We start from the raw sequence: 576716 nt of genomic DNA, 5'->3' as shown, positions 1-576716 counted from the left end.
CCCAGATGCAGACACAGGAGGCAGATGGTTTGAGTCCAAGATGTTTATTAACAATCCAAAAGGGGTAGGCAAGAGAATGGTCGTGGACAGGCAAAAGGTCAAAACCAGTTCAGAGGTACAGAATGGCAGGCTGGCTCGAGGTCAGGGCAGGCAGAATGGTCAGGCAGGTGGGAATGGAGTCCCGAAAAACAGGCAAAGGTCAAAACCGGGAGGACTAGTAAAAGAGAATAGAAAAGGAGCACGGGAAAACACGCTGGTTGACTTGAACATACAAGACGAACTGGCACAGAGAGACAGGAAACACAGGGATAAATACACCAGGGAAACTATGCGACACCTGGAGGGTATGGAGACAATCACAAGGGCAGGTGAAACAGATCAGGGCGTGACATAGTCAAGTATTTTGCTCTGCTACCAAGAATAAGAACTGCAATCGTTCGTGGACACGAGCTAAGCTTTCTTTTTCGCCTACAGGGACAAAAACATAAATCTCGAGTTAGATTGCCATTTGAAGTCATTGCCCCCCCTGCTCCCTGCTCCCTAACTCACTGCAGCGACTTCAAAACGTTATCAGCAATCGCAGCCGAGTGTGTCTTCGCACGGTTCCAACGGGAGTTTTAATCAGTGCAAGATAAAAGGGGAAACGCTTGACAAAGTAACAGGCTCTTATAATTTGATTTGTTTGCTCTGGAGATGAGCGGGAACACTTTGTCTCTTTCTGCTCATAAATGAGAGAGCTTTTATCTCCCCGCCAGAGATGGGGACAGAAAACAGCACAAAGTAACAAAATAACAATCGGACCACTCAGTGTATTAGTGATAGCAGTGGCGGCTGCCCAAACATGTTAGGGACTTGTGTTTTTGCCACACAACACAGCAAGCCGATTAGCTGTAGTCTCTCCAGATTAGTTTAGTGTGTTTCATATCTCTAATGTTCAGGCTAATCACTTGAATGACCAAAATGTTTTATTTTGTTTACAGCAAAGAGAGGGCATTTTCAGTTTACAATAGAATGACAAACCAACAAATGGGGCTCATCCCACGATGATACTGTATGAAGTAACTATAGGCCAATAGCTACATAAGCTGTTTGAGCTATGCTGTGATTTAAGGAATTACAGCATTTTGCAATAGAAAACAAACAGAAAACAATCATCCCACATGATCATATGAAGCAGCTAGAAGCCTACATATTGTCTTTAATGTTGTTGTCCCCTCCAATGTTCAAGTGAAACCTCCATTTATATCTCTCAGATCAAGCTTCTCTTTGGCACGGTGATCAAACGTACTGCAAATTGAGAAATCGTGTGACTAAAACTTAATAAAAATAACAAACTATAATATGAAACAAAGATAAATTATATAGATAATGGTAGTAAAAAGCTTTGGAGCACCTTAAATGAAATTGCCAACTACTTTAATGATTTTTTTATTGCTAATATTAGCAAACTTAGGCATGACATGCCAGCAACAAACGCCGATCCTACACATCCAAGAATAACTGACCAAATTATGAAAGACAAGCATTGTAATTTTGAATTACGTAAAGTGAGTGTGGAAGAGGTGAAAAAATGATTGTTGTTGAGAAACAATGATAAGCACTTCCCTGTGGCTCAGTTGGTAGAGCATGGTGGTTGCAATGCCAGCATGGTGTTTGCAACGCCAGGGTTGTGGGTTCGATTCCCACGGGGGGCCAGTACAAAGAAAAAATAAATGTATGAAATGTATGCATTCACTACTGTAAGTCGCTCTGGATAAGAGCGTCTGCTAAATGACTAAAATGTACATGTAATAAGCCAACTGGTTCTGACAACTTGGATGGAAAATTACTGAGGATAATAGTGGACAATATTGCCACTTCTGTTTGCTATATCTTCAATCTAAGCATACAAGAAAGTGTGTGGCCTGGAGGGAAGCAAAAGCCATTCCGCTACCCAAGAATAGTAAAGTCCCCTTTACTGACTCAAGTAGCCAACCAATTAGGCTGCAACCCTTAATAAACATTTGGGGAAAAAAGTGTTTGACCAGATACAATGCTATTTTACAGTAAACAAATTCACAACAGTCTTTCAGCACGGTTATAGGGAAGGGCATTCAACATGCACAGCACTTAAACTTTTGACTGATGATTGGCTGAGAGAAATTCATGATAAAAAGATTGTGGGGCCTGTTTTGTTAGACTTCAGTGTGGCTTTTGACATTATCCATCATAGTCTGCTGCTGGAAAAACGTATGTGTTATGGCTTTACACCCCCTGCTATATTGTGGATAAAGAGTTACCTGTCTAACAGCACACAGAGGTAGAATCAAGCAGAGGTAGAATACAGGTAGAATCAGGCATTCCCCAGGGCAGCTGTCTAGACCCCTGTAGGGGCTTTGGTAGTCGCGTTGCAGGAATGAGGCGCAGGAAGCAACGAACACAGGGAGTGGTGTTTTTAATAACACAGACGCAAAAACAAAGTTCCCAAGCACAGGGGAATAAACACAATGAGCGACAATGCAAAGCCGACACAAACAAGAAGTCGACATACAATAATCAATCCCGCACAACAAGGAGCGGGCCAGCTAAACTAAATAGCCCCTCTAATGGCTAATTGACCACAGGTGTCCAAAACCAAAAAAAGGGAAAAGCAAAAGGGAATCGGTGGCAGCTAATAGGCCGGTGACGACGACCGCCGAGCGCCATCCAAGCAGGAGGGGGCGCCACCGTCGGTGGGAATCGTGACAACCCCTTACCTTTTAAAATATTTACTAATGACATGCCACTGGCTTTGAGTGAAGCCAGTGTGTCTATGTATGCAGATGACTCAACACTATACAAGTCAGCTACTACAGAAAGTTAAATCACTGCAACACTTAACAAAGAGCTGCAGTCAGTTTCAGAATGGATGGCAAGAAATAAGTTAGTCCTAAATATTTAAACAAAAAGCTTTGAATTCGGGACAAATCATTCACTAAACGCTAAATCTCATCTAAATCTTGTAATGAATAATGTGGAAATTGAGCAAGTTGAGGTGACTGCTTGGAGTAACCCTGGATTGTAAACTATCATGGTCAAAACATGTTTGTTTAAATATATATATATATTTCACCTTTATTTAATCAGCTAGGCCAGTTGAGAACAAGTTCTCATTTACAACTGCGACCTGGCCAAGATAAAGCAAAGCAGTGCGACAAAAACAACACAGAGTTACACATAAACAAACGTACAGTCAATAACACAAAAGAAAATAAAAATATATGTACACTGTGTGCAAATGTAGAAGAGTAGGGAGGTAGGCAATAAATTGGCCCTAGCGGCAAAAACATGTTAATGCAACAGTAGCTAAAATGAGAAGTCTGTCCATAATAAAGAACTGCTCTGCCTTCTTAACAACACTGGACTACTGTCCAGTCGTGTGGTCAGGTGCCACAAGAGGGACATAGAAACGTTTCAATTTCATATTTCTTTACCCAACTTTTATCCTAAATCCAAACTAAATGTTGAAATGATGTCTGTGCCCAGTGGGGAGAGACTGCAGTGACTAAAGACTCTATCCCACAAAAAAGCATGTTTGGGGATGGGCAATATTGGATTAAAAAGTTAATCAAACCTAGTCCCTACAACAACAACATCTGTTCCCAACTCTCCTAATCATTCATTCTGATTTTTCAATACCGAATAGATTAATAGTTGTTTTGTTCTCTTATTTAAGTAATAACTATGAAGTTCAAATATTAGAGAACAAACTTTGTCCCGTTTGTTGTTATCTGATCCCAGATCAGTTGTTCCTGTCCATCAGAGCAGCTTAAAACTGCTCCTGAAGTACTCTGTCTGAATCCCAATTGACACACTATTCCCAATATACTTTGAAGAGAGCCCATACTATATAGGGAATAGGGTGCAATTTGGCACACAATTGGCACACACATTAGGGCTCAGAGTAGCCCTCATTGATGCAAGAAATAGGAATGGCCAATGGCTGTTTTTAAGTATTTGCTTCTGTTGTCTGCTACGTTCTCGACCTCTTATACCTCAAGGCATGGAAGGAAAATAGCAGGATCTTTAATGGAATTTGTGAAACCATAAATAGCACAGGGGCGGCTGTAACTCTTGCTTTCTTTCTTTCTTTCTGGACATACTTTGTCTTTCGCTTCCACTTAAGTAGTCCAAAATAGCTCAGTTAAAGCCCATCAAAGACGAGTCTGGGATTTGCCAGGGTATAGTTCTTAAGAGGGGCCATGAGCAATCATTCCCATTCTTAAAGCAGCATTTTCTCCTCGTAATGTGTTTCCTAAGGACAAATCCAGCTGAGCAATTGATTCCCCACCATGAGTAGGGTTATGGGTTTGTACTGTAGCTGGCTATACCCACCTTGGTGACTGCTCTGCTGGTTATGTAAGCAGCTCCCTCTCTATTGATCCAAGTTCTCGCCCTCGAGGTCAGTCCCACAGAACATACCACTCTTTAAAACCTCACTCACTCTATCTTTCTCTCCTTTTCATCAGGCTGTGTGGGTTGTGTTGATGTGCCATTGAAGGGCCCAGTCTAGAGGTCATAGGCACCAGAAGAGAATTTCTCTCTCCAATGAAATGGCCTCTTATGAAACAGTTTTCCGCTAATGACAATATACACAGAGATCAGGCTAGTTCCACCAGGTTAACATACTGTACATTTGCGTCACAGGACCAGGTTAATAATTACTTATGTAACTAGATTGCTCTCATAAGGGGCATGAATGTTGAGTGCTTTGTATATAATTTTCTACCTACATGAAGGAAGTAGTGCTGTGGGAATGTAACTGTAGAAGTAGTCTCGTCCACCAGCTGGCCTACTTTTAATGCACGCAGCAATTAGGATGAGGTTACTATACAAGTACTGTATTTCAGTTCTGTACTCAGGTACTCAATTAAAATGAGAAAAACACAACATTACCAGCTGGAGTGCTGGCGTCCATCTCGATATTGCAGGTTATATTTTATCCTCAATTGTACAGTCTCTGTCATACTCTGAACATCTGCAGTTTCCAGTCAATAGTTTGGACACCTACTCATTCAAGGGTTTTTATTTATTTTTTACTATTTTCTACATTGTAGAATTGTGAAGACATCAAAACTATGAAAGTGTGTTAAACAAATCAAAATATATTTAATATTTTTGATTCTTCAAAGTAGCCACCGTTTGCCCTGATGACAGCTTTGCACACTCTTGGCATTCTCTCCACCAGCTTCATGAGGAATGCTTTTCCAACAGTCTTGAAGGAGTTCCACATATGCTGAGCACTTGTTGGTTGCTTTTCCTTCACGCTGCTTTTCCTTCACTCTCTCACATAACAGTACCGTCTACGCATAAACACAGGAACAATACTGACTGAGGAAAGAACCAGGGAGTGACAGATATAGGGGAGGTAATCAGGAAGGTGATGGAGTCCAGGTGAGTATCATGATAACGTGCAGGTGTGCGTAACGATTGATGCCAGGTGTGCGTAATGATGAATCCCAGGACCGGTGGTTAATTTGTGTTGCTCGTGTTTCTTGGCCCAAGCAAGTCTCTTGTTCTTATTGGTGTCCTTTAGTAGTGGTTTCTTTGTAGCAATTCGACCATGAAGGCCTGGTTCACGCAGTCTCCTCTGAACAGTTGATGTTGAGATGTGTCTGTTACTTGTACTCTGTGAAGCATTTATTTGGCCTGCAATCTGAGATGCAGTTAACTTTAATGAACTTATCCTCTGCAGCAGAGGTAACTCTGGGTCTTCCGTTCCTGTGGTGGTCTTCAAATTAACTTTTAAGAGGGCACACCTGTTAATTGAAATGCATTCCAGGTGACTACCTCATGAGGCTGGTTAAGATAATGTGCAAACCTGTCATCAAGGCAAAGGGTAGCTACTTTGAAGAATCTCGAACATATTTTGATTTGTTTAACACTTTTTTTGGTTACTACATGACTCCATATGTGTTATTTCATAGTTTTGATGTCTTCACTGTAATTTTAGAATGTAGAAAATAGTCAAAATAAATAAAAACCCTGGAATGAGTAGATGTGTCCAAACTTTTGACTGGTACTGTATTTCTGTTTGTTAAAGCCAAGTAGCTCCCATATAACTCAACTTTTAATTTCAGAGGCATATGAGAGGAGGCTCAATGTCGATACCGGGTGAATTGTAGTCATAACTAGCTGGGTGAGGCGGAGGGAGAGAAGAGGGGCAGGGAGGGAGGAGGGAAGGGGCACAATCCATGTTCTCTTCTGAGTGAAGGAATCGAGGGGGAAAGAACAGAATCTTACCGTCACGGCATGAAATTCTAATGAGAGAACAAGTGAAGAGAGACGATGGTTGAGGATGTGCACGGCATGCCATCAGGCTGCATTATGCTTTTGAGCTATTTCAATTCTATAAAGTCATGGTAGGGAATGGGTTCGACAACCCAATCAAATTACCTTTAATAAGAATTTGACAAAGCAGTATGTTGAGAAATTGAAAGGGATGAGTTATATCCTGCTGGTTTACAAGGAACAAAGAACAGAGGGGGGATTTCGTGTTTTTATTTCAATTTATCTGTAACACTTTTGATTGTGGGATGTATTGGTGGTTTTGCCGCAGTGTGTGAGAGTGAGTGAGTGAGTGAGTGAGTGAGAGAGAGAGAGAGAATTAGATTGAGCCAATAGAGAACACTTAGAAACATTGATGGGAACTCAACCAAATGCACCCTCCTCCATCACTTACAGCATAGATTGATAATTTCTTCACAATATCCTAAAACACAATTACTAACATTCAAGCATTCCATTTCAGACAGAAGGGTGGCCTTTAACATATTCAGATTGACAACTGTAAACGGCATCTTTAAGGTGCAGTGAGAGCGAGTGAGAGAAAAAGAGAGACTGAATTCTGTAATGTAGTACTCCAACAAACGCCTCAAAGATTCGTCCTTGGGCGGCAGCTTTCCAGCGTTCCTCTACCTATCAGGTATGAATCGTGTGAGGATGAGAGAGCAACAGGCACAGTTGTGGTTCTGGGAGACAGGAAGCTACACAAAATTCCTTGAGAAAAGCAGTTTACAAAAAGCCCTAGAATATAATGGAAGGAAATTATGGTAGTTGAGGAAAATGCTTGAGAAAAGCAGTTTTGTTGAATATTACATGTTAGAGTCCCACTATCAACCAACCAACAAACATTGTAGAGTAACGGAATGCACATGTATTCTTAACAATAGCAATATATTAAAACATGAGGATGATGGTATTCTCAAGTAGTACTGAAGTATTTCTCAAGTAGTACATACATGGTTCCTGGTACTTGATTCTTTTTCACAGTGGTCATTCGATTTTCCCTTCCATCTGGAGAATAGTTGAATGGTAACGTAGGAAAATGCCTGAGAAATTCTGCTCGTTTTTATATTTTGTCAAGAATTTCCATGTTACCTGAATGTTGGATGTTCCTTTTCCTGTACTTGATTTAGCAAGCAGAGAAAGCCATGAACGCCTTGTCCTTGACCTCTGTGTGATTTCTATGATTGACAGGTTTCCCCCTCACACTAAATTACTGTATTTCCCCTCTGGGAAGGATTAGAGAGGACGACTTAAGCTCGAGGTATAAGCTTGCTCTGTCATTCTGTACCTGAGAGGGACAGACACATTCACACACGTGCATGCACATACACACACGCATACGCGCACACACATACACACACAAGTGTACACACACACACCTTTTACTTGACAGCACGTGTCCAACTCTGCCAATCAAGGTGTCCCAATTTGGCAGTTCTGGAAAGCACATTTTCTGAAAGTGTCCCACTTTACCAATACTCACCTTACACACAAGCAGTCACACACACACACACACACACACACACACACACACACACACACACACACACACACACACACACACACACACACACACACACACACACACACACACACACACACACACACACACACACACACACACACACACCTTTTACTTGACAGCATGAACACTGTATAATTTATTGCCAGGCATTGTGTAATTACTTACTTAACCTTTGCTTAAGCCAAAAGCAAGCAGGTGTACATGTGTTGCCTGTTGTGGTTAAATAATATACAGGAGTGAATAAAACCACTTTCTTACTATTAGTTCCTGTTATATCACAACTCAAACATGTCAGTCCTCTTCCATTCCACTTGACAGGTAAATATACTCATAACCCGAAATCTACATCAATATTTATAGTACAATTATTACAGTCGTTGGTATATAAGGCTGCTTATGGCTCTAGAGGATGTAAATTATTCATTATTTTAGCCCTACATTTTGGTGTCCAATTGCCCTGGTTGGCACATAAAGACTATCCTAAATGGCACCCTATTCATTACACAGTGCACTGGACAAAATGAGTGCACTATATAGGGCATAGGGTGCCATTTGGGATGTAACCAAAGATACATTTTATTATGAACTAGCTTTTACATCTCCTGTGCAGCAAAGAAGCAGGGCGATCAGAGATGCTTCATGTCGACTATCATTGGAGATGAGTGCTTTCTCCATTGTTCTGAACTGGCTTTTTGGAACGCATGTAGGCAATGGCATTCACCTTTTGTATTTATTACATCTAAATCCCTATCCTTCCTGGAGAGAGAGATAGACAGAGAGAAAGCAAGAAAGTGAGAAAGAGAGAGAGAGAAAGAGAGTGAAAGAGAAAGAGAGAGAGTCAGAGATTGTCTGGTGGAACATACTGACTGAGGTAGAGGTGGCTGACCTGAGATAGGTCCGCTGGTGAGGTATACTTTTGGCTCCTGCTGATGTACTTTATTTACTTCATCTGAAGTTCATGTCTCTTAGAAAGGACTATTCTACTGAAGTAAATAACAGAATCTAACAGGGCTGTTACGCTCGTTGTTGGAAAGATTGGACCAAGGTGCAGCGTGGTAGGCGTACATCTTTGTTTATTAAATGAACACCAAAAAAAAAACTACAGAATACAAACGAAACGTAAAGTTCTGGGCTGCTCACAGGCAGCTAACCAAAAACAAGATCCCACAAACAACAGGTGGGAAAAGGCTGCCTAAATATGATCCCCAATCAGAGACAACGATAGACAGCTGCCTCTGATTGGGAACCATATCAGGCCAACCTAGAAATAAAGAAACTAGAATGCCCACCCTAGTCACACCTCGACCTAACCAAAATAGAGAATAAAGGATCTCCAAGGTCAGGGCATGACAGTGCCCCCCCCAAAGGTGCAGACTCCGGCCTCAAAACCTGACTCTATAAGGGAGGGTCCGGGTGGGCATCTAGCCTCGGTGGTGGCTCCGGTTTGGGACGTAGACCCCACTCCGCTTGTGGATCCCTCCGCTTCCATGGAACCGGACTGTGGATCGTCGCTGGAGGCTCCGGACCGTGGACCGTCGCAGGAGGCTCCGGACCGTGGACCGTCGCCGGAGGCTCCGGACCGTGGACCGTCGCAGGAGGCTCCGGACCGTGGACCGTCGCCGGAGGCTCCGGACCGTGGACCGTAGCTGGAGGTTCCGGACCGTCTCTGGAGGTTCCGGACCGTGGACCGTCTCTGGAGTTTCCGGACCGTGGACCGTTGTTGGAGGTTCCGGACCTTGAAACGTCGCCGGAAGCCCTGGACCGTGAAACGTCGCCGGAAGCCCTGGACCGTGAAACGTCGCCGGAAGCCCTGGACTGAGAACCGTCGCCGGAAGCTCTGGACTGGGAACCGTCGCTGGAAGCTCTGGACTGGGAACTGTCGCCGGTGGACAGGGAACCGTCGCCGGAAGCTCTGGACTGGGAACCATGGCCAGAAGCTCTGGACTGGGAACTGTCGCTGGAAGCTCTGGACTGGGAACCATCACTGGAGGCCTGGTGCGTGGAGCTGGCACATGGCGTACCGGGCTGTGGAGGCGCACTGGAGGTCTGGAGTGTAGAGCTGGCACAATGTGTCCTGGACAGATAACAACCTTCGCACGGCAAGTGCGGGGGGCTGGCACAGGACACACTGGACAGAGGAGGCGCACTGGAGACCAGGCGCGCTGAGCCGGCACCACCCGTCCTGGACAGATGCCCACTTTTGCACGGCAAGTGCGGGGAGCTGGCACAGAACGCACCGGGCTGTGGATGTGCACTGGAGACACCATGCGTATCATCGCAAAACATGGTGTCTGACCGGTCACACGCTCCCCACGGTGAGTACAGGGAGTTGGCTCTGGTTCAAACCCTGGCTCCGCCAACCACCCTGTGTGCCCCCCCCAACAAAAAAAAAACATTTTGGGGCTGCCTCTCGGGCTTCCCTCGTGGTCACGAACCCCGATGTCATCGTTGTTCCTCCCTCGCTGCCTCCGTCTGCTCCCATGGAAGGCGATCCATTCCTCCCCGGATCTCTTCCCACGTCCAGGATCCATTACCGTCCAAGATATCCTTCCATGTCCAGGATGTCTGCTCCTCCTGGCCACGCTGCTTGGTCCGTTTGTGGTGGGATCTTCTGACATGCGTTTTTCTGGATTTTTTTGTTGTTATTCTGTCTCTCACTGTTCAAATAAACCTACTATTAAAATTATAGACTGATCATTTCTTTGTAAGCAAACGTACAAAATCAGCAGGGGATCAAATACTTTTTTCCCCCACTGTACCCACACAGTTTTGAATAGGGCAAGACAGCGCCTCTTGTCTCTCAGGAGGCTGAAAATATTTGGCATGGGCCCTCAAATCCTCAAAAAGTTCTACAGCTGCACCATTGAGAATATCTTAACCGGCTACATCACTGCTTTGTACGGCAACTGGATGGCAACTGCAAGGCACATGACTGCAGGGCGCTACAGAGGGTGGTGAGTATGGCTCAGAACGTCACTGTGGCCGAGCTACCTGCCACCCAGAATCTCTATGCCAGGCGCTGTCAGAGGAAGGCACAAAAAATTGTCAAGACTCCAGCCACCCAGGCCATAGAATGTTCTCTCTGCTACCGCATAGCAAGCGGTACCAGTGCACCAAGTCTGGAACTAACAGCACCCTGAACAGCTTTTTCCACGAAGCTATAAGACTTTAAAACAAGACTGCTAAATAGCTAACCCGGACCAACAGCATTTACCCTTTTTTTCCACAAACTCTCTTGCACTGACTCTATGCAAACACACTGGACTCTACCCACACACTCATAGGGTACATACTTACACTCACACCCCAACACACACATACACACACTTCATACGCCCACACACAAATAACTGGCACACACACACACACCCGTGCCCGCCCACACACACTTTCATACTCTGCTGCTACTGTCTATTATCTGTCATTTTGCCTAGTCACTTTACCCCTACTACACAGTGTATTCTTAAAGTATTCAGACCCCTTGACTTTTTCCACATTTTGTTACGTTACAGCCTTATTCTAAAATGGATTACATAATTTTTTTCCCTCATCAATCTACACACAATACCCCACAATGACAAAGCAAAAACAGGTTGTTAGAAATGTTTGCACATTTATTAAACTAGAAACAGACCCTTTGCTATGAGACTCGAAATTGAGCTCAGGTGCATCCTGTTTCCATTGATCATCATTGAGATGTTTCTACAACTTGATTGGAGTCCACCTGTGGTAAATTCATTTGATTGGACATGATTTGGAAAGGCACACACCTGTCTATATGAGGTCCCACAGTTGACAGTGCATATCAGAGCAAACACCAAGCCATGAGGTTGAAGGAATTGTCTGTAGAGCTCTGAGACAGATTTGTGTTGAGGCACAGATCTGGGGAAGGGAACCAAAACATTTCTGCAGTGTTGAAGGTCCCTAAGAACACAGTGGCCTCCATCATTCTTAAGTGGAAGAAGTTTGGAAACACCAAGACTTCCTAGAGCTGGCTTCCCGGCCAAACTGAGCAATCGGGAGAGAAGGGCCTTGGTCAGGGAGGTGACCAAGAACACGATGGTCACTCTGACAGAGCTCGAGTTCCTCTGTGGAGCACTCCACCAATCAGGCCTTTATGGTAGAGTGGCCAGATGGAAACCACTCCTCAATAAAAGGCACATGACAGCCCGCTTAAAGGACTCTCACACCATGATAAACAAGATTCTCTGGTCTGATGAAACCAAGATTGAACTCTTTGGCCTGAATGCCAAGCGCCACATCTGGAGGAAACCCCAGCACCATCCCTACGGTGAAGCATGGTGGTGGCAGCATCATGCTGTGGGGATTTCAGCGGCAGGGACTGGGAGACTAGTCAGGATCGAGGGAAAGATGAATGGAGCAAAGTACAGAGAGATCCTTGGTGAAAACCTGCTCCAGAGTGGTCAGGATCTTAGACAGGGGCGAAGGTTTACCTTCCAAAAGGACAATGACCCTAAGCACACAGCCAAGACTACGCAGGAGTGGCTTGAGTGGCCTAGCCAGAGCCCAGACTTGAAACCGGTCAAACATCACTGGAGAGAACTGAAAATAGCTGTGCAGCAATAAACCCCATCCAACCTGACAGAGCTTGAGAGGATCTGCAGAGAAGAATGGAAACAACTCCCCAAATACAGGTGTGCCAAGCTTGTAGTGTCATACCCAAGGAGACTTGAGGCTGTAATCACTGCCAAAGGTTTTTCAACAAAGTACTGACTACATAATAATGGCGCCGGAGGGGATGGCTGCCGTTTAATAGGCTCCTAACCACCTGGGCTATTTTGTTTGTTTTTTCGCAACTTATTTTGTACATAAAGTTGCTGCTACCGTCTCTTAGGACCGAAAACAGCTTCTGGACATCTGAACACCTATTACTTACCTCAAACTGGGCAAAGATTTTTTTTCCCCCTCGGGAGACTGAAAAGATTTGGCATGGGTCCCCAGATCCTCAAAATGTTATACAGCTGCACCATCGAGATCATTCTGACCAGTTGCATCACCGCCTGGCATTGCAACTGCTCGACATCCGACCATAAGGTGCTACAGAGGGTAGTGCGTACGGCCCAATACATCACTGCGGCCAATCGTTCTGCCATCCAGAACCTATATACTAGGCAGTGTCAGAGGAAGGCCTAAAACATTTTCAAAGACTCCAGTCACCCAAGTCATAGACTGTTCTCTCTGCTACCGCACGGCAAGCGGTAACGGAGTGCCATGTCTATGTCCAAAAGGCTCCTTAACAGTTTCTACCCCCAAACTATACGACTGCTGAACAATTAATCAAATGGCCACCCGGACTATTTACATTGACCCTCCCCCTTTGTTTTTGAACTGCTGCTACTCGCTGTTTATTATCTTTGCATATTCACTTTACCCCCTACCTACATGTACATATGACCTTGACTAACCTGTACCCCCACCCATTGACTCGGTACCTGTACCCCCTGTATATAGCCTCGTTATTCTTATGTAATTTTATTGTTTTACTTTTTATTACATTTTTTACATTAGTTTATTTTGTAAATATTTTCTTAACTCTATTTATTTAACTGCATTGTTGGTTAAGGGCTTGTAAAGTAAGCATTTCATATTTCCCAGCATGCTCTATTGCAGGTTGATTTTCAAAATTGTTTGTTTCAGTATCTGTGTTTTTCCCTGTACATTGATTGGTTGATTTTATGTTATGTTACACAAAGATAAATAACATCAATTTCTCTAAACTAATCCAATCTGTTACTAGTTGGACTTATTTTTTAAAACCTTTATTTAACTAGGCAAGCCAGTTAGTGGGTTAATTGCCTTGTTCAGGGGCAGAACAACAGATGTTTTATACTTTGTCATGTTGGGGATTCGATCAAGGAACCTTTCAGTTACTGGCCCAATACTCTAACCACTAGGCTGCCTGCCATTACTTCTTTGCACCCATTACTGAAATGGTTGTTCCAGTTTAGATTATTTCACCTATAAATCCACCGTACTCTGGCTGTCATTGAAAGTGACGAGAGTGTAGAGGGAACCGGTGTGGTGGGGAAGGTTGGCGTCAATTGCAAAAAGAGGGATACGTGCTCCACTAGCTCAGAGATGGAACCTGACGAGAGTGAAGATGAAGTACCTCTAGTGAGGACTGCCGAGTTTGGACATGATAAAGAAGAACATGGCCCAGTAGGATTGACATTATTGGAGAAAGTGGACCCTTGCCTTTTGGCAGATCCATTTGTGGTTTCAGGGTGGGTGAGAAAGGAGTTGGGTGCAGTTGAGTCAGTGAAGGTTACCTGTAGTGGACTTGTGATATTTGTTTGTGTCTCCTCTGATCAGAGGGAGCAGGTGCTTCATGTCACGCAACTTGGGTCAAGATCTGTTTCTTGCTTTGCTCTTAGGAACAAGGCACCATTGAAAGGAGTGATTTCTGGAGTAGCGTTGTGTGGAGATGGAGAAATTGAAGTTGAAGATTCCTGGTGTTTGTGACGCCCGCCGTTTGGTGCGTTGCAGACCCGGTGGAGAGTTTGGTGAAACAGAGGAGTCACTGTCAGTCCTTTTGAGTTTTCAGTCAGAATCTCTACCCGACAAAGTCATGTTAGGATATATCAGTTATCCTGTTAGAGCTTTTGTGCAGAATCCACTGCGCTGTTTCAGGTGCAATGTTTATGGTCATGTCGCAGCAGTGTGTAGGAAGGAGAATCCAAGATGTGGGAAGTGTGCAGGAGGGCATGGGACAGAGGAATGTGTAGTTTTGGTGGATAAAGTTGTGTGTTAACTGTACGGATGCCCATGTTGCTGGGGGTCGGAAGTGTTCGGTGCGAGAGAGGCAGGTTGAAGTGGCAAGAGTCAGAGTATTGCAGACAGTGTCGTATGCTGAGGCAGCGAAGAGAGTAGAGGAGGATGGGCCAAGGGTGAGGGATCCTGAGAGGATTCCAGTGTGTAGTATATTTGTGCCAGCACAGAGGGATGGGCCAACAACTGATTTATGCTTCAGTAAGGTTGGCTTATTAGCGTTCATTGCAATGGTTATCAATTGTACCGCAGAAATTAAACGTAAATCACAGAAAATAGGTGTTGTGGTAGCAGCTACAGAGATGTATTTGGGTATACGAGATTTGACTTGTGGTGAGGGGGGGGGGGGTGTCCTGTCCTCCCAGGCCGTTGGCATGGTGCAGGAGCAGATAGGGTCAAAGTAGTGGAATCGGGTAGTGTAGGTGGTGGTGTCTAGGTCTATATTTCACTTTCTTTGGTAGGTCATGGCTGGCCTGTGGCTCAGTTGGTAGAGCATGGTGTTTGCAACGCCAGCATGGTGTGTGCATTCACTACTGTAAGTCGCTCTGGATAAGAGCATCTGCTAAATGACTAAAATGTAATGTAAATGCCTCACTCCAGTGCAGTAGGTGGTGGTGTATACACCTAAAAGTTGGATGTGATCTGCCAGGCAAATCCCGAAGAAGTAATACTGAATGCAGGTTGCTGGTGATTAAAAGTTCCAGTTGTTGGATATCCTCACTCTGTCTGGATTCCAATAGGAATTACATATCACTTTGAAAGCCGGCATAATGTGACTTGCAGGTCTGATATGGCCTGTAAACCAGAGATGCGTTCAACAAGGAAAATAGTTTGTGAACGTTAGCTAACACTAGCTAACATATTCCATTTGACTTGTGTTAGCCGCAACAGTTAAGTAAAAAAAAAAAAAACATTTCATGAAGAACAATGTCATGACGTTGGCCTGTGGGTAAGGTTTATGACCCCCCCCCCATAAATACCTTTCTCCCTTCCCCTCTCTGACCCTACTGAAGGACTTGAATAGCCAAGTGTAAATCAATGGTGTAAAATTCTTAAAATAATTTTCCAAAAATTTTCGTGCATGTGTGCTTTTGTGATTGTGTATGTGTGCATGTGTTTGTGATTGTGTGCATTGCATCCGCATGTGGGTCTGTGCACGCAACTGATGTGGGTGGCTTCACAAGAACTTTGAGATTATGGTTCAATAAAACCGGGGCTTGCTACTCCATGTTGCAGGGCTTGCTACGCCATGTTGCTCCCATCCAAAATAGATGGTGACGGAGGAGTTAAGTTTATAGTGTGACAGTTGGTTTTGTTTACCTGTTTAGCTGCGTCCCAAATGGCACCCTATTTCCTTATAGTGCACTACTTTTGACCAGGGCACACAGGACTCTGGTCAAAAGTAGTGCACTATATAGGGAATAGGGTGCCATTTGGGACGCAAACCACACTGGAATGACCTCAAACCATTTGTATGGTTTGTATGTTTGTATGTCTCTTTGTGTGCCATCCACTCAGTGTAAAGTATCTTTGCTAGCAGCTCTACAATATACAATGCCGCCATCCAATACACAAACCATGGCCTTAACAGACTAGAGATCATTATTAAACGTGAATGGAGAGACACAATGCATGGAGGTTGAGCAGGTTCTTTTCAGTGTAATGAGGTTGTTTATGTACAAAGTCTAAGAGGATCCCTCCATATGTACAGAAACAATGTACCAGAAACAATCTCAAGGTCTCTGTACTGTGAAAAGAGCTTGGAGCATCTGTAAAAGCACTATATAAATAAGATGTGTTATTATAATATACAGGGGAATCCCTCTGGCATAGATTTGTTATTATAATATAACGGTTTAGCCCTATGACATAGATTTGTTATTACATTATGAAGGGTTTAGCCCTATGACATAGATTTGTTATTACATTATGAAGGGTTTAGCCCTATGACATAGATTTGTTATTACATTATGAAGGGTTTAGCCCTATGACATAGATTTGTTATTACAATATGAAGGGTTTAGCCCTCTGACATAGATTTGTTATTATAATATGACGGTTTAGCCCTATGACATAGATTTGTTATTACAATATGAAGGGTTTAGCCCTCTGACATAGATTTGTTATTATAATATAACGGTTTAGCCCTATGACATAGATTTGTTATTACATTATGAAGGGTTTAGCCCTATGACATAGATTTGTTATTACATTATGAAGGGTTTAGCCCTATGACATAGATTTGTTATTACATTATGAAGGGTTTAGCCCTCTGACATAGATTTGTTATTATAATATGACGGTTTAGCCCTATGACATAGATTTGTTATTACATTATGAAGGGTTTAGCCCTATGACATAGATTTGTTATTACATTATGAAGGGTTTAGCCCTATGACATAGATTTGTTATTACATTATGAAGGGTTTAGCCCTATGACATAGATTTGTTATTACAATATGAAGGGTTTAGCCCTATGACATAGATTTGTTATTACAATATGAAGGGTTTAGCCCTCTGACATAGATTTGTTATTATAATATGACGGTTTAGCCCTATGACATAGATTTGTTATTACATTATGAAGGGTTTAGCCCTATGACATAGATTTGTTATTACATTATGAAGGGTTTAGCCCTATGACATAGATTTGTTATTACAATATGAAGGGTTTAGCCCTATGACATAGATTTGTTATTACAATATGAAGGGTTTAGCCCTCTGACATAGATTTGTTATTATAATATGACGGTTTAGCCCTATGACATAGATTTGTTATTACAATATGAAGGGTTTAGCCCTCTGACATAGATTTGTTATTATAATATACAGGTTTAGCCCTCTGACATAGATTTGTTTTTATAATATACAGGTTTAGTCCTCTGACATAGATGTGTTTTTATAATATACAGGTTTAGCCCTGTGACATAGCATACTACAGAATGACAACCTTGTTCTGGATATTTTCCAAACCTGTTTTTATAGCGCTACAACCAATGTCATCACAAATAAAAGTCACATTGTACATTTCTAGTGAGTCAGTGGAGATTCACTCTGATTTGAACCTTTCACTCGTATGTTTACAGACTGTATTTCACTGTATTTTACTCACTATTTCAGATCTGGGGTACTGATAGAAGATACGTTTTCCCTTTTAGATCATATATAAGATTGGATAGGGGACCTTGATCCTAGATAAGCACTCCTACTCTAAGATGCTTTTTCAATACGGGCCCTGAGACACATTTGACAACTTCTGGCTTTATTTGACTTTCACACTGTTGACAGTTAGTTTGCATCGGTGACAATCACAGTGTTTAATTAAAAAGTTCCACAGGTATCTATAGCAATAGCGTCATGCAATTAGACATGGAAGAATGAATTGTTCTGGTAAGTGGTAACCATATGCTTGTCCTCATTTACAGTTTCTATGTATGTCTGCTGCCGTGCTGGATGGGATGTGGTGCTAAAATGTAGCTTACACTTCCCGCTCTTAGATGTTTGTGAAGGCAAAGAGGAAGCTAGGGTGTCTTAAACACATTTATGCTAAATAAGGATGTGCAATTTACCCACCAGTTTGAAAAGAAACTGTAGATACAGTGGGGGGGAAAAGTATTTGATCCCCTGCTGATTTTGTACGTTTGCCCACCTACAAAGAAATGATCAGTCTATAATTGTAATAGTAGGTTTATTTGAACAGTGAGAGACAGAATAACAACAACAAAAATCCAGAAAAACATGTCAAAAATGTTATAAAATGATTTGCATTTTAATGAGGGAAATAAGTATTTGACCCCTCTGTAAAACATGACTTAGTACTTGGTGGCAAAACCCTTGTTGGCAATCACAGAGGTCAGACGTTTCTTGTAGTTGGCCACCAGGTTTGCACACATCTCCGGAGAGATTTTGTCCCACTCCTCTTTGCAGAATATTCTCCAAGTCATTAAGGTTTTGAGGCTGACGTTTGGCAACTCGAACCTTCAGCTCCCTCCACAGATTTTCTATGGGATTAAGGTCTGGAGACTGGCTAGGCCACTCTAGGACCTTAATGTGCTTCTTCTTGAGCCACTCCTTTGTTGCCTTGGCCGTGTGTTTTGGGTCATTGTCATGCTGGAATAACCATCAACGACCCATTTTCAATGCCCTGGCTGAGGGAAGGAGGTTTTCACCCAAGATTTGACGGTACATGGCCCCGTCCATCGTCCCTTTGATGCGGTGGAGTTGTCCTGTCCCCTTAGCAGAAAAACACCCTCAAAGCATAATGTTTCCACCTCCATGTTTGACGGTGGAGATGGTGTTCTTGGGGTCATAGGCAGCATTCCTCCTCCTCCAAACACGGCGAGTTGAGTTGATGTCAAAGAGCTCCATTTTGGTCTCATCTGACCACAACACTTTCATCAGTTGTCCTCTGAGTCATTCAGATGTTCAGTGGCAGACTTCAGACGGGCATGTATATGTATTCTTGAGCAGGGGGACCTTGCGGGAGCTGCATGATTTCAGTCCTTCACGGCGTAGTGTGTTACCAGTTGTTTTCTTGGTGACTATGGTCCCAGCTGCTTTGAGGTCATTGACAAGATCCTCCCGTGTAGTTCTGGGCTGATTCCTCACCGTTCTCATGATCATTGCAACTCCACGAGGTGAGATCTTGCATGGAGCCCCAGGTCGAGGGATATTGACAGTTCTATTGTATTTCTTCCATTTGTGAAAAATCGCATCAAACGTTGTCACCTTCTCACCATGCTGCTTGGCGATGGTCTTGTAGCCCATTCCAGCCTTGTGTAGGTCTACAATCTTGTCCCTGACATCCTTGGAGAGGTCTTTGGTCTTGGCCATGGTGGAGAGTTTGGAATCTGATTGATTGATTGCTTCTGTGGGCAGGTGTCTTTTTTACAGGTAACAAGCTGCGGTTAGGAGCACTCCCTTCACGAGTGTGCTCCTAATCTCAGCTCGTTACCTGTATAAAAGACACCTGGGAGCCAGAAATCTTTCTGATTGAGAGGGGGTCAAATACTTATTTCCCTCATTAAAATGCAAATCAATTTATAACATTTTTGACATGCGTTTTCTAGATATTGTTGTTGTTATTCTGTCTCTCACGGTTCAAATAAACCTACCATTAAAATTATAGACTGATCCTTTCTTTGTCAGTGGGCAAACGTACAAAATCAGCAGGGGATCAAATACTTTTTTCCCCCACTGTAACAACTTATCAAGTGTCTCACAAAATCCATGTCAACAACATCTCCATGGGTGGCAAAAAAAACAACAACCGAAATCTCCCTTTCTTTCTTTGAAGGTCAATTGCAACTGTCTGAAATCCTAACATGCTGACCACACCGCTCGAGTCGCAAAATCGCTAAAATAGAAATTCTATTTGTGACGCTCAACAAGTACGGCCTCTCCCATCTCATCTTTGGTTTTTAGGAGCATATACCCACGTAGGTGATTGATGAACTTAGGTCCACTCTCCGGTTGGTTGTAATAATGCTGTAAAGTTGGTTGCCAACCGCCATATAAAGTCCAAAGAAGAAAAAGAAGGCTGACGGAAGGAGAGATGATGAGAAACAAATTCGGTTCATCGTTTTATCTGTGGATTATTTGTCGGAGTAGAGGACCTTGTGCATTTCAGATAAAATAACAACCCGATATTTATATATCGTAATTTCCGGACTATTAAGCTCACCTGAATATAAGCCGCACCCACTGAATTTAATTAAAAAAAAAAATTTGAACATAAATAAGCCGCACATGTCTATAAGCCGCAGGTGCCTACCGGTACATTGAAACAAATGAACGTTACACAGGCTTTAACGAAACACGGCTTGTAACAAAAATAAATAGGCTTTAACGAAACACGGCATGTAGGTAGGATTTAACAAAACACGGCTTGTAACAAAACACGGCTTGTAACAAAAAAAAAAAAAATTGCAGTAAGCTTTAGTTGTCTTTTTGCACTGAGTCAATTCCTCACGCTGCTGTTTCCAACGTCTTATCATCGACTCATTAAGACCAAGCTCCCGTGCAGCAGCTCTATTTCCTTTTCCAACAGCCAGATCAATCGCCTTCAACTTGAAAGCTGCATCATATGCATTTCTCCGTGTCTTTGCCATGATGAGGGTGACAAAATGACTACCGTAATCAGAATAATGGGAAGTTTGAGAGCGCTCGATTTAATCTAAACAGTAAACAAAAAAGTTGTTTGACCTTAACCCGTTCGGCAATTTCATTGGTCTAATGAAAGCTTCATGCCGCCAAAACACTGAGCACGTCACAGAATGTGTTTTTTTTTATAAAAAAAAATTTAAAGCGGGAAAAATCCATATATTAGCCGCGTCATTGTTTAAGCCGCGTGGTTCAAAGCGTGGGAAAAAAGTTGCGGCTTATAGTCCGGAATTTACGGTACCAGAAAAATTTGCTAGCAACAGCAAGCTATCAAGCTAAATTGCCATCAATGTTTAATGTTTTTTGACCTGTCCCCAAATTAATATAATTGGTTCAGAGTTTGTTTTGATATTTCAACCTGTGTGTCCTGATTGTTTCTGGTGTGGGTGAACAAAATCACACACGCGCTCGTGTGGTCTGGTCAGCATGTAACCAGCATGTAGGTAGTTTAAAACCATACACTCGCTGGATAAGTCCTCTGAATCTCTGTGCTCTCTAGCTGTGCCCAGGGATAGTGCTGGGGATTTTGAAGGAAGGGTGTTTGGGGGGGGGTATAACACAATGCATTCTGGGATTGGTCATGATGAGTCATGGCTGACTGGATGTGGCGAAAGAGGATAAATACGCTGAACAGCTTTCTTAGGCTGCATTTAAATTGGCAACCTATTCCCTAAATGGGCTCTGGTCAAAAGTAGTGCACTATATAGAGAATAGGGTGCCATTTGGGACGCAACCAGAGACTCTTAATGTCAGACGTAATACCCCAGCAGACACGCAGGACATAATCAAGATTGGCACTTTACACAACACCAGTTTATTTAAAATGCAAACAAAGGGCTACAGAACCAATTAATAAATTCATCATTTGTTTATTTACACATATTTACTCAGGGACTTGGCAAGAAAATTGACCTCTGACATCATAACTTGACAACATGGCTGCCCTCAAATGAAACTGCTTTTGTTCCAAACTCTGAGAGACATCTTTGTCCTTTTTGCAAAGATCTTTGGTAACATGTAATGAAGATTTACTAGTTCAGAGAGAAGATGACATGTTATCTTTAGCAAGACTCAGACAGTTTTTACCCCCAAGCCATAAGACTCCTGAACAGGTAACCAAATGGTTACCCGGACTATTTGCATTGTGTGCCCCCCCAACCCCTATTTTATGCTGCTGCCACTCTCTCTTTATCTTATATGCACAGTCACTTTAACTATACATTCATGTACATACTACCTCAATTGGCCCGACCAACCAGTGCTCCCGCACATTGGCTAACCGGGCTATCTGCATTGTGTCCCACCACCCACCAACCCCTTTTTTTACGCTACTGCTACTCTCTGTTCATCATATATGCATAGTTACTTTAACTTGTTATGGATAGGGGGCAGTATTTTCACGGCCAGATAAAAAACGTACCCGATTTAATCTGATTATTACTCCTGCCAGAAACTAGAATATGCATATAATTATTATCTTTGGATAGAAAACACTCCAAAGTTTCTAAAACTGTTTGAATGGTGTCTGTGAGTATAACAGAACTCATTTGGCAGGCCAAAACCTGAGAAGATTCCAAACAGGAAGTGCCCTCTCTGACTATTTCTTGGCCTTCTTGATCATCTCTATCCAAAACAGGGGATCTCTGCTGTAACGTGACATTTTCTAACGCTCCCATAGGCTCTCAGAAGGCGCCAGAACGTTGAATGATGACTTTGCAGGCCATGGCTGAAAAACAGTAGCGCATTTGGTAAGTGGTCAATCTGAGAACAATGAGACTGGTGCGCGCGTGCACGAGACGACTCCATGTTTTTATTTTCAGTCTTTGAACAAAAACAGGGTTTCCCGGTCGGAATATTATCGCTTTTTTACGAGAAAAATTGCATAAAAATTGATTTTAAACAGCGTTTGACATGCTTCGAAGTACGGTAATGGAATATTTTGTAATTTTTTGTCACGAAACGCGCCGGGCGCGTCACCCTTCTTTACCCTTCGGATAGTGTCTTGAACGCACAACAAAACGCCGCTATTTGGATATAACTATGGATTATTTGGAACCAAACCAACATTTGTTATTGAAGTAGAAGTCCTGGGAGTGCATTCTGACAAAGAACAGCAAAGGTAATCCAATTTTTCTTATAGTAAATCTGAGTTTGGTGAGTACCAAACTTGGTGGGTGTCAAAATAGCTAGCCATGATGGCCGGGCTATCTACTCAGAATATTGCAAAATGTGCTTTCACCGAAAAGCTATTTTAAAATCGGACACCGCGATTGCATAAAGGAGTTCTGTATCTATAATTCTTAAATTAATTGTTATGTTTTCTGTGAACGTTTATCGTGAGTAATTTAGTAAATTCACCGGAAGTGTTCGGTGGGAATGCTAGTTCTGAACGTCACATGCTAATGTAAAAAGCTGGTTTTTGATATAAATATGAACTTGATTGAACAAAACATGCATGTATTGTATAACATAATGTCCTAGGAGTGTCATCTGATGAAGATCATCAAAGGTTAGTGCTGCATTTAGCTGTGGTTTTGTTTTTTGTGACATTATATGCTACCTTGAAAAATGGGTGTCTGATTATTTCTGGCTGGGTACTCTGCTGACATAATCTAATGTTTTGCTTTCGCTGTAAAGCCTTTTTGAAATCGGACAGTGTGGTTAGATAAAGGAGAGTCTTGTCTTTAAAATGGTGTAAAATAGTCATATGTTTGAAAAATTGACGTTTTCGGATTTTTGAGGAATTTGTATTTCGCGCGACGCCCATCATTGGATATTGGAGCAGGTGTTCCGCTAGCGGAACGTCTAGATTTAAGCATACCCACATGTACATACTACCTGACTGTATATAGCCTTGCTACTCTTATTTTCAAATTTCTTTTTACTGTTGTTTTATTTCTTCATTTACCTGCACACACGCACACACACACACACACACACACACACACACACATACCTTTTTTTCCGCACTATTGGTTAGAGCCTGTAAGTAAGCATTTCACTGTAAGGTCTACACCTGTTGTATTCGGCGCACGTGACAAATAAACTTTGATTTGATTTGACTTCCCACTTCAATGTGATTCACAGCCTATGGCCATAACCTATATTTCTCCATCACTATGTGAGAGTAAAAACCCAGCCAGGCATGAGGAGGGCCGTCGTCTTTTTATCAAGTCCAGTGACATCATGCTGATTCATAGCCCTCCATATTTTCTCTGAGTTTTCTATTAGCCTGCCAGACATGGGTTCAAATACTATTTGAAATCATTTCAAATACTGTGCTAGATTAAGCTTGCCTGTTGCAATGGAACTAATAGAAAAGTCGCAAAGTGCAGTACACCTGGCACTTCAGGCAGGCTAAAGCAAAAGCTCTAAGTATTTTAAAGATTTAAAATGGTATTTGAACCCAGTTCTGGACCCTGCTCCAACATGCCATGAGAGTGCAGTGAAAACAGAAAATGCAGCAACTCCAGGGCAAGAAGAATAGAGAGGAACAGAAAGCAGAAAGCGTGAAAAGTATGTTTTGTTCAAACCAGGTCATGCGATGGCGATGCTAGTCAGATATACAGTGGGAGGAGAGGCAGGTTTTATCTTTCACCACTGCTTACAGTACCTTTCATGCATTCTTTGGATTCACTGAGCATGTAGTGAGGACTACAGGTTGTTTAAATAGGGAAGGCAAAAGGCAGTTTGGAGGTGTGAGATTACAGTTACAGATGTCAATATATATATATTTTACTATTATAAGCAGAATGCATGTTTTATTAATTAATATCTTATAATATAACATGTTTAAAAAAAATTTGCCTTAAGCACTAAGTTGATGTCTCTGAAATGACTCATCGGGTCGGTGTATAGCTGTAACTAGATGCAGTGTCATTGAGAAGGACACCACAGAAGATAAAAATGGATTGACTGATGGTTTCTACCATGGATTAAGTTGAATGACTTTTACTCCTCTCTCTCTCTCTCTCTCTCTCTCTCTCTCTCTCTCTCTCTCTCTCTCTCTCTCTCTCTCTCTCTCTCTCTCTCTCTCTCTCTCTCTCTCTCTCTCTCTCTCTCTCTCTCTCTCTCTCTCTCTCTCTCTCTCTCTCTCTCTCTCTCTCTCTCTCTCTCTCTCTCTCTCTCTCTCTCTCTCTCTCTCTCTCTCTCTCTCTCTCTCTCTCTCTCTCTCTTAAAAATCAATGGAGTGATTTTCTCTCTTGGCTTTATAATTTTGCCAATGCATATACTTACTGTGACATTCCATCACCCTCTCAGAGAGAAAAACTTTTAAGAACGTAATTATTGGCATCTGAGAAAATGGTGGCAGCAGAAGAAGAATCTGTGCAGTAATCAGTTTTAAACGTATTTCCTAATCCTCTCCCAGTCAGTTCCAGCTTTTAAATGTGTTTGAAGTGAAACATCATAAAACCACCATTCATCTACTGTAGCTTCTATTGCTCAAGTCTCCTTCTTTTCATTGTGAAAAATGGGAAAACTTCAGGGGTAGTTAAAAAAAACAGAAACCTCCCAGAAACTTGGACTCAAAAGTATAACTCAAAGTCAAAAATATTCGAACCATTTATAAACTTCGCTCTACATCGACAATACTTCTGAACTCCAAACAAACATAGTACACAACCATAATCACATAGATATGATCTGTGATTTGGAGTTATGTTTCATCTTGCTGATTCTAATTGCTTTAGTTGTTTGACTTTAATGGTTTGACACGCACGGTAATATGTACCATTACTGTAAACAACGCCAACCCCTCTTTTCAACCTACCTTTACTTTTTCTCTCTCTCTCTCTCTTTACATCACATTCTCCTAAGGGTGGAAGTGAACATATGCAATTACATGTACATTTAGAGTGTGAAGACATCTCTGCAGTGAAATATATAGATGGTCAGGATTTACAGAAATTCACAGGTAAATTACCCTGTCTGAATCCTTGTATCTAATCAACACAAAAGCACTGGGCTCCATTATCAATGTTGTGTATTTTCAAATGTTATACAGGAACGCTTTTGTTTTAGCCCCACTCTTAGAACTTTAAGAAAATCCATTCCAAAAATAAATATGGGCTGCAGTAAATAGATAGCAAATGTATTTTTAAGGAGAAAAACAAGCACCAGAAATGCGATGTTATGAGGCAAAAGTATGGTCATTTTAATCTATATTCAAATTGTTTTCCCTCCGCAAAACACTATTTGAGAATCCAGTAGCCTTCATTATCAGCATGGACCTAAATCATACCAGAAACATTTCTTAGGTTTAGATAAGGCCAGGAGGGTAAATACAACGTTCATACTCTTTCCACCACCACTTCCCCCTCTCTGTGACCTCTTATTGTTGCCTTCAATCTCAGTGGAAATGATTTTTTTCTATTCTTCACCTGCCCCTGGGCCTTGTTCGTGCTCCTGCTGTTTTTAAACTAAAGCAGTATTGAAGATTGTATTTTGTTCAATGTCCCTTCTCGTATTCGAGAGGCGTAGAACATTTTAATCAGCTGCTCTTCTCATCACAGTTTTTTGTTGCTAATTAAATTCCCCCTGACTACTAAAGGAGGTGACCCTGTTTTATCAGCTAACCTGAATATTGTCAATCATCCAAAAGCCTTCTTACCCAAGGGCTGCTGGATGGAGCATATTACTTGAACAAAGAGAAAGTGAGATGCAATATTTTATTTATCTATTTATCAAGGTATTTTCCTTTGGAAAAAGCAGGCTAAGAGAAAGAAGCATAAATATGTAAAGGCACGGTAACACCACTATGGAACACTAATAGGCAATGGGAAAGAAAAACAGAAAGGCAGTCCGATATAATCATCATCACTCTTGTAAGCATACATTGGTACTCTATAGGTGTGTGCCACTTCTCAGCAACTTGAACATACACTCTTGGGAAAAAAGATGCTATCTAGATCCTAAAACAGTTTGTTGGCTGTCCCCAAAGGAGAACCCTTTGAATAACCCTTTTTGGTTCCAGGTAGAACCCTTTTGGTTCCAGGTAGAACCCTTTTGGTTCCAGGTAGAGCACTTTTGGGTTCAATGTAAAACCCTTTTCTACATTGAACCCAACATATTTTTTTACATTTACATTTTAGTCATTGAGCAGACGCTCTTATCCAGAGCGACTTACAGTAGTGAATGCATACATTTCATACATTTTTTTTCCCCGTACTGGTCCCCCGTGGGAATAGTTTTACCTGGAACCAAAAAGGGTTCTACCTGGAACCAAAAAGGGTTTTCCTATAGAGACAGCACAAGAACCCTTTTGGAAACCTTTTTTCTAAGAGTGTACAGTATGAGACAGGTAAACGAGAGACAGCTTCTCTGATAGAGACAGTACATGAAATTCCCATAGTTCTATCTTATTATTGGATGAAATGTAATAAATAGAAAACAACATTGTAGTGGTTGTTGACAGTCACCAGTAAATGTAGGATTATGGGTAGTCTCCATATAACAGAGGGCATCCATACAATGGTAAGCAGGTCCCTGTGTCTGTAGGACTTACCCAAGGTGCCTGCCTCCCTCTCCCAAGGTGCAGTGACTTTGTTCAAAACTGTGCGAGCTGGAAAACTGAATACATAGACGAATGTCTGAAATCTAGCAATAGCTCACTTCTAAGAAATGGGGCTACACATTCAGTGCTAAGTGTTCAAAATGTACTTTTGGGTGTCAGGGAAAATGTATGGAGTAAAAAGTACATTATTTTCTTTAGGAATATAGTGAAGTAAAAGTAAAAGTTGTCAAATATATAAATAGTAAGGTAAAGTATAGATACAGAAAAAAACGCATAAGTAGTACTTTAAAGTGTTTTTACTTAAGTACTTTACACCACTGGTACTATTTACAAAATATTATTCTCATAACCATGAAATGTTTGGTCAAACATCCATCTTTTTTATGCTATGCAGAAATAGGGGTTAGGGTTTTGATGGAATACTGTCTGTCTGTCTGTCTGTCTGTCTGTCTGTCTGTCTGTCTGTCTGTCTGTCTGTCTGTCTGTCTGTCTGTCTGTCTGTCTGTCTGTCTGTCTGTCTGTCTGTCTGTCTGTCTGTCTGTCTGTCTGTCTGTCTGTCTGTCTGTGTGTGTGTGTGTGTGTGCAAACGAGAGAGATGAAAGTCTAGCCCGATTTCAAGGTAGACTGCCCCTGATAAATTTAGGAGCTGTAATTCATTCATCACCCAGTTAGTGAATGCATCAGAGATGCCCATTCTTCTTCCCAGGTGATGGATCTGTCCTTCAGGGTCTTTGGCCATGACTTTGAAACAAGTCTGCTGAACATGATTTCCTCAACAAATCTACAGGCTGGCAGACATCTTGTGATCTTCTTGAGTGTATCCCAAATGGCCGCCTATTACCTATATAGTACACTACTTTTGACCAAAGCCCTATCAAAAGTAGTTCACTATATAGGGGATAGGGGGCCATTTTGGATGCAGACAGGGTAATTACAAGTTTGCTGTGTTAGTTGTTCACATGAATCATAATCAAATGAAGGAAACGATGGTCTTGAAAAAAAGATACTGCCACTCTTTCTACTAAAGAGAGTGGGTTCTTATATACCTATTTCCTTTCTGAAAGGAGACTATAATAAAAATGTATAAAAACCAAATGATGCATTCATGCTCAATGCTAAGTATTGATCCTGGACTTTTGTGGAAGAAATCTTATTGACGCTTGTAAATCTAGCATGGATGCGTACGTGACCACAGGCTCTCAAGTTCACATCAATGACCCCTCCACTAGCTAAGTACATCACTGTCATGGGACCAAAACAATCTAAGAAAATTGATATTTAATTACGAAGGAAAAACTAGACTGAAATTGCATTGGTTGAAGCAATGAAACACCAGTGTTTGTCCCAAATGGCACCCTAGTCCCTATATAGTGCACTACTTTTGACCAGCGCCATATGGGCCCTGGGAAAAAATAGTGTACTAAATAGGTAGCAGGGTACTATTTGGGAACCACCTCAGGTAAAGGAATGTAACATGTTGCCTTGAAGGGTGAGTGAGTGAGTGGGTGTCGGTCGGAATTGAAGGCAGGTGCCGCGGACCAACCAACCAAGTATCATTAAGAGTAGAACCATCTGCCATAAATTCAATTTCTCCAACCTTCGATCTGTCCTTCCCTCCATCCATCAAGGAGTGGGAAGGAGAAGGAGTGAGGGATGAGAAGGAGTGTGGGAAGAAGGGAAGGGTGAGTGGTATGCCCTTCAAGCAAAAGGCATGACACGTTGTTTTAGCTCTACACATGCATGTCACCTCTGGAATAGAAAGATAGACAGCTGAGAATTCTATATATTGTTCTGATAGCAACACATAACTAACCAACAACATTCAACAGCAACAGGCTGTCTGTGACAGATAAATAACCCAATGTTTTAGGCCAATTGGAGACAATATTATTTTGACAGAAGACAGATAAAGAGGGCCATTTGTGTAGACATAAAGGCTGCACTCCAAATGACACCCTATTCCCTACATAGTCCACTATATTTGACCAAAGCCCTATGGGCCCTGGTTAAAAGTACTGCACTTTATAGGGAATAGGGTGCAGTTTGGGACGGAGACATAGTCTGCTATTGATTGGAATACCACTTGTAAATAGCTTAGAAAATACAGCAATACCAGCCAAGCCACTAACTGCCAGTGAGTGCAGAATGTGCATACAGGATGATTGGTTCAGGAATTAAAGTGGTTGTTAGTTACAATTACCCTGAAATCCAAACTGGTATACTCCCTTTCACAATTGTTAACAGAGTAAATGGATCCCAAGCTTAGTTACAATGGCACTGTGACCTGGTTCAACAACTTTCCTCTGCATTTCATCCAGCAGGTTTAATATGCTTACACAATGCAGTAGCCAAACGCGTTAGCTAATAGATGCACTAGCTAATGCTTAATTTATGTTAACTAATGCATTGATTAATGTTTATTAATGTACCCATATTTAAAAGTTTTACCTTGATCAGTGTCTCTTCTAATACACGTGTGGTTCCTGGATCTAGATTTATATGCATATATCCAATTATAAATTATAATCCCCTAATGGTCATGGAATGAAAGCAATATGGTCTGCTGTGTTTGCATAACACTAAATAAATTATCCGAGTTCCCCCTCAATGGTATTAATTGATGTGAAATTAGCGTCCACGCCTCTCGCTCTGAGCCTATCATTATCAGACGATTACATTCCAGAAAAAAAATGAGACTCCGTTTATTTGAGCGATTTCACACCCCAGAAAGCACAGAACACATATTTGGTGAAAAATGACTAAGCATGGAGCTACTGAGTGATGATAATAAGCTCCTTATTCCATGTCTCATTGGCATCCTGCAGGATTGTATGGAAAGCCGTAAGTTACCTACTCGAAGTCTAACGTCCAAAGTTTGTTGATTTGCAACTGCTGCGTTTTATCATTAAGTAGTTTAATACATTTTATAATGCTTAACACAATCTGACTTTGAAGAACATTTCACGGTCCCCACACCCTCGTCAAACTATTACACCTCATTATGATCAATCTAATCCAAACATGACTAAGATTTCACTCTTTCATCAAGTCGAACAGGCTCAACACACTGAACAAGGCTGTAAATGACAGAGAAGAGACGCCATCACATCAGCCGTTTAATAATGTGCTCATATCAACTGTGATTGTTTTTCCCTGAGGGAAGGGCAGTAGCCTCATCACACTCCCCAGCAGCGTATCCCATATCCGTCCCCTTACCCCATCCACTCCTGTCCAGTGGACATGATGTTGCTAATGAGAGGTCAGCTGCGGTGGTGTAATAATGGACGGGCGGGCAGTACACGTTCAGTACCCCTGGAGGATATATTACTCACAGCTTTAATCATCAAAGCGATAATCATCTGTGGCAGAAACTGCAGGGAGGCAGTTAGCAGTTACAGCCTATTTTCAAGTCAGATCACGCTCTCTCTCTCTCGCTCTGATTAATGATCTTTGTCGGTATCTAAAGAGGAAGTTGATGGGGGGAGGAGAAAGGATCAAGGGAGGATATAAAATGGAGGGAGGAGGGGGATTGACAGTCTCAAGATCTGTCTGGGAGTTCCTATATTTTCTCACTGGTCCCTCGTGGGAATCGAACCCACCATGCTCGACCAACTGAGCCACGTAGTTCAGTATGAGAGACATTTGTATGTTGCCTTTGCGATGTACTTTGTATGATTATGTTGTCTTACTTTTTTAATAAGGTGCACAGATGCCAAGTGAATTTCCCCGTGAGGGATAGTAATGTTGTACTGAATTGATTGAATTGAGTTCACATGCTGGTTTGCCTTCGAATTCAACTCATTCCACCTCATTATCATGAAGATCTCACCCCAATGTCTAATTTGAATGTAGATCTATAAGAATCTGTTTCACACCTGGAAAACTTGATAGATGACTTCCTTCCATTCAATATTAATATCTTGGTATTGGTATTTTTTGGTATTTTATTAGAATCCTGATTTGCTGTTGCGAAAGCAGCAGCTACTCTTCCTGGCGTCCACACAAAATATGAAACATGACATATTACAGAACATTAATAGACAAGAACAGCTCAAGAACAGAACTACATAAATGTAAAAACGGCACACATAGCCAACATATCAATACACACTAAATATTTAGGTCAAATAGGGGAGAGGGGTTGTGACGTGAGGTGTTGCTTTATCTGTTTTTTTAAACCAGGTTTGCTGTTCACTTGCGCTATATGATTTGGGAGTTCCATGCAATACTGTACACTTTCTTGAATTCTTTCTGGATTGTTGGACTGTGAAAATACCCCTGGTGGCATGTCTGGTGGGGTAAGAGTGTGTGCCAGAGCTGTGTGTAAGTTGACTATGTAAACAATTAGGAATTTTCAAAACAATGTTTCTTAGAAAAAGAAGAAGTGATGCAGTCAGTCTCTCCTCAACTGTTAGCCAAGAGAGACTGGCATGCATAGTATTTATATTATCCCTCTGATTACAAGGAAGAGCAAGATGTACCACTCTGTTCTGGGCCAGCTGCAGCTTAACTAGGTCTTTCTTTGTGCACTTGACCATATGACAGGACAATAATCAAGATAAGACTAAACTAGAGCCTGCAGGACTTGCTTTTTTGAGTGGGGTGTCAAAAAAGCAGAGCATCTCTGTATTATGAACAGACATCTCCGCTTCTTTACAACCATTTAATCTATAGGTTTTGACCATGACAGTTTACAATCTAAGGTATCACTAAGTAATTTAGTCTCCTCAACAGCCACACCATTTATTATCAGATTCAGAGGCCTATATCTTCATTAACCAAATGTAGAGCTATGATTAAAACCAGGAGCTTTAGTTGCCACTCCAGATAAATAGATTCTCAGAACAACAACACTCTGTCTTCTACATTCTTTAGAACACATGCATACATTCTTTACCAGAGTAATTCCAAACTGATCCATTATCCTCATACAAATTTCTGATTTATTTCAACATGTGTGTTGTATCTCAGATGGGATCTCAGATGGAGCATTGAATCAATAACTGTCATTCTCTGGCAGGAAATTAATTGTGGTGTCAGAGATTTTCTAAATTAATTTATATCACAGGGGAGATGGATGGAGATTATGCTTAATTATGGAAAAACTGTAATAAAATGAAAATAGAATGAGAATAGAATAGAGTAATATAGAAGGGTCGGAGCTCATCAGCGGAACTTAGAGAACTGTAGAATCTATGATGAGTTCTAACATCTAATCAGACAAAGCCATGAGTCATCATTCCTTATTTTATTCCTCTTCCTCAGCGCTTTACCAGTAGTAAACACAAATTCACTCCTCCTTAATAAACAGTCTGCATCGGACCCCGAAGCTAATCATTCTCAATTTGTCCCATGAACTTCCGACAAGTTAAAAAGAGCTGAGAGCTAGATGCAGGGGTATGCGTCCCAAATGGCACCGTATTATCTATGTAGTGCACTATTTTGACCAGCGTTCTATGAGCCCTAGTCAAAAATAGTGCACTACATAGGGAATATGGTGCCGTTTGGGATGCAGACAGGGGCTTCCTTCATGATATCAAGATTAATGTTTGATGGTTTACAGTCAACACTGCAATTAGCGTACGGGTTCTTTAGGTCTCTAACATATGTCCTCCTCTCCCCACCGGCTTTTGTTTTAGTGTTGCAGGTATTTGAGGTGGTAAAAGTAGACTACAGTATAGGGTCTTGGAGGTTTTCATATGGTATCCCACATTACATTTTCAACACGGCCTTACGGAAATGAGCAATAAATATTATTTCCGGTAAACTTCATTACATTACCTATATCCGTATAAAAAATTCAAAACAACAGAGATGCAGAAGAAAACTATGAGTTTACAACAAGATTGTTCTTCTAGGCACTGAATAGGTACAGTATAATTGAAGGTTACCAAGAGTGCTATAAGTGCACTAATAGATCTGATGTAATGGTGGTGAGGCAATCAAGTAAATATATAATACCTTATTATATAACTTCTTACATCATTTTATAATAGGCTTCAAATTATAATTCACATTTGACCTGTTCCTGAGGTGGTGTCAAATGATTCAATAAATCAACATCTAATTTAGAGCAGAGTTCTGTTCTGTACTTTACTGTACTGTACTGTATTGTAATGTACTATACTGTACTGTATGTTGATGTGCTGTGCTATACTGTACTGTGCGATACTGTACTGTGCTAGACTGTACTGTGCTATGCTGTACTGTACTGTGCTATGCTGTACTCTACTGTACTGTGCTATACTGTACTCTACTGTACATTACTGTACTGTGCTATGCTATGCTATGCTGTACTCTACTGTAATGTGCTGTACTGTACTGTGCTATACTGTACTACATGCTCAGTAAAATAGTACACATGCTACTGCACCTGTGCTGGTATCATATAATAATGGTTCTAAGCAGAAACAGACTGTCCATTTACACGTTTTTGACTGTGAGGTGTTGAGGGTGTAGGCTATGCTAGACTGTGCATGGATCTGTGTACGTGCATGTGTGCATGTACACACACACACACACACACACACACACACACACACACACACACACACACACACACACACACACACACACACACAAAATACGTAAACATTTTAGTCCATTACGCATTTTTTCTATATCCCTTTCCTCTAGTTGTTAGGAAGAATGTAAGCCAACCATGAAGGCTTTGAAGATGCCATATTGCAAAATGAATCTCTTTCAACTAGAGGTCGACCGATTATGATTTTTCAACGCCGGTACCGATACCGATTATTGGAGGACCCAAAAAACCGCCGATGCCGATTAATCGGGCAATTTATTTTCTTTATTTGTAATTATGACAATTACAACAATACTGAATGAACACTTATTTTAACTTAATATAATACATCAATAAAATCAATTTAGCCTCAAATAAATCATGAAACATGTTCAATTTGGTTTAAATAATGCAAAAACAAAGTGTTGGAGAAGAAAGTAGAAGTGCAATATGTGCCATGTAAGAAAGCTAAAGTTTAAGTTCCTTGCTCAGAACATGAGAACATATGAAAGCTGGTGGTTCCTTTTAACATGAGTCTTCAATATTCCTAGGTAAGAAGTTTTAGGTTGTAGTTATTATAGGAATTATAGGACTATTTCTCTCTATACAATTTGTATTTCATATACTTTTGACTATTGGATGTTCTTATAGGCACTTTAGTATTGCCAGTGTAACAGTATAGCTTCCGTCCCTCTCCTCGCCCCTACCCGATCCCGAACCAGGAACACATCGACAACAGCCACCCTCGAAGCAGTGTTACCCATGCAGAGCAAGGGGAACAACTACTCCAAGTCTCAGAGCGAGTGACGTTTGAAACGCTATTAGTGCGCACCCAACTAACTAGCTAGCCATTTCACATTGGTTACACCAGCCTAATCTTGGGAGTTGATAGGCTTAAAGTCATAAACAGCGCAATGCTTCAAGCATTGCGAAGAGCTGCTGGCAAAATGCACGAAAGTGCTGTTTGAATGAATGCTTACGAGCCTGCTGGTGCCTACCACCGCTCAGTCAGACTGCTCTATCAAATCATAGACTTAATTATGATATAATAAACACACAGAAATACGAGCCTTAGGTCATTAATATGGTCAAATCCAGAAACTATCACGTTTATTCTTTCAGTGAAATACGGAACCGTTACGTATTTTATCTAACGGGTGGCATCCCTAAGTCTAAATATTCCTGTTACATTGCACAACCTTCAATGTTATGTCATAATTACATAAAATTCTGGCAAATTAGTTCGCAACGAGCCAGGCGGTCCAAACTGTTGCATATACCCTGACTCTGCGTGCAATGAACGCAAGAGAAATGACACAATTTCACCTGGTTAATATTGCCTGCTAACCTGGATTTCTTTTAGCTAAATATGCAGGTTTAAAAATATATACTTCTGTGTATTGATTTTAAGAAAGGCATTGATGTTTATGGTTAGGTACAGTCGTGCAACGACTGTGCTTTTTTCGCAAATGCGCTTTTGTTAAATCATCCCCCGTTTGGCGAAGTTGGCTGTCTTTGTTAGGAAGAAATAGTCTTCACACAGTTTGCAACGAGCCAGGCGGCCCAAACTGCTGCATATACCCTGACTCTGTTGCAAGAGGTGACACATTTTCCCTAGTTAAAAGAAATTCATGTTAGCAGGCAATATTAACTAAATATGCAGGTTTAAAAATATATACTTGTGTATTGATTTTATGAAAGACATTAATGTTTATGGTTAGGTACACGTTGGAGCAATGACAGTCCTTTTTCGCAAATGCGCAACGCATCGATTATATGCAATGCAGGACAGGCTAGATAAACTAGTCATATCATCAACCATGTGTAGTTAACTAGTGATTATGATTGATTGATTGATTGTTTTTTATAAGATAAGTTTAATGCTAGCTAGCAACTTACCTTGGCTTCTTACTGCATTCGGGTAACAGGCAGGCTCCTCGTGGAGTGCAATGTAAAGCAGGTGGTTAGAGCATTGGACTAGTTAACCGTAAGGTTGCAAGATTGAATCCCTGAGCTGACAAGGTAAAAATCTGTCGTTCTGCCCCTGAACAAGGTAGTTAACCACCGTTCCTAGGCCGTCATTGAAAATAAGAATGTGTTCTTAACTGACTTGCCTAGTTAAATAAAGGTGTAAAAATAAATAAATAAATAAAATCGGCAAATCGGTGTCCAAAAATACCGATTACCGATTGTTATGAAAACTTGAAATCGGCCCTAATTAATCGGCCATTCCGATTAATCGGTTGACCTCTACTTTCAACGGTGTGAAAAGTGTGCCTGTACTTTACTCTGCATAGTTTTTGAACTCCATAAATGTTTAATTTCAGAGTTTTTAAGCAAGTTAGAATAGAAAGTAATAAAACAATGGCATTTACCTTTTTATTCCACTGTAGATCAAAGGAACATTATGTAATTAATAATTAAAACAGGTTGACATCGTCTTTCTATCAGTGGAATATACACTACCCAGTGCTGCTAGATTACAAAATTCATTCAAACTTTTACCACCTTAGATGATTTGTTCCTGCTCTCTGTACCGTCATAATATTGTTCTACTGTGCAGGGAAAATTGCACCAGGAGTGTCAAACTGCACCAGGAGCATCTAAATTATGACTCGACTCAATATCTTAATACAAAATATGTCAGGCTAATTGGTCTCCCAGTGGATTAAAACATAAAACCGCAGGGAGGACGCTGTTTCCAGTCTGTCTCCAACTGTGCTCTCTAACGCGACGCTGCTACACCACTTCATGACTTATTAGGTCATTAAGATGATAATATACAGGATACAGACTATACCCTCAATACACAAACCTGTGCTCAACTCCCCTCTAAAGAAATGCATGCACAAGCAAGCAAGCAAGCAAGCAGGCAAGCAGGCAAGCAGGCAGCCACGCACGCATGCACACACACACACACACAAACCCTAACCTTAACCCAAAACCAAACCCTAACTCTAACCTTAACCTTAAACCAAATGTTCTCCCACCCTCTCCAGACCGGTAGGATGCACAATATAGAAACAGGGAAGAAAGTTGCAATAGGCTCGTGCAACCCAAGGTTTGATACCAGCAGAAACAGAAACCTCTTAAGGATCGGATCCTTTATTTACATTTTCGCCTAAAATAACATATCCAAATCTAACTGCCTGTAGCTCAGGACCTGAAGCAAGGATACGCATATTCTTGATACCATTTGAAAGGAAACAGTTTGAAGTTTGTGGAAATGTGAAATTTATGTAGGAGAATATAACACATTAGATCTGGTAAAAGAGAATATATATCTTTTTTTAAATAATCATCATCTTTGAAATACAAGAGAAAGGCCACACTGTATTATTCCAGCCTAGGCACAATTTACATTTTGGCTAGATGGCAGCAGTGTATGCGCAACGTTTTAGACTGATCCAATAAACCATTACATTTCTGTTCAAAATGTTGTATCAAGACTGCCCAAATTTGCCTAATTGGTTTATTAATATATTTTCAAGTTCATAACTGTGCATTCTCCTCAAACAATACCATGGTATTCTTTCACTGTATTAGCTACTTTAAATTGGAGAGTGCAGTTAGATTAACAAGAATGTAAGCTTTCTGCCCATATCAGATATGTCTATGTCCTGGGAAATTTTCTTGTTACTTAAAACATCATGCTAATCACATTAGCGCACGTTAGCTCAACCAACATCGATCTTAAAACAAACCAAACCATACCCAGTGGATAGCAAAACTTAAGACCTTGGCTCCACTCGGTTTGAGTGGTAAAGAGTAGGATAAAGCATGGACTGTGGGAGTTAGTGAGGGCTTAATTAAGAGAACTGAAGTGGCCACTGACACGAGGAGGAAGTTCAATATAAAATAATGCATTTATTTGCTCAGTCTGGTTTTGTCTTTTTTATATTTTATATAGAATTTTATTATGTCAAGCACTTTAACATAGCACTTATCTTTGTAGCACTTAATCCCTTCATCCCTTGGTGGGATTTCCAATTATGTAACTAATTATTTATCTATTTATTTAATTGATCTAGTTTGCATGTTTTATTATGATTTTATTATATAAAATTTGTTTTAAAATTAAACTTTTTTACCCTCAGCACTTTATCAATAATTGTCTTCCTCTTGTTGTTGTACTGTTATGGGTGACCCCTCGGAGCTCTTGGCCTTTCATGTTCTCTCACCCTTACACATCACACACATACACATCATCTTTCTTATTACCTGTGCCACCATTATGGCACGCAGCCTGTGGCTGCCCTACCCTTCCAGGTTACAGAAACAAATGCCCCAGGCAGGGTGTTTGTTTGTGTGAAACTATAAGCCGCAGGACAGATGTGCTCCCCATCGTCACCCCTGGCATCGGCCACACAGCCCAGCAAATCAAATCAAATCAAATGTATTTATATAGCCCTTCTTACATCAGCTGATATCTCAAAGTGCTGTACAGAAACCCAGCCTAAAACCCCAAACAGCAAGCAATGCAGGTGTAGAAGCACGGTGGCTAGGAAAAACTCCCTAGAAAGGCCACTTGTAAGCACTGTCCGCGTGTGTGTGTCTGACCGCCACCCTCCTTATGGAGCTGAGTGCAGCAGGAAGCTCTTTGCTGTTCTGTTCTAATCTGCATATTTGCTCTGGAGCAGGCATGCATGCACATACTTACGCACACGCACACGCACACACAAACAAACAATTATGAAGCCCTTTGAAAGGCTGGTCATGACACACATCAACACCATCACCCTGGACCCACTCCAATTCGGATATTGCCCCAACAGATCCACAGATGACGCAATCTTAATTGCACTTCACACCGCCCTCTCCCACCTGGACAAGAGGGGAATGAACTATGTGAGGATGCTGTTCATAGACTACAGCTCAGCGTTCAACACCATAGTCCCCTCCAAGCTCATCACCAAGCTGGGGACCCTGGTACTGAATACCTCCCTCTGCAACTGAATCCTGGACTTCCTGACGGGCCAGTCCCAGGTGATGAGGGTAGGCAACAACACCTCCACCACGCTTTCCGTATGCACTGTATACACACTATATACACGCTCACTCACGCACACTACACTGTCACACAAAACCCACACGCATACTGACACAACATTTACACACATACACATACGTGCACATACAGACACACACATACACACACACTTTTACACTCATCATATGCTGCTGCTAATCTGTTCTTTATTTTAATCGTATTATTATCTATCCTGATGCCTATTCACTTTACCTTGCCTTCATGTACATACAATGCCTTCAGAAAGTATAACAAACATGTATTTAACAAGTCACATAATAAGTTGCATGAACTCACTCTGTGTGCATTAATAGTGTTTAACATGATTTTTGAAAGACTACGTCATCTCTGTTCCCCACACATACAATTATCTGTAAGGACCCTCAGTCGAGCAGTGAATTTCAAACACAGATTCAATCACAAAAAGCAGGGAGATTTTCCAATGCCGCGCAAAAAAATGCATACATTGAATGTATATTTGGTTATTACTTACACTTTGGATGGTGTATCAATGCATCCAGTCACTACAAAGATACAGGCGTCCTTCCTAACTCAGTTGCGGGAAAGGAAGGAAACCACTTTCCACCATGAGGCAAAACTAATCGCTGGTGAATAGCATGTTAAGTTCAAGGTCAGAATACCTACAGAATTAACCATTTCTTTCAGTAAAATTATACACCAAATGTACATTTTGACTCGGGAACCGGAGTGTAGAAGTATAATTTATTATTTTAGCATCTTGAGAGAATGAATGCGTGGTTAGGGACTGTCTGTAAAGATGCCACCTGTACTGACCTCGCCTTCTGGATGGTAGTGGGGTGAACAGGCTGTGGCTCGGGTGGTTGATGTCCTTGATGATCTTTTTGGCCTTCCTGTGATATCGGGTACTGTAGGTGTCCTGGAGGGCAGGCAGTGTACCCCCAGTGATGCGTTGGCCCTGAGGTTGCGGGCGGTGCAGTTGCCATACCAGACGGTGATTCAGCCCGAAAGAATGCTCTCAATTGTACATCTGTAAAAGTTTGTGAGGGTCTTAGGGACCAAGACACATTTCTTCAGCCTCCTGAGGTTGAAGAGACATCCTTTCGGGCTGGTCGCTGTTGCACCTTCTTCACCATCCTCTGTGTGGGTGGACCATTTCAGATTGTCAGTGATGTGTACACTGAGGAACTTGAAGCTTTTCACCTTCTCCACTGTGTTCCCCTCGATGCGGATAGAGCCGTGCTCCTTCTGCTGTTTCCTGAAGTCCACGATCAGCTCCTTTGTTTTGTTGATGTTGAGGGAGAGATTATTTTCCTGGCACCACTCCGCTAGGGCCCTCACCTCCTCCTTGTAGGCTGTCTCGTCATTGTTGGTAATCAGGCCTACTACTGTTGTGTCATCTGCAAACTTGATGATTGAGTTGGAGGCATGCGTGGCCACGCAATCATGAGTAAACAGAGAGTACAGGAGGGGACTGAGCATGCACCTTTGTGGGGCCCCTGTGTTGAGGATCAGCGAAGTGGAGGTGTTGTTTCCTACCTTCACCACCTGGGGGCGGCCCATCAGGAAGTCCAGGACCGAGTTGCACAGGACGGGGTTCAGAGCTAGGGTCCCGAGCTTAATAATGATCTTGGAGGGTACTATGGTGTTGAAGGGTGAGCTATAGTCAATGAACAGCATTCTTACATAGGTATTCCTCTTCTCCAAATGGGATAGGGTAGTGTGCAGTGTTATGGCAAATTGCATCGTCTGTGGACCTATTGGGGAGGTAAGCAAATTGATGTGGGTCTAGGGTGACAGGTAAGGTAGAAGTGATATGATCCTTGACTAGTCTCTCAAAGCACTTCATGATGACAGAAGTGAGTGCTATGGGGCGATAGTCATTTAGTTCAGTTACCTTTGCCTTCTTGGGTACAGGAACAATGGTGGCCATCTTGAAACATGTGGGGACAATAGACTGGGATAGGGAGAGATTGAATATGTCCGAAAAACACTCCAGCCAACTGGTCTGCGCATTCTCTGAGGATACGGCTAGGGCAGCCTTGCAAGGTATAAAATGCTTATATGTCTTACTTACATCGGCCACGGAGAACGAGAGCCCACGGTCCTTGGGAGCAGGCCGCTTTGGTGGCACCGTGTTATCTCAAAAGCGGGCGAAGAAGGTGTTTAGCTTGTCTGGGAGCAAGATGTCGTTGTCCGCGACGTGGCTGGTTTTCCCTTTGTAATCCATGATTGTCTGTAGACCCTGCCACATACGTCTTGTGTCTGTGCCGTTGAATTGCAACTCCACATTGTCTCTGTACTGCCGTTTTGCCTGTTTGATTGTATTACAGAAGGAATAACTGCACTGTTTGTATTCAACCATATTCCCAGTCATCTTGCCCTGGTTAACTGCGGTGGTTCGCTCTTTCAGTTTTGCACGAATGCTGCCATCTGTCCATGGTTTCTGGTTTGGGTAGGTTTTAATAGTCACATTGGGAACAACACCCCCTATACACTTACTGATGAACTCAGTCACCTTGTCCATTTACACGGCAATGGTATTCACAGAGTCACCCGAAAAATATCCCAGTCCGCGTGATGAAACAATCTTGAAACATGGATTCTGATTGGTCAGACCAGCATTGAATAGACCTTAGCACGGATATTCTTGTTTGATTTTCTGCCTATAGGAAGGGAGGAGCAAAATGCAGTCGTGATCTGATTTGCCAAAGGGAGGGCGGGGGAGGGCCTTGTAGGCATCCTGGAAGGGGGAGTAGCAGTGGTCGAGCATTTTACCAGCGAGTACTACAGTCAATGTGTTCATAGAACTTTGGTAGAGTTCTCCTCAAATTTGCTTTGTTAAAATACCCAGCTAGAATAAATGCGGCCTCAGGATAAGTGGTTTCTAGTTTGCACAAAGTCCAGTGTAGTTCCCTGAGGGCAGTTGTGGTATTGGCTTGAGGGGGAATATACACGGCTGTGACTATAAACGAAAATAATTATCTTGGGAGGTAATATGGTCTGCATTTGATTTTGAAGTATTCTAGGTCGGGTGAATAAAAGGACTTGAGTTTCTGTACATTATCACAATCACACCATGAGTAGTTAATCATTAAACATACACCTCCACCTTTCTTCTTCTTGGAGAGTTCTTTATTCCTGTGTTTGATGCCGTTCCATTTATTCCATTCCAGATATTACAATGAGCTCATCCTCGTATAGCTCCTCCCAACCAGCCTCCTCTGGTGTCAGCGTATATTGAAACCTCCAAAACACGGTAAACAACATGAGAGAAAATTCATCTCTTAGGGTGTATTAAAGTCAAATGTAATTTTGCCTAGATTTCCCCCTGGCTTTCTCCTGCCCTGTTCGTCTGTGTTTCTGTGCAACTTTCATTATTGTTTGCTCATATCCTTCCTCCACGGTGAATATGCATTTGACATTTTGTATCTAAAGGTCTTGATGACAAATTAATACTTGAACAAGTCCCTTGGTCTCTTTTCTTTCTTTCACCTCGCTGTCTCAGCTCAACCCAGATCACAAAAACCCATATCCACTTGGTAGCAAGGAACCGCACCTCTATTGAAAGGTGGCTTCGTTCCATAAACTGATCAATGCATGTTCTACTTGACATGCAGTCGAAAACACGTCCAACCGATGTTGTGAAATTAGTCTTTTCATTGCATTCGTCTTTGAAGTTTTATGGAAAGAAAGAGAGCGCGACGATTCAACAGGCTATGAATCATAAAGATTCTGAATAGGACACTCACTTTCTTTGTGCAGCAATGCATTTCCATATGTCTCCTATCAATATCTATGTTATGATTGGCAGCCAACTTAGAAAAACATTTGAGAGAGAGAGAGAGAGAGAGAGAGAGAGAGAGAGAGAGAGAGAGGGACCAACGCAGGCTGTCCCGTGAGAGACAACAGACACAGGCAGGACGATGGGCTGGCTCCTAACCACTAGAGCAAGCAGATGGAAACCTTGCAAGACATCCCAGAAGATTAGAGAGGGACAGCTGCACCGCTTTTGATGCAGTCCCTGGTTGCATACCAAATGGCATATTATTCCCTATATGAGTGATTCTACAAAAGGGGGTATAAATTGCTGTCCCTCCCCCCAAAAAACAGTTAAGTCTCCAAACTTAGAACATGCATTTACATCATGATATCTTTTAAGTCTATCTAAGGCAATAACAAACATATTGTTAAATGTATATAGTACAATATTTAGACACCTATTTCTATTGAGGTGGCTGTCCAAAACGCTTTAACACTTATTTCAATAGAATATCTTGAGTTGTTCTATTATTACATTGAAAGATGCTGATCTAATCATTCATTGTTTATTTTTAAACATTTTTCAGAAAAATGCTGTACCCACTTTTGTTGTCACTACCAAAACACACACTTTAAAAGACTGTAGAATGGAGACATTTTTGAAAATGAGTGAACAAGTTGGTAAATCTTCATGTATTTTTAAGAGGTATCACTACCGATCTCTAATATATCAAGTACTAAAATACAGTATATGATTGCTGGGATGTATATCTGTCCAAATGAAAGACAGCTAGCCATATTGTTAGCTATGGGAATTCATTAAGTCTAAAATAAGTCAAAATGGTCCAAACCGAAACGGTCACAACCAAAACAATTGACACCATAGAGATACAGAGGTCTCATCTTTGTATCTGTGCCATTATGGTGTCTGTGACAGCAAGGGCAGAGCCAGTGAGGCCATCTCCAATTGAAGGTTACATGCATCATGCTTTACCAACAGAGCTACAGAGGACCACCATGTTGGGTAGTGGACAAGTGCACACTTCAGGAAAAGTGTTTAGATGCATAGCCAGCAGAGGGCTCCAAACCTTCAAAAGCCCAAACATTGATATCTATTTAGCCAAAACATAGATGTCTACAGTATAATGAGCTATATTGTACTGTACTCAAGTTTACTCTACTTGAGTTTCTTACAATTAAAGGACCAATAGAATCTTGATCTAGTGGTCTTGGTATTGAGACCACTCGAGACCATATAAATGATGTCTTTAAATTGTCATGGTCTCAGCTCACTGGGTCTGGATCTTGTGACCAATGTCCTGGTATAAATCTTTGTCTTGGCTCCTGGATACTGGATTACCTTAGTATTTCGTTTACATACCATAGTCAAACCAATCTGAAGAAGTCAATGCTCTCGGATCATTGGCTGAACACTCCCAACCCATAGGAATCACCACCCAGTTGACTACTTTTAAATGGTGGAAGCCCTCAACGGCAATGCCTACACCAAAACGAGTTATTTGCAACTAAAGTCCTCTATCTCTATGATTGACACCAAAGTGCCTATTATTTTGCCAAAATAAAGATAGGTGTTTAAATGATCAATTAAATGATCATCTAATAATTATCATTATTAGATGCATAAGTAATTAAAATCAACAAGTTTCAGATTCATACAATCAACATTGAACATTTTACAGAGAATAGAGATGATATTATCTAAATAAACTGTCACAAACTGGCTCTTAGATGGTGACAAACAAGGGAGTCCACATGTTGGCAGTTAAGGAGCAACAAAATAATTGATTAAATAACTAAAAGTATGCAACTACAAAGGAAAACTAACCTGTGAAGTGTGAAAGTAGGCCTGTAATGGAGATGCATGGATGAAGGTAAAATATGTGTTAGTGTTGAAGGGTACACCTAATCCAAAAAACATAATCAACCAGATCACAAAACAAAATGGTGCTTGTGGAAAGATAGAGGCAGGACTGGGCACCAGGAACTTTTATATCTTAGTTGATCCCAAACCCAGGTGCAACTTGTCACCTTAACGACCCAATCAGCTCCACCTGTCCCCAATCTGCAAATAAAAGCATGAACACGGAGAAAGCGGCAGGAAGAGTGTAACAAAATTCAATTGAAAGGTTTTGAATATCAGGTTAAAAATCATGTTTTTACAATTTTGTTAATTTACTATGCAAATACAATTTCTAAAATGTATCTGTAATAGAAAGTTAATCAAAATGATCATTGCTGTGCATGGTTCTCGCTTTATTGCTACTTCTTCCAACATGTTTCAGTAGTGACACATTTTGTGAGGTGGTAAGGAATTTAGGTAAACATTTCAAATATGCAATAAACAAAGTGTGTGAAGTACACTGAACAAAAATATAAACGCAACATGTAAAGTGTTGGTCCCATGGTTCATGAGTTGAAATAAAAGATCCCACAAATTTGTTTATATCCCTGTTAGTGAGCATTCCTCCTTTGCCAAGATAATCCATCCACCTGACAGGTGTGGCATATCAAGAAGCTGATTAAACAGCATGATCATTACACAGGTGCACCTTTTGCTGGGGACAATGAAAGGTCACTCTAAAATGTGCAGTTTTGTCACACAACACAATGCCACAGATCTCTCACGTTTCGAGGAGGGTGCAATTGGCATGCTGACTGCAGGAATGTCCACCAGAGCTGTTGCCAGATAATTACATTTTCATTTTTCGATGTTGTTTCAGGAAATGTAGCAGTATGGCCAACCGGCTTCACAACCTCAGACCATGTGTATGGCGTCGTGTGGGTGAGGTTTTCTGATGTCAATGTTTTGAACAGAGTGCCCCTTGGTGGCGGTGGGGTTATGGTATGGGCAGGCATAAGCTATGGACAACAAACACAATTGCATTTTAGCAATTTGCAATTTGAATGCACAGAGATCCCATGACGAGATCCAGATGATTGTTGTGCCAATCATCCGCCACCATCACCTCATGTTTCAGCATTGTAACACACAGCCCTATGTCGCACGAATCTGTACACAATACCTGGAAGCTGAAAATGTCCTAGTTCTTCCATGGCCTGTATACTCACCAGACATGTCACCCTTTCAGCATGTTTGGGATGCTCTGGATCGACGTGTACGACAGCATGTTCCAGTTCCCGTGAATATCCAGCAACTTCGCACAGCAATTGAATAGGAGTGGGACAACATTCAACAGGCCACAATCAACAGCCTGATCAACTCTATGCGAAGGAGATGTGTCGCACTGCATGAGGCAGATAGATGGTGGTCACACAAGATACTGACTGGTTTTCTGACCTATGCCCCTACCTTTTTTTAAAGGTATCTGTGACCAACAGATGTGTATCTGTATTCCCAGTCATTTGAAATCCATAGATTAGGGTCTAATTAATTTATTTCAATTGACTGATTTCCTTATATGAACTGTAAATCTTTGAAATTGTTGCATGTTGCTTGCATATATATATATATGTGATGCAGCCTGGAATTGAACCAGGTACTGCAGTGACACCACTTGCACTGAGATGCAGTGTCTTAGACCACAGAGCCACTTGAGAGCCCAGTATATAGTGGCTCTGTGGTCTAAGACACTGCATCTCAGTGCAAGTGGTGTCACTGCAGTACCTGGTTCAAGTCTAGGCTGCATCACATCCAGCCGTGATTGGGTGTGCCATAGGATGGTGCACAATTGGCCCAGTGTTGTCTGGGGTAATCCGTCATTGTAAATAACAATTTGTTCTTACCTGACTTGCCTAGTTAAATAATAATAAATGTGTCTACCTGACATATGTTTGAAGATGTGTGCTATAGAATGACCCATATAGTGCACTACTTTTGACCAGATCAATATGGGCCCTGATCAAAAGTAGTGCACTGTATATGGAACAGGGTACCATTTGGGATGCACACCCTTTCTGGCTCTGCTCTCTGGTCACTGGAGCAGGGGTCCAGGGAGGGAGCAGGGCCTGCATAGCTGCCCAGTGTGTGTGCCTCTCTCTCTGACTACACACCACACCATGATTCAACCATCCTTATCCTCTCACAGAGGGAGATACTGGCAGCAGAGACAAGCTTTTCTGATTCCGCATCCTCACGCATCTCGAGCCAGAGGGACACAAATCAACACTATACATATGGCGTATTGTCTTACCGCACAACATCCTGGCATGAGCATCTTAAGCTGTCAGAATCCCAGATCCTTTCTTGAGTCGTGACACAAATGGGGATTTTCTCTCTGTTGCCTCCGCAAAGTAGTTGGTTGAATGTCTGTCAGTGTCAGAGATGTACATGTTTAGATGAGGTGGAATTCAGTGAATATTTTATAGTCACCATTTTGTTATTTGTGTTTTCCATTTCCTTGTTGCTGGCTGATGATTATGGGGTGTTTGAATCTTGTCTCTAAATGAGGGCTATCCAGGAGCTTGTCATGCAGAGAGAGTAATTGCTAAATTCTTTACATCAGGGGGTAATGACCATTATCGTTTGTCATCCACAGATATGTGCAGCGGAGACAGAGAGAGTGAAAGAGGGGAGAGAGAGGGATAGCACAAGCACAGTGGATAAATAAGTAAAGGGAAAAGAGATATACAAAGAGAGGAGAAACGAGCCAAGAGGAGAGAGATACAGAGAAAGAACGCAAGGAGACAAAGAATAGAAAAAATAAAGAGAGAGAAAAAAGAAGGGTGAGGAGGTGGTGAGAGAATGAGAAGGAGCGCTATCGATCTTCCTCTCTGTTATCTGTCATACTAAAAGCAGCAGCCAAAATCAAATGTCATCATTTGGAAAGAAGAAAATCAGAGCTCTCTCTTTCTGTCTGTCTCTCTGTCTGTCTGTCTCTCGTCTGTCTGTCTCTTTCCCTCTCTATTCCCTCTCCCTCCCTCCCTCCCTCCCTCTCATCTCTCTCTCTTGTCTCTCTCTTTCTGTCTCTCTGTCTGTCCGCCCCCCAACCCCCCCCCTCTCTGGCTGTTTTTTCTGAAGGACCTTTTCACCTGTCATCCGTTATTCCCTCCTACATTTATCAAAGCTCCTCTGAGTGACTTTCATTTTCAGCAAACAGATGTAGGAGAATCAATACAGTGGTCGAGTCCCAAATGGCACCCTATTCCCTATATGGTGCACTACTTTTGACCAGGGCCCATAGGGTATGTAAGGAATAGGGTGCCATTCGGGACGCAACCTCTGACTTACATGCTCTGGCATAAATCAACCATTCCATGTACGCAGCAGAAAACACTGCCTAATACATTTTCAAAGCGCAGTTAGTAAGAAAATGGCTTTTGATGTCTGTAAGTGAGTGAGTGTTGTGGTACTGGCACTACAGTACTATGAACAGACTGAGATAGCAGTGTGTTAGAGAGAGAGAGGGAGAGAGAGAGAGAGAGAGAAAGAAAGAATGCTCTGCCTTTCAAATGTCTCTATTCTCTATTTCGCCCAGTGCTGCAGTGTTAAATGGACCAAAACATGACATAGACTCATACCTCACGTACAGTACATAGAGCACTAAATCCTTGTACATTAAGCCGAAGTGCGAGGTTCTCACATGCCTGGTGTGATTAATATTTTTATCTAGTCTCTGACTCTCACCACTCTGTCTTGTATGGCAACTGAGCTTTTTGTTTTTGTCTGAATGGCCAGTCTGAAGGGCAGTGTGCTGGGGTTGGCAGATAAGCAGCGTTGAAAATAGGGAGAGTGAACACAGGTTACGTCCCAAATGGCACTCTATTTCCTATTTATTGCACTACTTTTGACCAGAGCCATACACAGTAGGGTGCTATTTCGGCAGCAGCTACTATACACTGAGTGTACAAAACATTAGGAACACCTGCTCTTCCACAACATAGACTGAACAGGTGACTCCAGGTGAAAGCTATGATCCTTTATTGATTTCACTTGTTAAATCCGTTGGAGTCTGAGTCAACATGGGCCAGCATCCCTGTGGAACGGGGGGGGCTTGATTGTGTTTTGTCACCAAACCAAGTCCTAGACTGTTGAATGGTGAGCATGCTTTTGTTCTAGCACTTCAGCTTAATTTAAACCTACTGCTTCCATGCCGTCCGCTCAAACGAATGTCATAATAGAATAGAAAATAAATGACGTGTCAATTTAATAGAACGTTTGTAAGGGCAGGTTGGATAATTTAGCATTATAATGAGGCAGGGTTTTTTTCAGTGTAAAAGAGGTGAAATGTTCTAATAATCCACGAGCACCATCTTTTCTGAGGACTCACATTCTATTTCAAGGATATGTCAGGACACTGTGGTGTCTTTTCAGTAACTGAAAACATAATTTTTATTGTGCTTGTGTGTAGACCTACTTCTCTAAATCAAACATGCTTTCTCTACTCATTCCAGGAACCTGATTACTGTTTTTTGATTGAGTTTGTCTCTGAGTTGTGGTTGTCCTTGTGGATGTTGTTGTTATTGTGGGTTCTACTGTGACTGTAGTGCTGGTTATTTACATGGACTTGAGGTTGTTTCAGAGGACAAGGAGGTATGTGACTATTCAGGCCACCTTGACACCAGGTCAAGCTGTATCGCATGAGTAGCAACCAAGATTGTTCTCAGGGCAGGTCTGCCTGTTTTGACTAGCAGAAGTGACTTTTCGCAGCAGGTTGGAGAACTTACGCAGCAGGTTAGGAGAATTAACGTGGCAGGTTAGGAGAGTTAGGCTAAGGTTAGGAAAAGGGTTAGGGTTAGCCAACATGCAAAAATCTGCCCTGATGTGACTCGAACACATCTAGATACAACCAGGCCTGCCCTGAGAACAGTCTTGGTTTCCACTAATGCAATGCTGCCCAGGCCAATATACAGCAGTAGTGAATACTGGCAAGCTGCTGTTGGTCCATTTCCAGCTGACCCTACATGACCTGTGACATGTGACCTCTGACCTGTGATGCTAATCTACCAAGCATCTGACCTGGGCCTTGGGAGAAACACACACACCTTGGGAGGGTCAGGGACAGTGCTGGGACATTACCCTCAGGTCACCATTCTCTATGTAATATTCATTAGGATGCAATGCATCCCATAGCAATAGAACTACTAGACCCTCAGCCCAAGGCAATTTGAATGGGAACGGCCGTTCTAGTAATTCAAATTCTATGCTGCACCCATAGAGAGGCCTTGATTAAAAACACACTGTAGCTGACATGTTCATCTCTCAAGGGTTAATGAAGGGTTAATGACTCTGCATACAGAACATCACAAAACATGTGATCTTAAGATGGATCCCAAGTGGCACCATATTCCCAATATTGTGCACTACATTTGACCAGAGCTCTATGGGCCCTGGTCAACAGTAGTGCACTTTAAAGGCCCCACTAGGCACCAGTTGTACACCATTAGGGACACTTCCCTATTCTCCCTCAACTCTTCCTGTCACAGATTTGGTCTGTCAGTCGGTGGCCTGCATTGTGAAAGAGACCGAGAAGAGAGCATCAGTTATGACGGCTTTGATTGACACATGTCATGCCTCCTGTCGGCATGGCGATGTAATGGCCATCACTGATGCGTCAAACCACAAACGCACACAGGCCCGCGAAGAGTCACACACACGCAGAGATTCATACACATACACACAGGCATGCACGCTTACAAGCACACGTTCACATGCATGCACGCACACACACTCCCCTTACACACGCTATTGTACCCGAGTCACCCGAGGTAACAGCAGAGAGTCGCCTGCCCGCCTGCGTGAATCCGCTCTAGGCCTGAGAGTGGAATCAGAGTGATTTAGTGAAAGATCCTTCACTCCCTTGGGGGCCAGGGATTGATAAGAATGTCCACTGACGAATATAAAAAAAACAATATTCCTCTTCTGCACTTTGAGGCAAAATCATCAATGATGTAATCATAGGACATGTGTTTCCCCACATCATGATTTATGCTCATGGCCAGACCACTCAAACGTTCCTGTGACATGGAAGACCTCAGATAGCTTCCGATGAGCTTTAATTTTGAAAAGCTCCTCTTTGCCGATGCTACTGTTACTGGTAGGGTGACTGCAATTCTTAGTGCTATCCAAAGGTTAGGATAGAGTTCCTCCAGGTTTTTCTCCCAGAGAAAGGAAAGCAGCTCAAAGGCAGTCATCTTATCTGATGGCAGATCAGCTCAATTCTGAATCTCGTGTGCCAGATCCATTCCACTGATGTCACAGTCATCTCTGAAAGTTAGTGTTTTCAACTTCCATGCAGTGAGCCTTTAAAGATTCAGTGGACATCTGAGAGGCAGTGCTGAAGTTCAGCAGCACTCCATATTTGGTTTTCACCTGGTTGAGTGTTTCAAATCTCTCATCCATGGATGTCACAGCAGAGTCAACCACAATGTTGAAGTAATTGACTTCAAGTTTTTTCAGTGCATCAGTCACTGGTTCATCAAGAGCCTCATAGGTGAAATGCCTCTTGCTGTTTCTAAGTCTCTTCTCTTCCAGAACAGCCTCCACATTAATTTCTTCACAAATGCTTTTGGCTGTTGTCTGGGCCTCAGAGAATCCAGTTTCCCGGTATGTAGTGAGGGAGGCCTTTTCATTTGAGATTAAATTCACTGTGATATCCAACTGCATTGAGGCGGATTGGAAGAGCTTGTTCACCTTGTTTGTCATTGTCAGTATCTCACACCATACGACACAGAAAATCAAGAAGCAGTAGGACTCAACTTCCTCTGCAAGTGCTTGTGCCTCCACTTTGGCCACAGGATCGTTGATTGTCTGTCTGGCTTCCAGTAACGCCTCTCGAACACCAGAAGTCTGATACCTGATTGCATGAACTCTTTGGAGCCTACTCTCCCATCTTGTCACTCCATGACTTCACGGTTATGTTCACTCGTGAAGAGAAGGTGAAGAGCTTTTGCACATGCCCAAAAAACCCAACTGCATCTTTTGAAGATTTGGCAGCATCTGCAATGACACGGTTTAGAGTGTGTGCTCCACATGGGACGAACACGGCTCTGGGATTTTTTTTTTAGCAGTTTGGCTTGTACTCCTTGGTGCTTGCCCTTCATGTTGGCCCCATTCGTGTTGCCCTCCATTCGTTTTGCCCTCCATTCATGTTGCCCTCTGCAATCTTCAAATGGAATCTTAAGCTCATTCAGCTTATCTAAGATGACAGTGGACAGATTCAACCATGTTGTAACCTCAACATTCACAAAGCCGAGGAAGTGCTCATTGATCTCTGGCTTTCCCTTTAAAGCCCTGCTTCTCAGAATAATGGACATTTGCTCCTGGTGACTAATGTCAGGTGTACATTCCAAGATAATGGAGAAGTACTTTGAGTCTCTTTCTTGAGTCACTATTTCTTCCAGAATCGTGTCACTCACAATCTGTATCAGCTCATTCTGTGTGCGCTTCCCAAGGTAATGAGCATGTATCTCTCCATCTTTCATTTTGCTGAGATGATTTTCCATAACGGGGTCAAATTTTGCCAGTAATTAAACCTCTTTTAGGAAGTTTCCATTATCTGGTTGGAAGAGTTTGTCTGATGAAGCCCTGAATGCAAGGTTTCTTTCAGCCAGAGACTGGGTGATACTTATTAAACGTGTAAGGACATCCCGCCATCTCTTTCTTACTGTCACACGAAGTGGAACAGGTGGACTCAAGAACAGACTCAGACGAGGAGACTAGGCTGAGGTAACCAAGGTATTTATTGAAACACAGGGGGAAGATGGGGTGCAGGCCAGGGGAAGCTCAGGTGGAATGCAGGAAGCCAGGTGTGAAGGCTGAGGCTGGAGCGAGGGGAGTTGGGACTGGGTAAGCAGGTCCGGAGAGGATTCCAAGGACGCAGTGGAGTTGGGGGTCCAGTATACAGTAGCAGGACTGACGAGATGTGGGACTGGAGACAGGGGCCAAAGTCAGAGCGGGCAGTAGCGGAGAGGAGAACAGCGTCAGGCAAGGGAAAATGTATTTACTGTACATACACAGAGTGTACAAAACATTACAAAACAGCTCTTTCCATGACATAGACTGACCAGGTGAATCCAGGTGAAAGCTATGATCCTTTATTGATGTCAGTTGTTAAATCCACTTCAATCAGTATAGATGAATGGGAGGAGGCAGGTTAAAGAAGGATTTTTAAACCTAGAGACAATTGAGACATGGATTGTGTATGTGTGCCATTCAAAATATTTAATTGCCTTTGAACGGGATATGGTAGTAGGTGCCAAGCACACTGGTTTGTGTCAAGAACTGCAACGCTGCTGGGTTTTTCACGCTCAACAGTTTCTCATGTGTATCAAGAATGGTCCACTACCTAAAGTACATCCAGCCAATTTGACACAACTGTGGGTAACATTGAAGTCAACATTGGCCGGCATCCCTGTGGAACGCTTTCAATACCTTGTAGAGTCCATGACCCGACAAATTGAGGCTGTTCTAAGGGCAAAAGGGGGAGGGGGGGGGTTGTGTATGTGCTGAATGAGGTTCGACTCCAACGGTAGACAGAGCAGACACGGTCTTCGCCCCCCAGGGGATGGGGAAGGTGTCCGGAAGGCCTTTCCATGTTTTGCTCATCTTGTGGGACCTCAACTTTAAGAGCCTCATGAAGATATTGCTTACTTACTCTCTAAATCACACAGCCCACACACACACACACACACACACACACACACACACACACACACACACACACACACACACACACACACACACACACACACACACACACACACACACACACACACACATTGAGGCTGTTCTGAGGGCAAAAGAGGGGAGGGGGTGTATGTGCGTGTCTGTGTGGCTACCTGGTTCTAAGCCATCTCTTTACCTTTACACGTCACAAAGCGTGAGAACATTTTCGAATTTAGGTAGAAAGTCTGTGAACCCTCTGATTGGCTGGGTTTTGTTGCATCGTCTCCCTGCATCACTACACTGAGTTTTCATCCCAAATGGCACCCTAATCCCCATATACTGCACTACTTTTGACTAGGGCCCACAGGGCCCACCCTGTGATGTTGATGTTGATGTTGATGTTGATGAAACGGCTAAGGACCATGACCATCCGGTGGCACCGTCATGCCTGGCTTCAGCTGCTGTTGTGTTCACTGGAACGATGACAGCAGTTTGAATCATGGCTCAGGAATGGAATGCAATTCAGGTTTTTATTGCTTTTAACACCCAGAGATAAAAACAAGAACAGGGAATTCTGGGAGATGGAACAGTGGTTTCCAACAGCTGTGGCCAAAATGGAACAGGAACCCGAGAGAGAGACAAACTCTTTCAGTGGATTATGACCTTGCTTAGAACACTGATGATGCCCTAGCAGTAGAAACCTTTGTTTTTGCTCTTGTTGCCTCTCAATTAATAAAAAAGTAAAAAATGTGGCCACGGCACTCCCTTATAAAATGTATATGATAGTATTTTCTTCATACCGTACTGTAGTTATACAGGTACATCTATGGGAAGACACATCTTAAAGACACCAGGCATAACACTACTCAAATATATACAGTATCTCTCTGAAATGTATTTGTGTCTATTATGACATGATAGAGATCAAATGAAAAACCCAGAAAATGTCAGTCAGAAGAAACCTATTGTGGGTTGTCTTTTTTTTCTTCCCTGAAATTTCCCAAAAGGCTTTTGGCTGAATGAGATTCGACTCCAGCAGTAGACAGAGCAGATACGGTCTTCGCCCCCCAGGGGATGGGGAAGGTGTCCGGAAGACGAGGGGGGAGGAGGAGAGGAGGGGAGGAGGGTTAAGGAAGGCCTTTCCGTGTTTTGCTCATCTTGTGGGACCTTATCTCAGCTTTAAGAGCCTCATGAAGATATTGCTTACTTATTCTCTAAATCACACACACACACACACACACACACACACACACACACACACACACACACACACACACACACACACACACACACACACACACACACACACACAAACACATACACACACACAGGGCACTGAGTCACACACACGCACACATGCACACACACGGGCACACACACACACACACAAGGCCACACACACACACACACACAAGGCCACACACACACACCCAAGGGCACTGTCGCATAACCACCACAGCATTTTCAGTTTCACTCCACTAACTCCCTTCCCCCGCTGCATGCGCCATATTGAATTGTCTGTAGTGGGTACACACTGTGTAATGTAGTAGCAGACTGAATACAAGTACTGTCAGAGAGCGAGCGAGGAAATCAAGGAGAGTTTGTTGTGTGCCAAGAGGTTTGTCAATCTAGCACATCGTCTCTCACTCTTCTTAGGCAAAGGCAGTCCTGAGACCTGGTGTGAGATACACTGTATATGGTCAACTTTATAATGTCCAGCTAATCATTTATACTGAACAAAAATATGAATGCAAAATGCTACGATTTCAGTTACAGTTCATATAAGGAAATCAATCAATTTAAATAAATTCATTAGGCCCTAATTTATGGATTTCACATGACTGGGTAGGGGTGCAGCTTGGCCAATTGGGCAGCCAGGCCCAGGCAATCAGAATGAGATTTTACCCACAACAGGGCTTTATTACAGACAGAAATACTCCTCAGTACTCTCTCCCCCCTCTAACGATCCTGCAGGTCAAGAAGCTGGTTGTGGAGGTCCTGGGCTGGCATGGTTACACGTGGTCTGCGGTTGTGAGGCAGGTTGAACGTACTGCCAAATTCTCTAAAATGACGATGCTTATGGCGGCTTATGGTAGAGAAATGAACATTAAATATGGATTATCTTGACAAAGGATAAAATGCTCACCAACAGGGATGTAAACACATTTCTCCACAACATTTAAGATAAATAATAGTTTTGTGCATATGGAACATTTCTGGGACCAGCAGTTTACATGAAGTATATATATATTTTTTCAGTTTATTGATAGTTTGTTTATAGAAGTGTTGTGCTGGTTTCGGCCAACAGAGGGGACCGCTCGCTCTAGTGGTTACTTCACAAGCTCTCACTGCTGTAGTTCTCGCGCTAAGAAGAGCAACCATATATAAAGTCATTGTTTTAAACATGATTTTCAAGGTGAGTGACTTGTAAAGCACATCATTCTGAAACACTAAGAGGTGCGTAGTTATGTTATTGTTGTATTGTTTTCATTGTTAAATTAGTTTGTTAGATGTCCGCTAGCATTGAAGCTAACAATAGCTAACGGCAGCTCCAGTGGTAGCGCCATCGTCATCAAGGGGCCAGGGCTCCGGTCTGGAAGCACAGTTTCGATTGCTCCTACAGTTTTGCTCCAGTACTGCAGTTTAGCTGACACCTGGCCCAGAAAGCCAATTTTCATAGATGGCCACATAGAAAAGTCAGATTTGTAAATTCCTAATAAGACATCACCTTTGTGCACAAAACATCCTTTGAATTATTAAAATAATTGTCACTGAGGCAATTTTTTACCATCACTCAAAGCCGAAGATATTAACATTTTATATTCATCCAATGTCTGCCATGTTTTTGGTTAGTGATGATGTCGTCGTTGCTTGCTCTGCTCCCTGTGCGCACTGAGTGCTAGTGCACATGTGATGTTGGTCTGTATAACCCGGATGCAACTTGGATATAGAAGGTCCATGAATCGGGGGAGATTACCTTGAAAACAATGGTCATACATCTTGGACGCAGTATCCAGTTCTTATTATACCTCAGTGGTTGTAATGGTAATGGAGGCTCAGTCCGAGTTGGGCAGAGGATATAAACAAAAGGGGAAACATTGTTTCTTGCTGTGTATTGAGCCCTAGCTGAAGAATGAAATTATGAAATGTATTTGTGAGATGATTAAATGTATTTATGAAACTAGATAATTGTATTAGTTGTTTATTCATTTTTTAATATGTGGGCTGGTTATTTAGTAATTCTATAAGAATAGAGAAGTCAGTTGAATGAGTGATAAGCCAACAATAGCTGTACTACTGACAGAGCAACTAGATATAAACTCATTGTTTTAAACTTGATTTCCAAGGTGTCAGGCTCAATCATTCTACTCACCACACCCGATTACAAAAGGGCAACATTGGGATGCAGCCAAAATGTCTCCTGATCCACAGAGCTCTAATCAATCAATCAATGCTTCCACACATTATAGCCTACCACACACCCACAAATCCTTGTCCTGGCAGTTTATCTACACTCACAGGCCAGTTCATTAGGTACATCCATCTAGTATCGAGTCAGACCCCCCTTTGCCTCCATAACAGCCTGAATTCTCGTGGAAATGGATTCTACAAGTTGGAAATGTTCCACAGGGATGTTGGTCCATGCTGACGCGATGGCATCACACAGTTGCTGCAGATTGGACCAGCCTGTCCCATTGCCACCTGGCAGGATGAACTCCATCTGCTAACTCCAAATCCTGACTCTGCCATCAGCATGAAGGGACAGGAACTGGGACTCTTCAGACTGTGCAATATTTTTCCACTCCTCACTTGTACAGTGTTGGTGATCGCATGCCTACTGAGGCTGCTTTCTCTTGTTTTTAGCAGATAGAAGTGAAACCTGGTGTGGTTGTCTGCTGCAGTAGCCCATCCGTGACAAGGATCGATGAATTGTGCATTCTGAGATGCTGTTCTGCACACCACTGTTGTACTGCACCATTATTGGTCTGTTTGTGCCCCGCCTGTTAGCTTGCACGATTCTTGGCATTCTCCTTCGACCTCTCTCATCAACGAACTGTTTTCGCCCACAGGACTGCCGCTGAATAGATGTTTTTTGTTTGTTGCACAATTCTCTATAAACCCTAGACACTGGTGTGCATGAAAAGCCCAGGACGGTGGCCATCCTGAGATACTGGATCGGGTGTACTTGGCACCGATGATCATGCCACACTCAAAGTCGCTTAGGTCACTCATTTTGCCCCTTCTAACGTTCAATCGAACAGTAACTGAATGCCTCGATGCCTGTCTGCCTGCTTTATATAGCAAGCCTCGGCCACTTGACTCACTGTCTGTAGGAGCGATCCATTTTCATGAATGGAGTAGTGTACCTAATAAACTGTCCATTGAGTGTATAACCGTATATAAGTTATTTTGTCTCTTGTGATGGAGAGATATGTCAATTTATATTCTGTGATTGATTTTTTAAATTGACCCCATCAACTCTGCCCTTCACTGAGGCTGCTCTGGTGTGAAGGGTAAAACTCATTGTTTGCACTTCCTGGTGCTTATGAATGATTTAGGATCAGTTTTATATATAAATTATATTACATGGACAGGGAGGACCTGATCCTAGACCAGCACTCCTACTCTGAGACCATACAGCTCCTGAACAGACTGTATTATACATCGTTACAAAGCCTCTGTGGCCATTTGTTTACATACTTACTGAGTACATAGAGTACCACAGTATGAGTCATAATACCCATAAAACCTAGCAGTCAAACAGGGAAATGTTTCCAATTGTTTTTCTACCATTCCTTTTTCCCATAGGGGATTTTAGAAACACTTAATATAATGGCTGTGTTTTGTGTAGGCTTACCCTGACGTGATGTTTTAATAACCGTGTAAATCTCTCAAGGACAAGGTGGGTTTTATCAATATATTTGCCTGTATTTACCCCCCCCCCCCCAAAAAAAAAAAAAAAATCTATTCTAATTAGCTACAAATGCCATGATGATCTGGATGAGACTGTGAATCAAGGCAAAGCTAAAAATCTCTGTATGAACTATCTAACCTTAGCTAAATGTAGTAATGAATAAATTGGCAATATTTCTTTAAATGGACAATTTTGTGTCGTGCAACTTTTAAATTGAAACAATACATGTTAGCAAAGGTGTCAGCTAGAGATGATGTGCAGGAGCTTGCAGGGATTTGTAGTTTTGCATGATGTCTACTTTGAGGCTAATGATCATTTTTGAATCTGAGAGTAAATAGAGACGAATATATCGATAAAAGTCCCCTTGTTCGAGAGAGATTTACATGGTTATGAAAACATCACGCCAAGGTAAGCCTACACAAAACACAGCCATTATTTGAAGTTTTTCTAAAATCCTCTATGTGAAAAATTTATGGCGGAAAAACGATTGGAACCATTTCCCTGCTTGACCGCTAGGTTTTATGGGTATTGTGACACCTCCTCTGTGGGGCTCTATACTGAGCAGCCGGCAAATTGGACTCACCATGAGTTTGGACGAGAGAGAGAGAGAGAGAGAGAGAGAGAGAGAGAGAGAGAGAGAGAGAGAGAGAGAGAGAGAGAGAGAGAGAGAGAGAGAGAGAGAGAGAGAGAGAGAGAGAGAGAGAGAGAGAGAGAGAGAGAGAGAGAGAGACTGCACTGGCAGAGTGTGTGAAAGAAAGAAAAGTGGGAGGGAGGGAAAAAAAAGAGAGCAAGTATCCCAGGGTGAGGAGCATCATTAGATCCTCTTCTTATTCCAATCCCTGTGTGTCTGTACACTACACCACAAAGAGATTGAAATGTGACTCAAGCCAGGCCTGAGCACCACTGAAAGCCCATCCCCACACAGTGATAAAGACAATTACTTATTGGTGTTAACTTTATCCCCTCCCACAGGCTCAAATATGGTTGTGAAACAAAAAAAAGCTCTCTCTTACATTCCCAAGTGTGTCCGCTCTCACTATCTGCTCTCGCTACGAACACTGTTGAGTGCTGTCCATAATTTTTATATATATTTTTTATTTCACCTTTATTTAACGAGGTAGGCAAGTTGAGAACAAGTTCTCATTTACAATTGCGACCTGGCCAAGATAAAGCAAAGCAGTTCGACACATACAACAACACAGAGTTACACATGGAGTAAAACAAACATACAGTCAATAATACAGTAGAAAAATAAGTCTATATACAATGTGAGCAAATGATGTGAGATAAGGAAGGTAAAGGCAAAAAAGGCCATGATGGCAAAGTAAATACAATATAGCAAGTAAAACACTGGAATGGTAGATTTCTAGTGGAAGAAAGTGCAAAGTAGAAATAGAAATAATGGGGTGCAAAGGAGCAAAATAAATAAATAAATACAGTAGGGGAAGAGGTAGTTGTATGGGCTAAATTATAGATGGGCTATGTACAGGTGCAGTGATCTGTGAGCTGCTCTGACAGATGGTGCTTAAAGCTAGTGAGGGAGATAAGTGTTTCCAGTTTCAGAGATTTTTGTAGTTCGTTCCAGTCATTGGCAGCAGAGAACTGGAAGGAGAGACGGCCAAAGGAGCAATTGGCTTTGGGGGTGACCAGAGAGATATACCTGCTGGAGTGCGTGCTACAGGTGTGTGCTGCTACGGTGATCAGTGAGCGGAGATAAGGGGGGACTTTACCTAGCAGGGTCTTGTAGATGACCTGGAGCCAGTGGGTTTGGCGACGAGTATGAAGTGAGGGCCAGCCAACGAAAGCGTACAGGTCGCAGTGGTGGGTAGTATATGGGGCTTTGGTGACAAAACGGATGGCACTGTGATAGACTGCATCCAGTTTATTGAGTAGGGTATTGGAGGCTATTTTGTAAATGACATCGCCGAAGTCGAGGATCGGTAGGATGGTCAGTTTTACGAGGGTATGTTTGGCAGCATGAGTGAAGGATGCTTTGTTGTGAAATAGGAAGCCAATTCTAGATTTAACTTTGGATTGGAGATGTTTGATGTGAGTCTGGAAGGAGAGCTTACAGTCTAACCAGACATCTAGGTATTTGTAGTTGTCCACATATTCTAAGTCAGAGCCATCCAGAGTAGTGATCATGAGAACATCTCATATTCAGATCACAGTAGAGCAACAGGACAGAGCTAATGTTTTGCGCATATAATACAAAATACAATATGAGATTATTTTTGTCCCCACATTGTTTTGAAGTGGTGTTAAAACCACACACAACTCAGATATGAACATGTTATATTTGATTATGATTCATGCCTACACTATGTACAATTTAGAGTCCGCCACAACCTTGTGTTTTGGTATGATAGAATAAAGAGCTAGCACTGTCCCTTCATGACTCACACAAGTCCCCTTTGGCAAGATGGAAGCATTATGCTGTCAGACGTGCACACGTCATCTCTCAGTGTGTGCGTGTGTGTGTGTGAGATAATAGACATTCTTCAAGCATGAAGGAGATGGCTTATTCTCTTTAATAACTCTACCTGTCATATGAACGGTGATGGTAAATAAGACGAGAGTGACTACTCAATACCTATCAAATGAAATGAAATGTTATTGGTCGAATACACATATTTAGCAGATGTTATTGTGGGTGTAGCGAAATTCTTTCCTCTCCTACCATTAGTCACTCAGTCCTTTGTCTCGTATCATCCAATCTAATCATCTGGGTGAAAAAACATTTGTGACTGCCAAGGAATAATTTGACTGCACCCCATCTTAATTTCATTTTTTGGATACTGGATTCTAATTTTGTCAGGAGTTTTGCCAGGAGTTTAAGTCTGTTCAAAAATTCCAACCGGGCCCTCTGTGGAAATGGAAAAGTACTCTCTGCATGTTGTGGTGGGATAGTCCAGCTTGATGAGCATGTGACTAGGGCTTATAGGCTATAAGATATTTATGGTAAGAAAGTTAATTTAAGTTCATGATTTACGACATTAGTGAACTGTGTAGATCTGTCTGTGTGTGTGTGTGTGTGTGTGTGTGTGTGTGTGTGTGTGTGTGTGTGTGTGTGTGTGTGTGTGTGTGTGTGTGTGTGTGTGTGTGTGTGTGTGTGTGTGTGTGTGTGTGTGCGTGTGCGTGCGTGTATGTGTGCAATATACTGTGAATTAATCCAGCTCTAAAATAAACGTTTTCCTGAAAACTCGTTAGATATGTCCAAATGGCATGCTATTACCTTTATGGTGCACTACATATAATGCCCAATAATGTTTGTACCATGTTTTTGTGCTGCTACCATGTTGTGTTGCTACCATGCTGTATTGTCATGGGTTGCTGCCTTTTTATGTTGTTGTCTTAGGTCTCTCTTTATGTAGTGTTGTGTCTCTCTTGTTGTGATGTGTGTTTTGTCCTATATTTATATTGTATTCATTTTTTTATTTTTTAAATCCCCGCAGGAGGCCTTTTGCCTTTTGGTATTCCGTCATCGTCATCTAATTTCAGAACCTTGTGGTCATTTTTCAAAACTCTAGACACAAAACTCAAAATGGTCATCACTTGTAACACAGGCTGTCCAATGTTCAAAACATTGCATTGTGCATTCATATCTTTAAGGAAACCTTGCACTTGCAGAATCATTGGTTCAAATAACTAATTTATCATGGAGTACCATAGGAACATTCATTTAGATCACCCACACACAAGATACCGATAGTTTCATTGTGTAGTTGTTCGTACAATCATTAAATATTGTAGTACAAAATATGTGATAAATGTTTCATTATGCTACTACACGTAAATACATCACTGTAAAAGGACTAGTAGAGAGAATACTACAGACACAGTGGAATCATTGAACAAAATATGAAATTTATTGATGAAATACAATAAAATCACTCATAGGTTTCTTTGAAGCAAAGCAAAAATAATTAGCTACAAAAAAAGAAATAAACTACAGTAAAAGGTCAACTGCAGTGTTCCTCACCTGGCTTACTGTAAAAAGCAAAACAAAGGATTGATTACTGTACTTCTATATTTCCCTCAACCCTGTCTTGTGGATTTGGCCAGGTTCTCACCCACATCACAATGGATGTTTTCATTAGCCAAACATATTGGGAAGAATCTTTGGGCATGGCGAATCCAGGCCTGACACTGGTCTGCCGTGATATCATTGCATGCGTCATCCATGGCCTGGAGAAGGGTGGCTTGTTTGTGAGGGCGCCTATCATATACCTTCCACCTCCATGTGGAGAAAAATTCCTCAATCGGGTTTTAAGAAAGGAGAGTACAAGGGTAGGTACAGGGTGGTAAATTGTGGATGGGCCTGAAACCATGCTTGCACCATTTGAGCATGGTGGAACCCAGGGGCGAAAATCTGATATCAACTTTGGAGGGGACAATTACATTACATTTTCTCAAGAGCAATTCCTGAGGGGGACACCAAAAGTAGTGCTGTAACACAGCCTACGTTTTAATATGGTAAATGTATATTGAGGAACCAAAGAAATAAGGTGTTTGCCGTACTCCTAACTACCGGTACCCAAAACTACACAACTAATCACAACAGCAATACCATTGCCTTTAACAAATCTTAGTTCAGTCACCAGTTTAAGTTGAGAGTGGGGGTATCCATGGCATTTTCCAATTATGTTCCTATTTTACAAGTAAAACAAATTGAGAACCTTTCATAATGTTGCCAAACAAAGACTCAACAAACTTACCTGAGACTACCTGTCTCTGCCAGTCTGTCCCTGCATATCTGTCCCCAACTCTGCTGTCTGTGTGCCATCTGTTGCCTGCTCTGCCTAATGACATCATTGTGAAACATTCCATTAGCATTTCACTTCTTTCTTATGAACATTTTATCAACTAGTCTGAGATATTAGGCTACTAGGGTTCTTACTTTGCGTTTTGGTGTACTGAAAAATACTCTGATGTCCGTCTTTTTTCTGCCATTTTTCTGCCATTTTTCTACCTGGTTGGCTACACACACACAGTATGTAGGTTATTTACAGTAGGAGATGGGCTTCTATCATCTTATCTTCTATCATTCTATATGGGCTTCGATCTAAAAGGTAGCTAGCAAATGTGAAACGGATTGCAGTGACAAGAGTTGACAGCTGTATGAGTTCACCATTTACACAACATATGCTGCAACCTTTTGTAATTTTTATCGTTTGTTTCATATTGGCTGGCTTCCAACAATAGCTGAATTTGCAAAGCTAGCGAGCACCAATTCAGTGGTGTTTGCTATAATCTTTGCTACCCGGGTTAAATAAAGGTGAAATAAAATAAATAAATAAAAGTTCCCTTGCGACAATTTAGCTTTTGCAACGAGACCATTAAATATATTTAAAACAATGGTAGAAGAGAGTGTAGTTCTGTTCAGTTTATCACTAACCTTATCACAGGGACTTTGAAGCACTAACTTACATGCATGCTGATCTTGGTATACATTGACGATAGCAAAGATTCCATCTTTGACGAGGCCACATAAATGGAATAGGTACTAGCTAGCTTAATAGTTAATATTTGCGCGCTAGCTCTGCATATTCAGCTAGTGTGTGTGTGCGCGATTGACTGGATGAACCTCACGGCAGTTACGTGCAAACTAAGGAACTGGCAGTGGATCAAACCATTGTGAGGCAAAGGGCGGGGGGGTCGCAATCTTTTGAAACTTAAAAACGCGCTATTAAGTGTCTATAATCAGCACAATTGCTTTCATTGCGTATTATTAATATTATTTAAATTACATAGTTATGTTTCAGTGATATATTGGGGGGGACAAATCATATTTTTCCCAGGATGGGGGGGTCGTGTCCCCCCCGGGATTTCCGCCCCTGGTGGAACCTGACATTATCCCACACAATGACATAGGTCATGCCATCAGCTCTACAAACCTGATTTAACCCATCAAGGAAGGTTACATTCGAACAGCGAATCATGTGGCTGCCTGCAACTCAATATATAGAGTGGCTTCCAGTTGAAGCTCGCATCTGCTACAAGACCATGGTGCTTGCCTACGGAGCTGTGAGGGGAACGGCACCTCCGTACCTTCAGGCTCTGATCAGTCCCTAAACCCAAAAAAGGGCACTGCGTTCGTCCACCTCTGGCCTGCTGGCCCCCCTACCTCTGCGGAAGCACAGTTCCCGCTCAGCCCAGTCAAAACTGTTCGCTGCTCTGGCACCCCAATGGTGGAACAAGGTCCCTCACGACGCCAGGACAGCGGAGTCAATCACCACTTTCCGGAGACACCTGAAACCCCACCTCTTTAAGGAATACCTGGGATAGGATAAGTAATCCTTCTAACCCCCCCCACCCCCCCCCCCAAAAAAAGATATAGATGTACTATTGTAAAGTGGTTGTTCCACTGGATATCATAAGGTGAATGCACCAATTTGTAAGTCGCTCTGGATAAGAGCGTCTGCTAAATGACGTAAATGTAATGTAAATGTAAATATAGAGTAGAGAGCTTTAGTTGTTGTTCGACCTAACATTAGAAACGGCAAGATACGTAATCTAAGCAACTTTGACCGTGGTATGATTGTTGATGCCACACACGGGGAAACAGCTGCCTTCCTGGGATTTTTATGCACTACAGTCTCTAGAGTTTACAGAGAATGGTACGGTAAACAAAACACATTCAGTGAGCGGCAGTTCTGTGGGCGAAAACACCTTGTTAATGAGAGAGGTCAGAGGAGAATATCCAGACTTATTCAAGCTAACAGAAAGGCCACAAATGCTCAAATAACAGCTGTTTAAAACAGTGGTGTGCAGAAGGGCATCTCTTCACATACAACACCGTGAATAATTCAGGCTGTTGTGGAGGCAAAAGGTGGTCCTACCCAGTACTAGATAGCTGAACCTAATAAAGAGGCCAGTGAGTGTACAGTAATGTCGAATCTGAAAACATGGTCTGGGAAAGTGGTACATGGGACCATAGAAACAGTGTCTGATAAAAAATTATGATGAAATATTACATCCATAGATAATGTAGTCCAATTGGTTCATGTTCCACGGTAATTGGTGTCAATGGATCTCGTTATCCTGAAACTTACAAGATCTTAACATGGAATATTGTTTGTCAGTTTCCATAAAACTATGCATTAAGAGTAATGCAACAGTTACTTATCATTTTGAGCAGTTGTATCAATTGATAGTTAGATCATTGTAATGAAATGAATAGACAGTCATCTCAGATGTAGTGTGTGAATTTCATTTTGAAATGGTAATACTTTGATGTTAAGTTGTGTCATTTTGAAAAGGTGATTTTAGTTCAGTGAACAAATTATCTTAGCTTTATGTGTATTGTATCCAAGCAATTGGAAAAAGTGTTAGCGTTTTGAAAAATTTGCATTTTGATCATTGGTTGTGAGTTTTGTGTCTAGAGTTTTGAAAAATAACATCAAGGTTCTGAAATTAGTGCCAAAGTGATTGTAAAAAACTGTAACAATTTGTTCTTAACTGACTTGCCTAGTTGAATAAAGGTTAAATTAAAAAAAATTAAAAATAAACATATGGAATAGGGTGCCAACTAGAGCACTACATATGGAATAGGGTGCCAACTAGAGCACTACATATGGAATAGGGTGCCAACTAGAGCACTACATATGGAATAGAGTGCCAAATAGAGCACTACATATGGAATAGAGTACCAAATAGAGCACTACATATGGAATAGAGTGCCAAATAGAGCACTACATATGGAAAATGTGTAGATCTGTGTGTGTGTGTGTGTGTGTGTGTGTGTGTGTGTGTGTGTGTGTGTGTGTGTGTGTGTGTGTGTGTGTGTGTGTGTGTGTGTGTGTGTGTGTGTGTGTGTGTGTGTGTGTGTGTGCAATATACTGTGAATTAGTCCAGCTCTAAAATAAAAGTTTTCCTGAAAACTCATTAGATATGTTCCAAATGGTATGCTATTACCTTTATGGTGCACTACATTCTTCAAAACTAGAGTACAACATATGGAATAGAGTACCAACTTGAGCACTACATATGGAATAGGGTGCCAACTAGAGCACTACATACGGAATAGGGTGCCAACTAGACACCTACATAAGGAGTAGGGTGCCAACTAGAGCACTACATATGGAACAGGGTGCCATTTGGGACACATACTAATTCTTTACAAAGTCACAAATCCCACAGCTGACATTGCAGCTATTATTTGTTCATTTGTTTCATTCAAGTTAATTTGAATAAATATGGAATTGGATCCAATGTTTGGCACATTTTGACTTGAGTCCATCTCGCAATATTAATGCTCATCAGACCAGAGAAAATCCCTTAGTCAAACCTGACAAGAATATTACTGTGAATGCATAAACACTAACACAATACTTTTCATAAAAATGTAATTGTATTATAGACATGGTTTAGAAAAATCTCAAATTTGGACACATCAGACCAAAGGACAGATTTCCACCGATGTAATGTCCATTGCTTGTGTTTCTTGGGCTAAGCAAGTCTCTTCTTATTATTGGTGTCCTTTAGTAGTGGTTTCTTTGCAGCAATACGACCATGAAGGCCTGATTCATGCAGTCTCCTTAGTACAGTTCAAATCAAATGTTATTTGTCACATACGCCGAATACAACAGGTGTTTCACCTTACAGTGAAATGCTTACTTACAAGCCCTTGACTAACCGGTGCCCCCGCACATTGACTCTGTACCAGTACCCCCTGTATATAGCCTTGCTATTGTTATTTTACTGCTGCTCTTTCATTATTTGTTACTTTTCTTTTTTTATTGATCTATTTTTTACTGAACACTTATTTTTATTAAAACTGCGTTGTTGTTGAGGTAATTGAGGTAATATGTACATGTAGGTAGAGTTAAGAGACTATGCATAGATAATAAACAGAGAGTAGCAGCAGTGTAAAGGGGGGGGGGGCAAAAAAATTGTCTGGGTAGCCATTTGGGGGTAGAAGCTGTTAAGAAGTCTTTTGGACAAAGACTTGGCGCTCTGGTACCACTTGCCGTGTGGTAGCAGAGAGAACAGTCTATGACTAGGATCATATTTTTTAGGGCCTTCCTAAAAAAAGACACCGCCTGTTATAGAGGTCCTGGATGGCAAGAAGCTTGGCCCCAGTGATGTACTGGGCCGTACGCACTACCCACTGTTGTGCTTTGCGGTTGGAGGCTGAGCAGTTGCCATACCAGGCAGTGAATCAACCAGTCAGGATGCTCTCGATGGTGCAGCTGGAGAGCTTTTTGAGGATCTGGGGGCCCATGCCAAATCTTTTCAGTCTCCTGAGGGGGAATAGGCTTTGTTGTGCCCTCTTCACGACTGTCTTGGTGTGTTTGGACCATGATAGTTTGTTGGTGATGTGGACACCAAGGAGCTTGAAGCTCTCAACCTGCTCCACTACAGTCCCATCGATGAGAATGGGGCGTCTCGTCCTCCTTTTCCTGTAGTCCACAATCATCTCCTTTGTCTTGATCACGTTTAGGGAGAAGTTGTTGTCCTGGCACCACATGGCTAGGTCTCTGACCCCCTCCCTATAGGCTGTCTCATCGTTGTCGGTGATCAGGCCTACCACTTGTCGTGTCTTTGGCTATGCCGGATTAAGTGATATGACATGCTAACTTATAAAATGATTTCTCTGTAATTAATATTACCTGATTAAGCTAATCATGTAAATGTAATTAACTAGAAAGTCGGGGCACCACGGAAGAACGTTTATAGAGCTGTTATCTTCCGAATAAACTCTTAAAATACTTAGTAATATTTTACCTCGATAGCAGTCAATATTAACCTTTGTCTTATTTTCAGTCTCATAATGAAAGTTGTAAATTCTTGGCTATCTTCATGAACCCTGGCTAACAAGTTGAATCAGCAATACAAAATTGGGTTTAATTATTTATTTACTAAATACCTAACTAATCACACAGAATTACAAATACACAGAATACAATGATGTCATACAGAAAACGTCCTGGTGAACGGAACCTGTATGAAAGCTAGTTACACAAAGGAAAGGGGGTTGGGCTTGAATGAAAGAGCGGGAAGATTTAGGAACACAGAAACAGCAGCTATGCTATCGTAAATACATTATCTTATGCATTCTAAATTACCGCCCATTTGGAAAAGGAAAATGCAATAAATATTTACTCTGAGCTGCGCTTCGGTAGATTGGTCGTAGATGCTGGCCGGGTTGGCCAACAGATCTCCCTGTTTTCGGAAGAATGTCAATGGTGGTCCATTGGATACGTGGTGGTATCTTCGTCTGGTTGTTAGACTGGATCCGTCGTCCGTCCTTTCCTAACCCACGTTAGCAGCGGCTAACTCAACGGCTAGGAAGTATCACTTCTGTAGTGAATAAGCTCAAAGTTCATACCAGTTCATACCATAGCTCACGCCGAGGTTGGCTTAGTTGACATGTGTGTCCTTCTAACGTAGAGGCTGCAGACCTCCCGTACTGGAACAACGTGGTTATCTTTTCGTCAAAGGATTATATAGTGGAGAGGGGGAGGGAGGTGTTTCATCGTTTATAACCGCTGTCTCTTCACAGGGTTGGGCCACTGATCGAGCAGGGCACTTTCCTTATGAAAACCCAATTCTCTCGTTTGGAAGCTAAAATTACATTTCATCTCCTAACAAACATTTTCAATATCAAACATTTCAATTGCATAACAATTCCATGTGACTCTGATAACTAGAGGGTGGATACTTTCCCAGGTACAGTTTATGTCGTCCTGTCATCAATCATAATGTCTCAGATGACAACTGAAATGAAATCCATACTCATTACGTTATCAAGCATATTTCCAACTGGTTTTATTAACAAAATATGGTTCCTTTTCCCCATTTGTTTGATGTTCCCAGACTCTCTATATTTAACACAGGCTATTCACGTCCTTCAGTAGATTCAGAGAGCGGAAGAGAGAAAGGTATTTATGGGGGGGGGGTCATAAACTTACCCACAGGCCAACGTCATGACACACTGTTGTGTCATGTTAATGATGGTGTTGGAGTCATGCCTGGCCCTGCAGTCATGAGAGAACAGGGAGTACAGGAGGGGACTGAGCATGCACCCCTGAGGGGCCCTTGTGTTGAGGATCAGCATGAAGGATGTGTTGTTACCTACCCTTACCACCTGGGGGCGGCCCGTCAGGAAGTCCAGGATCCAGTTGCAGATGGAGGTGTTTAGTCCCAGGGTCCTTAGCTTATTGATGAGCTTTGAGGGCACTATGGTGTTAAACGCTGAGCTGTGGCGGTCCTGATGAGAGCCAGTTTCATCATAGTGCTTGATGGTTTTTGCGGCTGCACTCAAAGCAACTTTCAAAGTTCTTGAAATTGACCTTCTTGTCTTAAAGTGATGGTGAACTGTCATTTCCCCTTGCTTATTTGAGCTCTTCTTGCCATAATATGGACTTGGTCTTTTACCAAATAGGGCTATCTTCTGTATACAACCCCTACCTTGTCACAACACAACTAATTGGCTCAAACGCAATAAGAAGGAAAGAAATTCCACAAATGAACCTTTAAGAAGGCACACCTGTTAATTGAAATGTATTCCAGGTGACTACCTCATGACACTGGTTGAGAGAATGCCAAGAGTGTGCAAAGCTGTCATCAAGGCAAAGGGTGGCTACTCTGAAGAATCTCATATCTAAAATATATTTTGATTTGTTGAACACTTTTTTGGTTACTACATGATTCCATATGTGTTATTTCATAGTTTTGATGTCTTCACCATTATTATACCATGTAGAAAAGAGTAAAAATAAAGAACAACCCTTGAATGAGTAGGTGTGTATAAACAAATATATAATAATAATACAATGGAATAGGGTGCTGTTTGGGAACCAACCAAGAGCACAAAGACCTGAGTGATACTGTGTGAAGAAGCAATGAGAGCAAGATGGAGCACTTTCTAACTGTCCTGCTACTCACTGCAGCGACCCTGATCATTAACACAGCAAGACAACACCAGTACAGAACACTGAGCCATGAGAATACTGTAAATTGACATGGCTATCATACATGCCAATGATCAATAAAAGATGAGGGGAGAACACATTAATTACATAACAAAGCTTGGTGACCCGGTAGCAAGGGATCCTGTTTTGCTTTGAGAAGCTGTTCAATGGTAATTTGAGAGGGGTTGAATTTGCATACCCCCTATCCCTAGGCTATGTACCAAAATGTGTCAGGAACCCTGTTTAGATCTTTTTGTTTTTTTTATGTGCATATATTGTACTTTATTGGGGATAGAGACAGTGATAGGAAGATGGGAGAGAAGTTCCTGCCAGAAGGGCGTGGGTCAGAATCAAACCCCCACCGACACGGTATACGTGTGCGTCGAAGGCAGCGGCCCTAACCGCTAGACCACAATTACGTGCTACCTGTCCCAGACCTGCTCTTTTCAACTCTCTAGAGACAGCAGGAGCGGTAGAGATACTCTCAATGATCGGCTATGAAAAGACAACTGACATTTACTCTTGAGGTGCTGACTTGTTGCACCCTCGACAACTACTGTGATTATTATTATTTGACAATGCTGGTCATTTATGAACATTTGAACATCTTGGCCATGTTCTGTTATAATCTCCACCCGGCAAAGACAGAAAAGGACTGGCCACCCCTCATAGCCTGGTTCCTCTCTAGGTTTCTTCCTAGGTTTTGGCCTTTCTAGGGAGTTTTTCCTAGCCACCGTGCTTCTACACCTGCATTGCTTGCTGTTTGGGGTTTTAGGCTGGGTTTCTGTACAGCACTTTGAGATATCAGCTGATGTAAGAAGGGCTATATAAATACATTTGATTTGAAATTTGATTTGAATTAGATATTTTTCAAATCCCCGATTGTAGCTTTTCAGAATAGTTTTACTGTATTGTCCCCCTTCAGATGATAACTTATAAATAATTTATGTGGAAGAACATTTTATATAAAAAAAACATGTATTTATAGTTTTTAGTTTACATGTAACACAAGTTTAACAAAAGAGATGTTATCTTTTCCCTCTGTATCGCATACTGTGTTTCAAAATGTCCTCTTTTCTTTCTGTTCAAACCAGTTTTTGAAGGTGTAGGGGTTCAAACCAGGTTTGAACCCCTCTACTCCTTCTTCAACATGCTCCTGAAGTCAACAACTTGTACCTTGGCCAAGTGAACAAAATCATTGTCCTGAATGCAGGTTTATTATAGAAGGGTGATTAACAAAAACAGATTCTTAATTTAATCCCTGTATACACTGGAGTCTCTCTGCACATTTGCACAGTTGTACATGTTGAAAGTCTATGGTGAGGTTTTGATGTCTGAAGAATTGTAGGTTTTAGATACATTTTCTTCTGTCCTGCAGCCCTTCATCAATTGTGTTGTTTGCAATAATCTTGGTTCACACATCTTCATTGACTATATAAGAAACAGCAATATATGTGTCTAAGGAATGAGCGTCACTATCTATGCTCTTTCACTAAGAGATAAGTACTTACAATCACATCATTAACACCATGAAGCATTTCTGTTATATATCCTTTGTAAACGGTTTAGGGCAGGTGTGTCAAACACATTCCATGGAGGGCCTAGTGTCCGCGGGTTTTTGGTTTTTCATTTCAGTTAAGAGCTAGATAACCAGGTGAGGGAGTTATTTACTAATTAGTGACCTTAATTCATTAATCAAGTACAAGGGAGGAGCAAAAACCCGCAGACACTCGACCGTGGAATGAGTTTGACACATGTGGTTTAGAGGATGTAAAGAATTTCTCCCTGGGGTTGTCCATCTCAGCGGCACACATGGCTCCTGAAAGTGAAAAGCAGAAGAGAACTTCACTGGATGAAATTATATTAATTAATGATTATTGGTTTTAGTTTCACAACGCTATTGTAGAACTGGATTGTTTTTACAATATCATCTTTATTATTAACAGTAAATAGAGTAATATATACTGTTAAACTGTAAACAGATTTCACAGTATGTACAGTAGCCTACTGTGTAGAAATGTACCAGAGTATCTTGAGAGAAAAGCTGAAGCGTGGAGAAGCTATAGTGATAAAGACGGTTGATGATTTACAAGCAAATCTATTAATTTCAATAACTACTGCAATTGTACATAATTTATGTTTCCATATTAGCTTGCTTTGACAGTATGACTAACGTAGATATCTTCTTTAAGGCAGCGTCTCCCTGTCCATCAGAATTCATGACCACGGGGTAGATTAGATCAACTGAGAACTGACAGTACAGAATGAGGCCCTCAATAAAAAAAGCCTGTATAAATTCTCTAATACCTTTCTGGAGACGAAATTGGGAGATAACCTACCCATCTGGATGATTCTGCAGAAGTCCCAGAGAGAGGGCATGGGATACTCTGGAAGTCAAACTACAATATAAAGCAAATAAACTTTCTTGGGTAGCTAGCTCAGTTTGAAGCATGATAATACACTACACTACTATTCTTTTGATCACTGTGAAAAGATAATCAAGATTTTTCAATAAAGACAAAATATTTGAACTCAATTGATGTAGTCTTTCTGCTTGAATTTTTTTTTCTCTATCTCCCTTTCTATTTACTGTAGAGACACAGACAAAAATACACTTGGGCCGAGTTGCCTTGTCATGTTGCCCACATTCTACCAGAGAGAAAATGAGTGCAATAAAGAAAATAAATGGACTCATTAATTTCATGTCTTGCTGTGCGAAGACTCTGTGCGAGGTAGGCTAACAGCAATATCGGGACTTTGTATCACAAACAAGGTAGTTAAGAAGACACACCACCCAGTAAGCTTTAACCCACCAAGCTGAACAATTTGAGGGGTTCCCTGGGGTACCCTTGGCTTCACTTTGAATTGAAACTGCGGGAATCCAAGATCAAGATCCATTTTCATACTTATGATGCCTACGGGCAAACAAAAGAAGAGAAGAGAGAGGAAAAGGTAAAGATAGATAGAGACATCTTAACTTTGTCTCACAAAAGCTTGTTTTGTTCTGTGTAAAAGGAGGAACAATTACCATGAGTTCTTCAAAGCCATTGTGTACAGCAGTCAGGGCTTTTTGCTCCGAGGGGACCTTCACTCCAAATTGCAGTCATGCAATACTAGAAGAGTATGCAGTAGACATCTTAGTTTAGATAAAACAGTGCAGTGTAGAAGCATCCATAGAGCTTTGAACATGAAAGCGTTTGACATTGATTCACATATGGAATTACAGCATCTTTGATACACAGGATCTCTACTAATAATTTTAAATCATCATGCAATAATTATTACAGCATAATAATCACGTGTCAAGTGATTGTACTACAGTGATGCACTGTACTTTGGCATTGTAAAGGTCTGCCACATCTCAACTGAGTCATTGGATTATGATATACTTTTAAATAATCATTTCAACACCAAACCCCATCGTCTTGTGCTCTGAGTCTGACAACAATTGTAACCATGTTATTATTTTATTTTACTGAAATGTACAGTATATATGTGTGAGTGTGAGTGTGTGAGAGAGTAAGAGTGTGAGGGTGCTTGGGTAACTGTGGGATTCTTTAAGAAGTTTGGCTCATTGGATAGGTCAGAGTATATTTGAAGTTTTTAAGTGGTATGGAGGTTTTTGGCAATACACTGTAGAGGTATGTGTTCTAAAGTAGAGAAACCCACAGTAGGTACTGTAATTTAAAACTGTCAGTGTCTGCTGTGGCAGGTGGGAAGGTGCAAGTTACCTGAATGTCTTGCATTGTATTTATATTGTATTGGCTTTTGAATATAATTGAGTGGATTCTTCTTGTATTCATTTTTTTTTACAGCATTCTTAGTAGATTTTATCTCTCAATGTCAATCTCAAAGTGCACCAGATTGATGCATTTCATTCTTTTTTTCCCTTCTTTTTTGGGGGGGGGTGGGGGTAAAAAGTACCCAATTGTCATACTTGAGTAAAAGTGAAGATACTTTAATACAAAATGACTCAAGTAAAAGTGCTACAAGTCCTTTTCGCATGCTTCCACATGGAATTATTACACTGTCCTTACCTGTATATCTTGTACCTAGACCAGCAGTAGACCAGCAGTAGCTAGTCATTAGACAACAGTAGATCCAGAATGAGCCTGACAGGTGGCAGGTAGTTTCTGTGCGTCTTACAACCCCACTGGGAGATCCCTGGATGAGGGGATGTTCTTTCTGCATGCAGGGGTGACAGGAGAGGAGAGGTGTGAGATGACATATCCCTACACTGTTCTCAGGGACATTTCAAATTAGACCAGGGAGAATCTCCCCACTGACAGAGACTGTGACAGTGGATATGTCCCAAATGGTACCCTATTCCTTTTAACCTGGGCCCAAAGGGCTCTGGTCAAAAGTGGTGGACTTTATAGGGAATAGGATGGGATGCCATTTGAGACGCAACCAGCAACAGTTCCGCCCCATTGTTGGGGCTGTGGGATTCAGTATGTGGATGTGTGGGTGGAGAATGTCATGTGCCCTGCCTTGACTGACGTTGTTTTAGCAAGCGAAGGCCTTTCTTGTTTTTTAGACCAGGGAATAGTGCTTATCACAAGCTCTGTAATCCAATATCATCACAGTTATCGTACTAGATACAGACATTTACAACATTTATTTTAATATTGTTGCGTGATTGGGTACGTTCATGGGAGCCCTTCTCGCTAAAAGCCAATAAAGCCAGAAGGTAAAAGTACGAAGAAACCTTCAAATAGCTCAAAACCTTTCGTCTGCGTACTTACCCTATAGAGGGAACAATGGGAATCGAGAGGCAATTATGGTGAACAGCATGTAACAATGATTAATTATGTCTAGATATTGCAAGATAAAGTAGCTGATATATAATTAATCGCTAAGCAACCAGTGCAATTGCAGTAGGACACTGATCCAGCAGCCTTCCACCTACACATCGGGCTCAAAGCTAGACACCACAATGGTTATTTGATTGAACTATATACATTTTTCCTCTCACTTTTTACATTGATATATGAGACTGTGGGCTCTATTTTCAGCTGGCGTTAACGCAGAGCTAGTGTCAAACGCACACTTGTTGGCAATTTTGACTTATTAAAGCTGATGCTCTGCTATTTTCCAACACTTGCACCAAGGTTGGTAATTTACCTGTCTAACATCAGTTCACTTGTGCCGATGTAGGTGGGGTGGAAATATTTGATGTGTTTCCTTAAAAACATGCACCAATGTGCTAAATTTGATCAGCGCAACTAGGAATATTTAAAGACATGCTACAGCGTTTAAAAAAACGTTTACTGTTGAAAAGCGATATCCCATATATAAATACAGCAAAGTACACACACTAAAGAGTAAAAATGTTTTGAGCAAAATAGTGTTTTTAAACACAACTACAAACTTCAAGGAGTAGGGCATTCAAGGAGTTGGTCTGATGGGAATCCATGATGTCCTAGGCCTCCCCCTTGCTTGAGGAACAATAGAGAAGCAATAGAGAACAAAAGAGGAAAGGCAGGAATTTGATTAAAACCCTCCATCAAGGTTAAGCAGCTTCACCTAGGTGCGTATTTCTATCCTAACCAATGCATAAGCCAAGTTGCCTATCGATAAACGGGTTTTAAATGGTCTACTGAGAGTGGCTTAAAATAGACTACTTTTTTGTTTTTTCCTTTTCGCAATTCACATACCTGCATACTTAATTTTGCTTGTTCAAACTTGAATAAGCTTTAATATTATATGCCCACAGGGAGCAAATGTTTGGCATGCCCATAGCTCAGACATAATGCAATTTACAGTAGGCCTAATGCCCTGATATCAGTGTGAATGCTATATATTTCTATATTACTGAACAATGTGGACTGCAAACATGTTCAACATATTTAGCAAAGATGGGATAGGCCTACATTTTGTTATTTTGTTTCTGTAGGCTATTTTACAAACTAGGCTTTAATGGACTAACAATGGAATTGGAGTTGATGACAAGGAAATACATAAAAGACCGTAAATACACAACTTGAAGCAACCACATATTTAGCCATGGAGTACGTTCTGAGGGGTGAAGCCTCGACACACGTACAACTTATTTATTCATCAAAAGCCAGCCCTTGCACGCCACCGCCAGCTCTTGCGCTCATAATTCCTGCTGTGAAAAAAGCACACATATTTATGACACACCCCTGGACCTATAGTGCCACTGCCAGCGCTAAGATTTACCATTGCTTTAGGTTTGTTGAAATAGAGCACTTTATAGCCCCCAACCAGGACAGCCAGTTGCACCATGCCCAAACCAACATGACATTCACTGAGTGTACAAAACATTAGGAACACCTTCCTAATATTGACTTGCACCCCCTTTCGCCCTCAGAACAGCCTCAATTCATCGGGGCATGGACACTTGTGTCAAAAGCATTCCACATTTTTATTTATATTATTGGCCCATCCACCCCACCTTTTCCGAGGACAAAATTAAACTTTGTTTTTACAGCTTTTTATTTTGTTGTTACATGTACATTCTATACACATTTTACATACATGCCACCTTTTTTTCTCCACAGTAATTACATAGCAAGAATATAGTTATTTGATATACATTACATCTGGATAGATAGTACTTAAACATGTGGTATAGAATTTACATTGTGTACATTATATATTGTGTTTTCAGTCATAACTATTATAGAACATGAGCTTTTAAACCCACCCCTTAGCTACTCTCAGCTCATCCCACCTATCTCTGTAAACCGCCCTATTATGATTTCCATGTACCATATACTGTGCTGTGATATTTCACATGAATTCTGAACCTTTCTAATTGCATACAGATTGTAAATTAAAGATGAATCATTTTACTAAAAGTATTATTGTATTGTTGATTGTTTGACTATGACTTTCCAAATCTCCCAACAGAGCTATTTGTAGGGTTCATTTGAGGTAAATGTGATTTTTCAACCATTCCTGAACCTGTGACCAGAAACAAGCTACATAGGGGCCCGTGTTGACTCCAATGCTTCCCACAGTTGTGTCAAGTTGGCTTGATGTCGTTTGGGTGGTGGACCATTCTTGATACACATGGAAAACTGTGAAAAACCCAGCAGCGTTGCAGTTCTTGACACACTCAAACCGGTGAGCCTGGCACCTACTACCATACCCATTCAAAGGCACTTAAATATTTTGTCTTGCCCATTCACCCTCTGAATAGCACACATACAAAATCCATGTCTCAAATGTCAAAAGTCTTAAAAATGATTCTTTAACCTTTCTACTCCCCTTCATCTACACTGATTGAAGTGGATTTAACAAGTGAAATCAATAAGGGATCACAGCTTTTAGCTGGATTCACCTGGTCAGTCTATATCATTGAAAGAGCAGAGAGTAAGAGAGAGAGGGTGCTTGGGTAACTGTGGTATTCTTTAAAAAAGAACTCACCATTTTGTGAGGAAAACTCGTTCTGATAGGCTGGGCCAGACTCCCCAGTGGGTGGTCCTGGCTGCCAAGGGGGTGGGCCTATGCCCTCCAAGGCCCACCCATGGCTGCAACCCTGCCCAGTCATGTGAAATCCTTAGATTAGAGTCTTATGAATTTATTTAAATTAACTGTTTCCTTATATGAACTCTAACTCAGTAAAATATTTGAAATTGTTGCATGTTGCATTGATATTTTTGTTCAGTATATATTTCATGATGGCAAATTGCCTGGGTTATCAAATTCTCAAGTGCTGTCAGAATAGATTCATGCATATAGCCTATAGCCCTTGAAAGCGACTCCAGGATATTTTTGTAGAATTGAGAAGATGCATAAAATTCTTATTTCAGTTGTGAAATATTGTATGACTATGACGACAAAATAGATGCGCTCCATTCAAACAGGCTGACTATTTGTCATGTCCAGCGGCCAAGAAAGAGAGAGGAGAAGGGAAACCTGCACTATTATTCCTGATGCATTTGAGTGAAAAGCCCTAGTGATCAGATAAAAGCAATTTGCTCTCTGCTGATATTTGTAAAGGGCTGTCCTCTGTGAGTATAATTCACTTCCAGCAATCATCTCTGTCTCCCCCCTCCTATCTCTCTATCTATAACAATGAGCCACGGCACACACAAGCCCCAGGCCTAGGGACTCATCAATTAGAGCTGAGGCAGAGTCAAGTCATCCTCCTCAATCTCCCCTCTCAGTTCCTTCTCTGCACATAATATAACACAGGAAACTGACACACTGTGCCCTCATAGCCTCACAGGCAAAACTGGAGCACTTGTGTAAGAGTCTATTTGGTACAGCCAGATAAGCATGAATAATATAATTCTAATATTACATAATTATTTGAGAATTTTCTATAGTTATTTAGCAAATTTTTGCTATTTTTGAAATTGTTGCTATCTGTGTTTGTTCAGTTATGAGTTGATGCCAAGGTAAACCTGCTGACATTTCAGCAACCAAACACTTAATTTTCCAACTCAGGGGGTCATTGGAGTGGTCTTGTCTTGATGTGACTTTAAGGTGTGAAAGTCGAAGGGTATTTTAGGGAGTGCCAGTGAACAGACATAGTAGTATATTTGTTATAGTACTTCAGGGAGACACATTTTATGTGCTGTCAGATTTCATCATCACATTGTAACCCACAAGGTTCCATGGTTCATTATGTGGCAGGTAGCCTAGTGGTTAGAGCATTGGGCCAGTAACTGAAAGGTTGTTAGATCGAATCCCCAAGCTGACAAGGTAATAAGCTGTTGTTCTGCCCCTGAACAAGGCAGGTAACCCACTGTTCCTAGGCTGTCATTGTAAATAAGAAGTTGTTCTTAACTGACTTGCCTAGTTAAGTATAAAATAAATGTGTACGCTGCAAACAAAAATGTGGATAGGACATCCACTGATTGACATAGTCTAATTTATCTTATAAAGAAAGTGATATTCAGTGATGACTCAACTCGCAAATACAAATGCATTCTCAAACAGTTACGTGAATTGTTCAAACTTCAAAGTACTGTCGTGTCTTTGGCTATGCCGGATTAAGTGATATGACATGCTATTCTATAAAATCCTTTCTCTGTAATTAATATTACCTGATTAAGCTAATCGTGTAAATGTAATTAACTAGAAAGTCGGGGCACCACGAAAGAGTGTTTATAGAGCTTTTATCTTCCGAATAAACTCTTAAAGACCTAGTAATATTTTCCATCAATAGCAGTCAATATTAATCGTCACCTTATTTCAGTCTCATCTGAAAGTTGTAAATTCTTGGTTATCTTCACAAACCCTGGCTGACAAGTTGAATCAGCAATACAAAATTGGGTTGAATTATTTATTTACTAAATACCTAACTAATCACACAGAATTACATATACACAGAATGGATCATACAGTGATTACTAATTATGTCCTACAAGAAAATGTCCCTGGGGGACGGAACCAGTATGACGGCTGGTTACACAAAGAGAGGGGGTTGGGCTTGAATGAAAGCGTGGGAGGACTGAAGAACAAAGGGAGAAGCTATGCTATCGTAAATACAGAATCTTATGCATCCTAGGGGACCGGAGGGCGGGTTGCCTTCTGAGAATTCGTAGGCGATCGAATAAACCCCCACTTCTTTCCATTCTGCTAGCAAACGTGCAATCTATGGACAATAAAATAGATGACCTACGAGGAAGATTAAATTACCAACGGGACATTCAAAACGAATATATTATGCTTCATGGAGACGTGGCTGAACGACGACACCATCGACATACAGCTGGCTGGTTATACGCTGCACCGGCAGGATAGAACAGCTGTGTCTGGTAAAACAAGGGGCGGCAGACTATGTATTTTTGTAAATAACAGCTGAGGTAGAGTATCTCATGATAAACTGTATACCACACTACCTACCTAGAGAGTTTTCATCTGTATTTTTCGTAGCTGTTTTACATACCACCACAGTCAAAAGCTGGCACTAAGACAGCATTGAAGGAGCTATAAGCAAACAAGAAAACGCTCACAGTGACCGTACGTACTGTACATACCCCAACCAGAAGCCATGGATTACAGGCAACATCACTGAGCTAAAGGCTTGAGCTGCCGCTTTCAAGAAGTGGGACTCTAACCCGGAAGACTATAAGAAATCCCGCTATGCCCTCTGACGAACCATCAAACAGGCAAAGCATCAATACAGGACTAAGATCAAATCGTACTACACCGGCTCTGATGCTCCTCGGATGTGGCAGGGCTTGCAAACCATTACAGACTACAAAGGGAAGCACAGCCGAGAGCTGCCCAGTGGCACAAGCCTACCAGACGAGCTAAATTACTTCTATGCTCACATCCAGGCAAATAACACTGAAACATGGATGAGAGCACCAGCTGTTCTGGAAGACTGTGTGATCACGCTCTCCGCAGCCGATGTGAATAAGACCTTTAAACAGGTCAACATTCAGAAGGCCGCAGGGCCAGAAGGATTACCAGGACGTGTACTGCGAGCATACGCTGACCAACTGGCAAGTGTCTTCACTGACATTTTCAACCTCTCCCTGTCTGAGTCTGAAATACCAACATGTTTTAAGCAGACTACCATAGTGCCTGTGCCCAAGAACACTAAGGTAACCTGCCTAAACGCCTACCGACCCGTAGCACTCACGTCTGTTGCCATGAAGTGCTTAGAAAGGCTGATCATGGCTCACATCAACACCATTATCCCTGAAACCCTAGACCAACTCCAATTTGCATACCGCCCCAACAGATCCACCGATGATGCAATCTCTATTGCACTCCACACAGCCCTTTCCCACCTGGACAAAAGGTACACCTATGTGAGAAAGATATTCATTGACTACAGCTCAGCGTTCAACACCATAGTGCCCTCAAAGCTCATCAATAAGCTAAGGACCCTGGGACTAAACACCTCCCTCTGCAACTGGATCCTGGACTTCCTGATGGGCCGCCCCCAAGTGTTAAGGGTAGGTAACAACACATCTGCCACGCTGATCCTCAACACAGGGGCCCCTCAGGGGTGCGTGCTCAGTCCCTTCCTGTACTCCCAGTTCACTCATGACTGCAGGGAGGTCAGACACCTGGCCGTGTGGTGCCAGAAGAACAACCTCTCCCTCAACGTGATCAAGACAAAGGAGATGATTGTGGACTACAGGAAAAAGAGGACCGAGAACACGCCCATTCTCATCGATGGGGCTGCAGTGGAGCAGGTTGAGAGCTTCAAATTCCATGGTGTCCACATCACCAACAAACTAACATGGTCCAAGCACACCAAGACAGTCGTGAAGAGGACACGACAAAACCTATTCACCCTCAGGAGACTGAAAATATTCTACAGCTGCACCATCGAGAGCATCCTGACTGGTTGCGTCACTGCCCGGTATGGCAACTGCTCAGCCTCCAACAGCAAGGCACTACAGAGGGTAGTGCGAACTGCCCAGTACATCACTGGGGCTAAGCTTCCTGCCATCCAGGACCTCAATACCAGGCGGTGTCAGAGGAAGGCCCTAAAAATTGTCAGACTCCAACCACCCTAGTCATAGACTGTTCTCTCTGCTACCGCACAGCAAGCGGTACCAGAGTGCCAAGTCTAGGGCCAAGAGTCTTCAAAAATAGCTTCCATCCCCAAGGCATAAGACTCCTTTACACCTAATCAAATGGCTAACCAGACTGTTTGCATTGCCGCCACCCCCCCCCCCCTTACACCGCTGCTACTCTCTGCTATTATCATCTATGCATAGTCACTTTAATAACTCTACCTACATGTACATATTACCTCAACTAACCGGTGCCCCCGCACATTGACTCTGTACCGGTACCCCCCTGTATATTGTCTCACTATTGTTATTTTACTGCCGCTCTTTAATTACTTGTTACTTTTATTTCTTATTCTGATCCATATTTGTTTTTAAACCTCACTGTTGGTTATGGACTCGTAAGTAAGCATTTCACTGTAAGGTCTACCTGTTGTATTCAGCACATGTGACTAATACAATTTTATTTGATAGTGATCATGATAAATTATAATGATGTCTTAGAAGTTTGCCCTACAAGATAATAAGCCCACCATCTATGTCTCTGTACGTATTGGCTAATATTTAGAACATTGAGATGGCCACCTCCGCTGTAAAGTGTCCTAGCTATAGTTCAAGGGTGAGTTTAATTTGAAGGGCCAAGCTAATTATTATACTTTGTAAAGAGAGCGAGAGGTGGTGATATTTTAACTTCTGTCATCATGAAGTGCTTTAAGAGACTAGTCAACGATCATATCACTTCTACCTCACCTGTCACCCTAGACCCACTTGAATTTGCTTACCGCCCCAATAGATCCACAGACGATGCAATCGCCATCACACTGCACACTGCCCTATCCCATCTAGTCAAGAGGAATACCCATGTAAGAATGCTGTTCATTGACTATAGCTTAGCTTTCAACACCATAGTACCCTCCAAGCTCATCATTAAGCTCGTGGCCCTGTGTCTGGACCCCACCCTGTGCAACTGGGTCCTGGAGGTCCTGACATGCCGCCCGCAGATGGTGAAGGTAGGAAACAACACCTCCACTTCTCTGATCCGCAACACTAGGAGGGTGGTGCCAGGAAAAGAACCTCTCGCCCAACATCAACAAAACAAAGGAGATGATTGTGGACTTCAGGAAACAGCAGAGGGAGCAACCCCTATCCACATCGATGGGACAGCAGTGGAGAAGGTGGAAAGTACAGGTGCATCAAAGTTGGGATCGAGAGACTGAAAAACAGCTCCTATCTTAAGGCCTGCTATCATCCAGAAGGCGAGGTCAGTACAGGTGCATCAAAGCTGAGACTGAGAGACTGAAAAACAGCTTCTATCTCAAGGCCATCAGACTGTTAAATAGCTATCCCTAGCACATAGAGGCTGCTGCCTATATACATTGACTTGACATCACTAGCCACTTTAATAAATGGAACGCTATCTTGCATTACCTATCTCATATGTGTATACTATATCCTATACTATCCTACAGTATCTTATTCTATGCCGCTCTGACATTGCTTGTCCATATATTTATATACTCTTAATTCCATTCCTTAACTTAGATTTGTTATATTATTATAGATATTATATATTATTATAGATATTATTGCACTGTCGGAGCTAGAAGCACAAGCATTTCGCTACACATGCAATAACATCTGCTAAACATGTATGTGACCAATAAAATTTGATTTGAAAATCAGAATCTCGGAATGTACAGTAAATAGTGCCATTGTTCCAGACAAAGGATGGCTGTAGTCTGCCATTGTTCCAGACAAAGGATGGTTGTAGTCTGCCATTGTTCCAGACAAATGATGGCTGTAGTCTGCCATTCTCCCAGACAAAGGATGGCTGTAGTCTGCCATTGTTCCAGACAAAGGATGGCTGTAGTGTGCCATTGTTCCAGACAAAGGATGGTTGTAGTCTGCCATTGTTCCAGACAAAGGATGGTTGCAGTCTGCCATTGTTGCTCAGACAATCCACTAGCTGTCCATGAAGTAGGCAGACACAACCTCTCAGAGGAGAGGAACTGACAGAGAGGGAGCACTGACGGGCAGAATCAATTTGGCCACACACACACACACACACACACACGCACGAACACACACCACCTGCAAATACTGTATGCTTACACACACACACACACACACACACACACACACACACACACACACACACACACACACACACACACACACACACACACACACACACACACACACACACACACACACACACACACACACACACACACACACACACTGTCCTGCCTGAGAGAGAGAGAGAGAGAGAGAGAGAGAGACAGAGGGAGATAATGAGAGAGAGAGACAGAGCGAGTATGTGTGTGAGAGAGTGAGAAAGAGAGAGAGAGAGCGAGGGGTTGTGTCTGACTACCCATACTTGCTCCCTAAATAGTGGGCTGTTTGAGTATGCGAAGAAATTAAGTTTATTAGTACGCGACATTTTGAAAATCAAGTATACTGTGCCAGGATGTTATACTCATTTCGATTTTGACAAAAGCTGATAAATTAGATATGGGGATGCAGTACTGAAATCAACAAATAGCTGAAAACTACGCAATCACACATGATGCATTCTAATAGAATTCAAGGCACACTTTTCCCAAATTCATTGGAAGAGATGTGCTGCGAGTGGTAGGCCCTAGATCTGTTCCAGTAGCAAACCAAAAAACTAGACTACTTAATTGGGAAGATGCCGTTTCTTGTTCTCTTGGCCTTCGAATTGGAAATGTGCTGTTATCAGGCTGGTTAATGCGATGCATTTCTGTTGAAATGGGAAAAGTCCACCCGCACTCGGCCTCGCCCCACCTACTTAGCCAGTCAGGAGCCACTACTGCGTTGCGGAAGTGGCATACTACATACTACGTGCATCGATATGTGCTAAATAGTATGCGACGATGAGTACATTGTATGCCATTTAAGTATGTAGTATGCTAGTATGGGTATTCGGACATGGCCAGGGTCTCTGTCTCCACTACTCAATGAAGATCAGGTTGTGCAGACTGAGGCAGTCAGTCTATAAATGAAATATCATGCAGGTGCCTCATCTCCAACCTTCTCTTAATTGCCATCAGTATTTATAGATAAGGGCCACCATCCTAAGGTGCTGTAGGTGATGCTACAACTGTACCATGTGAAACTGTGCCATCTGTCAGTTATAATACAGGCATTTAACTACGATTTCAGAAAGGTTTTATACTTACAACCTTTTACATCCTGTTTTTGTCCCCAGAAACACCCATATTGAATAGTATTTTGTTTTCCTACCTCACATACAGTACAGTAGCTACATCCCTCTTGCTAAAACCTGTTCAACTCCAGACGATGAGCCATAGCCTGAATGAGAACGCTATCCTTTCTGATGACAATGTTTGGAGGGACCATCAGTGTATCTTTAGGGGCGCTGGCTGGCTGCATGGCGTGGTGATCACTATAGATGACCATTATGTTATTTATATGCACTCTCTCTGTCTTTCACTCTCTACTCTCTCTCTCTCCTGCACTCTCGCTCTCTCTTTCTCCCTCTATCACCATAAATGAGCATTATATTATTATCTCTCTCTCTCTCTCTCTCTCTCTCTCTCTCTCTCTCTCTCTCACCCTCCATCAATACAGTTCAACAATATTTTCTATCATGGGACCTCTTCTCAGCAGATCTCCTCCTCCTCGGAGTTGTCATCCCCTTGTCTCCTCCACCCTAGAGTGAGTTTATTTTCCAAGACGGACAGTCACTAATTCTGATTTCATTTGGGGAGAAGGGAGGAAAGGGAATGCATTCTCACACCCTTGTCCTGGTCTGTGCAAGCCGCCACTGCTCCTCAGCTGGACATGCCTGCCTGCCAACTTACCAGACCTGGGTTCAAGTACGATGTAAAAAAAGGGAACTGACACTCACCCTTTTCTTTTTCTTACTAGCACTGACTTTGATGATAACTACTTTATTGAGGAAAACATTTACTAACTATGATTGTGATATGCGGTCGTCTTACCTAGCTAACTGTAAGTCACTGTGGATAAGAGTGTCTGCTAAATGAATAAATGTGTAAAATGTTAATTATTTTTTGCAAATTTTACAGTCGGTCTGGAGTGCCAGAGGGGTGGGGTTTGCCTTTTCAATCTATTCTATTAGTTTCATTTTGAAAGGCCAGCTCAAGCCCAGCTAAACTATTTGAAATGATTTTGAATAGAATGTGAATCCATATCTGTTGCTGAGTCACATAACCTCCTGTTTCCCTGGTGATTACACCTCTGCCTGTCTGTCTGTCATGTAAAGAGATCCAGAGACTGTCTCTTAGGTTTGGACTGTCTTCACATGAACGCAGTTCAGCCTGTTAAGATTGGTAGTAGTTGTGCCAGGGCTGTATTTGAGTTCCATACTGAGCATAAATTTGATCATCCTTCTAAGAAAATGGCACAAAATACACTAAATTACATTTTATAGACCCCTGATTTAGCCACAATGGTATCTGATCTGAAGTTCAACCCAAAGTCAACCTACAGTAGAGCCAACTGTCAATGTCATGGGTTGTGAAATGTAATTTTATTGAATACATTTTTTTTGGGGGGGGTGCTTAATGGGGGCTGAACTTCCTGATTTGGCCTCGTTTTTCGGCTTGGCCATAATAAAATGCAGCGGTCGTGACTTAAGCCATACAAGAGTTGTGTTAGGGGGGGTTTAATGTGGGTGTCTCGTGTGTGTGTGTGTGTGTGTGTGTGTGTGTGTGTGTGTGTGTGTGTGTGTGTGTGTGTGTGTGTGTGTGTGTGTGTGTGTGTGTGTGTGTGTGTGTGTGTGTGTGTGTGTTCGCACGTGGCAAGCGTTTGCACATTCATTCTACCAAAACAGTACACAGTTACAGTCACTCACCTTTCTAGACAACTTGAAACAATATTTTCATGTTGCACATGTTTCAGTTGTCTCATTAAATGATTTCAATATTTGTATATGAATTTCTAAAATGTATAGTTGGTTTGCGGTTTTAAAGTAATTGAAAATTGGAGCTATTGACATTTAAAAATATCCCATGTACATTGTGTCATTTACTGATGGTCCCTAATTAGCCCCATAGGTCGAACCAAATTGACCATGGGCATTACAATCCAGTCACACGCAGCTGCGCTCCGAATTGATGATTACAACTGTTGTGGTACCCTTCATTCCGTGATGTACAATTTTTTTCTTATCATCTCGCCTATTTCAGTTTTGGACGAGACTGATTTTATGACCAAAATGATCCTATTTACACTTTGTGGTCAATTTAAATATTTCTGACTCATATTGATGCCACATAGGCCATTATCAAAACAAGAAGTTGCTTTTTAGGGGCAGTCGCTCTTCAAATGAATCTGCACTGCATTAAGCGAAATCTAAGCAAGAATAAATATCTTAAATTCACTGATAATTCACTTAAGTGTTTTGTTTTTTTCTTGTTTTTCTTACCAAGCTAAATTATCTAACGTCATTGACAGATGTTCTGAACTTTAGCACTGTACGCGACAAGTTGGTAATAGAAGAAGCTTTCAAATGATGCCCAGCTGACCCAAATAGAGATTTATAATGGTCAGTTTTTCGGATTGCGTGAACAGCAACAGTAATTGTGTGATGGCAAGATGCAGCGTTGGGTTCCAAACAAAACAACTACAAGTGTGCTCTTGTCCCTCAATGGCACAGCTAGGAAAGTGAAAAAACGAACCTTATTGTTGCAGTCTTATAGTTGAAGACTTATTTGTATCATACAACTGCAATGAAATGAATTAGGAACTGTGCACACTTTGGAGAGGTGTGGCCACTTACAGACACCAGTTAGTCCTCTTACTCAAACCCTTGTCATTTCTTTGTCTACCCCACATTTTCCATTAATGTTCTTATCATGTTATAATGTATTTAGTTTTTTTGTGTGTTATTTCTTACGTTATTAGCCCATAATTTTGCTTCAAATCAAATCAAATTTTATTGGTCACATACACATGGTTAGCAGATGTTAATGTGAGCGTAGCGAAATGCTTGTGCTTCTAGTTCCGACCGTGCAGTAATATCTAACAAGTAACCTAACAATTTCACAACAACTACCTTATACACACACAAGTGTAAAGGAATGATTAAGAATATGTACATATAAATATATGGATGAGCGATGGCCGAACAGCATAGGCAAGATGCAGTAGATGGTATAGAGTACAGTATATACATATGAGATGAGTAATGTAGGGTATGTAAGCATTATATAAAGTGGCATTGTTTAAGTGACTAGTGATACATTTATTACATCCAATTGTTAATTATTAAAGTGGCTAGAGATTGAGTCAGTATGTTGGCAGCAGCCACTCAATGTTAGTGATGGCTGTTTAAACAGTCTGATGGCCTTGAGATAGAAGCTGTTTTTCAGTCTCTCGGTCCCAGCTTTGATGCACCTGTACTGACCTCACCTTCTGGATGATAGCGGGGTGAACAGGCAGTGGCTCAGATGGTTGTTGTCCTTGATGATCTTTTTGGCCTTCCTGTGACATTGGGTGGTGTAAGTGTCCTGGAGGGCAGGTAGTTTGCCCCCGGTGATGCGTTGTGCAGACCTCACTACCCTCTGGAGAGCCTTTCGGTTGTGGGCGGACAAGATGCTCTCGATTGTGCATTTGTAAAAGTTTGTGAGTGTTTTTGGTGACAAGCCAAATTTCTTCAGCCTCCTGAAGTTGAAGAGGCGCTGTTGAGCATTTTTCATCACGCTGTCTGTGTGGGTGGACCATTTCAGTTTGTCCGTGATGTGTACGCCGAGGAACTTAAAACTTTCCACCAACAGCACCTAAATACATTCTATTACAGCAGTTCAGCACATTAAATTAAGCTATTCTCATTCCCTTGGCCTCAAACTTGTGTCCACTTACACAACAATGCTACCCTTGATGTCTTAGTTCAGTTGATGAAGATTTAAATTGAGCAATCTTTGACTAAATAGGACAAGTCCTACTTATTTGTTTCATCTCTTGACATTCGTAACCGCTGAATTGTTTCTATGGCGATGACTGCGAAAATGTAGTCAGGTTGTCTTGTGAGGAAGGGATCATGTTTTTTTGTATCTCTCTACAATAGCTTGAGCGAGGAGAGGATAGATGAGAGGGAGAAGAGATGTATAAGCTACAGGGTAATTACATTGAGAGATTGACCGCTTGGCTGGTTTTACACAATCATTACACAAGAGGAAAGATACTCCTCTTTCCTCTGTCTCTGTCCCTCTCTGCTTCAGTCCATCTCTCCTCTCCCCATCTCTGTGAAGGGTGGATACTGTAGGAATGGAGAATGTAGAGGAGAGTATTTCATAATTCATATGATTACCATATCTTTGTGAAAATTGAATTATAGACATCTCTAGTCTAATCTTGTAAATATTCCAACTCTACAGTGCACAACTCTACTCTACTTTACTCAACTACAGTGCATTCTGGACCTTTTCCACATTTTGTTACGTTACAGCCTTATTCTAAAATGGATTTAATAGTTTTTTCCCCCTAATCAATCTACACTCAATACCCCATAATGACAAAGCAAAAACAGGTTTCTAGAAATATTACATTTACATAAGTATTCAGATCCTTTACTCAGTACTTTGTTGAAGCATCTTTGGCAGTGACTACAGCTGCAACTGTTCTTGGGTATGACACAAGCTTGGCACACCTCTATATGGGGAGTTTCTCCGATTCTTCTCTGCAGATCCTCTCAAGCTCTGTCAGGTTGGATGGGGAGCGTCGCTGCACAGCTATTTTCAGGTCTCTCCAGAGATGTTCGATCGGTTTCAAGTCCGGGCTCTGGCTGGGCCACTCAAGGACATTCAGAGACTTGTCCCAAAGCCACTCCTGCGTTGTGTTGGCTGTGTGCTTAGGGTCGTTGTCTTGTTGGAAGGTGAACCTTCACCCCAGTCTGAAGACCTGAGCGCTTTGGAGCAGGTTTTCATCAAGAATCTCTCTGTACTTTGTTCTGTTCATCTTTCCCTCAATCCTGAGTAGTCTACCAGTCCCTGCCGCTGAAAAACATCCCCACAGCATGATGCTGCCAGCACCATGCTTCACCGTAGGGCTGGTGCTAGGTTTCCTCCAGACGTGACGCTTGGCACTCAGGCCAAGAAGTTCAATCTTGGTTTCATCAGACCAGAGAATATTTTTTCTTATGGTCTGAGAGTCTTTAGGTGCATTCTGGCAAACTCCAAGCGGGATGTCATGTACCTTTTACTGAGGAGTGGCTTCCATCTAGCAACTCAACCATAAAGGCCAGATTGGTGGAGTGATGCAGAGATGGTTGTCCTTCTGTAAGGTTCTCCCATCCCCACAGAGGAACTCTGGAGCTCTCTCAGAGTAACCATCATGTTCTTGGTCACCCCCCTGACCAAGGCCCTTTTCCCTCAATTACTCAGTTTGGCCAGTCGGCCAGCTCTTGGAAGAGTCTTGGTGGTTCCAAACTTTTTCCATTTAAGAATGATGGAGGCCACTGTGTTCTTTGGGGCCTTCAATGCTGCACAACATTTTCAGTATCCTTCCCCGGATCTGTGCCTCGACACAATCCTGTCTTGGAGCTCTACGGACAATTCCTTCGACCTCATGGCTTGGTTTTTGCTCTGACATGCACTGTCAACTGTGGGACAGTATATAGAGGTGTGTGCCTTTCCAAATCATGTCCAATCAATTGAATTCATGGCAGGGGGATTCCAATCAAGTTTTAGAAACATTAAGGATGGTCAATGAAAACAAGATGCACCTGAGCTCAATTTCGAGTCTCATGGCAAAAGGTCTGAATACTTATGTAAATAAGGTATCTGTTTTTTGCAAAAATTTAGAAACCTGTTTTTGCTTTGGCATTATGGGGTATTGTTTGTAGATTGATGAGTAAAAAAAAATATTTAATCAATATTAGAATAAGGCTGGGGTCTGAATACATTCGGAATGCACTGTATCTACTACTACTCCACTACACACTACTATACTCTACTTTATACACTACTCTACTTGGTATAAGTCTATAGTGAATCCCATTCCCAAATCTTCAAAAAAATGACCCAAGAGTGCCACTGAACTATAGAGGCATAAGTTTATGAAATACGGTTTATAAATTATATTCATCCACCCTCAACAATAGCCTAGTTACATTTTTGGAGGATCAAAACATTCTGATGGAAAAACAAAATGTTTTTCGTAAATCCAGAGCCTGTATAGATCATATATTTTCGCAGTCTGTACAATAATCAGAAATAGAATACATGAAGAGAAGCCTAATTTTGCATTTTTCATTGATTTCCAGAAAGTTTTCGATTTTGTAAATAAGGATGTTTTGGCCTTTAGTTTGTTAAAGACAGGGGTTGATGGAAAATGTTAGCACGCAATCCAGTCTCTTTACAAAGCTTATGCTTATGTGCGTGTTAATGAATATCGTACAGATTGGTTTCCCACACACTCGGGTGTAAAACAAGGAGATGCCTTATCCCCGACTTTGTTTGCTTTGTAAATAAATGATTATGCAAAAGAAATTAAACAGTTAAATATTGGAGTAAGATATGATGATGAAATGCTAAGTATCCTTTTATATGCTGATGATATTATTTTGATGGCAGAAACTGAACAAGACCTGCAGAACATGTTATTATGTGCAGTCAATTTGTGTAAAAGATGGAGACTCATGGTCAAACAGACAAAAAACACAGATAATGCATTTTAGAAGACCAGGTACTAAGGGAAGTGTTTTTCAGTTTTGTTTTGGTGAAGACATTCTTGAGTTTACTAGCAATTATAAATATTTGGGTATTTTTATTGATGAACATTTTACCTTTCTATACGGAACATCTGCCCTGGCCGACTCAGCAAGTAGAGCTCTTGGAGGAGTTATAGGAAAAACAAAAACACTCAAAGATATTGGGTTTTGCTACATATTTCAAACGGTATCAGACATGCGTGTGTCCTGTTCTGGACTATTCAGCAGGAGTGTGGGGTGCTAAGAGGTATTTTAACCTGTTGGGTCTAGGGGGCAGCATTTGCACGTCTGGATAAAAAAAATGTACCCGATTTAATCTGGTTACTAATCCTACCCAGTAACTAGAATATGCATATACTTATTATATATGGATAGAAAACACTCTAAAGTTTCCAAAACTGTTTGAATGGTGTCTGTGAGTATAACAGAACTCATTTGGCAGGCAAAACCCTGAGACATTTTCTGACAGGAAGTGGATACCTGATGTGTTGTATTGACTTTAAACCTATCCCATTGAAAAACACAGGGGTTTAGGAATATTTTGGCACTTCCTATTGCTTCCACTAGATGTCACCAGCCTTTACAAAGTGTTTTGAGTCTTCTGGAGGGAGATCTGACCGAACAAGAGCCATGGAACGGTGATGTCCCATTAGACACCTGGCGCTACTTCATGTTGGGTACCCTCGTTCCAATACGTTATAAAAGGCTATGCATTCGTCCACCTTGAATATTATTCATGTTCTGGTTAAAAAGGCCCTAATGATTTATGCTATACAACGTTTGACATGTTTGAACGAACGGAAATATATTTTTTCCCCTCGTTCATGACGAGAAGTCCGGCTGGCTTACATCATGTGCTAACGAGACGGAGATTTTTGGACATAAATGATGAGCTTTTTTGAACAAAACTACATTCGTTATGGACCTGTGATACCTGGAAGTGACATCTGATGAAGAGAATCAAAGGTAATGGATTATTTACATAGTATTTTCGATTTTAGATCTCCCCAACATGACGTCTAGTCTGTATCGCGAACGCGTATTTTCTGGGCACAGTGCTCAGATTATTGCAAAGTGTGATTTCCCAGTAAGGTTATTTTTAAATCTGGCAAGTTGATTGCGTTCAAAAGATGTAAATCTATAATTCTTTAAATGACAATATAATATTTTACCAATGTTTTCTAATTTTAATTATTTAATTTGTGACGCTGACTTGACTGCCGGTTATTGGAGGGAAACGATTTCCTCAACATCAATGCCATAGTAAAACGCTGTTTTTGGATATAAATATCAACTTGATAGAACTAAAAATGCATGCATTGTCTAACATAATGTCCTAGGAGTGTCATCTGATGGAGATTGTAAAAGGTTAGTGTATCATTTTAGCTGGTTTTATGGTTTTGGTGACCCTGTCTTTGACTTGACAAAACATTACACACAACTCTTGTAAATGTACTGTCCTAACATACTCTAAATTTATGCTTTCGCCGTAAAACCTTTTTGAAATCGTAAAACGTGGTTAGATTAAGGAGATGTTTATCTTTCAAATGGTGTAACATAGTTGTATTTTTGAAAAATTTGAATTTTGACATTTATTTGGATTCAAATTTGCCGCTCTTGAAATGCACCTGCTGTTGATGGAGTGCACCACAGGTGGCACGCTAGCGTCCCACCTAGCCCCAAGAGGTTAAAAATGAACATGTCCATAACAGAGCAGTACGTTACTTTTTAGGTGTCCACAAGTTTGCACCTACACTTGCAATACCTGGGGATATGGGCTGGAAACCCTGTGAGGTGAGATGGAAGGCGTGTATGGTGAGACTTTGGAATAGACTGTTGGATATGCCAACTGCCATAATAGCAAGTACAGTTTTTCAATGGGATCTATCCACAGGCGGAGCCAGGGCAACTGAAATGTCCAACCTTTTTCAACAGTCTGACTCTTTTTCAACATCTGTACGAAAACCAAATTAAGGGAGACATAGATATGATTAAAAAACAGCTGTTGATGCAATATGAAAGAAATAGGTGGAGGAGATTAATCATAAACCCACATTGAGAACCTTTTGTTTGATTAAGGGTGAATTTGTGTGTGAGAGATATATTATGTATAACCTACCTAAAAGCAAGAGATCTCTATGTAAGGTCATGGATATTGCCTCTGCGTATTGAAACAAGTCGGTATTGCGGTGAAATGGAAGAGGAAATACTATGTAACTATTGTGACCTCGAAGAAATAGAGAATGTAACTCATTTTATCCTCCATTGCCCCTTCTACCACGATATACGCTTGCTCTTATTCCAGAAAGCCCATCCTGGCATTATGTGGCTGAGTGATGAGGAGAAATTGAAATGTTTTTTTTTGTCCATTGTGTATTTCCGTTTGCGGAATATTTAAATAAAGCCTGGAATAAAAGAAAAAGGCTACCTATAATTAAATTGTAAAAATAAATATTTTGCTTCTATGTGGTTAATGGCATGTGTATATAGATTGTTTATAGGTTTGTCTCCCATATGAATCTCCTCTTTGTGCCAGCCTGTTTTTTTTTGTAAAAAAATAAACAATGTATTTAATTTAACCTTTATATAACTAGGCAAATCAGTTAAGAACAAATTCTTATTTACAATGACGGCCTACACCGGCCAAACCCGGACAACGCTGGGCCAATTTTGCGACACCCTATGGGACTCCCAATCACGGCCAGTTGTGATACAGCCTGAATGTCACGATTCCCACCGACGGTGGCGCCCCCTCCTGCTCGGGTGGCGCTCGGCGGTCGTCGTCACCGGCCTATTAGCTGCCACCGATTCCCTTTTGCTTTTCCCTTTTTTTTTATTTTAGACACCTGTGGTCAATTAGCCATTAGAGGGGCTATTTAGTTTAGCTGGCCCGCTCCTTGTCGTGCGGGATTAATTGTTGTATTCGACTGTCTAGTTCGTGTCGGCTTGGCATTGTCGTACCTTATATTTATTCCCCTGTGTTTGGGAACTTTGTTTTTTTCTCTCAAAGTGTTATTAAAAAACAACACTCCCTGTGCACGTTGCTTCCTGCGCCTCATTCCTAACACCACGACTACCAACGCCGTTACAGAATCCCGCACCACAATAAAGGCATGGAATCAGCGGGCACTCCTCTGCCCTCGATGGAGGAACGAATGCTACACCACACGACAGTCCTACATCGCATCGGATCGGCAATGGACCAGATGATGGAGAGGATGGACCGATGGGAGAGAAGTGGTATCCTCTCTCCACCTCCACCTCCCCCGATACAGCCATCTTCGCCTCCCATGACGTCTGGCTCTGGCGCGCTTCGTTTGGCGCTCCCGAGGGAGTAAGATGGTGCGGCGGCTGGGTGCCAGGGGTTTTTGCTCCAGCTTGAGCTGTACCTGGCCACCGTCAGACCTGCTCCCACGGGGGAGGAGAGCGTGAGTGCCCTCGTTTCCTGCCTGACGGGCCGAGCTCTGGAGTGGGCTAATGCGGTCTGGAACGGTCCAGACTCGGCGAGGGACCACTACCCAGAGTTCACCCGCCGCTTTCGGGCCGTGTTCGATCACCCTCCGGAAGGTGAACGGCGGGTGAACGGCTGTTCCACCTCAGGCAGGAGACGAGGAGTGCTCAGGACTTCGCGCTGGAGTTCAGGACCTTGGCTGCTGGGGCGGGGTGGAACGACAGGGCCCTCATAGACCACTACCGCTGCAGTCTCCGGGCGGACGTCCGCAGGGAGCTGGCCTGTCGGAACACAGCTCTGTCCCTGGACGAGCTGATAGATATGTCCATACGTCTGGACAATTTGCTGGCTGCCCGCGGGCGTTCGGAGAGGGTCCTGCCCGTTCCACCCCCGTGCACCCCCGCCCCTACCCCTATGGAGGTGGGGGGGGGCCGTGCCAAGTGGCACCGGAGGAGGTGGCTCCTCCTGCACCAGCTGTGGTCGGAGAGGACACACGGCCGACCGATGCTGGAGGAGCCAGTCTGGGAGTCGAGATGGCAGGCAGAACACTTCTCGGTCACCTCAGGTGAGTCAGCACCAGATTCACCCAGAACCCCCTGTTGGTCACGTGTTTTTACCTGTTTTGTTTACACATTTTTTTCCCTCTTCCCAGCATAGGGCGCTAGTCGATTCAGGCGCAGCTGGGAATTTTATGGACCGTGGACTTGCCATTAAGCTGGGCATTCCGTGGGTGCCGATAGATTCCCCTTTCCTCGTGCACTCCCTAGATAGCCGACCATTAGGGTCAGGGCTGGTCAGGGAGTCTACGGTGCCACTGGACATGGTAACGCAGGGGAATCATATGGAACGCATTAGTTTTTTCCTTATTGATTCGCCTGCGTTTCCGGTGGTGCTGGGGGTCCCCTGGCTACCTGGTCACAATCCCCGTATTTCGTGGAAACAGGGGGTTCTCCAGGGGTGGTCAGAGGAGTGTTCAGGGAGGTGTCTAGGAGTTTCCATAGGTGCCACGTCGGTGGAAAGTCCAGACCAGGTGTCCACCGTGCGCATTCCCCCCGAATACGCCGATTTGGCGATCGCTTTTTGTAAAAAGAGGGCGACTAAATTACCACCCCATCGACAGGGGGATTGTGCGATAGAGCTCCAGGTTAACGCTGCGCTTCCCAGGAGTCACGTGTACCCCTTGTCACAGGAGGAGACGGCAGCTATGGAGACATATGTTACGGAATCTCTGGGACAGGGGTACATTCGGCCCTCCATCTCACCCGCTTCCTCGAGTTTATTTTTTGTAAAGAAAAAGGAGGGAGGTCTGCGTCCGTGCATTGATTACCGAGGTCTAAACGCTATCACGGTGGGGTTTAGTTACCCACTACCTCTCATCGCTACGGCGGTGGAATCATTTCACGGAGCACAGTTCTTCACAAAACTGGATCTCAGGAGCGCGTATAATCTGGTGCGTATCAAGAAGGGAGACGAGTGGAAAACCGCCTTTAGTACCACATCAGGCCATTATGAGTACCTCGTCATGCCGTATGGGTTGAAAAATGCTCCAGCTGTCTTTCAATCCTTTGTTGACTAAATTCTCAGGGACCTGCATGGGCAGGGCGTGATTGTCTATATCGATGACATTCTGATATATTCCGCCACCCGCTCCGCGCATGTGTCCCTGGTGCGCAAGGTGCTTGGTAGACTGCTGGAGCATGACCTATACGTTAAGGCTGAGAAGTGTGAGTTTTCCAAACGAGCCGTCTCCTTTCTGGGTTATCGCATTTCCACCACGGGGGTGGTGATGGAGTGTGACCGCGTTAAGGCCCTGCGTAATTGGCCGACTCCAACCACGGTGAAGGAGGTGCAGCGGTTCTTAGGCTTTGCCAATTACTACCGGAGGTTTATCCGGGGTTTTGGCCAGGTAGCGGCTCCCATTACCTCACTGCTGAAGGGGGGGCCGGTGCGTTTGCGATGGTCGACGGAGGCGGACGGAGCCTTCAAGAAGTTGAAGATGCTGTTCACCGACGCACCCGTGTTGGCGCACCCGGACCCGTCTTTAGCGTTTGTAGTGGAGGTGGACGCATCCGAGACTGGGGTGGGTGCCGTGCTATCACAGCGCTCGGGTACGCCAACGAAACTCCGCCCCTGCGCTTTCTTTTCGAAGAAGCTCAGTTCGGCGGAGCGTAACTACAATGTGGGGGACATGGAGTTGCTAGCGGTGGTCAAAGCTCTGAGGGTGTGGCGGCACTGGCTTGAGGGGGCTAAACACCCCTTTCTCATCTGGACCGACCACCGAAACCTGGAGTACATCCGGGCAGCGAGGAGACTGAATCCATGTCAGGCGAGGTGGGCCATGTTCTTCGCCCGGTTTAGGTTTACCATCTCCTATAGACCGGGTTCCCTTAATACTAAGGCCGACGCGCTGTCCCGTCTCTATGACATGGAGGACCGGCCCATCGATCCAACTCCCATCATTCCAGCGTCTAGGCTGGTGGCACCAGTGGTATGGGAGGTGGGCATTGGTGTTGGAACCTGCGCCTGCGCAGGTGCCCGTGGGGCGCATGTATGTGCCGCTCGGTGTTCGTGATCGTTTGATTCGGTGGGCGCACACGCTACCTACTGCGGGTCATCCTGGTGAGGCGAGGACAGTGCGGAGTCTAAGGGGGAAGTATTGGTGGCCCACCTTGGCTAAGGACGTGAGGTCCTATGTCTCTTCCTATTCGGTGTGTGCCCAGAGTAAGGCTCCTAGGCATCTACCGAGAGGGAAGTTACAGCCCCTCCCCGTTCCACAACGACCATGGTCGCACCTGTCCATCGACTTCTTGACAGATCTTCCCCCCTCTCAGGGGAACACGGCGATTCTGGTGGTTGTGGATCGGTTCTCTAAGTCTTACCGTCTCCTCCCATTGCCCGGTCTCCCTATGGCCCTGCAGACTTTGGAGGCCCTATTTACCCACGTCTTCCGGCACTACGGGGTGCCGGAGGACATTGTCTCTGATCGAGGTTCCCAGTTCACATCCAGGGTCTGGAGAGTGTTTATGGAGCGGCTGGGGGTCTCGGTCAGTTTGACCTCCGGTTATCACCCCGAGAGCAATGGGCAGGCGGAGAGGGTGAACCAAGAGGTGGGCAGGTTCCTGAGGTCGTATTGCCAGGACTGGCCAGGGGAGTGGGCGAGGTATATTCCCTGGGCTGAATTAGCCCAGAACTCACTTCGCCACTCCTCTACTAACATATCACCCTTTCAGTGTGTGTTAGGTTACCAGCCGGTCCTGGCACCATGGCACCGGAGCCAGACCGAGGCTCCTGCGGTGGAGGACTGGGTCCAGCACTCCAAGGAGACCTGGAGAGCCGTCCAGGACTCACTAAAGGAGGCCAGTGCGCGGCAGAAGAGGAGTGCTGATCGCCACCGCAGTGAGGCGCCCGTGTTCGCACCGGGAGACAGGGTCTGGCTCTCGACCCGGAACCTGCCCCTCCGCGTGCCCTGCCGGAAGCTGGGGCCGCAGTGTGTGGGGCCCTTCAAAGTCCTGAGGAGGATAAACGAGGTGTGTTATCGGTTGCAACTCCCTTCCTATTACCGTATTAACCCCTCGTTTCATGTGTCTCTCCTCAGGCCGGTGGTAGCTGGTCCCCTTCACGAAGATGAGGTGCCGGAGGTCCCTCCGCCCCCTCTGGACATCGGGGGGTCCCCGGCGTACAGCATACGGGCCATTCTGGACTTGAGACGCCGGGCGAGGGGCCTGCAGTACCTCGTGGACTGGGAGGGGTACGGCCCGGAGGAGAGGTGCTGGGTGCCGGCGAAGGACGTCCTGGACCCATCCATGTTGAGGGATTTCCACCACCTCTGTCCGGATCGCCCTGCGCCTCGCCCTCCGGGTCGACCTCGAGGCCGCTGTCGGCGCGCTGCGGGAGCCGCGCGTCTGGAGGGGTACTGTCACGATTCCCACCGACGGTGGCGCCCCCTCCTGCTCGGGTGGCACTCGGCGGTCGTCGTCACCGGCCTATTAGCTGCCACCGATTCCCTTTTGCTTTTCCCTTTTTTTTTATTTTAGACACCTGTGGTCAATTAGCCATTAGAGGGGCTATTTAGTTTAGCTGGCCCGCTCCTTGTCGTGCGGGATTAATTGTTGTATTCGACTGTCTAGTTCGTGTCGGCTTGGCATTGTCGTACCTTATATTTATTCCCCTGTGTTTGGGAACTTTGTTTTTTCTCTCAAAGTGTTATTAAAAAACAACACTCCCTGTGCTCGTTGCTTCCTGCGCCTCATTCCTAACACCACGACTACCAACGCCGTTACACTGAATTCGAACCAGGGTGTCTGTAGTGACGCCTCAAGCACTGAGATGCAGTGCCTTAGACCACTGCGCCCAAGTGACTTCTGTTTCTTTTTTTCTCTGTATATGTTAGTTATGTATGTATGATGTATGTATGTATTGTGACGGCCCTGAATGTTTCTGAACCGTCTCAGTGCTTCTCCTTCCAATAGGGCGCTTTCCTTTTAATTCTCAATTAAATAGTGCTTCTCCTTCCAATAGGGTGATTTCCCTTTAATTCCCCATTAAATAGCCAGCATCAGCTGCGCAAAAGAATACAGTTGTTTTGTAAGTTCTTTCCAATGTTTTAAGGGTTTATGAAAAGTGAATTTCCATCCTGACTTTTACATGAGTCCTTTGTATTGGTGTAGACTTGACGGACCAGATGGGACTCATTCCCTCCCAAACCAAAAGGAGAAACCAATATTTTCTCTGGTAGGCACAACCTACCTGGCACCCCTATAAATGATAACCTCAAGTCAAAACCGTTACAGTATGTATGTATGTATGTATGTATGTATGTATGTATGTATGTATGTATGTATGTATGTATGTATGTATGTATGTATGTATGTATGTATGTATGTATGTATTTACTATTATTTATTGATTTGTACTTTTTTTAAATTCACTCTTTATGCGATGTGCAATGCAGAGAACACCAGAAGAATAATAATTATTTAATTCCCATAGTGAACTGTTGTAATGTTTGTTTCAATTCATCCCTTAAGTGATGTGTTGCCAATTGGAGATTTGACATGAAAATAACGTTTCATTCATTCATATACTCAACCCTACTCTAGTCCTACTCTACTCTATACACTACTCTACTCCTACTCCTACAAAATACACCACTCTACTCCTGCTCTACTCTGCTGTACGCTACTCTACTGTACTCCTACCATAATCTATTCTACTCTATACTCTACTTCACTCTACTCTTCTCCTACTCTACTCCTACTATATTGAACTCCTACTCTACTCTATACTCTAGAATAATCTACACAATACTATACCCTTCTCCTAGTCTACTCTACTCCTACTCTACTCTACTTTATTCCTACTCTACTCAATACACTACTCTGCTCTATTCTACACACTACCAGACTTTACTGCTACTCTACTCTATACACTCAAATACACCACACTACTCCTACTCTACCCTACACACTACTCCTACTCTATACACTACATTATTCTACTACTACTCTACTACTACTTGAATCTATTCATACTCTACACCTACTACAACTCTATACACAACTCTACTATACACACAACACTACTCTACTCTGTACAGTACTATACACCTACTCTACTCTAATCTATACACTACTATTTTCTATACACTCCTCTTATCCAGCCCTACTCTACACTACTCAACTCTACACACTACTCCTACTTTACTCTATTCTACACACTAATCGACTCTACACACTACACTACTCTACCCTACTGTCACTCAAACTGCTCTATACACTACTCCACACCCGGTCTACTCTACTCCTACTCGACCCAATACACTAATCTATACACTACTCCACTCCTACTGTATACACTACTCTACTCTAAACACTACACTTCTCTGCTCTATTCCTACTCTATACGCTAAACTACTCCTACTCTACTGTACAGTACTCTACTCTACCCTACTCTTCTCCTACTCCTACTGTACTCTAACCTACTCTACACCTACTACAACTCTACCCTGCTCTATGCACAACTCTACTCGACTATATACACAACACTACAGTACTCTGCTCTGTATACTACACCTACTCTAATCCTGCTCTACTCTATACAGTACTCTACTCTATACACTACTCTACTCTATACACTACTCTACTCTATACACTACACTAATCTACTCTATACACTACTCTACCCTACTCAAACTATAGTATACTCCTACTCTACTCTATACACTCCTCTACTCCTACTCTATACACTACTCCACTCTATACACTTATCTACTCTACACTTAGTCTACTCTACTCCTACTCGACTCTATACTACTCTTTCTCAACTCCTACTGTATACTCTACTCTATACACTAATCTACTCTACACACGAAACTACTTCTACTCTACTCTACCCTAATCTTGTCCTACTGTACTCTTATTCTACACCTACTGCTACTCTACACCTACTCTATACAGTACTCTATACACTTATATGCTCCACACCTACTCTGCTCCACTCCTACTCTATACATTTCACTACTCTACTCCAGTTCTACTCTACTCTATACACTACTCTACTCCACTCCTACTCTACTCCACGATTCACTACTTTACTCAACTCCTACTCTATCTACTCGTACTCACCTCTATTCTACTCTGTACACAACACTACTTTACTCCTACGCTACTCTACTCTTTACACTATTGTACTCTAGTCCCATTCTACTTTATACACTACTCTACTCTACTCCTACTCTACTCTACCATGTACACTACTCTACTCATACTCTACACCTACTACAACTCCACCCTACTCTATTCACAACTATTCTCTATTCGACTATGTACACAACACTACTCTACCCTGTACAGTACTCTACTTCTACTCTATGCACTATTCTATTCTACTCTACACACGAATTTAATCTGCACTACTCTATTCTACTCTATACACTACACTCCTCTACCCTACTCTACTCTTACTCCAACTCTATTCTACTCTACACATGTATTTTCTCTAAACACTACTCTACTCCACTCCTACTGTATACACTACTCTATACACTACACTACTCTACTCCTACTCTACTCTACACGCTAAACTACTCCTACTCTACTGTAAGGTACTCTATCCTACTCTTCTCCTACTGTACTCTAACCTACTCTACATACTACTCTAACCATATTCTACTCTTACTCTACTCTATACATGACGCTACACTACTCCTGCTCTATACACTACTCTACTCTATAAACTTCACTACTCTAATCCTGTCCTACTCTAATTTATACACTACTCTACTTGACCCTACTCCATTTTATTCACAACTCTAGTCTTACACTACTCTACTCTATACACTATTCTACCCCTACTCTTTACACTATTGTACTCTAATCCTACTCTACTCCTACTCTACCATGTACACTTCTCTACATCTACTACAACTCTACCCTATTCTAATCATAACTTTACTCGACTATATACACAACACGACTCTACTCTGTACACTACTCTACTCCTACTCTACTCTATACACCACTCGACTCTATACACTACTGTACTCTACTCAACACTACTCTACATTCTACACTACTCTATACACTACTCACCTCTATATACTACACTACTTCTACTCTACTGATACTCTACTCTATACACCACACTACTCAACTGTACCCTACAACTCTACCCTGAGTGCGTAGAACGCCTTCCAGAACCGGGACGAGAACTGAGACCATGTCCATGGGCAGTTCATGGATCCGGAAGATGTGCTGCACCATGAGCTGGGCCATCTCTTTGGCAAAGGGAAAGGAAGGAAGTGGGTGGCTTTGGAAAACTGATCCACTACGGTCAGGATGGCGGAGTTGCCCTCAGACTGGGGGAGACCCGTGACAAAGTCCAGGGATATGTGAGACCAGGGACGGTGAGGAACAGGCAGAGGTTGAAGGAGACTAGCCGGAGTTTGCCGAGGAGTCTTGTTCTGTGCACAGGTCGTGCATGCGGAGACGAACCGCGGAGAGCATGGTTTGCCACCAAAAGCATTGTCGTACAAAGGTCAGGGTCCGCCGGGAGCCCGGGTGGCAGGCAAGCCTAGGGGCTTGGAGCAGGAGCAGACTGCGTCAGGAACGAACATCCGGTTATCTAGCCCCCCCCCCCCTCTGGGGTTGAAGCTGTGGGGCTATAGAGGCGTGACAGCGCAATCAGCTTGATATTCTTGGATCCCGGATGGTATGAGAGGGAGAAGTTGAACCAGGTGAACAGCAGGACCTACCTAGCTTGCCTGAATTGAGGTGCTTGGCGGTCCGGAGATATTCCAGGTTCTTGTGGTTGGTCCACACAATGAACGGATGTTCCGCCCCCTCCAGTCAGTGCCTCCACTCCTCCAACGCCATTTTCACCGCAAGAAGCTCACGATTCCCTACATCGTACTTCCTCTCTGTGGTGTTGAGGCGGTGGGAGGAGGCGCAGGGATGTAACTTGAGGTCCAGGGCAGAACGCTGGGACAGGACAGCCCTCACTCCAACATCTGAAGCATCGGCCTCTACCACGAACTGGCGGGACGGATCAGGATGAACCAAGATGGGAGCTGTGGTGATGCGGTGTTTGAGATCCCGGAACGCCCGGTCAGCAGCCGGGGACCACGTGAATAGAACTTTAGGAGAGGGGAGTGCAGGGAGGAAGCCAGGTTGCTGTAACTCTGGATAAAGTGGCGATAAAAGTTGGCGAATCCCAGGAAACGTTGCAGCTGCACCCTGGAAGTAGGCTGGGGCCAATCCATCACCACTCTCACCTTTCCGGGATTCATCTGTACACTCCCTGCAGCGATGATGTAACCCAGAAAGGGGATGGTGGAGTGATGGAATTCGCATTTCTCTGCCTTTACAAAAAGCTGGTTCTCCAGGAGGCGTTGGAGAACCTGTCGGAAGTTGAGCACGTGTTCTTGGGCGGAGCGGGAGAAGACAAGGATGTCATTGAGGTAGACGAAGACGAACCGGTTCAACGTGTCGCAGAGAACATCATTATCCAGAGCCTGGAACACAGCAATGGTGTTGGTAAGGCCAAATGGCATGACCAGATACTCATAGTGATCGCTGGCCATGTTGAAGACAGTCTTCCACTTGTCCCCTTCCCGTATCTGCACCAGGTGGTAGGCGTTCCATAGGTCCAGCTTGGAGAACACGGTGGCCCCCTGGAGAGGCTCGAAGGCAGAGGAGATGAGGTGTAGCGGGTAACGGTTCTTCACCGTGACTTCGTTGAGAGCCCGGTCGATGCAGGGGTAGAGTACAGTAGAGTACGGTAGAGTCGGTAGAGTACGGTAGAGTATAGAGTAGAATAGAGTAGTGTTTAGAGTAGAATATAGTATGGTAGACTAGAGTAGTGAAGTCTATGAACTCTATTTACCACCCTACTCTACTGTACCCTAATATACTCTACTCTATACACTACACTATACTACTCTACTCTGTACACTACTCTAGTCTACCCTACTGTACCCTAATCTACTCTACTCTATACACTACTGTACTATACACTACTATATTCTATACACTACTCTACTATGCTCTATACACAACTCCACTCTACCCTACTCACATTCCTATTCCTACTCTAATTCACTCTATTCCTTTGCTACTCTATACACAAATCTACTCTATACTATTCTACCCTACTCCTACTCTACTTTACTCTGCTCCTACTCTATACACCACTCTACTCTATACACTACACTCCTATACTCTACTCTGTACTCTACTCTACTCTATACACTACACTACACTACTCTACTCTACCCTAATCTACTCTATACACTACTCCACCCTACTCCTAATCCTACTTTACTCTACTTCTTTGCTATTCTATAAACTAGTTATACTCTATACCACTCTACTTTACTTTTACTGCTACTGTACTTCTAACATACATCTACTCCTACACTACTCTACATTACTCCACCCTATTCTACTCTACGCATTACACTACTTCACCCTACTCTTCTCACACCCTACTCTACTTCTACTCTACTGTACTCTGTACAATACACCAATCTAATCTAGTCTACTCTTTTCTTCTCTTATCAAGTGATCTCTACACCGTACACAACTCTTCTCTACTCAACTCTACTCCTATTCCTAATACACTCTACTTAACACCACTCTACTCTTCTCTATCCTTCTACTCTATACACTACTCTGCTTTACACACTACTCTAAACTACTCTATACAATACTCTACTCTGCTCTATTCTACTCCTACTCTCCTCCACTCTTACTCTCCTCACTCTTACCCTACTCTACTCCTACTCCACACTACTCCACTCTACACTGCTCTTCACTTCTCTATACATTATACTGCTCTACCCTACTCTTCTCACGCCCTACTCTACTCTTACTCTACACAATACACCACTCAACTCTACTCACTCAATACTTTACTCTACTCAATACACTACTCTACTCTTTTCACTACTCTACTCTTCTCTATTATATACTACAATACATCTACTCCTACACTACTGTAAACTAATTTATACACTACCTAACTCTACAGTACTTTACTCTACAAACTACTCTACACACTACTCTACTATATACACTGCTCTACTCCTACTCTACTATATAAACACACAACTCTACTATAACCACAATATACTCTACTCCTACTCTAAGCACTACTCTACTCCTACTCTCCTCCATTCCTACTCTACTCACTCTTACCTTACTCAAATGCTACTCAACTCCACAACATTACTCTACTCTACACACTACTTGTACCATAATCGATACCCTACTATACTCGTCCACCACTCTACTTTAAACAATACTCTACTCTTTACACTACTCTACCCTACTTTACCATACATTTACTCCAACACTACTCTACTTTGTACACTACTCTATACACTACTCCATGCTATTCTTCTCTACCCTACTCCTTTCCTACTCTACCCCTACTACAACTCCACACACTACTCTGCACCTACTCACTCTTACCCTACTCTAATCCTGCTATACACCTACTCTACACTACTCCACCATTTTCTACTCTATGCATTACACTACTTTACCCTACTCTACTCACTACTTTACTCTATACAATACACTATTTTATACACTACTCTACATCTACTCTTACACTACTGTACTCTAATTTATACACTACTCTATTCCTACTCTACCATACTCCTACTCTGCACACTACTTTACTCTACTCTACCTTACTCTACTATATTCCTACTCTACTCCTACTCTACCATATACACTACTCTACTCTAACCCCACTCTACTCTACTCCTACACTACTCTACTCTATACACTACTCAACCATACTCTTCTCTACCCTACTCCTTTCCTAGTCTACTCTAATCCTACTCTACTCACTCCTACTCTACATTACACTACTCAACCCTACTCTACACCATTCTACTGTACCCTACCCTACTGCTATTCTACTCACTACTTTACCCTACACGCTACTCGTACACTACTCTATACACTACTCTACTCTAATCTGCTCTACTCTTTACACTACTCTAATCTACTATATTGTACCCTAATCTACCATATGTTTACTCCTACACTACTCTAATTGGAGTTTTCTATTTTGTTGCATTACAACCTGTAATTTAAATGGATTTTTATTTGGATTTCATGTAATGGACATACACAAAATAGTTGAAATTGGTGAAGTGAAATGAAAAAGAAAGTGTCACATGATCTGTCACATGATCTCAGTATATATATATATACCTGTCTGAAAGGCCCCAGAGTCTGCAACACAACTTAGCAAGGGGCACCACCAAGCAAGCGGCACTATGAAGACCAAGGAGCTCTCCAAACAGGTCAGGGACAAAGTTGTGGGGGAAGTACAGATCAGGGTTGGGTTATAAAAAAATATCCGAAAATTTGAACATCCCACGGAGCACTATTAAACCCATTATTAAAAAAATGGAAAGAATATGGCACCACAACAAACCTGCCAAGAGAGGGCCGCCCACCAAAACCAACGGACCAGGCAAAGAGGGCATTAATCAGAGGCAACAAAGAGACCAAAGATAACCCTGAAGGAGCTGCAAAGCTCCACAGCGGAGAGTGGAGTATCTGTCCATAGGACCACTTTAAGACGTACACTCCACAGAGCTGAGCTTTACGGAAGAGTGGCCAGAAAAAAATAAGCAAACGTGTTTGGTGTTCGCCAAAAGGCATGTGGGAGACTCCCCAAACATATGTAAGAAGGTACTCTGGTCAGATAAGACTAAAATTGAGCTTTTTGTACATCAAGGAAAATGTCTGGCGCAAACTCAACACCTCTCATCACCCCGAGAACACCATCCCCACAGTGAAGCATGGTGGTGGCATCATCATGCTGTGGGGATGTTATTCATCGGCAGGGACTGGGAAACTGGTCAGAATTGAAGGAATGATGGATGGTGCTAAATACAGGGAAATTCTTTCAGTCTTCCAGAGATTTGAGACTGGAACGGAGGTTCACCTTCCATCAGGACAATGACCCTAAGCATACCGCTAAAGGAACACTCGAGTGGTTTAAGGGGAAACATTTAAATGTCTTGGAATGGCCTAGTTAACCTCTTGGGGCTAGGTGGGACGCTAGCGTGCCACCCGTGGTGCACTCCATCAACAGCAGGTGCATTTCAAGAGCGGCAAATTTGAATCCAAATAAATGTCAAAATTCAAATTTTTCAAAAATACAACTATGTTACACCATTTGAAAGATAAACATCTCCTTAATCTAACCACGTTTTACGATTTCAAAAAAGGTTTTACGGCGAAAGCATAAATTTAGAGTATGTTAGGACAGTACATTTACAAGAGTTGTGTGTAATGTTTTGTCAAGTCAAAGACAGGGTCACCAAAACCATAAAACCAGCTAAAATGATACACTAACCTTTTACAATCTCCATCAGATGACACTCCTAGGACATTATGTTAGACAATGCATGCATTTTTAGTTCTATCAAGTTGATATTTATATCCAAAAACAGCGTTTTACTATGGCATTGATGTTGAGGAAATCGTTTCCCTCCAATAACCGGCAGTCAAGTCAGCGTCACAAATTAAATAATTAAAATTAGAAAACATTGGTAAAATATTATATTGTCATTTAAAGAATTATAGATTTACATCTTTTGAACGCAATCAACTTGCCAGATTTAAAAATAACCTTACTGGGAAATCACACTTTGCAATAATCTGAGCACTGTGCCCAGAAAAATACGCGTTGCGATACAGACTAGACGTCATGTTGGGGAGATCTAAAATCGAAAATACTATGTAAATAATCCATTACCTTTGATTCTCTTCATCAGATGTCACTTCCAGGTATCACAGGTCCATAACGAATGTAGTTTTGTTCAAAAAAGCTCATCATTTATGTCCAAAATCTCCGTCTCGTTAGCACATGATGTAAGCCAGCCGGACTTCTCGTCATGAACGAGGGGAAAAAATATATTTCCGTTCGTTCAAACATGTCAAACGTTGTATAGCATAAATCATTAGGGCCTTTTTTAACCAGAACATGAATAATATTCAAGGTGGACGAATGCATACTCTTTTATAACCTATTGGAACGAGGGTACCCAACATGAAGTAGCGCGCCAGGTGTCTAATGGGACATCACCGTTCCATGGCTCTTGTTCGGTCAGATCTCCCTCCAGAAGACTCAAAACACTTTGTAAAGGCTGGTGACATCTAGTGGAAGCAATAGGAAGTGCCAAAATATTCCTAAACCCCTGTGTTTTTCAATGGCATAGGTTTAAAGTCAATACAACACATCAGGTATCCACTTCCTGTCAGAAAATGTCTCAGGGTTTTGCCTGCCAAATGAGTTCTGTTATACTCACAGACACCATTCAAACAGTTTTGGAAACTTTAGAGTGTTTTCTATCCATATATAATAAGTATATGCATATTCTAGTTACTGGGTAGGATTAGTAACCAGATTAAATCGGGTACATTTTTTTTTATCCAGACGTGCAAATGCTGCCCCCTAGACCCAACAGGTTAAAGCCCAGACCTCAATCCAATTGAGAATCTGTGGTATGACTTAAAGATTGCTGTACACAGCGGTCCAACTTGAAGAAGCTGGAGCAGTTTTGCCTTGAAGAATGGGCAAAAATCCCAGTGGCTAGATGTGCCAAGCTTATAGAGACTTACCCCAAGAGACTTGCTGTTATAATTTCTGCAAAAGTTAGCTCTACAAAGTATTGACTTTGGGGGGGGGTAAATAGTTATGCACGCTCAAGTTCTGTGTTTTTGTCTTAATTCTCGTTTGTTTCACAAGAAAAATTATTTTATATCTTCATAGTGGTAGGCATGTTGTGTAAATCAAATGACACAAACCCCCCCAAAATCTATTTTAATTTCAGGTTGTAAGGCAACAAAATAGGAAAAATGCCAAGGGGGGTGAATACTTTCGCAAGCAACTGTATACTCTATACACTAATCTACTCTGGCACCACTCTACACCATACAATACTCTACACACTACTCTACCCTAATCCTTTCCTACTCTACTCGACTCTACTCCTACTGCTACACTAAACACTACTGTAATCTACTCCTACTCACTCCTAACCTACTCTGCTCTACACTTCTCAATACATTACACTACTCCTCTCGCACCCTACTCTTCTCCTACACAATACACCATTCTACTCACAACACTACATTACTCTATACAATATGCTACTCGTACACTACTATACTACTACTCTAATCTACTCTATTCTACTCTACCCTACCATACGTCTACTCCTACACTACTCAATTGTAATTTATACACTACACCACTCTACCATTCTCCTACTGCTACTCTACACACTACTTCAACTCTATTCTACTGTGTACACTACTCCACTCTACTCCTACTGTAAAATATTCTGTACAATACTCTACTCTTTACACTACTCTACTACAGTTGAAGTCAGAAGTTTACATACACTTAGATTCGAGTCATTAAAACTCGTTTTTCAACCACTCCACAAATTTCTTGTTAACAAACTATAGTTTTGGCAAGTCCGTTAGGACATCTACTTTGTGCATGACAAGTCATTTTTTCAACAATTGTTTACAGACAGATTATTTCACTTATAATTCACTGTATCACAATTGCAGTTGGTCAGAAGTTTACATATGCTAAGTTGACTATGCCTTTAAACAGCTTGGAAAATTCCAGAAAATTATGTCATGGCTTTAGAAGCTTCTGATAGGCTAATTGACATCATTTGAGTCAATTGGAGGTGTACCTGTGGGTGTATTTCAAGGCCTACCTTCAAACTCAGTGCCTCTTTGCTTGACATCATGGGGAAATCAAAATAAATGAGCCAAGACCTCAGAAAAACAAATGTAGACCTCCACAAGTCTGGTTCACGCCTGAAGGTACCACGTTCACCAGTACAAACAATAGTACGCAAGTATAAACACCATGGGACCACGCGGCCGTCAGACCGCTCAGGAAGGAGAAGCGTTCTGTCTCCTAGAGATGAACGTACTTTGGTGTGGAAAGTGCAAATCAATCCCAGAACAACAGCAAAGGACTGTGTGAAGATGCTGGAGGAAACAGGTACAAAAGTATCTATATCCACAGTAAAACGAGTCCTATATCAACATAACCTGAAAGGCCGCTCAGCAAGGAAGAAGCCACTGCTCCAAAACCGCCATAAAAAAGCCAGACTACGGTTTGCAACTGCACATGGGGACAAAGATCGGACTTTTTGGAGAAATGTCCTCTGGTCTGATGAAACAAATATATAACTGTTTGGCCATAATGGCCATTGTTATGTTTGGAGGAAAAAGGGGGAGGCTTGCAAGCCGAAGAACACCATCCCAACCGTGAAGCACGGGGGTGGCAGCATCAAACATGGGGGTGCTTTGCTGCAGAAGGGACTGGTGCACTTCACAAAATAGATGGCATCATGAGGAAGCAAAATGATGTGGATATATTGAAGCAACATCTCAAGACATCAGTCAGGAAGTTAAAGCTTGATCGCAAATGGGTCTTCCAAATGAACAATGACCCCAAGCATACTTCCAAAGTTGTGGCAAAATGGCTTAAGGACAACAAAGTCAAGGTATTGGAGTGGCCATCACAAAGCCCTGACCTCAATCCTATTGAACATTTGTGGGCAGAACTGAAAAAGCTTGTGCGAGCAAGGAGGCCTACAAACCTGACTCAGTTACACCAGCTCTGTCATGAATGAATGGGCCAAAATTCATGCTTGTGGAAGGCTACCTGAAACGCTTGACCCAAGTTAAACAATTTAAAGGCAATGCTACCAAATACTAATTGAGTGTATGTAAACTTCTGACCCACTAGGAATGTGATGAAATTATTATTCTGACATTTCACATTCTTAAAATAAAGTGGTGATCCTAACTGACCTAAGACAGGCAATCTTTACTAGGATTAAATGTCAGGAATTGTGAAAAACTGAGTTTAAATGTACTTGGCTAAGGTATATGTAAACTTCCGACTTCAACTGTATAGACACACACTACTCTACTCCTACTCTAATTCTACACTACAGACTACTCTACTCCTACAATACTCTATACACTACTCTACTACTACTCTACTACACCACTCTACTCTTGCACCACTCTACGTTACTCTACTCTATACACTCCTCTAATCTACCATACTCCTAATCTACTCTACTATCCACACTACTCTACCCTACTTCTTCTCCTACTCTACTCTAACCCCACTCTACTCCTACTCCACACAGTACTCTATTCCTACTCTCCTTGATACATTATTATACTCCTACTCTACTCTACACTTTACACTACTCTACACACTACTGTTCTCTACCATACTCTACCCTTCTCTACCCTACTCCTACTCTAATTCTACCATACCCTACTCCTATTCTACCTACTCTATACAATACACTACTTTACCCTAATCTACTCACACCCTACTCTATACCCAAGTCTTATGGGCCCTGGTTAAAAGTAAGCTAAAAGTGCCATTTCGGACGCAGCCAATATGCGTCTCTGCTGCGGATCATTTATGCATCATAGATTAGAGCTGTATTCTGGTGGTGCTTTCTTTAAAACATATTTTTTTACTCTAAACAATACACTACTCCTACACTACTCTACTCCTACTCTACTCTACGCAGCCAATATGAGACTCAGGCTACTGACTCTGGTGTGTCTCTGCTGCAGGTCATTTATGCATCGTGGATTGGAGCTGTATTCTGGTGGTGCTACTTTAAATGTCATTTTTAACTCACAATTATTCCAGGAGCTGTCACAAATGTCAAATTTGTCAGGTGAACCGGCCCAATAATGAAGTGCATAAGCAATAGGTGAGGAAGGAAATAATGTAAAAAAAATAATACAGATTCTTCATTACTCACTGTCTGGATCTATTTCATATGTTTTGATATGGGTATTAAGTTGTACTTTAATATTTAATATTTTTTGTATTCAAAATGAATACAAGATTTACAAAGGTATTACAACCTTAGGAATAGCTGACTATCTAAAAATGCTCCAATTATACATAAAATAAATATTGTTTATTCAGTGTAAAACTTTATGACAGGCATCGTGATTGAACGAGCTGAGCCGTGTAAAAACTATTGACCAATGCATACAGGTACAGTAGCAACATCATTGTCCTAAAAAAATGTGTAATCAATACCAAATAGGCCTGATACAAACAGGAACAAACAAATCAATTATTTTGAGCTAGATATTTCATTTTGTGTAATAACTGCAATTATGGACATGTTTGTCCGTTCTGGTGTTCCGGAGTGAGAAGCAATCTTGCTTTACAATTATATTCTAATATTTTACCAACTGTTTTCAGTTTATATTGTTATTTTCTTTGGATGAATGTAAAGAGAGTATCAGCATGCATTCATGAAAGTTGTCTTCCCAGAAAATACATTGCCAAGGTAACAAACCCATTTCAAATAATATTGAGATTCAATCCATGATGTAAAACTGGATTTGAAACACTACCATCAGGGGCAGTTAGATAGGCTGTCACGCTCTGACCTAGAGAGATGGTTTTTTTATGTCTAGTTAGGTCCGGGTGTGATAGAGGGTGGGCTTGCTTTGAGCACTCGGTCCTCAGTGCGTCTCCCCAGTCCGGTGAGACCTGTTCCAGCTCCACGAAGAAAGCCTCCAGTGATAATCGATGGTCCGAAGCCTGTAGAGATGATCCAGGGCACGAAGCCTCTAGTGATGTTCCATGGCACGAAGCCTCCAGAGGTAATCCATGGCCCGGAGCCTGTAGAGATAATCCATGGCAAAAAGCCTGTAGGGATTATCCATGGTCCGGAGCCTGTAGGGATAATCCATGGCCCGGCACCTGTAGAGATGATCCATGGCACGAAGCCTCCAGTGATGATCCATGGCGTGGAACCTGTAGAGATGATCCATGGCAAGGAGCCTGCAGAAACGGTCCCTAGTCCGGAATTTACAACGACGCTCTCCAGTCCGGAGCCTCCGGCGACGCTCCTCAGTCCGGAGCCTCCGGCGACGCTCCTCAGTCCGGAGCCTCCGGCGACGCTCCTCAGTCCGGAGCCTCCGGCGACGCTCCCCAGTCCGGAGCCTCCAGCGATGGTCCCCAACGACGGTCTGCAGCCCAGAGTTTTAAGCGGCGGTCTGCAGCCCAGAGTCTTCAGTGGCGGTCTGCAGCCCAGAGTCTTCAGCGGCGGTCTGCAGCCCAGAGTGTTCCTCCGGACACACAGAAGCGGGGGGATCAGTGGGAGGTGGGAGTGCTATGCCCTGAACCAGAGCCGCCGCCAATTATAGATGCCCACCTGGACCCTCCCCTATAGGTTCAGGTTTGCGGCCGGGAGTCCGCACCTTTGGGGGGGGGGGGGGGGGATACTGTCACGCTCTGACCTAGAGAGCTGTTTTTTCTCTGTCTAGTTAGGTCAGGGTGTGATAGAGGGTGGGCATTCTATGTTTGTATTTCTATGTTTTGGCCGGGTATGGTGGTTTCCAATCAGAGGCAGCTGTCTATCGTTGTCTCTGATTGGAAGCCATACTTAGGCAGCCTTTTTTCCTTTAGTTTTCGTGGGTAGTTGCTTTCTGTTTAGTTTGTAAACCTGACGGAACTGTTGGCTGTCATTTTGTTATTTTGTCTAGTGTTCGTTTCCATTAAAGTATATAACGATGAGCACTCTACACGCTGCGTCTTGGTCTCCTCTATACGACGGCTGTGACATAGGCTTAGTCCCAGATTTTTTTTTTACATGCTGCACATCTGACCCTTCAGAAAGACTTGATGATTTCATGATATATTCTAGTTCATAATCAAAACATATTCAGCAGTCATTAAGCTGGCTATGTCTCTGTCTTTGACCTGGGTTCATATACTATTCAAAATCATGTCAAATACACTACATGACCAAAGGTATGTGGACACCTGCTCGCCGAATATCTCATACCAAAATCATGGGCATTCATATGGAGTTGGTTCCCCCCTTTGCTTCTATAAAAGCCTCCACTCTTCTGGGAAGGCTTTCCACTAGATGCTGGAACATTGCTACAGGACTTGCTTCCATTCAGCCACAAGAGCATTAGTAAGGTCGGGCACTGATGTTGGGTAATTAGGCCTGGCTCGCAGTTGGCTTTCCAATTCATCCCAAAGGTGTTCGATGTGGTTGATGTCAGGGCTATGTGCAGGCCAGTCAATTTCTTCCACACTGATCTTGACAAACCATTTATGTATGGACCTCATCTTGTGCAGGTGGGCATTGTCATGCTGAAACAGGAAAGGGCCTTCCCCAAACTGTTGCTAAAAAGTTTGAAGCACAGAATCGTCTAGAATCACCATTGTATGGTGTAGCGTTAAGATTTCCCCTTCATTGGAACTAAGGGGCCTAGCCTAGCCCAAACCATGAAAAACAGCCACAGACCATTATTCCTCCTCTACCAAACTTTACAGCTGGCACTATGCATTCGGGCAAGTAGCGTTCTCCTGGCAAACCTAGATTAGTCAGTCAGACTACCAGATGGTGAATCGCGATTCATCACTGCAGAGAACACGTTTCCACTGCGCCAGAGTCCAATGTCGGCGCTTGGCATTGCACATGGTGATCTTAGGCTTGTGTGTGGCTGCTCGGCCATGGAAACCCATTTCATAAAGCTCCCGACGAACTCTTCTTGTGCTGACTTCCACAGGCAATTTGGAAGTCAGTAGTGAGTGTTGCAACCGAGGACAGACGATATTTACACACTACGCACTTCAGTGGTCCCGTTCTGTGAGCTTATCTGGCCTGCCACTTTGTCGCTGAGCCGGTGTTGCTCCTAGACTTTTCCACTTCACAAATACAGCACTTACAGTTGACAGAGGCAGCTCTAGCAGGGCAGAGATTTGGCTTGCTGTAAAGGTGGCATCCTATGATGGTGCCAGGTTGAAAGTCACTGAGCTCTTCTGTAAGGCCTTTCTACTGCCAATGTTTGTCTATGGAGATTGCAAAGCTGTTTGCTCGATTTTATACACTTGTCAGCAACAGGTGTGGCTGAAATAGCTGAATCCACTAATTTGAAGGGCTGTCCACATACTTTTGTATATATGGTGTACTTTAGCTGAGCTTGTTTGAGCTTGCCTGGCGCAATGGAACCCAATCAATAGTCACACAAATGCAAATGTGAATACCATTTGAACCCAGGTCTGTTCTGTGTTGGCCTATGGTTTCTTTAGTGAGTGCTTCAGAGCTTGTGTCCCAAATTGCCGTTATGCCCTATATAGTGCACTACTTTTGACCACAGCCCAATATATGCCCTGGTCAGTAGTAAAGCAGTGCACTTTATAGGGAATAGGGTGCCATTTGGGACACATCCTGATTTTATCTTTATTCAAAGCACAGTAATGATGAGTCAGGCCAGGCTGCCCACATCATTAAGTGTCTGGTGTTGTTGAACATCAACTTTCATGTTATCAGATAATTTATGCATTATTAATCTAACTGAGCTTGGCTTTAGTGTAGAGACCTCCATGCCCAACTATTAGACTAGGCGGGGGTCTAAAGTGCGACCAATTTGGTCGCATATGGGACAAATTATTTTGCTATGCGACCTGGAGTTTTATTTTGGGAGCATCAGTGTGACAGTATTTCACAGCAACACTCTTCTCTATACTGCTCAAACAAGACAGGCTGAACAAAACACCCAGATAATAATTATTGTAACAATTAGGCTTTGCTTTACCTCAGCCGTCGAGTGCCATAGAGTCCTCTCTCTCCCTCTAGTGGCTGCTTGCACAGACCAAGCCCTTCCCCCTGTCACTCAAGCAGGCAGCACACAGTTCCTCCATGCCACGTGTCAAGCTCATTCCATGGAGGGCCAAGTGTCTGCGAGTTTTCAATCCACACTTGTACTTGATTGATGAATTAAGTTATCTAATTAGTAAGGAACTCCCCTCACCAGGTCTTAATTGAAAGTAATACACTAAAACCTCCATGGAATGAGTTTGACACCCCTGCTCCACGTTGTTTATTCTCTCACCGTGCTCTCAATTCATGCACTCAACAGATTCTTCCAAAACAAAAACAATGGTGCTTTCCACACGACTTCTAAATATGAATCCACATGTTTTCTCTATTATACTATTAGTTTGTGTATCTTGTTCTCTGCACAATGCAAATTAGTTAGTCTAAGGAAGCTGGCATTTACCTAAAATAAGCCAATCGCTAATGCTAATCTCTAACTAGTTAGCTAATTGCACTATTTAGGGCAAAGCAAATGTTAGCTCTAATATAGGTTACTACAAGTGGTGGTGTACTGTATATAAGCATGTTTTTTAAATTCTGAATCAGAGCCTATTCTAAAATTGTTGTCTTCTAAATGTAACATTTATTCAAACTTGATTAGGGTCTCCTGGGAAACACTGACCAACACTTTGGTTCCTACCCTGTCATAAATCATACCTGGCTTTTTCATTGGTTGACATGCCAAAAAGAATCAACCGTAGAATTAGAATAATCATTAGATTTCTATGATTGCAACAGTTCACCCAAGTGTATTAATTTAGATGACTGCCAAAATAAAGAAAACACTTGAGTAAATGAGGCATACTGTCATGCTGGCATGAAGGATCGGGAGACAGGCGCAGAAATGCGTAATATTTTTTTTTATTAAGCCCAAATTACGGCGTGCCGTGTAAAGGCACGGGGATGAAGACCAAACAAACACGTAACAAAACACAGGGTAGAAACCAAAAACAAAAAAGCAAGGAGTACCTCGAATAAATAACACACGCGCACAATGATTAACACACGGGATGAGACCCGTAATCATCTGCGCAATCCACAAGGGCACGAAAGCCCAAAACACAGGTACTCACACGCACCAACGGACAAAGTAACAATAATCGACAGGACAATGGTAAACCAAGGACACACTTATACAATTACTAATCACTGGGAATTGGGGCCAGGTGTGCGTAATGAAAGTTCCGGAGGGATCTGTGACATGTACAAAGTGTATTGAAAGCAGGTGCTCCCACACAGGTGCGGTTCCTGATTTAATTAAGCAATGAATATCCCATCGTGCTTAGGGTCACTTATAAAAATGCCCAGTTGGCCATAGTTTTGGCTACACTCTTAGAGTAAAGGTACTTTCTAGAACCTAAAAGGGTTCTTTGGCTGTCCACATAGGACCACCCTTTGAAGAACCCTTTTTGGTTGCAGGTAGAGCCCTTTTGGGCTTCATGTGGAACCCCTTCCACAGAGGGTTCTGCATGTAACCTGAAAGGGTTCTTCCACCTGGAACCAAAAATGGTTTTCCTATGGGGAAATTCAAACAACCCTTTTGAAACCCTTTTTTCTAAGAGTGTAGCATGGCTAGAATAAGAGATCTCAGTGACTTTGAAAGAGGGGTCTCAAAGGAGCATAGGGGGTTTAAAGGCTGTGTGTGTCTCAGTCACCAGATCTCAACCCAATTGAACACTTATGGGAGATTCTGGAGCAGCACCTGGGACATCTTTTTCCATCACTTTCAACAAAACACCAAATTATGGAATTTCTTGGAAGTTCAGAGTTCAAGACACTTGTAGAATCTATGCCAGGGATACTCAACTAGATTCAGCAGCGGGACGATTTATTTTGTTGAGCGGATGTTCGGGGGGCCGGAACATAATTACAAATAATTTGTGATTCAAAAGTAAGTAGGTTTCATAAAGGCTCAATCAATTTAAAAAATGTATGTGGTGTTCTTAACTTTTTTAATTTTAGAGCACCAGTGCTACCAATTACATTTTTTTTATTAGAGCCCTGCAACCAGGCCAGGGCAAGAGATTGTCATCCCCATTTTTAACTGAGCTAAAGTCTATAGAGCAAAAGGGGGTCTAGAAAGTGAATACTTGGGTAAAGTCATAGTTAACATCTACCTGTTCTAAACAGTTATATGAACACAATGGAAGGACACTTTTTTGTGTTTTGTTTCTATCTATGTATCTAATATATCTCTGACACTATAATGGCACCGGAAGAGATGGCTGCCGTTTTACAGCCTCTTAACCAATTGAGCTATTTTTTTCGCGTTGTTTGTAATTAATTTTGTACATAATGTTTCTTCCACCATCTCTTATGACCAAAAATAGCTTCTGGATATCAGAACAGAGATTACTCACCTTGAACTGGACAAATATTTTTTCTTTAACGAGTCGGATGCGAAGGATTTACTGCAGATACCGGACCAGGCCCAAATCCCCATCATTCACATGAAGAAAAGATGCAGATACAGGGGACGCAGGTCCGGGTGCCTTATGAGAATTAGTTGGCGAGTGGGTAACCCCCCTCCACCATCCGTCCTATTGGCCAACGTACAATCATAGCTCTGTTCAAGACTATCCTACCAACGGGACATTAAAAACTGTAATATCTTGCTTTACCTAGTCGTAGCTGAACGTCGACATGGATAATATACAGTTGGCTGGGTTTTCCATGCATCGGCAAGAGAGAACAGCTACCTTTGGTAAGACAAGGGATAACGGTCTGTGTCTATTTGTCAATAACAGCTGGTGCGCAAAATCTAATATTAAGGAAGTCTCAAGGTTTTGCTCGCCTGAGGTTGATTATCTCATGATAAGCTGTAGACCACACTATTTACCAAGGGAGTATTCATCTATATTTTTTGTAGCTGTCTATTTACCACCACAAACCGATGCTGGCACTAAGACCGCACTCAACGAGCTGTATAAGGTCTTAAGCTAATAAGAAAATGCTCATCCAGAGGCGATGCTCCTAGTGGCTGGTGACTTTAATGCAGGGAAACTTAAATCCATATGACCTAATATTTACCAGCATGTTACAATGTGCAACCAAAGTAAAAAAAATTCTACACCACCTTTACTCCACACACAGAGGCAAGCTCTCCCTTGCTCTCCATTTGGCAAATCTGACCATAATTCTATCCACCTGATTCCTGCTTACAAGCAAAAACTAAAGCAGGAAGTACCAGTGACTCGGTCAATAAAGAAGTGGTCAGATAATGCAGATGCTAAGCTACAGGACTGTTTTGCTAGCACAGACTGAAATATGTTCTGGGATTCATCCGATGGCATTGAGGAGTATACCACATCAGTCACCGGCTTCATGAATAAATGCATCGATGATGTCGTCCCCACAGTGACCGTACGTACATACCCCAACCAGAAGCCATGGATTACCGGCAACATCCGCACTGAGCTGAACGGTAGACCTGCCGCTTTCACGGAGCGGAACCTGGACGCCTATAAGTAATCCCGCTATGCCCTCCGATGAACCATCAAACAGGCAAAGTGTCAATACAGGACTAAGATTGAATCCTACTACACCGGCTCCGACGCTCGTCGGATGTGGCAGAGAGTGTTAACTATTACGGGCTACAAAGGGAAACCCAGCCAAGAGCTGCCCAGTGACACAAGTCTACCAGACGAGCTAAATTACTTTTATGCGTGCTTCGAGGCAAGCAACACTGAAGCATGCATGAGAGCGCCAGCTGTACCTGACAACTGTGTGATCACACTCGCTGTAGTCAATGTGAGTAAGACCTTTATTAAACAGGTCAACATTCACAAGGCCGCAGGGCCAGATGGATTACCAGGACGTGTACTCCGAGTATGCGCTGACCAACTGCCAACATTTTCAACCTGTCCCTGGCCAAGTCTGTAATACCAACAGGTTTCAAGCAGACCACCATATTCCCTGTGCCCAAGAACACCAAGGTACACAGATGGCACAATCTCAATTGCACTCCACATTGCCCTTTCCCACCTGGACAAGAGGAACACCTATGTGAGAATGCTGTTCATTGACTACAGCTCAGCGTTCAACGCCATAGTCCCCTCGAAGCTCATCACTAAGCTAAGGACCCTGGAACTAAACAACTCCCTCTGCAACTGGATCCGGGCCTTTCTGACAGGCCGCCCCTAGGTGGTAAGGGTAGGCAACAACACATATGCCACGCTGATCCTCAACACGGGGACTCCTCAGGGATGCGTGCTTAGTCCCCTCCTGTACTCCCTGTTCACCCATGACTGCCTGGCCAAGCACAACTCCAACACCATCATTAAGTTTGCCGACGACACAACAGTGGTAGACCTGATCACCAATAACGATTAAACAGCCTATTGGGAGGTGGTCAGATACAGTACCTAGCTGCCAGGACAACCACTTCTCCCTCAAAGTGATAAAGACAAAGGAAATGATCGTGGACTACAGGAAATGGAGGGCCCCCATTCTCATCGATGTGGCTGTAGTGGAGCAGGTTGAGAGCTTCAAGTTCCTTGGTGTTCACATTGCCAACAAACTATCATGGTCCAAACACACCAATAGAGTTGTGAAGAGGGCACGACAATGCATATTCCCCTCAGCAGACAAAAAAGATTTGGCATGGGTCCTCAGCTCCTTAAAATGTTCTAAAACTGCACCATCGAGAGCATCCTGACTGGTTGCATCACCGCCTGGTATGGCAACCGCAAGACGCTACAGAGGGTAGTGCGTACGGCCCAGTACATCACTGGGGCCAAGCGTCCTGCCATCCAGGACCTCTACACCAGGAGCTGTCAGAGGAAGGCCCTAAAAATTGCCAAAGAACCCTAGTCATAGACTGTTCTCTCTGCTACTGCACGGCAAGCGCTACTGGAGTGCCAAGTCTAGGTCCAAAAGGCTTCTTTACAGCTTCTACCCCCAAGCCATAAGACTGCTAAACAGCTAATCAAATGGCAACTGGGACTATTTGCAATGACTCCCCCCTTTTTTACACTGCTGCTGCTCGCTGTTTATTGTCTGTGCATAGTCACTTTACCTCTACCTAAATGTACATATTATCTCAATGACCTCGACTAACCTGTACCCCACGCACATTGACTCGGTTCCGATACCTCCTGTATATAGCCTCGTTATTCTTTTATTTTATTGTTGCTCTTTTGTTTTTATTTTTGACTTTAGTTTATTTAGTAAATATTTTCTTAACCCTTATTTTTCTTAAAACGGCATTGTTGTTTAAGGGCTTGTAAGTAAGCATTTGTGGTGTATTGCGTTGTGTAGCTGGAAGAGTTGGGCTGTCTAGGATAGCTGGGGAAACTGTTATTCTGTTATTCTGTAATGTGTTGTGTAGGGTTATGTTATGTATGGCCGTGTAGGCTTGCTGGGGAAAACTCTGGTCCCTGGGGGCATTGCGTCAGGCACATGCACCGGCTGCCCCCCGCAGACCAGCCTTTTGTTATGTTGATGGCGGGAACCAGCTTGGCCTTTTGTCAAGACACAGAGGGAGATGGAGGGAGGGAGGGAGGGAGGGAGAGAGGCAGGGAGAGACTGAAAGAGAGACACTGAGTAAGAGAATTTAAGAAAGGGGACGGAACAACGAGGCAAAGAAGAATTGGTAAGAGAGAGAGAGAGAGAGAGAGAGACAGACAGACAGACAGACAGACAGACAGACAGACAGACAGACAGACAGACAGACAGACAGACAGACAGACAGACAGACAGACAGACAGACAGACAGACAGACAGACAGACAGACAGACAGACAGACAGACAGACAGACAGACAGACAGACAGACAGACAGACAGACAGAGAAGAGGATACACAAGGTGTCCTACTCTCCTTGACCTATCCCAGCCTCCCAACACAGCGTCACAGTCTGAGAGACAAAACAAGCAGCCGTTAGCTAGGCTCCTCAGTATCTTTTAAGACATACCGCTCGTACAGAACACACGCATACATGCATACTCACACTCACTCATGACTCTGCACGCCCACAAACTCAGACATACACAGTCAGCGAAACACTCGCCTCAGCTCTCAGAACTCATCCACGTGCTGGTGTGTTGAGAAACACTCTGTCACACACTCCGTCCGTCACTGGCTCCTTGGCTCTGACCGGAGGGAATGCTTCTGCTGTATCGCATATGACTCCATGCCTGCTCTTACTGAAGACTGCTACAGAACACAGAGCAGAGCGGAAGCAGCAAGCAGCAGCTGTGACTGAGGAACAGAGGAGGAGAAACGCTAACCCCCCTCTGAGAGAACAAAAAGCAGCCTGACGTTGTGGCAGCAGCAGAAACAGCCTTTGTCTTGTCCTGCTTGGTTCACATGCTCCCCCCGTAGAAGAAATCAGAAGAGAGGAGACCAGAGGAGAGGAGCCGAACTGAGCACTGACACACTGGCCTACTCTACCAGTGAGAGAAAGGTTTTGCTGTTTGATGTGTGTTATCCTGTTGCTCTTCCCTGTGTGGATTCAGTACTTGGACAGCTCCAGAGCACTAGGTCCGCTCAGCAACACAGTGTGTATTTTTGCTGGTCGTGTGTTACAGTCTATGTGAAGTCTCACTCGTCGAGACACCATCTCCAGGGAAGCCCTGGACCCCCATCCCCAGCTCTCCATGGCTCTCTCCCTGGCTCCCTGCAGCCCTCTCTCCCTGGGGACAGCAGACAGCATGGGCAGCCTGGAGCACATGGGGGAGAAGCAGCTCTTTGAGAAGTTCTGGAAGGGGACGTTTAAAGCTGTGGCCACACCGAGACCAGAGAGTATCATCGTGGCCAGCATCACCGCCAGTAGGAAGGTTATCAGGTCAGTTACTGTATCTCACTATCTCTCCTACTGTAACTAGTTATTTTACCCTTTGTTTTGTATTGAACACATCTATAGCTCTCTGAATTCAAGTTATATTTGTGCCTTGGCTTATCTTAGAATAGTGCATATAAATGATGATAGCTAGCAAGCAGGTGATTCGATTTTGAATGAAGCAGGTGGTTGGATTTCTTGTAGCTATGTGCACACAGCACTGTCCAACATCAAGAAACGCATGAATAATAATCTAACTGTTTTGGGGGATTTCAAGGGCATTTTAATTTCATGCATTTAACATATCATATGTAAATAAAGGATTCTATCACATAAAGGGAATCCCTCACAGCAGACATGCCATGTAAACATGACAGAGGCTTCAGTATAATTGTCCCAGGCAGGCTTTTAAAGGTTACGTGCATCTCTTCTCTTCTCTCTCCGAGTCTCTAATGTCAGCCACGTCCCCTCCAGTGGCATGGTGGCCGTATGTTGCTGCCTCTCTGTGAAGTGCCACCGCCGTGTGTTATGTATTCATGCCCCTTGTCAGTGTGTGTGTGTTATCTATTCATGCCCATTTCCATCATTGCAAAGGTTATCCTCTACGATCAGCACTCAGAGCAGACAGGCAGGCAGGAGAGAAACAGACAGGGAGAGATATGTGACATCAGTGTATCACTTTTTATCTATTGTCTCTCTCTCCTCCTCTTGTCCCGCTCTTCCTGTTCTCCCTGCTCCCGTCCTCACAATCATACACGATCCCCCAGCGCTAACAACTTTATCCCTCACCCTACCACCCCACCCCGACGAAAGGGTTTGTCAAACACTAAGGGCTTTTCACACTACTGAGCCGAACCGAGTCCAGCCAAACCAAGCTGTATTGAGCTGGCCTGGTTATGCATACAGTAGGTTGCTGGAACCATGCAGAAAGGGCAAAATAGTGAGAAATGGGTATAAATATCTGTAGCAGTGGCTTTTTGGATATGGCCCTAACACACGAGAGAACAATCACTGTCACAATCAACAGTTCTGAAGTCCCAATCACATAAGACAACAATTTTCTCTGATAACCTTTGTGGATCTTCGAGTGTGGCTCAGTTGGTTGAGCATAGCGCTTGAAATGTCAGGATTGTGGATTCAAATCCTGCTGGAAAATACATGCTGTATGAAAATCACATAAAATACACCTGTATGAAAATACATGCTTGCACCTCTGTAAATCGCTTTGGATAAAAGTGTCTGCTAAATGGCATATATTACGATAATTATTGTATTGTTTTGACACCCACCATCATCGCAAGAATCTTATTTCACACTGTGTGCTCCTATTAGAATTATAGTTATTTTAATGGGGATTATGATGGTTCATTTCACCTCATATGCAACATACGTGGGGAACAGGCACATTGAACCATGAAATAGGTCATTCATGGATTTAACTTATCCCTTTAATAGACTATTCCTCATTCACAAAATGAGTGATACTGTATTTCTCTGAATATTTGGTTTGTCATCCAACCTGTGGCTCGATTAAGGGTTATTTTGTGTGTTGAATGTGAAACAGACAATGCAACTGACAATGTAACGTCATCATAGCCAGCCAATTCACTGTCTGTCCCAATCAAAATGAGGAAGACCGTTCTTTCACTATTTCTGGATATATATATATATATATATATATATATATATATATATATTTAAATCCCGCAAATATACCATCACTCATCCAACATGGGCTTATAAGACACAATATATTCAGAAAGGACGCAATTCTCTGATTTGAACTGAGCAGTGTCATTATAATGCCCAGCATTAGAGGAGACTAAAGAGGCTATCTCTTCTGTTTGAGCCCTTCCACAAAGCACGTCCTCCAGCAGCGTCTCTGCCTCTCCTCTTCCCTCATCTCCTCTGGAGGGGCTGGCTCTGAATGACATTGACATTGACGCAAGCATCGCGGGGAGAGGTGAGATGACAGACAGATTTACAACTAGCTAACTAATGTTGTTAATTCAGCTCCAACCAGCCAGCCAGCTAGAGCCTAGGCTGACACTTAATTGTTTTCTCTCTCTTTCTCTCTCTCTCCCTCTCCCCCTCTCGCTCTCCCTCTCCATCTTCCTCCCTATTTTTCCTTACTAGTTTCTCCCCAGGTCTATAACACAGGCAGAGCAGAGTGAAATGGTCTAATGTGCTCTGGCAGAATGTGTAGTGTAATGTAATGAGATAGAACAATGCACAAAGACAACACAAGGAGATTGTAGATGGGTGGAGAAGCATCCTACCTGTGTGCTGTATGTATGCTGATGATGTTCTGTCGCGTTCTGACGGTAACTGGGGAATGCTTAACCCGACAGAACACATAGCCCCGGGCCTAGTTCCTCTCTTCTAATTGTGAGCTTTCTCTCTCTGTTTATCCCTCTCTCTCATTCTTTCTCTCTTTCTATGCACTGTAAAACAAATATACTTAATTCAACTAATTATTATTTAGTATCTGGTTCCACAGCCTTTTTAGTTTATTCAACTTTTCGTTATAGTGTTAACTGAACTTAAAATATTTAGTTTGCCCAAACTTAGGTTAGGGACACCCAGACATCGTGCCTTTAACACACAATGTTTACAACGTACCTATTTGTCACAAATTATTACACTGTACATATTTATTTATTTATTTATTTTACCTTTATTTAACTAGGCAAGTCAGTTAAGAACAAATTCTTATTTTCAATGATGGCCTAGGAACAGTGGGTTAACTGCCTTGTTCAGGGGCAGAACGACAGATTTTTACCTTGTCAGCTCGGGGATTCGATCTTGCAACCATTTGCAACACTGTGCATATGCATTTATACACAAATTATTATTCAACATGTCCTCCCCTGGGATTTGAACTCACAAGATGGCGTAGCAGGAAGATAGGAATGCTTTGAATCAAGAGGATGTGAGTTCAAATCCCAGGTGTTGAATAGTAATTAGTCTATACATGAACATGCACAATGTCATCCTATATGTCAGTGTGTGTCAAATATGTAAAAAAATAAAATAAAAATAACTTTGGCTGTCCCTAACCTAAGTTTTCTCAAGTTGCAGCCAACTAAAAAATTTTAAGTTCAGGTAATACATTGACTGAACAGTTTAGTAAACTAGAAAAGGCTGTGTAACCAGTTACTGAATCATTATAAGTTGAATCATTAATCTCGCTCTATACTGCCCTCTCCCCCTTCCTCTCTCTCCCTGTCCCTCGCAGAGAAACATCATTATTCACTGTGTATAACCGAGGGGTGATGAACAATCCTAGTCAACTCCAGGGCAGTGACAGTCAGTGTAGAACAGATGGAGAGAGGGAAGAAGGGGGGAGAGCGGGAAGAGGGGAGGCAGATAGAGAGAGATGTTTAAGTTTAATCAGCGTCTTCCCTTCTTCCTCCTTCCCCCCTTTTATTTTCCTTTTATTTTTCATTCTTCTCACTGTCTTCTCATTCTTCCAGCATTACTGGAGCTTGAGAGTCACAGAGCAGTAATTAGAGCTGGTCATTCCATCTCTTCTTCCCCTCTCTTCTTTCCTCTCTCCTCTCTCTTTTCACCTCTTCCATTGTCTCCCCTCGCACCTCCCGGTCTTCCCCTCTTTTTCACACGGGTTGGCAGAGGGAGAGACAAGGTTACTAGCTCTGCAGCTGGAGGGTCACGCCCTTAGCTATTATAGCCCTGCAAGCTGTTTTGTTCAGGAGCTCTCTTCATAAAAAATGCAGGCTGCTGTGGTTTAGAGTTGGGGGTTGTGGTGGTTTGTGTGTCTGACCTGCATGCCTGTGTGGGCTTGTTTGTGTGTGTTTGCAGGGGTTAACGGATACTTGTCCAGCACTGAGGCAGATGGCAAGCTAGGGGAGCTGTGGGAAGAGTAGCAGGGGGCAAGACTCTTACCTCAGCCCTCAGCAGATGCTGCCCTAATGAGCAAAGGAAATGAGAGCTAAGGGATTGGGAGCGGTTGCATCCAAAGGCATTGGGGATACACTTGCTAACACAAATAGAAACAGCTACAGCGTAGCCTGTACTGTAAATTAACTAGGAATGAACTGCTGTTGAATCCGAAGGCATAGGGGAAACACTTTGACACAGAGGCATATACATGTGGATGGACATTGATATAGAGGCGTGATATGAACATTTCTCTGAGCTCTAGACCAGTGGAACTACTCCCTCTTGCATCGAAAAGCATAGAGAGGGGATACACTTTCTAACACGCATGGATACAGACTCAGTGTAGCTGTAAATGAACAGGGAATACGCCTTGTCTCAGATGTAGCTAGACCAGAGGCAGTAGTACTTTCTGGGGAAAAGCTGCTCTAGTTTGAACAACATGACAAAGATGATTCAATGATGTATGAGGTGGTGCTGCCGGAGTCCTGGCTCTGTATATGCGTCCCAAATGACACCCATATGGGCCTTGGTCGAAAGTAGTGCACGATGTAGTGAATAGGGTGTCATTTGGGACAAAGTCTGTATCATGTACAGTCCTTTTAACAGACTGGATTCGATTCCATTATTGATTTTTACATGGCCTTTAACATTGAATCAAATCAAGCTGGGGTCTCTTCCCTGACACGTTATTTAACATGGCTGTGTATTTGGAGGTTGTTCAGATTATCATTGAATATCATGCCACATTGAAGCATTTAATGGTAACTGTGGAACGTCTTATGTACTACAGCTTGCTAGTGTCTGTATGCATAGATGCTGCTGAATCTGTACCTGTACATACATTGACTCGTTGACATTTTCTTTATGTTATGACTCTGAGGCCACTGTGGTGCTTAAGCCCCTCTGTGCAGTATTGCTGGGACGGGTTGGATTTCCATGGTGTTGGGCTGGAATGCTCCTGGCTGTGCTGCTATGGTACAGTACAGAGCTGTAGAGTGGCTGATACCCAGGCCCTGTATTTTCTCCTCCAAACCTAGCTGGGGTTCTGTGGACTCTCTCAAAGTACAGAAATGCTCAGGGTTGAGCTGCTACGCTACAGAGCTGTAGAGCAGCTGATACGCTAGTCCCCAGAGGGTTCTCCGCAGTAATTCCTCCATAATCTAACAGCAGCATTTCAGCAGTATGTCACAGGATGAGAGGAGAGGAGAGAGACACATTTAACCCTTTCAGTAGGCAACAATGTCGCAACGTTTTTAGACTATTTTCAATAAATGTATATTATGGAGTTGTCTCTTGAGTCTATGAATGGTTTTGTTTGAGTATATTTATTCTTTTTTAGATATATTATGGTTCCACTTAGCTACTGTAGTTCACCCACTTTTTAACCATTGTCTAACTTGGCCTTGATTTCCCAATATATTTTTCTGCTTCAAGTGCAGCTGTGGGCTCTTGAGTGAAATGTTTCGTTCATACATACCAAGCTCCTTGTGAACGGAAAACATGAGGGAAACCGCGTGTGAAGTCTTTGTGAAGTGTGACTGACTGACGTAGCCGATGGGGCTGAAGTGTTTTAAATGGGCCCTCTGCAATAATTCTGACAAGGCCCTGACAACTATATTTAACTTGGAGGTATGTAAAAAATAATTATGGGCTGGTGAAGTCGCCATTTGTCAGCTCACAGTGCACTTTTGTGTAAAAATCAAACATTGATATTTAAAGAGTCTCGTGGCATTTAAAGGCTGTGCTCTACTAGCATAGGTACCATGAAAGATTTGTTCCAGTCTGTCAGTATACCAACTTCTATATCAACTGAGTTTATAGAAACTGAAGCGTATAAACCCTTATTTTACCAGGTAAGTTGATTGAGAACACATTCTCATTTACAGCAACAACCTGGGGAATAGTTACAGGGGAGAGGAAGGGGATGAATGAGCCAACTGAAAGCTGGGGATGATTAGGTTGCCATGATGGTATGAGGACCAGATTGGAAACTAGCCAGGACACTGGGGGTTAACACCCCTACTCTTACAATAAGTGCCATCTTTAGTGACCACAGAGAGTCAGGACACCTGTTTAATGTCCCATCTGAAAGACAGCACCATACACAGGGCAAGGTCCCCAATCATTGCCCTGGGGAATTGGGATATTTAGACCAGAGGAAAGGGTGCCTACTACTGGCCCTCCAACACTCCAGCAGCATCTGGTCTCCCATCCAGGGTTAACCCTGCTTAGCTTCAAAAGCAAGCCAGCAGTGGGTATGCTGCTAGTGCAAAATAAGGGAAAGGAAGACATACCGTATGTCCTTAACTGACACGTTGATATAGACTACAGTCTCTAACCCGCTGAGAAATTCTCTAGCCTTCTCAGAACCATATGTTCTCGTTGGGGTTGGAAATTTATAAAACTCGGACTATTTTTGTTTGACATTGAACCACCTACGTATTAATCCTCTATGACAAAGTGAAGAAGTTTGATGCTGCTTACTCAAAGGTGATTGTGTACCCAAGGACTCGACCAATTTCCTTCTCCAGAGAGAGAGAAAGTGAATGAGTGAGGCACTTTGTATATAAAAGAGAGTGATCAACTGTGGGTCATTGTGCTTGCTTGAACAAAGACATTCACAGACAGAGAGGGAGGGAATAATGTGACTAAAAAGCCATATCAGTATAGGCAGAAAGGGAAAGAGAGAAAAAATAGAAATAAAGAGAGATACATAGAGAGACAGAAAGAGAGGGAGTAAGACAGACCAAAAGAGAAGTGAAGAGAGAAAAGGGAGAAAGAAAGTAAGAGAGGGAGGGAGGGGCAAATCAAGCTGGACTTTTAATAAAGTGGCATTGGCGCTCAATACTTTATGTAGTGGAGTAGGCCGCAGGGAGAAGTATAATGAGTGTCAGAGAGAGAGAGGCAGGGAGGGATGAGGGAGGGAGGTAGGGGAGGGAGGGAGAGAGAGAGACGTGGACAGAGAGGGAGACAAGAGCGAGAGCGAGAGAGAAATAGAGGACAAGAGAGAGAGACAGAGACGGAGTGAAGAGTCAGACCTTACAGTCAGAAATGTGAGTGAAAGCATTATAGTGTTATCGTGAGTTAAACCTATTTTGAGTCTGGCAATTTGCGGAAATGGCAACTCCACACAAAGTCATTATACTGTATCATGTATAAATAAATGTTCCAGTTTCCGATGTGCACATCAATTCATTTTTCTCAGCTGGATGACTTAAAAAAGGTTATGATCACACAGTAAAATGTGTATAGAGGAATAAATGTAATAAGAAATGAAGAGGGTAAGAGAAGGGATGAATCTCCTTTGTCCTTTACTGATATTGCATTAAATTGAAGGTATGACTTCTTCCTTTGAGCTATTCATTATGACTAATCTTGCCGTGGTTTAGGGGGAGAGGGAAATCTGGTCATTGTTTCCTATAAGATATTCATATTCCAAAGAAGCCTAGGTCTCTGCACTCTTATCTGCCGCAGAACATACAACCAGCGGCCAATTGCTCTGCTATATACCAAAGACAATTTGCCAAGATGATTTGGTCAAGATGATATTAAGCGTTAAAGACAATATTTGAAATCTTGGTTAGAGCTCTAGCACAGCACAATTATGATATAAAGAGAGTAAATAGCCCACATTTGGTTTCACAAAGCGCCCTAACCAAGGAAAGCTTACATTCACACCTCAATTTGATATGACATATTGCAAAGGGCTCAACTTGAGTATAGCAAAAAGATGTGACATTCCTGAAGATCTAAGGGTCTGTCACGGTTGTCGTCGGTGAAGGAGGACCAATACGCAGCAGGTACGTGTATGCTCATCTTGAGAATTTATTAACTTCAAAAAATGAACGTACAAAATCACAAAACAAAAAGAACGAACGAACAACTACAAACAGTCTGGCTAGCACAGGCTCAACACAATTCCCCACCAATCACAAACACACCCTAATATATGGGACTCTCAATCAAAGGCAGATAGACAACACCTGCCTTCAACTGAGAGTCCCAACCCCAATTAACCAAACATAGACATACACTCACTAGACTCCACATAGAACTACCTAGACATAAACCAAAACCCGGAAATACTAAACCAAACACCCTTTTAACAAACACACCACCCCGAACCACATAAAACAAATACCCTCTGCCACGCCCTGACCAAACTACAAAACAATTAACTTTATATACTGGCCAGGACGTGACAGGGTCAAAACGTTTCTTCTTTTACATTTCCTTGATGTACTTAAATTGATCATGATCGGAGCATTTTATGGTCTGTTTTATTGTGGTCAGAAGACTCAGTGGGTGTCACTAAAGGTCACTTGCATGGTGTGACCAATGATGTATATACGTAAACCTTGGTATTCATCTGGGATTTATCCGATAGCTCTGATGCTCGTCGGATGTGGCAGGGCTTGCAAACTATAACAGATTACAAAGGGAAACCCAGCCGCGAGCTGCTCAGTGATGCGAACCTACCAGACGAGCTAAATGCCTTCTATGCTCACTTCGAGGCAAGCATCACTGAACCATGCATGAGAGCACCAGCTGTTCCGGACGACTGTGTGATCACGCTCTCCGTAGCCAATGTGAGTAAGACCTTTAAACAGGCAAGCTGGCAAGTCTCTTCACTGACATTGTCAACCTCTTCCAGATCCAGTCTGTAATACCTACATGTTTCAAGCAGACCAAAATAGTCCCTGTGCCCAAGTACGCCAAGGTAACCTGTTTAAATGTCTACACCCCGTAGCACTCACATCTGCAGCCATGGAATGCTTTAAAAGGCTGGTCATGGACCCACTCCCTGGACCAACTCCAATCCACAGTTGATGCAATCTCTATTGCACTCCACACTGCCCTTTCCCACCTGGACAAAAGGAACACATACATGAGAATGCTGTTCATTGACTACAGTTCAGCGTTCAACGCCATGTTGCCCTCCAAGCACATCATTAACCTAAGGTTAAGATTAATTACCTCCCTCTGCAACTGGATCCCCCAGGTGATGAGGGTGGGCAACAACACATCTGCAACGTTAACCCTCAACACAGGGGTCTCTCATGGGTGCGTGCTTACCCACGACTGCGTGGCCATGCATGTCTCCAACACCATCATTAAGTTTGCTGACAACAAAACGGTGGTAGAACTGATCACTGACACCAATGAGAGCCTACAAGGAGGAGGTCAGAGACCTGGCAATGTCGTGCCAGTACAACAACCTCTCCCTCAATGTCAGCAAGACAAAGGAGCTGATCGTGGACTACAGGAAATGGAGGGCCGAACACACCTCCATTCACATCGACGGGGCTGTAGTGGAGTGGGTCGAGAGCATCAAGTTCCTCGGTTTCCACATCACTAAGGACCTATCATGGTCCAAACACACCAACACAATCGTGAAGAGGGCACAACAACGCCTCTTCCCCCTCAGAAGGCTGAAAATATTTGGCATTGGCCCTCAGATCCTCAAAAAGTTCTACAACTTGAGAGTATCTTGACTGGCTAGATCACCGCTTGGTATGGCAACTGCTTGGGTAGTGCGTACTGCCCAGTACATCCCTGGGGCCAAACTCCCTGCCATCCAGGACATCTATACCAGGCTTGAAATCTGGGCCGGTCATGGACGTTGATGTTTCACAAGTTTGGACAGCACAGAACAGTGCGGTACATTACAGTGCAGTTGGGCACAGTGGAGTGTGATAGAGAGGAAGCCCCAACAAAAAGACTCCAGACAACCAATTCATAGACTGTTCTCTCTGCTACCGCGCAACAAGTGGTACCGGAGCACCAAGTCTGGGACCAAAAATCTCCTGAACAGCTTCGAACCCCAAGCCATAAGACTGCTGAACAGTTAGTCAAATGGCTACCCAAATTATTTGTATTCATCCCCTTTCTTTTGCAATGACTCTGTTGCACTGGCTCTATGCACACTCACTGGATTCTACCCACACACTAATGCTTGGCACTCCAACACACAAATACATAACCACACACAAACACACTACAAACGCTCACACGCGCACACACACAAAACACACCCACACACACATGCATATTGACACCATTATCAATCCTGATTGCTTAGTCACTTTTACCCCTGCCTACATGTACATATTACCTCAATCACCTCAACTACCTCATACCCCACAGCATATTGACTTTGTACCGGTACTGGTGCACCTTGTGTATAGCCTACGTAATCGTTATTTTATTGTGTTACTATAAAAAAAAAATTGTGCTAATTTTCGTACTTTTTAACTCTGCATTGTTAGGAAAGAGCTCGTAAGTAAGCGTTTTACCGTAAAGTCTACACTTGTTGTATTCGGCGCATGTGACAAATACAATTTAATTTAATTTGAATGCTGATGGTATGTATTGGCCAATGATAGGCTTTAAAACCACCGGTTGGCCACATTGGCACACCTCACAAGAAGCAGTCCTCCATAGGAATGAATGGAATTCTACAGTATTGAAATTAAATGTTTCAAGGACAAAATGGCATGTATTTAAGTATATTGTTGTCTAGTGGGGACAGTAACAGTATAACAAAAAATTATACTTTAAGGAAAATGTTTTTAGATATTTTTTGATTTGTAATTTTATATTTAGCTAACGTAATATAATGTAAAATTATGCATTAAGGTGTCTGTAATAGAATACAGGTGGCAAAAACAAATGTAGACATTAATAAAGGCATTTCCATAGCTTCCAAAATGTTTTTTACAATAGTGGGGGAGCGCTAAGATGGAGGCCTGGTGGCTTCAAAACAGCGCTCCCTGTCAGTCATGTAGTGTATATAAATCATTGGGTGTGACCAATGGGAGAGTCACACCCAATGATTTATATATATATACACTCACCAATGGGGGAGTTAACGAGAGGGAGAGAGAGAGGGAGAGAGAGAACGAGAGAGAGAGCGAGAGAGAGAGAGAGTGTGAGAGAGAGCGAGAGAGCGAGAGAGAGTGTGAGAGCAAGAGAGGGAGAGAGAGAGAGAGAGAGAGAGAGAGAGAGAGAGAGAGAGAGAGAGAGAGAGAGCAGCACTGCATTGGGAGAAAGCACAATACTCACTATCCTCTGATAAACCATTCCATTGAAACACTGCACAGGGCCCTTACACACATCACTTCCTCCCGAGCACTGCTCCCACGGTAACAGCATGGTAACTAATGTAAAGTCGAAGGGGATTGGCGATCTCTCTGCATGCTATGGAATGCTTGAGATAATGAGCAGCATTACTTCCTAGTCTTGGGTTTTTGTCACTGGTTATTTAGACATATCAGGATCAGGCGAAGGCGGTGCTAAAACATCGCTTCGACGGATGAGAAACACAGTTGAAAATATGCTTTGGCTGAGAGTCTTCAACTCTCAGCTAATCTCAATTTCTAATATGCTCCCCACCACAACCCAATCGAGCATCTGACCAAATTACACAAGATTTTAGTTCCAGGTTAACTGAGATTTGGTGGGATTAGGGAAACTTCTTGAACCGCAACAGATGAAACGTGTCAATAAACCAACCCACTTTCCACCGCTTGTCATAATTAAGATCTGGGGATGTTTTTTAATGGCTGTCAACTCATCGTTAAGAAACACATTTGCATCAGTCTCCCATTTGTAATGCAATGAAACTGTCGTGTTGGACAGATCTCCAGTAAACGTGATGCTGAGAAAGTATTAATTGTAATAAGATCAGCAGTGCTTTGAGGAAAGACAAATGATGAGAGATGATGGTTTGTGTCCCAAATGTCACCTATTTCCCTTTATAGTGCACTACTTTTGACCAGGGCGCATTATTACCATTAAGACTACCATTCACCCATGGGGCCCCGGACAAAAGTAGTGCACTATAAAGGGAATAGGGTGCCATTTGGGATGCAGACATGGTTATTGCCAGTTCCAACTGGAACATTCCACAAGGTACAGCAGCACCATCACTCATAATGACTGTGCAGTGGAATGACTCCTAGCCAAATAGATTGCACAGAGACCCAAGACTCATTAAAAATACATACACTCTGAGTCGACATATTGGAAAATCCAGAAAAATCTTGCATAATAACTTGACACCGCATCTCCCCAGTGGCAAATTCAGGTCTGAAGGACGAGGAGGGTAGAAAAAAATATATCCGTCCCAAATGGAACTGTATTCCCTGTCCCGTGTGGCTCAGTTGGTAGAGCATGGTGTTTGCAACGCCAGGGTTGTGGGTTCGCATTCCCACGGGGGACCAGTACGGAAGAAAAAATGTATGAAATGTATGCATTCACTACTGTAAGTCGCTCTGGATAAGAGCGTCTGCTAAATGACGTAAATGTGTTTTTTAAATTCAGAACCTAAAGGCTTCTTCGATTGTCCCCATATGAGGAACCCTTTGATGATGCCTTGCTGATCCAGGTAGAATCCTTTTGGTTCCAAGTAGAACCTTTTCCACAGAGGGTTCTACATGGAATCCAAATGGTTATACCTGGAACCAAGAAGGGTTTTTACCTGGAACCAAAAAGGGTTATCCTATGGGATGAGCTGGAGAACCATTTTGGAACCCTTTTTTCTAAGAGTGTAGTGCACCACTATTGACCAGGGCACTATGTATGGAATAGGGTGCCATTTAAGACACACACAGTATTTACAACAGGTTTAAACACTGGAGACAGACAACCAGACAACCAAACACGCTGTGGTCTTTCAATAAAACAGATTCAATAAAACAGATCAAAGTTTTGTCCGAGGTCATTGTCTCTGTCAGCTTGCGAACTAAAGCCAGTCCCTCCTTGTAACGGCTGTCGTAATGAGGGGACCAAGATGCAGCGTGGCACGTGTTCATGATCTTTTATTTGAATCAAACACTCGAACAAAAATAACAAAGGGAGAACGAAAGTGCACAGTTCTGTCAGGTACAGAAAACTAAACAGAAAACAACTACCCACAAAACACAGGTGGGAAAAGGTTCCCTAAGTATGGTTCCCAATCAGAGACAACGATAGACAGCTGCCTCTGATTGGAAACCATACCTGGCCAAAACATAGAAATATAAATACATAGAATGCCCACCACATATCACACCCCGACCTAACTAAACAGAGAAAAACGGCTCTCTCAGGTCAGGGTGTGACAGTACCCCCCACCCCAAAGGTGCAGACTCCCGGCCGCAAACATGAACCTATCGGGGAGGGTCCGGGTGGGCATCTATACTTGGCGACGGCTCTGGTTTGGGGCGTAGGCCCCACTCCGCCCGCTGATCCCCCCGCTTCTGTGTCACCGGAGGAACCAGACCGTGGATCATCGCCAGAGGCTCCGAACTTCCGACTGCCGTTGAAGACTCCAGGACGGCAGGCCGCCGCTGAAGACTCCGGGCTGCGGACCGCCGCTGGAGGCGCCGGACTGGGGAGCATCGCTGGAGGCGCCGGACTGGGGAGCGTCGCTGGAGGCGCCGGACTGGGGATCGTCGCTGGAGGCGCCGGACTGGGGAGCGTCGCTGGAGGCGCCGGACTCGGGAGCGTCGCTGGAAGCGCCGGACTGGGGAGCATCGCTGGAGGCTCCGGACTGGAGAGCGTCGCTGAAGGCTCCGGACTGGGGACCATCGCTGAAGGCTCCGGACCGGGGACCGTCGCTGCAGGCTCCGCGCCATGGATCATCACTGGAGGCTTCGTGCCATGGATTATCACTGGAGGTTTCGGACCATAGATCATCACTGGAGGCTTCCTACGTGGAGCTGGAACCGGTGTCACTGGACTGGGGAGACGCACAGGAGACTGGGTGCGTAGAGCAGGCACAGGGTAAACTGGGCCGTGGAGGCGCACTGGAGGTCTGGAGCTTAGGGATGGCACACCCCGTCCTGGCTGGATGTTTACTTTAGCCCAGCACAAACCAGGACGAACTGGTTTGTGCTGGTGAATGGGGGGTACCGTGCGTAGAGCTGGCGCAGGATAACCTGGGCCGAAGAGACGCACTGGAGACCAGGAATGCTGAGCTGGCACACTTCTTCCTGGCTGACTGTCAACTCTAGCGCAAGCTGCAACTGTGGGAAGCTTGCACCGAGCACACCGGGCTGTAGCTGCGCACTGATGACACAGTGCGCATCCCCGCATAACATGGTGCTTGCTCAGACACTCGCTCCCCACGGTAAGCACGGGGAGTTGGCTCAGGTCTCAACCCCGACTTCGCCAATCTCCCTGTGTGCCCCCCCCAAAACATTTTTTTGGGGGGAGCAGCCTCTCGGGCTTCCGTTGTTGGGCTAGCTCCTCGTAATGTCGTCATTCCGCTTTCGCTGTCTCTATTTCCTCCTTCGGACGGCGATACTCCCTGTCCTGCCTCCAGGGTCCCTTCCCGTCTAGGATTTCCTCCCAGGTCCATTCATCCTGACCATGCTGCTTGGTCCTTTGGTGGTGGGTAGTACTGTAACGGCTGTCATTAGAGGAAGGGGACCAAAGCGCTGCGTGGTAAGTGTTCATAATTATTTAATGCTGAGAACACTAGAACAAAGCAACAAAACGAAAGCCAACAGTTCTGTCAGGTCACATGTAACAAAACAGAAAACAACTACACACCAAAACACAGGTGGGAAAAGGCTGCCTAAGTATGGCTCCCAATCAGAGACAACGACGTTGATTGGAAACCATACCTGGCGAAAACATAGAAATATAAATACATAGAATGCCCACCCCATATCACACCTCGACCTAACTAAACAGAAAAAAATGGCTCTCTCAGGTCAGGGCGTGACACTCCTTGCAGAATTCTAGCTTGGTCCGCACAATATTATCTTTGTGGCTGCTGAACGGACCCCCGAAGCGATCGGAGAGCCATTTTAACAATGCAAACTTATCAAAGTCAAACCCTCATCACTAACATTAAATCATTTCACTTTATCCTGGTGCTGGGTCTGCCCCACACATTTCCATGTCCATTGTTCTGGTCAAGTTCCATTGACCACTTCATCACATCTATCTGATTGCATTGTGTTTTTCCGTAACCAAACATTCTAAATTAATGGGGGAATAGGTTGGAATTAACAATAACTTTACAAATGAATATACATTTCACAGGGCATTGATAAACATTGACAAATAATTAACACAATGAAACAAGTAGTGCACACGAATTGGCGGGAGTCTGTGCGCAATAGTGGAGAGTGATGGTGCCTTTTAGCCTTTCTTCGCCACACACCCATCCCCTTATTCTGGTGCTCGAGACATGTTCCTCACACATATGCAGCAACATCATTAACATTGTCAGGACGTAGCAGTGGTCATTTTCCCTTCAACTGAAATCATTACTGTTCAGTATTCCTAACCACCCCCCTTAAACACACACACTACCCAAACTAATGGACATGTGACAGCAAGGCAGAATGGCACATTCCAAACAAGTATGTATGGTTCATTGAAAAAAAGCTTAGCTAATATGCTTAATAAGGTAGTGTGTGGAATAGAATAATTATGTAACTGCTATGGGCTAGGACTGCTTTCTTTCTTTTTATTTTCTTCAACAGGGGAATGTTATTTTCCTCCCCGTGCCCTAGAGAAATCAATGAGAGAGGGCAACGGGAGTTCACATTACACACAACATATGACTGCATAGTTTGTTTACATAATTATTTTGTACAATTATTAGAATAACCAGACCCTATCTCAGCCTCTGGGAACATAGTTTTCTTTGTTGGGTTTAATGGCTTAACATACACTACATGAACAAAAGTATATGGACACCTGCTCATCTAACATCTCATTCCAAAATCATGGGCATTAATATGGAGTTGGTACCCCATTTGCTGCTATAACAACCTCTTCTGGGAAGGCTTTCCACTTGATGTTGGAACATTGCTGCGGGAACTTGCTTCCATTCAGCCACAAATGAGTGAGGTCAGCACTGATGTTGGGCGATTAGGCCAGGCTCGCAGTCGGCGTTCCAATTCATCCCAAAGGTGTTCGATGTGGTTGAGGTCAGTTAAGTTCTTTCACACCGATCTCAACAACCCATTTCTGTACGGACCCCGCTTTGTTTTAAAAAGAAATGTTTATTTCACCTTTATTTAACCAGGTAGGCCAGTTGAGAACAAGTTCTCATTTACAACTGCGACCTGGCCAAGATAAAGCAAAGCTGTGCGACAAAAAACAACAACACAGAGTTACACATGGGATGAACAAAAGTACAGTCAATAACACAATAGAAAAATCTATATAGAGTGTGTAAAAATGGAGTAAGGAGGTAAGGCAATAAATAGGCCAATAGTAGCGAAGTAATTACAATTTAGCAAATTAACACTGGAGTGATAGATGTGCTGATGATGATGTGCAAGTAGAAATACTGGTGAGTAAAAGAGCAAAAAAAAGTAAATAAAATCAATATGGGGATGATGTAGGTAGTTGGATGGGCAATTTACAGATGGGCTGTGTACAGCTGCAACGATCGGTAAACTGCTCAGATAGCTGATGCTTAAAGTTAGTGAGGGAGATATAAGTCTCCAACTACAGCGATTTTTGAAATTCATTCCAGTCATTGGCAGCAGAGAACTGGAAGGAAAGGCGGCCAAAGTAGGTGTTGGCTTTGGGGATGACCAATGAGATATACCTGCTCTAGCACGTGCTATGGGTGGGTGTTGTTATGGTGACCAGTGAGCTGAGATAAGGCGGAGCTTTACCTAGCAAAGACTTATAGATGACCTGCAGCCAGTGAATCTGGCGACAAATACGTAGCGAGGGTCAGCTGACGAGAGCATACAGGTCGAAGTGGTGGGTGGTATGTGGGGCTTTGGTGACAAAACGGATGGCACTGTGAGAGACCGCATCCAGTTTGCTGAGTAGAGTGTTGGAGGCTGTTTTGTAAATGGCATTGCCAAAGTCAAGAATCGGTAGGATAGTCAGTTTAACAAGGGTATGTTTGGCAGCGTGAGTGAAGGAGGCTTTGTTGCGAAATAGGAAGCCGATTCTAGATTTATTTTTGGATTGGAGATAATTAATATGAGTCTGGAAGGAGAGTTCACAGTCTAGCCAGACACCTAGGTATTTGTAGTTGTCCACATATTCTAAGTCAGAACCGTCCAGAGTAGTGATGCTGGATGGGCGGGCGGGTGCGGGCAGCGATCGATTGAAGAGCATGCATTTAGTTTTACTAGCGTTTAAGAGGAGTTGGAGGCCATGGAAGGAGTGTTGTATGGCATTGAAGCTTGTTTGGAGGTTTGTTAACACAGTGTCCAAAGAAGGGCCAGATGTATACAGAATGGTGGCATCTGCGTAGAGGTGGATTAAGGAATCACCAGCAGCAAGAGCGACATCATTGATATATACAGAGAAAAGATTTGGCCTGAGAATTGAACTCTGTGGTACCCCATAGAGACTGCCAGAGGTCCGGACAACAGGCCCTCCGATTTGACACACTGAACTCTGTCTGAGAAGTAGTTGGTGAACCAGGCGAGGCAGTCATTTGAGAAACCAAGGCTGTTGAGTCTGCCAATAAGAATACGGTGATTGACAGAGTCGAAAGCCTTGGCCAGGTCGATGAAGATGGCTAGACAGTACTGTCTTTTATCGATGGTGGTTATGATATTGTTTAGTACCTTGAGCGTGGCTGAGGTGCACCTGTGACCAGCTCAGAAACCGGATTGCACAGCGGAGAAGGTATGGTGGGATTCAAAATGGTCAATGATCTGTTTGTTAACTTGGCTTTCAAAGACTTTAGAAAGGCAGGGCAGGATGGATTTAGGTCTGTAGCAGTTTGGGTCTAGAGTGTCACCCCCTTTGAAGAGGGGGATGACCAATCAGCTTTCCAATCTTTAGGAATCTTGGACGATACGAAAGAGAGGTTGAACAGACTATTAATAGGGGTTGCAACAATGGCGGTGGATAATTTTAGAAAGAGAGGGTCCAGATTGTCTAGCCCAGCTGATTTCGATGGGTCCAGGTTTTGCAGCTCTTTCAGAACATCTGCTATCTGGATTTGGGTGAAGGAGAAGCTGGGGAGGCTTGGGCAAGTAGCTGCGGGGGTTGCGGAGCTGTTGGCCGGGGTTGGGGTAGCCAGGAGGAAAGCATGGCCAGCCGTAGAGAAATGCTTCTGTAAATTCTCGATTATCGTGGATTTATCGGTGGTGACAGTGTTTCCTAGCATCAGTGCAGTGGGCAGCTGGGAGGAGGTGCTCTTATTCTCCATGGACTTTACAGTGTCCCAGAGCTTTTTGGAGTTAGAGCTACAGGATGCACATTTCTCTTTGTAAAAGCTAGCCTTTGCTTTCCTAACTGAATGTTTGTATTGGTTCCTGACTTCCCTGAAAAGTTGCATATCTTGGGGACTATTCGATGCTAGTGCAGTACGCCACAGGATGTTTTTGTGCTGGTTGAGGACAGTCAGGTCTGGAGTGAACCAAGGGCTATATCTGTTCTTAGTTCTACATTTTTTGAAAGGGGCATGCTTATTTAAGATGGTGAGGAAATTACTTTTAATGAACAACCAGGCATCCTCTACTGACGGGATGAGGTCAATATCTTTCCATAATACCCGGGCCAGGTCGATTAGAAAGGCCTGCTCGCAGAAGTGTTTTAGAGAGCGTTTGACAGTGATGCTGGGTGGTCGTTTGACCGCAGATCCATAATGGATGCAGGCAATGAGGCAGTGATCGCTGAGATCCTGATTGAAAACAGCGGAGGTGTATTTGAAGGGCAAGTTGGTCAGGATAATATCTATGAGGGTGCCCATGTTTACAGATTTATGGTTGTACCTGGTGGGTTCCTTGATAATTTGTGTGAGATTGAGGGCATCTAGCTTAGATTGTAGTACGGCCAGGCTGTTAAGCATATCCCAGTTTAGGTCACCTAACAGAACGAACTCTGAAGATAGATGGGTGGCAATCAATTCACATATGTTGTCTAGGGCACAGCTGGGAGCTGACGGGGTCTATAACAGGTGGCAACGGTGAAAACTTATTTCTTGAGAGATTCATTTTTTTAATTAGAAGCTCGAACTGTATGGGCATAGACCTGGAAAGTATGACAGAACTTTGCAGGCTAACTCTGCAGTAGATTGCAACTCCTCCCCCTTTGGCAGTTCTATCTTAATGGAAAATGTTGTAGTTGGGGATGGAAATCTCAGAATATTTGGTGGCCTTCCTAAACCAGGATTCAGACACGGCAAGGACATCAGTGTGCTAAAGCAGTGAGTAAAACAAACTTAGGGAGGAGGCTTCTGATGTTAACATGCATGAAACCAAGGCTTTTACGATTACAGAAGTCAACGAATGAGAGCGTCTGGGGACACACAGGGCCTGGGTTAACCTCTACATCACCCGAGGAACAGAGGAGGAGTAGGATGAGGGTACGGCTAAAGGCTATCAAAGCTGGTCGTCTAGTGCATTTTGGGCAGAGAATAAAAGGAGCAGATTTCTGGACGTGGTAGAATAGATTCAGGGCATAATGTACAGACAGGGGTATGGTAGGGTGCAGTGGAGGTAAACCTAGGCATTGAGTGACGATAAGAAAGGTTGCATCTCTGGAGGTACTAGTTATGCTAGGTGAGGTCACCGCATGTGTGGGAGGTGGGACAAAAGAGGTGTCTGAGGCATGTTGAGTGGGGCTAGGGACTCCGCAGTAAAATAAAACAATGATAACTACCCTTAACAACAGTATACAAGGCATATTAACATTAGAGAGAGACATAAAGTGAGGCATAAAGCAATCACAGGTGTTGATTGGGAGAGCTAGCTAAGACAACAATGGGTAAAACAACAACAGCTAATCAGCTAAGACAACAACAACAGGTAAAATGGCGATGAATGGGAAGAGAGGGTCGGTTAACTACACACAGGGCCTGAGTCTGAGGCTGGGGCCGACAAATAAACAAAATATACAAAAATGGAGTACCATGATTAATGAACAGCCCAGCAGGCATCAGCTGTGTAGCCAGGTGATCATAGGGTCCAGTTAACAGCAATAGATGAAACAGGGAAGCCGTTAGGGAGTAGTTACTACGCTAGCAAGCGGGAGACACGGCGTTCATAAAGTTAGCTGGCCGGGGCTAGCAGAAGCGTCTTCACCGACGTCCGACAACGGCCGGTTGAGGGCACATCGGATGGAGTTATGTTGGCAGACCAGTCGTGATGGATCGGTGGGGCTCCGTGTCGACAAAGGGTCCAGGCCAATTGGCAAAAGAGGTATTGTAGCTGGAGTAATTTCGTTTGCTAGCCAGGAGATGCACCTGGCTCGAGGATAACTGGTGCTAGCTTCAGGACAAGGGAGTTAGCCACTATAGCCACATGGTAGCAGCTAGCTAGCTGCGATGATCCGATGCAAAGGTCCAGAGCTTACGGCAGGAATCCGGTGATGTAGTGGCTTCTAGTCGTGTTAGTGAAGAGTCCGGGAGGCATCAGCTGTGTAGCCGAGTGATCATAGGGTCCACTAAGCAGGCCGGGCGATGGGCCTGGCTCAAGGCTAGCTTCAGGGCTGGGCCACTCGGTAGCAGCTAGCTAGCTGCAATGATCTAGAGTAATGGTCCAGAACTTACGGCAGGAATCTGGTGATGTAGTGTAGAAAAGCAGGCCGATATGCTCAGGGTTGATATCGCGCTGTGCAGACTGGCGAGTATTATCCAGGCTAAAAGCGGCTGGTGTCTGAGCTAAAGGTAAAGGCCGCTAGCAGTGGCTAACAATGACTAAATAGCTAGTAGCTAATTAGCTGGTTAGCATCTGATGACTAGCTCTGATGGAGGTTCTAGCTCTAAGGTCTAAAAATAGCATATCTGTATCACTTTGGGTGAGGCGGGTTGCCGGAAGGTATATTTAATTTTAAAATGGAAAAAGAGATTGAAAAACATTGAAATATATACAAAAAAAGACTGGGGCACTGGGGCAGTGTAATGCTGAAACGGGAAAGGGCCTTCCCCAAACTGTTTCCACAAAGTTGGAAGCACAGAATTGTCTAGAATGTCATTGTATGCTGTAGCATTAAGATTTCCCTTTACTGGAATTAAGGGGCCTTGCCCGAACCATGAAAAACAGCCCCATACCGTTATTCTTCCTCCACCAAACTTTACAGTTGGCACTATGCATTAGGGCAGGTAATGTTCTCCTGGCGTCCTCCGAACCCAGATTCGTCTGTCGGACTACCAGATGGTGAAGCGTGATTCATCACTCTAGAGAATGCGATTATACCACTCCATCTGACGCTTGGCATAGCACATGGTGATCTTAGGCTTGTGTGTGCCTGCTCAGCCATGGATACCCAATTCATGAATCTCCCGACTAACAGTTATTGTGCTGACATTGCTTCCAGAGGCAGTTTGGAACCGAGGAGAGAGAAAAAAACTGCACTTGGCGGCCCAGTTCTGTGAGCTTGTGTAAGCTACCACTTTGCGGCTGAGCCGTTGTTGCTTCTAGACATTTCCACTTCACAATAACAGCACTTACAGTTGACAGGGGCAGCTCTAGCAGGGCATACATTTTACAAACTGACTTGTTGGGAAGGTGGCAGGCCTCCTATGACGGTACCACATTGAAAGTCACTGAGCTCTTCAGCAAGGCCATTCTACTGCCAATGTTTGTCTATGGAGATTGCATGGCTGTGTGCTCGATTTTGTACACCTGTCAGCAACAGGTGTGGCTGAAATAGCATAATCCACAAATTTGAAGGGATGGCCGCGTACTTTTGTATATATAGTGTATGTAGTTCATATATATGCATGACAGACTGAAAAAATATATAATTTCAGCAAAGTAATGTTCGATCAGAAGTAAAAGAAATGGGAACACAAAAATAAGTAACTAGTGTAAGCCTTTGAGAATGTTGTCAAACAGAAACGAAAAAAGGGACACTGCTGAGGGTGTATGTAAAAGGCATGTGTTCTCCAAAGCTGCATGTTACATACAGTAGTGATGGGCCTAGCTGAGGATCTACAGGCGCAGTGTGACTGTTATTCTCAGTGACGTTCCAGTAGCTGACAGATCGTGCTGAGGATGATTAGGAAGAATGAAGCTGACAGGTTAGCTATCTTCCAGGGCCTGCCTGGATACGTTGGGATACTCTAGGAAGAGCAGTAGTGAGTGGAGGTATAATCTGTTCTTATTGTGTCTGGCCAAATCACATTTAGGCTGGTTTATTAACCACCTATGACACTCAAAAAATGTTTGGATTGGATTTATAAGAGCATGGATCCTCTGTAATTGGTTGACCTCCTATTAAATGTATCTATATGGATCTGATGGTGATTTGGGGATAGTTTGTCAATTATAGAAAAAAGTTTAATTAATGTATCTTATATAATTTCCATGGCTTAATCATAATCACAACTGAGTTAGAATGGGACGAGGGATGGACTCAATTTCCAAACGTCTTAATAGCCTATCTATTTCATTTTGTGTCAATAGGAAAAAATCGGTTATCACACTTTTCTCTCAGTTCATTTGGAAAACATGAAAGCCTTTGCAGATAATCCCGTAATTAAACAGTTATTTTAGGGGTTTCAATTAAAATGTTGAGCTCTGCAGTGTCCTTGTGGTGAAAGAGATGGAATTGCTTTGTCTCAGCAACTCTCTTTGACTCTGAACTGAAGACAGTGGCATGCATCACAAATGACACCATATTCCCTTTATAGTGCACTCCTTTTACCAGAGCCCTATAAAAGTATTGCACTATAAAGGGAAAAGGCAGCCATTTGGGATGCAAACAGTTTAAGGACATCAAATTGCGGTAAAACCCCTAGATCTGCCTAAGAGGATAGGCTCAGAATGAATGGTGTGGCTTTGATCAGAAGGCAGTAATTTCTGGTGTCCCATCTAAATGAGTTTCAAATTCTTCTCTCTGGATTTCTCTCGCTCTTTCTCTCTCTCACGCTCTCTCTCTCTCTCTTTCTCACTCCCTCTCTCTCTCGGTAGATGTTGAATTATTTAAGCTGAGTTTGAGATTGGAGTTTTTTTATTTTCCGCCTTTCTCTGTTGTTCTTTTCTGAGTAAACCTCTAAGAAATGATACACAACAAAACTAGAATAACGTGAAATATATATAAGGTATGGTATGTGCTTCAGCCGTACATATGAACTGGGTTTTCAATGCACTCATGAATACATTGATCAGTCACAGTAGTGAGCACCCATTCTTGCTTTTGTCAATACTTATTTCAAGAATTTATAAGATATATTTTGTTAACTGTCAAGTAAAAAGTAAGCAGTATAAAAACTTTAGCTGTGGACTCTGAATTATATGCAGTCGAGTGTGATCCTGATCCCATCTCATTGAATTTAAAATATTCAGTTAGAGTTAGAGGGACGATGGCCTTTAAAGTGATGATGCAGCTAAACTAATGGATCTTGACTGGTGGCATAATTCCACTCATGATGGCTAAAGGGTATCTATAATAGACTTAGATATCAAAGTCAAGAATGCAGGGAGCACACACATATTCTTGTGTATAATGCAATAATCGAACCCTCTGACTTTTCATATTTGCAAGCTTCTAAATTGCTTTCAACACCTAATGCTCATACAGTGGGTGCAATGTAGCCTATCAGAAGAGTCGGACGTGTTGCCTATTGGGGGCGTGACTTTCAGTTTGTACCAGCAATACATTTTAAATGATACCTGCGTAAGTACTTTGATACTAAAGAGCCTGGAAAAGTTCCCATTGATGAGATGGTCACCATTTAGTTACAATATTTTAACCAGTTAATGTGAAAGTCTTATGTAAGAAAATAGTTTCTGAAGTCATTATTTCATGTTATGGAACAAACGGAATATCTTGATAAACAGGAAGTTGATTTAATTGCTTGTAACCCCTGTGAGTAAGAAAAATTATGTTGCAATTACGTGTCAAATACGCATTTCCAGACGTTGAAGTTAGGTTCAATTTTGGTTCTGAATGAAAGATGAAAATACATATTTTCCATACCTTTAAAATACATATTTTCCAGGATGTTGAAAAGGCATCTTTTCCGGACATTGAAATCAGGTTCATTTTCGTTTCTGAATGAAAGTTGAAAATATGTATTTTCCCAATGTTGAAATCAGGCAGATTTTTGGTTCTGAATGAAAGTTAAAAAGACATCCTTTATAGACGTCAATGTTTAGGCCAAATCAAGGCTGGTCCAGACCGGACAACATCTGAAACAAACATAGACAAGATTTTGTCCAGATCAACAAAAAACCAATGTCCGTGTATGTGGAAGATGTCCAAAAGACGGCTCGTGCTTGCTGGGGTGTAGCCTACCATGTCGGCCACAATGGAATTCTTTTTTACAAATGGTGGTAGGCCCATGGGTCTCCCGGTCGAGGCCGGCTGCGACAGAGCCTAGACTCAAACCATGATCTCTAGTGGCACAGCTAGCACTGCGATGCAGTGCCTTAGACCACTGCACCACTCTGGAGGTCCGACCTGTCCTGTTTTTATTTTTATTTTTTATTAACTTGACAGTGCAGTTTTTATTTGATTGGGCGCCATTTAGGTTAGAGAAACCTTGCATGATGTAAAAAGTGTCCATCTCATTACATTGTCATACATTTTATCTCCAGCCTGTAGGCTACAGAAAAGGCCACATACTCTTTCTTCTCTCCAACATCACCCTGGAGAGGCACCCTAGAGAGGCGTGCTGGGAATGGACAAGCAAAATATTTTGCGCCCCTACCTTTGACAAAGTGGCCACTGTTTATCACAGGCCAGCATTAGCGCTCATCTAAAAAGCCCATATGCCACTGGTTGAGAGAAATGTACATTGTTTTGGGGCATAATTATGTGAGGTTGTATGTGTTGTTGTTGGAATTGTGTCTTGGTCAGTTTAGCTCACAAAATCCCGCACTTGTTAATGTTCCACCATAGTCGGCCGACTAATCCTGCCTATTGAGCGGGCCAGCCGTGTTTGTTAATAATCAAATATAACAGTTGGTATTGAATCATGTATTTGGTTTCAACAAATATATATTTTCTGTACAAATTAAGTTTGGACCAAGAACATGGGGTATAGATCTGTAATAGTAAGACTATAATGTGTACATCTGATCCTGTTTAATAAGTTCCCACAGGACTTGGAGATATTGACTTCCCACTGGGCACAGATGTCAATTCAACATATCTTCCACCACGTTGGTTCAACCTAATTTCATTGAAATGACGTGGAAACAATGTTGATTCAACCAGTGTTTGCCCAGTGCTCTTCATCCCTCAAGTACTTCACTGTGCCTCTCTCCTCCCATCACTGCCTCAGCAGCACCCCATCCTGTTGAGAATATAGCTTGGGAAGATTGAGAGAAGGGAAGATTAGGGGTGATACCGGAGAGAGGGAGAGGAGGAGAGGAGGTCTAATCTCAGAGTAGCACTATCTAGTGTGCAGCGTTCCTCCAGCTCCCTCCCTGCACAAACTGACAGACACTTCAGAGCCATTGAACTGTGTGCACGCGTACATGCATGCCCGTGTAAGTGTTGAGCCCAATGTTAGGCTCTCTACATCAGCTTGAAAGACATCTCTGGCTCTGCTCAGCTCAGTGTCTGAGGCTAGGTAGAGAGGCTACGTCGACACTCCTCCTTCCTCCGACCGACACGCTGCCGTCTCGCCTATTACTACTCATTGAGCCCACATTGTCGCTTTGTCACGCCCCCCCCCTCCCCACCGCACACACACACAGTCCTGCCCTCTTAAACTCTCCTTTTTTCATCTGCAAAACCCATGCTGGGTAACACTTTATTTTAAGGATCTGTAATAAACCATTTATAAGGCATTTATACATTGGGTGTTCACCATTTATTAATCCAAAGTTCCACATTAATGAACAATTTACTGATCATTAGTAGTCTGAGCTGATCATTAGTAGTAGACCCTAATCTAAAGTGAGCGCTATTTATACTTTATAACTACTTTATAAATGTTTGGAGTGAGCAGTGTAATTTCTCACAAAAAGATGGGCATGCCATTGGTAGACATTTCTGCAGAACCTGGTAAAAGAATAAGCACACAACACAGGATTTTCTAAAGATGAAATATGTCACTTTTTGGGTGATGCGAACAAATTCATATACAAATGTTAGTTATAGATCTGTCATTCTCATTGAAAGCAAGTCTAAGAATCTGTAGATCTCTTCTATGTGCACTATATCTATGCCTCCCATTCTTTATTATTATTTTTCTTTGTCTTTTACTTTTAGTTTTGTACACCAGCTTCAAACAGCTGAAAATACAATATTTGTGGTTATTCAAAAGTTGTTTCACAGCAGTTTAGATGGTACAATGATTCTCTAAATTCTTTAAACTTGTTTTATCACAAACTAAAATTAGGCTATTATAATTTTAGCAACCAGGAAATGGCGGAGCAATTTCTGCATAGTGCACTTTTAAGGAAGTATATACAGTATACATACGTGAATAACTAGCTTACTAACATTTAGAAATGTAGTAGTAAATATTAATAAATAGTGAGCAAACGGTTTGTTAATGCCTTATAAATGCCTTATAAATGGTTTATTATGGACTCTTAAAATAAAGTGTTACCCCACTCTGTAACCCGCGTGAAACAGAGTGCATCATAGGATATCTCCGGCTGCGAGAGCTCTGCGAGCCTAGCACTCTTTGCCTTTTCTTTAGGGCTTTAATACCCTGTCCTAGAGACAAGCTGAGGGGATCTCTTTACAAAAGCAGAGATTAGGTGTACATCCAGATACAGCATAGAGAGAAAGCTGTCTTACGATCTCGTGGTTGTCTGTCGATTTTACTGTGAGACGATTTCAATGAACCCGTTAGGTAGGGAGATGGTGAGGAAAAAGTCCTGTCAGTTTTGACACCGGGTGTAAGGAGGCTGGGAGGATTTCTGCTCATCTGTTCTGTTTTCCCCACTTCTCTCTCTCTTGCTGTCTCTTCGTCTCTCGCCTTGAGGATTATTTTTGGATAATATCGCTCCTTCTATACATTCATCTGTCTGTGGGAAGAGCCAGCGGAGAAAAGGAAATTAAATATGTTATTCATGTCATTGTGCCTCACACTCAGACGCTCACATACGAGGTTGTGTCACTGTTCAAAGTGCACTCAGCCTGCATGCAGAATTCAAATAGAGTGTCAGGGTTATATGCTTCTTCTTATTGAACTGATAGCACAGAACACATGGTGCACTTTCTGCCTTGAATTGACATTAGCCTGGACATGTTTGATGGCTGGCCAGTTGACCTCACAGTCATAACATGCAAAAATCTAATGAATAACTTTCATACTGATATACTATTTTGTAAAAAGGCAATGTTCCTACTGCTCTTAACACAAGTATCATGGTGCAGGAGAAGATGACTGACGTTTTACGTGCTCCTAACCATCTGTGTTTTATTTTTTTTATTTTTTTTGCGTTGTTTGTAACTTATTTTTTTACTTATTTTTTACTTATTTTGTACATAATGTTGCTGCTACCGTCTCTTAATACCGAAAATAACTTCTAGAAATCAGAACAGCGATTACTCACCATGAACTAGCTTTAACGAGTCTGATGAACCCGACGTGAACGACATACTGCTTTCTCGGGAACAGGCCCAAATCCCCGTCATTTGCGTGAAGAGAAGACGGAGAAAGAGGGCAGACGTCGAGCTGCCTTCTGAGAATTCGTAGGCGATTGAATAAACCCCAATTGCCTTCCGTTCTACTAGCTAATGAGCAATCATTGCAAAATAAAATCGACAACCTACGAGGAAGATTAAACTACCAAAGGGCCATTAAACTGTAATATCTTATGCTTCACGGAGTCGTGGCTGAACGACGACATTATCAACATACAGCTGGCTGGTTATACACTGTATCAGCAGGATAGAACAGCAGCATCTGGTAAGACAAGGGGTGGCGGACTATGTATATTTGTAAACAACAACTGGTGCACGATATCTAAGGAAGTCTCAAGGTTTTTTTGCCTGAGGTAGAGTATCTCATGATAAGCTGTAGACCACACTATCTACCTAGAGAGTTGTCATCTGTATTTTTCATAGCTGTCCACATACCACCACAGATCGATGCTGGCACTAAGACCGCACTCAATGAGCTGTATTCCGCCATAAGCAAACAGGAAAACGCTCATCCAGAGGCGGCATCCTAGTGGCCGGGGAGTTTATGTAGTCTGTATGTAGCCTCGCTACTTTTATAGCCTCGCTACTGTATATAGCCTGTCTTTTTACTGTTGTTTTATTTCTTTACTTACCTATTGTTCACCTAATACCTTTTTTGCACTATTGGTTAGAGCCTGTAAGTAAGCATTTCACTCTAAGGTCTAAACCTGTTGTATTCGGCACACGTGACAAATAAACTTTGATTTGATTTAATGCAGGGAAACTTAAATCTGTTTTACCAAATTTCTATCAGCATGTTAAATGTGCAACCAGAGGGAAAAAAACTCTGGAGCACCTTTACTCCACATAGAAAGACGTGTACAAAGCTCTCCCTCGCCCTCCATTTGGCAAATCTGACCATAATTCTACATCAAAAATTAAAGCAGGAAGCACCAGTGAAACAGTCAGATGAAGCAGATGCTAAGCTACAGGACTGTTTTGCTAGCACAGACTGTCACGCCCTGACCTTGGAGATCCTTTATTCTCTATTTTGGTTAGGTCGGGGTGTGACTAGGGTGGGCATTCTAGTTTATTTATCTCTATGTTGGCCTGGTATGGTTCCCAATCAGAGGCAGCTGTTTATCGTTGTCTCTGATTGGGGATCATATTTAGGCAGCCATTTCCCCACTGTGTTTTGTGGGATCTTGTTTGTGTATTGTTGCCTTGAGCACTGCAGAGCTTCACGTTCGTTTTTGTTCTTTATTGTTTTTTGCCGGTTCACGTAATAAAGATGATGAACCCAAACCACACTGCATTTTGGTCCAATTCTTACAACAACGATCGTGACACAGACTGGAATATGTTCCGGGATTCTTCCGATGGTATTGATGAGTACACCACATCAGTCATTGGCTTCCTTAATAGGTGCATCGATGACGTCGTCCCCACAGTGAACATACGTACATACCCCAACCAGAAGCCATGGATTACAGGCAACATCCATACTGAGCTAAAGGCTAGAGCTGCCGCTTTCAAGGAGCGGGACTCTAACCCGGAAGACTATAAGAAATCCCGCTATGCGAACCATCAAACAGGCAAAGCATCAATACAGGACTAAGATCAAATCGTACTACACCAGCTCCGATGCTCGTCGGATGTGGCAGGGCTTGCAAACCATTACAGACTACAATGGGAAGCACAGCTGAGAGCTGCCCAGTGACACAAGCCTACCAGACGAGCTAAACTACTTCTATGCTCGCATGGAGGCAAATAACACTGAAATATGCATGAGAGCACCAGCTGTTCTGGACGACCCTGTGATCATGCTCTCCGCAGCCGATATGAGTAAGACCTTCAAAACAGGTCAACATTCACAAGGCCGCAGGGCCAGAGGGATTACCAGGACGTGTACTGCGAGGATGCGCTGACCAACTGGCAAGTGTCTTCACTGACATTTTCAACTTCTACCTGTCAGAGTCTGTAATACCAAGAGCACTAAGGTAACCTGCTTAAATGACTACCGACTTGTAGCACTCACATCTGTAGACATGAAGTGCTTTGAAAGGTTGGTCATGGCTCACATAAACACCCTTATCCCAGAAACCCTAGACCCACTACAATTTGCATACCGCCCTAACAGATCCACAGATGATGCAATCTCTATTGCACTCACCACTACCCTTTCCCACCTGAACAAAAGGAACAGAATGCGAGAATGTGAGAATGTGAGAATGCTATTCATTGACGACAGCTCAGCGTCCAACACCATAGTGCCCTCAAAGCTCATCAATAAGCTAATGACCCTGGGACTAAACACTCCCTCTGCAACTGGATCCTGGACTTCCTGACGGACCGCCCCCAGGTGTTAAGGGTAGGTAACAACACCACGCTGATCTTCAACACAGGGGCCCCTCTGGGGTGCGTGCTCAGTCCCCTATTGTACTCCCCGTTCACTCGTGACTGCACGGCCATTCACGACTCCAACACCATCATTAAGTTTACCGATGACACAACAGTGGTAGGCCTGATCAACGACAACGACGAGACAGCCTATAGAGGAGGTCAGAGACCTGGCCGTGTGGTGCCAGGACAACAACCTCTCCCTCAACGTGATCAAAACAAAGGAGATGATTGTGGACTACAGGAATAGGAGGACCAAGCACACCCCCATTCTCATCAACAGGGCTGTAGTTGAGCAGGTTGAGAGCTTCAAGTTCCTTGGTGTCCACATTGCCATCAAACTAACATGGTCCAAGCACACCAAGGCAGTCATGAAGAGGGCACGACAAAACCTATTCCCCCTCAGGAGACTGAAAAGATTTGGTATGGGTCCTCAGATCGTCAAAAGGTTCTACAGCTGCACCATCGAGAGCATCCTGACTGGTTGCATCACCGTCTGGTATGGCAACTGCTCGGCCTCCGGCTGCAAGGCACTACAGAGGGTAGTGCGGATGGCCCGGTACATCACTGGGGACAAGCTTCCTGCCATCCAGGACCTCTATACCAGGTGGTGTCAGAGGAAGGACCTAATAATGGTCAAAGACTCCAGCCACCCTAGTCATAGACTGTTCTCTCTGCACGGCAAGCAGTACCGGAGCGCCAAGTCTAGGCCCAGAAGGCTTCTAAACAGCTTCTACCCCCAAGCCATAAGACTGCTGAACAGCTAATCAAATTGCTACCCAGACTATCTGCATTGCACCCCCCTCTTTTCCGTGGCTGCTACTCTGTTATTATCTATGCATAGTCACTTTAATATCTCCACCTGCATGTACATATTACCTCAATTACCTTGACTAACCCTCGCACATTGACTCTATACCGGTAACCCCTTTATATAGTTTCGCTATTGTTATTTACTGCTGCTCTTTAATTACTTGTTCCTATAATTTTTTATTGTTATTCATATTTTTTAAACTGCACTGTTGGTTAGGGGCTTGTAAGTAAGCATTTCACTGTAAGGTATACAGCTGTTGTATCTAAGGAATACCTGGGATAGGATATAGTAATCCTTCTAACCCCCCCCCAACAAAAATATATAGATGTACTATTGTAAAGTGGTTGTTCCACTGGATATCATAAGGTGAATGCACCAATTTGTAAGTCGCTCTGGATAAGAGCGTCTGCTACATGACGTAAATGTAAATGTAAAAAATGTATTCAACGCATGTGACTAATACAATTTGATTTGATCTTCCCTCTTTGCCTTGTGACATTTATTCAAAACCAAGAGCACTGTACTTCACAACCGAAAGTAGACTAGAGGTTTTCTCACACAGCTACATGTTAGCCCTGTTCTCTCGATGAAATTTTGGATTCCACCACAGAATTAGAAGTCATTATAATTCGATGGATTCCACAAACCCTATGAACCCAACTTAAACATATGCCTTCGACAGGTTCCTTCTGTTCCGGATATTCTTCTGCTGAATATGCATGAGTGAATATTACTGTAGCAGTGCATAGTGAATTAATAGTGACTGAATCAGTGCCGATGAAGCCACATTTAACTTCCACAAGGATTATCTCCTAAGGTTTAATCCTCATTGTTTTATAGACGACTATTTAACTCAGCTAATTCAGCCAATCATTTTGAGTCGCATGGCTTTGATTTCTTTTCAATTAGCTTTCATTACCGTTTCATGTCCGCACAGTCTGTTTTTGGGGCATGATCTTAACACAACAGAATGTCAGTAAGGTCGCCGGCCACCTGGTCCAATATGCGGTTGGTTCTAAATTAATCTGTTTCGCTGGATATTATTAGGGATTCACAACAAAGCTGTGAAATCTATTGTTATTTTTAGATTTAAAAAATCCTTGACATGGTCAAATAACTCAAGCAGATATTGGCAATTTTTTTTTCTAATTTGGCAAACTAGAGGCCATGAGTAACTTGATCAAAGATAATGGTACCGATTGGCCTATAGGTGGCGCTGTTACAAGCAGTCTCACTTAAGCCCTCGTATCTGCTGCCCCGTTTGACCTAGAGACTTTAAACTTTGTATGTAGGTGTCTTTCCTCATGCTGAACAAATTTGCCTGAAGGACCCACAATTAACTTTTTTGATATTTCTTAGATTATATATATTTTTCCTTTCTGGAGGCAAAGTCATTCATACCCGTCAGGTGATTGGTTGAGGCTTCTTGTTTGAAAGACATCACTCTGAGCCCTTACCAAAACACCAAACATGGCGTAAAGTTTCTCTCACCATCTGAATCCAGTAGTAACCACCATCAGAATTGTTTTTTTATCAAGGATCTCTGTACTTTGCTCCGTTCATCTTTCTCTCATTCCTGACTAGTCTCCCAGTCCCTGCCGCTGAAAAACATACCCATAGCATGATGCTGCCACCACCATTATTCACTGTACTGATGGTGCCAGGTTTCCTCCAGACGTTGTGCTTGGCATTCAGGCCAAAGTTTTCATCAGACCAGAGAATCTTGTTTCTCATGGTCTGAGAGTCCTTTAGGTGCCTTTTGGCAAACTCCAAGCGGCTATCATGTTACCGTCTGGTAACCCTACCATAAATTGCCTGAATGGTGGAGTGCTGCAGACATGGTTGTCCTTCTGGAATGTTCTCCCATCTCCACAGAGGACCTCTGGGCAGCCATCTCTAGGAAGAGTCTTGCTGTTCCAAACTTCTTCCATTTAAGAATGATGGAGGCCACTGTCTTCTTGGGTACCTTCAATGCTGCAGAAATGTTTTGGTACCCTTCCCCAGATCTGTGCCTCGACACAATCCTGTCTCGAAGCTCTTCAGATAATTCCTTCGACCTCATGGCTTAGTTTTTGCTCTGACATGCACTGTCAACTATGGGACCTTATATAGTCAGGGGTGTGCCTTTCCAAATCATGTCCAATCAATTCAATTTACCACATGTAGACTCCAATCAAGTCTCAGAAATATCTCACGGATGATCAATGGAAACAGGATGCACCTGAGAACTTTTTAAAAAATCCATTTTAGAATAAGGCTCTAATTTAACAAAATGTGGAAAAAGGGAAGAGGTCTGAATACTTTCCGAATGCACTGTATAAAATAAATAATGATAACTAGATAGCCAATTCAAAACATATTGTATAGTCTAGTCTGGCTAGTTATCTCAGTAGTTAACTATTTAGTCATTATCAGCATGTATTATTGTCTTTGTCATGTCCTATGTTCTGTATCTGTCCTGTGACTGTCCCTGTTTTACTGCCCTCTCACTCACACTCCCTCTCCCTACTTCGCGCACGGAGTGAAGTGAGAGATGAATTCTGAAAGCGCAAGCATGTGATGGTTGATCAAGATTTCAAAATGTAATTACAGGTGAAGTATCAGCTTTCTGTGAGTATTAAAATTATTTCTCAACACTAAATATTGACGAAATAGTACCACTTTACAAACTGATAATGTAATTGAGATGATGCTCTGGCAGAACGGAGCGGAGCGCTCCATTTGAAGTGAATACATCAATTAGCCTATATAGGGCTACCAATTTACAGTGTTTGTTGGACATAAATATCATGAATTAGATGGCTATCTAGGAACAATATCATATTTAGGGTTAACTAATGTGTTTTGAGTTCTCACTTCCTCTGGTGAATTATGGAGTATATGCACAAAAAATATGCAGGCAAATGAATCTCTTAACAGCAAAAATGTATCTGATCATTCTGGATCGAATATTGACATGTTGCTCATCAAAATATCCATAATGTATTCCCTGAACATGTTAGATGAAATAGATAACTTCTTTCATGTCTTACTTGGCAGACTAGAAAAGTCAGTCTAGTACCCTAACGGAAAGTAACTGTGCGTAAAACATATAGATTACAGTACCAGTCAAAAGATTGGACACACCTACTCATTCCAGGGTTTTTATTTATTTTCACTATTTTCTACATTGTAAAACAATAAAGAAAGCATCACAACTATCAAATAACACATTTGGAATCATGTATTAACCAAAAATGTCTTAAACAAATCAAAATATATTTTATATTTGAGATTCTTCAAAGTAGCCACCGTTTGCCTTGATGACAGCTTTGCACACTCTTGACATTCTCTCAACCAGCTCAATGAGGTAGTCACCTGGAATGAATTTCAATTAACAGGTGTGCCTTGTTAAAAGTTAATTTGTGGAATTTCTTTCCTTCTTAATGCATTTGAGTCAATCAGTTGTGATGTGACACAGTAGGGGTGATATACAGAGAACCATTTGGTAAAATACCAAGTCCATATTATGGCAAGAACAGCTCAAATAAGTGAAGAGAAATGACAGGCCATCATTACTTTACAACATGAAGGTCAGTCAATGCGAAAAATGTAATGTACTTTGAAAGTTTCTTCAAGTGCAGTCACAAAAACCATCAAGCGCTATGATGAAACTGGCTCTCATGAGGACCGCCACAGGAATGGAAGACCCAGAGTTACCTCTGCTGCAGAGGATAAGTTCATTAGAGTTAATGGCACCTCAGATTGCAGGACAAATAAATGCTTCACAGAGCTCAAGTAACAGACATCTCAACATCAACTGGTCAGAGGAGACTGAGTGAATCAGGCCTTTATGGTCAGATTGCTGCAAAGAAACCACTACTAAAGAACACCAATAAGAAGAAGAGACTTGCTTGGGCCAAGAAACACAAGCAATGGAGATTAGACTGGTGAAAGATGTTATGAAAGAAGTTATCTATTTGGTCTGATGAGTCCAAATTTGAGATTTTTGGTTCCAACCGCCGTGTCTTTGTGAGACGCAGAGTAGGTGAACGGATGATCTCCGCATGTGTGGTTCCCACTGTGAAGCATGGATGAGGAGGTGTGATGGTGTGTGGGTGCTTTGCTGGTGACACTGTCTGTGACTTATCTAGAATTCAAGGAACACTTAACTAGCATGGCTACTACAGCATTCTGCATCGATACACCATCCCATCTGGTTTGCACTTAGTGTGACGATCATTTGTTTTTCAACAGGACAATGACCCAACACACCTCCAGGCAGTGTGAAGGCTATTTGACCAAGAAAGAGAGTGATGGATTGCTGTTTCAGATGGCCTGGCCTCCACAATCCCCCGACCTCAACCCAATTGAGATGGTTTGGGATGAGTTGGACCGCAGAGTGAAGGAAAAGCAGCCAACAAGTGCTCAGCATATGCGACCCGATTCATGAAACTAGGCTTATGTTGCAAGTCAAGACTTCTCAGGAGAGCTGTTTGAACGTAAAAAGTATTTGTTTTAATCAAAATGTGTTTTTTGGCAGAAATCTCTTCTCGAACATGTGAACTTTCATGTGCCTTAATATCAAACTTGTATGCCATCTGTACATTTGAATAAAATTGTTATATTACGAGCCTAGTTGGTTTACCCACAGAAAAGTGAGCAACCTTCCCACTAGCGATGATTGACTGAGATAACGATTGGGCTGAACATGCCTTGAGATGAGTTTGGATTGGTCTAACATATAGCACGCGTCTGTCTATTGGAGCTGGTCAGTATGTTTAGGTAATCGTGTCGAACGCGGCTTTGAAAAAAAAAATGCCTGTAGTAAAACTGCATAAACCTAATGTCAAGTTAAAGTGTACTGTTAGCTAGCTAACGTTATGTGTATGCTCGCCACTTTCTGGAGGACCAAGTTTTGAAATTAGTGGAATTCGAGTATGATAGCTAAAGAGATGGAGAAAACACCAATCTGGATTACATTGTCAAACTAAAGCAACTATGCATTGCATCGGACAGAAGACGTGTCCAACCACGATGTATACTGGTAAGATTTTCAGATATTACACGTTTCTAATTTTGACAGAAAGTGGTTTAATTTCAAGAGCTAACTAACGTTAGCTGGCTGGGTTGCTAGCTAACGTTATGTGTATGATCTTATTCTTTCTATCTCACACATTTGCTTGACTAGTTATAGCCATATAACCTGGTTGGTTAGCTACCTGCAGATTCATGCAGGGTAGTAACGTTGTGAGTTGTGATTATGCTCCATTGTTTAGCTAGCTAGCTACATGTCTTAACAAAAGATTCCACTCTAATTTTGACAACGTATTTTTATTTCAAGTTGAAGTGTACTGTTAGCTAGCTACTTAACGTTAACTGGCTGGCTTGCTAAGTAACGTTACATCATGCGTTGGGATTCAATGTTTACCTAGCTATCTATCTAACTACATTTCTTAACAAAAGACTCTCATCTTAGTGTGCCAGAGCGCAGAATAACTGATGCATTTTTGAAGCTCAACACCTATTGAATATGTCCGGTGTCAGTAAATGTCAGCAACAAAGTGTAATTCAATTGTTGCCAGCACAGCACAGTTACAGTCACCAACACACTGGATAACAGGAAAAAAGCCTAACCAGCTCTGCTAGGGCGAGTAAAATGGTTAGAGTGGGGTGTTCTCTCATTATGTGTCTGGAAGTTGCTAGCCAATGTTAGCCAGTTAGCTTGGCTGCTTGACTGTAGTTGTGAGGTCAGAGCTTTCGAAAACAACCCTACTTATTGGCCAGAGCATCCAGTGTGCGCTCTGAATGTGAAACCACAGATAGAGCGATAGGGCAAGTAATGCTCAGTGAGCTGTTCTCTCTCTCTTAGACGTCTGGAAGTAGCTGGCAAGTTAGTACAGAACAGTTGGATCAGCTCTTAAAGAGAGGGGTGGGGCTAAGGCTTAAGAAGATTGTGAACAATGCTGAGTGGGTGTAGACAAAGAAGGGTTCTCCAATAGTTGTACCAAAACATTGAAAGACGGTTTTCTCAAAATTGAGTTGACAAGTTGATCAACTTTCAAAGCAGAATTACTTTCCCATTGTTTCCTCAAATTCATTGTATGATATACCATTTTGTAGCTCTAAGTCTCTACTTTTATCAAATGTAAAAAACAGAAATTCAAATGTTGCTACATAAGACCAAATCCAGGTGGTGAGTCACATATATGTGAACTCCTTCAAGACTGTTGGAAAAACATTCTAGGTGAAGCTGGTTGAGAGAATGCCAAGAGTGTGCAAAGCTGTCATCAAGGCAAACGGTGGCTACTTTGAAGAATCTCAAATATAAAATATATTTTGATTTGTTTAACACTTTTTTGGTTACTACATGATTCCAAATGTGTTATTTAATTGTTTTGATGTCTTCACTATTATTCTACAATGTAGAAAATAGCAAAAACTAAAGAAAAAACCTTGAATGAGTAGGTGTGTACAAACTTTTGACTGGTACTGTAATGTATATGTTTTACGCACAGTTGTTTTTATTGTGATATGACCTTTGTCCATATCACCCCCAGCTCTAGGCAGAGGGTAGCCTACATTATTGTCTGATTCTCTGCATGGTAATAATAATGAGAATCATGAATTTAACTTTGTAAAGTGGTTTCTTGCATTATACAACACAATTTTCAGACACCTTTTTACAATGACGGCCTACCCCGGCCAAACCTGGACGACGCTGGGCCAATTGTGTGCCGCCCTATGGGACTCTTAATCACGGCCGGATATGATACAGCCCAGAATCGAACCAGGGACTGTAGTGATGCCTCTTGCACTGAGATGCAGTGCCTTAGACCACTGTGCCACTTGAGCGACAAAATCAGAGGGTTTCTCATAAATGTTATTGTCAAGCCCTGTAGATGATTCCACCATGGGCAATAACTGTTTACTAGAACTGAACCGTTGGACATGGGTCAATGACCTTTGGTATGTAAACCTAATATATCTGTCCTTAGAAGCTGTGTGAATATGAAGTCACTGCAACCTTGTCACACCCTGATCTGTTTCACCTGTCTTTGTGCTTGTCTCTACCCCCCTCCAGGTGTCGCCCATCTTCCCCATTATCCCCTTTGTATTTATACCTGTGTTCTCTGTTTGTCTGTTGGCAGTTAGTTTTCTAGTCCTTCCCGGTTTTGACCGGTTTTGACCGCCTTTTTTGTTTTGTGAAACCTACCAGCGCTTGTTCCCCTGCTCCTGTCTGTTCTTGCACCTGTTTTCTAGTCCTTTCCGGTTTTGACCGTTCTGCCTGCCTTGACCCTGAGCCTGCCTGCCGTTCTATACCTTGCCCCACCTCACAGGATTATTGACCCCTGCCTGCCCTGTCCCTGAGACTGCCTGCCGTTCTGGACCTTTTGCACCCTCTCTGGATTATCGACCTCTGCCTGCCTTTGACCTGTCGTTTGCCTGCCCCTGTACTAGAAATAAACTTTTGTTTCTTTGACACTGTCTGCATCTGGGTCATACCTGATATATAAAGAGCATTTGTGACCAACCACCTTGGCTCAGTTTAATGTAGCAAAATTTGAACTTGTGTTTTCTACATTGGAAAAAAACTGAGACACAGAGCTATACCATGGTATAGCATACACTGTATTTGAGGAACAATGGGAAAGTAATTCTTCTTTGAAAGTTGATAAACTTGTAACCTCACTTTTGAGAAAATGGCCATTGAATGTTTTGGTACCAACTGGAGAGCTCTTCTTTGTCTACACCCATTCAGCATTGTTCACACCCTCTTAAGATTTAGCCCGACCCATCTCTTTAAGAGTTGATCCGAATGTTCTGTACTAACAACAGCAGTCAAGTTTCCAAACTAACTTGCTACTTCCAGACACAAAGAACAGCTCACTGAACATTACTCGCCCTAGCAGAGCAGGTTAAGCCGTTTTTATATTATCCAGAGAGCTGGTGACTGTAACTGTGTTGCTGGCAACAATTTAACCTCTATGTGACCGGCGGGACGAATTCGTCCCACCTACGTAACATCCACTGCCAGCCTGTGGCGCGATTTTCAAAATCTTCAAAATCCTATTACTTCAATTTCTCAAACATATGACTATTTTACAGCCATTTAAAGATAAGACTCTCGTTAATCTAACCACACTGTCCGATTTCAAAAAGGCTTTACAACGAAAGCAAAACATTAGATTATGTCAGCAGAGTACCAAGCCAGAAATAATCAGACACCCATTTTTCAAGCCAGCATATAATGTCACCAAAACCCAGAAGACAGCTAAATGCAGCACTCACCTTTGATGATCTTCATCAGATGACAACCCTAGGACATTATGTTATACAATACATGCATGTTTTGTTCAATCAAGTTCATATTTATATCAAAAACCAGCTTTTTACATTAGCATGTGACGTTCAGAACTAGCATACCCCCCGCAAACTTACGGGGAATTCGCTAACATTTTACTAAATTACTCACGATAAACGTTCACAAAAAGCATAACAATTATTTTAAGAATTATAGATACAGACCTCCTCTATGCACTCGATATGTCCGATTTTAAAATAGCTTTTTGGTGAAAGCACATTTTGCAATATTCTAAGTATATAGCCCAGGCATCACGGGCTCGCTATTTAGACACCCGGCAAGTTTAGCACTCACCATAATCATATTTACTATTATAAAAATGTCATTACCTTTTGTTGTCTTCGTCAGAATGCACACCCAGGACGTCTACTTCAATAACAAATGTTGGTTTGGTCCAAAATAATCCATCGTTATATCCGAATAGCGGCGTTTTGTTCGTGCGTTCCAGACACTATCCGAAATAGTAAAGAAGTGTCGCGCGCTTGGCGCAATTCCTGACAATAAAATTCAAAGTATTCAATTGCCGTACGTCGAAGCATGTCAACCGCTGTTTAAAATCAATTTTTACGTCATTTTTCTCGTAGAAAAGCGGTAAAATTCCGACAGGGAATCTCCTTTTTCGGCAAACAGAGGAAAAAATCCCAAAGGCGGGGCGGTCGGGGTCACGCGCATAAGCTAGTGTCTCTTGATGGGCCACTTGAGAAAGGCGATAATGTGTTTCAGCCTGGGGCTGGAATGACGACATTCTCTTTTTTCCCGGGCTCTGAGAGCCTATGGACGACGTGGGAAGTGTCACGTTAGAGCAGAGATCCTTAGTAAATGATAGAGATGGCAAAGAAGTTCCAGAAATGGTCAGACAGGCCACTTCCTGTAAAGGAATCTCTCAGGTTTTGACCTGCCATTTGAGTTCTGTTATACTCACAGACACCATTCAAACAGTTTTAGAAAATTTAGGGTGTTTTCTATCCATATGTAATAAGTATATGCATATTCTAGTTACTGAGTAGGAGTGGTAACCAGATTAAATCGGGTATGTTTTTTATCCAGCCGTGTCAATGCTGCCCCCTAGCCCTAACAGGTTAATTACGCTTTTTTGCCGACATTTACTGACACCAGCCATATTCAACTGGTGTTGGGTGTTCGTAAATTCATCAGTTATTCTGCGCTCTGGCACACAAATCAGAGTAGATGGCCAGACTGAATTTACAAACTCACCCGAAATGTTACTTGCATAGTGGAGTCTTTTGATAAGACATTTAGCCAGCTAGCTAGGTAAACAATGAACCATAATCCCAATTCATGAGGTTACTACCCTGCATGAACCTGAACCTAACAACCATGTTCAATGTTAGCTAGTTAACATTAGGCGAAAACTAGCCAAGCAAATGGCTCTGAGATACGAATATTAAGATCATACACGTAACGTTAGCTAGCAAGCCAGCCAGCTAACATTAGCTAGCTAGCTAACAATACACTTTAACTTGAAATGAAAATGTAATAAAGTTCAGCTTTCCCCAACTTTAGTCCCAATTGATCAGCTCCCTTGCCCATGCTCGCATCGCTCAACGGTTCCCCGCCCACTTTCCTTCCATTGACAGTGAATGGCTTCCAATGCCGCTTCCTGGTGTAAATGTCCTGTTAGATGGCTGCACCAGACCAGTTGGTGGTACTGTAGATGTCATTGGCACCAGTGGCACCATAGGATACTTGAGCAATAACTATTGATAAAGTGGACTTTGTCTCATGCAAAATAAATATCCACATAAAGGAAGATAGTTCCCCCATGATAGAGTGCTTGCTTTATTATCCAACTGATCTTGTGTCCTTTCTGTCATCCTGTGAACCCCATTCATTGCTGCTCGCAGCAATCTTTGGATATGCTTTGCTATGATTGATAAAAATAAAATAACAAATCTATCAACCTCAGATCAACCTCTGCATTATGTTCACTCACTAGTAAATCTATAAATGATAAGATGAATACAGACTCAATCAAAAGTTGCTTAATCAGAGTTGATTCTAATTCTCAAGCAGTTGAACATGAGATCCCCACATTTCTAATAATAGGTTCAGTAAGCATAAACAAACTATCTACCCCTCATCTATTAATCATGTATACTGTATTACTGACCTCACTTATACCCAAAGGACAACAGAGGTCACATGATTAATACAACTGAACCCTCCATGGCCGCCCTGAAGGCCTTGACGTCTTTACCATTAGCACATTAAAGATAATATAATAATAATATAATAACTAACTTATCCTTGAGCTGGCAACCTGGCACACACACACACACACACACTCACACACACACACACACACACACACACACACACACACACACACACACACACACACACACACACACACACACACACACACACACACACACACACACACATATCCATACTGAACTTTGTATTGGGCCTCAAGCAAATTTAATGAACCTCCCTCCCATAAAAACGGTAATAGACTTCCTATGATGGGCTACAAAATAACATGGATGGGAGAGGAGGAGGAGGAGATGAGACAATTTATAAGTCTGCGTCTTCGAGACGAGAGAGACTCCCTCCCTATTTGGCAGGGATGTACCTCACGGAGAAGGTAAATCTCTCGTTGATCAATGGTCCCCATAAGGGAATGACAATTATGTGTACCAACATACAGTAAGAAGGACCTATAGGTCTCCTCTAAGAACAATTCGTATTTACAATGACAGTCTACCCCAGGCAAACCCTGGGCCAATTGGGCACCATCCTATGGGACTCCCAATCATGGCCAGTTGTGATACAGCCTGGAATCAAACCAGGGTCTGTAGTGACGCCTCTAGCACTGAGATGCAGAGCCTTAGACCGCTGTGCCACTCGGGAGCCTGAGTTATTCCACAAATATTGACTTATTCCACAAACCCAATTACTGGTTTTGAATAGGACCCTCTTTGTTATACACATACACTACACCTGGGTCGGGAACAAACACTTTGCCTGTGTATTTTCGAACACATTGTACCTGGTCTCACGCTAGGCTGGCTCAGGAACAGTCTGTCTGAACAGGTGAGCTCTCACCAGGGGTCTCCCCACTTCTCACACAAACTACCCCGAGGGTACCAGGTCTATATCTGTCCCACAGGAAGCTGCCATCTCCTGGCCACCTGTGTAGTGTAACGGGGCAGATTTAATCCCATGTCGACCCTGTGTGCCTGATATTGCCACCATCTTAATGAGAACCACAGGTCTCTCTCTCTCTCTCTCTCTCTCTCTCTCTCTCTCTCTGAGACCTTGGCTAGTTATTTCCATAGAGGAGCAGGCTGATGATGTAATGTAATGAGTGTATGTGTCCACATGACCAGGGGTGAGCATACAGACACCACAGTGTGTTTATGTGTGTGTGTGTTAGACACACCAGCCACAAAGTGCAATCAAGACACTTCTCTTACAATGTCCCTGAGTGGTTTTTCTCTCCTGCACACTATGAGGTTAACTGACTTAGTTAAATAAAACATATTGTGAATGCTCCTTTGGATCCATGCACAGGTGCTCAACAAAATAATGTTTGCAGTGAGTACATAGAAACAATCTACTTTTCTGTCAAAAGGAAGATGGTATGTTTTCACTTTGTGACATACCTTTTCAGGTTTTGGGGGCCCTAAGAATGACTTTGTTGAACCTCTCAGGAAATATAAACCAAGCTGTGTGTTTAGGATGCATGCAGGACTTAATGAATTACCCAGACCACAGTAGTATTACAAAGCCACTCTTAACGCTTTAATGCCATTGTTTATGATCCCAGGAGTGAATACTGATCTATCCTGTCTCCACATGATCCTAATTTACACTTGGACCTTTTATAAGAAACTGACTGACAAAAAAACCACCTCAGCAGTCAACATATCCAGATGTTGCTTGTCACATCATTCATGTCTCTCAACCGCACAGCCAGGTTGATCAGCTCCTATTTAGTCTCTTTTAATATTCCTGATATACTATATATTCATATTCTATTCGCTTTCATTATTTAATGACGGAGGGATCGAGTGAAGTGGCCGTACAGTGGACTTTGTGAATAATTCACTGGGCTGTTTTACATAGCAAAGGCTGTCCGGGCTTAGCGAGGGATGAGAGAAGGGTGTGTGTGTGGGGGGGGGGGTGTAGAGATAGAGGAGGATGAGGAGAGAGTGAGAGAAATTATAGAAGATAGATGGAGAGGGAGAGAGAATGAGGGACAGAGAGAGAGAGAGAGAGAGAGAGAGAGAGTATGTTCAGATTTTTGGAACACACCAATCTCTCCCCTCATCCTCTCCCAACCCACTTTTCTCTCTAAATGAATTTCCTCGGTACATCCAGCTCCTTGCCAGACTTTGTAACTATCTTTCCTACGCACAACAATCTATTGCCCCATTGGGTTACACTCTCCTCTCTCCCTGCCATGCCTCACTGCAAGCCTGATATGTTTACTGACACAAATTAGCCCGCTACCCAAGAACCTCATTACTGCAGAGTTCTGTTGTGTCCAAAGCTGTTTCCCCCACACCATAGTCGGTGTGTCTGGGCAAGCTTTGACAGTGTGGAGACTGTTAGGGTGTGGAGTTACCCAGAGAGTGGATACAAGGAAACGTGATGGGGCATAATTGGGGAAGAATAAAAGAAATAGAAAGATAGAATATAGAAGAAGAAGAAGAAGGTCTCTCTCTCTCTCTTTCTCTCACACACTCCCAATGCGGCGGTTTGCGGTTGATGGTCTGTCAAATCGCATTTTAATTTGGATACTGGATACTGTTTCTTAAGGTATGAAAAACGAATATTTATTTGTCTCTTATACAACTGCTGACAGAATGCTACTTGTCTAATTGAGGGGGGCAGTTTTACCTAGAAGGCAGTTCATAATTATATTATCTTCTCCCTGTCTTCTGAATTTATATGAACAGCCTTTCTGGCAAGAGAAACATTCATTATTTTTTCAACTCTGGAATTAAGTATCCCTGCCCAAAGTTTCCCCAGTTTCCTCCGACTATCACCATCTATCCCCAAAGCATCCAAGTGTAAATGGTGTCCTATTTCAAAAGGAGACAGAAACTTTTCACAAAGAAGCAGCTAACAAGTAGAGCGGTCCATCTCAAGCTCAGCCATCTGCCTGTTGTTAAGTCCTAACTCCCAGCCAGGACCCCTATTGGCTCCCTAGTCCAACTCTCTAGCCACTCCCTTAGCACCTGTTTGGCACTGGCACTGGCTCCTCCTTGACATGCACAAAATCTCGGAACCAACCAACACTGCTTGCTTTGCTGACACTACACCACTGCTTTCTTTTTTCTCCCCATTAACCTCCAATCACACTAAAGGTCCAATCCTCTCCTCTGCCAGACAGCTGGCTCTGGTGTAGTGGCGTTCATCTCTGGTGCCACAGTGTTGTAATTAGAGGCAGGGTAGAGCATGCATCAGTTATTTCTGCTTGCTTCTCCATAGACATTAGCACACACACACACACACACACACACACACACACACACACACACACACACACACACACACACTGATCAAACCGGGCAGGAAGACAGGAAGAGCCACCATCATCACAAGTTGCAAGCCCTACTAATTAGACACTGTTTCCCACTTTCCCTCCTTCCTCTTTCTCCTCCTCTCCTCTTCCTCTTCCTTTCCTTCCTTCCCCTCCTCCCCCTGCCCCTCATCCGCCCTTCTCCTCTCCTCTCTTTCCCTCCGCCTTGGCACAATATAATGCCTAATTACTTATAACTAACTTGATTGGGGGGGACAACTAATTGACACACTGTCGTATAGAGTTTATAACCCGTGAAAGAGCAGAAACACTTTAATTTTCCCTTGTTAACGATCCAAGCAAAAAATACATACAGTGCTCTGGTATTTATAGATGCTGAAAATTAGCATAGTTGATTTTGACCTTGATGGCGGTGCCAATGTCAGAAGGGCGAGGATGTCAGAGGCCCATTATGCCCCGGTAATGGGCCTCTGTTAATCAGAACATTTTCATGGCAGAAAGCGATTAGTCAGGATGCTGATTTGTATCCATTGTTTTTTAGCCAGGAGGAACTGGTTAAAATTCCACGGCAATCAAATCCCTTAGTTCTTCCTGCTTGGAAGTGGAAACAGGAATCTGGAACTGGATCTGTTGGCCCTGTCCTCCTGTTGGAATCATCAACTGTCCCTGCCACTAAATTGGCTTATAAGTCATGGTAGCTTCTTTGTGACGCTAACAGAATGTTAGAAGTCTGAGGCAGCCATTTTGGGGAGTTTAGGGGAGGTGCCGTGTATTGAAGTGTCTAGGGCAAAGAGAGAGGTTGAAGTTCCTTAACACCTAGTTTATCTGACTTAATACAATTATGAGTATTTGGTGAACTTCTACCTTTGCTGACACACAGTGATTTCCAAGTTTATTTGATTTGTGAAAAGGGAAGACTGTCAAGGTCAAATCAGATCAGAAGTGATACGTGTTATACAACGTTTATAACAGCGTTTCTCAAATGTCATTCCTCTCTGAAGCCTCTTCTCTCTTCTGCCTGCTCTCAGGCAGTGGTTGGTTTGTAATAAGAGATATCAGAGAAATAACAGCCCATGTGAATTTAATTTAGGTACCATGGAGAGCCCTCTGAATGCCTCTCAGGGGAATCGACAGAGTTTTGCCGGTGTCTGCTGAAGCCTTTGAACTATGAGTCATATATCTGTGTAAATGCATTTTACCAGGCATAGCAATTCGAGTAGAATAGTCTAATCGTTAGTTGGTTTCACATCTTTTATTTTCACAGCTCTGATGTGTAATAGATCTGTGTCCGTGTTAAGATTATTTTGAAAATTCATTTAGATAACTGTACCGTATGATGAATGACGCTGAATTTCAATGTGTTTTCAGTTGCTAGGCAGAATATGATTACATTATATTTTAGGACCAAATCCAGCATTTTTTAAGTAATTTGAGTCTATTTATTTAGTCCAAACCACCACAAAATGTCCTAAAATAGCTCTATTTAAATGAAACCCGAAAACAACCCGAGATCTAATTAAATTATAATAGGAGTTATAATATTTAATTCTGTGCCTAAAACCCTGTGTGTTTATTAGACTTTGTTGTGCTGTAGTGAGTAGACCTGATGGAGTGAGAGCTGGGATCAGGGTTTGCTGTTCAGCTCTGCTCTACTGCTGTTCTGCTCATGTATCGATCCCATTACTTGTCAGACACGTCAGATCACCCAGAGCCCGGATCAAAAGTAGTGCACTATATAGGTAATAGGATGCCATTTGGGACGCACTGGAGGCTTACATAACATCGTTGGGTCTGTCTGCCAACTCAGCCGCATAAGAGCTAAGCCCGAGCCAATGACGCGTCCTATTCACAGACTGCCCCAACAGCACAGTCAAGTGCTCTTACTTAGTCATCTACCTCATGAGGTTAGAAGTTTAGGATACAGGAGTCTCCTGTACTATGTAGATATTTCATCATATCACGTAATTTTATGTGGCACTATTATGGTTTTAAATGGATATGAGGTCATATTGAGTTGTGCATGCTGTGAGTTAGAATTGTATTGCAATTTCCAAGACTGTGCTGCAGTAGGAAAGAGTTCCTTGAACTGCAGCACGCTACCAAGCCTTCCTTATGGTTAATTAAACACACCATTCTCCATTAAAGTCCCCCCTTCCTCTCCAGTCATGGCAGAATTCCATTTGTCCTTCCTAACTGACCTTTATTTGTCTTGTAGCGAGGAAAGAATACCGTTCTTGAGTAAACAACACTTCCATGGCCAAAGGCCCTGAAGCTAGGCAAGGGTTTGACCTAATTTGTTCTGTTTGGACAGAGGAAGTGATTGCAGGGTGTCTTTCCAAATGGCATCCCATTCCCTATTTAGAGCACTACTTTTGATGAGAGTCCTGTGGGCCATCGTCAACAGTAGTGCACTACAATAAGGTGCCATTTGGGACGGAACACAAGAGATGGAGAGTGGAGGAGACTTGCCTTAATTTGATTGATGTGTGGTTCACAGAGCGGTGTACTTTGTTATAATTACTCTTTGTGCTAGCTGTGATAACGGAAATTAATCAGGCCATTATGTTGCCCCATTTTATCATCAAGCTGCAATAATTGAATAAACCAACCTCAATTGTCTTCAAAGTCACTTCGCGATCTCGCTACATTGCGCTTTACTGGCCATCTCAATTGTTTAAAAGTCTAGAAAGGGCTAGCATTCAATGCGGCTGATAGTACAGGCAGGCGAGAAGGTTGGATTAGTTTTTTCTACCCAATAACTTCTCTGCCTATTTGCCTCTTATTTTGTTTATGTGTTCTACTTTAATTTTACCCCCTTATTCACCATCTGTTTTCCTTGTTCTTTGTGTAAATCTCCAATTATTTGTTTATCTCTTTTAAAATCTGAAATATGTTTTGGTATTTTTTTTTAACTGTTTTGTTTTATAATCATTGACAGGGGGGAGGTGCCTACAAGCCCCTCTAGATTTCTTAACTTTCCTGCACAGGTTATTTTTGTTCATCTTTTAAACCTTCATCATATATATTATTTTTGTTGTGTGCGAAAAATAATAATAAAAAAATAAGACAGAATACTTTGACTGGAGAAGTAAGACAATGAGATGTTTGAAACCAATGTATTTCACAAATCCTCAGAGTTGTCTGTTTATAGTGCATATAAAATAGTTAATATAATATATAGGCATTCCTTCTAGCATAAAAGCAGAGAAAATGTCATCACCCTGTCCCTGTGCGGTGATCACTGAACCTCCTATCAAAAACCCTGTGTAGTTATATCTGAATATCTTGTGAAAATCCTTATAAGTAAAACTGGACACAAGGGTTGGAGAAAACCCTTAGAGACGAATAACCCACGTCTAGCGACCAGCGATACATCCTAATTGTGTCTGAGCGACCATTAAATCCTTGATGTCCACTTCTATCATCCTACCTTCCAATCAGGCAGTGCAGGGGTGCGTCCCAAATGTTACCCCATTCCCTATATAGTGCACAACTTTGGACAAGAGCGCTATAGGTCCTGGTCAAAAGTAGTGCACTATATAGGGAGTAGGTTGCCATTTCAGAAACATCCCAGAAGAAGGCAGTGGCCAATTTGAGCTTGTCTCGACTGCCCAGAAGGATTTGCATCCATCCCTGTGAATAGCAATTAATTCTGGCAGCTAGGAGTGTTACTAAAAATCAATTACCCAACTACGTTCATTTGGGATTTTCTCTGAGAAATTGTCTCTTGCAGGAGAGGGCCAGGGAGTGTGTGATGAGATGTTCTCTCCCTGAGACAATGACAATGAAATAGCACTTTTACTGAAACAGACTGAATGTTCTAGATCAGTGGTTCCCAACTCCGGTCCTTGAGTACCCCCAACATTACACATTTGTATTGTATCCCCAGACAAGCACACCTGATTTAACTTGTCAACTAATCATCAGGCCCTCAATGAGATGAATCCGGTATGTTTGTCCGAGGTGACAACAAAAATGTGTGCTATTGGAGGTACTCGAGGACCGGAGTTGAGAACCACTGTTCTAAATTGCACGCAACTGCATAGCAGTCATGGACTGTTCCAACAAAACAGCAAAGCTGGATTTAAAGCTGGATTTCATTTCTAAATGCCACATTTTCTCATTATGAGACAAAACCAATCATATAGAGGTGTATGGTTCTTATTCTTCACCTTGTTGACGGCGACGGAGACGATGGCTGACGTTTTACGTGCTCACCTGTTTAGGATAGGGGGCAGCATTTTCACAGCCGGATGAAAAAACGTACCCGATTTAAACTGGTTACTACTCTTGCCCAGAAATGGGAATATGCATATTATTAGTAGATTTGGATAGAAAACACCCTGAGGTTTCTAAAACTGTTTGAATGGTGTCTGTGAGTATAACAGAACTCATATGGCAGGCAAAAACCTGAGAAGATTCCAAGCAGGAAGTGGACTGTCTGAGAATTGTAGTTCTTCTTTTGATTCTCTATCGACACTACAGTATCTGTGGGGTTACATTGCACTTTCTAAGGCTTCCATTGGCTGTTTTAAGCCTTCAGAAAGCGGATTGAGCCTTCTCCTGTCTCTGGGCAGAGTATAGTAGCTCAGTTTCTCAGTGGTCTGCCTGGGGACAAAGAGATTGGATATGCGCTTCACGCGAGCATGCTGTTTTTTTTTTCCTCCTTGAATGAATACACTATTGTCCGGTTGGAATATTATCTCTATTTTACGAGAAAAATACCATACAAATTGATTTTAAATAGCGTTTGACATGCTTCTAAGTACGGTAATGGAACATTTAGACTTTTTTTGTCTCGAAATGCGCTCGCGCGTTACCCTTTGGATAGTGACCTGAACGCACGAACAAAACGGAGGTATTTGGACTGGATTATGGATTATTTGGAACAAAAACAACATTTCTTGTGGAAGTAGCAGTCCTGGGAGTGCATTCTGACGTAGATCAGCAAAACTAATACAATATTTCTGATACTAATTCTGAGTTTAGTTTGCCCCGAACTTGGCGGGTGTCAAAATAGCTAGCCGTGATGGCTGAGCTATGTACTCAGAATATTGAAAAATGTGCTTTCCTCGAAAAGCTATTTTAAAATCTGACATAGCGATTGCATAAAGGAGTTCTGTATCTATAATTCTTTAAATAATTGTTATGTATTTTGTCAACGTTTATGATGAGTAATTTTGTAAATTCACCGGAAGTTTTTGGTGGGAATACATGTTCTGAACATCACACGCCAATGTAAAAACCTATTTTTGGATATAAATATGAACTTGATTGAACAAAACATACATGTATTGTATAACATAATGTCCTAGGAGTGTCATCTGATGAAGATCATCAAAGGTTATAGCTTCATTTAGCCGTGTTTTGGGTTTTTGTGACATATATGCTTGCTTGGAAAATGGCTGTGTGATTATTTTGGTCTATGTACTCTCCTAACATAATCTAATGTTTTGCTTTCGCTGTAAAGCCTTTTTGAAATCGGACAATGTGGTTACATCAACGACAAGTGTATCTTTCAAATGGTGTAAAATAGTCGTATGTTTGAGAAATTGAAATTATTGGATTTTTGAGGTTTTTGTATTTCGCGCCACGCTGTTCCATTGGATATTGGCTAGACGTTCCACTAGCGGAATGCCTAGATGCAACAGGTTTTAACCGATAGTGTTTATTTTATTTTTTTTAGCATTTGTAAATGATTTTTTTCTTATTTTGTACATAATGTTGCTGTTACCGTCTCTTATGACCGAAAATAACTTCTGGAAATCAGAACAGCGATTACTCACCACGAACTGGCAGAAGCTTTTTTTTTCTTTAACGAGTCCGACGAAGCCCGACGTGAACGACATACTGCTTTCCTGGGAACAGGCCCAAATCCCCGTCATTTGTATGAAGAGACGACGGAGAAAAAGAGGACGGAGGTCGGGCTGCCTTCTGAAAATTCGTAGACAATCTAATAATCTCCCCTTGCCCTCCGTTCTACTAGCTAACGTGCAATCATTGGAAAATAAAATCGACAACCTACAAGGAAGATTAAACTACCAAAGGGACATTAAAATCTCTAAAGTCTTATGCTTCACGGAGTCGTGGCTGAACGACGGCATTATCAACATTCAGCTGGCTGGTTATACACTGTATCGGCAGGACAGAACAGCAGCGTCTGGTAAGACAAGGGGTGGTGGACAATGCATACATGTAAACAACAGCTGGTGCACGATATCTAAGGAAGTCGCAAGGTTTTTCATCTGAGGTAGAGTATCTCAAGATAAGCTGTAGACAACACTATCTACCTAGACAGGTTTCATCTGTATTTTCGTAGATGTCTACATACCACTAAGACTGTCTACATACCACTAAGATACAATGAGCTGTATTCCACCATAAGCATACAGGAAAACGCTCATCCAGAGGCGGCGCTCCTAGTGCCCGGGGACTTTAATGCAGGGAAACTTAAATCCGTTTTACCAAATTTCTATCAGCATGTTACAATGTGCAACCAGAGGGAAAACAATTCTAGACCACCTTACTCCACACACAGAGATGCATACAAAGCTCTCCCTTGCCCTCCATTTGGCAAATATGACCATAATTCTATCCTCCTGATTCCTGCTTACAAGCAAAAATTAAAGCAGGAAGCACCAGTGACTCAGTCAATAAAAAAATGGTCAGATGAAGCAGATGCTAAGCTACAGGACTTTTTTACTAGCACAGACTGGACTATGTTCCGGGATTCTTCCTATGGCATTGAGGAGTACACCACATCAGTCTTTGGCTTCATCAATAAGTGCATCGATGACGTTGTCCCCACAGTGACCGTATATCCATACCACACCCAGAAGCCACGGATTACAGGCAACATCCACACTGAGCTAAAGGCTAGAGCTGCCACTTTCAAGGAGCGGGTCTCTAACCCGGAAGCTTATAAGAAATCCTGCTATGCCCTCCGACGAACCATCAAACAGGCAAAGTGTCAATACAGGACTAAGATCGAATAGTACTACACCGGCTCCGATGCTCGTCAGATGTGGCAGGGCTTGCAAACCATTACAGACTACAAAGGGAAGCACAGCCGAGAGCTGCCCAGTGACACGAGCCTACCAGACGAGCTAAACTACTTCTATGCTCACTTCGAGGCAAATAACACTGAAACATGCATGAGAGCACCAGCTATTCCGGACAACTGTGTGATCATGCTCTCCGCAGCCAATGTGAGTAAGACCTTTAAACAGGTCAACATTCACAAGGCCAGACAGATTACCAGGACGTGTACTGCGAGCATGCGCTGACCAACTGGCAATTATCTTCATGAGCATTTTCAACCTCTCCCTGTCCGAGTCTGTAATACCAACATGTTTTAAGCAGACCACCATAGTCCCTGTGCCCAAGAACACTAAGGTAACCTGCCTAAATGACTACCGACTCGTAGCACTCATGTCTGTAGCCATGAAGTGCTTTGAAAGGCGGGTCATGGCCAGTGGCGGACTGGCCGTCGGGAGCACTGGGACTTTTCCCGGTGGCCTGAGGGTCGTTTTGGCCTGCCGTGAATAGTCAACTTGACCAGCGATAATATAGCAAGCAGGTATGAGTTGACGGAGTATCCACGCATCAGGTGCGACTCTCACTCTCTCGCTGCAGTGTCCCACTTGAGGGTGCGCGCGTCAAAAATGACATCAGGTCGCTCCGCGACGCACATTGCAACCATCTACCTGCTTCTCTACTGAAAACATTCTAGACAAGTTGCCGGGCGAAATGTACGGTCAGAAAAGGAAAGGTGGAGCAGAGAGTGAGAGAATAAAAAAGAGAAAGGGCCCTTGCCACAGACGCAACTAAATGCCGCAAAAAACACACACACGACACCCAGCTTGGCTAGCTAAATAGCCTAGCTAATAATACTAACACAACGGCCTGTAGGCTAAACAGTTTGCACGTCTTATGTCTTCGTGGAGGAATTATATCATAGCAATGAGTGCAACATAGCGATCATAATATGACATTGAAGGCAATATGTTTCAACTTGTAAATAATTGTAAACCTAGACTATGGACCTGCCAGCATTCGGTCATGACTCTTGCCACATAAGCTAGGGAAAGTGTACATACACTGTACAGCGAAACAGGCTACAGTAACGTAACAATAATACATCTATGAACGTAACACAGTAGCCTGTGTGACACAGCACAGGCAATGACAAAGATCATTAGCGCCATTAGTACCAGGATTACAAGTTACTTCAATAATATACATCTCTGGGAAAAATTAAGAGACCACTCCAAATTAAGAGACCAATCTTGATTTTTTCCAGAGCTGTATTAACGTAGCCTACTGATACACTAATGATAGTGAGTATGATAATGAGATAATGAGGGAGTATGAGTATTTTCTTTGCAAAGGTGGAGAAGGAGGCAGCACTAAAGCTTCAGGTGCTCCTGCAGAGCTGGAGATGGTGGTCAGTTCAGAGTCAGACTCAGAGCAGGAACCTTCAGGTACAACTTAAGAGCACAAACCTAAACATGTAGGCTATGATTTCAGATTAGTATGTGCTTTATTTATGAGATTATCAGTAGGACTGTAATTGGGGGGCATACAATCGATGACTGCACAAGTAATACAAGTTTAAGTTTAGGTTATTTACAATGTTAATCTCAATCTGCAGAGCAACCAGATGTGCAGAGAGAGAGAGAGATACATAGAGCCCAGTATAAGGAAAATAGAAAGGGACAGCGAAAGCAATGAAAATCCATTTGATTATTTTGCCCGTCCTCAGTACATGGATTTTGACTTATTTTTTTCAGTACCACCCAAAACAAACCCTCCAAAGAGTCATTCCCAATGTATTCCACTCCAAAGATGGCACAAACATAAAATGGCTGACATTCGCAAAACCTTCAGCCAGTGATAGTGCATTTGTCAAAGGAGGCATGCAGGCCTGGAAACATGCCCATCAGAGAGTACAGGAACATGAGAGAAGCAAGACCCAAAGTGCAGAAGCCTTTTTCCTCAGAGCCAGCAAAGCAGACATCCGTACCCTTCTGAGTGATAAGCAAGTGTCAGTTCAATGAGACCAGGTCAGAAAGAGGAGGCAGGTCATGGAACGTGTGATTGATGTAGTTAAAGTTATTGGTAAATGTGGGCTTAGCTACAGAGGACACAAACACGAAGCCGCATATAACTTGGAAAACATGTTTCTTAAGCTTATATTGTTGCTAAGCAAATATGATGTCTGCCTACAAGAGCATGTTAGTGATTGCATTGAGAAGAGCAAGAAGCAGATGGGAAGTAAAGGAAGAGGGTCCTTGGTAACTATGATGTCCAAAACAACAGCAAATAAAGTAATTGAAGTCATCAGAATGTGGATTCAGCAGAGAATTGCTGTAGAAGTGAGAAAGGCAGGGATGTTCTCAATTACAAATGGACACAACACAGGATTTAACATCCAAAGACCAGTGTGCAGTAGTTCTGCGATATGTCACTGATGTTGTCCAGTTGTGAGTTGGTGAGCAGAAGTTGTTCCACATGTAAAAACTGCCTGATATGCTGCTATCTTCTCCTGTCTCAGTACAATCCGCTCACGGATGCGTATTACATCATTGGTTTGGGCTACAAGTTCCTCCTCACCCTATCCATCACTCAGGTGACTTGTGAGAGGACCTTCTCCACCCTGAAATTTGTGAAGAACTAAGAACCTCCCTCACTCAAGAGAACCTTGAAGCGTTCCTTTTGATTGCAACAGAGAAGGAGATTCTTATGGGACTTGACAAAGATGGCATCATTGACAAGATGGCATAAAGCAGTGAGTTACTGCGCCGCCTACTGGTTTACTAGTGGTAATTACTTACTGGTTACTCTGAAGAAGCTATGCTACGACTCTTCCTTAACAGGCTGACAAGGGTGAAAGAAAATTTGCTGTGAGTTAAAGCTTTTGTACAGAGGCATGTTTTTTGGACTTTTGTATTATACTTGCAGTTATGTAGCCAATGTTCAATTTTATTGACTCAGCGTATAGATGTGTTTATTTTTGTGTTGTTTGCTTTATGGACACAAGTGAGTGAACATTGTAATCTTCATTTTTTTGTAGAGGAGTGCTTTTTCGACTTTTGTATTATACTTACTCACTCATTGTTGTAGTCTATGTTCAAGTTCAGTGAATGTGTGTGTGTGAAGTTTTATAATACTTTTGATATGCTTGATGCTTGAATTTAAAGATACTAATTTGAACATTTGAGAACTCTGTATATCTCATTCTCTTTTTAAAAAGTGTAGGCTAATTGTTTTGTGTGTCTAGCCTTGTACATTTTTATGTGCTATGATTGGTATATTTCTAGTGAGTTTTTGAGGGTGCACCCATAGCCTAGGCATACCTTAAACTCAGTGTTCAGATAGGCTACTTGTTGGTCAGTCCCAAATGTTTGTATTTTGTAATGTGGATAACTTTCTTCCCAGATGAACATAGTGGCCAAATGTATAACTAGTTTGGTACCCGTTACATCAACAATTGGGGTTAGCCTACAAAACTAGCGGTCTGGTGGTTTGCGTGAACAGGGTGGCCTGGGATGGAGTCAAATTCCCGTCCTGAATTATTGTTTCAGTCCGGCCCTGGTCATGGCTCACATCAACATCATCATCTCAGAAACCCTAGACCCACTACAATTTGCATACCGCCCCAACAGATCCACAGATCTCACCACTGCCCTTTCCCACCTGGACAAAAGGAACACCTATGTGAGAATGCTATTCATTGACTACAGCTCAGCGTTCAACACCATAGTGCCCTAAATGCTCATCAATAAGCTAAGGACCCTGGGACTAAACACCTCCCTCTGCAACTGGATCCTGGACTTCCTGACGGACCGCCCCAAGGTGGTAAGTGTAGGTAACAACACATTCGCCACGCTGATCCTCAACAAAGGGGCCCTCAGGGGTGCTTGCTCAGTCCCCTCCTGTACTCCCTGTTCACTCATGACTGCACGGCCATTCACGGCTCCAACACTATCATTAAGTTTGCCAATGACACAACAGTGAAGGGCCTGATCACCGACAACGACGAGACAGCCTATAGGGAGGAGGTCAGAGAACTGGCCGAGTGGTGCCAGGACAACAACCCCTCCCTCAACGTGATCAAAACAAAGGAGATTGTGGACTACGGGAAAAGGAGGACCGAGCACAGCCCCAGTCTCAACGACAGGGCTGTAGTGGAACAGGGCGAGAGCTTCAAGTTCATTGGTGTCCACATCATCAACAAACTAACATGGTCCAAGCACACCAAGACAGTCGTGAAGAGTGCACGACAAAACCTATTTCCCCTCAGGAGACTGAAAAGATTTGGCATGGGTCCTCAAAACCTCAAAAGGTTCTACAGCTGCACCATTGAGAGCATCCTGACTGGTTCCATCACTGACTGGTATGGCAACTGCTCGGCCTCCGACCGCAAGGCACTACAGAGGGTAGTACGTACGGCCCAATACTAATACAATTTGATTTGATTTGATGTTGCTCTATTTGTGAGTACACTGGCTGAGCTTGGTCTCATCCATATGCAAAATTTAGTACCACCACAGTCCACTTAAATGGCTTGCTTGTTTGCGATGACAAGCAGGTGTATAAGCGTATGTACCTGCATGTTTAATAATTAGTGTGGGTCATGGATAGGTGTGGGTGGGTTTGTGTATTGAGAGGGAGCCACGGTGGAGGCTCCTACTGTTGTGTGTTGACAGCGAGTGGAGTGACCTCTGTAATCATCGTTGCAGCTCTCCTCCTCTGCTTTCATTAGACACTGACCTAATAGCAGCACAGTGGGTACTTACCTCTCTTCACAAATATGAGCCACTGCATGCTGCAAAAAAAGGACAGATATGTGAGGGTTGACACAAAACACATGGAGACACAGTACAGGGTCGGGTTCAATTCCATTTCGATTCCAGTAAATTCAGAAAGTAAACCAAATTCCAATTCCCCAATTCCAAATGTTCCTAATTGCAAAGCATTGAAGAGAATTGGAATCGGAATTTCACTGAATTGACTGGAACTGAAACGGAATTGACCCCAACCCTGATACAGTAGTATTCCACGTAGACCTATTTCCCACTACTGAGCTGAACCTGGGCTTGGTTAGTCTGGTTCTGCATCCACTATAGTTACTGGAAAAATACTGGAAAAGACGTTTCGTAGTGTGACGCATTTCACAGACCAATCCAACTCTACTTGAAAAATGTACATGTTCGTTATTGGAGTAGTGCAGTACCCCTGAGGCAAGTGTATTCACATCATTAATCTAATTGCTATCTAGGAAAGTCTTTGGGTGATAATTAAGTTGTCCCTAGAATATGGAACTTGGACAAACAATAAGCCTTAATTTAAAATAGGGTGTGCTAGTCTATCGGGTGTTTAATAGTGGTGCTAGATCATGTCTCTTCCACTCCTAATTACCATGACTTTCATCGCCTATAATAATGATTATCCATTGTTCCTGCTAGCTTTGACATGGGTAATGAACAGCATATTAGCCTTGCTGAACTTCAGAGGAGTGTCTAGGGACCGAATGAATGCTCAAATCACCCACAGCAACTTGGGAAGGAAGATCCCTAAGACACACTAACACACACATTCCCTTTATTTCGACTCTGTTACCATGTCCATATTAGCATGCCAATTTGAATAAGGCAATGTACTGGGCACACAGTGCCTTCGGAAAGTATTCAGACCCTTGACTTTTTGCAAATGTTGTAACTTTACAGGCTTATTCTAAAATGGATTAAATAAAAAAAAAATGTCCTCAACCCCATAACGACAAAGCGAAAACCATGTTTTTAGACAGTTTTGCACATTTATTAAAAACAGAAACCATATTTACATAAGTATTCAGACCCTTTGCTATGAGACTCAAAATTGAGCTCTGGTGCATCCTGTTTCCATTGGTCATCCTTGAGATGTTTCTACAACTTTTATTGGAGTCCACCTGTGGTAAATTCAATTGATTGGACATGATTTGGAAAGGCACACACCTATGTATATATAAGGTCCCACAGCTGACAGTGCATGTCAGAGCAGAGACCAAGCCATGTGGTCAAATTAAATGTCCGTAGAGCTCCAAGACAGGATTGCGTCGAGGCACAGATCTGGGGAAGGGTACAAAAAATGTCTGCAGCATTGAAGGTCCCCAAGAACACAGTGGCCTCGATCATTCATAAATGGAAGAAGTTTGGAACCACCAAGACTCTTCCTAGAGATGGCCGCCCGGCCAAACTGAGCAATCAGGGGAGAAGGGCCTTGGTCAGGGAGGTGACCAAGAACCCGATGGTCACTCTGACAGAGATCCAGAGTTCCTCTGTGGAGATGGGAGAACCTTCCAGAAGGACAACCATCTCTGCAGCACTCCACCAATCAGGCCTTTATGGTAGAGTGGTCAGACGGAAGCCACATGATAGCCCACTTGGAGTTTGCCAAAAGTCATCTAAAGACTCTGACACCATGAGAAACAAGATTCTCTGGTCTGATGAAACCAAGATTGAACACTTTGGCCTAAATGCCAAGTGTCACGTCTGGAGAAACCTGGCACCATCCCTACGGTAAAGCATGGTGGTGGCAACATGATGCTGTGGGGATGTTTTTCAGCATCAGAGACTGGGAGACTAGTCAGGATCGAGGCAGAGATGAACGGGGCAAAGTACAGAGAGATCCTTGATGAAAACCTGCTCCAGAGCACTCAGGACTTCAGACTGGGGCAAAGGTTCACCTTCCAACAAGACAACGACCTCTTGAAGCGCTCGTCCCGCATGCGGGATCAACATCCAGCGAAAAATCATATCGCCATATTCATAACCGATCCATAGCAAAATGTAATAATTTTTTTTTCTCTCAAATATAGGACTATTTTATATCGTTTTATAGATACACCTCTCCTGAATCGAACCACGTTGTCCAATTTCAAAAAGGCTTTACAGCAAAAGCAAAACATTAGATTATGTTAGAGGAGTATATCGTCAAAGTAGCCACATAGCCATTTCCCGACCAACCACATGCATCACAAATAACCAAAAAGCAGCTAAATGCAGCACTAACCTTTGACAATCATCATCAGATGACACTCCTAGGACATCATGTTACACAATACATGCATTCTTTTGTTCGATAAAGTTCATATTTATATATAAAAACAGCATTTTACATCGGTGCGTGACGTTGAGAAACTATTTTCCCTCAAATGCATCCGGTGAACAGCACTACAATTTACTAAATTACTATTCGAAAACATTTTTAAAATGTAATATTGTCATTCAAAGAATTATAGATTAACATCTTGTGAAAGCACCCGCATTGCCAGATTTAAAAATAACTTTACTGGGAAATCACACTTTGCAATAAAAGGGGATGCTATACTCAGAAAAATAGGCTAGCGATACAGGTCAGCGCCATCTTGGAACAATCGAATATCAAATCTAATCTTGTATACTATTGTAAATATTCCCTTACCTTTGATTATCTTCATCAGAAGGCACTTCCAGGAATCCCAGGTCCACAACAAATGTAGTTTTGTTCGAAAAAGTTAATAATTTATGTCCCAATAGCTTCTTCTTGTTAGCACGTTCCGGAGGCTACTCAAAATGTACCGTAGCGCGCGGGACTTCTCGTCACGAATGTGCAAAAAAAATATATTTAAGTTCGTTCAAACATGTCAAACGTTGTATAACATAAATCTTTAGGGCCTTTTTCAACCAGAGCTTCAATAATATTCAAGGGGGACGGTTGCATTGTCTTTCTAAACGTTTCGAAAGGGGAGGGTAGCCAGGGGCGCCCGCGTCATAATGGTAATGGCCCTCCCCCTATGACCAAGTTCCACAGCCTCTCATTCGGTCAGTTTGTACCGTAGAAGACTCAAACCACTTTGTAAAGACTGGGGACATCTAGTGGAAGCCATAGGAAGCTCAATGAATCCTAACTCACGGTGTGTTTTATAGGCAAAGTGCTGAAGTTGAGTCCGCAAATCAGATTTCCACTTCCTGTTAGGATCTGTCTCGGGGTTTTGACTGCCATATGAGTTCTGTTATACTCACAGACACCATTCAAACAATTTTAGAATCTTTAGGGTGTTTTCTATCCACATCTACTAATTATATGCATATCCTAGCTTTTGAGTTTGAGTAGGAGGCCGTTTAAAATGGGCACGTATTTTTTTCAAAAATCGCTGTAGCGCCCCCTATCCTTGGCGTGCGTCAAGAGGGTTCACCTTCCAACAGGACAACGACCCTAAGCACACAGCCAAGACAATGCAGGAGTGGCTTCGGGACAAGTCTCTGAATGTCCTTGAGTGGCCTAGCCAGAGCCTGGACTTGAACCCAATCGAACATCTCTGAAGAGACCTGAAAATAGCTGTGCAGCAACTCTCCCCATCCAACCTGGCAGAGCTTGAGAGGATCTGCATAGAAGAATGGGAGAAACTCCCCAAATAGAGGTGTGCCAAACTGGTAGTTTGTCGTGGAACTTCAATACTGAGAGAGATTTGGTCATTTCTTCAAACAATCATCTTTATTTAATATATCAATTAATTATTGCAATAATGAGGCTGGTCGACCCCCCACCCCCACCCCCCCACCCTTGAGTGTTGGACCAAGTAACCTAACCTTCACACAAATGCAGAGTACTATATACAGCTGAACTCTAAACTCCTCCTGGTTATCTCTATCTCAGTTACACCCACCACATCTTGTCTATGTAATGCAGTCTTTAACTCGTTTGTCAGCTCAAGCCATTTCTGGTGACCATAAGCCCAGATTAACTGCAGGGAACTAGAGTGGAGACCATAAAAACACAGACACTAACAGGACAGAAATATCCTCCTATTTGTTAAGTATTAATTGCTAACTATTAATATCAAACAAATCAGGTAAATATGCAATTACCTAAAGAGATTTGAGGCTGTAATCGCTGCCAAAGGTGCTTCAACAAAGTACTGAGTAAAGGGTCTCAATACCTATGTAAATGTGATATTTCAGATTTTTTTTTAAATAAATTTGCAAACATTTATAAAAACCTGTTTTTGCTTTGTCAGTATGGGTTATTGTGTGTAGATTGATGAGGGGGGGAAACAATTTAATACATTTTAGAATAAGGCTATAAAGTAACATAATGCGGAAAAAGTCAAAGGGTCTGAATACTTTCCGAAAGCACCATAAGTAATTCTACTGTAAGTGGTATGCTAGGTGGTATGTACTCTATATTTGAACATATCCCTCCAAGTCCCTTTTTCCCCCATCTCCACTGTGGTTTCAAGGTAATAGTACATGAACAGTGGGCTTCTCTATCTGAGTTTCCATTACTGACTCAGACAGAGTGATTTGTTTATGAGACCACTGTACCAAGGCTCCCCCAAAGTCACTGATCATTCACTGATAAAGTGAATGTCACTAATAATTCTCAGACCACCATTTTGTATGCAGGATGGGTTCCTGTCACACCATGTTTGTTTTCTCTGCCTAAATCGACTGTTTAACCTACATGTACTATGTCAATGTCAATGAGGAGGACCATAATCCAAATGTTGACATCTCCTTTGACTTGCCCTCTCCCTGACCGGCTGTGGTCGTGTTGTTTAATTTATTGATCCACCATCTTGTTTTTCCTGTTTTCCCTTCCTGTTTGAGGCTAGATGTATCGATCCTTCCTGGCATCTCCTCTATTAAAGCTCTATTAGACACGCACAGGTCTTCTTGGCAATGGCAGTATGTCTCCTGTAGATGTGCACTGAAACTAAAACTAAAACTTTAATAAACTTTAATTTATATGGTAATTTGGGTATAGTCAACAGTAAAATAATCTGAAACATTTTACTGCAGCATACTGTAAATGATGGTGCCCTGTGGAAAATATTGTGCATGGGGAAAGAATTGCTGTATTTGGAATGGTACTGTAATTCCATCCTGCAGAATACAGTACCATACCGCATCTTTGGTGCACCAAAAACCTTTAGACCACTAGTGGGTGCTTGGTATTTTTGTTTCTGGTGCATCAAAATATTTTGAGGTGTGCTTTGCAATAGGCTATACTTGTTGCACCTGTGAGTAGGAATGCTGTACCAATTTAACTTCTATGTGGTTTTAGTGCCCCATCAATATAAAATGTATGGGGGATAGACTGGAATTGCAGCAAGTCTTAAACCTTGGTTGAGCATTTTGCCATGTCCTTTTGATCTGTTTTGCCCTGTAGAAGCTGCTAGTTTGGAAGCCTTTGTTAAGGCCTCATTAATATGCTGTAATCTGTGAACACTTTACCTGGCAGCCAACCTGCCTGCTTGCGTCAATCCCTTGTAATTACAGTAAAATTTTGCGAAATACAAACCCCTCCCCCTCAATGAATTTAATTTATTAATTAATTCATACCAACTATGGTAGCGTTTACTTTTCTACCGTATAATACAGTACATTTTACGGTATTGTACTGTGTGTCATTACACAGTACTTGCTTTGATTCCGTATTTATATCACTGTACAGTGTACTGAAATATGAAATACAGAATTTTACTTGCCACTCAGCTGCCTGTAGGTTACTGTCAAATTCACAGTAACTCCTTTACAGTGTGTGTGTGTGTGTGCATCCCCGTGTGCACATGGCTTGCATGGCAGCCATAATTACCCACATCTTGCAAAATAGAACGCACATCCCTTCACAGTGACCATGAGAAGTGGATGAGAAGGACTGAATGGAATCTTACATCCACGATTCATCTCGGCACACCATACCGGTTAAGAGTAGGCCTACAAAAGAAACATACACAGTACTCACAAAGCCTGGGGGGCATAAAATGCTGTAAGTCCTACTGTACTTGGAAGACTGTATCCAGTCACAGCAGGGCATCAGTAGTGGAAGGGATGGAAGTTGGAACATAATGCTGGTCTAGAATCAGAATCCCTCTTTGTTACATCCTTGTGGAGGCTCCATTCAAAACTCCGCTCCACGCTGCTCCCATCTACCATCTCGCCCTTTTTTCCTTCACGTTTTGTGTAAACACTCCATTTGGAAGTGTCTGTGCAGAGGGAAGGAAAGAGAGAAATAGACACACACCGATGCAGGAGGCAATTATGTCAGCTTTTCTTGCAGAGTGGCGTACAAATCTGATTTACTATTTCATTATAGAATTTTTTTCACACCGTCATTAGAGATACTGTGTGTGTGTGTGTTTGCGTGCATGCGTGAGTGTGTCTATGCATGCATGCACAAGCCTGGCCTCAGAGCCATACGAAACATAATTTACATATTTCTGAGCAACTCCAAGATGGATGATACGTACTAATGGTCTAGTTACTTTAGACAGAAACGAAAGTAGGGAGGTTGGTCAGGAAGGATGGGTGTGCGTAATCCGCGACCGTCTAGCAAAGGTTGCGTGTTCGAGTCGGGGACATTTTAGCAAACCCTTTCGCTAACCCTTATTCTAAACTTAACCCAGTTCACCTTAAACTGCTACATAAATTCACCTAACCTTTGTCATTTTAGTTCTTCTAAGCTTCAACATAAATTATCCTAACCTTTGTCATTAGTTCTCCTAACCACAGATGTAAATTCTCCCCGTAATTCTCCTTTGATATTATGGCGCAAAAGCAACCTTGTCTCAGAGCAAGACATATACTACTATACATCCCCAGGATGTATGATAAAATACTTCCAATTCGTATTGCACGACCGGGTAAGACGTATGACACTATATGCCCTATAAAGCATATGATATTGCACTACTGCTATTCCATTCATAATGTAACATAACGTAATATATCATACTAAATGGAGTGTCATAGATTTACTTATAGAATAATACACTGTAATATATTGTTAATTTCTGTACACAGACGCAATAATGCATTAACGGGCATGTAAGAATGCATGCACACACCTCATCCCCTGAAGCCTCCCCCTTCATACACACTCTTTTGCTCTCTCTCTCTGTCTCTCTCTCTCTCTCTGACCCTGGGGAGTTTGCTGAGGTGAAAGTAATGCCCCCTTTAAGCTCCTCTCTCCTGTTTGTAATGTAGATTCTGCTCCATCTGTTGTTGCTTTCCCCCTCTTCCACATGATACACCACAATAGCAGCAGTACTACATAACAAAGCAACAGAGCACAGGGGCCTGTGCCACTGTTCCAGGAAGCATGAGTCACTCTGATAAAGACAACAACAAAGCTAAGCCACAGTCAGCCTGGTTATAGTCCTTCTATAAGTGTTCCACAAAAGCAGAGATTGCATATGATTATATAGAATATCATTAGAGTATGTCATTAGTATGATAGGATGACTGTGTTCATCTTTATTTGGGAATGTATATGTAGGATCTTAATTTGATAACATTTTTGTTGCTGAGAATTTTCCAGCACAGCAGTAGTGTATTCAAGGTTTAAATTGGCTTTTAACGTTTGTAATTTCCATTGAAAATGTCAGACTTGATTTTTCCAAACGAAAAAATGGATCAACACCTACAAAAGATGTTCATGAATTATAATCTAGATAATAATTCACATTTTCTGTCACACCCTGATCTATTTCACCTGTCCTTGTGGTTGTTTCCACCCCATTCCAGGTGTCGCCCATCTTCCCCATTATCCCCTGTGTATTTATACCTGTGTTTTCTGTCTGTATGTTGCCAGTTTGTCTTGTTTGTTCAAGCCTACCAGTGTTTTGTCTCAGCTCTTGTTTGTCCCTAGTCTCTCTTTTTCTCATCCTCCTGGTTTTTGACCTTTGCCTGTCCAGACCCTTTACCCGTCCGCCTGACCAATGCCTCTCTCTGACCCTGAGCCTGCCTGACGTCCGGTATCTTTGCTCCACCTCTGGATTACCGACCTCTGCCTGACCTGAGCCTGCCTGTACCTTGGGCTCTGCTCTGGATTATCAACTCCTGCCTGCCTTGACCTGTCGTTTGCCTGCCCCTGTGGTTACAATAAACATTGTTACTTCACACAGTCTGCACTTGAGTCTTACCTTGATTCCTGATATTTCCTTTTGCTGCAGGATTCTTTTCCTGCTGTATCAAACTGGCTCAAATTAAGAATACAGAATATAATTTGAGTATATCATTAGTATGATAGGATGTCAAGCAGAAAAAGATGATTGTGTTCATCTTTATTTGGGAAAACGAATGTCTTGAGGGAATGTATGATCCAAAACTGACATACCTTTGTAATACCATCTCTGTCAGGGTATTCTTTCTAATTATGAGGGTGGGTCATGTTGGATATCTACATTAAAGAAAATATAGCTCTTCATGCATGGCATAAGAACCTTTTTATTGTTCCTTACTTCCCTATTTGATTAACCCCTAAACAGTTTTCACCTTATTACAGGTTTTGACCGACTCCTGTCCAACGTATAACTCCTCTTACAGATATTGGATCTTAATTTGACCAGTTTTGTCGCAGAAGAAAAATAGTCCTGCAGCAGGAGGATTTGATTATATAAAAAAAAAAAAACGGATCATTCCTACTGGAAAAAGTGTTTTGATAGGCTACAGTAAGCTACACTTAATGTACAAAACATTAGGAACACCTTCCTAATATTGAGTTGCACCCCGTTTAACCCTCAGAACAGCCTCAATTCGTCGGGGCATAGACTCTACAAGGTGTCATAAGCGTTCCACAGGGATGCTGGCCCATGTTGACTCCAATGCTTCCCCCAGTTGTGTCAAGTTGTCTGGATGTCCTTTAGGTGATGGCCCATTCTTGATACACACAGGCTTTGCAACAGCGTTGCAGTTCTTGACACACTCAAACCCGTGTGCCTGGCACCTACTACCATACCCTGTTCAAAGGCACTTAAATCTTTTGTTTTGCCCATTCACCCTCTGAATGGCACACATACACAATCCTTGTCTCAATTCTCTCAAAGCTTAAAAATGATTCTTTAACCTGTCTCCATGACATCAATAAGGGATAATAGCTTTCACCTGGATTCACCTGATCAGTCTACAGTATATCATGAACAGAGCAGGTGTTCCTAATGTTTTCTAGACTCTGTTTAGAGCCCGGCCAGCTCTAGGAAGAGTCTTGGTGGTGCCAAACATCTTCCATTTAAGAATGATGGGGGCCACTGTGTTCAATGCTGCATAAATGTTTTGGTACTGTACCCTTCCCCAGATGTGTGCCTCCACACAATCCTATCTTGGAGCTCTACAGACAATTCCTTCAACCTCATGGCTTGGTTTTTGCTCTGACATGCACTGTCAACCTTGGGACCTTATATAGACAGGTGTGTGCCTTTCTAAATCATGTCCAATTAATAGAATTTACCACAGGTGGACTCCAATCAAGTTGTAGAAATATCTCAAGGATGATCAATGGAAACAGGATGCGCCTGAGCTCAATTTCGAGTCTCATAGTAAAGGGTCTGAATACTTATGTAAATAAGGCATTTCTGTTTTTTTTTAACTGTTTTTGCTTTGTCATTATGGGGTATTGTGTGTAAATTGATGATGATTTAAAAGAAAATGTAATCCATTTAAGAATAAGGCTCTAACGTAACAAAATGTGGAAAAAGTCATGGGGTCTGAATAATTTCCGAAGGCACTGTATGTCGTAGTGGAGACCAATATCTATCTTGTGTTAGTAAGCTATATAAAATGACGATTGTTGATGTGTATGGCGACATTTGAGATATTTTTTGGTACATTTGAATGTCGCAGTAGTAGGACGTACAGTAGTAGGACATTTATTCTGTCTGGTTTGAGAGAGCGAGAGAGAAAGAGGAATTTGTGTTTTCAGTGAATTTATGTGAATCAGGAGGCTCATTTAAGATACCACACCAACAAATTAAGATTCCACACCTGTACCCGTCTTCTACCTGCCTCAGAGTAAACAAATTCAGGTTCTGTCAGAATTTCCAAGGATTACAGGCCACATAATTCCTCTTCAAATACAAGACAAATCTGGAAAGATATTCCATCACAGCGCCTTCGGAATAAAAACTGGTCCATGACGTCAATGCCAAAAGCAATCTAGAGAACAGATAGGGTCTACTTTTTCTCCTAACAGAATAAAAAATAAATTAATCATCATCTAGTGCGTATTGAAATATTCATTTCCTCTATCAGCCTCAGTCTCCTTCCCTTGATTCCTTGATCATGTTAATCACCCAACCCAGCAAGCGTTAGCTGTCTTCATTTCACCCATCACCTTTAATGGAGACAGCCTGCACTTTTACATTATTAGTTTGACACTACAGGCCGTACAGACGGTGTGCGTGCCTACATGTGTGTACGTGTACACTCGCTCATGTGTAATTGCTTGTGAGTGTGTGTGTTTCTTTTCTGTGTGTGTGTGGCCCTCAGTCTATAATACCGAGGTGGGAGAGAGAGAGAAAGCAGAAAGCTCTGAGCGGAGGGAGAGGAGGCAATCAAGTCTTAATCTCAGCTCCTGATTATCTTCTCATTACAATCAGACAGAGACGCTCGAAAGGAGGAAGATGTATAATTACGCTTCAATCTCCCATGACTAAAACACAGTATGGTAATAAGGAAAGGGCACAGAGAAGTCTGTGTCTCAAATGTCACCCTATTCCCTATATAGTGTGGTACTTCTGACCAGAGCCCTATGGGAAAGTAGTGTACTATTATCTGGACAGTCATATTACATAGGTTTGATATTGTGATGAAGCCAAGACTGTAGGAGTCAATGCAAAAAAGGCTAAATCATTTTCATATGACTTTAATACAAAATTGCATAGGAAACGGTACAGTAGCTTTGTGTCCAAATCATGATCGTCCATAGTTAAGTGCATTGTTAAATGGAAATGCATGTAGTGGAATGCTGTTATATTCATTCATTACTGGTGTTATTTCCATTACACTGTTTCCATTCTACATGTTGGGAGAATGAAGTGGTAAACCTGTGAGTAATAGAGCATAGTAATATAGCACAGGGATAAAATGTGATTGAATTGTTTTAGCTTTTGGGTCTGATAGTTGCTACTATGCAATGAGTATAAGCGATAGTTTCTTCACCCCTATGGAAGGACAAACTCAAGGAGCTCTGCCTCCCCATTGCTACGCCTGCCAACCTCGAGACCTCGAGATGCAGAAAATAATTTCAGAGGATGTCAGGTCAACTGAAGCATGTAAATAACGGCATTTCAACTGACAGCTCATTTGAATGGAGAATAGCTGGCCTCTAGCTGACCTCCAGGTGCTGTAGAGCCCATGGGGCTCTGGTTCAAAAGTAGTGCACTATATAGGGAATAGGGTGCCATTTAGTACATAGCCAGGGTCTGGGTGGGAAAAATAGAAATAAAAACATCCTGTGGAGTGACTGAAAGGAGGAGAAATAAAATAGGCCCTAGTGATGCATCAATGCATTTCAAACTGTATAATGAAAACAGTTAACAGTTTGTATTCTGAGAATATTTCAAATGGAATGTGTTCCAGAGAGTCACGTGCAGCTGACAACAACACACAGAGAGAGAGAGAGAGAGAGAGAGAGAGAGAGAGAGAGAGAGAGAGAGAGAGAGAGAGAGAGAGAGAGAGAGAGAGAGAGAGAGAGAGAGAGAGAGAGAGAGAGAGAGAGAGAGAGAGAGAGAGAGAGAGAGAGAGAGAGAGAGAGAGAGAGAGAGAGAGAGAGAGAGAGAGAGAGAGAGAGAGAGAGAGAGAGAGAGAGAGAGAGAGAGAACTAAATCCATTCTTCTTTTTTTTCTATCAATCCACAGCACGGAGACAACAACCTGCCAGCCACTCAAAGCCGACGAGAGAAAAGGGGAGGTAGCGGACACCAAGGTGGACACAACCACAGATAGAAATGGATGCATCAGAGACATAGGACGACACAAACATAGCAGCTATCATCGGACGCGGTGGTGAGTGCCTCTCTGTCTTGCAGTCGCAGCTCCACCAAATAAATGACTGGATTGTACAAGCATTGCTTCAGCATAGCTTGTATGGGGGCTCAATTTCAATTTGGGATGGGGGGGGTGAACAATTTCAAGCTCTTGCCACTTCTATTTCAGCATTTCAAATGGTGACGAAGGGAAGTCTTTGAAGGTGAACGGTCTTTGTAGATGATAAGGAGGTTTGAGAATTAAACATTTGCCTTCCACTTTTTACACAATGTTATCCAGCTTTCTTTGGCACAAACGTTTGAACAGCCTTGTTTGTGATCAAGTGTTGCATGGGGGATAAAGCTACGAATATCCAGAATACACCTTGGGGGATTCTCTCCCTGTCTACGTCCCAAAGGGCATGCTGTTCCTTACATTTTGCACTACTTTTGACCAAAAGAAGTGTATTATATAGGGAATAAGGTGGGACGCAGACCCAGTCTCTGTCTGAAGACAGAGGTAATCTCAGCTTCCTGGTGCGTCGTGCTGAGAGGGACGTAAACATTGTTATCAGCACCGGCACAGTGCAAAACACAAAGGTGTTGTGAAATATTTTGAGCCCAGTGACAGTCGGTTCCCCCCTTTCATGGACACCCCCTACACGCCCTACCCTCTCTACCCACCACCATCCAACCCACTAGTTTCCTTTCCTTCACACCTCAAGAATAGTGTGTACCTCCCAAATGGCACCCTATTCCCAATAGTGCCCTACTTTTGACCCAGAGCCCTATGGGCCCTATTCAAAAGTGGTGAACTAAATAGGGCAGGGATCATTAACTAGATACAGCCACGGGACGATTTTTTTATTGTGCGGATGCTCATGGGGCCGGAACATAATAACAAATCATTTGTAGATTGCAAATTGACTGCAAGAAGCCCAAACAGATATAATATTTGACTAAAACATAAGAATTTCAAACCTTGATAACGTTTGTATACGATCATATATTTTTTTTTATTATGTGTTGCTTAAATTTGGCCCGTGGGACGCCAGTTGGAGAAACCTGATATAGGGAATATGGCCCCATTTGGGAAGCATACAGAATCCTTTGCCAAGTCATTTTAAGGTGAGAAAATCAATTTCGTCAGATATTTTACAGCTGGAATAAGTTTTCAGACACCTTCAAAGCTGGCATGGTAATACAGCTGGAGGCGGTAGTCGATATGTAAAACACGGGAGAAGACATCTTAAGTGTTCCCGGGATCATAAGCACTGGAAATCATAGACTGGCTCGTTGAACTTTAAAGAACAGCTGCAGCTGCACTTTGGTTTAAAGCTTAACATAAAGAGAAAAAGGAGTCTCTGATGTGCTTCTGACGATTATGATCACGCCTTTTACACATGAGAAGAGTATGGATAAAAGCACTTTGTAGGGCTGTGGTTAAGAACTTGACTTTAAAAAGAGCAAACTGTGTTTTGCGTAATAACTATGGTCAGGAGTTTGTCCTGGTCAGGAGGAAAAACTCCTGGCCCTAGTAACGGCTAATAAAAAGCCTTGGCCTTAGCTATCCCTGCTTCTGTATTGAGTGTTTTTATTGGGCAACCAGGCAGCTATATCATGCCTGTGCATCAATAGCTGACAGCTAGAAGTAACACACGGGCAGTCCCAATTCACTTCCTACCCCTTCCCCTTCCCTTGGCCCTAACCTTACAATGTTTGCCCATCTGAAGGGTCTGGATAGGTATAAGCAGTGTAGTGATGGTGCTTTCACCATATTGCTTCCACCTTGCATTTAAGGGAAGGGCCAAGGGGAAAGGCTAGGGAGGGAATCTGGACCAGTTGTAAACCGCACCAGTAGTCTGGATAGGTATAAACAGTGTAGTTGTGGACCTCTCACCACATTGCTTCCCGGGAATAGGGAGCGGCTATAAACCTTGCCCTGGCTGTGTGCATCAGTATCTGACAGCTAGAAGTAATGGCCTCCATCAGAGGCCTGTTTATCCCGACTGTGCCCTGAAGGTCAAAGCGCTGAGGAGAGAGGACAGAAGCTAAAACCAAACCTGACACCACAATCATTAGAGTCCCACCCCACCGCACCAGCAAACATCACACAGCGGGGAGCAGGGGTAGCCCGGGAACATGCAGGAAATACACAGAGCTACGACGGCAAAACTGCTGACTGACATCGACCAACTTACCTCCGAAAAATCTGTTGGAACAGTGACAGTCTGTGGAAATGAGCTCTGACTGCTGTTATTTCTGTTGATGGCTAGCTAGCTGCTAATGATATACATATAGCTAGCTACAGTTGAAGTCGGAAGTTTACATACACTTAGGTTGGAGTCATTAAAACTCGTTTTTCAACCAGTCCACAAATTTCTTGTTAACAAACTATAGTTTTGGCAAGTCGGTTAAGACATCTACTTTGTGCATGACACAATACATTTTTCCAACAATTGATTACAGACCTCCACAAGTCTGATTCATCCTTGGGAGCAATTTCCAAATGCCTGAAGGTACCACGTTCATCTGTACAAACAACAGTACGCAAGTATAAACACCATGGGACCACGCAGCCATCATACCGCTCAGGAAGGAGACGTTTTCTGTCTCCTAGAGATGAACGTACTGCGAAAAGTGCAAATAAATCCCAGAACAACAGCAAAGGACCTTGTGAAGATGCTAACCTGAAAGGCCGCTCAGCAAGGAAGAAGCCACTGCTCCAAAACCGCCATAAAAAAGCAAGACTACGGTTTGCAACTGCACATGGGGGACAAAGATCCTACTTTTTGGAGAAATGTCCTCTGGTCTGATGAAACAAAAATAGAGCTCTTTGGCCATAATGACCATTGTTATGTTTGGAGTAAAAAGGGGATAGGCTTGAAAGCCGAAGAAGACCATCCCAACCGTGAAGCATGGGGGTGGCAGCAGCATGTTGTGGGGGTGCTTTGCTGCAGGAGGGACTGGTGCACTTCGCAAAATAGATGGCATCATGAGGAAGCAAAATGATGTAGATATATTGAAGCAACATCTGAAGACATCAGTCAGGAAGTTCAAGCTTGGTCGCAAATGGTTCATCCAAATGGACAATGACCCCAAGTATATTTCCAAAGTTGTGGCGATATGGCTCAAGGACAACAAAGTCAAGGTATTGGAGTGGCCATCACAAAGCCCTGACCTCAATCCTATAGAAAATTTGTGGGCAGAACTGAAAAAGTGTGTGCGAGCAAGGAGGACTACAAACCTGACTCAGTTACACCAGCTCTGTCAGGAGGAATAGGCCAAAATTCACCCAACTTATTACGGGAAGCTTGTGGAAGGCTACCTGAACCGTTTGACCCAAGTTAAACAATTTAAAGACAATGCTTCCAAATACTAATTGAGTGTATGTAAACTTCTGACCCACCAGGAATGTGATGAAAGAAATAAAAGCTGAAATAAATCATTCTCTCTACTATTATTCTGACATTTGCCAGGAATTGTGAAAAACTGAGTTGAAATGTATTTGGCAAAGGTGTATGTAAACTTCCGACTTCAACTGTACATTTTGATTAACTGTTGATCCTCAAGGACGAAGTAACTACAGTTGCTACAGTGGAAGGGAACATGAGTTTTTCATCCATTTTTATTTTATTCAATCACCATATCCTCCCTCAGTGCCAAACCAGAAATTACACTTAACTACAAGTCTAGGATTAGATTATCAGTCCCCAATCCTAACCTTAACCATACGGTGGATGATAATTAATCTTACTGTAGATCAGTGGTTAAGGTTAACTTCCCTCCTAATTTTTACTACTGAGCGAGATGCAAATGATTTCTTTCTTCTGCAGGGATGGAGTTAGTGGGAGAGAAGTGTTAATGAGTAACAAAGCTTTCTCATTACCGAGACAGTACTTGGGTTCCTTCCCTATAATCAGCCCTTAATGTATTTCAGCTGCTACTATTTAATGCTATCCAATGCAGCCTCCAACCGACATCGTTTATTATGGCGAGACAGACGGCCGCGTTCCATCTACTTGGAATGGTGTGTGTGCGTTTGTCCGTGTATGTGTGTGTACGGTTGCACGAGTGTACTAAACGGACAGACACAGCAAGGCTAGGCATTCCCGGAGGGAAGGATGGGGAGATATTGTCTGCCCACATACGTTTTCATCTGAGAGAAGGAACGATATAGACTGCAGTCGGTCACACAAAAACACACACACACACACACACACACACACACACACACACACACACACACACACACACACACACACACACACACACACACACACACACACACACACACACACACACACACACACACACACACACACACACACACACTGTGTTGTCATATGATCTAATGGGTTTTCTGCTGGAGTGGCATTTATGTCTCTATTATATCCCTCAGTTGCTCGCTGAGTGCTCTGTTGCACCGCAGCATGATGTTTGGAGCCACTCAGATGCTGTTAGACTACATGTGTTTACACTATTCAGTAGGTGATGTAAAAGGGAGCTAATTTGTAAATCAACAGTGTTTTGACAAATCTGATCACACACTTGACATATTTCACATCTATACTGAACAAAAATATAAACGCAACATGTAACAATTTCAAAGATGATATACATCTGTTGGTCACAGAAAAGGAAGGGGCGTGGATAAAAAAAAACAGTAAGTATCTGATGTGACCAGCATTTGCCTCATGCAGCACAACACATCTCCTTCACATAGAGTTGATTAGGCTGTTGATTGTGTCCTGTGGAATGTTGTCCCACTCCTCTTCAATGGCTGTGCGAAGTTGCTGGATATTGGCGGGAACTGGCACAGATCCTTGTTGATAGAGCCATGCATTATCATGCTGAAACATGAGGTGATGGTGGGGGATGAATGGCACGACAACGGGCCTTAGGATCTCGTCACGGTATCTCTGTGCATTCAAATTGCCATTGATAAAATGCAATTGTGTTTGTTGTCCGTAGCGTATGCCTGCCCATACCATAACCCCACCCTCCACCATGGGGCACTGTTCACATGGTTGACATCAGTAAACTTCTTGCCCACACAATGCCATACATGTGGTTGTGAGGCTGATTGGACGTACTGACAAATTCCCTAAAATGACATTGGAGGCGCCTTATGGTAGAGAAATTAACATTCAATTATCTGGTTACAGCTCTGGTGGACATTCCTGCCGTCAGCATGCCAAATGCACACTCCCTCAAAACTTGACATCTGTGGTATTGTGTTGTGTGACAAAAATTCAAATTTTAGAGTGGCCTTTTATTGTCCCCAGCACAAGGTGCACCTGTGTAATGATCATGCGGTTTAATCAGCTCCTTGATATGCCACACCTGTCAGGAGGATGGACTATCTTGGAAAAGGAGAAATGCTCACTAACAAGGATGTAAACAAATTTGTGCAAAACATTTTAGAGAAATATATTTTTTGTGCGTATGGAATTGTGTTGGCAAATGGGCATGTATGCGTACGTGCCTGTGTGTGTGTGTGTCCGTGCCTGTGCGTGATTAACAGTGGCTCACCTGTGACTGCAGTCTCTCTCAGCTCCACCTTGTTTGCCAGACATATTTACGACTCAGCGAGTCCTACATAATTTAACCATCTAATTTCATCTCCTCCAGACACCCAGATAATGCTCATTTTCTACCTCATTATTGAAGCCAAGGCAAGGCTGCCCAAATAAATTGCAGTTAACGGCCCTTTCCTAGGCATCTCTCTCTCTCTCACGCTTCTCTCTATCGCTCTCTCACAATTCCTCCCTTCTTTACCGTCTCTCCCTCTCTCTATATTTCTCTCTCACTCCCTCCCTCGCTCTCTGTATCTCTCTCACACTCCCTCCCCCTCTCCCTCCCTTCTACCATCTACCTCTATCTCTACCTGAAAGGCCAATTTAAGGAGTCTGTAGTGCTTAAAAGGGCCTCGTCGCCCTGACGCATTAGCCATTTGCAGAGAGCAAATGAAGTGGACCTTTCAGGAGCATTCATCCTGAGAGGCAGATGGTCTCCGACAACAGTTCCATCTTTATTGACTAATTAAAAGGCTCTGGGTGGAAAGACAATGCCTAGGGGAGAGAGAGAGAGAGAGAGAGAGAGAGAGAGAGAGAGAGAGAGAGAGAGAGAGAGAGAGAGAGAGAGAGAGAGAGAGAGAGAGAGAGAGAGAGAGAGAGAGAGAGAGAGAGAGAGAGAGAGAGAGAGAGAGAGAGAGAGAGAGAGAGAGAGAGAGAGAGAGAGAGAGAGAGAGAGAGAGAGAGAGAGACTACTTGGCTGGAGATAGAGAGTGAGTGAGGGGGAGGGAGGGAGAAAGGGTGGGAGGTGGAGAGAAGGGTGGGTGAGAGGGAGGAAAACAGAGTGAAAAAGCAAGAGAGAGAGAGTGAGCGGGAGAGGGAAAAAGAGGGGATGGAGAGTGAGAAAGGGAGGGAAAGCGAGAAATTTATTTGAGAGAGAGCTAAGTAGAGAGAGCAAGAGGGCCCCTATGCCATGCCTGTAAGGTCTTGGCAGGAATGTAAAGCTCAGAATTCATCAGGGCTAAAAAGGTACTACTCCCTAACTTAATTGATTGCTTTGGGCTCTGGAAGTTGTGAAGTTGTAATACCCCGTTCGGCCACATTTTTTTTTTTATGTGCCACTAGTCTTGACTGCTGAGGAGTGCTGTGGCTATGACTGACATTGGAGGCGCCTTATAAATCACATAATGTGCTACCAAATAAAATATTTTTGACATTCCTGTACATGACCATGAAAATAGTGCATTGGCAATGCTGTCATCACTAAATATTTACTATGTCAACAATCCCTGTCTTCTGTCTCTCTGTCTCCTGTTCCAGTGTGTCATTTGATGACGATCTCTCCCCTTGGCCCCACGCTCCCAAAGGGAAGAAAAAGAAAAGGAAATCGGAGAGAAAGAGGAAGAGGAAAAGGTCCGTACATAAAAGGAACCAGCACTCTGGTGGCCCGGTGGAAGGGTCTATTGTTTGTGCGTGTGTTTGTATGTGTGCGGTCATAACTGTTTATGTGGTTTTTGTCATAGGTCTCCGTCCTACAGCCTGTCACCGGTGAGGAGGAAGAAGAAGAAGAAGAAGAAGAAGAAGAAGAGCGCGAAGAAAAGCAAACGCCACAGGTAGCTACTTTCTATGTAATGTTGTTGTTGATCTGTATTGAAATTGTACCTTTGATCTTTTTCACCAGAAGACAGCATGAGCCTGGCATTACAAGATTACTTTGGCAAACACTATAAAATGTAGAATATGAGATTTGAGTGAAGCAGAAGTTTCAATGGTATGCTGTTCTGTCAAGGAAATAGATGAACACACAACGTTTTGTTTTTGTTTCTCTTTTCCAGGTATACCTCTAAAAAGACAAAGCACAGCTCTTCAAGCTTGAAACATAAGAGGAAGGGTGATCGAAAGCACAAAAAAAGGTTGGTTGATGTAATTTTCCATCAATTCAGAGCTTTAGATTAATGTTGAGAAGCAACTAGTATGGATGAAACTGCACTGATTTTGTGTTCTGAAACTGAAAGCACCATGAAAGCACCCATTCTGAAAGCGAAAAACACGATTGAAAGCAAGAAACACAATGAAAGAGAAAAATTTACCAAAAGAGAGTAAGAGAAACCAATTTCACGCTATGAACCGACAACATTTATAATTCTGCTGCAGTGAGCAAAGCAGAGCCGATCGTCGTTGCTGAACATAGAACGAGGTTCAGACGTTGTGACTGCTTACAGAATGTCAGACCACTGCCTTTAAAAATATATATATATTTATTTATTTATTCTCCTCTCTGCCTTTCCATCTCCTTTTTTATCTTGTGCTCCCTTCTCTTTCTTTTTCTTTTGTCCTTCTTCCACCACAATATTTTGTCTTCTTTATATGAAATGTATTGATTTGGTGGCAGTAATCAGGGAAGCAGAATATGGAGGAGTAAGCAAGTGCAATATCCATCACAGCAACATTTGGCCATTTCTTCCTTACTAAGAAAATACTCATTCCCTGGTCTATCTTCCCTCCTCTCATTTACTCTTCCAGCTCACGGAGTCACACGAAGCGAAGACGACGCTACCAGAGGTCAGAGTCAGAGAGTTCCACCTGGCGCTCCTCCAGCACCGAGAGGAGGTAAGGCCTAGCCTCAACACACACACACTGCGACGGAAGCCGCCATTTATCTTTTCAGCCCCGGGCATCCTGCCTGGTCTGGTCTGGTCATGCCACAGTGATGACTGATGCCAGAGGTGACTGTCTGATCATAGGAATGAGTAACGGGTGTAGCGGTAGCCTCCTTATCACATCTTCACAGGAAACGGCTGGGAAACGGCATCCACAGATCAATGCCCACTCAATTAGAGGCTGAGATCGGGCTGTGTTGCGGTGGCGCTGATAGAGTTTGATGGATTTGGCGGATTAATATTGCAATTGGTGTGGACTAGAGTTACGATTTTGAGGTGATTGGTTAGGTGATAGGATAGGTTCTAAATTATTTGGGCCAGCAGTTTAGTTTTTGCATTTGACTCTTCCATTAGGTTGTAGCCTGCGTTAAGTTTCAATATGACTGTAGTCTGACAATAAATCATTTCATTTTCATCATCTGAATCCTCAGAGACAGACAGAACAATTCTATTAGACCTCCCTTAGTGTCACCACTGCACTACAATAATTAACTCATCATCTGACATAATCCACTCTTTCATACATACACCCCTCATTCATTAATGAATTAATGAATTCATCCATTCATTCTCTCATTCATTCACACTGGTAACATGGGGAGACAGAATTGAGAGCCAAAGGTTTCAAATTGAAATAATCTTAAACCAGAGATGATTGCTTTTAAATCCCTTCTGGATCTCTCCATTATTGGGAGTTTCCCTGGGATATTCAGCAGAGGAAATCATTACTGAAATTGAATAGCGGCAAGCTTTACCCCGACCGACCGTGCTCCACTGAAAGGTACCGAGAGTCTGTTTGCGTCGCAAATGGCACTCTATACCCTTTATAGTGCACACATTTTGACCCCATATAGTGCACTACTATATAGGGAATAGGGTGCCATTTGGGATACATCCTCTGTCGTAGGGGGAGACAAGGGGGGAACAATCAGAATCATTTTCAATACCCAGGGATTCCATACCAACTGTCGCCTGGAAAACAATTATACACCAACTGCATTCCAGAACTGTATAACTATTTTGGAATTGTATAACCGTCAAGTCCACCAATAAAACCCCACTGAGTTCTCCAGGATCGTGTTCACAGCTCTAGCTCTAGCTAGTTTTCAAATGTGAAATGCCATGGTTTGGCAAGGCTGGCTGTGTAAGTTCTCCTTCCCCTTAGCTCGGCTGGTGGCAGTATCTGTGCTAGCAGTGTTTGCCTGTGTCGGAGGGTAAGGCTATATATCAAGCCGGTTTGTCTGAGCTCTGCCAAGCCGACACACACGCACAAGCACACACACACACACACACACACACACACACACACACACACACACACACAAGCTGATGCAGGCATTAGTCTGTAATCAGATAAGGGTTGATCCCTGTTCAGCCTTAGATCACATTCACTATGAGGCTGCTGCCTGGTTCTCCTGTACAGTCTGGGGTATATTCTGAGCTGGCCCTCTGTCCCCCTGTCCCTACACAGTTTTTACAATGGCAAAGTAGGCCATAACCAGTTACAACATCATTTTGGTTGGTTGGTGAAACAACTTTCATCACAAGATGAGGGGAAATCGCATTTGAAGTCAATTTGAATACAGTTGTTCAAACAGTAAACATTGACCTAGTGAATACATGAGGCCAAATGTGTATTCTCAACGCTGCACAATAAGTGCTATTTTGAGTAAACAGTTTTGTCCTAACCTATCCCTAACACACACAGATGGCAATTTTGGCCAGACAATTGTGGCCAGAAAATTCTGTCAGCTGGCAAGCAAGTTTTGCTTGATTTACATTTTAGTCATTTAGCAGACGCTCTTATCCAGAGCAACTTACAGTGAGTGCATACATTATTATTTTATTTTTATTTATTTATTTCGTACTGGTCCCCCGTGGGAATCAAACCCACAACCCTGGCGTTGCAAACACCATGCTCTACCAACTGAGCCACACGGGACTATGATGAAGTAGTGAGGTTTTAACTCCTTAACTCCTTATCTGTGTCCACAGCCATCATCTGCACAAATCAGTGAATCACCCTGTGTTGGGAGGCCTAGCAGCCCAGAGGGAGGACCCTAGTACAGCGCACCTGGACCACAGAGGGTTTGAGTGGGGGTCCGCCGCCAAGTCAGTCTGTAAAACGACTCCAATCTTTCGCTCCGTCCTTTCTACTGGCACTGTAAGTGTTCATCGGGATTCTGAGCCTTAACAAATGTACCAGTGGTGTAGTTTTTATTACTCTATTATAAGGCCATGTAAAACTGCCTCAGTATCTCGAAAACAGTTGAATTTATAACAAATATAAAAATGTATTCAAAGCAAACGGACCGTGTCCTCCCCCAAGATCAAAAATGGCTATCAGAAATACTGTGCTGTATAAAAACACACATATAGCACAGATATTCATTGTATTTTTGGAAGATATGGTCTTTTGAATTCAATTTGGTCCTTTGTGGGTGAATTCCAATCACTTCAGAATCAAATAGATTTTACATGGCCTGTCTGAATCATGTTGTTTCCTTACCTCTTTTCTATGAACGCCACATTTAGCGGTAATGTCATCTGTTCTTGTTTTTCCATTTTATCTAACCAACACCATCAAATAAATACAAACATAGCAGAAACAGCACCCGAGGAACTTGCTGGAGGTAGGCAGATATTGATAATGTGCCGAGGACGCATTCAAGCTGTTTTGTGAAAAGCTAATGGGGCAAGAGTGAGATGAAATGATCAGCACAATGACTGCAGGCAAGATTACAACACATACTGTAGCAGTTCATTGTTTCTTGAATTCAGCTGTTTTTCCTGAGCTCAAGCCCATCACTAATTGTTGTCATCAAAACAATACTCTTATTGACTGTTTATGAATTGCTATTGGCCCTGCACTGTAGCAGTATTAGAAACTATGTCTTGGTTGATAGTAATTGATCAGGTATTTCAGATCCGAAATAGGACGTTGGCAACATCTAACTTTGCCAAGTGCCGTTTCTCTCTTTATTACTTGAAACTGCTTGGATTTGAAACCCAGCTCAGCTCCGTCCGTTGACTCATTGTCTCATGCTTGCTGAGGCATGAAATACATTCCATTTCTCTCCAGTGATCATTAAATTATGCTAATTACACCCCACATTTTTTAAATCGCAAACCACAGGTTTTGTAATTTAAATGTAATAAACTAGGCCTATGTTGACGCATGCTTTGTATTCTAAACTCAAACCTTTTTTCTGAGAGGGGTTTCTACAACTGGTTATCTAATATCATTTTACTATGTTTATCACTTTTTGTATTCATTTTATACAGGATTTAATTGAATTAAAGTAATATTGTTGCAGGAACCTATATAAACTAACTCTTTCATAGAATATATTTTCACAGGTTTTAAGTGAATTAATCATCAGTGAAAGTATAGTCCTTTCTGTAGTTATATAAAAAGGAACAGAAAAACTATTTCATAATTGGTCTTTAGAATTCATTATTTGCTGGGGGCAAACTTAGGAACAATCTTTTGAAAGTTATTAGAGCAATGCATGATGGGCAGTGGTGTTCTACACTGCATTTTTTTGTGTCCCACATTTGTTTATATAAAAAACTAAGCCGTTAACAGCCCAATATTGTTAATCAACCAGGTTGACACTGAAATACTCATAGTATAATAGTAGCCTTACGTTAGAATTTTTTTTTAATTAATGCAAATACTGTTTTATATGCTTGTTTTCGCTTATGTTGAATGATCAAACCACTGCACAGAAGGGCAGAATTTTTTTTTTTTTAATTAAAATGTCCAGGAAAGCATTTTGTCTTCATAACAGATCCTAGTGAAGCTAAACTATGTGGGTATTAGGAAGATTGAGGAACAAGATTGGATAGGTTGAAGCATATTTGTCAGTAGCCTGTGACGGATGGTTTGGTTTTGATGTTTCCCCTGGGGTTTTCAGTTTTAATCTGGTCTGATGTTGCAGACCGGGGACTCGATTATCTGAAAAAGACTTAGGGCAGGCAGAGTTTAAGTAATCTACTACAAATAATTTGCAATTGAAAGGTAAAGAGAGATTATAATCTGTTCGGAGGGAATTTACTTTCGCTAAACATTCAATCATTTAGTATCTTATTTCCCATGAGTTTCATTCCGCAGGAAAACATTTCTAGCATTTCTGTATAGTCCTCATTGACAGCAACCACTCTTGCTATTTTAGAGTAAAACGAACTCACTTACTTTAGTAAAAAAAATGAAAAAGCTACAGTGTAGTTTACAAAGGTGGTTTGAATACCTATTCTAAAGTAGATTTAGTTTGTAATAAAAGGCCTTACAGACATGCGGTGTAACTATTCCAGATTGAGTGCATAATAGAAACTTGTTATGGGCTTCTAGCCCCAAGAAAACGCCTAAACAATCACACTTAGGGGAACAAAAAGAAACATGCCAATAACAGTCTAACTGGCTCTGGGTTTGAAGAGAGGGTTGTTGTCTTTTTCTTGCAATTTTCAACTCTAATGATGCACTTATGTTGCCCGCTCTTCCCTTTTTCTTACACCTTACCTACTTAAGGAGGAAATCTTGATTGGTAAGTCGATGCTATCCGCAGACGTAGGGATTTACTGTACCTAGGGTTCGCTGCAGGGTAATTATTTTCTTCTTGCAGGGAAAAAGCACAATCATCTGTCCTATTCTGAGGGCTTTCTTAGTTAGACTGATGGGATATCTCTTTGTCTGCAATCCTTTTCATTTCTACATAATACCCATTTTGTGATGTTTGTTCAATGTTCTATAAAACAGGCTTTGTAATGGGGCTATTGTTTTTTGTTATTTTCTTCTTCTTTCTTCTATCTTTTTCTCTCAGTCGACTTGGCTAAAGCCGTTGGTAGTTTTATTCACACATTAGTTTCTCTCTTTCTTTTCCGTTCTTTTGTTCTTCCTTTCATATGTTTGTTTTAGTTCCAAATTAATTTACTTTAAACCTTTTTTGTTAATTTATTTCTATTTGGTTCAGTTTTGTTTTTCTTTCTAACTTATTTGCATGCCATAAATTTGCATGACGTCTTTAATCTTTCCAAGTTCTCTGTCCCAAAATAATAATTTATTCTCTGTGTTTTGAAGGGAAATACGTGCCTTTGTAGAGTATCACAGTGCATCGTACAGGTAATTGCTTGAACCTATCCAAAACATCTCTAGAAGTAAAGCAATATCCTCTTTCTGTCTGTTTACAGGTCTTGCAGTCAAAACCTGGCAGTGAGGTTTTAAACACGACAGTGGATCACCATCACACTCTGACCAATCAGAGCAAAGGACCACAGGATTACGATTCCGGGAATGACACGTCTTCACCACCGTCGACCAAAACCAGCATTTCACGGACAAACGTCATCGGTGACAAAAAGGTCTTGTGTCAAGCGCCGGCTTCCCCAGAGAAGCTGAAGTTTACAGATGGCGATAACGCATCCGACTCTGGGAACTCTGTGACCAGCTATGCTTCCCTGTGTAAACCTCTGCATGTGGAAGGTGGTTTGTCTACTCCCATTTTCAATGGGAACGGCAAGAGGTGGGCTTCCTATCTTTGAGGAATATCATACTGTAGATGACGTAAAGTGCTGCTTGAAGTCAAAGATCAGAAATGTTCCTTAATTTAAGCCAGCCATGTACATACTGTAAGGAGGACATCAACATATTTTTACAATTGCAGCAGAAATTGATACATTGGTGTAATTCCACTGTTATTGTTGCAGTGAGCCGATAACAACCTCAGTATGTGGGGCCAAGATGGGGAGACCTCAGAAGACAGTCTCTTCTCTCTCTCCTTTGAGGATGGTGGCCTCTTCACGTAAGCGGACTAGAGCCAACTCGTCGAGCAGCAGAAGTACATCCTCAGGGAGCTCAAGACACTCCGGACGCTACTCTCGAAGCCGATCACTGTCATCTGCCAGGTTGGTTTCATTCAGGTTTTAATGTTCTAATGTACTTCACTGATACCTTAAACAGCCACTTGAAATATGTGGGATTCGCTGAGCACCGTTGAAGTAAATCTGTTCTGCTTGTCTTAAGGTCGTACTCCCGTTCACCAAGCTACTCTGGTTTGAGAAGGAAATGTAGTGAGGGCAGTGGAAGGTCCAGAGGAAGCTACTCCAGATACAGTAAAGAGAGGTAAAACATGTTTCACCTATCTACTTGCTCAACTAACTACTTCTGGCATAATGATAGCAGGATGTGCAAGTGTCGTGGGTTTAAAATGTGTCTGAATTACAGAATTGCTTATGAGTGATGCCTTACTGTACTTCTTTTGCCATCTAACATAGGATTCGAGAGAAGAAGAGGGACCCCAGCTCCTGTGAGAAGGATGTGAAGCACAGCAGTCAGAAGCGAAGCGGGAAGAGGCATAGACGCAGGTCCTACTCTCCAATGAGGAAAAGGAGAAGAGATTCACCCAGTCACCTGGAAGCCAGGAGGATAACTAGGTATCCTTTTCTCTCTCTGTCTGATACACTTTCACATTTCTTACAATACATGCATTCTTTCATTCGTGCACCATAACTCTTTAATTTGACTTTGTATCAACTTATTTACTCAAACCACGGACTCAACAATGGTTTTCCCGCAGCAGAGTCCCTCTTCTTTTAACCTTCGACAATGGCCTCCAGTTTGCCTCTGAGACTTTTGGCGGACTGTGCTGTGAAAAGAAGGCCATTTACCTGATACATGTTCTACTAGTCTAAACAAGCTACAATGGATAAAGCGAGACAGCTAGATGAAACAGTTGTGCTCATGATTATGCATTGAAATGTTGCAGGCATAATGTTGTTTCGAGGTGTGACAGTAATGCTATATCTTAAAGAAGTTTATCCTGACATGAACACGAGCTGAAATACAATTTTGTGAAGAAAGTGTAACATAGCAATCCAGGCATGAATACTTAGGCCCCTTGTACTGCATGTTAACAATAATGTATGGTTTGGCATCAATATCCAATTAAGCATTCTGAATGACACCACAATGTTTTTTTAAAACTTTATCAGCAATTGATTGCTTTGGGACTTAAATTACTTACTCTTGATATATTGATTCACACAATCTCTTTAATGCTAACCATACCTTCCTGATTTCCCATAGTGCCAGGAAGAGACCAATCCCCTACTTCCGGCCCAGTCCTTCATCCAGCAGTCGCTCTACCAGTGTATCCTCTTGGAGCAGCCTCTTCACACGGAGTCGCAGCCCTAGGCCCAGTCCTGGCCTCTGCCTCAGTAGTTCAAGGAGTAGGAGTAGGAGCAGGAGCCGAGGAAGAAGTAGGAGTAGGAGCTACTTCTCCTACCGGAGCTACAGTCGCAGCTCCTCTTGGAACTCCATCTTTGGTCGCCGGAACCGCAGTCAGAGCCGGAGTCGCAGCTATGACTCGTTGGACGGTTACAGCAAGGGCAAGAACCGGCACTGAGTTTTTAACAGACTGAGGAGGTTACAGAGGAGACTGCATTATTTCCCAATCTCCCAGCAGAAGTATGAAGTAATGTTTTCATCTCTTTGCGTATTTTTTGTGTTAGATGCCTGAGCCAGACCCTTCAAGTAAGTGTATTTTTTTTTGTGTCATTATTTGTTCAACGATGTCTTGAATAGAGGCAGTTATCTTGTCCATGATGTATTGAAGACAGAAACCACTGGAAATAGATTGTTTGTTTTCTTTGGTTAGTTTTTTTCAGTCCGCTGTGTCCTCGTCATGCATTAGCATTCAAAATGGCCAGAGACTGTTTTTCCTTGTGACACTCTTCCTCTGACGTCTGTGTCTGAAACGAAGGATGGAGGAGCATTGTTCAATTTAACCCTCTGATAAACTCTTATTTTATAACAACTCTTAAGTTTCCGACCATTTCATTTCAGATCTGGGATGTGCACTACAAAGTTGTTTTGGGGACAGAGGGAGGGTGAGAGGGAGGGTTTTTCAGGAACATAGGAAAAGGTGTATTGCTTCTCTGATCTCAGCTCTTAACAATGTGGAGCAAAAACATGCCTCTGAGAAATGATGAGAAGGTGGAGGAAGAGGAGGAGGGGGAGGAAGTCACGATGCCAAACAAACTGCCTATCAGCTCAGATTTATGTATCCTCTAATCAAGTGGAAAACAATTGAAATGTAATTCCTTATAAGATGATGGTGAATGATCAAACCACTGCACGGAAGGGCTGAAAAAGTGGGTTTTCATAAAAATGTCTGTCTTCATAACAGCTCCTCTAGTGAAGCTAAACTATGTGAGTTTACAAAATCGTTACACTGTTTTAGTAGCTGCTAGGTTGTCATATTTATTTGTCTAGGTAGTTATTTATTAATTAATGCATTTCTTTATTTATTCAAATGATCTGTGTTCTATTTATTTTATTATTTTGAATGAAACTTGAATAAGAGTGCAATGAGAGAGTGTTCAACTGTTTTACTTTTCAGCATATGTTTGACAGAGAGGAGATTCACTATTGGATAAATCAGTTATTTTGTAATTCAGATTTTTTGTGTAACGGTCCCAAATAGCACTGTTCAATCATGTGTTTGGTATTTCAGAAGCATAATCAAACACATACTTCACCTGTCTTGTTTGCATAGTCCGCCCACCAAAGGTCAAGTTTTGAAACACACATTTTTGTGTCATGCATATTTATAACATGTTTACAGTAATATTTATGCTTTTGTGTTGCCTCTCAGCAATGGTCTATGTTTCTATGCAATGCCATTATATTGCTGGGTTTATACAATTATGAGTATGTTGCGATTTAAAAAAAAGTTCCCATTCAAACTATACAATGGACAGTCTGACTCTAGCACATGTGTCTGTTTGTGCTAGCATGCCAACTCATTGTCATCCATTGACAGTAACAAAGTTGACAAGCGAACAAGCAGATCTGGAACAAGGCTAGTCTGACTTTGCACAATAGACAATGTAATAGCATATCAATACAAACAATGTTACTTTACTTCACTCCATCTCAACTATTCATTCCTCTGTTCTCTTTTGGGGAGAATGCTATTTCTTCAGAGGCAATGCTATAAATAGCCACATCAACAGAAAAGCAAATAGGAAAGTACTAAAAGCCTGTGTGGCAGACTTTTAGCCTCAATGGATACTCCCATATACTCTTTCAAGGAGATCTATGTGGGTAGATTAAGCAAAAAAAAATGAAAACATTAGCATTTAGAATAACTGTCTTTGCCCTTATGTTTAATTTCTCCATTAGGTCCAATCTATCACCTTATCTATCTATCTATCTACGTTCAGAATCTGCTCCAGGCATGAGGGTCTGCTCTCTATGCATTGTACATGTAACAGTCTGAAGTTATTTATCTGAATGTTCAGTAACTTATCCAAAGGTTTGAAGAGCTTGGAAGGAAGATGATGACACAAGAGTTTGACAACCCATTTTACATATGATACTGATGACATGCTTTTGCGGTAGTGCTGAGTGATTAACCGAAATGTAGGTTTATTTTCATTTTTTAAATAACTAATTGATCAATGTCAGTTCAATTATTTTAATTCCTTTTATTTACATTTTTTTCTGTGTGCTCAAAGCGCGGTTTGTGCCGTATCTCTAGAGATTTCTCTCTGGGAGATGTTGTCCAATCATAGAGAATGATAGAGGCCTCTAGTGGCCAAAAGGAGTGCCAAAAGGCTGTATTAGCATGGGCAGCACCATTGAAGTCTTCCACCATTTTAATGTAGTCAACTGGGTGGGACTTCCAAATTCATTGGCTGATCCCTCCTGGTGGCCCAGTTGGAGTCATGTCCAACCGAGTCATCAGGAGGGTTCAGCCAATCGTGAATAAGAAAATTTACTACTTCAAAATGGAGGTTGCCTCAATGGCGCTGCCCATGCTGCCACAGAGACTATAATAGCATAGATACAAAGATGAGTCCTCTATCGCAATGTGTCAAACTCATAGTTAAAACCAGAATCCATTGCCCCTACAGCTGCCTGTTATCATTGGTTCTTGCCGGGCAAGACTGAGGGGCCGGCAGACTGACCCAGCGAGAAAGAGCAGAGCGATAGAGAGACAAGAGAGGGAGAGAGAGGTATCTCTACCCAACAAAACATCTAATTGATTGGGGTCACTACCATCATTGGGGTTTTATTAATGATATAATGAAGTCATCATCATACAATCTTAGAAAAAAGGGTTCCAAAAGGGCTGTTTGGTTGTCCCTATACGAGAACCATTTTTGGTTCCAGGTAGAATCCTTTTTGGTTCCAGGTAGAATCCTTTTTGGTTCCAGGCGGAACCCTTTTTGGTTCCAGGTAGAATGCTTTTGGGTTCCAGGTAGAACCGTCTGTGCAAAGGGTTCTACATGGAACCCAAAAGAGTTCTACCTGGAACCAAAAAGGGTTCTTCAAAGGGTTCTCCTATGGGGACAGCCAAAAAACCCTTTAAGGTTCTAGATAGCACCTTTTTTTTCTAAAAGTGTACTAAAAACAAATATGTAATTTATACAAGCAAAATATTTTAGTTAAGTAAAGTAATGTGAATAAATGATGGCTAGAGCCCAATAAAGAATAGTAATGGGCAGTCACTACCATCAATTGTTTTATTCTGTGTTGCAGCATTGAACCCACATAATGCATTTATTGTACAAAAACAAAAACATTATTATTTTTCAAAAACTGAACCGACCTAAAAAAAAAAACGATTTGCTGAGCACTACTTTGAGGTGAACCACTCTCCCTTTTGGCCCTGATATACCATTCCATGGTGTACAGTATGTACACTGTACAAATTAGTATGAATTATTACTGTGGTGTAAATATGCATCTGCACTGTATAGATTCCTTATATGCGGGATGTGGCAAAATTCATTCAGAATTTGTGGAATAGTCAATCAAATGATCAATGCAAAATGATGCACTGTTACGGTATGGTTTCTCTCCTACTGTAAATACTTTGCCTCATTGTTGTCAACTCATCTGTAAGCTCTCTGATTTTAGTGTTAAATAATGTGCATTCATTCTTTAATTTTCCATGTGAAAGAACAATAATGCAAGACTGAGAGCCAGGATGCGTTTTCCCGCTGGTGTCAGTGTGAGCTTCACTTGTTGTAATGTGTCAGCTGAAATTGTATTGTCCTTCCTTTGAATCCTTAAATAAACCCTTATGCCTCCCCTTCCTCTATCTTGTAAGTCTGTAAAATCCATGTAAAATCCTAAATAAAACTGTATTTCAATCATAGCCTACAGGGTTGACTTGCCATCTTATTTGTTTCAATACCTATACAAAAAAAAGCTGAACTATAATGTAGGACGATAGTAGTTGCTTACTGCTACTTTACTGTTGGGCCAGATACAAAGATACCGCAAATACATGTAATTTGCATACTGACGAATTTGACTCATTAGCAATTAGTTTTATCCATATAGTGACATCAGCGTGTTCTCCCCTTGCTCTCCTCCGCGTCTCCCCCTTTCCCTCCCTTCGCCTCTCCCCCTTTCCCTCCCTTCGCCTCTCCCCCTCAGGCACGCTTGTAGCCATGCGTTATTTTCTATTAAAAAGATGAGTCACCGGGGAGCGATCATTTCAACAGACAAGAATCTGTTGGACTAGTAACACACCAGCTAATGGCTAAACTTGGACGGAGAGGGAGGGTCTTCTGTGGTCAACTGTTGCGTCGCGACCGGTTGCGCCCAGCGGCACTACTGTGCACATTCACCGCCAGGGAGAAGGTAGCCATATAAAACGGTTGACCAATCGGTATAATGTCAGTTCAACTCATAGAGGATATTACACTTCTAAGATACTAACTGGAGGGGTAGTTATAAATCAATGTCCTTGGTTTGAAACCGTTATTTTTGGTGATCCAATCCGTAACTGTCATGAGCCCAACACAGGAAATTATCAAATTAAAAACTTTTTCTCTCTTATAGACTACTCAATATTTATAGAATTCGTAGAGGTGTCAGCTTGGGGAGAGTAAACTTGGAAAGGGTAAAAAAAAAATAGTACTTTTCTTCTTCGGGACAACGACCGGTAAACATGGCAGAAGGAGACTTCTACACTCTTGGAAGTAGGCAGAGGGTCCCACGAGATCCGTTCAGAGAGAGTCCGTCTCTCGCCTCCCGATTTATGGACGATGACTTTGGGATGTCCCCTTTCCCCGAAGACTTGTCAATGGACTGGCCCGGCTGGGCTCGGCCTAGCCGGCTCAGCACGCGGCTTTCCGCACCGTTTACTGGCACTCTGCACACTGGGTTTCAGCCAACGCGCGCATCGACTGGGCAGACGCCGGTGTATTGCACGAGATACAGCGAGTCCCCCCGCAGCTCTCCGACCCAGACACCCGGAGAGCCCTGGAAAGTGTGTGTGAACGTCCACAGCTTTAACCCAGAGGAACTTAATGTCAAAACCAAAGATGGGTTTGTAGAAGTGTCAGGTGAGGAAATCTTCGAATCTTAAATAACAAAAGTTACTAATATCGCCTTTATAAATCCAAACTAACCCAACTAATACCACCAGAATTGCTTGGAGGATAAATAAGAAACACTAACAATGTTATTTTCGTTTTAAGTTGTACCCAGCTAGCACATTTAGTTCCTTGGAAATTGTGGAAACGTGTTTTTGGTTTCACATTGGTTGTGGGAAAGAAGCCATACTTCCCTGACCAAGTTAACATTTGTTCTAGGGTTCTGAGGTTCTAGGGTTCTGAGGTTCTGAGAACGTTTTACTCTGGTTCCTTGAAAGTTTTCCTGGGAGGTTTTATTAACGCTCTGAGAACAGAAATTATAGGTTATTTGGAGGTTTTTGAATGACTTTGTAAAAAAATCTACTCAATAACACTGCTAGCTTATTTTGTGTAAACCTTTGTGAACTCCAAGCAGAGATAGGACACATGGAAATTAATGCAAATACATTTCTTTTTTATTGTGACATCAGTACCTATAATCTTCTGTTCTCTATCCTTGGGTTGCCCTTGTTTTTAGTCGGCTTCGCGAGTGTACAAGTATGTTCACTCCGGCCCTGAAACTCCCCATAATTAAATTTGCGACGATTGTACATCCGCTAAGAAAAGTCCGCAAAAAATAAATAAAAAAAATACATAAATGGAGAAGTCAACATACACGTGTAAGTAAAAACTAATGAAAATATTTTAGAAATTGTGCTACTAATGCACAAACACTTCTCACAAAAAGTGAATATGTTTTTCTTTGGTTATCTTTTGGAAATTGTAGAAATAAAACATTTTCCTTCTTCAGAAGTTCCAGCTAGGCAGGCTAACGATAGTTAGCTAATTAATGTGCTAGCTATCATACAGTAGGTGTATATTAATAACTATATATTTAATAAGTAGACATGCACTCATAATTGACTGTAGCGCATATAAAGCACCTATAAGCTACCGGTGGCTGAAAACACAATCATCGCAGGGTGAATGAGTGACGAATTTCCGGCCAAGGGTGGTCAATTTAAAAATCATTCCTTCCTCCCTCGCCCCTTGCCCTGCAAGTGTATACTTGTCAGACGTCATGATACGTCATCTGAAGTGTCCACTTAATTAGTGTGTGTTTTTTAAGTGTTTGGACCGCACAACGGAGTTAGTCCACTGTGCCACCAGGATAGAGCTAGCATGCCATGTTTTTTTATGCATACAAAGCTGTTATTTTTTTGTCTATTCAAACAGACTCCATTTCAAAGAAAACAAGCACTCATTAAGATCAGGTGTGGCTAATTAGTGGGTGCAGCCAACACACCTGAGCACACTTAACAAGATAGAGGAGACAGTTTTGTTGATGAGTTTTGTTGACACTGAACAGAATGTATAGGTTTTTAAATAATATTTTTTAAAACGTTCTCTGAACGCTACCAACATTTTCTTCTGGTTTTGATGGAACATTTTCTTCACATTCTGAGAACTTAATGTATGTTTTTAAATTTCTGAAATTCCCACAGAAGAACATTGTTTCTTAACGTTCTCGGAACAATTTGAGAACATGACTTTAAATGGAACCATGAGGAAACCTGTAGGAAACGTTATGCTTAAGTACTGAAATTCACACAGAAGAATGTTGTTTCATTAACGTTCTCTGAACTATTTGAGAACATTCCCAACGTCAAACCAGTTGGAAAACATTCCGAGAACATTACCCACATGTAAATACAATGTAACCATGTTTGAAGTTTTATGAAACGTTCTGTTAAAGTATTGAAATACAGTACCAAGAAAATATATTTTTTTTGTCAAGTTCCTTAAATGTGCTAAGAATGTTCCAAAGCCAAGCAATTATCCTGCACCATTCCTAGAAAGTTGTGGGAAGGTTGTATGCAAAATTACCATAGGAAAACCACGCTTTCACCAACTGTTATAAACATATGGTTATCAGAATGTTGTGTTCTAGCTGGGTAAAGTACCACAATAGATAAAGTAACACAATAGACATTATTGACAAAATAGTTATATTCATATTTTAAATATTTACATAAATTATTCACATAGCCAGCTCATATCAGCTCATATCAAGGGATGTTATGATATCCTGCCCTACAGTATGGGCAGTAGGACCCATGACTTGCAGATTGCTAGACCAGTTCATCAAGCCTCGGCACCTGTTTAGATTCCTTCAGAATCACTCACCAATACGCCAGATATAGATTTAAGTGAGGAAGGCCCATGACAACAGTATCTGTCCACAAGAAGATAAGCAACACACTACTGTTAGTGTTTAACACTGGAGAGAGAATGTTCTGGAACTATTATTCTGCCTGGTGATAGCTGACTAGACCATTCAGTATTTATTAAATCAATAGCTTGTTGTACTACCATGCCCTGATTCTAGGAACCAAAAACATGAAACAGCTAGGTTCTGGAAGTATTATTCAATTTCTGGCCATTGATGGCTAACTACATCCCTTCTGTATTTAGCCAATTCATATACCAGTAATCTTTGAGTTTGTTGTGTTACCATGCCCTGAACTGATTTACAGAACAGAACTGCTCTGATTGTTGAACCAAATCATTTTAAGGGCTATATTAACCTCCTGTCCAGGGCATCCATATAATCTTTGAGTTTGTTATGTATAACCAGGTCCAGATTGTATAGACAAATAAGCGTAAACAATATTTCAAGCTCTCCATGGCTTCTTTAGAGAGTAGACTAAATATTTAGGGAACAACTGAAGAATGCCAGGGATAACCAGCACCTAGGCAAGGTCTGACGGAAGTATAGGTTAGTGTAGGCTACAGAGAGAAGATACTAGGCCCTATACAAGCTTTATATAAACACGTTGGTATGCCAGTTGGGTCATTTAGTCAGCTAGCTGCCTATCTCCGTGGCTCTGCCTGCCTGCCTCAGTGATCTCGTTCTAAAAGTCTGCCTGTGTGGGGGTGTCACAAGCATGTTCAAGCCGGTGTTGACGTGGCCTCTCCGGGCTTTCTCTCATGTCACAGTTTGTACAAAGCAAAAGTTAACCTAACATTGGCTGAACAGGGTTTTGTCTCATCATAGTCTCTAAGCTATCCAAAGCAGTGTGTCCTTGAGGCTGCATTAAAAACTATGTTTAATTAATGGGTGTAGCCTACTGTATATTTGCAATTAAGGTCTGAGTGTGTTACCAGGGCAGTTTGGAATGTGACATCTGTACCACAAGGGACTGAGGGAGGGTGAGAGGTTCTGGGAGACTGAGAGAAAGCCTGTGGTTGTGTTTTTATTCTCTCCAGACCAGAGCTCACACTGCAGGGGTATAGCGTTGCACATAGCTGGGGGCGGGACCGAGCAGAGGGGCAGAGGGGTGGAGGGCAGCGGCTGCTACACTGACATTTAGCATGTAGAGCAGCTGCACAGACAGAAGTCATAAACAGAACTTTATTAAGATGATGCCTTCATTCTGGGGATTTCCAGATCTCTCTTTATGTCACTCTCTCTGTTTGTCAGGAATATATGTGTTTGGGTTGGTGAGGTCATACTTTGAGAAGAAGCAGGGTTAAGATGGGAGGAGATGGAATGGTGTCTTTCGTCATCATTCCTGTGAATATATGACCCACCCTTACACCAGGGACAAGACTATGTATATACTCTGTGTTTACATCAGTCCACAATCCTGGGAATTAGATAATGACACTGCTATAAATATCTTCAGAAAAATATTTGAGAAATATTTTTGCCAATTATTGCAAGGTTTTGGATTTCAACAACTTCACCCAACTTCAACAAATTCACCCAACTTATTGTGGGAAGCTTGTGGAAGGCTACCCGAAACATGTGACCCAAGTTAAACAATTTAAAGGTAATGCTACCAAATACTAATTGAGTGTATGTGAACTTCTGACACACTGGGAATGTGATGAAATAAATAAAAGCTGAAATAAATAATTCTCTACTATTATTCTGACATTTCACATTCTTAAAATAAAGTGGTGATCCTAACTGACCTAAGCCAGTTAGGATTAAATGTCAGGAATTGTGAAAAACTGATTTTAAATGTATTTGGCTAAGGTGTATGTAAACTTCCGACTTCAGCTGTATATACAGTGCCTTGACTTTTTCCAAATTTTCTTACGTCACAGCCTTATTCTAAAATGTATTTAATAGTTTTTTTCCTAATCAATCTACACACAATACTCCATAATGCCAACGCAAAACAGGTTCAGAAAAATATACAGTTGAAGTCGGAAGTTTACAAGTTTGATGGGTTGCTGCACAGATATTTTCAGGTCTTTCCAGAGATGTTTGATTGGGTTCAACTCTGGGCTCTGGTTGGGCCACTCAAGGACATTCAGAGCCGTGTCCCGAAGCCACTCCTGCATTGTCTCTTGGCTGTGTGCTTACAGGGTCATTGTCCTGTTGGAAGGTGAACCTTCGCCCCAGTCTGAGGTCCTGAGCGCTCTGGAGCAGGTTTTCATTAAGGATCTCTCTGTTCTTTGCTCTGTTCATCTTTACCTCGTTCCTGACTAATCTCTGAGTCCCAGCCACTGAAAAACATCCCCACAGCATGATGCTGCCACCAATATGCTTCGCCGTAGGAATGGTGGTAGGTTTCCTCCAGACTTGAAGCTTGTCAATCTTGGTTTCATCAGACCAGAGAATCTTGTTTTTCACTGTCTGAGAGTCTTTGGGTGACTTTTGGCAAACTCCAAGCGGGTTGGCACGTGCCTTTTACTGAGGAGTGGCTTCCGTCTGGCCACTCTACCATAAAGGCCTGATTGGTGGATTGCTGCAGAGATGGTTGTCCTTCTGGAAGGTTCTTCCATCTCCACAGAGGAACTCTAGTGCTTTGTCAGAGTGACCATTGGGTTTTTGGTCACCTCACAGACCAAGGCCCTTCTCCCCCGATTGCTCAGTTTAGCTGGGCGGCCAGATCTAGGAAGAGTCTTGCTGGTTACAAACTTCTTCCATTTAAGAATGATGGATGCCACCGTGTTTTTTGGGACCTTCAATGCTGCAGAATTTTTTTGTTGTACCGTTCACCAGATCTGTACCTGGACACAATCCTGTCTCGGCACGCTATGGAGAATTACTTCAACCTCATGGCTTGGTTTTTGCTCTAACATGCACTGTCAACTGTGGGACCTTATATAGACAGGTGTGTGCCTATCCAAATCATGTCCAATCAATTAAATTTACCACAGGTGGACTCCAATCAAGTTGTAGAAACATCTCAAGGATGATCAGTGGAAACAGGATGCACCTGAGCTCAATTTCGAGTCTCATAGCAAAGGGTCTGAATACTTATGTAAATAAGGTATTTATGTTACTTTCCAAAGGCACTGTATACACAGTTGAAGTCGGAAGTTTACATACACCTTAGCCAAATAAACTAAGTTTTTCACAATTCCTGACATTTAATCCAAATAAAAAAATCCCTGTCTTAGGTCAGTTAGGATCACCACTTTATTTTAAGAATGTGAAATGTCAGAATAATAGTAGAGAGAATGATTTATTTCAGCTTTTATTTATTTCATCATATTCCCAGTGGGTCAGAAGTTTACATACACTCAATTAGCATTTGGTAGCATTGCCTTTAAATTGTTTCACTTGGGTCAAACATTTCGGGTAGCCTTCCACAAGCTTCCCACAATAAGTTGGGTGAATTTTGTCCCATTCCTCCTGACAGAGCAGGTGTAACTGAATCAGGTTTGTAGGCCTCCTTGCTCGCACAAGCTTTTTCAGTTCTGCCCACAAATCTTTTATAGGATTGAGGTCAGGGCTTTGTGATGGCCACTCCAATACCTTGACTTTGTTGTCCTTGAGCCATTTTGCCACAACTTTGGAAGTATGCGTGGGGTCATTGTTCATTTGGAAGACCCATTTGCGACCAAGCTTTAACCTGTTGGGTCTAGGGGGCAGCATTTGCACGTCTGGATAAAAAAAATGTACCCGATTTAATCTGGTTACTAATCCTACCCAGTAACTAGAATATGCATATACTTATTATATATGGATAGAAAACACTCTAAAGTTTCCAAAACTGTTTGAATGGTGTCTGTGAGTATAACAGAACTCATTTGGCAGGCAAAACCCTGAGACATTTTCTGACAGGAAGTGGATACCTGATGTGTTGTATTGACTTTAAACCTATCCCATTGAAAAACACAGGGGTTTAGGAATATTTTGGCACTTCCTATTGCTTCCACTAGATGTCACCAGCCTTTACAAAGTGTTTTGAGTCTTCTGGAGGGAGATCTGACCGAACAAGAGCCATGGAACGGTGATGTCCCATTAGACACCTGGCGCGCTAGTTCATGTTGGGTACCCTCGTTCCAATACGTTATAAAAGAGTATGCATTCGTCCACCTTGAATATTATTCATGTTCTGGTTAAAAAGGCCCTAATGATTTATGCTATACAACGTTTGACATGTTTGAACGAACGGAAATATATTTTTTCCCCTCGTTCATGACGAGAAGTCCGGCTGGCTTACATCATGTGCTAACGAGACGGAGATTTTTGGACATAAATGATGAGCTTTTTTGAACAAAACTACATTCGTTATGGACCTGTGATACCTGGAAGTGACATCTGATGAAGAGAATCAAAGGTAATGGATTATTTACATAGTATTTTCGATTTTAGATCTCCCCAACATGACGTCTAGTCTGTATCGCAACGCGTATTTTTCTGGGCGCAGTGCTCAGATTATTGCAAAGTGTGATTTCCCAGTAAGGTTATTTTTAAATCTGGCAAGTTGATTGCGTTCAAGAGATGTAAATCTATAATTCTTTAAATGACAATATAATATTTTACCAATGTTTTCTAATTTTAATTATTTAATTTCTGACGCTGACTTGACTGCCGGTTATTGGAGGGAAACGATTTCCTCAACATCAATGCCATAGTAAAACGCTGTTTTTGTATATAAATATGAACTTGATAGAACTAAAAATGCATGCATTGTCTAACATAATGTCCTAGGAGTGTCATCTGATGGAGATTGTAAAAGGTTAGTGCATCATTTTAGCTGGTTTTATGGTTTTGGTGACCCTGTCTTTGACTTGACAAAACATTACACACAACTCTTGTAAATGTACTGTCCTAACATACTCTAAATTTATGCTTTCGCCGTAAAACCTTTTTGAAATCGTAAAACGTGGTTAGATTAAGGAGATGTTTATCTTTCAAATGGTGTAACATAGTTGTATTTTTGAAAAATTTGAATTTTGACATTTATTTGGATTCAAATTTGCCGCTCTTGAAATGCACCTGCTGTTGATGGAGTGCACCACGGGTGGCACGCTAGCGTCCCACCTAGCCCCAAGAGGTTAACTTCCTGACTGATGTCTTGAGATGTTGCTTCAATATATCCACACAATTTTGCTTCCTCATGATGCCATCTATTTTGTGAAGTGCACCAGTCGCTCCTGCAGCAAAGCACCCCCACAACGTGATGCTGCCACCCCCGTGCTTCACGGTTGGGATGGTGTTCTTTGGCTTGCAAGCCTCCCCCTTTTTTCTCCAAACATAACGATGGTCATTATGGCCAAACAGTTCTATTTTTGTTTCATCAGACCAGAGGACATTTCTATCAAAAAGTACGATCTTTGTCCCCCATGTGCAGTTGCAAACCGTAGTCTGGCTTTTTTATGGTGGTTTTGGAGCAGTGGCTTCTAGGAGACAGAACGTGTCTCCTTCCTGAACGGTATGACAGCTGCGTGGTCCCATGGTGTTTAGACCTGCGTACTATTGTTTGTACAGATGAACGTGGTACCTTCAGGTGTTTGGAAATTGCTCCAAAGGATGAACCAGACTTGTGGAGGTCTACAATTTTTCTTGGTCTTGGGTGATATCTTTTGATTTTCCCATGATGTCAAGCAAAGAGGCACTGTGTTTGAAGGTATGCTTTGAAATACATCCACAGGTACACCTCCAATTGACTCAAATGATGTCAATTAGCCTATCAGACGCTTCTAAAGCCATGACATAATTTTCTGGAATTTTCCAAGCTGTTTAAAGGCACAGTCAACATAGTGTATGTAAACTTCTGACCCACTGGAATTGAGATACAGTGAAATAAACTGTCTGTAAACAATTGTTGGAAAAAGACCTGTGTCATGCACAAAGTAGATGTCCTAACCGACTTGCCAAAACTATAGTTTGTTAACATGAAATTTGTGGAGCGGTTGAAAACAAGTTTTCATGACTCCAACCTGAGTGTATGTAAACTTCCGACTTCCACACTATATATATGAAGTAATGTTTAGTGTATTGGTCTGTTTTCTGTGTCTAGTAACAGAGATATGTTCAGGGTCTTATCTTCCTCCTTGACCTGATAATGACCAAGCAACAGAGGTTACACCATTTGACAATGTATTATTGGTTAGGGTTATTGAACTCTGCTCATTGGATTTCATGTTGTTTTTTCCACAGGGAAACATGAAGAGAAGCAAAAGGAAGGAGGTATAGTGACAAAGAATTTCACAAAGAAGATACAGTAAGTATCCATAGCCACATGCAACAATGATAACAACAGCAACAACAGCCAATAAACACATACTCCCTTAGGATTACTTTGCCTAGCGTCCATATCTCACAGGTAATCAAACATTTCAAACACATCATATGATCCCATTTCAAAGTTGTCACTCGTTCCTCGATGAGCAAAACAACAACCTTTAGCCTCCCCACAGGGAATCTATCCGACATTTCAAACATCTATTTTGATACGGTCCAATATAACCAAATAAAAAAAATGGCTAAAGGAACACCTTACTGCACAATTGGGGACTGTGAATAGACACAGCCATTTTATATATCTTGTATGGTAATTTGCACTGTATTATGTATTAGACCTAGATATTGTGTGTATGAACTGAGATGTAGGCTATGTGTGACGTTTTAAATGTATGTAGTTCAGTCCTTGACTAATAATGTTCTGTACTATGTATTATGTCATGTTTCATGTGGATCCCAGGAAGAGTAACTGCTGCTTTTGTAGGGATCCTAATAAATACCAAATACCAATATCAAAAATTATCACCAATTCAGCAACAACTGATAAACAGTTGCTGCCTCAGAATTAGTTACTGTCTCCCCACAGGCAATCCATCAGACATTTCAAACATCTACTGTCAAATGATCTCATATCAAAATGCCAGCTAAGTGGCCCAGTAACCCAAGGCAGCTAGGGCACAGAAGTTTCCATACGGCCATGCCCCTGTTAATTAGGACTATGGAACATCAAACAGTGGTGCTAATCACAAGTATGGGAGCACTGGCTACCTATCAAATGGCACCCTTTCCTTACATACTGCACTACTTTTGACCAGACCCCTATGTGCCCTGGTCAAAAGTAGGGAATATTGTGCCATTTGGGATACAGCACTGTCTTACAGGCACGGTGGAGGTGGCGTCACTTCAATGTTATTAATTTACTCTTGGCTAATTAGTAGGCAGCTAGTCTGCACTGGCACCAGCACTACTCTCTCTCTTCATATCACCAAGTCTTGTAATTGTAATCCCTCAGATCACACAGGCACACACACACACACACACACACACACACACACACACACACACACACACACACACACACACACACACACACACACACACTAAGACACACACACACACAGACACATTCACACACATCGTGCTCCAGCTAAGCGAAACCCAAAGCAAGAGACAGACTGAGAGATAGAATAGTGGGTATATAAATAACTGTCCTCAATACAGAAATCCTCTGGCTGTAGAGTACAGTAGGCTACCCCCAGTGGAGAGAGAGAGGAGACATTCCTGTACTGCCTAACTAATCTAATCTGTTGTTATTAGTGAAAAAGACAAGGGGCTTGAGTCAATCTGTAGCGCTGAAGATCCGCGAATGAAATTCCAAGGTAATTTCCGATTGAGCCGACATATGCAGCATTTACCATGAATGCAATCTTCGCAAACAAGGATAACATTGCCTTTGAATTTATTTTGCGCTATACTGCGGATCTTCAGATCTATGGATTAAATCGAGCCCTAGAGCTTGTTATTCCTTGCAGAATATAAAATTCTGCTGTGCGTCGGAGCACCCCCTCCCACATTCACCGGATAGGCACCAGATAGGTGCAGTGAAATGTGTTGTTTTATAGGATTAAACAATTTTTCACCTAGTCAGCTCAGGTATTCAAACCAGCAACATTTTGGTTTCTGGCCCAACATGTTAACCACTAGGTTACCTGCCACCCTTACAACAATTTTTAGCTGTGACTATGTTCATGATATAACACAGCTTCTTGTGCCTTTATTTCTTAATTAACTTATTGTGGTCTTTCTAGCATAGGATCTTAGAGAGAGGAGTGTGGATAAATTATTAACTATTTGGGATTTTTCTCTGACTCTTCTGTGCATCAACAAGGTTAACTACTTATGTTATTCCAACCTGGGGTAGACGTAACATAGTAAACGAAAATCCGGGATACTTAACCTGTTGGGGCTAGGGGGCAGTATTGAGAATTTTGAAAAAGATATGTGCCCATTTTTAACTGCCACCTACACCAACTCAGAAGCTAGGATATGCATAGTATTACCAGATTTGGATAGAAAACACTCTGAACTTTCTAAAACTGTTTGAATGGTGTCTGTAAGTATAACAAAACTCATATGGCAGGCAAAAACCTGAGAAAACCTGAGAGAAAAAAATAATTTTGTGGCTGTACTATTTTTTTAAATCATTGTTTAATAGATACCACAGTGAGAAAGGATTCATTTCGCAACTCCTACGGCTTCCACTAGATGTCAGCGATCTTTATAAAGTTGTTTGAAGCGTCTATGATCAACAGAGACCGGATGACAAGGAAGGGAAGTTGACCTCCCTGGGATGTCGTCACTTCCATTATTGTCTGCACCTGCTCAATCATGTGATGCGAGACAATTTTCAAAAACGTTTTTCTAGACACAGGAGCGGTCGGGTTGAAACATTACTGATGTTTCACGTTAAAAATGGCTCCAAAGATTGATGCTAAACAACGTTTGACATGTTTGAACGAACGTAAATAGATTATTTTTGTAACTTTTTTTAACTTTTCGCCGTGACTTCCCACCCCCCCCCGCCCGCGCTACTTTTGAGTAGCCACCGAAGCGCTAACAACATGGAACAACTTGGAGTTATTTGGACATCAATTATGAACTTTGTCAAAAGAAACCACATTTGTAGTGGACCTGGGATTCCTGGAAGTGCCAATGGATGAAGATAATCAAAGGTAAGGGATTATTGACGATAGTATTATTGATATTAGATGGTTACAAGATGATGCTAACCTATATAGCCTAGCCTATTGTTCTTAGCACAGCACCCGGTTTATTGCAACTTGTGATTTCCCAGTAAAGTTATTTTGAAATCTGGCAATACAGTAGCATTTACGAAATGTTAAAATATAATTATTTGAATGACAATATTATCATTTACCAATGTTTTCGAATAGTAATTTTGTAAATTGTAACGTTGTTCACCGGAAGCATTTCAGAGAAGAAAAAAATCTGAATTTCACCGCTACTGTAAAATGCTGTTTTTGGATATAAATATGAACTTGATGGAACAAAAAATGCATGTATTGTATAACATAATGTCCTAGGAGTGTCATCTGATGGAGATTGCCAAAGGTTAGTGCATAATTTTAGCTGGTTTCTGCTTTTGGTGACGCCTGACCTTGAATTGAAAATGGATGTTTGTACTTTTGTGGCTATGTCCTAACATAATCTAACTTTATGCTTTTGCCGTAAAGCCTCTTTGAAAATCGAACAATGTGGTTGGAATAAGGAGATGTTTATCTTTTAAATGGTGTAAAATAGTTGATTGTTTGAGAAATTGAAATGATTAGATTTTTGATGTTTTGAATTTCCAGCCTTGTTAGCAATCCCGTCTCGGGGTTCATTGCTAACCTGTAGCCCCAACAGGTTTTAAATGAGTATGATATGTTACGTTTGGAATTGTATCATTCGTTTGTTGGTGTCCATCATTAGTTTCGTATGATATGTTACGAATTATAATTCATAAGATATGTTACGAATTACAATTCGTATGATGTGTTATGAATTGCAACCTATACAATATGTTACAAATTTGCAATATGTATGATATGTTATGAATTCCAATTTGTTGTGCCTAACGTTAGCTGGGTGGCTAAAGTTAACGTTAGCTAGGTGGCTAACAGTAGCTAGGCTAGGCGTTAGGGTTAAGGTTAGGGTTAAGGTTAAGGGCTAGGAGTTAGGTTAAAAGGTTAGGGGAGGATTTTGCTAATATTCTAAGTAGTTGCAAAGTAGCAAATTATCTAAAATGCTAAAGTTGTCCGTGATGAGATTCAAACATGCATTATTTGGGTTTCTAGACATTCGTGTTATACACCTACCCATCCACCCCGCCCAACCACCCTACTTTAGTTGTTGCCTTATTAAGTAACCTTCTGTCTTATTTAACCATACCAAACATAACATATCATACTCATTTGAGTGTCCCAGATTTTTATTTACTATGTTACGTCTAGTCTTTGAGACCAGGATGGCTATTGTCATAACGCTCCTGCGAAGATCTGAAGGATCAAGTTACAGTCGGTCCGCTCTACAGCGCCCTCTCTCTCCCGCAGAGGTGGAGGGGGCCACTTTATGGCGGTCGTAAAATACTCTGCTTCTGGGCTCTGTAGTATCGAGATTGGAATGTGACTGTGGAACACAGACACTTGGACGTCAAAAAGTTGAATAATTGAACAGTATTTCTGTATTCCAAGTAGTTTGGGTGGTCCATGGACACTTAAGGAACAGTCATGTCGAGTTTGTTTCATTTGGTGACCTCATGAAGGACAGGAGACACACAGTACTGCTTCTTTGTTTGTATACACTTCTCAATTATGGGGTTTGCATCTGATGTTGTATAAAATAAATTATTAAGCATAAGGATACTTTTGCTAAAGATAACAATGTGATCTTAGTCTTCTAAATGAGAATTGTTTTTCATAGTAACTTATGATCAGTCAGTGGCCACGCCCCCGTGAGCACAGACATTACACGGCGTCATGGAATGCCCCCTTTTCTACTCCTGTATAAAGCCACCCGTGCCAAAATGTACATTAGACCAAAAAACATGGAAGCTGTCGCCTCATGTTGAAGTGGTTGGCAACTCTACCAAAGGACAAGACCAGAGAACGTGGAGATCATTCCCACGTTGAAATGGCAAAGAAATCTACAAACTAAAGAATAAATATTTAGGCTGCAGCTGTTTAAGTACTTTAGTCTGGTAAACGCAACTGGTCGAACGACCGAATGGTACTCTGACGTATCCATTATAACAAGCTACAACTACGAAAGACTTTGATCTCTGGGGGAATGCAACCAGAGACTCTCTGATGAACTATTATCCAGCAGACGGACCAGCAATCACAGAGAGGGACAACAAAGGCATACACTCATAAATATGTAAATTGCAATTTCTTTTCGAATGAGCGGCTGTTCATGTTCAAAGTATTAGCATTTCCATGAGGGTAGTTATCAACTCTGAATTTCCCGCTCTTGAGCTGTCCCCACCCCTTTCCTTTGTCTACCAAGCTGTCATATCGGTTTTGTCCACTAGGGACTTTTCTTTGTGTCATGTTAGTAACTGACCTACTGTGTGTGTGTTTATGTAATTCTGTGATTGATTAGTTATTTAGTAAATAAATAATTAAGCCAATTTGTATATCACTGATTCATGATTTATGATGCTAGGATTCGTGCAGATATCCCAGGGTTTGCCACATTCAGGAGTGAGACTGATGAGGTAATAATACATTAATAGAAGACTGTAATCGATAAGATAATAAATTATCTGAAGAGTTATATTCGGGAAATTGTAACTCTATAAACAACATTTTCCATAGGTGCCCCGACTTCCTAGTTAATTATCATTCCATGATTCGTTTAATCACAGAATAATTACACAACGAGAATTGATTTGATAATATAACAGTCTACAAATTTAATGACAGCAAATGCTACGACACTATTCTAAAAAACAATACTCAATGCCTCTCTGTGTATCTCTCTCTGGAATATACACTGCTCAAAAAAAGGGAACACTTAAACAACACATCCTAGATCTGAATGAAAGAAATAATCTTATTAACTACTTTTTTCTTTACATAGCTGAATGTGCTGACAACAAAATCACACAAAAATAATCAATGGAAATTCAATTTATCAACCCATGGAGGTCTGGATTTGGAGTCACACTCAAAATTAAAGTGGAAAACCACACTACAGGCTGATCCAACTTTGATGTAATGTCCTTAAAACAAGTCAAAATGAGGCTCAGTAGTGTGTGTGGCCTCCACGTGCCTGTATGACCTCCCTACAACGCCTGGGCATGCTCCTGATGAAGTGGCGGATGGTCTCCTGAGGGATTTCCTCCCAGACCTGGACTAAAGCATCCGCCAACTCCTGGACAGTCTGTGGTGCAACGTGGCATTGGTGGATTGAGCGAGACATGATGTCCCAGATGTGCTCAATTGGATTCAGGTCTGGGGAACGGGCGGGCCAGCCCATAGCATCAATGCCTTCCTCTTGCAGGAACTGCTGACACACTCCAGCCACATGAGGTCTAGCATTGTCTTGCATTAGGAGGAACCCAGGGCCAACCGCACCAGCATATGGTCTCACAAGGGGTCTGAGGATCTCATCTCGGTACCTAATGGCAGTCAGGCTACCTCTGGCGAGCACATGGAGGGCTGTGCGGCCCCCCAAAGAAATGCCACCCCACACCATGACTGACCCACCGCCAAACCGGTCATGCTGGAGGATGTTGCAGGCAGCAGAACGTTCTCCACGGCGTCTCCAGACTCTGTCACGTCTGTCACATGCTCAGTGTGAACCTGCTTTCATCTGTGAAGAGCACAGGGCGCCAGTGGCAAATTTGCCAATCTTGGTGTTCTCTGGCAAATGCCAAACGTCCTGCACGGTGTTTGGCTGTAAGCACAACCCCCACCTGTGGACGTCGGGCCCTCATACCACCCTCATGGAGTCTGTTTCTGACCGTTTGAGCAGACACATGCACATTTGTGGCCTGCTGGAGATCATTTTGCAGGGCTCTGGCAGAGCTCCTCCTGCTCCTCCTTGCACAAAGGCGGAGGTAGCGGTCCTGCTGATGGGTTGTTGCCCTCCTACGGCCTCCTCCACATCTCCTGATGTACTGGCCTGTCTCCTGGTAGCGCCTCCATGCTCTGGACACTACGCTGACAGACACAGCAAACCTTCTTGCCACAGCTCGCATTGATGTGCCATCCGGGATGAGCTGCACTACCTGAGCCACTTGTGTGGGTTGTAGACTCCGTCTCATGCTACCACTAGAGTGAAAGCACCGCCAGCATTCAAAAGTGACCAAAACATCAGCCAGGAAGCATAGGAACTGAGAAGTGGTCTGTGGTCACCACCTGCTGAACCACTCCTTTATTGGGGGTGTCTTGCTTATTGCCTATAATTTCCACCTGTTGTCTATTCCATTTGCACAACAGCATGTGAAATGTATTGTCAATCAGTGTTGCTTCCTAAGTGGACAGTTTGATTTCACAGAAGTGTGATTAACTTGGAGTTACATTGTGTTGTTTAAGTGTTCCCTTTATTTTTTTGAGCAGTGTAATTCCTATGTGTTTTTCTGTGAAGGTCTCTATGCTAGCTATTTGGTTTGTTATTCGGGGCTGTGGGTGGATTGTATGATTCGTCTTTGAGACCAGGCTGGCTATTCAAGAAACAAATACTCAATGTCTCTCTGTGTCTCTCTCTGGAATGTAATTCCTATATGTTTTTCTGTGAAGGTCTCTCTCTGTGCTAGCTATTTGGTTTGTTATTCAGGGCTGTGGGTGGATTGTCATTGTCACTTTACCTCCTGTCTCTCTCTTCCCGCAAGCCCTGTTTCACTGCCTCTCCCCCCAAAAAAGCATATTGGACAGTTTTGGGCAGCCATAAAGAATCAATGGGAGAGATAAAAAGCAATGTAGCCAGAGGTGAATAAAATCCCCAGCCGGACAGATACTATTATGCAGTCGGGTGTGTCACGTAATAAGCCGGGCTGAGTGATTTGACTTTGTCAGAGAGACTTGCTGCATTTGGCTCCCTGAAAACAGGGGACTGTGAATTGGAGCCTTGAAGCCTGGGATGATTTATTATGGGGTCTTCATTCATTTCCAAGTTTCCACACATGAGTATGTCTGTGGTTTCTCTTTACCCTTGATGTGCCAATCTTTACCCTTGCTCTCTGGCTTCCTCAGACTAGGACAGGCAATTGTCAGTTGTGTGTAAAATGGTAGAGAGACTGTAGAGGGGTTATGATAATGAAATGGAGGCTGGACTCTAGGTCTGAGTCTACGAGGCTCTGCCCTTTAAAAAAAACAGTTCCCACATCCAATTTATGTGAAAATCGGGTATGCAGATTCACATGTGGGGTTGAAATCATGTTATTCTCCTCACATGTGAAAAGATGGTGTTAACATGTTGCAGTAGCAATGTTTCCATCTGGGATTTAGGGTGACCACATCTAAAAAGCCCAAATGCGGTACAAAGGATTTAAACGATAACACGATTAAATAAACCCTCTTTCCTGCAATTCTCCCTATCTTTGGTTATGTTACGCTGGCTTTTTTCCAGTTGCAAGTTTTGGCACATTCATTTCAACAACATAGCACCCTGCATCTCACTGCTGTTTTGCCTCTGAAGCTACAGTAAGCAGGGTCAGTCCAGGTCAGTCTCTGAATGGGAGCTGAAGTGGTGAAAAATAAACATATGAAAAAGAATGTCACATGTGGGGAAACATTTTTTTCACAATGGAAAACCGTGAAAAATGTATGTGAAACTTCACACGTGTCCCAAAACCACGTGTCTGACTCGTGAAAATTTTAACAACAACAAATTATTAATTTGTTTCACGTGAATTCGGTCCTATGTAGCAACATTTTAAATTGTGTTTTTTACATTGGATAAAAGTAGAGACTATAGAAAATGGTACATACGCTACAGTTGAGGAACAATGGGAAAGTAATTCTGCTTTGAAAGTTGATAAACTTGTCACCCCACTTTTGAGAAAATGGCCCTTGAAGTATTTTTGGTACACCTACTGGAGCTCTTCTTTGTCTACACCCATTCAGCATCCTTCACACCCTCTTTAGCCTAAGCCCCAACCCATCTCTTTAAAGATTCACATGTAAGGCCATGTGCTCAACAGAGTGAGTAGTGTAGTAAACAACCAAAGTTTTTAAGACAAAAAAATGTAAAAGTAGTAGCCTACAATAAGGAAAGATTCCAGGTAAAAATATATTTTATTGTCCTTGGCCTATATCCTAATCTGACTTTAGTGCAGGTCATGTTGTTCTTCACATTACCGTCTCTGGTAAACACACACTCAAATAAAATAAAATAAAATACAGAATACAGAAGGTGTAAATGGTAGAGTGAAATGATTACTTGCATATTTGCGTAGTAGCGATATCAAAAACAGAAAATGTCCAGATAATTGTTAGATGACGCTTACCCAGACACATTTGTCTAAATTGATGGGTCATGTGAAAGAAATGCTATAACCACCCCCTAGCCACATCTAGCTAAGTGGATGGGTCACTATTGTCTAGACATGTACACATGTTCATGAAATACAATAGATGGCTGTAACCACCCCGACACACCTGGCTGACTTGATGGGTCTTGTTGTTTAGCTAAAGTATTTTTGTTTAGCTAAACAATGAACTGACATAATCTCAACTCATATTAAACTGATTGTCATAGTGGTAGTATACATATACATGTTGCTAAAGCTAACCAACTATGTTCAATGTTAGCTAGCTAGCTAACATTAGGCTATTACAAGCAATGCATATAGTTTTCTGATTCGAATAATATTACTACACAGATCATACACGTAACTTTAACTAGCGAGCCAGCAAGCTATCGTTCACTAGCTAGCGAACAGTACGCTTTAACTTGCAATGAAAATGACTTTCTGACTAAATTAGAAACTTATAATATATGAAAATGTAGCTAGACTCTTACATGGATGAACACTTTATGGCAGACTGGAACCATTTAACTCTGTTTGTAGCTACATCTTGTTTGGCCAGTGTTGTGTCAAGTCACTCCGGTTCACACTGACCGTGGCGTGTGCAGAAAGTAGCCTATCACAACTCTTTCCAACTGATCTGTCGATGCTAAATTCAGGGCATCAATGTTGTTGAGAAAAGTAGCAAAACCTTTGTAATTTTCGATGGCTAATGTTATATCTTTCAAAAAAACCGTGTTTGAAAGGATAATCAACACATACTGAGCAGCTCACGTTATAGACAGAAGCCAGCTACATGGCAGACCAATGCAAACTCATCTCCCGGCCTGTCCAGCCCATCCATTATCTCAGCCAATCATGGCTAGCGGGAAGGTTCCTGACTTTTTCCGTGGCTAAACCAACTAGGCTCATAATGTAACAATTTTATTCGATTTACAGATGGAATCCAAATTTGTTAATAAGGCACATGAAAGTTGACATTTTCCAGTAGGCATTTCTGGCCAAAATATATATTTTTAGATATGTTCAAATGCCTCTCCTCTGAAGTAGTGACGTGCAACATACATACGCCTATCTTCCTTAAAGGGTCACATATGTGTGTTCACACATGTGTCTGAAAACCATGTTTTTTTCTTATGTGATTTTTTTTCATGTGTTTCTTTTGTAAGGATGTTGTTTATTTAAGCATAGGAACACTTGGCAGCTCATATGGAAACTCCAGCGACGGACAGAGGGCTTTATATGGCCAAGCTGCTTGACAAAGACCAGAGACCCGTCTGTCTGGGGTCTCTCTCTCTCTCTCTCTCTCTCTCTCTTTCTCTCTCTTTCTCTCTCTCTTTCTCTCTCTCTCTCTCTCTCTCTCTCTCTCTCTCATATAACTATATTGCAGATCTTAACTCGAACCAGTGTGCCTGGCACCTACTACCGTACTCCATTCAAAGGAACTTAAATTGTTTGTCATGCCCATGGCACACATACACCATATCTCAATTGTCTCAAGGCTTAAAATCCCTCTTTAACCTGTTTCCTCAACATCATCTAAACTGATTGAGGTGGATTTATCAAGTGACATCCAATAAGGGATCATAGCTTTCACCTGGATTCACCTGGTCAGTCTATGTTGTGGAAAGAGCAGGTGTTCTTAAAAAGCTGTAATATGTAACTTTTTGGGCAACCCAATTAAATCATTCTCATTAAAAGCAAGTCTAAGAAGCGGTATATATATGTTCTATGTGACCTATTTCTATGCTTCCCATTCTCAAGTTTTGTTTTGTTTTGTTTTACTTTCAGTTTTGTACACCAGCTTTAAACAGCTAAAATACAATATTTTTGGCTATAGAAAATATATTTCACAGCTATTTAGATGGTACAATGATTCCTACGCTATATTTGCTTGTTTTTTCACGTAAACTGAAATTTGGCGCACTATTAGAATTTTAGCAACCAGGAAATAGCAGAGCGATTTCTGCATACTGCATCTTTACTGTTTCGTACAATCAATGTATTTAAAATAAGGAAGAGAATGTATGTTTAGATCATGCTTATGAAGTATTATATAACATGTGCTACTACAGTGTCATAAACCAGATTAGACCAGATAAAACTCAGCAAAGGTTAATCCCATGCTGACCTTTGATAGGAATTGATAGCAGAGAACACAAGACCTCTAACTTTACCCAGAGCCATATGCTTCTGTCTGGGCTATATACTCCAAGGATATATCCTATCTAGCAACCAAGCTAATCTTTAAATCTCTGTTTGTTTATCTCATATTGGTCCAATCATATTAGTGTTTTGTCCAAAATGGCACCCTATTTTCTACTTCTGACCAGAGCCCTATGGGCCGTGAATAGGGTGCAATTTCAGAAGCAATCTCTGTCTGTTTATCTCATATTGGTCCAATCATACCAGTCCTCCTCTCTCCATCCTTCTCTCTTGGCCCTCTACTATTTTCTATTTTTACCAATGACCTGCCATGGGCATTAAACAAAGCCTGTGTGTCCATGTATGCTGATGATTCAACCCTCTACACGTCAGCAACCACAGCTAGTGAAATCACTCCAACCCTAGAATGGGTAGCCTGTAATAAACTGGTACTGAACATAATTCCCTAAGTTCTAGACCTCAGCTGAATCTGGTAATGAATGGTGTGGCTGTTGAGCAAGTTGAGGAGACTAAATTCCTTGGTTTTACCTTAGATTGTAAACTGTCATTGTCAAAAATATATGGATTCAATGTTTGTAAAGATGGGGAGAGGTCTGTCCATGATAAGAGATGCTCTGCTTTTTTGACACCACACTAAACAAAGCAATTCCTGCAGGCTCTAGTTTGATCTTATCTTGATTATTGTCCAGTCATATGGCCAAGTACTACAAATAACCTAGTTACACTGCAGCTGGCCCAGAACTGAGTGGCACGTTTTGCTCTTCATTGTAATCAGAGGGATAATATCAGTAATATGCATTCCACGCTCTCTTGGCTAAGAGTTGAGGAAAGACTGACTGCATCACTTCTTCTTTTTATACGAAACATTTGTGTTGGAAATTCCAAATTGTTTGCATTGTCATCTTACACACAGCACTGACACACACACATTTACCCCACCAGACATGCCACCAGGGGTCTTTTCACAGTCCCCAGTATTATACAGAGCCATGAGTGCATTGAACTGCCTTCCATCTCATGTGTGTACTGACATGTGTAACTGACAGATGCAAATGCACATGCACACTAGATGTTAATGTTTTTAAATGTATGCACATTTTTAAAGTATTTTGTCTATAATGTATTTTCCATTATGTGTCGGACCCCAATAAGCCTAGCTGTCGCCATTGGCGTCGGCTAATGGGGATCGTAATAAAATAAAATAAAATCCTCCAGAATCCTCATAAACATTTTTGACAGGCGGTAATGATATCTCACTCTCTCTCTAAACAATTTTTCTCTGTCTGTCACTCTGTCCATGTCTCTTTCTCTCTCCCTCTTTCCCTCTCTCTCAAAACGCATTTATGAGGAAGCCATTTATGCTAATTTAGTCATAAACTAGTTCAAAAACCAAGGGGGAAAAGGGAGAGGGAAATTGGCTGTTACCTGTCTGTCTGGCTGTTGAGATGAGCTGATTAGAAAAGTATGCAAATGGGAATTTCAGGTGATAATAGACTTTGCATCAGACAGCCATTTTGAATAATTGGAATCAGCCCTCATTTCTCAATCCTGCACCTGGAGCGAGTATGTCTCTTTTTTCTCCTTCTTCTTTTTTTCTTCCTCACGGCGCTGCGATGGTGACGGCAGCCAGAACATTTTAATGAAAACCTGAAAAATGAGCGTTGGCCAAAGAAAAAAAAAAAAATTGCTTTCAACATTAATTTAATCTGGAGCCAAGGTTTCTACTTACGGATTGTGTTAAATCCTATGTTTATAACTGGAGGCTGTTATAGGTATCGACAAGATGTCAATCAAATCCATTTGTTAGCACCAAACAGTAGTTGCAGTACTGCTGAGGTAATTCAGAAAAGGTTGCAAAGTTTTTAAAACCTCCAAGCACAGTTGCTTACACCATGTTTTTCCTTTCCTTCCACACCTGTTCTCTCCGTCTTTGTAGTTACCAACTTTTTCAAGACCCTCAAGCTTAAAGTTGTATGTACAAGTCTCTCAAATGCTCTTTCTCTCCCTCTTAGGATTCCAACCGACGTGGACCCTCTGAGGGTCTTCGCCTCCTTGTCGCCAGAGGGTGTGTTGATCATCGAGGTACGGCAGAGCCCTCCCTACTACCTCTTCAGTAACGAATGTCCTCAGGGAGAGATGGAAGAGGCCAGCCAGAGCCAGGAGGCCACCATGGTCTAGGATGAAGCCCAGGACCGAGCTCTCTCCCCTGGGGAGACACAGCCTCACCCCGGGCCCCCCTCAGGACATAATAGAGCATCCAGCAGACTAGAGAAAGGGCTAACACAGGTTCAAAGCCATCGAGACCTTCCGCGTTATGTTGTTGGGGTGACTCCGAAATGGCACCCTATTCACTATTAAGTAGTGCACTGAATATGGTCCCAAAGAAGCACTCTGATTTTCTTTTTGAGTGTTAAGTAATCACACAATTACTCCCCTAAAATATATAATAATAACATGGTGTTTGTGTATCTCTTGGCAGCGAAGGCTACTTGGATCTGTCACAGATTTAATTAAAAGTCACAAACTAAATCAATTCTAATGTCTCACAGTAGAGTTGCTATATACAGTATGCATCCAGTCCCAGATGCAATACTGAACTGACTCCAGATCCTAAACTGAGCAGCCTAGAAGCAGGCTGGGGCCCATGCTGTCTGAATCATCCTGAATCATCCTGTGGTTTTCTATCCGTATCCCATTTGTGATGAAAACGTAATTTGACAGAATGCTTCATATACACCATATTATGTTAAATGTGTAATTGAAAGAAGCACATTCAAATGGATAATCAAATAAAGTCATCCCATATGCCTTTATTTCTGAGTGGGAAGACTTAATGAAAGGGATATTCCCATCATTATAGTGTGTAACCTACTGTACGTGTGTGTTGAAACTGTATTCTACCCTAATGTAGGCCTACTGTCTGTAAATACATTGCACTTAACAGTACGTGCCAACCCATAGACACATCTATTTGAGTGCCATGATTACCCTACCTAGAGGTCTTACAAACTGATGTTCGTTGCATTTTTCTATTTGTACATGTAATGATGACGCTGTGTTCGTTCTTGGTGCAAAGGGAATTCATTTTTGCTAGACTTCTCCACTCCCTCCCCCCTCCTTCCTCTGCCGTCCCTCATCTCCTCCATCCCTCTCTCCTCCTTTCCGTCATGTCTTTGTATTTGTTTATGCAATAAAATCTCCCATCAATCCCAGTGTGTGTTCACATCTGTGTGTTTTGTTCTGTCTGCCATGTACAGTAAGGGCCAGAATCCAAGATGTCTGCCCAACAACAGTAATTGGGTAACAGCTTAGTGTAAGTGTGCATCTCAAATGGTACTTTATTCCCTTTTATAGTGCACTACTTATGGTCCATAGGGCTCTGGTAAAAAAATAGTGCACTTTAAAGGAAGTTGGGTGCCATTTGGGATGCAGACAAAGGATTGATTAATACAGGGGAGGTCCTGTGTAAACACAAACTCACTTCCTTGACAACTTCTCCTTCACAACAGCATTCCTTAACAGCTCTGTGCTGGTCCGCAAAGCGCAAGAAGTATGACTGTCCTGACTTCTACAGAGGCCATATCACCGTAAATGCTGCATGGCCAATGCAGACATCGGATTGACCATGCAGTGACTTTAATGCTGCCCGGCTGTACAAACACAGGTTACTGTATGATAATATGTATCATGAAACATGTCTAAACCATGAAACGCCATGATTAAAAATCCATGTTCCTATGTACTCATGGCAGGTAAACAATTACTGTGTCGATGTGATAATCAACCATCTAGAAAAGTTTATTTGGAGGTCAGCGTGTCAATATGATCACAAGGAATACCAAAGCATATGGAATATTGATTTTAAATCGCTCTGGAAAAGATTGTATGCTACATGACTAAAACATAATGTAAATGAATGTGACACTACAATTGGACATAGCTTTTGACTTTTTCTTTTGCCATTGGTTTATTGGAGCGCCAAACATCGCATGGTTACAGTGTGAGTATGTATGTGGGTCTTCACATACATACAGATTCAGGGTATATTTAGTTAGGCAAGCTTTTGCTGCTGGCTGATGATGAAGTAGCCTGGTCCCAGATCTGTTTGTGCTGTCTTGCAAACTCCCTATGGTCATTGTCGGCAGTGGGCAGAACAGCAGATCTGGAACCAGTCTAGTCATGAGGAGGAAGACTGCAGAATGTAGGCGCGATGGGAAGGATGATTTGATTCATAGGGAATCCCTGATGGGATGATGAAATGATGACCATGGCTCTTTTTATTTGGTGTACTCCTGTTGCTCCATATGAGGCTGCTCTTGGGTTTCCAGCTCCTGGGAGTGGTGGGCCACCTCTTCTGGTGGACTCATGCCTGGCGCAGGATCCTCAGGCTGCGGGAGCTCTTCCGCCGTCTCCCCTGTGCCCTCCGGGTGCTGGAGCTCTCCGCCATGGTCATGAGCCTGGTCTGTGTATTCCCCCTGATCAGACGTGACTGTGTCTGGGGTGTCTGGGCTGTCAGGAGTCTTAAGGTGCTCAAAGGGCTCTGTGGAAGTCGGAAGACCTTCCTCTTCTCTAGCTTCATCATCTGCGGACCCAGAGGGATGTCTCGCCATCTCCCCAGCTGGCTCAGTAGGGGCCCTCTCATCTGCATCTCCTCTCACCTCCTCATGCCTCTCGGGTCCTGCCGCGCCGCTGTCTGGTTGAGCCTCTGGGTGAGACTCTTCTCCAGGGACTTCCCGTGCGAACTCATCCCAGCGCTCGATTGCCTCTGTTGGGGGTAGTGTGCCAGGCTCTGTGGGGGTGAAGTCAGCGGCCTCCAGGGACACAGGAGCCACAGCAGGGGCAGATGGAGAAAGCTGGGGGTCCCGGGTCTCTGTGTCTGGCTCGGTAGTCCTCTCTGGCTTGGCATCACCCTTCTCTCCCTCCTCTCTTATGGTCTCCTTCTCCACCTAAATATACATGTAGCAGTAAAGAACATAAAATAAACATACAGGTTATGATTAAGGGTCATGTGTCTATTTGTGTTCTAATGTATGTGACATATAACAATGAAAAGGACATGGACAGACACAGAGATACAGTTTTGTTATTACTCCAAACTAGGATATACCTCCTATGCTTCCAACTTCCTATTCCGTACCGTACTTTATTTTAAGTGTCGAAGACAAGGAATTGTCCAACACAGACAATGAGTACTATATACAGTTGAATTTCATGTTTCGCCTCTAGTTAGTTGTTCACCTGACCTGAATGGGAATGATGACGTCAGCAGGGATGGTGGGATCAGGAAGTGAAGCTTCCACAGACAGGATGCCATCACCAGACAGAGAGGAGCGGATGATCTTAGGATCAATACCTTTTGGGAGCCTGGGACAGCACACAATCATGTTATCATACACATACAATGAATACAATATTCCAATACATAATATTTATAATTCATCATGTTTATAAGTACAGTACTCATAAGATTCATTTATAATGTCATAAACATTAGTATTGCTTTACGTAGGTGTAAACAGTAGTGTCAAATTTGTATTCTAAAAATGATGTGTCTCTTCTTGCTACATTAAAATGTATAATATAAACTGGTGAAGCTTGAATACATTTCTCAAATTATGAATATCAATAAGCTTTCTTGTGGAAACTTACGTGTATCTCCTGGTAAAGCACCTAGCAATAAATCCATGCTTGTCTGGTCTCTCCTCGTGTTTCCCTAAGGAAGAAATATCAATTACATTAGCAATATGAATACCCACAGTGGATCTAGACATCAACACCGAGGATGTGTCCCAAATGACACTCTGTTCCCATTGTATTGCACTACTTTTGACCAAGGCCCATTGGGTAGTGCACTATATAGGGAGTAGGGTGCCATTTTGGAGAAATTGATTGCTGTATGCCACCATAGTCCTACTCTCTTAATTTCCCTGAGCTGTTGTGTTCCACTAACTCACTCAAACTCTGTCCTGTGGGCATCATGTCTAAACACCAGACTGTTTATGGTTTGATTGTATAGAGTGAAGCTTCTCCATACATCTTTAAAACACTGAAGCAAATCACTCTCAGTACACACTATTGCTGTATAACATAACAGCAGCGTTTTGTTCAACACAGCAGCCCTTTACTTTACAATATACTTTATCTGTGCTATAAAATAAGCATATAATGTCAGTTTCATTACACTGTATGCATCTATTCTATAACAAAAGAGTAGCATTTCAGTATACATTTCAATAGCTTCACTACAGGTGTAGGCCTACCTCCGATTTCCAGGAAGCCTTCCCGGGTCCTAAGAGTGATCTCTACAGGGGAGAAGTGACTGACGTCCAGGGTGATCCTCCACTTGTACCCCTCCTCCCGGACCTCTGACAGCCCTTGCAACCCTGCAGACTCTGCCCTGCTCAGCCTGGGGTCTGGCTGGTGCATGGAGGAGGCCGGGACCAGGAAGGAGGGCACCAAGAGGGGGAGAGAGGGCATGTACCCAGGCCAGGAGCTGGCCGCCAGGTGTCTATGGATGTTGTTATCTATCCAGCTAAATTCACGGAGGTCTCCGGCCTCTAGGAACAGTGGCAGGCCAAAGTCCTGGTTGGGGAGGAGGGAACTGGGGCTCGGGGACTGCCACCAGCTCCGGAGGGCAGACCAGAATAAGTCCCGGGAGTAGTGGGGACCTGATGGTGCCGATGGGGCCGCTGTGTACGCTTTGGTCTGCTCGGTCATGATTCAGAAAAATATTAGAGGAGCAAATAAGAAAGGCAGAAGTCGTCTTTAATGAGGAAGAGTCGCAGGAGGATTAATTCTTATAACAAAGGAGAGGAGGGGTTTCAGAAGAGAAGAAGCACTGTGCAGTGAAGACCGAGAAATCTCTGGGGTTCTTTATATACCCTCACTGTCTGTTTTAGCACTTATTAAGCACTAATGGTTATCCTATGAGAGGGGAATGTGAGGGTGAGGTGACGGGTGCGCCTCAGAGACAGAGCTGTTTCTTATGTACACAGGACCAGGGAGAAGGGGTCATACACTCTGGCACCCTATTCCCCTCTCATAGTACACTACTTTAGGGTGCTAGTCTAAAGAGCTCTGGTCAAAAGTAGTGCACTAAAAAGGGAATAGAGTACCATTTGGGATGCAGAGAGAAACAGAACTAATTACATGTATTTATAACTGTGAGGGGGAAATGGCAAATAGCTGCTGGATGACTCCAGACTCCGTACGAGTTGGAGGAGCATAGTCCTGCCCCGGCTGTGAGAGCCCCGGCCCATCATCTCACGTCTCTCTGTGTGTGTGTGTGTGTGTGTGTGTGTGTGTGTGTGTGTGTGTGTGTGTGTGTGAGGTGGAAGAGGTGTTGTCCAGGCCCAGCCCCGACTGTGACAGACCTGGCCAATCTTCTCACGCCTTAGTGATCTTTATTCATTTTATTTATTTATTTTTATTTCACCTTTATTTAACCAGGTAGGCTAGTTGAGAACAAGTTCTCATGTGCAACTGCGACCTGGCCAAGATAAAGCATAGCAATTCGACACATACAACAACACAGAGTTACACATGGAATAAACAAAACATACAGTCAATAATACAGTAGAACAAAAGAAAACAAAAAGTATATGTACAGTGAGTGCAAATGAGGTAAGTTAAGGCAATAAATAGGCCATGGTGGCAAAGTAATTACAATATAGCAATTAAACACTGGAATGGTAGATGTGCAGAAGATGAATGTGCAAGTAGAGATACTGGGGTGCAAAGGAGCAAGATAAATAAATAAATACAGTATGGGGATGAGGTAGGTAGATAGATGGGCTGTTTACAGATGGGCTATGTACAGCTTAAAGCTAGTGAGGGAGATATGAGTCTCCAGCTTCAGAGATTTTTGCAGTTCGTTCCAGTCATTGGCAGCAGAGAACTGGAAGGAAAGACGACCAAAGGAGGAATTGGCTTTGGGGGTGACCAGTGAGATATACCTGCTGGAGCGCGTGCTACGAGTGGGTGCTGCTATGGTGACCAGTGAGCTGAGATAAGGCAGGGCTTTACATAGCAGAGACTTGTAGATAACCTGTAGCCAGTGGGTTTGGCGACAAGTATGAAGCGAGGGCCAACCAACGAGAGTGTACAGGTCGCAATGGTGGGTAGGGTATGGGGCTTTGGTGACAAAACGGATGGCACTGTGATAGACTGCATCCAGTTTGTTGAGTAGAGTGTTGGAGGCTAATTTATAGATGACATCACCAAAGTCGAGGATCGGTAGGATGGTCAGTTTTACGAGGGTATGTTTGGCAGCATGAGTGAAGGATGCTTTGTTGCAATATAGGAAGCCGATTCTAGATTTAATTTTGGATTGGAGATGCTTAATGTGAGTCTGGAAGGAGAGTTACCAGTCTAACCAGACACCCAGGTATTTGTAGTTGTCCACGTATTCTAAGTCAGAGCCGTCCAGAGTAGTGATGCTGGACGGGCGAGCAGGTGCGGGCAGTGATCGATTGAATAGCACGCATTTAGTTTTACTTGCGTTTAAGAGCAGTTGGAGGCCACGGAAGGAGAGTTGTACGGCATTGAAGCTCGTCTGGAGGTTAGTTAACATAGTGTCCAAAGAGGGCCGGAAGTATACAGAATGGTGTCGTCTGCGTAGAGGTGGATCAGAGAATCACCAGCAGCAAGAGTAACATCATTGATGTATACAGAGAAGAGAGTCGGCCCGAGAATTGAACCTTGTGGCACACCCATAGAGACTGCCAGAGGTCCGGACAACAGGCCCTCCGATTTGACACACTGAACTCTATCAGAGAAGTAGTTGGTGAACCAGGCAAGGCAATCATTTGAGAAACCAAGGCTGTCGAGTCCACCAATAATAATGTGGTGATTGACAGAGTCGAAAGCCTTGGCCAGGTCGATGAATACGGCTTCACAGTAATGTCTCTTATCGATGGCGGTTATGATGTCGTTTAGGACCTTGCGCGTGGCTGAGGTGCACCCATGACCTGCTCTGAAGCCGGATTGCATGTGGAGAAGGTACGGTGGGATTCGAAATGGTCGGTAATCTGTTTGTTAACTTGGCTTTCGAAGACCTTAGAAAGACAGGGTAGGATAGATATAGGTCTGTAGCAGTTTGGGTCTAGGGTGTCACCCCCTTTGAAGAGGGGGATGACCGTGGCAGCTTTCCAATCTTTGGGAATCTCAAACGATATGAAGGAGAGGTTGAACAGGCTAGTTAGTAATAAGGGTTTCAACAATTTTGGAAGATAATTTTAGAAAGAGATGGTCCAGATTGTCTAGCCCGGCTGATTTGTATGGGTCCAGATTTTGCAGTTCTTTCAGAACATCAGCTATCTGGATTTGGGTGAAGGAGAAATGGTGGGGGCTTTGGCAGGTTGCTGTGGAGGGTGCCGGGCAGTTGACCGGGGTAGGGATAGCCAGGTGGAAAGCATGGCCAGCCGTAGAGAAATGCTTATTGAAATTCTCAATTATAGTGGATTTATCGGTGGTAACAGTGTTTCCTAGCCTCAGAGCAGTGGGCAGCTGGGAGGAGGTGCTCTTATTCTCCATGGACTTTACAGTGTCCCAGAACTTTTTTGAGTTAGTACTACAGGATGCAAATTTCTGTTTGAAAAAGCTAGCCTTAGCTTTTCTAACTGCCTGTGTATATTTGTTCCTAACTTCCCTGAAAAGTTGCATATCACGGGGGCTATTCGATGCTAATGCAGAATGCCACAGGATGTTTTTGTGCTGGTCAAGGGCAGACAGGTCTGGAGTGAACCTAGTTCAACATTTTTTGAGTGGTGCATGCTTATTTAAGATGGTGAGGAAGGCACTTTTAAAGAATAGCCAGGCATCATCTACTGACGGGATGAGGTCAATGTCATTCCAGGATACCCCGGCCAGGTCGATTAGAAAGGGTCTCAGCTGTATGATGAAAGGTGTGTAAGTCAGGCCCTTTTCAAATACTTCCTTCCTCCCATTCATCCTTCCTTCCTACCTTCCCTGAAGAAATCCCTTATCTGATATGATTGGCTATGTGAACGCAATGTGATAGAATCATTGCTTACACCTATCCATTTGTGTTAGATCAGTGATTACTTCAAGGTAGGGAGGGAGGAAGGAAGGGTGTGTGTTTCCAACAGGACATCAGTGTGCGTCCTCAGAGTTGAGTCACAGCTAATAGAGATGCTGTTTGTTTTGGAGCATGAAATGCCTCCCGTGGTCTTTTGGGATGGAAATGTTCTGTGTCATCAAAAATGTTTTTGTGCGGTGTGTGTGTGTGTGTGCATGTGTGTGTGTGTTTGTGTTGACTTGGTGTGTGTGCAATCTGAAAAGCTTATATTTATTAGTTTTGGCAGTTTCCAGTGGGGTTATTAGCATTCCCATCTTTTATCAGCTATGACAGAGTTGTAATTGTTTCATCTGTGAGACGCCTTGAGATACTGCCACACTGTCCATTGGAGAACAAACCTGATTGAACAGATGTCTCTGTCATTCAGCAAGATGTCCCAGCATCAGTTTCTGCTTCAAGGATCAGGCAAGATGTTGTTAGCAGAGGTTGAATTGGGGTTTTGTGGAAGATTGCTGTTGTTTACAATTCCCCACTGTCTTCTTCTAGACAACTAATATAACCTCTAGAGAAGATAGTGAATGCATGGAGGAAAATATGTATGTCATCAAAAGGATGTTATAGATTTACAGTGGTTAAAGTCCTTCTAGGCATGTGTTATTGTACCAACAGTAACATCCTCAAAAAGTCATTGAATAATAAATAATAAATGTTATTCCCAGGAATCCCATAGGAATCCCATACAAGCATGTGCATTGTTATTGTGTTTTCGAGATAGTTGGGCCTGTCCCGACATATAGACTACCACCTTGCACTTTCTGTGTGGGCTGAGTTTCTCTGTAACCACGGGAGACAGGGTCCTACAACAAAATGCGTGTGGTTCAATGCCAAAGTCTAGCAGGCCATTCTGCGGTTTCTTTTTTTCAAAGATAATCATAGCAACTTCAATTTAAAAAAAAAACATTGAGTGCTACGATATATTTTAAAAACTTGGCTACACAACGTTTTGTCTACAACTTGAAAGCTTTGTCTGGCGTTATTACAATGACGACTCATCGAAATGCAGCATTAGACCCGCGTCACTTCGTAATAATCAAACCGCTTCCGATTCTTAAACCGACGGGAGAAATGCTCCAGGCCCGGAGCAGAACGTTGTGGTCCGCCTGTCAGTCGACCAGGGAACAGGTGTTCTGGGATAACTATCACCGACGACAGTGGCAGCTGAGCCGGCAGGGCTATAGAGCAGCCCCCTGGAGACCCTATGAGGAGGTTGGACAACCGCTCTACCTTGAAACCAAGAGACTCATACTAGAATCACTGGGACAACCTGTGGAAGAGGTGATTGTTTCCCCCTGGCCTTGTATGTATCTGGAGATTGTGTCTAATTGAATAAGAATAATTTAGACTACTGAGTAGACCTAGTTGATTTATGTGACAGTTTATGGTAGGCCAGCCTAAATAGCTCACAAAGTATGCCTAAATATTTATTATCCTTCATAGGCCTTCCATGCAGTGGCGGTTCTAGACCATTTCAAATGGGGGGGCCAAGCTGGGGCCAGTTGTACTGTTAGAGGGGCCAGTTACATTAGACGTTATTGTTGTCATATCGTTTTCTTCACTGCATTGCAGGCATTAGCAGGCAAAAGACCATGTTCATAATCATTCAACAATTTATTTGCATTTCCATTATAATTTTCATTTGCATTACATATTCAGTATCAGGTCATATCAACTGTATTCTCCGGTTTTTGTGTTTTTTTGCAAAAAGATCAGCAAATGAATCTAGACTCAAGGCCTTTGCCCTCCTTGACTCAATACCTAATACACCTAAATTGCTTAATCTGTCATTGTGGACCCGAGATACGTTATTTCATAGTCCACATTTAGAGGGGCCACAAGGGGGTCCAAGATTGTTGTCACAGGGGCACTGCCCCCCCCAGAACCGCTAGTGCTACCGTGTAACCTACTGCCAGTTCCATTACACTAGCCCATGACACTCCACAACATGAATTAGCATTTTTGACACTAAAATGAACACCTATGTTTTTTGCCAGTATATCATAATAATGATGAGTGAAGATGAAAGTTTTAGTTATTGGATAAGTAATGTATTATTATTTCATGTTCCTTACTTCTCTCTCTTGTGTGCACTCTCTCTCTCTGTCTCGCTCTCTCCTTTCATGTACCCTCTTTTCTTCCATTGAACTCGGTTTCTCTGTATGCAAGTAATATTTTCTCTCTGGTGGGCGGTGGTGTGTGTGTGTGTGTGTGTGTGTGTGTGTGTGTGTGATCACTCATTTCATGGCATCCTGTCTATCTCCTCATTTATCAGTCCTGTCCCCTTGGACTGACCGGGCCATTCAGCATCTCACACACACATGTGCGCGTGCACACACACACACACACACACACACACACACACACACACACACACCCTCAGGCCCGACACATAACTCCATTTACTGTTAATGGACAGTGATCCTCTGCGCTAAACAGATCAGTGACACGGAGAGTGTATCTGTCTGTCATCACAAATCAAATACTCCCTCAGCCCCAGCTCTCATGCCTCAAAATTACATAAAAAACCCTTCACAATTCTGTCCCTAGCCTCCCAAAGCAAGAGGGTTCAGCTCAGTGAAAGATGCAGACACACATTGGCCAGTTTACTTTAACCAGCCTCTGTGGGATTCCAGTAGCTATGAGATTTTCCCCTTTAATGTTATCCCATCTAGACCTTTTGTCTATAGAGTGAATATTCCATATCCTGTTTAGATAATGCAGAAGGCATGGAGGCCCATCGTTTGTCTTCCTCTATACACAGCCTCTCTACATAGTCCCTAATAAATGCATCTGAAGTAAGATATTAGAGGGCGGGCACCATTTATAAGGTGATTATACCTGTCCTTTAGGCTAGCAGCAGAGGCCATCACAGCAAATCAGCAGGCTTTAAGTAGCAGCAGCAGATACATGGGGTATTGGCACCTAACACATCATGGGATAATGTGAAATAGGTGGTTTATTCCTGTGAACATTGCATTCATCATAGTTATCGGGGACGCTCAGTTGCTAAGGCAGCTAGGCAGCTTGCCTGGCGAGCAGAGCAGAGGGAGGAGGCAAGAGTCCACATTAAAAGTGACAACATTAAAATGGAGAGGCTTATATTCTTGAATGCTGGAACCTTGGTCTCCCCCCTCTCTCTCTCTCTCTTTCTCGTTCTCTCTGTCTCGGTCTCTTTGGAGTCATCTCATTCAGGTGGTGTCAGAAGCAGTAGGAGACAACGATGATATAACGTTAATCTTACATGAGGGATTGCTATTTGTTCACTGAGTTGCATCCCTTGAATTGTGTTAGTGAAGACTCAGTTGTGTGATCAATTGTTACAAAGGCTGTATTGAGCAGTCGTACTACACCTACCATAAGAGGCTGATGATGGGAGGACTGCTCATAATAATGTCTGGAACGGTGCGAATGGAAACCATGTGTTTGATGTACAGTGTCCTCTTTAATTTGAGGGTATTTTCATCCATATCAGGTGAACTATTTAGAAATTACAGTACTTTTTGTACATAGTCCCCCCATTTTAGGGGACTAAAAGTATTCTAAAACGGTTCACCCGATATGGATGAAAATACACTAAAATTAAAGCTGACAGTCTGCACTTTCACCTCATAGTCATTGTATCATTTCAAATACAACGTGCTGGAGTACAGAGCCAAAACAACAGAAAATGTGTCACCGTCCCAATAATTATGGAAGGCACTGTATTTGATACCATTTCACTCACTCCGCTCTAGCCATCACCACAAGCCGGTCCTCCCCAATTAAGGTTCCACCAACCTCCTGTGTCAACTACTGTGGGTGTCAGAAGTATTCACCACCTTGGATTGTTTTAACATTTTGTTGTGTTACAAAGTGGTATTGAAATGAATTTAGTTGTTTTTGTCATTGATCTATACAAAATACTCTGTAATGTCAAAGTGGGAGAAACATGTATTTATTTATTATTCACCCCCCTGAGTCCATACATATTAGAAACACCTTTTGCAGGGATTATAGCTGTGAGTCTTATTGGGTAAGTGTTTGCACACCTGGATTGTACAATATTTTCCTATTATTCTTTTCAAAATTCTTCAAGCTCTGTCAAAGTTGTGGGGATCATGGCTAGACAGCCATTTTCAAGTCTTGTTATATATTTTCAAGTAGATTTAAGTCAAAGCTGTAACTTGGCCACTCAGGAACATTCACTATTTTCTTGGTAAGCAACTCCAGTGTAGATTTGGCCTTGTGATATAGGTTATTGTCCTGCTGAAAGGTGAATTCCTCTACCCATGTCTGGTGTAAAGCAGACTGAACCAGGTTTTCCTCTAGGATTTTGCCTGTGCTTAGCTCCAGCCCGTTTCTTTTTATCCCGAAAAACTCCCCAGTCTTTGCCGATGTCAAGGATACCCATACCATGATGCAGCCACTACCATGCTTGAAAATAAGGAGGCAGTTACTCAGTGATGTGTTGTATAAATACGTGCAGTATTACTTTAGTGCCTTGTTGCATACAAGATGCAAGTTCGGAATATTTGCATTCTTCTTTTTACTCTGTCATTTAGGTTATTATTGTGGAGTAACTACAATGATGTTGGTCTATACTCAGTTCTCTCTTCACAGCCATTTCATTTTTTTTTTTAAATCACCAATGGCCTCATTGTGACATCCCTGAGGAGTATTCTTTCTGTCCTGCAGCTCAGTTCAGAAGGACGACTGAATATTTGTTGCGTATGGGTGGTTTAATACATCATCCACAGCATAATTATTAACTTGACCATGCTTAAAAGAGATATTCAATGTCTGTTTTGTTATTGTTACCCATCTACCAATCACTGCCCTTCTTTATGATGCTTTTGAAAAGCTCCCTGGTGTTTGTAGTTACATTACATTACATTACATTTAAGTCATTTAGCAGACGCTCTTATCCAGAGCGACTTACAAATTGGTGCATACACCTTATGATATCCAGTGGAACAACCACTTTACAATAGTGCATCTAAATCTTTTAAGGGGGGGGGGGGGTAGAAGGATTACTTTATCCTATCCTAGGTATTCCTTAAAGAGGTGGGGTTTCAGGTGTCTCCGGAAGGTGGTGATTGACTCCGCTGTCCTGGCGTCGTGAGGGAGCTTTGACTGGGCTGAGCGTGAACTGTGCTTCCTCAGAGGTAGGGGGGCCAGCAGGCCAGAGGTGGATGAACGCAGTGCCCTTGTTTGGGTGTAGGGCCTGATCAGAGCCTGAAGGTATGGAGGTGCCGTTCCCTTCACAGCTCCGTAGGCAATCAATAGTTGATTCTGTGCTCATTCAAAAATCATTTCAACACCTATTATTTCACACAAAGTGAGTCCATGTAATTTATTATGTGATTTTTAAAGCAACATTTTACTCCTGAACTAATTTAGGCTTGCCTAAACAAAAGGGGTGAATACTTGTTCAACAACTATATTTGAGTAAAAAAAAAAAAACCAAAAAAAAAAGGTGTTAACATTTGTAGAATTTTTTCACTTTGACATTATGGAGTATTTTATGTAGATCAATGACAAAAAAAATCACAACTAAATCAATTTCAATCCCACTTTATCACACAACAAAAAAGTGAAAAAAAAACAAGGGGGGTGAATACTTATGATACTCACTGTATAATTGTAAGTCATCTCGGGAAAAAAATAAGCAAATACATTTTGCTACAGTTCTCAGTTTTGATATGACAATTTTTTAAATTTAGATTGTGAGTATGCAAAACATTTTTTTATTTAGATTGTGAGTCAGTGTTGTAGTACTCGAGACCAGTCTCGAGTCTGGTATCGAGACCACATATTGAGTGTCTCGGTCTTGTCTCGGTGTTGAGTACATTTGTACTCGGTCTTGACTTGTCTTGGACAGTGAGGACCAGCCGAGACCAGCGAAGTTAAAAACTCATAATTATCAGCTTCCATTCAGTCAATGTATAAAACTGCTTAGCCAGATCAAATATATACACTCCTTTCTTGAAACATTAATGCAGTATCTTAACAGCCTTTATATCTATTTTAGACATGTTTGCGCAGTGCCGAACCTATAGGACTTCAGTGTGTGACATGTTCTTGATTCTGAAGACAGCAACTAATACCAGCACACTCATGTAGGAGTGCACTTTTTGTAAAACACAAAGGGCCAGTGGTGTAGTTGAGGCTATACGCAGGTATAAGCTGTATACCCACTTTATTTTCAGTGGGTATTGTGTATACTCACTTCTTAATCCCAACTGATGCATATCAAATCAAATCAAATAAAAAAAATTATTAGTCACATGCGCCAAATACAACAGGTGTAGACCTTACAGTGAAATGCTTATTTACGAGCCCTTAACCGACAGTGCAGTTTAAAAAAATTGGATAAGAATAAGAGATAAAAGTAACAAGTAATTAAAGAGCAGCTGTAAAAAATGATAATATACCGGTTAGTTGAGGTAGTATGTACATGTAGGTAGAGTTAATTAAAGTGACTATGCATAGATGACAGAGGGCGGCAGTGGTGTGGAGAGGGGAGGGGGGGGGGGGGGGGCAATGTGAATAGTCTGGGTAGCTGTCACGTCCTGACCAGTAAAGAGGTTATTTGTTATTGTAGTTTGGTCAGGACGTGGCAGGGGGTGTTTGTTTAATGTGTTTCGGGGGTTTGTTGGGCAATGTTCTATGTTAGTCTATTTCTATGTCTGTGTCTAGTTTATCTATTTCTATGCTTAGTTTATTGGTTTGACCTTCAATTGGAGGCAGCTGTTTCTCGTTGCCTCTAATTGAAGGTCCTATTTAGTAGGGGTGTTTTTTCATGGGTTTTTGTGGGTAGTTGTTCCGTGTTTAGCGTTTAGCCTGACAGGACTGTCTTCGTCGTCATTGTTTGTTATTTTGTTTTGTGTTCACGTTCCTTCAATAAAAGAAGATGAGTTCACACATTCCCGCTGCGCCTTGGTCCCATCTTTACGACGAGCGTGACAGTAGCCATTTGACTAGATGTTCAGGAGTCTTATGGCTTGGACCTAGACTTGGCACTCCGGTACCGCTTGCCGTGTGGTAGCAGGGAGAACAGTCTATGACTAGGGTGGCTAGAGTCTTTGACCATTTTTAGGGCTTTCCTCTGACACCGCCTGGTATAGAGGTCCTGGATGGCAGGAAGCTTGGCCCCAGTGATGTACTGGGCCGTTCGCACTACCCTTTGCAGTTGCCATTCCAGGCAGTGATATCAAAGTAGTGTAGTGGAGGTATACAATTTATCAATTATGTAGTACAATAGAGAAATCATGCACAAAACAGCCTACACAATCACAAACCATGTGCAATATATTCACACATAGCCTAGTTTCAGTGGAATTGAATCTGCAGGCAGCAAGAGTGTGCAGCTCTCGACTGGTTTTGGCATGGAGCAGCTCACAAAAAAATGACATCGGTAGCTGGTAGGGTAGGAAAGACATTTCAATTTATGATATCTACCAGTAAATGCTAACTAAGGCAATAATGGGTATGCAAACCAGGTATTGAAAAAGTTAAATCCAAACCGTTGGTTAGTAGGCTATTTGTGATGTGGAAGTGTTATCATGCACTATTTGCATCAGGGGCGTAGACATGGATTGGCCTGGGTGGACAGAGGCCCACCCACTGGGGAACCGAGCCCTGACAGCTCCACCCAATCGGATTGATGTGGTTTATGCATTGTTGTGGACTTAGACCATCACATTTTTCAAAATGTTATAATAAAAAAAAAAGATTTTGAGAGTATAAATCTGAAAAAATCTATTCCATACCTTCGCTGTGTGGGCATTTAGGAGCTTTTTGGCTAAATTTGAATATACCCACTTCTCCAGGCACCACTGCATAGAGCCGATGGAAAGACAGCAGTCACAGACAGCATGATGTTAAAGGATAAGCAGTCCATAAACTCAAACATAATAAGCCAGTAGGTCACAAATCATAAGAATCCAAAAACACAACCATTAAGCATTTCCCAATCGAAATGTACAACTATTACTTCCCATTGAAAAAAACATTTCATGTTTAGCACACAAAGTAACCTGTGACCTAAAGTTTAAGTGGAACTGACAGCATTTTAACTACTTTGCAGATATGAAACAAACAGACAATGATAATATCAAAAATATCTAATTCCCAGTTTATGCTACAAAACCAACTTTATAAGAGGTTTTAAAAATAGACTCAATGTTCCATGACTTACACTAAGGCATTGTTGGCAGAATAGATGGATGCAGTTCAATGCATGATTAATATAATTTACCACTACATTTCTTGGTAGTTCAAAACATCTTGCTATCAGGTTGTACATCACAGCTGGCCTGGTACATTGTTTGCTGCCTCCATTCGGGATGTAATGTTTCAGTTTCAATGACTGAATATTTTGGACAAAAACTGACAAATGTAACTAAAGCTGGGAATGTCAATACAATCAAACTAGCAAGGGCAATTATCACAAGTCAGTCATAACGTGGCTAATAGGCTAGCATATCTACCCGCTGAATATGACCGGTGTCAGTTAACATAGACAAAAAAAAAGTAATAGTTAGTCAAGAATGCTCCAGATAACATGCAAACAGCCTAACCAGCTCTGCTACGGTGAGTAAAATTGTCAGAGTGAGGGGTTCTCTCCTTTGTGTCTGGAAGTAGCTAGCTAGCAAGCTAGCCAACTTTAGCCAGTTAGCTTGCGTGCTTGGTTGGGACAAGCATGCATTGGCATGCAAGCTGCAGAAGGCTACAATTCCCCATCATTAATCAGTTGCAATATTGACGGCCAACTAGCTTAAAAAGTTTGAGAGAGTTTATCTAATGTTCCGTCGTTAGATTTTAGCTCATCTTGCTCATCAGATGTTTTTATTCGGTTTAATTTACTGCAATTGTCCAAATGCATGGGCGCTTTCCCACTCTATATTGATATAGAATTTTCACAAATGCCTTAGTATACGTAATTCCCAAATATTCTGAGAATTTATGAAAATTACCATATCTAAGTGGTCGCTTGTCAGAAAATGTTTTTAAAAGTCTCATATTCTTCCTGGGGTTGTATATAAACAGATTTTAATAAGATTTCATGTTGCTAAAATGCTGTCAGTTCCACTTTAAATACAACAATGTTTCACATACATACGTTATTTTCAAAGAGACAACAGCAAGCACACTGCAATAAAAAACACAGTTCTACTCACCAGATGATGATCAATTAAAACTTAACTTCTTATTGAAAGTTATTCTTGAAAAGGGAGAAGCTAACAAATTAGCAACAACATCCTCTGCTGCAACAACTGCAAACTAGCCGACAACAAAAGCTAGCTAGCTAGACCGTGGGAAAACTACTGCTCGCTATTGCGCAGTTGCCTGTTGGCCTTCAAGAAGGAAGAAGTTTCCATTCGTTTTCTAAAAACGGTGCCACTCATTAAGTCAAAATGTGATTGGCTGATTCCACTGTCACTCCAAAATCTTCCCTAATACAGTTAAATGGCAGATGCCTTTATCTAGCTTCCAATGGCTGATTTAGCTAGCTAGATGCATCTCCCCAGAGACCAGCAAAGAACAATCCTGATTGGATATTTTCTTCTGTTCAGTGTTAACCTTTTCCTTTCCCTCCCAAAAAAGAGATTAAATCAGAACATCATTGAAAATAATAATATAATTATATTATTATAATCGTTATTTTATAAATCCTTAGCCCTTCTATGAAGACATAGAAGGCCCATTGTTCCCCACTGTGTTATGGTTAGTAATAATTTGTAGAGTGGCTCTATTTTCCCTCAGCATGCATTTTTTCAATATTTTGAATTTCTTAAAAAATGCATATGTTGTTCTGAAATATGAACACAGAAATGCTGGACATTTTGAAATCGAATTATGGTGGTGATCTGACAAAATTACAATCATGGTCTTGAATTGGACTCGCATTTTTCTGGTTTTGGTCTTGACTCGGTCTCGGACAACTTGTCCCTCTCCCGGTCTCGGCCTTGACTCGGTCTTACCCCCACACCCTCCGGTCTTGGTCTTGACTCAAACTCGATTTGCTCCGGTCTTGGATCGGTCTCGCTTTAGGTGGTCTCGAGCACAATACTGTTGTGAGTATACTAAACATTAAGGACACCTGCTCTTTCATTGACGTAGACTGACCAGGTGAATTCAGGTGAAGCTATCATCCCTTACTGATGTCACTTGTTAAATCAACTTCAATCAGTGTGCGCGTGCGTGTGTGTAAGGGGCAGCACAAGGGCAAGCCAGAGTCAGATCCGGGAGGGAGTGGTCTGCGACATGCCTCACTGTGATGAATGAACGACCTGTCAACTCCCCAGTCTCACACCCTGCCTCTCTACTCTCTCAGAAATGATCAGAAACAGGCTAGAGTTTGAATAGGCCAAAGGGCTTTAGGGTCTATCTTTATCTGTGGAAGTCATGCCTTATGATTTACTGAGAGTTAGGAGTATGATGATTTGAACCATCCTCTGGCACCTTTGGGGCAGTTTAGGAGGCGTCATCGACATTTAGGTATGCTATACATTGTCCTGCTACTGTATGTGAATGTTGTGATTAACAGAACACATCAGCCCATCCCTCTCTTACAGACATTTCCTCTTGTTTATTTTATTACAGGCTTCAAAGGCTGATCCCTTAGCAGAAGAGGATGTGCCTGTTAGCACCACCCCATCAGATTCCCCAGGAGCAAACAAGGTGTGTGTGTGTGTGTGTGCGTGCGTGCATAAAGGAAACAAGGTGGGGCTTTTCTCAGTTTTCTTATACCCTGGTATCTTGTATATACACTTACAGTTGCCTTTACTGCATCATTTGCAATGAATAGGCTATAGAGCCTTTATATGAAATGCTGCTCGATTATGCAGAGGGATTCATTGTGTGATTATCTGTAATTTCTATGAGCGATGTAGCATTAGCACGTTAGCAACACAATATTTTCTCCTGGCCCGCTGCCTGGCTCTTAGCCATCAGAGGTCAGACGAGGACACACACACTAGTCGACTCCGCTGAGGCTTTTTATGCAAAGAAGGGTTGTTCAGAGCTACAGGGTTAAAAACTGTCTGCTTGTCCTTTTGTTTGTTGCTGGATGTTGTTGTTTGTTGTTTTCTAGAGCTTACCATTTCGTTGCCCCCAGGCTGGGAAGAGAGAGGATGCAGTATCTCTTAAGAAGCATCTGGGACATACCAGGTGAGGCTGGTGTGTGTGTGTGTGTGTGTGTGTAATTCTTTTTTATACCAGAGACTATCTATTGACTCTGCCAAATTTAATTTCACATATTGCCATCAGCACATCTCGATACATCACATTTTCTGTAGATAAGCCAGTATATATCACACTTATACAAAAATGTAATCACTCATATTTTAAAGCACCTGAACAGTCGTTCTGAAAAGTACTTTCTCTAATGGCTAACTATCAGGAAGTTTGAAAAGACAGGCTGAGTGGGCGGGTGCTTATATTCATGAGCTCTCCTTGACTGACAGCTCTTTGAAACACCTACTGTATGTCAAGCAACTTGGATGCAGTGAGCAGTGTTGCAGTAAAATCATCTAAAGTAAATTTGGCGATAGCAACTCAAACTCAAAGCAACTCAAACAACATTGAAATTGCATCAATGACCTATTATATATATTTTTTTTTACATACATCTCCCATTTGGCATGTCTCTTGGGAAACGGTTCACAGCAGCACTGACAGATGTGTTGACTTGACAACTGCATCAGAGTTTTGAACGACCCTTCCCCCCATTTTGTTCCATGCTGGCTGAAGACCTAGCTAGCCAGTAACTAGCTAACACCAGATACAGATGAAAGGGGAAACATATAAGTATCTTTGCCATAGATGAAAAGGGTAAACTTTCTATTATATATTTGCTGACACACTAGTCAATTTTTGGCACCAGTAGAGTAGCTATCAAGCTGTATAAACCACGCCCCTCTGCAAACACGCCTTCTTCGATGTTAGTTACAAGGCGGTACTCATCTAAATGATGTAAGATAACATCATGTTACCATTAGTGAATTAAAATGAGAGTTAAGGTGATGTCACCTTTTATCCCTAATAATGAATCCCAAGTGTTTAACATGGGGGAGGGGACCAGTAACTTTATGATTAAACTTTATCAATGTAGAAGCAACAGTCATTTTTCATACTTTGATCTGGTTTCTTTAAAATATCACATTTCATGAAAACTTGATTTTGACTGTTCATTACCTTTAATACACGTCTCTACATTACATAGATAAAATGTCATGGTCAGGATGATAATGCATCCACTTTCTTATATCAACAGCTGTGGCCAATGGGCTGTTTTACAAGACCACTAAAAAACTAATTAAATTATGTTTAATTCATCAAACAAACATGTAGATGTAAATGAGGTTGGATGAAGAAACTGCAAAGGCAATAAAATGCGACCCAAATGGCACCCTATTCGAAAATATAGTGCATAACTTTTGACCAGGGCCCATAGGGGTCTGGTCAAAAGTAGTGCACTATGTAAGGAATAAATAGGCGGGCAATTGGGGCACAGCCATGGTTACTATCAAGTATCATGTGATGTGAAACAGATTTCCCCATTGAAGTGCTGACTGATGTGGCATTTTAGAAACAGGCAGCCCTGTGATGTATAATGTAGATATCTGGAGAGATGCTTGGCGAGCCATGAGAAGTTCTGATTATACATAACAAGGAAACCCAGTAGAGAATACATACCACCAGAGATACTGACGTATTCAGTCATACCAGAGGAATAGAAGCTCTGCATATGACTACCATGATTATTAAAGGGTTGTGTCCCAAAAGGCACCCTTTTCCTTATGTAGTGGATTACTTTTGACCAGGGCCCATAGGGCTCTTGTCAAAAGTAGTGCACTATGTAAAGGGACAGAACCCTTTAATAATCACAGTAGTCATATGCAGAGCTTCTATTCCTCTGGTATGACTGAATACATCAGTATCTCTGGTGAGACGTAATCATGTGTTTTCTGTCAACAAAAAATGGCAACATACTAATAACAAATATTGATGGTGACCATTTTTGTGATATGATAAGAGAATTACCTGGTATCATATTATATTTCATTTTATGGCTTACGAAACTACCTGCGTTATTTCTTCTGTATACAATGTGACAATACAAAAAATAGGGTATGAAGTCTTCCCAAATATAAAAAGACTGTAAAGGGTAGGCTATTGCCACTTAGAAACAAACACTGAAGCCCCTCTATTATTCGCACAGAGGGAAAACAGACACTATTCATTAGGGCTATTTCTCTTTTTCTCTCCCTCTGAAATGGTAACCTTTCCTCTCCTCAAACACCTGTATGAATTATTCAATAATCTGGGTTTTATAAGAAGCTGTCAGAAATGTCAGCCGTTTCAGGGACGCCCTTGGATGTCCTGAGAGGGTGTAGTCTGTCTGCACGCCCTGTGGCGAGGCTGAGAGTTGTTATATACACACACACTCACAGACACACACACCAAATGCCACGTCTGGTCTGTGCCAGGTATCTGCTGCCCGCAGGACACAGGGATGAGAGAATGTGCCAGCCCCACAGCGGACAAACTGACATTCTGTTGAATTTCAACACTACATTGAGAGGATAGAATACTGGGATCAATTCCAATTTCAATTCCTGTCAGCTGAATTGGACATGGAATTTCTCCATAGGACTGCAATTCAATCCCTTAACTACCTGTAATGTAGGTGGAATTTACCCCAACCATTACCATTTAGGACAGACCTTCTTCTGAACAGGTTCTAACTGAAGAAAAAGTGGATCTTTTCCCATTTCTTCCTTTTACATGAAGAGCCATTTCAGATTGGCCTTCTCTCTGTATAGAGACACAAAGCTTCACTGCCAAATCACTGTATCGCTCCTTCGCAACTTGTGAACTACATGCCTTTGGTTGCCTAGCAACAGGCTAACTGCTACCTAATACCTCTTCTGATCTGACCTGTTGAAGAAATCAAACACTTCAATTTCCCCAACAGTCAAGGAAGAGTAACGGGGCTCATTTACCAACCGAACACTGAATTATTTAAACGACTGTAAAGAGTTCATTTCATACTCACATGTTGGCATATCACCTATATTAAACACCTTTTTTTCAGTGTTTCTGTCACCTTTGGCATAGTCTTGCTTGCCAGACTCATAACAAACTTTTGCGCTGTTCTTTATTTTTTTGGGGGGGGGGTTTGCTAATATCAGGTTTCGACCATGTTTTGAGGATAGCAGAATGATATTGATTGGAAGCTCAATGCTTACAGGATGTTAAACGTACATCCAATATTCTAAAACAACAGCAATATAACCTACACACATTATCTGCATCCCAAAAGGCACCCGACTCCCTAGTGCACTACGTTTGATGGGCTCTGGTCAAAAGTAGTGTACTTTTTAGGGAATAGGCTGCCATTTGGGATGAAGACTAATTGATTCCGTGGTGATGCACCACAAGTGACTCTCTGGCTTCAACACCTGAGATTTAAGGGCAATGGTAGACTCAGATACTGCCTCTGTCTAGTCAAGGGCACTTTCATACAGTAACACAAAGACAAATCGAGAGATACTTGCCCACTGTCCATACACACAACACTGGGCTGTTGCTGTCAACAGTATGTGTGGAATACCATATGGCAACTGATCTGACAATGTGTTGCTGCTGTGATGCTATGATTCACTACAGATGCTGATAGATGGATAGAAAGATGCTTTGATAAAGGCATGGCAGCATTCTGGATTAAGACATTGCACATGGGGATTTGATAGGGAGAGTCACTGATCTGGAGTGGGCTGTGGTATCACAAATAGAGCAAGCAGGGGATGCTTCAGATTTAAGCAATGTTCAGCCTGAAACAAAACAGAGCAAATGAACATTCAAGAGTTCAAACACTGATGCCCTCCATGAGTGTCTGTGTGTGCCTGTGGGCGTGCCGTGCGTGCGTGCGTGTGGGCGTGCGTGTGGGCATGCGTGCCAGCGTGTATGAACAGTGATGCCATCCGAATATGCAGCGTTTGTCTGTTTGGCTCCACTCCTGGGGGAAGTATTGCCAGCCAGCTGCTCACTAGATGAGGAATAATGATTCATACAGGAGGGCTCTAACGTTATACAAGGCTCTGTTTTTTTGTTGTTGTCCTGTCTGACTTGAAAAAGACAATTATTCCACAGTGGTGTCTATTTATCTCATCTAGGGTCATATAACAGGCTGTCAATGACACGAGTAAAAGATGTATTGTGTTCAAGATCAGTTAAATCTCCACAAGTACTCATTTTGGAAAATGTGCATTCTATTATAGCTTTAGTTTAGACCAATGCTTGACCAGCACTTACAGTAGGCCTGTACTGTAGCATACAACTGGAGATGTATACTCCATTCTAGCAGACACACTTATGCAGAGCAATAAGGGTTAAGTGCCTTGCTTGAGGACACATCATCTGATTTTTCACTTAGCCTGCATTGGGATTTGAACCAGCGACCTATCAGTCACTGACACAATGCTCTTAACCACTAGGCTACATGCTGCCCTCTGTCTTTAAGAAAGACTAATGCGTGACCAGCAGTAAGCCTGTACTGTAGTATACGATTGAGACCTATACTTCATTCTAGCAGATTATTAGAAGCAATAGAATCATGCTCTTTGCCCAACTACCAAGGCTCCTTACTCATGTGTGATGATTAAGAAACACTGAGGTGTATTACAGTTCGTTCAGCAGCAATGTCAAACCATGGCTATGACACTTGTGTGCCTGTATGTGTGTTCGTGCATCCATGTGTGTGCATGCCTGCGTATCCAAGTGTGTGTGTTTTAAATTCCACCAGTAGCATATTAATGCAAAGTAATGATGCATGCAGCCACCGGTGAAAACCAGCAGACATGGTTTGGAAAGGAAGGGAAAGGTTATGGGCTGGTGCTAAATCACTGTAATGAAACCATTAGTTTGCCCACACGTCACATATTTCTCCCAAAATTCTCTATTTAGGATTATAATTTCAGCCGCTCTGATGATTTAGAGATCTGGTCCACTCTGATTGGTGTGATTTAAAGACCTGGTAACTTCATAAAGTTGTGATCTCTGTTGTCTGCTTAGGAATTACACAGGTGATGTACATCCTCAATTGACTGCTGTATATAGAGTTGGTCCTATTCTATTTTTGGGTTGGGGCTATTTTCGGTCACTGTAGTAGGGGATTTAACATATTTGTGACTCTTTTTGTGTTTGTAACAGAAATAGTTTCTGAGAATCTTGGTGGCATGACTAAATAAAGTAAATATTTTAAGAAAATCTGCCTGAAACCTGAACAATTGTGTTATCTTCCTAAATTATTGCCTAGGCTTCAGGTTTTAACACAATCTTGTGACATGTAGATGACCTACTCTCAAGCCCAGTCACATGCTGTATCGGTATGTACAGTATCCATATACTCATCTCGTGTGTGTGTTATGTCTCTATCCCCCAGCCGCTTGGTGTCCGCGGTCAGACAGGGCCGGGGTTACTTCCACCTCCTCCAGAAGAAGGAGCAGGAACACGAGGAGGCGCAGCAGAGGGAGCAGAAGAGGAGAGAGGAGTGGCAGCGTGTCCAGCCCCGACCTCCCTGCTCGGAGTCTGACTCTGACAGCGACCCAGGGAGGAAGAAGGCCCAGTCAGCTCGACCTTTCACCCCCATCCACCGCTCCCTGACTTCCCCTCAGGCCTCTGAGCCACCACAGTGAGTCCTCACCCTGTACTGTACATCACCTAATACAGTGATACCCTTCTTCACCTTATGTTTAAAGGTGCAATATGCAGAAATTGCTCTGCCATTTCCTGGTTGCTAAAATTAGATATTTTCAATAACCAAAACTATTGGAATTTCAGCTGTTTGAAGCTGGTGTACGAAACCAAATGTAAAAGAGGCAAAAACGAAAATGGAGAATGGAGAATGGGAAAGCATAGAAAATGGAGAATGGGAAGCATAGAAATAGCACACATAGAACAGATTTACCTCTTCTTAGTCTTACGTTCAATGAGAATGACAGATCTATACCTCAAATTTCTATGTGAATTTGGTTGGGTCACCCAAAAAGTTACATATTGCTGCTTTAAATATATTATGATGTATCACTGAGATTCAAAATAGACTTTAGCAAGGTACTATACAGCATCATAATATTCTATAATATATAGTAGGTGAGTAAAAAGTATATAGCAGGTGATTTAATGTTTATATAACTTACAGTGTCTTCAGAAAGTATTCACACCCCTTGACTTTTTCCAGATTTTGGTGTAATACAGCCTGAATTTAAAATTGATTAAATTGAGATATTTTATCACGGGCCTACACACAATACCCCATAATGTCAAAGTGGAACAATGTTTTTCTAAATTAAAATGAATTAAAAATGAAATGCTGAAATGTCTTGATTCAATAAGTATTTAACCCCTTTTTTATTGCTAGCCTAAATAAGTTCAGAAGTAAAAAGTCACATAATAAGTTGCATGGACTCACTCTGTGTGCAATAATAGTGTTTAACCTGATTTTGTAATGACTACCTCATCTCTGGACCCCACACATACAATTATCTGTAAGGTCCCTCAGGCGAGCAGTGAATTTAAAATACAGATTCAACCACAAAAACCAGGAGAGCTTTCTAATGCCTCGCAAAGGGCACCTATTGGTAGATGGTTAAAAATAAAAAAGCTGACATTGAATATCCTTTTGAGCATGGTGAACTTATTAATTACACTTTGGATGGTGTATCAATACACCCAGTCACTACAAAGATACAGGCTCAGGGATTTGGTGACTTTAAACAGTTACAGAGTTTAATGGCTGTGATTGGAGAAAACTTAGGATGGATCAACAACATTGTAGTTACTCCACAATTACTAACCTAAATGACAGAGTGAAAAGAAGGAAGCCTGTATAGAATACAAATATTCTAAAACATGCATCCTGTTTGCAACAAGGCACTAAAGTATTACTGCAAAAAATATGGCAAAGCAATTAACTTTTTGTCCTGAATATAAAGTGTTATGTTTGGGGCAAATCCAATAGAACACATTACTGAGTACCAGTCTCCATATTTTCAAGCATAGTGGTGGCTGCATCATGTTATGGGTTTGCTTTTAATCGTTAAGTACTAAGGAGTTTTTCGGGATACAAAAGAAACGGAAAGGATCTAGGCACAGGCAAAATCTTAGAGGAAAACCAGGTTCAGTCTGCTTTCCACCAGACACAGAATTCAGCTGTCAGCAAGACAATAACCTAAAACACAAGGCCAAATCTACACTGTAGTTGCTTACCAAGAAGACAGTGAATATTCCTAAGTGGCCAAGTTACAGTTTTGACTTAAATCTACTTGAAAATCTATGGCAAGACCTGAAAATTGTTGTCTGGCAATGATCAACAAGGTTGAATAATTTTGAAAAGAATAATGGGAAAATGTTGTGCAATCCAGATGTAGAAAACTCTTAGAGACTTACTGTCACGACTTCTGCCGAAGTCGGCCCCTCTCCTTGTTTCGGGCGGCGTTCGGCGGTCGACGTCACCAGCTTTCTAGTCACCACCGGTCCATGTTTCCCTTTTCGTTTTGTTTTGTCTTGATTACACACACCTGGTTTCAATTCCCTTATTATGTTCCTTATTTAACCCTCTGGCTTACCTTTCTGTTTTGTCCGTGATTGTTCGTTATCAGGGATTGTTGGAGGTGTTCTCCTCACACTGTTGTTTCCTGTTGGATATTTTGCTTGTGTTTATGAGTAAACTAGACTGTTTCACTCAAACCTGTGTCCTGCGCCTGACTCCGCTACGTCTCCAAACCCAGTTCATTACACTTACCAAGAAAGGCTAAAAGCTGTAACTGCTGCCATAGATGGTTCTACAAGGTATTGACTCAGGGTTATGAATACTTATTTAAATGAGATCTTTCTGTATTTCATTTTCAATAAATTTGCAAGAAATACTAAAAACATGTTTTCACTTTGTCATTATGGGGTATTGTGTGTAAATTGTTGAAAAAATATATACTGTAACAAAACAAAATGTGGCATATGTTAATGAGTATAAATACTTTCAGAAGGCACTGCAGAGCTGCTAATTCTCACGCATTGGCCGTGAGACACGCATTTGACCCTCTTCTCATGCCACACCTCTTATATCTCACTCATTAAAAAGTACTGGTTTTAATTTTCTAATTAGCCCATTGTATAGTCAGTGCGTTAACTTTTCAACTGTGCTCCAAATCGTTTTGAAATCGTAACATTCTGCGCCTGCAATTTAACATCATGAGCTGCACCTCCATCATTGTCCTGTCTTGGCCACAACACTGTAAACCACGGCACATTGAAGCATATGATTGGTGTAGTTATATAAGGGATCAAGGGGATTGGATGCATGTTTTAAAGAAACTCCTCTCAAGATTAGAGTGGTGCTGAATGGAGAGAGAGAACGTCCTCTGCAGCGCTGTTTTATGTACAATGTTGTCAACAAAGTTAGGTCCTGTCCCTATTGCAGAATGCAGCCTTTTTGACAGCATGTACTAAACTCGATTTAATCCACACTTGCATTAGTCCCCTCATTTGGTGTTTGGCATTTAGGATGTGACAACAATAGGGCAGCAGACAAACCGACAGTATGTTTTAACAGGGAAGTTTGGTAGGGTGACCTGGTTTGTAACTATGAAAAACATTTTGTCTAATAGATTGTGAACCCAAAAGTGTACATTTGATTCTACAGGGGGGGCAATAAACATTCCAATTATTTGGTTATGGTGTAGGGGTAGATATATGTAATCTTGTGTTAAGGAGATTTTATGATCTATTGACTTTATTTAGTCTGATCAATAGAACAATTCTCATTCTTAACAATGGGCTAAAATATAGGGTAATTAGTGTGCTTGTCAGCAGGAACACTACTGTTATTCCCTACACGTATTTTATTATTCCACTTCTTCCCAATGTTGCCAGTGTAAACACATATTTGAAATCTGATATGCCTACTTGTGTCTTTGGAAATGGATTACAGTTGAAGTCGGAAGTTTACATACACCTTAGCCAAATACATTTCAACTCAGTTTTTCACAATTCCTGACATTTAATCCTAGTAAAAATTCCCTGTCTTAGGTCAGTTAGGATCACCACTTTATTTTAAGAATGTGAAATGTCAGAATAATAGAATAATGATTATAGAATAATGATTTATTTCAGCTTTTATTTCTTTCATCCTATTCCCAGTGGGTCAGAAGTTTACATACACTCAACTAGTATTTGGTAGCATTGCCTTGAAATTGTTTAATATGGGTCAAACATTTCGGGTAGCCTTCCACAAGCTTCCCACAATAAGTTGGGTGAATTTTGGCCCATTCCTCCTGACAGAGCTGGTGTAACTGAGTCAGGTTTGTAGGCCTCCTTGCTCGCACACGCTTTTTCAGTTCTGCCCACAAACGTTCAATAGGATTGAGGTCAGGGTTTTGTGATGGCCACTCCAATACCTTGACTTTGTTGTCCTAAAGCCATTTTGCCACAACTTTGGTAATATGCTTTGGGTCATTATCCATTTGGAAGGCTCATTTGCGACCAAGCTTTAATTTCCTGACTGATGTCTTGAGATGTTGCTTCAATATATCCACATAATTTTGCTTCCTCATGATGCCATCTATTTTGTGAAGTGCACCAGTCCCTCCTGCAGCAAAGCACCCCCACAACATGACGCTGCCACCCCCATGCTTCATGGTTGGGATGGTGTTCTTCGGCTTGCAAGCCTCCCCCTTTTTCCTCCAAACATAACGATGGTCATTACGGCCAAACAGTTATATTTTTGTTTCATCAGACCAGAGGACATTTCTCCAAAAAGTCCGATCTTTGTCCCCATGTGCAATTGCAAACCATAGTCTGGCTTTTTTATGGCGGTTATGGAGCAGTGGCTTCTTCCTTGCTGAGCGGCCTTTCAGGTTATGTCGATATAGGACTCGTTTTACTGTGGATATAGATACTTTTGTACCTGTTTCCTACAGCATCTTCACAAGGTTCTTTGCTGTTCTGGGATTGATTTGCACTTCTCGCACCAAAGTACATTCATCTCTAGGAGACAGAACACGTCTCCTTCCTGAGCGGTATGACGGCTGCATGGTCCCATAATGTTTATACTTGCGTACTATTGTTTGTACAGATGAACATGGTACCTTCAAGCATTTGGAAATTGCTCTCAAGGATGAACCAGACTTGTGGAGGTCTACAATTTTTTTCTGAGGTCCTGGCTGATTTCTTTTGATTTTCCCATGATGTCAAGCTAAGAAGCACTGGTTTTGAAGGTAGGCCTTGAAATACATCCACAGGTACACCTCCAATTGACTCAAAGGATTTCAATTAACCTATCAGAAGCTTCTAAAGCCATGACATCATTTTCTGGAATATTCCAAGCTGTTTAAAGGCACAGTCAACTTAGTTTATGTAACCTTCTGACCCACTGGAATTGTGATACAGTGAAATATAAGTGAAATAATCTGTCTGTAAACATTTGTTGAAAAAATTACTTGTGTCATGCACAAAGTAGATGTCCTAACCGACTTGCCAAAACTATAGTTTGTTAACAAGAAATTTGTGGAGCGGTTGAAAAACAAGTGTTAATGACTCCAACCTAAGCGTATGTAAACTTCCGACTTCAACTATATTTGAGGCTATGTATTTTTGCAGGCTTTCATGGACAGTTTTGAATAAGTCTGACAAATAAGAATTGTATTTTAAAGAGGTAGTTCACCCAAATTACAAAATACTAAATGTTTGTGTCTTTACCTTGAAAGCAGTCTATGGACAAGGAGACTGCAATCTATGATTTGGTTACCCACTGCCATCAACCATTAATATGAATATTTCCTGTGTAAAGCCTTGGTGTAGTGATAACACTCCATGGCATGTGTCGCATACAACCTGAGAGCAGGGATCCATCCCTGTTTCCTACCTTGCATCTGTTTCTCCCATTTGCCTGTTTCCCCATTTCATTTCATTACTGTCTGAGTAGTGTGTCAAACCTGTCTGACGTAAATGTGTCAACCCCCCCCCCCCCCCCCCGCCCAAAACAAATCATACTTTTTATTTAAACTTGATTTAACTCGGAAAGTCAGGTAAGAAGTTAAGAACAAATTCTTATATGTAACAAAGTCAGCGAATTTTGAGTGTACATTTAATGTTAATGTTCAAAGCATCCTAAATACACCTAAATGTTATTTTAAAAGTTAAATCAAGGGTGCAGTCTGTCTGCAGTTTTGATGAGGAAGTTTCAGGTTTGTTCATAAGATCTCAATATCTTTGCGTGGGTGCCATGGCGCTGTAAAGCAGCCTAAACAAAGAGCTCTTTAAATGTACATATTTTAGATTTTTAAGTGTTTTTGTTTGTTTCTTAAATCAGCTATTTTGTTTTTGATAAGTTGTTAAGTTGTTGATTGGATATATCTGGTGGTTGTTACCCACAGAATTGCAGGACTGATGACAGGTTGACTTGTCTGGTTTGGCTAGCTAGCTAGCTAGCTAGTTTGTGTTTAAAAAATGCATCTCAGCATCGGCTTCTTGATCAATGAGACCTGACTACATTATGAAAATGGCAGAGAGCTTGTGGTGAGGATGACTACTGCTCTGGGCTTTTTTGCGCTGTAGCAGCAGCAGAGGCTACACTTTAGTTGTGGAGGAGTATGAAGTCCAGGCTAGAGAGAGACTGAGCTGAGGATAACATCAGAGCCAGCATGCCAACTGCATCACCATGATCTGGCATCCACTGCATCACTGTCATCTGGCATCACCATCATTAAACTCAGTTTAGGAGCCTGAGATCGCTGATCTACTGAGGGAGTCATACTCTATGGCTATGACAATGTCATCCTGTCTTTTGTTTTGTTATGTCTTAAATGTGTTACCCAAGTATGCCTAGTAGGATAGGTTTACTATGCTTATGTTTAAACGTTATATGAGTACCACAGTGGAAATACGTTTTCAAACTTTTTTATGTAATCCTCAATGATTTTAAATCCACATGTGCGGCTGTATTGTGTTTCACATTGTCAAATAAATCGATCTATCTGTAACTGCATTGCCTCGTTTAAAACACATGAGAAAATAATTCAAAAGTTTTGGATATCTAGGAATCTCTACACCTTGAACACCTTCCTCTTGTCTCTGTCTATGTTTATAGATTTGTTCTGTGTCAAACAGATCTATATATGTCTTTCTGTCTTGTCAGTTATCCTTTTATTCCCTCTTTGTTAGTCATTACCACAACAACCCCAGCTTTAACCGAACAAATTGTCAACAGAACGTGATAAATAGTTAATATTTCAGTGTCTAATGATTGTCTGACAACTATTCTTGGTTTTAGTCTTTCGGATTCATATTATCTTTTTAGGATGTCCTTTCATAACAAATTCCTTTGATATGGCAGCTGAATCAGAGTTTGACATTTTGAAAAGGTGTCAGGTTTCTTCTCAGACAATCATTCTGGTTAGATGAGTGGGAATTGATTCATTCACACAAACAACAACTGCACCACAGTCAGACAGAGAGATCCCCATACAATGGCTTATGAGACAACTTTAGCTAGATAAAGCCAGTGCTCCTCTTTTAAACAGAGTAGAATTGATTGTATTGATTTCATGATTTAAAAAGTAATTAGACAAAAGGTGAACAAATTATCAAAAAAGTAGAAAGTGAGCTGTTTACATACTACAGAGAACAGGCAGAGTGCTACTATGAATGAAGCCAACAACAGTAGGAAGAGCCATTGAGGCAGGGAATAAAGTGAAACCGCCTATCCTTTCACTCACTCTCTCTCTCCACCATACTGTCACCTGCAGTCAATCAGTAGTCTGTCACAATAACCAGGTTTCCATCCAACCTTTTATGCGAGTAAAGTACGTCAGATATAAAAAAAAATGTAATGACAGACTTGATGGAAACAGAACATTTTTCGGTAAACTTTCCTAATGTCGACAAAACAAAATAGGCTAGACAAGGTGGGATCTTTTTATTTTAGTAAAATTTATTATATAATAAAAAACACGAGCTGTCACGCACCCAGAAAAGAAGGGACAGTAATGTCGAAACTGTGGTAAATACCCAATAAATTACTGGGAGTTTATATATGGAGTGTGCGACTCTCTTCATTTTGATAGTAAAATGAATTATGCCATATCGGTGGAAACGCTTTTATGTGCAAATATTGATAGACTATAATAACATTAACATGAAATACATTTTGAGTCAGGCGATGACATGTTGTGTGGTCCTCCCACTACGGCTCATCGGGAAAGCATACAGTTTATTAGGTTACAGATTAAATAAATAATGATGAACTTCACAGGGTGGTGAAAGTGCAAGGTGATGAGCTTGATGCTTCTTTCCAATAAATATCGAGGGTCGAATACTGGTGAGATGATAATCAATGCTTGACTGCAGTTTGACAAATAAAAATAATCTAGCTCATTTGTCTATAATAATAATCTCATAATGTAGGCTATATGCGTGATCTAGCCAATCTAACAACGCGCAGACAGCCTGTTGGCTAGAATCGTCAGTAGAGTTGAAAATACGATGGAAAGCCATTCATTTTTTATTCGGTACATGGGAATTAAACAACAAAAGGTATTTTCTGTTCACTATGTCATCACGCAACAAGTCAATTTGATGGAAACACATCTCTAGTGGGAAAATGCGCATATTGTTTTTATGAAGATTTTGGAATATTCGCATAAAAACTCTGTCGCCAATTGGATGGAAAACTAGCTCACGCCTCAAGGCCGTATTACCACATTCGTTACGCTACACCAGGAATGGGCAACTCCAGTCCTCGGCGGCCTGAGTTGCCCATTCCTGCATTACATAGACGTCTCCTCACACGTCAAACACAATATGGCCATCTCTCCCCTCCCCATCTCTCTCTATCTCACTCTCTCACACGTTATTTTTCTATCACCCTCCTCCCCATCTCTCGCTCTGTCTATCTAACGTTATCTCTCTCACTCGCTCTTCTCCCTCTTCGCTCAAATGAGTGGGTGAGGTGGCCTTGATCAGAAAGTGGGGCAATTTTTCATTATCAAGACAGGGATGTGTGTTGGCAGTCCTGGCAGGGAGGGAGAGAAAGAGTGAGAGAGGGAGGGTGGGTGGATGGATGGGAGGCATATACAAATCTCTTAGATTAGGATCCATCAGAACACGGATAACAACCTTTGAAACATTGGTTATTTTCTGGCGGTTTCTCGGCTAACAGCAGGGGTATATTTTCCAGCGACAGTAGGCAGGTTCCATTGACTCAGGTTTATTCTACAATGTCGCAAAAAACACTGTGACTGACATGCGTAAGGGAAACAGCAGCTATAGGACAAATATTCTAAAGACAACATTGTTATCCATTCGGCATAAAATAAATGATTTTAAGGCACGTGACGTCATCACATAACTAGAAAGCTACGCTCCAGATGTAATTCTAAAAGCCTACTGCTTGCTAAATAAATTGTTCAACTATAATAATGTGTCTTTGCAGGACAAGGATTTTCTTGACTTTAAATAATGCATGAATTGCTTCGCCTTGCGTTTCTGTTTGGCTGGATGCAAGTTTTACCATCAAGTTATTTCATATCTAGGCTACCGGAGAGCAAGTTTCACTATGTCACGGACAGTGGCGATGCGTTGGCACATGATAATTATTAGAATATTGCAAATATTAGTAAATCTATCCCTGCTGGCTTTTGCGGACTGACTGAGACATTAAACATATATCCGGTAGCGCACACAGGCTGTCGCCAATTTATTAATGCGCAATTTGACTAAATGGATATTGGAAACACTTCTACAACTTAACATTTATTCGACACTAGGTTTTTGCGAAAACTTTATTTTCAATGTGAGGTAATAATGTCCAGCTGCTTTTATCGACACGACAGTTAAATGGAAAAGCACGGCAGCAGGCAACTGTCGCATTTATATTCTATGCAAACTTTCTAAATGTCGACAAAAAACAACTGGACAAGTGAATAATGGAAACGTAGTTGGTGATGTGAGTGTCTGAGGAAATGAAGTTGTACATTTGGAGTTGGGCTATGGGTGATAGATGACTCATAGCCTAGCTACACCACAGGAGGCTCCTGAGGGAAGAACAGCTCTCAATAATGACTAGAGTGGAGCATATGGAATGGCATGATGTATTTGATACCATTCCACCTATTCTCAGCTATTACCACAAGCCCGTTCTCCAAATGAAGGTGCCACCAACCTCTTATGAGCTACACTCCCAGAAAAAGGGTACAGTTAGGGTACAGTAGTGTTCCCTGTGGCATAGAAAGATCAATATACAAATAATGTACCTTCAGAGGTTCCTTTTTGGTACGTTTTAGGGTACATGTGCGAATAATCTAGTACATTTTTGTACCTAATATTTTTAATATAAAGGTACAATGATTATTTTTGGCCACCCGTGGTTGGAAGTGTTGTAACAGTTTAAGTGGTCTATGGTTATGTTAATTAAAGTTTAATCATGTTCTCTGCCAGTTCTGAAGTTTTTATAAAAGCTTACTTTATTTGACTATTTTCTACATTGTATAATAGTGAAGACATCAAAGCTATGAAATAATGCATATGGAATCATGTAGTAACCAAAAAAGTAATAAACAAATCAAAATATATTTTATATTTCAGATTATTCAAATAGCCACCCTTTGCCTTGATGACAGCTTTGCACACGCTTGGCATTCTCTCAACCAACTTCACCTGGAATGCTTTTCCAACAGTCTTAAAGGAGTTCCCACATATGCTGACCACGTGTTGCCTGCTTTTCCTTCACTCTGCTGTCCGACTCATCCCAAACCATCTCAATTTGGTTGAAGTCGGGGGATTGTGGATGCCAGGTCATCTGATGCAGCACTCCATCACTGTCCTTGGTAAAATAGACCTTACACAGCTTGGAGGTGTGTTGGGTCATTGTCCTGTTGAAAAACAGATGATAGTCCTACAAAGCCCAAAACAGATGGGATGGCGTATCGCTGCAGAATGCTGTGGAATGTGTGCCTTAAATTCTAAATAAATCACAGACAGTGTCACCAGCAAAGCACCCCCACACCATAACAGCTCATCCTCCATGCTTTACGGTGGGAAATACACATGCGGAGATCATCCGTTCACCCACACCACTTCTCACAAAAACACGGAACCAAAAATCTCAAATTTGGACTCATCAGACCAAAGGACAAATTTCCACCGAAGAATGTCCATTGCTCGTGATTCTTGGCCCAAGCAAGTCTCTTCTTTTTATTGGTGTCTTTTAGTAGTGGTTTCTTTGCAGCAATTTGACCATGAAGGCCTGATTCACACAGTCGCCTCTGAACAGTTGATGTTGAGATGTGTCTGTTACTTGAACTCTGTGAAGCATTTATTTGGGCAGCAATTTCTGAGGCTGGTAACTCTAATGAACTTATCCTCTGCAGCAGAGGTAACTCTGGGTCTTCCATTTCTGTGGCGGTCCTCATGAGAGCCAGTTTCATCATAGAGCTTGATGGTTTTTGCGACTGCACTTGAAGAAAATGTTCCTTATTGACTGACCTTCATGTCTTAAAGTAAGATTGGACTGTCGTTTCTCTTTGCTTATTTGAGCTGTTCTTGCCATAATATGGACTTGGTCTTTTACCAAATAGGGCTATCTTCTGTATACCCCACCCTACCTTGTCACAACACAACTGATTGGCTCAAACGCATTAAGAATGAAAGCAATTCCACAAATTAACTAGTTAAGAAGGCCCACCTGTTAACCTGTTAGGGCTAGGGGGCAGTATTGACACGGCCGGATAAAAAACGTACCCGATTTAATCTGGTTACTACTCCTGCCCAGTAACCAGAATATGCTAGAATATAATATAATAGAATATAATTATTGGCTTTGGATATAAAACACCCTAAAGTTTCTAAAACTGTTTGAATGGTGTCTGTGAGTATAACAGAACTCATATGGCAGGCAAAAACCTGAGAGGATTCTATATGGGAAGTGGCCTGTCTGACAAGTTGTTGTTCATCTGGGCTCTTTTTATTGAAGACTGAGGATCTTTGCTCTAACGTGACACTTCCTACGGCTCCCATAGGCTCTCAGAGCCCGGGAAAAAGCTGAACGATATCGAGGCAGCCTCTGGCTGAAACACATTATCGCTTTTGGCAAGTGGCCGATCAGAGTACTATGGGCTTAGGCGCGTGCACGAGTTGACCCCGTGCTTTATTTTCTTTCGTCTGTTTACCTAAATGCAGATTCCCGGTCGGAATATTATCGCTTTTTTATGAGAAAAATGGCATAAAAATGGATTTTAAACAGCGGTTGACATGCTTCGAAGTACTGTAATGGAATATTTAGAATTTTTTTGTCACGAAATGCGCCATGCTCGTAACCCTTATTTACCCTTTCGGATAGTGTCTTGAACGCACGAACAAAACGCCGCTATTTGGATATAACTATGGATTATTTTGAACCAAACCAACATTTGTTATTGAAGTAGAAGTCCTGGGAGTGCATTCTGACGAAGAACAGCAAAGGTAATAACATTTTTCTTATAGTAAATCTGACTTTGGTGAGTGCTAAACTTGCTGGGTGTCTAAATTGCTAGCCCTGTGATGCCGGGCTATCTACTGAGAATATTGCAAAATGTGCTTTCACCGAAAAGCTATTTTAAAATCGGACATATCGAGTGCATAGAGGAGTTCTGTATCTATAATTCTTAAAATAATTGTTATGCTTTTTGTGAACGCTTATCGTGAGTAATTTAGTAAATTCCCCGGAAGTTTGCGGGGGGTATGCTAGTTCTGAACGTCACATGCTAATGTAAAAAGCTGTTTTTTGATATAAATATGAACTTGATTGAACAAAACATGCATGTATTGTATAACATAATGTCCTAGGTGTGTCATCTGATGAAGATCATCAAAGGTTAGTGCTGCATTTAGATGTCTTCTGGGTTTTTGTGACATTATATGCTAGCTTGAAAAATGGGTGTCTGATTATTTCTGGCTGGGTACTCTGCTGACATAATCTAATGTTTTGCTTTCGTTGTAAAGCCTTTTTGAAATCGGACAGTGTGGTTAGATTAACGAGAGTCTTGTCTTTAAAATGGTGTAAAATAGTCATATGTTTGAGAAATTGAAGTAATAGCATTTCTAAGGTATTTGAATATCGCGCCACGGGATTACACTGGCTGTTGCGTAGGTGGGACGATTTCGTCCCACCTAGCCCAGAGAGGTTAATTGAAATGCATTCCAGGTGACTACCTCATGAAGCTGGTTGAGAGAATGCCAAGGGTGTGCAAAGCTGTCATTAAGGCAAAGGGTGGCTATTTGAAGAATCTCAAATCTAAAATATATTTTGATTTATTTAACACTTTTTTGGTTACTACATGATTCCATACATGTTCTTTCATAGTTTTGATGTCTTCACTATTATTCTACAATGTTGAAAATAGTAAAAATAAAGAAAAACCATTGAATGAGTAGGTGTTTCCAAACCTTTGACCGGTAGTGTACATAAGAGCAGGTGACAATAAAGAGCTGTAATTAATATTGTAGTGACCTTAATCTAACAATGAGCATTTCAATTCCAATTAATTCAGAAATTCAACCCAATTCCAATTCCAAATGTATTTAATTGAAAAGCATTGAAGAGAAATGTGTACTTCTTGAATTGAAATGGAATTGACTCCAACTCTGGCTCTGAGCAAGGTTATTATAGTAAATTAAAATGGAAACTAAAATGAAAACTAATCATGAAAAAAGGATTTAGTAAACTGAATTAAAATAAGGAAACTGAATTTGAAAAACGAAAACTATACTGAAAGTTTTATCTTTGACTACAAAACGAATTATAAATAAAAAAAACCATCATGAATTATGTCAATTTGTTTTACAAAATTTTGGGGAAAAATCGGATGGGGTTTTCAAAGGAGTTCTCAAGCTTTTTTAATGGGGGATGCAAGCTTCTGAATCTGGCGGGTAAATGCTTCAAGGAGATGGCTTTGTTTCAAATTGGTCCTAGTTTATGCATCACTATCACCAAGCTAAGGGAACAAATCCACTAGGTTCCTCCTCTAACGTTCACCTAACATTGTTTTAACATTCCCCATTCCCCTAATGTCCCCCCCTAACGTTGTTTTAACATTTCCCATTCCCTTAACACTCCTCCCCTAACGTTCCACCCTTAACGTTCCTTCCCAACATACCCCTCACATTCCTCCCCTAACATTCCTCCCTAACGTTCCCCCCTTCCGTTACCCCTTGTGTTCCCCTAACGTTTCCACCGCTAACGTTCCCCTAACATTCCTCCCATAATGTTCCCCCAACGTTTCTCCCTTAACGTTCTTCCCCTAACATTTCCCAAACAATATTGTCCCCCAACATTTTTGGGCCAAAACTTTAATAGGATTTTATCTGGCAGGTAAAAAGTTGCCAGGGGATGGCTTTGTTTCAAATGGGCCTAGCTTGTGCATCACTATCACTAGCTATCACTAGCTAAGGGACGAAATCCAGTAGGTTGCTAGCCTAACCTAAGGCCACCATACTTTATATCTGTAACACTAAAACTGAAACTAAATACACTACATGTCCAAATGTAACGTTCTTCGTCGTCTGATAATGAGAAATCATTGTCAGAGAAAGTGGACCAATACGCAGCAAATGTATTTGGACACCCCATCACATTAGTGGATTTGGCTATTTCAGCCACACCCGTTGCTACCATGCAATCTTCATAGACAAATATTGGCAGTAGAATGGCCCCTACTGGAGAGCTCAGTAACTTTCAATGTGGCACCATCATAGGATGCCACCATTCCAACAAGTCAGTTCATCAAATTTCTGCCCTGCTAGAGCTTCCCCGGTCAGCTGTAAGTGCTGTTTGTCACGTCCTGAACAGTAATAGGGGTTATTTGTTATTGTAGTTTGGTCAGGACGTGGCAGAGGGTATTTGTTGTATGTGGTTCGGGGTGGTGGTTTGTTTAGTAGGGTATTTGATTTATGTATTCCGGGGTTTTTTGGGCACTGTTCTATGTTAGTGTATTTCTATGTTCTGTCTAGTCTTTTGTATTTCTATGTTTTGTTAATTGGGGTTGGAGGCAGGTGTTTTCTAGTTGTCTCTGATTGAGAGTCCTATATATAGGTATGTGTTTGTTGAGTGCTTTGTGGGAGATTGTTCTGTGTATAGCCTTGTGCCTTACCAGCCTGTGAATAGTCGTTGTGTATGTGTTTATTTTGGTTCTCCTTCTTGTCCCATAATAAAAACAAGATGAGTACACATAACCCTGCTGCGTATTGGTCCACTTTCTCTGACAATGATTTCTCATTATCAGACGACGAAGAACGTTACACTGTTATTGTGCAGTGACAACGTCTAAGCCAACAATGGCTCAGTTGCGAAGTGGTAGGCCACACAAGCTCACAGAATGGGACCGCCGAGTGCTGTAGCGCGTAAAAACCGTCTGTTCTCGGTTGGACACTCGCTACCGAGTTCCAAACTGCCTCTGGAAGCAATGTCAGCACAAGAACTGTTGGCTGGAGCTTCATGAAATGGGTTTTCATGGTCGAGCAGCCTCACCCAGGCCTACGATCACTATGCGCAATGCCAAGCGTCGGCTGGAGTGGCGTAAAGCTCGCCACCACGAATCTGGGTTTGGCGGATGCCAGGGAAAAGCTACCCGCCTGAATGCATAGTGCCAACTGTAAAGTTTGGTGGAGGAGGAATTATGGTCTGGGGCTATTTTTCATGGTTCTGGCTAGGCCCCTTAGTTCCAGTGAAGGAAATCTTGACATTGTAGACAATTCTGTGCTTCCAACTTTGTGGCAACAGTTTTGGGAATGCCCTTTCCTGTTTCAGCATGACAATGCCCCCTTGCACAAAGTGAGGTCAATACAGAAATAGTTTGTTGAGATTGGTGTGGAAGAACTTGACTGCCTTGCACAGAGCCCTGACCTCAACCCCATCTAACACCTTTAGGATGAATTGGAACGCCGACTGTGAGCCAGGCCTAATCACCCAACATCAGCGCCCGACCTCACTAATGCTGTTGTGGCTGAATAGAAGCAAGTCCCCGCAGAAATGTTCCAACATCTAGCGGAAAGCCTTCCCAGAAAAGTGTGGGCTGTTATAGCAGGAAAGGGGGGACCAATACCATATTAATGCCCATGAATTTGGAATGAGAAGTTCGATGAGCAGGTGTCCACATACTTTTGGCCATGTAGTGTAATATAAAAACAAAATGTGAATAGTTTATGAAACTAAAACTCAGTAAAACTATCAGGTCTCAGGTAAGACCCAAGTGCAGACTGTTGAAGTAACATTGTTTATTGTAACAGGGGCAGGCAAACGACAGGTCAAGGCAGGCAGGGGTCGATAATCCAGAATAGTGGGGCCAAGGTACAGGACGGCAGGCAGGCCCATGTCAGTAATCCAGAGTAGGGGCAAAGACACAGGACGGCAGGCAGGCTCAGAGTCAGGACAGGCAAGGGTCAAAACCAGGAGGATGAGGAAAAAGAGATACTGGGGAAAAGCAGGAGCTGAGACAAACCGCTGGTTCACTTGAACAAACAAGATGAACTGGCAACAGACAAACAGAGAACACAGGTATAAATACACAGGGGATAAGTGGTGAAGATGGGCGACACCTGGAGGGGGGTGGAGACAAGCACAAGGACAGGTGAAACAGATCAGGGCGTGACATAAAACTAGCAAATCAGGTCTGAAAACTAACTGAAACTAAACTGAATTTCAAATGACAAATTGAAAAACTAATAGAAATAAAAAAGGAAAATAAAAACGAAAAACTATAATAACCTTCCCTCTCAGGACTTCTGCATGCACTATAAGTATTGTTCTTGTTCTTTTAGAGGGCCCATTTTCCGCCAGCTGTGCTGTCTGAACTGGTTGCTGGAGGCCCTGACTCTGGACAGGACTGGGAGAGCTGGACCAGTCACGTCCTGCTGGGATCTCAAGTAAGTCACTGGTCACAGGTCAGAAGTAATTTTATGGACCCCAGGCAGCTTGGGTTGGGTTAGCTATTGTGTTGTTGCTACATAGTGATTGGGCAGAGGCCAGGACTGAATCACAGTCTTGACCAGGGTTGGGGAGTAACTGATCACATGTAGTCTGATTACCCATAAAACTGTGACTAATCAGTTACGTTTCCAGCAAAAATATTGTAATCAGATTACAGATACTTTTGAAAAACTAGATTGGCTTACTTTTAAATTCAGAAAGGATGTTTGTGAAAAAATACATTATGACACATCTGTTTTCTCAATGGCATTTAATTCAACATGTAAAAAAAGCACAAGTTTAAGTTTGTTCCACCTGAGCGAGTCTGACCAGAAGTTAGAGACCACTATGATGACACACCAAATGCATTTGATGGATACTTTTTGTCTTCTTCAGATGCCCCTGTTGGGGCTAGGGGGCAGTATTTTCAGGGCCGGATAAAAAACGTACCCGATTTAAACTGGTTACTACTCTTGCCCAGAAACGAGAATATGCATATAATTAGTAGATTTGGATAGAAAACACCCTAAAGTTTCTAAAACTGTTTGAATGGTGTCTGTGAGTATAACAGAACTCATATGGCAGGCCAAAACCTGAGAAGATTCCATACAGGAAGTGCCCTGTCTGACAATTTGTTGTCCTTCTGTTGCATCTCTATCGAAAATACAGCATCTGTGCTGTAACGTGACACTTTCTAAGGCTTCCATTGGCTCTCTAAAGCCGCCAGAAAGTGGAATGGGGTGTCTGTCTCTGGGCAAAGTACAGCAGCAGAGTTTAAGTGGTCAGCCTGGGGACAGTGAGATGCGCGTTCACGAGACTTCTCCATTTTTTTTCTTTCAGCCTTTGAATGAATACAACGTTGCCCGGTTGGAATATTATCGCTATTTTACGAGGAAAATAGCATAAAAATGGATTTTAAACAGCGTTTGACATGCTTCTAAGTACAGTAATGGAATATTTTGACATTTTTTGTCACAAAATCGTATAGTGACCTGAACGCACGAACAAAACGGAGGTATTTGGATATAACTATGGATTATTTGGAACCAAAACAACATTTGTTGTTGAAGTAGAAGTCCTGGGAGTGCATTCTGACAAAGAACAGCAAAGGTAATCCAATGTTTCTAATAGTAATTCTGAGTTTAGTGAGCCCCAAACTTGGTGGGTGTCAAATTAGCTAGCCTGTGATGGCCGAGCTATGTACTCAGAATATTGCAAAATGTGCTTTCGGCAAAAAGCTATTTTAAAATTTGACATAGCGTTTGCATAAAGGAGTTCTGTATCTATAATTCTTAAAATAATTTCTGTATTTTGTCAACGTTTATCGTGAGTAATTTAGTAAATTCACCGGAAGTTTTCAGTGGGTATGCTAGTTCTGAACATCACATGCTGTCACGGTTTTCGTCGGTAATGGAGGACCAAAACGCAGCAGGTATGTGTAAGCTCATCTTGACGTTTATTAACTTCCCAAAATGAACACCAAAATAACAAAACAAGTGAATGAACGATATACAGCCAGTCTGGCAAGGCACAAGGCTAAACACAGAACAATCTCCCACAAACACACAGACAAACACACCCAACTAATATAGGACTTCCAATCAAAGGCAACACCACACAGCTGCCTTCAATTGGAAGTCCACCCCAATTAACTCTACATAGAAACACACTTACTAGACTACACATAGAAATACATAAACATAGACCATAAACCAAAAACCCGGAAATACTAAATCAAACATCCTTTTACCAAAACACCACCCCGGACCACATAAAACAAATACCCTCTGCCACGTCCTGACCAAACTACAATAACAATTAACCCTTATACTGGCCAGGACGTGACACATGCTAATGTAAAAAGCTGGTTTTTGATATAAATATGAACTTGATTGAACAAAACATGCATGTATTGTATAACATAATGTCCTAGGAGTGTCATCTGATGAAGATCATCAAAGGTTAGTGCTGCATTTAGCTGTGGTTTTGGTTTTTGTGACATATATGCTTGCTTTGAAAATGGCTGTGTGATTATTTTTGGCAGGGTACTCTCCTGACATAATCTAATGTTTTGCTTTCGCTGTAAAGCCTTTTTGAAATCGGACAATGTGGTTAGATTAACGAGAGTCTTGTCTTTAAAATGGTGTAAAATAGTCATATGTTTGAGAAATTGAAGTTATAGCATCTTTGAGGTATTTGTATTTCGCGCCACGCGATTCCACTGGCTGTTGACTAGGGTGGGACGCAAACGTCCCACCTAGCCCATAGAAGTTAAGGGGAAAGTGATCAAAAAAGTTATCAGATTATGTTACTGAGTTTGGGTAATCCAAAAACTACATTACAGGTTACAATTTTGGACAGGTAACTAGTAACTGTAACAGATTACATTTTGAAAGTAACCTACTCAACCCTGATGATGACTAACATAATCATCAGGGATTGGCTCATCAACACTGTTAACTCTTGACCCCAACCAGAGTAGAGCAGGGCAGTATGCTGTGTTTCAGTTCACCAACACAACACACAGCATCTGTAACATATCCCAATCACTTTGAGTCAGCCACAGAGCCACCGTTCACGTCAGGCTGTAGAGACACAGGCTATGTTACAGTAGCAATGGAAAGAAGGCATACCCAAACGTGCTTCAGCCCAGAACATTGCTTACCCCAGGATACTACAACTGTTGACTATCCAGGACAATAAAGAAAAAGGAGCACTATGTTGCTGCATACATCAGATTTATTGACAGGACAAGAAAACAATCGGCTACGTTTCGGCATGAATCGCCTTCATCAGAGCCTTTTTCCCCAGGATAGTCACCAGTTGAAGTATCCTGGGGTAAGGAATGTTTTTTGGACAGAAGCATGTCACTTAGAATGCCCAATAAATTGTTTAATTCTACAGTAAGCGCTATGCTAGTAAGGATATTGGAACAGAGGCTCAGATATGAGTGTGGTTCATACAGGAAGCCTGGGGCTGAGGCAGACAGACAGTGGTAAATGAACTATAAACCAAACCCTCGGGGGGTAGAGCAGAGAGAAGAGATTGCATTCCTCCATCTCCACGTCCCCTCAGGTTCACTATATACCTCCCCTGATACTGACCCAACACAGGAAGGGAGGAGACAGAGATTGAGTAGAAAACCCACCCTACTCTGCCATGCTGTACAGCACCAAGCTACATAACCATAACTCAAACCCACTGTCATAACCATTTCCATTCCTTTCACTGACAATACTATTATCATGATACACAGAGGATATAGATTTCTTCCTCTCTCTCAATCTTATTTTCTCTCTCTGGCACTTTTTCTTCCTCTCACACTTTTTTTTTCATCATTCACTATCTTGCTCTGACTGCAGCCTTCCCATCTTCTCTCATCTTTTTCTTCTTTTCACATTTTCAATCCCTCTATATTTGTCTCTCTTTCCTAATATAGAGGTGGGAATGAGTACCCTGAAATGCTAATGATTTGAATGCTCTGCTTCTTAAGGTGTCAGACGAGACACTGAGAGGCAGAATGGATGGATTCAGGAAATGTATAAAGCGCTGTCTCTGTGCTCTGCTCTCACAATGGGGCTTGGTAGAATGTATTAGGAAATCATCACCCATCTCACTCTGGAAGTGTTGAATTAGTGATGGGAAAAGAGGAGGGAGCGGAGAGGGATGGAGTGCAAAAAACAGTATGTCACAAAAGCGCTCCTCGGAGTATTGCAAGTAACTGCCTTGAGGCCCTTCCGTCCTCACTGACTCTGCTCTGAATCACATTTCCTATCAGTTTAAGCTTTATGGGAGAAATTATACAGTAGAAGTATTACAGAGAGAGACTGAAATCATATCACAAGGTTATTATAGTACTACAGCGGTTTCCAACAAATCAAATCACATTTTATTGGTCGCATACACGTGATTGGCAGATGTTATTGCGGGTGTAGCGAAATGTTTGTTTCTAGCTCCGACAGTGCAGTAATATTAAACAAATTATAACCAAGAATTTTTTATACTAGGTAAGTGAGTTAAGAACAAATTCGTATTTACTATGACAGCCTACCAGGGAACAGTGGGTTAACTGCCTTGTTCAGGGGCAGAACGACAGATTCTTACCTAGTCAGCTCAGGGATTCGATCCAGCAACCTTTCGATTACAAGCTCGAACCACTAGGCTACCTGCCACTAGGCTACCTGCCGCCCCATACACACAAATGTAAGTAGGAATGAATTAAGACTATATACATATGGACGAGCGATGTCAGAGCGGAACGGACTAAGATACAGTAGAAAAGTATAGAAAACAGTATATGCATATGAGATGAGTAATGCAAGATATGTAAACATTATTAAGTGAATGAGATACCGTAGAGAAAACAGTATATCCACATGAGATGAGCAATGCCAGATATGTAAACAATAAGTGAGATACCGTAGAACAGTATAGAATACAGTATATACATATGAGATGAGTAATGCAAGATATGTAAACATTATTAAGTTACTAAGATACAGTAGAATAGTATAGAATACAGTATAAACAAATGAGATGAGTAATGCCAGATATGTACACTACCTTTCAAAAGTTTGGGGTCACTTTGAAATGTCCTTGTTTTTGAAAGAAAAGCACATTCTCTTTCAAGGGAGTACAGGTGGAGTCTGAGCACACACCCTTGTGGTTAGAGCGTTGGACTAGTAACTAGTAAAGGTTGCAAGATCGAATCCATGAGCTGACAAGGTAAAAAATCTGTTCTACCCATGAACAAGGCAGTTAACCCACTGTTCCTAGGCTGTCATTGAGAGTAAGAATTTGTTCTTAACTGACTTGCCTAGTTAAAAAAAGGATAAGTGGAGGTGATGTTTCCTACCTTCACAACTTGTGTGTGTGTGCAGTGATTAAAAAAAATCAAGCTAGTGAATTTGGATAATGGTCAGGGTCTTGCCATTCCAAGGCTGTGTATGTGTGCATGCCTCTCTTTGTCCCCACTCCAAGGCTGGGTGGTGGAGACAAGGAAGGTCGCAGTGTAATGAATATATCTCAACCCACACACAGAACCCCGCTAAACACTTATTTTCTCCTGTTACCCAGGGACCCTGGCCAAGGAAAAACCACCATAAAGACCCTGAATAAAGAGAGAGCCATTGAGACCAAATGGGACCAGTTTGTGTCTCTGCAAAAGGTTTTTGGGCTTTTCTTTTATCTCTCTATGCCTATCCACCTCTTGAGTTTAATTCTGGGGTTACGTCCTTAAAAGGGTTGTCACTTAGTCATATTACCTGCTTCAGAGGAGGCAGATCAAGCCGTACAACACACACACACAAACACACCCATACATAGACATTGGTCGCACACTCACACACGCACACAGCCAGACACATACACACTCCTTGGGGATGCTTGTCTGTGTGTATCTGTGGCAGTAGAGGACATTAGGAGAGCTAAGCACTGTTGCAGCTGAAGTCTTGTGCTCCTCTCCTCTCCTGCTCTCACACATACACACACACACACACACACACAGAGACACACTGATAGACAGGCTGGAGAGAGGGAAGGGCACAGGGGAGAGAGAAAAAGAGATGGAGAGAGGAAAGGGAGATACGTGACTGTCTCCTCTGCAAATCCTCATACTGTCTGTCCTCCTCAGCCAAGGAGATGTGTTTGTGTGTGTCTGCTTGCCTGCATGCCTGTCTGTCTGTGTATGTACGTGAGTCTCTGTGTGCCTGTGCATATGCAAGGCTCTAGGTGCGCTTTTATGAAAATCTATGCGTGGAAATCCCCTCTGACATCTCCTCCTCACCTCATCCCCCAGCCACGTAGAACAGGCTCCAGGCCCTCCCGCTCCTCCTCTGGTCGTCTGTACCTGTTGAAGGGGTCCTCCCTGAGCGTAGCCTCCTCCTCAGCTCTCACCACCCCTACCCTTCTGGGCAGCCTGTCCTCCCTGGGCCCTGGCATAGAAGACACTGGAGCTACATTAACTGGAGCTATAGTGACTGCCACTGGAACCAGCCAGGATAGTGCGGAGCAACCAGGAGCAGGAGGGGACTCCGAGACAGAGCTGCCCATGTCAGAGTGTAAGTAAATAGAGTCTTGTATGAAATATTCAGAGGGTTCTCTGTGGTAAAAATGGGTGCAATATGGTGAAACCTGAGGGGTAGTGTGTGTGCGCCGGTTGTGTCTGTGTGCAGGGTTCAATGGGGTAGTTTTGTGTAGGAAACACCTCTCTCCTCATCTTTCTCTGTGTGTTATATTCTGGTTCCTCTTTGGAGCTGTGTGTGTGTGTAGAGGAGGTGATGTGTGTGCCGGGACACGCTCATTACTCTATGTCATCTGGTTCTGCGTTTTTGGAGCCAGAATGAGCCCTATCTGTTTCCCATCAGCCCTGTCACTCTGCAGGAACATCTGCGGCGTGCGCACGGAACCCAAAGACCCACACACACACGCATCTACGCACAGAACCCAAACACCCGGATCCCGTTGTCATAGGAACAGCTCTTCCTTCTGATGTGATTGTGATATGACACACACCCTGGGCTCAAAGTGAAATGTTTGTTTTGAAGGGATGTTTTCCTCATACAACACGTCACTTCTGACTCTTACACTGCATCTGATATGGCACCCAAATCCCTCTATTGGGCACATTGGGCTCTTGTTAAATGTAGTGCGCTATGTAGGGAATAGAGCGCCATTTCAGATGCAGTATAGGAGTCAGAAGTGAGAGAGAGAAAGCCTCCAGATTTGTCTGTATTGCGCATGCCAGGGGGGAAAGGCCCACTCGCTCTCTGCGTTGGTTCCTTTGGGTTGATTTCATCCCATGCTGTTCCAGTAATGAAGCCCAACACAACACTGCTGCTTTCTACCCTGGTCACTGTTGTCGGGTCACTAAAGGGCCCGCTAGCTGGACGGCTAGCTAAAGCCTCCCTCACTACTCTCCGGCTCTGGCTTCCCAGAGTGCTTTGCATCAAAGCTGGAGGATAATTAGTCAACTGATCTATCCGAGAGCGATCAGAGCCTTCGTTATGCTATCACATTCTGACGAAAGACTAGTTTTGTTTGCCCGAGTCATCGTCAGTTCGTTGTCATATTCCCCCCCCCCCCATAGGTTGAAGCAATTAACTGCTCTTCTCCATGATCCAGAGTTATGCCTCAAATCCAGAAATTGGGCACCAGAGATATTCAGCTGAGCTCACTCACTCCGCCCGCCCCAAGGCACATTTATGCCTGAAAAATGAAAGAATAAAAGTATGTGTCCTAAATAGCACTCTCTTCCCTATGTAGTGCACTACTTGTAAACAGTGCTCATATGGCTCTGGTCAAAAGTAGTGCACAATATAGGAGATGGGGTGTTATTTGGGATGCAAAAATTAGAGTGAAGGGAGGGACTTTCTTTTCTTTAATTTTAAAAACTCTGATGAAAAAGGAATCAACATTTGGGCACTCATTATTTGAATATTTTCATAAAAGATAAAACATTCATATTATGAGCTAATTATAAAATTATATTAAATCTAAAGCCAGAACAATTGGTTACAATTATTGGCTATAATAATGTTTTATGGTGGGGTTTTCCTATGAGGTATCTAGCACATTAATCACCATGTGATTAATTTTGTCTCACATAATATAAGTTGCATAATTCTTGTTGGTGTATTTTGATTAATGTGCTCCATTCTATTCGAGTGCTTTATGAAGATTTAGTGCAATGTCATTTTATGTGTGTCACTTGTGAGTATTCCACCATAGTGTTTCAAAGAGATCTTGTTCTGTAGCCGACCATCTCTGTTCATCTGAACTGACTTTGAATTCATTACTGTATCTAAACAGCAGAGGGAGCTAGGGGATCATTTTTGTCTCATAAAACTCTACTCTCATTACATTTACATTTTAGTTATTTAGTAGACACTCTTATCCAGAGCGACTTACAGTAGTGAGTGCATACATTTTAATACTGGTCCCCTATGGGAATTGAACCCACAAACTGGCATTGCAAGTGCCATCCTCTACCAAGTCCTTCTGGCAATTACTCTGAGCTGAGGGACACTGTGGATGAAAACTTTTGATTTTCTCATTAAATAGCCTACTATTCTCCTTAATGATTTTGTTTATTTTAAAATAGTGAATCATTTCTTTGTTGAATCGTCTCTAAAAAATTAAGATAACCTTTTAGCAGTGAGACGTGAGTCCTATAGGCTACAGAGAGACCAACAAAAAGTTGTCATTATAAGGTTGTTAATGTTTACTGCCTCTCCGCCCAGACCTTCAGAAGCTGCTGGATGCAGTCCACCAGAGTGTCACCAAAGACTTCAGTGGTCCAGAGCAGATTCATGGCGACGGCACTTTGGCTGTCGGATACCGGTAACATCCCCTAGGCCTGGCCACATTCCACTCCCCTTTCTGGCCACTACTCTTCTACATTTGCTCTTTCCGCTTTCATCTCTTTCCTGCTGCTCTCTTTTCCTTCACTCGGCAATAGATTAAAGGGGTACCAAGACAAGTTATCTCTGGAATTAACAAATTCATAAATGGCTACGTATGTAGAGGCTGTTGGAATTGGATGATTACATAATGTTGACTGAGTAAAGTAAAGGCATTATCATGTCATGCCGACCCAAGGGTGACCAGGTTAGCAATTAAACATTTGCATTTCCACGCAGACTTCAACCCCATGTTAACTCCAGACCCCAGGGTGAGAGGGTGATCTAATATGTAAACGCCCTAACTAACTATACGCCCTAACTAAAAACTAACGGATTTGTTCCCTCACACAACAGGCCACCTACCCAACCCACCCCTCAGAGAGGGGACAACACAACACGCCCCAAGACCAAAGACACACCAAGACCCAAAAGGTTGGCTTGCTACACCTAAACTCAAATTACTACTACTTTTCTACCAGCTGCAGAATAAAAATTAATTCTGCCCTGTCTGTTTTAAATGTTAAGTTTGTTTTGGGAACTTTTCCGTGTTGAAAGTTGAGGCGCTTTGCGCCAGAAGAAGTCAAGTAGGTCAGGTTTGCGAGTAAGAGCTATTTTGCAGACAGAAAATGTTGCCTACACTATTTTACTATACTGCATTACATTGAGTATCATATTGCACTGAGTGTAACTGTGTTGTATTGGGAAAAAAGCCTTGTCTCTGACTCTGTGTGTAGTTGTCCTCCTAAGCCATTGTCTGTCTAGCTCTAGTCACAACTCAATCTATCAATCATGGTATTGTATAAAACAAATACATATAAGTATATAAAGTTGCCCTGCTAAGCGTGCATTGTGTGTAATTTCAGTGCATTCAGAAAGTATTGAGACCCCTTGACTTTTTCTACATTTTGTTACGTTACAGCCTTATTCTAAAAAGGAAGAAATGTATTTTTTTCTCTCTCTCTCTCTCTCTCTCTCTCTCTCTCTCTGTGTATAGTTGTCCTGCCAATCCTCTGTCAGCCACCAGTGAGTTGATCAGCAGTAAGAGGTCCATGCTGTGGGATATGAGGACAGCCTATGAGGAGAGAGCAGAGGAGCTGGCCCAGAGCTTCAGTGACATTCTGGACCACAATGCCAGGTGACTGTCCCCTCTCTGACCATCTAGTTCTGGTCACAACAACTCACCTCCACCAATGTTTTTATTAGTTTAACTAGGAAAGTCAGTTAAGAACAAATTCTTATTTACAATGACGGCCTACTACGGCCAATTGTGCACCGTCCTATGGGACTCCCAATCACAGCCGGATGTGATACAGCCTGGATTCAAACCAGGGACTGTAGTGACACCTCTTGCACTGAGATGCCACACCTTAGACCGCTGCACTACTCGGGAGCCCCAATCGGACTTTTGTCCTTTTTCCTCAGAGAGAGGCCTGCCTGTGTTGTCTTCTAAAGTCATGTTTGTTCAATTACCAATTAATCTCTAGTGCTGGTCAGTTTTTAGTCTCAAAAGCATTGACCACAACATGATTTGAACACGCAACCTTGCGAGCTGGAGTCAGACGCACTACTGTTGCGCCACAAAGTCTGGTGGTGTACCAACTGAGCTATCAGGCCTCTGGAAGTGCTGAACCTCACATGGGGTTCAGTTTCTCATTCCCAGCAGAAATATATCAAACAGTCTCATACTGTCTACTTACTTAGGGCCTTGTGGCGCAACAGTAATGCGTTGGACTCCAGATCAGAAGGTTGCGCATTCAAATGTTTTTAAGCATGAATGAAAACTGGGCCTGCTCTGACCAGCACTGGTCCCATGTGCCTCAGTTGGTAGAGCACGGCACTTGCAATGCCAGGATTGTGGGTTTGATTTCCACGGGGGACCAGTACAAACAAATACTAAAATGTATGTTGTCATCTACTGTAAGTTGCTGTGGATAAGAGCATCTGCTAAGTATGTCAAATGAGGTGGTCTCTGAACAACCACACCACAAGGTCATAGGTAACTAACCAGGCAGTATGAGACTGTTTCATTGAATTTGCACACATCTTTCTCTGGGGAAAGAAGCAGACAACCTAATCATGAGAAGTGTAATATAAATCAAATGTTATGGTCACAGAATCATGGTTAGCCGATGTTATTGCGAGTGTAGTGAAATGCTTGTGCTTCTAGTTCTGACAGTGCAGTAATATTTAACAATTCCACAACAGATACCAAATACACACAAATCTAAGTAAAGGAATAAGAAAATATATGGATGAGCAATGACAGAGTGGCATAGGCTAAGATGCAATAGATATAGAATACAGTATATACATATGATATGTAAACATTATTAAAGTGCAGTCGCAAAAACCATCAATCGCTATGATGAAACTGGCTCTCATGAGGACCGCCACAGGAAGGGAAGACCCAGAGTTACCTCTGCTGCAGAGGATAAGTTCATTTACCAGCCTCAGAAATTGCAGCCCAAATAAATGCTACACAGAGATCAAGTAACAGACACATCTCAACATCAACTGTTCAGAGGCGACTGCGTGAATCAGGCCTTCATGGTCTAATTGCTGCAAAGAAACCACTACTAAAGGACACCAATAATAAGAAGAGACTTGCTTGGGCAAAGAAACAGGAGCAATGGACATTAGACAGGTGAAAATCTGTCCTTTGGTCTGATGAGTCCAAATTTGAGATTTTTGGTTCCAACGCCATGTCTTTGTGAGACGCAGAGTAGGTGAACGGATGATCTCCGTATGTGTGGTTCCCACCGTGAAGCATGGAGGAGGTGTTGTTATGGTGTGGGGTTATTTGACCAAGAAGGAGTGATGGAGTGCTGCATCAGATGACCTGGCCTCCACAATCACCCGACCTCAACCCAATTGAGATTATTTGGGATGAGTTGGTGAAGGAAAATCAGGAAAAAGGAAAATCAGCCAACAAGTGCTCAGCATATGTGGGAACTCCTTCAAGACTGTTGGAAAAGCATTCCAGGTGAAGCTGTTTGAGAGAGTGCCAAGAGTGTGCAAAGCTGTCATCAAGGCAAAGGGTGGCTACTTTGAAGAATCTCAAATCTCAAATATATTTTGATTTGTTTAACACTTTTTTGGTTACTACATGATTCTATATGTGTTATTTCATAGTTTTGATATCTTCACTATTTTACAATGTAGAAAATAGTAAAAAGAAAGAAAAAACAAACTTTTGACTGGTACTGTATATATATTTACCAAAACTATATATGTGGGGATTGGAAGTGATGCAGACAATTGGAAGCTACAATCTATCTGCAATATTAAAGCTGATCTACTCCCTAAAAAAAGCTGACAACATTTCAATGTTAGTTTGTCCCAGGTCAGGACCTTTTACTTGAAGCACTGTGTCACTTTTCTTTGTACCTTAACTCGCAGCTGACTTTTGAGTACTTTATTGCAGTGCTCCTCAATATAGATTTGTTTTCACATAGGGCTCTCAAGTGGTGCAGTGGTCTAAGGCACTGCATCTCACTACAGACTCTGGTTTGATTCCAGGCTGTATCACAAACGGCCATGATTGGGAGCCCCATAGGGCGGCGCACAATTGGCCCAGTGTCGTCCGTGTTAGGGTTTGGCCGGGGTAGGCCGTCATTGTAAATAAGAATTTGTTCTTAACTGACTTGCCTTGTTAAAGGTTACAAATAAAATAAATGAAGACTTCTCATCCAGTTTGCGCTGTGTAATAGGTGAACATAAAATATCAGTAATTGGTAAAGTCAATCAAAAATCTATCTGGTTTATTACAATTTGCAACAGGGAGACCGCAGAGAAAATGTCTAGCTAGCCTTCTCTGGGCAGGCCCTTATCCTAAACATTCAGCTTCAACTCTAGTGACCATCAACCCACACCTTGAGTGTCCCAAAAATAACACTGGAAATTATATTTTGTACCTGGTACTGTATGTATTTTTTACCTGGTACTGTATGTTGATCATTCTAAACTAAATATAAACGTTACTCATTTTACATTTCCCCATTGCACCCTGTTATCTAATTATATGGTTAATGTCAGAGGATTAAGTATCTCTCCTATATGCATCTTACTACAGTATATCCCCTCCCTTTCTTTGCTCTCACTGTGCCCACCCCATCTCTCTTCCTTTTCTCTCTGTACAGGAAGAGGCTGGAGAGTGGCATCCAGAGATTCCAGGCCCTGTGTCATGTGACCCACTCTCACCTCATCCCTCGTCATGTGACCCCACGGGTCACCGGCATGAAACCCCCAGAGACAGACTGCGGCAACAACAACATGTGGTATGACATCTGCAATACACATGGATTGGAATGTTGGAATGTGTGTTTGTTTCCTCATCTGTCTGTGTGATCCCTCTGTCCACCCATGTTTTCACACACAAAACTTCTGACCCCAACGCAACCTTCTGATCTGGAGTCAGACGCAGTACTGTTGTGCCACGAAGTCCTGTGATTAACTAGTGTGTCTGATGCCATTTTATAGAATGCACGTCCCTATCTTTCCCCTAGGAAGTCAAATAGAGGCCAGGGACATCACTGGAGCTTTTGTTAGGCACAATTTTTTTTGCATTGCTGCGATAGTGTATTTTTGGCATATTTCTTTATTATTTTTAATAATAATGTATTATTTTGGAAGTTTTGCTCAATCTGATTGGGTGGGCCTGGTAGGGCCTGGTTCCCCAGTGGGTGGGCCTGTGTCCACCCAGGCCCACCCATGCCTACGCCCCTGGGACAGCCCCAGCATGCTGACCAGACCGGGCACGCGCGTGCGTCTGCATGCACTATCGTGCACATGTTGATTTGTACATCACCACAAGACAGGCAGATTGAAATATCAAACTAAACCCTGAACTCTTTGTCCTGGGATATAAACATTGGGTTGTTATTTTACCTGAAATGCACAAGGTCGTTTTTTCTGGATTTTTGTAGAATTTTTACCCATTTTGAGTCACACAAAATCGTTCACTACTCCAGTAATTAATCCACAGATAAAAGGGAAATTCTAGTTAGTTTCTAGTCATCTATCCTCCTTCAGTAGTCTTCTTCTTCTTCTGTGGACATTTTATGTTGGTTGGAGTGTGGACCTCAGTTCATCTTTCAATCACCCACGTGGGTATATGCACTTAAAAACCAATGAGGAGATGGGAGAGGCAGGACTTGCGGAGTGTCAAACATAGAACCAAGTTCTATATTAGCGCATAGCTACGTAGATGCTCGTGAGCAGTTTAGATTAAATGATTGAATAACATGTATGTATACATTTATTTTGGAACGCTTGCGCACGCAACCCGAGCGGTGTGGTCAGCATACTGGTGAAGGCCACTTCTCCAATTATTGTTGAGATCTGATATTCTGCGCAGCACAAGACAAAAGTAATGTCGTCTTCAACCATATTTCTCAAACCCTTTCGGGCAAAAATCCAGCTGAATTTGGAGGACAGTTGGGCATTATTACTTACAAAAATAGTGCGTCTGGTGAAGAGCTATAAATATAAGTAAATAGCCGTATTAGACTGAAAGATATAAGGTAATTTTGTCAAACTTGTGAGACCCCATGCTCATTAGTTGCTCATTCAACATATTTTCTGCTACTTCACTCAATCCCATTTTTAAAAGTCTCCCTTCCTAACTGTTTTACATTCCTTGAGACCAACCAGAAATGTTTCTTTGGCCAAATATTTTCAGAATTTGTGGTCTCTTGTTTCTGCATCACCAAATTTTGCGCAGGCAAAAGAGTAGGCAAGGTGCACTTCAATTACTTATTCGCGCTGCCGGAACGTCGCTCTGCCACTTTTCACAATGGCGCTTGTTTAGATCAAAGATGAATCAATGTCTTGGAAGATCACGGAATGATTCATTAGTGTTCTACATCAGTGGTTCCCAAACTTTGAGAGGGGTCGTTCCGGCTTTCAACTTACTCTTGAAAGTTGTTATAATAGAATGCACAAGCTGATATTTCGAAATTGGGTTCTGCATCAGTTTCCCGCGTCATGTCAGACATTGCATACCTTAGAGAGCTATTTATAACTTGTTAAAAATGTCCAGATCAAGCCCATGTCAGCTAACGTGTTTTAGCTATGCTTTTTAGCCCACAGATTTGATTGTAATGTTTGAGTCACTCAAATATCACATGGGGGAGATGTTCCCCAATGCTGGAAGGGGGTCCTGAGAGAAAAAGTTTGGGAAAAGCTGTTCTACATAACATAACCAATAGCATAGTATAACGTTACTGTTACACCAAAAACACCATGAAATTTATTATGAGATTTTAGGACTGTTAGCTGAATAGTAAAACAAAAATGATAATGTGGTCAAAACTCAACAGCTAGGCAGAATTTGCATTGATTGAAACAAAATACAGGCAAAAAATAAATAATTGCGCGTTGAAGATATCTATATCGGTCCGCTAATACAGGACTAATAAAGGCCCAGTGCACTACTTTTGTGAACATTTTTAACTAAATCTATTCGAGTGTTTATCAGCATTTATAACTTGAGTCTGATAATTATCTGTACAGAGCAGTTCATCTGATAATACTTGTGGAATATAAAATATTTGCTTGACATGTTTTCAAGTTTTTTCAAATACTTTACAAATGCAATTTATTTCTATGTTAAAACTTTGCTATGAACTGCTTTAAAATGGTCTAGTCTTTCCTTTTTAATAGACACTCTTATCTAGTCAACTTACAGTACATACATGTTTGTACTAAACTCCCATGGGAATCGTACCCACAACCCTAGCATTGAAAGTGCCATGCTCTACCAACTGAGCCACATCATACTTTTGATCATGGAGTGTATGTGGACACCTGCTCGTCGAAAATCTCATTCTAAAATCATGGGCATTAGTATGGAGTTGGTCACCCCTTTGATGCTATAACAGTCTCCACTCTTCTGGGAAAGCTTTGCAATAGATATTGGAAAATAGCTGCGGCGACTTGCTTCCATTCAGCCACAAGAGCATTAGTGAGGTCGGACACTGATGTTGGGCGATTAGGCCTGGCTCTCAGTCTGCATTCCAATTCATCCCAAAGGTGTTCGATGGGTTTGAGGTCAGGGCTCTGTGCAGGCCAGTCAAATTCTTCCACACCAATCTCAACAAACCATTTCTGTATGGACCTCGCTTTGTGCTCGGGGTCATTGTCATGCTGAAACAAGAAAGGGCCTTCCTCAAACTGTTGCCACAAAGTTGGACGCACAGAATCGTCTAGAATATCATTGTATGCTTTAGCATTTAGATTTCCCTTCACTGGAACTAAGGGGCCTAGACAAACAATTTTAAAAAGCCCCAAACCCTTATTCATCCTCCACCAAACTTTACAGTTGGCACTATGCATTCGGGCGGGTATCGTTCTCCTGGCATCCGACAAACCCAGATTAAAACGTGATTCATCACTCCAGAGAACACGTTTTCACTGCTCCAGAGTCCAATGGCAGCGAGCTTTACACCAATGCCAACGCTTGGCATTGCATACGGTGATCTTAGGCTTGTGTGTGGCTGCTCGGCCATGGAAAGCCATTTCATGAAGCTCCTGACAAGCAGTTATTGTGCTGACAATGCTTCCAGAGGCAGTTTTGAACTCGGTAGTGAGTGCTGCAACCGAGGACAGATGATTTTTACGCGCTACAGCACGCGCCGGTCTCGTTCTGAGCCATTTTCACTTCACATAACAGCACTTACAGTCAGAGGTGTGGACTCGAGTCACATGACTTGGACTCGAGTCACAAATATGATGACTTGCAACTCGACTTTGACTTTTACACGAATGACTCGTGACTTGACTTGGACTTGAGCCTTATGAATCGACCTGACTTGATACCCTCCCCAAGCCCAAATATTAAAATGATGCTATTAAAAAAGTGTGCTGGGCATCAACTCTTCATTTAACGGATTACAGTTTGAATTGGACAGCAGCCAATCAAATTGTACCAGCTGAGAAAATGTTGTGCGTGGCAGTGCAGAGGAACATCGGTGGGTGAATGCAGATGGAGCCCTTGGAAAGATGGGGTTCTCATGGCTACCCATGTATTTCCATGGAAATATAACGTTTATTTGGAAAGTAATACATATATAGATATTTTTTAAATCATTCATGATTTGCGTAAATGTAATATACTAACTATTACTCTTGTTAAAAATATGAAATGGTATTACATTTGGTGAAGAGCACATTATGACTTGTTTAGGACTCGAAACTCAACGTTTAGGACTTGAGACTTGACTTGACACTTGACGGACTTGAGACTTGACTTGGGACTTGAGTGCTAAGACTTGAGACTTACTTGTGACTTGTCAAACAATGACTTGGTCCCACCTCTGCTTACAGTTGACCAGCGCAGCTCTAGAAGGGCAGAAATTTGACGAACTGACTTGTTGGAAAGGTGGCATCTTCTGACGGTGCCACGTTGAATGTCACTGAGCTCTTCAGTACGTGCAATTATACTGCCAATGTTTGTCTATTGAGATTGCGTGTGCTCGATTTTATATACGTGTCAAGCAACGGGTGTGATTGAAATTGAAGGGGTGACCACATACTTTTGTCCATGTAGTGTATCATCACATACCACTTGATGTCTCGATGTACTCAATTATTGAATTGTGTGTTGTTTTTCTTCATGGTGATGGAAAGTCTACACGTACAAAGCTAGATGACCAGCCTATGTACAATACAGTAATGTACATTAAGTGGTTTGTAAGGATGGTAAATTAATACTTCACAAAAAGTGGTTGTTTTCCATGTTATTTGATCAAGAAAAATATTTAATTTGATGTGGAGGTTTTGTGTCTTTGCCCATAACGTTGCACCTTTTGGTGTAAATGTTTGAGGACATGGTTTTGTTCTTTATGGATTCCATTATAATGACAATATAATGGCAACAACTCTTACAATTCCAACTATTGAATCCTGCAAGATACTATTCTTAATTATATAACTACCTTTTTTGCCAAGGCAGAGATGCTGCAAAAAATATTTTTGCCTGCACTGCAGACGTCTATATCAGTCTGCTAATACTAGTAAAGGCCCAGTGCACTACTTTAGTGAAAATGTATATTTTTTTCAGGGAGTGCTGCACCACCCTCAGCATCCCCACTTCCCGCGGCTATGTTTGTATTGCTCCCCGGCAACAAAAAAATGTGCACTACACCATGAGCGGGAGGAGGATTTCTGTGTGTGGGGTGGACTCAAACTACCATTTTGTTTTGGGGTGGCCTCAAACTACCATTTTGTTTTGGGGTGGCCTCAAACTACCATTTTGTTTCTTTAACTGTGCCTTCTTCAGGGTTTACCCAATCAATTACTGGGAGCTTATATACAGTGTGTGACTCTCTTTATTTTTAGAGTCGATACTGTGCACTCATACATTTGTAAACGTTACTGTGCACTCATACATGGGTAAATGTGTGTGGGTGTGTGTGTACACGTTTTTGCATGTTGGTGTACAATTTGAACATTTGCACAACAGTTTGTAAATTTGTGTGAAATCAATTGTATTCCTCTACAATGTGTCCTACGTCCCATCCAGGCTTATTTATAGATTATTTATACTGTATGTATTTTTCATCCCATCCATCCAGGCTGTCCTCTCTACTGAGAAGTCTCCCTCCAGAGGTGTCTCAGGACAGAGGGGTGAGCCGAGTTCTAGAGAAACTCAGCCGCTTCGCAGATGAGCGGACCCCCAAGGTGCGACCCCATGTCTTCCTGAAGATGTTGGGGGGGTCTACAGCCCTGGGAGCTCTGTCTACCTGACCTCTGTGTTGCCATTGAGGTACGAACACATCAAATAATAATGGATTTATAGTGAATTCATTATTATGCTTTATTTGTTTAAGGAAGTATAATGAAGTGCATTGTTTCTTGGTTGGTCAATTGGTTTAAACATGGTGCTAGTTGTGGGTTTGATTCCTGCTTCGGCCACATACAATATATAACGTTTTAAAAAGGGGAACTAATTGTGTGTGTACAAAACATTATTTGAAGACATGTTTCCTGACTGCAATGCCTCTGCCTCAGATAGGGAATATCTCAATTGCATACTCCTCTCATCCGCTCTCCTCATCTCCTTCTCAAAACCCATTGGAGGAAGAGGTCCGATGGGAGGAACCTCCTGGCTTTCTCATCAAATGGGTTTTAAAAATGAGATGAGGAGAGAGGACGCAATGAGTTTCAGTGGTGGAAAAAGTGCCCAATTGTCATACTTGAGTAAAAGTATAGATACCTTTAATAGAAAGTTACTCAAGTAAAAGTGAAGCATTCATCATGTAACGAGTACTTTTGGGTGTCAGGGAAAATGTATGGAGTAAAAAGTACATTATTTTTGTTAGGAATGTAGTGAAGTAAATAAAGGTTAAATTAAAAATGTTTACAAAAAAAAGTAAAAGTACAGGTTGTCAAAAATATAAATAGTAAAGTGAAGATACGACATAAGGAGGAGTATGCAATTGATGTCTTCCCATAGAGAGCTGTCGGTGGCCTCACTGTGTTAATTCAGCAGCCAATTCATCTCCAGTGCTTGTCAGAGCAGGACCTTCACTCAAGCTCAAAAGCACCCACCCCCATGTGAACACGCAACCTTGTGATCTAGAGTCAGACGCAGTACTGTTGTGCCACCCAGTCCTTACTAACAATTGTAGACAGTGGGAGGCAGTTTTCATTTAATAGAATGCACCCCCTTATCTTTCTCTTGGGAAAGAAATGGAAGGGAGGCCTATGTCATGAGAAACTGACCACCTTGTTACAGTGGGAGGCAGATCCTGGATAGCTTGAACAGTACCCGACTTGGACTAGGACAATAGCATCTTACCTCACATATACATACTCATGAACTGTTTATAGTACAACCATGAATTGAGTTACAGTCATAATTTTGGCCAATAAACAATTCATAGAGCATTGAACTGTACCATTCTTCAGGCCCTAGACTACCAGACCTTGTGGTGCAATGGTAATGTGTCTGACTTCAGATCAGATGGTTGTGTGTTCAAATCACATTGGGATTGGTTGTTTTGGAGTTGAAGGAAAACTGGACCTGCATTGACCTGAGGACAGAGATGTCTAAACAAACACGGCTTTGGGGGTGAACACGGAAGAAATTGTAGTCAGGTATCAGAGGAGGCTGTCCAGGACATGGTTACATCTTAATTTATTAAATGGTCCATGGTTCAAGTCCCTTTTCAGGCCACAAAAGTTTAAGTATAAGTCGCTTTGAATAAAAGTATCTGTTGATTTACCATATTACATTTTGATTGTCTATATAGAGCTTTTTAAAGTGTTAAAAGTGTTTAACATTGTAAGGCAAGAATTCACCTCATCCACAACAATTATTCAGCACCCACGTGGGTGATGCGCAGCAGCCAGACAGACACATTGTAGGAATCTAGACACTAGACCAGGGTTCCCCACCTGGAGGCCCCGCGTGTGGTTTTATTTGGCCCCCCAATTTTTGTAATATTTTTCTTTGTTGGACATTATTTTAATTTTATTTTTAAAGAGAAAATCAGCTCCGGGTGATTTTAATTTGGGAAATCTGTTCCCAAGTATTTCATATACAAATGTAAGCAAGGTTTGAAATTAACATGTTTTAGTCAAATATTATATCTGTTTGGGCTTCTTGCGGTCAATTTGCAGTCTACAAATTATTTGTAATTATGTTCCAGTCCCCCAACCATCTGCTCAAGAAAATATTGGCCTGCAGCTGAATCTAGTTGATGATCCCTGCACTAGACAGAATGTCCCTCTCCCCCCACCATCCAAACCAACATATTGAGACTAATGATTAGGTACAGACTGCTACCCCTCCACACACACACACACACACACACACACACACACACACACACACACACACACACACACACACACACACACACACACACACACACACACACACACACACACACACACACACACACACACACACACACACACACACACACACACACACACACACACACACACACACACACACACACACTGGCCATCGATGATGATGATGACGGCCTTCATGGCCCCTAGCCCCAGAACAGAGCAGTTTGGAATAAGTTAATAACAGGAATTCAGAGTGATAAATTAGACTGACTGGTTATAAAGATGCTTACCTCAGGGTTGTGTGTGTGGAGGGGGGGGGATATACCCTGCCCGTTCCCCTCCCACATATCACAATTTGTGCCACCCATAAGTGAGAACCCTACATGGCAAGTATAGACCATATATTGTGTTCCAAACATGTAATAGAAAAGAGCAGAAGCGCTGATTTATCCATTCAGACCCCGGTCCTACTGTACCTACCTGGACAATTTGCTATTTTAGTATTCCTCCAGTAGTTTTCATGAAGGAGAAATCCTCCACTTCTATGTCAAAGATACTAAAACAAAAACACTATAGTAAATGCGACAGTAATGACCCCAAGAACACTGCAGTAAATACTACAGTAATGACCCCAAAAACACTACAGAAAATACTACAGTATACTACAAGCTGTAAAAAAACTACAATAATTACTATAGTATATACTACAGTTTTATTTTACTGCAGTATTTATACTGTAGTTAACTGTAAATACTACAGTATTCACTGTAGTGTTTTTGCAGACTTAAGTCCGCAAAAACACTCCAGTGAAGGCTGCGAAAACACTACAGTGAATACTATAGTATTTACAGTATATCATAGTATAAAATAGTATTTTTTTCATGTGGGCATAGGAGAACCCTTTTTGGTTCCAGGTAGAACCCTCTGTGGAAAGGCTTCTACATGGAACCCAAAAGGTTCTACCTAGAACCAAAAGAGTGTACTATGCTTTGGAACTGTGCGTGGTAACTCTCTCTTCCCCTCCCTCCCTCCCTCCCTCCAGATAGCCAGAGAGCATGTTGTCCAGATGTCCAGAGAGGACTATGACTCGTGGCTCCTCTCCAGGGTCACTCTTCCACAGCAGCAGGACCACTAACCCAAACGCATATGAGGTGTACACATTTTTACTAATACCAGGAAAATGTGACGACCACAGGGGAATGACCCCCCCCCCCATAAAAAAAATTAACCCGCACGCAAATACGCTCACACATGTAAATACACACCCACAGACACACGCGCGTGCCCACACACACCACCCGTTCTGCCATTCACCTTCTGTTAAAGGTCCCCAAAGCACACACATCCCTGGGTCGCTCCTCTTTTCAGTTCGCCGCAGCTAGCGACTGGAACGAGCTGCAAAAATCACTCAAACTGGACAGTTTTATCTCTTCATTCAAAGACTCAATCATGGACACTCTTACTGACAGTTGTGGTTGCTTCGCGTGATGTATTGTTGTCTCTACCGTCTTGCCCTTTGTGCTGTTGTCTGTGCCCAATAATGTTTGTACCATGTTTTGTGCTGCTCCCATGTTGTGCTGCTCCCATGTGCTGCTCCCATGTTGTGCTGCTCCCATGTTGTGTTGCTACCATGTTGTTGTTGTTGTTGTGTTGCTGCCATGCTGTTGTTTTAGGTCTCTCTTCATGTAGTGTTATGGTGTCGCTCTTGTCGTGATGTGTGTTTTGTCCTATATTAGAATTTTATTTTTAATCCCAGCCCCCGTCCCCGCAGGAGGCCTTTTGCCTTCTGGTAGGCCGTCATTGTAAATAAGAATTTGTTCTTAACTGACTTGGCTGGTTAAATACAATTTAAATAACACACACACACACACACCCTGGCCATGGATGATGATGACACACACAAATATAGTTGCCCATAGTCTCTGAAATGACCTAAGGTTAGGTTTTGGGGGAGATTAAGCTGATCCTAGATCTGTGATCCCACAGGCAACTCCAATCCAGAGTCTTCCTCCTTTATATCCACTGTGGGAAGCAGGGCTCACATTTCACATCTACTTGTTCTCCATTTCCCTTTTGTTTATGTTTCAAACATACTTAAATCATGTCTCCCACGGGAGGATAAGCTTCACTGAGCCATCAAATACCTCCCTGTCCTTGCGCCGACCCCTTATCCCTTTCTCCCTCCCTATGCCAGTCCACTCCTCCTCCCTTCCCTTCCCACACCACCATTTACCTCCCCGTCCTCCTACCATCCTCTTATCCCCCCCTCTCTCCCTCTCCAGTTCCCAGCACATCCACCGCCCTTCCCTCCCCACAAATATCCCAAACAACAATAATAGATAGCGTGGTGTCTGTTATTGAAATCAGCCCAGTGCCACGCCTATACAGGCTCCGCTCCAGCCTAACTCTAACCCTTACCCCAGCCCCGGCCTTGTCTGATGGATAGCCCTTTTATTGGGGAATAAAAGAGCCTGACCCAATGCTCTTTGCCTCCTGTTAGATAAAGATAATGAACTCTGCCTGGAAACAATTGTTTGTGAAGACTTTGAGTAGACTAGTTGAGAGTTACTGTGAATGCAGTGTTTCAACAGCTGTCTGTAGAGGATTTCACAAAATCATGAATGTGATCATTAAAACAATAATGATTAAAAGGTTACAATTATGTGATTCTGTATGTGGCGCTATACGTCATTTATCTGTAGAAATATGACTAAATGCTGCGATGGCAATAAAATAACTTATCATCATGTGTTTTTGTTCCAATGATTGTTGTCAGCAGATAACTGTCTAGCTTTCTTATCTTCTGTGATAAGCTGTTGTGTTTTTTCTCTCTTGGATGGTTGGATTGGGGGAGGGGGGGTACGCTCCAGCTCCCTCCCTCAACTCCTCCCCGGTAGTGTAGTGGTGTCAAAGGCTTTGTAGACTCCCAGAGGGGAGAGAGGGAGAAGGGCGAGAGAAGGGGAGACAGGGATGGGGGAGAGAGGGCGAAGGGGGGAAAACGGGTGTCGATCACACATTTCAGGAATGCCACAGTCTGTTTGAACCCCAGAGCTTAACCTCAAAGTATGGGGAGGGGAAGACACATGCTCTCTCATTCTAACCTCATTCAGGTTAAGTTCGGAGAAAACAGTCTAAACCACACTGGTACACTCTTAGAAAAAAAGGGTTCTTTGGTTGTCCACATAGGATAACTCTTTTTGGTTCCAGGTAGAACTATTTTGGGTTCCAAGTAGAGCCCTCTGTGGAAAGGGTTCTACATGGAACCCAAAAGAGTTCTACTTGGAACCAAAAGGGTTCTACCTTGCACCAAAAAGGGTTATCCTATGGGGACAGAAAAATAACCCCTTTCAGTTCTAGATAGCAACCTTTTTTTCTAAGAATGTAGTGTCAGGCATTTGTCCTTGATCATGTGATCTGATCTAGGAACAAAGTCTGATGTTTAGTTTTACCAGTCTTGGTCATGAGCTCAAGAAAAACTACTTGAAAACCTACACATTGTGTGCTGGTTGGAGAGATTATAAGGTACTGGATATTGCAATGTTAGGGTTTGTAAAATTCTGTCAGTCTGTGTCTTTGTGCATTTTTAGCACACATAGCACAACAACCAAGCGGCTGTGGAAAATTCAATATTTACATTACAATTACCTGCAGGCCACTCTATTCCAGGGGTGAAGGCACGGGTGTGTGTGGGTGGGCCTGGGCCAGGCCCAATCACTCAGATTGAGCAACAACAAAAAGATTTTAAAAAATGTAAAGTCTTTTTTTATGCTCTTTACTTCTCAGTGTTCCAAACAGGACATTATTTGTATTTTTACCTTATTTGTATTTTTACTATGCAAACACAATCAGATAGAATTCATAGCAAGCAGTGCACTGGGTTAGTCAGATTTGATGGCTACTAAATGATTCCATATGTGTTATTTCATAGTTTTGATGTCTTCACTATTATTCTACTATATAGAAAATAGTACAAATAAAGAAAAACCCTTGAATGAGTTCTGTAGGTGTGTCCAAACTTTTGACTGGTACTTTATGTTCCATGTGTGTATTTCCATTTTCCTGGAAGGCCTTTTGGCCCAATGAAAGGTGATGAAAGGTTCCACTCCATGGGCCCTTTGCACAGGTAGACTTTATCTTATCACTACTAACAGAGTTGAGGGCACTGTGGACTGACTGTTAAATTAGTATTTACTCACTGGCAATGCCTGCATTAACTTCCAACCAATCTAAGCTTTTCATGAGGTTGTCCATGGACATTTAGTAACGGAACACTGTTCTGGAAGTATTGGGGAGTAGAATGATTTTGACAAGTTCAACCAAGTCCAACCTAATGTCACAAATGTCACTTTTATCCAAGTTCAAAGTGACATGACGGTCACTCACCAGCTAGCTAGCAAGGTGCCATTGACCTGAACGCTATCTTCACAGCCATGAGACTGAAATAGCCTAGTTAAAGTAAGTACACGTGCCACATTCACAGCTGAGATAGGCAGACAGAAACCACTGTTGTACACCGGCTAGTATGACAATATACTCTGTGACACTAACTTATGATTAAAACAAATGAACCATATTGTTTTTGTTCTTAGGTGGTGCAATGCATGTTGTTTATTAAACGCAGAATGTTTGGATTTTTATCTTGGCTTAGTTTTTAAATCTGTAGAATCTGATACCATTGAAATCCTTCCAGTGAGAGTTGTTTATGTTTAGTGCCCTTCCAAGTCATAGATAAAACAGATGATTAGTCCAAAGAGAAGACCTATTTATCTTTGACTCAATGTAGAATTGTTTGATATTTCAACAGTTCATTGACTTACAAACTGGGGCACTGACACAAGCTCGTCTCTACAGGATGTGTCCTGTGATGTTAGTGGGTGGTCTAGATGAAAATTAAACAAAGATAGAAGAAATATGAGGCAAGCAAATATCATTGAGGATCCTATCTTTATTGAATCAATTATTGTGTGTGTGCGCACATATGTGTGTGCGGTGGTGTGTATGTGTGTGCATGTATCCTGTGATTATGTTGACTGAACATAACTGTCTCCATGTGTTCTCCACCGCAGGCAGAGACAGGCACTTAAAAACAAGCCAGGGGGGGGGGGGTTCTGTTTATAGAAACAGTGAACGAGAGAGAAAAGTTAAAAAAGAAACAGTGACAGGCTGTTTCTCCCTCTCTCTCCTTCCTCTTCCTCTGTCATTTGCTCAGCTACTTTACTGCCCTGATGGTCAAACAGTCAAGCATCTTAGCCTAGAGGAAATGATATTTTTCTAGATGAAAATGACATTTTCCTAGATAGAAAGATAACCCAGAATGTGAATCTTGTCCTGGTGTGTGATCTGATATGGTGCTAGTACTTCTAGGTATGACAGTTGGAGTTGCTGTAGTACGGACTGGGGGTTGGAGTAACTGAAATTTAAAATACTGTTTATATCAAAACACATTTAGCTGGTGTTCAGATATGTGGTTCCTATCCCCAATGATAGAAGATCTTGTAGTAGATGTAGTTTTGTGTTTTTTTTTAGGTGGTTTTAGCTTTCATGTTGTGGATTTCATCAGGACAATTATAGCTGGGATATGTTGTTATACTGTGGGGGAGATTTTGGTTTGAGGAGAGATGCTGTAGCTTTCCAACAGACGTTCTAGCAGAGTAAACTGCCACATGTACAGAACGTGAAATCATGGCGATGCTGGAGTGTGTATTAGAGTGGTGAGGAAGCCGTGTCCGGAAGCGACTTCACAATTCATTTTCTGGATTCAGGTTCAATCAAACATAGTTTTAAGCTTTGTTTTATTATTGACAGTTACAGCTGATTTTGGGATTGAACATTGATTTGCTCTCCTAAATATTTGTCATCTGATGTATTAATTTCAGTCTTTGAATTGTTTAATCAAACTTTTCACCGCCAGCTCCTGGGGCGGCAGGTAGCCTAGTGGTTAGAGTGTTGGACTAGTAAAGGTTACAAGGTCAAATCCCTGAGCTGACAAGGTAAAAAAAATCTGTTGTTCTGCCCCTGAACAAGGCAATTAACCCACTGTTCCTAGGCTGTCATTGAAATTAAGAATTTGTTCTTAACTGACTTGCCTAGTTAAATAAAGGTAAAATATCAGGGCTTAAAAACAAAGGTTATGTATGTAACAACGGTTATGTGAGCTATATGGATCACTCCAATATATTGGTATCACTCCACGGCGGAGGGATACATCCGAGGTGATTTACGGCTGGGGTCCACCCCTATATATAGACCCCATGGCTGCGACACACGTTCTCTACATCATTTTTTGAGGCGCCTCTAGCACCGTAGAGGATTGGACTGATCCATATAGCTCACATAACCGTGGTTACATACGTAACCTTTGTTATGATTCACTATATTGGATCACTCCAATATATTGGTATACCCGTACCAAATTAGTCGGTGCTAGAGAGACCTGGCCAGCGGGAACCAACCGCAGAGGGAGGTGACACATTTACCCGATAGTACCTAGCAAAAGGTGGAAGAGGAAGCCCAGCTGGCCACAGCACAGATCTTAGCGAGGGACACTCCTCTCAGTAGAGCCCAGGACGCAGCCACACCCCATGTTGAATGTGCAACCACAGATCCCAGCACTGGCATGCCAGCCAGGTGGTATGCTGTCATGATCGTGTCCACGATCCAGTGAGAGAGCCTCTGCTTTGATAGCCCAGCCCCCAGGACTCTCGCACCATGGCAGACAAAGAGCTGGTCTGTTGTTGTCACTGACCATGTCTGCTCCACATAGGCGGCCAGTGCCCTCACAGGGCACAGCAAGCTTGAGGGAGGCCCAGACTCCCCCGCCACTGCCGGGGGATCGTAGGCAGATGTGACAGATTATTTCTCCCCTTTTTCAGGGGCGTAACACAGACAGGATAAAAGGGATGTTCACATGCCTTTCTGACAGAACCTTCGGGAGGAATGAAGGGTTGGGGCAGAGAGATAATACCGGTCCGTCCGGTAGCACTCAGAACTTACCGAAAGAGCATGGAAGTAATTGCTACCAAGAAAGCAATCTTCATAGAGAGGTGTTTCAGGGAGGTAGACTCCAACGATTCGAAAGGCGGCTTTGCCAAAGCTGCCAAGACCACATCCAGATCACAGCTCGCCATTGAGCGGGTCCTAGCTGGAAGAAGGCGACGAACCCCCTTCATAAACCTGGAGACCAAGGGATGACGCCCCACTGGCCTGTCCATTCAACCCACATGGCAGGCAGATATTGCGGCCAAATACTTTCTCAGTTTAGAGGCTGCCAAGCCCTCATCCAAGCAAGACTGCAGGTATTGGAGGACATACTGCACCACGCACCAAGAGCAGAACCGTCGCCCTTGCGCTCTGCATGGTGTTCATTACACCCTCCTGTAGTCCTAACATGGACCATTGGTGCCGATCAGTGGCCAAGCCCACAGACTGAGGCGGTGTGGCCTCGGATGCCACAGAGTTCCCACAGCCTGAGACAGCAAGTCCGGTTTCAGGGGAAGTTGCCAAGGTGTCCCAGACAACAGGGACAGGAGAAGGCTAAACCAGGGTTGTCTGGGCCAGTATGGGGCCACCAGAAGCAGACGATGCTCTGCCATCCTGGTCCTGTCCAGCACAGCCTGGATCAGTGAAAAAGGGGGGAATGTGTAAAGCTCCAGGCCTGGCCAATCATGAGCCAGTGCATCCAAGCCCAGAGGCCCTGGTGGCTCCGACATGGAGTAGCTCCGACATTCTCACCAGGACATGTCTTCCTTTCGGATGTGGAAGGAAAGACTGCAGGGCCAGTAATACAGCTCGGAGCTCTAGTATATTGATGTGCCTGCCGGTCCAAGGGGGTAGCCAACAGCCTGCGGTACATCCTCATCATCTCCACCCCACCTGAGAGAAAGGAGCAATAGCACCATCTCAACAATGCCCTGAGGCACTGTGCAGTCACCCGCACCTGGTGGTGACGGTGGCACTTCGGATGCAGCCGATGGGTGTTGAACCACTGTTGAAGAGGCTGGAGATGGAGCAGGCCCAGGGGAATCAGCAATGAGGCCGCCGTCAGCAAGCCCAACAGGTGTTGGCAGGTTAGGGCATATACCACCCGCCACTGCCGAAAATGGTTAAGGCAAGATAAGATCACCTGAACCCTTCTGGTGGGCAAGTGTGCTCTCATGAGGACTGAGTCCGGTTCCATGCCAAAAAAGGCCACCCTCCGATGTGGGTCAGGAGCATGTCTCTGTCTTACAGGACCTGGGTCCTGGTTGAGGCACAAATAGCCAATTGTCCAATTGAGGATCAACAATCCTCTGGACCTGAGAGGTGCCGGGACAGTGTCCATGCACTTTGTGGAAATGCGGGGTGCCAAGGAGAGGCCGAAGGGAAGAACCATGAATTCGTAAGCCGTCCCTTCGAAAGCGAATCAGAGGTACTGCCAATGAGCTGGGTGAACAGGAACATGGAAGTATGCATCCCTCAGGTCCAGCGTCACAAACCACTGGTCCCTGGACACGGCTGGCAAAACGCGGGCTTCAAGTACCCTTTGAGGTTGCAGGGGTACAGAATCGGTCAAAACCCTCCGTCTCTTTTTGGGACCACAAAATAAGTGGAGTAGAACCCACATGAGAAAATAGCAACTCTACAGCGCGCCAATGGCTGCAATGAATGGCCTAATTACTTCTGGACCCAAAGGGTCCACGAAGCTCCTCCTCCTCCTCTCCACTCTATTGGTGACATGCATGTGCTCGCTCATACATAGCTCGCCAGTCACAGCTTTTCTTTATTAACTGTTACATTAAGAAGCTGGAGGAGGTTGTTATGACCCAATAAAAGTATGTATTCTAATGAATCCTTCTCTCTCATTCTATCTTTCTCTCTACCTCCCCCCTCTCTCGCTTCTTCTCCCTCTTTATCTCTCTCATTCTCCCCGTACTTTTCTGTCCTCAGGTATTTACTGTTTCTCATTGGTGAAAATACTTAAGTAAAACTACTTTAAAGTACTACTTAAGTCGTTTTTGGGGGTATCTGTACTTTACTATTTATATTTTTGCCAACTTTTACTTCACTACATTCCTAACCAAAATAATGTACTTTTTACTCCATACATTTTCCCTGACACCCAAAACTACTCATTACATTTTGACAGGAAAATGTTCTAATTCACACACAAGAGAACATCCCTGGTCAGCCCTACTGCCTCTGATCTGGCGGACTCACTAAACACAAATGCTTCGTTTGTAAATTATGTTTGAGTGTTAAAATGTTCCTCTGGCTATCCATCAATTTAAAAAAAACAAGAAAATTGTGCCAGCTAGTTTGCTTAATATAAGGAATTTGACACTTAAGTACATTTGAGCAATTCCATTTACTTTTGATACTTAACTATATTTAAAACCAAATACTTTTAGACTTTTACTCAAGTAATATTTTACTGGGCGACTCACTTTTACTTGAATCATAATGCATTAGCTCTCTCATGTGACACAGCGCTAATACTTAGAGAAGCAGGTTCATTTGTCAAGCACCTACAGCACATACAGCACTTTCATGTCATGACATTTGATTTGTCAGCTCAAAATAGATAACACATTATATTCAAATGTGTGGTGCCTCTGAGTGACTGTTTTTACCCTCACCAAAACCACACCCACCGAGTGATAATATTGCTTCCTTGTTGTTATCACTGATAGTATACCATGAGGGTTTTGTTCAACCATCATGGATGCTATACAAAACAATATGACAAACGTCTCAGTATGTGATCATGTTTCAACTATGAATTGATTTCCTTTCCCTGTGTGGTGGTTTGCCTTGGCTAATGATACCGAATAGAAATAGCAGTCAAGTCAGTGAGAGGTCTCATTGTTGCCAGGGGTAACAGTGGATAAGGGGCTCTTATTGTTGTTGTTTTTGGTGAGGGAGCTGGAGAGTCTGCTAACTCGTCAACACGCACGCGCACGCACACGCACACCCACCACCACTCATATGGGGGCCTTAGTGTCACGTGATTTTTCCCCCTCCCCAGGCTTTCTGGCCCAGTTTTAAATAAGTAGCCTCTGTTTGATCTCTCCCTCTGTTTATTCCTCCTCTTACTTGGTGAAAACCTGTTCTTCCTCTCTGATTCGCGGAAAACCCTGTTCTTCCTCTTCCGTCTCATTTTTGGGAAACCCTTGCTACGAGTAAGGCAAAACAACTTCACTTCCTCAATCCTCTCTGAAGCTTTTCTGCAGCTGCGGTTAAGGGGATAAAAGCTCTGCCGCTCTCACTGCTGTTCTTAGACAAATGTTTTCTATTAGACCACACTCTGAAAAGCTGTTTGAAATTGTTGCCTAAAGAAGGTATTGGATCTTGAACGCTCACCATGGAGAATGAAGATGGTCATTTACCCTAGCCAGGCAGCTTCCCATGGTGTGTAGATCTAGCACACACACATACGCCCGCGCACTCTCTCACTCTCACACACACTCTCCCTCTCCCTCTCACACACACACACACACACACACACACTCACACACACAGAGAACATGAGCCCTACTGTAGGATTTATCCAAGCAAAGGTGACCACAGTGCCATATTAACAAGTGAAATTGGTAGGCCTCTAATTTAAGCGTGACCTTTAACATCCAGTGCTGTGTGACATCATACGGTACACTGAAAGACAGAGGTCCTGAGGTCCACCTGCTCTTTAAAGTCTCCACAAAAGGCTAACCATTAAAAACTAACCCTGTTGTAAGCTGGTAGCAGTATCTTCCGTGTGTGTTGTTGAATTCAATTTTACAGAACATGTGGACATCAGAGCACATAAGGAAGAATACAAAACAACCTTAGTTCTGCTTAAACCAACCTTGTCTTGCTAAACATGGCCATGACATATAGTTATTTACAGTAACAGTCAAACATTCAGGCTGTCAACTGATTTCACCACAATAGCATTTTAATGAAAGCGAGAATTTTTTTTTTTTTTTTAACCTTTGGTTTCAGTAGTACAGCTGTGAGCTAGTTTTATTCTCTGTTGTGGTTGAGAGTAGGAGAGGGGAAATGTGCTCTGCCTCTGCTGCTAACCACACTCTTCAGAAGAATTTCAGTCACTATGTGTCAAAAGCACCACTAGTGGTCCCACATACACTGCAGTCTAGTAATAGGCTAAGGTACCACAAAGGACAATTACAAAATGAACAACGTTCTGAATAAGAAATTACCCTTGCTGTAAATTACATTTTCTAAACGTCTGCCTCTCTATAGTACCAGTGTTGTTGTTAACCCACAAGGTGAATATGCCCCTATAGGTGCAGATCTAGGATGAATTTGCCCACAAATCCTAACCTTGGGGGAAATGCTTATGCAAATCAGATGCAGAACTGACCCAAGACAAGCGGGTGCTACACTGTATAACCAGTCCCCTCCCTGATCTATACTCGTTCACAAGCAGCAGGAGACGAAGCAAACAGACAGTGAGAGACAGACACTAAAGAGTTAAGATCAACTACATCAGAAGTGTATTTGAGTAGCTGATCTAATCAGCTAGTAGCGATAGGGTTCCATTCTGAACAAGCGGACCCTCGATACATAATAATAGGGCATACATTTCACAGCCACACGTGACCTTAAGCCTACTGTACTGGACCCTAGTTGGAGATCAGTGACATGTAATCATTCATCTCTTAACTCTACTTCTGGCATCTTATCTGCTCTAGAAGAAAACACTGGGGCCAGGTGGCAATTGGATATTTACCTTGAAGACATGAAAATGCCTTGCTAGTTATTTTAAAACAATCTGACAGATGGTCTGAAGAAAAGCAAAACCACTGGGCACAGATGTCAATTCAAGGATGGTTCATTGAAATGGAAACATTGAGTCATTGTGCCCAGTGGGAAGGCCTAGAGTCCTGCATTTTACATTTGAGTTTAATAACTTATTGCTCAAGCCACACTTTCAGAGGACCTCTAGTGAGGCCACGTTTCTTGCTTTGCATTTCCTATACGGCATTTGAGGCTTGAATCAAAGAAGCCAAATGTTGGCTCCTTGGAGAAAGCAACAGGATCAAAACTAAATGCTTGAACTTTTGCCCAATTGTATATTGTAGACATACCATGTAGAATAATTGAGATACCACAGTAAAAATATATTCAAGAGACCCAGGCTTGCACTGTTTGAGGGTGTATTCCCCTCCTACCCTCTGATCAAACACCTGGTCTGTAAAACTAAGAGCCAGTGAAACCAAGAGACGGTAAGATGCAATGCAAAGTTTCTTTTAATGCAGTAATTTCGATCTACAAGGAGAGTGTTTAACAAAATTATACAGGAGGTAAAGCCCTTTATACATATGGAAACAGATTACATAGAGAAGACTCCGGAGCCGAATACACAAATAAATACATTTGTCTTTTAAAACAGTCAGTCCCAGTCCCCCAGCAAAATATAACTTAAAGAAATACTGGATATTTCACCCATTGGATTTCTCCTGAACTCCAACAATGAGTGGAAAGACTTAAAGCAACCTTACAAAACCACTAGCTGTCAATTAGTGATGTCAAATTAAGGTGTCAATAACGCCATTTCCCACAAGCCAATGCAGGATCGCAAAATCGTACAGACCTGCTGTAAAAGGAGATTAACTTTGGTTTGAACCCCCAAGATGAGGTACACGCTAGTATTAGCCTTGTCTCCGATCAGTTTACGCTGTATAGCCATTGGTAAATCGGCACTGCTGGGACAGGCTACAATATAAAGCATAATGTACTGTATTCACTTAACACTACACTAAATAGCAGTGAGTTCATAATAGGTTGGATCATTGATTAATTGGGCCAATGGGATGTTCAGAATCAGATCAGACACTGATCAACTGGGGGAACAGTTCGTTGGCGAACACGTCATCCCAGGACCCCTCTGAGCAGAGTGGAGATGACATGTCGCTGATTGGGGAAGGGGACCGCTCGTATCCGGAGTCACTGTAGGCATCCATCAGGAAGGCACCAGTCTTCTCTAGGCTGCCCATGGCCAGGTCAGAGGTCAGCGAGGCCACAGACAGGAAGTCATCCAGCACCCCATGACTTTCAGGGATGATGACCACTTCCTCCGGCTCATCTTTGACACAGACGTCAACCTCATCGGCCACAGAGAAGACCTCAACCATTTTTATCCCTGTCACACTCTCCTCGTGATTCACTTCCTGCTGCCCGAGGCCACACACCACCTCCACAGGCTTGGTGTAGATGTGGTCAAAGTGGATCAGTTCATTAAGGGCCTCCAGCTTAACTGGTGTGGCCCCCAGAGCTGCAGGTGAGGGGGCAGGTACTCCTCCCCCCCCTCCAACCAGCAGCACCGCCTGCTCCTGGATCTCCTGCTCACCGCACTCCCTGAGGAACAGCTCTGGGTGAATGATGTCAAGAATGCCCAGCAAGAGATCAGACTGGAGGGGAGAGGGAGCGAGCAGGTTACAAGATGAGGAGCATTATAAAAGCACTTTGATGCTACTGGAAAATGGACTAGACTAAATTATGCCAAGCCATGACTATAAAGTGCTGAATATTCATCTCCATTTGATAAAGCCCTTATCCATAGCTCACATTAAAGTGGTCACGCATTAGCTGTAGCAGACAAAAATGGTGTCCATAGTGGTCTACGTGTCTCACCTCAGAGTCTGTAGAGTCAGGACTATCTGTATCCATTGGGAAATCTTCAGATTTGAGAATTGCTGGGCCTGCACCTGCTGCAGAGGCACACATAGCCTGAGTACTGCAGACTCAGAAGACCCGATCCCCAAACCTGCATCAATCCCATTGGACTCCAACACCTGAGCCTGGGGGGAGAGTGAAGAGTTATAAACTAATTGGCACTGACAACCAGGAAGCACAACTGTCACACCCACCCAATCTTCTACATTACCAGTAACTCACAAATCTGCTTACATTCTCTTTGGCCTCAAGGCTGTCCAACCCCAGCCTCTGTCTCAGTTCCTTGTTCTCGTTCACCACACCGCACATCTTTTGCCGTAACAGCCTGTTTTCAACGTGAAGTTTCTGGTTCTAGAGACGAGAGAGAGAAACTTAGAATTTGCATTTTAACACCTTAGTTTAGGAATAACAGCAATAAATAGCAGTCATTAACATTATGACAATTTATGGATAGATATCATTTCTTTACCTCCAGTTCCAACACTAGAACTTGCTCTTCCAGCTCCCCCATTTTGGCTTTTTTTCTGTCTCTGGCCGTTTGGGCTGCAACTCTGTTCTTGAGTTTCCTGAAGAGGAAACATTATCTTTTGAAATTGCTGACAAAGCAAGATGACTGACAGGAATGGGATGGAGTTCTTGGTTATTGCACAAATCAGCCGCCATGTTCCTGTCACGCAGGCAGAACAGGATCCAAATACACAAAACTGGGTGGGACCAATAGGCTAACTACTCAAATCTGTTGCTATGCGAAGCGAGGGTAACATGACAGGCCGATTCGCCGAATAAAAAGGTACAAATCTACCATGGTCTAATTTTGAATGTGCAGGATTTATTCTTAGCACAGTTATTGGAAAGACATCAATGCCATTCATGGGAATCTGTCCATTTGTGTGGCGTAAGGAGTAACCGGCTACCTTTGGTCAACCAATTCGCCATTGTTCCCCTTTGGTATCAAGAGATCTATATGACCGCATCGGACTGTTAAATAATAATTGATTTATATAGCCATGAGAATAACGTTACAACTAAATACACCAAATTGTCCATTCATGAAACTAACCTGCGAAGTTGCTTTTCTTCTGGACTCAAATGAGTGAGTCTCTGTCTTTTTCGCAGGGGTGGCCCAGTTGTCGAATTTGAGTCGGAATCTGACGAATTCGCTTGGTTTTGCGACGGCAAAACGACAGAAATTGACCGGCTGTAGCCCTGTGTTGAGCTAGAAGAGCCATTCTGTTGCCCAGATATCAAGAGGACTTTATGTCCCGCTGTCCCCACGACCATATTATTTATCCTTATAAACTTCAGAAATATTGGGGTATCTTCAAAGAAACCTAAGGTTTCTTTAGGACTTTCTATCCCTGTCAGTTCTCAAACATAAAAAAAGGAGTTCCGCTTCCAATCTATTTCTACAGTCGTGGTGAAATCTGATAGGCTGAAAGAGACTGTAATGCATTCACAGTATGCTCTATGATTGGCTACAGGGCTGATGCAATTTGCATTCAACTTTCACCCTGCGTTCGCAGTAAAATGCCTGCCTCCTGTTCATGGAAGGTGTAATTTCCCGTCTAACCTACGCTTGGCACAAATAACAAACCCGACCCATTTAAACATCTCAGCTAAAATACTTAGAGCCCAAAGTATTGAGGTTATTCACCCTGGGTTATTACTTTATTTTTCTAAATTAACTTTAGTTCTCAAAATACCCATACAGTAAACGTACTTGTATTCAGTGGTGGAAAAAGTACTCAAATGTCATACTTGAGTAAAAGTAAAGATACCTTAATAGAAAATAGTAAAAGTGAAAGTCACCCAGTAAACTACTACTTGAGTAAAAGTCTAAAAGTATTTGGTTTTAAATATACTTAAGTATCAAAAGTAAATGGAATTGCTAAAATGTACTTAAGTATCAAAAGTAAAAGTATAAACAATTTTTCTGTCAAATGTAAAGAGTACTTTTGGTTGTCAGGGAAAATGTATGGAGTAAAAAGTACATTCTTTTCTTTCGGAATGTAGTGAAGGGAAAGTTGTCAAAAATATAATTAGTAAAGTAAAGTACAGATACACCAAAAAACGACTTAAGTAGTACTTAAAAATATGTTTACTTAAGTACTTTACACCATTGCTTGTATTCTAACATGTAGGACAATAACAAGTTCACCTCCAAAGATGTACACTAGCTTACAATTACAGTTGTAAAAGAAGACTATATTACGATGGACTATTGTACAGGTTCTTTATAGAATAGTCATTGCAGGAGATTCAGTTGTTTTCACCTTGCCACTACAATCCCCCCATTCATTTTGTCCTCACCATTCAATAGTCAATACAGTTTGCAAATCCATATTGAATTTTGATGATGTCCCTGCCATTGCACATCTGGCATCCATCTCACTCATAGTGGATAACTTTCAGGTCAAATAATGGAAAATAACTGTTTTGTAGCTTGTGATGCATGGGATTTATGTGATTTTCATCATGTATCCTACTGGGGGAATTCATATGAATTCTTATTAGTTGTTTTTGTTTTATTATTCCCCAGTCCTTATTCCCCAGTCCTTATTCCCCATACCTTATTCATAGTGAGACATCTTCAACATTTCTTCAATGAAGGTGTGGCTTGGAATCCAGTTTTATATACAGTACCAGTCAACAGTTTGGACATACACTATCGTTCAAAAGTTTGGGGTCACTTAGAAATGCCTTTGTTTTTGAAAGAAAAGCACATTTTTTGTCCATTAAAATAACATCAAATTGATCAGAAATACAGTGTAGACATTGTTAATGTTGTAAATGACTATTGTAGCTGGGAATGGCTGATTTTTAATGGAATATCTACATAGGCGTACAGAGGCCCATAATCAACAACCATCACTCCTGTGTTCCAATGGCACGTTTTTATTTTATTTTTTATTTCACCTTTATTTAACCGGGTAGGCAAGTTGAGAACAAGTTCTCATTTACAACTGCGACCTGGCCAAGATAAAGCAAAGCAGTTCGACACATATAACAACACCGAGTTACACATGGAGTAAAACAAACATACAGTCAATAATACAGTAGAAAAATAAGTCTATATACAATGTGAGCAAATGAGGTGAGATAAGGGAGGTAAAGGCAATAAATAGGCCATGGTGGCAAAGTAAATACAATATAGCAATTAAAACACTGGAATGGTAGATTTGACAGTAGATGAGTGTGCAAAGTAGAAATACTGGGGTGCAAAAGAGCAAAATAAATAAATAAATAAATACAATAGGGGAAGAGGTAGTTGTTTGGACTATTTATAGATGGGCTATGTACAGGTGCAGTGATCTGTGAGCTGCTCTGACAGCTGGTGCTTAAAGCTAGTGAGGGAGATAAGTGTTTCCAGTTTCAGAGATTTTTGTAGTTCGTTCCAGTCATTGGCAGCAGAGAACTGGAAGGAGAGGCGGTCAAAGGAGGAATTGGCTTTGGGGGTGACAAGTGAGATATACCTGCTGGAACACGTGCTACGGGTGGGTGCAGCTATGGTGACCAGCGAGCAGAGATAAGGCTGGACTTTACCTAGCAGGGTCTTGTAGATGACCTGGAGCCAGTGGGTTTGGCGACGAGTATGAAGCGAGAGCCAGCCAACGAGAGCGCACAGGTCGCAGTGGTGGGTAGTATATGGGGCTTTGGTGACAAAACGGATGGCACTGTGATAGACTGCATCCAATTTGTTGAGTAGGGTGTTGGGGGCTATTTTGTAAATGACATCGCCGAAGTCGATTATTGTTGTGTTAGCTAATCCAAGTTTATCATTTTAAAAAGCTAATTGATCATTAGAAAACCCTTTTGCGATTATGTTAGCACAGCTGTAAACTGTTAAAGAACCAATAAAACGGGCCTTCTTTAGACTAGTTGAGTATCTGGAGCATCAGCAATTGTGAGTTCGAGTACAGGCTCAAAATGTCCAGAAACAAATAACTTTCTTCTGAAACTCATCAGTCTATTCTTGTTCTGCGAAACGAAGGCTATTCCATGCAAGAAATTGCCAAGAAACTGAAGATCTCGTACAACGCTGTGTACTACTCCCTTCACAGAACAGTGCAAACTGTCTCTAACCAGAATAGAAAGAGGAGTGGGGGCCTCGGTGCACAACTGAGCAAGAGGACAAGTACATTAGAGTGTCTAGTTTGAGAAACAGATGCCTCACAAGTCCTCAACTGGCAACTTCATTAAATAGTACCCGCAAAACACTAGTCTCAATGTCAACAGTGAAGAGGTGACTCCGGGATGCTGCCCTACGACAACAAAATAAAAAAGCACCATTCTGCACTAACTGTAGTTTTTATTCAGACATTTGGAACTACACAAATAAATAATCAGAACATTTAAAACTATATAAATATAAAAATATATACAAAAATAAGACTCATATATATCAAAAAGAAGTACCAAAGACAAATAGAAACAAATTTGTGTTGATTTGGCACTCGAGCACCCATCCTCCAACACTATCAACCAAGAGTCAAGACTAAACCAATTCACCTTGGTGTTGTGCAGACTGGTTTTATATTATTCTTAACGATTTCGCACAAACCAGAAAAAAATTCAAAAATATGTCTGTGAAACTATATATTCACAGTATTATGAATGAATTGTGGTTTATGCGGTAGCATTTCGTAGTGTGACTGATTTTACTAATTGCATTAGTAGTGTACAAAGTTAGAGGTGTGATATTTGAGAAATTCCCCCGCTGAGGTCAACCTACCCCCGCCCCCTTCCCCATCTCATACTTCTGAGTGGGAGACCTTCCCAGGCATAAGCCTGCCTAGTCCACAAACTAGAATCAGGGCGCCCACTCCGACAAGGTTAATTGACCTACAGTCCCACACGGTGACATGATATCATTGACGTGACGTGCAAATGAGCGATAGAAAACCAATCGCGCAAATGTCACCATTCCAATATTTTTTGTGTGGGCTTCCCGTGCCGCCCCCGGCAAGATGCCACGCTGGGCGGCTGCCCATGTCGCCTACACCTAAATCCGCCACTGTACCTACTCATTCCAGGGTTTTTCTTTATTTTTATTATTTTTCTACATTGAATACATTAAAATGATGAAATAACACATATGGAATCCTGTAGTAACCAAAAAAGTGTAAAACAAATGAACATATATTTTATATTTGAGATTCTTCAAAGTAACCACCATTTGCCTTGATGACAGCTTTGCACAGTCTTGGCATTCTCTCAACCAGCTTCATGAGGTAGTCACCTGAAATACATTTCAATTAACAGGTGTACCTTGTGTTGTGGAAATTCATGTATACTGAGAGAGACTTCAACCACCATTCAAACGATCAATCTTTATTTAACATTGATTAATTATTGCAATAATGAGACTGGTCGACCCCACATTGTTGAGTGTTGGACCGAGAGCCTAACCTTTTCAGAAAATGCTGGTTCTTATATAGCTGACACTAAAAATGCTTAGTCATGGCTGGTTCTACCCCTTCCATGCAGATCGGGGGCATCATAAGCCACTTTGGGTTCATATTGTGGTTATCTGCACCTGGTGTTGTTTTAACCCCGACCCAGCTTAGTCTCCCAGATGCAAGAATGGTTTTGAGACAATGAGAGATTGTTCTACTCCTAAACTATCCCTAGTAAAACATATTCTTGACCATATGTCCAGATTAGCTGCAGGGAGCTAGAGTGGAGACCATAAAAACAAAGCGTTAGTAGAACAGAAATGTCTTAATATTTGTTAAGTATTCATTGTTAACTATTAATATAAAACAAATCAGGTAAATAAGTAATTTTTCTCTCACACTTGTTAAAAATTCATTTGTGGAATATCTTTCATTCTTAGTATGTTTGAGCCAATCAGGTGTGTTGTGACAAGGTAGGGGTGGTATACAGAAGATAGCCCTATTTGGTAAAAGACCAAATCCATATTATGTCAAGAACAACTCAAATAAGCAAATAGAAATGACAGTCCATCATTACTTTAAGACATGAAGGTCAGTCAATCCGAAAAGTTCAATAATTTTGAAAGTTTCTTCAAGTGCAGTCACAAAAACCGTCAAGCGCTGGCTCTCATGAGGACTGACACAGGAAAGGAAGACACAGTGTTACCTCTGCTGCAGAGGATTAGTATATTAGTTACCAGCCTCAGAAATTGCAGCCCAAATAAATGCTTCACAGAGCTCAAGTAACACACACATCTCAACATCAACTGTTCAGAGGAGACCGCGTGAATCAGACATTCATGGTCGAATTGCTGCAAAGAAACCACTACTAAAGGACACCAATAAGATGAAGAGACTTGGGTTAAGAAACAAGAACAATGGACATTAGACCGGTGGAAATCTGTCTTTTGGTCTGATGAGTCCAAATTTGAGACTTTTGGTTCCAACCGCCATGTCTTTATGAAATGCAGAGTAGGTGGTTCCCACCGTGAAGCATGGAGGAGGATGTGTGATGGTGTGGGGGTGCTTTGCTGGTTAAACTGTCAGTGATTTATTTAGAATTCAAGGCACACTTAACCAGCATGGCTACCACAGCATTATGAAGTGATACGTCATCCCATCTGGTTTGCGCTTAGTGGGACTATCATTTGTTTTTCAACAGGACAATGACCCAATAAAACTCCAGGCTGTGATAAGGGCTATTTGGAGAGTGATAGAGTACTGCATTAAATTACCTGGCCTCCACAATCACCCGACCTCATCCCAATTAAGATGGTTTGGGATGAGTTGTACCGCAGAGCGAAGGAAAAGCAGCCAGCAAGTGCTCAGCATGTGTGGGAACTCCTTCAAGACTGTTGGATAAGCATTCCAGGTGAAGCTAGTCGAGATAATGCCAAGAGTGTGCAAAGCTGTCATCAAGGCAAAGGGTGGTTACCTTGACGAATCTAAAATCTAAAATATATTTTGATTTATTTAACACTTTTTTGGTTTTTACATGATTCCATGTGTTATTTCATAGTTTTGATGTCTTCACTATTATTCTACAATGTAGAAAATAGTAAAAATAAATAAACAAGGAAAAACCCTTGAATGAGTAGGTGTGTCCGAACTTTTGACTGGTACTGTATATTAAATTTATTGGACCTGATTTGGAAAGGCAAACACCTGTCTATATAAGGTCTCACAGACCAAAAACCAAGCCATGAGGTCGAGGGAATTGTTCGTAGAGCTCAGAGACAAGATTGTGTCGAGGCAGAGATCTGGGGAAGGGTACCAAAATATTTCTGCAGCATTGATGGTCCCCAAAGAAACAGTGGCCTCCATCATTCTTAAATGTAATAAGTTTGGAACCACCAAGACTCTTCCAATAGCTGGCCGCCCGGCCAAACTGAGCAATCGAGGGAGAAGGGCCTTGGTCAGGGAGAGCTCAAGAGTTCCTCTGTGGAGATGGGAGAACCTTCCAGAAGAACAACCATCTCTGCAGCACTCGACCAATAATGCCTTTATGGTAGAGTGGCCAGACGGAAGCCACTCCTCAGTAAAAGGCACATGACAGCCCGCTTGGAGTTTGCCAAAAGGCACCTAAAGACTCTCAGACCATGAGAAACAAGATTCTCTGGTCTGATGAAACCAAGATTGAACTCTTTGGCCTGAATGCCAAGTGTCTCGTCTGGAGGAATCCTGGCACCATCCCTACGGTGAAACATGGTGGTGGCAGAATCATACTGTGGGGATTTCTTTTCAGCAGCAGGGACTGGGAGACTGGTTTGAGGCAACGATGAAAGGAGCAAAGTACAGAGAGATCCTTAATGAAAAGCTGCTCCAGACCGCTCCAGACCTCAGACTGGGGCAAAGTTTCACCTTCCAAAAGGACAACGACCCTAAGCACACAGCCAAGACAACACAGAAGTGGCTTTGGGACAAGTCCCTGAATGTCCTTGAGTGGCCAAGCCAGAGAGACCTGAAAATAGCTGTGCAGCAACGCAGCTGGGAGAATGGGAGAAACTCCCCAAATAAAGGTGTGCCAAGCTTGTAGCGTCATACCCAAGAAGACTCGATACTGTATTCACTGCCAAAGGTGCTTCAACAAAGTGCTGAGTAAATGGTCTGAATACTTATGTAACTGTAATTTTTCAGTTTCTTTATTTTTATAAACTAGCAAACATTTCTAATAACCTGTTTTTGCTTTGCCATTATGAGCTATTGTGTGTAGATTGATGAGGGAATACAAAAAAATATATTTTATAATAAGGCTGTAACATAACAAAATGTGGAAAAAGTCAAGGGGTCTGAATACTTTCCGAAGGCACTGTATATATTGTTGATTAGATGAGTTTATTAGTCACATGCACAGGGTCGCAGATGTGATTGCAGGGTACAGTGAAATGCTTAAGCTCCAACAGTGCAGGTCAAAAAGAGAAGTGAATGGGATGGAGTTTTGGCCTGCATGGTGACATCACCAGGTGGTAAATTAGTTACTAGACCAATAAAAAATAGAGTTCTAAATCTCTCTGCCAATAACAGCTAGTTTTCTGTTTTCCCCTCCCCACTCAGACCACTCCCTAGCTAAATTCTTGCTTAAGAAATTGCTCTTCGCTAAGAAGCTATTTTTGTTTCTTTTTGACCATTTTAATTGAAAACAATCACTTTTACCCAGATATTCTTTGATATTGAGATAAAAACTGATGCATTATGACCTTAAATGAATTTTGAGATGTTTTTATATTTCTTTTTCACAAATGTGGTGTAGATTGTGTAGATCTGTAGGAAAAAAATCTCATTTAATATCTTTTTAGATTTTTAAGGTAACAAAATGTGAAGACTGTGCAAGGGGTGTGTAGACTTTCAGTAGGCACTGTAAGTATACAAGAGGGGGCTCTTCTGTGGAAGGACATAATGAGAACATTTGTAGCTAAGTAAGTAAGCCTTGTCTGAGCCAGAACGGCCCATAGGGCAGGAGCCTATCTCCCTTTTCTGTAACATGAGGCAGCTTGATGTAGAAGTATACACCCTGGACAGAACGCTAGTCTGAGAACATTTTGCACAGAGCTAAACCAAGTTAAACCGGCACAGGCACTGGTGCATCTCATTAATATGCAGGGTAACACAAATACTGAGCTATATTGTATGCTCCAAAAAATATATATGAATACAATTGCTCAGAGAAATATATTTTGTTTAACAAGTAGTTTTTTTTTTTGTTTTTTTGATTTATCAAAATAATTGGCACCCTGTTTTCAATACTTTCAGCACCCTCCCCTTGTGAGGATAACGTCCCTTAGCCCTTTTCTATAATGTTTTATGAGATTGAAGAACACAATGCCGTTTAGCAAACTCCAGGCCTTAACATTTGTTGTTTGCTCTCAATAAAGGCATTTTTATGGCAACACTTCCAAATAGCCTATTGGCATGGAGGTGGCGTCTAATTATACGTTTGCGACTTGGTGACCACAGGATGCGACCAAGTTCTGTAATTCTCCAACTGTAGCCCTTGATCTTTTCTTTGCCTCCTGAACCATCTTCCTCACTGTGTGTGGGGACAAGATACACTTGGGTCCTCTTCCAGGAAAGTTTAACACTGTTCCAGTGATTTTAAACTACTTAATTGTTGCCCTAATAGTGGTAAGCAGTATGTTTGGTTTTTCCGGGTTTTTGTTAAACAAATTAACTCATTTATGAAAGTCAGCAACCATTTGTCTCTTTTCATTTGTGAGTAATTTGCATTTCCACATGGTGATAGATGACAAATGGATTTTTACATGCGTGTTACCTCATTTTTATACCCCAGTAAAACAGGAAGTCATGAAAGGCCACAATACAGTTCTTTAAAATGAGATTAATTTAAAAAAGTAGAACATTGATGCAGATTCAATTTTGTTTGATTTTATTTCTAAGAATCGTTAGGGGTGACGGTAATTTTGACACCCATCTTTTTGTGAAAAAAAGTGTTACTTGTTAAACAAAATATTTTTCTCTGAACAATTTACAGTCTTTTTTTTTTCAAGGGTGCCAGTCATTTTGGTTGTGACTGTACATCCTGTATAGGTGGGTATCTACCAGGCCCATCTTTCTAACGGTTTTGTAAAGTCAATAAAGATTAAGCAAATATCCGGGTGGGGCAAAACATAAGGGTGAAGAGTTCCAGGGAAGAGTATGTGATATACAGGTATTTAGTATGATATATTTTTTGATTACTCATTGCTTCACAGTTAGGGACCAAACTTGATATGAGTGTGTTTCATTAACTTTGACAGCCCTAGCTTTAACTCATATTTTCATGTGAAAAATGCATCTCTCCATGAGGAATTGGTGTAATAATTACAGTCAAGTTAGGATTCAGAGCATGCTGATCATGGTGTGGTCAGGAGATTTACAGAGTTTACAGAAGTTAGCACAATTAAGCCACTGTTTTATGTGAAGAGATACAGTACTATGTATGTAGCTAAAGGAGCAGTTAAAAGAGCACTGTTTTACACAGAAGGCATTGAATGTGTTTAGCCTAAAGATCCAGGGCTAGGTTAATCTACCATAGAGAGAGAGGCGCTGAGAAGTACTGTGTCAACAGTAAACCTAGTGACCCGCCCTATAGCACCCAGACCAGACCAGACCCAGCCTATAATCACTACGTACAAGCACCAGGAGGGAGGGAGGGAGAGACCCCAAACCTCCCCAGGCCGGAACACACCAGAGGCAAACTCTATGATTAGGGGATTAGGGGGTCTGAATTACAGACCACTATTCATATAGGCTTAGTTATCCCCCATAATAACCCTCACAGAGAGAGAGAGAGAGAGAGAGAGAGAGAGCGCAAGGCATTTATGTTCATTTATAACCAAGAGAGAGCACAAGGCATACATCATTATTGTTCTGTTCCATTCCAGAACACTTATGGGTTCCAGATGCCCTTATTTTCCAGAAGAGCAGCCTAATGTTTGAGTTATATGACATGGTAAAAAAAAATCAACAAGGTTATGTGTGTTAAATGTTTTTTTAAATAACTATTAAAAAAGGCTAGATAAAATCAGACCACAACAATCAATCAAATGTATTTATTAAGCCTTTTTGACAAAAAGATCACCATTCCTTTCTAGATTTGTTGTAGCGTATATTTTTGCTTTGTCTGAACTAGATTGATATGTTTTGTGTTTTTTGTGGATCCAGGAAGAAAAGCTGCTTCTTCTGCAAAAGCTAATGGGAATCTGAATAAACCAATGCCCAATGATCCACCAATGTACTGTATTCCAGTTCATCCTGGTTACTACAGTATAGGCATTGGATGCAGGATCTCTAGTTTAGTTGGTAAACATTGACGCCCATGTGTGCCTAGCAGGGCGGGTTCTGTTCTGGCCTCCCCAGCACCACTGATAATGGTGTGGATAGACAATAGGGGGTGATCAGGGTCACACCATGGCCTAACCCTGGGATAGTGGCCAGCTGTGATGGGGCCATGATGTTTACCCACCTCCTGAACACACTCTGCACTACAGCACACACCCTACTATGGTGTCGTCACTGGCTCTAGCCTTCCCGGCCACCTCGATCTCTCTGAATCTCGCTTTCTTCTGTTTACGTCTTTATCTCTTTTATCCTCTCCATCTATCTCTTTGTATTTCTGACGGTTTCTCTGTCTTTCTCTCCCTGTCCCTGTCTCTGAATTCCTCAACATTTCTCTGTATTTCTCTTGCAACACTTTCTGTGTTGTGAAATTCACCAACTGACACACCCGCTGACGCATGGTGGCTTATAATTTGAAGGGAATGCTTAATATGGGTGTGTGCATAACCTAATATGCATGTGCACATACGGGTATAACCTGGTTTCTGATTTTAAAAAACTCCCCTGTAAATACCTGGTGTCAATCATACAGCTTTTTAGTTTTATGATAAATGAAGGATTCATGGTTGAACATTACCTTAAGTTGCCCTTATACCCATGTAGCTACAAAGTAATAGCTGTGTTAACAATCTTGCAGTTACATAGGACATATACCCCTGAACTCTATTACCATGTAATTACATAGCAGTTCCTATGGAAGTACACTGTTGTTGCTAAAATGATTACTCTTTAGTTACCTATCCATGTTACAAGTATAATAAGCGTTGTGCCGTGTGTGTTATGCTTTTCTTCTCCTTACACCTTCTGATAAGATGTCTACATTTTGCATGTGGATCCCCAGTAGAAAGAAGTTAGTGAACCAAGAGACTCAGTAGCGCGGCATAGTGCTTATAACCACTTATTGCAAGTTTCTGAGTACTTAAGTGCTTATTAAGGGTCTTTCCAGACTTGAAAATTATGATATAGGGCTAGTTTGCATCATCCACACTTGTCATTTCTGGACCAGGCCATATTTGTGTATGTCAACCTAATTAAATAATCAACAAAGCCCTTTGCGTTCATCTGTCAAATAGTTTCAGGTCAAAGATGACATTTCTTGCAGTTAATTGAGCATCGATTGCTGGGAAAAGGCGACGCTTTTGATCGAAGACAATTTGCTGTGTAAATTTACCTAAATCCACTAGTGGAATAGTGTTCATTGTCAATCGCCCATAATTGTCTTAGGGTCTCTGCCAGGGCTTTCTTAGCCGGATAAGCTGCGCTTTGTTCGCCGCAGAGCTGACATAGCGCTCTTTTTGTTTCTGTGGGTCATCACATTTTACCCTGCTCTCTGTAGCTGTATACGGTCAGACTCAAAGACAACAACCCTGACAACACCAAATGATTAGACACTGTAGGGTGAGACCCTGAAGTCACTTAGTCTCCATGACATAGTCATTTATGTTAAGCTAGAGGGTCACTAGGTCATATACAGCAACGGGAGACTTAATATAATGGAATTACTGTACACAGTATGTGTTTGTACATGGGGCACCAGGTGTTGAGGATCTACAACTGAAAACCTAAAGGAGGAAACGGTAAACCAACATGGAAAACTGTGGGGTTTCACACGTGCACTCATACAATATCTGCAGGATGTATTGGAGTATATTTGCGTAGATAGAGCATATTACTCAAAGCAAGGTTGGTAATAGCCTACTGCATATCATGCTGCATATCATGCTACACCATATGCTAGTGATAATGTGGTATCTGTGTGCGGTATGGCACAACGCATGGCATTTTGGTCTAGCCCCAGAAACACAAAAAGACTGCATTGAAGAATGTCTTTGGAATGAATAGTCCATATGATCAGATATTGATGCTGTACTAAACCATTCTAATGCAACATCTTTGTCTGATGCAACACCGTGGCAAAGAAATGAGGAAATTCAGCTTTCTGACTCACTTGTGTATCAATAATTGTTAATAGAATCTTATGTCATAAGTGTCAAATCCAGTTCTTCAAATTACTATCAGGCAAAATAAAAGCGGTCAAGAGAGGCTAGTTTTAAGGTGAAAGTGGGTCCTGGTCAAAAGTAGTACACTATATAGGGAATAGGGTGCCATTTGGGGCACATTCAGTGTGAATTCATCTCATGCTGCTTGCCGCCCAGTTGGAATGTCCCTTTGAAATGTGTGGCTTACAATACAGAATGCTTTGAGTGACCCCTGGTGGTGTCAACAGTGAGATTGGGGTGAATCTCAATTGTATTTCCTTTATTACTGCACCCTCTCTCCTCACGCCTGTCTCAAAAAGAATAATGTTTTCCTCCAATGCGTTTAGAGAAGAAGAATCAAGGATAAACAATCGTAATACACCGTTGTTTTCGCATACAATTTGTATGATTACTTTAATACTATATTTTTATTGAATACTTTTTTTTGTATAGATGTTGCGCTTTTGAGAGGAGAGCATGCGAGAAAGCATTTAATTGTACTGTGTAGTAGACTATGCTGTATTCTGTGCATATGAATAAACTTCATTGATTGATCTCTTTGGGATGCTGATCCCCTCCCACTAGATGGAGATGGAGCAGAAGCAGTCTCATTTTCCAAAATGTGTTCCATGCCAACAGCGACACTTTCGGAGTGTTCTCACATCCAAAACACAAGTCATATCCTGTCGCTCTCATTTTGTCACACCCTGATCTGTTTCATCTTCCCTTGAGATTGTCTCCACCCTCCTCCAAGTGCCGCCCGTCTTCCTCATTATCCCGTGTATTTATACCTGTGTTCTCTGTTTGTCAGTTGCCAGTTCGTCTTGTTTGTCAAGTCAACCAGCGTTTTTCTCAGCTCCTGCTTTTCCCCAGTCTCTCTTTTTCTTGCCCTCCTGGTTTTGACCCTTGCCTGTCCTGTCTCTGAGCCCGCCTGCCTGACCACTCTGCCTGCCGTCCTGTACCTTTGCCCCACCTCTGGATTTACCGACCTCTGCCTGACCTGACCCTGAGCCTGCCTGCCGTCCTCTACCTTTGCCCCTTTACTTTGGATTGTCGACCCATGCCTGCCTTGACCTGTCGTTGCCTGCCCCTGTTGCTATAATAAACATTTACTTCGACAGTCTACCTGGGTCTAACCTTTATTCCTGATACATTTAACTCTAATATGTGTGTATGTCAGATCTGGGTTCAAATACTATTTGTATTTAGGGTATTCCAATTACTTAAAAAGACATTTGGAAGTAAGAATTTAGATGTTTTATTTAAAAAGTAGTTGAATATTGGAATATATTAGAATACTCAAATACACTGACTTAAATACACTCCCATGTATTTGAAAAAAAATATTTGAAATAAGCATTTGAAAATAATTTAAAATACTTCCAAAATAAGTAGTTGATTCAGGCCACATTATAAAAAAAATACTCATACACAGACAATAAGTATTTAAATAACAAATACACATGTATTTGAACCTAGGTGTATGTACAGGCACAGAACAGCAGTGACTTCAGTTATAACTGGCTGTCAAGCCCAAAAACTGCAGTGTGTAGTCAGTTAACTCCAGGCCAGACAAAGACTATGATTAAGTTGCATGGTTTGAAATATTCCAGATGCTTTCCTCCAAAAATGGTCTTCCCAAAAGAGATGTATCCCAGACTTAAGACATCACTTCTAATTGAACTGTTGTGAATTAAGATGACAAGGTTAGGAAGAAAGATGCCACAACATGATTTACTTGAATAAAACTGTATATTTTACAGATCTTTGTACACTTTAATTACAAAACTGTATGATACTACATTTTTTAAATCAGTTTTTGGTCAGAGAATATTTAAAATCGTCTTATGTGCAATTACCATGTATTTACAAAGTCTCATGTTAGTGATTTATCAAAGGAAGCAACCAAATAACAACTCCAAAATGTTCATACACTCAACATAAGACATGGCTTAAAGATAAATATATTAGTAAATAAATATTCAGAGAACATATTTCCATTTATGAAATGTGCTGCTATACAGATACAGAAATATACAGATTGATTTCTAACCTTTTTAAACATCTGTAAAATGGTAATGATGGAGAAAATAATTATATTCTTATTGTTTTTTAAAAAGCATTTTTTTTGTACACATTTTCTTTTTATATAATCTTAAGTGCTACAAACAATTAAAACAAATTAAATAGTGACTTGCGTACCTCCAAATTTTCATTTGCAGTACATCTCTATGCAAAGGCAAGATTAGATTCTCAATATCTTTAATTTATTAGGGCTCTGGGTTAACATATAAATATTGTTATTTCAAAACGAATGCCTCTGTGAAGAGAATGGGTACATTTCATAGAAACAGTAGAATACAGTCTGTAAAACAAACAGAAAGAAGGTATGAATGAACAAACAATGTTGATATTGTTTGTGAGCATGATGTGTATTGTGTGATTTAATCATCTTTAAAAAAAAATCAGATATGCTGCTTTTTTTGTAACTGCGTTATAAAAAAATACATCAACAAAAACACACAGCCACAGTATAAAAGAGATCCCTTGTGAATGACACTTTTTTTTTCCTTTGGCCTATTTTTGAAGCAACACAAGAGCCTCATTACGACCATCTACATTAGAGCTTAAGTGTTGAGGAGGCTAGATGAGTAATTGCCAACAAAAAAAAACATGAGCATCTAAACTAAAAATAGTAACTTAAACTGATAATGAAACCAATCCTTTGAAGATTTCCAAATCTCTTTCGAGGAACTCAGAGAAACCTTGTCACTATGTGGACCTCTATTCAACCAAAAAGTGACACAGTCCCGCCCCAGATAGTAAGTATGGCTCGCTGGCCTAAGGCTTGGTGTTGGTCTGAGTATACCAACAACAGACAGAACTGTAGAGTAGTTTGTATAGCTTAGCTTCATCTTCTCAATGAGAGAAGTGGGTGACTGACTGACACTGGCTGTCCTCCAACTACCAAAGATCCCAATCCCCACCCTACCAAAGATCCCAATCCCCACCCAACCCCCTAAAAAAGAAAGAGGAAATGTTTTGGTATTCTTCCATAACCTTTCATCTGAGTTGGTGGTTTGTTGAAGCTTGTTATCCAAGCTGTATAGGTAACTGTATGTCATAAAAGCAGTACAGTACAGTACACACATAATCAGGTCTAAAGGTGAGCAAAAAAGACTTATTTTATGCTAATACAATTGCTTAGAGGAAGATACTTTATTTAACAAGTAATACAAAAAAATCGAAAAAAGATAGGGGTAAAAAATATTGGCACCCCTCTTTTCAATACTCAAGCACCCTCCCCTTGTGAGGATAACGACACTGTCTTTTTCTAAAATGTTTTATGTGATTGGAGAACACATTGGGAGGGATCTTAGACCACTCCTCCATACAGAATCCTTCCAGATCCTTGATGTCCTTCATCTGCTCTTACGGACTACCCTCTTCAATTCAAACCACAGGTCTTCAATCGGGTTCAAGTCCCGAAAATATAATATAGCTCAGTATTTGTATTATTTATTGTATACAGTCTTTTTTGCTCATCTTTAACAAGGGTACCAATCATTTTAGACCTGACTGTACATATAGTGCATACATACTGTATGTACATCCAGGCATTTGTGTAATAAGAATTAAGAAGAAGAAGGAAAAAAGGAAAGAAATCCTCAAAAGTTTTGCACAAAATGGAGTTTCGATATCATGTGAAGAAAAACTACTCACCAAACCAGAAAATACAATCTCACAAACTGGGCCCAGCTAACACAATTAGTTTATCTTCTAACGGGTCTCATGACTGACCCTGGCTGGCACTGATGTTATGTGGTAGTAGCCTACATGTTGTGTTGTGCCCCTGCCAAGCCAACCACTGAACTTCCACCCATATGTTGTAGCCTGATTCTTTATCGCAGCCTGTAGAAGCTGCTGGTGGGGCCATGAGGTGGGCTGAGCCACAGGAATGAACTGGATAGGCCTGGTTACACCAGGCAGGGCATCATATAATTTTCAGTAGAAATCCACACCATCACCATATAGGATTATAACATTCAGAGCTCAGCGAGCGAGCAAGGCTTAGACCAAGGCAACTGAGGGTTTGTTGATCGACTGACTGAACGACTGACTGGTTCGGTACCAAAGAGGCTGTTTCTGGGCTCCACACCTCCTCATATACCGCCAAGCCCCTCATCTGTAGCTTTACTGTTTCCCGACGCATCGTGGTTAGTGGAGTTCCGGGGGTGGAACAGGGCCCTGGTCTCTTCCTCCTGGGTGGGGTACGTTTGACCTCTGAACTGTCCTGAAGTGAAGTACCCCCCTTCACCTGGCTCCACCCGCCAACGAGTCCCAGTCCGCCCCTCGCCCCCTTGCCCCTCCCCCGTGAGGATGCTGCCTAGCAGTAGGCTGCTCTGGGTCTCCGCCCCCAAGCCCGGCTCACAGTCTGTGTCCTCATGGATTATGGGTATTCTCTGGCTGAGCTCGCCACAGCAGCCCTGTCCGGAGCAGGCGTCTGAGTCTGCAGCGTGGTGTGCGTACTGCACGTTCACGGCATAATCCTCGTTATAGCGCCCCCCTGTTGCCCGGTGGACCTTCATCTCCTTGTAGAAGAAGCAGGGCAGGCCCCCGTAACTCACCTGCTCCGACGGAGCCAACAGGTGCTCCGACGGAGCCAACAGGTGCTCCCCCTGGCCGTAAAAGTTCTGCTGATGCTGAGAGGCGGAGCTCTGCTGATGGAACTCCGCCCCCCTGTGACAGCCACGCCCCGAGGAGGCCAGAGACCCCGCCGTGTCCGAGTCCTGCCCCTGCTGACCTATGCACTCCATGTTGGGTGGGAGTACCTCAAAACAGCAGCTACACGCCCCTGCTCCTACTCCCCCCAGGCCATGATTCCCCCCCATCTCCTCCCCTGTCTGCCCCCCCTTCCCCCTGTCAGCGGCTCCCTCTAGAGGGCCGGCTGAGGTAGTGCTAGTGGTGCTGGTGTCCCTGGGTTGCTCCAGTGACGAGCGGCTGCTGTAGTTGGGCTCCACACTGCAACTGGAGAGCTGGTCCCCCGAGCCGAACCCACAGGCTCCTGGAGGAGGCTGTGGCTGCAGGTTGCAGCCATCTTGGCCCCCCGAGGGAGCTGGGGTTAGGGAGTCCTCGGCTGTGGAGGGACAGGCGGTGGAGGCCCCTGCGGCTGTGGCCCCTGGCTCCCCTTGCGAACCCCTGCAGGGGCTCTTACTGCGGTAGACGTAGGGGTCGTAGTCAGAGCTCAGGGAGCTGCGGAAGGTAGAACAGGAGCCGTACACCCCCTGGTTGCTAACCTCGGTGCAGTCCAGCATAGAATCACTGGATGAACAGTGGCACTGGCCCGAACTGCTGCTGCTGCTGTCGCTGCCCGGACAGTCGGCCAGGTAACCGCTGCACACAGAGTGGTGGCCATGGTAACAGCCCAGGCCTGAGGCACCGCTCCCTGCCTCCCCTATCCTGGAGCTGGTAGCGGGGGCCATGTGGACCACCGTGGGGTAGAGCAGACCCCCCTGGAAGGCCCTGCTGTGGTGGCCCTTGTGGGGCCCGGCGCCCCCAGCCACCCCCACTACGCCTGCAGCCCCCTCACCCTGCTGGGGGAAGGTCAGGCCCTGGAAGTAGTAGTGTTGGTACATGGTCTCATACTGCGAGTAGCAGGCAGCACGCGAGAAGCTGCGCCCATGGAATTTGGGCCTCTTGAAGGCTCCATGGTGGGGCCCGGACTGCTGGTGCTGGGGGTAGGTGGGGGGGTTGAGGCCCAGGCTGCGGTGTTGGTGTTCCAGGCCACAGTGGTGGGGGTTGAGGGAGTGGTCCAGGTGCACGGTAGTGTGGGGGTGGTAGCCCCGGAGGAAGGCCCCGGCGTGGGCAGACTGGGGAGGGAACAGGCCCTGGGGGTCTGGGTGGTGGTCCACAGTGAGCATTGTGATGGGGTTACCATGGGGGTCCATGGAGGTGCGGGTGGGGTAGGTAGTCACTTGCCCAGCACGGTGCACCCTGCCTGGGTAGTGGACGGGCAGGACTACCCTCTGCTGCCGGCTGTGGACGGGATTGCCATCCATGCAGACAGGGCCGGGGTTTCCCTTCTTTTGCTCTGAGAAGAGGGGTGTGAAAGAGGGAGAGTGTTTGATTAAGGTTAACCTAGAGATTCAAAGAAGAGTCTTTCAAAGGTTAACTTTGTTACAGTTACAGTTTCATGTGCTGTAATATTTACTTTATTTAATGAAAAGGGTATTTTACATCAACTGCACTTTGCTTTTACTGTTTTAGTGGGTTGTGTAGTCTAACAAAAGTGCTGACTGAAAACTCTTATTAGAGAGCCACAGGTGCTCCCCCGCTGGCACCCTGTTCCCCATACAGTACACTACTTTTGACCAGGGCCCATGGGGAATAGTGTGCCATTTGGGATGCAGCCAGTGTGTACCAACTCACCGATAATGTTGTGTCTACAGTGAGGGCAGGTGTGGTGCTGGAGGAGCCAAGGGTCCACACACTTCTTATGGAACCTGTGGGCACAGGGGATGACCCGCAGCTCCTGTTGAGGGGAAGGAGAGGAGGAGAAGAGGAGGAGGAGGAAACAGGGGGAGAGGAGGAGAGAGAGGGGAAGAACAGGGGAAGAGGAGGAGAGGGGGAAGAAGAAGAGTTAAGGTTAGTTAAGGCTTATGATATCGAAGGACATTATTGGCGTTTGATGGATGAACGGCCAACAGGTGGCAGCAAAGCAGCAAGAAGGTTTCTCTTCTTCACCGGTGTCACATTATACATCAGTATACAGCTACACTGAACAAATCCAACCTCACAATCAAACCCAAGACTACACTACTCATCATGGCAGCACAGAACCCTCAAACTACACCAGTCACCCTTATTCTCAAACCTGACACCATGCCGTTGGCAGAACACAGCAAGACTCACTGACACAAAGAAGGATCATTATTATTCAGTTCTTGGACAGAGATAGCTCAAGTTTTTCCCTCCGTTTCTCTCGCCGTTTCCCTCTCTCTCTCTCCCCCCTCTCCTTCTCTCCCTTCCTCTCTCACTGCCCCTTAGCATGACTCATCTCCTGTTTGGGCTCTATCCCTCCCATCTTTTGTCTTACTTCACTGCTCAAACCCCTTTGATGCCATTCAGGCTTTTATATCACTACTATGCTTTGTTGTGTGTTTTCTTCCCCTGGTTTCCCAAGACGACACATAACACACTCACTGACTGACTGGGTCCCCTGGGGGCCCGGGGCTCTGGGTTGGTCCCCTGATGTCCCCAGGCTGGGCCATGATTAGCAATGGTGTTACTGTAAACCTTCAAAGGTCCCAGATTAGGGTCTAGGAAACATCTTTCTACAGTGACTTCAGAAATTCAAGTCAGTTTGACCATGTGCCTTAAACTCACCCCTTTCAAATACCACTCCGATTAAAATGCCACTCTCTGACATAACAAAGTCTCTCACAACTTTTTTAATGAACGGTATTCAGTGTGTGTGTGTGTGTGTGTGTGTGTGTTCTCTCTCGCACCTCTCCGTCAATGTACTTCTCCAGGCAGATAGCGCAGTCGGAGGTGGAGCTACTGCTCAGGGAATCCGATGCCCCGCAGCTGATCTCGCGCTGCCCTTTGACCTTGGCCTTGAACTTCCTGGTCTCCATCTTCTCCAGGGCCTGGATGGCCATCCTGTTCATAGAACTCTGGAGATGGGGATAGAGGGAGAAGAGAGAGGAGGGATAGAAATGGTCAGGCTGGGAATAATGGTACACAACAGGTACATAAAGAGAGGTACAGTATTGGTAGATAATGTTGGTAGACAAGTACAATGTTGGTAGACAGGTACAATGTTGGTAGACAGGTACATAAAGACAGGTACAGTGTTGGTAGACAGGTACAGTGATGGTCATGTAGCCTACATAGAGTCAGCAATATGTTGAGGACAGTGTCCTTAGCATGCCCCAGTGTGAACTCAACTGGAAAGAGGTTTCGTAACGTGTGACAAACTGCTATTTTAATTAACACTTCAAGGAAGTCGACATGGCTCATCAGGAACACACACACACACGCAAACAGAAACACGTGTGCACACACTGGCAGGTTTCTGTATATTAATCCCAAACGCGGTCCCCTGGAGTGTGTTCCTCTGTCTAACACACACAACATACACACACACACAGGTATGCTGGCAGGATTTCACCTGCTACTGTGCTGCTCACCATCAAGGTTAATTAGATGTTAAAACCTGTTTTGGAGACTGGTTTTTGTTCGGAATTTCAGATGACTGATGTGCCCAAAGTAAACTGCCTGTTACTCAGGCCCAGAAACTAGGATATGCATATAGCATTGGTAGCATTGGATAGAAAACACTCTGAAGTTTCAAAAACTGATATGGCAGGCGAAAACCCAAGGAAAATACGTGGATTATCTTTTTTTGAGGTCACAGGCCATTTCAGTGCTAGCCTATGGGAAATACAAAATAGATAGGACCCAGATTGCAGTTCCTATGGCTTCCACTAGATGTCAACAGTCTTTAGAAAGGGTTTCAGGCTTGTTTTTTGAAAAATGAGCAAGTAGTTGGGAAGAACTACAAGGTGTCTCTCATTAGAAAAGTCGTCTTGTTGGCGTGTGAATGAGGTGCGCACTCTTCGTTATTTATCTTCCCTATTGAACATACTATTCTCCGTCTTAAATATTATCATTTATTTTGATATTAGAGTACCTGAGGATTAATTAGAAACATCGTTTGACTTGTTTGGACGAACTTTACTGGTAACTTTTTGATTTTGTTTGTATGCATGTTGAACAAGTGGATTACTGAGATCATTGGCGCCAACTAAACAGATTTTTTGTGATATAAAGAAGGACTTTATCGAACAAAACGACCATTCATTGTGTAGCTGGGACCCTTGGAATTGCAAACAGAGGAAGATCTTCAAAAGGTAAGTGATTAATTTAATCGCTATTTGTGATTTTGTGACGCCTGTGCTGGTTGAAAAAGTATTTTGGTGTGGGGCGCTGTCCTCAGATAATCGCATGGTATGCTTCCGCCGTAAAGCCTCTTTGAAATCTGACAACGCGGTTGGATTAACAAGAAGTTAAGCTTTTAAATGATGTATGACACTTGTATTTTCATGAATGTTTAATATTACGATTTTTGTATTTTGAATTTCGCGCTCTGCAATTTCACCGGATGTTGTTGTAGGTGTCCCGCTAGCGGTCCATGCGCCAAAAGAGGTTAATCCGGACTCATGGACCACTCCAGGCCTACACTACAGGAACATCCTGTTCAGAACACATCCATCAGCATAGCATCTAATCATAGCATCTAAAGTCCACAAAAAGTCAAATGCTATTTCTATGGTTTAGGGTTAAGGTTAGAATTAGTGTTAGGGTTAGAACTAGGTTTAGTTTTAGGGTTAGGAACTAGGGTTAGGTTTTTGGGTTAAGGTTAAGGTTAGGGCACAGGTTAGGGGTTAGGGAAAATAGGATTTTGAATGGGACTGAATTGTATGTCACCACAAGGTTAGCTGCGCAAGACTGTGTGTGTGTGTGTGTGTGTGTGTGTGTGTGTGTGTGTGTGTGTGTGTGTGTGTGTGTGTGTGTGTGTGTGTGTGTGTGTGTGTGTGTGTGTGTGTGTGTGTGTGTGTGTGTGTGTGTGTGTGTGTGTGTGTGTGTGTGTGTGTGTGTGTGTGTATGTGTGTGTGTGTGTGTGTGTGTGTGTGTGTGTGTGTGTGTGTGTGTGTGTGTGTGTGTGTGTGTGTGTGTGTGTGTGTGTGCGCTCACCTGGCTTCTCCTCTGTTTTAGTTTGATCTTGATGAGCAGTACGAGGCAGACCAGAGACACCACTACGAAGAAGGCCAGGAAGATCCCCATGTCAAAGTACTCCGTAGGCTGCTGTAGGGAGGGAGACAGGGGGACAAGGGTTTGTTAAATGATGTCTATACAGCCAAAGGCAGACATCTCACACACATGCTTGCATACACACGTGCAGGCACACAGGCATTGAAGCACAGAACTGGGCATAGATGCACCCCTGGCACCATCCATTGATAAAATGACTGTGTGAAAATTGTTGTGATATAACGAAGAATAGAGAGCGAGAGAGAGAGAATAAAGGAGAGGCTTAGATTTCTCTTGAAGAATGTCTTCCCATATCTGTAACTGTTAGCTGTGGGACTAGACTCAGTATGGTGCTTTGTGAAGTGTGTAGGGTTTAAATAAGAGTTATGATCAAAATATGGTTTGGCTAGTCCATTCACTTGTAGTTGTGTGCGCACACACACACACACACACACACACACACACACACACACACACACACACACACACACACACACACACACACACACACACACACACACACACACACACACACACACACACACACACACACACACACACATCTTCCCAGTAGTTCTGGTTTGGCTTGTCAGGCTCTTACCCTTGGTGGTCTGTGCTGGATTCTGGCACGGGCCACTTTCTGCTTGTTGACTATGTTCATCAGCTTAACAGCATCGACCCCCTTCACATAAACCACCGGCCTCTTCAGAGGGTCCTCCGCTACCTGGTTCAGCTGCAGGAAAGGAGAACACACAACAGGTTAGCTATACAGGAGAACACACACACACAACAGGTCAGCTATACAGGATTACACACACACACACACACACACACAACAGGTCAGCTATACAGGAGAACACACACACACAACAGGTCAGCTATACAGGAGAACCGGCCCACACCACATCGACCTTCAGTATTGTAATTGAAGAATAAGAACTGTGTCCTATCATCAACATACTCTCTCATTTTATTTCCCATTGAGAAAATAACCTGTAGGCTAGATAGAGATAGAGAGTCCAGTTTGCTGTCGGCCTCCCTCCCTTCCTGCCCTCTCTAGTCTCTCTAGTCCATGTGTCAAACTCATTCCACAGAGGGCCGGGTGTCTGTGGGTTTTAATGAATTCAGGTCCCCATTTTAGTAAGGAACAACCCTCACCTGGTTGTCTAGGTCTTAATTGAAAGGATAAACCCAAAACCCACAGACACTAGGCCATCCATGGAATGTGTTTGACACCCCTGTTCTAGACTGTCGGCCTCTCTCCGTCCCTTCCTGCCCTCTCTAGTCTGTTGTCCTCCCTCCCTCCCCTGTCAGTCTCCCTCCCCTTGTCTGCCTCCCTCCCCTGTCAGCCTCCCTCCCTCCCCCTGCTCTCTAGTCTCTCCAATCAGTCAGCCTCCCTCCCTTCCTTCCCTATCTGTTCTCTCTAGTCTCTCAGCCTCCCTCCCGGTCCTCTCTAGTCTCTCCATTCTGTCGGCTCCCCTACCTCCCTGTTCTCTCGTCTGTAATTTAGAAAGGCCAGGGGAAATACCAGGGATATTCACTTTTCAATCTCTTCCCGTCGTCATGTTACCAAGTGAAATATGCTCTCTCTGGTTACAGTATAGCAAATGGCAATTTCACATCTCTGCCTCTGCTTGTGTTCTTTCCCGCTGCAATCTACAAAGTTAATCTACACTAGACTCTCAAAAGTGCCAACACTGCTAGCTGCATGTGCTTGAATTGAAGAACAAAGTGAATTTGAAAGATGAGATACTCAACCACTCGAAGTCAAATGGAACTTAAACAAAGTGCTTCTCTATTATCAAAAACCATCATGTTTAACTCTACATTAAATTAAAGCCTTCGTAAAAGTAGATCGATCATGTAAATGGCAAGAACAATTTAAAGAAGAGATGTTAAAAACGTTAACTTTCTAACCCTCTGTAACTCCTCCTCCCTGCCCCTCGGCCTTGTGGGTCGTGTCTGTACCGATTGGGCAGCTGCGACTGGAAACCCTCTTAGGGGAATTTAACCCCGCGGGCCACACTGCCTTTCATGTGGTCCCTTCTCAAGCCTTTCATCTCTGTGGGTCGCTGCTACACTGCTGCTGTAGCCTACAGCCTGGAGGCCTGAACACAGAGAAACCTGCATGTCCGGGCCTGGTGCTCTGGGCCTGGCTGAATACCACAGGAGAATTCTTCTCTCTGACAAAGCTGCTATCTATGCTGCACCGGTGGAGGCTAAAGGGTGGAGGAGAGACTTCTGTATTACAGGCAGGGAGCTCACCAGCCAACAACATAGAAACAGGAACTAGCTCAGGTAGAATGGAAGGAGAGAGAGAGAGAGAGAGAGAGAGAGAGAGGGAGAGAAGGAGAAAGAAGTAGAGAGGGAAAAATCAGAGAGAGAAGAGAAGAAAAAAAAAGAGTCAGAACGAGAGAGAGATAAAAGCGAGAGAGACTCGGATTATTCGGGGTACTAGGGGATGAGGTAACGTGTTGGTGTGCAGTAGCAGCTCTAAACTACCTCTGCAATTATGAGCTCCACAGAGCACGGTCCTGGTTGAGTAAAACCCTAACCTGAATATCAATTTAACGTCTTTCTCACACAGTACACTGTTCTTAAGGCAGGCAGGGTAGGACTCAGTCTGCATCCTAAATGGCACCATATTCCCTATATAGTGCGCTACTTTTGACGAGAGCTCTATGCACCATATAAGGAATAGAATGCCATTTGGGAAGGGGTCCTTAGGCTAGACTCAAAGCCCCTAATAGTTGAATGAGCCTGCTTTATCCACATGGGTTTGACCAGAAAGAAAAAAAGTATATTGTTGGGCAAACACACAACCTGCTTGTCATAGCAGGGCATGTCTCAGTCAGTTGACAGTGGTCTGTTAGGACAGAAGGTCTTTGAAAAGAGAAGAAGAATTTGGGTGTTTGAATGGAGAGGAATCTGTTTTTAGCCTTTAGCACGTTGGCTTAGCTACTCTGTTTCCTTCATTGAATAAGTGGAGACTTCGGATGCGAGTGCTGTGTGTGTGTGTATGTATGTATACTGACCTGATCGATGGCATCAGGGTTTTCGGACACGTCAAAGATGACAGCCGTCGCTCCCCTCTGAACCGCTCGCTTCGCCTGCAAGAAACAGAGAAAAACACAATCAGTAGATATGCATAAATCATTAAAATGAAGGCACTACTTTCACTCTCTACTTTGTTTACAAACATCACCTTGAACTCAAATAAGTACATCTGAAACGGAAATTGAAACCGAGAGCCAGACAGACAAGATCTTTTGAGGTAGAAAAATAGACGGGTTGGCACCAAAAAATGATGCACGCACATAAATGTGGCCGGAAGGTGATGTGTTGTTATGATTCTGAACGGACAAATAGCTAGCAACGATGACAAGAAGCTGCCTTGTGGGGAATCCTAGGTGGCTCGTTTCAGCGCGTTGTATCTTGTTATAGCTAGCTAACCAACAACTGTAACAATGTAATTGAAAGACAACAAGTGTGTGCAAATGTGTTTATGTTTTCAATAAACATTTGGAGACGAAATATAGTTTACTCTACAAGGTGTTCAAAGCGTTCCACAGGGATGCTGGCCCATGTTGACTCCAATACTTCCCACAGTTGTGTCACATTGGCTGGATGTCCTTTGGGTGGTTGACCATTGTTGATACACACGGGAAACTGTTGAGCGTAAAAAACCCAGCAGCGATGCAGTTTTTGACACAAGCCAGAGCGCATGTCACCTACTACCATACCCCGTTCAAAGGCACTAAAATCTTTTGTCAAGCCCATTCACCCTCAATGATACATACACACGTTCCATGTCTCAATGCTTCAAAATCCTTCTTTAACCTGTCTCCTCCCTGGCGTTGCAAACACCATGCTCTATCAACTGAGCCACAGGGAAGGTGTGACTGATTGAAGTGGAATTAACAAGTGACATCAATAAGGGATCATAGCTTTCACATGGATTTACCTGGTCAGTCTATGTCATAGAAAGAGCAGGTGTCCTTAATGTTTTTTAGACTCAGTTGTTTCAATGTATTTTCCCCCCAAACACATTGCACTCTCACTCCCAGCCACTGGAGGGGGTTGTGTGACTTTGAATGGCCTGACTCCAGCAGCAGCTAGGCCCAGCAGCTAGAGAGAGAGAGACCTCGAGAGAGACCGAGAGCGCGAGAGAGAGATGACCGAGGGAGTCGACCCCAGTCCATGGAGAGGTAAACAACACGATGATAACTTTGGAAGGATGAGCACATGTGGTCTGTCTCAACTTTCTTTCTTACTACATGGTGTAACGTGACACAGACCAGTATACCAAATGACAGCCTATTGCCTATGTAGTGCACTTCTTTTGTCCAGGGCCCAGGTCTCTGGTTAAAAGAAGTGCACTATAAAAGGGAATAGGGTGCCATTTAGGACACACTAAAGAGCTGCCTGTTTTGGTGGGATGGTGTTTTGGCCTGCCTGGCGACATCACCAGGTGGTGAATTAGTAAACAGACCAATAAGAAAAAAAAAGAGTTCCATAATTCTCTGCCAGTAACAGCTCGTTTTCAGTTCTCTTTTAATTATTCATTTTGATATCTCACATTTGGGGTTCACTAAGGACGGCCTACTCTCGAAAGTATCAATCTAAAACACTCTGTTGGAGACAGACAGGCAAAGCGGCGAATGAGGTGACCCTCAATTCCATCAAAGGAGCCACTTTCCTGCCCGCTGGTTATTCTCACTTCTCTTCCTCAACAGAAGTATCACTACTCTAGTTCTCCTCATATCGACTGGATACCGGTTGCCAGCTCACAAGTGAACCGTGAAGGGTATCGCTGCTGAGCATAGGTCTTCAGACCCTGTTGAGAGGTTGACTTCTAACCAGGTTTTTGATTTAAGTACAAATTTCTACTTCTCAGTCTCCGTTAGTAGCTAGTGTCACTGCTAGCTATTGAGACTCAGTTAGCCCATGTTGCAAGGCTTCGGCTAACTTGGCTAGCTTGCTGAGAGGCAAGCAAACCTCACTAGCATACCCTACCTGCAACACGGTAGCTTTGCTAGCTCCCTTCTATAGTCTAGTTAAGCTACGTTCACCCGTTGTGTTAGCTAGACCGACCCTCTCCGTCTTCACGGAACCGTCGGTCACGGGAGGTTTTTTCTCTGAATGCTAACTCGGTCACTCGGTTTCCTTCAGCCAGCACTGAGCTAGCCACAGCATACCTTCACCATGAGGTGGCTGCTAGCTAGCTTACGCCCCACTAGCCTCGCAACTATAGCATTACAGAGTGCACCCATGTTCTTGTGCTTGCGGCTTCATGATAGCGGGGAAAGATTCCCACCCCCCCATGCATTAACTGCTTGGGTAGGGAACATGCCTAGGAGGCGCTCAAGGACCCCGAGTCCTGTAAGCACTGCAGATTGCTTACTACAGCAGGTCTGAAGAGGAGGCTGAAATGTGCTTTTATCTCGTTAGCCCCTCATGCCTCCGAGCCAAAAGCGACAGCTGAGGCTCAGCTCCCCGCAACCGAGCCCAGTTGGGGCAAGGTCATGGATACCCTTGACTCCCTCCCCTGACTGTCTGACGAAGTAGTGTCAGGGGAAAGCGAGTTAGGGGACAACGAGGATGACGATGGGATCAAGTCACGGAAATCCTTGAGATAGCACAGGAGTTGGGGACTGATGACCCCGTTCTCCCATCCTCCAGTGGAGTTTGTGCTCCTTAATGTCTACAAGCGGACCTTGGCCAGATTCGAAATTCAGTGGCTGTCTTCTATAGGCGCTCAAGGCCTGTCAAGGTCACGGGGACCATTATATTGATTTATAATGGCAAGGGTGATAGCCTTCAGAGGGGCTTGGAAGGGCCCTCGCCTATAGAGGAGTTGACCTCTTGGGCACTGTTTTTGGGACATGTCTCATTATACTGATATTGGTCCATGTATTGGGCTTTCCCTAACTTTTTGCGTTTTTTCCTGACGGGTTGTCCCTGCATCTTCTTGGTCCGTACTCCCTTAGTTTCAGGACCAAGAAGATCCAAAATTCATCCAAAATTCCAAATGCTGCCCCCTACCCTAGTGAAGTTAACTGCCTTGCTCAGGGGCAGAACGACAGATTTTACCTTGTCAGCTCGGAGATTCGATCCAGCAACCTTTTGGTTACTGGCCCAACGCTCACTAGGCTACCTGCTGCCCCCTCCAATTTTTGTTTACAAACATTGGAGAGAAACAAGCTAATATTTTTTGATGAGGTACGACGGTTAACCTGTTAGGGCTAGGGGGCAGTATTTACACGGCCGGATAAAAAACGTACCCGATTTAATCTGGTTATTACTACTGCCCAGAAACTAGAATATGCATATAATTATTGGCTTTGGATAGAAAACACCCTAAAGTTTCTAAAACTGTTTGAATGGTGTCTGTAAGTATAACAGAACTCATATGGCAGGCAAAAACCTGAGAAGATTCTGTACAGGAAGTGCCCTCTCAGACCATTCCTTGGGCTTCTTGACTCTTTTTATTGAAAACTTAGGATCTTTGCTGTAACGTGACACTTCCTACGGCTCCCATAGGCTCTCAGAACCCGGGAAAAAGCTGAATGATGACGAGGCAGCCCCTGGCTGAAAAACATTAGCGCCTTTGGTAAGTAGTCTATCAGAGGACAATGAGACTGAGGCGCGTGCACGAGGCGACCCCATGTTTTTATTTTCTCTCTCTTTGAGCTAAAACACAGATTCCCGGTCGGAATATTATCGCTTTTTTATGAGAAAAATGGCATAAAAATTGATTTTAAACAGCGGTTGACATGCTTCGAAGTACGGTAATGGAATATTTAGAATTTTTTTGTCACGAAACGCGTTGGGCGCGTCACCCTTCTTTACACTTCGGATAGTGTCTTGAACGCACGAACAAAACAGAGGATATTTGAACATAACTATGGATTATTTTGAACCAAACCAACATTTGTTATTGAAGTAGAAGTCCTGGGAGTGCATTCTGACGAAGAACAGCAAAGGTAATAACATTTTTCTTATAGTAAATCTGACTTTGGTGAGGGCTAAACTTGGTGGGTGTCTAAATAGCTAGCCCTGTGATGCCGGGCTATCTACTTAGAATATTGCAAAATGTGCTTTCACCGAAAAGCTATTTTAAAATCGGACATAGCGAGTGCATAGAGGAGTTCTGTATCTATAATTCTTAAAATAATTGTTATGCTTTTTGTGAACGTTTATCGTGAGTAATTTAGTAAATTCACCGGAAGTTTGCGGGGGCTATGCTAGTTCTGAACGTCACATGCTAATATTAAAAGCTGTTTTTTTATATAAATATGAACTTCATTGAACAAAACATGCATGTATTGTATAACATAATGTCCTAAGATTGTCATCTGATGAAGATCATCAAAGGTTAGTGCTGCATTTAGCTGTGGTTTGGGTTTATGTGACATTATATGCTAGCTTGAAAAATGGGTGTCTGATTATTTCTGCCTGGGTACTCTGCTGACATAATCTAATGTTTTGCTTTCGTTGTAAAGCCTTTTTGAAATCGGACAGTGTGGTTAGATTAACCTGTTGGGTCTAGGGGGCAGCATTTGCACGTCTGGATAAAAAAAATTTACCCGATTTAATCTGGTTACTAATCCTACCCAGTAACTAGAATATGCATATACTTATTATATATGGATAGAAAACACTCTAAAGTTTCCAAAACTGTTTGAATGGTGTCTGTGAGTATAACAGAACTCATTTGGCAGGCAAAACCCTGAGACATTTTCTGACAGGAAGTGGATACCTGATGTGTTGTATTGACTTTAAACCTATGCCATTGAAAAACACAGGGGTTTAGGAATATTTTGGCACTTCCTATTGCTTCCACTAGATGTCACCAGCCTTTACAAAGTGTTTTGAGTCTTCTGGAGGGAGATCTGACCGAACAAGAGCCATGGAACGGTGATGTCCCATTAGACACCTGGCGCGCTAGTTCATGTTGGGTACCCTCGTTCCAATACGTTATAAAAGAGTATGCATTCGTCCACCTTGAATATTATTCATGTTCTGGTTAAAAAAGGCCCTAATGATTTATGCTATACAACGTTTGACATGTTTGAACGAACGGAAATATATTTTTTCCCCTCGTTCATGACGAGAAGTCCGGCTGGCTTACATCATGTGCTAACGAGACGGAGATTTTTGGACATAAATGATGAGCTTTTTTGAACAAAACTACATTCGTTATGGACCTGTGATACCTGGAAGTGACATCTGATGAAGAGAATCAAAGGTAATGGATTATTTACATAGTATTTTCGATTTTAGATCTCCCCAACATGACGTCTAGTCTGTATCGCAACGCGTATTTTTCTGGGCGCAGTGCTCAGATTATTGCAAAGTGTGATTTCCCAGTAAGGTTATTTTTAAATCTGGCAAGTTGATTGCGTTCAAGAGATGTAAATCTATAATTCTTTAAATGACAATATAATATTTTACCAATGTTTTCTAATTTTAATTATTTAATTTGTGACGCTGACTTGACTGCCGGTTATTGGAGGGAAACGATTTCCTCAACATCAATGCCATAGTAAAACGCTGTTTTTGGATATAAATATGAACTTGATAGAACTAAAAATGCATGCATTGTCTAACATAATGTCCTAGGAGTGTCATCTGATGGAGATTGTAAAAGGTTAGTGCATCATTTTAGCTGGTTTTATGGTTTTGGTGACCCTGTCTTTGAATTGACAAAACATTACACACAACTCTTGTAAATGTACTGTCCTAACATACTCTAAATTTATGCTTTCGCCGTAAAACCTTTTTGAAATCGTAAAACGTGGTTAGATTAAGGAGATGTTTATCTTTCAAAGGGTGTAAAATAGTTGTATGTTTGAAAAATTTGAATTTTGACATTTATTTGGATTCAAATTTGCCGCTCTTGAAATGCACCTGCTGTTGATGGAGTGCACCACGGGTGGCACGCTAGCGTCCCACCTAGCCCATAGAGGTTAAAATGGTGTAAAATAGTCATATGTTTGAGAAATTGAAGTAATAGCATTTCTCAGGTATTTGAATAACGCGCCACAGGATTCCACTGGCTGTTACGTAGGTGAGACGATTTCGTCCCACCTTCCCTAGAGAGGTTAAACTAACCTCATGAGGCATTTATAAGTTAAATTATTCAAGAAACAGTGGGATGGAGTTTTGGCTTGCCTGTTGACATCACCATGCGATAAATTGGTTAATAGGCAAACAAGAAAGAGTTACAAACCTCAATAACAGCTAGTTTTCAGTTTTCCCGTCCCCACTCAGACCATTCTCAGATGGTCTTAGCAAAATTCTTACTGTGGTTGTTTTAATTAAAATGGTCAAAGAAACAAAAATAGCTTCTTAGCAAAGAGCAATTTGCTCTAGGACTGTCTGGGAGAGGTCTGAGTGGGGAGGGGAACCCCGGTTCTCTGATATTTTGAGTGTGATATTATGAGTGTGATATTTTGAGTGTGATATTATGAGTGGGGTTCGCTAAGGACCGCCCTCTGATTATTAAGAGTGTGCAAAGCTGTCATCAAGGCTAAGGGTGGCTACTTTGAAGAATCTCAAATCTAAAATACATTTTGATTTGTTTAAAATATTGCAAAATGTGCTTTCACCGAAAAGCTATTTTAAAATCGGACATATCGAGTGCATAGAGGAGTTCTGTATCTATAATTCTTAAAATAATGTATGTTTTTTGTGAACGTTTATCGTGAGTAATTTAGTAAATTCACCGGCAGTGTTCGGTCGGAATACTAGTCACATGCTAATATAAAAAGCTGGTTTTTGATATAAATATGAACTTGATTGAACAAAACATGCATGTATTGTATAACATAATGTCCTAGGGTTGTCATCTGATGAAGATCATCAAAGGTTAGTGCTGCATTTAGCTGTGGTTTGGGTTTATGTGACATTATAGGCTAGCTTGAAAAATGGGTGTCTGATTATTTCTGGCTGGGTACTCTGCTGACATAATCTAATGTTTTTCTTTCGTTGTAAAGCCTTTTTGAAATCGGACAGTGTGGTTAGATTAACGAGAGTCTTGTCTTTAAAATGGTGTAAAATAGTCATATGTTTGAAAAACTGAAGTTTTTGCATTTTTGAGGTATTTGAATATCGCGCCACGGGATTGTTGAGTAGGTGCGTCCCACCTAGCCCATAGAGGTTAACACTTATTTGGTTACTACATGATTCCATATGTTATTTTATAGTTTTGATGTCTTCACTATAATTCTACAATGTAGAAAATAGTGAAAGTAAAGAAAAACCTTGGAATGAGTAGGTGCCTCCAAACTTGACTGGTACTGTACATCTGTGTACTACAGGCCAGGCCAGGCTGACTGACGCCCCTCCACCTCAATCCACATTCACCTTAATTTTGACTAGAGGAAATGTGCAGTGAGCTGGCACTGTGTGTGTGTGTGTGTGTGTGTGTGTGTGTGTGTGTGTGTGTGTGTCTGTGTGTGTGTGTATTCTTTAATACAGGTTCTCACAGGGTAGAAGGGGATGAATGATTCACTAATGCTTCACCATCGATCAACAACAAACTGACTCACAACAAAGTAGTACTCCACATAGGGAATGCAGTATGCAATCCACACATGGAGACCAACGAGTTGATTCTAATGGGGTTAAATAGAACTCCTTGGCTAGTCCTTTCTTTAGGTCGACAGTCGTGTCCACTTTATAGGAGCTAACACGTTTCTTTTTTCCCAACTGCATAAATGCGTTTAAACTTCTGAGCCGAAGAGTGAATTCTCTTATTCTGTTCTCTGTGTGTTTCCCTCTCACCCAGTTTCAGCTCTCCATTGCCAGGCTCTGGCTGTAGTCCATTTAATTCAGACGCTTTGATGTTAGCCATCTACGTTAATAATTAATAGCTCTTGGTAAGAGGCTTCAAGAAGAAAGAGATCCCTGCTAAAGAATCTCCATTTGGGCATGCGCTGCAGTGTAGGGACTCGCCTGCCTGATGACAGCAAAAATGTACCTACAGGCAAGCGCAGCTCCTTCTTTTAACGTAAAGCACACACACACTCACACTCACACACACAGAAGCACACAGGAGCCACACACACACACACACACACACACACACACACACACACACACACACACACACACACACACACACACACACACACACACAAACGTTGAGAGGAAGGATGAGGATTGGGTTGTTTACATCTAAAAAAAAAAAAGATTTCCCCTGAGCAGAGCAGAGTGGAGTAGAGCAGAGTGGAGCAGAGTACAACAGAGCAGAGTTGAGTAGAATGGAGTAGAGCACAGAAAAACAGAGCAGAGTAGCAGTGTGCTCTAGTCCCTATGAAGAGAGAAAAGGCCGACACACTACTCCACAACGTCATAGGTCTTGTCACACTAAAACCTTCTACTCCTACACTTTCACACACTGTTCAAGGGTTTCTATGAAGTAAAGAAAGAATATGCTGGTGTTGTACAAAGTATAGCATCAGGCAAAAAAAAATCATGTTCTGATCAGTAATTCTGTTTCATCGATTCAAAACCGCTCTGGAATTTCAAGTAATGTTACTTCCACCACTACTAGATAACAATGTGAATCTCCATAACATATTTGTAGGAGAACTATAGAAAGATATGGCCTTGTCTTTGCGTAAGTAAAAAGTGGCAAGGGTGACTGAAATAACAATGTAAAGATGTATGTTTTAAAGTAAACAAAACATGAAACTCACAGGTCAGAAACTCTAAACTCTAGCTGTCTGCCATGCCATGCATATGGCCTGTCTGTCATAAACACTTACACTTACCCAGAGCTATTCGGAGTCTCAAATAGCACCCTACTCTCTACATAGTGCACTACTTATGATCAGAACCCTATGGTGCCAATTGGGACAGAGCCACTGACTTAAAGCCAGAGCCACAGTGTGCGGCCCAGCCGCTGGCTCAACGGGCTACATGTTGGCCCTGAGCATGAGAAAGAGGGTACAATCCAACCCAAGTGGACAGAAATCACAGCCTACAACGAGGAGAGGAGGAGAGCCTGGCGTCTAGACACAGAGGACAGAGAGGAAGAAGAAGCCTATGTTTAGAACGGGTAAGTACATCTGCCAGCTTGTGTTTTTTTTTAAAGGAAAGAAGATTTCACCATGCTGTCTGGAATGGGACTTTTCTCAGGATAGATCAGCATGAACACTAGGTCCAACTGTTAGATACTGTATGTACACCAGTGGAGGCTGCTGAGGGGAGGGCGGCTCAGAATAATGGCTGGAATGGAGACAATGGAACGGTATCAGCCACATGAAAACCCTGTGTTTGATACAATTCCATTGACTCCATTCTAGGCATTACTATGAGCTGTGCTCCCCTCAGCAGCCTCCTGGTGTACACATAATGTGTGTAATCTGTACAGTTTCACTCTTTCACTCACACACACACACACACACACACACACACACACACACACACAGTACATGCACATAAACATGCGCCCAAGTGCGCACACACACAGGCTGCGTTTACGCAGGCAGCCAAATTCTGATCTTTTTTTTCAGTAATTGGTCTTTTGACCAATTAGATCAGCTCTGAAAAAGATCTGATGTGATTGGTCAAAAGACCAATTAGTGGAAAAGAGATCAGAATTGGGCTGCCTGTGTAAACACAGCCTTAGCAGCGCGCACACGCACCAGGCTGTGTATACACCTGTAACCTGTATACTTAGCTAAGCTCTCATCAGAGTTTAACTCTCCATTTCTCACTCTCTCATGCTTGCTCGCCCTCTTTTTTCTTTCCTCCTCCCCCCCCGCTCCTCCCCCCCGCTCTTCTCTCCCCGCTCTGCTCACTGCTATAATTAAGTGAATTAAGTCTTCAGAAGGTTCTCCTCTCCTCTGCTATTACACAGTCATTTCATGTAGCCTCCTGGCTTCTCCTCCCTTTATTAAAAGATAAAGGCATACTTTTCTCCCATGGATTTTCTTACATGTGGTCAGCTTTTTTTCTCCCTCCTTTCTTTTTTTGAGACCGTGTGCCAGGGCATTATTTACATTCTGCTAAAATAAAATGAAAGCTCTGTTCTCAGAATGACTCTTCATCCGACACATGCATATATGTAGACACGTTTCCCAATGGCATTCTAACCAACTTAAGTTTGTTTCCCATATGTGACTAATTAACTATTATCCACAAACTATACCAGATGACATCACTACTGAACAAAATATCTATGCAGTATACACCCGGCAGGAGACAGAAAATCCTTTAAACGCACGCAAACTAATGTTGTGAGCACAATAGTTTACCTCAGTAACACTGTGTGAGTTAGTTTGGACTACACGTTTAGCACATACAGTTGAAGCCAAATACATTTAAACTCAGTTTTTCAAAATTCCTGACATTTAATCTGAGTAACAATTCCATGTCTTAGGTCAGTTAGGATCACCACTTTATTTTAAGGATGTGAAATGTCAGAATAATAGTAGAGAAAATGATTTATTTCATGATGACATCTATTTTGTGAAGTGCACCAGTCCCTCCTGCAGCAAAGCACCCCTACAACATGATGCTGCCACCCCCAGTTGGGATGGTGTTCTTTGGCTTGCAAGCCTCCCCCCTTTTCCTTCAAACATAACAATGAGTTCTAAACAAACAGTTCTATTCTTGTTTCATCAGACCAGAGGACATTTCTCGAAAAAGTATGATCTTTGTCCCCATGTGCAGTTGCAAACCATAGTCTGGCTTTTTTATGGCGGTTTGGAGCAGTGGCCTTTCAGGTTATGTCGATATAGGACTCGTTCTACTGTGGATATAGATACTTTTGTCCTTTGCTGTTGTTCTGGGATTGATTTGCACTTTTCGCACCAAAGTACATTAATCTCTAGGAGACATAACGCATCTCCTTCCTGAGCGGTATGACGGCTGCGTGGTCCCATGGTGTTTATACTTGCGTACTATTGTTTGTACAGATGAACGTGGTACCTTCAGGTGTTTGGAAATTGCTCCCAAGGATGAACCAGACTTGTGGAGGACTACCATTTTTGGCTGATTTCTTTAGATTTTCCCATAATGTCAAGCAAAGAGGCACTGAGTTTGAAGTTAGGCCTTGAAATACATCCACAGGTACACCTCCAATTGACTCAAATGGTGTCAATTAGCCTATCAGAAGCTTCTAAAGCCATGACATCATTTTCTGGAATTTGTTTAAAGGCACAGTCAACTTAGTGTATGTAAACATCTGACCTACTGGAATTGTGATACAGTGAATTATAAGTGAAATCATCTGTAAACAATTGTTGGAAAAATGACTTGTCATGCACAAAGTAGATGCCCTAACCTGCCTAACTATAGTTTGTTAACAAGGAATTTGTGGAGTGGTTGAAAAACAAGTTTTAAGGACTCCAACCAAAGTGTATGTAAACTTCCGACTTCAACTGTAGCTTCAATAGCACACTTCGGTTTACTCTCATAACCAGTGATTGAGGCAGAATAAAAAATAAAATAACCTGCACTGCTAAATCACGACTAGCTACTTCTGAGCTATACACATTGTCCAACCAATCGCACAGGGGCATACCATACAGTGCACATTAACCCCTTTCTCCTCATCCTCAGTGTCCTTCCTCACGACCATGAAATCCCCCCCCCCCCCCCGAAACCTCCACTTTGACTCTGTACGGCTCTCCAGTTCTATGGGGGGTAAAAACACCACGTCCAGATTCCTGACTGCATGTGGACTTTGAGTGCCCTTGACTTTTAAGTGACATTCTTTTGAAAAAACTCCACTCTCCCTCCGTCCGTAATTCTCCTTTTTAATATCACTGGGGCAGCCCGTTAAGTTGAGTGTTTTACATGAGTTGAGGGGACGTCAACGATACAATTTCAAAGTATTTTTGGGGGATGTAAAAAATGTTTATGAAGCACATAAAAAGCCACTTGTGTTCCACTAGCCTTACAGCCCTCCTGGTGTAGGACCCAAATATCACCCTAATCCCTTTATAGTGCACTACTTTAGACCAAGGCCCATAGGGGCCTGGTCAAAAATAGTGCACTAGTGTACTATTTGGGACACATTCCTTGCGTAAACTAGCAGTTTACCGAATGTAAATACGGACACAGGATCACTTGAACCACTCTGGGAGCCACGGCGACAGCCATTCATAACCCTGTTCCAGACGTGAGGTACACTGAGGATCTGAGCAGAACAGAATCGCTGGTCTTGTTTGAGTATTTTTAACATGAATCCGTCCTTCGTCTCTTCCTTGAAGTAATCACTAATCTAAGACAAATGAATGGAGTTAGTACAGGTTTAAGTACATAGTTTTTATCTATCCATTATAGTCAGATCAGTATTTACTTCAAGGCAGGGTGGGGGATGTTTTGTTTTGTTGTGAATGGGGGCTCTGCCTCTTTAAAAGGGCCCCAAAAAGCAAAAGCTAGCCCCAGGCAGCTACAGTATGATGAGGGAAGATTCCCCTGATCAGTGTCATCTGCTTAGTCCAACTTGTAGTCAGACAATGTGATGGTCTCACCAATATGGAAATGGCAACGTCACAGAAGAGTTTTCCAAAATTCTTCCAGCTTCACCAACAGGATCGAGGCCCAGAGACAGAAATGACCCAGCATTAATTCTGGGGCCACCCCATCACCACACTGTCAGCACATGTGTGTGAGGGTATGTATGGAACCTTACTCGGAACACAGTGGGTACGGAACCTCGATCGGATAGAGAGATATAGAGAAAGAGAGAGACAGATGATGACCTCACTAGTAGAGAGACAAAGAGAGAGGGTGCCCGTCTCAGGTACAGTACTTTGGGGCTCTGGTCCTCTGGTCTCATACCGAACACAACATAGCCAGCTATGGGAGTGTGTGTGGCTGATGTCATCAGTAAACGTGCATTCTGTGGACAACAAACACCACGTTAGATGCTTATGCAAGTTGCTACACTAGATGCTAGCGCAAGGTGCTAATGCTATGTGCTACGCTAGGTACCACTAGACGCTAATGCTAGAACGTTAGAGACTATGCTAAATGCTAACGCTAGATGCTAATACCAGGTGCTCCTCTCTTCTCCTCTCCCATACCTCTCTCCCATTGCTTTCCCATTCAGTCTCCCCTATCTCATTCCCTTTCTCGCCCACTCTATCTGCTTCTCCCCTACCTCTTAAGAACTCTTGGAAGACAAGCCCATGGTAGGCTAAAAGAGATCCTAATAGATTTTCTCAATCTCTCTCCCAAAACTCTTTCCCTCTGTCACCCCCCATTTCCCCCTCTTTCCTTACCTCCCTCTACTCCTCTCTCTCCCCTCTCTTTTCCTCTGTCTCTGCCTCAGCGCACAATGCGGGGTGGCCATTCAGCCAGCGTTACATAACCAACATTATACAATTGAGTTGCACTGTGAGTGTGTGTGCGTGCATGAGTGTGTGTCTGCATACTTGTGCCCGCGAGTGCTTGAATGACTGCGTGTGTGTGCATGAGCACCGAGTAGGTGTGTGTGCATGTTCATGTGTGTGAGGTGGGGCACCTCAGAGGGCCAGCCAGAGCAGTGTGACTTGGCAAACAGCAACAGACCCATTAACGCCTACAGTTCTGCAGGAGAGAACTCTCTCATCAGACAGTCTTTCGATCTACACCTCTCTTTACCTCTCTCCCTGCCCGTTGTCCTCCATAACACCAGTCCCTCTTCCCTTCCTGACCACTGAGTGTACAAAATATTAGAAACACCTGCTTTCCATGACAGACTGACCAGGTGAATCCAGGTGAAAGCTATGATCCCTTATTGATGTCACTTGATAAATCCACTTCAATCAGTGTAGATGAAGGGGAAGAGACAGGTTAAATAAGGACGTTTAAGCCTTGAGACAATTGAGACATGGATTGTGTATGTCTGCCATTCAGAGGGTGAATGGGCTAGACAAAAATATTTAAGTGCCTTTGAACAGGGTACAGTAGTAGGTGTCAGGCTGGGTTTTTCACACTCAACAGTTCCCTGTGTGTATCAAGATTGGTCCACCACCCAAAAGACATCCAGCCAACTTGACACAATTGTGGGAAGCATTGGAGTCAACATGGTCCAGCATCCCTGTGGAACGCTTTTGACACCTTGTAGAGTCCATGCCCTGACGAATCGAGGCTGTTCTGAGGGAAAAAGGGGTGCCATTCAATATTAGGAAGGTGTTCCTAATGATTTGTACACTCCGTGTGTATACCCATCATCCCTATGCACGCTCTCTCTCTCTCTGTGTGTGTGTGTGTGTTATCCACTGCCCAGTCCTTAGTTTTACTTAAAACACAGGACCTAATCAAGCACCCATCAGCCACTGCTCTTCCCTGTGTGTGGGTTCTGCCCTGTGGAGACCAAACGGACAGAGAATGGACAACCGCTAATTAAATGTCCTCCACTTTTTCTCGTCTCGATCCCCCTGTTTTTGTTTTCTTACCAGTTTGCTTTTCCAGCCTTTGTGATCCGCGGGAAAATAAACAACCCTTCTGGTTGATGGTGGGTCAGACTCGGGAACGCTGCTGCCTTTTATAAAGTACACCCACCAACCAACCAACTGACCTCCTCTACTTCAGAACTGGAAAAGTACTGTAGGATCACCAACGAAAAACCTGTATCCAATCCTAGGTAAGGGATGCATACATCTCCCAAGCCGTTATGACCGTATCATTGAATTATGGAAGTAATAATCATTTGTATTCCACAGGTCTCTGGAGATTCCTCTGCAGTGAATGTATTACTGATGTTTACTACCATGTGTGGCTGAGCCAACGGTAAACAAAGAATCACATGACTAACTGCTGAAATAATACCAACTGGGCTTTTTTTGCTCACAAATCTACCAAGTCGACTTTTTTTTCTTCTAGAAACTCATAACCCCCCTAGATGTCAGTACAAAACTGCAGTACTGCATTAAAGTTGTAGAAATAAGTACTACAAGGAACTAGGCTATTTACTAGGAACATCCTAATGCAAGAACACTCTACTACAGTCAGTCAATATTTCTCATCAATTTGTAACAAAAGGGTCCACAAAATCTTGAATCAAGGACATCCTTGCGGAACGTCCTCTTGGAAACATTTAAACCTGTTTATAGTCGAGAATAGATCACGTGTCCTTTGGCTCATCCGTAAATATAGAAGAGTGGTGAGACAGAATTGGAGGAAATTACAAAAGTGAAACCCTCAACAGGCACGTAGTAAAGTCACTTATCAAAGGTACACATCAAAACGACTGCGTTGTAATTCCAGTGAAAAGGCGAAGACTACTAGGAACTGGAGTTGGGTTCCTTTTCTTATTAAAACAGGACGTGTGACAAACAAACCTCTTACGTCATGTACAGTACGATAACATAATAACCTTATCATCTAAATACATATATATTTTTAAAACATGACTGCATGACAGCAGAGTGATGCAATGTTTCTGGGCATTGCATCATCAACGTGTGCCACAGTGTCACTAACTAGCTACCACAATCACACACCACGCTATGTTGACCAACCGTTACAATACCTCGCTGTTAGTTATCATAATAATGGAGCATTTAGTCATTGTCAGATAAGCATCCACTTTGGTACCTTTAGGGAAGGGAAAGGGGATACCTAGTCAGTTACACAACTGAATGCATTCAACCGAAATGTGTCCTCTGCATTTAACCCAACCAGTCTGAATCAGAGAAGTGCGGGGGGCTGCCTCAAAATCAACATCCACGTTAATTAATAAATAGGATTTGCTAAAGAACTCGGAAGAAAAAACTATTTATATAATCCTAGGATCTCAACTACCTCATAAGAACTGACCAATGGGAGCAATCGTTGTCCACCTGCAGCATTTTGCCCATTAAGCTGGGACGGCAGGTAGCCTAGTGGTTAGAGCGTTGGGCCAATAACCGAAAGGTTACTGACAAGGTAAAAATGTGTCGTTCTGCCCCTGAACAAGGCAGTTAGCCCACTGCAGGCCGTCATTGTAAATAAGAATTTGTTCTTAACTGACTTGCCTAGTTACATAAAGGATAAATACAAAAAGCTCTTCATCTGCCTCTGTCCTTTTCTCGCCCCCTCCCTCCCTCCCTTTCAGGAGACAAACCAAACCCAGCAGCTGTTAAAAACCCAAATAATGCATGGAGAGCAGAATTAGTGCGATACCCGCTAATGATCAAAATCCAGAAAAGAGCTGTTAAATTCTACAACCACCTAAAAGGAAGCGATTCCCAAACCAAAGAGAGATGAACCTAGAGAAGAGTCCCCTCAGCCAGTTGGTTCTGGGGCGACAGAGAGATGAACCTAGAGAAAAGTCCCCTCAGCCAGTTGGTTCTGGGGCGACAGAGAGATGAACCTAGAGAAGTGTCCCCTCAGCCAGTTGGTTCTGGGGCGACAGAGAGATGAACCTAGAGAAAAGTCCCCTCAGCCAGTTGGTTCTGGGGCGACAGAGAGATGAACCTAGAGAAAAGTCCCCTCAGCCAGTTGGTTCTGGGGCGACAGAGAGATGAACCTAGAGAAGTGTCCCCTCAGCCAGTTGGTTCTGGGGCGACAGAGAGATGAACCTAGAGAAGAGTCCCCTCAGCCAGTTGGTTGTATGGGCTCTGTTCACAAACGCAAATAGACCCAACCAAATAATGAGAAAACAAAAATATAATTTCTTGTCACATTGGAAAGAACTAACCAAAAAAACTGAGCAAACTGGAATGCTATCTGGCACTAAACAGAGGGTACACAGTGGCAGAATACCTGACCACCGTGACTGACCCAAAAATAAGGAAAGCTTTGACTATGTACAGACTCATTGCTATTGAGAAAGTCCACTGTAGGCAGACCTGGCATTCAAGAGAAGACAGGCTATGTGCCCACTGCCCACAACATTTGGTGGAAACTGAGCTGCACTTCCTAACCTCCTGCCAAATGTATGACCATATTAAAGACACATATTTCCCTCAGATTACACAGACCCATAAAGAATTCGAGAGCAAATACATTTTTTTAGAAACTCCCATATCTATTAGGTAAAATACCACAGTGTACCATTACAGCAGCAAGATTTGTGACCGGTTGCCATACAAAAAGGGCAACCAGTGGAGCACAAACACTATTCTAAATACAACCACTATTTATCTGTTCATTTATTTTCCCTTTCGTACTTTAACCATTTGAAACTCTTGTGAGTGTTATGTTTACGGTTCATTTCTGATCGTTTATTACATTTTTGTTTATATCACTTGCTTTGGCATTGTAAACATATGTTTCCCATGCCAATAAAGCCCCTTTGAATTGAATTGATTCCCCCCTCTACTGGCAGCCCCTTCAGAGGAGTAACAATACCTGGGATGTAACTTAGCTCTCACTACTGCCCTCCCCCTCCCTCCTCCCCCCACAAACCCTCTCCCCTTCTATCCCTAGCTACGGGCTCACATAAAGAACTCCCAGTCAGTCTGTCTCGCTCAGCCTCTCTCTCCATGGCTGCCAGGTGTGTTACTCACCACCCTCCCATCCCCCACCCCACCACCACTCCTCGAACTGTGATTCTCTTTTTTCAAGAGCTCTTCTTCCATTAGCTCAACCTCTCAAGGCATGGCTAGCTCCAATGGCACTTCTCACTCTCTCACACACTTACACACAAACTCTCAGGAGGGTGAACCAAACCCCACCTCTCTGAGGAGCATAAACTTCTTAAACCTCTGGATGCTCTTTCACATGGGCAGAGGAACCCCCCCCCCGCCCCTGGCTGCATGGGGCCCAGATCAGGCTCAGGCGTGGTGGGCCTCGGCCCCGAGCAGCTCAGGCTCAAAGAGAACAGGGCCATCACACACAGAGCAGCCCAGTATGGAGCAACAAACGCACACGGGCTTAGCTATGTGGAGACCCAGGGAGAGAGAAGAGAAAAGGGGCGCTTTGGTGTGGGAGCCATGTCTGATCGTATCACTATGATACGTTTTTTTTTTATCCATGTTACCTCTTTTGATAGCTAGCTGTTGTATTTTCTGGCTAATAGCAAAAACCGTCAAAACTCAAAATGATATATTTTTTTTAAATCACAAAAAAATGGAAACAAAAAAAAGTCGACTTTTTAACCGTTTACAATTACATACAAATTCAAGCATGTCGAAGAATTTATCATCTCAAATTAATCCATTTAAAAGACCCCCCCCCCCCCCTTCTGTGGTGCTCCGCTCTTTCTTTTCCTCCCTTTCATTTCCATTCCCCTCTCTTTTCTCCCTCCCCCTCTTTTGCTCTCCCTCTTCTTCTTTCTCTTTTCTCCCGCTCCCTCTCTTTCGTCTTAAGTCCCCGGGGCTCCTTTATTCTCTCTTTAAATAGGGGCCCGACCAGGGCTGTGAAGTGTAATAATGGTCATTTTTCCTCTCCATTCAGCAGCGGGTAATTCCACCCAGGGACGGCTCACTTTGAGCCACATCACACAAGGAGCTTCCCAGTGACCATGGCAACGTGCTCAGTGGGATCCCGGGTCCGTGAAGCAGTGATTTGGGGGATTTGGTGGGGTGTAGGGCAGCCAGGGTGGCTGGGGCGGTGAGGGCCCGCAGAGGAACAAAAAAGAAAACGTTGTCCAAAATGGAGAGAGGAGAAGAGAGAGAGCGAGAAGAGAGGCCCAGTCTAGGTGTAGAGAAAGCCTCCGACCGAGCGAGCGACACCCCACCAGGAAGAGAAGCCAAGATACTATCAGCAAGTTGAGTCGTACAAAACATGAAAGGAGCACCCAAGAGGCAGGCCTCCCTCATGGTGCAGGCAGCTCAACGCTTCACAGGGTTTCACTCTCTCCCGCTCTCCTCCCCCTCCCTCCTATTTTTCCCCCTCTTTTCTCCCCTCTTCCTCCTTCCGCCATGGTACGGCAGTGTTTCTGTGATGTGGTGGTGTGGGGAGGGAGAGAGGGAACTGAAGGTAGTATGTGCGTTTTCTTGTTGGTGCCAAAGTCTATTGATGAACTGATGCTTTCATTGATCATAAGGGAGGATACCTTGGCCTTCTGTTCACCTCTCAAAATCAACCCCAGGACCAGTACATTCACATGGCCCTCCCTCCCTAACCCTAGAATGTGTGTAATCCACTGGTTAGTTATAGGGGAAACGTTGGATTACGGCTTCATAATAAATCGTCCTACTGCAACAACACCACCACCATTTCAGTCTTCATCACTTTAACTACCACAACGTCTGACAGTAACATGCACTTCTGTGGACAAGCTGTCCTCATATGGCATGAAAAGAAGTAGGCTCTTAACTCCATTTGTGCGCCCACCTCTGAAAGGAAAGAAAATAGTCCCATCGACCCATCACTACTCCATCTATTCCCTTCCACCAGCAGAAAGCATTCTTCCATAAACGCTAGGTAATTACATTGGAATAAAAAGCTGCAGCTGCATCTTAACAATGCACTAAAACTATTATAGGTAATCAATCCCTATTATATTGAAGTTCTACAGCAATCTATCTACCAAAGCACTGTGCAAAACCACCTGGCCATCAAAACACAACACTTCTCTCTCCCTCTCTGCGACAGACAGACAGACAGACAGACAGACAGACAGACAGACAGACAGACAGACAGACAGACAGACAGCTTTATCAAAGCACAGCTAATCTCTCGGCCCCCAGATAAACAGTGGATGAGCTCACATAAACCACACACGCACACACTTATTTTTTGACATTTTCATTAGCCAATATTATCGTCCACAAAAAAATAAAATGGTGTACAATACAACATAAAGGGTGCGACAGATCAGCGCCCCTGCCAGAACCTACCCTATAAAACACCACAGTACGAGTTTAACAACACTCTGTGTGGCATAGCACCGCATTGGCATACCATACCATGTGGTCTGGCATTGGCATGGTCTCTAACAAACAGACCGACAGACACCTTTCCCAGGTCAGCTACAGGGCAGGGCATCCAAGGTTTACACAGCCAGAGGTGGGAACAGTTAACCTAACACAGGCCCCAGGCCAGACTGTGTGTGTGTGTGTGTGTGGCTAGCTGCCTCACTCTCATCTCTCTCTCTCTGGCTGAGATGCCAGACAGGGTAAGCATCCAAAAGCCACTTAGCAGTAAGAAGGTGCAGCTGTTTGCTGAGCTCCACAGCAGGCTGTGCCAAGAGAGAGAGAGGCAGAAACAGAAAGAGGAGAGGAGTGCCAGGCTAGGCTGCTAGCTAGTCACTGCAGGGGATCTATATCATAGAATTACAGTGCAGTCGGAAAGTATTCAAACCCCTTGACTTTGTCCAATTTATTTAAAGTTACAGCCTTATTCTAAAATGGATTAAATAAAAAATGTTCCTCAGCAATCTACACACAATACCCAATAACAACAAAGTGAAAACAGGTTGTCAAATCTTTGCAAATGTATTACAAATAAAAAACATAAATACCTTATTTACATTGGTATTCAGACCCTCTACTATGAGGTGTATCCTGTATCGATTGATTATCCTTGAGATGTTTCTACAACTTGATTGGAGTCCACCTGTGGTAAATTCAATTGATTGGACATCATTTGGAAAGGCACACACCTGTCTATATAAGGTCCCACAGTTGACAGTGCAGGTCAGAGCAAAAACCAAGCCAGGAGGTCGAAGGAATTGTCCATAGACCTCTGAGACAGGATTGTGTCGAGGCACAGATCTTGGGGAAGTGCACCAAAACATTTCTGCAGCATTGAAGGTCCCCAAGAAAACAGTGGCCTCCATCATTCTTAAATGGAAAAAGTTTGGAACCACCAAGACTCTTCCGAGAGCTGGCCACCCGGTCAAACTGAGCAATCAGGGAAGAAGGGCCATGGTCAGGGAGGTGACCAAGAACCCGATGGCCACTCTGACAGAGCTCAAGAGTTCCTCTGTGGAGATGGGAGGACCTTCCAGAAGGAAGCCACTCCTCAGTAAAAGGCACATGATAGCCCGCTTGGAGTTTGCCGTAAGGGACCTGAAGGACTCTCAGACCATGAGAAACAAGATTCTCTGGTCAGATGAATCCAAGATTGAACTCTTTGGCCTGAATGCCAAGCGCCATGTCTGGAGGAAACCTAGCATCATCCCTACTGTGAAGCACGGTGGTGGCAGCATAATGCTATGGGGATGTTTTTCAGCGGCAGGGACTGGGAGACTAGTCAGGATCAAGGGAAAGATGAACGGAGCAAAGTACAGAGACATCCTTGATGAAAACCTGCTCCAGAGCACTCTGGACCTCAGTCTGGGTCAAGGGTTCACCTTCTAACAGGACAATGACCCTAAGCACACAGCCAACACAACGCAGGAGTGGCTTCGGGACAAGTCTCTGAATATCCTTGAGTGGCCCAGCCAGAGCCCGGACTTGAACCCGATCAAACATCTCTGGAGAGAACTGAAAATAGCTGTGCAGCGACACGCCCAATCCAACCTGACAGAGTTTGAGAGGATCTGCAGCGAAAAATGGGAGAAAGTCCCCAAATACAGGTGTGCCAAGCTTGCAGTGTCATACCCAAGGCTATAATAACTGCCTAAGGTGCTTCCACAAATTCCTAAGTAAAGGATCTGAATACTTATATTAATATGAAATACACAGTTGAAGTCGGAAGTCTACATACACCTTAGCCAAATACATTTAAACTCCGTTTTTCACAATTCCTGACATTTAACCCTAGTAAAAATGCCATGTCTTAGGTCTGTTAGGATCACCACTTTATTTTAAGAATGTGAAATGTCAGAACAATAGTTGAGAGAATGATTTATTTCAGCTTTTATTTCTTTCATAACATTCCCAGTGGGTCAGAAGTTTACATACACTCAATTAGTATATGGTAACATTGCCTTTAAATTGTTTAACTTGGATCAAACATTTTGGGCAGCCTTCCACAAGCTTCCCACAATAAGTTGGGTGAATTTTGGCCCATTCCTCCTGACAGAGCTGGTGTAACTGAGTCAGTTTTGTAGGCCTCCTTGCTCGAACACGCTTTTTCAGTTCTTCCCACAAATGTTCTATAGGATTGAGGTCAGGCATTGTGATGGCCACTCCAATACCTTGACTTTGTTGTCCTTAAGCCATTTTGTACGATCTTTGTCCCCATGTGCAGTTGCAAACCGTAGGCTGGCTTTTTAATGGCGGTTTTGGAGCAGTGGCTTCTTCCTTGCTGAGTGGCCTTTCAGGTTATGTCGATATAGGACTAGTTTTTACTGTGGATATAGATACTTTTGTACCGGTTTCCTCCAGTATCTTGTTCTGGGATTGATTTGCACTTTTCACACCAAAGTACATTCATCTCTAGGAGACAAAACACGTCTTCTTCCTGAGCGGTATGACGGCTGCGTGGTTTATACTTGCGTACTATCGTTTGTACAGATGAACGTGGTACCTTCAGGCGTTTGGAAATTGCTCCCAAGGATGAACCAGACTTGTGAAGGCCTACAATTCTTTTTCTGAGGTCTTGGCTGATTTCTTTTGATTTTCCCATGATGTCAAGCAAAGAGGCACTGAGTTTGAAGGTAGGCCATGAAATACATCCACAGGTACACCTCCAATTGACTCAAATTATGTCAATTAGCCTATCAGAATCTTCTAAAGCCATGATATCATTGTCTGGAATTTTCCAAGCTGTTTAAAGGCACAGTCAACTTAGTGTACGTAAACTTCTGACCCACTGAAATTGTGATACGTGCTACCTGTCCCAGACCTGCTGTTTTCAACTCTCTAGAGACAGCAGGAGTGGTAGAGATACTCTCAATGATCGGCTATGAAAAGCCAACTGACATTTACTCTTGAGGTGCTGACTTGTTGCACCCTCGACAACTACTGTGATTATTATTATTTGACCATGCTGGTCATTTATGAACATTTGAAAATCTTGGCCATGTTCTGTTATAATCTCCACCCGGCACAGCCAGAAGAGGAATGGCCACCCCTCATAGCCTGGTTCCTCTCTAGGTTTCTTCCTAGGTTTTGGCCTTTCTAGGGAGTTTTTCCTAGCCACCGTGCTTCTACACCTGCATTGCTTGCTGTTTGGGGTTTTAGGCTGGGTTTCTGTACAGCACTTTGAGATATCAGCTGATGAAAGAAGGGCTATATAAATACATTTGATTTGATTTGATACAGTGAATTATAAGTGAAATAATCTGTCTGTAAACAATTGTTTGAAAAATTACTTGTCATGCAGACTTGACAAAACTATAGTTCGTTAACAAAAAATTGGTGGAGTGGTTGAAAAACAAGTTTTAATGACTCCAACCTAAGTGTATGTAAACTTCCGACTTCAACTGAATATATATATATTCTAGGCAGAGTTCCTCTGTCCAGTGTGTGTGTTCTTTTGCCCATCTTAATCTTTTATTTTTATTGGCCAGTCTGAGATATGGATTTTTCTTTGCAACTCTGCCTAGAAGGCCAGCATCCCGGAGTCGCCTCTTCACTCTTCACTGAGACTGGTGTGTTGCGGGTACTATTTAATGAAGCTGCCAGTTTAGGACTAGTGAGGCGTCTGTTTCTCAAACTAGACACTCTAATGTACTTGTCCTATCGCTCAGTTGCGCAACAGGGCCTCCCACTCCTCTTTCTATTCTGGTTAGAGCCAGTTTGCGCTGTTCTGTGAAGGGAGTAGTACACAGCGTTGTACGAGATCTTCAGTTTCTTGGCATTTCTCGCATGGAATAGACTTAATTTCTCAGAACAAGAATAGACTGACGAGTTTCAGAAGAAAGTTCTTTGTTTCTGGCCATTTTGAGCCTGTAATTTAACCCACAAAGGCTGATGCTCCAGATACTCAACTAGTCTAAAGAAGGCCAGTTTTATTAATTCTTTAATCAGAACAACAGTTTTCAGCTGTGCTAACATAATTGCAAAAGGGTTTTCTAATGATCAATTAGCCTTTTAAAATGATAAACTTGGATTAGCTAACACAACGTGCCATTGGAACACAGGAGTGATGGTTGCTGATAATGGGCCTCTGTACACCTATGTAGATATTCCATAAAAAATCTGCCATTTCCAGCTACAATAGTCATTTACAACATTAACAATGTCTACACTGTATTTCTGATCAATTTGATGTTATTTTAATGGACCAAAAATATTAGCTTTTCTTTCAAAAACAAGGACATTTCTAAGTGAACCCAAACTTTTGAACAGTAGTAATATATATATATATATATATATATATATATATATATATAAACTCAGCAAAAAAAGAAACCTCCTCTCACTGTCAACAGCATTTAATTTCAGCAAACTTAACATGTGTAAATATTTGTATGAACAAGTTCCACAGACATGTGACTAACAGAAATTGAATAATGTGTCCCTGAACAAGGGGGGGGGGTCAAAATCAAAAGTAACAGTCAGTATCTGGTGTGGCCACCAGCTGCATTAAGTACTGCAGTGCATCTCCTCCTCATGGACTTGGATTTGCCAGTTCATGGATTTGCCAGTTCTTGCTTTGAGATGTTACCCCACTCTCCCACCAAGGCACCTGAAAGTTCCTGGACATTTCTGGGGGGAATGGCCCTAGCCCTCACCCTCCGATCCAACAGGTCCCAGACGTGCTCAACGGGATTGAGATCCAGGCTCTTCGCTGGCCATGGCAGAACACTGACATTCCTGTCTTGCAGGAAATCACGCACAGAACGAGCAGTATGGCTGGTGGCATTGTCATGCTGGAGGGTCATGTCAGGATGAGCCTGCAGGAAGGGTACCACATGAGGGAGGAGGATGTCTTCCCTGTAACGCACAGCGTTGAGATTGCATGCATTGACAACAAACTCAGTCCGATGATGCTGTGACACACCGCCCCAGACCATGACGGACCCTCCACCTCCAAATCGATCCCTCTCCAGAGTACAGGCCTCGGTGTAACGCTCATTCATTTGACGATAAACGCTAATCTGTCCATCCCCCCTGGTGAAACAAAACCGCGACTCGTCAGTGAAGTCCTGTCTGGCAGGTGTTGTTACACGTGGTCTGCCACTGCGAGGACGATCAGCTGTCCGTCCTGTCTCCCTGTAGCGCGGTCTTAGGCGTCTCACAGTACGGACATTGAAATGTATTGCCCTGGCCACATCTGCAGTCCTCATGTCTCCTTGCAGCATGCCTAAGGCATGTTCACGCAGATGAGCAGGGACCCTGGGAATCTTTCTTTTGGTGTCTTTCAAAGTCAGTAGAAAGGCTTCTTTAGTGTCCTAAGTTTTCATAACTGTGACCTTAATTGCCTACCGTCTGTAAGCTGTTAGTGTCTTAACGACCGTTCCAGAGGTGCATGTTCATTAATTGTTTATGGTTCATTGAACAAGCATGGGAAACAGTGTTTAAACCCTTTACAATGAAGATCTGTGAAGTTATTTGGATTTTTACGAATTATCTTTGAAAGACAGGGTCCTCTTTCTTTTTTTGCTGAGTTTATATACATATTTATTTTCTCCCTTTATATATATTTTTCTGCTGAAAACTTGAGGGGACAAAACTCTACTCTATACAGCCTTGTGTATTTGCTGTATGCCCTTAAAGCCAGCTACAGGTCCTGAACCAGTCGAGCTTAGGTCTGTGTTTTTAGGGCTGTGATGATACCAGATTCGTAATATAGAATTTTTTCCATGGGAAAAATGAAAACACATAGCAGACTGAACTCTTTGGTCCTTCAAAAACCCGCTGTGTGTAAAATAGGGTGTGCTATATCTTGGAAAATAGATCAAATGTGACTCTGGTTGACAACATAATGGTGTTTGTTTCCAACATTAGGGCTGATTTCCTAAATATGTGAAATCCGCTTTGTGTTTTGTTTCCTTGCCAGAATACTAACGAGTATCACAATACTGGTATCGTCCCGGCCCTAGTGTTTTTGTAAGGGCAGAGTAGAGTACATGGCCCCTGTGTGTGTGTGTGTGTGTGTGTGTGGTGGTGGGGTCGGAGAACATGAAAAGGCTGTGAGGGAGAAAAACCCCCAATAATAATTAGACATCCTCATATCCTGACACAAACCCCCCCTTCCCCTCTCACCCCCTCCATCACACCCTCAACCCTGAAACAGCACCCCTCACACCCCTCCCTGTGTAGGGGGTGATGTCATGCCACAGGATGGAGGGATGAGGACGGGGATGAAAGGAAGAGAGGGAAAACTCTCATGCCGGTCAGGGCCCATGCGGCCGTTGGCGCGGCAACATGAAAAGTGGAAATATCACGCTGGCATGGCGACAAAAGAGAGCAGAGCCACCAAAGCCATGGCATGGTTACATGTTCCACGAGAGACGCCAATATCACACAGCGAGAGGGAGAGAGACTAAAGAGAAGGAAAGAGAGAAAGAAGGAAAGAGAGAGACTAGAGAGAAGGAAAGAGAGAGAGAGAGAGAGAGAGAAAGAGGGATAGAGTAGAGGGCTAGAGAGAGAGGGGGTGGGTAGAGGAGGGGATTACCAGGAAGCTAGGAACATGTCACCCCAGCCAGGCTAGTTAGGACAGAAATACACCACTTCAAGACAGGCAGCACAATTCTGAGCACAAAGTTTGTTTTTTCACTAAATTGGTCATTTGCCCAATCAGATCAGCTCTGACAAAGATCTGATGTGAAAAGATCTGATGTGATTGATCAAAAGACCAATTAGGGAGAAAGAAATGATCCGAATTGGGCTGCCCGTGTAGACGCAGCAATACTGTTCAACACTACACTTACAAGAAACCATCATGTGAGGATCTATTCAACACTTTACACAAAACACCACAAGTCAACTTACTGTGCTATAACTCTTTAGTCTGCACAAATAAAATGTATAGGCATAGCTACAGCTCTCTGAACAAAGCTAAACCCTGCACGGAAATACAATGTGTAGATGTTAGATGAACAGTTCAGTGGCTATCTACGACGCTACAAAAACAACTCTTCCACAAACACAGGCAAAGACAACACAAGCTAGGACCCAATCTTCCAGCGCTTCCCTGCTGTAGAGGGAGCCGCTGTGTGTGCAGCACACAGGGAGGGAGGTAGCGGTGGGGGGGGTCACAGGTCAACAGCCCAGCGCCTCTCATAAGAACCAGACAGGAAGAGCTGGAAAAAACTGTGTACATATATACACCACCAAATGAAGTGGTGGGTTTGGCATCGAAAAACAAAAGCATATGCAGAAAAGTACCTCATACCTACAGTAAAGTATGGTGGTAGGGCTATTATGGGGTTATAGCTACTTCTATTGTAGCTGACCCACCATTAGAGGCAGGTTTGATGAACAGAAGGCAGGACTTACGGGAAAGGGTGAAAGACAGGATTGAGGAGGTGGGTGAAAGAAAATGGAGGGGGGAGGGGGCATGCTATCCTATGAAGCCCTAGTGCAGTAGAGAGAGCAGGCTTCCACACCAAACCGGTGTCGTGTCACGTACAGTCAGGTCCATAATTATTGACACCCCTGATAAAGATAGAGATAAAGAGCAAAAAAGACTAAAAATATAATTATATTATTTTATACTTGTACAATTGCTCAGGGAAAGAGATTTTGTTTAACAAGTAATAAAAAAATCTCAAAAAGATACAGGTCAACATTATTGGCTGTTTTTCAATGCTCTAGCACCCTCCCCTTGTGAGGATAACGACACTGAACCATTTTATGAGATCGGAGAACACATTGGGAGGGATCTTAGACCGGTCCTCCTTACAGAATCTTTCCAGATCCTTGATATCTTTCATCTGCACGTATGGACTGACCTATTCAATATAAACCAATGGGGTTCAAGTCTGGAGACTGACATTATTTCGATTTTGTGGTTGATTAACCATTTTCTTCTGGAATTTGATTAGTGCTTGGGGTTATTGTCTTGCTGGAAGATCACCTCGTGGCCAAGAGGCAACCAGGTTTTTTGCTAAAATGTCCTAATACCTGGTAAAGTTCATGTTGCCGTTGACCATAAAAGGTCCCAGAGGAAAAGTGGAAGCAAAATAGTAGTCCTGGCTGCTATGTTTTCCATTTCAGTAGAGAATCTACTAGTTAGAATTAGTGTTAAAAACATCATGATACATAAAAAACATGAGCTGGCGCACGCCCAGAGAAAAATAATTGTATGTAGAGGTGCTGACTAACGGCGAATAAGCTATAAAAAATAAAGAGAGTCACACACTATATATAAACTCCCAGTAATTTATTGGGTAAATCCCCAACGTTTCGGCATCAATGTGCCTTCTTCAGGGTGAACATCATGATGCAAATAGCATATTCTAGAATTGGAATTTAGATCCAAAACTGGGCGGCAAAGTGTGTAGGAAACAGAGAGGAGGGTTGAGTATGGGGTTATACAGGGGGTAAGGCTAGACCAGGCAAGGCAGGGTGGGGTGAGATATCTGAGCCTAGTAGGGACTACAGTCTGCTGGCACTAGGGGAGTAGGGGCATGGGGGCTGGCAGGGGCACTTGGGGCTGTGTGTCTGTCTGTACAGTAGAGTAGTGGCCGTGTCTGGCTCTGGGAACACTACAGGCCCCCAGCTGTGCTCGGGCCCAGGCAGGCAGAGTCTGGTCTGTCAAGATGGGCCAAACAACAATGAAGAGGCTTTCTCCCTCTCCTTTCTCTCTCTCTCTTTACACACTAATTATAGACCAGCAATGTCCCACTGTCCCCTCAAAACAAACCAGGAAAGAGAATGGAAGAACAAGGCGCCTCCTCTTCTCCCTCCTCCTTTTCATCTCCACTCTAATGAGGGGATGGATACTGTCATCTAGATCACTTTCACAACACCTCCCCCTGAAAGAGGGCAACAGGTCTGCTGGATGGGCTCTGCTCCTGCACCAAACCAAAACACCCCCCCCCAATTCCAACATGGCCACCCGCCTACAAAGACAAGAGATCATCCCTATGGTGGCCCCAAATATCAGCTCAGCAGAAGTTGAGTCAAGGCCTCACTGCAGTCCAATCAGAACACTACTGTACTCCAAAAACACTCGACTCGACACGTTGACTAAAACAAATGATACAGCCGGTACTTTCAAGAGAGGAGGAACCTATCGTCCTATTCCCAGGTATAGTACAAGATTCTTCAAGTGTTTGAGTGCCTTCGTTCTAGCATTACCATTAGCTCAGCTTTCAGATCCTGGCGTGTTGCGTGTTCTGTTCTTCTCTGTCCTACTCGGTAGCTAGCATTGAACGCCAACCGACCGCTAACCGTCGCCGCCAGAGAAAGTGCCTCATCCATTAGCATGTCTATACAGCTACAAGGAGCGCTCCTTCATTTATGAATGGCTGCCCTCTTTCTGTCACTGGGAAGGCGAGGCCAGGCGTGTACAGGATAAATGAGACGATAGCCTCCCCCCGTCCCTCAGAGACAAGTGGTATGTTCCATTAGGAAGGACACTTAATTAAAGCCATGATAAAATACCACTCTGGACACCAGAGGGGGGTCTAGTGGAGGGGTGGAGGGGAGAGGGGGAGAGACAAGGGAAGGCTTCAGTTCCTCTTCTGATTCTTGAAGCGAAAAGAGGAGAGGAGAAAAACAAAAACAAAACCTGTAAACGAACGGTTCCCTTGACAACCAGGGATCAGAGATAAATAATACTGACAACGTTTTAATTAAGTTGCTGAACACAAGTTGTCTTCACTTCAGAGCCAGGCTGAATCTGCCCATGCTGATAGGATGAAGGAGTGATGTTTTCTGGCATGTACAGGAGCTGATCCCAGATCAGCACTCCCACTCTGAGACACTTGATACATACGGGCCACAAGGTCTTGTTTAACATCCAGCACCTACCCAAAGACATTGCATCATGTTTGTTTGTGTACAACCTAGCTGTGTTGCTCACCTTTCCCAGGACAGTGAGACAGCTGGGGTCCAGCTCAGGCTGCTCCAGCTTCACCACTCCCACCCAGCCATACTCGTATAGGTCCTCCTCATCATTGTTGTTACACAGCCCCAGCGGATGCATCTGGAGACACGAGGAAAACCTTGGGTCAATATCACAACATATAAAACGGGATGAACGTCTTTCACGACACAGCATAGGGTTAAAATCATTCTAGGGATCCTGGGAAAACATGCTCCTGCAAGAACCCAAATGTCCCTTATTATATTACATACAAGCTGGTGCAGGTGTGTGTGTGTGTTTGCGGTCGGGCTCAAAGAGATTGCCGTTGAAGTGCGCTTTATACACTGTACCTATGAGCTAAGCAGCAGCGCTACGGGTTAACAGCCAGCCAGGCACATTCATATTACTATAAAAGGATATAAGGCTTTAAATGAGAAAAAAAAAGCCAATGGTAAAGTAGCTAAGTTCCACACCACTGCACATTACCCAGTGTCTAGAGTATCTTAAGTGGTCCCCCTATTATCCCTAAGGCTACTAAATGATCTTGGGGTTTGCAGTGCTATTCCTCAGAGCACAGAAAGAGAATGACTAGAATGGAAAAGAATCCCCCTTCAGACCACAGCAATACTTCAGGTCGAACGCACTGATTATAGGCCTAAGTTGCGCTGGATAAGTGTCCGCTAAATGACTACAATGTAGAATGTCTGTAATTGAAATGCCCAGTCTATTCTATGTCATTGTATTCTTATGTCCTGAAGCAGAGGGAGGATGTCTGCAGAGTAGATTAGACCTGAGGACTGAGGATAGGAGGGCAGACATGGCTGACTCACTCTCTCTGTGTGTGCGTGTGTGTGTGTGTGTGTGGGCACGAGGCAGCCCCCTGTAATTACAGACTAATGCATCATGATTCATCTCAGAAAGCTCTTTAGCTACTTTACTTCAGACTTTCTCTTCTTTGATTACGTAGGGGGATTTAGAAATAGGCCTATACGCCTGCATCCCAAATGGCACCATATTCCCTTCTATGGTACACTAGTTTTGATCGTCTGGTTTGGTGACCTACACTATGTCGTCATCAAACATATCCCCCAATGGGAACAAAAACACAGAAACCACGCAAAAATAAATACAAATGTAAAAAAAAAAACGGCGTAAAAGGAACACTTGATTTCTAGGCTTCTAACTTCAAGGAGCCTAATTGTCATTCCCCAAAATGCTTTAAGTATTGCACCAATATTTCCTGTGGTGATGACACGGACTGCTGCGGACTGTTATACTCTATATCTAAAAGCAGCCTTTCTTCCTTCCTGCTCTGTGGTGCCTCAGCCTGGCCTTGTAAACTCAACAGGTAAAGACCTGAAGAATTCATCGTATTCCTGTTAGGCCTAAGCCAGGGATATACTGACCTTACCGTAAAAGGGCTCTCCACGGTGATTTCACCTTCTACGCAAAAATGTCAGCTGCACAAAAGTAAATGGAACGAGGTAGAGAGCTACGCAAACAAACCTCCGTCGGAGCTGTTGAGTAGACTGTGCAGAGCCTTTAAGACTCAACATGGTAGGCCATCAAACTGAACCAAATCAAGACAAAAGTTACATTGAAATATAAAAACGAGACAACTACAGCAAGAGAAAAACCGACAGTGTAAACTGAACATATCTGTTCGAGCATAAAAAGTAAGAGGGTAATTTCACTCCTTCTCCGATACCCAAAATTAGATTAAACGTCTTTTTAAAAAAAGGTTGGAAGCTGGTGTCCTTAGGTCACAAAGACCCATCCCCTCCCCTCTCCACCCTGACCAGTAGCAGCAGCTTAGTGGACCCTCTGGGTCCGAGGATGACCCCAGATACCCTGTCTCTCCCTAACCTGACCACTGAACCCTACTTCATCACTTTGCGAGAGAGCTGCTCCGCTGGTTGGAGTTAGGGTGAAGCGTGCAGTAGGACCATTGAAAAGGTAGACTACATGGCCAAAAGTATGTGGACACGTGCTCGTCAAACATCTCATTCCAAAATCATGGGCATTAATATGGAGTTGGTCCCCCTTTGCTGCTATAACAGCCTCCACAGGAAGTCAACTGACTAGTTGGAAAGGTCACATCCTATGATGGTGCCACGTTGAAAGTCACTGAGCTCTCCAGTACGGGCTATTCTACTGCCAATGTTTGTCTATGGAGATTTAATGGCTGTGTGCTCGATTTTATATACCCGTCAGCAACGGGTGTGGCTGAAATAGTCAAATCCACTAATTTGAAGGGGTGTCCATATACATTTGGCCATGTAGTGTATTTAGAGAGGAGGCTTGTCACGCCATCGCCATATGGCAAAGGGTGGGGGGGGAGCACTGACCTGAGGGTTTTGGAGGAGTGTGTGTGTGCATGTGTTCGGTGGGGGTTAGAGTTCGGGGGTTAAATGCAAATAGCCCAAGATGGCCATTGTGTGTCATAGGAAAGGAATGCTGACAAAGTGTGTAATGTCGTTTGAGAGTTCTCTTTTCTCTATGAAGTTCCCTATTTCCCCCCCTGAAGGATGTAATGTGATAGAGACATTGGATTCTCCACACGAACACCTCTCTATCATTAGTAGTCTAGAGGCATACTGGAACCACAGATGCTAAATTTGAGAAATCAAGAGCCTCGGGACAGCCATGGGGAAGGAATATTAAAGACACACACACAAACACGTAAAGCACACACACACACACACACACACACACACACACACACACACACACACACACACACACACACACACACACACACACACACACACACACACACACACCAGGGTTTCCGTTAGCCGGTAATAGCCGGCTTTTGGCCTACAGTACCAGTCAAAAGTTTGGACGCACCTACTCATTCAAGGGTTTTTCTTTATTTTTTCTACATTGTAGAACAGTAGTGAAGACATCAAAACCATGAAATAACACATATGGAATCATGTAGTAAGTAAAAAAGTGTTAAATCAAAATATATTTTATATTCTTCAAAGTAGCCACCCTTTGCCTTGACAGCTTCGCACACTCTTGGCATTCTCTCAACCAGTTTCATGAGGAATAATTTTCCAACAGTCTTGAAGGAGTTCCCACATATGCTGAACACTTGTTGGCTGATTTTTCTTCACTCTGCGGACCAACTCATCCCAAACCATCTCAATTGGGTTGAGGTCGGGTGATTGTGGAGGCCAGGTCATCTGATGCAGCACTCCATCACTCTCCTTCTTGGTCAAATAGCCCTTACACAGCCTGGAGGTGTGTTTTGGGTCATTGTCCTGTTGAAAAACAAATGATAGTCCCACTAAGCCCAAACCAGATGGGATGTCATATCGCTGCAGAATGCTGTGGTAGCCATGCTGGTTAAGCGTGCCTTGAATTCTAAATAAATCACAGACAGTGTCACCAGCAAAGCACCCCCACACCATCACACTTCCTCTTCCATGCTTCATGGTGGGAACCACACATGTGGAGATCATCCATTCACCTACTCTGCGTCTCACAAAGACACAGCGGTTGGAACCAAAAAACTGATTTCCACTGGTCTAATGTCCATTGCTTGTGTTTCTTGGCCCAAGCAAGTCTCTTCTTATTGCTGTCCTTTGGTAGTGGTTTCCTTGCAGCAATTTGACCATCACACAGTCTCCTCTGAACAGTTGACATTGAGATGTGTCTGTTACTTAAACTCTATGAAGCATTTATTTGGGCTCTAATCTGAGGTACAGTTAAATCTATTGAACTTATCCTCTGCAGCAGAGGTAACTCTGGGTCTTACTTTCCTGTGGCGTTCCTTATGAGAGCCAGTTTCATCATAGCGGTTCATGGTTTTTGCGACTGGACTTGAAGAAAATGTTCATCAAAAAAAGTTCTTCAAATTTTCCAGATTGACTGAACTTCATGTCTTAAAGCAATAATGGACTGTAATTTCTCTTTGCTTATTTGAGCTGTTCTTGCCATAATATGGAATTGGTCTTTTACCAAATAGGGCTATCTTCTGTATACCACCCCTACTTTGTCACAACACAACTGATTGGCTCAAACGCATTAAGAAGGAATGAAATTCCACAAATTAACTTTTAACATGGCACACATGTTAACTGAAATGCATTCCATGTGACATCATCATGAAGCTGGTTGAGAGAATGCCAAGAGTGTGCAAAGCTGTCATCAAGGCAAAGGGTGGTTACTATGAAGAATCTCAAATCTAAAATATATTTTTACTTGTTTAACACTTTTGTGGTTACTACATGATTCCATATGTGTTCTTTTATAGCTTTGATGTCTTCACTATTATTCTACAATGTAGAAAATAGTAAAAATAAAGAAAAATCCTGGAATGAGTAGGTGTGTAAATGTTTTACTGGTACTCTATATCTTTTTTAAAGCAGATAAATAAAATTGGCACGGGCCAATTGTCCCGGAGAAGAAGAAAAAATCCCACTGCGAAATATACTTAAGCCTATTCATTGATGGAAATACCAAGCGATGTAAAAACATTTGACTGGTCAAGCTTATCGGTCTATAGTGACATTTGCATAATTTAGTGGAATTCAATTGCCGCGTCTGTACAGCATATTCGTTATGTATTTTATTTATCACACGGGTACAGCATACAGATCTTTTGAGTGGAAAATCTGTCTGACCGAGCGAGAGCTGCTGCTATAGCATCTCAAACAGGAAATGGATAGGCAACGAACGGAAGGCAGGCTTCATCAGCGCATCACACACCACTTTGCATTTTGAAAACATATTTCATCGTTTGAAAGTTCAACATTTTAATACATGAGGCATGTCTTACCTTGCATCAAAGTAGCCTAGCCAAAATCTGGCCATATCCATGGAGGCAATTATTTTATATCAACTTTCTTTCATTGTCCAGTAGGCAAAGGCACAATCCTTGTCATATTAACAACCCATGCTAGTTGTTGTATATTAGATCTCCCCTCTTTCTAAACGTCTAACGGATTTCGTCATCTCTGCCACATGAAACCGCTCGCATGTGCAGTGCCCTTTTGACAAAGGTGTTTGCCCGCTAATTGCATTGTTGAACGAACAACCTACTGCCTTGTACGCATTGCTGCGCTTACGTGAATAAATACGTTTATTTTAAGCTAAACCTTCTGATCTGTTGCATCTGTTCCCGTTTTTTTAATGTATCCTACTGGTTGTACGAATTTGGGCTCTATCATCCCACAACTGTCCCAGAATCTGTTTGGAATAGGCCATTTCTTTCTCAACATGCTGACCAATAGGTAAACTTTTCTACAATGGCGGACAGTAAATTGGCAACGGCCAGTGATGTTGCTGTTCTTTGGCTGAGGGAAAGTAAATGTGGACAGTTATTCTAACATCTTCAAAGTGCACATCAGAGTTCGGTAAGAAGGCCAACGGAAACATTGAATTATTAGGAAACTGTGGGCGAAAAAGAGAGATATTTTAAACAACACAGCACCAAGAATGAAGCAGTGAAAGCAGCAGACCTTCATATTCAGAGAGAGAAAGAGGGCAATCAGTGAAGAACAAACACCATTGTAAATACAACCCATATTTACGCTTATTTATTTTCCCTTTTGTACTTTTAACTATTTGCACATCGTTACAATACTGTACAGTATATAGCCGTAATATGACATTTGACATGTCTCTATTCCTTTGGAACTTTTGTGAGTGTAATGTTTACTGTTCATTTTTGTTTATTTCAATTTTGTTTATTATCATCTATTTCACTTGCTTTCGCAATGTAAACATGCCAATAAAACCCTTTGAATGGAATTGAATTGAGAGAGAGATCTTCAGTATTCACTAAGCATTCTCTACACTATCTCTCCTGTAAACTTAGAGAAGAGGCAGAGCAGTATAGAAGGCTCAGGCTGCCTGGCACAGATGACTGTAGACAGGTAGGTATTAGGTAAGTAGATTGATATTACTGTTGGTAGGAGAAGGGAGAACAGAGGTCTATGCTACACATTTGGTATGATAATTCCATCTTTGAAAACTGTGAGAGAAAAAAAAAAAATCAGGAGAGATAAGCAGCTCTTTCCCCTGTGCATACATGAATCATCATGCTTTATTATTCCACTTCACAAACTGAAATCAACTGAATGAGGATTCATTCACTGCCCCGGTGTTGCTGTGGCAGACATATTGGGAAATGTATCTAAAATGAACAGAGGGACGGAAGGAGAAATGGTGGGAGAACGGAGAGAATGAGCCCCGCCTGCCCTGCTCTACCCTGCCTGTCTCCCTGCCTGCCTGTCTCCCTGCCTGCCTGTCTCCCTGCCTGCCTGTCTCCCTGCCTGCCTGTCTCTGAGTCTAGAACACTGTTCTATTGTGTTGGTCCTTTCCCTGCACCTCTAAAGGGTCTTCTGTTGTTGTTATGGCCAGCGTTGTTATTTTAGAGGCTGGCCACCATTATCTCCATCTGTACTGCTGGTACACAGCTAGAGAGCGGCTGGTTGGTCATTGAGGGATGTAAAAACATGCCTTGATTGAGGGAAGGTTGTTAATACGGAGTTGGGATCGAATTAAGGGGCAAATGTTTTGGTGTCTTTGGCACACACACACACACACACACACACACACACACACACACACACACACACACACACACACACACACACACACACACACACACAGTGCAGAAACAGCAGAGCTTGTCATGTGCTCACTGCTCCAGAAGCTATCCTCTCTAGGTAGAACTCTGCTACCCGACCTGAGCCCGACAGCCCCTGACATTATACATCAGGTTAGGGCAGGGTAGTGCCTGTTTTTTCAGGAATAACTACGGTACGGGCATAGCTCGGGTATCACCAAATTGTTAGCTAACATTTTGAAGTGGAGCCATTTGCTTGTGCTCTGCTGCGCAGTACATCTAACGAAGATCATAACGTGGCGTCAGAAGTGCTTCAACCTCGTCAAATATAAAACGGGAGAGATTATTTCAGAGAAACTAATAATATTCCTTGTGCTGTCGGAGTTTAGAGTGATGAAAAGTAGCTAAGAGCTAACTGCTCTCATGTGTCTTCATTGAGCAGGGCAACCCAAGCGGAGCCGTTGCTATGGATACTCAGACTCAGAGCCGCCATGAGCAGAGCGCATGGAGAGCGAGCTGCGGATGGGAGTGAGTGACAGACAGAGGAGCAGCTAATGGATTTACTAACGGAGGAAGGTATTTCTGATTTCAGGTTTCAGGCAGGGCCTTAAATTTGGCAGAAGCAATCGGGCATAGGTAGGGCTCAGACTTAAAATGTATGCCTGTGCAGGGCTTTACCTCTTGGCCCCACAGCCGGGCAAGAGCACTGCCTTCCTTCCTTCCTTCCTTCCTTCCTTCCTTCCTTCCTTCCTTCCTTCCTTCCTTCCTTCCTTCCTTCCTTCCTTCCTTCCTTCCTTCCTTCCTTCCTTCCTTCCTTCCTTCCTTCCTTCCTTCCCCTCCTCTCTTCTCCCTCTCTCCCACTCATCTCCTATCCCCCCTACTCTCTTCTACTCCTCTCCTCTATTCTCCCTTTCCCCCTCTCCTAGATGGTGTCTCCAGTTCTGCCCTGCTCGCCCCGAGGGGAGGCAGTCTTTCACATGGGTATCCCCTTACACACAGCCAACACTCTCAATGAAATCATGGCAGTGATCTGAACCCAGCTTGTCACTCAACTGGTCCCTCCCCCATGCTCCATCTACAGAAAACACTGTAAAGACCTGGGTCGTATGCACTAGGGCTAGGCATGAAACTGAAGAAAACGGACTGAAACAGGGAGCGACTACCTGAACTTCTCCAATGAGAAAGGCTTGTTTTCGTATTTTGTCGCTAATCATTTGGCTACGGCATGCACTAATGAATACAACCCTGAAGTTTGGTTTGGAACAGGTTGCGGCTTTGCCAACTAATACTGTATGTTTAAATCATCTCAATCAATAAATACAATACAGAGTTTAAAAAATATGGGTTACGGATGTTTGTTGATTTGTCTTAAGTGCTTTAAAAAAAATTGTCATAGCATTATGGGGGATGATATACTAGGTGAAGACGTGAAATGCAGTCAAATGAAAGGTGAGCCCCCACCATCCCCGAAATCCCACCCCCAGCTCTTTATCCGCTCGCTCTCCCCTATAGGAGTGGACTGAGCCGATTTGGGTTTGTAATGGGATCAAAACAAGCCCTACTTCTAGGACTATTTCTAGTCCTCCCCTCTCAAAGGACATCTAAATGCAAGTCACACCATTCTCCTCTGTCAGTGACACAATTCACTCTTCCTTTGATCGTTCAACAACATCTAATTCAGACCCCCCTCCCCCATCCCTCACTTTTCACCATCGCTTTGCACCCCTAGTTACATCCCCACATAGCACCACCGCTGCCCCCCTCCCACATCCTCCTTTCCCGCAACCCCCAACATTTGAAATCGCTCCCCACGTTTTGTTGTCCGAGTCGCAGCATGCTATACCGCCCCTGCCTGAAAGAACTTGATAGGGTTCAGAGCTAGGAGGAGGAGGAGGAAACTCAAGGCAGGACAAGGCTAGCTAGCTTCCTCTCCTGCTCTCCAACTAAACTCTCCACTTTCCTTCAGCCCCCCCCCATCTCTTTTATTAACTTAGGGCCCTCTAAAATCTAACTAAACGGAATAAGGCAACAACAAAAAAAATCGAAAGTTTTGTTTTTCCAGGTTTCAGATCGCTCTCAAAACCACACTTTTATTAAATAGAAAAACATAAACATGGAATGTTCGAAGTCTACAACAATGCTTAAACCACATCAGGAGACCCCTTTTGAAGTCTGGCAAATGTTGAAGACATTTTAAGTGTGCACCAGCAAGAGACTTGTTGGTTAACAGTGTTTCTGTAGCACACGTGATTGCAGAGAACGCTAAACAAATTGCCACTGGATTGATACAAATATTCATGGTATGGTTCTGCCAGGTAGGCATAGGCTACTTTGTAGTTAACATTTAATTGAGAAGGTTTTTGGGAAAGCCTTTCCATCTACCAGAAGACGTTTATCATTAGCATCATCCGTAACGGCTACACAAAGTGGTAGTTCTCCGCATCGTGGATTTTTATAGGGCCCTACTAATTTAAAGAAATGCTGTGTGGGTCAAAGATTTCACAAACATCCGCCCGGCCCCGGTTTTAGAAAAACTAGATGCGTTTGAACCATTACAGCTTCAAAAGGGTGTGTGTGACTGTGGGAAGATGGTTGTGTTAGCTGCAACACTACATTCAGAGCACAGTGCTCCTGTACATGATCATCTTAGACAGTGCTTCTGCTGATACACCAGGATGTCAACTTCAAAAGAGCTGGCAGATTGGAGGACATAGCAGACAATTTGATTCCTCAGCTAAAATCATCACACGCACAGACTGAAAGACAGACAGAGAGAGAGAGAGAGAGAGAGAGAGAGAGAGATTACACACGCATAATACCAACTTGTCGTTTATCCTGGATATGGAGCTGTGCTCAGCTGAACCAAAGGAACAACTGAAACGAACCCTCTGTTTTATTCTCAAATCCCAGTTATGAAAGGAAATGAAACACAGACTCCTAAAAAAAACATCTTTGGCATTGGCAAAAAAAAAAGGCCACAAGCAAGCCCACTACCATGTCACAGAGCAGCTCAGCACAGGGACTTACAGTGTCCCAACTACTGTGCTTCTAATATAATCTAACATCGTGCATGAAATCGCACCCTATTCCCTTTATAGTGCACTACTTTCGACCGGGGCCCCTAGGGCTCAGTAGGGAATAGGGTCAATTTGAGACACAGTTTAGGGCACTATGGTACATCAGGAGACTGTCTGGTGATGACAGAATTTAGGTCGTGATGCAGATCGGTTTCACTGACAATCAGAAGGGAGAGAGCAAAGCCCACAGGCACAATGTGCCATCACAAACTAGGACCGGGGACAATACCAGTATTGCAATATTTTGTCCGTGGCAAAAGTGAAAACACAAAGCAGAAGTCACTTTTTGGTCCTTTAAAAACCGCAGTATGGAAAATGTTGTGCTGTAGCTTGGAAAAGAAATACATGTGACTCTGGATGACAACATATTGGTGTTTGTTTCCAACATTAGGGCTCTTTTCCTAAATAAGTTAAAATGCGCTTTGTGTTTTGTTTCCATGCCATGATACTAACGAGCATCGCAATACTGGTATTGTTCCCGGCCCTACCACAAACACTATGCCATCCCACACACCATGCCCCCACAAACACCATGCCACCACAAACACCGTGCCCCCACAAACACCATGCCACCACAAACACCATGCCACCACAAACACTATGCCATCCCACACACCATGCCCCCACAAACACCATGCCCCCACAAACACCATGCCACCACAAACACCATGCCACCACAAACACCATGCCCCCACAAACACCATGCCACCACAAACACCATGCCACCACAAACACCATGCCACCACAAACACTATGCCATCTCACACACTATGCCCCCACAAACACCATGCCACCACAAACACCATGCCCCCACAAACACCATGCCACCACAAACACCATGCCACCACAAACACTATGCCATCTCACACACCATGCCCCCACAAACACCATGCCACCACAAACACCATGCCCCCACAAACACCATGCCACCACAAACACCATGCCACCACAAACACCATGCCACCACAAACACCATGCCACCACAAACACCATGCCACCACAAACACCATGCCACCACAAACACCATGCCACCACAAACACTATGCCATCCCAAACACTGCCATGAAAATACAGTGATCAAAAAGAGTTCCATCGAAACAATGCCATCGCAAAGTGACACCGCAAAATAGTGCCATCAGCTACAGTGCCATCAACAATGATATGGTCGTGGTGCCACCAGGGCCTGGCAGAGTGACAGGTTTCACTAGATGTTCTCTGGGTCAGTCTGGTCCAATGATTAACCACTAGAGCGGTCGGTTAAGGTTTCTAGGTTTCTCTCTTTATTTTGGGAAGGGGAAGAGCTAGCACCGTTTCACGTGTACACAGAAATACACCGGAGAAGAAGAACCTGGGAACCATGCCAGTCTACTGTACTTAGTCAATGCCACTTCGGCACTGCTCGTCCTAATATTGAAATATTTCTTAATTCCATTCTTTTACTTTCAGATTTGTGTATTGTTGTTAATTGTTAGATACTACTGCACTGTCGGAGCTAGGAACACAAGCATTTCGCTACACCCGCAATAACATCTGCTAGACATATGTATGTGACCAATAAAATTTGATTTGATATTTTATTTTATTTGAGTCCTCTTCTCTTGTCTCACCCACCTGTGTTCCTAAGCTAGGCTATAGATGTGTGTTCCAGTGTGTGTTTGAGGGAGGGAGAGCTTGTGTGTGTGTGTGTGTGTGCTTGCGAGGAGAAAGAGAGAGCGATCAGGGCACTACAGCTCTCAATGAATGATACTGGTACTGGTGAAGGCAAGTACGTGTCAATTCTCCCCAAAAGTCTTCCACCGTGAACTCAATGACCCCACTCCACACCCCCCACACACGTTCACACACGCATGCAAAAACACACACCAGCTGCACTGACCCGGGGCATTGACGGGCTCTTTGACTCCCACTGCATCCCCCAATCCCATTCATCTTCAGAGAGGTGTGAGGTAGCCCTTACAATTATCCCAGCTTATGTGTGATACTATCGTAGTTCGTAGTAATTGTTGCAGGTTTGCAATGGGAGAGCTTACTCGTATTAGCATATCATCACGTCATAAAGTTATTGACACTCCCCTTACATTGTGTGGTTGGTGGATTTAATCAATGACCTGCGCAAACGTGTGTGAGTCTGCTCTGAACACACACATCAAATACCCTCAACCTCAAATGGCCCCCCAGCTGCCAAATACTTCCAGTGATACCTCATTCTCGGAACTGGATGCTCGCTCGCAATAACATGCCCACACATAGCGGGGAGAACTTTACCGAGAAAACACACACACACACACACATGTGGCCTTGCCAGTTTCCTGTCGATGCATGTCATTTAAACTCTGTCCCAGCAGCCAAACAGTGATTTTCACAGAGAGTTATTGCCACACAGTTCCACTCCATCTGTTTATCCATGAGGAGGACCGATCCATATGAAGAATCACTCTCAGGGCCTCCCGAGTGGTGCTACGGTCTAAGGCACTGCATCACAGTGCTAGAGGCGTTACTACAGACCCGGGTTCATTCCCGGGCTGTGCCACAACCGGCCGTGGCCGGGAGTCCCTTAGGACGGCACACAATTGGCCCAGCGTCGTCCGGGTTAGGGGAGGGTTTGGCCGGGGGGGCTTTACTCTCACCCTAGCAACTCCTTGTGGCGGGCCGGGTGCCTGCAGGCTGACCCCGGTTGCCAGCTGAACGGTGTTTCCTCCGACACATTGGTGCGGATGGCTTCCGGGTTAAGCTGGAGGGTGTTAACCTGTTGGGTCTAGGGGGCAGCATTTGCACGTCTGGATAAAAAAAATGTACCCGATTTAATCTGGTTACTAATCCTACCCAGTAACTAGAATATGCATATACTTATTATATATGGATAGAAAACACTCTAAAGTTTCCAAAACTGTTTGAATGGTGTCTGTGAGTATAACAGAACTCATTTGGCAGGCAAAACCCTGAGACATTTTCTGACAGGAAGTGGATACCTGATGTGTTGTATTGACTTTAAACCTCTCCCATTGAAAAACACAGGGGTTTAGGAATATTTTGGCACTTCCTATTGCTTCCACTAGATGTCACCAGCCTTTACAAAGTGTTTTGAGTCTTCTGGAGGGAGATCTGACCGAACAAGAGCCATGGAACGGTGATGTCCCATTAGACACCTGGGCGCTACTTCATGTTGGGTACCCTCGTTCCAATACGTTATAAAAGGCTATGCATTCGTCCACCTTGAATATTATTCATGTTCTGGTTAAAAAGGCCCTAATGATTTATGCTATACAACGTTTGACATGTTTGAACGAACGGAAATATATTTTTCCCCTCGTTCATGACGAGAAGTCCGGCTGGCTTACATCATGTGCTAACGAGACGGAGATTTTTGGACATAAATGATGAGCTTTTTTTGAACAAAACTACATTCGTTATGGACCTGTGATACCTGGAAGTGACATCTGATGAAGAGAATCAAAGGTAATGGATTATTTACATAGTATTTTCGATTTTAGATCTCCCCAACATGACGTCTAGTCTGTATCGCAACGCGTATTTTTCTGGGCACAGTGCTCAGATTATTGCAAAGTGTGATTTCCCAGTAAGGTTATTTTTAAATCTGGCAAGTTGATTGCGTTCAAAAGATGTAAATCTATAATTCTTTAAATGACAATATAATATTTTACCAATGTTTTCTAATTTTAATTATTTAATTTGTGACGCTGACTTGACTGCCGGTTATTGGAGGGAAACGATTTCCTCAACATCAATGCCATAGTAAAACGCTGTTTTTGTATATAAATATGAACTTGATAGAACTAAAAATGCATGCATTGTCTAACATAATGTCCTAGGAGTGTCATCTGATGGAGATTGTAAAAGGTTAGTGTATCATTTTAGCTGGTTTTATGGTTTTGGTGACCCTGTCTTTGACTTGACAAAACATTACACACAACTCTTGTAAATGTACTGTCCTAACATACTCTAAATTTATGCTTTCGCCGTAAAACCTTTTTGAAATCGTAAAACGTGGTTAGATTAAGGAGATGTTTATCTTTCAAATGGTGTAACATAGTTGTATTTTTGAAAAATTTGAATTTTGACATTTATTTGGATTCAAATTTGCCGCTCTTGAAATGCACCTGCTGTTGATGGAGTGCACCACAGGTGGCACGCTAGCGTCCCACCTAGCCCCAAGAGGTTAAGGAGTACGATTAGGCGGGTCATGTTTTGGAGGACGCGTAACTCCAACTTCGCGTCTCTGAGCCCGTTGGGGGGAAATAAGGGGGTAACATTTTTTTGGGAATAACAAAAATAAATTCAAAAGTCTCTCTCTCTGATATTGCATGCTCTCTCTTTATCCAGCTCTTCTCGTTGTTGGGTTGTCAAGTCTGTCTCTTTCTCAATCAATCATGTTGTATCGAAAAGCTTTTTCTCTCCAGTCTGAACAGTGACTAAGGACAGACGCACACACAGACAGAGAGAGCGAGAGAGAGAGAGAGAGAGAAAGGAAGAGAGAAGATGAAAGTGAAAGAGAGAGAGAAAGAGAATGAATGAAAGTGAGAGACCAAACCAAAACATTCTGACTGACCGGGCCTATGAAGTACTGTAGCAATTGAGTAGCTCTCTCCTCTTTCTACTTCATTTCCCAGCACTGTAAATAACTTCAAAAGGGGGCTGGTAGCCTTGAGGAGCGGAGAGAGAGAGCGAGAAGAGCGAGAAAGAGAGAGAAAGTGAGAGAGACAGAGAGGGGGGGATCCCGTTACAGGAGTAGCAGCTGGGAGGACCTACAGGTGGGGCCATCCCTCCCCTCTCCTCCTCTCCCCCTCCCTCTCTACTTCCCTCTCTCCTGAGGTAACCTGATCTCAGTAAAGGATCCCAGTGCTCCTCCGCTTTGTCTTCTCCTATCCACAGATGAGATGGAACAACATGCATAGCCTGATTAACTTCATGCCGTCGCTCTGAATGTCTGTGCAATGTAACATTCAATCACAGTTGATGATTAAAGAGACGTTTGAAGAAGTTAGAGTGAGTCCGAGGGAGTATGCTAACATTGGTGACAGTAGTACCCGTGTGTAATACAACTAGGGATGAAATGGTTACTGGTTTCACAATAAACCTTGGTAAAATTCCCCGATGGTTAGTATTACCGTTTCAAATTTTAATTATCATAAAACCGTGTTTGATTACCGAGGTTTGAAAAACTCAAAGTAAATACTGTCCAACATCAACCAAAGTTAGCAACAGTCTGACGCAGGCACAGCATGTAACGTGGGTTATGTTTTGTGCGAAAACATGGCGGAAGGCAGTGACAGCGCTCTGGAGATTTTTCAGCCTTCTTAAGAGGACCAAATCTGAAGTGTGGTCATATTTTGGGTTTTACAAGACTGCTGAGGGAAACTTAATCGAAGATGGTCACCCTGTCTGCAGAACATGCACAACAACAAAAAAACGTTGCAAAAGGGAGCAACACTTCAAATCTCTTGAGTCATCTTCGTGACCACCACCCAGTACTTTATAGCCAATGCAAGGTAAGGTAACTTTCAGCTCAGTGCATGACGTGGGGACTTTGGAATGGGGGAAAATGTCATGGTTTGTCTGTCTAACTTGCTAATAGCGTGTCATTAATGTAAACTGAAGCTTTCAGTGTTACCTACTTTTGTAAAAACACTACACGTTGTTCTGCTGTTGTATGCGTCCTATGTCTGCAGACTCTATTCGCCCATTGCACACGATAGTGCTGCTAATTGTATTTGTTGTTTGTTGGTTTTCAATATAAAACTTGGTGAAATGATTTCAGTGTGTGTATGAGTACTTTTTGAACAGTACATTTTAACAATACCGCGATAATACTGATCACCGTGATTATTTTGGCCACTATAATCGTGATATGACATTTTCATACCGTTTCATCTCTAAAGACAACTAGGGTTTTCTCTTAGAGGCCCAGGGGTAGCAGGCAGAACCAGTCTCTGCTTCACAAACTCCCCTCTCAGTATGCCTGTCTGTTTAAATGGCATTAGCCTCCAGCTGGCGAGCCCACAAAATAAGCCGACCCACTATGTTACATGCTGAGAGCTTTGCCATCCCAACACTCACACCCCCTGCCCTTGTCCTCTCCTTAACCCCCCTAAACATCACCTCCGCCCTCACAACCATCTTCATAGCAACGGGGAAAGCAAACAAGTGTGGTGGTTTCAGTGTGTATGGGGGACACTGGGAGAGGACACCTAATACCATGTCAATATTCTGATATGTAGCGCAGGACTCTGGAGCTGACAGCTTTAACACAGAGAGACAGGCCGCATTGGTGACTCTATTAGCTTAGAGCAGAGCCTGAGATGGTGTGTGTGTGTGTGTGTGTGTGTGTGTGTGTGTGTGTGTGTGTGTGTGTGTGTGTGTGTGTGTGTGTGTGTGTGTGTGTGTGTGTGTGTGTGTGTGTGTGTGTGTGTGTGTGTGTGTATGTGTATGTGTGTGTGTGTGTGTGTGTGTGTGTGTGTGGACTCAACTCCCTCTGTGGCGTCACTTTCGGTCTTCAAAGGCGGAACAAAGGCCGACAAAGTTCATAGGTCAAAGTTGGTCGGATGCCATCATTTTGGGGAGTTGCAACATGCACACACACTCCCCCCTAAAGAGCAGCAGAGAATATCTACATGCATAGTGAGAGTAATAAGCATATTGTGCTAACTGCATTGGCAGTAAAAGTGGGTGAGTTGAGCATGATTCTCAATATGCATCAATTATTCACTGACTTCAAGGTGTCACAGAGACTTCATTAACATAGCTTACATACCATATCACTGACAGACACAACTGTGGAGGATGTTAATAAGTGATACAGTGCGCACACACACACACGCACACGCACACGCACACAACCTAATAACTTATTTCTAGTTATGGTCTCGAACTGAAGGGCCCCTGACATAAACTGGAACATTGAAAGAGACCGTCATCTCAGCAGAGTTAGCTGTGTTAAAAGAACACATCATTAACTTTGTTACATGAATGATCAAACAACAAGCACATTTCCAGAATAAAGCCAATACATTGAGGCTACACCCCCCTTCTGAAGCCTAACATTACTTTTCATTATCGTTTTACAATACACTCATTTCTCCCATACAACTAATGCTGCAGCTCTGTTGGATCTCCCTCCATAGTAAAACATCACCTAGCTCTCACCAGTCCCTCAAATCATGATTCCTGGGCCTAAAACCAGAGTGAATGTCACAAGTTAGTGGGTCCTGATTAATGCCACAGCCTGGCTATGGAACCCACCCGGACCCTGGGCTGATCTAAATATCTATCTGGAGGGCTGTGGCTCGAAGTCCGGAGGGGGGCTAAAAGTGGACCAGTGGCGGATTGCAGTGATCAACACCTAGCCTCAGCGTGGCCTTTGAAGTGGCTTGGGCCCTTTGATGGCTCCGCCGGGCGGGGGAGGGGAGGAGGGAAGGGGGGGGGGGTGAGGGAGGAATCTGTGGCGTTCTGCTCGCCCTCCTCTTGGAAAGCCCCCAAAGTTGTGGAATGCAGAGCAAGCTGAGCACGGAAAGCTATTGCTGCTGGTTGACCGACAGACAGTCCAGGCCAGAGCCTGCTGGAATGTGATTAGAGCAGAAAGCACAGAGCAGGCCCACAACCAGGCAGGCCTCCCTCCTCCCTCACTGACTCTCTCTCCCTTGGTCATTCACTCTCTCCCCCTTCTCTCCCTCTTTACACGCACTGGACAACATGGCTACCACAATATTGGAGTTGGGAGAGAGATATAGAGAGAGAGAGAGAGAGAGAGAGAGAGAGAGAGAGAGAGAAAGGAGACAGAGCTAAAGTGGTTTGAGGAAGTGGGGAGAACGGAGGATTGGTACATGAGCTGGTCTTTATAGGAGCAGAGATGAAGTGAACGACATCCATCACTTCTACTTCAAACCTATCCCCTTCGAGAGTTCTCAATTTCAGCCCGAACCCGACGGGATCCGACAGGTTCAGGACGGAGCTTTGTTTTCAAGAATTGACTCAGGCCGCCGTGTAAAAAAAAAAGGTCAGAATTACAGCGTGTGCCTACCTCCCTGTCAGCTGCAGGAGCAGGGACGGGCTGTGCTGTTTATTGCGCTGTCCGGGTTGCTGAAGCTGCTATCTTATTACACTTAACTAGTTTCTTACTTGCTATTTTTCTGACTGAAAAGTTGAAAGAAATCCCTCATTTCTTGAGAGAGCAAAAACATTCCCTATTGCTAAATGTGCCTTCCCTGCCATGCTCTTTTCATGTGACACATGCATGCACATGTGACTGGCCAATAGGGTAGGGTCTGAAGGTAGGATGGCCAATCATACACTGAGTGTACAAAACATTAGGAACACCTGCTCTTTCCATGACATAGACTGACCAGGTGAATCCAGGTGAAAGCTATGATCCCTTATTGATGTCACTTGTTAAATCCACTTCAATCAGTGTAGATGAAGGGGAGGAGACAGGTTAAAGAAGGATTTTTATGCCTTGAGACAATTGAGGCATGGATGTGTGTGTGTGTGTGTGTGTGTGTGTGTGTGTGTGTGTGTGTGTGTGTGTGTGTGTGCCATTCAGAGGGTGAATGGGCTAGACAAAATATTTAAGTGCCTTTGAACGGGGTATGGTAGTAGGTGTCAGGCGCACTGGTTTGTGTCAAGAACTGCAATGCTGCTGGGTTTTTCAAGAATGGTCCACCACCCAAAGGATTTCTAGCCAACTTGACAACTGTGGGAAGCATTGGAGTCAACATGGTCCAGCATCCCTGTGGAATGCTTTTGTAGAGTCCATGCCCCAACGAATTTAGGCTGTTCTGTGGGCAAAAAGGGATGCAACTCAATATTAGGAAGGTGTTCCTAATGTTTTGTGCATAGTGTATATCACATCAATACATTGGTTACAACATCTCTGTTATATCATTATAACACGTTACAGCAAAATGGATGCCAAGGATATTAAAAAGAAACTTGCCACGGGGGAATGTATACTGGTGGCTCAGGAGGGAAAGGGGAAGTCAGATGTGTGGAAGTCATTTGACTTGGTTGTTGAAGCAACGAGAGAAACAACTGGCCATGTCAAGTGCAGAGAATGCGAGGCCTTTCTACGTTGTGACAGCAAGATGACCGGTACTTCTTCCCTGCAGTGCCATTTTGCACAATGCCGTGGCGTGACAGCCTCCTCCTCAGGCCAAGCTTCTATGACAGCTTTCATCAACAAAACGGTAACCGTCTCAAAGAAAACAAAACAGGCAGTGACTGACAAATGTGTCAGTTTTTTGTTGCAAAGACGTCAGGCCATTCTATATCTGTCACAACGTCCACAGGTGGCGCCTCTCCCCGTTCGGGCGGCGCTCGGCGGTCGTCGTCGCCGGCCTACTAGCTGCCACTGATTTCCTTTTCTGTTTCGTTTGGTTATGTCTGGTTAGGGTAGCACCTGTTTTGTGTTTAGTAATTAGTGGGGTATTTAGTCTGTTTTGTGTTTGGGGTTGTGCGGGATTGTTTTGTGTCTGTTATCGTAGGTTGGGGGGATTTCTTTTCTGGTCCTTTTTATATTTAGCGTTTTGGCTTTAGGGTTGCTGGGCTGCGTCCCGTTCTATTCCCAAGACTGTGTTAGTCTGCCTTTTTTTTTTCCCTTGCCTTGTCGGCTTGATATTTTGGACTTGTTTTTTCTTCATTAAAGTAACTATGTGTTTCACGTACCTGAGTCTCCTGCGCCTGACTTCACCCCTCCTGCAGAACATTATTTGACAATATCGTCGAAGGCCCAGGCTTTCAGGAGCTTGTCCAGGAGCTAATATACATGGGAACCACTTATGGGAGGGTGTCTGCCAGCTCTGTTCTACCCAGCAACAACACCGTCTCTGCCAGGTGCAAGAGTATGGCAGAAGACAAAGGAAGAATTTACAGATAAGGTAAATGATATCCTGAAAGAGGGCACAGTGAGGATGATGACAGACATGTCTGACAATAACATGTCATTTCATAAGTAAAAGGAGTTCCAGTTAATTGGAAGAAACATGACCATGGCTGTGTTTCCAGCTAAAGACTCAAAACTGGGGAGAATAGAGGGAGTTGCTGAAGCTGCTTGTGACAAAGTTTGACCTCGACGCTACGTCACTGAGCAGAATTGTTTAGGTAACTGACCAGGGCTCCAACATCCTTCTTGACCTTCGGCCATATCAGAGGCTGGACTCTCAGGACCACGTTCTAAACATGGTGCTATGTCATGACCTTGACAGAGCAATACTGGCCATTGATGTGCATGACATCGCTGAAACCCTCACCGCAGCAAAGTCACTGGTCAGGTAGAATATGAGAATTAATTTGTGCTTTATATATGCCCAACCATGTCATACCAACAATACATTATAGGAATATAATTAATATAATGTTATGTAGCCTTCCATGTGGGCATTTCCATGTGGGTAAGCTTATTTTTCCATGCACCGGTTTGATGTGTTTATCATGCCCTATATCAAGTATGTCTAGTAGTCTGGACCGACTGCCCAACTCTATGACCCTGCTTCGGATGGGAGACACAAGATTTAGCACAGTGTACCTGACCCTGAAGTCTGTCCAGAACGTGTACAACAAAGTGCACGAAAAGTTGGAGGCCCGTGGAGAAAGTGTGAGAGTAATGAAAATCAAAATCGCCCGATTACTTGCAGTTCCTCCTGCAGTTCCTCCTGGAGTTGGAGTTCCTCAAGCCATTTCATGACTCACAGAAGGAACTGGAGGGGGAAAAATACCCCACTCTGAATCTTGTGTGTCTGTGGTCAGACAGACTAAAGCACTCTCCTAAAATACGTGTTCTTCTGTTGTGTTCTGTTGTCTTAATACTTAAGCCATAGGTTAGCCTATAGCTAATAATATCCAGAACATTATTTATTTATGATTTAATTATTCAAGGCTCCATTTGTTATTTTATTGTCATGTTGTTCTGTTCTGTTGTCTTAATACTTAGGCCATAGCCTAATAAGCCGGAACATTTAATTTGTTATTTTATTTTAAAAATAAAAAGCTTGATTGTATTTAAAGGCATGACAGAATGACTTGTACTTATATAGGCTACTATAGTACTTAATAATAATCCTAAGGAGAAGGGGGGTCATTTTTACATTTACGTTCTAGTAATTTAACAGATGCTCTTATCCAGAGCGACTTACAGTAAGTAGTGAGTGCATACATTTTTCCTACTAGTCCCCCGTGGGAATCGAACCCACAACCCTGGCGATGCAAGCACCATGCTCTACCAACTGAGCTACACAGGAGGACGTGGTGTGTGCGTGTGCCACTGCCAAATAGGTATTAGACTACCAAGTTTGTTTTCTGAACAGTGTAAACAACACCTAACAAATAAGAAATCACAATGAGAACTCTAATCCCTTCATCACCCTCCTCTTCTCCTCACTGTGGATCCTTCTGAAGGCGAACATGACAGCCTTCGAAAATACATGATCAGGAATAATTCATGCTTATAATTATCGCTATCAGAATAAATCCACCAGCTTCAATAGGTAACTTTTATTCCATTCAAGTGCAGTCAATCTTCTTGGACATTTCAATATTCGAATGGGGATGTGTGTGAGAGAGAGAGAGAGAGAGAGAGAGAGAGAGAGAAAGCATTGCACCATGCAGAGATCAAACGTTAGCCAAGCGCTTTGTCTGTCCTTCATCAAATGCCACAGATCCCCTACCCTACATGAAGACTGAGATCACACACACACACACACACACACACACACACACACACACACACACACACACACACACACACAGCTTTAGGTCTGCGTGTGTGTGTATAGTGCACTACTTTTGACCAGGGCCCATAGCGATCTAGATGACCAAAGCCACCTGCTGATTATGCAAACTCCTCTCTGACATCAAAGTGTCCTCTGCTAAATAAATAAATCACAAAGTGGCTTCTTTTGAATCCTCAATCAAACCAGACTTGTTGGCCTTCCCTTTGTGTGTGTGTGTACTACTCTGTGTGCGTGTCATGGTCTCCACAGGCTGTTAAGAGTACTGTATAGCAGCTGGAGGTAGAGGACTACTCTAATCAAGACTCCTCAGAGGAGGCAAGCAGCCAGGGCTCTGTTAAAGGTCACACCATCAGTTCCATACCCTCCCTTCTCCTCATCCCCCCTTCCTACATCGCTTCTCTGCACCACCCCAGACAGCACAGAGCAGCACAGACCGTGACCTTCTCAACAACTGCACAAACACAGCCATATGTACCGACTAGGGATGCACAATATATCGGTGGATATTAGCTAAAAATGCTAGTTTAACGCCGATGCGCAAAACAACTCAAAGGCGAAATCCATTAAATCCAAGATAATGGAATTCAATGCCTTTTACAATCAACCGTTCTCTGTCGTGGGTGATGTTGGCTTTCGTCGACTGGTACACACTATCAAGTGCTCTATTTTTCAGATGTTGCCCTACCGGAGTTACACAGTAATAGCGTCACTGCTAGTGTAACCGATGTGAAATGGCTAGTTAGTTAGAGGTGGTGCGCGCTAATAGCGTTTCAATCGGTGACGTCACTCGCTCTGAGACTTGAAGTAGGGTTTCCCCTTGCGTTGCAAGGGCCGCGGCTTTTGTGGCGCGATGGGTAACGATGCTTCGTGTGGTGTCAGTTGTTGATGTGTGCAAGGGTCCCTGGTTCGAGCCCGGGTTGGGGCGAAGAGAGGGACGGAACCTACACTGTTACATTGATGCTGTTGACCCGGATCATTGGTTGCTGCGGAAAAGGTGGAGGTCAAAGGGGGGGTGAGTGTAACCGATGTGAAATGGCTAGTTAGTTAGCGGTGGTGCGCGCTAATAGCGTTTCAATCGGTGACGTCACTCGCTCTGAGACTTGAAGTAGGGTTTCCCCTTGCGCTGCAAGGGCCGCGGCTTTTGTGGCGCGATGGGTAGCATCGAGCCCGGGTTGGGGCGAAGAGAGGGACGGAACCTACACTGTTACATTGATGCTGTTGACCCGGATCATTGGTTGCTGCGGAAAAGGAGGAGGTCAAAGGGGGGGTGAGTGTAACCGATGTGAAATGGCTAGTTAGTTAGCGGTGGTGCGCGCTAATAGCGTTTCAATCGGTGACGTCACTCGCTCTGAGACTTGAAGTAGGGTTTTTAGGGTTATTTTAGATGATGTCAACTAGCTATATAGTTAGCTAGCTAACTACAGCTACAGAAACAGATTGTCATTTTGATATGTTTTTGGGGAAGAACATAGTTTGCATCCATGAGCTAGCTAGCTTTTTTTTATGACCAGCACTGTAGGTGCCTGAGACAACTTTACCAGCATCATAGCATACGTATCGATGAATCGTTGTGACATATGAAATACAAGTGATTGTGTAATCAATTTGTAATAACTACGTAAAAAATGTATGAACGAGTTAAATTATTATGTGAAGTGCAGTCATATTCCGGTTCTGATTGGTCAACAAGCTTAATTGACACGTCAAATAGTGTTATTTGACACGTCAAATAGTGTTATATAGTATATTTTTTGACACGCAAAGACCCAAACAGCGTTCCATAGAAATCCTGGTTGAGAATGAAACGACTGAACAAATGAACAATGAAACAGCACAGCAAGTAAGTGAAAGAAATATGTTTTGATTATGTTCTTCTGGTAATGGGGACATACGTAAATGCCAAAAAAATAACTTTTCGGTCAGTGTGCTGAGTGTGTAACCTTTATTTAACTAGGCAAGTCACTTAAGAACAAATTCTTATTTACAATGACTGCCTACCCCAGCCAAACCCGGACGACGCTGGGCAAATTGCGCACCGCCCTATGGGACTCCCAATCACGGTCGGATGTGATACAGCCTGGATTCAAACCAGGGACTGTAGTGACAGCTCTTGCACTGAGATGCAGTGCCTTAGACCACTGCGTCCATGTATGTGTGTCAACTATCTAACTGTACTAGAATGCTTAAAAGGCCGCTAAAATTTTAAATATCGGTTATCGGTATAGGGTGTTTTGGCAAGGAAAATATTGGATATCGGTATCGGCCAAAAATGTAATATCGGTGCATCACTAGTACCGACTACTGAGTGTTTGACAGAGGCTATGTGCTGAACTCTGATTTGTGCTTGAAGTCGACTGGAATAGGCAGAAGTACTCATTCTAGGTGCCTACCTGTACTCTTTATATTTACAGTGCCTTCAGAAAGTATTCATACCCCTACAGCTTGAATTCAAAATTGATAAAATGTATTTTCTTAAAATCACACAATACCCCATAATGACAAAATGAAAACATAAATGGAGCCAAATACAGGCAAATCCTTGATGAGAACCTGCTTCAGAGTGCAAACGACAGACTGGGGCGAAGATTTACGTTCCAACAGGACAATGACCCCAAGCATACAGGCAAAGCAACACTGGAATGGCTTCAGAACAAGAATGTGAAAGTGGCCCAGCCACAGCCCAGACTTGAATCCCTTTGTTGAAAATCTGTGGAAAGACTTGAAGATTGCTGTTCACCGCCTCTCCCCATCTAACTTAACAGAGCTTGAGAAAATCTGAAAGGAAGAATGGCCGAAAATCCCCAAATTCAGCTGTGCAAAGCCGATACAGACATAACCAAGACAACTCAAAGCTGTAAGACGCCCAAGGTGCTTCTACAATGTATTGACTTAGGGGTGTGAATACTTATGTAAATGAGATTTATGTATTTCATTTTTAATCCATTTGCAAAAATGTCTAACAACATGTTTTCACTTTGTCATTAAGGGGTATTGTGTGTAGATGGAGAAAAAAATCTATTTAACCCATTTGTAATTCAGGCTATAACACAACTAAATGTAGAATAAGTCAAGGGGCATGAATACCTTCTGAAGGCACTGCAGGTGCCAGTACTCATCACATTTTAGATCGTGTTACTCAAGCCATAGAACAAGGTAGTGGTGAGCAAACACATTCATATGCAGGCCATGCACCAGTCAAGCATAAATGTTTAACTAAATGCTGTGTACTTCCTTTGGCCCGTGTTTGAGCAGGGCCGAGAGCTACCCCTGAGAGTGGAGCAGGCGGGAGACAGGGGCGAGGGCTACCCCTGAGAGTGGAGCAGGCGGGAGACAGGGGCGAGGGCTACCCCTGAGAGTGGAGCAGGCGGGAGACAGGGGCGAGGGCTACCCCTGTCCGGGTCCCCTTGGCAGTGGGGTGCGGGAGCAGGCGAAAGGCAGATGGTGAAGGCAGGAGAGAGAGGCAGAGGTGGGATGGATGGAGGAGAGGTGATGCAGGGGTAGAGGGGAGAGAGGAGCGAGAGGGGAGAGAGGGGAGGCAAGCAGTATTAGCGCTGGGTTCAGGTTTCATCTGCCTTGGTCTTGTTGTCTTTAGGAAGCACTAACTGGTGCTCATGGTACACCGCAAGGAAGTGCTTGCCTACATCACTTCCGGGTCATACGGTCGAGGTCACGCTGACCCTCGTGGGAGAGAAGTGGGGTCTGGAGGGAGGGAGAGGGAAAGAGGGAGGGGGGTACGGACAGACAGACCACATTCGGAACTCATAATGTCACCAGCAATTAACCCCTACGATACTTTCATATATACAGACATAAAAGAAAAACACAAAGGAAAGAACAGTACGACACTACTCTCTCTCCCCCTTGCTCTCTCTCTTTCTCAACCTCAATCTCTCTCTTTCTCTCCCTTGCATGCTCTCTCTCGATCTCTCTCTCTCTCAATTCAATTTCAATTAAATATATGTTTACATTGCCAAAGCAAGTGAAATAGATCATCTCTCTCTTCCCGTTGAAACTACAGACACCTTCCTGGCTGTTTCCACCCTCTTTCTATTTTTTGTCTCCTTCCTTCCACGCTCTCTCTCGATTTTGTGAATGGCGGCGGGCCATGGCGCGGTGGCGGCAGTGCTATCACCTTTCAAGACGACCTGGAAAGGAAGCGGTTAGGAGGCGGTCAGATCGGGAGGAAAGCCCTGCTCCACCATCCAAGAGGAACGTTAGGACGGGAGGCACTCCGACTCCATCTAATGATATTCCAGAGGAAATGAGAATGTGAATAAACAAAACCCAGGCTATTTCCTGGGAATAATGGAGAGACGGAAAGAGCGAGAGAGAGAGAGACAGAGGGGGAATGGGAAGCAGGTCTGTCCGGAGCCAGAGAGCCAGTGCCAGGAGAGGAGTAGTACAGGCCCTTTCAGGTCTCTAGTTATATTCCTTCAGGGAAAGACCTTGGACGACACGCACAGAAGCACCGGAAGCTATTTGGAAACACTTCAAACCAAAGACTTCTGTCTCTCTGCCATGGCTGGAGGGGGTTAGAGGGGCTGGAGGGGGCCAATTTGTGTGTGTGCGTGTTGGGAGACTGCATTATAAAAACTCTCAGCCATGGCTTGGCATGTCTCCTCTTCCATATTGCAACCAGAAGACAACTTATTCTGAATTAATAACAACATATCACTCACTGCCTTGGATACTCCTTGCCCCCACCTATGGGTGTGTGTACTATGTCACAGCGGTTATTCTATGGGTGAGGCAGAGGCAGGACTTTCAATAAAGCTGCACCATTTTCAGCATTGGAATATCGACAAGCCTTTCAACCAATTTTGTGTTTCCAAAAATACTACCAAACATCAGAGACATAGAACCGAGTCCTTTTGTATGGCCAATCCCACTATTCAAGCATTAAAGAATCTTTGAAACAAACCATGGAACCATTACCTAAGCCACAGAAATGTTTGTTTATTTTCACAAGATCTGAGGAGTCTCAGATATGAAAGGTGAAACTAAACAAGGAATCATCTGATCTGCCAATGGGGTAGGGGTTTACCGCTGAGACCTAGACCATAGATCTATCTGCTTTCAAATGACACCCTATTCTCTATACGGCCCCTGATCAAAAGTAGTGCACCAAATAGGTAATTGGGACGCAACCAATTACCTCTCCCTCCATCGCTCTCTTATTCTCCCCAATGATCAGGTTAGGCAAGTCGCGCCATTCACCGCTACACAGTAATACCGATATCCCCCCAAAAAGAAAAAGAAAGATGGAGGGAAAAGAAAGAGAAAAATCTTATCAGAGATTAACTGGCAGCACCCAGACGAGGCTGTGCTGGGTTCAGTGTGTGTGTGTGTGTGTGTGTGTGTGTGTGTGTGTGTGTGTGTGTGTGTGAGTTTGGGGCGAGGGAGGGAGCCAGTGAACCTATCTTACCCACTCGTCTCTTGTTCTGAAGCAAAGCAAGGCACAGTCTCAAACAGCACCCTATGTAGTGCACTACTTTTGGCCAGCCCCCATAGGGACTATATTAAGGTATAGGGTGCCATTTGGGATGGGACTCATGTCTTTGATACTTGACTAGGAGGAATCTGGAGGCGTTGCAGGTTTCTTTTGTACTTAGCGCTTGCCGTGCCACACAGAGAAACCATGTGTGTGTGCCAAGGCTGGGATTTCTTTCTTCTCTTTACCCCTCCCCATCCTCTTCCCTCCTTCCACCTTCCCTCCGTCCTTGGCCTATCCCCCCCATCCAAACCTCAAACCACTGAATCAGAAACTACTTTTTTTCTTCTTTTTTTTGTCAAACTTTTTAATCTAAGGTTATAACTAGAGGTCGACCGATTATGATTTTTCAACGCCGATACCGATACCGATTATTGGAGGGCCCAAAAACCCGATACCGATTAATCGGACGATTTCTTTTTCTTTTTTTTGTAATAATGACAATTACAACAATACTGATTGAACACTTATTTTAACTTAATATAATACAACAATAAAATCAATTTAGCCTCAAATAAATAATGAAACATGTTCAATTTGGAATGAAAAAACAAAGTGTTGAAGAAGAAAGTAAAAGTGCAATATGTGCCATGTAAGAAAGCTAATGTTTAAGTGTATTGATTTTAAGAAAGGCATTGATGTTTATGGTTGGAGCAACATGTACCTAAGCGATTATATGCAACGCAGGACAGGCTAGATAAACTAGTAATATCATCAACCATGTGTAGTTAACTTGTGATTATGATTGATTGATTGTTTTTTATAATATAAGTTTAATGCTAGCTAGCAACTTACCTTGGCTTCTTACTGCATTCGCGTAACAGGCAGGCTCCTCGTGGAGTGCAATGTAAAGCAGGTGGTTAGAGCGTTGGACTAGTTAACCGTAAGGTTGCAAGATTGAATCCCCGAGCTGACAAGGTAAAAATCTGTCGTTCTGCCCCTGAACAAGGCAGTTAACCCACCGTTCCTAGGCCGTCATTGAAAATAAGAATGTGTTCTTAACTGACTTGCCTAGTTAAATAAAGGTGTAAAAAAATGTTTCATTTAAACGGCCAAATCGACGTCCAAAAATACCGATTTCCGATTGTTATGAAAACTTGAAATTGGCCCTAATTAATCGGCCATTCCGATTAATTGGTCGACCTCTAGTTATAACTAACTTTTTCTTTAGTGAATGTCCAGCTAGAGCGCTCTATGACCCTGCTTGCCATGGTGTTGGGTGTTCAGAGCGGCCATATTTGGGTGATGACGAGCTTCTGAGGGGTTTTCTGAAGGAAAAGAGGGTGGGGGGCGATTTTGGACGGCAGGAGGGGGTAGGTTTGACTCCCCTTTGAGATTTTCTTAAACCTATTACATCAGATTTTCTCTGCTTGATGGACTCAGAGGCCTGGGCCTTTGTGAGGGGAGAGAATGACCTAAACTGACATTCAGAAGGGTTGTGGTTGGTTGGTTGTGGTCAGGCGTTTACAAATAAAAGGGAGATTCCTGAAGCCTCCTGACCCTTCTGAAAATCATTGATCACTTAGTAAGAGCAGCTTCCCTTTGGACAGCAAAATAAACAGCTAACTATGTGAATGTGAGGATTTACTAAAACTGAAAATATGCTCTGAGGATTATTAGACTAAATCACAGAAAGACACCATTTCTAAATAAGGGGTGATAATATAGTCTGTTTCTGCTCTCTTGGCAACTCCTTATGGAATTATCATGCTAAACATGACATGACAATGACAATTGAGTAGGCAAAAGCGCAAACAGATCTAGGACCAGGCTAGTGACAACTAGCAACATCTGTCTCAACACCAGGTAAATAAAAACAACTTTTCCCATCTCAGCTACTTTCACCATAGAGGATGGATGCTTCATACAGATATTATGTTTTTTTTGTGCTAATGTTGACATTTGCAGCCAAGCTCAATGGACCAACAGGGCAGTTAATCTGTAGCCCAACATGATTAACAGACCCACAGTCGACAACAGGCTAAACCTACTGAGAGAAAAATAACTCTGGTGGGGCCAGACAAACTAATGGTCACCAAACAGGCACTATCAAAAGACCCTGGGAGACTCAAAGCTGCCACTCCGTCTCCCCTACTGTGATCAAACAGCTACACTCGACAGAGAGGAGAGAGAGAGAGAGATGAAGAGAGAGGGAGAGCTTTTTGCACCACCACAAGCCAGCCACCAGCACAAAAAACCCAGCAGCAGAGCATGGATCGAGAGAGCGAGGAATGAAGCAAGAAGAGAGGGGGAAGGAGAAGGGGTAGAGAGGTAGAGGGAAAGAAAGAGAGCATGTGGGTAAATGGTGAGGTGTAAGGGTTTAGAGGGAACACGGATACTCCTCACAGTGAGGTAGGTGTCACTGAGCAGTTGGAGTCACCTCAGTCAAGACGGAGAAAGAAAGAAAAATACTCTCTGTACCCTACTACACACACACACACTACACTAAAAACTCCAAAAAGGAGAGGGAAAGCCCCCCTCCTGAAGACTAGAAGCAGGAAAACACATCTGTAGTCAGGAAGAAAGAGAAGGATATATTATAATCTCCTCCCTGTCAGCTTTCAATACAGACGGACAGGCATTACTTCAGCCCCCCTCCATGAAGTGTGTGTTCTGTGAAAGACTATTCCTGCTGGAGGGAGGATCCACACTGCGGCCTGTTTATCTCCCTCTCTCCGGGTAGTATCTGTTACACAGTCGTCGTCGTCCCCCCCCTCCCGGGCTCTCTCCGAGTGTGGATCTGTGTGGCGGTGCTACTCTATCCCCCTCATCTCAGCAATGTCACCTCATACCCACCATGCCTGAGGACATAACTCATACATTCTGACATTCCACTGTGTGAACATTAGAGAGGGATATGGTTATAGTATGGAGACTAGAGAGATATATACGGTTTACGGTTGGTTGTAGATTCTCCTCTTCTTAAGTGGTTTTGATTTTCAGGATTTCACAAGATTTTAGAAACCAACAAACCAACTAAAAAATGAAAAATACCAAATCCTTGTAAACAGATGTGTTGTTCAGGCTAGGAGAAATTAATCTTGAGGTAGGGTTTAAAAACATTATCTTCTCTGTTCAAAATATCCCCAAACGTCAGGGACAAACATTCAGATATAGTGGGACCAGCTGGACTGCCAAGTCTGCACACACACCTCCCAGCAGAAAGTAAAACATACATACGTTTGCAACTGACCAACAGAATGTTTCCCTACTTACTGCCATACAGGAAGACAGTAAATAGTCTGCATGACTGCAGCAAGGAAAGAGAAAAGTAAACTTGAATTAGTGTGGAAATTCCATGACCATATAGTCCCCCTATAAAAAGGTGATGTGTTCTTTTGACAGGCTAGGCAGTTTGTTTCTGAAGTAGCTGTGGGATGGGCCAGCCCCAGCCCGGGCCGAGGGGCAAGGCCACTCACCAACCAGAATTCCTCCCAATATTTGTTTAGCAGCAGGTCGAGCGCAGAGCAGTGCACAAACGCAGTATTGTTCCTTCCCCCCTTCTCGCTCTCTATCTGGCCTCACTGTATAGCCAGAGTTAGGAGCTGCCTGACAGAGTCATTGGAGAAACTCCTTGGTTGTCCCAAATGTCACCAATATTCCCTATATAGCGCACTACTTTTGACCAGAGCCCTATGGGAGAATAGGGTGCCATTTGGGATGCAACCCTTCTCCATGCTTTTTTATGGAAGGAGGGTATTTAGAGAGTTGGAGGCGAGTTGGTTTATCTGCTCTGAGAGTTCATGACTCCAGTGTTGTAAACCTCCAGAGATCCACGTTATTTGATTTGTTTTTTTTATTAGAAACAAGAAATCACTTAGCTGACTGTAACCTTTGGGGCATTTGGCCCAGCTTCAGACAGAAAGAAAGGACTGTGACTCACTGCTGCTGCTCCACGTCGGTCACATTTTCTCCCCAAAGCGTTTTTTAAAATAGCTATAGCTGTCCTGCCCCTAACAGACACAGCCTGCATCGGGAGATTAAAAAAAAAACAGAGGACGGAGCAGAGGGCAGTAATATGCTTAGTGAATTTATGCAGGATGAGATCATAATGCATCCAGAGCGAGAACCATGCAGCAATGTGTAGATTTGGCAACCCATTATGTCAATAAATATACAGTTGAGGATTTCTATTAGATTCAAGCCATTCTATCCCTCGAGTGTCTAACATTATCATCATCCACCAACTCAGTCTCTCTCAGAGGAACTCTACTCCACTTCTCTGTGATTGAACTGAACTGTTCAATGTCGATACAAAAGTCAATACAAAAAGGTAGCCATTTGTCAAATGGAGGAATAGATTTTGCAGTGCAATGGTGAGTACAGTGAGAAGCTATTATTGGCACTTATCTGAACCATTGTCATTTCACAACACCCAGACCGATGAACGGTTAAAAACACAGAGAGTGGCCGCGGTGTGTTGGCGAACACCTGCTGGGAGTCGATTCAACATAATCGTCGGTAAATTAAGAAAATGATGGCAGATGTTTTGGTCAGAGGCAATTGCACAGCCACGCCACCAGCTGCTTTAACCTGTAAGGGCTAGGGGACAGTATTGACACGGCTGGATAAAAAACGTACCCGATTTAATCTGGTTACTACTCCTGCCCAGTAACTAGAATATGCATATAATTATTGGCTTTGGATAGAAAACACTCCAAAGTTTCTAAAACTGTTTGAATGGTGTCTGTGCGTATAACAGAACTCAAATGGCAGGTCAAAACCTGAGAAGATTCTGTACAGGAAGTACCCTGTCTGACCATTTCTTGGCCTTCTTTGTCATCTCTATCCAAAACAAAGGATCTCTGCTGTTACGTGACACTTCCTACGGCTCCAATGGGCTCTCAGAAGGCGGCAAAAAGTTGAATCGTGGCTTTGCAGGCTCTGGCCGAAAAAAAAGTAGCGCGTTTGGGTAGTGTCTGGTTAAAGTACTGTGAGACTCAGGTGCGTACCCGCGTTGACCGAATGCTTTGTTTTCTTTCCTCTGTTTACCTAAATGCAGATTCCCGGTCGGAATATTATCGCTTTTTTACGAGAAAAATGGCATAAAAATGGATTTTAAACAGCGGTTGACATGCTTCGAAGTACGGTAATGGAATATTTCGAATTCTTTTGTCACGAATTGCGCCATGCTCGTGACCCTTATTTACACTTCGGATAGTGTCTTGAACGCACGAACAAAACGCCGCTATTTGGATATAACGATCGATTATTTTGGACCAAACCAACATTTGTTATTGAAGTAGCAGTCCTGGGAGTGCATTCTGACGAAGACAACAAAGGTAATCAAACTTTTGTAATAGTAAATCGGAGTTTGGTCAGGGCTAAACTTGGTCGGTGTCTAAATGGCTAGCCGTGATGGCTGGGCTATCTACTGAGAATATTGCAAAATGTGCTTTCACCGAAAAGCTATTTTAAAATCGGACACCTCGATTGCACAAAGGAGTTCTGTATCTATAATTCTTAAAATAATTGTTATGTTTTTGATATAAAGCTGGTTTTTGATATAAATATGAACTTGATTGAACAAAACATGCATTTATTGTATAACATAATGTCCTAGGTGTGTCATCTGATGAAGATCATCAAAGGTTAGTGCTGCATTTAGCTGTCTTCTGGGTTTTTGTGACATTATATGCTAGCTTGAAAAATGGGTGTCTGATTATTTCTGGCTGGGTACTCTGCTGACATAATCTAATGTTTTGCTTTCGTTGTAAAGCCTTTTTGAAATCGGACAGTGTGGTTAGATTAACGAGAGTCTTGTCTTTAAAATGCTGTAAAATAGTCATATGTTTGAGAAATTGAAGTAATAGCATTTCTAAGGTATTTGAAAATCGCGCCACTGGATTACACTGGCTGTTGCGTAGGTGGGACGAATTCGTCCCGCCTAGCCCAGAGAGGTTAAGCAGGTCGTCTTTGCGGTGTGTCTCTTCTCTTACGTGCAGCGAGGCAGCAGAACATTGTTGGGGTCAGAGGTTAGAGGTCAGGTGGATGCCAGAGAGAAACCACTAGATCCCAAAGATGTCAGACTTCCATACGACCCTCTGAGGACACCTTGAAGATGAATACTAAACTCTGAACATCATGAATGCCAATGAAGGACCACAGCTACGGTTGCAAACGGTTGGAAACTTACCACGAAATGTCCAGAATTTTTCCATGGGAAGTTAAGCCCAGGAATTTTGGGAATTTTGCTTTAATCCAGCAACAAAGTTAGCTTATAACAGTAAACCTTTTTTGTGGGATACACATAAGGCAATTCTAGGTCTTGTGGCATATTTTGGTTAAACTATCCCCAATTCAATGGAATTGCAACCCTCTGCATGCACAGTGCATTCTTCCATTACATGTGCTGTGCACTCTTCCATCACATATACAGCTGATTCTCAAGATCTTGCACACTAATGAGATGCTATTGAGCCCACACTACTACACTGTCTGAGCCAAGGACTACATGCCTTCTGGTAAGTTTTGATTACAATACTGGGGGGGTGAATATAGTTTATGTGATATACATGATATACTAGTAAATAGTAGCCTACAGCAAGGTGTGTTTAAATCATTTCTAACTTGTTAACAATTTATGCTAGTTAGTTTTTGCTGCCATGTGGGTTTTAGCTTGCTTGAGCCTGCTAACTGCGGAGTGTTAATTCACCTGTTTCCATACATGTTTCATTTTAAAACATTTATCTTACAAAGGAGTTGTTTAATCTAACTGCTTATTAACTATTTATCTGTACATGGAATTATATTTGGACTTTTTTTACTTGTTTTTTTTATCTTTACAGGAAAATGCCACGGGCACTATCTGATGTGTGGAGACATTTCACCGCAGTTAATGGAGAAGGAAAAGCTGTGTACATTTGCAAATACTTTGCCAAATCATATGTGAAGAATGCAACAAAGATGCAGAATCTGGCCAAGTGCATAAAGTTCCCACAGCACTCACAACAAGCAACCTCCTGACAAAAGTCCCTCTACTTCTATTTGAAGTGAACATTATGAATCAGACACCTTATCAATAGCAACAGCTCAAGTTTTTTTTGACTCAATGGAGGAATGTAGTCAGAGAAATTCTGATGAATGCCTTGCTCGAGCTGTGTATGCAACTGGTTCACCTCTGATGCTCACAGGCAATGTGTATTGGAAAATATTTCTGAATGTTATTCGCCCAGCATACACCCCTCCAACCAGACATGCTTTATCTACTAATTTGCTAGTTGCAGAGTTCAACAGAGTTCAAGTGAAGGTGAAGCAAATCATAGAGAAAGCAGACTGTATTGTAATCATCTCTAATGGGTGGTCGAAAGTTTGTGGGCAAGGAATCATTAACTACATAATCTCCATCCCTCAAACAGTATTCTACAAGAGCACAGACACAAGGGACAACAGACACACCGGCCTCTACATTGCAGATGAGCTGAAGGCAGTCATCAATGACCTTGGACCACAGAAGGTATTTGCACTGGTGACAGACAATGCTGTGAACATGAAGGCTGCTTGGTCTAAAGTGGAGGAGACCTACCCTCACATCACACCCATTGGTTGTGCTGCTCATGCATTGAATCTGCTCCTCAAGGGCATCATGGCACCGAAAACAATGGATAGGCTCTACTAGAGAGCCAAGGAAATGGTTAGGTATGTGAAGGGTCATCAAGTTATAGCAGCAATCTACCTCATCAAGTGAGAAGAATAAGAGCACCACATTGAAGCTGCCCAGCAACACCCGTTTGGGTGGTGTTGTCATCATGTTTGACAGTCTCCTGGAGGGGAAGGAGTCTCTCCAAGAAATGACCATATCAACTGCCATTTACAACTGCCAGGTCGCAGTTGTAAATGAGAACTTGTTCTCAACTAGCTTACCTGGTTCAATAAAGGTGAAAAAAAAGAATAATTACAGTCTGCCGATATGGACAGCCCCCTCAAGGGGATCTTCCTGGATGATGTATTTTGGTAGAGAGTGGTAAGCAGCCTGAAACTCCTGAAATATATAGCAGTAGCCATTGCACAGATTGAGGGAGACAATGCCATCCTGTCTGACTCTGCTTGCAGATGTAAGAGGAGAAATCCGTACTGCCCTGCCCACTTCCCTGTTGCTCCAAGCAGAGGAAACTGCAGTTCTGAAATACATCCAAAAGCATGAAGACTTCTGCCTGAAGCCCATACACGCCGCAGCGTACATGTTGGACCCCAAGTATGCTGGCAAGAGCATCCTGTCTGGTGCAGAGCTCAACAAGGCCTATGGTGTCATCACTACCGTGTCTCACCTCCTTGGCCTGGATGAGGGCAAGGTTCTTGGCAGTCTGGCAAAGTACACTTCCAAGCAAGGGCTTTGGGATGGAGATGCAATATGTCAGTCGTGCCAACATATCTCATCAGCCACCTGGTGGAATGGACTTTGTGGATCTGAGGCTCTTTCCCCTGTTGCCTCCATCATCCTCCAAATCCCACCAACATCAGCCGCCTCAGAGTGCAACTGGTCTTCCCTGTGGCTCAGTTGGTAGAGCATGGTGTGTGCAACGCCAGGGTTGTGGGTTTCATTCCCACGGGGGGCCAGTAGAAGAAAAAAAAAAAAGAAAATGCATGAAATGAAATGTATGCATTCACTACTGTAAGTCGCTCTGGATAAGAGTGTCTGCTAAATGACTATAATGTAACACGCAACAGGCTGACCAATACAAGGGTTGAAAAATTGGTGGCCATCTGGGCAAATTTGAGGCATTTTGAGCCTGACAACGAGCCATCCTCAACAAGGTTGGAAAGTGACAGTGACGATGAGGCCTCAGAGTCTGATGTTCAAGAGGTGGACATTGTGGAGGTCCAGGGAGAACACATGGAAGCCTGAGAGGAAGACAACCAAAGCTTTAGTTTCTAGACTATCATTTTACAGATGTATGTTGAAAACGTTTTTGGGAGATGCGATGGATCATTGGGGATTATTCAATATTCCCTTTCTTTTGTTGTTCAGTGAAATCATCCCATTTGAAGAGTCATCTCATTTAATTAAAGTTTATTTCTATTGGAAGTATTTCATAAATTTGCAATTATGTCTACTTATCATAAGGTAAAAGGTTAATATTTCTGTCTCCATATGATATGGTAAATATATCCAATGCAAAAAAAATCTACATTTAAATGGTATTAATATTAATTTGCATATATTCCCGTTAATTCCCACAGAAGGTTTCCGCCTCTGAATATTCCCAAAATGTGCAACCCTAACCACAGCTATGTCCATTTTAACTAGAAGCCAGGAAACCTTGGTTATATTCATTAGGGCACACCCTAGCAAAGCATTTAGAAATGGGAAATAAAAACTTATTGAACAAGCTTAGTCCCTCCCTGTTTGTCAGTTTTCTTCCATTTGGTGCCCTGGATGGCAGCGAACAAACAACGGCATGCTTCCTCCAATCTAGCTAACCACTGTAGCTAGAATTGACATTTTCATTAAATCACAATGATTAGCTTTTTCCATGAAACAGCTGCTGAGTTAGTGTAGTGTCCTTAGCTAGCTAGCTATGTTGTGCTAAATGTTGGCTAGAAATACAGAAAAATATGAAAATGAAATACAACAATATTACATTTACATAAATATTCACACCCCTTAGTCAATACATGTTAGAATAACCTTTGGCAGTGATTACAGCTGTGGGTCTTTCTGGGTAAGCCTAAGAACTTTTCACACCTGGATTGTACAATATATCTTTTTTTATTCTTCAAGCTTTGTCAAGTTGGTTGTTGATCATTGCTAGACAGCCATTTTCAATTCTTGCTATAGATTTTCAAGCCAATAGAAGTCAAAAATGTAACTACGCCACTCACATTTAATGTCGTCTTGGTAAGCAACACCAGTGTGTAATTGGCCTTGTGTTTTAGGTTATTATCCTGCTGAAAGGTGAATGTCTCCCAGTGTCTGTTTAAAACCAGACTGATTTTGCCTGTGCCTAGCTCTATTTTGTTTATTTTACCCCCACGAAAAAAAGTCCCTATTCCTTGCCGATGATAACCATACTCATAACATGATGCAGCCACCCCCATGCTTGAAAATATGAAGAGTGGTACTCCGTGATGTGTTGGATTTGCACCAGACATAACACTTTGTATTCATGACATAAAGTTCATTTTTTGCAGTTTTACTTTAGTACCTTGTTACAAACAGAATGCATGTTGGGGAATATTTGTATGCTGTATAGGCTTCCTTCATTTCACTCTGTCAATTAGGTTAGTATTGTGGAGTAACTACAATGTTGTTGATCCATCCTCAGTTCTCTCCAATCGCAGCCATTTAAAGTCACCATTGGCCTCATGGCGAAATCCCTGAGTTAGGAGGGGAACTTGTACCTTTATAGTGACTAGGTGTATTGATATACAATCCAAAATGTAATTAATAACTTTACAACGCTCAAACGGATATGCTTTAAAAAATAAATGTACCCATCTACCAATAGGTGCCCTTCTTTGCGAGGCATTGGAAATGTGTTTTAAATTCACTGCTAAAGTAAAGGGGTGTGAATACTTTGAGGCACTGTAGGTTGAACCATAGACCCAAAGCTAGGTTGAACCAGACATCTAATTAACAACTTTATTTGAAAATGTAAATAGTAATACAATAAATAAAGGTACTTCTACAAGCCTATTTCCCACCATTGCCTGCCGAATTGCAAGATAATTAAATAAGTTAATTTGTGCACAAATTAAAATGTGTCACTGACTCGCCTCTGAATTGATGTTTCAGCTTTGTCTCAATGAAGAGTTCGGCGTTCGATTAGCCATGTACAACATGCCCCGGCAGTTACAAGCCTGCTAGAGTTAGCGGCAAGCAGACAAGCAATATCCACTGTCGTAGTAAGGATGAAGCCTGAGCTGGAATGTGACGCTAACTGAAGCTGGCTAGCTTTAGAAAACCCCGAGTAGACCTAGCTTCCTTCGTAGTATACCCCTCCGGTCTTGGCTGATGTGTGTACCTGGCGTGTCACAATAACAGAACAGAGAACAGAGTGTCTTTTGTAGACAGGCAGCGGGTCCATTATGCAGCCACCATCCACCATCCACCATCCCCTGGCTGTAAGTAAGCCTCCCTGCCCCTATGAGCGCTGCTACGTGTTTTCCCTCGTCTCGACCATAGAAATATAATCCCTAGAACCGGTATCCCTATTGAAGTCAATTGGTGGGTGAAAGGTGGACGGGCAGCCATATTGAATGAATCCATAAACATAATTATATTTCTATGGTCCTCCTGGCCCCAGTGTCTCAGTGGCCCAGGCCAAACCCAGCCCGGACCAGGCTGCCTGCCTGGCTGTCATCACTGCCACAGAGGCCTCTATTCATTCTATTCATCCCGGAAAAGACAAAGCCCAAAGTGTACAGCAGCCATCCCAGGCATCCCAAGCATCCTGATATCCACCAGCGATATCATTTTAGGCTTTTGTGTTCCCCGTGCTTTGGTACGTTGCCTCCCTTCGTCCCTCCCTTCGTTTTCCACCATCACTCGTTCTCTCTCTCTCGCTTTCTCTCTCTGGCATAATCCAAGGTTTTGGTGCAATACCATTCTGCCACTATGTTGTTTGTTTTTATCTCGTATCGATACACACATTATAAGCATCATAACACAGCAACACAGATAAGGAACTGAGAATGTGTCTGTGGAGGACAAATGAGAAAGACACTCTGGTGACCTCTTCTTAAATACAACATCCTTCCTGTCCGCCTCGTTTTACCTTACCCCCACCACCACATTCTGTCCCTATACAGGCCCCTCTGGTTAGCCCTCCCCTGGCCATGTCAGTCCCCATTGGATCCTGGAGCCCAGTGGTGGACTTAATTCTCCAGCTGCAGATAGCATTATCACCCCACCACCAACCTTCCCACCTTTTCTCCGCTATGGCGGGCATGTGTGCCGGCCACTGATAAAGGAAGTGGAGATAAGAGGAAACACAAGCTGTGATGAGGAACACATTGCTGACAGAACAGAACAAAATTGCAGACGTGGAGAGGGAAGAGAATGAGAGAGAAAATTAAGGGTGGGAGAATGAGAGAGAAAGAAAGCAAGCATATGAGAGAGGGAGAGTGCATCACAGCAGCAAGATTTGTGACCTGTTGCCACAAGAAAAGGGCAACCAGTGAAGAACAAACACCAATACAAACCATATTTATGTTAATTTATTTTTGTACCTTAACTATTTACACATCGTTACAACACTGTATAAAGACATAACATGACATTTGAAATGTCTTTATTCTTTTGGAACTTCTGTGAGTATAATGTTTACTGTTCATTTTTATTGTTTATTTCACTTTTGTTTATTATCTACTCCACTTGCTTTGGCAATGTTTCAAAAATGTAAAAGGAGAGAGAGAAGATCAGCCTGTGACATAAACAAAACAGAACAATAATAAATGTAAAGGGCTGAGAGTTAAATGACAGAATATTCCTGGAGGGCCATGCCGCTAAACTCCATACTGAAACCATATTTTTGTATCTAGACCAGTTTGCGCTTGAGATGTAGGGACTCATGTGTGAATAAAAAGTCTGTATATATCTGAATGATGCCTAAGTGAATGCCGATAACAGAAATTTGAATAAGTAAACGTAGCTATATTGTATATATGCTGCACCACACATAAACCACAAAGCATTGTTCTCTGACATTTACACTATTCATTGTTCTCATTGTTAAAATTCCGAATTCCAAAATGCGAGAGGTGATTATGATTCTACTGAACTTCCCTACTTTCCCAAGAAGACAGAATGTAGATACATCTGTGCCAGCGTTGGGGCTGAGTGGAAGGGACAGGTGCCACCCTGACAACGGTGACCTCCACCCTCCTGGGGACATACAGTATGTATATATGCTTCCCATAAAGCATCCAATAGTGCTGTGGTGTCCCCTTGCAAGATGGATGCCAAACCAGACCAGGCCTGCTGCCATGTCGTGGTGTGGTCAATGAACGTATGGTAGAGTCGCCCTTTCAAAACACTACAGGCTTAGGCTACTTAGAGATGTATGGATGTAGACTACAGCAGATATGGTATTGTCATACAGAATACACTAGGCGAAAAGGGTCCATATCAGGGGATATCTTTACATGACACGTTTTTTGATATTCTGGAGAATACAGACCATTTCCCATACATAGTTTTGTAGATATGCACCATAACCTGACAAATTCTGAATCCAGATGTGTCTTTTAGACATATATAATATTGGGATTACTCAGAATATTGCATTTCTTATGGCCGGATATGGACTCATTCAATATCCTGAGGTATGTGACATCCTATTTTCTCTCTCCATGTTGACACATACTGACTGTATGCATCGCATATCTTTGTTTCAAGATATCAAGCTACTATGGTGATTCCAAATATGCTTCTCTTCTCGTGAGGTCCATATCCGGATCTTGATATACTTTTCAACATGCTGATAATGACGACGATTTCTGATTCATTTCTGTGTTTTTAGCACATGCTCAGTAATTTGACCAATATGAAATCCATATTTTTCTTTCATGCACAAATCATTTTTGGATTTCATCCAGATATCATACATTGTATGGCCGGATATTGACTCATTAGATATCCTGAGATAGGCTTATGTGGACATCTTACTCAATAATTTGGCAAAAATCAAATCCATATCATTCTTTCAGACACTATAATTTTTGTATTCCCTATGGATAAAGGCACGTGCAAACCGGAAGCTAAAAGGACAAACTGGTAGCTTAGCAACAACAATGTATTTTTTTCATGTATTTTCTGCTGTAGAGTTCCAACTTTGGGCACCACAAATGAGTGTGTAAACGGTGTGTGGAGAAACAAAGAAGTGAGAAGCTGTTCAGAAAATACCTCAAAAGAAGTCAACTCTAAAGTAAGTAGCTAATTTGAGATGTTTTATTTATCATTCCGAGTTGGATGAACGGTCAAAACGATTTTTCCCAACCGCCTCTCACGGTCCCTGCTCTCTCCTTCCTCTCCTCCGGTGAGACTGACCAGAGAGAAGAGACACCGTCTTCCACCTGATGGCCAAACTCAAGTCGCACCGCATCTGCATCGTGCACTAATTTATGTTGTTCCTATGACCAGAGAAAGTTGAATATTCCTTAATATTAAAATCTACACGACGAGCTGCTAATAATCATAAAACACAGGGCTATCAATACTTGGCTACTAATTCATTGCAGCTGCGGCCCGAGCAGAAGTACGGTGAAGCGCGTTTTGTAATAGTGTTGATGAAAAACAGTGACAGTGCTGAATATAAACTTAAACATGAACTCACTCATAAAAACAGCAGCTCTTTGCTGTATTCATTGACAGTCTCTCTGTGGTCATGGTTTTAAAAGTTATTAAATCTTACGTAGCCTAGTAAATTTGGCTGTGGCCAGGGAAGCTCTGTAGCCACGGTGATTTGAGCTATGCGTTCGGGCAGCTCAGTAGGTGCACTCCATTTAGTCACAGATTTGCCTGTCCGCCGGGCAGGCGGAGTTTGTCTCATGGGAACACTTTGCTTACCCTGTGCACAGGACTTTTGAATCAAGTGCAACAGCTCAACACGATTTTTTAAAAAGGTGCGCAAGCCTTTAACGTTCGTTGGCTTTTCTACAGAAATATTTGGTGATCGACTAGGAATGCCTTGAAGGTAGACCCGTCGACCACTTGGAGACCACTGCAGTAAGGCTAGCTACTTATCTAGCTTAGTGGCGGTTCTAGACCATTTCAACTGGGGGGGCCAAGCTGGGGCCAGTTGTACTGTTAGAGGGGCCAGTTACATTAGACATTATTGTTGTCATATCGTTTTCTTCACTGCATTGCAGGCATTAGTTATGTAAATATTATTTCATACTCCACATTTAGGGGGGCCACAAGGGGTTCCAAAATTGTTGTCACAGGGGCACTGCCCCCCTGTGGTAGGGGTAACGTTAAAAGCTAACTGGTAGCCTAGCTAGCTAACAAATAACGAAATTGCCTTTTTCACCCCCTACCAAGCCTCAAGGTGACAGCTAACGCTTTAAAATGTTAAGGCGTATTTTGTATCATTGTTTAACATAAGCTCGTTAGCTAACTGACTAAGCTAACTAGCAACTTGGCTAGCTAGCAAGCTTGTTCAAGTTAGTTTTCTTGTCATGAATGAAGGTAGAGTAGCTACCTTGTGGTATGTATGGTTATATGAAATGACAATATTTTCTTGCAATATCAACAGTTTGGAGTGGATCACAGACCAACACTATCACCACATTGGGTCTGGACTGCAAGGGACCACCGCTGATGACCCAATCTGCACCCATCGCATTCATCATCCATAACAAACAGGGCAGGCAGGGGTATTAAGGGTGTACAAATTGTATTTTCTGTTAAATGAATAAAATACATGTTTCTACAAAAAGATTGGCCTACATTTGCATCTTTACAGAAAACGTGTTGTGATTGGACCACTGGATTTGCTTTGGAAGTCGCAACTTGGTTTAAATATGACGATGTTTGCCTTTCTGTGCATTGTATAACCTACTAATAAATGCTCAGATATGTCACCTTCATGTGATTTTCGGGTGCTTGAACAGGTAAAATAATTTGGCTGCTGGACATTTCATATGAGTATGATTAAGCCCATTATCAATCAGACACATGAGGATATTACATATCATGTAACAATATCTATTGATATTATGATTATGATTTTTTTTATATATCGTACATAAATGATCAGGTAATGACTACAGATATGATACATTTCTAAAATATGTGGATTCATTCATGTCTAAGTATAAAGGCTTAGATATGTCAGCATGTTGACACATACCCTTTCAGGAGATATTTATAGAATATTCTATGTACAGTGCCTTCGGAAAGTATTCAGACCCCTTGATTTTGAGAAATTTAGCAAATGTATTAAATATAAAAAACGGAAATATCACATTTACATAAGTATTCAGACCCTTTGCTATGAGACTCAAAATTGAGCTCAGGTGCATCTTATTTCCATTGATCATCCTTGAGATGTTTCTACAACTTGGTTGGAGTCTACCTGTGGCAGACTGGACATGATTTAGAAAGGCACATAGTTGACAGTGCATGTGCATGTCAGGGCAAAAACCAAGACATAAGGTCAAAGGAATTGTCAGTAGACCTCCTAGACAGGATTGTGTCGAGACACAGATCTGGAGAAGGGTACCAAAAAATTCTGCCGCATTAAAGGTCCCCAAGAACACAGTGGCCTCAAACCTTCTTAAATGGAATACGTTTTGAACCACCAACACTCTTCCTAGGGCTAGCCGCCCGGCCAAACTGAGCAATCGGGGGAGAAGGGCCATGGTCAGGGAGGTGACCAAGAACCCGATGGTCACTCTGACAGTGCTCTAGAGTTCCTCTGTGGAGATGGGAGAAGCTTCCAGAATCCAATCAAATTTTATTTGTCACATGCGCCGAATACTAACAAGCCCTAAGCCCTTAACCAACAATGCTTCAAAAAGTTTAAAAAATAAACAAATTTGTAAAAAATAGATAAGAAGGACAACCATCTCTGCCGCACTCCACCAATCAAGCCTTTATGGTAGAGTGGCCAGACGGAAGCCACTCCTCAGTAAAAAGCACACGACAGACCGCTTGGAGCTTGCCAAAAGGCACCGAAATACTCTCAGACCATGAGAAACAAGATTCTCTGGTCTGATGAAAGCAATATTCAACTCTTTGGCCTGAATGCCAAGCGTCACGTCTGGAGGAAACCTGGCACCATCCCTACGGGGAAGCATGGTGGTGGCAGCATCATGTGGGGATGTTTTTCAGTGGCAGGGACTGGGAGACTAGTCAGGATAGAGGCAAAGATGAACAGAGCAAAGAACAGAGAGATCCTTGATGAAAACCTGCTCCAGAGCGCTCAGAACCTCAGACTGCGGCAAAGGTTCACCATTCAACAGGACAACGACACTAAGCACACAGCCAAGACAAAGCAGGAGTGGCTTCGGGACAGGTTTCTGAATGTTCTTGAGTGGCCCAGCCAGAGCCCGGACTTGAACCCGATCAAACATCTCTGGAGAGACCTAAAAATAGCTGCGCAGCAAAGCTCCCCATCCAACCTGTCAGAGCTCGAGAGGATCTGCAGAGAAGAATGGGAGGAACTCCCCAAATACAGGTGTGCTAACCTTGTAGCGTCATACCCAAGAACAGTCAAGGCTGTAATTGCTGCAAAAGGTGCTTCAACAAAGTACTGAGTAAAGGATCTGAATACTTACATAAATGTGATATTTCAGTTTCTTATTTTTTAATACATTAGCGAAAATGTAATTGTGTGGTATTGTGTGTAGATTGATGAGGATAAAAAAAAAATTTAGAATAAGGCTGCAACCTAACAAAATGTGGAAACCGTCAAGGGGTCTGTATACTTTCCAAAGGCACTGTAAGCGGGTGCATGCACATCAGTGGTTAGAGTGTGGGCCAGTAACCAAAAGGTTGCTGGATCAAATCCCCAAGGTGACAAGGTAAAAATCTGTCATTCTGCCCCTGAGCAAGGCAGTTAACCCACTCTTCCCTGGGCGCTGAAGACATGTATTTGATTAAGGCAGCCCCCCGCACCTCTCTGGTTCAGAGAGGGTTAAATGCAGAAGACACATTTCAGTTGAAGGCATTCAGTTGTACAACTGACTAGGTATCCCCCTTTCCCTCTTGAACGTATCTCACCCCAGATATCTCCCTGGACTCATTCGGTAGCTGGGAGATTTCTCAGGTCCGGATTGGATGCATGTAGAAACTTTCCCATTATGGAGAATATCCTAGGTCTGTATATGAAATTAAGGACATTAATATCTGATATATGTCTACACCTTATATCGAATAAAATGATAGATATCTGTAAATCTATAGATAAAGCTATCCCCTGATATTGACCCTTTTCACCCAGTGATAGGGAATGGTGTCAGATCTATATGTTATTTCTATCTAACTGGCCTACTCAACGCACCACAGGGTATGGCTACACAGAACAGTGCAGCATTGCAGAATCTGAAACTTCAGATAGAAAATGTATTCTATAGAGCTAGAAAAGCCTCTACCCCTAAGCCATAAGACTCCTGAAAAGCTAATCAAATGGCAACCGGGCTATGTTACAGCAGAAACTGACTCAACCACACGAATGCCCGGCCGTCCCGTCTTCAGTCAGCTGTTCTTACCACACAAAAACATGTTTTTTATTTTATTTTACAGTTATGACAGTAATTTTATTTTCATGGCGCCGGTCCATAACCGTCGGTTACACTGTTATACCATAATTGTGCCAACCCTAGTGTCAGGTCAATATGTTATATTTCTATCAGATTCTATCTTCAACGTTCTGAGCCATAGACCCATAGCCTAAGGAAGTAGGGGTGCGGCAGCACCCCCCGTGGTGAAATAGCAAAACGTCAGCACCCCCTGCAGAAGAGGTGTGAGAATGTGTGTTAATATTGAGTTAACCTTTTCACACGTATCAACACACTGGTGTGATCATTCTACAGTGGTCCCTGCAGTGTATGCTCAAACCAGTGTGATTAGAATGATTATTTAGAACGTCCAGTTTTGACTGATGAAACAGTCAGCATTTGAGCTAGCCACACTGTTTTTTCACTGAAACATTTTGCACAAAACACAGTCCTTACAAAAGTATGTCCTGAATGTGACCAGTTTATTTTTTGGATGCAATGTTCAGGCATTCACACAAGTAGCGACAGCATACACAATCATGCAAACCCAAAAAAATGTAGGCTACATTAGTCCTGGCGCTAACTGAGGAAATATTGACGTAACACAAGTAGTCATATTTAGCTAATTCTCGGCTGACAGAATCCACAATATGAATTAGCTAATAGCAATTATTATTTATAATTCATCACATCACGGGTGAGCTCACCATTGATCGAAATAATTGAGTAAAAAACTAATCCGACGATAGGTAGTTTGTGCGCGCCGCCATGTTTGTTTTTTCGCGTCAACCAAAGATAATAAGAGGAGACAAGATGAGTTTGGTCTGTTTGCAGTATGCATGTTGAAGGGGGTGTGTCGTCTACGATAATTCACTTCCGGAAGTTTACTTGAAAGATGTGAACCATTCCTTCACCTCATAACATCTTTGGTCGGACAGAATTTACGTGACAGCCAGAATGCATTGTATAATGTCAACAAACATGGTGCCACACATAGCTGGCAAACAGCTTAGCATTAGTTCATTGTTATCAGTACAACATTCAAAAAAGTATTTACACACATCATAGGTGTCCATTACAATCTATGCAATAATCAGAATGCATATTTTGTCACCAGTACTTGAAAACATGTGAATAAAACTGTAAATACATTATGCTCCATACATACATACATACATACATACATACATACATACATACATACATACATACATACATACATACATACATACATACATACATACATGCTACAGTTGAAAGGACAACATGATATACAGAAAATAAGGCACTTACTTTGATAGGAACACACGTCCAAAGTTATTATTTGAAAGGAAAACAACAATGAAGGCAATGGGAGCGCAGGTCAGAAAATGTGCCAGTTTGTGCAAGACTGCGCAAATATCTACATATTTGAACTGCAGAAACACTGGGGAAGTGCTTGGGATCTCCTCGAAGAGAGAAGTTAGTCCGGCTCAGTAAAGCCTCAAACATAAATTGTCCGCAACATTGAAATGGGCTACTTCTATGTGAATTAATGAGGAGGCGGAACACACCTCAATTTAAACTGTTTAAAAATGTCAAGTTGAAACATAGCCTACAGATAATTAGCAGGAAGCGCGTGTTAACTGTCCGGTTGCGTAACAATCACATTTTGGAACAGCGAGTGCATTTTGACATTACGTGCATATAACAACTTATGCTGGGGTGACCGTTAGAGATATTTGGAACTGACATGTGAAAAGATGAATATGGATATAAATAATAATAATGGAATTGGGGTAGGGGAGAGAAAAAAACATGGGATGTAACAAATAATCATCTTCAAACTGTAGGCTAAAACCAATCATTGACAATACACTACCGCAAGGTTGAACGTTTCCGGTTCATTCCTTCCTGTAGGTTTGCATTTAGCATTTGCAAGATCAAGGTTAATAAAAAAATCTAAATATAAAAAATACTATTATTTCGGATTTCTTCAATCCTGGTACTAGCCAACCAAAAAACCTGCCATCCCAGCAGCCCCAATTGACGCCCACTATCGCCACACAATGGAGAACGTAGTGGTGGAGAGGTGGAGATACAAGTTCTTTGAAGTGGTGGATCTGATGCAATCAGAAGTGGAAAGAAGATTCTGCCAGAAGGGGTAGGGATATCAGCAAGACAAGAGAAAACCATAATTTACGCAGCAAAAGAAAGCATAACTCAACTGGATGCACAGTCCCTTGACTCCCTCCACCTCCCCGTTCAGCTAGACACAGGTCGCTTGCTGCTTCAACACCACATGTTGGGAGACATCACAAAAATACCCCATGCTGCACTCTCTCAGATGTGGCTTAAACTCTGGCCCAATTTCACCCACAAACAAGGTCTCTTCAGAGAAGTAGAAACCTTAATCCAACTGTGCCTTTGTCTTCCGATCTCTGTCACGTCCTCGAGAGCACGTTCTCCACCCTTCGCCGCCAGAAGCCTTGCCTGCGCAGCACAATGAGCCAGAAAAGGCTGACAAACCTTACCCTTATGCACATTCACTGTGAAACTTTTCATATGGTATTGTTTCGTATCGAGTATCGTGATACTAAACCTGGTATCGAAGTCAAAAATCTGGAATCGTGACAACACTTGGCTGCAGTGATACGGTTACCGAATCTTGTCCTATTCTTAGGGTATTCACCACTTTAGGAATTGTATTTAATTGGTAGTCTGCATAGATGGATGTTATGGTTTATTATAAAGGTGATTTTCCCCCTCAATTTTCTCTTTCTTTTCAGTCAGCACCCCATACTCAAAACTTCATCCCGCGGCTATGCATAGACCCCCACTGAGTGGACAGGTTGGCCATGCCTCTTATCTCTTCAAACAGCGTCCCATTGGCTCACAGTCAAAGACCATGTCCTGTTAATCCAATCCAACAGTTGTCTGGTCTGGTCCCTCTGAAAGTCACCTCTGACGGAACAAAAAGGTTGCCTCCCAAATGGCACCCTATTCCCTAGTGCACTCCTTTTGACCAGGGCCCATAGGGAATAGGGTCCTTTTTGGTACATACCACTAAGTGGCTGAGCACTAGACTAGCCTAGTGGCTGAGGAATCTCCAGGCTCCACATACCGGCTCCCGGATATCCTTTAGTTAAGGAGGCCCCTAAGCTAGCACCATGCATTCGCTTAGCTAGGGCAAGTAAGTGAAGTATCCTAGACACCGGTGATGCTTAAAAGGCTTTCGAGGTGACATCAGTGTCCCTGTGAGTCATGTAAGTCGCCACTAGCATGACAGACTAGGCTATTGAAGCAAGACTATAGAAACCAATCCATTTCACTGCTCCTAGATCTTTGAAGCACTGTGTGTGTGTGTGTGTGTGTGTTCCCCTGGGCTAAGTGTGCAGTTGCTCCTGCTGTAAGCCCCTGGATCTCAGTCTGCTCTGTGAATGGCTTTTGTTGCGCACGCACACGCACGCACACACACACACACACACACACACACACACACACACACACACACACACACACACACACACACACACACACACACACACACACACACACACACACACACACACACACACACACTCACACACACACACACACACACACACACACACACACACACACACACACACACAGAGGATGAGGGAGCTCAGGTTGCTCGAGCTCTCCTCTCCTCTCCTTCTGTTATTGGCCTCACCATTGTGTCTAATTATTCCAGTAAACATTGACACAGCATGTGTGGTCTCCCATCTCTCTGAATCCACCCGCTCCAGCCCAGAGAGAACAGACAATGTGTGTGTGTGTTCTGACATCATCTTCATCTTGTTGTTTCAATCAGCAAGAGAGAGAGAAAAAACAAGAGAATGTCTTTACCAATGTAAGCTGTTAAATACATACACAGTCAGACAAAAAAAAGCCATAAGAAAGAAAATTTGGGATTTTTTCGAGCTGTTGCCATGGGCAATTATCATAACTCCACACATAACTCCAGAAAATAGTCATTATGACCAACGTATGTTCGCACCAGTCCAGTAACTCACCACTCACTAAATCCTCTGGAGTCTGACCTAAATACGCTACATGTGGTTTAATACCCTGGCTATAGGGGCCAGACAGAGGTAGAATTAGGCCTACTTTAGCCTGCTTAAAGCCCCTGAAATTATTTTAACGTAACTGACGTAACTGTGGAATTCATTCAAAACCAATCAAACACTACCATAAAACATACTCTCACTGACCCCACAGTTAAAACCCTCATTGACCCCATTGTTTTATCACACCTGGACTACTGCAACGCCATTCCCTTCAAACTCCCCACCAAAACACACACACACACACACACACACACACACACACACACACACACACACACACACACACACACACACACACACACACACGACTTTGGGACCACATCACCTCCACGCCCACCCTCATCAAACTCCACGGTCTCCCAGTTCAATACAGGATCATCTTCAAGCTGCTCTTGCTCACCTACAAAGCACTCAATGGATTGGCCTCCGCATCCCTTACTGACCTCCTGCGCCCCTATACTCCGACCTGTTCACTGCACTCCTCTGACACTGTGCTCCTCACCATCCACACCAGGCTCCACTCCATGGGAGACCGTGCTTTTTAACAGTGCAGCCCCCGAACTCTGAAACTCCCTCCCTCTCCATGTCAGAACCTCAAAATCCATACACATATTCAAGTCCACATTAGACACACCTCTTCACACAAGTGTACCCGGACTCTCTGTTGTCTTAGCTTTTATCCCGTGTAGTTCACTTCCCTGGTTAGTCTGTCCTAATGTTTAGTGTACTTGTATATACTTACTTATTTTTAAATGTATGATTTTATAGCTTTTTATACTGCTGTTTATCTTGTGTATGCAAAGTGACTTTGGGTGTCTTGAATAGCGCTTAAAAGAAGAAAAGAAAAATATATAATAATTTTTATATAAAAAAATATATATATATATATATGTATATATTATTATTATACATGAACACAGCTACATTGTTAGGCATGAGCATGCAGATGAGGACAAATCTCTAAAGGTATTGATGCAGAATCTGTTGGTATGGTGTTTGGCCCTCACCTACCTACTCATGGGCCTTACGCTAGACGTCAGCGCTGCCCTGAAGTTACCCTACCCAGCGCCTAGCCTCAGACCCCACCTAGCAACCAGCTTCAGGTGGTAACAAGAAGGGAAGGAGGGGGGCTGACTTGCATTGTTGCATTGATGTTACTCACTGTCAATGTCGCTGTGTAGCGCTGCATTGGTGTCACTGTGGATGTTGCTGTGTAGTGCTGTATTAAATTTCACTGTGGATGCTGCTGTGTAGTGCTGTATTAAATTTCACTGTGGATGCTGCTGTGTAGTTTCGTCCTGTCAATTTGTTTATCTAACCGCAGCATGCCGTGCACTGAGCCATTTAGGGTGGATGTGATGTGACAGAACTTGGGTTGACAAGGCCAGCATTAGAGAGCCGTCTGTCACATCGATGGTTGACGCGCTGGTTGACTGTTCCAGGTATAAGACCTGATGTTGACGACGTCTCTGACTAAACAATCTCAAGTTGAGTCCAAAATGGCACCCTATTCCCAATGGGCCCTGGTAAGAAGTAGTGCACAATATAGGGAATAGTGTGCCATTTTGAACGTAGCCACAGTCTCTCTCCGGCTGTCGAAATTATGATAACTGTCTGTCTCTCAGTCAAGACAACAACATCCGGTTCATGGACTCTGTATTAGGTGCATCTGGGGTTGAAAAAGACATGAAGCCGAGGAGTGCAGCACAAGGCATCTTTAGGACCTCGTCACGTAAAGATCCTTTCAATAAAAAGCCAAATCAGAACATGACACATCATTGGAGAAAGACCGAAATGGCAGAGAGAGAGCGAGAGAGAGAGAGCGAGATCCTTAAAAGTCTCGGTGAGGCCAGTGTCCAAATCTCAGGACCGCTTTCTGGCAACGTTTATTGGGGAATGCTCTGTTGCGGAATGTGTGTTGCCTCAGGAGCAACTATTTGACTTGTGTCACATGCCTGTGGGACGGGTATGACGGATGTGTTCTCTCTCTCCTCTCTTTTCTCTTTTGTCCTCCCTTTCCTTTGTCATCGCTCTCTCTCTCTCTCTCTCTCTCTCTCTCTCTCTTTTCCTCTTTCTCCCATCCTCTGAAAAATTACACTGGTCACAAGGATTCCAGACGTGGACTTCTCTGATAGAAACAAAAACTAGTGATGCGATTATAGAGAGAGGGTTTGATGGATGGCATGGAGGTAGACAGAGACACGATTGAACTGCTGTAATTGCCATGACCTTTCCTTCCGTACGTACGCTGTGCTCCAGGTGTGGACGTAGAGACCGACAGGGGTGAGTGGACACAACAAACTTTACCAACTTACTGGGGTATGTAACATGGATTGACGTTGTTTTGCTGTCCCAGTCTTCTTCTGTCTCTAGGTCTTCCACTTATCGCTCTCTCACTCGCTCGCTCGCTCAATCCCCCTCTCTGATCTGAAACAACCGCTTCACTCAGTATGACAAATCCAACCTCCGACAGTGAACCATATCCAAATGAAAAAAGAAGATTAAAGTGTTCTTACGCAGGTCAAAGTCATGCTCAGTTATTTGGAGATTCAAGCACTAGATGGTCATTTTACAACCAAGTGCCACGCTCTACAAACTGTGACAAAGGCAGTAGGCATATTCTTCAATAGCAACAACACGTATTGGCCCGTATTGAGAAAGCCTCTCAATTGGAGTAGGAGTGCTGATCTAGGATCAGTTTAGACTTTTACTCCATAATGAATAAGGCTATATGGACAGTGAGGACCTGATCCTAGATCAGCTCTCCTCCTGAGACGCTATGTGAATACAGGCCCGGGACACAAAGATTAAAAAGAAATCTTGAACTCTGTGAACTCTAAATAAATACAAGCAGAGAAGCGTCACTGCTCAGTAACAACAAAGGGACAGAGAGACACTATCTGGAAACCAAAAGAAAAGCTTCAGACTTCAATCAGAAGCATGCAAATAACCCTAGTGAACCACATCAAACACACACACACACACACACACACACACACACACACACACACACACACACACACACACACACACACACACACACACACACACACACACACACACACACACAGGGTGTTATTCCAGTGCATTAATTAATTGAAGCCACCTGGTGTCCCAGATCTACATCAGTAGATCACCCTGACTAGAGGGGAACAATGAAAAAAGCAGTGGAACTGGCTTCAAGGCCCATAGTTGAGTTTGAGGGCTACAAAGTGACTATGGGGCCTGGTCAAAAGCAATGCACTATATAGGGAATAGGGTGCCATTTGGGATGCATTCTTTCCTTCAGCGTGAGCTTCCAGCTGTCATGGGAGCTGTCAATGAGTTATCTGTCTGATGATCTTGGCGGCATTTTGAAAGCATCTGCAGTCACACATGCACATGCCTGTTCTGACACACACACACACACACACACACACACACACACACACACACACACTGCGACCATTTAGTCGCATTTTGCGACCATTTGACTTGGCTGTGCAAGTAAAAAAAATATATATTGGTCACGTCGGTGCGAGCTGCACATTCTATATGGCCACCTCAACAACAAAAAATTGCATATTTTTTGAAGGCTAAAACCCTTATGATTTGGTCAAACCGTAAAGTACGATTTTGTAATGAAAGTGGCTGCCTGCCCCTGTACCTGTTTGGCTGGGGCCTGCTGCTGTTAGAGCGAGCCAATCTCTCCCTCCTTTCCTGGGGGAAAAAAATGCTTGAGGAGAAAAAAAACGGTTGTGATTGTATAACATTTTAAAGTCCAATTGCCGGGAGAACACAGCTATTCCTGTTGTCACAGTATCCTGTGGGAGAGAGGAGGTTATCAGCTTTCTGTAGGTATACTTTTTATTTCTCAACTCTAAATTTTGAGCACAATAGCAACTATTTTACAAACAAGATATTTGATATGGCTTTGAGATAAGGAGCGAGCGAAATGCGCATTGGCCATTGCGAGTGCATAGACTTTATTGGGCGGTAGGCTACAACTGCACAAAAAAATTGGATATTAAATAGACTGTTAAATGAATATATGGCTCCTTCTCCGTGGCCGACGAAGCCGCGTCCTCGGGGCATGCGCAGACCAGCTGGCAGGTGTGTTTACGGACATATTCAATCGCTGCCTATCCCAGTCTGCTGTCCCCACATGCTTCAAGATGGCCACTATTGTTCCTGTACCCAAGAAGGCAAAGATAACGGAACTAAATGACTATCGCCCCGTAGCACTCACTTCTGTCATCATGAAGTGCTTTGAGAGACTAGTCAAGGATCATATCACCTCCACCTTACCCTAGACCCACTTCAGTTTGCATACCAACCCAACAGGTCCACAGACCATGCAATCGCCATCACACTGCACACTGCCCTATCCCATCTGGACAAGAGGAATACCTATGTAAAAATGCTGTTCATTGACTATAGCTCAGCATTCAACACCATAGTACCCTCCAAGCTCATCATTAAGCTTGAGGCCCTGGGTCTCAACCCCGCCCTGTGCAATTGGGTCCTGGACTTTGAAGGGCCGCCCCCAGGTGGTGAAGGTAGGAAACAACATCTCCACTTCGCTGATCGTCAACACTGGGTCCCCACAAGGGTGCCTGCTCAGCCCCCTCCTGTACTCCCTGTTCACCCATGACTGCATGGCCATGCACGCCTCCAACTCAATCATTAAGTTTGCAGACGACACAACAGTAGTGTGCTTGATTACCAACAACGCCGAGGCAGCCTACAGGGAAGAGGTGAGGGCACTCGGAGTGTGGTGTCAGGAAAACAACTTCTCACTCAACATCAACAAAACAAAGGAGATGGTCATGGACTTCAGGAAACAGCAGATGGAGCACCCCCCATCCACATCGACTGGACACCAGTTGAGAAGTTTGAAAGTTTAAATTGTCTCAGCCTACACATCACCTACAAACTGAAATGGTCCACCCACACAGACAGTGTGGTGAAGAAGGCGGAACAGCGCCTCTTCAACCTCAGGAGGCTGAAGACATTTGGCTTGTCACCTAAAACCCTCATAAACTTTTACAGATGCACAATTGAGGACATCCGGTCGGCTGTATCACCGCCCTCAACCGCAAGGCTCTCCAGAGGGTGGTGCGGTCTGCACAACGCATCACCGGGTGCAAACTACCTGCCCTCCAGGACACCTACAGCACCAGATGTCACTGGAAGGCCAAAAAGATCATCAAGGACAACAACCACCCGAGCCACTGCCTGTTCACCCCGCTATCATCCAGAAGGCGAGGTCAGTACAGGTGCACCAAAGCTGGGACCGAGAGACTGAAAAACAGCTTCCATCTCAAGGCCATCAGACTGTTAAACAGCCATCACCAACACAGAGAGGCTGCTGCTACATACATACAGACTCAAATCATTGGCCACTTTAAAAAATGAATCACTAGTCACTAAATAATGCCACTTTAATCATGTTTACATATCTTACATTACTCATCTCATATGTATTTACTGTATCTTATACCATCTATTGCATCTTGCCTATGCCACTCAGTCACCGCTCATCCATTTATTTATATGTACATATTCTTATTCCATCCCTTTAGATGTGTGTATTAAGTAGTTGTTGTGGAATTGTTAGATTACTTGTTAGATATTACTGCACTGTCACACCTAGAAGCACAAGCATTTCACTACACTAGCATTAACATCTGCTAACCATGTGTATGTGACAAATAAAATTTGATTTGATAGCAGTGGGTATTATATTTGGAGTTAGTGAACTAGCTAATAATGTGTTTTGAGTTTCCACTTCCACTTACTTAGCCCCAAATAAATTAGCCTATGAAATTATTTTCCATAAAGATGCAGGCAAATTCATCTCTTCTAAAACAAAAAATATATATTCTGGAGCCTTATTTTAACAGTAAAATATAACAGCCTAATTGTCAACACAAAATGCACGACAATCACTGGATTAGGTTGCACATTAAAATATTTTGAATCATAACATGAAAAGATGAAAACGTATTTCTTCAATACCATCTCAGTAGTGTTTTACACTTTGTAGCCCTTCACACTCGTACCCCTATACAAGTTGAAAATGGCAGATTTGGACACTGATAAGTGCCTAAACTGGAACACAGTAGCTGTACAGTAATATGCTATAAATGACATCAGAGCTCAGGGTCTCAGCTTCACAGCTCTGTATGGGTTTTGACTGACAGCTATTTTGAACGTGAGCCCCGTTTCTCGACAAGAAGTTGCACCCATCCCTCCCACTATGTTTAGTTGTCTACGTGAGGGAAATGTTGTAAATTAAGAGGACTCAATGTATTTTGAAAGATGTGACGTTTAGGATTAGAATAAATACCGCTTTGATGTCATACAAGCAAGATAAACACCCGGGAGTTTAAATGTGCACTTCACATTTCCATACCATAAAACCCGTGCAAAATACATTGTCAATGTTTATGATCACTATGTTTCATGTACAGTTACAAGATGACATGGTGTTATACCCTGGGTTGTCCTGAACAGAATTAGCCTGTTGTATTGAGAAGAAAACCTCCGTTCTATGTGCACCAAAATTATGATCGGCTTCTCTGAATTACCTTGTGAAAACACTAAGGTCGCATTTTCTAATTTAGCTAGTCATGTTGCCAATAGAACAGCTTTCAAATGATGCCCACCTGAACCAGATTGCGATTTATAATGGACTCTTTTTGGATTGTGTAAACAACAACATTAATTGTGTGTGATGGCGAGGATGCGGAGCTGAGTTTATTTAAGTCATTAAAGTGCATTGAAATGACTTAGGAACTGTGTCCACTTGGAGACACCAGTTAGTCCTCTCACTCAAACCCCCTTGTCATATTGCACCTACCCCAAATTTTACAAGAATATTCTAATCATGTTACTGAATGTATCCAGAGTATTTTCAGATTGTTAACAACAAATGTGGTGAAAAGTACAGTAAATGTAAAATGCACATAAAATAAACATATTTGGATTCAGTCTTGTGTCTGGTGAACTGTTGTGTCCTCACCTTTAGTCTAATAATTTTCCCGTAATCTCCAAACCGTTCCCTTTTCATTGCTACCATGGGTATGCATTTCATATTTCTTCTGTAAGAAACCTTTCAATATAGCCCTATCCATATATGAGCTCCCGAGTTGCGCAGCGGTCTAAGGCACTGCATCTCAGCGCAAGAGGCGTCACTACTATATCATAACCGCCATCGATAAAAGACAGTACTGTGCAGCCGTCTTCATCGACCTGGCCAAGGCTTTCAACTCTGTCAATCACCGCATTCTTATCGGCAGATTCAATAGCCTCGGTTTCTCAAATGACTGCCTCGCCTGGTTCACCAACTACTTCTCAGATAGAGTTTAGTGTGTCAAATCAGAGGTCCTGTTGTCCAGACCTTTGGCAGTCTCTATGGAGGTGCCACAGGGTTCAATTCTCGGGCCGACTCTTTTCTCTGTATATATCAATGATGTCGCTCGTGCTGCTGGTGATTCTCTGATCCACCTCTACGCAGACGACACCCTTCTGTATACATCTGGCCCTTCTTTGGACACTGTGTTAACAAACCTCCAGATGAGCTATAACGCCATACAACACTCCTTCTGTGGCCTCCAACGGCTTTAAAATGCCAGTAAAACTAAATGCATGCTCTTCAACCGATTGCTGCCCACAGCGGCCCGCCCGACTAGCATCACTACTCTGTACGGTTCTGACTTAGAATATGTGAACAACTACAAATGTCTGGTTAGACTGTAAACTCCTTCCAGACTCACATTAAGCATCTCCAATCCATAATTAAAACTAGAATCGGCTTCCTATTTCGTAACAAAGCCTCCTTCACTCATGCTGCCAAACATACCCTCGTAAACTGACTATCCTACCGATCCTTGACTTCGGCAATGTCATTTACAAGATATCCTTCAACAATCTACTCAGCAAATTGGATGTAGTCTATCATAGTGCCATCCGTTTTGTCACCAAAGCCCCATATACTACCCACCACTGCGACCTGTATGCTCTCGTTGGCTAGCCCTCGCTACATATTCGTCGCCAAACCCACTGGCTCCAGGTCATCTATAAGTCTTTGCTAGGTAAAGCCCCGCCTTATCTCAGCTCACTGGTCACCATAGCAACACCCACCCGTAGCACACGCTCCAGCAGGTATATTTCACTGGTCATCCCCAAAGCCAACACCTCCTTTGGCCGCCTTTCCTTCCAGGTCTCTGCTGCCAATGACTGGAACGAATTGCAAAAATCCCTGAAGCTGGAGACTCATATCTCCCTCACTAACTTTAAGCATCAGCTGTCAGAACAGCTCACAGATCACTGCACCTGTACTTAGCCCATTTGTAAATAGCACACCCAACTACTTCATCCCCATATTGTTATTTGTATTTATTTTGCACCCCAGTATCTCTACTTGCACATCATCATCTGCACATCTATCACTCCAGTGTTAATGCTAAATTGTAATTATTTTGCCTCTATGGCCTATTTATTGCTTTACCTCCCTAATCTTACTACATTTGCACACACTGTACATAGATTTTTCTATTGTGTTATTGACTGTACGTTTGTTTATCCCATGTGTAACTCTGTGTTGTTGTTTTTGTCGCACTGCTTTGCTTTATCTTGGCCAGGTCGCAGTTGTAAATGAGAACTTGTTCTCAACTGGCCTACTTGGTTAAATAAAGGTGAAAAAAATATATATATATTTTTTCAACTACAGTCCCTGGTTTGAATCCAGGCTGTATGACATCCGGCCATGATTGGGAGTCCCATAGGGCAGAGCACAATTGGCCCAGTTTCGTCCGGGTTTGGCCGGGGTAGGCCTATATTATAAATAAGAATTTGTTCTTAACTGACTTGCCTAGTTAAATAAAGGTTAAATAAAAATACAATAAAAAAAAATAGGCAAATTCCCACAAGTGTAAAGGGTTAACCTGTTATGGCTAGGGGGCAGTATTTTCACGGCTGGATAAAAAAACGTACCCGATTTAATCTGGTTACCACTCCTACCCAGTAACTAGAATATGCATATACTTATTACATATGGATAGAAAACACCCTAAAGTTTCTAAAACTGTTTGAATGGTGTCTGTGAGTATAACAGAACTCATTTGGCAGGCAAAAAAACTGAGAAGGTTTCATGCAGGAAGTGGCCTGTCTGACAAGGTGTCATTCTTCTTGTCTCTGTTTATTGAAGAGTGAGGATCTTAGCTGTCCCGTGACACTTCCTACGGCTGCCATAGGGTCTCAGAAGGCGGTAAAAAGCTGAATCGTGGCTTTGCAGGCTCTGGCTGAAAAAAAGTAGCGCGTTTGGGTAGTGGCTGGTTACAGTACTGTGAGACTCAGGCTCGTGCCCGCGTCGACCGAAAGCTTTGTTTACTTTCCTCTGTTTAGCTAAATGGACATTCCCGGTCTGAATATTATCGCTTTTTTACGAGAAAAATGGCATAAAAATTGATTTTAAACAGCGGTTGACATGCTTCGAAGTACGGTAATGGAATATTTAGATTTTGTTTGTCACGAATTGCGCCATGCGCGCGACCCTTATTTACCCTTTCAGATAGTGTCTGGAACGCACGAACAAAACGCCGCAATTTGGATATAACGATGGATTATTTTGGACCAAATCAACATTTGTTATTGAAGTAGCAGTCCTGGGAGTGCATTCTGACGAAGACAACAAAAGGTAATCAAACTTTTATAATAGTAAATCTGATATTGGTGAGTGCTAAACTTGCCGGGTGTCTAAATAGCTAGCCCTGTGATGCCGGGCTATGTACTTAGAATATTGCAAAATGTGCTTTCACCAAAAAGCTATTTTAAAATCGGACATATCGAGTGCATACAGGAGTTCTGTATCTATAATTCTTAAAATAATTGTTATGCTTTTTGTGAACGTTTATCGTGAGTAATTTAGTAAATTGTTAGCAAATTCCTCCGGAAGTTTGCGGGGGGTATGCTAGTTCTGAACGTCACATGCTAATGTAAAAAGCTGTTTTTTGATATAAATATGAACTTGATTGAACAAAACATGCATGTATTGTATAACATAATGTCCTAGGTGCGTCATCTGATGAAGATCATCAAAGGTTAGTGCTGCATTTAGCTGTCTTCTGGGTTTTTGTGACATTATATGCTAGCTTGAAAAATGGGTGTCTGATTATTTCTGGCTTGGTACTCTGCTGACATAATCTAATGTTTTGCTTTCGCTGTAAAGCCTTTTTGAAATCGGACAGTGTGGTTAGATAAAGGAGAGTCTTGTCTTTAAAATGCTGTGAAATAGTCATATGTTTGAAAAATTGAAGTTTTTGTATTTTTGAGGAATTTGTAATTCGCGCCACGCCTATCATTGGATATTGGAGCAGGTGTTCCGCTAGCGGAACGTCTAGATGTAAGAGGTTAATAAAGCACTGTGAATGACTTTATAAGATGACTCATTCTTTCTATTGCTTGACACCACAAAAAAAATTGGTGACACCAAATCATGGGCTGGTGCCACCAACTGAAAAACTTTGTGGCACCAGTGCCACCAGGGGAAAATGTTAGTCTGGAGCCCTGCACATGCAAACACAAACACAGGCAGCCAAACACACACACACACACACACACACACACACACACACACACACACACACACACACACACACACACACACACACACACACACACCAGGCAGGCCCTGTATAAACTTTACAAAGAACAGAGTCAACTGTGTTCCACCTGTTGTGTACTTTAGGAACGCCCAGTGGATTAGCCTGTTGAATAAGATAAAAACTCCCATCCAAGATCATCAGTCCAGCTCACCAGAGCTTCTCCAGTCCACAGCCCAGCGAGCCAATGTTCTAAAACACTAACTAAACTTTAGACATTTGAATCAAGTTCCTTACAGAGAACATCTAGGGTTAAATCTACCCCTCCCTCCTCCACCTACAGGGTGTCTGTAACTATGTTGGGCCTCAAACAAAATCTCACTGTTCACCAAAAGTATTTTTCCTTCCACTTGAGCAGGCAGCAGGCAGAGAGGGAACACCTCCACCTTTATTTGTAAGGGAGTGGAACAGAGCAAAGCGTAAGGATTTAGCCCCAGGGCTGACATTACATCATCATGGGGTTTCTCAGCGGAGCGGTGTATCAGGGACCGGAATTATTCACTGAACCCTTTGAAGAACTCAGCCTGGCCCTGCCTCTCCCTCCCGCTCTCTTTCTTCTTCCTCTCTCGCTCTATCACCATGTGTCTCTCTCTCTCTGCCTCTCTCTCTCTCTGTCGCTGTCCCTCTCTCTGCCTCTCTGTGTCGCTCTCTTTCTCTCCGCCTCTGCCTCAGAGCGGCAGGTCCTTTGATGCTAGTACTGTGAGCACGTTGCTGTCCCCCAGCCCTCCCCTCCCTGCCCGATACTATCTGCTCAGACGGCACATTCATGTGGTTTATCTATGCAGCACAGCCAGACTGCAGTAGCCTTTCACCCTCCCATCGTTCCCTGCCAACCACAGGCCCTTCCCTGTTCAGGGTCCAAAACTGGAAAGGTAGGTAGCCAGGCAGGGCAGGGCAGAAAAGCAGGCATGCAAGCAGGGCAGGGCACGGAGGTAGGTCAGGCAGCAGCATGGCTTTGATATGGTGTAGTGTAATCCTGTGTATTTCGGGGGGGGAGGGGAAGGGCAGGAATCACACACACAATCAAGGGACCTATTTTTCCAGATGAGTAGACCCATTTTTCACTCCCAAGATCTGGGACGCGTCACTTACATGAGTTCTGGGAAGATGAGGAAGGGGAGGAAGGAGATGGGGGACCAGAGATGATACATCTTCCTCCTGTTCTCAGGGGAGACGACTGACTACGACGGCACTTCACCAGGAAAACAAATGAAGCTCCCAGCCAACCCAGTCTGGTCCAACCAGCCGGTCCCAATTCATCATACCTCAGGCCCCATTGTCGAACAGCCTCCTTGGTTGGCTGGGTCCTCCTCATTACTGGAACCGCCGCCACCACCACCATCCCAGAAAATATCCTCCTGTCTGGGGGGGCACCAAGAGGGGGGTGGCTGGTGGAGGCCGGGGCTTCCACCTCCACCAAGTAATCCCAGCCAAGCTATTTGTCCCCATAGGGCAACCTTGTAAAATGACCCTTATACCACAGTTGTGTAAGAGTCCAAAAGAGGAAACGATGGCAGAGAGAGAGAAATGGCCAGGTTGTGACAGAGGATGTGTCAGCTTTATGGTTTGTGCAGACCCTAATAATACTGATATGATACCTTAGTCTCGGGACAGATGGAGGCACAAAACCAATAATGCCTTCCACTGAGTAATAACAATATAATGCTAATAAGCCTGGAACACAGAAATGGCATCAAGGGACTTCCATTAGCCAAACTGGCTTACTATAATAAACCGGTATGAAAGAGCAGGGAACAATAGATATGGGATTTGATGATTATGAAACAAATAATTAATTCTCCTTACAATGAAGCACAGTGAGTCGAGGTTTATATAGATCAAAGGAAAGCAGTGGTAAAAACCTCTGAAAGACCTAAGAGGCTGATGTAATTTATGTAACGATGTACACAAAGAGAGACCTTTGAACACCGTGGGAGTGAGACAGATTTGTGATAAGGCTTCTCCTCTCATGACAGCGTGAGCAAACCAGGTTAACGGGCGCTAAGTGTGTGCGTGTGCGCACAATCCGAGCCTGTACGTACGTGCTTGTGTGGAGCCAGCCAGCCAGAGTGCAGAGGACTGAAAGGGACTCCAGGCCATGCAGCTAGCTAGCTACCCAGCTACCTTCCACAGTCAGTTCACAGTCCCAGAGTCTATCAGTCTATCTATCGGTGTATAGAAGCACAACAAAAAGGGGGCTGGACTGGTGTTATAGACCTCCCTCCAGTAGTCAGCACATTCCTGACCAACAACAAAGCCTACCTCTGCTCTGCCTGGACCCGCCATGGAGAGAGAGCATTGTCCCCCAGGTTGTTGGTTAGTGAGATAAAGTCAGTGTGTCGGCAGGTGGAAGACAGGGGGAGAGGTATGAGGGGGTTGAGCTGTTGGTCTGATTTAGAATGTCATACAACGCCTCCGACATCCATCAGCCCACGGTGCTTTGTGGCAGGCCGTGATGCAACAACGTACAGATTAGTGATAGGGAGTTGTGATTCGTGACATACCGGTACACGTTTGTTGTGAAGGGAAGAGGCAAGCATTAGGGCCTGGTTTCCTCGTCTGTGTGTCAAAGGAGGAGTAGACAGCAGGGGAAGAAGAAAGCAAAGGAGTGAGAGAGAGAGAGAGAGAGAGAGAGAGAGAGAGAGAGAGAGAGAGAGAGAGAGAGAGAGAGAGAGAGAGAGAGAGAGAGAGAGAGAGAGAGAGAGAGAAACTATTCTGTTCTATTCCGAAAAATACAAACGCAACCTCAAATGACTTTGGCTGGGACTTAAAAGCGGAGCCGGGTGGCGGTTAAAGAGACGATAGCACTTAAAATACAGCTGCCACCGCGAAACCAATAAATGGAGAAAGTAGGCGAGCAGGGCACTTATAACCTTTTAAACCCTACAGCTATATAGTGCTAGCTGCTTGTGTACTGCTTGTGTACTGCTTCTGTTGCTTGGCGGCAGGCGAGGCGGGCGGCGCTGGGAGGGGTCCTGTTCCGGGTACCTCCCGTCCTTTCTGGGCTTTGCCCATTATGGCCTCCTCTCTTGGGGTTTCCAGCCTGTGGTCGAGAAAGAGCGAGCGAGAGAAAGCAGCGCTGCCTGGATCCCTCAACCACACCAAGCTCTCATTATAGTCTAAATGCAGCGGAACATAACTCCTGCCTGGCCCGCTCGCTTTCTCTGAGCTGAGAGGAGGCATAGGCTTCAGTATATGGGTTTGGGATCCTCGTTTTCTAACTTTGTTGGTATGTGCAATGCACAGGCTTTTATGAAACGTACCAGTCAGATAAAGCGACTGTATAGACTATCCACTTCCAAGGAAATGACTCAATGTCAAAATATCAACATTTGATGCAGGTTATGGGTGGACATCAAAAAGTTGACAGGTTGAGATAGCGAGTGAGACAAAGAGCCTCAGAGTCTCTGCTGGCTTTCTTCTGTCACTCTATTTCACAGGAGGTTTGAGTCATTCCAAGGATGGATGTGAGACAAAAGCCACATTCTGGTTCTGGTTTGAGTTCCATCTGGGACTGACAGATGCTGCCACAACTCTGTCCCTGCCTTGGTCCCTGCCTGCTCCTCTGTCCCTGCCTGCTCCTCTGTCCCTGCCTGCTCCTCTGTCCCTGCCTGCTCCTCTGTCCCTGCCTGCTCCTCTGTCCCTGCCTGCTCCTCTGTCCCTGCCTGCTTCTCTAGCATGCTGTGGACAGCATAGCCCTGCTGCAGGGAAATCAGACGCAGATGTGTGCTCTGCTCTGCTCAGGCCATGAGATGAGATGCAGGCAGCTTCCTTTGCCGGGCTAAAGGAACAGACAGCTTGGCCCGGGGAGAGACAATGTGGAGACAATAGGAGATATGATGAACAGATGCCTTCATTTTAACCTACTCAGAACCAAGCAGAGGCTAAATAATTAGGGAAAACCAATGGCAACACTGGTAACTGCAAGTATAATGCATTATGATGCAGTTATAATGCATTGTAAGATGTGTTATAAGCATATTTGAGCAATTATAATACTTTATCATTTCATAATAAAAAAAGTGTCATGCCACTGCATTTACTGATTGATATACAACCGATGTATAAAAGGGCAACATAATCGTTGCTATGGAGGCTGATTGTCGTAACTCTATGTGCATCCCATAATAAATGCCATCCCAAACCAGGAAGTAGTATCAGTAGCTCCTACCCCCATGCAGATCAGGTTTAAGTCCCAAATGGCACCCTATTCCCTATATAGTGCACTACTTTTGACCAGAGCCCTAAGGGTCCAGGTCCAAATTAGTGCAGTAAATAGGGAATAGGGTGACATTTGGGATGCAGACCAGATGGTGATGACTGATGGGGATACCCTCCAACTGTGTAAATATCGGTTGGCATCGTGATGGTGAATCTGAGCTCACTGTCGCCCGGATCGTCCACCTGGGTGAATCAGGCGGGGGTGGCGGTGTGGTCCCGCCTTCATGGCCCTGTGTCATGGTCTTTACCGATGAGATGACACACTGCCTGTTGTTTACAGCAAGGTTTGGAGTTAAACACCATCACATTCACATTCACACACTGCCTCTTGTAATAGGGTTCAAAGTTAGTGGATTCCAAAATTATTCACACCCTTGATAAAGACGAGGAGAAATTACTATATAAAATAAATAATTCAAATACTGAGCTATATTTATATTGTATGCTAAAATACAAATTGGGAATTTATACTAATACAATTGCGAAGAGAAAGAGATGTTGTTTAAAACTTCTTGGTGACAGGGGGCAGTATTCGGAAATTCAGATGAATAACGTGCCCACATTAAACTGCCTGCTACTCGAGCCCAGAAGGTAGGATATACATATTATTAGTAGATTTGGGTAGAAAACACTCTGAAGTTTCTAAAACTGTTTGAATGATGTCTGTGAGTATAACAGAACTCATATGGCAGGCAAAAACCTGAGAAAAAATCCAACCGGGAAGTGGTTTGTAGTTTTTCAAGTGATTGCCTATCCAAACTACAGTGTCTGTGGGGTAATTTTGCACTTCCTAAGGCTTCCACTACATGTCAACAGTCTTTAGAACTTTGTTTCATGCTTCTACTGTTACTGGGGAGAGAATAAGAGCTGACTCAACCAATGGACTGCCTGAGACCAATGAGTTGTTTACTGCGCGGTCACGCAGGTGCGCCCACGCAGGTGCGCCGTTCCTTCTTTTTCCTCTGTAATGAAAACACTATTGTCCGGTTGGAATATTATCTAATATTTATGATAAAAAGACCCTAAGGATTGATTGTAAACATCGTTTGACATGTTTCTATGAACGGTAATGGAACTTTTTGACTTTTCGTCTCGGGTTTTGCCATCGCGCATTATGCCTTTGGAATAGTGATCTGAACGTGCGAACAAAACGGAGGTATTTGGACATAAATATGGAGTTTATCGAAAGAAAAAAAACATTTCTTGTGGAAGTGGGAGTCCTGGGAGTACATTCCGACGAAGATCAGCAAAGGTAAGTGAAGATTTATAATGCTATTTCTGAGTTTTGTTGACTCCAGAACTTGGCGGGTAACTGTATAGCTTGCTTTGATGGCTGAGCTCTGTACTCAGAATATTGAACAATGTGCTTTCGCCATAAAGCTATTTTGAAATCCGACACAGCGGTTGCATTAAGGAGAAGTGTATCTATAATTCTTTCAATAACTGTTGTAAATTTTATCAACGTTTATGATGAGTATTTTGTGAATTGATGTGCTCATTCACCGGAAGTTTTGGGAAGCAAAGCATTTTCTGAACATCACGTGCCAATGTAAAATGGGGGTTGTGGATATAAATATGAACTTTATCAAACAAAACATACATGTATTGTGTAACATTGAGTCCTGGGAGTGTCATCTGATGAAGATCGTCAAAGGTTAGTAATTAATTTTAGCTGTATTTCTGGTTTTTGTGACGCCTCTCCTTGCTTGGAAAATGGCTGTGTGGTTTTTCTTGTCTCGGCGCTGTCCTAACATAATCTAATGTTATGCTTTCGCCGTAAAGCCTTTTTGAAATTGGACATTGTGGTTGGATTAACAAGAATGATAGCGTACTGTACCTATTAAGCCCACTTTGATCTTTTGATTTAATGTTTCAACCAATTAATCTGTCTGTTATTATTCTAAGCCAAAAGCCAATCAGATGTTTTACTATCAAGTTATGTGCAAGTTCCCACTTGTGGACAATCTGAAAGCGGCAAAAAAACTTGTGTTGAGGCGACCTAAGACAAACATGTTTTCCAGATATTTTGTGTACCTCAGATAAGTGATCATACTTTATGTACAATTAAGGGAGGAATGTACTGATATGCACATGATAGCATATTTTATGTGCATTAATGACTATTTCTTGCCAATTGAAAATCTGGGGTTTTCATGCTAGTCACAGTCACACAGTAGCAACATAACTTGGTGAACTACAACACGATAATAGATTTCAGGCATTAACAGCTTACATTTTGAAATGCCTTTTGTCTTATTTAACTCTTAAATGAACCTTGCATTATTATACATAGATTACATTTTTGTAAATTTGACATTTCTCAGGTGGGCTTAAAGGGTACAGTAGCACAAAAAGCACTCCCTCTATATAGAATGTAAACAGCAATAAAGAAACATTGTTCAATATGATAAATACTACATTTGCATAATATTGTAGACTATAGTGTATATTTATACCCCAAACCATTGGTTTTCAAATATGTTATGAGTAGACGTTGCTATTCTGTATTTTTAACAATAAATCCCTGTTGTTCCAAAAGCCCAGTATGATCCTATTAAGACGAGTTTTCAGTGACACACACAGGGATAGTGTGTTGATAGCCATAATATTCAATGATCATGAGCATAATATTTTTTTGTTCAGATTTAAGTTGATTAAAACACAAAAACTACAGTTAGGCATATTATGGATTTAGCCATGGTGTCAATTAGAATCCTATGTACTGTCTCCAAGACGTTTGGAGTGGAGAGTTGGAAAATTACAATATAATGTAGATCAGTACTGGTATTTTTTCTATACAGTCTTTTTTTGTTCATCTTTATCAAGAGGGTCAATAATTTCACTGTATAATTTCACTGTAAATGGTGCCACACTCAAACCCACACAACGTATTCATTGACAATGAAGACAGCCGTCACAAATGACTAAAAACGGCAAAGACAAAACATGAAGTGACAATAATGTATGCATGTTGTATTATATCTAAGGCTGTGGCTACAGTAGACCCATTCTTTATTTTCTTTCACAACACATCACACCAGTTGAACTTGAGGCCGGCAATTTGTATTTATCAGTGGAGGCTGCTGCGGGGAGGACGGCTCATAATAAAGGCTGGAATGGTATGGTTTCCATGTGGTTGATACCATTCCAGGCATTACTATGAGCTGACCTCCCCTCAGAAGCATCCACTGGTATTATATTCAGTGTTCTAAAATCTACATTCTATGTTCTAATTCTACGTTCCACATTCTAACGGCAGGTAGTCAGTCACAGGGTAGATGGGGAGGGGACCGGCTCCACCTGCAGAGAGAATACCCCATATAATTTCACTCCCTGACTGAGGGTGATTTAAAGAGACATTGATACCTCCCTACTATGTAGTCAAATTGTAGGCAATCAGGGACCTGGGAACTGGCCTGGCTGGGAGGGAGGGAGAAAGAGAGAGGGAGGGATAAGCTGATCGTTCTGGACTCTGGCGTCTCATCCACATCAAGTCATCTCACTTTCCCCTTAACGGTGCAGAGCAAATAGAAAATTGACTTAACTTATTATTTTTGGCCCCGCCACTCATGAGGCAGAGCTCAGGGGGTGTTCGCTTTGGGGAGCAGGAGAGTAAGGCGGAGAGCATAGTGGTTATTGAACCACTTTGCTCAGGAACCATGCCAAGCCCCCCCAGTCCTAACACCAACCACTACCTACTGAGGTCTGGAGACCACTGTACATAAGAGGTAGAGCAAACCCCCAGGGGCCAAACAGCTGGGACTGACTGAGGCCTGCCTTCCTAACCTGGCCGACTCGGCCCTGTAAACCACCTCTCAGACGGTGCCAAGTAAAGGCCTCCATTCACACTGACTGGGAGAATGCTGAAACAAAGACAGCCAACAGCGGCGAAGTGGAGTGGCTAAAGAGAGAGGGCATTGTGGGAAATACATGGAGGGGACTAGTGATTTGGGGGTGAAAGCTATAATCCCTTATTGATGCCACTTGTTAAATCCACAAAAAAATCAGTGTAGATGAAGGGGAGGAGACAGGTTAACGAAGGATTTTTAAATTGAGACATTAATTGTGTATGTGTGACATTCATTCGGGGTATGGTAGTAGGTGCCAGGCGCACCGGTTTGTGTCAAGTACTGCAACGCTGCTGGGTTTTTCATGCTCAACAGTTTCCCGTGTGTATAAAGAATGGTCAACCACCCAAAGGACATCCAGCCAATGTGACACAACTGTGGGAAGCATTGGAGTCAACATGGGCCAGCATCCCTGTGGAACGCTTTCAATACCTTGTAGAGCCCATGCCAAGGAATTGAGGCTGTTCTGAGGGCAAAAAAAGTGTGTGTGTGTGTGTGGGGGGGGGGGCATACAACTCAATATTAGGAAGTTATTACTAATGTTTGGTTTACTCAGTGTATTGAATCATGAGAATTACAATACATATCGTATCAGCACCTAAGTATCATGATAATATCGTATCGTGAGGTCCGTGGCAATTCCCAGCCTAGAGGGGTTAATAGTGAATGTATTTTGGTATGGTTATAACAAGTCTTACAATTCATTATTACTAGGACTGGGATGATAGTATTGTGATACTCATTAGTATCAAGGAAACATAACACAAAGCGGGTTTAACGTCAATAGGAAAACAATCCTAATGTTGGAAACAAACATCATTATGTTGCCATTCAAAGTCACATTTTATAGATTGTACAAGCTGTAGCAAACAATATTTTACATACAGCAGGTTTTTAAAAGACCAATACTGGTATCTTCACAGCCCTAATTATAATTGCATCATAATGAATTATACCTGTGGGTACAAAGTAATCATTACAGAAACATAATAAGGTCTGATGCATACACAAGGTAGCATGCATGAGCACCTACCTAGTTTCATTACACAAGGCTTACTAAGGCATAATAGCAAGTCCTCTATGGTTTGAAATGCCATTACTTTAACGATTCAAAAATGCAGTCTTAAGGTTGCCATCTCTCTTAGTCAATCATTCACAAAACACATAAACAACCATTAGCAACTACTGAAACAGAACCAGTTTGGACATGGTGATTCTGTCCTTCTGTACTGGACACAATGTCCCTCCTCTTTACAAAGAATACAAGCTGCCACACAGTGGTCATTATGTTAGCAAAGAAATGAAAACCTAAATAGACGTTTTCAATGTAAAGTTGAGGTCCCACATTTCTGTGTGGTTAGCAAGCCAAGCCAAATGGCCAACAAATGCTATATGTGTAGAAACAGGATCCATTTCAGTGATAAATATTCTCTCTCCTTTGATCCTGATGGTCTTCCCGCAATGTGCTACTTTCATAGCAAAATATGACAAATGGTTGTTATTTTTATGAAAACACACTTGTGAGTACACACACACACACACACACACACACACACACACACACAATTCATTCAAGTTCTCTTCAGGAAAGTGTATTCTTTGTGGCTCCGTAATGTAATTTCACTGCATGAGTTAGAAAGCAGTAATAAATGAGTTACAGACATCATTATAGATTCCTGCAACAATCCTAACAAGACCAGGATAAGGTATGTCATATATAAAGAGTAATGAGCAAACACCTCACACTGCTACTTCATTAAACATGTAGGTTAGCCCACTAATAGTCATACTTGGAGTCATCTTTGAAATTAGACCCTTTCTAGCTAATCATGGTCACGTGTAGGCTACTGTAGCAGTGCAAACCACTACTAGGCTGAGATAGTTCTCCAAATCATGACTGATAGTAATAGACCACATCGTCCCGTGTTTCATGTAGGGTAGGCTACAGCGGGGTTGGAGGGGTCCGTGGCGTGGCCCAACATCCACAAGGCTGCGGGCTTGGTGGGCCATCAAAGGATTTAGAAGGCTGCTCGTGCGGGTGGTGCTTACGGAAATGATTACTAACATTAAATGGTTGGTGAAGTAGTTATGTAGAAAGGCCGTACCAAAACTAAGTAACAAGCTGGTACAATAAAATATATGGGGTAGTTTGTTCAATTTTTCTGTTGTTACAAAATATCCACACACAATCACTTAGCCTAGGCCAACTTCAAAGAAATTGTCTGTGTGAAAGATTGATAATGTATCTTCGCAGCGTGGCGGTACAGTAGGTAGGAGGTTTAGTTATATTGGTTGAACTAATAATACAAAAATAAGTCAATAATGAAAACAAACAACCATCCATAATTGGAAACGAAATGACCTATAGGCGTACTGCTGAATCAAATCATTAGACGTTATTTGACAAAACGTTTCTTGATTACTTCCAGACAATATCCTATTTGATGGAACTGTGACCAACCATCTATCAGTTGTAACTCTGATCAAGTTATGATGAACAACTTCTATGATTTTCCTGGGAACGTTTACAAGTGTAATAACCATGCTAATCCGTGAAAAAAAGGTTATTGAATGTATATGCCATGGCAGATTCTGGGTGAATCTGAGCTTTTATCCCGAAAAGAACCTGCAATGTACATGTGAATGAGTTCCAAAAGATAGAAGCCATCTTGTAATCACATTTGGTAGCAATAGGAGGCTAGTACCATCCTCACACATACAACACACAGTGCAACTCAACCCCCCCCCCCCAACCCCCCCCTCCTTCGATAAAGTTTTAGAGTAGAGTAGCAAAGTAGAATGAACGCCCAGGCTCTACTGATAAGCAAACAGAGCCGTAGCAACATATTGTATATGTCCTTCCCACAACTTAACTGAGTTTTACATACTTGCACGATCTCGCCCTCCGCGCTGATAGTGGCTCCTGCCTTTGAGAATCGTCCTTGCAACCCCGTCGTGTATGTAGTATAATCTCCATTTGGACTTGACTCAAACAGCACTACTTCCACAAAAGCCGTATCCTTGGCGAAAACCGTTCCAAGAGAAGTGGTGACCACGAAGATCACCAAGACCACCGAATCGGCTACACACTCTAACCTTCTCCTTGGTAAAATCATCATCTTGCCGGTTGGATATGCGCCGATCGGAACATAATTTCCAAGCGTGATTAGGTGATGGTGCTGAAATTCTGGAAATCGAATCTGAAGCAAGATCGATGCGTCAAAAGAGCGCCGTGTTTTCGCAATTGTGCAACGAAAGCTGTGCGTTGGCCGAGAGTGTTTATTTCACCATTGCAGCCTTGTCAATTACGTTGCCTGCTTGCTCGCTCTCTCTCTCTCTCTCTCTCTTTCTCTCTCTCACTCTCTTTCTCACTCCCTCTCTCTCCAGCTCTACAAAGCGGATCTCCTTTGATCTCCAAACACGTGATTGTTTTAGTTTTTTTTTCCTTCGAAAAGGGTTATCCCCACCCACCAATTTTCCTGACCCTCTACTTTCCACTCCCCGCTTTCGAGTGCCAGCATTCTGTTAAGGACGCAAGACGCATTCATCGTTAACACTTCATATTTAGGAGCCTATAGGTCGACAAGTATGCCTCGAATTGAAGCCAGACATTTTATCAAACGGGATCAATTTGAGTTGACATAGCCTAATCGAGGTTTAGTTTAGCTATGGACGAGAGATTTAACAGCCAACGTGGTTAAAATATTCATAAACGCTGTCTTTTAGAAGGGGTCATTCGCTCAGGGTTGAAGCCCTTGAAGATAGGAACGACCTTAAAATAATCATTACCTCTTCAAAACACTTCATTATTTAACCCGGCTAATTTTTCAATTTCATTTCTGATATATCTGTGTCACTAGGCATTAATGGTAACTTGTTACATTAATGATACATCTGCCCCTATTGTGAGATGAAAAAGTTACTACGCAGCCTGTAGTTGCCGGTAGTTTTTGAGGAATAGCTCAAGAAGCATGCCGCGTGTTCGTGTTTAAGAAATAAAAGGGACAATTTAACCAACACTTTATACAAATCATGAATAAGGGCCTTTATAAATGGTTCATCAACGCTTATTTATGAAAAGTATTATAAAGTGTTATTTTGGCATTATTAACATAATATGCATTACAAGTGGTCAAATACCCATGTCAGTGTTTTGTCTAGCTGCATTCCTCTCATCTTCAAAGGGTTCTTACCCTAATTGTTATTAAGACTGAGGTATGACAGGCTAATTACACGTACTTTCAGTAATTGAGAGAAACAGCTGTCACAGGTGTTTAAAGCATATCAAGGGTTATTTGTAACAGAAATACATCATCACTTTGGTGTAGGAGAGATTGATGCACAATATTAGGCATGTATAGGGTTCGAGTTTTGCGTGACATTTTTTACACACTGTGAACGATTGAGGTGAGTAAACTATTGTAAACCATAACACAAACAATTACACAAAAATAGAGGACAAACATAAATATAGTGTATTTAGTAAAAAATATAATAAGAATTAAATAAAGTATATTGTTACATGGATTCTTTTTCAGTAGACAATAATATTGCCGTGAATAATATAATGGTGTTTGGACAGAGGACCAGTCTGATGTCTTGTCTTGAATCCTTTATCCAGACAGATGTCTGGCGTTTGTTTGTGTGCTGCATGGGACATGGCAGTGCCTGGGTGCTGGAGACAGCCTCGATCACAATTCTAAGTCCCAAATGGCTCCCTATTCCTAGTCCCATAGGGCTCTGGTCAAATGTAGTGCACTATGTAGGGGATATGGTGCCATTTGGAACACAGTCTTTGCCTGGGAGGAAGAGAGGTTTGTTTCGAAACAGACAGATCTTATGTATAATTCCAGTGTCTGAATCAGAGGACCTCTGTGCAACATTTTATTTTTTCAATGCATTTAACAAAATGCAGGCCTACATGGGCTACAATATTTATCATACATATCTTGGTATGATATTATAGAAACAGATTTGAAATTGCAATCAAGTGACATTTAATTTGATAATAACTGCATTGATTATCTACTCCTATCTTGTAAACAGCTTTTTGCATCCTTGACTGATCTCATTTCAGCTGCAAATAGATAAATTGCTTTATCATCAAGTGACATGATTTTAAGTGTAAAAACTACTTAATGAGACGGTATCCTTATTACCACAGTGCTAGATGTAACAAAAAAAAAACTGAAGCAAGGTCTCATCTCACAACTCTGTCAGTTGAGTAGCAGGGTGATTATGAAAACCAACTGCACGAGTTGGAGACTAGAGGCCTTTTTAGGTCAAAAATGCAGCAGCCTTTGGAAAAAAAGCTGCTTTCTGGTCAACATATGTTCTGATTCAAATGCCGGCAATGCAGAGGAGCAAAAAAATTCGAAGGAGTTGAAGCTAGCAAGCTGATTTTTAAGATGTTTTTTTCTTCTTCCACCTCAAGCATGACAATTATTTACAGATCACCTTTGCCTGGTGATGTCACCATTGATTGTGATCAAGTCCACATCTGTGGACTATCTGTCCTGCAACACACAGATGGACACACACACACACACACACACACACACACACACCAAAGTCATCTTTAGCTATTTCTAGTCTTGTCATCTGAAGTGGTCAAAATCACTCAATTATTAAATACTTAGCTTTCAAACGTAAGATGTGCCGTTTGTTTGAGCACCCATCAAAATATTTTTATGAATCTTTAAAGGTATAGCAGCTCTACACTACACAGATGCTCCCGAGTGGCGCTGCAGTCTAAGGCACAGCATCTCAGTGCAAGAGGTGTCACTACAGTCCCTGGTTCAAATCCAGGCTGTGATTGGGAGTCCCATAGGGTGGTGCACAATTGACCAAGTGTTGTCCTGGTTTGGCTGGGGTAGGCTGTCATTGTAAATAAGAAGTTGTTCTTGACCGACTTGCCTGGTTAAATGTAAAAATGTTTCTGGGATTTCCCAAATGTCAGTATTTGTAAAGACTGTTTTGATATACTCCGAACACTGTCTGTCATTGACTGTATACACCACTGACCACAGTTATCGGACATGTTCTCCTAAACAGTACTGATTATAAATAATAATGCAAGATGCCAATACATGATCAACACAATATAACATTCCGTTGGTGCCATCTCTCATCTTGAGTTATTTCAAATAAATTGAGATTATTTTCCCATAGAGGTTAGGTGTTGAAGAAACATGAAGCTACAGTGTAGCATTATCATTTTTGAACAGGTATAATACAATGACATCAAAACACAACATTATCAATAAACCAGTAGACAAGGGGAACTTACTTTGTCTACAAGTCAGCAGATATTGCTTCTCATAACGGTAGATTTAAGTTTTTACCTTAAGCCTGCCCTCTGCTGGTTTGTAAAAGACCTGCAAGCACAATGACATGAGCCCCTGGGTTTGTCCCAAGTGTGCAATCGTTCACTACTCCCCACACATTTTAAAGCATTTGATTCGTGTTGGAATGGGCTAGAGGGAGTTTCCATACATACCACCATTTTCCTTCCAAGTCAATGAAAGGGAGTGAACAAGTGCACAATTCAGGAGAGAGGAGATTATTGGGATGCAACCCTTAGCTAACCTGCAAGGAACTTGAAGTTGATCTGAACAAATGTAACAGGTAACCTTGTCAGCTCGGGGATAACCTTGTCAGCTCAGGGATTTGATCTTGCAAGCTTTCAGTTCCTAGTCCAACTCTCTAACCACTAGGCTGCCTGCCACCCCAGAGTAGGGCCTATGGTCTAGAATAGGGTCTAGGGGTTGTTTCTACACTGATAAAAAATACAAACGCTCCAACGATTTTCTAGCGTTAGAGCTCATACAAGAAAATAAATTAAATTAGGTCTATGGATTTCACATGACTGGGCAGAATGCAGCCATGGGTGGGACTGGGAGGGCATAGGCCCAGCAAATCAGAATTAGTCTTTCCCCACAAAATGCCTTTCTACAGACAGAAATGCTCCTCAGTTTAATCAGCTGTCCGGGTGGGTGGTCTCAGATGATCCCGCAGGTGAAGAAGCCGGATGTGGAGGTCCTGGGTGGCGTGGTTACACTTGGTCTGCGGTTGTGAGGCTGGTTAGACGTACTGCCAAATTCTCGAAAACAACATTGGAGGCGGCTTATGGTAGAGAAATTAACATTACATTCTCTGGCAAGAGCTCTGGTGGACATTCCCGCAGTCAGCATGCCAATTGCACTCTCCCTCAAAACTTGAGACAGTGTTGTTTGAAAAAACTGCACATTTTAGAGTGGCCTTTTATTGCCCCCAGCACAAGGTGCACCTGTGTAATGATCACACTGTTTAATCAGCTTCTTGATATGCCACACCTGTCAGGTGGATGGATTATCTTGGCAAAGTAGAAATGCTCACTAACAGGGATGTAAACAAATTTGTGCACAACATTTGTGAGAAATAAGCTTTTTGTGCAAATGGAACATTTCTGGGATCTTTTATTTCAGCTCATGAAACATGGGACCAACACTTTACATGTTGCGTTAATATTTTTGTTCAGTATAGATCAATCCCTTCCTCTGTCTTTAAAGGTCAACTGCCCTTGAAAACCAACTTCTCCTTTTGAAAAACGGCCTATGTGGCATTGATATGTCAGAAAAATGTATAAAAGTATCATAATTGACTACAAAGTATAAATAGCATATTATTTTGTTGATATAGTCAGGTTCATCCAAAACTGAGTCTTGTAAGTGAGTTCACCACAATTTACTGGAGGGTTGGGTATGGATTACTTACATGCCCACTTTCGCCAATGATGCCCAATTCAATCAATTCATCAATAAAATGTATTTATAAAGCCCTTCTTACATCAGCTGATGTCACAAAGTGCTGTACAGAAACCCAGCCTAAAATCCCAAACAGCTAGCAATGCAGGTGTAGAAGCACGGTGGCTAGGAAAAACTCCCTAGAAAGGCCAGAACCTAGGAAGAAACCTAGAGAGGAACCAGGCTATGAGGGGTGCCCAGTCCTCTTCTGGCTGTGCCGGGTGGAGATTATAACACAACATGGCCAAGATGTTCAAATGTTCATAGATGACCAGCAGGGTCAAATAATGATAATCACAGTGGTTTTAGAGGGTGCAACAGGTCAGCACCTCAGGAGTAAATGTCAGTTGGCTTTTCATAGCTGATCATTCAGAGTATCTCTACCACTCCTGCTGTGTCTAGAGAGATGAAAACAGCAGGTCTGGGACAGGTAGCACGTCCGGTGAACAGGTCAGGGTTCCATAGCCTCAGGCAGAACAGTTGTAACTGGAGCAGCAGCACGACCAGGTGGACTGGGGACAGCAAGGAGTCATCAGGCCAAGTAGTCCTGAGGCATGGTCCTAGGGCTCAGGTCCTCCGAGAGAAAAAGAGAGAGAGAATTAGAGAGAGCATACTTAAATTCACACAGGACACAGGATAAGACAGGAGAAATACTCCAGATATAACAGACTGACCCTAGCCCCCTGACACATAAACTACTGCAGAATAAATACTGGAGGCTGAGACAGGAGGGGTCAGGAAACACTGTGGCCCCGTCCGACGATACCCCCGGACAGGGCCAAACAGGCAAGATATAACCCCACCCACTTTGCCAAAGCACAGTCCCCACATCCCTAGAGGGACATCTTCAACCACCAACTTACCATTCTGAGACAAGGCCAAGTATAGTGCACGAAGATCGAATTTACATGAATTTACAATTTAATTTACATGTACTCTCAATGGAGACACGTTTCAGTCACATGTCAATTTATTATTTAAGATTTCACCATGAATGTAGTGGAAGCTGCTGAGGGGAGGACGGCTTATAATAATGGCTGGAAATTGGAGAACAGCTTTTTCCTGCAATCTAGAGCCATAATCCTTATGATTATTTCTATGTAAAAAGATACAGTTGAAGTCGGAAGTTTACATACACTTAGGTTGGAGTAATTAAAACTCATTTTTCAGCCACTCCACAAATTTCTTGTTAACAAACTATAGTTTGGCAAGTCGGTTAGGACATCTACTTTGTGCATGACACAAGTCATTTTTCCAACAACTGTTTACAGACAGATTATTTAACTTATAATTCCCTGTTTCACAATTCTAGTGGGTCTGAAGTTAACATACACTAAGTTGACTGTGCCTTTAAACAGCTTGGAAGTTCCAGAAAATGAAGCTTTAGAAGCTTCTGAATGGCAAATTTACATCATTTGAGTCAATTGGAGGTGTACCTGTGGATGTATTTCAAGGCCTACCTTCAAACTCACTGCCTCTGCTTGACATCATGGGAAAATCAAAAGAAATCAGCCAAGACCTCAGAAAAGAAATTGTAGACCTCCACAAGTCTGGTTCATCCTTGGTAGCAAATTCCAAACACCTGAAGGTACCACGTTCATCTGTACAAACAATAGTACACAAGTATAAACACCATGGGACCACGCAGCCATCATACTGCTCAGGAAAGAGACGTGTTTTGTCTCCTAGAGATTAATGTACTTTGGTGCGAAAAGTGCAAATCAATCCCAGAACAACAGCAAAGGACCTTGTGAAGATGCTGGAGGAAACAGGTACAAAACTATCTAAATCCACAGTAAAACGAGTCCTATATTGACATAACCTGAAAGGCCACTCAGCAAGGAAGAGGCCACTGCTCCAAAACCACCATAAAAAAGCCAGACTACGGTTTGCAATTGCGCATGGGGACAAAGATCGTACTTTTTGGAGAAATGTCCTCTGGTCTGATGAAACAAAAATAGAACTGTTTGGCCATAATGATCATTGTTATGTTTGGAGGAAAAAGGGGGAGTCTTGCAAACTGAAGAACACCATCCCAACCATGAAGCATGGGGCTGGCAGCAACATGTTGTGGGGGTGCTTTGCTGCAGGAGGGACTGATGCACTTCACAAAATAGATGGCATCATGAGGCAGGAAAATTATGTGGATATATTGAAGCAACATCTCAAGACATCAGTCAGGAAGTTAAAGCTTGGTTGCAAATGCGTCTTCCAAATGGACAATGACCCAAGCATACTTCCAAAGTTGTTGCAATATGGCTTAAGGACAACAAAGTCAAGGTATTGGAGTGGCCATCACAAAGCCCTGACCTCAATCTCATAGAAAATATGTGGGTATAACAGAAAAAGTTTGTGCGAGCAAGGAGGCCTACAAACCTGACTCAGTTACACCAGCTCTGTCAGGAGGAATGGGCCAAAATTCACCAAACTTATTGTGGGAAGCTTGTGGAAGGCTACCCAAAACGTTTGACCCAAGTTAAACGCCTTCCCTGTAGCTCAGTTGGTAGAGCATGGTGTTTGCAACACCAGCAAGGTGTGTGCAAGGCCAGGGTTGTGGGTTTGATTCCCAGAGGGGGCCAGTACATTTTTTTAAAAATGTTTCTACAAACTGTAGTATAACTTTTTTGACTTTTCGTCTGGACTAAGTAAGCACGCGCGTAGCGGATTTGGATAGTGAACCTAACGCGCGAACAAAATGGATTATTTGAAAATAAATATGAACTTTATCGAACATTTATTGTGGAGCTGGGATTCCTGGGAGTGCCTTCTGATGAAGATAATCAAAGGTAAGTGAATATTTATAACGTAATTTCTTAGTTTTATTGACTCCAAGATGGCAGGTTTCTGTTTGCTAGTTGTTAGTGTCATCTGGGCTGTACTCAGATTATTGCAAATTGTGCTTTCGCCGTGAACCTTTCTTGAAATCTGACAAAGCGATTACATTTAGGAGAAGTGTATCTATAATTCTGTGCATAACACTTCTATATTGATCAATGTTTACGATGAGAATTTTCGTACTATGTGTGCTCATTGTGCTCATTCACCGGGAGGTTTGGAGGGAAAACATTTCTCAACATTACGCGCCAATGTAAAATGTTGTTTTTGGATATAAATATGAACTTTTGTTGTGTAACATAATGTCCTAGGAGTGTCATCTGATGAAGATCGTCAAAGGTTAGTGCTTCATTTAGCTGTGTTTTGGGTTTTTGTGATGCAGATAGTTACTTGGAAAATGGCTGTGTGGTGTTTCTTGTGAAGTTTATGTCCTAACATAATCTAATTTTATGCTTTCGCCGTAAAGCCTTTTTGAAATCGGACAATGTGGTTAGATTAACGAGAAGTTTATGTTTAAAATGGTGTAAAATAGTTGATTGTTTGAGAAAATGGATTTTAGCTGTTTTAAATTTGTCGCTCTGATTTTCCACTGGCTGTTGTCAAAATCAATCCCGTTAACGGGATGAGAACAGGAAGGGGTCCCATAGAGGTTAAAATAAACTAAATATGATATTTGTGAGTTATTGTAAATAAGAATAGAATATGTTTCTAAACACTTCTAAATGAATGTAGCTGCTGCCATGATTACCGATAGTGCTGAATGAATCGTCAATAATGATGAGTGAGAAAGTTAGTGACTCCAACATGTACCAAAAGTAATGTAATTTCTTAACGGTTCCCCCGATATGGATACAAATATCCTCCAAATGAATGGGGACATTCTGCACTTTAACCTCAGTCAATGTATCATTTAAAATACAAAGTGCTGGAGTACAGAGCCCCCCCCCAAAAAAAAATAGCACTGTCCCAAGCTCACTGTGGAAGTATAGGGTAATTTTTCTGCCTATAAAAGTGGGGATGTTTGGGAAAAAATTGCTTTTTGTGCATATGGAACATTTCTCGGATGTTTTATTTCAGCTCATAAAACATGGGATCAACACTTGTTGCGTTTATATTTTTGTTTTAGTATAAATATATAATAACAGATGCTGGCCTTCTAGACAGAGTTCCTCTGTCCAGTGTCTGTGTTCTTCTGCCCATCTTAATCTTTTATGTTTATTGGCCAGTCTGAGATATGGAATTTTCTTTGCAACTCTGGAGTTGTCTCTTCACTGTTGACGTTGAGACTGGTGTTTTGCGGGTACTATTTAATGACACTGCCAGTTGAGGACTTGTGAGGCGTCTGTTTCTCAAACTAGACACTCTAATTTACTTGTCCTCTTGCTCAGTTTTGCACCAGGGCCTCCCACTCCTTTTTCTATTCTGGTTAGAGCCAGTTTGTGCTGTTCTGTGAAGGGAGTAGTACACAGCGTTGTACCAGATCTTCAGTTTCTTGGCAATTTCTCGCATGGGATAGCCTTCATTTCTCAGAACAAGAATAGACTGCGAGTTTCAGGAGAAAGTTCTTTGTTTCTGGCCATTTTGAGCCTGTAATTGAACCCACAAAAGCTGATGCTCCAGATACTCAACTAGTCTAAAGAAGGCCAGTTTTATTAATTCTTTAATCAGAACAACAGTTTTCAGCTGTGCTAACATAATTGCAAAAGGATTTTCTAATGATCAATTGGCCTTTTAAAATTATAAACTTGGATTAGCTAACACAACATGCCATTGGAACACAGGAGTGATGGTTGCTGATAATGGGCCTCTGTACGCCTATGTAGATATTCCATTAAAAATCAGCTGTTTCCAGCTACAATAGTCATTTACAACATGAACAATGTCTACACAGTATTTCTGATCAATTTGATGTTATTTTAATGGACAAAAAATGTGCTTTTCTTTCAAAAACAAGGACATTTCTAAGTGACCCCAAACTTTTGAATGGCAGTGTACATAGATACACTAGCCTATTAGCCACTGTCACGTCCTGACCAGTAGAGGGAGCAATTGTATTAGTTTTGGTCAGGACGTGGCAGGGTTATTGTGTGTTAAGTGTTGTGTTGGTGATTGGCCTCCCAATTGAAGGCAGGGGTGTTGAGTTGCCTTTGATTGGGAGTCCTATATAGTAGTGTGTGTTTTTCTTTGGGTTGTGGGTAGTTGTTTTTGCACTGCGTTTGTTAGCCTGCAAAACTGTTCCTGTTGTCGTGAGTACTGTTTATTGTTTTCCCTGTGGATGCTTTGTGTGTTTTCATTAAAAGAATATCAGTATCCACATACCCGCTGCGATTTGGTCTATTCAACACGGCTACACCTGTGACAGCCACATTATGACTGACTTTGCCCTTGCTAGTCTAATTGTATTGACATTCCCAGCCTTAGTTACATTTGTCTGTTCTTGTCCAAAATATTGAGCAATTGAAACTGAAACAGTGCACACCGAATGGAGGCAGTAAACAATGTACCAGGCCAGCTGTGATAACAATATTTTTTTGGACCACCAAGAAATGTATTGGTGAATTATATTAGTCATGCATTGAACTGCATCTATCTATTCTGCCAACAATACCTTTGTGTATGTCATGGAATGTTGAGTCAAATATAACCAATTTTTTACACCTCTAATGAAGTTGGGTTTTGTAGCATAAACTGGGAATTTGATTTGTTTTTCTGATATTATGATTGTCTGTTTGTTTCATATCTGCAAAGTAGTTAAAACACTGTCAGTTCTGTCACGTCCTGATCTGTTTCACCTGTCCTTGTGATTGTCTCCACCCCCCCCAGGTGTCGCTGATTTTTTTTCCCCCAGTGTTTTGACCCTTGCCTGTTTCTGGACTCTGTACCCACCTGCCTGCCTTGACCAGGAGCCTGTCTGCCACTCTGTACCTCCTGGACTGTGATCTGGTTTTGACTTTTTGCCTGTCCATGGCCATTCTCTTGCCTACTCCTTTTGGAGTAGGCAACATTGTAAGACTCCAACCATCTGCCTCCTGTGTCTGCATCTGAGTCTCGCCTTGTGTCATGATATCGTTCCACTTTAAAACAGTTAGAGTTTAATGGCTGTGACAGGCGAACTGAGGATGGATCAACAACATTGTAGGTACTCCACAATACTAACCTAATTGACAGAGTGAAAAGAAAGAAGCCTGTACAGAATACAAATATTCCTAAACATGACTGCTGTTTGTAACAAGGCACTAAAGTTATACTGCAAAATAATTGGCAAAGCAATTCACTTTTTCACCTGAATACAAAGTGTATTGTTTGGGGCAAATCCAACACATTACTGAGTGCCGCTCTCCATATTTTCAAACATAGGGGTGGCTGAACCATGTTATGGTATTATTGTAATCAAGGCCTAGGGAGTTTTTCAGGATAAAAAAGAAATGGAATGGAGCTAAGCACAGGGGAAATCCTAGAGGAGAACCTGGTTACAAATATTGAAATTTACATGGTTTTTAGAGTGAAGTACATCGGAAAAAAGCAAAAGAAAACTGGAAGACTGAATAGGAGAAAAAACAAGCAACAAACAAAGAAGATAGGCTTTTGAAAAATAACTATTTTTCATAAAATTGTAGTTATCTTAGCAAGCTGAATTGTTTACCAGTTGCTAAGCAGTTGCTAGGGACTCTTTTGGAAGAAGCTAGCTAGCTAACGAAGAACAACAAAGAATATCTAGTTAACAGAAGAAAAGAAAGAGAAAATCAGGACAGAAGAAAAAGGATATCAAAGTGAAACAGTTCTCTAAAGACACAGGAGACAATAATACAAGAAACAACACTTCTGTAGCTTGTCAACTATGTGTCTGTCTATCCCTGTTCTCTCCTCTCTGCACAGGCCATACAAACGCTTCACACCGCGTGGCCGCTGCCACTCTAACCTGGTGGTCCCAGAGCGCACGACCCACGTGGAGTTCCAGGTCTCCGGCAGCCTCTGGAACTGCCGGTCTGCAGCCAACAAGGCTGAGTTCATCTCAGCCTATGCTACCCTCCAGTCCCTAGACTTCCTGGCGCTGACGGAAACATGGATTACCACAGATAACACTGCTACTCCTACTGCTCTCTCTTCGTCTGCCCACGTGTTCTCGCATACCCCTAGAGCATCGAGCCAGCGGGGTGGTGGCACTGGAATCCTCATCTCTCCCAAGTGGACATTCTCTCTTTCTCCCCTGACCCATCTTTCTATCTCCTCATTTGAATTCCATGCTGTCACAGTTACCAGCCCTTTCAAGCTTAACATCCATATCATTTATCGCCCTCCAGGTTCCCTTGGAGAGTTCATCAATGAGCTTGACGCCTTGATAAGTTCCTTTCCTGAGGATGGCTCACCTCTCACAGTTCTGGGACACTTTAACCTCCCCACGTCTACCTTTGACTCATTCCTCTCTGCCTCCTTCTTTCCACTCCTCTCCTCTTTTGACCTCACCCTCTCACCTTCCCCCCCTACTCACAAGGCAGGCAATACGCTTGACCTCATCTTTACTAGATGCTGTTCTTCCACTAATCTCATTGCAACTCCCCTCCAAATCTCCGACCACTACCTTGTATCCTTTTCCCTCTTGCTCTCATCCAACACTTCTCACTCTGCCCCTACTCGGATGGTATTGCGCCGTCCCAACCTTCGCTCTCTCTCTCCCGCTACTCTCTCCTCTTCCATCCTATCATCTCTTCCCTCTGCTCAAACCTTCTCCAACCTATCTCCTGATTCTGCCTCCTCAACCCTCCTCTCCTCCCTTTCTGCATCCTTTGATTTTCTCTGTCCCCTATCCTCCAGGCCGGCTCGGTCCTCCCCTCCTGCTCCGTGGCTCGACGACTCACTACGAGCTCACAGAACAAGGCTCCGGGCAGCCGAGCGGAAATGGAGGAAAACTCGCCTCCCCTGCGGACCTGGCATCCTTTCACTCACTCCTCTCTACATTCTCCTCTTCTGTCTCTGCTGCTAAAGCCACTTTCTACCACTCTAAATTCCAAGCATCTGCCTCTAACCCTAGGAAGCTCTTTGCTACCTTCTCCTCCCTCCTGAATCCTCCTCCCCCTCCCCCCCTCCTCCCTCTCTGCGGATGACTTCGTCAACCATTTTGAAAAGAAGGTTGACGATATCCGATCCTCGTTTGCTAAGTCAAACGACACCGCTGGTCCTGCTCACACTGCCCTACCCTGTGCTTTGACCTCTTTCTCCCCTCTCTCTCCAGATGAAATCTCGCGTCTTGTGATGGCCGGCCGCCCAACAACCTGCCCACTTCACCCTATCCCCTCCTCTCTTCTCCAGACCATTTCCGGAGACCTTCTCCCCTTCCTCACCTCGCTCATCAACTCATCCTTGACCGCTGGCTACGTCCCTTCCGTCTTCAAGAGAGCGAGAGTTGCACCCCTTCTGAAAAAACCTACACTCGATCCCTCCGATGTCAACAACTACAGACCAGTATCCCTTCTTTCTTTTCTCTCAAACTCTTGAACGTGCCGTCCTTGGCCAGCTCTCCTGCTATCTCTCTGAATGACCTTCTTGATCCTAATCAGTCAGGTTTTAAGACTGGGCATTCAACTGAGACTGCTCTTCTCTGTGTCACGGAGGCTCTCCGCACTGCTAAAGCTAACTCTCTCTCCTCTGCTCTCATCCTTCTAGACCTATCTGCTGCCTTTGATACTGTGAACCATCAGATCCTCCTCTCCACCCTCTCCGAGTTGGGCATCTCCGGCGCGGCCCACGCTTGGATTGCGTCCTACCTGACAGGTCGCTCCTACCAGGTGGCGTGGCGAGAATCTGTCTCCGCACCATGCGCTCTCACCACTGGTGTCCCCCAGGGCTCTGTTCTAGGCCCTCTCCTATTCTCGCTATACAACAAGTCACTTGGCTCTGTCATATCCTCACATGGTCTCTCCTATCATTGCTATGCAGACGACACACAATTAATCTTCTCCTTTCCCCCTTCTGATAACCAGGCGGCGAATCGCATCTCTGCATGTCTGTCAGACATATCAGTGTGGATGACGGATCACCAGCTCAAGCTGAACCTCGGCAAGATGGAGCTGCTCTTCCTCCCGGGGAAGCACTGCCCGTTCCATGATCTCGCCATCACGGTTGACAACTCCCTTGTGTCCTCCTCCCAGAGTGCTAAGAACCTTGGCGTGATCCTGGACAACACCCTGTCGTTCTCCACTAACATCAAGGCGGTGACCCGATCCTGTAGGTTCATGCTCTACAACATTCGCAGAGTACGACCCTGCTTCACACAGGAAGCGGCGCAGGTCCTAATCCAGGCACTTGTCATCTCCCGTCTGGATTACTGCAACTCGCTGTTGGCTGGGCTCCCTGCCTGTGCCATTAAACCCCTACAACTCATCCAGAACGCCGCAGCCCGTCTGGTGTTCAACCTTCCCAAGTTCTCTCACGTCACCCCGCTCCTCCGCTCTCTCCACTGGCTTCCAGTTGATGCTCGCATCCGCTACAAGACCATGGTGATTGCCTACGGAGCTGTGAAGGGAACGGCACCTCCATACCTTCAGGCTCTGATCAGGCCCTACACCCAAACAAGGGCACTGCGTTCATCCACCACTGGCCTGCTGGCCCCCCTACCTCTGAGGAAGCACAGTTCCCGCTCAGCCCAGTCAAAACTGTTCGCTGCTCTGGCACCCCAATGGTGGAACAAGCTCCCTCACGACGCCAGGACAGCGGAGTCAATCACCACCTTCCGGAGACACCTGAAACCCCACCTCTTTAAGGAATACCTAGGATAGGATAAAGTAATCCTTCTAACCCCCCCTCCCCCCCTTAAAAGATTTAGATGCACTATTGTAAAGTGGTTGTTCCACTGGATATCATAAGGTGAATGCACCATTTTGTAAGTCGCTCTGGATAAGAGTGTCTGCTAAATGACTGAAATGTAATGTAAATGTTTCCACCAAAAATGTCTAAAAACATGTTTTCATTTAGTCATTATGGGTGAGGGGGAAAAAAATCTATTTAATACATTTTTTGAATTCAGGCTGTTACACAACAGAATGTGGAATAAGTCAATGGGTGTGACTACTGAAGGCACTATCTATGGCAGCAAATAGTTAAACATGTCAGCAAGTATTCAGTAACATACACAGCTGGCTGTATAGTAACAGTGTCAGCTTACATATTTTTACTAACAATCACCAAAATGAACTAGACAGTCAGGGAGAATATAATTTATTGAATGTCATGGCTTGGGGCCCCCATTCATCTTGTTATGTTTGAGTCACTCAACATAAGAACATGGCATAAACAAACTCATACTTTAAAATGACTAAAACCAAATCGGAACTGTGTAGACATGATAATGGAACTGTATCAGTGGAGGCTGCTGAGGGGTAGACGGCTCATAATGTCTGGAACGGAGCGAATGGAATGGTACCATTCCGCTCCAGCCATTACCACGAGCACGTTCTCCCCAATTAAGGTGCCACCAGCCTCCTGTGACCTACACTATATTCAGACAGTTTCTTGACTGTCCAGCTCCCTAACAATCACTAGACAGGACAAGAGTCTACGAAGGGAAGAATGGCTTATAATGTCCGGAAAAGAGCAAATGGAATGGCTTCAAACACCTGGAAACCATGCGTTTGATGTATTTGATACCATTCCACCTATTCTGCGTGGTCATTACCATGAGCTCGTTCTCCCCAATTAAGGTGCCACCAACCTCCTGTGACAGTCAGGGAGCATAAAAAATAAAACATTTTGATGGCCAGGAAATATTTTTTAAAAATCAGTACCGTCGCCCAGACCTCGTTGAGGACCGAATGCGTCCCCCCGAGCCAAATGAGTTCTACACCCCCGATGCAATCAGTGCTGTGTGTATATATGTGTTTTGTATGTTGTAAGGTGATGCCCACTGGGTTGTGTGTAGCCTACGTATCATGTCAACAAATATCAAACCTGTTGGATTTATAGAAAATATGTCAAAGAAGGTGTGCAAATTCGAAGTGAAGCGAGAGGGTGACAAATGTGTTCAAATATTCACGAACACGTGTAAATACACACATGCACGGATGCATGAGTACACACACCGATAACAAACATAGCAATTGTCATGTGAATCACACAAACTCTTCTCTCTATCCCAGAGTCAATAGTCAGCACACTGTCATGGGGAAAGCATCTCCCTCCAGTTGGGGGTGTGTGGGGCCCCTTAATTGCTTTATGTAATAATACACTGCAGTGCTGCTAAACCCTGCCTTCCCCATCATCTCCTTTCTTCATTAAAACACAACGTCAGCACCCCGCTAACAAAGAGACAATTCACAGAGAGGAGAAGAGGCCTGGTTTGTGCGTACAGAGAGCAGTGCAGTGCGCAAATCGTAGGCTACACATTCAAATGACTCTTTTTTTCTGTAAAAATAGTAACTCATAAATAGTAACTGTTGTTGACACTTTTTCTGTCAGGGATCAAAAGCAGAAGAGACAGGAAGGGGGGAGGGAGAGAGATGGAAAGATACAGCTTTGACACAATGTAGATACTTTTATTTGTTTTCAGACGTACAATATGTCCAACTCCAAAATAGTCTAGGCTGGAAGTCAATTGATCCCAGTATATAAATAGTAATATCTTTGTTTACAAATAACGGTATGTTCACATCTTATTCTTTCTGGTAGTAGTAGTATGGTTTTACAGTACCTAAAACCTTGCTGTAATTTTATTTGACCATGGGAAAAATAACTGCTATGTAAAAACATTAACCTTTAGCTTTTACTCTTCATAGACAACGATTCATAATAATGAACTCTAGCTCTGCATTGTGTCTTTAAATGGATTTCACTTTTCAAACAGTTCATGACAGAATATTTGAGGTTTTGAAGTGTTAAGCATTCTGAGACGGCGCTAGCCTCAGTCGGATCGCCCCTTGGACGGATCTGCCCCGGGGCAAACACTGACTTTGAAGTGTAGATTAGGGGGAGTTATTTCAATAGGCCCTAATTCCACAGTGAACGCATACGCACACTCTGTGGGATGAATGCTGAAATCGTCTGGGGGGATGGTAGGAGGGAAGTGGAGTCTTCAGAGAAAGAGAGGCCCTGTTGCACTGAGGTTCTCTCTTTGTGTGTGTGCGCCTCAGTTGGGGCACCTGAACCTTTTAAGGCTTGCAGAAACAGGTATGATCTCAGGGGGGAAATGAGTGTTAGAAGTCATTTGAATCATCTTCACAGTAATCATCATTCCTCAGAATAATAAACTATTATTAGTATGAGAGGAGATATTCTGAAGATAAAGTAGATGGTCATTTGTGCTACCCTGATGAAGACAGCTTGGCTATCAAAATGTTGGCTATAAAATGATTGCATCTGAGCACCTAGTGTACAGCGCTCTTTTTCTTTTTCAAGTAATATGTGCTCACACACACACATACACACACACACACTGCACCCCCGCCAACACACACAGACAAGGAAACAAACAAATAAGAACTAAAACAAAAGTGTTGTTCTGAACAACAAATGAGGCCAACCTAGATCGGTCCGGTCCGCCAGTGTGTTTTGTTAAAAGAGAAACTTAATCCAACAACAGAACTAAACAGACTGGCATATTTGCTAACAATCTTGGCTGTGAGTAATGTGCTGTGTGGGATATTAAGGTCAACCCTGATCAATCAAACCTTCACTTATTTTAACTAACTGAAGTTTGAAGCAGCAAATCAATGCCTGACCACTTAAATGTTCTGTAGTTAAGTTCAAAGAGCCGCTGCGTGAAGGAGTTTAACAGGTAGTGACATGTTGAGGGGAAAGTGGATGTGGAAGTGAGCCTGGGAACGAGGGGGAAAGGTAAAGAACCCTGAGGAACACAGAGCATGAGAAAGCACGCAGACCATCTGTGACACAGTCTCTCCCGCTCCTCCATCTCTCACAGTTGCCATTTTCTTTCTCCATTCTCTCTTTCTCCATTCTCTCTTTCTCCACTCCCTTTCTACTTGTTCCTTTCTCCGCTTTCCCTCTTGTCTCTCACCCCGCTCTCTTGCTCTCTTTTCTTTCACTCCTCTTACTTGCTTTTTTTCTCTCATCACCCCCCTCTCCTACTCCAACATGTTCCCAGGCCTCCCATACTACTGTAGTGCTTGACTTGGCGGAGTGCTTGACCGCAGGGGGAGAACACTAATCATAAAAGGAAAACGATCCATCAGATCAAAGAACTCACAAATCACAAAGGACTAGCAGAATAGATAGTCTGCAAATCAAATCAATACAGCAGCAGGGATCCATAGGTTCGGTTTGTCTGCCTGTGTGAACAGTGGAAGCTGGGTTAGAGAGTTGTTCTCAGTGCCACCATATCAAAATCTAATTTTATTTGTCATGTGTTGAAGACAACAAATGTAGACTTTATTGTGAAATGCTTACTTACTTTCCCAACAATGCAATTAAAAGTAAGAAAATGAGCAAATAGATAAAAATAGTAACGCAATAAAATATAACAATAATGAGCCTATATACAGGGAGTACAGGTACCAAGTCAGTGTATTGGGGTATGAGGTAGTTGGGTTGATTGATTGAGGTAATATGTACATGTAGGTAGGGGTTGAAGAGGGTTAAACCAAGGCCTTAAACTTTTTAAAGGGTTAATAAATGATGTTATGATAAACTGTAAGGTTTCTTCAGGAGACCTCTGTGTGTGTGTGTGTGTGTGTGTGTGTGTGTGTGTGTGTGTGTGTGTGTGTGTGTGTTAAAACCTGTTTTGAGTGTTGTGACCTTCAGACACTATCAGAAGGCGTCTACATTAAGACTCCTCCTGTCTGGATCCCACCGTGGTGATCTGGTTCTCTGAGAACACAAGGCTGCCACAGACCTGATGAAACCAGCCCCCTGTCAGAAGATGCTTACACTCGTTCACATTGTCATGACCCTATACTTGTGATGAAAGGTCACGTTTCAGTCAAACCCACTTCTGAGCTTTTAATTGCTGATAAGATGGTTCCTGCTGTCAGGGGGAGGTTAGATTTATTAAAATGTTGTTGCCAGGGAAAGTTACGTAAGGGGGATTGGGGAGGCTATATGAGTTACAGGATGTCTTAGACATTTTGCAGAACTTGGGGAGAAGTATCATATACTGTTATACTGTACTCTGTACCAACATCTGCCTACAATTGTATTACTAAAGGAGTATTTTAATACTTAAACAAAGAGTCTGTGTTTCCTTTCCATTACTAATGTATGTTTGATAATTATATAGACTTGATCATTTGTTGAAGAAATTGACCAACAGGGTGAAAAGGAGAAAGGCCCAGTAGCCATTTGATTAACTGTTCAGCAATCTTATGGCTTGGGGGTAGAAGCTGTTCAGGAGCCTTTTGGTCTCAGACGGTGCTCCAGTACCACTTTCTGTGCGATAGCAGAGAACAGACTGTGACTTGGGTGGCTGGAGTCTTTGACAATTTTTGGGGCCTTCCTCTGACACCGCCTGGTTAGAGGTCCTGGTTGACAGGGAGCTTGGCCCCAGTGATGTTCTGGGCCATACGCACTACCCTCTGTAGCACCTTGTGGTCGGATGCCGAGCAGCAGCCAGTCAAGATGCTCTCACTGGTGCAGCTGTATAACTTTTTGAGGATCTGAGGTCCCATGCCAAATCTTTTCAGCCTCCTGAGGGGGAAGAGGCATGATAGGTCAGTGATGTGGACACAGAGGAACTTGAATCTCTTGACCGTCTCCACTATAGCCTCCTCAATTTGAATGGGGGCATGCTCGGCCCTCCGTTTCCTATAGTCCACGATCAGCTCCTTTGACTTTCTGACATTGAGGTTGATATGGTGTTTGTGTGTGTACGGTGGAAGCTGAGCTAGAGAGCTATTCTCTGTGTCACCCTGTGGTTGACTTGCATCCATTTTAACTTCCTCTGCAAGAGACAGCACAAAGAGATCTGGGGATCAGGCTAGTAGTTGACATGAGAGGCAGGCCAAAAGTATTGCAATATATGGGGAATAAAGTGTTATTTGGGATTCAACCAGTGACTGGGAATGGAGATTCGCCTTACCGCTCTGAGGCACTCTGTTTTAAACTATTGTGCTGATGTGGCATTATTTTCACACCAAACACACCAAAACTCAAAATACAGTCAGTGGGAAATGTCTGGTTTTCGTAGCTCACCAAGAGAGCCAGGGGAATCCTAGGTAGGGAGGGAGAAAGGATGGAGGAATAGGGCAGCGAGCCACCCAGACAGACCTATAGGCTCTGGAACACTGCACACTCCCTTTCCCTTGCCAGAGTAAACACTCATTAATAAATTGTTTCCAACTGTGTGTTTGTGCTTGTTATAATGACGGGGACAGGCATGGCTGGGGATGGGGTAGGCACACTCATCTCTGGAGGGGAGAGGGAGCAGGTTAAAGTTATTCCAGAATTGCAGTGTTGTAGAATTTTTGAATGGAGTCTATACACCTACAGTACACTGCGTGTACAATTATTAGGCAAATTGTATAAATTTTATTGTTGAACAAACACAATGCTCTGTCAATCCAAAATGTTATTGAACCTCAAACCTGAATGTTTAACAGAGGAAATGTGAGTTTTGTCTTTCTCAGTGGAATATATAACGGTGTAAACATTTATTAGACAACTATTAGCATGCAGCATTATTAGGCAACTAAATTACTAAAATAATTTCTCCGAACTCACTTATTTATTCTCAATTTTTAGAGTAAGTGTAACAAATAAGTAACACAAAATGACAATGAAATAACATTTTTGGCCTTTCAAAAATATTCAGTGACCAATATAGCCACCCTTCTTTTCAATAACTGCTTGAAGAAAGTATCTTCCAGAAACTGGCAGTAGGTTTGGGAGTTGAGTTTCAGTCCATCTTCAACCCCAAAAGGTCCATCTACCTCATCCTTAATGATAGCATCCCATACCAGTACCCCTCCTCCACCTTGCTGGCGCCTGACTCGAAGTGGTGCCCTGTGTCCATTACTGATCCAGTCACGGACCCATCCATCTGGTCCATCAAGAGTCACTCTCATTTCATCTGTCCATAAAATCTTAGAAAAATCTGTCTTCAGGTATTTTCTTGCCCAATCTTGACGCTTCAACTTGTGAATTTTTATTCAGTTTCAGCCTTCTTGACCTGTGTTCTTCAACCCTGGTCCGGGAGATTCATAAACTGTGCAGGCATTTTTCCAGCTAGGGTGGCAAAGCTACCGGTAATTCACCAAAGTTAGCAGAATCTTCTGAAATGTTTGTAATTAAGAGGAACTCTATGGCAACTTTTGAAATTTAAACTTGAATAACACATTTTTTGTATTCATATATAATATTCATTTTTAAATCTGTGTCCATATGTTTCTAGTGGATAGACCATATGGTTCAAGAGAAAATAGCCTAAGTTAATGAAAAAAGCATCCAATCAACAAAGTGCATTATTTTCTATGAATTCCGTACATCTCTTCCAACTATTGACTTATTTCACAACTGCCACCAATTTGGTGGCAAAACATTTACAACAAAGACATAAACTTAGTATTAAAAAAAGTGGGGGAAAAAAGTATTTGATCCCCTGCTGATTTTGTACGTTTGCCCACTTACAAAGAAATGATCAGTCTATAATTTTAATGGTAGGTTTATTTGAACAGTGAGAGACAGAATAACAACAACAAAAAAACAGAAAAACGCATGTCAAAAATTTTATAAAATGATTTGCATTTTAATGGGGGAAATAAGTATTTAACCCCTCTGCAAAACATGATTTAGTACTTGGTGGCAAAACCCTTGTTGGCAATCACAGAGGTCAGACGTTTCTTGTAGTTGGCCACCAGGTTTGCACACATCTCAGGAGGGATTTTGTCCCACTCCTCTTCGCAGATCTTCTCCAAGTCATTAAGGTTTCGAGGCTGACGTTTGGCAACTCGAACCTTCAGCTCCCTCCACAGATTTTCTATGGGATTAAGGTCTGGAGACTGGCTAGGCCACTCCAGGACCTTAATGTGCTTCTTCTTGAGCCACTCCTTTGTTGCCTTGGCCGTGTGTTTTGGGTCATTGTCATGCTGGAATACCCATCTACGACCCATTTTCAATGCCCTGGCTGAGGGAAGGATGTTCTCACCCAAGATTAGACGCTACATGGCCCCGTCCATCGTCCCTTTGAAGGGGTGAAGTTGTCCTGTCCCCTTAGCAGAAAAACACCCCCAAAGCATAATGTTTCCACCTCCATGTTTGACGGTGGAGATGGTGTTCTTAGGGTCATAGGCAGCATTCCTCCTCCTCCAAACACGGCGAGTTGAGTTGATGCCAAAGAGCTCCATTTTGGTCTCATCTGACCACAACACTTTCACCAGTTGTCCTCTGAATCATTCAGATGTTCATTGGCAAACTTCAGACGGACATGTATATGTATTCTTGAGCAGGGGGACCTTGAGGGCACTGCAGGATTTCAGTCCTTCATGGCATAGTGTGTTACCAATTGTTTTCTTGGTGACTATGGTCCCAGCTGCCTTGAGATTATTGACAAGATCCTCCCGTGTAGTTCTGGGCTGATTCCTCACCGTTCTCATGATCATTGCAACCCCACGAGGTGAGATCTTGCATGGAGCCCCAGGCCGAGGGATATTGACAGTTCTTTTGTGTTTCTTCCATTTGCGAATAATCGCACCAAATGTTGTCACCTTCTCACCAAGCTGCTTGGCGATGGTCTTGTAGCCCATTCCAGCCTTGTGTAGGTCTACAATCTTGTCCCTGACATCCTTGGAGAGCTCTTTGGTCTTGGCCATGGTGGAGAGTTTGGAATCTGATTGATTGATTGCTTCTATGGACAGGTGTCTTTTTTACAGTTAACAAGCTGCGGTTAGGAGCACTCCCTTTAAGAGTGCTCCTTCAATATATATATATATATACACACTGCTCAAAAAAAGAAAGGGAACACTAAAATAACACATCTTAGATCTGAATGAATGAAATAATCTTATTAAATACTTTTTTCTTTACATAGTTGAATGTGCTGACAACAAAATCACACAAAACTAATCAATGGAAATCCAATTAGTCAACCCATGGAGGTCTGGATTTGGAGTCACACTCAAAATTAAAGTGGAAAACCACACTACAGGCTGATCCAACTTTGATGTAATGTCCTTAAAAGTCAAAATGAGGCTCAGTAGTGTGTGTGGCCTCCACGTGCCTGTATGACCTCCCTACAACGCCTGGGCATGCTCCTGATGAGGTGGCGGATGGTCTCCTGAGGGATCTCCTCCCAGACCTGGACTAAAGCATCCGCCAACTCCTGGACAGTCTGTGGTGCAACGTGGCGTTGGTGGATGGAGCGAGACATGATGTCCCAGATGTGCTCAATTGGATTCAGGTCTGGGGAACGGGCGGGCCAGTCCATAGCATCAATGCCTTTCTCTTGCAGGAACTGCTGACACACTACAGCCACATGAGGTCTAGCATTGTCTTGCATTAGAAGGAACCCAGGGCCAACCGCACCAGCATATGGTCTCACAAGGGGTCTGAGGATCTCATCTCGGTACCTAATGGCAGTCAGGCTACCTCTGGCGAGCACATGGAGGGCTGTGCGGCCCCCAAAGAAATGCCACCCCACACCATGACTGACCCACCGCCAAACCGGTCATGCTGGAGGATGTTGCAGGCAGCAGAACGTTCTCCACGGCGTCTCCAGACTCTGTCACGTCTGTCACATGTGCTCAGTGTGAACCTGCTTTCATCTGTGAAGAGCACAGGGCGCCAGTGGTGAATTTGTCAATCCTGGTGTTCTCTGGCAAATGCCAAATGTCCTGCACGGTGTTGGGCTGTAAGCACAACTCCCACCTGTGGACGTCGGGCCCTCATACCACCCTCATGGAGTCTGTTTATGACTGTTTTAGCAGACACATGCACATTTGTGGCCTGCTGGAGGTCATTTTGCAGGGCTCTGGCAGTGCTCCTCCTGCTTCTCCTTGCACAAAGGTGGAGGTAGCGGTCCTGCTGCTGGGTTGTTGCCCTCCTACGGCCTCCTCCACATCTCCTGGCCTGTCTCCTGGTAGCGCCTCCATGCTCTGGACACTACGCTGACAGACACAGCAAACCTTCTTGCCACAGCTCGCATTGATGTGCCATCCTGGATGAGCTGCACTACCTGAGCCACTTGTGTGGGTTGTAGACTCCGTCTCATGCTACCACTAGAGTGAAAGCACCGCCAGCATTCAAAAGTGACCAAAACATCAGCCAGGAAGCATAGGAACTGAGAAGTGGTCTGTGGTCACCACCTGCAGAACCACTCCTTTATTGGGGGTGTCTTGCTAATTGCCTATAATTTCCACCTGTTGTCTATTCCATTTGCACAACAGCATGGGAAATTGATTGTCAATCAGTGTTGCTTCCTAAGTGGACAGTTTGATTTCACAGAAGTGTGATTGACTTGGAGTTACATTGTGTTGTTTAAGTGTTCCCTTTATTTTTTTGAGCAGTCTATATTTCATGCTGAAACCCTCATATTAAACACCAATGGTATTCACTAAGTATATTTAGGATCATGTTTTACAGCTTTGTCATTCTAGTTTTTTTTTAATCTTATTTGATTATTTTATATATTCTAGATGTGGGCTCCTGAGTGGTGCAGCGGTCTAAGGAACTGCATCTCAGAGCAAGAGGTGTCACTATAGTACCTGGTTCAAATCCAGGCTGTGATTGGGAGTTCCATAGGTTGGAGCACAATTGGCCCAGCGTCGTCTGGATTTGGCCTGAGTAGGCCGTTATTGTAAATAAGAATTTGTGTTCTTAACTGACTTGCCTAGTTAAATAACAAATGTTATCCCAAAAACTTGAAAGTTACCAACATTCTGGTAGATTACTGGTTAACTACAAGTTTCCAGTATCATACCCTCACTTTGCAAACTTAGTTCCAGCCCAACAGTAACACACCTGGTTAAACGAATTAAGAAGTGTGTTGGAATAAAAGTCAGTACACCCTATGGGTCTCCAGGAATTAAACAACATTCTGCTCTGAAGTCAATCCAGGTTGGTGATGAGGACATGACACAACAAATCAACTATGGGATATCTTCCCTGTACACTTTCTTCAGGATTTTAGGCTATAGCTTTTAGTTTGGACATCTGTTGACACGTGATATCTAGATCCTATGGGATTATTGTTAGTCTGGACTACTGTTTTAAGTGTGATATGTGATATCGACATCCTATAGGGTCAATGGTAGTTTCACAACCCACTAAGCTGGTGTCAACTTGTTCCTCGAGGTGCCACTCATTTTGGATTTCAGTAGCTACTGACAGCTAGGTTCATCTAGAATGATTTACTGTCAATTTAGCAGATCTGAACCCCTGGTTTCCTGCAGGGCAGTAGTATGCAATCCATGCCAGGATTGGAAGAGAAGACATGTTTAAACTCATTATATTGAATAGGCATAATATACAGTGGTAGACTTTACCATTAGGCAGAGAGGCAATTGTCTCAGGCCTCACATCCTCAAGAGACCTTGTGAGCTGGACACAATAAAATATTTTTATTTTCTTTATAATTTCTCAGTTTAAGGCCCGTCCAAGCTCTGCAAGCTGCAGCAATGAGGCGCTTTCAGAGCGTGGCAGAGAAAATAAAAAGTAAGAAAGACGATTTAATTTTAACAGAATAATTACTTAATTAAGGAATTTCTTCAGTAAAAAGACAGGTGCTGCTGATTATACTGCCATCATTGTCGAGGCAGATGACATGAACAGTGCATTCGGAAAGTATTCAGACCCCTTGACTTTTTCCAAATTTTCTTACACTACAGCCTTATTATGTAATGGATTAAATCGTTTTTTCCCCCTCATCAATCTACACACAATACCCCATTATTATTTTTTTTAAACAGGTTTAGAGTTTTTTGTTAATTTATGTATATATATTTAAAACTGAAATATCACATTCAGACCCTTTACTCAGTACTTTGTTGAATAACCTTTGGCAGCGATTACAGCCTCGAGTCTTCTTGGGTATGAAACTACAAGCTTGGTACACCTGTATTTGAGGAGTTTCTCCCATTTTTCTCTGCAGATCCTCTCAAGCTCTGTCAGGTTGGATGGGGAGCATTGCTGCACAGCTATTTTCAGGTCTCTCCAGAGATGTTCAATAGGGTTCAAGTACGGGCTCTGGCTGGGCCACTCATGAACATTCAGAGACTTCCAAAAACACTCCTGCGTTGTCTTGGCTGTGTGCTTAGGGTTGTTGTCCTGTTGGAAGGTCAAGCTTCACCCCAGTCTGAGGTCCTGAGCGCTCTGGGGCAGGTTTTCATCAAGGATCTCTCTGTACTTTGCTCAGATCATCTTTGCCTTGATTCTGACTAGTCTCCTAGTCCCTGCCACTGAAACTTCACTGTAGGGATGGTGCCAGGTTTCCTCTAGATGTGATGCTTGGCATTCTGGCCAAAGAGATACATTTTGGTTTCATCAGACCAGAGAATCTTGATTCGCATGGTCAGAGTCCTGAGGAGTGGCTTCCGTCTGGCCACCCTAACATAAAGGCCTGATTGGTGGAGTGCTGCAGAGATGGTTGTCCTTCTGGAAGGTTCTCCTATCTTCACAGAGGAACTCTGGAGCTCTGTCAGAGTGACCATTGGGTTCTTGGTCACCTCCCTGACCAAGGCCCTTCTCTCCCGATTGCTCAGTTTGACCGGGTGGCCAGCTCTAGGAAGAGTCTTGGTGGTTCCAAACTTCTTCCATTTAAGAATGATGGAGGCCACTGTGTTTTTGGGGACCTTCAAAGCTGCAGAAAGTTTTTGGTACCCTTCCCCAGATCTGTGCCTCAAAGCAATCCTGTCTCGGAGCGCTATGGACAATTCCTTCGACCTCATGGCTTGGGTTTTTAGCTCGGACATGCACTTTCAACTGTGGGACCTTATATAGAAAGGTGTGTGCCTTTCCAAATCACGTCCAATCAATTGAATTTACCACGGGTGGACTCCAATCAAGTTGTAGAAACATCTCAAGGATGATCAATGGGAACAGGATGCACCTGAGCTCAATTTCGAGTCTCATAGCAAAGGGTCTGAATACTTACGTAAATAAGGTATCTGTTTTTATTGTTAATAAATGTGCAAACATTTCTAAAAACCTGTTTCGCTTTGTCATTATGGGGTATTGTGTGTAGATTAATGAGGGAACATGTTTTATTTAATCAACTTTAGAATAAAACTATAATGTAACAAAATATTTTCCGAATGCACTGTATGTGTAGCCCATGTACAGTACCAGTCAAAGGTTTGGACACACCTACTCATTCAAGGGTTTTGCTTTATTTGTACTATTTTCAATATTGTAGAATAATAGTAAAGACATCAAAACTATGAAATAACACATAAGGAATCATGTAGTAACCAAAAAAGTTTTAAACAAATCAAAATATATTTTTGATTTTATATTGTTCAAAGTAGCCACCCTTTGCCTTCATCACAGCTTTGCACACTCTTCAAATCAAATCAAAGTTTATTTGTCACGTGCGCTGAATACCTTACAGTGAAATGCTTACTTACAGGCTCTACCCAATAGTGCAAAAAAGGTATTTGGTGAACAATAGGTAAGTAAAGAAATAAAAACAACAGTAAAAAGACAGGCTATATATAGTAGCGAGGCTATAAAAGTAGCGAGGCTACATACAGACACCGGTTAGTCAGGCTGATTGAGGTAGTATGTACATGTAGATATGGTTAAAGTGACTATGCATATATGATGAACAGAGAGTAGCAGTAGCGTAAAAGAGGGATTGGCAGGTGGTGGGTGGCGAGACACAATGCAGATAGTCCAGTTAGCCAATGTGCGGGAGCACTGGTTGGTCGGCCCAATTGAGGTAGTATGTACATGAATGTATAGTTAAAGTGACTATGCATAGATGATAAACAGAGAGTAGCAGCAGCGTAAAAAGAGGGGCTGCGGGGGCACACAATGCAAATAGTCTGGGTAGCCATTTGATTACCTGTTCAGGAGTCTTATGGCTTGGGGGTAGAAGCTGTTCAGGAGCCTTTTGGTCCCAGACTTGGCGCTCCAGTACCACTTTCACCGCCTGGTGTAGAGGTCCTGGATGGCAGGCAGCTTAGCCCCAGTGATGTACTGGGCCGTACGCACTACCCTCTGTAGTTCCTTGTGGTCGGAGGCCGAGCAATTGCCTTACCAGGCAGTGATGCAACCAGTCAGGATGCTCTCGATGTTGCAGCTGTAGGACCTTTTGAGGATTTCAGGACCCATGCCAAATCTTTTTAGTTTCCTGAGGGGGAATAGGCTTTGTCGTGCCCTCTTCATGACTGTCTTGGTGTGTCTCAACTGTCTTGGCATTGTCTCAACCAGCTTCACCTGGAATCATTTTCGAACAGTTTTGAAGGAGTTCCCACATCTGCTGAGCACTTGTTTGCTGCTTTTCCTTCACTCTGCGGTTCAGCCCTTACACAGCCTGGAGGTGTGTTGGGTCATTGTCCTGTTGAAAAACAAATTATTGTCCCACTAAGCGCAAACCAAATGGGATGGCGTATCGCTGCAGAATGCATCGTGAAGCATAGAGGAGTGTGCGTTGAATCCTAAATAAATCACTTACAGCGTCACCAGCAAAGCACCCCCACACTATCATACCTTCTCCTCCATGCTTCACCACGGTGGGAACCACACATGCAGAGATCATCCATTCACCTACTTTGCATCTCACAAAGACATGGCGGTTGGAACCAAAAATCTCAAATTTGGACTCATCAGACCAAAGGACAGATTTCCACCGGTCTAATGTCCATTGTTCGCGTTTCTTGGCTCAAGCAAGTCTCTTCTTCTTAATGGTGTCCTTTAGTTGTGGTTTCTTTGCATGAAGGCCTGATTCACACAATCTCCTGTGAACAGTTGATGTTGAGATGTGTCTGGTACTTGTAATTTCTGAGGCTGGTAACACTAACAAACGTATCCTCTGCAGCAGAGGTAACTCTGGGTCTTCCTTTCCCGTGGCGGTCCTCATGAGAGCCAGTTTCATCATAGCGCTTGAAGAAACTTTCAACATTGTTAAAATGTTCCGGACTGACTGAACTTCATGGCTTAAAGTAATGACGGACAATTATATCTTTGTTTATTTGAGCTGTTCTTGCCATAATATGAACTTGGTATTTTACCAAATAGGGCTATCTTCTGTATACCACCCCTACCTTGTCACAACACAACTGATTAGCTCAAACGCATTAAGGAAAGCAATTCACAAATGAACTTATAACAAGTCCACCCCTGTTAATATAAAACTTAGTACATGAGGCTCACACTGAAACTCAGCAATGCATTCTTACTAAACAACCGCATTTTAAACAGCTGAATTAAAATGTTAAAAACAACTGTGGCCACAACAATAGGACTGTCCTCAGATACCTGTAATGACTGGCCTGAAGTTGTAATAAAAGAAAACAGAAAATGACTGTTTTATGGAGACTATCTTCTCTTGTGAGGTGCTCTGTCACTATTATTTTACACATATTTTGTTTGAATATTCTTGCATTCACCTCTTTAATTGCCTTCAGTTTAAAAACAATTCGCCTTCATCTTATTGTTTCACTGTAAAATGTATCATGATTTAAAATGTGCTTACAATAAAGTTTTATTTGATTGATTTGTACACAATTAGTGGCTTTGTGTGGCTCAGTCAAGTTTTGGCAAGAGGGTACCATATCAATCCATAACCTTCAGAGTGATCAGTGTAGTTTCTCAGTTGACCAGAGGAGGGTAGTATGACTTCACATGGGAGGACTGCTCTATAAAGATGGAGAGAAGTGACTAAATCAAGCATTTATAGATGTTTCACAGAAGTTAGTACTTATTTTGAAAGCAGGAAACAATATTGGATTACTAAAGCACAAAAGAGGACTTAGGCGTTTACTTTTATTGTAAAACCAGCTGACATTACAAAGATTGAGATTTTAAATAGTTGTCATGATGCGCCCTTTGCTAAGTGCTCCTCCCATTGGTCGCTCAGGCTACATCCCAAATGGCACCCTATATAGTGCACTACTTTTGACCAGGGTCCATATAGGAAATAGGGTGCCATTTGAGACAGAACACATTGAAACCTGCCAAATAGATTATTTATTGTACCCCCTGAGAAAAGCCAGCCTTTCCTCAAACCATCAGAAAAATAAATACAATACACAAATATTGTAGACAGCATGTCAGTGTATATTGTTTCCTTGACGTTTGCGGTGGAATCTGCTTGGGTTTAAAACCCCAGTCACACATACCCTAGAGGAGCTGTCTGTCTGACACTGGGCCTCGGCCTTGACTGGTTAGAGTTAAGTCCAGGGCCGTATTCATAAAATGTCTCAGTGTATGAGGGCTGAACTAGGATCAGTTTCGCCTTTTAGATCCTAATGAATACAATTTGAAATTGACAGTGGGTACCCAATCCTAGATCAGCACTGCTCTGTTCACAGCTTGAATCCAGAGTGTAGGGCCACCACTCCTCCTGTCAGGTTGTGGTAGCGGACAGAAAATAACCCTGCATCTTCAATCATTTGTTTGAATGTCTCCTGTAGAGGGAGAGAATAGGAGAGAAACAGTTAGGTAAAAACATAGAGCAAAACTTAAGTATACAAACATACACAATACTCAATTGAATTATAAAGAGCAACTGATGTAATTTAGTCAGGCAGTATTTGAAGAAGATAGTTTCAGAGAAATCTATTCAGCATAAATCTGGCCACCAAAGGGCCAGACAGAATAGGTACAGAAGGATGATTGAATCATTCATTCTTACCTGGTCTGGGAACTTCCTGATGCTCTCCACCAGGTACTGATAGGACTTCCAGTCGCCAGCGATCACCTCCCCCAGCACTGGGATCATCTGGAAACTGTAGGCATCATAGAGCCTGGCAAGCAGGGGGTTGGTGACTTTACTGAACTCCAGACACATGAACCTTCCCCCTGGCTTCAGCACCCGTACAGCCTCCTGTAGAGCCTGGAAATAAGACAGAGGAAAAACATTTTATTTGATCATTTTAGTGACACATCTTCAAATAATATTTTTGCAGGAATCTCCTTGCGAATGATTTTGCCGAAGATTGTATCTCCGCCGGCCTGGGCAACCTCAGCTTTTGCTATCTCTTAATCAAGAATTAAAAGACAATTTAATAAACAAGTCAGTTCATAGCCTGTTTATCATTAAACAAAAGTTGTTTAACATAAAATAATCCACCCAAACTAATGCTAAAAGATAGAAGAGTATTCTATTTGGCTACATTATCAAGTTTGATTTCTGGTGTACAATGAATGCAAGATGAATTACAAATGTTTATTTCCTTGCCTGCCAGGAGTACACTAAAACTAAGTGGATTGAGAAGGATTACCAGGTCTATGTGGGTGACATTACGGATGCCAAAAGCAATGGTGTACACATCAAACTGGTCATCATCGAAAGGCAGTTCTTCTGCATCTCCTACCACCCAGGACAGACCTGTGACACACACACATTTTAGTCATTTAGCAGATGCTCTTATCCAGAGCGACTTACGACTTATGCATATATTTTTTCTCCGTACTGGTCCCCCGTGGGAATCAAACCCACAACTCTGGTGTTGCAAACACCATGCTCTACCAACTGAGCTACACAGGACCACACACACACACACCAGTCAAGCCAACAGAAATCACGAGTACTTATTGAAAGCACAGTCCACATACATGTCTAATGAGGGTAATATGGTGTACTAAAGAAAGGTAGTAAATGGAGGGTAATACTGTGCGCATATAAATAATATAGATAGTAGCTTGACTAATCAGTGGGTGAGGTGATACACCAGATAATATACAATTCAATAAAAATGTTAAATTAAATCTCCCTACCACTACTGATGCCCATGCTCTCCGCTTTCTGTTTGCCCACTTTTAGCATCTCCTTGTTGATGTCACAGACTACAGCCCTGGACTCTCTGGCCTCTGTCTCCATCTCTATTCCCTCCGTGGGGGTCGTGTAGCTGGTTGATATCTCCTGCCAGGAGGGGGTCTGGTTGGCCCGGGCAGTCCGCCGTGCAACACGCTCCCGCTGAGACCTCACATAGTCCAGGAATCTGAAGGAGATGTCACCTGCAGGTGCACAGTTGAAGTGATTTATTTGAATTGGCATCGAATTTTTTTTTGTTACAAGTGTGTAACCAGTGGGATGTGAATAAAACATGCGCTTACAAGACTAAGGCAGGGCTAGCTCACTACGAGAGTTTAATTCAAAAGTCACCTGTGCTACATAAGGACTACTTTTATGATCACTGAATAAGAAGCCTACCTGTTCCTCCAGCTACGTCCAGTAGGCATATGCCTGGCTGGGGGTTCATAACATGGAGTAGCATGTCCTTCCAGAGCCGGTGGACCCCCAGACTCATAGCATCATTCATCACATCATACTTCTGGGCCACGCTCTCAAACACCTTGTAAACTGGAGATACAGGTGAAGGTTTGAACACAGATGAATAGGGGAAACCTACTCCATAACTATACAAATCTCTGGGTTAAAGTTTTGAAGGAAGAGAGTCGATATCAGGGACTGGGAGTAAAGCCCATATTACGCATTGGGGCATGCACGGCTAACCGTGGCAAAAGAGTTGGAGGGGGTATGTAGACTAACTTACCCACGCGGATTGTTGTAGGGCAAGGGTAACAATCGATTTTCAAGCAAGATAACATTAACTAAATTATAGGAGGTAAAATGGTTTGCCTCTACAGACTTTGAGATACATTTGCAATGAACATACAATCCAAGGTCGGGCATTAATGGTCAACTGAACCAACATGCTAGGCGTATTAATATAACACATATCCGAGCAGCCTTAACGTAGCTAACTAACGTTAACGTTACCTCTCTCTGCCTTCTCTCCTTCCGACACAGTCTCGAAGCCGAAATGTGTACTTTTGTCCGCGGCACCATCGCTGAAACATCGACAAGCTGAAAGATTTGAAGGGCAACTCGAACTGACTATTCGACCAGACACACTGCTGTTGATAGTTCGAGAAGCATCACGAACTATTCTCCGAGCGAGCAACCTAATGGAAGCCGCCATGGTATTTTTCTTCTTCTGTGGGCTTTATGGCGGACTACAACCCAACAAGGTGTATTGCCGCCACCAACTGGACGGGTTTAAAAAACAAGGTAAAAGAATATCCATACGTGACACGGAAAACGAACTTACTCAACCCAAATAAAAATCTGTGGTTGAAAACGTACAAGATTCCTTAATAGAACATGACTAAAGGAAAAGTGAAAGTGAAAGTCACCCAGTAAAACACTTATTGAGTAAAAGTCAAAGTATTTGGTTTTAAATATACTTAAGTATCAAAGGTAAAAGTATAAATCATTTCAAATTGCTTATATTAAGCAAACCAGACGGCACAATTGTATTTTCTTTTTTAAATTTACGGATAGCCAGGGACACACTCCAACACAGACATAATTTACAAACGAAGCATTTGTGTTTCGTGAGTCTGCCAGATCAGAGGCAGTAGGGTAGACCAGGTATGGTCTCTTGATAAGTGCGTGAATTGGACCATTTTCCTATCCTGGTAAGCATTCAAAATGTAACAAGTACTTTTGGGTAACAGGGAAAATGTGGGAGTAAAAATTACATTATTTTCTTTAGGAATGTAGTGAATAAAAAGTGAAAGTTGTCAAAATATAAATAGTAAAGTGAAGTACAGACACTAAAAAACTACTTAAAACAACTAAAGTATTTTTACTTAAGTACTTTACACCACTGATACAAATAGTACCTTGACAAAACCAAACCAAAACTCCCACTCCTTCCTTCCTTCCTTCTTTCTTTCCTTCCTTCCTTCCTTCCTTCCTTCCTTCCTTCCTTCCTTCCTTCCTTCCTTCCTTCCTTCCTTCCTTCCTTCCTTCCTTCCTTCCTTCCTTCCTTCCTTCAAAATCCCCATATCTCCCTTCTCAGGCTCTAGGTCCTGAAAGGGTGGTACGGCTTGTGACAATACTCCATGCAACTCCTCCGCCGAGAGATCTTTCCTTTCAGTCCCAGGAACCGCTCCGCCAAATCCACAATGATATCTATTTTCCTGGACCTCCACCTTGGCAGTGCCAACAATCACCATAGCTATAAAGGCCACAAAGTCCACCTTGTTAAACTTTAAAATATCTGGGTTCTGCTGGTGAAAGGCAACCCCTGCAGCTTTTATTTTACCTTTATTTAACTAGGCAAGTCAGTTAAGAACAAATTCTTATTTACAATGACAACCTACCCAAGCGACACTGGGCCAATTGTGCACTGCCCTATGGGACTCCCAATCACAGCCGGATGTGATGCAGCCTGGATTCAAACCAGGTACTGCAGTGACACCTCTTGCACTGGGATGCAGTGTCTTAGACCACTGCGCCACTCGGGAGCCCAGTGAAGGCCTATCCACCACCACGGACTTTTCAGGAGCACCATTCTCTTTCATCCTTGTCGGGCATTCGAAAGACGTGGCTTCATGGTTCCCACCACAATTGAAACTTGTCACATTTTCAGCACTTTTAAAATACATTATATTATATTTTCCAGAAGTTGGACATCTCAGCTTCTCCCTTCTGCAAACACTTGAAATGTGTCCGAAAGCTTTACAGTGATCACACTGCATTGGTCTTAGGATAAATGCTCTGACTCTGTACTTTATATACCTCAACTGCACTTGAGTAGGGCGAGAGACTCTATATCAAAAACAAAAGAACAGAAACTTAACTACTTTATCATTCCCCACACGATTCATCCGACGTGCATCAATCACTCCAGGAATATTATTAATCTCTTCAACATCGACTTCTCACGAGATGCCAGATATTACCCCCTTGAGGGGTGCCCTGTTCCGAAGACACACCACACATCAAACTTCTGAAATCGGTGAGATGCAACACACGTTCCTTCTGGTCCTCAAAAGTTCAAAAAATCTAAACAAGTCCGCCTCTGGTGATCCTCACAGCCTTCACTTTACTCAATCAATCAATAAAATGTATTTATAAAGGCCTTTTTACATCAGCCGATGTCACAATGTGCTATACAGAAACACAGCCTAAAACCCCAAACAGCAAGCAATGCAGATGTAGAAGCACGGTGGCTAGGAAAAACTCCCTAGAAAGGCAGGAACCTAGGAATAAACCTAGAGAGGAACCAGGCTCTGAGGGGTGGCCAGTACATGGCCAAGATGTTGAAACGTTCATAGATAATAATAATCACAGTGGTTGTAGAGGGTGCAACAGGTCAGCACCTCAGGAGTAAATGTCAGTTGGTCAGGGTTCCATAGCCGCAGGCAGAACAGTTGAAACTGGAGCAGAAGCACGACCAGATGGACTGAGGACAGCAAGGAGTCATCAGGCCAGGTAGTCCTGAGGCATGGTGTTAGGGCTCAGGTCCTCAGAACGAAGAGAAAGAGAAAAAGAGAAAGAGAGAGAGAGAGCTAGAGAGAGAGAGAGAGAGAATTAGAGGGAGCATACTTAAATTCACACAGGACACCGAATAAGACAGGAGAAATACTCCAGATATAACAGACTGACCCTAGCCCCCCAACACATAAACTATTGCAGCATAATTACTGGAGGCTGAGACAGGAGGGGTCGGGAGACACTGTGGCCCCGTCCAACTATAGCCCCGGTCAGGGCCAACCAGGCAGGATATAACCCCACCCAATTTGTCAAAGCACAGCCCCCATACCACTAGAGGAATATCTTCAACCACCAACTTACCACTCTGAGACAAGGCTGAGTATAGCACACGAAGATCTCCCCCACGGTTCGAACCCGAGGGGGGGCACCAACGCGGACAGGAAGATCACGTCAGAGACTCAACCCACTCAAGTGACGCACCCCTCCTAGGGACGCATGGAAGTGCAACAGTAATAGGGTTAGAGGCAGAGCATCCCAGTGGAGAGAGGGGAACCGGCCAGGCAGAGACAGCAAGGGTGGTTTGTCGCTCCAGTGCCTTTCCGTTCACCTTCACACCCCTGGGCCAGACTATACTCAATTATTGGACCTACTGAAGAGATGAGTCTTCAATAAAGACTTCAAGATCGAGACCGAGTCTGCGTCTCTCACATGGATAGGCAGACCATTCTATAAAAATGGAGCTCTATAGGAGAAAGCCCTGCTTCCAGCTGTTTGCTTAGAAATTCTAGGGACAAAAAGGAGGCCTGCGTCTTGTGACCGTAGCGTACGCATAGCCATACGTATGTATGGCAGGACCAAATCGGAAAGATAGCAAGCCCATGGACCAAGCCCATGTAATGCTTTGTAGGTTAGCAGTAAAATATTGAAATCAGACCTAGCCTTAACAGGAAGCCAGTGTAGAGAGGCTAGCACTGGAGTAATATGATCCATTTTTTGGGTTCTAGTCAAGATTCTAGTAGCCGTGTTTAGCAATAACTTAAGTTTATTTAGTGCTTTATCCGGGTAGCCGGAAAGTGGAGCATTGCAGTAGTCTAATCTAGAAGTTGCAAAAGCATGGATTCATTTTTCTGCGTCATTTTTGGAGAGAAAGTTTTCGATTTTTGCAATGTTACATAGATGGAAAAAAGCTGTCCTTGAAACAGAGTTGATATGTTCGTCAAAAGAGAGATCAGGGTCCAGAGTAACGCCAAGGTCCTTTAGAGTTTTATTTGGGACGACTGTGCAATCATCAAGATTAATTGTCAGATCCAACAGGAGATCTCTTTGTTTTTTGGGACATAGAACTAGCATCTCTGTTTTGTCCGAGTTTAAAAGTAAAACATTTGCCACCATCCACTTCCTTATGCCTGAAACACAGGCTTCTAGGGAGGGCCCATTTGGCGGCTTCACCATGTTTCATTGAAGTGGACAGCTATGTATCGTCCGCATAGCAGTGAAAGTTAGCATTATGTTTCCAAATGACATCACCAAGAGGTAAAATATATAGTGAAAACAATAGTGGTCCTAAAACGGAACCTTGAGGAACACTGAAATTTACAGTTGATTTGTCAGAGGACAAACCATTCACAGAGACAAACTGATATCTTTCTGACAGATAAGATCTAAACCAGGCCAGAACCTGTCCGTGTATACTAATTTGGGTTTCCAATCTCTCCAAAAGAATGTGGTGATCGATGGTATCAAAAACAGCACTAAGGTCTAGGAGCACGAGGACAGATGCAGAGCCTTGGTCTGACGCCATTAAAAGGTAATTACCACCTTCACGAGTGCAGTCTCAGTGCTATGATGCGGTCTAAAACCAGACTGAAGCGTTTCGTATACATTGTTTGTCTTCAGGAAGGCAGTGAGTTGCTGCGCAACAGCTTTTTCAAACATTTTTGAGAAGAATGGGAGATTTGATATAGGCCAATATTTTTTAAATATTTTATGGGTCAAGGTTTGGCTTTTTCAAGAGAGGCTTTATTACTGCCACTTTTAGTGAGTTTGGTACACATCCGGTGGATAGGGAGCCGTTTATTATGTTCAACATAGGAGGGACAAACACAGGAAGCAGCTCTTTCAGTAGTTTAGTTGGAATAGGGTCCAGTATGCAGCTTGAAGGTTCAGAGGCCATGATTATTTTCATCAATGTGTCAGAGATATAGTATTAAAAAACTTGAGTATCTCCTTTGATGCTAGGTCCTGGCAGTGTTGTGCAGACTCAGGACAACTGAGCATTGGAGAAATTCCCAGAGTCCGCAATTGGCTTTCTAATGATCATGATCTTTTCGTCAAAGAAGTTCATGAATTTATCACTGCTGAAGTGAAAGCCATCCTCTCTTGGGAATGCTGGTTTTTAGTTAGGTTTGCGACAGTATAAAAAATAAATTTATTCTCCTCAATTAAGTTGGAAAAATAGGATGATCGAGCAGCAGTGAGGGCTCTTTGGTACTGCACGGTACTGTCTTTCCAAGCTAATCGGAAGACTTCCATCTGGAAGGGCATCTGGGAATCTTTGAGTTGTCCGAGAATTTATAGCACGGCTTTTGATGATCCTTGGTTGGGGTCTGAGCAGATTATTTGTTGCGATTGCAAACGTAACAAAATGGTGGTCCAATAGTCCAGGATTTTGAGGAAAAACATTAAGATCCACAATATTTATTCCACGGGACAAAACTAGGTCCAGAATATGACTGTGGCAGTGACTAGGTCTGGAGACATGTTGGACAAAACCCACTGAGTCGATGATGGCTCTGAAAGCCTTTTGGAGTGGGTTTGTGAACTTTTCCATGTGAATATTAAAGTCACCAAAAATGTGAATATTATCTGCCATGACTACTAGGTCTGATAGGAATTCAGGGAACTCAGTGAGGAACGCTGTATATGGCCCAGGAGGACTGTAAACAGTAGCTATAAAAGGTAATTGAGTAGGTTGCATAGATTTCATGACTAGAAGCTCAAAAGACGAAAACCCAGTATTTCTTTTTTTAAATGATTTTTGTTAATTGAAATTTGGGACCGTAAATGTTAGCAACACCTCCGCCTTTGCGGGATGCGCTGGGGATATGGTCTCTAGTGTAACCAGGGGGTGAGGCCTCATTTAACACAATAAATTCATCAGGCTTAAGCCATGTTTCAGTCAGGCCAATCACATCAAGATTATGATCCGTGATTAGTTCATTGACTATAACTGCTTTGGAAGTGAGGGATTTAACATTAAGTAGCCCTATTTTGAGATATCACAATCTCTTTCAATAATGACAGGAATGGAGGAGGTCTTTATTTACCCAGCACTCTCTCCACCAGTTTGGATATCTCAAATGTATTCTTCAAAATTGGGAATCCGATCAGCTGCTCCTCCTTAACAAACTATACTCCTACAAGATACATTCTCAGCACTGTACACTACTTTGCCACATTTTCCATTCTTTTGGACAATATTCCAATCAGCGTCCGCTTCAGCCATCTTTCATGCCGACATGGTGAATCTCATGCCGCTTTAAAAGCAACTGGGAACTCGTAAATGTCCGACTTCATTGCGTTCAAGACAACTGGGAACTCAAATGTGTTTTGAATGGTCATCCGACCCAAGTTGGAAACTGGCATATTTTTTAAAAGTAGCACATGACAACTGGGAACTCTGAAAAAATGAGGTCAAACTATGACTGGTGATCTTCAGGTCGGAAATGCGGAGCTCTAGAAAGTTGCCAGAGTTTCCGAGTTGGATGACCGTTCAAAATGTTTTTGATTAGTTCAAGGTGTATACTTGTGGGACATGGATAAAAAGAGGTACTTCATGTGTACGACTTATCTAAACTGATGGTGACTATAATGTTTATCCACTGTGCTAGTACTTTTACTTCAGTACTACTACAGTATAATAGTATACTTTTCTCTATGTGTATAAACAACAATTCCCTTTTCCATCTCTACTGTTAGATATTATTCTATTTTCTCACCTCAAAATCAATCAAAGTTGATTTGTCACATGCACAGGATACAACAGGTGTAAACAGTACAGTGAAATGCTTACTTGCAAGCTTGATTCTCATTTGAGTTAAATACGTCAAATTTGATCTCCCTCATTTTGATGCAATTTCAGCACGATTATATATACAGTAGGTTAGTGTTCAACACCAATGTTTGTTTTATGTTTTATGTTTGATAATTGCTCAATTTTCACGAAACTGAAAATAAACAGACCTGTAAACACACTCGCTTGCACGCACGCACGCACGCACACACACACACACACACTAGCCTATTTATCCTACTCCAGTTTCTGACTTCTTCTACCTCTTTATCTTTTAGTGCAGAAAGTGGCAGTTTTCCTGCCTGTTCATTGATTGGGACCAAACCTTTTCTCTTTTCTATGGTAACCAGACACCCTTTGTCTCTATTGTTGTGTTAATTAGAGGCTAGGTCTCATGTTCAGAGGGAGAAGCTGGCACCAGTCTGTTCTCATGGCCTCTGCTACAGGGAAGGTGATAGAAGGAACAGGGGACAGGGCCATGGTCTGCATGGCCATCTCATAGGGACCCAGTGGATGGTGGAAACACACTGGCTCTGTGGAGAGAAGGGAGAAAAAGTCCTCTTATGTCTCTGTGTCACATATACAGCGAGAGAGAGGGGTAAGTTAGAGTCACAGGACTAGTGTTACAGCCTAACAATAGCTAGGCAGCACCAGTGGACCAGGGGAGTGAAAAGAGCAGTCAGGGTCGATGCAAGGCGAGGTGTCATGTAGTCTGTGTGTGCGTGTGGTTTCAAAAGACTATGTTTCTCTGTCTGTCTCTATCTCCTTCCCTTCTTCACAGAGCAAGTCTCTCTCATTATCTCTGTCTTCATGAGAGGTCAGTGGCACAGAGCCCCATGCTATTCTGAGTTATTAGTAAGTGTGTCTTGCTGTCTTCATTCTTCCATTCTTCTAAGCCTACAGTTGTAAACTGGTATGGAGCAGAAATGCATGCCACCAGTAGAGGGGGCAAGATGACAGTATTTCAAATAAATAAACATTCAGGTCAACTCTTCACCACAGGATTTTTTTTACATGTTAGCAGACACTTATCCAGCAATTAGGGTTAAATGCCTTGCTCAAGGGCACATCGGCAGATTTTTCACCTTGTTGGCTCAGGGATTCGAGCCCGCAACCTTTCAGTTACTGGCACAACGTTCTAACTGCTAGGCTACCTGTCGCATGGGTGAGGGTCCACAATGTTAACATATCCTGACTCATGGTCATGTTGAACATCATATTTTCCTTAAAAAAATGTAATGATCTGCCTCACTTCAAGTTAATTATCTGTTCTAAATGTGTGTCCTGTCGGATTCAAACTAGATATGCAGTGACAGCGTGTCTTGCTTGAAAATATAATTTTTTCTGTGTGCAATTCTATTTGACAAATTACAAGTCCTGTTGAGTTAAGTTAACTAGAGCCTCTTTCCCTCTTCACTAGTCCAGTTGAAGAAAAAAATACACATACCTACACATGTTTTAGATTATAATATATCCGTTCATGTTTTTACTTTTTATGCGGTTCCAGTTGAATCTCTGACCTCATACTCTTCCAAATCTGCAGGTTGCATGACTGACAATGGGTCAAACATACCTGGGTTCACATAGGATTTAAAATATTTAAAATACTTTGAGCGTTTGCCCTAGCCTGCCTGGTGTGCCAGGTGTGCCGCATTTGCTTGGTTTTCACTTTTGGGACTTCTCTATTGTTGCAATGCAATAGGCTAGCTCAGTCAAGTTTAGCTAAATCATTTGAAATGATTTAGAGTAGTATTTGAGGTCTGCTCCGAATACCCACCACTCTGTCTCTATGCATCTACAGAGAGATAGCAAGAGAGAGTCTGGCAGTCATTACAGACATACGATAAGGATTCTGCTGCTTTGGAGAAAAACAGGGCTTGAATTACCCTCCGTGCAGTCTTTTCAAGCACTGACTGAAGTGGCCCAAAAGGACTACTACGTATGCTTAGTGGAGGCACTGTGGATGGTTAGTTCAAGTTGTATAGTTGTGGGACATGGATAAAAATAGGTACTTCATATGTACGACTTCTCAAAAAAACAATGTGACTATAATGTTTATCCACTGTACTAGTACTTTTACTTCAGTGCTACTACGGTATAATATGTGTAGAAACAACAATTCCCTTTTCCATCTCTACTGTTAGATATTATTCTATTTTCTCACCTCAAAATCAATCAAAGTGGATTTGTCACATGCACAGCATACAACAGGTGTAAACAGTACAGTGAAATGCTTACTTGCAAGCTTTTCCTCAACAATATCAAAGGTAAAAATGTAAACTAAAAGAAGAGCAGGGAATCAATTACTGGGTCACTTCAAATGAAAAAAACAAACCCACACAAGAAATAGAAACACACCAGTATTGAATGCTATTAGGTCAGTACCAGTACTATATCAATGTGCAGGGATACTGGTGGTTCACATATATGTGAATATCCATGTAATGTATTCTGAAAATGTGTAGGGTAGGTCTTGTGTGCTGGTATGACAGACCGAAGTCAACTAATCACGGCTGGACACAGGAATAAGAAACATGCATACAGAATTTATTTAGCAACCAGGACACATTCATTTAAATAAAACTACAAAGATACTTAACTTATACAAAACATAGATTATATCCCATTCACATACAAAATAATAATAATTTACTGTATAAATTACAATTTCAGTAATTTATTTACAATTTTCATGAAAACAATCTTTTGTATTCCCCCAAAACCCATTGGTCTCCATATCACACAGAGCTGCTCATCTTGTTATCATGACAAGAGTACCGAGTAACATTTTGAATGAATCGCAGATAGAGAAAAGAGAAGACAGTTTCTATTATTATAAGGAGGTACCATGGAATTGTCTGGTTGACATGGGAGAAAATGGAGTTGGTATTATTATTCACCAGGCTATCCAAACACCACACACACACACACACACACACACACACACACACACACACACACACACACACACAGAGAGAGAGAGCTCCAATACACTTGTTGTTCTTTTGGCTCTCTACTCCAGCCCTTTGGATTTGAAATGATACAATGACTATGAAGTTAAAGTGCAGACTGTCAGCTTTAATTTGAGAGTATTTTCATCCATATCAGGTGATCAAATATTACACCCCCCCCCAATACCAACCTTCCCTGTTATTGTAATGGTGAGAGGTTATGTCTTGGGGTTATGATATTTATGTATCTGTAACTTTCTCACTTATTATTATTCACAATTCAGTCAGGATTATCTGTAATCATGGTAGCATCCACATTTATGTAGAAGTCTTTAGAAGCATATTCTATTGTTATTTACAATAAAAGTGACTCCAAAATGACACAATACATTATTTACCATGAAATTCTATTGGGCACAAAATAATCTGAAACACAACCAAAACAAACAGCAAATGCATCCAACAAAGTTGTAGAGTCACAAGCTTGATGTAGTCATTGCATGCTATGAATATGGGACCAAATACTTAACTTTAATGCACATAAGTGAATTTGTCCCAATACTTTTTGTCCCTTAAAACAGGGGGACTATGTAAAAAAAAGTGCTGTAATTTCTAAATGATTCATGAAAATACCCTCAAATTAAAGATGACAGTCTGCACTTTAACCTCATTTCAAATCCAAAGTGCTGGAGTACAGCGCCAAAACAACAAACAATGTGTCACTGTCCCAAAGGTTTTGGAGCTCACTCTATGTCTTACTATACTTGTGAGGACTTTTTGGAGACCAACAATTGATTCCCATACAAAATCCTATTTTCCCTAATCCCTAACCTTAACCCATAACCCTAAACCTAATTCCTAACCCAAACCCGTAATTCTAACCCTAACCCTAAACCAAAAATAGCCTTTTTACAAGTGAGGACTTCTCTGAATGTTTGGTTTACTATTCTTGTGAGGACTTCTGGTACTCACAAAAATAGTAAAACACACACACACACACACACACACACACACACACACACACACACACACACAGTCTCCCTTTCTCTAAGCACAAACTGCACTGAACATAACTTGTACTGCGATAATTAACATGAGTAACAGATGAGCAGACAGCCAAAATACAACATTAGGTCACCCAGCAGACAAACATCAGAGTAGAGAGGACGAAAAGTTTGAGGCCCTTCCATTAAGTCCCACCTATGATAAATCCTAAACCTTATTCCAATGTGACTCTGTTCAAAAGTAGTGCACTATATATATAGTTGGGAATAGGGTGCCATTTGGGACGCAGCCACTTTGATGTTTTAAGTAGAAATTGCACACCAATATTGAATTTTAAAAGCCTGTTATATTAAATGAAGTGCCCTTTAATGTAGACCACATGGACAATTCAATAAATCCGATTTTTGTTGAAATGAATGAAAAAAATCGGCGCTTGAAAAAAAATCTTCACTTTTACATGTCCCTTGTCATGTTGTTTTGACTTGTAGGAAGATTTGAACCCACTTAACCACAAAATGTCATTATGTTTTCACCATCATTGTAAAGCCCTAATTATGTTCTTGCTTTGACAGAGTTATTTCTGAAGATTATTATTTATTTAATGTGATTAGTGATTAATATATGTCTACCCCTCATTTTAAGGTCAACCCTGTTACGTGAACTGAAATCTTGTTTTAATTTAGTGAAACTATTCCTATTTAAATAATTTTTTCAAAAGAAACATTCAACATGTAATAGTCAAATCATAGTGTAAAGGCAGGTGAGCTGGGTCAACTCTTTTTGGCCTGTTGCACACAACAAGCTTCCATTCCCCCTGTCACAGGCCATCAAAAGCATGGCTGATTTAAGATGAAAACTTCAACCCTGTTACAGTCAATGAAGTATATAAACTCTGGATTGCTGCTGCTATGTATTGGAAAAATGAAAGGCTTTGAAGCCACCAGTCGGCCATATTGGCACTCCTCAGAAAGGCAGTCCTCCATGGAAATGAATGGAATTCTACAGTATTTCATTTAAATGTTTCAAAGATACAATTTCATGTATTTAAGTATTTGTGTTGTTGTAGTGAGGACAGTAACATTAGTGCTTTCTAAAAAATGATACTTTAAGCAAAATGTTTTTATTTATTTATTCATTTAGAATTTTTATGTTTAGCAAACATAATTTTATGTAAAAGTATGCATTAAGGTGTCTGTAATAGAATAAATGTGACAAAAACAAATGTAGACGTTAATAAATGCATTTCCATAGCTTCCAAAATATATTTTTTTTTACAAAAGTGGGGAGTGCCAAAATAGAGGTGCGGTGGCTTCAAAACAGCGCCCCCTTGTCGTCATCTAGAGTATATACAACTCTGTTACTTTAATGGCACTTTATTGGCACTTACAATAGTAAAAAAAAAACCCCTTGGGGTGGGAAAACATGATGTTTTATGTAGTTGAACATGTGCTGTTTATGACAGGATGTTAAAATGAGGTTAAAGCATTTTTTGACCAAGTTACACTACCTAAAATGTAATCTATCCATACAATTTTGCATATCAACTTGAACCCTTTTGTTGCAAGTGCTCTCAATGTCAAGTTTGCACTTTGCAAATCTCCTATCATCAGTTTCAAACGGTTTTGGTTTCGAGAGCAAATAAGAGCCAAACTGGATTTAAGTACTATTTATCTGTCACCATACAAGTAGCGGCAAATTTAAGTGCATTGACGTTTGGACCAGATTAATCAGCTTTCACTGTGTTTGAGATTGTTGGGAAAAACAAAGTCATGGAAATAGAATTCTAACATTATTATACATATACAGTATAATGTAATATATATTAACATATATTTCATCTATGGTTCAACCTCTCTTTATGGAATTCCAACCTGCTATATTCAAGGGGCACATTAATGCATTGTTAACTTTCACGTGTCCTCAATGCTCACAGAAACACGCCGGACTGCAACAGTCTGCTTGCCTTGCACAGTGGACTATCACGAGTGCTTTCATTCATTCATTCCATATTATTTGTGCTTTAGCTGCAAGTTGAGAGAGGATGTTTGGGTCTAGTGAGCCCTATGAATGTGGGAATGAATCTGCTGCTGAAGACAGGAGGGAAAAAAGTGCTCCAACCTCCGAGCTAAGTGGCAGTTGATGAGTAAGTACAAAAACGACTTTGAAGGATTTTGCCATTGCTTTGCCGAGACACAAAATGAAAGAGCAGGACATATGTCATCATCATCATTCCCCACATTGAATTACGCAATATACAACACAATTTACCCCCTCCTTGTAATCAAATGGCAACATAACGATAACAATATGTTCAGTAATGTCCAAGAAGACTACGCATAAGAGCACATAGAAAGAAAAAGATACAAAAAATGAAGCAAACCTTTTTTCCAAGTCTCGCCCACGCTACAGTAATTCCCATCGACAGTCTGTCATAGGGTGGGGATCACAAGCAATAGACTGAAAGACAGTGAGAAGAGGGGGGAGGAGGGGAGAGGGAAAGAAGCCAAGCAGGCTTGTTTAAGATCCTTAAGGCACTTAAACATAGTTAAACCAGAAAGATAAGAACCGCAGCTGAGCGGATGAGAGAGAACCTCTGAGCATTTCAAACACTCTTTTGAATGGCAGTTGTTTAATGAAACCACATCCCTCATCCACCAGCAGCCATGGTAGAGACTCTTGATACAGTTTCCTCCAGATAGCAGTGTCGGTGGTGGAACTGCTTTAGAACGTTCAAATCCACAAGTGGCTCCTGGCATTATACCTAAAGCGGACGTTACCATTGGCTGCACGGAGTCTCATTCAGAGAAATCCCATGCAGCCCTCTTAACAAGTTCGAACACTGGAATGTGAGTTGTAATCTATACCTCGATTACGCTTTCGTCGTCTAATGATTTTTAATTTGAGTGTCATTATTTCTAGATAGCCTACACTTTCTCATTCTGAACTTCTAACGCGAGCTGCGGGTGTGGCTTTGTGACAATGATCAAGAGCACCTGCTAACCGATTTGACTGCTCCGACACAGTTACACCTCTGACACCGCCAAAACATCAGATATCGCTGTTTAACGCTTGATCTGATTGAATCTAGGCCTTACTCTGACCCCTTGTGATCCAACCCCTTGTTCTGTGAGACACCTATGACAGTCACTGATAGGGAATATGCATGGCTCCCTCAGTTGTTCGCAGGTTAGCGAATTTGGAGAGATTGTCAGACATTTTGTGCCCCACCGGCACACAGTTACAATGGAAGGCCTGCATTCTGGAGGAGTCCTATGGAAACTGCTTGCTTTGGCCCCAGCCAACCCTTGTCTCTAGAGGAGGACTCCAATGCTCTCAGACATCCATGGACGATGGAAGTGGAACCCATAGAAGATGAGTTCCCTACAGTAAAACATCCACCTCACACTGTATAGCTGCCCTCCTCTCCTGCCTTGTACACAGCAGACACAGACAGCCCTGTCTGGATCCCTTTTAGGGATTTGGCTCTTGGGCCTTTTGGTAGTAGTCACTCAGTGAGTCAGTGAATCAGTCATTAGTGATTATGTTAGCTTTGTAGCTCAGTACCCCATAGAGTCTCATTGGTAGAGGGGCTAGCTCTGTGGCTAGCTCTGGTACAGTAGGCCCTGGTACATGATGGTGATGATGTTAGTAGACCAGACTGCAGTTCGCTAGTTGCCCACCAGAGGGCTGAGGTCTCCGTGGTGGTTCTTTAGCTTTTTCTTGAAGAGGGAGATAGTGGAGGGCCGGTAGAAGATGATCCAGGGCTCGGACGCAGCACTCTGTCCACTGCAGCTCTCTGAACCACTGCTGGTCGGGATGTTGGGAGATCTGGAAAGAGACGAGGGATGAGGGGGGTGAGAAGAGAGAGAAATAGATATGGCAAGAGAGAATAGTAACATTAGGTTACATGGGGCTCTCACAGAATTAAAAATACATTAGATGCAATAAACTACACTTCGGTTACACTTTTGAGGTATTAGTACAATAAAACTTTATTGTCCTTAATTTACATCAAACAACGTAAAATGTAATACTTACTTTACTGTAATATGCAGGAGTAGTTTAGCCACCATGGCTATGACCGTCAGAGTCAGGAGAGCAGCTAGGGCGTAGATGGTCCACACTGTCAACACAGAAACACAATTGAAATCAGACAGTTTAGATGAAAACATACCAGTTAAGAAGCACCCTATGCACTTGAGTAGACTCTCAGAGAGGCATGGAGAAACCTGACCAGAAAGAGATAAAAGAGATCTATAAACTAAAAACAGTCTGGCACATCTACACCATATTTGTACAGTACTGAGTGCACCAAACATTAAGAACACCTTCCTAATATTGAGTTGCACCCCCTTTTGACCTCAGAACAGCCTCAATTCGTCGGGGTATGAACTCTACAAGGTGTCGAAAGCGTTCCACAGGGAGGCTGGTCCATGTTGACTCCAATACTTCATACAGTTGTGTCAAATTGGCTGGATGTCCTTTGGGTGGTTGACCATTCTTGATGCACACGGGAAACTGTTGAGAGTAAAAAACCCAGCAGCGTTGCAGTTCTTGACACAAACCAGTGCGCCTGGCACCTACTACCCTCCCCCTTTCAAAGGCACTTCAATATTTTGTCTTGCCCATTCACCATCTGAATGGAACACATACCCAATCCATGTCTCAATTGTCTCAAGGCATAAAAGTATTTGTTTAAACTGTCTACTCCCCTTCATCTACACTGATTGAAGTGGATTTAACAGGTGACATCAATAAGGGACCATAGCTTTCACCTGGATTCACCTGGTCAGTCATGTCAGGAAAGAGTACACTCAGTGTAAGGTTTGATCTACCGGCACACATTAGCCTAAAGGTCTTTATCACAACCGATTCAGATGGTAAAATATTAGTACCTGCGTTATTGGTGCACATCTGTTACTGAACAGCAAGCTATAAAATCAAAGTATAACCTCCCAGTATTTCGTAATTGCTTATCTTGATCAGAATGAATTTAGGGAAACTGTTAAAAGACAATTGCACACAGCATATTGAATATATTATGCCATTCTTATCATTAGCATTAGTATAACATTAGCCTCAACATACATTGTTTAATTTAATTTCACCTATATATTAAAATATTTACTATTTCATTAAATGTTTTTGTTACATGTAATCTTTTGGTTCAACCTTAATGCCCAATAAATTACTGGGAGGTTATACATATGGAGTGTGCGACTCTCTTTGTTTTCATAGCTTACAGTTTATTCACCGTTAGTCAGCACCTCTACACTAAAGAATTTTCTCTGGGTGTGCGCCAGCTCATGCTTTTTATTTTAATATATACTGAACAAAAAAATTAACGCAACATTTAAAGTGTGGGTCCCATGTTTCATGAGCTGAAAATAAAAGATCCCGGAAATGTTCCATATGCACAAAAAGCTTAAACAAATTTGTTTACATCCATGTTAGTGAGCATTTCTCCTTGGCCAAGATAATCCATTCACCTGATAGGTGTGGCATATCAAGAATCTGATTAAACGGCATGATCATTACACAGGTGCACCTTGTGCTGTGGACAATAAAAGGCCACTATAAAATGTTAAGTTTTGTCACACAACACGATACCACAGATGTCTCAAGTTTTGAGGGAGCGTGCAATTGGCATGCCGACTGCAGGAATGTCCAACAAAGCTGTTTTTAATGTTCATTCCTCTGCCATAAGCCACCTCCAAATTTGGTTTAGAGAATTTGGCAGTACGTCCAACCGGCCTCACAACTGCAGACCACGTAAGCCCAGGACCTCCACATCTGGCTTCTTCACCTGCAGTATCGTCTGAGAGGGTGCTGAGGAGTATTTCTGCCTGTAATAAAGCTATTTTGTGGGCCTGGCTCCCAAATGTGTGGGCCAAATGTCCTCCTAGGCCCACCAATGGCTGTGCCCTTGCCCAGTCATGTGAAATCTATAGATTATGGCCTAATGAATGAATGTATTTTAATTGAGTGATATCCTAATATTAACTGTAACTCAGTAAAATCTTAGAAGTTGTTGCATGTTGCGTTTATATTTTTGTTCAGTATATATTCCAATAACAAAACAGGTCTCACAACTTTTTTGTAAAACATACAGTTTTTGACCAATCAAAACCAGCGTGAGACCACAGAGGCAGACAGGAACGCTGTTGGTTACACATAAGAAAACCCCAGAAAAGTACAATGTTGGTTACACATATGCGAAATCCCAGAAAGGTACGCTGTTGGTTACACATGAGAGAAACCCCAGAAAAGTACAATGTTGGTTACACATATGAGAAAGCCCAGAAAGGTACGCTGTCGGTTACACATGAGAGAAACCCCAGAAAAGTACAATGTTGGTTACACATATGAGAAAGCCCAGAAAGGTACGCTGTCGGTTACACATGAGAGAAACCCCAGAAAAGTACAATGTTGGTTACACATAAGAGAAACCCCAGAACGGTAAAAAAAACAGTACCAAAGGTACAAAAAAAGAAACAAGTAGTAACTGAGAGATGGAAAGGTAGGACGTTGCAACGTCGGTATCAATAGCTGTGAGTCATAGTAGAAAGCTCTATTAGAAACCCAGAGAAGTAGAAAGATATGATGTTGGTAACTGATAGATAGAAAACAACAATATTGGTATCTACATACTAGAGGTGTGTCCGTTGGTCCCGTTGGGTCCGGCCCACTGACCTGGCATGTTGTGGTCCGGTTTACCGGGACTGGACGTTATCACATAGAGGATTTGAGAGGAACGTCCGTTATCGCTCCCGTTAGACTTCTCCGTTACGCCGTTAAGCTCAGGCTTTACTGTACTAGTGTCCTCATCTTCCTTCTCATCCATAGGTCTGGTGTCCAGGCCTCTCAGCGCTGAAACAACAACAACAAATAACATGTTTCCATGGGCCTATTGCAACGAAGATTGGCCTGTAGATTATTGGCAGATGATCTCTTGTCAAAAACATCAATACATGATAAATTCACCAACGCAGCTGATCTCAATTGCAAGCAGCATTGGCCACCGGTTTACTGCTCCCCAACGTGGTTCGGGTTTATCTCTTAGTCCTCATTGCAACCAAAATTAGCACAAAAAAAGCCCTGTGGTGGGTATAATCATTGGAACAATTTGATCTGGCAATACTACTTGACTAAGGACGATTTATCTATTTGACAATCATTCCGCACAACTAAAATAAAGTATTTAATGCCCTCGTTTTACCACAGCAAATCTACTATGGCAATGTAGCCTAACCTATTCAAATCTATGGTGTATGAATACTTTTTCCTACACCATGTTTCCAATTAATGTTATCCATTAATGATTTTACTTGTCTGAATCGAATATGGTCATTTCTTATCAAGAGGGCAAAAGGAAATATTCCATTTGACATTTGAAACTAAATCGTGATTGCATTGTATTTTGAATCAAATTATATTGTATTCTAATAATATTAATGAAGTTATTTAAAGTTGCACAAATAATATATCATTGTGTTTTTAACAAATCATTTTAATCACTTGAAAAAACTAACAAACATACATCACCATTCAAAAGTTTTGGGTCACTTAGAAATGTCCATGTTTTTGAAAGAAAAGCACATTTTATGTCCATTAAAATAACATCAAATTGATCAGAAATACGTTGTTAATGTTGTAAATGACTATTGTAGCTGGAAACAGCTGATTTTTTATGGAATATCTACATAGGCGTACAAAGGCCCATTATCAGCAACCATCACTCCTGTGTTCCAATGGCACGTTGTGTTAGCTAATCCAAGTTTATAATTTTAAAAGGCCAATTGATCATTAGAAAATTTTTGCAATTATGTTAGCACAGCTGAAAACTGTTATTCTGATTAAGCAATAAAACTGTCCTTCTTTAGACTAGTTGAGTATCTGGAGCATCAGCATTTGTGGGTTCGATTACAGGCTCAAAATGGCCAGAAACAAAGAACTTTCTTCTGAAACTCATCAGTGTTCTTGTTCTGAGAAATGAAGGCTATTCCATGAGAGAAATTGCCAAGAAACTGAAGATCTCGTATAATGCTGTGTATTACTCCCTTCACAGAACAGAGCAAACTGTCTCTAACCAGAATAGAAAGAGGAGTGGGAGGCCCCGGTGCACAACTGAGCAAGAGGACAAGTACATTAGAGTGTCTAGTTTCAGAAACAGACGCCAACTGGCAGCTTCATTAACCTCTTGACGGTCGCCTAGGATAGGGGGCGCTACAGCGATTTTTGAAAAAAATTAGTGCCCATTTTAAACGGCCTCCTACTCAAACTCAGAAGCTAGGATATGCATATAATTAATACTTGTGGATAGAAAACACCCTAAAGTTTCTAAAACTGTTTGAATGGTGTCTGTGAGTATAACAGAACTCATATGGCAGTCAAAACCCCGAGACCGATCGTAACAGGATGTGGAATTCTGAATTGCGGACTCAACTTCATCACTTTGCCTATAAATCACACCGTGAGCAATGGTTCATTGAGCACTTCCTATTGCTTCCACTAGATGTCCCCAGTCTTTACAAAGTGGTTTGAGTCTCCTACTGTGAAAACTGACTGAATGAGACGCTGTGGAAAGTGGTCACATGAGGAGGGCCATCACCATTATGACGCCGGCGCCCCTGGCTACCCTCCCCTTTCGAAACGTTTTGAAAGACAATGCAATCGTCCCCCTTGAATCTTATTGGAGCTCTGGTTGAAAAAGGCCCTAAAGATTTATGTTATACAACGTTTGACATGTTTGAACGAACCTAAAAATTAAAAAAATGCATTTTATTGAAAGAGGAGTCCTGCGGCCGACGGAAGTTTTGGAGCAGCCTTCAGAACGCGCTAAAAAGAACAAGCTATTGGGACGTAAAGGATTAACTTTTTCGAACGAAAATACATTGGTTGTGGACCTGGGATTCCTGGAAGTGCTTTCTGATGGAGATAATCAAAGGTAAGGGATAATTGACAATAGTATACAAGAGTAGATTTGTTATGCGATTGTTCCAAGATGGCGCTGACCTGTAACGGTAGCCTATTTTTCTGAGTATCGCATCCCCTTTTATCGCAAAGTGTGATTACCCAGTAAAGTTATTTTTAAATCTGGCATTACAGGTGCTTTCAAGAGATATTCATCTATAAATCTTAGAATGACAATATTACATTTTAAAAATGTTTTCGAATAGTAATTTAGTAAATTGTAGCGCTGTTTCACCGGATGCATTTGAGGGAAAATAGTTAGTCAACGTCACGCGCCGATGTAAAATGCTGTTTTTATATTTAACCTGTTAGGGCTAGGGGGCAGTATTGACACGGCTGGATAAAAAACGTACCCGATTTAATCTGGTTACTACTCCTGCCCAGTAACTAGAATATGCATATAATTATTGGCTTTGGATAGAAAACACCCTGAAGTTTCTAAAACTGTTTGAATGGTGTCTGTGAGTATAACAGAACTCATATGGCAGGCAAAAACCTGAGAAGATTTCATGCAGGAAGTGGCCTGTCTGACAAGGTGTCGTTCTTCTTGCCTCTGTTTATTGCTATAACGTGACACTTCCTACGGCTCCCATAGGCTCTCAGAAGGCGGCAAAAAGCTGAATTGTGGCTTTGCAGGCTCTGGCTGAAAAAAAGTAGCGCGTTTGGGTAGTGGCTGGTTACAGTACTGTGAGACTCAGGCGCGTGCCCGCGTCGACCGAATGCTTTGTTTTCTTTCCTCTGTTTACCTAAACGCAGATTCCAGGTCGGAATATTATCGCTTTTTTACGAGAAAAATGGCATAAAAATGGATTTTAAACAGCGGTTGACATGCTTCGAAGTACGGTAATGGAATATTTAGATTTTTTTTGTCACGAATTGCACCATGCTCGTGACCCTTATTTACACTTCGGATAGTGTCTTGAACGCACAAACAAAATGACGCTATTTGGATATAACGATGGATTATTTTGGACCAAACCAACATTTGTTATTGAAGTAGCAGTCCTGGGAGTGCATTCTGACGAAGAACATCAAAGGTAATCAAACTTTTGTAATAGTAAATCTGACTTTGGTCAGGGCTAAACTTGGTGGGTGTCTAAATAGCTAGCCGTGATGGCTGGGCTATCTACTGAGAATATTGCAAAATGTGCTTTCACTGAAAAGCTATTTTAAAATCGGACATATCGATTGCACAAAGGAGTTCTGTATCTATAATTCTTAAAATAATTGTTATGTTTTTTGTGAACGTTTATCGTGAGTAATTTAGTAAATTCACCGGAGGTATGCTAGTTCTGAACGTCACATGCTAATGTAAAAAGCTGTTTTTTGATATAAATATGAACTTGATTGAACAAAACATGCATGTATTGTATAACATAATGTCCTAGGTGTGTCATCTGATGAAGATCATCAAAGGTTAGTGCTGCATTTAGCTGTCTTCTGGGTTTTTGTGACATTATATGCTAGCTTGAAAAATGGGTGTCTGATTATTTCTGGCTGGGTACTCTGCTGACATAATCTAATGTTTTGCTTTCGTTGTAAAGCCTTTTTGAAATCGGACAGTGTGGTTAGATGAACGAGAGTCTTGTCTTTAAAATTGTGTAAAATAGTCATATGTTTGAGAAATTGAAGTAATAGCATTTCTAAGGTATTTGAAAATCGCGCCACGGGATTACACTGGCTGTTGCGTAGGTGGGACGATTTCGTCCCGCCTAGCCCAGAGAGGATAAATATGAACTTTATCGAACAAAAGAATGCATGTATTGTGTAACATGATGTCCTAGGAGTGTCATCTGATGAAGATTGTCAAAGGTTAGTGCTGCATTTAGCTGTTTTTTGGTTATTTGTGATGCATGTGGTTGGTCGGAAAATGGCTATGTGGCTACTTTTACGATATACTCCTCTAACATAATCTAATGTTTTGCTTTTGCTGTAAAGCCTTTTTGAAATTGGACAACGTGGTTCGATTCAGGAGAGGTGTATCTATAAAACGATATAAAATAGTCCTATATTTGAAAAAAAAAAATATTAAATTTTGTTATGCTAATGGGATTGGATTTTTCGCTGGATGTCCAGCCCGACCAGGGGTTAAATAGTACCCGCAAAACACTGAAGATAGTGCCCGCAAAACACTGGCAGCTTCATTAAATAGTACCCACAAAACACCAGTCTCAACGTCAACAGTGAAGAGGTGACTCCGGGATGCTGGCCTTCTAGGCAGAGTTGCAAAGAAAAATCTATATCTCAGACTGGCTAATAAAAATAAAAGATTAAGATGGGCAAAAGAACACAGACACTGGACAGAGGAACTCTGCCTAGAAAGCCAGCATCCCAGCGTCGCCTCTCCACTGTTGACGTTAGGACTGGTGTTTTGCGGGTACTATTTAATGAAGCTGTCAGTGCTTTGCGGGTACAACACTCAATAGTAAACCTTTATTTTTTCATACAGGACTACAGTAATTAGGCTATTAGGCCTACTGCGGCATATTGTACTTTATTAAAGAAACAATATCTGAATTGGAAGGAAATGTGGTGTGGAGATGAATTTATTATTTGGAAATCGTTATCCAAAGAAACAAATACAAAGGGCTTGGTTTGATAATGATATTTAAATTGTATGTCACACATGTTGCTGCAATCCATATCACTTTAATTTACAATGTGGTAATTCATTAAAAGTTGGTCTTCTATACATTTATTTTCGCAGAGTAGCCTCGATGTAGCCATAATTGGCTGAATTGTCTACAATTAAACGTGTTAACTAAATAAGTTTAATTGACATAGGCTACATTTTGAGTCAAATCATTTTATTTCGGTTGCCATATGTAATATTCTTCCTTTTTCCTCATTTAAATTTCGGTGATAGGGTGTTACTTCATTGGGGTGGGAGTAGTCAACACAAATAATTATGATTTCCTATGCCATTTCCGCTGTCTTGTATCCAGACGGCTTGACACCATAACAGCGTCAGATCAGCTGGTCTACAAGTTTGATAAAAATAAATAAGTGCGGCCCTCCACTGAATTTTGAAATCCCAGTGTGGCCCCAAAACCAAAATTATTGCCCACCCCCTGAGCTGACTTTGATTTCTAAATTAACGAGGTTAATTTATGAAATGATCAAAACATGTTATTATAATTCCTTATCCCTACAATGAATGGTGGCCTAAATCTTTGCTAGGAGTTAAAGGTTTTTGTCTGACATAACTCAACTTGACTGTGATGTTCCCACATGTTCTCCATTTGATACAACAGAATGCAGTGCTGCCGTTGCTTCAAACCTCGGTTCGGCAGGAAATTCCTCAGACGTCATCTGAGAGCGTTTATCTGAGAAGGAAATGAACATTGCACCACTCAGCACTGTATGGATGTACTAACATCCAGCTTAGCCTCAAGAGAGAATCTCTCTCTCTCTCTTTCCCCATCCTTTTCTCTTCCCAGCTCAGCGGGGGAAAAAACAATTTAATTATGTGACCTTTTCTTATAACATGTCTCATAATATTGTATATTCATTTCCAACAACTTCTGTTTCTGATGTGCATTCTGAAACAAGGGAAGTCAGAATTGAGACATGACCAGAAGGGAATTGGCTGCAAGTCTGGGAGTCAGACTCTGACCTGAGAATATTGTTTTTAGTAGAACAAAATGAGAAAAGGTTAGGACAGTCTGTGTCTGTGTGTGTGTGTGTGTGTGTGTCTGTGATTGTGTGTGTGCCTCCCAGCCCTGTAAGCTCTTAGCTTTAATGTCAACAGTACTAACTAATTCAGAAAGAGTTGTATTGAGTGTTGATGCCTTAAGGAAATGGAACTGAAACAATAGTGTGGTGTTTACAAGAGTTTGGTCTATACAGAGAACTGCTATTTATACATAAATACTTCCATTCCACTATGATGAGTGTGTAATATAAGATTGGGTTCAGATTGGGATCCCTAGGAGGTGGTGCACTCTGTGTATACAATGATGTTAAGGATGGGGAGAATGATGCATGAATGATATATACAGATATACGATACCAGTGACAAACAAAACATCTCAAGGTTATTTACATAACCCCGTTCTCTAATATTATGAGTGAGTCGACTCATGTGGGAACGTGCCTGTTTGCAGAAATCTAGAATAACTGAGTTCTCTTTCAGTTATTTGTTTAGACGACTCACATATGAGATGTATGAAACTCCCATAACGTAGGCACGCTCTCCGAACACTAGTTTCCAGACTACCCCTCAGAGACCCCGATACTGAGAACAGTATGCACCAGAGAAGGTGCAGTGACTTCCAGTCGGTAGAACCTCATGAGGGGATGCCCAACATGCCGCATTACAGATCTCCTGCAAGGAGAAGCCTTTGAACAGAGCCCAAGAGGTAGCCATACTGTACCTCTGGTGGAATGAGCCCTCAGGGCCTCCAGAGGCTGTGAACCCTTGCTATTATAAGCTAGTATAATAGCATCCACTATCCAATGTGACAACCATTGACGAGAGAAAGGCCTCCCCCTGCAGGGGGTGTTCAAGACACAAAGAGCTGGTCGCTCTTGCGTAAAGCTCTCTTTCTATCCAAATACATGTGTAAAGCACGCACTGGACACAAACAGTGACGACGCTCTTCCTCTGCAGAAGAGAAAGGCGGTAGGTGGAAAGCCATAAGCTTCAAGGTGAGACAATTGTAACTGTCACTGACCTTTGTCATAAAGGTGGGGTTAGGCAATAAGGTTATCTTGGTAAAAACCCGGGACAAACAGTAGGCAGGAATGGTGAACTGACAGTGAATGTCGTTCACTCACTCGCTTTGAGGAAGTAAGGGCTACCAATAAAGAGGTCTTGAGAGAGAGATATTTCATCCCTACATTCTCCAGCATCTCAAAAGGCTGCTGAGACAAAGCCTCAAGCACAGTAGAAAGATTCCAAGGCGGGGCTACAGGCTTGGATACAGACATAAGCGGTGCGCCCCTTCTTGAAATGGCATTAGAGCAGGTACTTGCCCACTGCGCTGTTATTAAGGCCTATATGACAAACTGAAAAAGCGGTTAAGTAGAACTTAACAGTGGAGAAAGCCGTCCCGCTGTCTAGAAGGCCTTGCATGAAGCATAAAACCTCTGACACAAAACATTGGTAAGGAATTATTTGTTTTTGGTCACACCACTTCTCAAAGATGCACCACTTATTTCCGTAAAGTGAGCGTGTAGAAGGGGCTCTGGAATGTCTCAATGGCTCTGAGAGGCAGACTAGTCGTGTCCAGATTTAACCTTAACCAAAGCTTTCCCGGACATGTGGGTGCTACCAGGATGAGGGACGAGCCTCGTTGTCTCACTATGGCTATAGTGGGGAGTGTGAGGCGCATAGGGGGAAAAGCATAGAGCGGTGCGCCTTTTGCCAAGGGTGTACCAACTACGGCTGTGGTAGTCATGACATTTTGTCAGCCGGTGATTGTCAAGCAAATAACTTCCGGTCTCACAGTAATTGACCATGAATGAACATAAACACGTTTAGCATCTCCTGGCTTCCACACATAGCTTACAAGCCACTGATGCAGGCATTTGGAACATCTACATTTAAGAAAAGTCTAATAAATCCATGTAATATAGCTTACACCATCACAATAAAGAAACATGATATGAAGAAAATGTAGTCTATTTCAAAAGGACAGAATAGCATACTTTGAGTTTGCCTTATGTTGGGCCCTGATCTGGCTATGCCATATGGCTGTGGGCCATTTCAAGGAACGTGTGCCGCCCTGGTTGTTGATGTAGGCCGACACTGTCATATTGTCTGTCCTGACAAGGACGTGACAATACCGGAGGAAGGGTAGAAAGTGTTTCAAAAGAGGAACACTGTCAGAAGTTCGAGGTAATTGATATGGGCAAGACAGAGTTGTGTGGTCCACACTCAGTTAACTGCCTGGCCCTCGTAAACTTCGCCCCCAACCCATGAGTGACGCGTCTGTCGTCATCACCTTCCCCGCTGACACCACTCCTAGAGTGGTGCCGAATGTGAAGATCGAGGGGCCCCTCCATTTCCAGAAAGATGTGAGGCACTCTGATGTCGGGTGCACAGACCTAGGGATAAAACCCAGCGTTGGAAACTTCTCATCCTCAGTAGGCCATGTGGGACCACTGAGATAGTGGAGTCTATTAACTCCAGTAACCGGAGGCGTATTCGGAACATGGCCGAGTGCCTCCTGTTTAATAGGGATAGGCACTGTCGGAATGAGGCCATGTGGCCTCCCGACAGCGTTGGGTGATACTCAGATTCTATATTCTCTGTGTCAGTATAAAACAGCTTTTTATCTGATTGATTTGGAAACACGAGCCCGGAAAGGTGGGTTACCAAGGAGGTAACATCTCACCCCGCTCGCTCCCGGGAAGGGAGCCCCTTGTTTCTGACAGACTTGAGAGCACCTCCACACACTTGGTGAATGTTCGGGAGGCGCTAGCCCGAACGGGAGAACAAGGTATTCGTAGGCTTTGCCTTTAAAGGCAATCCTTAGAAACCTTGTGTGGATGCTTATCTGGAAGTACGCAGGTCAACTGATGTGACCCAGTCGCCTGGACGAATAGAACGAGACACCATGTTCGGTGTGAGCAAAGGAAACGCAAAATTCCTCAGATAGCCGTAGAGGACCTGTAGGTCCAGAATGGGGCAATTCTCTCCCCTTTTTGGTAACCAGAATGTACCAGGAGTAGAAGCCTCAATGTCTCTCTTCCTCTGCTATTACTCTGATATTCCATTTGAATAGAAGAGAGGAGATTTCCTGCTTTAGTATGCGTGCCAAGTCACGGTCGCATCTGATTCCAGAATGCCATTGAAGGCAAGAGGTCTCATAGCGAACTGCAGTCTGTAGAACTTGGTAACAGTGGAGAGGGTCCCAGGCTTGACTGTGGATGCATGCTAGTTTTCTACTCTCTCAGCGAGCAACCCATGGGGAGGCACTCCACCCGAGAAGGTACCAGCGTAGAACACGGAGTGTAACTGTTCACTGCACTTCTCTGGCGCTGGGGCGTACCCCTAGGTCAGATGCCCCCTCTCCCTCCAGGGGAATCCGTTGGGCGCAATCTCAATGCTGTCAAACTAGCATGGTGCTCGGATCCCCTGAGGCAGGGTTAGCTTCTTCCATGGCACCAATTGGAAAGCTAATCCCAGAACAAAATAAAAAACACAGCTAACTAGCAGTGTGTTGGCTGCCAGCTAGGCTAGTTAGCATGATGTTAGCTGGGAAAAGCTAACCTCTTAACCAAGTGAACGTAGCTGTCGTTCGCCAAGTGGGCTACTGAACTAGCTATTTAGCAGGAGGAAGCTAGCGCTAAGTTAGTCTTGCGACGAAACAAAGCGTATCTCTCTACCGAGAGAAAGACTAGAAATTCTTCCCTTGCAGGTAGAAAACCTAGGGTAGGATAGTGAACTAGCCTGGTTAGCGAAACCTTGCAGCTAAGCTAGCCAAGTATCTGTAGCTAGCCGGTTCCGGATGCTAACTACAAAGAGACCTCGAGAAAAAGAGGCAAAGCTAATTCTTAGCCGTATAAAACGTTCCTTTTGTTTTTCCTAACACAGAGACAAGAGCTGGCAGAGAATATTGTGACACTCCTGTGATCTATTAACCTTATAGGAAATGGCCGATATGGATAGGGCTAAATTGAATTGTTTCTTACAGAATACATTTTTTATGCATAAGCATGGTAGCAACTGAAATGGAAAAGTTTGGAGATTATGGGAAAAGTATTTGACCAAATTTGAGGACACAACAGTTCGCCTGACAGAAGACTGAATCCAAACATTACAATGTTGATTTTATATTTACTGTACTTTTTGCCATATTTGTTGTTTTAATAAGACTGCTAGCTTAGGTTAACTGTTTTGAACTCCAAGCACAGATCGGACATTTGGAAATTCATTTGCTTAAGCATTATCACGCAAACACAGTTATTTTTATTGTGACACGCCATCAGTGAGATTTGAACCTATGATCTTCTGTTGTCGATCCATGGGATTAGTCCACCAGGTTGGAGCTAACAAGCAATGTATTAATTTTGTATATTTTTTTTAAACTCATACAAAGCTGTTAATTTTAGTCTATTCTAACAGACCCCATTTCAAAGGAAACAAGCACTCATTAATATAATGTGAGGCCAATTAGTGGGCGTGGCCAACACACCTGAACACACTTAACAAGATAGTGGATAGTGAGAGTTTTGCTGATGCTGAGAACGGAATGTATATGTTTTTCAATGACATTATTAGAACGTTCTTTCAACGTTACTAATGTTTTCTTGTGGTTGTTATGGAAAATGTTCTTAATATTCTGAGACCATGACTTCAAATAGAACCATGCGGAAACCTGCAGAAAACTTTATACTGAAGTACTGAAATTCCCACAGAAGGACATTGTTTCTTAACGTTCTCTGAACATTCTGAGAACATTACTTTAAATAGTACCATGAGGAAACCAGGTGGAAACGTTATGCTGATGTATTGAAATTCCCAGAGGAGAACATTGTTTCTTAACGTTCTCTGAACTATTTGAGAACATTCCCAATGCCAAACCAGTTGGAGAACATTCCTAGAACATTACCAAAAATGTAATTAAATGTAACCATGTTTGAACTTTTAGGAAACGTTCTGTTTAAAGTAATGAAATACCAAGAAATAACATTATTTTGTTAAGTTCCTTAAATGTGCTGAGAAAGTCCCAATGCCAAGCAACTCATCTGCACCATTCCCAGAACTTTGCGGGCAAGGTTGGATGCAAACTAACCATAGGACAACCACGCTTTCACCAAGCTCTAAGAAACACATGGTTCTCAGAATGTTATGTGCTAGATGGGCTACCTCTCACACACAGATGATGCACAGCACATACAGAAAGACACGCTGAAGGGTAGGCCTAATTCTGATCATGGCTGATATGATAAATAACTTAAAAATCGACATATATTTAAAAAGGAAAACACAATATAAAATGTTCATGACCGTAAGAACCCTCATTTGACAACTTGGAACAGCGCATCCTGTACATTTAGGCTGGCCCCAATTCTCAATCTGCGCATTCTCAAACTCGGAAGAGTCTACTGGTAGACATACACTGAACAAAGTGGAATCAGGATCTGAATGCCCACTCTCCATTGCTATTCCATGCAGATCCCGCCTTCATTCCGCTTTGATCAATCTTTTTTTGATGCTGTGTGTGAATCCGTCGCGCTGAGGAGAGCTTGAGTAGGAAAATCTGGAAAGGAAGATAGGCAAAGAATGGCCTTTTGGCGGACGCGCGACCTGTCTGTTTCCAACAGAGGTTTGAGACTAGGACAAAGACCAAAAACAAAAAGGACAAAATCAATACAGTTACATATAGCAATTTTGTTTTTGTTCAATATTATACTGATATTTGACTCAAAGTATTGATTTGTAAATGTTCTAGCTCTAGCCTGCTGTACCTGTGCCAAAACTGTTCTTTTTCATCCTATAGCTTGTTCTCCATCTTCTTTTTACATAAATAGTGAGCCAACATGTTTTCAGCACTTTTATTTCCCTGAATGATCTAAACAAATTTTCTCATGCTCTTTCTTGTCTCTTTGCAGCAGACATGTAGTGAGCAATATGTTTGAATCATCAAATCGCAATAAAATCGCGGTATCGAATCGCAATACATATAGAATCGTAAGAATCGCAATACATATCGTATCGGCACCTAATTATCATGATAATATCGTAAGGTCCCTGGCAACTCCCAGCTCTACTAATTTCCTGCAATTCTACACATTTTGCCATGGTTTGGCATGCTATCTGAGTGACTCAAACATTAGAACAAAATCAATGGGAGCCCATGCCATGAAATGTTTCGAATTTTTAATTCTACCAGACTGCGCAGTTTTTATTTTGGTGATTGTTAGTTTTCAAAGATGGCTATTTATATTTTCTACATACATGTTTTTTATATCTGTTTTTTAGTCATTTAAGTTAACACAGAACATTTTTACCATCCAGAAAAGTATTCCCCCACACTGCCAATGTTTAATATGCAACGACATGCACCTTGTGAATTAGTGTGTGTCTCACGGTGAGTTCCTAGAAAAACAAAACATTTCAATATATGCAACACCAATATCACCTGCGGCTTTGAGGCATTGGCTAGCAAATGATAAGAGAAAAGGTCCACCGCCGGCAGCACTTGGAGTCTCCCCTGACTGTCTCCCTTTCTTACCCTCAGTGTGTGGCTAGGCGCATGCATGTGTGTGTGTGCATGTGCCTGTGTGTCTGTGTTTATGTGTATGTGCTTTAAGTAGAGCCACAACACATTAGTCTGGTCGATTTAACAGTGTCCAGGCGGCTTGGTTGCTATGCAAAACCCTGCCATGGAACCAGGATAGCAGGATGTCAGCCTGCACCTGTTCATGCAAATTATGGCTCCCGGAGAGAGATGAGTTTGTGGTTCAGTCAAATCACTGCATGGGGCTGAAATAAGTCAAGCCAAGTCGAGGGCGATAGAGGTCTGGAAAAGCTTGTTACAGTATCTCTCATATCTACTATAACAACTTGCTTTGTTTCTGTACAATTGTTGTGACAACCTCAAAACAACCTACATTACATGACCAAAAGTATTTGGACACCTGCTCGTCGAACATCTCATTCCAAAATCATGGGCATTAACATGGAGTTGGTCCCCCCTTTGCTGCTATTCTGGGAAGGCTTTCCACTAGATGTTGGACCATTGCTGTGGGGACTTGCTTCCATTTAGCTATAAGAGCATTAGTGAGGTCGGGCACTGATGTTGGGTTGATTAGGCCTGGCTTGCAGTCGGCATCACAATTAATCTCAAAGGTGTTTGATGGGTTTGAGGTCAGGGCTCTGTGCAAGCCAGTCAAGTTCTTCCACACCGATCTCGACAAACCATTTCTGCATGGACCTCACTTTGTAAACGGGGGCATTGTCATGCTGGAACAGGAAAGGGCCTGCCTCAAACTGCTGCCACAAAGTTGGCAGCACAAAATCATCTAGAATGTCTTCGTATGCTGTAGCATTAAGATTTCCCTTCACTGGAACTAAGGGGCCTAGCCCAAATAACGAAAAACAGACCCAGACCATTTATTCCTCCTCCACCAAACTTTATAGTTGGCACTGTGCATTCGGGCAGGTAGCATTCTCCTGGCATCCGCCAAACCCAGATTCGTCCGTCGGACTGCCAGATGGTGAAGCGTGATTTATCACTCCAGAGAATGCATTTCAACTGCTCCAGAGTCCAATGGCGGTGAGCTTTACACCACTCCAGCCGACGCTTGGCATTGTGCTTGGTGATCTTAGGCTTGTGTGTGGCTGCTCGGCCATGGAAACCCATTTCATGAAGGTCCTGATGAACAGTTATTGTGCTGATATTGCTTCCAGAGGCAGTTTGGAACTCAGTACTGAGTTTTGCAACCGAAGACAGACGAATTTTACACACTAAGCGCTTCAGCACTCGGTGGTCCCGTTCTGTGAGCTTGTGTGGCCTACCACTTCGCGGCTGAGCCGTTGTTGCTCCTAGACGTTTTCACTTAACAAGAACAGCACTTACAGTTCACCGGGGAGGCTCTAGCAGGGCAGAAATTTGACGAACTGACTTGTTGGAAAGGTGGCATCTTATAACGGTCCCACGTTGAAAGTCACTGAGCTCTTCAGTAAAGCCATTCTATTGCCAATGTTTGTCTATGGAAATTGCATGGCTGTGTGCTCAATTTTATACACCTGTCAGCAACGGGTGTGGCTGAAATAGCCGAATCAACTAATTTGAAGGGGTCTCCACATACTTCTGTATATATAGTGTATGTGTGGGTGATGTTGGCAACAAGGGTTGGGGACAATACTAATTGACCCCCTCCTGAAGTCCTTACCTACGACATGTCTACAGGTCTCTTAACTTGGTATGTGACAGCTAGGTTGGTGCGCTCTGTATACGTGTGTGTGTGTGTGTGTGTGTGTGTGTGTGTGTGTGTGTGTGTGTGTGTGTGTGTGTGTGTGTGTGTGTGTGTGTGTGTGTATACTGTATATATCCCATTGCAAACCCACCTTGGTATGTGACAGAGAAGCCCTGTGCTTGGTTGGTGTGGTCTGAGTAGAAGTAGAGGATGGCAAAGTCTCCAGTGACGTTGACCAGCTCCCGGGGCGAGTTGCGGCCGTCGAACCGTGCTAACACCTGGGTGGTATAGCCATCCAGCATTTCCACCATGTCTGTCTGGTCCGAGATGTCGAAGAAGGTGAAGTTGAACAGGATCATGGAGGCTCCAGGTACCTAATAATAATGCAAATAGAAAAAAGACATAGTACTTAATAATACATGATACTTACTACTTTCTGAAAGCCAAAGATGCTTTAGGCAATAGGCAACAAACAAAAGCAACAACAAAAAAAGGGTCCAACTGTTGTGCGTTATACTACACCCTATCCCCAATATAACACACTACAGTTGGACCTGGGTAAAAAGTTGTGCACTGTAAAGTGGATAGGGTGCCATTTGATACGCAACCTAAGAAACAAGACACAATACCTGGACAGTCCAGTAGCAGACCCTCCCTGCCTCGTACTTATCAGGGAAGTCAGGGGAGTAGACCACCCCAGAGGGAGCAGAGTAGTTACCCCCGCACGCACCAACACGAGCTGGAGGAGAGAAACAGAGAAAGATGATTCAATGAATAACAGTTCAGCTATTGAAGTTTGCATTTGCAAATTTATAAGTCTCTCTTATATAACTAACCCTGTCGACTCCTATGTCTCAGGAGTTGTCATAGAGACCTTTTCATATAGAGACCACATACAACAGACTCTCTTAATGATAGAGAGAGTGGAATGAAGAGTTTTCAACACATAGTGGAAAGATGAGACTGGACTGAACAAGGAGTATTTCATCATTGTTGTAATTGTGTTGACTACAGCTGTGAAATCTGTGTCTCATTATCTAGCAGATGTGTCCGCCATAAACGTTATGCTTGTGTAGCCTATTAGAAAGAGATTTAGCAGGTATTGTTTTGCCAAAATCAGCAAATCATTTTATGACAACAAAGGGAGAGATAGAACATTATGTTTACATGACTCTTCCAACTTCCAAAAAGTGAGTTGGTGAGAGTGATGCAATCCTTTCATATTCGGTTAGGTTCTGACGTTGGTTCTGAGAGAACCATTCAATTGTTTCTGGATTATTCACCATCGCCAGTGTGGTGGAGCTTATGTGTTTGAAAAAAATATGCAAACTCCACTTTTTACATATTAGGTGAAGCATCATAGATGTTATAAAGGGCTGACCAGACTAGGGTCATTCTCACTAAAAGCCAAATGGAAGAAAACAGAACAAAACTGTGAAGGACTACCTGAATATGTCCATTAAGAAAGTCTAGTTTGTATTGTTTGCACAGGGGGGAAAAACGTCTACAGTTTGCAGCAATGTGCACTAATGAATACGACCCAGAGCAAACGTTCTCCTATCTACTCACTGTCGAAGATGATGACCCATCCATCTCCTCCACAGGGCTGGGTGTGGTCACCAAAACACACGTGGTTGCACTCCATACTGGGTGCTTTGCCATGGTGATGCTGGTCCAGGTCGTTGCCACAGAAACAGGCGTAACCCGACTCCATCCCAGCTAGCTACAGAACAGAGAGAGACATGCAAATCAATCAATGATCATCAAATTTTAAGCTCAAATCAAACTTTATTTGTTTAGCACTTGGGTAAAGCTTTACAAGAGGGTAAGACCTTCACTTTAATAAAACCCTTTGGATGAGAGCAAAGAAAGAAACCTTGAGAGGAAGCAGACTTTAGAGAGAGCTGAACCTCCTTAAGCCAACTCTGGATGGTAGAGTCAGACAAGAGTTGTCCACCTCACTTAATCAGAGATACTACTATATCATCTAATGGTATGTTAATAAGCATACTTTCAGAATGATTCCATAAAAATCCCCAAAATGACTGTTTTTGTGTCCTAAAATAAAGTGATTTATGTGTCTAAAGCCATCAGGCGTTTGATGATAATAATATGGTGTGGTTGGGTTGAGTCCAGTGCTTTCGGAGAAACAGAACAGTCACCACTCCTTTATGCGTGCCAAATGGCACCCTATTCCCTATATACATATATATGCCCTATGGGCCCTGGTCAAAAGTAGTGCAACTACATAGGAAATAGGGTGCAATTTTGGACGAATCCCCACTCTGTCAGCAGTAATTAATTAGAGGATGACTAGTTGAGTACGAACTCACATGAAAGACCTCAGTGTAGGGCTCAAATAAACTAGTCTGAAATAGCATCAGACCACTTAACCTTCATCTCTTAGTCAAAACATAGTAAACATTTCCTAAAGCCATGTTGCGTTGGGCTGTATTAGAATGAAAGACATAATCACAGAATGCTTCATAAATGGCACCCTCTTCCCTTAAAAGTGCACTACGTTTGACCAGGGCAAAGTAGCGCACTATAAAGGGAATACTAGTCTGCCATTTGGGACACACACAGTCAAACCTCTTCAATCATCTTGACCTTTCCTTTCAGAATTCAGATCCAACCCAGTCATACTCAGTGTGCAGGCAGAACACTGACTAAGAGCTCCATTGTCTCTCATTAAAAGAAGACCATTGTGTCATTTTCTTCCCATAAATGAATTCATATGAAGGTACTGCATCACTTCCCTTCATTCTGAACATTTTCTCATGAAGCTGGAATTTATGTAACTAGACTCCTCTGCCGCTAACCGAACCGACGTGAAGGCGTTACATATTTATCAGATGAAAAAAGAAAAATGACTTGAGAAAGGAAGACAAACGTGAAGTCCTCTGGTGACAGAGCAGAAAATTGTTTTCAGGGGGCATCTGAATCACTGAATCACTAAGTCACTGGCTGTGTCCCAAATGGCACCCTATTCCTTATGGGCCCTGGCCAAAAGTAGTGCACTATATAGGGAATAGGGTGCCATTTGGGACGTATCCACCGACTTACTGTCTGACTGACTTATGGTTGGATGTGGTTGTTTGTCATCGTGAAGTCAGAGAGCATCAATACAGCGTTTGAAATGTGTATTAGAGACAATGACAATCAGAGGACGGACAGACGTTATGGTCTCAGGCTGTCCACACATAATGTCAGTGCCATCTGCGGAGAGGGAGGGACACACACACACACACACACACACACAGGAGCAGACTGTCACTGCTCATCAGTGCAGACAGCGTCTGAGAGCTGGGTGTTCACACAGAACATAAACACCTGCCACTGTTTATACCCGTGGTCAGTACCCAAGACAATAGAAGGCCATAGAGACTGTACATTTACAGCTGCCTGTGATGTTTCATCATCTGATGTGTCACTGAATTAATTTGAAACGTGAGAATAGTTATGGTCATAAATATAGAGATACAGTGTCTAGAACAGACAGCCATTCTTCCCTCAAAGATTATTTATTGCAGATGAAACAGGTTGGTGAACCAAATCTTGAAAGGCATCATATTCCCTATAGTGCATTACTTTTGGGACACATCCATCTCTGTACTTTCTTACCTTGTATCTCTGTTTGCGGCAGAAGCTGATGCAGTTCTGGATGGTGAGTTTGTTGGAGGTCTCACTGCTCCCTGTCAGGGTGGGAGGGTCTCCACTGTCTTTGAAACAACCCAGGTTACCTGGCACTGGAGAAAACACAGAGAGGAGAGCAGGGGTTAGCCATGTATTTCTTAATGATAGGCACTTCAATACTAACAAGCACATACTGCATTATGCATTCACTACATTTCCCATGAAGCATTTGCATTGTGTTGTGATATATGTAGTTCCTCTTAAGAGGCCCTTCTGTACTTAAAATCACAGATTGCATTAAACGTTCACTGTATTTCCCACAGAGGAAGCTGGTGGAAGGAGCTATAGGAGGACGGGCTCATTGGAATGGCTGGAATGGAATCAATGGAAAGATATCAAACACATCAAACATAAGGAAACTACATGTTTGATATCTTTCCATTGATTCCATTCCAGCCATTCCAATGAGCCCGTCCTCCTATAGCTCCTCCCACTTGCCTCCACTTTTTCCCCATGATGGACCTGTGTGGTGTATTACCAGAGTCCTGTTTGAAACAACCGATCCCAGAGATCATTCACCATGAGGCTGGGCCATATGCCAGAACAGTGGTCGTGTGGGACTACACGTCCCACAAACCACCTGTGTCTCATAGAACAGGCGTCAACTAAAATATAGAACATTGGTCGACAGAGCCAATCCTGAGGGACCCTTGAATATGCAGGATTAAGCTCTGTACTAGAGCATACACTACACTTCCCATGAACCATCTGTGTCTCATAGAAGAGTGGTCTGAGGGATCAGAGTGTATACATTTTTTTGTGGATCATATACTACACTTCCCATAAACCACCTGTGTCTCATACACAAGGTGTCAACCCAAGACACAGAACATTGGCCCTCAGAGCCAGTCTTAGCCAGTCCTAGGTTGTAGTTCTGTAATAGATCATTAGATCATACAGTATGTTTCCTGTAACCTGGTCTGTCCTGTGGCTCTGTTGAATAGTGCTGTGTTTTATAAGGTGTGATTAACACTTCTTCTCCAATGGCTGGCCTGGCTCCACACGCACACACGCACAGGCACACTCACACATGCAGGCATGCACACGCACACACACACAGATGCAGACACACACACTCCGGTGGACTGGGAACGCCATGAATCACGATGAGCTGCGCCACAACAAAAAAAAGCCATCTCCCCAGAATTCTCTGGCTGGCTTCAGTTTGAGATTGTTTTGTTAATTGTCACCACACAAAAAGTTGGGTTTGGAAGAAAGGAGGAGGAGGTGAGAGAGGAGAGGAAGGGTGTCTGAGTCACAGTGAGAGGGTGTTGGAATCTAGATGATGTCGACTTCCGGGCGAGCTGGAAGTATCACTGCCATAGAGGGTAGGTAGCGTGTGTGAAACTGGCTGTGCGTGTTTGTGTATGCATGTGCGTGTGAGAGAGAGGGAGAGAAACTGGGTTGTCACTGAGGTAGCCGAGTAAAACTCAACTCCACAATGCATTTCACGCAATGGAGTTGAGCGGAGACGAGAGTGGGTGGACTGGAGCTCCAACGTCAAATAAAATGTAATATCCTGTGTAATTGCGTGCTATTCTTAGGGTGCTGAAACCCGTAGTTTTTGATAAAAAAAATGTATTCTATGTGATGTCGGAGCTGTGAAGTACATTGTGGAGTTGAGTTTTAATTGGCTATCGCTGAGGGTGCTGTAGGGCAGTGTTTCCCAACCGGTCCTCAAGTACCCCTAACAGCACACACCTGACAAAAACACCTGATTCAACTTGTCAAGGGCTTGGTGATTAGTTGACAAGTAAAATCAGGTGTGCTTGTCAGGGGCCACAACAAAAATATGTACTGTTGGGGGTACTTGAGGACTGGAGTTGGGAAACACTGTTGTAGGGTGTGTGAATGTGTGTGTGTGTGTGTGTGTGTGTGTGTGTGTGTGTGTGTGTGTGTGTGTGTGTGTGTGTGTGTGTGTGTGTGTGTGTCTGCATGCTTGAGTGTACATGCATTTATCGCCCTAACTGTCCTAGACAGAGAGAAGGGGGTACAGTGGACGCGTTGACCCCAGAATACCTCACAGTACAGCAGCCTGGGGCTCTCTTTAAATATTGATGTCAGAGGAGAGAGAAGGTCTATTGAGACAGAGGTAAAATAGAAGCAACAGACAGCTACTGCTGCAATATACATGGACTATAAAAGCACACTTCTGAGGACAGGGGTGTTGGGTTGTAAGAAAAAAGACAGCTTTCTGTTCTCTGGACGATAAATAAAGTATTCTTCACCCTAATCCACTGTGCATTCATTAAACACTGTGTAAGTAATAAAATGCCTTATATTCCAGGAAAATCTTCCAAGCCTGGACTAATACAAATAGTAGGAGACAGAATCCTTTGTTTCATTATGATTCAAATTGTATTACTTTTATTTTCATTTCAATGTTTAATGGGTAAAATGTATTAGAGAGAACAAAAGTAAAACACAATGTCACGCCCTGACCCGAGAGAGATGGTTTATTTCTCTATTTTGTTAGGTCAGGGTGTGGGGTGGGCATTCTATGGTTTATATTTCTATGTTTGGCAAGGTATGGTTTCCAATCAGAGGCAGCTGCCTATCGTTGTCTCTGATTGGGAACCATACTTAGGCAGCCCCTTTTCACTCCTTGAGTTGTGGGATCTTAATTTTGTACTGCTCGGTAAGCCTGCAAGACGTGACGGTCGTTTACCTTTGTTTATTATTTTGTTTAAGTGTTCTGATTTAAAAAAAAATATCAAGATGAACACATACCACGCTGCACCTTGGTCTACTCCTTTGGACAACCGTTACACACAATATCAAACTAATTTCTATTCCACCCCAAAGCTATTGTCTCAAATTGGAATTTGTGTCATCTAACCACAAGCTAGAACAATGAGAGAGAGAGAGAGAGAGAGAGAGAGAGAGAGAGAGAGAGAGAGAGAGAGAGAGAGAGAGAGAGAGAGAGAGAGAGAGAGAGAGAGAGAGAGAGAGAAGGGAGGTTTATCTGACAGTCAGGGCTGGTTTGAGAGACAACTCAGTGATATGACCCTTTAAAAACAACCTAAGGTGCCAACCAGGAACATTTTAGGGTAGAAATCCGTGTTAACTTAACCACCTTATTAACCACATATACCTGTTTGCTGAATGAGACTTGTGTAAACCTTTGTAACTTCCCAATGAAAGAACCTAACCAGACATACACTGTGTACAAAACATTAAGAACATCTGCTCTTTCCATGACAGACTAACCAGGTGAATCCAGGTGAAAGCTATGATCCCTTATTGATGTCCCCTGTGAAATCCACTTCAATCAGTTTAGACTAAGGGGAGGAGACAGGTTAAATAAGGATTGTTATGCCTTTAGACAATTGAGCCATGGATTGTGTATGTGTGCCATTCAGATGGTGCCTTTGAACGGGGTATGGTAGTAGGTGCCAGGCACGCCGGTTTGTGTCAAGAACTGCAACGCTGCTGGGTTTTTCACACTCAACAGTTTCCCTTGTGTATCAAGAATGGTCCACCACCCAAAGGATCTCCAGCCAACTTGACACAACTGTGGGAAGCATTAGAGTCAACACGGACCAGCATCCCTGTGGAACGCTTTCGACACCTTGTAGAGTCCATGCCCTGACAAATTGAGGCTGTTCTGAGGGCAAAAGGGGGTGCAACTCAATATAAGGAAGGTGTTCTTAATGTTTTGTACACTCAGTGTATAACCTTATACAAACATTACCCTAAAATGGTACGAGGTTTCAATACAGCTCTACTGTGCCATGTTAGAGAGCGAATGAGTTCAGAGAGTCCTAGAAGAGGCCTGTAGACGTCTAGTTAGCGCACACACACATTTTAACTGGTGCATGCTGGATGTTTAAGACTTAAAACCTATGCCTAGTCCACGTTTTTTCCCCGAGTTGTTTTCTACAGAGAGAGAGAGAGAGAGAGAGAGAGAGAGAGAGAGAGAGAGAGAGAGAGAGAGAGAGAGAGAGAGAGAGAGAGAGAGAACATATATATTGTTGATTTGTATAATTCATATACAGTGCTTTGGCAACAGTGGCAACCACAAATTCATGCCAATAAAGCACGTATTGTATTGTATTGTATTATTATTATGAGAGAGACAGGGAGAGATAGAGGGAGCGAGAAAGTGAGAGGAGAGAGAGAGAGTGGACGAAGACCACACACGTGCGCTCCCCAGTCCCGCTGCCTGCCTCGTCGGTGCCAATGTAAACGTTTTGGCTGACACAATAGCTCATCTATGTAAATAGCAGATGCCACAGATGCGTTGGTGTTTGCATAAGGACGAAACACGAGCAGGGCGAGGCCTTCTGGGAATCCCAAAAGTGGTTCAAAAGGCCAGTGCTGAACACTCGCTAACCAAGGATGCTTCCCAAATGGCACCCTATTCCCTTTATAGCGCACTACTTTTGACCAGAACCCTGATTAAAAGTAGTACACTTTATAGGAAATCGGGTGCCATTTGGGACATTAACCCAAATGTCCCGGACAAGGACAACATTGCTACTCTACGCCCTGCTTCTCGCCCACGTTCTCTGACCGCAGTCCGACCACACTGTTGGCCGAAGGGCCATGACGGGATCAACAAAATGCAGAGGAGAGTAAGGAGATGGGAGACGACGATGATGAGAGAGAGAGAGAGAGAGAGAGAGAGATGGAAAGAGCAGAAGAGAGGAGACGATGACGAAAGACAGAGGGAGAAAGAGCAATCCGAGTTTGAGGAGAGGAGCAGTGAAGAGGGAAGGAAACGTTCCTCTCCTCTATAAATCACCAGGAATATCCCTTCTGTCTTCCTTTCCTTCTTTTTATCCTTTCTTTTCTTCTTTACAGCCATGTCAAAAAACCCTCTAGCTTTATGAGACGATGAATACCTCTGTCTGGCTCATTTAGTGTGGCAGAGCACACACACAGTGCAGCACACAGCGGCAGACTGGAGGAATTAGGAGGGAGATTAAGTGGCGAGTTAAAGACAAACATGACAGTAATGTGGATATTTGGATTCTTGATTAGGTACTTCATACTCTCCAGGGTGACGCAGGTAGAGGTTGGGACATGAGTTTAAGCAGCCCAGGTATTCTTCCAGTCACACTAAACCCCGTAAAAGTATGCAGGGCGTGACCCGAGTTTAGTCTTTAGAGCGGTAAACACCTGGTGTGTACAGCAACACAAACACGCACACGCACGCACGCACACACACACACACACACAACCCAGTAAACATCTGGTGGTTTGTATAGCAACCTTCCTCCCCTGAGCTAAAGCTAACCCAGGCAGGTAGATACCACTTCAGTAAGGCTTTCAAACAGCAGGGGATGCTACTACAGGGCTCAGCAGTGAGATGAAAGGCAGCAGGCCTCTTGGTTCTCTTTTGACAAGAAGATTGCAGACTACTGTCAATTTATCTGCCTTTGTCCTGTCATTCCAGCGGCAGCAGCTTCAGCTGAAAGGAGGAGCGGCAACTTGTGGATTGTGACTGTGCGTATGTGCGTGTGTGCGTGTGTGTGTGATATAAGCCCTAAATCACAGCTTTGCTCGCTCAGGAACTTGAGATGACAGTGGAAGGCGGCAGAATTTTTCTGCTAACGTCGGCAATTATAGCAAAAATGCCTTAACAGAAGAAAAGGCCCTGAGCAAAGCATTGTTCGTCAGTTACATCTGCTACACAGACGCAAGCCGCACGACCAGTACAAAATCTTTGCTTGTAATAAAATAAATACACATACACACACACACACACTTCAAAGCAGTCGTGGAATTTGGTTTAACAAGCCGGGGAGATGAGGGAAACAAGGTGTATGAAGGCAACGGCAGCTATATCAGCCAGGCCAGACTGGAGAGAGGCCTGGGGAGAGCAAAGCAGGGGGATTCACATGAGTAGAGACACACACACAGACACACACACACACACACACAGAAACACACAGACCCCAACACAGGAGGACCTGTCTATAGACAGAATCATCAGAACTTGCTCCCTCGGCTAGGAAGAGATCAGTTACCACACCCCAGGGTTCATTGCAGACAAAACAACAACAAAAACTGTCTGTCTGCAACAGGATAAGACACCTCTGGAGAAGGAGCAGACACCTAGACCAGAACTAAAAACATCAGTGGGGGGAGGGCCACAGCATGATAACAAACACCACAACATCAAACACACAGGGACCGGCAGCAGGCTTTGGCAACACAGTGCACTTGGCAGCGGTGGCAGGCGAGCAGCTCTGTATGCCTCCAGCCACATTCTCTCTCTGTCTTAGTCTCCCTTCTTTCTCTCTCACTCTCCCTCGGTCCCTGTGTCTCCCCGACCAACCGTGTTGTGGTTACAGACATAAATTGCAATTACATCTGGAGAGAGAGAGAGAGAGAGAGAGAGAGAGAGTGAGAGAGAGAGACTGACAAACAGATAGAGAGAGGACTTTACATAAATGTAGTCATAACTCCACGTGCCACTCCGAGAACACACAGCCAGGGATATTTATACACGAGAGATAAGAGGAAAGGAGAAGGAGAGATGCAGAAAGAGACAGTGAGAGAGGAGGAGGACAATAAGAAGGCGATGACTTGTCAAAGGTTAATAAGCCAGCCTTTCTAAAGTCTTTCCAAACTAGCTGCCAAGTGCTAACGACCTGCAGGACTCATTCATGAGGGGGAAAACATATCTGCAGCACACCAGTATTGACTCAACACCTCTCTCTTTATACAGTGTAAATGTCTCAATGGTCAATGTCTCAATGGCCACTCTCTGTGTATCGACCTAAAGAATGCACAACGTCCCCACTCCGGGGGAACACAAAAGGTCAGTTTAGCAGCAACACACGACGCAACTCCTTATAAGGGTCAGTCTGCCCACACAGATCATAAATGATATCTACGGTCTTTAATGTCATTGTGTGGGCCATGCTACGAGCGGACAGTGTGGGGTCACTTTAGCTTCTTAGCTAACGCTGTGGGTTCATTTACATCTAACTACGTGATGCCATAAAGAGAGAAACTCATTAGCACTTCCTGGTTAGGAATGCTGTGATGTCACAAAGGGAGATGGAGATTTTAAAAACACCCCTGTCATAAAAGACTCTTCACTCACAGTCAGGCAATTTAAGATGCTCATCATGGCTGGACCTCTACCTACCTACACTAATGTGTGTGTGTGTGTGTGTGTGTGTGTGTGTGTGGGTGTGTGTGTGTGTGTGCGTGTGTCTCAGTGCCCTACAGTAACACAGGAAGGTATTTTGGGGCTTGGACAGGATCCCAGAGGCCCATTCATGATGCCACCACCTTACCGACGGGTTGTCAGCACCTTAACAACTCTCACACACACATGTACACACGCACTGACACTCACGTTCACGCACACACACACCTCACTGCCTGGAACAGACTCATCTGTCTCTCCTGGAATGTTAAGTATCATGCACCAAGGAAATAATACTTATCACTGACTATGTTTATAAGTTCTTCTCTCTCTCTGTAGTTCTCTCTCTCTCTCTTTCTCTCTCTCTTTCACTTTCTGTCTTTACCTCTGTTGATCTCTCTCCATTACTCCCACATGCTCGTTCTCCTCATCTCTATGTCCTTATACATTTCTGTGTTTGTGAGTTTATTTCTCTGTATGTCTATATGAAGAGTTTATTCCCCAAAAACCTATATCCACCATTTTTTTTAAATTTCATTTTTTTTCATCAGAAATGATTGCTTATGGGTACCTTCATGTGTGTGTAAAATATTACTGTTCTCAGATTTTCTATTCATAGATGCTATATATTCATTGTTTAACTGGAATGCTCGTATCCTGTATATTGGACTGGTGTACGTGGTTGTCACACATACCTAGCAGTGTTGTAATACTTGAGTCCAGGACTCTGACTCGCCTTCTCGTGACTTGTATTTGCACGTGGACTGCATAGGCTACTATGATAAGCAGAATATTAGCAGCACTGGGTGCGCAGAGCAGCAAGGGTTTTGTTCTCTAGCAGTGGAAAGGATGTGCCACACCTGGCACTTGCAGCCTACATCAGCTGGTGAGCTGCGGGAGAGCATGGTATGCGTGAGAGAGCATGGTATGAGTGTGGACAGACAGGCACCGCTCCGGTCTCCGCCTCCAATCATAGGCTACACATCGCGCAATAGACTCTCTTGCTTCCCCGTAACCATCAGTCACCAGCCTACTAGTTAGCTTTGCCTGGTTAAGAAACACAAATTACTTTACGAAATTGGAAACAATACTAGTATTGAGTTTAATGGTAAAACAACACTCTAGCTATTTGTCTCTCTCCCCTTGAGTATAGAAAATTACGCTGTCTTTGTAGTCTCGCTCTACCCTGCCACTTTCCCCCCTGCATCCCATAGCCAGGTTCTGACAAGTCTCCCAAATATCAGTGGGTGATTCCAAAAAAGTAGCCGAGAGCCTAACTTAACATTAATTTATGTAGTAAATAAGTAGTGGAACAGAGGTATTGAGTATAACTTGTGAGGTAGTGATGAATAGTAAATTAGTGGTTTTTGTTCATGAGGGAGTGGCGATATATTGCCATCTGGTGGCGACTAGAAGAAAATGCGCAATAGATTTAAATGTTTACATTTTAGCGGATGCGCTTATCCAGAGCAATTTATCCAGTGCATAAATCTTCATTCTGGTCCCCCGTGGGAATTGAACCCACAACTGTGGTGTTGCAAGCGCCATGCACTACCAACTGAGCCACACAGGACAATAAGACCTATTATAAATTGAGGGACCCGTGACTCGACCATTGGTGATTTGGACTCGACTTGAACTTCAGCTATAGGGACTCGTGACTCGACTTGGACTCAACACTGCTATCAAACACAACAGAGTCTGGGCTCCTTTAAAACGGGCCTAAAGACCTTTCCCTTTAAGGCTTTCTGTTGATAGCTTTGCTCCTTGGTGTCCTTGTCCCTTGTAGCAGTTGTGTTCTTTGTGTCAGTTGCCCTGTTTAGTTGTGTCCATTTTTTAATTACATTTTAGATTATTCTGTATAATGAAAAGCGCTTTACAAATTTAATAAATAATAATAATACAATAATAATAATAATAATGATTATTATTATCATCTTAAGATGAATGCCCTTACTGTACGTCGCTCTGGATATGAATATGCCAAATGACTAAAATGTCAAATGTACAGTTGAAGTCGGAAGTTTACATACACCTTAGCCAACTACATTTAAACTCAGTTTTCACAATTCCTGACATTTATTCCTAGTAAAAATTACCTGTCTTAGGTCAGTTAGGATCACCACTTTATTTTAAGAATGTGAAATGTCAGAATAATAGTAGAGGGAATGATTTATTTCAGCTATTATTTATTTCATTGCATTCCCAGTGGGTCAGAAGCTTACATACACTCAATTAGTATTAGGTAGCATTGCCTTTAAATTGTTTAACTTGGGTCAAACGTTTTGGGTAGCCTTCCACAAGCTTCCCACAATAAATTGGGTGAATTATGGCCCATTCTTCCTGACAGAGCTGGTTTAACTGAGTCAGGTTTGTAGGCCTCCTTGCTTGCACACGCCTTTTCAGTTCTGCCCATACATTTTCTATAGGATTGTGGTCAGGGCTTTGTGATGGCCACTCCAATACCTTGACTTTGTTGTCCTTAAGCTATTTTGCCACAACTTTGGAAGTATGCTTGGGGTCATTGTCCATTTGGAAGACCCATTTGCCACCAAGTTTTAACTTCCTGACTGATGTCTTGAAATGTTGCTTCAATATATGCACATACTTTTCCCTTCCTCATGCCATCTATTTTGTGATGTGCACCAGTCCCTCCTGCAGCAAAGCACCCCCACAACCTGATGCTGCCACCCCCATGCTTCATGGTTGGGATGATGTTCTTCAGCTTGCAAGCCTCCCCCTTTTTCCTCCAAACATAACAATGGTCATTTTGGCCAAACAGTTCTATTTTAGTTTCATCAGACCAGAGGACGTTTCTCCAAAAAGTACTTTGTAGAATAATAGTGAAGACAAAACTATGAAATAACACATATGGAATCATGTAGTAACCAAAAAAGTGTTAATCAAATCAAAATATATTTTATATTTTGGATTATTCTAAGTAGCCACTCAACCAGCTTCACCTGGAATGCTTTTCCAAACGTCTTGAAGGAGTTCCTACATATTCTGAGCACTCTGCGGTCCAACTCATCCCAAACCATCTCAATTGGGTTGAGGTCGGGTGATTGTGGAGGCCAGGTCATCTGATGCAGCACTCCATCACACTTCTTCTTGGTCAAATAGCCCTTACACAGCCTGGAGGTGTGTTTTGGGTCATTGTCCTGTTGAAAGACAAATTATAGTCCCGCTAAGCGCAAACCAAATGTGATGGTGTATTGTTGCAGAATGCTGTGGTAGCCATGCTAGTTAAGTGTGCCTTAAATTCTAAATAAACCACCGACAGTGTAATCAGCAAAGCACCATCACACCTCTTCCTCCATCCTTCACGATGGGAACCTGCGGAGATCCTCCGTTCACCTACTTGCGTCTCACGCAGACAGGGCGGTTGGAAACAAAAATCTAAAATTTGGACACATCAAACCAAAGGACAGATTTCCATCGGTCTAATGTCCATTGTACGTGTTTCTTGGCCCAAGCAAGTCTCTTCTTATTATTAGTGTCCTTTAGTAGTGGTTTCATTGCAGCAATTCGACCATGAAGGGCGGCTGATTCACACAGTCTCCTCTGAACAGTTGATGTTGAAATGTGTTACTTGAACTCTGTGAAGCATTTATTTGGGCTGCAATTTCTGAGGCTGGTAACTCTGCAGCAGATGCAACTCTGGGTCTTCCTTTCCTGTGGCGGTCCTCATGAGAGCCAGTTTCATCATAGAGCTTGATGGTTCTTGTGACTGCACTTGAAGAAACTTAAAAGTTCTTGACATTTTCCAGATTTTACTGACCTTCATGTCTTAAAGTAATGATGGACTGTTGTTTCTCTTTGCTTATTTGAGCTATTTCTTGCCATAATATGGACTTGGTCTTTCACCAAATAGGGCTATCTTCTGTATACCACCGCTATCTTGTCACAACACTACTGATTGGCTCAAGAAGGAAAGAAATTCAGCAAATGTACTTTTAACAAGGCACACCTGTTAATTGAAATGCATTCCAGGTGACTACCTCATGAAGCTGGGTGAGAGAATGCCAAGAGTGTGCAAAGCTGTCATCAAGGCAAAGGGTGGCTACTTTCCAGAATCTCAAATATAAAATATATTTTGATTTCTTTAACACTTTTTTGGTTATTACATGATTCCATATGTGTTGTTTCATAGTTGTGATGTCTTCGCTATTATTCTACAATGTAGAAAATAGTAAAAATAAAGAAAAACCCTTGAATGAGTAGGTTTGTCCAAACTTTTGACTGGTACTGTATAGTGTTCTGGAATGAAACTCCTCATACTCAGACTAAAACGTATAAATACAGCTGAGTCTTATTAGGGTCAGGATAGCTCTGTTCTGCTCTGTTTTATTCTAGCATGATTTATGAATAACACAATTAAACAGAGAGAATATGCCATAACTCCCATAGGAAAAAGAGATGTGGAGACATTCTAGTTAGTGTTATTAAAGAGAGAGGGTGTTTCCTGCTTTATGTCTTTATGTGTGTCTGTGTGTTTTATACTTGATCCAGGGCTTTAGACATCATAAATCCAGCCTGTTGTAAATGAGGCACTGCAACAAGGCTTTCATAAAACACATACTTTGTGTGTGTGTGTGTTTGTGCACCATAAAACACAGTGTAGTGAAGGGGGGGGGGGGTTATTGATGGTTATGGCAGTGAAACAGGTCTCAGTAAGACAATAGGCAGCTGATTATTAAACAGAATGTTGTTTTTATTTTACCCAGCCTTCTTCGCTTTACTACTCCTCAGGGATGAAGGTGTCACCCCTCTGGTGTAGAAGGGGGAGATTTTTGAGGGTATGTGTATACGTATGTGTGTTTGTATGTGTATGTGTGTGCAAAGAAAAAGCCATATCTCTGTCCAGTGTCTGTGTTCATTTGCCCATCTTAATCTTTTATTTTTATTGGCCAGTCTGAGATATGGTTTTGCCTAGAAGGCCAGCATCCCGGAGTCGCCTCTTCACTTTTGACGTTGAGACTTGTGTTTTGAGGGTACTATTTAATGAAGCTGCCAGTTGAGGACTTGTGAGGCGTCTGTTTCTCAAACTAGACACTCTAATGTACTTGTCCTCTTGCTCAGTTGTGTACCGGGGCCTCCCACTCCTCTTTCTATTCTGGTTAGAGCCAGTTTGCGCTGTTCTGTGAAGGGAGTAGAACACAGCGTTGTACGAGATCTTCAGTTTCTTGGCAATTTCTCACATAGAATAGACTTTTCTCGGAACAAGAATAGATTGACGAGGTTCAGAAGAAAGTTCTTTGTTTCTGGCCATTTTGAGCCTGTAATCGAACCCACAAATGCTGATGCTCCAGATACTCAACTAGTCTAAAGAAGGACAGATTTATTGCTTCTTTAATCAGAACAATAGTTTTCAGCTGTGCTAACATAATTGCAAAAGGGTTTTCTAATGATCAATTAGTCTTTTAAAATGATAAACTTGGATTTGCTAACACAACATGCCATTGCCACAGGAAAGACGGTTGCTGATAATGGGTCTCTGTAGGCTTATGTAGATATTCCATAAAACATCTGCCATTTCCAGCTACAATAGTCATTTACAACATTAACAATGTCTACACTGTATTTCTGATCAATTTGATGTTATTTTAATGGACAAAAAAAATGTTATTTTCTCTCAAAAACAAGGACATTTCTAAGTGACCCCAAACTTTTGAACGGTAGTGTAGGTAGGGGTAAAGTGACTAGGCAACAGGATAGATAATAAACAGTAGCAGGAGTGTATGTGATGAGTCAATGCAGATAGTTTGGGTAGCTATTTGGTTAACTATTTAGTGTTCTTATGGCTTGAGGGTAGAAGCTTTTCAGGGTCCTGTTGATTCCAGTCTTGGTGCATTGGTACTGCTTGCCATGCGGTAGCAGAGAGAACAGTCTGTGACTTGGGTAGCTGTACTCTTTGACAATTTTTAGGGGCTTTCTCTGACACCGCCTGGTATAGAGGTTGTGGATGGTAGGGAGCTCAGCCCCAGTGATGTACTGGGCCGTACGCACTACCCTCTGTAGCGCCTTGCGGTTGATGCCAAGCAGTTGCCATACGAAGCGGTGATGCAGCCAGTCAAGATAGTCTCAATGGTGCAGCTATATAATTTTTGGAAGATCTGTGGGCCCATGTCAAATCTTTTCAGCCTCCTGTGGTGGAAGAGGCATTGTCGTGCCTTCTTCACGACTGTGTTGATGTGTGTGGACCATGTTAATTCCTTAGTGATGGGCACCGAGGAACTTGAAGCTCTCGACACGCTCTACTACAGCCCCATCGATGTGGTTGGGGGCGTGCTCGGCCCTCTGTTTCCTGTAGTCCACAATCAGCTCGCTGCCCTCCAAATGTAATGTAATGTTGGTGTTGGAGTCGTACTTCGCCACGCAGTCGTGTGTGAACAGGAGGGGACTAAGTTTTCACCCCTGAGCGGCCCCCGTGTAAAGGGTCAGCATGACGGATGTGTTGTTGCCTACCCTCACCACCTTGGGCCGGCCCGTCAGGAAGTCCAGGATCCAGTTGCAGAGGGAGGTGTTCAGCCCCAGTGTCCTGAGCTTAGTGATTCGCTTTAACAGATTGCGTCATCTGTGGATCTGTTGGGGCGGTATGCGTAATTGGAGTGGGTCCAGGGTGTTTGGGATGATGGTGTTGACGTGAGCCATGATCAGCCTTTCAAAGCATTTTATGGCTACAGATGTGAGTGCTACGGGGCGATAGTCATTTAAACAGTTTACCTTGGCGTTCTTGGCCACAGGGATTATGGTGGTCTGCTTGTAAAATATAGGTATTACAGACTGAGTCAGGGAGAGGTTGAAAATGTCAGTGAAGACACCCGCCAGCTGGTCAGCGCATGCTCTGAGTATGCGTCCTGTAATCCGTCTGGCCGTGTGTATGTCTGTGTGTGCTTGCTGCATGTGTATGTCTGTGTGTGTGTGTGTTCGTGCATCCTATGTGTGTGCATGGTGCACTGTGTGTGTCTGCCTGCCTAATCTGTTTGTGCATGTGTGTGTGTGTGTGTGTGTGTTGGCTAGACGTGTTACAACATGACAGAGAGATAGAAGACAGAGGAGATCAATGCGTTAGCCTGAGGGCTCCTAACAGAAGAAGCTAATTAAAGGAAGAGAACAGAACACAACTCTGTTCTAAATGAATAATTTGAGGGCTTTCTGTGTGACTGACTGAACCAGGGAACAAAGGAGAGAAATTTTGAAATGGCCACTGTGCCATGCACACACACACACACATAGTGAGTGTGCACGTACACACCATAGACATTAAAACCAGTGGATAGTAATAGCGCTGACGTCACCATTGTATTCCTATGGAAAACTCCCAATGGCGCATGAAGCCAGAAGTATTTGAATTTGAATCGTGCCATATTGCTGAATGGGGCTGAATGGCACAAAAATATCGCTAATGATTGTGGTGAAAGTAGCCGTAACTAACAAAGGATCATTGTCGATGTAGTTGTTTTCATCCTGCCTGAGAAAGTCAACCTTAATGTCTATGGCATGAGGTCGCGAGACTACTCATAGACTGCCGGCCCGTGATTGGTCTGTGTCAGCACGTGGACCTGTGTGACGACAAATGTAGTGGTGAGAATTGATCACTTGTTAATGAAACGTCTCGATTTGTAGCGAACTTTTTAAAACAAACTCCCTGTGTGGATCGATAAAAATGTTTTTTTTTTTCTTTCTACATTCTGGCGATCGTAATTTACATAGGCTTTTCTAGAGGACAGACGTATACACAGCACTTGCACGCACGCACACACTTCAGTATGTGTCCTGGGGAGATAGGCTTCTATTTCATCGGCGGATCCGATGGAGATGAAAAGCATGGCTTTCCTAAATGTCTTGTCTGCCCCTGTGGGGTTCTTTCAGAAGCGCTTGAATGATTTATGATTTATGATTTTATTAGGATCCCCATTAGCCGACGCCAATGGCGACAGCTAGTCTTCCTGCAGTCCGACACATAACAGACCCCAGGGAGACTAGCTCTTCAATTCATCATTATCCTCTTTCAAAGTGAACAACGTGTCTTTCGTGATTTTAATAACTGTGACAGCAGGTTGCTTTAACTACCGTTTAGACCACAGGGAAGTTCTCATACTTCATGGTGTGTGTGTGTTCCAGTGTACACGGCACAGTGGTTTGTGTAGAATAGCATGCGAAAAGATGTCTGTCAAGACAGAGGGTTCAGACTATATTTAAGAAATTCGGATGATTCTTATCTCTTCAATATTCTTTGATGGGCTCTTCCCATTTGACCCAAGAAGAAGATCATGTGAGCCAGGAGATATCGAGGGTGACATGTCTTTAACAGAAAAAGCAGACAACAGAATGCCATTCTTGACTGGCTCATTCCCATAGGACATCTGGCCCTCTTGGCCTGGACATTCCCTAACTTAGTCTTTACTGACATTTTGAATGGGAGTGTTTGTGTGTGTGACTCTGTACCCTGTAATAGCGGATGTAACCCCCATTTTCCTCCTCTCAGGTCATACATAAACCGGTCTACGGGGCAGAATATGGCAAGTGCCAGCACAGCATGTGTTCTCTGTCTAGGTTCTGTCTCAACTGAACTATTCTGTGTGGATTGAGTCCTATTTCACAAGAATACATTACTCACAGAGCAGGTTCATTTATCAAAGAGGATAATATGGTGGTTCCTCTATATACACTGTATATAAACTACAGTATCCCATACAAGCTATCCCATATCCCATACAAGCTCTCCCATATAAGCTATCCCATATCCCATATAAGCTATCCAATATCCCATACAAGCTATCCCATACAAGCTATTCCATAGCCTACATGCATTTTGTCTGGACTTGGCTTTGCTCTGATGACTCCTATGTAAGAGGGTCACCATGTTACAGTATTTCTCTTCTCTTGTTTCTCCAGACAAAGGTTTGACAACAAGCGTCTATTTGTTCCTATTAAAGGCCAGTCTGTATAACTACCTCTCGTTGAAATCAATCCATTTAATTCCCTAATGACAATGACCCTATTTAGACCATGTAACAGAGAAAGACAGAAAGGGAGAGAGAAATACTAATCTACCAAGTGATTCTCTCTTGTTTTTGTCCCGTTCCTCCGTCCCCTCCTCTTTCCCCCTAGGGATACGAAAAGCTTGTTTGTACCTGTGTGCAGGTATTTCCCCCCAGGAGTAATGTGGGCGGAGTTGTGAGAGGTCAGGGGTCATTGAGACCCAACAAAGAGTTTACTCATTGGAGAGGGGTCTGGAACAGACAGGTGAGAGGGGCAGCTTATACTGACAGACAGGTGGCAGGGCTGAGACAGAGATTAGTCATACAGACACATTCACACACAGGCATGTACGCACACACATTTGTGTCAGAGTCAGTGGCTGTGTGTGTGTGTGTGTGTGTGTGTGTGTGTGTGTGTGTGTGTGTGTGTGTGTGTGTGTGTGTGTGTGTGTGCGTGCGTGCGTGCGTGTAAGGGGGTGGAGAGGATGAGACCACCTACCATTGACTTTCATCTGTCTCTAACAGGAATGACCATGATGAGAATAACGACCACAATAACACAACTTGAAAGTCTCTCTGGTTTAAACAACAAACCAGGTATGTCTGTGTGTGTTGAAAACATACGGCCTTTTATCTACAGTCGGGAGCAGTATTTTGCCACAACATATTTGGTATTTAGTCAGGATGAGATGATAATAAGGCTTTAAAATACGTTTTTCCCATATTCTCTGTACTAGATGCCCTGGAAAAAACAGACAATCAGATGACCACAGTTGCATTAAATCATCTATCTATGGGGAGGGGATGCATAAAAAGCTCCTTAAGCCACTGAGCCGCCCGCGTCTCACTTTCACCCCCCACAATGGTGCCATTGAGCTGCCAGAACAATGGTCCTTGTGCACTCCTGGGCCTGGATTGGCTGGTCAGTTACACGAACGGCCTGAATGGAGGGAGAGTTCTCAGTCTCAGGTGTCCTATGTGAACAGTCTCACTCCTACTGAGGGGAGATGAGATGATATGACTTTGACACTCTCCTGAACCGTTTTAACTCTCCAGCTCCGGAGTGAAGTTTTCCCTAGCACCTAAATACAGATCTAGGATCAGCTTCCCCTCACCCAATCCTAACCTTAACCATTAGTGGGGGAAAACTGACCCCAGATCAGCGTCTAGGGGAAACTTCAACCTACACCAACTCTGTAGGTGGAGCAAGATGGCAACTGATTAAAAAAGTGGGTTGTTTTTACCTACCTTAGTTGAATGCATTGACTGTCGCTCTGGTTAAGAGAAAAGGATTAAAATGTAAAATATAATACCATGCGACACTGACCACATGACCACAAACAAACTCCAGGGACTAGTGATATATTACAACCAAGGGATCATATAATATCGCATCATAACCTTTTCCTTTATAGCATAATAAAACAGAAAATATATAGCGTAATAATAAATCAATGGACCATGTCATAAAAACGTCAGACAGATAGCGTGACGTTTGGAAGTATTTCTGATAACAGAATCAGTGATCACACTTTGAAGTGCACCAGGCAGCTTTAGGCTTTACCGCTGTCCTCCCGAATCAATCACTACTAACACCCTTCAGCGACTGTCTTACTTTGAACTTCAATGCACAGAGCAAACATGTACATTAGCGTATTCTCTGTCTGATGGAGGCCTCTGCATAGACCGAAATGACCTCACTGTACGAAATGACCTCACTGTACGAAATGACCTTACTGTACGTTTTTTTAAACATGATTTATAATACATATTTATTTTTATAATACACATTTCAGGTGCAACAGGAACAGGCAGCTTTAAGTTTTACCTCTCTCCTCTAATCAATCACAAATAACATCCTTGAGGGACTTGCCTTTGAACTTCACCAGGTAAGTTCATTTGGATATCCTCTAATGATTTGCTTGACATGTCAACTTCACTAAAGAAAAATGTATAGGCCTTTTAGCATATTGGCTATTCTCCACAGTTCAATTGTCCCTGGGTTGAATAATATGTGTGTTTATGAAGTATATATATATGAGTCATGGGATTATCCCTTCTGTGAACTGAAAATGTAAACATGCTTTAAAGAACAAATTGTAGTGTTGAGTGCAGCAGAGAAAACTGAGAGGCTGTATCTGAAGATAGGAATGCACAGTAGTGACACACAGAGCCTGTTTTTCCTGATCATATGGCTGGTTGTTGAGAGATGAGCTCTTCGCCTCACTCACTTCAATGTCTCAAAGTCTCTTTGTTTTTTAGAGAACGCTCAAGGAGTACAGTGTGTGTGTGTGTGTGTGTGTGTGTGTGTGCGCGTGTATGTTTCAGAGAAGGCTCCAGGACTTTAGTTCCCGGAGCCCTTCCCCTGACAGCGCCAGAAAGCTCTTCGATCTGTGTCATTCTCAGACAGATGGAAGAGGGAAAGTGGTGGGGTGACTTCATCAAGTAAACGCACAAATGCTGCATTTGTAAATTATGTCTGAGTTGCAGTGTGCCCCTGGCTATCTGTAAATTAAAAAATTATCAAGAACATTGTGCTGTTTGTTTTGCTTATTATAAGATTTTTTTGGTTGGTATATTTAAAACCAAATACTTTTAGACTTTTACTCAAGTAGTATTTTACCAGGTGACTTTCACTTTTACTTGAGTCATTTTCTATTAAGGTACAGTTACTTTACTTTTACTCAAGTATAACAATTGCATACTTTTTCCACCACTGAGTGTTCTATAACTACAAATGTTTCTGAAAAACACACCTGCAAAAGGGTGAAAGGTCACAACAGACTCAAGGTAGTGGGACAGGAATGTTTCTGCAACATCCTACTATGAGGATAGGCCTACAGCTTTTTTGCCACCAAGGGTTCCATTGGTGCAGGCCTGGCTCAGGGTAGAGTGGGCTTGGCCCTATTGTAAGTTTGGCTGTGGGGCTTTACAGGGATTTATCTGGTACATTCCCCACACCTCATTAACCACTGGTGATCTCTCACAGAACACCATTACACCCCATTCTTCCCTTCCTCCTCTTCCCTAACTCTCCCAGCCAGCCCCAAGAATGTAGTAGGCAGGAGGGTACAGGGAGAGAGAGAGACTGTGCCCACTACTCCTCTGTGTGACTCAAGCCCACTCCTCTCAGTCTTCAGCTGTCCTCTCAGCCTCTGGAGGCCAAATGACTAAAGGACCCATCAACCCATCCAACAATTCGTGGGTTGCTGAAAAGGCTGTGTGTGTGCGTGCGTTTGTGCGTGTGTGTACTTTAGATGTCTATCTCTCTCTTTTTCTCTCCCTCCACCTCTCTCGTTCTCTTTCGACTGACCTATTTCACACAAGTGTCCAAATATCCATGAGGTTCTGGACCAGAGCGATCCCATGCCCTTTGTGTCAGAGTGGAGCAGTCCGACCCTCCCATCCATCCACCCATTCCCCTGGCTGGAGTGAGAGCTAAGCTGATTACTTATCTCAGGGAAATTGAGGCCAGCCTTTGTTGCAGTGCAGATGGGTTGCTGGGTCACCATAGTGCTCCCTGCCTCCATGCATATTTTGTCTGCTGTCTTCCAGGCTGGACTGGTGCAGCCAGCCTGTCCTGTAACCTACCCCTGTGCCGTGTGTGTGTTCCACTTCTTCTGCCCGCTTCGAGCATTGCCCATATTGAATGCAGATCTACACACACCCTCCCTGCTCCCCTTTCTGCCCTGGCATTATAGATAGACACACTGTATTACTGAATAAAGAGACAATTGAGATAGAGAAAGGAAAGGAAGGGCCCTGAGCGAGCCATCTACAATGAAGACAGATGAAAACGTGCCTGTTCTGTCTTGAGGAGACAGTTCTGCCTCAAGGGGCAGCCAGCGAGAAGAGAGTGCGTTCTAGAACCCAAAACCAAGTCGTCTGATCTTATTGTGAAACCACAGTCGCCACGTGGTGCTGCCTGCCTTCACCTCCAGCTATGCCCATTCTCAATGTGTTCTTCTGCATCTGAAAGGCTGCTGCCAAGTGAAAGAAAGAACACACTTTCTGTCAGTGTCTTCTCACAAGATCATGACAAACAACGAGAGCCTCAGAGCTCCTGTGGTGTTTCAGAAAGGGATCTGGGTCGTCTGTGTTTCCTTTTGTCTGTTTTGGTGATCTGTCTGTGTTTTGGTTGGTCTGCATGTGGTCTCCTGTGTTATGGTTGGTCTGCATTTGACTTGTTTTGGTAATCAGTGGCTGTGTTGGAGGAGGTGTGTTCTTCACCTCTGCTAGGCAATTAGCATTTAGCGTTAGTACTTCAGTCTCCGCTGGTTTCTCAGTGGCGGTCGTTTCAGTGGCGGTCTCGGCTGCGAAACGAATACCGTCACCGAATCAAAGAAGGTTCTTCGAGGAAGGAAGGCTCAACACAACTCTCTTACCTGGTTATTTTCTGATGATCTCATTTTGCTCTTTTGTAGCTTTGGCAACAATTTGTGTGTTTTCTATAGCTGTTCACTCCTCTCCCTGTAGGCCTTACAGACATTTCCCACCCCTTGGCTCCAACCCTTCTAATTTTGTGTACCCTGCGTGCACAACCCATGTGGAATTCCTGGTCTCCGGCAGCGTTTGGAGCTGCCGATCTGCGGTCAAGAACGCCAAGTTCATCTCAGCCCATGCTGCCCTTCAGTCCCTTGACTTTTTGGCCCTGGCGGAGACATCCAGAGAACACTGCTACTTCAGCTGTTTTCTCTTCATCTGACTACGTTTTCTGTCATATTCTAAGAGCATCTGGTTGTCACGGTGGTGGCACAGGGCTACTATTTTCTCCTAACTGGAGATTTTGTCTTTTCTCCTTCTCTCACCTGTCCATCTCCTCATTTGAATTCCGTGCTGTCACTGTCACTTGTCCACTCAAGCTTAACATTGTTATCACCTATCGCTCACCAGGTGCCCTTGGAGAGTTCCTCAATGATCTTGACACCTTGATAAGCTTATTTCCTGACAATGGCTCATCGTTCTTCATACTTGGCCACATCAACCCCTGATGTCAGGCTTCAATTAATTTCTTTCCAACTCTCTTTCTCCTTCTAGCCTCTTTTGACCTCACCCTTTCACAAACCCCTCCAACTCACAAGGCATGCAATACGCTTGACCTCATCTTTACTAGAGGCTGTTTGCCTACTAAACTCACTGCAACCCCCCGCCTGGTCTCTGATCATTACTTTGTTTCCTTTTCTGTCTCCCTTTCCTCCAACCCTAGCCCCTCAGCCCCTACCCAGATGGTCATGCGCCATCGCAATCTTTGCTCTCTCTCGCCTACCAATCTCCCCTCTTCTATTCTCTCCCTTCTGGTAAATCCTGTCTCTGCCTCTTCGACCCTACTGATTCTGCCACTTTGACCCTACTCTTCTCCCTTTCCGCATCTTATGACTCGCACTGTCCCCTTTCTCGCTCGGCCCTCCCTTCCTGCTCCGTGACTGAGTGACTCATTGTGAGCCTACAGAACAGGGTTGCCGGCAGCTGAGCAGAAATAGAGGAAAAATAAACGTACAGAGGACCAAACATCCTTTCACTCTCTACATTTTCTTCCTTTGTATCTGCTGCTAAAGCCACTTTCTATCACTCTAAATATCACTCTCCTCCACCCCTCCCTCCTCCCTCTTTGCGGATTACTTCCTCAACCACTTTGAAAAGAACGTTGACGACATCCGCTCCTCATTCACTTAGCCTATTGAGTCCACTGGTCCCACTCACACAGAACTACCGTACTCCTTGACCTGAAATCCTGCGACTAGTGAGGTCTGGCCGTCCAACAACCTGCCCGCTCAACCCCATTCCCTCCCTTCACCAGACCATCACTGGAGACCTTCTCCCATTCCTCACTTCCCTCATCAACTCATCCCTGAACACTGGTGGCGACACACATCTCTGCGTACCTGGCAGATATCTCAGCTTAGACGTCGGCCCACAACATCAAACTCAACCCGACAAGATTGAGCTGCTCTTCCTACCGGGAAAGGCCTGCCCGCTCCATCACGGTTGACAACTCCACAGTGTTGCCCACCCGGAGTGCAAAGAACCTTGGCGTGACTCTGGACAAAACCCTGTCATTCTCTGCAAACATCAAAGCAGTGACTCGCTCCTGCAGCATGCTTTACAACATCCGTAGAGTACAACCCTACCTCACATAGGAAGCGACACAGGTCATACTCCAGGCCCTTGTCATCTCCTGTCTGGACTACGGCAACTCGCTGTTGGCTGGGCTCCCCGCTTGTGCCATCATATCCCTGCAACTTATGCATAACGCTGCAGCCCGCCTGGTTTTCAATCTTCCGAAGTTCTCCCATGTCAATCCGCTACTCCGCACAATCCACTGGTTTCCAGCTGAAGCTCGCATCCACTACAAGATGGTGCTTGCCTACAGAACAGCAAGAGGAACTGCCCCTCCCTACCTTCAGGCTATGCTCAAACCCTACACCCCAACCTGAGCACTCTGTTCCGCCACCTCTGGTCTCTTGGCTCTCCCACCCCTACGGGAGGGCAGCTCTCGCTCAGCCCAGTCCAAGCTCATCTCTGTCCTCGCACCCCAATGGTGGAACCAGCTTCCCCCTGAAGATAAGACAGCAGAGTCCCTGCCCATCTTCCCGAAAGCACCTGAAACCCTACCTCTTCAAAGAGTATCTTAAATAATCCCCCTCCTCACCTCGACCCCCCCCCACTCTGACTGTGCTGATAGCTACTTTATTGATGAAAAGTGTACTTACTATGTCCCACCTAGCTATCTTACACACACACACAGAAAAAGACACACACACACACACACACACACACACACACACACACACACACACACACACACACACACACACACACACACACACACACACACACACACACACACACACACACACACACACACACACACAGGGATACAAATGGAGACACACACACATGCATAGACATACATACGTGTTAACATGCACAGAAATACTCACAAACGTATGTATACACACACAAATCACATGCACACACAGTAACACACCAACATACGGTAAGTAGTGAAACACACACAGTGTGACTGACTGACTGACTGACAGTTCATATCGAACAGACAGGCCCAGACATAGCAGGGCTGGTGATGAGAGGCAATTAGGCACATTCTTCAGGATGATAATAGCTCAGTAAAACCCTGCTGACGACCTATAAACATTTTCATAACTACTGTATCTATCTGTCCGAAACGAGAGACCGGGAGATGAACAGATGATCAAGCAAATGGTACAGTGCCTCCGGGCTTCAGGTCAGCCAGGGTGTAATACAGGAACACAGGGCGTTAACTCCATGATTCTGATACACAGACACACCCATGCGTTCAGGCACGAATGCACACACACACACACACACACACACACACACACACACACACACACACACACACACACACACACACACACACACAGAGAAAAAGACACACACACACACACACACACACAGCCACTTACTCTGACAGGTGGAGATGTCACAGTATCTCCAGTAGATTCCTTCTTCATGGTCAGCGATGTAACACCACGGCTGGACGTCACCATCAGGGTTCCTGGAAGGAGGGATGAAGAGAGAGAAGGGAGAAGGAGGGGAAATAAGGGGGAGAAAACACAAATAAAAAGAGGTTATCGACCCAAAAACTGGAAACTGAATATTGAATAAAATATTGCGGGAGAGTCGATTTTGAGATTTTGTCTGTCTGTGGTGCAAATGATCATCTCCCTACTGCAACAACCCCACTAGGCGCTAGCTCGTCGCTTTGCTCTGTTTGTTATGTTAGCCTGTGTTCTGGTCCTCAGTGGCCTGACCATGCATGTCCAGCAGACCCCGGCCTAGACAGTGGGCTCTCAGACAGGCAGACAGTGGCCTAAAGGAACGTGGGGTCTTTGTTGTGGTTGAGACAGACAACTGTCCTGGGGCGAGAATGGAGCAGGGCCTTTTGTCTGAAGGGGCCACGGTCATTTGAACCGCCACTCTGCACTTTTAACCCGTCAAACCTGACAGCCTGGCCCCTTTTGTCCCCCGTGGCGCTTTGGCTGTTTTGGTTTCACTGACGGGAAGGGAGGGAGAACATACACACATCCAGACAGGGCCTTTGAGCAACTGTTAGTTTCTGTGAACTGTCTATACTGTCTGTGTGCTTTGTTCAATTAATTTTACTACTTCTCTTACCCTTTATAAGGGGTTTAATGAAGAGTTTGAAAAGGGTTTATAAGAAGGTTATAAACTGTTAATTACGTAATAAATAGCTACATAGACACCCTTTGGAGCACATATCCCAGTGTGTGGATTAGGCTTGGGCGGTATCCAGATTGTCATACCATAACGTACCGACCTTGCACTGAACACAAGGGGCGCTATTTTCAAACCCCACTGATCCTCTGTAATCTGAAGGTTAACAAAGCTAACAAGTACATCTCAAATCCCATAGAGAATGCTAACTAAATGCTAACTAAATGCTAACGAGCGCATTGCCAACATTTTATGCAGTGTCTGCACAACCTCACGACATTTAGCACATTTTAGAAATGTTACTTAATAGATATAAGATACCTTGCGAATGGTGCACAACAGTGAGTGACTCACAAGACTCCGGTCTCTCGTTGTTGTGTGCTTGTAAACAAACACCAAGAGCTTGGGGACTACCGGTAAGTTGTATAATTAAAAATTATGTGACAGGTGAAATGAAGAACGCAATCTTCTTTATCTCCTAACTTATTGCACAAGTTGACTGCATGTGTTTAACTTAAGTAGCTACAAATATTCAAATGTATAAAATAAACGTCAACAAAATTGTTTCAACGATATTGACGGTAATGAAAAACCATCCCGTGGCTATTTCCAGATACCCAGGTATACGGTATATACTGTCCGGTATACCGCCAAAGCCTAGTGTGGAGCCTTTTTTTCAATAAGGTGCACAGGGCAACAAAAAACCCATCCTAGGTCAACGGAGGAAGGATCTTCTTTAGGAGCATTACTGTTGTCCTTTTCTCAGCTCTGACTGTAATTGCCCGGGACCTATTCTCTTCTTTTCTATTCTCTTTTGACGTTCTTCATTGTAAAAAAGCCCGGGGCCTCAGCTATCCCATTTCAGCCCTATTGTGGGGGAAATGCGGAAGGGCGTTTCCATTCCTTTTCTTCTCCTATAAAAAACACTTTCCAGGGTCTCTTCCTCTCCTTTCACAGGGCAGAAAAAGGTTTTTGAGCAAGATGTCGTTTCAGGAACAGAGGATTGTTTTTGTTCGTAAGGGGAAGCTTTAACCTAGGGATGGGGTTGAAGTCGAGCTATGTACTATGGACATTTGGATCTTTTTTTTTCCTCCGTTAGGAGAAAATAATCCCTCTCTTCCTCCTAACCGTGGACTCGTCTCCCAAATGGCAGCCTATTCCCTATATAGTGCACGACTTTTGACCCGATTCAAAAGTAGTTCACTATGTAGGTAATAAGGTGCCATTTAGCACTCTATCTGACTATGCAGCCATATATTCTTTCTCGTATCTCATACCCTAAATATGAAACCCCGGAATTGTTTTCATTTCCATTATTTCCATGTAAATTTAGTGTAAAGTGCAGCCTGCCACGCACACAGGAAACACAGTACTTGTTTTCCACTCGGATTGGGACACTCTAGTCCAGGGTTGTGAAACTCATTCCATGGAGGGCCTAGTGTCTGCAGGTGTTAAGTTTTTCCTTTCAATTAAGCCAAAGACAACCAAGTGTGTGGAGTTCCTTACTAATTAGTGACCTGAATTCATCAATCAAGTACAAGGGAGGAGCGAAAACCCGCAGACACTCGACCCTCCGTGGAATGAGTGTGTCACGTGCTCTAGCCTGATCTTCTCCATTATCTCTATGGTAATACACCCAGTCTCTGGGGCTGTTGGGGCTGACACCTGTTTGTCTGGGTGGAGGGGATACTATGATGACGGTAAAGATAGAGAGGTAGCTAGGTTCAAATCTCTAGGGAACAAACACAAGTTACACGCAAATGTACAAACGCACATGCACGCAAATAGAAACACGCACACATAAGCGCACACACACACACTACTCTACACCAATGCACTCACACAAACACACATTGGACCTGTCAAACTGCTCTATATGATATGAGGTTATCCATCACCTATAGTCAATAATCTAATTAACCTAATCACAGCCTCAGGAGGGCATCATCCTGAACACACACATCACTTGCTTAGACACACACACACACACACACACACACACACACACACACACACACACACACACACACACACACACAACCGGTAGCTTTGATCAACAAACGTTCAGTTTTCTGGCCCTGTCTCTGGCCCTGAACCCCCTGTGATGGAGGGAGGGAGGGGGTGGAGGTGAGGAGAGGGGTGAATGAATGGGTAAACCCACATGAAAGAGGAGAGGCATTATCCCCAACCTCGAGGTGTGGAGGTGAGAGGGGACATGGAGGATGGAGAGGACAGGTGGAGAATGGGCTGTGGTAGGGAGAGAAAATCCATAATTTTAACCTTTTAGTACAGAGAAAGACCGCTGCCTAAGTGGAGATGCTCTGGCTCTGATATAGTAGCTCTAGGGGCGTATGGATTTGGTGTGTGTGTGTGTGTGTGTGTAGTGTAGTGTGGGGGGGCTGGCAGGAGGGGGGGTGTACTGTGTTTGTGTCTGTGTTTAACTCCTCTGTTTTAGCTAGCTGCTAGGCAGTGTTTTAACTGGGCAGTGTGGCTTACATCTGAGAACAGAGAAAAACAGCTGTTCCCCGCTGGCCGCTGTTCAAAAGACTTTTCTTTAATAACCATTTTCCAAGTAACCCTAATCATAAAATGTATGATAAACTTAAAAATATCTGGCACGGCATAGCCATAAAAAGCTCTGAATCGTCAACATCAGAGAGGAGAAAACCTGCAATGCTGAGCAGCATAGAGCTGGGCTGGAAATAACATGCTTTTCTGTGTGAGGCGGTCGGTCTGTTCACCCAGGACTCATGCTATTAGCAAGCCACTAGCCTGCGGTTCAGAGCTGGGTTCAAACACTATTTGAAATAATGTGCTTGTTTGAGCTTGCCTGTTGCATTGGAACCAATAGAAGAGTCCTACAGCTGCAAACCCCACACATCTGTGACTCAGACTAAAGCAAATGCTGAAGGTATTTTAAATTGTATTAGCGTAGTATTTGGCCACTCACTGAAGCCACAGAGAAAATATGATAGTTGAAAACCCCTTCGTAAAATCACAGTGTAAAACTGCTGAAGAGGGTTTGAGAGGCTTGTTTGGTTTAGGTTTTGAGGTCAGGAGAGGATCAGAGGCTGACTGTCAATTTCCCTCGAGAGCAAAGAGATAGACAGAGAGGAGAGAGTGAGTGAGTGAGTGAGTGAGTGAGTGAGTGAGTGAGTGAGTGAGCGAGAGAAAGAGAGCGAGAGAGAGAGAGTTCCAAATAGTGACAGGGGTTGGCTTTCATTTGAGTGATAGATTCACTGTCAAATCCGTGTATTAGTTTGTGGCCAGCGACTTTTACACAGAGAGTGCCACAAATTGTCTGTGCCATTTCAATTTGAAAATGACAACGGCGTTATAAGTCCTGGCTGTGACGGACTATACACAGCCCCAATCTGATGTAATTCCACAAAATGTTATGTGGTGAAATTGCAAGCTTGTGAAATGTAACACGTTTTGTCCACCATAGGAAATTAGCGTAATATATGTCACAAATATGTCACATTAATTATATATTTGAATATATGATGATAGTAAACATAGCACACTCAAATATTTTTACAGCAATTACTTCTATTTCTTCATACTTTAGCAATGGAGAGAGTTTAAAAATGCTCCTAAGCACAATTTCTCCAGGCGCTCTAGACTAGAGCTCTCCGTGGTCATCTCTGACTGTGGTCACAAAAAAAGCCCATGGCATTTATTGTAAGAGTAGAGGTGTAAACCCCGGTGTCATGGCTAAATTCCCAACCTGGCCCCATTCCATCATGGCCACCTAATCATCCTCCTCTTTCCTAATTGGCATATATCACTCCTCATCTCTCCACCTGAAAGCTGATGTGTGGTGAGCATCCTGTCACAAAAATGGTTGCCGTGCATCATCCAGGTGGGTGCCGCACATTTGTGGTGGATAAGGTGAGTTTCCCCCTACTATGCAAAGCACTTTGAATACCTCAGTTGGTAGAAAAGCGCTATATAAATATAATCAATTATTTATTATTATTATTATTATTAGAGCGTCCAAAGGGTCTGTGCAGCAGGCTGAATGTTTGATGTCCCTTCTTATGATAACCGTCTTCTGGTAGATGTAAAGGCTTTCCCAAATACCTTCTCAATTACCTACAAAGTTACTTATGCCTACCTGGTAAACTGATATCATGATAATTTGCATCAATCCAGTGGCAATGTGTTTACCAAACTCTGCAATTACATGTGCCTAGTTGAATTAAAGGGTATCTACAGTACAACATACAATGACATTGTAGACGATTCTGTGCTTCCAACTTTGTGGCAACAGTTTGGGGAAGTCCCTTTCCTGTTTCAGCATGACAATGCCCCCATGCACAAAGCGATGTCCATACAAATATGGTTTGTCGAGATCGGTGTGTAAGAACTTGACTGGGAACTTGACACAGAGCCCTGACCTCAGCACCTTTGGGATGAATTGGAACGCGAACTGGGAGCCAGGCCTAATCACCCAACCTCACTAATGCTTGTGGCTGAATGGAAGCAAGTCCCCGTAGCAATGTTCCAACATCTAGTAGAAAGCATTCCCAGAAGAGTGGAGGCTGTTATTGCAGCAAAGGGGGACCGACTCCATATTAATTTGGAATGAGATGTTCGACGAGCAGGTGTCCACATACTTTTGTTCATGTACTGTATGTTTAACACTGTGCTAGCCTATACAGTGCATTGGGAAAGTAGTTAGACCCCTTGGCTTTTTTCACATTTTGTTACGTTACAGCCGTATTCTAAAATGTATTAAATAGTTTTTTCCCTCATCAATCTACACACAACACCCCATAATGACAAAGCAAAAACTGTTTTTTTTTATGTTTGCTAAATTATAAAAAATAAAAACGGAAATATCACCTTAACTTTGTTGCAGCACCTTTGGCAGCGATTACAGCCTCAAGTCTTCTTGGGTATGACGCTACAAGTGTCGCTGCACAGCTATTTTCAGGTCTCTCCAGAGATGTTTGATAGGGCTCAAGTCCGGACTCTGGCTGGCCACTCAATGACATTCAATGACATTGACTGGCCACTCAATGACACTGGCTGGCCACTCAATGACATTCAGAGACTTGTCCCGAAGCCACTCCTGTGTTTTCTTGGATGTGTGCTTAGGGTCATTGTCCTGTTAGAAGGTGAACCTTTGCCCCAGTCTGATGTCCTGAGCGCTCTGGAGCAGGTTTTCATCAAGGTTCTCTCTGTCCTTTGCTCCGTTCATCTTTGCCTCCGTCCTGACTAGTCTCCCAGTCGCTGAAAAACATCCCCACAGCATGATGCTGCCACCACCATGCTTCACCGTAGGGATGTGCCAGGTTTCCTCCAGGCGTGAGGCTTGGCATTCAAGCCAAAGAGTTTAATCTTTGTTTCATCAGACCACAGAATCTTGTTTCTCATGGTCTGAGAGTCCTTTAGGTGCCTTTTGGCAAACTCCAAGCGGCTGTCATGTGCCTTTTACTGAGGAGTGGCTTCCGTCTGGCCACTCTACCATAAAGGCCTGATTGGTGGAGTGCTGCAGAGATGGTTGTCCTTCTGGAAGGTTCTCCCATCTCCACAGAGGAACTCTAGAGCTCTGTCAGTGTGACCATCAGGTTCTTGGTCACCTCCCTGACCAAGGCCCTTCTCCCCCGATTGCTAAATTTTGCCGGGCGGCCAGCTCTAGGAAGAGCTGGTGGTTCCAAACTTCTTCCATTTAAGAAATGATGGATCCCACTGTGTTCTTGGGGACATTTAATGCCGCAGAAATGTTTTGGTATCCTTCCCAGATCTGTGATCCTGTCTCGGAGCTCTACGGATAATTCCATCGACTTCATGGCTTGGTTTTTGCTCTGACATGCACTGTCAACTGTATAGACAGGTGTATACCTTTCCAAATCATGTTCAATCAATTGAATTTACCACAGATGGACTCCAATCAAGTTGTAGAAATATCTCAAGGATGATCAATGGAAACAGGATGCACCTGAGCTCATTTTTTAGTTCCATAGCAAATGGTTTGAATACTTATGTAAATGTAAGGTATTTCTGTTTTTTATTTTTAATACATTTGCAAAAATGTCTAAAAACCTGTTTTCTCTTTGTCATTATAGGCTGTTGTGTGTAGACTGATGAAACAAATTGAATAAGGGTGTAGCATAACAACATGTGGAAAATGTCTAAGGGTCTGAATATTTTCTGAATGCACAAACATACACTGAACAAAAATATAAATGCTGCAACATGTAAAGTGTTGGTCCCATGTTTCATGAGCTGAAATAAAACGTCCTGCAAATGTTCCATACCCAAAATAAAAATCTTATTTTGCTCATATTTTGTGCAGAAATGTGTTTATATCCCTGTTAGTGAGCATTTCTCCTTTCCCAAGATAATCCATCCACCTGACAGGTGTGTATCAATAAACTGATTCAATAACCTGACAGGTGTGTATCATATCAGTAATCTGATTAAACAGCATGATCATTACATAGGTGCCCCTTGTGCTGGAGACATTAAAAGGCCACTCTAAAATGTGCAGTTTTGTCACACAACACAATGCCACAGATGTCTCAAGTTTTGAGGGAGCGTGCAATTAGCATGCTAAATGCAGGAATGTCCAACAGAGCTGTTGCCAGAAAATGTAATGTTACATTTCTCTACCATAAGCCGATTCATTTTTAGAGAATTTGGCAGCACGTCTAACCGGCCTCACACCCGTAGACCATGTGTAACCACACGAGTCCAGGACCTCCACATGCGGCTTCTTCCCCTGCGGGATCTTCTGAGAACAGCCACCCAAACAGCTGATAAAACTGTGGGTTTGCACAATGGAATAATTACATTTTTTTTCTTTGTTTATTGATTTTCAACACCAGCATTTACAACATAATTGCACTTGTAAGTTATTTGGTAATATAAAACAACACATCAAAGACAACAATACAGCAAAACAAAGAGAGAGACTAATAAAAAAAATAAAAAGACTAGAAAAAATATATATTTTGATACAATTGTTACAGGTCAACTAGCACAGATACAGTCTTTAACATCCGAGATGTTGTGTATACACATACCAGGCCTCTTACTTCACCAATATATAAATATACACCACTCTGGAACTGCAGGGAAATGTAGTTGTTTAACATAAGAAAAGAAGGGAGCCCACATTGCATAGAATTTGTCTATAGACCCATTGAATGTGTGTTAAATTTTTTCCAACTTTATGCAATTCAAAACGGATTTAATCCAAAGAGCATGAGAAGGGGGTGGAGGATTTTCATCTAAGTAAAATTAATCGTCTCGCTAACAAAGTGACGAAGGCAATTACATCCTTATTCATTTTGGTCAATTGTATTGTGGGTAAGGAAACCCAAAAATAATGCAATAAAAGGGTCTGGCTCGAGCTGTGTGCCGCTTAATTCTGAGAGTGTGCTAAAGATGTCTTTCCAGAAACCAACAAGAGATGGGCAACACCAAAACATGTGTACATGATTAGCAGGAGACTGGTTACATCGTACACAATTAGGGTTCACATCCTTGTAAATCTTGGATAATCTTGCTTTGGTCCAGTGGGCCCTATGAATGAGTTTGAATTGAATGAGACCGTGTCGAGCGCAAATAGAAGAGGTATCTACCTTTTTGAGTGCCCCTTCCCATAGTTCATCAGATATTTCCTCACCCAGTTCCTCCTCCCATGAGGAATTAATATTGTTTAATGAGGTGGTTTGTAGTGAGCAAATTTGACTATAGATTACTGACAAGGGCCTTTCAGAGTAGGAAGTGGGATAAGAAATGTGTCAAACTGTGTTTCACCAGGAAGGGTGGGGAATCGGGGCCCTATGCTGTGGACATAACTCCGGACTCCGAACCTAAAGAAATGATGTCTGGGGAGACCAAATTTAGCTGATAATTGTTCAAACGTACTAAATGTATTGTTAATATAGAGTTCTCTGAATCTTTTAATACTGAGACTATGTTGAGAAAGCACCATCAACCATAGATGTGGGAAAAGCTGGGTTTGAGGCTACCGGAGCAAAAGAAGAGCTTGTCTGAAACCCAAAGTGGCGCCTAAATTGATTCCAGATCTTCAATGTTGTTTTGACACATATATTTTTGGTGAAGGAGGAGTCAGGGCCTGTAACGGAGGAGTGAGCGAGGGAAGACAATGATGGCGGTATAGATGAGGCGGCCTCCATCTCTAGCCAAATTGGGGATGGGAATATCTCTCTGCTCTGTAACCAGTACTGAATGATACTAAGGTTAGCGGCCCAATAATAGAATCTGAAATCCGGTAGAGCTAGACCGCCATCTGGTTTGGGCCTCTGCAAAAGCTGTTTTCGTATCGTAGGGGGCTTTTTGTCCCATATAAAAGGTAGAATTAGGCCGTCAATGTTTTTGAAAAATGTATTGGGAAGAAAAATCGGTAGGCACTGATAGAGATATAAGAATTAGGGAGAGTATTAATTTTAATATAATTACTTCTTGCGACTAAGGAGAGGTGTAGCAAAGACCAGCGTTCCAAATCGTCCTTAGTACAGGTTAGAAGAGGAGCAAAGTTGGCTTGAAAAAGGTTTTCAAATCTGATTGTGACATGTACCCCGAGATAAATAAAACTACTGTGAGCAATTTTAAATGGCAAGTTATGTAAAGATTCAGTTTATACCCTGATAGGTGACCGAAGGATGTGAAAGTAGCAAGTGCAGCAGGAACAGAAACAGAAAGGTTGGATGTGTATAATAATAAATCATCTGCATATAAAGACATTTTGTGTTCGTGTCTGTATCTGACTATACCTTTGATGGGGTTGGAGCGAAGTGCTATTGCAAGTGGTTCTATGGCGAGGGCAAACAGTAAGGGACTTAAAGGGCAACCCTGGCGTGTCGATTGTTGCAAAGGGAAGCAGTCTGATTGAGTGTTATTCGTCCTGACAGAGGCTTGAGGGGATGAGTACAGAAGTCTTATCCAAGTCATGAATTTGGAGCCAAAGCCGAATTTATTTAGAGTGTAAAAAGGTATTTCCATTCCACCCGGTCAAATGCTTTCTCCACATCCAGGGATATAATGGCTTCAGAGGCATTGGCGACAGAAGGATTATATATAATATTAAATAATCATCGAAGATTGAAGAATGAGTGTTTAATAAATCCTGTTAAATCCGGAGAGATAATTGATGGGAGGACTGTTTCCAGACGCATTGCCAGAAGTTTGGCTAGAATTTTATAGTCAACATTTAGCAGGCTAATTGGACGGTATGATACACAGTCAAGAGGGTCTTAGTGTTTTTAAAGAATAAGACAAATGGTTGCCTGAGCGAGAGTCTGTGGGAGAGCACCATTTACAAATGCTTCATTGTACATTTCAATTAGAATAGGGGCTATTTTGGAGATAAACTTTTTATAAAACTCTGCCGAGTAGCCGTCAGGCCCTGAGCTTCTCCCAGATTGAAGGGATTTGACAGCATTACACAATTCTTCAACAGTGATCGGCTGCTCTATTTTTTTAACCAAATCCCGGCTGACAGAAGGCACAGCAAGTGAGTGGAAGAAATCATCCAATTGCAATGTATCTGCTTTACTTTCAGAAGTATATAAAGACTGGTAAAATCTCTTGAACTCATCATTGATCCCCCTAGGGTCTAATGATATCCCAGACGATGTACGAATTTTAGGAATCTGGTGCGATGATGATAGTTGACGTACTGGCTTTATTTCCTTGTTCATAGTAAGTGCTCCTAGACTTGACAAGCAGTTCAGTAACCTGGTCTGTTAATAATGTGTCATATTCTGCTTGCAAAGTTAAATATTCCTTATAAATATCCGGAGATGGTGAAATGGCATAAATGTTATCTAATTGGGCAATACAGCGTGTTAACATAGATAGACTATCCTTTTTCAGTTTGTTCTCATGTGCAGTGTAGGAAATAATTTCACCTCTGATATAAGCTTTCAAAGTATCCGAGAGAGTAGACGCAGAGATGTTTGGGATTCTATTTGTACTCGTGAAAAAGTCGATTTGACCCAAAACAAAATTGACAGTGTTCATTACTGAGCAGTTGAGTATTTAGCCGCCAAGGCAGTCGCAGATTGTCAACAGATTGAAAGACTACTTCCATAGTAACAGGGGCGTGGTCAGATACAACAATTTGATTATGTGAACATGAAGATATGGAATGGAGAAGTCTGTCATCTACAAAGAAGTAGTCTATGTGCGTAAAAGTGTGGTGAACCGAAGAGAAAAAAAGAGTATGCTTTTCCAGAAGGATTAAACATTCTCCAAGGGTCTGAAACTGCGAATTCAGACATAAATAAATAAACTCTAGCTGAGGTTGACAAGGTAGAAGGTTTAGTAGAAGATCGATCCAAATGTGGATCTAACCAACAGTTAAAGTCACCACCTAAGATCAACATATGGGAAGACATATCGGGGAGTTTAGAGAGAACCAATTTGAAAAAAATCCCCATTGTCCTAATTATGAGCCTAATTATTAACAAGAAGTACATTCGTATTGAGCAGCCTACCACTGACAATTATGTATCTACCATGGGGATCTGCGATCACATTAGAATATGTAAAAGGTGCCGATCTGTGAAGTTAAATAGCCAACCCTCTTTCATTACTCTGAAATGAGGAATGGAACACCTGACCCACTCATCTGCACCTAAGACTTGAGTGTTGTGATACCTTTAGATTAGTTTCTTGGAGAAAGATGATGTGAGCTTCCAATTGATGAAGGTGGTGTAGCACCTTACTATGTTTAAATGGGTTATTTATGCCCCTGCAGTTCCAAGTAAGAAAATTAGCCGGATCACAGCCGGATGGGCTACACTAGGCTGTCATGTCTTAAGAGAGAGAGGACGTGTAAAGGACAAGGCACAATGTAAACTAAAGATCTTAGTTGAACCTAATAGCGCAAATTTCAAAAACAAAGACAAGCGACGAAGCACAAAAAACATATAAAAACTATATACAAATAAAGAGGGAAAAACCCCTTCCCTCACAACCTCCCTTGCCAAAGCATCTCCCCAACTGAGATGCAAGCAAAACCCTAAATACAAAAAAAGTTTCTAGCAAAGCTTGATAACTCTTACTCTGTGATACCTGAAATGTGTGACCATTTAACCAGAGTAAACCAAACATACATAGATTGGTCCCCAGCAGAGTCTACAGAAAACTAACCTTGGTTAAGAGAGGTTTAAGCCCAATACAAATGGTAAAACTACGACTGAACCATGAAAACAGACAGATATTGGCATTAGAGGTGGCTTAGATCAAAATAAAATATTAATGATACAAATAAAAAACAATAATGTGAGTGGAATAGTACATACATACATACATACATACATACATACATACATACATACATATCTGCATTGTATCACATTATAGCGGGGAGTCAACTGTATACTCACCAACATGAGTTGGAAATGAAAAAATAAAAATAAAAAAGAGAATGACATTCAAGTGTCGAAGAACCCAGCAAAGTTGGGTTCGCTAGCCAACCAGTCTGCCAGCCGACTTGCTAACTAGCCTGCTAAGAAGACCAGCTAACCAACCATTTGTTCCACACCATGTGGTACAACAGCCGCTTTCACGTTCTTGTTGATGAAATCGGCCGCTAAGGCCGGGTCCTCGAATCTGTGCGTGGAGCCGCCTGGTAAAGTCACCGCAGGGTATATGAGGCCGAACTTCACGCCCGGGCAGGCGTGTAGCTGGCGCTTCACAGCTCCAAAGCTAGCCCGTTTCTTAGCCACAGCCGTGGTGTAGTCCGCAAATATCGAGACTCTTTCACCCTTGTAGAGGAGAGGAGATGCTTCTCCCGATCTCCTCCGTATGTCATTGCGGACATGAAAGAAATGCACCCTGATGACAAATGGTCGCGGAGTTTCGCCATCCCGGGGTCGGCTTCTCCTCCAGACCGAACAGCTCCTGAAGCAGCTGGGCCATGAACTCCGTCGGTCTTGGGCCCTCCACTCCCTCCAGTATTCCCAGTAGACTAATGTTTTTCCTCCACATTCTACTTTCCATATCTTCGCATCTATTGTCGAGGTATGCCACCCTAGTTGTTAATGAGCCAACGCTAGCCTCTAGCTCGTTAATGCGAGTGCTGTGGCCTGTAGCACCGCGCTCCAGCTCCGATAAGGCCACTCCGTGTGCGTCGAGCTTATTCTGTATACTCTCTAAAGATTTTTTAAGCTCGTCTTTGAGCATTGATATCTCTGACCTGAGATTGGTAGAGAGATAGTCAGTTTTACTGAAAATATCGGTTTTGAGGGTGCCCATCACGGATTGCTGCGGCCTGCTCTTGCAGACTCCGTTTTTGGCTGGGTAGGCGACATTACAAACTTCCATTTCTCAAACTTGATCTGAATTGTTTAGAGGTCTCTTCAGACGCCTGGCCAAACAGAAATATATACAAATTTGCAAGGTTGTATATATAAATTTGGCCACTAAGTCAGGAGCGATAGCGAAACGCGTTCTACATCCTTGGCTTCCAACAGCGCCCCCCCCCCCCACACAACCAAAGAATTTCTGCACAAACTCTCAGGGAAGCTCATTTGCGTGCTCGTTGTCCTCATCAGGGTTTTGACCTGACTGCAGTTCAGTGTTGTAACTGGCTTCACTGGACAAATGCTCACCTTCGATGGGTCACTGGCACACTGGAGAAGTGTGCTCTTCACGGATGAATCCCGGGTTTGAACTGTACTGGGCAGATGGCAGACAGCATGTATTGCATCGTGTGGGTGAGGTTTTCTGATGTCAATGTTGTGAACAGAGTGCCCCATGGTGGCAGTGGGGTTATGGTATAGGCAGGTATAAGCTACGGACAACAAACTCAATTGCATTTTATCGATGGCCATTGGAATGAACAGAGATACCGTGACAAGATCCTGAGGCCCATTGTTGTGCCATTCATCCGTTGCCATCACCTCATATTTCAGCATGATAATGCACGGCCCCATGTCGCAAGGATCTGTACACAATTCCTAGAAGCTGAAAATGTCCCAGTTCTTCCATGGCCCGCATACTCACCAGACATGTCACCCATTGAGCTTGTTTAGGATGCTATGGATCAACGTGTACGACAGCGTGTTCCAGTTCCCGCCAATATCCAGCAACTTCACACAGCCATTGAAGAGGAGTGGGACAACATTCCACAGGCCACAATCAACAGCCTGATCAACTCTATGCTAAGGAGATGTGTCGCGCATCATGAGGCAAACGGTGGTCACACCAGATACTGACTGGTTTTCTCATCGACACCCCAACTTTTTTTTAACGTATCTGTGACCAACAGATGCATATCTGTATTCACAGTCGCGTGAAATCCATAGATTAGGGCCTAATGAATTTACTTAAATTGACTGAATTCCTTATATGAAATGTAACTCAGTAAAATCTTTGAAATTGTTGCATGTTGCGTTTATATTTTTATTCAGTGTACATGTATGTTGGAGTCCAAGTGTAAGCAGACATTCAAATACATTTGGCACTGTGCATATACATATGTGGGAGACTGACCACATCTCCTTGATCTCATTCACCTCACATCACAGTAAATGACAACATGGCCATTATCAGCCTTATAGAAGACAGCTATGGGCCTATACTACACCTCACTGAACACCCATAACTTACACACTGTCTGCAAACCTGCATACTAATAACCCGGAAACAGGTGTTAAAACCAGTTAACCTCCCACTGAACCATCGCACACATTACACCAACACATTAATGGGCTGTGTCCCAAATGACAACCTACAGTATTCCCTATTTAGTGAACTATTTTTGACGGAAGCCTTATTGGCCCTGATAAAGGTAAAAGGGGGGGGGGCACAAGCTCTGGGGGCCCATGTGCCTATCATCAATCTTTATAAAAAAATATATTTAATAAATCATCTTGACAGTAACCCTTGAAAAAGTCATTCCTGAACCTTTTAATTTCCATATTTACTAGAGAGGTAAGTATTTGTTTCTTGGGATTCAGGAATATGACTGAAAAAGGCCTCAGGCCTTGAAAAAGAAACAATTCCACTGATTGAAAGTATAAGGGGATATCGGTGAACAAAAGCCGCGGTCAAGGCAACGATTTCAGCACCATGGACATCGATCGGTAATGTGAGTGGCTGTTTGGCTGACACATTCAATCAAAACATTTTTTTTGGGGGGGGGGGGGGCAAACTCCAGTCTGCCTTGCAGGGGGGTCCAGAGAAACTACGTTATGCCAGTGGCAGCAGCACAACACCAGCTCAGGCCATGTCTCTCTTCAACAAGAGGTCTTCTGACAACTTGGGGCAACCTGGCTTTAATAAAGGTTAAAGCTGTGTGTAGGCTATGTACAAAACTCCCCTTTAATTTGGTTTAATTTACATTTAATTTATTAATGAAGTGAGGTATGTCTTCACCTGAAAACTGAGGGCACTTTGCTGTAACAGTATGCTCTTACATTCCTGATGTCAGTCAGTGTCAGTATTTGAAATGCGTTGTGCGAGGTCGAATCTAACTGTGTCTCTCTCCGGAGAGACACGAGTTCTCTTGACATTTAATGCAGCTTTTCTCTCCCTTTCTGTAATTAATATGACATTTCCCTCTGCCCCATATAACCCCATCTCTCCCTGTTTTCACTGGGCTGTTTTACTGACGGCTATAAAGATGAAATGTGAGGGCTATTAGAGACCCTCTTTGCACACTGCCATGGAGCCACAGACCCCTTTCAACTAAATCAGTATGGGGAAAAGCCAACAATGGGATGGGAGCACGGTTTACGATTCCCCCCTCGCTCCTCGTAAGTCCACCCCCATTCCACCTGCTTCTCTTGTCCCCCACGCACACACTTTGGCTCAGTGCCCACCCCATGACTCTGCTGCCGCTTGTGCACGAAAGACAGTATGAACAGACATAGTTCTTTGTCTGTTTTAACTGTAATGTATTGCAACATAAGCACGACACAACAGGCAGTCTAGCGGTTATTTTCTAGGAGGGGATTTCGCTTGCATGCAGCTATTTAGGAAAGCAGCGGCATATCAAACTAGACAAGACACAGACAGGCAGTCAAAAGCGATTTAATGTGCAAACATTGGCTACTGGGAGGCAGGTATGCAGTCAGTGGTAGTGTTATTTTTTCAGAAACTCTGGCTATTTGGCAGCACAACTATAAAAATGATCTAAATCACACAAAACACTGATAGTTTTGCCCCAATTCAATGTGTAGACCAGTGGAGGCTGCTGAGGGGAGGATGGCTCATCAAACACATGTATTTGATACCATTACACTTATTCCCTTTCAGCCGTGACCATGAGCCCATCCTCCCCAATCAACGTGCCACCAACCTCCTGTGGTGTAGACTGCGTCTTGCTTGTGCTACAACAATATACGATACAACAGACAGAGAAGGTTGTAGCCTTCATTATACACTGCTCAAAAAAATAAAGGGAACACTTAAACAACACAATGTAACTCCAAGTCAATCACACTTCTGTGAAATCAAACTGTCCACTTAGGAAGCAACACTGATTGACAATAAATTTCACATGCTGTTGTGCAAATGGAATAGACAACAGGTGGAAATTATAGGCAATTAGCAAGACACATCCAATAAAAGAGTGGTTCTGCAGGTGGTGACCACAGACCACTTCTCAGTTCCTATGCTTCCTGGCTGATGTTTTGGTCACTTTTGAATGCTGGTGGTGCTTTCACTCTAGTGGTAGCATGAGACGGAGTCTACAACCCACACAAGTGGCTCAGGTAGTGCAGCTCATCCAGGATGGCACATCAATGCGAGCTGTGGCAAGAAGGTTTGCTGTGTCTGTCAGCGTAGTGTCCAGAGCATGGAGGCGCTACCAGGAGACAGGCCAGTACATCAGGAGACGTGGAGGAGGCCGTAGGAGGGCAACAACCCAGCAGCAGGACCGCTACCTCCGCCTTTGTGCAAGGAGGAGCAGGAGGAGCACTGCCAGAGCCCTGCAAAATGACCTCCAGCAGGCCACAAATGTGCATGTGTCTGCTCAAATGGTCAGAAACAGACTCCATGAGGGTGGTATGAGGGCCCGACGTCCACAGGTGGGGGTTGCGCCACTGGCGCCCTGTGCTCTTCACAGATGAAAGCAGGTTCACACTGAGCACATGTGACAGACGTGACAGAGTCTGGAGACGCCGTGGAGAACGCTCTGCTGCCTGCAACATCCTCCAGCATGACCGGTTTGGCGGTGGGTCAGTTATGGTGTGGGGTGGCATTTCTTTGGGGGGCCGCACAGCCCTCCATGTGCTCGCCAGAGGTAGCCTGACTGGCATTAGGTACTGAGATGAGATCCTCAGACCGCTTGTGAGACCATATGCTGGTGCGGTTGGCCCTGGGTTCCTCCTAATGCAAGACAATTCTAGACCTCATGTGGCTGGAGTGTGTCAGCAGTTCCTGCAAGAGAAAGGCATTGATGCTATGGACTGGCCCGCCCGTTCCCCAGACCTGAATCCAATTGAGCACATCTGGGACATCATGTCTCGCTCCATCCACCAATGCCACGTTGCACCACAGACTGTCCAGGAGTTGGTGGATGCTTTAGTCCAGGTCTGGGAGGAGATCCCTCAGGAGACCATCCACCACCTCATCAGGAGCATGCCCAGGCGTTGTAGGGAGGTCATACAGGCACGTGGAGGCCACACACACTACTGAGCCTCATTTTTACTTGTTTTAAGGACATTACATCAAAGTTGGTTCAGCCTGTAGTGTGGTTTTCCACTTTGAGTGTGACTCCAAATCCAGACCTCCATGGGTTGATAAATTGGATTTCCATTGATTATTTTTGTGTGATTTTGTTGTCAGCACATTCAACTATGTAAAGAAAAAAGGATTTAATAAGATTATTTCATTCATTCAGATCTAGGATGTGTTATTTTAGCGTTCCCTTTATTTTTTTGAGCAGTGTATATACAGTACCAGTTAAAAGTTTGGACACAACGAATCATTCAAGGGTTTTTCTTTATTTTTAATATGTTCTACATTGTAGAGTAATAGTGAAGCCATCAAAACTATGAAATAACACATATGGAATCATGTAGTAACCAAAAAAAGTGTTCAACAAATGAAAATATATTTTCTATTTTAGATTCTTCAAAGTAACCACCCTTTGACTTGATGACAGCTTTGCACACTCTTGGCATTCTCTCAACCAGCTTCATGACGAATGCTTTTCCAACAGTCTTGAAGGAGTTCCCACATATGCTGAGCACTTGTTGGCTGCTTTTCCTTCACTCTGCGGTCCAACTCATCCCAAACCATCTCAATTGGGTTGAGGTCGGGTGATTGTGGAGGCCAGGTCATCTGATGCAGCACTCCATCACTCTCCTTTTTGGTCAAATAGCCCTTACACAGCCTTACACAGTCTGGAAGTGCGTTTTCGGTCATTGTCCAGTTGAAAAACAAATGATAAGCGCACTAAGCGCAAACCAGATGGGATGGCGTATCGCTGCAGAATGCTGTGGTAGCCATACTGGTTAAGTGTGCCTTGAATTCTAAATAAATCACAGACAGTGTCACCAGCAAAGCAACCCCACTCCCCCTCCTCCATGCTTCACGGTGGAACCACACATGCGGAGATCATCCGTTCACCTACTCACAAAGACACAGCGGTTGGAACCAAATATCTAAAATTTGGACTCATCAGACCAAAGGACAGATTTCCACCAGTCTAATTTCCATTGCTTGTGTTTCTTGGCCCAAGCAAGTCTCTTCTTCTTGTTGGTGTCCTTTAGTAGGGGTTTCTTTGCAGCAATTTGACTTTGAAGGCCTGATTCATCCAGTCTCCTCTGAACAGTTGATGTTGAGATGTGTCTGTTACTTAAACTCTGTGAAGCATTTATTTGGGCTGCAATCTGAGGTGCAGTTACCTCTAATGAACTTATCCTCTGCAGCAGAGGTATCTCTGGGTCTTCCTTTGCTGTGGCGTTCCTCATGAGAGACAGTTTCATCATTGAGCTTGATGGTTCTTGCGACTGCACTTGAAGAAACTTTCAAAGTTCTTGAAATGTTCCTGACCTTCATGTCTCAAAGTAATGATGGACTGTCATTTCTCTTTGCTTATTTGAGCTGTTCTTGCCATAATATGGACTTGGTCTTTTACCAAATAAGGCCATCTTCTGTATACCACCCGTACCTTGTCACAACAGGAAGCTGGTTGAGAGAATGCCAAGAGTGTGCAAAGCTGTCATCAAGGCAAAGGGTGGCTACTTTGAAGAATCTAAAATAGAAAATATATTTTGATTTGTTTAACACTTTTTGGTTATTACATAATTCCATATGTGTTATTTCATAGTTTTGATATCTTCACTATTATTCTACAATGTAGAAAATAGTACAAATGAAGAAAAATCCTTGAATGAGTTAGGTGTTCAAACTTTTGATTAGTACTGTATATATATATATTTGGAATGTTTGTTTAAATCGCCACTGGGTTTTTAATCCAGCTGTTCAGAAATATGAGGCACAGACATAGTCTACATCATCATATCGTTAAAATTGGTTGAGTGTTCAGAAGACGGTGAGAAGACATGTGATTGTGTGCGTAAAATAACAAAAGCGCAGAATGTGATTCAGATCCATAGCTTTGAGAAAGAGGATTCTGGATGGGCCATGGGCGAAAACTCCATATTCGCAGCCACCACCTTAAAGGAAAGAAATGTAATGATTCCTGTCCTTAAAACTTCACCTGTGCTTTGGCCTCAGCCCCAACTTGCTCTGGTTTGTATAAAAACTCCCTTGGCCCTGGAATCAGACAGCCCGTCGCCCCATCCTCTCCCTCCTTCTCTTTCCCTCCGTCTCAATCTTACCAGCTACAGTGCAGCTCCAGATCCAGCGGAGGCCCTATCCAGCCATTCCCAACACAGTAAAAACCTGCGCCAGGGAAGGATGTAGAGAGAGGGAGAAATAAACTAAGACAAAGACAGTGAGTGAGAGAAAAAACGTGGAAGATGAAGGGATGAAGAGAGGGAGAAAGAGAAAGGGAGAGAGGGAGGGAGATAAAATGGAGAAGGAGACAGAGAGTTGCAAGGTAGAGAGAGTACTGGAGATTTGAATTTAAATTTGAAAGATGCCCATGATGTAAATCAGGTATTTTGCATTCCAAATTCTTCAGTCCAAGTCAATTTCCGATCTGGCTAGACATTTACATATCCAATCAACCAACCCTTCCATCAAACCAAATGGATTGAACAGAAAGAGTCTTCTCCATGTGGTAGGGACTTCAGAAACTCCACACACACACAGGCCCATGCATGCACTTAACACACACACACGGACACACACACACACACGAGCACACACGAGCGTACACGCACACACACACACACACACACACACACACACACACACACACACACACACACACACACACACACACACACACACACACACACACACACACACACACACACACACACAGAACAAGAGCGCGAGAGAGAGACCATCCTACTAGAATCTGAAGTCAAATGTTTACCATTTGCTGATGATCTAGTGCTTCTGTCCCCAACCAAGGAAGGCCTACAGCAGCACCGAGATCTTCTGCACAGATTCTGTCAGACCTGGGCCCTGACAGTAATTCTCAGTGAGACAAAAATGATGGCGTTCCAAAAAAGGTCCAGTTGCCAGGACCACAAATACAAATTCCATCAAGATACCGTTGCCCTAGAGCACACAACAAAAATAGACCTACCTCGGCCTAAAAATCAGCACCACTTCCACAAAGCTGTGAACGATCTGAGGGACAAGGCAAGAAGGGCCTTTTACGCAATCAAAAGGAACATAAAATTAGACATCCCAATTAGGATCTGACAAAAAATACTTGAATCAGTTGTGAGCTCACTAACCAAGAATTCACAAATTGGGACAAACACCAAATTGAGACTGCATGCAGAATTCTGCAAAAGCATCCTTTGTGTACAAAGTAAAAGACCAAATAATGCATGTAGAGCAGAATTAGGCTGATACCCATTAATTATCAAAATCCAGAAAAGAGATGTTAAATTCTAGAATTACCTAAAGTGAAGCGATTCCCAAACCTTCCATAACAGAGCCATCACCTACAGAGAGATTAACATTTACATTACATTTAAGTCATTTAGCAGACGCTCTTATCCAGAGCGACTTACAAATTGGATATTAACTTAGATAAGAGTCCCCTAAGCAAGCTGGTCCTGGGGCTCTGTTCACAAACACAACCAGACCCCACAGAGCCCCAGGACCAGCTGGCTGGGTTTGGTCTAATTGTGTTGCTGTCCTGGGGCTCTGTGGTGTCTGGCTATGTTTGTGAACAGAGCCCCAGGACAGCAACACAATTAGACCAAACCAAATGTGACCGACCGGCTCAATTTGATCTTATGTAGCAACATTTGAAATTGTGTTTTTTACATTGGATAAAAGTAGAGACTCAGAGCTAGAAAATGGTGTATTATACACTACAGTTGAGGAACAATGGAAAAGTAATTCTGCTTTGAAAGTTGATAAACTTGTATACTCACTTTTGAGAAAATGGCTTTAGAATGCTTTGGTACACCTACTGGTTGAGCTCTTTGTCTACACCCACTCAGCATCGTTCACGCTCTCTTAAGCATGAGCCCCACCCATCTCTTTAAGGATTCGCATGTGAGGCAGAGGAGTAGGGTTGATCTGAGCGTTCTGTCCTAACAGCAGTCAAGCACCCAAGCTAACTGGCTAACGTTGGCTAGCTTGCTAGCTACTTCCAGACACAAATGAGAGAACAGCTCACTCTGACCATTTTACTCACCCTAGCAGAGCTGGTTAGGCTGTTTTTATGTTATCCAGAGTGTTGGTGACTGCAACTGTGCTGCTGGCAACAATTTCATTACGCTTTTTTGCCAACGTTTACTGACACCGGCCATATTCAACGGTGTTGAGCATTCATAAATTTGTCAGTTATTCTGCGCTCTGGCATACTCAGACAAGAGTGCTCTGAAATCGGAGTAGAAAGCCATAGTGCATTTACCAGCTACTTCTATCAACAGTTGTCGCAGTGACATCATGAACATTCTATTGAAATGGTTACTTGCATAGTGGAGTCTTTTGTTAAGACATGTAGCTAGCTAGCTAGCTAAACAATGAACCACCAACCAGGTTCAATGTTAGCTAGATGACATTAGGCTATAACTAGCCAAGCAACTGGCTCTGAGATACAAATAATATTACTACACAGATCATACACGTAATGTTAGCTAGCAAGACAGCCAGCTAACATTAGCTAGCTAACGGTACACTTTAACATGAAATGAAAACAACTTTTTACAAAATTAGAAACGTATAATATCTAAAAATGTAGCTAGCTAGACTATCTTAGCCATATACATGGATGGACGCTTCTCCCTCTCCATCACGGATTCCATGGTTGCCCTTAATTCCACTCATTTCAAAACTCGGTCCTCCAGAAAGTGGAGAGCAACACTTATGCAGTTCTACTACATGATATATATATATATTTTTAAAGTGTGTTAGAAAGGATTACCTACTGACAAGCTCAAAAAGACAGAAGCATTCTACATGGCAGACCAATCCGAACTCATTTCTCAGCATGTTCAGCCCATTCATTATCTCAGCCAATCATGGCTAGCAGGAAGGTTGTTGACTTTTTCTGTGGCTAAACCAACTAGGCTTGTAATGTAACAATTTTATATTTACAAATGGCATACACGTTTGTTATTAAGGCACATGAAAGTTCACATGTTCCAGAAGGCATTTCTGCCAAAAAGAAACACATTTTGAGTTTAAAAAAAGTTCACATTTAAATGGCTCTCCTGTGAAGTAGTGACGAGCGACAAACGCCTAGTTTCCTAAAACGAGTCACAAATGAGAAAACAAAAAGATAATTATTTGACACATTGGAAAGAATTTCCCAAAAAACAGACCAAACTGGAATGCTATTTGGCCCTAAACAGAGAGTACACAGTGGCAGAATACCTGACCATTGTGGCTGATCCAAACTTAAGGAAAGCTTTGGCTATGTACAGACAGTGAGCATAGCCGTGATATTGAGAAAGGCCCCCATAGCCTGTTTTCTCTTGAAAGCCAGGTATGCCTATGTGCACACTGCCCACAACATGAGGTGAAAACTGAGCTGCACTTCTTAACCTCCTTCCAAATGTATGACCATATTAAAGACACATACACAGACCCACAAAGAATTTGAAAACAAATCGCATTTTGATCAACTCCCACATCTATTGGATGAATTACCACAGTGTACCACCACAGCAGCAAGATTTGTGACCTACGCCCACAAGAAAAGGGCAACCAGTGAAGAACAAGCACCATTGTAAATACAACCCATATTTATGTTTATTTATTTTCCCTTTTGTACTTTAACTATTTGCACATTGTTATAACACTGTACATAGCCATAATATGACATTTGAAATGTATATATTCCTTTGAAACTTTTGAGTCTAATGTTTGCTGTTAATTTTTGACTGTTTATTTAACTTTTTTCCCATGCCAATAAAGCCCATTGAATTGAATTGAGAGAGAGAGAATGTGTAATGTTACTGATATTTCTAATTGTTTATTTCACTTGCTTTGGCAATGTAAACGTGTTTCTGATGGCAATACAGCCTCTGAATTGAAATTGAATTGAAATTGAATTGCAATTGAATTAATTGAAATTGAATTGAAACTGAATTGAAATTGAAATGAGTGAGACAGAGACAGCGAGAGAGAGAAAAAGGGACAGAGGAGGGAAGATAGAGACTGAAACACGGAAGCCTTACATTCTCCTCTCTCCCACTCCCTAATTCACTCAGCCTTGTTCGGGGAAATGCCAGCCAGGATAAGGCAAGGCAATAACAAAAGAGGCGTGACTGTGTAACTGAGCCACTCGTAAATGCCATCGCTCATCTATTCAGTGTGAAGTAGCCAATCCAGTCCCAATACTGATGCTGATGAGGGACAGAAAGAGAGAAAAAGAGAGAGAAGGGGTTAGATAAGGTGCCAAATAAAGCTAACCCAACTAGATTTACGAAGTGGTGAGTTGTCAATAGCCTGAATCATGAAATGTTTATTGTGCAAGGATCACGCAATGGGCTAGGCTCCAAAAAATAAAGATGTCCTTTTTCACATTGCTTGTCAGGAGCAATATATTCTTAATGTGCTGTGGGTGAAAGACTTCCCCTACCCTCTCTGGCTGTGCCCCTATGGCCCTGGTCAAAAGTAATGCACTATATAGGGAATAGGGTGCCATTTGGGACACAGCCTCTATGTATCCCGCTCATAAATAGTAGGAATCCCAATCCAAGCAAAGCAAAAACAAACCAGTCCTCGGCCACTTCAAAGCATTGTTGCTTTAGGACTTTATGGCAATGACTTAACTTAGGAAATGTTTTAAATTGTTTTTTAAGTGGTGGTGGGGAAATACAATTTTTCCTATATCTATGGACTTAGCAACTTACTAGAAGTCTCTCAAGATCAATGGCCATGACTTAGACTTCGGAAATGTTTAAGGGGCTTTTAAGTGGGGAAATACTTCAATGCTAGCTACTGGGTTCAATGAGTCCACTAGATTGTAGGCCTTTGCAGTGGTGGAAAAAGTACCCAAGTGTATTACTTGAGTAAACAATACCTTAAGAGTAAAAGTGAAAGTCACCTAGTAAAATACTACTACTTGAGTAAAAGTCTAAAAGTATTTGGTTTTAAATACACAGTGCATTCTGAAAGTATTCAGATCCCTTGACTTTTTCCACATTTTGTTGCGTTACAGCCTTATTCCAAAATTGATTAAACAAATCAATCCACACACGCACTATACCCCATAATGACAAAGCAAAAGCAGGTTTTTAGAAATATTTGCAAATTTATTAAGAATAAAAAACAGATATTTACTTACACATTTACTTAAGTATTCAGACCATTTACTCAGTACTTTGTTGAAGCACCTTTGGCAGCGATTACAGCCTTGAGTCTTCTTAGGTATGATGCTACAAGCTTGGCACACCTGTATTTGAGGAGTTTCTCCCATTCTTCTCTGTAGATCCTCTCAAGCTCAGTCAGGTTGGATGGGGAGCATTGCTGCTCAGCTATTTTCAGGTCTCTCCAGAGATTTTCAATCGGGTTCAAATCCGGGCTCTGGTTGGGCCACAGAAGGACATTCAGAGACTTGTCCCGAAGCCACTCCTGCGTTGTCATTGGCTGTGTGCTTAGGGTCGTTGTCCTGTTGGAAGGTGAACCTTCGCCCCAGTCGGATGTTCTGAGCGCTCTTGAGCAGGTTTTCATCAAGGTTCTCTCTGTCCTTTGCTCCGTTCATCTTTGCCTCGATCCTGACTAGTCTCCCAGTCGCTGAAAAACATCCCCACAGCATGATGCTGCCACCACCATGCTTCACCGTAGGGATGGTGCCAGGTTTCCTCCAGATGTGACGCTTGGCATTCAATCTTGGTTTCATCAGACCACAGAATCTTGTTTCTCATGGTCTGAGAGTTCTTTAGGTGCCTTTTGGCAAACTCCAAGCAGCTGTCATGTGCCTTTTACTGAGGAGTGCCTTCCATCTGGCCACTCTAACATAAAGGCCTGATTGGTGGAGTGCTGCAGAGATGGTTGTCCTTCTGGAAGGTTCTCCCATCTCCACAGAGGAACTGTAGAGATCTTTCAGAGTGACCATCAGGTTCTTGGTCACCTCTCTGACCAAAGCCCTTCTCCACCAATTGCTCAGTTTGGCCAGGCGGCCAGTTCTAGGAAGAGTCTTGGTGCTTCCAAACTTCTTCCATTTAAGAATGATGGAGGCCACTGTGTTCTTGGGGACCTTCAATGCTGCAGAAATGTTTTGGTACCCTTCACCAGATCTGTCCATCGACAGAATCCTCTCTCGTAACTCTACGGACACTTCCTTCGAACTCATGGCTTGGGTTTTGCTCTGACATGCACTGTCAACTGTGGGACCTTATATAGACAGGTGTGTGCCTTTCCAAATCATGTCCAATCAATTGAATTTACCACAGGTGGACTCCAATCAAGTTGTAGAAACATGTCAAGGATGATCAATGGAAACAGGATGCACCTGAGCTCAATTTGGAGTCTAATAGCAAAGGGTCTGAATACTTACGTTGTCACGTCCTGACCAGTATAGAGGATTATTTGTTATTGTAGTTTGGTCAAGACGTGGCAGAGGGTAGTTAGTTTATGTATTCCGGGGTTTTGGGTTTCTTTTCTATGTTTGTGCTTCTATGGGTTTTCTATCTGTTCTGTTTCTGTTAGTGTTTGCACCTGACAGGACTGTTTGGCTGTCAGTTTTCTCGTTTTCTCGTTTTGTATAGGGTTCTTTCTGCTATTAAACATTCAATGATGAACACTAACTCCGCTGCACCTTGGTCTACTCTCTCTCACGACAGCCCTTACAGAATTACCCACCAAAAACGGACCAAGCAGCGGAGGAAGGAGAAGAACCAGGAGAGGAGCTATCTGGAATCGTGGACTTGGGAGGAAATCCTGGACGGTAAAGGACCATGAGCTCAAGCTGGGGATTATCGCTGCCCGCAGTGGGAGATGAAGGCGGCGAGAGCTGAGAAGCGCTGGTATGAGGAAAGGGAGCGCAGCAGACACGAGAGGCAGCCCCCACATTTTTTTTGGGGGGGGGGCACACGGGGAGATTGGCGGAGTCAGGCGGTAGACCTGAGCCAACTCCCCATGCTTACCGGAAGCAGCGTGGTACTGGTAAAACACCGTGTTATGCTGTGGAGCGCACGGTGTCCCCAGTGCGCGTTCAAAGCCCGGTGCGCTGCGAGGGCAGGCATCGAGCCAGGACGGGTTGTGCCAGCTCAGCGCGTCTGGTCTCCAGTGCGCCTTTTCGGGTCAGGGTATCCTGCACCGGCTCCAGGGCGCTGGGAGGGTCCAGTTCGCCCAATGCCTGCTCCCCGCCCGTGCCGGGCCAAAGTGGGCATTCAGCCTGGAGTGTGGGTAAAGAGCGTCCGTACCAGAACTCCAGTGCTCCCCCACAGCCCGGTTTATCCTGTGCCTCCTCCTCGGACCAGGCCTCCAGTGGGTCTCCCCATCCTGGTTAAGCCTGTGCCTCCTTCACGGACCAGGCCTCCAGTGGGTCTCCCCATCCTGGTCTCTCCTGTGCCGCTTCCACGGACCAGGCCTCCAGTGGGTCTCCCCATCCTGGTTAAGCCTGTGCCTCCTCCACGGACCAGGCCTCCAGTGGGTCTCCCCATCCTGGTCTCTCCTGTGCCGCTTCCACGGACCAGGCCTCCAGTGGGTCTCCCCATCCTGGTCAGTCCTGTGCCTGCTCCACGGACCAGGCCTCCAGTGGGTCTCCCCATCCAGAGCTGCCCGCCAGTCCGGAGCCGCCAGAGCTGCCCGCCAGTCCGGAGCCGCCAGAACTGCCCGCCAGTCCGGAGCCGCCAGAGCCGTCCGCCTGTCCGGAGCCGCCCGCCTGTCCAGAGCCGCCAGTGCCGCCCGCCAGTCTGGAGCCGTCAGAGCCACACGCCAGTCTGTAGCCGCCAGAGCCACCCGCCAGCCGGGCGCAGCAGGAATCGCCCGCCAGCCGGGCGCAGTCAGGGTCGCCCACCAGTCCTCCGACGCGGCCAGGGGCGCCACCTAAGTGGGCGACGCCAAGGGTGGAGCGGAGTCCACGTCCCGCACCTGAGCCGCCTCCAATATAGGTGGGTTGGGGAGGGGGGGTGTAAATAAGTTATTTCAGTTTTTATATTTTTTACCTGTTTTCACTTTTTCGTTATGGGGTATTGTGTGTAGATTTCTGAGTCCCCAAAAATATTTAATACTTTTTAGAATAAGACTGTAACATAACAAAATGTGGAAAAAGCAAATGGATCTGAAGGCATGTAATCGCTAAAATGTAAAAGTATACATCGTTTCAAATTCCTTATTTTTCTGTCCTGCTGAGCATTCAAAATGTAACGAGTACTTTTGGGTGTCAGGGAAAATGTATGGAGTAAAAAGTACATCATTTTCTTTAGGAAAATAGTGGAGTAAAAGTAAAAGTTGTCAAAAATATAAATAGTGAAGACATACCCAATAAAATGACTTAAGTAGTACTTTAAAGTATTTTTACTTAGACCTTTCCTGAAGTCTAATAACTAGTGGCCTCATGGGTGGAATGCTATTAATATGTTTCATAAATTCATAAATAATAAACATTGTGTTAAAAAAAGCAGAAAATCCGGAGTTTCTATGTCAAACAAGTTTTGCTATATTTCAGTCTTCTGTGTTGTATATAAACTGTAATATTGGGATGCAAACTCAAAATCTGACATGGTACAGGTGTCTATTTTTATTAAGTCCATAACAATGTGTGTGAGGTGTATACTTTTGTTTCAAAGTATATTTGTTAAGACTACCAAGAATCACTGTGTGTGACTCTGATTTAGCCCACTGCAGCAAAAGGTTATTAAGTACTTTACACCACTGGGCCTATGTGAGTGTTGTCTGTGAATGCAGCTGACAGCAATGTCTACTAGGTTATGGGCATATGTATGGGAGGTTATGGGCCAATGATGTGAGTGTTGTATGTAAGTAAGTAGGGCTGTGTGAGTTTAAATTTTTGTCATTTAACAGATGCTCTTATCCAGAGCGACTTACAGTTAGTGCATTCATCTTAAGATAGCTAGGTGGGACAACCACATATCACAGTGTTGTGTTGTATTTGAGTGTAGCTGATAGAAATCATAGGCCTATGAGTGTGGTACATAAGTAAGTATGGCTGTGTGAGTTCTGTAGCCATGTAAGTGTTGTATATGAGACTGACAGCGATGGCGGGAATTGTGTTTTCCAGACAGCCCAGACACGGTGGTGTCCCCTGGCATTCCCTGGATCAGTGGGGTGAGGAGGACTTTGCTTGTACAAACTCTTCAAGCGTGGTTGGCTTCCCGAGGATAAAAGGACCGCCACCGTTAAATATTCACACGTGAATGTCTGAGAGGCAAGGGGGAAAGGGGGAAACAACCCCACACCCCCAAGCACACACACTAACACACACGCTCATACACACGCACATTTACACAGGCACGCACACACACACACAAACACACACACTTAGCGGATTCTGTGTCAAACCATCTGAGAGGGGATCTCTCCCCTGACTCCTCAGGAACATGTCTCTATGTGCTCTACTTCTAAAGACTTGGTTGCATTTTAAGAACAGTCTGTCTAAGTCAATCACGTCATACACAAAGCTGTATGCACCAGAAGTGACATCACTAGATGTATCTTCAGACAATAACAGGAATTTAAAATCTCCTTGCTGTATGATTTTATTGATGTGTTGTGTGAGTACACTTTCTCATGTAAATAAAACCATGGCAGATTAAACAGAGTAGGGAAGAAATATAACAAGGGAAGACAGAATGGGGTTGCTGTTGTAAAGTGTCTAAACAATGTTCAGAGATACTAATAGTGAGGCTAAATGCTAACAGGCTAAGCAAACTCCACCAGCCAGCTTCCAGCATACTAATAGTGAGGCTAAATGCTAACAGGCTAAACTAACTTCACCAGCTAGCTTCCAGCATACTAATAGTTTTTTTTGTATTTTATTACACCTTTATTTAACCAGGTAGGCCAGTTGAGAACAAGTTCTCATTTACAACTGCGGCCTGGCCAAGATAAAGCAAAGAAGTGCGACACAAACAACAACACAGAGTTACACATGGAATAAACAAACGTACAGTCAATAACACAATAGAAAAAAATCTATATACAGTGTGTGCAAATGAGGTAAGATTAGAGAGGTAAGGCAATAAATAGGCCATAGTGGCGAAATAATTACAATTTAGCAATTAACACTGGAGTGATAGATGTGCAGAAGATGAATGTGCAAGTAGTGATACTGGGGAGCAAAGGAGCAAAAAAAATGTATAACAACATGGGGATGAGGTAGTTGGATGGGCTATTTACAGATGGGCTATGTACAGGTGCAGTGATCTGTGAGCTGGTCTGACAGCTGGTGCTTAAAGTTAGTGAGGGAGATATGAGTCTCCAGCTTCAGTGATTTTTGCAATTCGTTCCAGTCATTGGCAGCAGAGAACTGGAAGGAAAGGCGCCAAAGGAGGAATTGGCTTTGGGGGTGACCAGTGAAATATACCTGCTGGAGCGCGTGCTACGGGTGGGTGTCGCTATGGTGACCAGTGAGCTGAGATAAGACAGGGCTTTACCTAGCAAAGACTTGACCTGGAGCCAGTGGGTTTGGCGACGAATATGAAGCGAGGGCCAGCCAATGAGAGCATACAGGTGGCAGTGGTGGGTAGTATATGGGGCTTTGGTGACAAAACGGATGGCACTGTGATCGACTGCATCCAATTTGCTAAGTAGAGTGTTGGAGGCTATTTTGTAAATGACATCGCCGAAGTCAAGGATCGGTAGGATAGTCAGTTTTACGAGGGTATGTTTGGCAGCATGAGTGAATGAGGCTTTGTTGCGAAATAGGAAGCCGATTCTAGATTTAATTTTGGATTGGAGATGCTTAATGTGAATCTGGAAGGAGAGTTTACAGTCTAACCAGACACCTAGGTATTTGTAGTTGTCCACATATTCTAAGTCAGAACCGTACAGAGTAGTGATGCTGGATGGGCGGGCAGGTGTGGGCAGCGATCGGTTGAAGAACATGCATTTAGTTTTACTTGCATTTAAGAGCAGTTGGAGGCCACGGAAGGAGAGTTGTATGGCATTGAAGCTCGTCTGGAGGTTAGTTAACACAGTGTCCAAAGAAGGGCCAGAAGTACACAGAATGGTGTCGTCTGCATAGAGGTGGATCAGAGAATCACCAGCAGCAAGAGCGACATCATTGACGTATACAGAGAAAATAGTCGGCCTGAGAATTGAATCCTGTGGCACCCCCATAGAGACTGCCAGAGGTCCGGAAAACAGGCCCTCCGATTTGACACACTGAACTCTGTCTGAGAAGTAGTTGGTGAACCAGGCGAGGCAGTCATTTGAGAAACCAAGGCAGTTGAGTCTGCCGATAAGAATGTGGTGATTGACAGAGTCGAAAGCCTTGGCCAGGTCGATGAATACGGCTGCACAGTATTGTCTTTAATCAATGGCGGTTATGATATCGTTAGTGACCTTGAGCGTGGCTGAGGTGCACCCATGACCAGCTCGGAAACCAGATTGTATAGCGGTGAAGGTACGGTGGGATTCGAAATGGTCGGTGATCTGTTTGTTAACTTGGCTTTCGAAGACCTTAGAAAGGCAGGGTAGGATAGATATAGGTCTGTAACAGTTTGGGTCTAGAGTGTCTCCCCCTTTGAAGAGGGGAATGACCACGGCAGCTTTCCAATCTTTGGGGATCTCAGACGATGCGAAAGAGAGGTTGAACAGGCTAGTAATAGGGGTTGCAATAATTGCGGCAGATCATTTTAGAAAGAGAGGGTCTAGCCCAGCTGATTTGTAGGGGTCCAGATTTTACAACTCTTTCAGAACATCAGCTATCTGGATTTGGGTGAAGGAGAAATGGGGGAGGCTTGGGCAAGTTGCTGTGGGGGGTGCAGGGCTGTTGACCGGGGTAGGGGTAGCCAGGTGGAAAGCATGGCCAGCCATAGAAAAATGCTTATTGAAATTCTCAATTATCGTGGATTTATCGGTGGTGACAGTGTTTCCTAGCCTCAGTGCAGTGGGGAGCTGGGAAGAGGTGCTCTTATTCTCCATGGACTTTTCAGTGTCCCAGAACTTTTTGGAGTTAGAGCTACAGGATGCAAATTTCTGTTTGAAAAAGCTAGCCTTTGCTTTCCTAACTGCCTGTGTATATTGGTTCCTAACTTCCCTGAAAGTTGCATATCGCGGGGGCTATTCGATGCTAATGCGGTACACCACAGGATGTTTTTGTGCTGGTTAAGGGCAGTCAGGTCTGGAGTGAACCAAGGGCAATATATGTTCCTGGTTCTAAGTTTTTGGAACGGGGCATGCTTATTTAAGATGGTGAGGAAAGCACTTTTAAAGAATAATCAGGCATCCTCTACTGACAGAATGAGGTCAATATCCTTCCAGGATACCCGGGCCAGGTCTATTAGAAAGGCCTGCTCGCTGAAGTGTTTTAGAGAGCGTTTGACAGTGATGAGGGGTGGTTGTTTGACCGCAGACTCATTATGGACGCAGGCAATGAGGCAGTGATCGCTGAGATCCTGGTTGAAGACAGCAGAGGTGTATTTAGAGAGCAGGTTGGTCAGGATGATATCTATGAGGTTGCCCGTGTTTACGGATTTGAGGTTGTGCCTGGTAGGTTCATTGATAATTTGTGTGAGATTGAGGGTATCTAGCTTAGATTGTAGGACGGCCGGGGTGTTAAGCATGTCCCAGTTTAGGTCACCTAACAGTACGAGCTCTGAAGATAGACGGGGGGCAATCAATTCACATATGGTGTTCAGGTCACAGCTGGGGGCTGATGGTGGTCTATAACAAGTGGCAACAGTGAGAGACTTGTTCCTGGAAAGGAGAATTTTTAGAAGTAGAACCTCGAATTGTTTGGGCACAGACCTGGATAGTATGACAGAACTCTGCAGGCTATCTCTGCAGTAGATTGCAACTCTGCCCCCTTTGGCAGTTCTATCTTGTCGGAAAATGTTATAGATATTATAGTGAGGCTAAATGCTAACCCAACTCCTCCAGCTCAGGCTCCAGAGGGGGTCTCACCTGCAGTAGTTGTGGCTGCCAAGACCCCCCTCTCCGTTCGGGTACTTGAGGGTGTTGTAGGGGTGCTGGAAGGTCTCATTCCAGAAGAGGCATGGCTTGCCCCCAAGGAGGCTCGTCTGGTTCTGGCAGCCCCTGTAGTCCCCTCCATTGGCTGTGTAACATTCTGGAGAGAGAGAGAGAGGGGGAGGGAGAGAGGGAGGGAGGGAAGGACGGACCGAGGGAGGGGGGAATGAGGGAAGCAGTGGGGAATGAGGGAATGAGAGAGGAAAAGAGAGAAGGGAGAGAGGGGAGGGGGGAGAGAGAGATTTAACAAGTGTTCACTGTGCTTGGTATTTAGAGAGAAAGATCTATTCTGATAAAAAATCCAAAGCTTGGCTGAGTTTTTTTCAGTCATGTTTTTACATCAATGTAGTGACCTAGTCTGTTGATAATGTTGAGCCAAAAGAGTAGACTTAAATTATTAGCGTTTTACACAAATAGGATACGATCGAAATAACTGTAAGTCTTGGAATAGTTGTGTTCTTTACCCAATTTTAGATTCTAAAGATGGCCAAGTGTGTTATATAGCTAGCGTGTGATCAATCACACAACATTGCTCCAATTAATGCCCTCCAAAGGTTTCACAAGGGTCTTGAGAAACCCACTACGATGTATACAGTAAAAAAAAAACAGGCATGGTTTGAATTTTCCTTAAAATTGTACGACAACCATATGGAGACGAGAGAGAGAGAGAGAGAGAGAGCGTGAGCGCAAGTGGGAGAGCGAGAGAGCGAGAGAGAGAGAGAGGGATAGAGAGAACAAACTAAAGCGTGGTTAAACAACTGCATCGCCACTCTAATGCCCAAGCAAAACACAAGATGGAGAAAATAAACGCTTCTTTCTCAGACAACAAAAGAAAGAGAAACCCAATAAACACAGCCAGTGGTGAAGGGAGTCTGACGAGCCCTCATTGCACAGTGTTTCCCTGGGGCTCAGAGAGAGGGAGTAAGGTCTCTGGTCTGGCCAGCACAGACACGGGCCCTGTCTGAAAATGCATCTTAAATGCTCACCTACTTGAGGCCCAGTACAGTGAAGTATAGAGCGAAGCTCTGTCACTTTTACTGTCCATCCTGCTTGCAGTGACAGCCATATGCCCTGAGAGATAATGCTATGATGTTAGTCTCTCTCTGCTTCCCCTTTGGAGTCTAAAGTTTAAAGCTCATTTCCTGTTCCACCGCATCTAGGGTAGAACATCATTCAGATCAGTCGATCCCTATAGACCCTTTTGAAGCAGCCCTGTACAGCTCGTTACCGGCCTGTTTGGGAAGAGACAGCAGCATCACAGAGCCTTGGAAGGACTGTTCCCAAAGTCACCCACGCAACTCAGCCCTAGATGTGCTAGTTCACAGACAAAGGAGTCAATTAGTCCTACCACTCGGTATTGGTCTCCCCTGATCCCCGTTTTCTCCTTAAGAGACCCTTATCCAGTCCTCCATAAGGCTGATCTATGGAAGAACCCCGAGCAAAATACAGCAAAAACAAAATCAAAACGGCTTCAGTCATCCAGTGTTGTCTTTATGGAGGTTATGGAGGTTTGATATCTGAAACGCAACTTGTCTGATGTCATTCCTTCTATGTCTCGTGCCAAAAGTAACAGGAAACACATACAAAGAATCTCCAACAACGTATTCTGCACTAATAATCACATACAATAGTTTCCCTCGTGAAACACTATGTTCTTGCAGAAAACCGAGCTGCCTTGCCTCCATGTCAAACCAGGAGAGGCCTCCAGTTGCTTTTAGTGTCATGTAAAAGTGGGTTTTAATTAAAGACATTTAGGGCAGGCTCAATTGTTCGGTCAGCCCTATCCACGATCCATCAGCGGTATGACAGACTGATAGGCTTCACTGCAAGTAAGGAGCTGAGGGGTGTAGCGTTTCAGTAATTATGAAGCCACTCCATTGTCTGCAAACTGTAAACAACTCCTCACTCCCTCAGTGAATTAGTTCTGCCAGTGTCTAGGTCTGCGTGGCTCAGTATCAGCCAAGCATCATAAATATACCTAGAGGCTAAGTGAAGGGGAAGAACATGTATTCATAAAAGTAGCAATCCAGCTTTATAGCATTAGGAGACGTGTCACACTCGTATGGGGAGTATAGAGAGAATGTAAACAGAGAGCGATAGCATCAGCTATCAGTCTGACATTCAGAGGACAGATGAGGAGGTTTAATAAGGTTGGATGAGTGTGTGTGTGTGTGTGTGTGTGTGTGTGTGTGTGTGTGTGTGTGTGTGTGTGTGTGTGTGTGTGTGTGTGTGTGTGTCACAGGATTCACACTGAGCAGTGTGGAGAGTTTGAGGGCCAGTTCCAGTGAATTTATGAGTCACTCATATCCCAGAGCAATCACGTCAAGGGTGCTATATTCTCCACTCCAGTCATCTCAGACAGACAGTAGTACCTTGCAGGAAGCGTTGAGGCAGAGCCTTGCATGACAAACAGGCCTTGTGTCTGTCCTTCAAACTGGACACACACACACTAGATTGAAATTGAAGCGACTGACGTTATTGTGCCTGCTTTACAAAGCAATAGATCAGAAGAGAAAAGGAGAGGAACCCAATGTGACTTTGTGAAATGTCTCCTATTTGTTAAACTTTTGTGGAAGTTTACTGTTTGTTTCAGTGTTCAGTACTTTGGATACTGCTCCTGCTGATGGCAGTCATGTCCCTGCTATGGCGAAGCTATCTAACCCTTCCAGGATGAGATGGTAAATAAGACAGTGTTTTCCTAGCGCCCAGGCCAAGGGCTTGATGTGGTCTGGAGGCACCATTTGCCAGCGGTGGGAATGGGAAGTAGTGTATCTGCAGGGACTCAGAGATAATTGAGGCCATCTTAAAGATGAATGGAGTGTTTAAAAGGCCTGCGGAGGAAGGGAGGGAGGGACGCCATGCACATGTCCTTCAAAACGAAAGTTCCTCCCACTATAGGATGAGGATAGGAAGAGAGATCCAAAAGCTGTGACACAATCCATACACTTACTACAAGGTCTCCATCCGAAATGGTACACTATTCCTTATTTAGTGCACTACTTTTAACCAGGACCCATCAAAAATAGTGCTCTATATAAGGGAATAGGAAGCTATTTGGGACATACTCCAGCTGTCCTCTCCCCTCTGATTGGTGACTATCGCCACCTCAGATCCTCTCCTCCCCCTCTCTGTCAGCATGTGACCAGTCCACTCATGTCACATGACAAGGGCCTTTCTTGTGGTCGCATCACAGCCTGATGGGAAACAGAACCAGAGACCACGACCGCATGAGAGAGAGAGAGAGAGAGAGAGAGAGAGAGAGAGAGAGAGAGTGGGGGGAGTAGAAAAAAAATCTTAAATACATGCAAGATCCTCAAATAGAAAAGTCCGGGAAAAGGGAGGAGAAGAGGAGGATGGAGGACTCGCCCCAAACCCCAACCAGCAAAGTCTTGCTCTTGCAGGATACCACACAAACCCAAGAAGTCTTAAAAAAGGAAAGAGAGGAGGATAATTCACTGAGAGCTAATCGCCCTGTTATTATATTTGTCGGGATTTGCGGGCTAATTACTTCCATACTAAGACTTCAAATAGTGCTCGTTGGCGAGTGATGGAAAGAGAGAGAGATTGAGAGAGGGATATATAGAGAGGGGGAGAGAAAGAGAGAGAGAGGAGAAAGAGAAAGAGAGAGAGAGAGAGGGAGAGAGAGAAAGAGGGAGAGAGAGAGAGAGAGAGAGCTATGCCTGCTTTTGGTCATGTGATTTCATTGGTTAACAAAACAAACAAGCAGAAAAACAAAGGATGTCTCTCTGTAGAGAGCTGCCAGGTCACGCTATTAATACAGCACTGTGTTGTTGTGTTAGCTATGAGCAGGGATGAAACAAAGCGCTAGATAATTACATAGGTCTGGTTCTAAAGACAGACTGATTTAAGGAGCCTCCTCCATCCCTCTCTATATCCCCATCCTTCTAACCATTCCTCCATCTTTATTACAACCCAGTAGGGAGTAACAGAGGGACAACCATGAGGACTGACTGTAGGACAGACTATATATATTTTTTTAATTTATTTAATCTTTATTTAACTAGACAAGTCAGTTAAGAACAAATTCCTATTTACAAAGACGGCCTACCAAAAGGCCTCCTGCGGGGATGGGGGCTGGGATTAAAAATAAAAAAACACAATAAAAATATAGGACAAAACACACATCACGACAAGAGAGACAACACAACACTACATAAAGAGAGACCTAAGACAACAACATAGCAAGGCAGCCACACATGACAACACAGCATGGTAGCAACACAACATGACAACAACATGGTAGCAACACAACATGGTAGCAGCACAACATGGTAAAAGCACAAAACATGATAAAAACATTATTGGGCACAAACAGCACAGGTCAAGAAGGTAGAGACAACAATACATCACTCAAAACTACCACAACTGTCAGTAAGAGTGTCCATGTTTGAGTCTTTGAAGGACGAGATTGAGATGAAACTGTCCAGTTTGAGTGTTGCAGCTCGTTCCAGTCGCTAGCTGCAGCGAACTGAAAAGACGAGCGACCCAGGGATGTATGTGCATTGGGGAACTTTAACAGAATGTGACTGGCAGAACGGGTGTTATATGTGGAGGAGGAGGGCTGCAGTAGATATCTCAAGATATATATGAGGTAACTGACAAAATAAAGTAAATGCCAACATAAAGTGTCTTAATAAAGCATTGGGGCACCACGAGCCGAAACGAACAAGTGTGCTCGCATACTCCATTAAAAACCTTAATTTGAGAAACAAGAAAAAACGAGTCAATAGTACTGTTTGTCCATTTTGAGACACCGTAATCAGTATACACTTCCTCAAAATAGTCAGAATTAATGTAAGATAATTCAAGAAATTGTTTTTGCCAAGATCTTAGTCGCATGATTTTACATTTCACTAACATGCTGACCACAGCCCACGTTTAACTAGCGAAATGTCCAACCACGTTTCATGTGTTTCAACCTGTCCCGAAACTAATATACTGTTGACTAACCCCATTCCGTACAAATTTGCGCAACCGCAGCATTCAAACGAGGCTGCAATGAAAACTAATGGGACTGTAGCGACTGTGTTGGCATCAAAATCTGATGTGTGAACTATGTTGCTATTCAAGCGTTGATTGACATGGTAATGGCCCGATAGTATTGGAGAAAAGTTTTTAAAAACGGACCCCTCTGACACTGTATGTTAAATTGTGAAGTTTCATGATGTAACGTACAGCCAGCATAATGCAACTCATTCTGTTTCGTACATCCTCTCTCTACCAGGTGTAGCGCTTCTCTCGCAGATTAAAAAGAAGAAAGGGACGGCTGGATACCTAGTCAATTGTACAACTGAATGCATTCATCACTGCAAGCCATCATGACACTCAAAAGCCGTTACTTACTTCTGAAGATAACTTTAGCGCGCCCTAAAAACCTGATTCAAATTCGACATAAACTCTTCATAGCGTTTTATTTACATTTTAGAGGTGATAAGTTGGACAGATCGGGTTTCCCCACACTGCTTATCTCCCCATTTCCCTATCACACAGTAGGTTTCGCTTCCCCACCCGCCATTTTTAAAAAGACCCGATGGAGCTGATTGGCTTCTTCAATCATGCAGAGATGTGCAGCATGAAGGTCTCGTCATTGATTTTGCTTGGAATGTGGAGAAATTGTGCTTTACATTGGTATTCACATTACAGTTGACCTGGAAGTATTACGTTTTTTGGGGCGCTAAAATAAGGTCAATTGTACGTTACAGTGTGATGTACAAAAGTGCGTTCGCTAACTATAGTTGGTTCAGAGTTAGTTTTGATATTTCAACCTGCATGTCCTGATGGCGTCTGGACCAAATCAACATGCGTGCGAAGGCGGACGCACACGTATGCCCGGTCTAGCCAGCATGTAAAATGTTTGGTGCATTATTTCTCAAGTGAAAAAATGTGAATGAAAACGATTAGTCCTGCAAATGCAAGTAGATTTTGGCATTGGCGGGTAAGATATCTATTTCACCAGCCAGGTTGGCAGATGGTTAGGGCTCCACAACGCAAGTATTTCACTCGCATTTGTGAATAAAAATAGTCAAGTATGATCACATTTCTAGTAAAACAAATGCTACATTAGATGTTTTTCAAAGTATTTCTGCAGTTTTGTTTCATAGCTGGTAAATTGAGTCAAAGAACTATGAAACCTATGTACATAGCCTATTCCACCTTGCGCTGCAACACTGCCTGGCTGGGGGCTGTGCACATGTGAAGAGCTGAAAGATACATCCTTTATAAGCACAGCGCACAGACATACACAATGGTCTAATTTACTTGAAACAAAATACTATTTACATTGTTTTGTTCACAAGCTAGGTTGTTTTTCTATTATTGAATTTCAACTGCTAGGGAAAGGAGAAGACAACGCTTCTCTACTAGTCAGACTCAATCTCGCAAGCACAAACATGACTGGAGTCGCGTTAGGACCCCAGTGATGGAGTCATTGCTGAGGACCAAAACCAACAAAAACATCAGAAAATAACACATAACATATGCAAAAACTATTCCAAACTGTTTAGGCTGGGAAGCATGCAGAGGCCTTTAGTCGACACTTCGTTGTTTACGAAGCATGTGACAAATAGAATTTGATTTGAGGAAGGCACAGCATGGCAGAGGGGGAAAAAATATTTTTACAGGTATACTGCAGTGCTGTTAAGTTTTATACAAGTACAGTAACTTATTTCCCATGAGGTGTTTTAGATACAGTATTCCACTATGGGGAACAGACTTACAGGTTACAACTGTGACTAAACAGGCAAGATGCTTTCATCCTTACAAGGGTCAACAAAAGTGTGAACGTAACTGAAAAAGATAGACTTGCTACAACAGAATTGAAGAGAGTCTTATTCCCACGTAAGTGAGAGATGCCCCTTCACTAGCCCAATGTCTTCCTCCAATACAATGACTCGTTTCCTTTAAAGCCATTGTCATTCTGTTTTGTTAGTGACCTGAATAAGGGAGCAATAAAACCATGGAAACCCAATTTAGGCCTAAAATAGCCTCAACACTACCCCAAATACCCCTCACACACGCACACACACACCCCCAGCCCACCACCTCACCTACCTAGCCACAAGTCCAGGGGAATCCTTGCCATAATGGAATCAGTAGCATCTATAAAATGTGGCTGCTTCTCGTTCTAACGTGTGTTTTAACATGCTCCTTATTATTTACTTCTACTCACCCCGTAATGGGAAGAGACGAATGTAGCCTTCAGTGCACTAGTGTTGGGCTACAACACGGAGATCGAAAGAAAAGCTTAAAGAAAGAAAAGTTGCCTCAAGCTGCTATTTGGCCTTCAATTAAAGTGTTTGACTGATGTCGGATAATCTTTCAGAAAACAGATTAAATGGGATAAAGCATCTACCTTTAAAACAATCTCTACAGGGGTTTGGAATGATGTTTGACAGAACACAGCAGCACAGATGGACTGAGGGTACAGCTTGGTCTGGGTGACCCAAGTGGGAAAATGCTGTGTCCCGATTCTCCACCCTTTTACAGGAAGTGTGCACTTCCACCATTGTCAAATCCATGCAAGAAAGTGTGCAAGTCAAGTGCACACTTTGGGTGAATGGGGGGGATGAGGTAGTGAAAGATGGGACTTATACACTGACTATGACCTGAAGGAGGAAGTTGAAACAAAAGTGGAAAGGAAGGACCTGACATATGTGAGGACGAAATGCCAACGTGACACATAGAGGATGGGTGTCACGTTAAATTACTTCTCCTTAGCACTTCCTGTCAGTTTCCCTGTTTCTTCTGGAGTCACTTTGATCTAGCCATCTGCTGTTTCAGTGAGACAAAGACAAATATGAAAATGAAGAGGCATATTTTCCAAACATGATTTAAAGGGTCTTCATATCTTCACCTCCTATCACACACACACACACACACACACACACACACACACACACACACACACACACACACACACACACACACACACACACACACACACACACACACACACACACACTTCACCCCTGCCTACCTCTCTCCATTACTGTATCTCAAGCTACCCTGTCTGTGATTAATCTGCCTTGTCCCAGGCCTCTAAGTGGACTAAGTAGACAAGGTTAGCAGGTTAAACAAATATAGAGGGGGATATGTCCATCCTGCTACACCCTTCTGCATACTCAACACATGCTTCCGGTGAACTCACTCTAAACCAACTCTGACACTAGAGTAAACAAGGTGGAGAGGAGGAGGGAGGTGGTTAGGGGGAGAGAGGGGAAGGGAGTGAGTGAGTGAGAGAGAGAGAGGGTCTCAGTGAAACAACATGGATACAGCCAGGGGCCGCATTTATAAAACGGACTTACGATCAATTTTGATCTTAAGTATGACTTACGCAGAATACCACGTTTAAGTAGTTATTTATAAAACCTTACAATGATGTGGAAATGATCTTATCTCTACTCAAAGTCTAGACTTGACGTAAGTGATTTTCCTGCTGGTTATGTAGGGGGTATTGCAGTTTGGGACGCATATGCGTCCAAGCCTGTGGTGAACTTTGCATTAGCTTTATGAACAATTTGTTAGAAATGATCAATTAAAGGTGTGAGGAATGAATTGCCAGACGCAAGGTGTTTTGAATTAAAAACAGGATGCGATGTTCTATAAATAGTGTGTAAAATTAGAAAAAAGTAACCATGGCTGTTCTGGCATTATTGGAAGACATCGAAAATTGTGCTTTTAGAAGGGAGAGTTTTCAGAGACTGGAACAACTTTTTTTGCTCATGGCCTATCATCCCCCAAGAAATGTTCTGTTAGATTTGTGCGCGGATTTAGCCCCTAATCTGGAAAGGAAGACACTCTGTAATCATGCCATATCCGTATCTGTACTGTCCACTCTGGGATTCCTCACTATTGGGACATTCCAGAGGGAAATGAGTGACAGGTTGGGTATATCACAGCCATCATTCAGCCGCATCCTGCCACAAGTGATCGAGGCGATTCTACACGTATTGTCCACGAGATACATTAGTTTCCCACTTACACCCTCATTTCATTTCCAAGGGGTCATACTGCAGGCGCAGCTGACTGCACGCATATTGCCTTACGCGCACCGTCTATAGATGAACTTGTATCTGTTAACAGGAAGAATTTCCATTAATTTAATGTTCAGATCATCTGCGATGCCCGTATGCAACTCCTCAATGTATGCTCCAAGTGACCAGCATCTACGCACGACTCATTAATTCTGCGCCACAGCAGAGTAGGCCCGCGTCTAGAAGCTGGTGAGAGTGGAGGCGGGTGGCTTCTCGGTGAGTTATTTTTTTCCCCCAGTGTATAATAGCCTATTAACCGTGCAAAATAATGTAACACAATGGTTTTACCCTATTAGGTGACCGGGGCTATCCACTGAAAACGTGGCTTCTTGCTCCCTTTGCCGATCCCCGAACAGCAGAGGAAATGCGCTTCAGTTTGGCGCGGTAGAACAAGGTTGGTTGTGGAGCGCACCATCGGATTGCTGAAGGGCCATGTTGCCTTGATGCATCAGGTGGAAAACTCGTCTACAAGCCAGAGAAGGTAATTTCATTTAATAAAAATGCTAAACTTTAATTTAGTTTTAAAATGGGTCAACTTAAAGCAACATATACCAACATGTTATATTTAGCATTTTATTGAAATTGCACACCCAAAGGTTCTGGCCAAATAGCTGAAAACAGTTTTTAATTTGGCCCTACGGTTACTGAGATGTCCCCGTGAAGCTTGTTCATTTTGTAGCAATGCTAGTGTAAACGAATGGAATCAGCTGAGTCCTATTGTTTCCACTAGCATTGCAACAAAATGCAAACAGATTTCAAGGGGACATCTCAGTAACTGTAGTGCCTATTAGTAGTGCAAGTTTGTTTGACAAGAACATCGGGGTGTGCAATTTCAAACCTAAATATAAAATGTTGGCCTGTTTTAAGAATGAATGGTTTCCAATCAAAGGTGACACGCATAATACTGGCATGTGGTGTGCTCCACAACATAGCCCTGAGACATGGTATTGAAATGGATGTGGAGATTAGAATGGACTCCCAAGAGCCTCCTAACCCACCACCCGATGGAGCACCTGCCCCGGCTGATGCAGTGAGAAGGAGACGGCAGCTCAAACAGAGATTGGTGGTAAGAAACAGAATGCCAGACAATATACAAAGGCATAGGTTTTTTATTCACGTTGTGGAAAACGTTCAACAATTGCATTATGTAAATGAATCAAAACCCTATGTATTCTTCCGAGTTCAGTCACAATCTTCCCAACCAATGTGTTCCAACTCGTTCTGGGTTTGCAGGACTGAGGCGGTCAACACGCGAACTGTAGACGTGGACGCAGACGTGGATGGACCCTCGACACCTGTGGCCAAACATTCCCCCTCACTCCTGGCACCTGCGGGTCTGCGACGCTTAGGAATCGGGTCCTCACAGACTTTTCCCGGCGCACGGACGCAGACGTGGACATACTCTTGACACCTGTGGCCAAACCTTCCCTTTCACTCCTGGCACCTGCTGATTTGGGAGCCTCACGCACTTTATCCCTGGGTGGAGGGAGCATGGGCTGCAACGCAGCTTCCCCCGTTTCTATGTGAATAAAATAAATCAGCGCATGTCTTGTATATTAAGTTACTTACAACCAAGTTTCACATTCTCTTAATTACTTACCGTGATCCAGTGATGCAGTTGTGGGGGTTTCGCGCTCCGACTTCACCGTTTCCAATGTTACTGCTAACGATGTAAAAGCTGGGATTAAACCATATGAAAAATAAAATAAAGCAAAATAGAAGAAACTCACCTTTTTTTAAACATTCACTGTCGCAGTCAGAGCATGTGCCAGTGTATGCGCTTTCCCCAATGATTGCCCCGATGCGCTGGTCCATTTGGGAGAGCTCCGGCGTGACAGGCCCCCCTCCCTTGACAACGCAGACGAGAGTTGGCGCGCATGAGCAGTGTGGGTGCAATAATTGAATAACATAGATTCCTAAATTTATTTTGCAACGTGCAGTCAGGTAAGGCACATTAAGGTGCCGTCAATTTTAAGTTCATTCGAGATTTATAGATCACAGGTGCGTAAGTTACAAATGGGCTTCTTAGAACCTGCGTAAGCAAGGTTTTTTATGCTCAGTATATTTTATGAATCGAAAGTAGGCACACCGTCGGTAATGATCTTACGACTAAGTTCAAGTATAAATCTAATAACTTTTATTTTATAAATGAGGCCCCAGGACAGAGCAGGTGGGAGGGAGAGAGAGAGGCTCAGTGAAGTTGCTCTGTGCGTTCCAAGGTACTCTATTAGGGTGTTTAGGAAAGATCCATCTGAAATCATAAACCAAACCGGAAATTAGGCGGGTGCACAGAGAGCAAAGAAGACACGATGAAAGAAAGAGTCAATGGGAAAGAGAAAAACAGAGAGATAGGATGAGAGATAAGAGAGAATTAGACACAGAAAGAAAAAATGAGAACGTGAGAATCAGACAAAAAGAGTGTACCAAAGAGAAACAACAGGAGAAGTAGTGGCAGAGCACAAAAATGCGAGATAGAAAACTCTTTATTTATTGTTAGAACTGCTTTCTTCAAAGCCCTCATTCTCTCCATGTTGCTCCAGTGAAGTAACACTTGGTTGACTTGATTTCCTATTGTTATGTTATGACCCACCAAGCCAAGGCTCATAAAGAATGTACAGCAAACAAAGACAAAGCTAGCAAGCGCCTAGCTAACCTACACCAGACCAGACAGGTCTTAGCTCAGAGCTCCAAATGCCATTCCAGATGAGCTCTGTGGTGCAGTTACGTGCTGGGCCCCTATACCAGCAAACAAACAACCAATGTAGGGCTTAGAGAGAAAAAAAACCGAGCGTGTTTAATTTGTCTTCTGCTGGGAAGGAAGGTAATGAACACACAAACACAAACACACACACACACAAGCATATGGGTTCTTAGTACTGTCGGGGATTGGCTAGCTTTGGGATCTATGGCTGTGATATAGGACATGACGGCCCACTGTTGCTAAAGTCTGTTCAAGCACTGCATTGGGGTTTTCTCATCTCTTCTTCTCTTCCTCTATTCTTCTCCTATTCCCTTCTTTTTATTTATAAAAAAGAGGGCGTAAAACTTTCCCTACACTAACTAACACTCAGGCTACATCCCAAAATGGCACCCTATTCCCTTCATAGTGCACTTCTTTTGACCAGGGCCCATAGGGGTGCACTATATAGGGAATAGGGTGCCATTTCAGAGGCAGCCTCAGAAATGTGTGATACGCAGATGCAGTGACAGAACATGCATTAATCTGTCTCTAATAACCACAGCATTCCTTTACTCTCTCTCTCTCTCTCTCTCTCTCTCTCTCTCCTTTTCTCTCTCTCATTTTTTCTCTCTCTCTCTCTCTCTCCTTTTCTCTCTCTCTCTCCTTTTCTCTCTCTCTCTCTCTCTCTCTCTCTCCTTTTCTCTCTCTCTCTCTCTCTCTCTCTCACTCCCTTCCCTCTCCTCTCTCCTTCTACTCTTCCGACGGGTGCAATTTTAATCAGCCGAGCAGCGGTGGCGACAGTGTTTTAAGTTGCATCCGATGTGGAGGACGGGGGCACCCAGACACACAGACTGCATTGTTCCAACTTCCCAGTGGAGTATGTCATTGTGCCCATGTCATCCATTTATTCTCACCCACTCTTGACTGTACTGCCAGTGTAATTCCCCAAAGGATATCCGCCCACTGTGTGTGTGTCAGTCATTCTAATCTAGGCTGACCAGCATGTTCCAGACTTTCAAAGGCAGCAATCAACATGCTAAAACATTTATTATAAACTGGGTGGTTGGAGTCCTGAACGCTGATTGGCTGACAGCCATGGTATATCAGACCGTATACTATGGGTATGACAAAAAATATATATTTTTACTGCTCTAATCACATTGGTAACCAGTTTATAATAGCAATAAGGCACGTCGGGGGTTTGTGGTATATGGCCAATATACCATGGCTAAGGGCTGTCTCCATGTTACGTCGTGCCTAAGAACAGCCCTTGGCCATGGTATATTGGCCATATGCCACACCCCCCCCCGGGCCTTATTGCTTAACTGTAAGCCTGTGGTATCTACAGTACAGAACACTAGGGTGACTTATTGTTAATTTCCTGGCATTCTGAATGAAAGCAAAAAACACTCAGCAAGTGAATCCGTCATTAGCTTCATACAATCAAATTGCTACAGTAAAAATGCAAACACATTGATCCATAAGGTTGAAGGTGTATCGAAAATGTGAGGTCCTACAAGCATCTTTGTGAACTTCAACTCTCCTTCCTCCCTATCAGAGACACGTTCATCTATCTCCAGTGATCCACCACAAAACCCTCTTACTCTAGCCAAAGCCTCACTGCTACACCAAAGCATTGGCCCCAATCGCGAACACACCTCACAAAGAGTGAGCAAGTTATTTTTTATTTTATTCATTTAACCTTTATATAACTAAGTGAGTGAAGTGAGTGAGTGAAAGAGAGAGAGAGAACAGAGCATCTAATAGCTGCACACACATGCCCCTGAAACAGCTCAAAGCCTCCTTACCCCAAACCACATGTAATTAACATACCAGACATGCCAGCCAACATGAGCACAAACAGGATCGAAAACAGGTGTGTTTCAAAACAAAGACCCCCTCCTCACCTCTCTCTCTTTTCTCCCTCATCTCCCTTTCTCTCTCCCTCTCCTTTCCTCTCTCTTTCTGGGCCCCTGCGTGATTACAGGCCCAAGGGAAGATGGGGCCGGACTGGGAGGATAAATAGAGGGCCTGAACTGAGGTGAGTCAAGTGTGACCTGGCATTGAAGTGCTCTCAAAAAACGATTTAATCACTTACAGTACCAGTCAAAAGTTTGGACACACCTACTCATTCAAGGGTTTTTCTTAATTTTTACTATTTTCTACATTGTAGAATAATAGTGAAGACATCACAACTATGAAATAACACATATGGAATCATGTAGTAACCAGAAAAGTGTTAAACAAATCAAAATGTATTTTATATTTGAGATTCTTCAAAGTAGCCACCCTTTGCCTTGATGACAGCTTTGCCCACTCTTGCCATTCTCTCAACCAGCTTCATGAGGAATGCTTTTCCAACAGTCTTGGAGTCCCCACATATGCTGAGCACTTGTTGGCTTCTTTTTCTTCACTCTGAGGTCCAACTTATCCCAAACCATCTCAATTGGGTTGAGGTCGACTGATTGTGGAGGCCATGTCATCTAATGCAGCACTCCATCACTCTCCTTCTTGGTCAAATAGCCCTTACACAGCCTGGAGGTGTGTTGGGTCATTGTCCTGTTGAAAAACAAATGATTGTCCCACTAAGTGCAAACCAGATGGGATGGCGTATCACTGTAGAATGCTGTGGTAGCCATGCTGATTAAGTGTGCCTTGAATTCTAAACAAATCACAGACAGTGTCACCAGCAAAGCACCCCCACACCATCACACCTCCTCCATGCTTCACGGTGGGAAGCACACATGCGGAAATAATCCATTCACCTACACTGCGTCTCACAACGACACGGCGGTTGGAACTAAAAATCTCAGATTTGGACTCATTAAACCAAAGGACAGATTTCCACCGGTCTAATGTCCATTGTTCGTGTTTCTTGGCCCAAGCAAGTCTCTTCTTATTATTGGTGACCTTTAGTAGTGGTTTCTTTGCAGCAATACGACCATGAAGACCTGATTCACGCAGTCTCCTCTCAACAGTTGACATGTGTGTAATGGATTTTCTTAGAGAAGTGGAGGAGTCAGGCGCAGGACACAGGGTTGAAGGTAAACAAAACGTGTTTACTAAAATTTATCAATCCATCTTCTCATAAAAAATACATAGTTAGGAGAAACACCTCCAACTACACAAAACAGACAAACAATCACCGACAAGACAAAACAGGAAATGCAGAGGTTTAAATAATGAACATAATTAGGGAAACTCAAAACAGGTGTACACAATAAAGACAAAACCAAACGAACAGTGAAACATCGATCGGTGGCAACTAGTAAGCCGGTGACGTCGACCGCCGAACGCCGCCCGAACAAGGAGAGGGGTCGACTTCGGCGGAAGTCGTGACAGTACCCCCCCCGACGCGCGGCTCCAGCAGCGCGCCGACACCGGCCTCGGGGATGACCCGGAGGACGGGGAGCAGGGCGATCCGGACGGAAGCGATGAAAATCCTGGATTAACGATGGATCCAGGATGTCTTCCGCCGGTACCCAGCTTCGCTCCTCCGGGCCATACCCCTCCCACTCCACGAGGTACTGAAGGCCCCTCGCCCGACGCCTGGAGTCCATAATGGCTCATACGGTATATGCCGGGGCCCCCTCGAGAGGGGGCGGAGGAACCTCCCGTACCTCCGACTGCTGGAGCGGACCAGTTACCACCGGCCTGAGGAGAGACACATGGAACGAGGGGTTAATATGATAATCAGGGGGAAGTTGTAACCTATAACAAACCTCGTTCAATCTCCTCAGGACTTTAAATGGCCCCACAAACCGCGGACCCAGCTTCCGGCAGGGCAGGTGAAGGGGCAGGTTTCGGGTCGAGAGCCAGACCCGATCCCCCGGTGCATAAACCGGGGCCTCACTGCGGTGGCTGTCGGCACTCGCCTTTTGCCGCCTGATGGCTCGTTGAAGACGTACATGGGCAGCGTTCCATGTCTCCTCCGAGTGCCGAAACCTCGATCTGGCTCTGATGCCATGGTGCCAGGACCGGCTGATACCCTAGCACACACTGAAAAGGGGTAAGGTTAGTGGAAGAGTGGCGTAAGGAATTTTGGGCCATCTCCGCCCAAGGGATAAATGATGCCCACTCTCCCGGCCGGTCCTGGTAATAGGACCGCAGAAACCTACCCACCTCTTGGTTGACTCTTTCCACCTGCCCATTACTCTCGGGGTGGAACCCTGAGGTAAGACTGACCGAGACCCCCAGGCGTTCCATAAACGCCCTCCAGACTCTAGACGTAAATTGGGGACCCCGATCAGAGACTATATCCTCAGGCACCCCGTAGTGCCGGAATACATGGGTAAATAGGGCCTCCGCAGTCTGTAGGGCCGTAGGGAGACCGGGCAAAGGAAGGTGACGGCAGGACTTAGAAAACCGATCCACAACGACCAGGATCGTGGTGTTCCCCGGTGACGGGGGAAGATCCGTCACGAAATCCACCGATAGGTGTGACCACGGTCGTTGCGGAACGGGAAGGGGTTGTAATTTCCCTCTGGGCAGATGTCTAGGTGCCTTGCACTGTGCGCATACCGAACAGGAGGAGACATAAACCCTCACGTCCTTGGCTAACGTGGGCCACCAGTACTTCCCCGTAAGGCAGCGCACCGTCCGACCTATACCAGGATGACCAGAGGAGGGTGATGTGTGGGCCCAACAGATCAAACGATCGCGAACATCAAACGGCACGTACACGTGCCCAACGGGACACTGGGAGGGAGTGGGTTCTGCACGTGACGCCCGTTCGATGTCCGCGTCCACCTCCCATACCACCGGTGCCACCAGGCATGAGGCTGGAATTATGGGAGTGGGCTCTGTGGACCGCTCCTCTGTATCATACAGCCGGGACAGTGCGTCTGCCTTGACGTTCTGGGAACCTGGTTTATAAGAAAGAGTGAAAGAAAAGCGTGTGAAAAACATAGCCCACCTAGCCTGGCGAGGGTTCAGTCTCCTCGCTGCCCGAATATACTCCATATTTCGGTGGTCAGTCCAAATGAGGAAAGGGTGTCTAGCCCCCTCAAGCCAATGTCTCCACGCTTTCAGTGCCCCGACAACAGCTAACAACTCCCTATCCCCCACGTCATAGTTTCGCTCCGCCGGGCTGAGCTTCTTCGAAAAGAAAGCACAGGGGCGGAGTTTTGGTGGGTTACCCGAGCGCTGAGATAGCACAGCCCCTATTCCAGCCTCGGATGCATCCACCTCAACTATGAACGCTAAGGAGGGATCAGGATGCGCCAGCACTGGAGCCGTGGTAAACAGAGCCTTCAGGTTACCAAAAGCTCTGTCCGCCTCAGCCGACCACCGCAACCGCACCGGTCCCCCCTTCAGTAAGGAGGTAATGGGAGCCGCCACCTGGCCAAAGCCCCGGATAAACCTCCGGTAGTAGTTGGCAAACCCTAAAAACCGCTGCACCTCCTTTACCGTGGTTGGAGTCGGCCAATTACGCACGGCTGAAATGCGGTCAGTCTCCATCTCCACCCCTGACGCGGACAAACGGTACCCAAGGAAGGAGACGGACTGTTGAAAGAACAGACATTTCTCCGCCTTGACGTAAAGGTCATGCTCCAACAGTTGACCAAGCACCGTACGCACAAGGGACACATGCTCAGCGCGGGTGGTGGAGTATATGAGAATATCATCTATATACACCACTACACCCCGCCCGTGCAGGTCCCTGAAGATCTCATCCACAAATGATTGGAAGACGGATGGAGCATTCATTAAGCCATACGGCATGACGATGTACTCATAGTGCCCAGATGTAGTGCTAAATGCCGTCTTCCACTCATCCCCTCCCCTGATACGCACCAGATTGTACGCGCTCCTGAGGTCCAATTTTGTGAAGAAGCGCGCCCCGAGCAATGACTCTGTCATACTGGCGATCAGAGGTAGCGGGTAACTGTATTTCACAGTAATCTGGTTCAAACCTCGATAGTCAATGCACGGGCGTAAACCTCCATCCTTCTTCTTCACAAAAAAGAAGCTCGAGGAGACAGGTGAAATGGAGGGCCGAATGTATCCCTGTCCCAGAGATTCAGCGACATATGTTTCCATAGCCGCCGTCTCCTCCTGTGACAGAGGATACACGTGACTCCTGTTAAGTGCAGCACCCTCCAGGAGATTTATCGCACAATCCCCCGGTCGATGGGGTGGTAATTGAGTCGCCTTCCTTTTACAGAAGGCGATTGCCAAATCGGCATATTCGGGGGGAATGTGCATGGTGGAAACCTGGTTTGGACTCTCCACCGTAGTGGCACCTAAGGAAACACCTAAACACCTCCCTGAACACTGACAGGACCATCCCTTGAGAACCCTCTGTTGCCACAAAATAATAGGATCATGAGGTGCCAACCAGGGAAGCCCCAATACAACGGGAAACGCAGGAGCGTCAATCAGAAAGAGACTAATACTCTCTTCATAACTCTCCCGCGTCACCATAGCAATGGGAACTGTGACCTCCCTAATCAGCCCAGACCCCAAAGGACGACTATCTAGGGCATGTATAGGGAAGGGAACATCAACGGGAACAATAGGAATCCCTAATCTATTGGCCAAAGACCGATCTATAAAGTTCCCAGCTGCGCCTGAATCTACTAGCGCCTTATGCTGGGAATGCAGGGAAAACCCCGGAAATCTTATAGATAACCACATGTGAGCAACAGGGGGGTCTGGGTGAGTCGTGTGCCTACTCACCTGAGATGAACCACCAGTGTTCCGCCTAACACCTCGACTACCTGGAAAACCTCCCCATCACCGACCAGCAGTGTGTCCTCTGCGGTCACCTCTGGTGCATGGAACGGTTTCCCCTCCGGTCTCCCTAGTACCAGCCCCGCCCAACTCCATTGGTGT

The 576716-nt window shown here is 42.9% G+C and overlaps 7 protein-coding genes, 1 long non-coding RNA gene and 1 pseudogene across 13 annotated transcripts in view; 4 read left to right on the top strand and 5 right to left on the bottom strand.

Annotated features, from left to right (window-relative positions):
- The first annotated feature begins 121617 nt into the window (after nucleotides 1-121617).
- Nucleotides 121618-210207, top strand: LOC106584910 (serine/arginine repetitive matrix protein 4). The gene is made up of 12 exons (XM_014170576.2): nucleotides 121618-122658; nucleotides 190757-190903; nucleotides 197700-197792; nucleotides 197903-197992; nucleotides 198215-198292; nucleotides 198903-198989; nucleotides 201035-201203; nucleotides 204230-204561; nucleotides 204746-204943; nucleotides 205062-205160; nucleotides 205313-205471; nucleotides 206124-210207. The coding sequence occupies exons 1-12, from the start codon at nucleotides 122471-122473 to the stop codon at nucleotides 206440-206442; spliced, it is 1959 nt and encodes a 652-aa protein (XP_014026051.1). The 5' UTR covers nucleotides 121618-122470; the 3' UTR covers nucleotides 206443-210207.
- A 360-nt stretch (nucleotides 210208-210567) lies between these two features.
- LOC106584909 (heat shock protein beta-8) lies at nucleotides 210568-234326 on the top strand. The gene is made up of 3 exons (XM_014170575.2): nucleotides 210568-211405; nucleotides 219828-219891; nucleotides 233127-234326. The coding sequence occupies exons 1-3, from the start codon at nucleotides 211009-211011 to the stop codon at nucleotides 233290-233292; spliced, it is 627 nt and encodes a 208-aa protein (XP_014026050.1). The 5' UTR covers nucleotides 210568-211008; the 3' UTR covers nucleotides 233293-234326.
- Nucleotides 234327-235051: 725 nt separating this feature from the next.
- LOC106584908 (heat shock protein 67B1) lies at nucleotides 235052-237970 on the bottom strand. Its single transcript, XM_014170574.2, has 4 exons — nucleotides 237375-237970; nucleotides 236764-236827; nucleotides 236358-236478; nucleotides 235052-236060 (listed from the first exon to the last, which is right to left on the bottom strand). The coding sequence occupies exons 1-4, from the start codon at nucleotides 237829-237831 to the stop codon at nucleotides 235392-235394; spliced, it is 1311 nt and encodes a 436-aa protein (XP_014026049.2). The 5' UTR covers nucleotides 237832-237970; the 3' UTR covers nucleotides 235052-235391.
- Nucleotides 237971-242022: 4052 nt separating this feature from the next.
- On the top strand, nucleotides 242023-295612 carry LOC106584907 (coiled-coil domain-containing protein 60). Its single transcript, XM_014170572.2, is given in 14 exon segments — nucleotides 242023-242488; nucleotides 251798-251875; nucleotides 252288-252364; nucleotides 257643-257891; nucleotides 274046-274150; nucleotides 279270-279360; nucleotides 279991-280252; nucleotides 282434-282533; nucleotides 282950-283027; nucleotides 283590-283730; nucleotides 286735-286872; nucleotides 292171-292306; nucleotides 292308-292361; nucleotides 295443-295612. Coding segments are annotated over 14 exon segments (1896 nt in total). The 5' UTR covers nucleotides 242023-242194; the 3' UTR covers nucleotides 295536-295612.
- An 11000-nt stretch (nucleotides 295613-306612) lies between these two features.
- On the bottom strand, nucleotides 306613-309447 carry LOC106584906 (uncharacterized; annotated as a pseudogene). The gene is made up of 5 exons (XR_001323861.2): nucleotides 309117-309447; nucleotides 308526-308622; nucleotides 308291-308407; nucleotides 308015-308181; nucleotides 306613-307791 (listed from the first exon to the last, which is right to left on the bottom strand). The product of XR_001323861.2 is annotated as an uncharacterized protein (transcript).
- A 13591-nt stretch (nucleotides 309448-323038) lies between these two features.
- Nucleotides 323039-435118, bottom strand: znrf3 (zinc and ring finger 3). Of its 2 annotated transcripts, none has more exons than XM_014170571.2 (8): nucleotides 434549-435118; nucleotides 363816-363938; nucleotides 334157-334231; nucleotides 331723-331854; nucleotides 331065-331172; nucleotides 328814-328981; nucleotides 327735-327837; nucleotides 323039-327396 (listed from the first exon to the last, which is right to left on the bottom strand). In XM_014170571.2, the coding sequence occupies exons 1-8, from the start codon at nucleotides 434777-434779 to the stop codon at nucleotides 325469-325471; spliced, it is 2868 nt and encodes a 955-aa protein (XP_014026046.1). In that variant the 5' UTR covers nucleotides 434780-435118; the 3' UTR covers nucleotides 323039-325468. The 2 variants fall into 2 exon arrangements, with proteins under 2 accessions (XP_014026046.1, XP_014026045.1); XM_014170570.2 differs by having other exon boundaries at nucleotides 331065-331175; nucleotides 434549-435115.
- Nucleotides 435119-464117: 28999 nt separating this feature from the next.
- coq5 (coenzyme Q5, methyltransferase) lies at nucleotides 464118-467417 on the bottom strand. The gene is made up of 6 exons (XM_014170567.2): nucleotides 467100-467417; nucleotides 466530-466679; nucleotides 466094-466333; nucleotides 465598-465704; nucleotides 465009-465209; nucleotides 464118-464781 (listed from the first exon to the last, which is right to left on the bottom strand). Exons 1-6 carry the CDS (start codon nucleotides 467299-467301, stop codon nucleotides 464680-464682), a joined length of 1002 nt encoding a protein of 333 aa, XP_014026042.2. The 5' UTR covers nucleotides 467302-467417; the 3' UTR covers nucleotides 464118-464679.
- An 8788-nt stretch (nucleotides 467418-476205) lies between these two features.
- The window catches only part of LOC106584901 (kremen protein 1), a 125263-nt gene continuing 24752 nt past the window's right edge, over nucleotides 476206-576716 (bottom strand). For 2 of the 3 annotated variants that reach the window (XM_014170565.2, XM_014170564.2), the window contains exons 2-10: nucleotides 558084-558246; nucleotides 525722-525813; nucleotides 502107-502231; nucleotides 500052-500205; nucleotides 499112-499221; nucleotides 498634-498856; nucleotides 484287-484505; nucleotides 481674-481758; nucleotides 476206-481463 (exon numbers count right to left, since the gene is read on the bottom strand). In XM_014170565.2, the coding sequence (XP_014026040.1) occupies nucleotides 481304-481463; nucleotides 481674-481758; nucleotides 484287-484505; nucleotides 498634-498856; nucleotides 499112-499221; nucleotides 500052-500205; nucleotides 502107-502231; nucleotides 525722-525813; nucleotides 558084-558246 (1331 nt within the window). In that variant the 3' untranslated portion in view covers nucleotides 476206-481303. The remainder of the gene's footprint in view (nucleotides 481464-481673; nucleotides 481759-484286; nucleotides 484506-498633; nucleotides 498857-499111; nucleotides 499222-500051; nucleotides 500206-502106; nucleotides 502232-525721; nucleotides 525814-558083; nucleotides 558247-576716) is intronic. The other variant, XM_014170566.2, reaches the window with a different exon arrangement.
- LOC106584903 (uncharacterized) lies at nucleotides 518267-520687 on the top strand. Of its 2 annotated transcripts, XR_006761740.1 has the most exons (4): nucleotides 518267-518538; nucleotides 518799-518870; nucleotides 520070-520162; nucleotides 520602-520687. It is a non-coding gene; the product is annotated as an uncharacterized lncRNA (long non-coding RNA). The 2 variants fall into 2 exon arrangements; XR_001323860.2 differs by lacking the exons at nucleotides 520070-520162; nucleotides 520602-520687 and adding an exon at nucleotides 519011-519119.

This window comes from Salmo salar, chromosome ssa24, assembly GCF_905237065.1.
Source record: "Salmo salar chromosome ssa24, Ssal_v3.1, whole genome shotgun sequence".
Classification (NCBI taxonomy): domain Eukaryota; kingdom Metazoa; phylum Chordata; class Actinopteri; order Salmoniformes; family Salmonidae; genus Salmo; species Salmo salar.
Note: the sequence above shows the minus strand (reverse complement) of the source record. Positions and strands in the feature narration are given on the sequence as shown.

Coding starts and splice junctions, on each gene's coding strand:
- znrf3 (XM_014170570.2), bottom strand. CDS start 434,779: ATGATGATTTTACCAAGGAGAAGGTTAGAGTGTGTAGCCGATTCGGTG. Junction 331,176..331,722: donor TCCAGCACAGACCACCAAGG/GTAAGAGCCTGA, acceptor CCCTCCCTACAG/CAGCCTACGGAGTACTTTGA. Junction 327,397..327,734: donor CTGTAGACACAACATTATCG/GTGAGTTGGTAC, acceptor CCCTCTTCTCAG/AGCAAAAGAAGGGAAACCCC.
- LOC106584908 (XM_014170574.2), bottom strand. CDS start 237,831: ATGACCGAGCAGACCAAAGCGTACACAGCGGCCCCATCGGCACCATCA. Junction 236,828..237,374: donor AGGCTTCCTGGAAATCGGAG/GTAGGCCTACAC, acceptor TTTCTTCCTTAG/GGAAACACGAGGAGAGACCA. Junction 236,061..236,357: donor ACGTCATCATTCCCATTCAG/GTCAGGTGAACA, acceptor ATGTATATTTAG/GTGGAGAAGGAGACCATAAG.
- LOC106584910 (XM_014170576.2), top strand. CDS start 122,471: ATGGCTCTCTCCCTGGCTCCCTGCAGCCCTCTCTCCCTGGGGACAGCA. Junction 190,904..197,699: donor AGCTATCATCGGACGCGGTG/GTGAGTGCCTCT, acceptor CTCCTGTTCCAG/TGTGTCATTTGATGACGATC. Junction 201,204..204,229: donor CCGTCCTTTCTACTGGCACT/GTAAGTGTTCAT, acceptor GTCTGTTTACAG/GTCTTGCAGTCAAAACCTGG.
- LOC106584909 (XM_014170575.2), top strand. CDS start 211,009: ATGGCAGAAGGAGACTTCTACACTCTTGGAAGTAGGCAGAGGGTCCCA. Junction 211,406..219,827: donor TGGGTTTGTAGAAGTGTCAG/GTGAGGAAATCT, acceptor TTTTTTCCACAG/GGAAACATGAAGAGAAGCAA. Junction 219,892..233,126: donor AATTTCACAAAGAAGATACA/GTAAGTATCCAT, acceptor TCTCCCTCTTAG/GATTCCAACCGACGTGGACC.
- coq5 (XM_014170567.2), bottom strand. CDS start 467,301: ATGGCGGCTTCCATTAGGTTGCTCGCTCGGAGAATAGTTCGTGATGCT. Junction 466,680..467,099: donor AGGAGAGAAGGCAGAGAGAG/GTAACGTTAACG, acceptor CTGTATCTCCAG/TTTACAAGGTGTTTGAGAGC. Junction 465,210..465,597: donor ATGTCACCCACATAGACCTG/GTAATCCTTCTC, acceptor TCTTATTTCCAG/GCTCTACAGGAGGCTGTACG.